We start from the raw sequence: 404,773 nt of genomic DNA, 5'->3' as shown, positions 1-404,773 counted from the left end.
ACAGGGCCTTGACAGGGAAGCCAGAGAAGAAGGGACCTTGGTGAGCCCGGCAGAGTGAATCCACCCGAAACGCAGGAAAGTCAAAACCGAGCCTGGCCTTACGCTGCCCAGAGGACGGCGGATGCGCTGGAGCATTTGCACAGTGGGAGCAAATGTGAGGAATGTTCTCCTTACTCAACAAGGAATCCAAAATTGTTTTGCTTTCCAAGGAAGAAGAGAAACAGTTCCCCGTGCTTCTCCCCTCGCCTTTTTCTTCCTCTGTTTCCAGCCCAGGACCACCTCCCCCAGCCCTGGGGCTCGGGTGCCAAAGTTCTTCCCTCTGCCAAACGTTGGGAAATCCGTAGATTTTGTCCAAAAATCCTAAGTCATTAATCATCGCTAAGCCATTTTACAACCAAAGAACGAAAATTAAGGTACAGTAACTATATAATGTGTCTTCAAGCCTTCTCCTAAAATCCAGTTCCAAATTTGTTTATACCATGGGTCCAAATCACACCCCTCAAGCCCGAACTGGTAAAGCTCATAGCAAAGGCCTTCCCTCCCGCTCCTGTCGTGGTGTCTTACTGCACTTGCTGTTCTGGGCAGGGAATTTGTTCACCCAGGACTTTTGGTTGCAAGCAACAGAAACGTGCACTGAATGCTGAAAGTAAAGGGGAACTGATGAAAAAGGTATTGGGCCGACGAGGCCTGGTGTGAGCCAGCCAGCAGCAGTCCCAGCCTTGCTTCAGATGCTCTGGCAAGGCCAGTCCTGCTGCCCAGCCCTTCCGGACCCCACTCCAGCTGGGAGAAAGGCCCTTGTGCCCACTCCTTTCCGCGCTCCCGCCCAGGTGCATCAGATGGAGGAGCCTGGGTCAAAGGCCTGCCAGGGATGCTGGGAAAGCACACATCTGGCTTCAGCTTCTGTAACGTTATTGGGTACCTTGGATACCACCAAAGGCATCACCCAACTACAGGAAGGGGCCAGACACTGGGCAAATGGAGACAATAAAAATGTCTCCAGTTCATTACAGCATCTGTACTTTAGCCTATGCCAGAGCATTTTAGAAGGTTGCGTCCCATGAAACAGCCCAGCAGCCAGCACCAGAAGAACAGGCAGAGGCAAGCCTTTTCAGAAAGACGTTTTGTAGGCACCTAAATCTTGGTTTCTTAAATGCAGCACCATGAGCACTTTGGACCAGATGCCTCCCTGTTGTGGGGGTGTCCTGTGCACTGCAGGGTGTTGGCAGCATCCTGGCCTCCACCACTAGGTGCCGGTGCACCCCTTCCACCAGTGGTGACAAAACTTTCTCCAGACATTGCCCAATCCCCTTCCAACGGAGGGCACTGCTGTAACTGCTGGCCTCTCCCTCTGAAACGACATCTTGGACACAGACACTAACGGTTGTAGACACAGAGAATAGACAACCTGATTCCAACATTCATATGGACAGTAAACGTTCATAAACAGCCAGGCAAGCTCTGAAAGTGAAGCGTCATGAAGCGTACCGTGCACTGACACATACTTTGGTGTGAGGTTCTCATGAAGGGAAACATGGGTGGGGCTGAAAGGGCCCCCACGGCTGCAGCCAGCGGCCGGCTCTCAGGCCTCATGGGCCGACCTCCCTCCTCCCAGCTCACATGCTCCTCATCTTCTCCTGACCCCCTCCTGGTGGGTGCCCTTGGACTCCACCCAGAGGCTGGACCCTGTCCTGCCCGTGGCTTCACGTGGCATCTCTAGGCAGAGGGGCCACACCTGCTCCTGGATCGCCGGCCCGGAGAGCCCACCGCCTGTTGGGCATCACCACCGGCGGTGTGAGGACCCTCTCTGCTTACCACATCCCGGGCAGGCCCACCTGCCCCACCCACCTCCCACACCCACCAGCTCCCCATGTTGCCGATGGCCACTCCATCCTGCTAGGGACTCAGGGCGAGTTCTGAAGCCACTCTTGACCCCTCCCTTTCTCCCACCTCCACATCTAGCCCGTCGGGGAGCCAGGAAGCTGGCCCTCTGTCACTCCCCCGCTACTCACTGCCTAGGTTTCAGACATCATCTCCCGCCGAGTAAATCACGTGTACATGTACAGAATTTAGTACAAGATAAAGACATTGCCATCAACGGGTAAAAGATGGTATCAGGAGTAAAACTGTTAAAGAATAAGCTCTCCAGCCCTCTGCCTTTCCCAGCGTCGGCATCTGGAGCACGGCTCATTCTGGGATCTGTGTGTTCTGAGAAGCCTCTAGCAGTTCCCCTACTTGGGAGAGGCAGGGAGGCTGCAGCCACTCTGGGGAGATGCTGTATTACTTAGATAAATAAGGATTCAGCTTATAAAATTGAAGCTTCCCTCCTCCCAAAATGCAGAAAGCGTTTTCTGATCTTTCATTTAGAACTTCTTTGTTCCTCAGTGGTTTGCAGATGGTCACACCCTGTCCAGCCCCGGCCAGTCCCTCCCGGCACACCCACACCCCTGCCTGCAGGTCACTGCTTCAGGGCAGACTCTCCAGTCCTGTGGAGGGAGGAAGGGGAGCTGAGAGGATGCCGATCTGGCGAGGTGGGGGCGGGACCCAAGGCTCCAGCGCATCCCTGCAGACTTCCATGCTTCCTTTCAGGCCAGGCCGTGGGGACCCCCCACGCATCTCCCTCGGCTGTGTCTGCCACAGGGAACCCTTTCCATGCAAAAGCAAGAAACCACAGGAGAAAAGGCTGGTAAAACTGGCCATACAGAAATCAAAAGCAAACTAACTAAAGTATCTCAATACACATGGTAAACTGAGGGAAGAAGTATTTGCAGCACACGAAAAAAGCAAATTTCCTAACTTCTAAAGCTCTTCTACACATCAGTAAGGAAACGGCTGCCAGCTCGAGACGCACGGGCAGGGACGCACACGACACGGAACGGGATGGCAGGGGCTTTTCCACAGCGTGGCAGAAGCCCAGGTGCTCCCAACCATCTCCACGGCAGCCTGGGAAACACTCAAGGCTGATGCTCCCCATGCTGGTGACAGAGTGCGGAACAGGCAGAGGAAGGGACAGGAAACTGGTACCACCTTTTCGGAGGACAGCCTGTCAAATATCCAAATTTATCAGCACCATAAAATAGGGTGAAAAAAATCAAAATAGAAAATTGACTCTGGAAACAGTATGGTAACCTAGAACTCTGATCTATCCATTCTGCCTCTAGATGTTTACCCAAAAGAATGCAAAGTAACAGCTGAGGAAATCCTGGACGCCATGTTCCTGGCAGCGCTCTCCTGGACAGCCAAGAGGCAGAGACAGCTACATCCGCCAGCAGCCAAGCCAGTGCAGAAAGGAAACGCAGTCTGTGTGTATGGCAGAATGGTCCTCAGCCTTAGAAGGCAGAGATCCTACACTTTGGGAGGCCTAGGCAGGTGGATCACGAGGTCAGGAGTTCAAGACCAGCCTGGCCAACATGGTGAAACCCCATATCTACTAAAAATACAAAAAGCTGGGCATGGTGGCGCACACCTGTAATCCCAGCTACTCGGGAGGCTGAGGCAGGAGAATCGCTTGAACCCAGGAGGCAGAGGCTGCAGTGAGCCAAGACCGCGCCACTGCACTCCAGCTTGGGTGGCAGAGTGAGACTCTGTCTCAAAAAAAAAGAAAAAAGAGGCAGAGATCCTGAGCACGCCACAGCATGGAGGAAATGGAGGAACCTGGAAGACTTTATGTTAAACGAAATCAGCCAGACATAAAAGGAAAAAGATTTTATGACTCCTCTCATATGAGCTCCCTAAAACAGGCAAGCCTCAGAGACAGGAAGCTGCATGGTGCTTCCCAGGGACCTGGAGGAGGGCAAGTGGGGCGCGAGTGTTAAATGGGTCCCGTTTCACTGGGGAAGATGAAAAAGTTCTGCAGGCGGATGGTGGTGAGCTGCACAACAATGAAGACACCGAGGCTGCTGGGCTGGGTCCTCACACATGGTTATACTGGTCAATCTTATGTGTATTCTGCTGTAATAAAAGCACTAAGATTGAAAAAGATTATATATCCTTTCTCCAAGGAGCAGACACCCAGTTCTCCCAACCCCACTCCCTCCACTGCAGACTGCAGGGATCCACACTAGTGCGCACATCTAGGGCTTTCCCCGTGAATATGCCGGCGCCTGTGCGTGTGCAGGATGCAACAGCCAACAACCACTGGGGCAACTCAGAGGTTCACATAAAGATATAAATGAAAGAGGAAATGGAGAGGGAGGAAAGCGAGAGAAAGGAGAAGAGCAAGAAAGGGGTGAGGGAGAGAGAGAGAGGAACGAGAGAAAAAAAGGAGAAGCCTGCCTGCAAGCAAGTGCACACTCTTACCCTCGAGCCCAGGCCTGCTGTCCGCTTCACACTCACTCACCCAACAAAGTCAGCTGAAGCTTACAGAGGAGGAAATGCAAACACAGAGAGGCCGAATACTGTGCCCAAGGCTACACTAAGGCCATCTAGCAGGGCTGAGACTTGAACGAAGCCCACCGAAGGCGGGGTGTCACCGCCTCTCGAATTACAGCGTGTCCGTGCGATGCAGCCATCGACACAGAGAAGCGAGCATTATGTACGTGCCAGTCTAGACCCGTGTGAACACTGTGCCACCCTCCGTGTATAAAGCAGGGCCTGCACATGTGCTTGCCGGTGCCAGGGCGGAGACGGCCGTCAACTTCATTATAGTGACTTGGGGAAGAGACTAGCTGAAAAGGCAGAGAAAACTTACTTTTTGTTTACATATTACCTACATTTGTTTGCAGGTGTGATCTATGAGAAAATTGTCGTTATCAAGTATGCAAAGGAAGACTCTTGTTTGCTCTGAGAGGGCTGCTGCTAAACGCTGCCCTGAAGGGAAGGAGGCCAGGCACCATCTGTAACTTTAAAAGGAGACAGCACCATCTGCGATCCTTGCACCATAGTCAGCGTGGTGGTGCTTTTGTTTCTTATTCACAGGACTTATGTTCTACCATTGGAAAGAATTTTCTATAAAAAGTCCACTTACTATGACTGGACGCATGTGCCCTGACATTTGTTGTTATGGGCCATGACCCAGCTTTCCAAAGACCCATCCTCCATCTGCCAGGGCCCTGTGCTCATCATGGCTTTCCTCCTGTGCGCAAGTCCTCTGCCTCAGCTGTGCTAAAACCACGTTTCTGCAGTTGCTTCCTCCACAGCTTTTAACTTAGTAAAGCAGATACAATCATCAAACTATAGTTCCTTCCCCGTAAATTATCTGTGTTTTCTTTACAACCCAACATAAACGCACACGTGTTCCATCAGCAATCACTGAAACGGACTCCGGCCTCATCTCTGAGTTATGCCATAATTCACGTTCTTCCTGAGCCTCCCTCCCTAAACGTAACTGCTGCTGAAGTCCCTGGGGACTTAAATCATAGGGTCAGAATGCAGAAACCTCAGGGATCACGGGTGAAGAGTGTGGTTTCTTAGCCAGAGAGGGCTTCCTTGACTCCTGCCTTTCAGAGCTCGCCATGTGCGTTCAATCCAGTCTTCAGGACATGCACTTCTCTTCTGTCAGAACTTGTATGGCAAGGGAGGACTATGAGAGCAGAAAGGAACTTTCTGGAACTCAGGACTCTTGGCAGCAAGTCAGGGTCTGACCATGGGCAGCTTCAGCACCCCACCCACACCCCGCTGGCAAAAGCATCTCCTCGGCTGCGCTTTAAAGTGGCGGACAGATTCCACAAAGGCCCAGGCTGAAAAGAAATTACAGGCAGAAGGAGCACAAAGAAAGCTTAAGAAAATGGAAACCGCAGGGTGCACACCCAGTCGCCTCTGTGCCCCAGACAAAGCCACAGATGAGCTGTCTGGGCAGGCGGCCCCAGGCAGGATCAGAGCTGGGCACTCCTCTCCCAGGTGGGGAGCCTGTGGGAGACTCAGAATGGACAGTCCCCCTGGGAGCAGCCCCAAGCCCACCCCCAGGCCCCACTCAGCAGCGACTGCCAGGGTCAGGTAGGGGTGGCAGAGCATCCAGATGCTGGGTGGGCCCAGGCAGGGGTGGGAGGCTCTGGTCTTTACAGCAGCTCCCCCTGGGCCCACCCACTTTAAGTCCTGGGGCTCAAAAGCCAAACTTTCACCTTGTTTTATCTCAACAAACACTGCAGGGACCGGTCTGGTTCCTTGTAAGCTGTTGGGACTAGACAGAACTGTGTGGCCAGAGGTCTTTCTCTGCATTTCTGCATTTAGCCCTGCACTGCCTCTCCCTACTAGTGTGTGTGTGTGCGCGCACACACACACACAGCCTTGAACAGGCTTTTGGTGCCATCAGCAACTCTCTCAGGCCACAGCCTGGTGACCGAAGCTCTCAGCCTTTCTTCTCTTCTGGATCTATGTGAGAACCACGGGGCATCAACCCCCTTTTCCCACCCCCAGCCCCAAGAGTGGCTTCTCAGGCTGGTCCTCCCATGGGGGCTGTTGGGGTGGGGTGCGCACATGCACACACGTGCCAAGTTGGTCTTTGGACATCTATGGGCTTCCACCCCAGGCTCGGCTGCCGGCCTCTCACACCATCTGGTTATCCGACTGGAACAGAAATGCCTATCGGGTGATCAGTCTCCCAGACAGCAGGGAGGGTGGGAAGAAATCTATAAAACCCTGCCACTGAATAGTCACAACCAGCCTCTCCTCACTTCCACCTTGTAAATCTCCAGAGCCCAAGCAGCGAGGCCAAGGTCACTGTCCCACGGGTGCTGGGAATGACCCTGGGAGGTCCAGGCAGCCCTTTCAACCTCCAGCCCCCCCAAACCTCTTGGGTGGCCACCGTCTCCATGCCCCTATACAGAGTGACTGTCATGGCTGGGCCCTGCACAGAGCGAACCTGCAGTGGCTCAGCCCAAGGCACCAGCTAACCAAAGAGCCACCACCCTTTAATGTCAACCCCTGACAAAGTGCCAGGCAGCACCCCACTTCTTCTGGGGAATGGGGTGTGGTGGGCCCTGCGCACCCAGAGTTCTGCTTGGAAGGAGCCTCCCAGGACAGACTGTGGCCCCTTGCCAGGTGGGACTGCCTTGCCAAGGAGCCCTCCTTCCCTGCCAGCACCTCCCCTCACCCCCACCCATGACCCACACAAGTCCTCCGCTAGCCCCATCTATAGAACAAGGAGGTGCTTGGTCTAGAACTTGAAACTCTAAACAAACTGTCCCTTGAAAGCGGCCCTTGGCCTTGCTTTCAGCTGCTCTGTGGGTCACAGCTGCCTTTGGTGAGGTCACTGCGGCACAGGTCCCTCCCCTTGGCCACCCCCAGGCCCGGCCACCGGCTGCTGCAGGCTGAATGGAGGTGGAGGGAAGCCGCAGCCTCCCTGGACCCCTCTTCGTCATCGAGGGCAGGTTTTCCGTCAGGCCTGTCTTGGGTGTGGCTGGCCTCCCTCCATGCTGCAGGCTACGTCACCTTGCCTAGCATGGAGGCTATTATTTCAACATTTCGGTTTGAAATTCCAATAAACATAAATGCTTTAAAATCCTTTAATCCTCAAAAGGAAGCTGAGCTGGGACCTGACCATCTTACCTGCTGTTTCTTTCCTGTATCCTCCCTCGCCCCACTTTTTGCCTTTGTCCGGCCAGAGTTCCCTGCCCTTATCCCCTGGCTGTGGTCCAGAGCCCCGGGCTGGGGACGTCCTTCTGTCCCTTCAACCCCGGCAGGGAGGCGGGGGCTGCCTTTCCAGGCTGGCCCCAGGGTGCTGGCGAGGCCTGCAGGCGACCAAGTGCAGGGTGTGGTCACTGCTGCTTCCTCCCTTCGAGGGGGGGCTCTCTGGGCTGGGGTCACCCTCAGATGCCCTGGCTACCTCCCCTTCCACAGCAGGCCCTGGGCCCGGGCCCAGCCATAGGTTGGCGCAGCCTGTGTTCAGACAGCCGGAGGCGGCAGCAGGGGACACCGGTTTCAAACGTGCTGGCCTCTGTAGTAGTGCCCTGCACTGGGCTGCCTGGCTCCTGAGAGCTGAGAGAAACACTGGCATCTCCGCGGCCTCAGAGGGAAGGACTGGACCTGGCAGCTGTTTGTTCTCCTGGAGGACAGTGGCAATTAACCCATTAACTTGCTGCCTCTCCCTGATCTTTCATTAAACCTGGCAAACCCAGTTAACTGTTCGTACCTACCACTCGGGGGACAGATGGCCTGTGACGTTGCTAGTGGCTGCAGGCCACAGGGGCCAGGGTGACGTGTTGCGGCCTCTGCCCTCCAGCCCCTCAGTGCCGCTTAGCCCCACGCAGCCTCAGGGCATAGCCATGGGGCTCCCCCATCCCGTGGCATCTGCAAGTCATTTTAGAGCCTGAGAAAGCCCCGTGTGAGCAGGTGTTTCTTGGCTTCTACCTAGACAGGGAGCTGATGTGTCTTGTGGGGACCCTCCAGTCCTGGGTCCGTCTGCTCAGTGGAGGCGTTGGCTTGTTGCTAAAGAAGGTTGTTCCTATCAGTTTCTTACAGCCTGTTGCAGGGTAGGGGGAGCTACTATCTTCACATCTGATTAACTGAGAACCTGTGACAGGTCCCACCCATGGGTCGGCCGCGGGGAGCTGCTGAGCTGAGGCCGGGAAACAGCACCTAACTGGCGGATTCAAGTTCAGGTTTCCATGCTTTCCAAAGCAGCCTGTGCCCCCACCCAGCCTGCCCTTCCGTCAGACTGGATTAGGAGTGAAGGCCCAGGGGGGCCTCTCAAGTCTTGGCTGCTGAGTGTGACAAGACGGTGACCCCAGGAGTGCCTGGACATGGAGGCCTCAGCAGATGTCAACGAAGGGCCCACAGCTGGGGAGGCATTGTGGCGTGGAGGAAAGCTCTGAGCCATGTGGACCTGCATTCAAACCCTGCCACTTGGCAGATGAATCCACAGTGGGAACTCAGGTTCCCCAGCACACCCACATCCTGCTCTTCCAGACAGCCCGTCTTCATCCAGAACTACTGTGTCCCGTGCAGACACCCCTGCTCTCCGAAGGCGCTATGGCTGGGCTAAGGCAGTGAGCTTTCTAGCCTCAGTCGTCACACGCCCTTTGATCTGAGCTAGTTTCTGATGTGATACTTCACTTAAAAATGGAAGAGTACTGGTCACATCTGTCTCCTACTGACCCTAAGACCCCAGTTTGCTCTCAGGCTGGAATCTAGAGGCCTCTCTGCCAGGCCCTGGGTGGAGGTTCTCTCAAGTCTCTTATGAGATGCCAGAGGAGCAGCTGGCAGAACCCATTCAGAGTCAGCTGAGGCACAGGTGAAGGACGCCGGTGAGGGCAGTCGCAGAGCCTCGGGAGCCTCCTGCCTGGACAGAGCGGCAGAGCTGCTCTCCGGCTTCCTCCCTCCCTCACCTCCAGGGGCAGCCCCAGCACGGGCAGGGTGCCCCCAGGTCTGGAGGCAGCAAAGGCCGACTCCTGGCAGGACCTCAGCCAAATCCGTGACAGCAGTGTCCGGTTCTGATGAGGTCCACCAAATTTATGCCACCCACTGGCCAGATCCCCGGTGGTCAAAGCAAGTCACAAGACCCGGTGACTCACAGGAGCCAGGGGATTAGCGGTCTTTGTGCAGAACCCCACCTATTCAGCAGTTCAGCTTTGCTTTAGTGGTTTCTAAAGAAGATAAAGCATGGCTTTCACTTTTTGGAAAAGCAAGGTCACCCCAAACCACTGGGCCGGTGAGCCACCCGCAGCTCTTGAGAGCTCCAGGTGCCAAGCATCTGCACACAGTGGGAGTGGGAGCCTCGCAGGGCAGCGCGGCCGGTACTCCCACGGTCCTTCCTGGCTCTGCCTCAGTGAAAGCCAAACACACTTAGAAAGCGCAGAGAGAGAGAGAGGCCAGGCGCAGTGGTTCACGCCTATAATCCCAGCACTTTGGGAGGCCGAGGCAGGTGGATCACCTGAGGTCGGGAGTTCGAGACCAGCCTGACCAACGTGGTGAAACCCCATCTCCACTAAAAATACAAAATTAGCCGGGCATGGTGGTGGGAGCCTGTAATCCCAGCTACTCGGGAGGCTGGGGCAGGAGAATCGCTTGAACCCGGGAGGCGGAGGTTGCAGTGTGTACATTGCATTCCAGCCTGGGCAACAAGAGTGAAAGTCTGTCAAAAAAAAAAAAAAAGGCAGCAGCACACAGAGAGAAAGCATCGTTCATTCTAAGTCTCCACAGGAAGCCACGGTCGTGTATTTATTCAAACATAACAGTCAAGTTCTGAGTCGTCCTCCACGATGGCACAGCCAGCTATACCGTCCCACGCAAAGCCATGTGACAGCACAGAGCAAATCCTAAGAACATTCTGGAATCAGTCACTGGGACAAGAAAAGAGAGTTCTGGAGACCAAGGCCTCCCAGTCTAGAGCTTCTAACGAGATCCATGGTAGAGCCCCACTACTTCACCCCAAACAGGCCAGAATTTGTGGTACCCCCTGGAGCCAGGCAGAGGAGACTGTGGGTGTGTTCAGGTGCACTCAGGCTCAGCCCAGCTTGGCACGGGGCCCATGGCTGCACCCGTTCCTACAGCCTTCTCCAGGCACTTTCAAACATTCTGCCCCATGGGCAGTGCCAAGGAAGCTCAGTGCCTAGCTTCTGTCTATACCCTAAACCTTGTGGAGAAAGAAAAATCATACCACCAGACTCCCACGATGCCTGAATATGCCCAGGCCTCCATTTTATCAGAAGAGAGTGCCCCACATGCAGCCAAATTTCTTTTGTTTTCAGGCTTCTAAGAGAACACTACCTTGAAAACAACAAAGAAACTAGTGAGGTGGGGGGAACACCAGAATGTAAAGAATACCTTTTTCTTGTATGTGCTTTTTTTTTTTTTTTTTGAGATGGAGTCTTGCTCTGTCGCCCAGGCTGGAGTGCAGTGGTGCAATCTCGGCTCACTGCAACTGCCACCTCCTGGGTTCAAGGAATTCTCCTGCCTCAGCCTCCCGAGTAGCTGGGACTACAGGCGCCCACCACCACGCCCGCCTAATTTTTTGTATTTTAGTAGAGACGGGGTTTCACCATGTTGGCCAGGATGGTCTCGATCTCCTGACCTCATGATCCACCCGCCTCGGCCTCCCAAAGTGCTGGGATTATAGGCATGAGCCACCACACCTGACCTTTATTATTTTTAAACAGTATGAAATTTAGAAGCAAACACGTATACAAAAAAAATCCATTACATTTATTAATAATATATCTTAGATTCTCATCCCGTTCTTTTAAATGGTGCCCACTGGTCTTGTACAGAGGAGCTGTGTGACTTTCTGGAATTATAGAAATATCCACATCCAGCCATGTGCTGAGCACACCAATGTAAAATGTTCAGCAGGTTTTCCAATGTCTCTTGGATATATTTAATCATCTGTGCAGAACTCAAAATCCCATAGCAGCTTCACTCCAGATCCACGGCAGGAGGCGGCCTCCAGGGAGGGAGGCTGCATTTACGAGAATCTGCCTTTTGTGTGTGCCTGGCTGGGACCAGCCTCTGGGAAAGAGAAGCACCAAGACGTGAACAGGGCTGTGGGCCGATGGCTTTAGCAGCCACATAATCCCTCCTTTGATGTCCAGGGTCAGTTCGAGCCTGGTCCCCCAGGCTAGGAGGAGACGAATGAAAGAATCTCGCTGTGGTCTTTCCTGCAAAGGAAACAGCAGTAACACTGATTACCCAGTCACCAGGAGGAATTCTTGTGAGCGCGCACCTCTGTGTGCCTTTGCTCTCCACTTTCAAGAGAGGACTTTAATCACAGGACAAGGAGGAGACCCAGGCCCATTTCACAGTCTCGGGGACGGGTCACAGCAAGCCGTGTGATGCTGGCCTGCTCACACGTGGCCGTGACACCAGCAGGCTGTACTCAGGCTTTGCGTACACAACAGCTGCTAGGAGTACTCATTTCAGACCCGCACCCACCCTAACTGCTCTCAGAAGTCTCAGCTCACCTCGCCGTGGGAGAGCTGGGCCCTGCCTCCCTTACACATGGGGGCAAATGCCCCCCTGCTGGCACTGTGTCCCGCCTTCAGGCTTGGGAGCTCTTAACTTTCTGCCAACAGGGTTTTCCGAGTCTACAAATCCCCACGCCGCAGGAGCACATACAGATGACTGGCACCGTGCTGCCGCCGGGCCGGGGTGGACGCGGGCCTGTCTGCCGCGAGTGGGAGCCCCAGCTCTCCTGAGCCTCGGGCACTTACAGACACGAAGGCTTTTTGCTCAAGGGCTCGACTCCTGTTCCTGCTGAACTGAGCCAGTGTGTAAAATGAGAACTGATATCAGCTCAGTAGGCACCGGAGGGCGGGTCCAATCGACAGCCCGGAGAAGCAGCACCTCAGCTGGGAGCTCCGTGGGCACCGTCCGCTGGCGCAGGAGACACAGAGGCCTGGACTGCAAATACAAGAGAGAGTTCACCGCGCCCAGAACAACAGGAGCTCCTCCGAAAGCCCCGCCCCGCCCCGCTCACAGCCATGAGCCACCACATGATTTCACTCAATTTAGGTGATGCATTTGGTTTTAGTTTTTTGTAAGAAGAATTTTTGCAACTTTCAATACATTTGACCTTTCAGACAGACGTCCGATTAGTGGATGTTTCTGTGGACAGACTTAAGGACTCAGTACATGGCTAGCATTCCCGGCAGGAGACAGTGCATCCTTGGGGCCAAGTGGTCTCTCATCCTCCAGGATCGCGCTCTGTACCCAAGCTGACTGTGCAGCAGCGGCCGGCCCATCAGCAACAGCCTCTGCCCCAGCGGCTCCAACTTAACTGTCCCCATCTCACCTTCTCTTCAGGTGCAGAACTTAGCCACTGTGAACAAAGCGGAAACCAATCACTGTTCACCAATCAGCTAAGCTCTGCACCTTGTTAGAGAGGTCATCGCTGGGCATAAATAAAGGGACGGTGACCGGTGAGCATCTTCCTCAGCTGGTGGCTTCTTTTGTTTCCAGAGAAGAGCTACGAGATGCACCTGTTCTCCAATCTGCAGTGAGCGCGACCACGGTTTCTGGAGGAGCAGCCAAGGTCGTGGTTGCGTGGTAATCCCTGGCAATGTGATTTTAATCTTAAGTCACAAATCAGCATGCCAGGAACCCAAGCAGCCAGAGCACCTGAGAGCAGTGCCGCCCTGTGCTGTCTGCACGCACCGGGCTTCCGCAGAAGGACGCCGGCGACGCTGCCGCCTTCACGCCTGTTATGCTAGCAAACAGATGGAGTTTCTGTTTGTTGTTCGTTAAGCTGGCATCCTAGAGGTATAATTTTTTGAATCAAAGGGACTCCAGAGATGACCATAAAAATGCCAGTGCAGCTTTGGAACTGAAGAAAAATGCAGGGACTGGCCATGCGACACACCCAATTGCTAAAGGCAGCTGTCCTTGCTATTAGTTTACTGCCTCTAACCCTTGGGGACAAGATCCCTTCTCTCCAGGCAGATTCTAGCTGCCCTGGGAAGCCTTTGGGGACTCTCAAGTCAGGAGGTCCCCCTGCTGGAAAGGGCCCTGGGAGCAATCCTGGCCACTGTTCCTCATGGGGACTGGTTGGGGGGCAGGCTTGCAACCCCTGGATGCATCTGGAGGGGTGGGGACAGGATCGAAGATGTTGGGGAGGGGGAAAGGGGAGACTTGTGACCAAGATGACTCCTTTGCCTACCTGGGCAAAAATTCCCCATAAAGAGTGGCGAGGGGTGTGCCCTGCAGTGCTGCTCCAAAACCTGCACCAAAGGGAATGATGAAAGGACTAGCTGGCCTTGTAGTTTCACACACTTTAACACGAACGCCACGAAATAACAAAATGAAAGAGAAACACCATTTACACTGATTACTATTATGAGGCTGGCAGTGAGGTAAGTGCGCAGTCTGTGTGCCGCCGGCCCATCCTGGAGGGGAACCGGGTCATGTCTGCAGCAGGCGTTTCACTACGAGGCGCTCAGTCCCGTTTCCCTTTCCTGGCACACATGGTTCCTGACTCTTCTGGAAGAATATGATCATGCTTCGGAAAAATTTTTTATTTCTTTTCATGAGTTCTTTCAGATAAATAAGCTACTTAAACACGTTACACAGAAATGGTTTTCATAAGCACAAAACATTAGAAGAAAACTCAATGTTCAAAACTGAGTGAAGAATATCAACACCAAATATTCAATATCCATTAAAAATTATAGAGAAGCTATAACATGAAAAATGCTTCAGATTTGATAAAGTGTTTTTAAAGATACAAAATTAGACAGCCCCTATTATCATATAAAACACTGAAGAAAAACAGAGCAGACACAGAAATGATGATGATTGTTAGAGAAAAAAAATCTCACAGCTGTCCTAACAAAACCTTATGTACTGCTGCTAGGTTGCTTTAATAGTGTAGAAACCCATACTGAGCAACTAACTGCTAGGAAGTAAATCTAACAGGTTAATTCCAGGCACAATTAACAGAGGAAGTGATTTAAATAATCTAGGACTCACTCCAATAGAAGCCAGAGGAGAAATTCCGCTCCAACACAACAAAGCAAAAAGTAGGACCCGCCCTCAAGACACAGTGTCATGGAGGCCATATGCCACGTGTGCTGCATGCGCTGTGTGCGCGGCGTGTGCCGCGGGTGCTCTATGTGGTGCATGCGCTGTGTGCGCCACGTGTGCTGTGTGTGGTGCATGTGCTGTGTGCGCCACATGTGCTCTGGGTGGTGCGTGCGCCGTGTGTGCTGTGTGCGCTGTGTGTGCCACAGGTGCTCTGTGTGGTGTGCGCGCTGTGTGTGGTGTGTGTGCTGCATGCAGTGTGTGTGCTACGTGTGGTGCACGTGCTGTGTGCGCTGCGTGTGCCGCAGGTGCTCTGTGTGGTGCATGTGCTGTGTGTGCCACGTGTGCTCTGTGTGGTGCGTGCGCTGGGTGTGCTGCGTGTGCTCTGTGTGTGCCGCAGGTGCTCCGTGTGGTGCACGCCCTGTGTGTGGTGTGTGTGCTGCATGCAGTGTGCGCGCTACGTGTGGTGCATGTGCTGTGTGTGCTGCATGTGCTGCGGGTGCTCTATGTGGTGCATGCGCTGTATGTGCTATGTGTGCTGTGTGTGTTGCGTGTGCTGTGCGCTGCGTGTGCTCTGCGTGGTGCGTGCACTGTGTGTGATGTGTGCGCCATGTGTGCTGCGTGTGCTGTGTGCTTTGTGTGCTCTGTGTGGTGCGTGCGCTGTGTGGTGTGTGTGCCACGTGTGCTCTGTGTGGTGCATGTGCTGTGTGGTGTGTGTGCCACGTGTGCTCTGTGTGGTGTGTGCGGTGTGTGGTGTGTGTGCTGTGTGTGCCACGTGTGCTCTGTGTGGTGCGTGTGCTGTATGTGGTGTGTGTGCTGTATGTGCCGCGGGTGCTCTGTGTGTGGTGTGTGTGCCATGTGTGCTCTGTGTGGTGCGTGCGCGTGTGCTGCGTGTGCCCTGTGTGGCGTGTGCGCTGTGTGCTGTGGGTGCTCCAGGTGCTCCGGGTGCTCTGTGTGGTGCGTGCAGTGTGTGTGCTGTGTGTGCCGTGTATGCTCTGTATATGCTGTGTTTGCCGTGGGTGCTGTGTGTGTGCTGCGTGGGCCGCATGTGCTCTGTGTGGTGCGTGTGCTGTGTGTGCTACGGGTGCTCTGTGTGCTGTGTGTGCTACGGGTGCTCTGTGTGCTGTGTGTGCTACGGGTGCTCTGTGTGCTGCGTGTGCTACGGGTGCTCTGTGTGCTGCACGTACCGCATGTGCTCTGTAGTGCGTGCGCTGTATGTGGTGTGTGTGCTGTGTGACCCGCGGGTGCTGTGTGGTGCGTGCGCTGTGTGTGGTGTGTGTGCCGTGTGTGCTCTGCGTGGTGCGTGCGCTGTGTGCTGTGTGTGCTGCAGGTGTTGTGTGGTGCGTGCACTTTGTGTGGTGTGTGTGCTGCATGTGCCACGTGCGTTGTGTGCTACGTTTGGTGCATGCGCTATGTGTGGTGTGTGTGCTGCGGGTGCTGTGTGTGGTGCATGCACTGTGTGTGGTGTGTGTGCTGCATGCAGTGTGCGCTACGTGTGGTGCATGTGCTGTGTGTGCTGCATGTGCTGTGTGGTGTGTGCGCTGCGTGTGCCGCGTGTGCTCTGCGTGGTGCGTGCACTGACTGTGTGCTGCGGGTGCTCCAGGTGCTCTGTGAGCTGTGTGGTGTGTGTGCCGCGTATGCTCTGCGTGGTGCGTGCGCTGTGTGCTGCGGGTGCTCCCGGTGCTGTGTGTGGTGTGTGTGCTATGTGTGCCGCATGAGCTGTGCGTGATGTGTGTGCTGTGTGTGCTCTGCATGGTGCGTGCACTGTGTGCTGCATGTGCTCTGTGTGATGTGTGCGCTGTGTGTGGTGTGCGTGCTGCGTGTGCCACATGTGCTCTGCGTGGTATGTGTGCTGTGTGTGCTGCGGGTGCTCTGTGTGGTGCATGTGCTGTGTGTGCCGCGTGTGCTCTGTGTGCCGTGTGTGCTGTGTGGTGCGTCCACTGTGTGGTGTGCGTGTGCTGCATGCAGTGTGTGTGCTATGTGTGGTGCATGTGCTGTGTGTGCTGCGTGTGCCTGGAGAGCCTCCTGCCAGCCCATGACCAGGTGTGGACAGCCCAAGGAACCTCCAATTCACACATGGCTAGAAGACAACATCTGCTTGCAGAAGCTAGGCTTTGGAGTCACACGCCGCTTAAACTCGTGTGTCAGCCGTGACCTTGAAGACTGGACCAGCGCTTCTGCCAGGCTTCCCATTCCATCTCTAAACCTACTCAAGATGTTCCCCCACAATTTTTGTTCCTACAGATTATAAAACCTGAAGTGGCCAAAATAGTGCCAAGGAGTGCCGCTGTGCCTCCAGGTGGACAGTCTCTGCTTCCCGGTGACTGCCACAGCCAGGCAAGGTGCTCCAGGGACCCTGGGCTCCCATACCAGCCCAGCACCCACTTGGCCAGCTACTCTCCAGGCCCCGGGTCAGGGAGCCGACTATTGATGCTGCGGGTAGTCTTGGCTAACTATTCGGCTTACTGATTTAGTTGGCTCCTAAGAGGAGTATCTGGTTAGAACTAAATGACACAAAGGAAAGGGAGAGAATCACCTCGTTAAAATAACATTTCGGCCACCACCTGGGCTGAGGACCTATCCATCTGCTCCTTGGTCCACTCGAAGCACCTGCGGGCGAGCTGCTGCTGTCTGGCGTCCTCACTCACCATCAGCTCCCCATAGAGGTACACACCCATGGCCTGCAGGGCACAGAGGCCAAAGGGCATCAGGCGAAGGCGTGGGCACCCACACACACGCACACATGAGCTCAGTCTGTGCTTGTTCCACACACACTTGCTGGTCTAGAAATTGCAAAGACCCCAGAGAAGACAGAGGCCGTGGGCTGACTGTGCTTTTGGAAGCCGCAGTCTGCAATCCCTGTCTCCTCCTTGTTCTCCAAACCCCAAGGAATCCTCAGCTCCCAATTCTCTACACAGACTCTGACGATTTCACTGGTGACAGAACGATGAGCAGGCATTCCCACCATGATGGCTGTGTCAGGAACGCTCTGAACAGACAGAGATGGTTCCCAGAATTACCACGCAGAGAGCCTGTGTGGCATTACAGAGACACGGGACTCCTGCCCCGCAAAGTGTGTCCCTAGGAGTAGCTGGTCTGAGCTCACCCAGGAAGTCCTTCACCTGCCAGGGAAGCAAAGAGCACAGCAGGCAGCAGCCGCGGCAGAGACACATCACGATGCCCACAGAGACGCCCGCCCCGCCCACCCCGCCCGTGCCCTTTCCTCCACAGCCCTGCACCGCAGCCCACACCGGCTCTGCTGCTTGGGAACGATGCCGCAAACACTCACATCTGCATTTTTCCTGTATTTTTAAAATAGCCAAGGATGTTCTAGGAGACCCAAGGGCCCCTCTGGATCTGCCTACTCACTTGTGCCAGGCTTAGTTATGCCATGAGTTACATTCCGCTGGAGCAAACTAAAAGGGTCTCAAAGACATCGCAAGAGCAAAACTTCGTAGTTAAGGGTTCAAAAGTGCTTTCCCAAAAAAGCCCAGACATGGTGATCCTTATTTGTCAAAGATCACAATTCTAAATATACTGCAGTGAATTCTGGTCTTTAGAATAGACCTTAAAGTTGCTCTTAAATTTTGTCCTTCTTATACTCCTGTATGTTTTTCCAGACACCTCTTGCTCTGCTGTGCAAATGTGACATTTCTTCTGGTACAAAGGCATGTACTTTTCTTTGTGGGAATAATGAAGCCTCAGGCCTCACTGGCTGGCTGTCCTCCACACTGAGACCCTATCAAAAGTCCTTTTGTTTGCCTCACTCCCACTCTCCACCCCAGCTGGAAGGCAGCTCCATGCTGTCACCCACAGTGCTTGACAGGCCATTCATTCAGAGGCAGAGGGGGTGGAGAGTGGAGAAATGGGGAAGGCGTGGGAGGCTGTGACGTGTTACAGGACACACCTGTTGGTGACCTGACACACTGCGGACATCAGAGGCGGCCGATGAAGGTCTCCCCAGATCCGCTCCCGCATGCACACTGCCTGTGAGCTCCTAGGAAGGTGACTGCTGTCCCTGGTGAACAGTGAGAAAAGCTCTCACAGGAAGGAAACCTGCCTAGCACAGCATGGCAGGTGCAGGTACAGACCGAGACTGTCCCGTCGGGGCTCTCCCAGTTTGACTTGCACTGTACTTTAAATGAGAGCCACTGAAATCAGGGATCTACCCCACAGCGTCACCAAGGGACATGCATGGCCTAGCAGGTGCTGGAGATGCCGTGAAGTGTGAGCACGCAGCATCGAATGACATGTGGGCCACAAGGCGGCATTAAAGGTGCTCAACCCAATCCTTCAAAGACACTGAGAGAGGAAAAAAGCAGCTCAGAAGAATCAGTGTTAGGCAAGATCCCACCAGTCCTTAAGAATCTCTAACAGATTTAACTATTTGTTATGAAAGAGATACTGAGAATGTGGATTCCTGTGTGAAGTGCAGGGACAGCCTTTACAGAATCCCCATCTGCTGAAAGATGACACCTACCTGATCCTCCTGAAGGAACCTCTCCACACTTTTGTAGGCTTTCGTGAACTTGTGTTTAACAATGAGTTCACACCACCGATGGCGAACCTGGAGGAACAAGAGAGAGCCCAGTGAGCGACAAGCAGGCAGGCATCCCAGCCCACCGGGCCCAGTGACGGGCAGCCTCTGTATTCCGGAAAGCTGTGCTCTCAAATGGGCTGGCATTGTTGACACACTTAGTTTTACATTTTCTTTTAGTATTTTTTTTTACTTTTTATTTTCTTTGAAACAGAGACTCGCTCTGTCACCCAGGCTGGAGTGCAGTGGCGCGATCTGGCTCACTGCAACCTCTGCCTCCCGGGTTCAAGCAATTCTCCTGCCTCAGCCTCCCAAGTAGCTGGGATTACAGACGCCTGCCATCACACCCCGCTAATTTTTGTAGAGACGAGGTTTCACTATGTTGGCCAGGCTGGTCTCGATCTCCTCACCTCGTGATCCGCCCGCCCCAGCCTCTCAAAAGTGCTGGGATTACAGGCGTGAGCCACTGTGCAGTCAGTTTACTTTTTAAAGAAAGAAACCACAGTGCTAATTAGGGCTGTCGGTCAACTTTAGAGAGAAAAGCAGGTGTTTCTGTTGGGTGTTTCACTGTTTTAAACATGATCTTGCAAGATGACAGATAATAAACGCAAAGCATAACTAGGAAATTCAATGCACATTCCGACCAGGCTGCTGGTGTTCCTTCCTCAGGGTGCTGTGAGTGAGGGTTCCCTTTCAAACCACCACTCCTTAAGTTCCTGCAGCAGATTTGGCTCAGTGCTGATTTGTAACAAACACAGTTAAGAGGCGGAGACACTACTCTCTAATTCCCCGAGAAAGAGGCAGAGCACCCTTCTGAGAGTCTGGAGAAGGAGTAAGCCCAGGACACCCCTGAAGTGGATAGTTCCTGCTGTGTAGCCACATGTGTGTAGGTTTGCACAACATTGAAAACAGACAAGCTAAAGGTGGATGCTGTTCTTTTAAAAGATACACTTTATTAAAAGTTCACCTGCAGGAATTCGGAAGGAACCCCCACTCCCACCCTCTTCGAATCTCCAGACACAGTGGAAGAGTCCGATGCCAGCCCTGGCCGCCCTCTGGACACAGGCAGAACCACCTGCGCAAGGTATTCCCCACATCCCGGAGCAGGCGGCATCGCTTGGTGCTGCAGGCACATGCTCTACAAGAAGATTCACCTACCATTTGTTTTTCAGAATCCAGTCCCCTGCCTTTTTCTACTGTATCAAAGCGCTCTCAGTTATACCAAGTTGACCATTTTATACTCCATTACTGAATCAACATCAGCCATATATGGAAGTGATTATGTGCTTTTTAGAAGAGCCTCCTTCTATCACGCCTTGTTTTTACTGACTGTGAAAGAGGGAGATACTCTATAGTAATATATTTGCGGCAATAATAAAATGTAAGCAATGTCAACATTTTGGCGAGGGCCCCTGTAAATGACATCATTATCCACTGACCTAGCTGGATCTCTCCTTTAATCTACTGTAAATAGGTTTACATGAAAACAGTTAAGATTGAAGGACAGAAACCAATCTTTTGGGAAGAATCCTTCCCCCAGGCCACAGTGCCCTCTGAGAATGGGTGTTAACTCAGGAATTCCACTGGGCGGCCCTGGGCTCGCAGGCAGCCAGGCCCTTTGAAGTGCAGAAGCGGCATGCCTCTGGGAGGGGCTGATAGCCTCTGCCCTCAGAGCAAAAGGGAAGGAGGCTGGGACGGCAAAATCTTTCCACCTTCAACAAAATGTGCTTTCCTGTACAGCCAACAGAAATTAACGACAAGAAAGAGTCCCTCCACAATACAAGAAAGAGTCCCTCCACCTCCCCAACAGAAAGAACAAGTGACCAGAGCTCAAAGAAGTTAGCTCACCATCCCATGCCAGAGGAAGCCGCTAGAAGAAACTGCGCCCAGCTGTGGAGAACCCAAACTGCCCGCTGGACGCCTCCATCCCTCATCTCTCTTCCAACTCACAGCCACCTAAATGTGCCACCAAACTGCCAGGTCCACACACCAGCAGAGGTGTCATCTGCTGCGAGCTTTGTGAAGATGGGCACCAGCTCCCCAAGGCTGAAGGGTCTTGTAGGCAAGCTGGTGTGGTCTGGCGAGATGGCCACATATGGATGGGAGCGACAGCTGGGGACAGGAGCTGCTGCTCTGAGACTTAGGGAAAGAGCCTATTTTCTTAACTGCACAAAAGAAACCCTACTTGTGCCAGCTTTTAGGGAGGGTCCTGTGCGTGGGACCTGTCGGCTTCTAAGTGTTCTTTAAGTGTTTTAACAACCAACGCTTGTCTGATCTGACCACACCACACTTTTGGCAATGACTGTTGTCACTCTAAAACTTAGAGGACATTATACAATTTAGATCTGATTGTGAGAATGGACGGTTTTGCCTCTCCTTTTCTTTCTGTGCTTTCCTTCATCTTATTTACACACACAGAAACAACGAAGCATAAACTGGGGCTTATTTCCTAGTAGAACAGGGTCCTCGGTGGGGGCCGGAGGCAGCGGCAGCCCACAGCTAGTGCAGGTCCAGATGGCGGGTGGAAGAGGCTCTTTCACTGCGGATCTGAAGTCAGTATTTCCACTTTTCTTACTGTTAGAAATAGTTTACTGTCAAGATTAATAAGAGACCCAGGCTTCTGACCCCTGGAGGCTAACAGCATCCAGGAAGGACGGACCAAGCCCAGTCTCCCACCCCCACTCCCTTTCCCACCCCATCAAGAGAAGATAAAAACAACAAGTCTTTTCATTATAAAGAGCTAAGTGTATGTCAATATTTCGGCGACAGGATGCTGAGAAGACATCACAGAAATGCTGCGCGAGGCTGGGCAGGCCAGATAGTTCCTGCTCACGCGCAGTCTTCACTTTTCTTCGTTCCTTTGAGAAACAAAGAAAATCCTTATTTTTATCCCCCAAACTCTCAAGGACCCACAATTCGCACGCCATTCGTCACCACAGGGAGTGGGGATGACATCAGTCTCCCTTAAGCCCAGCAGTATTTCCAAAGGAGCCCTGACAGAGTATCTGTCTCCAGACTACCAAGGGGCTTCAAGGTCGTGAAAGATGTTCTGCCCTCCTCCTGCATCAAGTTCCTCCACAGCTGAGAAAGCAGGGAAGCCCTACGGGCCAGAGAGGTGGGGCCACAGAATTCCACAGCATGCCACCAGAGGACAGCTGTCCAGTCTAGAGTCTGCTCTTATTTCTTAGTTTATTAACGAGGGTGGTCAATGTGTCTTTCTGTAATTTCCTCAGTCAGAATAAAAATAAACAGGGACAGCGCACGCTCCCAGGACGGTGCCTGGCACCAGTGGGCACTCCTCACTGTCTCTTCTGGTTGCCAGCCACCCCACAGCATCCTGGCGGGGAGACCGGCCTCCCTGTGGACCCAGGCAGTTGTCTTCTCTGCACAATTAGGAAGGCGTTTGCTTTTCAGAGGTGAAAGCCACACTTCCTGGCTGCCTCTCTGCTCCCACCCTGTCTGGGAGCCGGGGCAGTGCTGGAGGCTGGCCCAGGCTCCCCCAGAGCCACAGCACTGTGCTGTCCCGTGCCTAGGAAAGCAGATGCTGGCAGGAGGAACACATAACCCAGGCTCCTGGGGACAGCCAGCTGTGGCCGCCTGCCACAAAGGACACAGAGGACCGTCTGCAGGGGAGCAGCTGTGAGGGTCAGAGGGACCTACTAAGAGATAGTGTCCCCTCCCCCTCTCCTCCCCAGGCCTGGAAGGCGGCAGGAGAAGAACCTGATCAGACCCTTCCCCAGCCACAAGCTACCCCCACAAGCCTAGACCTGCGCTGGAGATCTGAACTTTAAATCTGAAATTATGATAAGGGCTTGGCTCCCCAGGAGACTGGACAAAGTCCAGCTGGGGATAGGGATGGGAGAAAAATGTAACTGTTTCATTTTAGACCCAATCAAATGGAGACTGATCAGCAAATGAATCACACCCCAAAACAAGTCAATTTCTATTTCTCAGCTTTTTAGAATCCTTTTTTCTAGATTAATATACAAAATATGGTAAGGTCTTCCCCTCATCCCTGTCCCCAGAGACTGCCTTCAGTCCCTACTGTGGAGGTGGCCACTGGGCCAGTGTGTTTTACACACACACAATGTATTTTTCCTTTTCCTCCTAACAAAGATAACTTCATGGATTGCATTCCTCTGTACCCTCATAAAAATATATATTTACTTTATATAATTACATTGATATTTAATAGGATATCTTGACTTATGATTCCCATGAGTGCAGGAAGAGATTCCCCATTCCTTGTATTAATGGTTGCAGGGTAGTCTATGATACTACAAATAATTCTAAGATTAGCGAGACCCTGACAGATAGACACAGTTTACATCCTAACAGTAAAGACTGAAAACCACCTCTGATGCAATGAAACACAAGGTGTGGGTCATCCGGTGCCCTGAGGGTATCTGTCTGCAACTTCCTAGATGTGGGGTGTCCAGATCAGTGTGTACATCTTCACTTTGAGAGGCTGCTAAATTGCCTTCCATGAGGGTGTAGCAATGTACACTCCTGCCAAAATCGATGTGAGACCCCACCTTCCTGTACCATCACCACCACTGAATTACCAAACTTTTGATAAGTGACAAATGGTGTCCATGAGGTCCTTTAGTTTTTAATTAAGAGAGAACTTGAGGAAGGGACTAATTAGAAAGGTGGGGACAGTATTATGGACACCAGCCAGGTACGGTGAAGTACCAGAGACCATGGAAGCAGTAGCTACCCACCGGCCTGAAGAGGTGGGAGGCTATCTCTGGAACAGAGAGAGCTAGAGGCCTGGGAGGGGCTGCCAGCCTGCAGAAGGAGCGGGAGAGCCCCCATCCCCATCAGAGCGGCTTAGGCATTCTATTACCAGTTGAGTATGGCTGCTTTTTCTTTTTTTGTTTGTTTGAGGAAGGGTGTCGTTCGGTCATCCAGGTTGCAGTAGCTCACCACAGACTCCACCTCCCAGGCTCAAGCGATCCTCTGGCCTCAGCCTCCCAAGTAGCTAGGACTACAGGAATGTACCACCACATCCAGCTAATTTTTTTAAATTACTTTTTGCAGAAATGGGGTCTCTTATTGTTGCCCATGCTAGGCTCAAACTCCTGGGCTCAAGCCATCCTCCCACCTTAAGCTTCCCAAAGTGTTGGGATTATAGGTGTGAGCCACCATGCCCAAGCATTTTTTTCATGTGCATAAAATCCTTTCTAGTAACTGTCTAATCATATTCTTTACCATGTTTTTCCTATTGGATCACTGGCTTTTTCTAGTTAATCTGGTGAGTGTTTTTGAGTACTAGGGAAATTAGCTCATCTTTGATGAAACTGCAGCTTTTTCCAGGTTTGTCAATCTGTCTGACTTTATTCATGGTGGTTTTGCTTGTATTTCTTAATTGCATACAGTTATCTGGCTTCTCAGTTCTCTTCATTTATGTTTAATGTTTCATGGGTACATATGCCAAAAGTAATCAAATGGTACACTTCAAATATTCACATTTTATTATATTTCTATTGCCAATATAGTTGAAAAATTTAATGACCTTTAAAACTGTGATTAAAATTCATCAAGTCACTCCAAATCCACGCCAGGAATCACCTGAGAGCCTAGAGTCAGCACGTATTTCAGCCCTACACAGACCCAGACCCCAGACCCTGACCAAAGGGACGAGGGGGGAAAATGATGAAGTAGGTGTGGGAGGGAAGGAAAGTGGGCAAGTAGAGAAAGAACAAGATGGCAGAAGGGAAACAGGAAGAGGGCACGGAGAAGTGAGAACAGAGCTGCCCGTGGCAGTGAGCACAGGGTCCTGGACACTTGCAGCACCCGCACCTCTGCCCTGGGTGCCAGCCTCTCAAGCACCCAACACCTCACCTATCAAGGACGTGCTCATCTCTTCCCTCTGCCGCTGCCGGTGCTGACGCTGGGCAGCAGACAAGCAGGTGGCCTGGGAGGGGGAAGAGCAGGTGCGGCCTGGGCCTGGCTGGCCTCCTGACCTGCCGGAAGTGGGCGAGAGCTCACATATGAAATAAATCAGCACAGCTCTCGCAAGAAGAAGGGGCATCTGGGTCTCTGGATCCTTTCCATGTCATCACAGTGAAGTTGACTTTTGCACAACACACAGGTGTGCACCCCTGAATGCTTTAGTCCAATAAAAATTACTTTGGACATCTGCTGTTCAAAGTGTTCTGCTTATGGGACATGCTCAGCAGAAACAATGAGAATGCTGCCCTCACTTAGCGTACAGGTGGGGGTAACACAGAGGTGCGATTTACACTGTTGGAAAGAGATTCAGCACTTCCCGGGTTTCCAAAGCCTCCATGAACACAGGGTAATGACAGCAAAGATTTCAGCATTCTCCTAAGAGTGCTCCACACGACTGGTTCTTTGAGGTTGGGTGCAGGTGGGAAGGTCTTGGAATCTAGGGTGGGAAGAATGCAGGGCAGGTATGTGGACGCCAATTCACATCAGGCACATATCTGGCAGTAGAGAATTAAAATCCTCAAGGAACCCAAGTAATGGTTCCAGGATTGTGGACCCTACCCCACTGACAGACTGCCACAGGGAGGGCGGGGTATGTCTGTGGTACAGGCCTGAGCCACCTAGGAGGCCTGAGCAGACACGCAATCTGGGTATCCAAAAAGCACGTGGAAGGAAGCACACACACAGGCACTGGCTATGAGGATGGGGCTCACTGATTCCAAGCACATTCATGGCAGCCAACTGCATGACAGGCACTGGGAAATGGTGCGGGGCAGAGTGATGGTCAGTACAAACACGTATGCATATTTATGTGTGCATGCGTATCCACAAATGTGTATATGTAGAACATATAGACACGCACTGAAATCAAAGTGTTATTTCCCAACGTTTTCCTTTACTACACGCAATGCAGTCTGGTATTTTTATTGTTTTTTGAGACCGAGTCTCACTCTGTTGCCAAGTTGGAGTACAGTGGCGCGATCTCGGCTCACTGCAACCTCTGCCTCCCGGGTTCAAGCGATTCTCCTGCCTCAGCCTCCCGAGTAGCTGGCAACACAGACATGTGCCACCACGCCTGGCTAATTTTTTTGTATTTTTAGTAGAGATGGGGTTTCACCATGTTCGCCAGGCTGGTCTTGAACTCCTGACCTCAAATGGTCCACCCACCTCAGCCTCCTAAAGTGGTGGCATTACAGATGTGAGCCACTGCGCCCGGCCTGCTGGGATTACAGGTGTGAGCCACTGTGCCCGGCCTGCTGGGATTACAGATGTGAGCCACCGCGCCCCGCTTGCTGGGATTACAGGCAGGAGCCACCGCGCCGGCCTCTTCTTTCCTTTTTTAAAATGCTGGCTGGTGACCTACTAGATGGATTTCATGACCCACTGTCTTGACTCCCGGACAGTGTGAAAACCTACATACAAGCTCGGCTTCCAGAGCCCGATGCTCCAGGCTGGACCCTTGTCGGCTCAGGCAAGCTGCTCTAACCAGGCCCCACTCCAGCTCCAGCTCCCCGAGATGGGGGTTAGAAGAGCGTCAACATGCAGGGAGGGCCACAGACAGGCTGGGCTGGCATGAGGTAGGAGGTAGGAACCACATGGCTGAGGAAGAGCCTGGGCCAGGTCAGAGACTTGCAGCAGGAGAGCAGAGGGAGCAGGGGAGTCCCAGGAGTAGTAAGGGCCTGGGAAGAGCTACAGCTTTTCAGGCCGTCTCCTGGGAGGGAGATCCAGGGACAGGCACCTGGGAATCTTGCAAACCATTTGTAAAGATGGCTCCCTTAGCCTTGCTCCAGCCTCAGCCCCAGCCCGACTCCACTTCTGCCTTTACAGGAAACTTATCACACACTACCTAAGAGGTTCCATGGAGCTGAACTCCGGAAGGCTCAGAAACACAGTGGAGGGGGAAGCCTGCTCTTCTGACTTCCTGCAATGCTAGAAAAATGGCACATGCCTAGGAGGGCCATTTAGAAACCACATCTTGGATTTGGGACACAGGTCCCGTGACAACGGGCATGTCTATGATATAACCATAATTTTAACTAGGATATGGTAAAGGGGCCTCCCCCTTACTGGATTGCTTTTTTCTTGGAAATAGGAAAGCTGCTGAAGCTTCCTCACAACTTGAACCACTCTAATCTCTTTTTTAAAATAATATTTTTTAAGACAGAGTCTCACTCTGTTGCTCAGTCTGGAGTGCAATGGCATGATCATGGCACACTGCAGCTTCCAAATCCTGGGATCAAGTGATCCTCCCACCTCAGCCTCCCCAGTAGCTGGGACTACAGGTGCGTACCACTATGCCTGGGTAAGAGTGGGACCCTGTCTCTATAAAAAATACAAAAACTCCTGGGCTCAAGTGATCCCGCCTCAGCCTCCCAAAGTGCTGGGATTACAAACATGAGCCTGGCCCCTAATCTCTTTTTAACCCAAGATATCTTCATGTGTCCAGAACCAGATTCCTAGTAAACTCCAGAAGAGAGGCTGGCAAATTTTTTCCTTCAAGAGCCAGATGTTGAGCACTTTTGGCCTTTTGGTCAAAGCAGCCTTAGACAACATGTAAATACGTGGGCATGGCACGGCTGCCTTTGGATAAAACGTTATTTACAAGAACAGGCAGTGGGCTGCACAGGCTCAGGCTGGGGTTGGCTGATCCTTGCTCTAGAATGGGTGCCCAAGCTATGGCTCCCAGAGCACAGCATACACAGTGGTGTACTGGTGTTCACCCCCCAACATCCACCAACATGATGTCACTGAACACAGAGATGAGGCAAAAGGTGAACAGCGGCCCCATGAGTGGGTTTCGGCCAGCTTTAGCACGGCCCCACCAGAAAATCAGAGGTGCTCCTTAATGCTGGTCCTGACACCCTGGGCCTTATTCCTCCCTCTGCAGGTCAAATTCATCTGTACAAGGAAACACGGTCTGGCATTCATCTTGAATCAGACTCATTAAAAAGGGGCACTGTGTCTTTAGAGTACCCCAATACTGGAGACAGAGTCTGAAAACCAGTGTCTTACAGAAAAATTACTCTGCCTGAAAAATAAACATCATCCACGAGGGCCTGAGCAGACATGGCTACAGGCACAAGACAGAGCAGATGAGCTCTAAGAACTCAGCCAGTATACCCAACTTGGTTCCGAGAGCTGCGGTGCCACCACCAAAAACCATCAAGACCAAAGACAGGAACGGCCTCATTGTCTCTTCCACGGCAATCCTGGAGCCAGGATTCAGTTTGGTGCATGCTCCTCACCATGCTTAGAAAAGCACGTATGGCTCCTTTTGGTAGCTGCTTTCCTTGCTTTATTTTTAAACATTTAAAAATTATAAGCAGATGACTATACACAAATACGGAACCCAATGTACATGAAATTCTAGCCATTCATGTCAAATTCACTTTTGATCTTTCCAACAGCAACAATTGATAGATATATATTCAGCATCCCAAATTCAAAAATCCAAAATCTGAAATGCTCCAGTGAGCATTCTGTGGGCGGGGGGGGCAGGGGGAGAGTCATGTCAGCACTCAAAAAGTTTGGGATTTTGAAGCGTTTCAGAGTTTGGGTTTTCAGATTTGGGAAACAACCAGTTAAGTATACTACAAATATCCTAATAACTGAAAAAAATCTGAAATCTGAAACATTTCTGGTTTCAAGCATCTTGGATAAGGAAGACTTGACCTGTATATTACTTTGGGTTTTTCCTTCTCTCTGTCTGCCACTGTTGCATTTACTGGCATGGTGCCCTTCTGTTAATAAACTACAGCTCACTGTCTTTCCATCTTCTGATGACACTACAAAGTCTCAAGTGTGTCCTAGTAGCCTTTAGCCTTTTAACAAGCAAGCTATGCTGGGGCCAGCAGACGGGGGGTACAAGGAAATCTGCTGTGACACTAGATGGCATTGCTGTGGCCACAGCTCATCCGGCAGACCCAGGTTCACTTGAGTGATCTGACGCATCCACATCTCCTAGCTCACATCTGCAGCCCAGAGATCAGCTCCCAGTGTGCCCCCACCGGCCACTCTCAGAGTTGGGCTTGCAGCCTTTCCAGCTCCCACTGCTCTCTGCACTGCTGTGTCCTTCTCCGCTAGTCTGATGTATTTATTTACAGTATCATGCAAGTTTGGGGCGTGCATGGGCCTCTGGGCCATCTTTGGGCCTGTCGCAATGCCCAGCACATAGTACATGCTTGATAAATGCTTCTGAGTAAATGTACCACTTGAAAACTTGGAATGCTTTTCAGCTACTCTGAAATTATAATGCACAGTTAGAGGCTATAAAATGCTTTGAAGAATGCCACCAGTCCTATTTATAACAGGAAGCACTCCCCTTTCTTTTTAGTCCTTTTTATTTTCAAATTTACTGTTGAAGAAGGAAAAAAAAATCTGTCCAGGGAACATGATCTGGGAAGCCCATTAAACCTCATTTAGAGTTCCATTTTATTTCTGTAAACAGAAAGACCAGGGCTCATGGCTTTTCTAAGTTAATAAGTCTACCCTGCAATAAACAAACCTGCTTTGTCAATTTGTGTCCTTAAATTAGATTTAACTTGACTTTACAGTGGGCTGACTGGCTGGTAAGGGGGGGCCTCTGCAGAGTACCCACAGGGCAGACGGCATTCCAGTGGGGGACTGCCCCTGGGGGCTTCTGGACGGGTGGAGGCTGTCTACCTGCTCAGTCCCATGGAAAGAGGAAAAGAACCTTTCACTGTGTGGTGATCACATCAGGGCTGTCCACATTTGTGTTTTCATTCTTTTCTTTTCTCTCTCACCTTTTCTGCTCCTTATTTCTGAAGGGCTACAATCTGAATGTGATTTTTTAAACTAAAGGAAATTAAAAGTTACTTTATTTGCTGCCACAAAGCCAGGTTAGTAAATTCCTAGGCACAGGGTTAAGAGGACAAATGAAGCATTGGAGGCTCTTACCACCCTTGCTGGAGTCAATTCCTACAGTTCTTGTCTACACCTTAACTGGTTAGGGCTAAAGCAGCAGCATTGTGCAAAATGGGGGTCATCTCAACTGCTACCATCACACTTGACATGCACATGGAGATCATGGTGAGGGTCAAGTGTGATGACAAACATCAAATACTGATGTCAAATACAAACGTCAAGTATGATAAAAGAGGCAACCTTGCTTCACTTGTGTGGTCTTAGACAAATCTTAACTACTTTTGAAAACTTGGAATGCTTCTTATTTTCCTCCAAATAGGCTCTTTTATTTAATAACATTGGTGCTATTAAAGGCTCCAAAAAGTACAACATGGGAGCCCATGTGGGGTTCACTTTGAAATACGGCACAGTTTGCCTTCCTTCCATACTGAGACTGCTCATCCCTTCCTTCCATACTAAGACTCTCATTGAATAGCTATCCATCTCAATATGTAATTCTGAAATTAGAAAATAATATGCCCTACCTTCTTTCTTCAATTTGTTAACATGTAACTCACAGCCTTTGCTGAACGGGACTTTTACTGCTGGCAGAAACAGTGACCATGGTTACCTCCTCTGATAAGCCCTGCAGACACTTGTCCCCTTCCCTCACTTTCCCTGGAGGTGAATTCAGCCTGGAGGGCCTCCCCAAGTCTGAGGGATGGCTGACTCTCTCCCATCACCTTGCTGTGTCAGACATGAAATCCAGGTAACATCATTCTCCAGCAAGTAAGTCAATTGGGCATTGAGGATAAAATGGTGACTAAAACAGATAAGCACTTGCCTTCTAGGAGCTTACAGTTCAGTAGGAAGTTTAAGAAAAATCCAGTAAACCAGCAAGTGTAGACTCGTGTTGGTGACAAAAGCCACGAAAGGGTGCATGAGGCAACAGGGAGTGAACAGGGCTGCGGCCGGAGCGCAGTCACAGAAAGCTCCCTAAGAAGGGCCATGCACACTGAGGCCTAAAAAAGGAAAAGAAACCCACCACTCAAAGGGGGCATCATGAGCCCCGCCAATTTCTAGCCATATCACGTTTTACTCCATGAAAGAAACTCAGCCTTCCCTCCCCTTCTCTTCTCAGTGGCTATTTCTTCTGATACCCTTCTGTTCAAGAGCTAGAGAAACAGCCTTTTAAAAATAAACCCCAGAGACTAAAGAACTAAAACTATACAACTTTTAGGAAAGACTCAGGCATAAATCTTCATGACCCTGGCAATGATTTTCAACAAAACAAAGGAGATACACTGGACTTCATTAAAGTGAAAATTTTTATACCTCAAGGCATATCGTCATATAAGAGTATGTTTTTGCAAACTGTATTTGAGAAGGAACTCGTATCTAGACTATATAAAGAACTATTATAACTCAGTAATACAAAGACAAACCAATTTAAAAATGAGCAAAAGGTTTAACTAGCCCTTTCTCCAAAGAAGATATGCAAATGGTCAGTATGCACATGAACAGATGCTCAACACCATTAGTCAATACGTGAAGAAAAGGAATGACGACAACAGTGGGGTACCAGGTCACATCCAACAGGATGGCTAAAATAAAAAAGACGGACAATAACAACTGCTGGTGGAGGCTGAACCCATACTCACTGCTAGAGAAAATATAAGATGGTTTAGCCACAGCAGAAAACACACAGGCAGTTCCTCAAAAGGTTAAACAAGGGTTATAATCCAGCAACTCTACTCCTAGGAATATATCTAAGAGAAATGAAAGCATATGTCCACACAAAACCTTACACACACATGTTCCTAGCAGCATTATTCACAATAGTTAAAAGTGGAAACACCCTAACTGTCCATCAGCTGATGTGTGGATCAACAAATGCCATCCATCATATGACTCAAAATATTTGGCAATAAAAAGGAATGAAGTAATGATATATGCTACAAAGAAGGATGATCCCCAAAAACATTATGCTAAGTCAAAAGAAGTCAGTCACAGAAGACCAAATATTATATATAATTCCATTTTTGTGAAGGCCCAGAATAGGCATATCTATAGAGACAGAAAAATAAGTGCTTGCCTAGGACTGGGGAGCTAGGGATGACAGCCAAAGGGTACTGGGTTTCTTTTGGGGATGATAAAATGTTCTACAAGTAATTGTGGTGATGGTTGTACAACTCTGTGAATATATTAAAAACTATGAATTGTATACTTTAAAATGGGTGCACTTCATGGTATGTGAATTATAGCTCAAAAAAGTTATTAAAAACAGTTACCCCTCACCCTAAGAGCCAAGTTGAGAAAGGCTGTTTTGGCAAAGGGTACTATTCTATACAGTCTACTCTCGAGAAAAACCACCTGGTGCCCTGAGAGCTGAGGCCATGGGGGAGGGTCAGCTTTGGGCTGCCAGTGGCTGGCTGGTTCCCTCAGTGCCTGGGAACTTCCTGTGCCCAGCCTGGGCATCTGCTTCCACCCATGGATGGGCAAAACCAGGTGGTCTACAGAACACAGTTCCATGTGGTTCAAGGTTGCAGCAAAGCAATATGCAGAGACTGAACAGCCTAAAAATCATTTTTAGTGCCACCCCATGAAGTTTAGCCGATCTCTACTGTGTTTATGTTCTAAATTTCATACCCTGCCATCCACACAAAATTCCACCATTTACACGCAGAGCAGGCCTGGGAACGTGCTTCCGCAAGCTGACTCCGTGCGAGCGGCCTGAACACAAGGGGTAGAGCTCACATCCTATCTGTGCTGTGAGGTTCTCACAGCCTGAAGGCCAGACAGATCCACCTCTCACATCCTGGTGTGCCACAGTTCTACAGAGCAAAGATGGTGTACATGAAAGGCACCAGAAGGCAGAAAAGCCACCTGGAAAGCTATGTTGAGAGCTGTGGCAGAGTGAGCCCTGTATTTCAGGGCATTTAAGGTATACTTTAAATGGGAATATGGCTAAGTTTACAATTGTAAAAAGAGACGGCAATGTTCAAAGAAAGTTGTCTGGTTTTTGGTGTGGATTTCAGAAAAAAAATCCAATACAAAAGTATGTAAACTACTGACTGAGCTGTAAAGAACCCAGAAGCACCAATTAAAGCCCAATGCATTAATTCCACTCAAGAAGCCTTTGGACACAAAATGAATATGAGATGCTGCTGGTTTCCTGGCTATACCGGAAGAAGAGCATCAGGACACTGCTATTTAGACCCCAGAGAATGTGTAAATCTCCATCTCCATCTTTCTGAGAAAATCTATACAGACTGGAGAGCGCCCTATGGAGCAAACGCAGAGGCCCTCACATCTTCAAAGGTGGGTAACAGTGGGCCCGCTGCTGAACCCTGTGCAAACAGCAGACGGCAGGGACACTCTGCAACCAATGGCTTTTCTGATAAAGTCTGGCTGAACCTGTAGCTAAACTAAAATCCACCTATTAAATGCCCTCTCTCTTTAAACAGATAAATGCTAAGCTGACTATTTAAGAAAAATTAGCCAGATTATGCTGTCCATGGCTCACTTCTTTACTTTCATTGCTATAAATTCACAGTAAACAAAACACAATCTTCAGGAACAACACAGGAAATTATTAATCTAAAAAAGAAAGTTCTTTGTGATTTTAGATCAGCTTATTTTTAAAAAAATCCCTTTATCACAGTATAACAGGGGAGATGCTGTTGCAGGCTTTCCACAAGAAAGTTCCAGAGGCACTGAATTGAATAACAGAAAGAAAACCCTAAGAAAGATGTACTGAGAGACAGACCATCCTGACTTTGAAGGAATGTTCTGAAACATCGATTAAATGTTTCATAAACCAAATAAGACAAAGAAAAAATACACAAATAAAACCAGAGTTATATAAGAACTCTATTATTTCTCCTATCACAAAAAGCAGATGGTTTAAAAAGATATGTCTAAAGTAACTAAAGACAATTACCCCAATCCCTTTTTTCAATCTATACCCACCCACCTTTTAAACTCTAGAAAAGGAATAATGTTCTGTCAAACGGACAGCCGTGACCCTCACAAGCATGGTCTCAGCTTTCTAAAAACCTGAAGTCACACTACTCACAGGCCATGTTCTAAAGTTCAGATTCATCGGTATCTGGCCTCTTGATCTGTAACCTAAGGTTGATGGCATCAACAGGCCAGTAAGCCAGACCCCTGTACCTGCAATCATACTGTGAGAAACGGCCTAATGCTGAGTTTCTGTGGGTTGCCAGGTGGAGGTGGCAAGTGTCAACTTGCCCTTTCGGGATCCCGGGGGGACCTGGTTCCTTGTATTTTACCCTATAAAAGCACTTCACTAATTGCACACACTACTCTGACACTCCCCAATGGTGTCCTTTTTCATGTTCAATCTGAAAACCTGCCTTGTAGGGCTCTGTTCCCCAATGGTGCCTCCTGACAATGCTGGATGATGACGTGGTGAGCCAGCTGGCTTAGTAATGAGGCCCTGGATTCACCTGCACCAAGGGCAGCCAGCAGGAGAAGGGGAGGAGAGGAAAAGGGGGCCTGCGTGGGCCCCCTAGACATCACCAAGATGGTGCCGGCGCCTTGGCACTGCTCCTACTCATAAGCCTCGGTGTCCTACGGGGCAGAGGCCTTGGTGCCAGCACTATGGTGGGAGAGGCAGAGCTGGGTGCTGCCCTCACACACCACCATGATGACAGGACCTGACGTCAGCACAGCCAGAGTTTCTGCCTTTATTACGCTTAGACTCTGGATCGAGGCAGACAAGAGGAAGGACTTCTAAGTTCAGCACATTACATATTAATAAATCTAAAGCATCAAGCATCCTGAAATGGCAACGGAGCCCAAAGAGATTATATCTAACCTTTCCTCTAAGCCACTCTGTAACAAAATAAAATAGAAATGTCTTATTTGTAGCCAGAATACTATGAAAAAGCAACCAGGGAAGAAAAAGAAGCTCCAACAGCAGGGAAAATACCCTCCTGAACACTTCACATCTCCAGGTCCTCCAAAGCAGAAGACGAAAGTCGTCTCTAATGGAAAGAGTTCTAGCACTGAAAGGAATGAACAGAACCACAACTATGGATCAATTTTAGAATCTGGAGATGTAACAACCATTAAACCTTCATTCTTTGCCCCTTTGGTAAGTTCCTCTAGAGTTCTATTAATCATTAAGTGCTTGAGTCACAGAACTATGCTTTTGGCCCAAATAAAATTCATAAATGAGCATTAAAGCTGTCACATGATTTTGTTGCTGGAGTCACAACTTCCACCTTTGGACTGCAAATAAATGCTATGGTGCTTTCTTCCCAAGTAAACAATGTATTAGTAACAGCGTATTAAGATAAATACCAGCTTGTGGACTCGCCCCCCCCACCACTGGCTTGTGTACGATGCATCAAAAGAGGTAGACGAGGCCAGGCGCGGTGGCTCACGCCTGTAATCCCAGCACTTTGGGAAGCCAAGGCAGGTGGATTATGAGGTCAGGAGTTCGAGACCAGCCTGGCCAAGATGGTGAAACCCCATGTCTATTAAAATACAAAAAATTGGCTGAGCGTGGTGGTGGGCACCTGTAATCCAGCTACTCGGGAGGCTGAGGTAGAATTGCTTGAACCTGGGAGGTGGAGGTTGCAGTGAGCCAAGATCGTGCCACTGCACTCCAGCCTGGGGGACACAGCGAGACTCCATCTCAAACATACAAACAAAAAAGATATAGAGGAGACCTAGACCCATTACACAGGGTCTGCAGGGCCTCTTCAGCTACTGCCCGTGCTACGGGACAGGCCTGTGACACTGGTCGTTTTTTCCATTTCCAATCAACCTGGAGTTTCCTTTCTATCCAGGAAGGCAGCCGGATGAGTGCTGAAACAGGTATGCCCTTACAATCTGTTTCCTCACATTCACTTGCTCCTACTAGTTTAGTTTGCAGTTCTACATGAAAGAGCGGAGCCTCCCAAGGTTACATTCTTTGGCACTTTGGGAGAGTATAGCTGGCTCAGGGTAGCCTCTAAATGTTGTTAGCAAGTTTTTTCTAGCTACTCCCCTCTGTGCTGACACCTTACTGATACTTTTTTTTTTGAAACTGCCTTTTGTCAATTAGCTGCAGTCAGTCAGCAGGAAGAGCTGCTCACGTGCACACGAGCACCTGGGGCCAGGCATGAGGGCCAGATCCTGAAGGGAGACCTCCAGCGAAGCGGCACCCCGGAGAAGACAGAGTCACAACACACGATACCCACACTTTCTTGCTCCAATCCAATCTCGGAGTCCTCTTCCTTTCAATCAACACTATTTCCCCCATACAGTGAAGGGAAGAACGGGTGCTACCAACTTCTCCCAGAAAACTAATGTTCTCATTCAGCATATCAACCAAACTCAAAGCAGGGCACGCTGCAGCGTGGGCCTTTCTGATTCGTGGCCACCAGCAAAACATCGCAGGGGGAGCCCATCCCCTGAGGCGTGGCCCCAGTCTGAAAGCGCTCAGTGGAGTCTGCAGAGATCTGAAAGTGCTCAGTGGAGTCTGCGGAGATCTGAAAGCGCTCAGTGGAGTCTGCGGAGATCTGAAAGCACTCTAGAGTCTGCAGAGATGCTGCTGCCTGAAGGTCAGTCATGGACTTCCTGGGGGAAAGGGGTCAGAAAGCCAAGGTCCAGGGATCCTCACCTCACTGCCATGGGTAGCTGTTTTTACAGCTTAATGAGACCTGCTAAGGCAGGCAGGAAATGTGTTACTTAAAAAGGGATCTTAGATAACATCTTTTGTTCCCAGAGTTAGCTGTCAAATATATTTTTTAAACTTTTATGGCTATTTGAGAAATATACTCAAAAACTGCAGAGAGACAAGGTGCTTCTGTGGACTGAATTTCCCTTTCGCTCATTTTCCGTGCTGACTGCAGTGGCCCAGCACCAGCCCATAGTCCTGAGGCCTGCTACATACAAGATGGCTGACTTTGAGGTCAGTTTCACTCTCCAGGCCAAGGAGCATCAAGGAGCGCAGCCTGTGCCCGCCCTGCAGAGGGGTGGCAAGGCAGGAGGTAGCCTGGGATGGTTTGCCTACTCCACCCATGCTCTCAACTCTGTCTGTCCTTGAGCACTTTTCCTTTCACATTCTGAACACGGGGGCTTTGCCTCCATGAAGAGCATACACCTGGGTCTTCTCATCACGTGATGCAGGCACATGGAGGGCAGGCAGGCTGTGCATAACCTGAGATAGTATTCAGAACCCTGGCCCCACAACCCCTTGACATTCAAGCCCTTGGCAAGCAGCCGCAGCAGACTCAGTGCTACACTCAGAAAATCAGACCAACACATCAGATGCTCTGTGAACACGGCCCGTACACAGAAGCAACACACATAGAAAGAATGGTTAATAGTAATCTCGTCCCTCCTTTCTTCCTTCTCTGTGTGGGTGGGCCTGTACCGGCCCATCCACATGGAAGGAGGGAGGGACAGACGGGGATGGCAGCCCAGGAGCTAAAGCAACCATGGAACAGGCTTCTCACTTGCAGCCGCTACATCTCAAACACGCTGCTCAGCCAACAAAACTCCTCAGTGCACTTTGCCATGAGGAGCAGGAGCAGCTGGAGGCAGCAAGCTTACCCTTCTGGAAAGGTAGCTTTACATATGCATCTCAGTCACATGTAGAGCAAGGGAAGCCTTTCTGCATATCTCGAAAATATAGGGGCACAGCAGGTAAAGAAATCTGCCCCCACCAGGTCCCAAGCACCCCTGTGCTGTACTAGAGATCTGCCACATCAGCCTGGGCAGGTGTTTCTGCACCAGCCACCTAATTCAACACTGGCCTTAGCACCCACAGCCAATCATTTACTTAGGAGCTGTCTTTTCAGAAGAATGTAAGCTTCCTAAGGGTAACTAACCTTGCCTGTCACTTCCACTGCTATATTCCTCGTGCCTAGTGGAATAGTGGAATACTTGTGAATCGCATGAACACGGACCACACTGGTCATATAAACTGAGCAAAGATGTAATGAGACCCTAGCGTCTCATCACCAGGGATCTAGCTGAAGAGACTGCCTTGTCCAGCATCATGACATAGTTTGTGCAATATAAAACAAGCAAGTAAATAAAACCTATTATACTTCTCAAAGGTTCTAAGAGGTTATATATAACAACTAAGTTGAGCTGCAATAACAGGACATGTTGTATGCTAAACGGAAGGGGGCCACCTCATGGTTTCCAGACATCAAGTGACAGGTGCCCAGCGCCTGCTCTGATCCTCCCCTCTGTCCATGCCCATCACAGGGTCCTGGAGGTTCGGTGGTACTCCACCCTGATTAAAACACAGCCTAATGACTATATATAGCAAAGTCTTTTAAACACTAATTAAAAATAACAGTCTGGCATTTGAGAACTCCTACATACAAAAATATAAGAGCTGAAATAAACAGCAACACTTGTAAATTTGGTCTATGCTCAGGTGGGTAAAAAGCTACATGTCTCCTCTGGAGTTTTTCAATCACTCTTGAGTTTATGGGGCTTTAAAATGCCTAACAATGGCCATCTTACCTTGTCGTTAATAAGGAATGGGCTTTTCTCAATCACTCCATTTTAATGATTATAAAATTCATTACAATAATATTTAACCTAATATATCCCAAATATCACTAACACTATAATCAATCGTGACACATTAAGTTATTTTGTCTTTCTTCATTCAATGTCTTCGCTATTCATTGTGCATTTTATACTTACAGCACATCTCAACTCAAAATAGCTGCATTTAAGTGTTTAACAGCCACACATGGCTAATGGCTGCTGTACTAGACCGCACAGTTTTAAAATGTTCAAAACCAAACTTACTTTCTGCATTTTGGGAGTCTTATATTAAAAGAGGTTTTCTGTTTAAGCTCTTGTTTTTACTTAAGATGTCTGAATACATTATTTACTATTTTGTATTTTTTTTAAACCCTGGAATTTGTCTTAGGTTTCACATTGCATTCCTCACAATAAGGTAGAAGATATTAAGGACTACATCACATTGCTTTCTCGCAAGCATCCAACTGCCTTTTCCAACTACAGCTGCTAGATTTAGTTTCCATTCCCTTCACACATGGCTGCTGCCCTGCCCTAACTGAATGCAACCAAGAAGCTCTGACACATCTGAGCCAAGTTTCCTTCATGTGCAACAGAATGGCACCACCGTCAGTGGGCACAATGACCCACCCAAGTTTACAACTCAAAAACATTCCACTCATTCCTTTAGGAGATTTATGCCCATCTTTATGATTTAAGAAGAGGGGAAAACTGAAGACCTGAAAATACTCTGGTTAGAAGCATAAGCATAATCAGATTAAAGCACTTAGTTCTTCATTCATACAGCAAACACATGGGATTCTGCTAACAGAAAATGGTGGTTTCAATAGTTTGGGACTGTAATGGGATCACCATTCTTCACCAACAGTGGGGACCTGCTGGTTAAACTCCGAGAGTGTTCCTGGTTACCTCTGCATCCTGATCCTGGAGGTGGTATGTCCTCTGGAGGCTTTGCAGAGTTCGGGGGCTCAGAGTCTTCTGCTCCAAGAGATGCTCCAGAAGCAAGACCAGCTGGTCTGGAAGAAGCTAAAGACAAAACCAAACAGCCTATGAAAATGCCATTCAGTTGATGAGAAACTAAACCCAAATGTTCAGACTGAAGACCACATACCCAGGGTAACCTGGGTGCTTTCAGCATATATCGGCAACATGGAAAGACTGTTCAGCTGAGTTTTGTAATTCCTCAGGGTCTACATTGTCTGTATTCCCAAAGACACTACATTCTGGGGTCTGATTAGGCCCCGTTTTCCATGACTAATCATTTCAGTTCTATACTTAGAGCAGATCAAAACTGTGCTTATCTTAATAAAACATTATCGTGGTTTACTGGATCTCTTCCTTTACAGCACGCATACACCAGAAAATGTAATTTAGCCTAGACAAAGATTCAAGGAGCCATCAAATTATAGGCAAACACCTGGAAATTTCATAGAAGTAAGATGCGGCATTCAGTCTTTTTACCACAGAAGCTCTGCGAATACACCTGCTGCACACTGAGAAATAAAGAGCACATACTGAAAGAACTGTGTCTTCCCTCCATTACAAAAATCATAAACTTATAATCCATTAAAAAGCTCAAAAGGCTGTACACAACTATATGTGCACCTACACACACACACACACAGTTACCCATATTCCTGAGTTCTCATACAGGAATGGTCAAAAGTGGTGTTACAAGTTAAGGGCAAAGACAGGAGGTAGTCTTTACATGGTACAAAAATAAAACACAATGTATGTGAAATACAAGAAATGAAGAGAAGCATGTGTAAGACTTCATCCGTGTTACTCGCTATGGGGCAGCAGGGCCAGGCCTGGTGGCCCTGTGAGATCGGCCCTATAGTGCACTGGAGGAAGAATCAATTTGAGATACGCCTTGTAGGAAGTGAAAATATTTATTCTAAAATCGAGATTTTAAAATTAATCCTATGAATTCCATGGTTCTCTCTGCTGAGCTTCTCTCCATCCCTGTGTATGTGCGGATCATTCCTGTCAATCCCAATTACAGGTCTGGAAGCTGATATCAAGTCAACAGTACATTCATAAGAACACCTGGATTTTAATTGCCACTTTCTGATGTTCTAAAACAATTTTTAAAAAGTACTGGTTTCCCTCCCTGCTCCTCATCTTTCTGCCCGCAGTGTGCACTCTGCCTGACCCTCCCTACCCCCTACCCCCTTACCCCCTCACTCATTCACACACACACATATACTTTTCCAAAAGGTATGCGGGGGGCAACAGGCAGACAGCAAGCACTGCAAACACCACACCCACCGCACCATTCCACTAGGTATCTGTTTTCTCACCTCACCCTTCTAAGTTCTAAGAAAGCCCCCACTTGCCTGCAGACAGAGGCAGAAAGAAAGGAGACAGACACCAATGCAATCACTTGGTTCTTGGGTATATTCTGTACTTCATAACTTTGCTTCATCTGAAAGACATGCTGTGGCTATTCTCTCAGGAGAAACAAGGCGCCTTCAGCAAAACTGCAGTACAATCAGCACTGACAAGGACCCAAAGAATTACTAACGCTCCATTTCTTTTCACGAGAAGTCAAGTAATTGCAGCATGTTTTAAAGATATCAAATTACTACATAACTACTTGTAACAAAATCACCCATCTACCATACGATATTAAAAAGAAATCTACTGTTTTACAGAAGAGGCCAAACCCAGGCCCCCAGCCTCTGGTGGGCCTCCTCACCACTCATACCATGAACACTGCCGGGTGCATGTGGGTATCTAGCACTTCTGCCCAGGCAGCCCAGTGAGACCGGTTCTCTTTCTCCCTCTGCCCTCCTTCTCCTTCCAGTTCATCTCACCCTTCAGCCTCCTGTGATGTTCCAAGAGAGGTGCTTTCCTGCAGGAGGCTGAGCCTTCAACCCATGGCCTCAAGCACCCCTAACGCGTCTCCCAGGGCCGCTGACTGAATGCCCTCCAGCCCTTGAGCTCTCTTCCCAGTGTCTTCCTTTTCACCCCGGTTGTGGGCTCTCCCCACTTCACCGCACTACTACTCTTTGTTGTGCTGCTGTCAAACAGCAGCTCCACGAGGGGTACTCAGGCCAGGCCACCACAGGATGGGGACCTGCTCTACCCCACAAACACTCAAAACTGGTGAGCAGCATTTCTCAAGACAGTCCGAGGACAACAGGAGCCCGGCATCAAGGCCCCTCCAGACAAAGGCAGGCAGGCTTTGGGGAATGGGCTCAGCCTCACAGAGAAGTGATTCTCGGCACCACAAGCGCCTAAACACCCTTTGCCAGAAGTGGGGCCTCATTTGCTAATTAAATACAGAAGGAACCAGCCCTGCCAAATTGCAGAATTACAGGGAAGGGGAGAGCAGAAAGAAAAGCATCTCCCCATATTATACGCTTGTGCTTACAAAGAAGCCTACTGTTAGAACTCTCATTTGGGATTTGGTCTAAACTAAAGAGACACACAGAGCAAAGAAATCCTGAGTAAGACAACTAGCTTGGTCCTCAACTTACCCCAACTAGGTTTAACCAACAGATACAGCTCCAGTTTAAAATCAAACAATCACCTATATGTGAACCTAAAAAATACCTGCATTCATACCTGTATATCTGAGTTTTCTTTTAAGCTGAAAGCTCAGCATCTCTACACAGAAACAGAACCAAAAGGATCAATGGAAGCTTTTGTCCTCTCCAAATTTTACACAATGAAAATATTTAAAGCTAAACTCCCTGACTTAAGACCGTGAGATGGAAGGAAGGGAGGGAGCACACTGACTGACTCTAATTTGAGAGAGGTAAGGAGAAAGGGTGGACACTCCCCTCAGGTATCTGCTCCCCCTAAAACAAGGTCCCCGACCACAGTGCTGCCAGAGCCAGCTTCATGCTCCCAGGTTTCTGTGAGTCCCATTCTTCTGAACAGACTTGAAATGACTCTCACTTGGTAAACAACCTGTGGCCACCTGGCTTTTAGTTGTAACTATTCTAACTCATGGGGGGAAACGTAGTTTCTGAAAAAAGCAGGGAAAAAATCAGTGAACAAACGTCATTTTGGGACACAGACAATAAAACTAATAAAGCATCTTTCATTCGCAAAGTACACATTACAACATTTTTAAAGGATGAGATAATAGACCTTAAAAAGAGGATATTGAAGCAAAAATGTGGTTAAACAGCTTCAATATATTTCTCTTTGTAAAATAAACACTTGCTCCCCGTAAAGCCACCCTACAAATGAAAGAGCAGTGGTCATGCAATAAACCAAAATGTTTGTAAAGCAAGTGAAAGAGACCACATATCAGCAGATCTGCTCAAGGCAGCACCGGGTGGTACGAGGAGCCCGGGGCGGGCACAGGGGGAGTGGGACATGCTATGTGGACCACTCCACTTCCACCCACGTGGAAATCAAAGCAAACTTCACATGACTTCTAGGCCAACTGCGTTTATTTATTTATTTTAAGATCAGCTGAATTTAAGACTGAAAGGCCAGCTGTGTTTCATACAGCAGCACCGGCGGGAGAGAGATAAGGCTTTGGTCGTACCACAGAGTGATCGTGAAAAATAAAGGACCTTACCTCCAAGCATCACCACCTAAGAAAGCAGCTCCTTCAGACAGTATAAAAAGAACTTGCCTTTATTTCTGGGGGCCCAACAGTGCTCACACCCACAGTTCAACAGTGACAGGAATGCAAAAGTCCTTTGCTTTGCATAAACAAGAAATACATGATGGGGTTATTTTTTCCATACGGAGACCAGCTCATTATTTTTAAAATGCATCTGCCTCGGAAATTTACACAAAATAGGACTACAAGGTGCCAAAGTGATGTGGGTACTTGCAAGAGAACTTCACAGAACTATAAAACTTACTGAAATGAGTACAAGAAATAAAATGCTAAACGAGGTCAGTCAAGTACAAATGCTGCTTGTTAAGGATTTTAGAAGTCTGTGTTCTACTCTAAACATGGAAGATTTCATAGTTGCTAAATACTAAGAACTGTACAAAGAAAAAGTCCACTGCATGTTTTTCCCAACTTCAGAGTCGATGCAAGCTGTACGACTTTGAATGGTTTGGGAGAGTTTTTATGCATGCTCTTGGAAAGAAAATATGAATTTTCCAAACCCACCCTCCTAAACTAGAGGCAGCTCAACCAAAAAAAAACCTCTGACTCTTCCAGAAGCCTCTTACTGCTGTCATGGGGGCATCACTCACTCTGTGCTCCCAGAAGACCACCCACGCAACTGAGGTCCCGCCACCATTTCTTCCATTAGGATGATGCAAAACAGGCCAGCTCACCTCCTACATCAAAAAATGCCGTGGACATGTCTCATGACTGACCTTGCAGAGGCAGGGCCTGTGCAAGAGACCAGCAAATGGCAACATCCAAGCCCCATTGCCTGCACCCCTTCGAAAGCAAAGGAGGGCACCTCCCGGCGTGGCCCAGCTGGTGCACCGCAGCCTCACACGAAGAAAGTCACTGTGTGGCTCCCCAGACAGAGAATAAGCCTGGGACTAATGCAGCCACGGACTGACAGTGGCGTGAGTTCTATTATTACCCCATTATCACTCTGGGATCTGTGCCTAAATGAAGCATGCTTCCTCCCTGATGCCATTTCCTTTTATCCTGACTGGAAACTAAAAGCGGATCAATGGGGGCAATACATATGATGTCACTTCAATTTACAGCCACGGCCTCTCCCTCTCCAGTCTGTCTGAAACACACAGAAAGATCAATTCTTCCCAAAAATGGTTAAAAAATGCTTAGGGAGCATTCTTCTTCCAGAAAAGCATTCTCTGCTATATTTGTCTATGTTACTACGCAGGGAACTGTTTACATGGAACAAAAACAGAAGAAACGGTGGGGGTGGGGGGAATCTCAAATTCTGTATGCTGGAGACTTGCTGGCTGAAATTCAACACAAGCAGGTCCTTTGAAAGTCACATGCAGGCGGCCTTCGGGCAGGGGCACAATAGAAACCAGTTTTCTTTTGCCCCGTGGATTAAAAAGGTGATCCCACTGACATAAAATATCTTTCATTTTTATAAAGTTCCCCCAAAGTCTGACAAATCCCCTTTCACTCTTCCCAGAAAACACACCCACCTTAGCAGACCCTCAGGTTGCCCCTTCAGTCCACAGGTATGGGAGGAAACAGCTTCTAATCACACAGTGCCCTCATTAAAGGAGATGGAAAGCTTGGCTACAGGACACGAGACAGAACTTATAAACTAAGTCATCTTCCAGACTCGGCTCTGAACCAAATAAAACACAGTGAAAATCTCTACGCTGCATAAATTTTCACATGGTGCTTTTTGCCAATAAGGCAAAATTAAGACATAATCAATGAAGTTCCTCAAAACAAAACCAAGAGTTCTCCCTCCTCATAATCCAAAAAGAAACAGAAAACGTTCAGGGCCACAGAACCCAGGTGCAGTCACCCTTTACTGCCCACACACTAGCCAGGCTACAGTCTTCAATAAACAGTCTTCTTCCATCTGTTACTTTTTAAATGATAAACATTTCTAAGAAACAAAAGTAGACAACTTAATAATATGTACACATATCAGGTGTCTGCCCAAGAGCCTGCCTACTAGGATATCATGACAGAAATGAAATATATTTACTCTAAATTCGTAATTTGTATAATGGAAAAATACAATTGGTTTGAATTGCTGCTGAAAACACAATTCAGAAAAGAAAAACCTTTACATGTTGAAGCAAAAACTTAACATATTTTAAAGAATTGCCGAAACTTACAAATAGAAGTCTCTACTGTTCACATTATTTGTGGGGCGTAAAATTGGATTTGCCAGCAAAGGAAGTCACCAAATAATTGAGAGAAAAAAAATTTTCTTCAAAATAAAGAAAATCAATCAATTGGTGCATATTTGTCCAGCAGAATCAGTTATTTCTGATTATCAAACATCTTTAGGGAGTATGTCTATAAACAAATCTTGGAAAGAAAATTCAAGTAGCAGCAAATATTCATATAGCTCATTTTATACAGAGAAAAGCATATTTATTAGATTTTTGGGAAATTCTAATAGTTACAGTTCAAAAAGATTACTACAGATTTTGAGCCATGGTTTGCTTGTGGAGTTTCTAAAGTGGCACCACAGAACCTAAAACAGACACATACCATCATTAGCAAATACTATCTGAAATAATTTATTGGCATAAACAATTCTCATGTTTCCAGATTGTAAGGGTCAAATGTTCCTGTGCTATTATTCCCCTAACTCTTGTTAAAAGCATATACTATATGCAATCTAACACAAAGCATATTATTTAAATGATGAAACATGCAATCCTCTGGTCAACTGGATCTCTTACAACCATGTGTACATTAATATTTTATGCTATTATATATGTTGGAAGCATCATAAACACTCAAACTGAAAATTTCCAAGTATTTCACAAGAGATGTGTGAGATCCTTGTGTCCACCTCCCCAACCTCAGATCCTGCCAGACCAATTACAAGGGGCCAAAGCGAAAACATTCCTGATCTATGCTTCTCAAGAAAATCATCACTCATGAAAAAGAAACTGTAAATTCCTAAGTGATTCCGTCTATTCACGCTGCCACGACAACAATGGCATGTTCAATATATGGCTGAATATTTCTAAAGAAACTGGAATACTTTAAAGTATCAGAATATTCCTAACTTTTCTTGTATTCACATTTTCATAAAAATTTCCTTCTTTTTGTTTCCTTAGAATTAATGCTTTTGCCACAAGTGGTAGCTCACGCACTCTGGGAGGCCTAGACAGGAGAATGGCTTGAGCTCAGGAGTTTCAGACCAGCCTGAGCAACACAGTGAGACCTCGCTCCTTACCCACCCCCAAAATTAGGTGTGGTGATATGCGCCTGTAGTCCCAGCTATTTGGGAGGCTGAGGTGGGAGGATCATCTGAGCCCTGGAGTTGGAGGCTGTGGTGAGCTATGATTAATCCACTAGACTTCAGCCTGGGCAACAGAGCAAGACTCTGTATCCAACAACAACAACAAAAAAGAATTAATGCTCTTACCTAAATTAATAAGTGTACTTAATACTTACTGTATTTATCTTGAAGGAGAGTATACATTTTATAATTCTGAGTTCCTAATTTACAAACAGTGACATTTGCTAGCTCCAATTCTAGTTACACATTAACTTATGACCCGTTAAAGCCCAGAATATGAATATACCTTTACTGTGAAAAAAAATGGTTGGCTGAGTCTATGAATCAAAACATCCTATATGGTATGTGGTCATGCAATGGAATACTATGTAGCTATTAAAAAGAATGAGATGGAATTATTTTTGTAATACAGGAAGATGGCAAGAAATGTTTATAGAAAAAAGGTTCAGAATAAAATGTAGACTATGGTTCAATTTGTGTAAATTACATTCTAAAGATACATAATAAGAAAATAAGGAATGCTTTGTGTCAGCTGTTTCTCTGAGTAACCTACCTAATTCTCTGCCTTCCCCTCTGTCCATTTTTCTGCTTCCAGCTGAAGCTGAAATATTTTTCTTAAATCATGCTACAAGTATTTCCTAATAATTCACTTAAAAGGGAAATCCACTTTATGAAGAAATTCACTACCACAATCAAACCTAAGAACACTAAAAATGATTAAAGCATGTGCTCTAACAAAGTACTGAACCGGGCAACTGGAAACCAGGGGTTTCTCTAAAGCTGGCCCGGTAGTTATGGGAAGACCTCCTAGCACTAAGTGTGCACCGAGAAACCTATCATTGTCTCTCTAGTCTTAGTCATAACATTTTAACATTGGTTCTGTGCAAGCAGCAATCAAGAATTGGAAGAATTTAAAATTTTCCAAATATTCTGTAAATAGATATATAGGAAGCACAGTGTCAAACAGTCACATGCTCAGGTTTTTAAGCTGTTACTTACAATACTAACAAATTATAAAATATATTCAGATTTTTTTTCCAAGGGAAAAAACCAGCAATTTCATCCAAACCCAGAATTTCTTCCTTTCTATAACTTCCTATATTACTCCAATATGTCAAAAATCACAATCAGATGGTCTGTGTAGGGATTATTCATTACAAATTTAGTAATTTTAGTTAATAATTTATCAACACGATTCTTCTTTGGTTAAATGTTTTTTATACAGCCCTATATTCCTGGTGAATAGTAATCTATACTATGCACAAAATTACTGTGTTCATATGGACAAACAGGCAATCATCACTAACATTCAGTGTGATAATACGGTTTTTCCTCTAAATTAGAAGGGATTAGCAAATACGGGGAAAAACTCAGCTCTTACAGAAAATACCTATCTTCAGAATTTTACATACAGAAAATAGGATCCTCTCCTTTTGAGTTTAAACAAGGAATAACTGAGTTCAAAGAAAACTATATTTTAACTTCGATAAAAGGAATATACATTTTTAAGGCTGTGTCTTAAATACTGGAACCAGATTTTGCTCATTTCATGTGCTATCTACCCCCATCCTTGATAGTCAAATGTTTATCACATTGAAATAAAGGACTTAATGCCCAATATAGTAAGAAGAAATAATAAGGTAACAATGTCTGCAAGAATAGCTGTCAATTAACAATCTGGTGATTTAAAAGAATTTATTAAAAGCAAATTTACACAGCAACACATGAAAATTCAGACCAGGAGTGGTTCTCATTCCTCAACTAGAACATATCTAAAAAATACAAATTTATCAACTTAAAAAGTTTCATAGGCTGGGCACAGTGGCTCACGTAATCCCAGCACTTTGGGAGGCCGAGGTGGGCAGATCACGAGGTCAGGAGATCGAGACCATCCTGGCTAACACGGTGAAACCCTGTCTCTACTAAAAATACAAAAAATTAGCCAGGTGTGGTGGCAGGCGCCTGTAGTCCCAGCTACTTGGGAGACAGAGGCAGGAGAAATGGCGTGAACCTGGGAGGCGGAGCTTGCAGTAAGCCAAGATTGTGCCACTGCACTCCAGCCTGGGCAAAAAAGTGAGACTCCGTCTCAAAAAAAAAAAAGTTTCATAAACATTCTTTACAGTACAGATCTGGCTGATTATTCTTCATATTTAAAAAGCTAACGGTAAAATGACTGAAAATGCCTCTTTAATTATAACAAACTGTAATCAATGAAATGATAGCTCTGCAATTTTTTAAAAAGCAAATAGATGGGTTGTATGAGGAGTTATAACAATCTAGTTTGCTTTATGTGCAAAAACTCAACTATATGTCTTAGAAAGATCTCCCTTTGCCTTCCATAGTCTCCTTGTTAAAACTTACTATTAACGACTAAGGGTTTTTTAAAATCAAAACTCACAGTTAAAAAAACAAGTATGGCTGGGCACAGTGGCTCACTCCTGTAATCCCAACACTTTGGGAGGCCGAGGCAGACAGATCACAAGGTCAAGAGATCGAGACCATCTTGGCCAACATGGTGAAATGCCATCTCTACTAAAAATACAAAAATTAGCTGGGTGTGGTGGTGCGCGCCTGTAGTCCCAGCTACTCGGGAGGCTGAGGCAGGACAATCACTTGAACCTGGGAGGCAGAGGTTGCAGTGAGTCGAGATCACGCCACTGCACTTCAGCCTGGGCGACAGAGCGAGACTCTGTCTCAAAAAAAAAAAAGTAAGCTACAAAAACATTTTAGAGATAACGACATAACAGTTGCTAAGTGAGAAAAGGAACAGCAACAGAAAGACAGAGAAACCAAGTCAACCACTCCGATCCTCAGGTTAGACAAGTGATTCAAGTACGGACACACACACACACACTCTTAGCAAATTCTGAAGCAGGAAACATAATTTATAAATTATTTTCACTCTTGAGTATTTATTCTGTAGTCGGAAACACTAACATTCCATTACTCCCAGTTCCTGTCCTTTCTTGTGCATAGACACACAGTCAAGACAACATAAATATCTTTTTGGTCACATTTTATTTTCTATTCTTTATTTTCTACCAAATCCAAACTAAGCATAAATTTTAGCCACATATCTACAATTTGTCAGGTGGTTTCTGCCATCAAGTTGACAAAGCAACCTGTCCATTTGTAAGGAGAGCTGACCACAACTAAGGCGCAGGGGGGAGGTGGGGAGGTGAGTCCAACTACATGAAGGATTGCTGGAAAAATAATGGAACTTGTTTTCATTTAATAAAAATGTGTTGAGAGTACTGTACAATCTCCTATCCAAAGTTTCAGTTTTATTTCACAGAATGATTGAACGTCTACAAGGCATAGGAGTCACATTTCCTCCAAATTCTGCAGTTTTGGATTCTCGTCCACACAGTTTACATACTAGATTAACTGTGAAAAGTGTTATGAGGAATAGAACAAAGGATTAATTCCTTAACAGTCTCTTGGACATGTAGGGAAATTCATGCTACTGAAAATAAAATGGATTTAATTTCAGGAGAACAAGGGCAGAAGTCTCAGATTTCAAGAAATGTTTAATTTTCCTACATTACATAGGACAGAAAAGGCTGCGTTGCCGATGTGTGAGAGGGTGATGCGAACAACATCGAGTCTGTTTGCCCTGAAGTTACACATTTTGCACAAATAGCTGAATAATTCATAAATTTAGATACTGCCCATCACGACAGAAACTATTTCTAAGGAAACAAGTAGACTGAAATAACGTTATAAAAATGTTCTTTTATGGCAAAACGTCACTTTACTGCTATGAGTTTAGACATAATCTTAGTTCTACTGTGAGTTCCAGCCTGGACCCAGAGCCTGGAGCAGCCTGAAGTTGATAGGGGAGCAGGGGATCTGAAATGCGACTTTGCTGCCAAAAAAGTATTCTCTTACATAATTTCAAGTACTTGAAAGTCAATCAACGAGTCTTCAAAAATGCAAAATGGATACTCACAAGTGGTGGTTAACTATGGATCTAAAATCCTGGTAGGTCTTTTCACAGGCGTTGGCATGAACATGATTAAAACCTAAGATGTGCTTTCTAGCAATAATCTAAATTCTCAAATGTATGCAAGACTTTAGGAAATTTGTTTAGACAAATTTCGCAAAAATGGTTAAGTTTTAGAATTTCTGGTATTTTTGTATCTTCCTTTACATACGTAAAATGTGCTCCTATAAGAAAAAGTATTTTATTGGAATTTTACTTTGATGTTAAAATGTAACATTTCCTATAACTTCCCGAAGTTACAGGAATAACATTTCTGAGCTTTCTGATTATTTAAATTTTAATGGAAAATAGTGTATAGAAAACCATACTTTCCCTCCCTCCCCTCAGTATTCCTATTTATCTGCAGAAATTAAGAATTTATCTTTTAAAAAGAGGCAAAAATGAAACACAGGCTTTTAATTGTTTTTCTTATATAAATTAAGCTGAAAAAGAAAAACTTTTAAAATGCTCCTGTGGCTACTGCTTGCATCCCGCATTTTTACACATTTTCTCTTTAACATATCAAAGTTCCAACGGAGCAACTATAATCTCCACGTTATACTCCAAAGTGAAGCTTGACTCCTTTAAAACAAACCAGCTTGAAAAACCAGTGAGCACAGATCCTCAAAAAGTGAAGTGGATAAACAAACTTTAAAATTTCTAAGAACCACTTTTCTGCTGATTTCACAGCATAGATTCTCATCTCGGAATTTAACAAGGGCTAACTCTGACAGAGAAATGTTTGAAAACTCACAGGCTGCTCCTCTCTGTGGAGCCCAGTCCTCTCCCCTGGAGCCGGAGTCTAGAGCAGGCTCCTCCCGGCGGCGGTGCAGGCGAGGCCCCGTCGGGTGAACGCGCGTGTGGCTGCAGAAATCCCAAGCCTGAGCCCGCAAGGTATGTCACTATCTCCCTGCTGGATTTGTCCTTCGTGTGAACTTCCTTGAACGCCCCAGAACGTGTGTTTGCCTGGCCTTTTTGATTTGAAAGCCTGGTAAATAAAACACGCACGAAATCACAATTTCGACGGCTATGCCCTTGAATCACTCTGAATTTAAAAGGTTTACCGCCAGCTTGAAAGCAAGAAAGCACAAGCAGTAGCCACTCAGCAATGTCCCAAAGCGCGCCCGAGGGACACAGCAGCCCCGCTCCCGTCCCTCCGTGTCACCTGGGCGGCGGCAGCGCGGGCTGGGAGCCGAGGGCAGGCGTGGGCGCCGCGCGAGGAACAGTCCGCGGTCCCCGCGCGCCCCTGAGGCGCGAAGCCGAGGATGGAGAGGACGGAGAGCCTGCGCTGTTCTGGTCCCGGCCGGCGCGGCCAGCGGGGTGGGCCGCGGTCGGTTCCCGTGCTGTCAGTCTCCCGGCCAGGTCCCGCGCCCGCGAGTATCTGGGCCGCCGGCACCTCGCCCCGCCCCTGCGCCCCAGGCCCCGCCTCGCCCCGCCCCGGATGGGCCGCTCCCACCCGGCAATTACTCTAATGAGAAGTTCTCATCTCAGCACTTCAACAAGGTACAAACCAGCCCCAACACAGCCGGCAATTCAAATGGCTTTGAGAACAAAGGCAGTCATAGCTGTAGCAATTTCTTCTCTCATTTACACAATGTGAGGACTTTCTCTCTTTGCATATGGTATTTAAGAAAAAAAGTTTAAAACTGTAGCATACACGCCATTTCACAAGGATATTAGTATTACTGTGGCAAAACATCAGACCTGGCTGGCTGCAACTGAAAAAAAAAAAAACTTACCAATAAATAAATAAATTTTTAAGTTTGGTCCCTCCTGCAGAACAAATGTTCCTGGACCACCTGGTAGAAATCGGCAACATGCTGAGGTGTGAGAGAACTATTTTCTTATAGCTTATAGATCATGTGAATAAAAGAGCAACAAACCACCCAGAGCAGCTTTCTGTAAGAATAAACAATCTATACAATTCTTCATCAGCACTGGTGGAGGTCGCTAATTGTTCACACTAAAATCAGAAAAAAACAAAATGCCAGAGATAAGTTTTCTGTATGCAAGGACAGCTTTAATGGTTAATTACTGGTATCTTCATCCTAAACAACCAGAACATTTGCATGGCAAACAAGAAACCCATTTCATTTCCAATCTTGCAGCAATCTCAGTAGATAAAAGTCACCAGAATCGACCCCAACAACAAAATAAAAAACTCCAACAAGGATTAAGAGGAATGTGATTTACTGAGAATAAGTGAGAGGCAGGTATTCCTAGAATGCACTTCAAACAAAAACAGAAAGATGTGGCGCCAAACCAGAGGATAGGGACCTACCTCAGGAAGGGAACTGATCAGGGTAGTTTTCCCTAAAAAACTGTAATAGTCCATCCACAAGTTCTGCATGTTAAACTCTTCATTCCAATTTAAAATGTAATTAGAATGTTGTAGATGAGAAAAATTATAACTAAAACGTGCTTAGAAAAATAAAACATCAAAAACAAAGCCTTCTTATACTTTGACAGTACTGATTTGATCTTTAAATAATCTGCATCCATTTAAAAGAATTACTGAACAAAGTTTATGTGAAAGGTTAAAAAAAATCAGGCAATGAACTACTGAATGGAGGAATATTAAAACCCCACCACTATAAAAACTTTGCATTAAATAGGCTGAGAGTCTTCCACTTTCAAACTGTATTTTTTTCAAAAACAGATTTAAATTTTTAAAACATTTCAGGTAAGTATGGCTTTCAGTCCCATTCCATGCATTTATAAAATGTGAGCTAAAATATCTCCATCTAAAAGTCAAGAAAATCCTAAACTGTTCATGTGATAGAAAACTTATTACCTTATTTTCTTACAAAATGCCATGTTTGGTAACTAAATTTGCCTCTCTAAATATTAATATGACAAATAGCTGAATACAATTTAAATTGTAATAACCACTTTAAAAGTTAATCCTTTTTTAAACAAGAAAATCAACTGATTTTAAGTTAAAACAAGCAGAATAAGAAACAATTAGAGTGAGCACTTTCAAATGCTAATATGTCTACCTAAACTTACAACTTTAGTTCCCTGAAGTAAGATGACATTCTTACATACTTAAAACTAAGAAAATCAGGTGTCTGGGAAGTAAAAATATAGAAAGGACTCCCAAACACTTGTTCTGCAGAAGAAATAAACATGGTGAGCAACTGAGAACCTAGGAAGAAAACTCCTTCAGAGAAAATGTAATACTCCCAAAAAACTTATCCTTCCCTATGTTCCCCACACTCCCAGGTCTAGAAGTCGTTCTTAGCTGGGTCGATCTCTTTGTGTACAGCACAGAACACTCCCCTTTAAATGTTAAGAACACTAATAAGCTTTATGCATGTTTTCAAATGCATAAGAACATTACAATTAAGTATAATTCCCTTAAAAATTATGTCCGTTTGAAAAATTCTTATCTACCTTTAAAAAACAAACATTCTTTAATGAGAGACAGAAATAAAGAAGTTTCACAAAATACACCAAAACATTCTTGGCAAAAGTAAATCTCCACTTCAGGTACCTATGCTATCAGCCTCATCGCTCACACAAACATTTTAGCATGTACTTTTAAAAGCAAAAAGCCACTGCCGATTAAGTTGGTCAAATTTGCAATTCTGCTTTCAACTAAAAGGTAGAGAGTAAGCCTTGGGATAAGCCACAAAAGGTCTTGAGATTATTTCCATTTCAGATAAGCAGTTCTCACTAACATCACAGATTTAACTTATCAAATGATTCCAATACTATTTGTTCACGCTATTTTTATAATTTCCATTTTGCTTTTTGGAAGTTGAATCAGTGGCCCTAGTCCATATATTTTTTTAAAGAACCCGTATCTGGGAACCCGTATCTTCCTTTCTAAGCCCAGCGCAGTCCTCTGCTTGGCCAGCAGTGCTCGTGCCACCTGAGCACCCACCCTGCGTTCCTACCGTTGTCCAAAGTGGGGGTGGCGGCGCCTTCCCAAGGCATTTCCAAAGCAAATCCCCGAACACCACTCTCCATACCGCAGGGGCCCGCAGCGTGATGCTGCCTGAAATCTACTGGTACTGCTCCCCTCTCAACTGGCCTCATGTTCGTTTAACGAGGGTTAGGGGAGCTACGCTACAGGGACATCTATCTGTCCCTGGAGCACCTCTGTGAAGGCTTAAAGCATGACCTATTTAAATTAGAAGCACGAGGACCACGATCATCCATAGAAAAAAAAAGAAAATACCTGGCCCTTAGGAGACGGCAGCTGCTGTACAGCAATCCTTGACACCAGTAACTCTGGTTCTGAAGCCAAGGCCCCAGGGTGGGTGCAAGGGTCCCGACCTAGAGCCCTCCGCGGAGAGGACCCAGCCACCAGCATCCTTGACCGCACTGGAAGGTGCGGGAAGACCGGAACAAGAAGGCTTTAGAAAAACTCAGGCATGTCCAAAAGCCTGGCTCCAAAGCTGGGAGCACACCTAACACAAGGTTTTAACAAAAGCAAGTCGCGCTGGACCTGGGGACTCTCACCGACTCCCGTCTGCAGCGGATGCAGGGAAGGCTCGCCGGGTGCAGGGGCGTCCCCAGCCCCGGCAGACGCAAGCCCGCATCCCTCCTGTGCCGCTGCGGAGCTGCACTGCCGGGACATGGGTCCGCCCGCTGCAGGCGATGGCACTCCCGCTTTAAAACCTGTCGTCCTTTCCTCCAAGCACAGTGATTTCACAGACACTAGGGGCGCCGTTGGCTGGGGAGTAACGCGGACCAGGGTCTAATCCCGCCTGGCTACTCACCTTGTGACCTTGGGCACAAGCGCTGCGACGCCCAACTCTCCAGGGTGTCAGGAAACAGCACCGTCCTTGGCGCGCCCTTTCTGGCTAAAGACCCCTGTTTCTGAGCATGAATGTAAAATGGCCCACCCTCTTCCCCATGTTCCTCCAACACCAACTGTACAGCCTGAGATGTGTGCCGAGAGGGACTGACGCAACCCATGATCCTACCAAATGTAACCCTCAAATGTAAACTACAGGTGCCAAGTAAGCTCTCCACTCTCCCGCTTCCCCCACTGCCAGTGCCTCTCTAGTGCAGGCCCTAGGGGCACACCAGGCCTGCCTTACCACCAGGTGGGTTCCGACTCCCACCCTGCACTTCTCTCTGGCTGGGGACTGAAACAGTGACATGTATGCCCTATGTGTGCAGGTCACTATGCTCATTTCCAGTCCCAATCCACTCCTCAGCCCTTCAACAAACCTTTCTGCAGCCTACTCAGCCCTCTGCCTGGAATGCCCTCTACTCAAATCACTATTCAAGGGGTCACGTTTTTCAAGAACCCTTCACCAATCTTACCCTTCCAGATGCAGAATTTGCTTCATGGGTTTTACTCTCATTCATTTCCACGTGGGCTGTTATGCTATTCTGCCATACAACAGAATTATCGGAGTGCTGCTGCGCATGATGCTCCCATTTCTGAGCTCCTTGGAGGCCTGGGATGTCTTTACTTTTAATTCCCCCTCACTCCCACCCCCACCTGCATCCAGCGGAGCCAGTTTTGAATTAATGTAACCTTCTTGTAGCAGGATCAGTTTCCATTTGTGCCCATTAGCAGTGATTCTTAGCAACTAAATGATGAAAATATGTTAAAATAGAATCAACTTTAAAAGACAAATTAAAAGATAATACTTTTTTTAAGCCTTGTACCATTAATTTCACAGGCAAAGAAAACCATTACAGGTAAATGTCTTATCTGTTTCAGGGATATTTTCCCTAGGAAGCTGTTGACAGCTTAACCTCGGCAGCTCTGCTTTACGCAAATGTAGATGGTGCTTTTCTCCCAGAGAACTTCGCACGTGTTATCTCAGTTGACTTTGCAATGGCTTTGTAGACAGGAGCACACGTTACCCACAGTCTTAGATGACTGGGGAAAGAGAACACAGGAAGGTCAAGCCACTTAATACACAATATGTACACAGTGGTTACAACTATGTAAAAATTTTGCTGAGGCTGGTGGATCATGTGGGCCCAGGAGTTCGAGATCAGACTGGGCCAAAACTCTGCCTCTACAAAACATACAAAAATTAGCCAGGCATGGTGGCATTCGCCTGTAGTCCCAGCTACTTGGGAGGCTGAGGTGGGAGGATTGCTTGAGTCCGGAAGGTTAAGGCTGCACTGTGCCCTCATCTTGCCACTTGTATTCCAGCCTGGATGACAAACTGAGATCCTGTCTCAAAAACAAAACAAAACAAAACAAACCTAAAAATTATACAGATGTGTGCACAAAAAAGGATGTTTACAATGTTAAAACTGGAGTATCATTTTAACTGGAAGTTTTCCTATAAAGTGTTAGTACAAACTATAAAATAAAAAATTTCACAAGACAAAGCAAACAATTAACTCAATTATTCACAAGTCAATAAAACTATAACTGAATCATTCTTTTAAATAGAAATGCCAATTTCCCTCAAACTAAAACTATAAATTAGTTTTATGTCACACTGAAAATTTCTCTTTATGTCAGCAGTTGGCATGTTAGCTATTACAGTGTAACAGAAACTTCGTTTAAGCGAAAAGTGCAAATGACTTTTTCTACTATAATAGCATATATCTGTATATGCACATATATTATTTTTCCTGATGGTAGTTATAAGAAGCTTTAAGAAAACTACAAAGCTACTAACTACCTCCCACCTTTTCTTATTTTTGTGTAGATGAGGTGGCGGGGGGTGGGTCTCACTTTGTTGCCCAGGCTGATCTCGAACTCCTGAGCTAAAGAGATCTTCTTGCCTTGATTTCCCAAAGTGCTGACATTACAGGTATGAGCCACTGCACCCAGCCAAAAAACCCATACCTAATACTACACTCTGTATTTGTCAACTATCAAACCCTATGAACTCCCCAATTCACTACCCTTTACATTATCAACATCCTCTGAGGTTGTAGGCAGGATAATGGCCACATTACCTGGCAAAAGGGAATTAAAATTGCAGATGGATTAAGGTTGCTAATCAACTATGGGATTACCCTGGATTATACAGGTGGGCTCAATGTAAGCATAAGTGTCCGTATAAGTAGAAAAGGCAGGCAAGAGAGAGAACCAAAAAGACAGCAGTGTGAGAAGGACTTGGCCAAACCATGCTAGCTTTAAAGATGGAGGAAGGGGCCATGAACCAAGGAATACAGGCAACCCTAAAAGCTAGACAAGGCCAGAACTAGATTCTCTCCTAGAGCCTACAGAAAGAAAGTGCTGCGGACACCCTGACATTAGCTAATGAAGGCTGATATTGGACTTCTGACTTCCAGATACTATAATAAATTTGTTTTAAGCCACAATATTTGTAGTAATTTGTTAAAACACAATAGGAAATTAATACATCTGAGTTCCAAGTTCCTCATAATCAATGCCATTGCTTCTTAGCCTGTTTGCTGCAACACCTAAGGACAACAACATCCTTTTTATTTATTTATTTATTTATTTATTTATTTATTTATTTATTTATTTTTGAGACAGAGTCTCGCTCTGTCGCCCAGGCTGGAGTGCAGTGGCGCAATCTCGGCTCACTGCAAGCTCTGCCTCCTGGGTTCACACCACTCTCCTGCCTCAGCCTCCCGAGTAGCTGGGACTACAGGTGCCCGCCACCACGCTCAGCTAATTTTTTGTATTTTTAGTGGAGATGGGGTTTCACAATGTTAGCCAGGATGGTCTTGATCTCCTGACCTCATGATCCGCCTGCCTCGGCCTCCCAAAGTGCTGGGATTACGGGCATGAGCCACCGCGCCTGGCCAATGACATCCTTTAAAAGCTCTTGGCTACACCTGAATTCATCAGCTTCCTTTTAAAAGAGGAAGGTTTCTTCCCGTTCCCTCCCAGATCCCTAAGTGTGCTGCTTTATAGATGATTTCAGGCTCAGTTCTGGAGGTTGAAGAGTTTGTTGGGTTTGGGGGGAGGGGAGAAAAGGCGGCTAGATAGGAGGTCTACGGGCCTTCTGGGTCTGGTTCTTTAACTGTTCTGCTGCTTTTATAGCGCCATGGAGGCCGGGGCAGAGCGTGTCAATGAAACAAAGGACAAACATGAAACAGAGCGCCAGGGGCCACCGCGTCTTGATCAAATCTAAGAGCAATTCCAGTTAATGAGTAACATAACCCCACCACCTTTTTCATGGCTTTAATTATTACAGCCGGTAAGAAATATTCAAGCCATCCCTGTTTAGTGATGTTTTATTTACCCCTAAAGGCTGAAGTCTTCATTAAGTGCAGAAGAGTTGTGTTCAATTCAACACATATGGTGAGATCATAAATTGGCTTATTGTACTTTTTTAGTGTCTCTCCCTCTCCACACACACACACACACACACACACACACACACACATACACCCAAGGACTCTGAGTACACAGTATACAATCTCAATCTGGCAATATCACAATTTCACATTACCACAAAGATGATTTTTTTTTTTAAATCTTATTTCTGAATAGTTTTCCTTATTCTCAATTTTTCTAGCACAAATCCATCTTCTCATAAGGCCATTTCCTACACTGACTAAAGCGCAAGTCACTCTTGCTACAAAGGAGTCTTTCTTTGGCCCCAAATGTTTCACTCACATACATGAAAACTGGCTAAGTTCCTGAATGGCACAGAGCCTTTTGGTTTGAGAAGCCTGACAAAATGTCTAAGTAGTAAAAAGAACTGGTAAAATGTGAGAGCCTGTTATTTATTGCAATTCACATAACCACACGATCAACAGCCATTACTTGCTTTTTTTTTTGGAGTGTGGAAACTTAATTCTGTCATGGAACTCCCTGATTATGGTATTTTCTGAAGTTGACAATGTTATGTTTTCTAAAGGGAAAAAATTAACCAGCCATAGCTTTCCAGGTACAATCTTTGAGGAAGGAAGTGAGACTGTTTACCGTGTTTTCTATCAGAAAAGGAATGTTTTCAGCTCATCTGCACTTGGATCAATATTTTTATCTTTGGGTATCATTTGACATTGCTGTCACTGGAGATGCAAAAACATGGGAGGAGCCAGGATAACCCAAAATTCTGATCCTCCACTTTACAAAAGAGAGGACGAGCTGGGTGTCACTCTCTCATGTGTGGTCCCACCTCCAGGAGCTTGGGCCAGGAGGGAACTGAGAATGCCTACGCCCATCAGCAATAGGCATCCTGGGGGCACCTGGTCAGAAAGACATAGAGGAGGGGAGGGAGAAAGGTCCCTGCTCTCCTCTTTCATCGCAGAGATGGAGACAACTTCTGAGGAAGAGCTGGAATCCTGGGGTCAGGGGAGGCAGCCTAGGGGGGAATGCACATGGCCTGGGCCTCAATGCCATTCCTTCAGTAAAAGGGGGTTACCACATGGCTCTGTGGTGGCCCTAAGGTGAGAAGATGAACTTGGCTTTGTGTCTGATCATCCACTTTATTAGCAGGATCACACATCGTGGTACACAGCCTTTCTTCTGCTCCAATTCTCAAGAAACCATTCCTGATAGCAATATAATTCTAAATGGGAGTAATAAAATGCTTAATAAAGAAGCTGGGCACTACATTTTACAGAGGATGGGAAAGCAAAGTTGATTTTGTATGTGCAACTGTTCCTGTCAATGGACGAACAAGCCTGTGGGAAGGGACTGGGGCAGCAGAATCCCCTGGTGTGGCTCTGGCCTCAGGGTCCCCTGACTGTGTGCCTCCTCTCTCCTCTACCTACTGAGGTCCCCTGGGAGGGAGGAGAAGCCACCTGTAACCTCTTGCTGCTCAGGTATTAAAGCAGGGCTGATGAGGCGTGTGCCTCTGAGCTCCTCAATGCCCCAATGCTATTTTTATTATGTTCCCAGAATTAAATTCAAATAGCATCTTTAACATGCTTTAGTTTTGTGGGAAAAGGAAATAACATCAATCATGCAATAACTATAAAAATTTAACATCCTGAAACCTGTTTTTACAAACTCTAAATAGTCAGCAATCTTAGTCTGCCATCACAAATCATTGTTCTTGACAATAAATAATGACAGTGGCTATTTTAAAGATTTCTTAAAATTAACATGAAAAGTGAATGAATAAATGAAGAAACATGTCCATAGCAGGGATAAACAAACTAGCAAGCTCCTAAGTTGTTTCTGTTTATACAGCCTGCTTAAAGCTTTTGAGAGAAATATTACTTATGTTAAACGTATTTAATTATAGGATAGGAATTCCTTAAAACTATGGTCCAGTTTTATTTTTTGTTTTTGAGACAGGGTCTCACTCTGTCACCCAGGTTGGAGTGCAGTGGCGTGAACACAGCTTACTATAGCCTGGACCTCTTGGGGCTCGGGTGATCCTCTCACCTCAGCCTTCCAAGTTGCTGGAACTACAGGTGTGCACCATCACACTTGCCTAATTTTTTAGTATTTTTTTGGTAGAGATGGGATTTCACCATGTTGCCCAGGCTTGTCTCAAATTGCTGGGCTCAAGTGATCTGCCCACCTCAGCCTCCCAAAGTACTGGGAATACAGGCATGAGCCACCGCTCCTGGCCAACAATTTCAGTTTTTAAAAAATTTTCCCATAAGTCTTATTTTTCTCATGCCCACAATACTACTTTTCTTTGGAACATTCTCAATTGATCGATCTTGCTCATGCAGACTCCAACAGCATGGGCCGATCCCATGTTAACTCCACCATTATGCTATTCAGTATTTAAAGGCATTGAACACATGCTCACATGTGTTCCATTTGACTTCTGTCCATCCAGAAGGCCCACAATAACCCTCTTTCAAACCCAGAGCTGGTCACTTCGGCCCATGAATCTAAACAGTGCTTGGTATAACAGGATCATTTCAATTGCCAAATTTACTGGCAATCCTATGTTAAGCCTGCCTCATCTGTGAACTCATCGAGGTTATCCATAAGTCCCAATTTCCAGTACAGATATTAAGCCACACCCCAGAACTGCTCCTATCACCTCCCTCCTGGTGGCAACGGAGGCACTGATGAGCACCCTTTGGGTCAGACCTGTCCGCCTAGAAGTAACCTGGACTTACCAAGCTTGCTGCTAGCAATAAGATGATGTACAACTTCTAAGAATCTTAATGTAAGACTAATTAAAAGAACAGAAAAAGAAATGAAATCTCCCTTAACAAGACTCGTTCCCTTGAGGAGATGCCTTCTCTTGCAGGGAACCTTGGAGGCAGAGCACACCTGATGTGCTTGCGTTGTAGAGACATTATCACTGTGCAACAAAAGAAGTTATTTATAGTTGCTTTGTCTTTATTTCCTAGGTCTAACCACCAACATCTCTACTTAGCCAGGTAGTGGCCTGGATTTGTTTGCTATAGTTACTGAGACTTGTGGCAAACATGGTTTATATCATTAGGCTTTTTATTGTTTCATTCCGTTTTGGGGGTGTGTGTGTGTTTATATTCAGATTTAAAATGTGTGCAAGTTGCCTAGAAACCAAAGTGCAGAATTCACAACCTAATGCATGCTAAATTGCAGCTGCTAGAAAACAGCATGTTCCTTCACCTACAGTCTGGGCTGGGCTCATTCCTATCTACCCTGTCATTCAAGTTTGATGGTATCTAGTTTTCCAGGGAGTTTGGTTTAGTTATATCATCACTTTTGGTATAAGTGGAAAGAAAGTGTTTTTTGTTTTTCACCTTGCTTGAAAGCCCGTTTTTTCTCCCCAGAAAACTTAGGTTCTTCTCCTGCATCAGGACAGTATATGTAACTTACGGTGTGGGAGACACAGGCTCAAGAGGCCGAGAACTTGCTTGCATGGAGCATGGACGGACAGACGGCTGGATGGAAGGTTTCTCACATTACTGTATTTCCCACACTGAGCACCTTTCATCTAAGGAGCTCCACACCATCTCATACGTGCCTGAGGTGCCAACCTTCCCCACCACGGCATGACATTCAAGGTCTCAAGGCAGAAAGCCAGTCAAGATCACTGTAAATTAGGAAGTAAAGCCAAATAAACCCTTAGGAATGTATTAGCTTGCACTGAGAGGTACATTACTTAGAGAAGCCCCTTCTACTGTTGCCGCAATTCTTCAGGAGTAAGCATGGCCCTTCCCCAGGAGCAGCTGAAGGCCCGCAGAGAGCCGCTGAAGAGGAACAAATAGTGCTCCAGGGTTTTTCTTTTCAGTTTCACTAGCTGGACCATTCCCACTCCTGACATGCTCTTTCCTAAGTCCTCCAGCAATAAGAAACTGTGCCCAGAACAAAAGTTATGTTTTATTTTATGCCACAAAATTAGGAGTGGAAAAGAAATGTGAATATCTTATGAGAAAAAAATGCAAGTTAAACTTCCTGGAAAAGACCTGAATTCATCGAGCTTTGGTGCTTGTATACCATAAGCTCAGACAATAAAATCCTACCCACTCTCTTTAACTGAATGTGGTAATACTTTTGACAACAACTTTTAGGTGTCAAGGAGAAAAATATTTTTCATGGTTAACTGTACAGCCTATCATCTTCTATCAATGAACACTAATCAGTTTTCTGGCTGAAATAAAGAATGACTTCTGAAAGAATTCTTAAGATAAAATGGTTAGGGATTCATAAAGGAAAACCACCCCCCTTTAAAAAATCAAAATAAAGGCTAAAAGGTGAGGTAAAAAAAAAAAATTATCCTGAAACTTCATAAAACAGCTATTTAAAACCAAATCAATAATACTGCTGTGAGGTCTTTTTAGAAAAAAATTAAAAGCCTCTGTGGGTTTGCTACAATTTTCATGCCCACTCTTAGGCGGAAGACAGCTCATATATCTGTGGTGTTCAACTAACTAGCAACTTAGGTTCTGAATAAAAAGTACACAGAGATGTTACCACTTTCTGCAAGTAGCACACTGGAATGCATTATCTGCCACATCGCAGGGAGCATCCATCCCATGACAATGACATTGTCAAAAGATGGCACATGGGCCGCAGACTGCTAAGGCAAGCTTGTGGCCAGGCTGGAAGACTGACAAGACGAAAGATCTCTAAAAACCCACAATCCCTTCAGGGTGCCTTTAAGCCAAGGTGCCCAGGCAGCAGCTGTCCCTCCATCTCTCAGCTGAGCTATGCTTGGCCACCTCTGAAACAAACTATAGTTTTATTCCCCACAAAAAAAAAAAAAAAAAAGAAGAAGAAGAAGAAAGAAGAGCAAGAAAGGAGAAGAGGAGGAGGAAGAAGAGGAGGGCAGGGAGGAGGAGGAGAAAAAAAACAAAACCCAACATTCTGACATTTACTGAAAGGAATGAAGTGCTGCTCTTGTTTATAAAGAGCAAGTAAACACATATTTTATGACAGATATTTGAAGATAATTAAAAAGTAAGGAAACTTTTAAAAAAGATTAAATACTTTTAAAAGAGATGAAAGATTTTCTCTCACCCCAACCCCCAACTATGATTCTTGTCATTTAAAGGGCAACTACTGTTAGGAATTTGTTTAAAAATTGCAATTTTTTTACCAAAGGCAAAGATTTAAAGCAAGTAAGACCTATCAGATAAATTCCATCTTCATGAATTATAACTTAAAGAAATAAAACATTTTATTTTCATACTTTCAAATATGAAATGTTTTAAAATATCCTGAGAAATCAGTGGTAAAATCTTAAGAAAGCAGGCAAGATCAGTGGAAGATTCCACCTGTCCTCAAGCCTAGGCTTAGAGAAAATGAGATCACACAAGATCATATGCACATCCTCACAAAGGAATCTTTAAACAGGACAAAAATTCTTAAAGCCATCTAAATCACTAGACAGCAAAAATCTAGGGGAGATTTAAAACACAAATATTTGCATAATCCTTTCTATTCAAGAAAACTCAGTGTGACCACCATCACGGAAACCTCTCCTGGGAGTCTACAATCACCACCCTCAGACCTATTTTCTGGGTAAACCATCTGTGGTAGGAGAGAAGTCTGTTACAACTGAGTGAATGACTGGGGGCAGGTGCCTGCTTTTACTGACAGGCAAGTAAGGCCACACAGCAATTTCTTTAAAAAAAAAATTATCTGGGCTGGGCGCAGTGGCTCATGCCTGTAATCCCAGCACTTTGGGAGGCTGAGTCGGGCGGATCACCCGAGGTTGGGAGTTCAAGACCAGCCTGACCAACATGGAGAAACCTCGTCTCTACTAAAAAAAAATACAAAATTAGCCGGACATGGTGGCGCATGCCTGTAATCCCAGCTACTCAGGAGGCTGAGGCAGGAGAATCACTTGAACCCAGGAGCCAGAGGTTGTGGTGAGTCGAGATCGCGCCACTGCACTCCAGCCTGGGCAACAAGAGCGAAACTCCAGCTCAAAAAAAAAAAAAAAAAAAAATGTATCTGAAGCTGGTATCAAAGGGATTTATTTTAAAAAAACAGCAAATCACTAATACAAAGGGAATTCCTTAGAGATTTACTACCCACCTTAGATACCTTTACTTAGATTTTTCAAGATGTTCCAACTGGCCCTGAACTTGATTGCATCAAACTGTTAGGTCTGGCTGCTGACTGCTCCTACGAGATACATCACAGGAGCAGACTTTCCCAACATGCCAACAATTAATGTCCAGGTTCAGGAGAAAACTGGTATGTCATCAATGTAGAGATGGTTTTCTTTCAACCAAACACTGCATGTTCTCACTCACAGGTGGGAAGTGAACAATGAGAACACATGGAAACAGGGTGGGGAACATCACACACTGGGGCCTGTCATGGGGTGGGGGACAGGGGGAAGGATAGCATTAGGAGAAATACCTAATGTAAATGATGGGTTGATGGGTGCAGCAAACCAACATGGCACATGTATACCTATGTAACAAGCCTGCACATGTACCCTAGAACTTAAAAGTATAAAAAAAAAAGAAAAAAGAAAAAGAAATGGTTTTCTTTCAAATATTAAATGAAATGCTGGGTGTTATTGGATGTCTTCCCACTTCTCTCCCAAGTTCATAACAAAACCTGAATCCTATCAATCAATCTAATGCAGCGATTAGAGGAAATCCCAGCAAGGCCCGCTTCTCAAGCTCCTCTTCTAAGAGATCTGTATCAGCAAACCAGGATCCGCTTTATCTCAGTGTGCTTCATGTTGAGTCAAAGACTGTCAGTTGATCAGAATTAAGAGCAAACTTGATCCAACCTTTCCCCATTAAAAACACAAGGGTATTTACATCTTCCAAACAAATGCCTTCAGCCCATATAAAAACTGATGAGCCAGAATGAAGCCTCGCGGGCCACTGTGTGTGATTCAAGGGAAAAATTATTAATATCCAAGTAGAGTTTCATGATTATCTCTCCTTTTCAAATTGTTTCAACCTCAGCCATCATGCCATTCCTGACCCATGTATAATTCTCAAATTATAACAAGCATAGTCTCAAATCCTCCCATCTAAATGACCTGTACAGACACTTAATTAGCATTTACCCATTTGGTAGATTCTTTGGTATTTCCTAATACTATTCTATCAAACCCACCTATATTGCAAGGAAGGAGAAAATAGGGGAAAAACACGTCTTAATGGGTGTCTGGGTCTCTTTTCCCTTGTCAAGGATCTCCTTTATGAAGACACCTGTCCAAATTACTATATAAAAGTACAGTAAAAATAAAGTGGAAGCAATCGCTACCTACCATCTTGGCTTCAAGCAAGAAATAATAATATCATTATGTCTCAAATATAACTGAAAACTCCCTTGTTTTCAAATAGGTATCCTGGAATAAAGCAGTATCAACGTCAGGACTCGGAACCAAACTTCTAATGGAAGACAAGGCAGGGATGTATCTTCAGTATGTCATTTAGACAGCAATTCTGTCATCATCAATGACCTCACAGAACTAACAGCTGACAGCAAAGCAAGGGGAGAAAACAATATATAAGATTTTTAAATCTCCACTGGCTTAATCAAATAATATAATTTGATATAAATTTATTTTCACAGTATCCCCAAATTTAACTGCTCGCAAATGAAATTGGGGATATTTAACTTCTGAATAGACAGAATGATTTCTGTGACTTCTATATGTAGAATCCTTATGTATTTCATACTCTTATTTCTATAATGTTACAAAAGAAAGTAAATACGAAACACTGTACTGTGATTTGCTGAACCCTGACAAAGGCTGAATTCAGAGATAATTTTTAAATGTCAAAAATTTCCCATGTGGCCTTTTTGATGAAAGGCATATTAAGTAGAATACAGGCTTTATTATTAATTATAGTGTCATATAATTAACCTACTATTTCGTTTTTATGAAGGAGGAAACCAGTTATGGAACTGTAGCTTCTTTAGAAATGGAACCTTTTCTAAAGAAGGTTCTAAACAGAACCTTCCATTTAGAAATGGAACCTTTCTAAACATGAAGAATCACATCGACTGATGGAGACAGAACCACATACACATGAGCCTATCAATTCTGGCTCATTATATCACCTATCAAAGAATGGTAGAGAAACGTAACAGGGAGGAAGGAGAGGGAAACTGAATGAGTACATTTTGCTGGAAGGAAGGAATCAGCACGTGGGGTTTTAGGGGGTAAGAGAGGAGAATGGAGAGACATGCTGAGCACATGGCACCAGAATGAACAGGTGGAGGAGATGTTAGTACTAGAAAGAGGAACAAAAGTACAAGAGAAAAAGGCGTAGAACAAAAGAAGAGGTGAAACGAGGACACAGCGGACTTACATCTGTTTGGCCAACTCTAGACTCCATGGACTAGTGGTAAGGAACCGTCTCCGAGATTAACAGCACATAGCACAGGAGCTATTCTTAGCTGGCTGTGCTGGCTGAAGCCACAGGCACCTTCCCCCAACCATGTCAGGTGTGCTTCCAACTGCACTTTTTCCAACTGCAATCTCCCTGAACAATACGTGGCCATCCCAAAAACAGCCATTCTAAAATGAACTCTAGTGTTCTAGCACTTAGCACAGTATTAGAAGAATCCTTATCCCCATTACACACACCTATACATGCACATGCCCATCACACAGCCTGGTCAGAGAAGAGCTCTGGGGCTCTCTCAGGGCTGCACATCCTGTAACATCACTGATGAGGCTGTTTTGTCATAAAATAAAAGCACAGAGGTGGGAACAACTCCAAACCACCCTCCCCTCACTTAGTCATGTATTTACCTACTGATTTGGGTGCCAGTTATTTATTCCTAAGTAACACCTATTATTTACTAGCTATAAAACAGGCTCTGCTGCAGATGAAGTATTCCAAAGTGAGGTTTTGTGCCTACAGCAGAGTAGCCTGGGAGAACATCAGCTCCTCAAGAGAAACATTCTCCAACTAGCCCACTGTACACCCAAGGTGAAGGACCCTCTGGTAGTGCACATCACCACCTTTCACTGGCTCACCATAGGACAGAGGAGAACGTTTTCACATTTCACTCTCTGGCTTTTGCTTCAGTAACATCTTTGAATGGCAGAGTTTACTTAACAGATAACATATCTGAAAGACTCACTTGAAAACCAATGCTGCAGTATCTGCTTCATTTCCCTGGGAGGTGGACAGGCTTCCTGATGGCACACGCGAGGTCTGCCAGTCTGTCTGGCCCAGAACAGCTCCCCTGCACCTGTGAACACCTGGCTGGCCACAGCACTCAAGCCAAGAGGCCTATCTACCACTCCAGGTGGGGGTGGCCTGAAAAGGAAGGGCCAGAAGCAGGTGGCCTCCGCTGGCCAGGTGCAGTGGGGTTTTTCTCAGACACACACGATAAAGTGTGTTTCCAGGCTCACTGTGAGTCCTGCTGGAGGGTTTCAGGGCCCCCCAGTTAGTTTGCTTTCCTGGGACATGTACCTTCTGATCATGCCCCTTTCCATGTTATGGCTAATGTAACAGGATGAGAGAAACCACAAAGTATAAAAAGCTACAGGACACTGAGCCACTTACTCATGTCCCTGTAAGCACTGGAAAAAGCTGTCTTTAGCAGAAACACATGTAATGAGGCGGGGGCTCTGCAACATCAAAGCCCCTCAGTTGTGGCACATGGTCCACAAACAGGATAATCCTCCAGATATCTGGGACAAGTCAAAAGACAAGAGGAGCAAACACTGTTCACTTGTTTGAACTGGGACACATTTCCAAAAGGGAGCATGAAATGACATGATCCAGCAGCAGCTTAGGGAGCTTATGTTTTAATTCCCCCCTACCCAGAGAACTGGGCTTGAACAGGATTTAAGGTGCACAGGTGAGCTTTAGCAATTCATCGGTTACATGTAGAGTAGTGAAATCCAACAGCCCCCTTTGATCTGCAAAAGTGTGCAGTTCTGTCCTCACTCCCCACCAGCTGGCCACTGCTGGGGCATTGGCACAGAGCTAGGCTCTTGTGCTTTGATAGATGGTGATGTTTCAATCAGGTATCACTTTCTATTAAAAAATGCTGAGGGACTTAGCTTCTAATCACACTAAAATGAAGACCTAGATGACGTCGTGTTCTGGCATTCTGGGTACATGTGAAGAATGCCCACCCAGAACACGCTCCGTGATTGGATGTTTAGGAGAGAAGAGAAACTACTTCACTTTCATGACATTCTTTTTAAACTAAAAGAGTAGACATGTGAAGAACAAAGGCAGACCAATGCACTGACTTCACTTCACTAAATACATACTGGTAAATGCAGAGAAATCTATTAACTGCCAAAATAATTGACACTCTTTGCCCACACATATTTATATTTAACACTTTGTGCTGTTAACACCACCAGAGCTCATGTCATGTGGGGGTGCATGTGACTGCACACCCAGGGTAAAACTGCACACTGTGAACACCACACTTTCCACTAGCCTGGGATCAAGCCTAGCCGAGAAGGGTCGGAAAAGCCAGCCAGGCCAGACAACATAGTGGAAATACTAGAGAGGAGGCAAAGTATCAGTTATACTTCTTTCAGGATTTGATTATGCTACTTTGAAGTGAGGACTATTTGCATTTTAATAAAAGCCAGAAAGCAGGAGACAGCTGTGTAACTGCATATTTCTTAGAAATAAGTTGAGTATCTATTTCAGTGTAACCCGTAAAGTAGAGCAGAAATAGCCCCACGGTTAACTGCTGAACCTTGAAGCTCATCTTCCATAATTTCCATATTGCGCCTACAAACTAAACACACAAGTCATGATGGGGAGCTGGTAGTGTCCCCTGAGATTCTGAAATGGATGCCTGTTTGATTCATGTTCAGAGAGGAAGAAGAGACACAGAGAGGAAGAAGGATGGCTGCTGCCAGTTTTTACATCACTGGCCACATGCAGAAAGCCAAAGGTAGAGGACGAATGCACAAACCTTCCACTTACAGTCCTACACGATCCCTTCATGAGGCTCAGACGCTGCTCTGCACTTACAGCCATTTACTCCAGGGCACAGGAGATGGTTATCAAATGGAATCAGTTAAGGTATACATATCCCCAGGACTACAGCTGCAGTTAAATGCTGAATTCCAGTATTCATGGTCAATGAAGTTACTTTTTATGAAATGTACATAACAGATCTTTCCAAAAAAGCAGAATTTCAAAATAACTGAATTCAATTATTTTTTTAAAAAGTAGCCTGCATGAAACCACCTTTGAAGTCACAAAGTCAAAGTCACAAATATATAACACACTCCCATTCTTCTTCAATAATTATTCTCCTTAAAAGACAAACATCAAAATACTAAAAGTAGCTGGCTGGGTGACTGGATTACTGGTAATTTTGAAATTTCTTCTTTATACCTTCCCATATTTTCAGAATTTTCTCTAACAAACAGTATCACTTTGATATTCAGGGGGGAAAAAAGGTTAAATTTCTTATCTTGAGTTGGTTTAAAACAAGAAACTAAATATGCTGAACTGTAATAAAAATACAGGAAAGGTACCACACCAGAAAACAAAGCTTGGTTACTTTATGCAAAGACCAGAATCATACCACGGCTGCAATGGTCAACTCAGCACTCAAATCCAGATTTCAACAACTTGAGCAACATGAACTGGACTCCCGGGGGGCCTCCCTACTTAGAAGTGCTAGGCACACTATCAGTAATGCCACCCATCTCCCAGGACAAGCACTACGAAAGAGAGGCCAGACTATCACCTGGATTTCATATTAACAGATTTGGTTATTATAAATTAAATTGAAATGAATTTCAACCTCCTTCCCTTGAGTAACTTTCCTTTTTAAATCCTCACCATGTCCCTGATAAGCTGCTGGAGAAGATGCTTACAAAACACTGAAATGCCCAAAATATAAATAACAAATGAAAGAAGGACGACAAATACTCAGAAACTCCAATCAGTGCCGAAACAGTTAGGAGCTGCTAACATATGGCGTCTCTCAAATTCTGGGGGTGAAGGAGTGACTGGCATGGCACTGAATGGATGGCAGGTGTGAGGGCCCAGGAGGGTGACACGCAGCACACAAAAAAGAAACAGCACTTACACTTGAGGGTCTCGAGTAACTTTGCCCTACTGAGAAAACACAGGCTTTGGAAGGGGCCACACCGGTTTACAGGGCATGGCTCCTCATCAGTAACACATGCAGACAAAAGGACAAAGGCCAGAAGATTCAGACTGGTAGAAAGATTTAATGTGTGCATCTACACAATGCCCATAAGGAATTCAGTAATGTCCACCTGAGGCCTGCCAGCCTGATTGCCTCTCACCCTCTCTCTTCTCAGAAATGTGTGGCTGGTCTTCTGGCACCCCCAGATTCCCCGAGAGAGTGCACGGTGACAGGAGATTTCATGTTGGTCACGGCAGCAAGTATAGAGTACCACATCCTAGGGAGTCCCAGGCAAGCCCTTGAGAGAATCCGTTTTCAGCAAACAAGGACAGCTCAATGTCACACAGCACCTGCCCGCACAGCTACCTGGAAACTCTGCCCCAGTTGCGTTCCTCACCAGCTGGCGCTGGCTTCCAGACACACTAGGCTAGTATCTCAGTAATATGGACCAAAACACTGTGGACATCTGGGGCCAATGGCTCTCGTGGAATTCTTGCATAACCTAACACAAATAATATACACAATTGGGCAGGGAAATTCTAATACAACGCTCTATCTATAATAGAAAGGAGAATTAAAGGAAAAGTGAGTTATAATGCATTAATATGGACGTCAATATTTACAAGCTGATGCCTGAGTACCCTATTAAATACAACAGTGAAGCAATGGGCTGCCTGGAGAATCCCCACTAACACACAGCTGTTAATGCAAACTGAAGCAGCTGTGCCAGGTGGTCACTCAAACACCACAAATGCATTCCCACTGCAAAAGATTTTCTGAAATGGCAAGTAACTCTTGGAAAAATTCATCAAAATACAATCTTCCCAGATTTACCCTTCAGACTCATTCCCAGAAACCTGAGTCAATATTAAAACTGTGTACATAAGAGAGTTTCTAAGCCCAAATATTAGACACCAGTTTTTCACCTGTACAGCTCTCCAGCTGGCACCTGAAGGCTGTGTGGGTAGTGGCGTAATTCTCCAGTCTGCTGGAATGCACTGTGCACCACAGGCATAGTGCGCCTGGACTCTACCCACCCACGGCCAAAGCACCCACATCACTCCCACGAGGGTGATTCTGCCCTATGAGAACCGTTCCTTTATAACAAACTGCCACCACGTGACAAAAGTGCCTCTGGAGGCCAAAATAATTGATGTAAATTGCGTTCAGTTGAGGTTGTTTATTCAGATATCAGACCCTAAGAAAATCATCTCTGCCACTATTTTCCTCCCATGAACTTCTGGCACTGGGCACCTGGGTGCTAGGTGTGAACTGGAATGCCTCTCATCTTCTCCTCTTGACAGACTGCATTCCCCGCTTCAGAATATTTGGACAAGCACAAATTTGAAAGATAAACAGGCCTGCAATGAGTGTTCTGAGGCTCATGATTCTGCTGAGACCCAAAGGGTGGTCCTGAACTTCACCCACGACGAGAGGGTTATTTCACCAGAATGCTCTGTCATGACTGATGATACAACTTATTTAGAAAAATAGGTTCACTTGATTTGCTCACTGCCAAAATTAAAAATACCTGCAAATTCTAGAATAAGCAAAAATAATGAGAAACTCTGGTCATTTGGACTTGAAAATGTAGTAACCCCTGCCATGTTCAAATGATGTGATAAAGTTTCCTGCACAACTTTTGCAAGGCTTTTGGAGATAGCCTAGATTCATACAGATACTGCTAGTTGCATTTTTAATAAAGAATCCTTAAAAGCTACCGAATTCTAACACCTATAACTTCACTATTTAATTATTTAAAGCACCCCAAAACACGGCTCTACAGACACGTGTGTCTTTTCTATATTAAAACAATGTGTATAATCAGAAATACAAACTGACAAACATTGGTTTGAGTAACAGAACTAAAAAAAAAGAATTCAAAATACCAAAAAAATCACTTCTCAAAGTAAACTTAATTTAGACAATATCACATACACACATCAACTCAATACTTTATATCAAGTCCACAAGAAAAAAACATAATTAAATGGAATGTGTTTAACTGTTGCATGCATGACTGGTGGTAGAACCTAGAGAGTAGGGAGGAGAGGCATCAAAGACTACAAGTTTATTTATTTTATTATTCTATTTTATTACTTTTTGAGACAGGGTCTCACTCTGGCTCTGTCACCCACACTGGGGTATAGTGGTGTGGTCACAGCTCACTGCAGCCTTGAACTCCTGGGCTCAAGCGATCCTCCCACCTCAGCCTCCCAAGTAGCTGGAACCACAGGTGCATGCCACCGTATCCAGCTAACTTTTGTATTTTTTTGTAGAGATGAGGTTTCGCCATGTTGCCCAGTCTGGTCTCGAACACCTAGGTTCAAGCAATCCACCCACCTCAGCCTCCTAAAGTACTGGGATTACAAGCGTGAGCCACCACTCCCAGCCTACAGTTTTAATTAACATGTGTTAACAATGCTTGAAAAACTGTAAATACCTTAAAATAGTTCCTAGCTTTCTTCTGTACCTAAGAATATAAAATAAGTCAACAGTTAAGGTTATATTTCCTTATAGCTCATGGCAAAGATGTGGAGAAACTGGGACCCTTGTTCATCACTGGTGGGAAGGTAATGTGGTACAGCCACTTTGGAAAACAATCTAGGCTTCTTAAATCACTCCATTTACTCAGCTGCTCATATAAATTTACTCAACTTACATGACTCCTAGGTCATCTATCGGAGAGAGGTAAAAGCACATGTTCATTTAACAACTCATCTGTACTTACTGCAGCATTACTACAGCCCTAAACTGGAAATAACCCAAATGTGCATCAACTGGTGAACAGACAGATAAAATGTAGTGTAACCATAAAACAGAATACTGTCCAGGAATAAAGGAAACACAGCGATACACACTGCAACATGCATGCACCTCAAAACGTTATGCTAAGTGAAAGAAAACAAACACGTAAGACCATGTATTATATGATTCCACTGATATGAAATGTCCAGAAAATGCAAATCTATAGAAACAAGAAGTAGATTTACAGGTTGCCTAGGGATGAGGAGGGGGGAAATAGGCAGTGATTAGTGATGGACGCCAGGGGTTTCTCTGGGATGATGGAAATGTTTTAAAACTAGATTGTGGCGATGGTTGCACAACTTAGCTAACTTACTTAAAATCAGTGAATTGTTTATGGCATGTAAATTACGCCTTAAAGTTGTTAAAAACATATATACACACAAAAAGAACCTGTGCTGAAGCCCTGGGTAGCTATGAAGTGTTAAATCTATATTCCAGTTTTCTCTTACTTTCTTGACTTCAGAGTGGAAAAGATGACATCAGTCCATTAGCATTATGAGAATGCAGAATTTTGCTATTCAATTTCCTCTAAAGATAATAAAGGAACACGGGGGAAGGAGGCATGCAGGGGAGCAAATAAATCTGCTCTTTCCTCATTACTGAGTTCAAACTGGGTCACAGCCCTATTAGGCTTAACCACGCAGAGCTTACTTATTACTGCTTGCTGCCGGCGGAGGCAGTGCTGGGGCCTGGGAACTGGCAGAGTCCAGTGACGATCATGACCACTGCCCTAGGAACACAGGACTTTTAGAATGGGCAAACCCAAGCAAGACACCTAGGCTAAGCACAATGGGCACTCTGAACAATTAGGAAATGACACTACAGAAATTCTTATCTTTAGCTCATGTAACCTAAAACCTTACACAAGTCACTTACCTCCCAAACTTCAAAGTTAGGTTTTATTTGTTAAAATCACTATCAACTTAATAATTATACAAAATGAAAATACCAATGTGGTAAGCAGGCAGCCCATGCCCAATAATCTAAGATGACCTTTCTTGCACCTTTTCTCCCAACTCCTGATGAATTAACTTTTGCCAAGTACCTACTAAACTCACTGCTTTGCTCAGTGGGGTCAGCTCTGGCAGCTAACCTACCAGCTCTGCTTTGCAGACTCATCAACAACCCTTGTCTGTCTGACAAGGCACTGAGCTGTATCCAGCACTGTTGCTGTGGACAAGGAAGTAGCAATGGGCCATATCTGCAGTGGCTGTGGGCTGACAGTATCTGTTAACAGAAGGCTGGAAGGAGTAGGGGGACACCAGCATATGTAATGGCCTCTGCTGGGAAAATGGATCATGGGAGAAGGAAGAGCAAGGACAAGCCCGAATTTCTGACCATCCAAAAGCCAGGACACCAAGACTGCCCCAGCCATAAGACCACGACACATGCACCAGGTGCAGCAGGTGAGCACCGCAGACCATCTTTTACTCCCTGTAGAAAAGCTATTGAGAATGGTTCTAGCATAAAGAAAAGACAAATATTTAAGTTGATGGAGATCCCAAATATAATGATTTTTTATAAATTATATGATGGTACTAAATCACATGTACCCTAAAACTATGTATATCTATTATCCATCAATAACAAATAAATAAATATGAAGCTAATAAAGTAAAACAGCTCATTGGCCTAAGGGGAAAAAAGGTTTTGAATAGGAAAGCAAAATAATAACAAGTACATAAATGATAAGAGGGCCAACCTGATAGAAATGGTTGGAATTATTTTTAGCTGAAGTCGATAGGATGAAAATCTAACCTTATGAAAAGTGAAATGCTGTGAAAGAGGAAGCAGGAAATCAGAAACGCTATATTTATCCCCTCCCCTCCCACCATTCCCTTGAGTATTTCCTTTATTTTGAGAAGAAAGTAATAAAATTATTCTCCATACCAACATCCTCCCTCCTCTCAGAGACACTCTGGCAAACAAACTGGCCAAAGGCCTCACGGAACATGGGGCCACATGCTCAGGCTCAGAGTACAAAACTACTGCCAGCTCCTGGGCGGTCGGTACTCGCACAGGGGTCACACAAATACCATATCTAGAAACGGCTCTGGCCAATGACCAGGTGGCGTTTCCCTAGGCCTAGGAGATCCCTGGTCACTCTCAAGGCTGAGGGGAAGAACAGCACAGCCTGGAGAAAACAATGAGAATGTTCCTGAGGCCTCGTGGAGGCAGTGCTGCCAGTGGCTGCTTGCGAGCTTGTGGCTGAACTGCTGCTCTCTGTTGACAAAGGTAAGGATATTCCAACAAGGACATGGACTAAGGAAAACAACTGGTGGCATTCTTCTCATGATTCATTCCTATCCTACGTTCTCTCTCATTCCTGACTCTCCATTTAAAATAAACTTCGCAAGGAAAAGCAGGGATCAGGTGGGGAAAAACAGCAACCTGCCTGGATGACAGAGCCGGCTGGCTGATCTAACATTTGACATGAAAATTATCTGACATAAAACCATAATTTCTTTCCCCATAAAAAATTCAAGGGTGCTCATAATTTACAGGGCATGTGGAGTTTCAGCCCTTAGCAATTAGGAAGCCACTGTCGGTCCACTGGGCTTTATCCAATGACCCTTTTAACTACTTGAAAATGATGTCTGATTATCAAGTAATGTTATGGCTTACCTATGAAAACTTCTTTTCAAAAATATTGATCCTTGACTACATAAGCAAGACCTTTCTGAGAAGCCTTTTTAAATCATGCATAACCCATTACTCATAGCTGGGACAAACACTGGACCCATTTCTTCTGTGACTAAGTGGGTTTCTGTTAGTCAGCACTCAGGGAAACTTATTAACTATCCAGAGCCAATTCCACACAAGAATAATAGTTACTGTAAACTCAGACCTCTGTAGTTGCTGGGAGGCGGGGGTCAGGGGAGATCTCAACACTTGTTGTTGAAAGCTTTCTGGAATTCTTCAGTTGCTCAGGACACCAGCAAGCATTTTTTTGTGGATAACCAGACTTTTTGTAAACTGAGCTCGCAAAGACCTCAACCAAAATCAATAAAACAGCTCTAGTGACTTCAACTAAAACTCCCTTTGGAGGAGCCGACTGGAAACTTCCAACTGAACCTGAGGCAGTATTTGACTAGGGCACAGTGGCCCAATTGGGCAGCTTCCTGGGTCTGCCTGGGAGGCAGGTGTCCTCTGCACCTGTGGCTGGGACCCACTAGAGAAGTGACTGGGCTGCTTTCCCAGTCTTAACGCTGGGGACACTTCAGAGGGCGCACATCCGCCACACTGATGTTCCAAACGTGCCCTCACAGCCATTCTTCCTGCAGCTACACTTCCTGGTCTCTCCTATCAGTTCTCAGGGGCATCTTCTGTTCCCATAACACACCACAGATAACAAATGACTTTAAGTCTGAAAACAGTACTGGAAAAGCCCACTCCCCAGTAATGTTAGTAACTACTGTCTGTGACCCATGATCCAGGGGCAGCTCTGTGCAAAATGTTTTCCCATGAAGTCTGTTTTGCAGATGAGGAAACTGAGGCTTAGATAAGCAAGTCGGTCCAGCGTGAAAAAGCCGGTGAGGGGCAAAAAGGTGGGATTTCAATCAGTTTGTCTGATCACAAACCCATGTCATTCCAGACTGTAGCGGGGAGAAAGGTACTTTAAGATCTCAATTTAACCCTAATAGCACAGGTGACCCACAGCATCAGCTGCAGCCATGGCCGAAGTTCTATGGAAAAATAAGTTAATGGAAACCACACATGTTCTGGGCAAGGGGGGAAATGTGTCCATCCACAACAGACAAACATTTTTCTTGCTAAGAAAACTACATCAAAAAACTTCTTGAGAAGTAAAACTCTCAACAAATAAACTATTTCTACTAAGCTACTGTTAAAACAGCTGCTTTGAGTGATTTCTAACATGATATTAAGATAGACAATAATGAACTGTCTTTAAAAAAAAACAAAATAGGCCAGACATGGTGGCTTATGCCTGTAATCCCAGCACTTTGGGAGGCCAAGGCGGGCGGATCATGAGGTCAGGAAATCGAGGCCATCCTGGCTAACACGGTGAAACGCCATCTCTACTAAAAATACAAAAAAAAATTAGCCAGGCATGGTGGCGGGCACCTGTAGTCCCAGCTACTCAGGAGGCTGAGGCAGGAGAATCGCTTGAACCCAAGAGGTGGAGGTTGCAGTGAACCAAGATCGCACCATTGCACTCCAGCCTGGCGACAGAGACCCCGTCTCAAAAAAATAATAATAATTATAAGGATGTATTCCCAAATATGCTGGCAACAGTTTTGTGAAGTCCACACACGTTTATAATATGCCTCCTCTCTTTCTCTGTAACAGTGTATGATCTCAAAACAGGTTTGATACAAAGAAAAAAAAAAGCTAAGACAAAATCTACAACAATCACTTGCGATTATTCTCTTCTCCCCTCCCACTGAAGACTCTGAACCTAAGAGCAAGAGTCCTGTAGCAGTGTCTGATTTCTTCTCTTCTATGACCTTGAACTCCATCAGGGGTTCCCAAGAAAGTGAAAATGAGGTTAAGCAAATCTAAACAGAAACAGTCCTTCTCCACCTTCTGTTCTAGAGCCGGTCTGCTTACTCCACCTTTACACTTCCCACTGAGCCTCTCCCTGGGATGGCTCCTGATGACAGTGACTCTTGCATAAACCAGGGCAGTTCTCCAGAAACCAAGGCGTCGGTCAGACCGTGAGTCAAGAGTTAGATGCACACAGCGATGTAGTTTCAATCCAAGATGGGAGACTGTGGTCACACAGCAGGCCCCAGCCCAAACCTGCTCCCTGCTCGGAGGACAAAGGCCAATTAGACTCTCTGTGTGTGTGCGCACATGTGCATGCTTGTATGCACACACACCCACACAAGCTACACATGCATGCTGGTACATCACTAATCCTCTGCTGGAAGATACTTCGGCATCATTTAAATTTGTCTTATGATAATCTGATGTTCTGTGATTAGGTAATGCTATTGTTGACCAAGTCATTAAATTAATCTTCAATAAAGACTCAACGATGCCAGGATCCTCAAGACAGGGAAAGGCAGGTGCCTTTTCCCAGAGCCTTTCATTTTGCTAAGAAGGAAGAGAGGAAGCTTTCTGCAAGTCTGAATCAGCTCAGTACTTGCCTTTTCTTGCCATCTGCCCACTTCAGTATCTGCCAGTTGCGTTAGAGAGAAAATATGTCTTTTTCCCTAAGCCATACTATTCCTACCCACTTTGCCCTGCCAGTAACACAGAGAGTTCTGGGGCACTAAACCCTTCACAATCCGAGTTTTGGGGAATGAGGGTAGTTTGATCTGGCCTATGAACAAACAGCCAAGTCAGACAGACTGCAGAAACTCTAAAATTGCAATATATCAAGGTATGAATATATATAAACATGAAAATCAGCTTTGCATTTTAGAAAACAATACTAACATATATATTTACAAATACCAGCACAGACTGGTAAGAAGGTCATTTGTGAGAGTGCCATTACTGCATTTCAAAACAAAATATCGATTTATCTGGTCATGCTTATGTCTGATTTTTTTTTTTTTTTTTGAGACAAGGTCTCACTCTGTTGCCCAGGCTGGAGTACAGTGGCGCAATCTTGGCTTAAATGCAACCTCCACCTCCCAGGCTCAGGCAATCCTCCCACCTCAGCCTCCTGAGTAGCTGGGACCACAGCCATGCACCACCACACCTGGCTAATTTTTGTATTTTTAGTAGAGACGGGGTTTCACCATGTTGCTGAGGTTGGTCTTGAACTCCTGAGCTTAAGCGATCCACCTGCCTCAGCCTCCCAAAGTGCTGAAACTATAGGCATGAGCCATCATGCCTGGCCCTATGTTTCATTTTTTTTTTTAAATAATATTGTCATGTCACAGTTGGTCTATAACAAGCATCACAAAAATGTCAAATAATCTGTGCCTTGTAAAATCCACTAATGCAACAGGAAAAGCACAATTTGACATCAACCCTTGCAGTGAACCCAGCTGTGTTACTATAGAATCCTTATCTGCTCTTTGGAATGACTGATCTCTCAAAACCTGACTCAGTTTACTCCTAGTCCAAATGGAAAAGTCCTCAAGAAGCCAGGAAACAGCCCTCCCTTTGGACGTGTGTCTAGTCTACAAAGGATGGCCTTCTGGGGTACCATCTTGTGTCTCCCAGACCTTTCCCTGTCTCCCTCAGTGTCTGTGCCCCACAATACAACAAAGGCCACCTGGACACATCTCTCCTCACCTGGAACCGAAAGCAGCTTTGCCTCCATGCCTGACTTGGGGAGCTACCTGGGCAGACAGCTGGAAAAAGCAAGAGGAGACCCAGGCTCTAGTTCCAGAACAGCATGCAGGCCTGGGAATCAACTTCTCAGGGCCTCTGCATTCTCACATGTGAAACAAGGACTTGAATTAGAGAAGCCTGTGAGGCCTTTCCTAGCTCTCACAACTCCAGCCTTGGACAACTTCCCAAACGAAGTGGTCAACTGAAACTTTAGGTGTTCCTCCGTGGCAATCCTTCTCCTCTTCCTTCTCCTTAGGACCAGCACATGCATCTATGGAGGACCTCTAGTAGCTTTCATAACATTCTACTCACTAGCACACTCCTCCACGTGCTTGGGTTATAATCTTCCAGTTATTTTAGACAGCTTCTTGCTGGTGGTGACTTTATTTTCTCAAGTTGCCTGAACTTTTCAGTCTTCCTGATGGTCTGTGCAGCACCATGGTACCAAGATGAGATTTCCACAGGTCAAAAGCACTATGCTCTCTTTAACATTTAGAAGCTCAACATGACCAAGAATAATTTCAGAGAAAATAATCATTTCACAGAAAACTAGAGGGCACTTTTGTCATGAAATACACTGCAACACTGCAACTGTGTTTAGCAAAAGGGTAACAGGTAGCTGCAACCTTCCTTTAGACAGAAAACTTCAATGTGATGATGCAGGAGATGGGCCCAATCTTACGTGCCTTTCATTAGCTGGGTATTTGCAAAAGCTCCAACAGTCTTTAAAGGAACTTCAAATCAAAACTGTTCGAACAAAAGAAACAAAATCAGTGACTTACTGCGTATAAAAAATGATGATAGATTATCCAAATGGAGCTCTGATAGAACACAAATCTCATCAACAGCCTGACCACCACCTAGGGAGCTTCCAATTTGGAGACGGGACAAGGACAATTTATTGTACTATAATGGACAAAATGAAGAGAGTGGCAAATAAAACAATACAGTTGCTCTGAGAAACACAACTGGTTTTCTTGAGTAAAGCCAAAAGGCAGGGAATAAACACAACAACTCATAAAGTACTGCTGCTGTACTTGCTGCTGCTATACTTGCTGCTGTATACTTGCTGCTATACTTGCTGCCGGCTGAAGAACAGTTACAGGAAAAAACCAAGCCTGATTTTTTTTTAACGTCTATAAATAAATTTAGGAATGTTTTCCTGCTTCTTTGTCATGGAGGAGAAAAAAACAAACGGATGGCATCGCTATCCACATGCCATCACGTAGGCAGCCTTCCACCGCCTTCTGTGAAGAGGTGCCTTAAGATGCATTAAGTATTAAGTGAGTACTAGCTGCCTTAGAGAAGTCCCCTCACTAACTCCCACAAGGCTCTGACGAGGCACATATCTGCCCTTTCACAGGATGACACGCGGTTGCACAGTCACTGTGGAGCCAACCTCGGAAGCAGGTCTGACCACCCAGCGCCTGTGTGCTGCAGCCAAGAGGCAGAGAGAACCTCTCAACACTAGCATACTTCTGCAGAAAACAAGCTGCATGTCATCAGACACAATTCCAGAGAGGACAAGAACAGATGATTTTGAAAGGATAAAAAGAAAGGCACACCTAACAATGCTACAAGGACAGAGGATTCTGAGTCACAAGAGTTGAGAGAACAAAAGCAGGTTGCTACAACTCCAACTGACGCATGAAGATTCTAGGCTCAGTGACTCATTTGAGAATCTCGGGTGAGACATTTAGATTCCCATTTACTGGGCCAATGCCTTCTGGTCTGTAAAATGGAAGACAAGAGCAGCATTAAGGTATCTAGACACTTTCAAATCCTCTCAAGAAATAAAATGTTAAGTATAAAAAAGCATGTTTGAACACCCACCAGAATGGCTAAAATAAAGAAGTCTGACAATACCAGGAGCTGACAAGGAGGCAAAGAAACTAAAAACCTTAAACACTGCTGGTGGAAATGTAAAATGGTACAGCTACTCTGGAAAACAGTCTAGCAACTTCTTAAAAAGTTAAACATACACCTGCCATATAGCCAAGCCATTCAATGCCTAGGTATCCACCCAGGAGAAATGAAAACATATGTCTGCACAAAGACAGTTACACCAGTGTCCACAGATGCGTTATTCATAATAGCCAAAAACTACAAAAAATATTCCGAACATCTCATAACCAGTAAGTGGATCAACAAAATGTAGTATATCCATACAATGCAAAACTATTTTAAAATAAAAAGGAACTAGTGACACATGCAACACCACTGGAACTCAAACTTTACAATGAAAGAAGCAGATCCAAAAGACTGAGTAGTGTATGATTCAATTATATAAAATTTCCAGAAAAGGTAAACTATAAACCAGAAAGCAGACTAGTACTTGCCTGGGTCTAGGAGGAGGAATGGGGATTGACTACAAACGGACACAAGGAACTTTCTGGGTGACGGAAATGTTCTAAAACTGGATTGTGGTATCAGGTACACAACTATAAGCATTTCTTAACTCAACAAACTGTCTGTGGGTGAATTTCCTGGCATGTAACATATACATGACATATAACTCAAGAAAGTCATTAAGAGCGAGACTCAGAATCACCGTCTTTGCTGTCTGTGGGGGCACTCAGCAATCTTTACCTTTGTCATCAGGAGTAAATGTTGAAGGTACAGCCACACGCTGCATAACGACGTTTCAGTCAACGATGGGTCACATACACAACAGTGGTCCCATAAGAATATAATACTGTATTTTTACTGTCCCTTTTCTATGTTTAGACATGCTTAGATACATTAATAATTACCAGTGTGTTACAATTGCTTGCAGTATTCAGTACAGTAACATGTTGTACAAATTTGAAGTGTAGGAGCAATAGGCTCTACCATCTAGGTTTGTCTAAGTATACTCTATGATGTTCTCACAACGATGAAATCACCACATGAAGCATTTCCCCATAATTAAGTGATGTGTGACTGTATAGCTTCGACACTGAAAAGTAAAGATTATGTATGTGTGACGGTTAGGGAGAAAAAAAACAGAAACCCACTTGTATACGAATAGGATCCAGAGGTACATTCTGCTTTTCTCCTGGATTCTTTCTGCCATTCCTGTTTAATGTCTCATGCCCTTCATAGCTTTTTCTCTTCTTGGACACCAAATTAATGGTAGAAAATTGCCACATTTTATATATATAAAAATTATATATATAATTATATATAATTATAAATTAATAGCATGAGCTATGCGACTCGTAGTTACAAGTGAGGCCACATAAAATGACTACTGTTACCTTATCTAAGAAAATGCCAGGGTCGGGAGTGGTGGCTCATGCCTGTAATCCCAGCACTTTGGGTGGCTGAAGCACAAGGATTGCTTGTGGCCAGTAGTTCAAGACCAGCAACATAGAGACCCTGTCTCTTTAAAAAAAAAAAAAAAAAAAAAAAAAAGCTGACATGGTGGTACACACCTGTAGTCTCACGTACTCAGGAGGCTGAGGCAGGAGGATCACTTGAATCCAAAAGTTTGAGCTTACAGTGAGCCATAATCATGCCATTGGACTTAAGCCTGGGTGACAGAATGAGACTCTATCTCAATAAAAAAAGGTCATGCTAAATCTGTGGTGCTGGAAACGTGTGGGATGCTATCTGAATGACAACCTAACATTCAAAAATCACAAAAGGGCCTGGCACAGTGGCTCACACCTGTAATCCCAGCACTTTGGGAGGCCAAAGTGGGTAGATTACCTGAGGTCAGGAGTTCGGCACCAGCCTGGTCAACATGATGAAACCCCATTTCTACTAAAAGACAAAAATGAGCCGGGCGTAGTGGTGGGTGCCTGTAATCCCAGCTACTCAGGAGGGTGAGGCAGGGAGAATTGCTTGAACCCGGGAGGCTGAGGTTGCAGTGGGCCAAGATCGCGCCACTGCACTCCAGCCTGGGCAACAGAGAGAATACGTTTCAAAAAAAAAAAAAAATCACAAGAGAAGGAAACTTTGAATAACTCTAGAACTTAAAGTTACCATCCCCAATTCTGAAACATTTTATTTTGCCTTAAAACCAAACGTTTACCGTGGGGGAAAAAAAAAAAAAAAAAAAGCTTAATGCAAGTAAAAGGAAAAAAGAGTGACAGTAAAATAGACTGAACTAAGTTCAGAGGTAGCCTAAACTTGCTATGGCACTTCGATTTCACATTTATGAGCCAAAGATAAAAGATCAATTTCCGGGGCCAGGCAAAGTGGCTCATACCTGTAATCCCAGCACTTTGGGAGGCCAAGGCAGGTGGATCACTTGAGGTCAGGAGTTCGAGACCACCCCGGCCAACAAGGCGCAACCCTGTCTCTACTAAAAATAGAAGAAATAAAATTTCATACTGAGTATGTGCTCATGAAGGCAATCTGGATTTTGAGAATACAAATTATGGTATCCTCGATTATACAAAATAACAAGAGTTGAATGAAACTGAACAAATATTTGTATCCTGCTATCAGCCTGAAGGAGGGCTTATGGACAATGAAAACAGCCCAAAGTGATGACTTCCCTTATAGAGATCCAAACTGTTCTGATACCTCCTGCACTTTCCTGCACCTCTGATACAGGTCTGATTCAATTCTGTCTTCTATCCTATAATAGTTTTCTACATCTATCTATAAACTCTCCTATCCTATATAGTTTTCTACTTCTAACTATAAACTATTCTATTCATCTCGGTATTCTCTACTCCTGACTCAGGGTTTTGTATGTTGTGAACATCAAATAAAAATTGTAAATTGTTTGAATAAATATGGAATTTAATAAGAAATGTGTTATGCACAGAATAATCAATAGTATTACATTTCTGGCCTTGGGTTTCCAAATCATCTTGATTCACAGGTGTCAGCAGGACTTCTATAATAGGTTCCAGCTTTACTTGCGAAACACAGATGAATTTTTCAATTCATATATTCAAATAAAGACACTAACACTATTTACATATACATCAATCAAACCCCTATCTGTGCTTACAAACCAGGTAAAAGCACTAAAATGGATTCAGTTAATTCAATTACCCAATTTCCCACCATAATTTCCAGCCTACATGTGTAAAGTGTTGCTTTATCAAAACAAAGACCAGGCATGGAAACTCTAGCCCAGGGTAGCCTCAGGTAAAAATGCATCATATACTCATGTCTTTAGTTTGTGTTATGCTGCTTTGGATTTATTTATCACAGGATGCTTTGTAAGTGATCTTTGATATGCTGTGTGTTTTATCTCCCCATGGCCAGAAATGACATCTCTCATGTCTCTTTGGTATTTTCCAGCAGCCTCTTACGTGGGGGCTTATGTACAATAAATTCAAGAAAATGTACTGGTTGTTCAGGCTGACTTAGGTTTTCAGCAATCCTCATTATCTGAAAAATAGACTACTTTAATTTTTTCTAGTGTTTCTCTATGCACATATAAACTGAAATCATGTAAACCCAGAGTTCTGAGTGGGGAACTAACATGACAGGCAAGAGTGTGAGAAGATAAATGGAAATGGAGTTTTCTAGATGAGGTACTTCAGAAAGTGCCACTTCCTTCAATGCAGTAGTAGTCCTCCATGAGTAGATGCAGAGATCCTGCTCACCACATGGAATCAGGAAAAGGTTATTTACTGTCGGGACACAGAAGACTTACTGGGTAGCCACTGTTTACTTTTCACAGACAGAACATCAACTCAAGTCCATACACTCATAAAATGAAGTACTCTTAAGTTTCTTTTCTCTTTTTTTTTTTGAAACAGGGTCTTGCTCTGTCACCCAGGCTGGAAGGCAGTGGCATGATCTAGGCTTACAGCAACATTTGCCTCCAAGGCTCAAGGGACACTCCACCTCAGCCCTGGAGGAGCTGGGACCACAGACGTGTACCACCACGTCCAGCTAATTTTTGTGTTCTTTTTTTTTCTAGAGATGGTATCTCGCTATGTTGCCCAGGCTAGTCTTGAACTCCTGGACTCAAGCCATCCATCCACCTTGGCCTCCCAAAGTACTGGGATTACAGGCGTGAGCCACCATGCCCAGACAATTTTTGTATTTGGTAGAGATAAGGTTTTGCCATGTTGCTCAGGCTGTCTAAATTTCAAAGTTCCTAACAACAAGAAACTTTAAAGGATAACAAGATAGAAAAATAATACATTTAAAGCACTTCATATACAATACCTTATTTGGCTTCATATCTACTGTGAGCAAGCAAAACAAAAAAGTTATTCTTATTTTACAGACAAGGAAAATAAAGCTCAAAAGCCAAGTGACAACACGGAAAAGTAACCCACAATGAGACATATTAAACTAAAATTATTGGAATATATAGAAAAAATCTGGGTGTCCAGGAAAAATGACCAGGTCACCCCAAGGGAAAGAAATGAGACCAGCATTAGACTTTCTGCAGGATGACAATGGAGTAACAGACTTCAGATAATTAAATTAAAAAATATGAACCAAGGATTTCTTATTTAGCTGACATGACCTTCAGGTATAAACAGCACAAACTTAAAACATGCAAAAAACCAGGGATTATAGCTGTCCTAAGCTCTTCCCGAGAAATCTACTAGAAAACAAGCTTCAGAATTGACCGAAAAGACATCAATCTAAAAGCAGATGATGAACATTAAATATAACCCGCAGAATTAAAACTAAGTGATTTTATAAAGGGTACAGCATAGTATGTAATGCCAATATTCTCTGACATTGTAGACACAGTCCAACCATGAAGAAGGGAATAATGAGATTATATTGAAAATACAATCCGCCAGCTGACTGTCTTACAGGTATTTACAGGAAGTAAAAAAAAAAAAAAAAGGATAATATTTCAAGTTATATGATGGAAAATAAAGAGAGGAGGGGGAAGAAAAGGTAAATGACTGATTTATCACTCACAGCAGAGAATCAATACACAAGAGCAGAAAAAAAAAGTATTACATCAAAGTAACCATTAAAACAAAAATAGAAGCCTTCCTAAATGCCAAAAAAGGATAATACTTTTAAAAAATCATAAAACTATGGGAAAAACTTGAAGTCAAACATATTGATTTTATTAATTATTATAAATGGGTTTAATTGGTCTACTGAGTAAAAGGATTTTCAGAGGAAAGCAAAGGTCACATGACAAACTCAAGGGACACATGATTAGGTGGTACAGTTGGGACCAGTATAAGGTCTTTAGGAATCCAAGCTCTCTTTATAGAAAAGATAAGAGATCACCGCCCCCCCACCCCCCCCCAAAAAAAAACAGGAAAACTCTACCAAACATACTTTGATGAAAATCTCTATCATTAAAAAAAAACAAAATAAATAAAAACCTGAATAGTGAAAAAAAATTTTTAATGCAATAGCCAGGTATGAGTTTATAAAATAAATGCCATTTGTGGGATTCATTCATTTAATTCATTCAACAAATACTTATTGAGGCATGTGGCCAGGCCTTTTTCTAAGTGTTGGAGATTAAAAGCTTGAGTATAACTCTTCTGTGGGCACAGACCCTGAAACAGAAGGAAATATATGTTGGCTAGACTCAATACACGCTGCTGTCAGCCTCCTCCAATACAAGATGAATGGAAACAATGGTAGGCCTGAGCCCACACAGACATCAGTACGTGCTACGGAAAAAAATGCACCTTATTAGTGCCATATGAGACCCAGGCACAAAACAGCAGCTCCTTAAAATGGCGATGAGAATGACTGCCAAGTAGAGCATTCTGTCACAAGAATGAAACTAATACTTCCTATAAAAGTAACTAAAAAGCCACAAAATTTTTCTCTGCCTGCCTCCCTTTTCCAGCCGAACTCTAACATTTTATATAAAAATGGCTTTCATCTCTTATGGCATAGAAGAGTTGATGGCTGCTGGCATCAAACTTGCTAAAATCAATAGTAGTGTAATTATCAGCACACTTCCAAATGTTTTCAAATACATCCCGGCTGGGATTTTCCTGAATTAGATATGTGTGCTTTATGCTGGTGGTCTAGGATTGTCAGTAACCTGCACTAAAGAGAATTTTCAAATATTGCCCAAAGCATCCTTTTTTATAGCAACTGTTTGACTTCTTTACACCTCACCCCTTTCAAAAAGTGTTTGATGCACTCTACCACATCCTAATGTCATATTGCTGGTTGTGATACTACTTCAATGGTACATTTACATGAGCTGCTACATGTAATGGATTTAGAACAGTGCTTGACACATGGGAAATGTTAGCTATTATGATATGAATAGTTCCATTCAAAGATTCTTTTCAAAATATGTGAATAAGTGTATGTGGGTAAGTGGATGATGATACCTTAACTTTCCTTATTATGCTAGTTAAAAATGGGAAGGAATTTTAGTACACAGAAATCTTGGAACTTTTTTTTAAACTATATATTTTTTTTTTTTTTGAGTTTGGGTCTTGCACTGTCACCCACGCTGGTGTGTAGTGGCAGAATTACAGCTCACTATAACCTCTAACTCATCAACTCAAGCGATTCTACTGCCTCAACCTCCTGAGTGGCTGGGACTACAGCCATGTACCATCATACCTAATTTTTACTTCCTTTATGTTTTGTAGTGATCGGGTCTCTCTATGTTGCCCAAGCTGTCTCGAACTCCTGGTGTGAAGTGATCCTCCTGCCTCAGTCTCCCAAAGTGCTTGGATTACAGGCGTCAGTTACCATGCCCAGCAAAACGGCAGTCTTAAAAAAACACATCAGCCGGGCACGGTGGCTCATGCCTGTAATCCCAGCACTTTGGGAGGCCGAGGTGGGCGGATCACGAGGTCAGGAGATAGAGACCATCCTGGCTAACCACAGTGAAACCCCACCTCTACTAAAAACAAAAAAAATTCGCCGGGCATGGGGCGTGGTGGCACACGCCTGTAGTCCCAGCTACTCGGGAGGCTGAGGCAGGAGAATTGCTGGAACCCGGGAGGTGGAGGTCACTGCACTCCAGCCTTGGGGACAGAGTGAGACTTTGTCTCAAAAAAAAAAAAAAAAAAAAAATGGCTAGGGAAATTAGGAATAATAAGTAAATCTTTACAACAGATAAAAATTTAACAGTATTAAATTATACAGATCAGATTTCCTTCCTGAGGCTACCAAAAATACCTTTTATCAGCAATTATTCGTTGGTCCAGCTTAAAAAAATATATAGCAAACAAGGCCAAGACTTTGTGAAACCTCATCTAAAATGAGACCTGGGTACAGAAACTTTAATACATTATTTATTAGGGATTTACAAAGGAAAATCAGAGACCCACAAATAGGACCAAGAATCTCAAATGAGTTCCAAATATTTCAGCAATAAAGTAACGAATTGCGTATTAACAGCACTATAATTACTCCTTTTGTTTGGTTTCTTTGTAATTACTTTTAATAAATTATTCTGCCTCCCCCTATCACTCAAGTAAGTTGTCATCCAAAGGCACAATCTGTACAACACAGGATACAAAGCCACTCACAGTTAGGGAGGAAGGGATGAAGGGAGGGAAAACGGGTAGGCTGGTGCTTCAAGAGCTGTGACTCACTAGAATCCATAAAGCTTTTCTATGGAAATCAAGTATCAATGAAGCTATTGTAAGAGATTACGGCTATATAAATGTAGACTAGTTATGAATTCTCACAGAGCAATGGCACTCTCAAAAAGAGGCAAGGGCACCAACGCCTGGGAAAGCACTCAACTGCAATGTTGCCTCAGTGGCATAAGAGTGGCTGCCTAAGCCTACTGTTTGCTGAAAGCGGGGTAGTTCCTACAAACTGCAGGGACCCTCAGCTCAGCACTCCGTAGGTTCATTCTGTGCCATTTTGCTAAGCTTTGTGTGCTGATGGCTCTGGAGTCAAGCCTACTGCGGTCACCATCTGCTGTTTTCGGTCCAAGAAAGAGCCAAATAATTTTTATTAGTCTTAATATTCATTTTCAGAGATCATAAACTGAACATAAAATATACCTTTGTAACAAAAGACAAACACAGCAGTACTTTGTTAGTTTAAAATTTGTACCTACCTTTATCATTTTGAATAATATCAGTACTGTAATAAAAGTATTCTCTTACAATATATAAAATTTAAAAGGAACAATAAATGCTAAAAAATGCATAAACCAAATTGGATTTTATATACAATTTTTTAAATCTGTAAATTATTATTCAAACTAAGATTATCACTGATTTTGGTTCAGAGTCAAGTATGTACAAGGAACAAATGAAATAAAAGTAGAGTGAAAATACTCTAGAATTTAGGAATCTATTATAACAAGGAAAATCGGGGTTTTTTTCCCCTTAAAGACTTGGAAAACAGAATTTATCATTTGGGCTCAATGAAAATGCCCACTAGATACTATAAAGTCCATACTTTTCACAACCATCCTTCTAGATCTTTATGTTTCACTTTGAATATGTGAAGGAAAATTTCAGGAAATTTTTAACAATTGGAACACTGAGTAGCTCAAGAGTATTGTTTTTTGGGTTCTGGCAGAAAAGAATTATGAAGGTAACCCTGAAGCACGCTGTTGTTGGAAACCATTTGCACCATGTTCGTTGTGACTAATCCTAACAGAGAGCTGACAATCTCACCCCAGCCAAGACCACTCGCTTGGAAACACTCATACACGTAATAGCCAATCTTACCATGGCTGAATTTTCAATGATTTGAAAGTGAGCCAATGAATACTTCTGACATCATCATACACACTTACTGAAGACCTGAAATGAGTACTGCAAAACTAGTTCTCCGCTTATTATATATACAGACTAGGAAGGGTGCTTCCTCTGAATCTGAAAATTGAAATTTTCTTCCTCTAAAGGAATCATATCCCAGTCATATATTTTCCATAAGTATATTCTTTCATAAAAGACTATTCTACTATACATTCTAATCCTATGAATATTGATAAAAGAGTTACTAAATCTTTATATTATTTTATATGTATATATTTATAAAAACGTTCCTTAATCTGTGATGGCACATAATTTTATCTTTGAATCAGCTAACAAAGGTAAAAAAAGAAAAAAAGTGCGTTCCTCTTCCAAAACCAACAGCCATTTAGTGAAATCTATTAGTTTAAAAACACACATAAAATTCACTGTTGCAATCACAACTGTTCATCCTGTCCTTTGCACAGCTGGCTGATCCAATCATCCTAATTGTTCTTCGTTAGTTATTCATACTTTCCTTGTTTTTCTGTTGCAAAAATTATTCAAACTAAATGAAAGGAACTTGAAATAATAAAAAAAAAGAAGAGTATCAGAATAGAAGAAAAAAATATCCGAGGACCAGAACTAGAAGAGGTGAGTTTTGTCATTTTAAACGAAAAACAAAATATAAAAGATTCAGTCATACCAGGAGAACAAGGGCTAAAATATGAAACTAAAATAAAATGGAAATAAATGTCAGAGAAAATATGAAAAGATGCATGAGAGAGAATGATGCATCTTCAGAGAGGTAAGAAATGAAGCCTGTTAGGACAACACAGAAAGATGGCACAATTCTCTGGTGGGTGGGATGACTGGAAGCAGAAGGCGGGGAAAGGCCAGGAGAGCACTTTAAATCACTTTATCTGCATGGTACATCTCAGTCCCCAATTTACTTTATTTCATTATTCGTTATTTTAACCCACAGCTGAGCACAGGGTGAGTTTGTTTTGCTTCCCCTTGTGAGTTCAATGAAAAACTCAACTAGTATTTCAAGTTACATCAGACTGTGCCTACTACTCAGCACCTTCGAGATTTTCTTTAAGGGGAAAACAAACATCCCTGGAAGATGCCGTTCTACCGTGTAGCTCCTTGCCCAGCGCCCGTGGTCAGAGTCCGTCCTCTCACTAGAGCACTGTTTTCCTTTCCCAGGCAGGTCAGAGGTTCTGCTTTCCACACGGCAGGAAAAAAGCTGCCCCTCCTATCGGAGGAAAAAGGTTGTGACCCCCAGCAGAGTTAATACAGACGACTTCACCGAATTTACTCAGAAGCCTGCAGGTGTAGACAGACCCTTGCGGGCTGGAGGCAAGGGCAATGTGGAGGGGATGAACGGAGGCAAGGAAAACAAAGTAGACAATCAAAAGCAACAGCTACATTTCAAAGGGGCATCTACCAAAAATGACTAAGATTCATTTTATTTTACACTAATACAAAATGAATAAAATCAGAAAATACCATAGTTTTATTTTAACATAGAAGAAAAATATAGTGGATGCAGGATAAAAGAGAAATTGAATAATTTGCTTCCACTTGTGACATAGCAAACATTTTTAAAAATAACTTATTAGACTCAACAGCAAGTGAACTGCATCGGCTCCTACTAATAACAGGTTCAAATCCTAGCAAAAGGTTAACACATAGACCTTGGAACGAATACACATGATCACAAAGCTCAATTTCTATTTCAGAATAGGGGGAAGGCCCTTGGAAATATCGCATGCTTTGCCTCAGCAAGCTCTGAATCTTCTCCTAGGTGTGGCAGAAGCAAAACAGTGGGCAAAAGGGCTTGGAAGTGCTGTGCAGAGCCAAGAGAAACATTGGAAACACTGACAGTTCATATTCTCTGATATGACTCTGAAATTTGCTATCTTCTAGCCCTTCCTCACCTCCACCCTCAAACCTCCTCAGCTTTAAGTTTCAATCCATGAAAGGAAGTTCTGAATGTTGGTTTCAACCTACTCCATTTTCATGTTCTCTTTAAAATTGCTGCCCACATTTTCCAAGAAAAAAAAGTCAGAGGCAAATCTTCCCCCTAAGTTTTAACACAAGAGCTTATATCAAGGGGAAACGGTTGGGCAAAGAACGTCATTCTCCCGCAAGGTAAAATAATCAGTCCCCCCCACTTTCTCCCCACTCCCATTCTCAGGAGACCCAGTGGTCAGGTCATGGGTGTCACAGATACGGTTACTTCTAGGTTAGATTTTGGTAGTGACAACATCTAGTAATCCACAAAAATAATGGCTTCCCCTTCCTTTCTACAGCACATTGTGCATTTTGGTAATCTTATTTTTGGCTTAAAAATTAACAGCTGGCAGGGCGCAGTGGCTCACGCCTGTAATCCCAGCACTTTGGGACACCGAGGCGGGCAGATCACGAGGTCAGGAGATCGAGACCATCCTGGCTAACACAGTGAAACCCCGTCTCTACTAAAAATACAAAATTTAGCCGGGTGTGGTGCCACGTGCCTGTAGTCCCAGCTACTCGGGAGGCTGAGGCAGGAGAATAGCTTGAACCTGGGAGGCTGAGGCTGCAATGAGCTGAGATCGCGCCACTGCACTCCAGCCTGGGTGACAGAGCAAGACTCCGTCTCATAAAAAAAAAAAAAATCAACAGCTACGACACATTTTTTAAAAAATACCAAGCAAGCGATAATTCTTTTCCTTCTTTGGGTATTTTATGATCTCATTCATCACCTCACAAACATTTAAAAGAACACCTAAACCATTAAACACAACTTACCATACCATGCTGAGGTATGGTCAGAAAATTCAAGTCTGTTCCAAATCACAACTTTTTCTATTATTCTTCAACTGAAGTGACATATATGACTCTCTGTGGAAAAAGAAAAGGGGTGGGGTCCCCCTTTTCACGCACACTGAAACTCCAGCTACAAACAACTATATTCACAGGCTGGTTCCTTTTCCAGCTCTCTCAGAAGCTGCCCTCTGCTATCCTGAAGTGCACTCTGCAGCTCTGGGATCACCTTTATTCTGATGTGCTTTGTGCACATTCTCGGACGCTGCAATGCCCATACTAAGGCAACACAGCACAGAAATTGGCAGCAATGCTATCAGCAAGAATTTGGCTTCAGAATCAAGAGTGATTCATCATACATTCTAGCAGCAGAAAAACACACCGCTATTTTAATCCCTTGCTGGTATCAAGAATCAAAAAACAGTGAAATGTAATTAAGCAAAAGCAACAAAAAAAATCCTACCTGCTGTAATATTTGTCAAAAAATTATTTACTTCTACGAGCTTTCCGCAAGTCACTTAGAAGACAACGGGCTACTTACCTTATTTCATGATATTTATTGCAATGACAAATCAAGTTTTAATACAAAATCAGCAGACAGGCAGTCCAAACTTCTGCAAAGTAACATACTGAAATTCTAAACTTAGGCAAACAAATTTCTCATTTGCTTTACAGTAAATAAAATTCCTCCTAGTGTTTTAAAAGTAATCCACTTCTTTCTTCTTCTCTCTCCATTTCTTAGATGACTCCAATTTAAAGTCTAGGTGAGAGAAAGTACAGCATGGAAACCTAATACTGTGGGCGATTTATTCGGAACACTTTTCATTTTTCAGAGGTACCTTAACACTGAGATAATAAACACTGCTGATCTAAAATAATAATGGAACCCACTTAAGTCCGACTGCTGTATTTAATGAGCATGAAACAAATCTCATGGGTTACTCTCTCCTTATGAGACTATGTAAATGATCATTAGCCTTATCGACCAATATTTCTATAGAATTTCCCCATATATTAAATCCACAGTTTATTATAACAAAAACTTTTTAAATTAAATGCTACTCTATTGTCATGACCAGGTCCTCACGGGGCAGAAGCGGATTTACCGAGACCTGCACCGAGTACGGTCTCGGGAACCCCTACCTTTTCAAACACCTCTTCTTTCTCCCTGCGCTTCCGTTTTCGGGGTCTCCGGTTCACTCGAATCCATTTCGTGACCTGAGGTTCAAAAACCACAGCATTTCAAACAAGGCGACGGGGTCCTGACGGCCGCCCCCCAGCGCGAGAAAGCAGAGACCCCCGGCCTCGCGACCTGGTCTTCCCCGCACCTCGGGAGGCCACCGGCGCCCGCTCGCGGAACTCGCCGGGCGCCTCAGCGCAGGGGCCGCGACCTTCGTTCCTGGCCGCTCCCCGCGCCCGAGCCGCAGCCCGGCGGGTAGTCCCCGCGCCCGCGCGCCGCAGCGCAGAGCCAGGGCCTCTCGCCAGCCGCGGTCTCGCGTCGGCGCCACCGGGGCGCAGGGACCGCGCCGCCCGCACTCACCTCGGCGCGCACTTGCCGCGCGAGCCCGCACTCCGCCCTGGAGCGGCGCTCCCTCTGCAGCGGCTGCGGGGGAAGAGGACACAGTCAAGTTTACCGCGGGAGCGGCCCCGGCCTCCCTACCCCGCGCCCGCTAACTCGGCGTGCCCGCCCCGTACCTCGCCCGCGGCCGGGGAGGACGCAGCGGCGGCGCCCGAGCCCGCGCCCTGCGCCCACCCGGGTCCGCATCACCTCAGGCGCGGCGCGGGCGGCGGGCGCCGGGCCTGGGCGGCGGCGCGGGCGGGCGGGCGGGCGCCGAGCGGGGGCGGGGCCTGCCTTAAAGGTATAGCGGCCGCGCCGCCTCCCGCAGGTCGCCCGCCCGCGCCGGCATTGTATTGTTCTCCCCCACGAACAGCGTGCTCCCGCTCCCGGGCTCCGGCCGCCCCGCGCCCCCGCGCACCTTGCCCCCGCCACCCCTCCCTGGGCTCCGGCCGCCCCGCGCCCCCGCGCACCTTGCCCCCGCCACCCCTCCCCCGGCTCCGCGCCCTGCGAGTGGCTTCCTGGCAGCGAAAAGGAGCCCGCGCCGCCCGCCGCAGGCTGGAGGGAGCGGTGGCGGGGAAGGAACCCCGCCCGTGGCCAGCCTAGCGCGCTCCTGGAGTTGGAAACCTGGTCCCGGTGGCTTTCGCGGAGGGAAAGTAACTTTCCTAGTGGCGTTTTCTCCGGGACCGGGTTCTACGCCGTCGAGTAGACGTTTCCCAGTGGGCCCTCGGGGCTCCGGGTAGCGGCAGGTGACCTCCCGGGAGGCGAGGCCAGGGCGCAGAGAAACCCAGCCCCGCGCTCCCGCCAGTGTGGACCCGCAGCCCTCAGACTGCCGTGGACCCCCAGAACCAGTGGGTAGAATTTAAAAAGAAGGGGTCAATCTGTTTTCATAATTAGGGAGAAAGTTTACACTTACTTTATAAAAATGTGCGATACCCCAAGATTTTCCTCCACCCGCCAAAGGCCTTCTCATCCGCATCAGCAGCTGCTGTAACCCGCCTGCCGGTGAGGGCGGGCCGGGGCGGAGAGTCGGTTTGTCCTGTTGCTTGCTGGGTCTTGACCATCCCTTTAACTTTATCACATTTCTTTAAAGAAAATCTGTCTCGCCCTCTCTTTATTCCTACTCCATCCTTCTTTCAAGATCAAAAGGTTTAGATCAAAGCCAAGATCAAACTCACTACTTTAAATAGCAACTTTGCCATGGAGTATTTTACACAGAGGAGCTTAATGGAGACATCAGGAATTTATCCCTTCATTCCATATTCATAACTGGACTACTTAAAATTAACACGGATGATGCATGTCTATTTCCTAAAACAAACAACAAGTCTGCTCAAATGAGGGATTCTTACTTTGTTTCCAGGAATACAAAAAAGTTGAAATCTAGAGAGCAATATAAATAGACGTGTTAACCATTTTGTGTCATTATTATAATAGCTAAGTGCTACGAAATTTGTGCTCATTTGCTAGAGATTTTTCAATGTGTTATTATATCTTTTAGTATAGACTGTACAGCCATCATATACAATTTTTTACTGTAAAGGAAATATATATAAATAGTTAATGGTTTGGAAATCTTGCACATAGGCAGGTAAATAATTATAAATGGTGAAGTGGATTACTCTGAGCTGCTTAATTTTAAAGGGAAAGAGAACTTTGAACTCTTCAACCTTCTATGCTGCTAATAACAGTTCCACAATCAATAGAAATCTATCTTGGCAGGCACTTCCTTTTACCCACTAGAATTTTTTTCCTTGGGAGTTCACGATCCCCAGAAACTCTGATATGAGCCATTCGATATTGATGTACTAAAACAGTGCTCTGCTTAAATACAATTTTTCAACATACAGTCTTGGAAGAAACAAAATCCAAAATAAATTCCAATAGTCCAGTAACAGGAATAAAGACAACTATTGCAAATTAAATCTTACAGACTTATATGAAAGCTGCTGTTAACAGCTGGGTACTAGTTACTTGAAAAGTTTTTTATCCTTGCAATTTTTAACTGGTTGTAGAGACACACACACACACACACACACACACACACACACACACACACATTCTTAATTCTATAAATCCCATTGAACCACTGGAAAGATCTTAGAAACTGAGACCTGGAAACCCTGTCTTGCTCTGCTACTGACACATTCTCCTTTCTTCCTAGCACCCAGATCATGGATAACCTAACGGTTTCCGGCATGAGCTGAACAAAGGAAACAGCCTACTGTCACTCTGGTCTTCTAGGATTTTGCTAAGTAGGAAGCAAAAGCTGTGACCCATCCTAATTGCCTCTTGTCTCCTTTGTCCTTTGTCCCCCAACTCTCCTCCCAATTGCCATCCCAGAATCCATCCTCCACAGAGAAGCCAGAATGGTACGTCCAAAGGTAATTCAAATGATACCACTTTGCCTCACTGAGAATGCTTTTCCATCTCTTCTTTGCCTGGCTAGCCCACTTATCCTCTAGTTCTGGGTTTAAGCAGCGCTTTTGCAGAAAGGTCTTTCCTTACTGCCCAGTCCAAATTATGTCACTCCACTATACTTTCTAATAACATTGTTTATTTCCTTTAGAGTGATTCTTAGAGCAGTTTTAAGTTTATAGAAAAACTGAGCAGAAATCAGAGTTCCCATATTTGTACCCATTCACCAGCTTCCCCATATTTAACATATTGCATTAGTATATTTATTATAACTGAGGAACCAATATTGATACATTATTATTCGCTAAAGTCAAATTTACATGAGGGCTCACTCTGTGATGTGCAGTTATTATAGCTCTTTTAAAAATGTACTGAACGTCTCTCTCCCCAGCTGGATTTTATGCCCCAAGAAGAAAGAGATCCTGTCTCTTTTGTTCTTGATTTTTGTTCAGTCCACCAGAAACACTGCCTGGCACATACTAGAAATTCAATAAATATGTTACATAGTGAACGGAAGGATAGAGGAACAAATGAAGGACACCTAAAATTTCAAGGGGGAGAAGTCTTAAAATGAAGATCTTTCTAATTAACTCCTGTTTGTTTCACCACTAAAATGCTTAATTTGTAAAGAGCCTAGAATTTTCCATTTTTACAAAAGGGAGACCATGGGATATTAGTTATATTGCCAAGGTAACTTTATAAACAGGCTGTGCACGGTGGCTCACACCTGTAATCCCCGCACTCTGGGAGGCCAGAGTGGGAGGATCTCTTGAGCCTAAGAGTTCAACACCAGCCTGGGCAACATAGCAAGACCCCTGTCTCTACAAAAAAAAAAAAAAAAAAAAATTAGCCAGGCATAGTGGTGGTAGCCTGCGGTACCAGCTATCTGGGAGGGTGAGGTGGGAGGATCACTTGAGCCCGGGAGGCAGAGGCTACGGTGAGCCATGATGGCACCACTGTACTCCAGCCTGGGCAACAAAGTGAGATCCTGCCTCAAAAAAATATTAATAAGTAAATAACAATAAATTTTAAAAATTGAAATGAGAAAGGTTCCTAATTCTCTCACATATGAATCACTAAAATTATATTCCAGAATGGTGCTACAAGGTGAATTTAATCTATAATGAAAGATTTACATATTGCATGACACTGAAAAAATACTTTTTTATTGTGTTCAATCCAACCTGAACACATTTCTCCTGTTGTCTACCTGAATCTCCCCTTCTTCACAGGCTGATGCCAATGAAGGTAGGGTGTAGAGAAACTGGAAGACCGCTTTTTTAAAAACTGGAATTCTATAGTGGGGGACGGGTATTCTAATTACTGTCTTTGAGAATGTAGTAAAAGCACTTTAAAGCTGTCTCTTAAAACAGATGTTTTCTATCTAAATTGTATCTTTAAAAATGCCTCATCCAGTAGATACGCATATTTTGAAAGGAAGTTGTTCTAAGAAACTTTTTTTGCCAAAGCAGTCCATAATAGCTGAGGACAATGTCCGAGGCTGAGGAAAATACCATTGCTTTCAAATTATTTAACCTCGTGATTGACTGGAGATTACTTTTGGAGGGAAAGCCTTTTTCAGTTTTCTTCCTTTTCTTAGACAAAGAAGAAATTCCTCCTATCACTGGAAAAATACAGTGATACCAACTTCACATTGTTAGGGGTGTGTTTTCTCTTCCTGCTTCTACTTCATGGAGGAGGCACAGGACAGGGGAAGGAAGAGGAGCCAGCCTTCCTAGGCACCAGGAAGGCCACAGGGCAAGCAAGGGGCTCTTCAATGTTCCCAAACAGCCGCAGATGGCAAATTACATTCCCTCAGGCACAGCGGAGGGAAAACTATCCACTAAAAGAAACCGAAAGATCTTTGAATACCAAACAAGGTTGAGAGTTCCAGAAGCTCCACTGGTTTCAGAAGTGTTCTATTGCCAACATACGTTCAGGGTGAATTTAAAAGTAGGAATCTACACATGTCTAGAAATAAAATCAAGGTTGGATTAAGTTTCAAAAATAACAAAGAGGGATTAGGAGCAAAGTTATCAAGTATTTATATCCTTAAATTTGGTTTATTTATTTATTTATTTATTTATTTTGAGACAATGTCTTGCTCTTGTCACCCAGGCTGGAGTGCAATGGTGCAATCTCGGCTCACTGCAACCTCCGCCTCCTAGGCTCAAGCGATTCTCCTGCCTCAGACTCCCCAGTAGCTGGGATTACAGGCGCCTGCTACCACGTCCAGCTAATTTTTGTACTTTTAGTAGAGACAGGGTTTCACACCATGTTGGCCAGGCTGGTCTTGAACTTCTGATCTCAGGTGATCCACCCACCTCGGCCTCCCAAAGTGCTGAGATTACAGACGTGAGCTACCGTGCCCGGCCGTCTATTATTTTTAAATGTAACATCCTTTATGTAATATTTTTGGATGATTTTAGAAAAATTATAAGTTAATCCAAAAAATATAAAAGATGCTACATAAAGGATGTTTAGAGGGTTGTTTATTCCATTAGATAGTACTTTTCTATCAGGAGCCACAGGACAGTCTTCTCCCTGGTGTCAGCATCAGGAATAGTTGGACTTGATCAGCTGGTTTGTTTTTACCTGTTATTTGTATTATTTGTATTTGCCCATTTTGTCTCTGTCTTAAATAAACACCTAGTTGTTGTTGTCGTTGTTTTTTTTTTTTAGGAGGATTTTGGCCCTGCCAAACGGACCTCTTAGTGGAAGTCCTTACAAAGCATAATTTTCGAAAAAGGAAGTCAGTTTCATGCTTGGCGTAGTGGATTGCTGAGGCTATGGTTCTGCAGTGATCCGGCTAATAGACCTTCTTTCTCTCAGTAACCATAACCTGAGCTCACTGCTGCTAAAAACGTTTACAGAGATCAACTGAGGGAACATGTACAATACTTAGTTCTTCCCTTTCTTGACCCCCTCTGAGAATCTAATGAAGGCTAATGGTGCTGTCAGCTCCTTAGAAAAAAATACACCTACAGCACACACACATGCGCGCACACACACACACACACACATACACACCCCCCAATTGTCAGGAGGTTCACAGATTCTTCTGTACCTAAACTTGTAGTCTGGATACTCTAAAATCCCTTCTTGGAATAAGCCAGACCACTTTTAAAGCTGGCCCTGGACTTGGTCTTATGGGCACTCTGTGAAAGTCCTGTTATCGCATTAAGTTCTGGTAAGAAGCCATCAACCTTTATTGAGGTGCATTATAAGAAACAGCCCCATAAAATCCATCACAATGTTTACCGGAAGGATGGGTTTAGAGGGTTGTTTATTCCATTAGATCGTAATTTTCTGTGAGGAGCCACAGGACAATCTTCATCCTGGTATCAGCATCAGGAATAGTTGGACTTATGCAGCTTGTTTGTTTTTACCTCTTGAATACTGCAATTTATCCCTTTTCTCTCTTCTAGAAAGCTTGGAGCTCTGTGACCCTGTTTAACCAGGCACAGGAACTTCAGGGTGTGCATATTATGTGCTAATTTAATTCCTGGCTCCATCCTTTTTTCTACCATTATTTTCATGTTGCTTCATTTTTCTTGTTTTATTTCTATCATGTTATATTTACCTGTTTTGGAAGCTGCCTTCACTCCATTTTGGACAGGGAAGAGTATGACTCAATGAAGTATTCTGGTTTTTTTTTGGTTTTTGGTTTTTGTTTTTTTAATTTCCTTTTTCTCTTTGGATGGGAGAAGGGAGGATCTGGGAAAATCTTATGGTATAATATTTATCTCCATTAACAACGTTTAGAAGTAAAGTACAGGAGTTAAGGATGTATGACTGTTCTTAACTTATAACTCTACTTATAAAATTCTATGAAAAGAACTGTCAAAATATATAATACTATGCATATATAATACTATACAGATATCATCAAATAAACATAATACTGTACAGGACTATTACAAAAGGCTAACCAACCAACTATTTTACCTCTTGGTATCAAAACCAGAAGAAAGGGGCTTAGATTATGGAGAGAATAATGTAAGTTGAACATATGGACAGGTTATTCACATAAAAGACATATTAAATGCCTACTGTGAAACGGAGCACTAGATTTCGTGAATGCAAAGATGAGTAAGCCATTGCCCCTGTCCTCAGGAAACTCCTGTGACAACGCAGTAATACAGCAAGGTATAAGGAGCACACAGCCGGCTTGCCTAGTAGCTGTGTGGCCCCTCTAAGGCTCCTTCCTCATAAAGTTATGATCAAATGACATGTAATTTGCTTAGAACAAGAAGCAGTTGTTATTTATCAACTTCTAAATGACTAGAATTAAGAAGCAATACAACATTACTAGAAGCTGGAGGGAAGTGACTTTAAGACAAAAAAAATATTGAAGCACCCCTACCAGAGAGCACAGGACCTTAGACTGCTAGAGAGAATAAGAGTGGCAGTTACCTACAGAACTGAAGGCTCTACAAAGTGCTTCCATATACAGACTGTTCTGCTCGTTCCTCACACAGTCCCATCTGAAAGATGGAAAAACTGAGTCTCAGGGGATTTCATATCGCTTGGCCCCTAGGTCTCCTGGTTGGAAATGGAATACTCTTTCTACTCCAGCGTGAGTACTTACAGAACATCTAGTGTGACTGTCTCACTTTAACATATTTGTTCATTATATGGATTAGATCAACCCCAGATGACAACATAGGCTGGAAAATATAATTCCATACAATAAAAGTCTACTGAAAAATACATTCTAAAAAGCAGACATTATTATATTCCCTTCAATGCCTGTTACGATTGCAGTTATTTATAGGGCTTGATATTCATGGACATTATAACCTTAAAGAGTTTTCAGCTGTGTGTGGTGGCTCATGCCTGTAATGCTAGCACTTTCGGAGGCTGAGGTGGGAGGATCACTTGAGGCCAGGAGTTCAAGACCAGCCTAGGCAACATAGTAAGATCCCATCTCTATAAATAATGAAAATAAAAAATTAGCTGGGCACGGTGGCATGTGCCTCTAGTCCCAGGTACTCAGGAGGCTGAGGCAGAAGTATCGCTTGAGCCCTGGAGTTTGAGGCTCCAGTGAGCCACTGTTGTGCCACCGCACTCCAGCCTGGGTGATAGAGCAAGACTCTGCCTCAAAAAAAAACAAAATTTCACAGGTGAAATATAAAATGATGTAAGGGTGCCTTTAGATCAGTGGTTTCTACTCTCAAGTGCTTATTAGAGTCACCAGAAGGTGTTTTACAAATCTCAATGCCCAGGTGACCACTTAGGTTCACATCTCTGAGAGTGGGACCCAGACATCAGTCATTTCTAAAGCCCGTCCACCCCTCAGGATTCCAATGTGCAGGTAGCATTGAGAACCACTGCCTTAGATAATTTTAATGATGCCCCTTCTCAAATAGGTTACTATGGAAAAAATTCCAGATGCTTGGGAGACATCTAAATTTCAAAGTCAATGCCACAGATGATAGCCACTCACTATGCTTTACTACAGTAAGTCGAATTTGGTAGATGGCAGACACAATGTTGGGCAGGATGGGCTGGCGGTCCAAACCAGGAGTCACTTCCTGCAGCTTATACAACAAGGGATAAAATTTTGGGCAAGATGAGTTAAGCACACACACAAAAAGAACTAAAAAGAAGTGGAAGATTTCAACATTCTACCCAGAAGGGAGGCAACAATGGGCAGATATCTGACTTTTTTTTTCTAACGCTAATACAAATTCTGGGTCCTTAGCGAAAAGTGCATACATCCTTATCTTTAGGAACCCAATCTTAGTGCTGACCTGCAATACTGTAAACATGAAGATGGTATTTCCAACTCATCATCTGTAGATGATGTTCTAATTATGCTGATGGCTGCCATCCATTCACTTGAAATGAACATTTGCATTTGGAAGATTGCTGGCTAGAATTAGGGGACAGTGTGCACCAATGGAAAAGACCCTCTGCTGTGTGCAAAAGGTATTGTTCCATTCAGGAAGCAACCCATGCTGACTTCCTCGAGTCTTGAGCACTATGCTCTAACCACATGGGCTCTATTGTTTAGAAAACACACACACACATATATTGCTGCTATAGGAAAATTATTCTGGCAAAATGCCTTACAAAAAGGGATTAGTTACTATTGAAAAACACAAAAATATCAGATGTTGATATTTCACCAGCTTGAAAAGCAAACAACCATGTCTAGGCACTTTCCCGTTATTTCCTAAGGTAGAGCAGGTGTGGTATCTGGAAGTGTGGGCACATGGACGTGTGGATGCTCCACAGTGCCTTTGAAGGAGGGGATGTGATGTGAGTCTGTGGCCCTGGCATGTCGAGTTTTAAAAAGCTTGGCACTCAGACTGGTGGCTTGTTATATGTCCTCCAAAAGAAAACCAATGAAGTCACAATTTGCAACAAGAGGAATGGGCCTGATTCATCCATCCCTTGATGAAGAAGTAAAATCTCTTTCACACACACACACACACACACACACACACACACACACACACACACACACACCACAGAGGCAAGTAAAATCCACCACATGTGTGGGGGGGGTGGAGTGGCTGTTCCAAATATAAATAAGATATGAGAGAAAGCTATTTTCCAGAATGTTTGTTCACCAAACATTCAGTGCCATACAAGGAGGTGTTTCAGGAAAACAATGGGAAGGGCCAGAATTAACTGGCTGCTAATCTCTTCACTTTTTGTAGGATGTTTTCTCCAGCGGTGGATGAAATCAGTGTTTAATGCTATACAGGCCGAGCTGTGTCCATATAAGGAAAGCCCAGGCTCACGTCTCTCCGTGAAAAAGGACCTGTCCTCCCCTCCCTGTGTTCTGCTTCCACCCCCTGCATGTGGAGGTGGAGAGTGGGAGCCGGGGAATGTGAACTTGATCCAGCACTGATCAGCCAAGCAGCAAACTCTCATTGTTCTTTAGATACCAAACATAACTTCTTTCTACTAGGGATAAACCCAGCCATTCTGTACATAACACAGCTTTTGTGCTCACCAGTATGATAGTTGGAAAGAACCACAAAGAACATTAGAGCTTTATTAGACACCTCCTAATATGCAGGATGTAAGAACCTACCCAGTTAATTTATATTCAGATTAATATTAGGTATGTTAGAATCTTATTAAATCTATCTTCTAGTAGTTTCTGAATGCTTTTATAATTATGGGTTTCAATTTATTATTAAATATTATGGCCTGTTTTGCCTTCTATGGGAGCATTTCTTACCATCACTGCCTTGATCTCTGAGTTTCAAGGATAATGGAAATCATGATAAGAGACAACCAAATATGCTGTTGCTGTTTTTACATGTCACCCTGTAAATGTGACTTAACTGTTTCAGTACAAAGCCATGGTGTCATGGGAAATCCACAGTTGGGAATTTGGACTAGGCACTCTCTGTCATTGCCACCAAGAAGCTCTGTGGCCTTGGACGTGCACGTCACACAACCTCTCTGAGCTATGAAACAGAGATAATGCTGTGGTGAGGATAAAATGAGATGGTGCATATGGCAAAAGGCACAAAATAGACCAGTAAATGCAAATCCCTTCCTCTTTCCCCTCAGAAACAAAAGTCTGGTATTTTGAACCTAAGTAAATTTTCAAAGGTACCAAAATAACTGAGTTGTGATGTCATAATAAAAAGCCTGGCCTGACAAGCACACAGGTTCAATGTCCTTGTACGGAACCTGCAAAGACACAACACATCTGAGCTACTACAAACAAGTGTGTGTCCCTTCCAATGACAACCAATGGACATGAGAAAGCAAGTTCTGTTTCTCATGTGTCTTCTTATAAAGGAGATAATTCCATTTCTGGTCCTGTCTCATTCAAAACAGTAAGCTGACTGTTATTACAAGAATATCACAAAGTGAAATTTGATACTTCTTTTTCTCTTTTTTTGAGATGGAGTTTCACTCTGTTGCCCGGGCTAGAGTGCAGTGGCGTGATCTCAGGTCATCGAAACCTCCACCTCCTGGGTTCAAACAATTCTCCTGCCTCAGCCTCCCGAGTAGCTGGGATTACAGGTGCACACCACCACACCTGGCTAATTTTGTATTTTTAGTAGAGACGAGGTTTCACCATGTTGGTCAGGCTGGTCTCGAATTCCTGACCTCAGATGATCCACCTGCCTCGGCCTCCCAAAGTGCTGGGATTACAGGCATGAGCCACCATGCCCAGCCTGAAATCTGGTATTTCTACATTGCTCTCTGAAGATACCACCATGGTCAGGTGCTAGATGCAAAAATAGCTACAATCCTAACTGGAGCTACATGCATTTAAAACCAGTATAATAATTAAGGATGAAGGCCTTTAAGTCAGACAGATTTGGTTTTCAGTTTCTTCATCTATAAAATGGGTATAATAACAATGTCTGTCTTACGGAGTTGTGACTAGGAGAAATAAATAGCTATTATGTATAATGCACTTAGTATATAGCCTTTTCTGCTCATTCTGGATGTTCTAAATGTAAAATAGGATACTCTAGTCAACTGGAGGCAAGGAGGTGAGGGGAAGGAGGGAAGGGAAGGATTAAGTTAAAAACTACAATTCTATAGAGAGTTAAGACAATCTACATATTCTTAGATTTACCCATTTGCAGCTTAATTGACTAGAGGCATTTATGCAAAACCCAGGCAGATGTCTCTCAATTATGAAACCAATGACAGTGACTAGGAAATACAATTTGAGGAGGAATAACCAGAGGGAATTGTAGAGCAACTGCCTTTGCAATAAACAGAATCCAGAAGCGTCTTAAGGAGAAGTGTGTCTCTACCTGGCTGCATGGAATGTGAAAAGTGGCAGCATGCGTCACTCGGGAGAAGGAGGGAGACACCAGAGAAAAACAAGACGAAGTGCTTGGACAAAAGGCAAGAGACGCTGCCCGACATGGGAGGCAGCTTCTCCGTCCCAGGGAAACAGACCCCAGGAGTGGAGGGGTTATCTCCAGCCGAATCCCATTATCGCTTGTTGCCCTGGAGTCTGAGTCTCAAATTCTGATGTATTGACTTTGGCCTCCCTTCCATGCATTTTCGTGCCAATAAAGTTGCTGAAATTAAAGAAGAACTGAATTGTGAAGTCTTCTGGCATAAATAATGTCACATTGCGAAGTCAAGGCTAATAACAACCAGGATGCTGGTAACACCCTTACGGAAAACCATCTGATCTACATGTCTCTCAGTGCGGTTTGAAACTCCCCTCGGCCTACAAAGGAAAATATTTTTAGCATGTAGCACACTTTGTAACAGACATATAAATGCACCAAAAATATAATTTTAGGAAAGCATCTGGGTTTGATCATTTCAACCCCAAATAGGTTCTACTTTCTCAATATAAGAAATACTGCAACATTTTGCTATAAAATATGCAGCGATCACTGTAGCAATTTCTCACACACATTTCATTACTGGTTCTGTTTGTTTTTTTAAAGCAGCAAATACTTGAATGATTGAGATAAAAAGCAGCATAAAACATGAAGTGCTCTTTCTAGAGCATTGGGCAACAATGGCTTCCCCTCCTCCAAAAGGCAAACTGGACCTACTGGACTTTTCCCCCAAGGTTATTTAGGCAACAGGCATAAATATTTTATCTCTATGTCTCAAAATGTATCTTAGAAATAATAGTTGTCCTTGTCTAAGGTAAAACTGACCTGCAGTTATTACTGACCCATAGGAATTTTAAAACTAAAAAGGCCAGCAAAAATTTTTTCATCTCCTGATCAAACAGGTTAATCTCTATGAATAATTGATTTCAACTAGAAGCAAATGCCTATTCTTCAGTGGTCAGCCAGCATAAATGCTTTTGTAGATTGATTATTGCTCAATTCTCTCAATCATCTCTCAAATAGCAATTTTCCACCGGAAAAGAAAAGAAATGAAGAAACAGGGTTCCCAGATAGTGTAACTTTGTAAAACACCATACAGGACAAAAGTCTATTTAAAAAAACTCTCCCAACACCAGTCCAAACTAAGGGCAACTTTTAAGTCTGAGGGCAATTCTGCAGGTTCCAAGGACAGAAGGAAAGACACACGAAAGTAAATCCCAACTTTCTCCTCTCAGACGCGACCAGGTACACCTGCATTGCAGGCCTCAGTACGGCACCGGACGCAGCCCAGAGCGCCTTCACCCCGACCAGCTCCCCTTACCCCCAAAGAGGCAGTGAGCCTCAGAGAGGGCAAGTGGCTCGCCCACTGCTACACGGCTTCAAGGTGGTAGAGCTGACTCCAAAGCTGGTATTTAATGGATTCACTGACGCCTTCATCCACTATAGGACTAGCCTTGCTGAACAAAACTTCACAATAAAGAACTCTGTGAAAAAAACATGGATTTGGATATAACAAACTTTCCTCCTCTACCCAGCCTCCAATCTTGTTCATTAACTTTAAAGTAATGCTGCCTTGCATGTTATGCACCAAACTGTTTGGAGCCCACTTACAGTGTGCCGGTGGTGGCTGTAACTCGACAGGATCAGAAGCAGAAAATACTGGGGTCGTAAAGGCCCAAGCTGGAGGACTGACCTGGAAGAACAGGGTCTTTTGCTGAATGATCGCAACAGACTCTTTACCAAGCACCAGTGAAAAGTAGACAGCTGCCATCCAGAGATGTGTGACAAGAACGCTGGCCTTTTTAAACACACATTGGGATCTGTGCAGTTCAACAATCATTGACAGTTACCCTGACCTGTGATACACTTGTTGGCTGGCCACCACCTTTGTGCTCTCTGACACTCTTCTGCTCTGGGTCAGCTTCAGGGCAAAAGACAGGGACTCTGGTTGGAAGTGTGCTTGTGAAAGCAAATAAGAGGATATGAAAAATGTACATCAAGATACACTTTTTGTTTAACCATTTACTTTTTCCCATTCGTTTGTTTGTTTGTGTGGCCTGGTATTATCTAATTTAGTTTCCATCTCAAGTGAGGAATGGCTGTATCTTTCCAAATGCAAAGACCTAAACTAATCTCTATATACAAGCACATTCACTCACACCAAAAAAATACCAGCTTTTTCATGCAATGGAGCCCAGTATTTCCTATGCAAAATATTCCATCCAGATACATAGGGCTACCGTTTAGAAATATCTAGTGGAAGACGGGCATGTATATCCATGACACATATTTGTGAAAAGCCCTGGAAAGTGCAGTCCACATCCTGCATCCGTGAAAGAATAGGAACAAACAGCTTCAAGAAAAAGAGGAGTCATTAATGAAAAATCATCACTTCTCAGGGCCCTCTGCCATACTCCTTTATTATCTACTCATAGGTCTTCGTTGAAACTAAGGCAAAGATAGGACCCAAATTACAAAATGCTTTAGTCTGATGGGCTGAAGACTCAGAATCCTGTACTAAAGCCATAGCTCTGCCACTAACTAGTGCTGCAAGCTTGGGCAGATACCACACTTCTCCTGGGGCTCCGCTCCCCCGGTGAGAAGAAGACGCACTGCACTCTAAGACTCATCTGTAGCCTGTGATTCTACAGCAAGCTCAAAGTTGCACAATACCAGAAAAAACTAATATTTAACCATGAACAGCAGAGGCCACACAGGAGAAATACCATGCAGGTATTAAATGTATACCTATTTGGTACCACATAATGGCTTCCATAAAAGAGAAGGAAAAAAAGCTCTGACTCTAAAAGTAGCCAGGTGCTCCTGATGGCTTTCCTGGTCAGCAGGTTGCTCTGGCTGCAAGAGCTGGGACAAGTCACTGTGAGCATTGTGGAGGGCCACAGTGGGAGCAGCGGCCTAAAAAGCCCTGGGTGCTGATCTTCTATCAGCATGTGCCATGATGCTGTGAGATGTCAAACAGCCAAGGGGTCATGCATGTGTGTGCAGCCATGTGCACAACTCACTCAACTACTGCTTCGCAGGGCTTTACCCTCCAGGTGTGGGAAGAGTGCAATGTCAATATAAAATAATCTGCTTTTGGCCAGGCGCGGTGGCTCATGCCTGTAATCCCAGCACTTTGGGGGGCTGAGGCAGGAGGATCACCTGAGGTCACGAGTTCGAGACCAGCCTGGCCAGCATGGTGAAACCCTGTCTCTACTAAAAATACAAAAAATTAGCCAGGCATGGTGGCGCAGACCTGTACTCCCAGCTACTTGGGAGGCTGAGGCAGGAGAATGGCTTGAACCTAGGAGGAGGAGGAGGTTGCAGTGAGCCGAGATCGTGCCAGTGCACTCCAGCCTGGGTGACAGTGAAACTCCACCTCAGAAATAAATTAATAAATAAATTAATTAATTAAATTAAATAATCTGCTTTTGACGGAGAGTCTACCAGAGTATGTCTTTAGCCTAATAAAAGAGAAAATGGGGGCAGTTTTTCTTAAAAAGCAGAATCAGTTATTTTTCTATTGATATAAGGTTTACACTCTAGAGCTGCTATCTTTGTCCTAGTTCTTTGAGTTTGCATTGCTCCTTCCTTCTAAAAAGGTTTCTCTACAAAATAAAGCAGCACTGCAGTGAAATCCTATTACAGGTCCGTTCATTATTAGGGATGCAGTAGTCCTTCCTTCAGTGACTCTTTCTGTGGGCCAACAGTTAAAAGCCTGAAAGACAGGTACTGCCCATGTGTCCAAATATGGCCCACCAGACTACACCTTGAGGACAGTCATGCTGGCTCCTTTGCACAGTGGGCCAGCTGACTTGTGACTGAGTGGGGCTTAAGAGCAGTCTCCTCCCTCCAAGCGTATTTGTTTTCTTACAGATTTAGCCTCCCAGCGGAACATGGCAAACACAAGACATCAACCTCTACAGTTCTTCGCAGGTCTCAAACTCTGGGGTGGAGACCTGTTGGGCAAAGGTTGGTTTGCAGATGCTTCCACAAACCATGAGCTCATGGGCAGGGTCTGTGCCCTTTTGGCTTTATATGCAAACTGCCCAGCGCAATGTTTGGCAAACTGCTTGAACTAATAAACTAAACCACAAAGCCAAATGTTTGGGTTACTCGGCCGGGCGCAGTGGCTCATGCCTGTAATCCCGGCACTTTGGGAGGCCGAGGCGGGTGGATCACAAGGTCAGGAGTTTGAGACCAGCCTGGCCAATATGGTGAAACTCTGTCGCTATAAAAATACAAAAATTAGCCGAGTATGGTGGCTGGTGTCTGTAATCCCAGCTACTCAGGAGGCTGAGGCAGGAGAATCACTTGATCCCTGGAGGTGGAGGTTGCAGTGAGCCAAGATCACGCCACTGCACTCCAGCCTGGGCAAGAGAGCAAGACTCTGTCTCAAAAAAAAAAAGTTTGGGTTACTCAGGAAGGGTATAAAAATGAAAGATTCTAAGGGTTTAGGTTGTACTTAGAAAAGAAACTTCTTGGCCAGGCACAGTGGCTCATGCCTGTAATCCCAGTACCTTGGGAGGCCAAGGAAGGCAGATCACAAGGTTAGGAGATCGAGACCATCCTGGCCAACATGGTGAAACCCCGTTTCTACTAAAAATACAAAAATTAGCTGGGCGCGGTGGCTCATGCCTGTAATCCCAGCACTTTGGGAGGCCGAGGTGGATGGATCACGAGGTCAGGAGATCAAGACCATGCTCGCTAACACGGTGAAACCCCGTCTCTACTAAGAATACAAAATAATTAGCCAGGTGTGGTGGCAGGCACCTGTAGTCTCAGCAACTCGGGAGGCTGAGGTGGGAGAATGGCATGAACCCGGGAGGCAGAGCTTGCAGTGAGCAGAGATCATGCCACTGCACTGCAGCCTGGGCGACAGAGCAAGACTTTGTCTCAAAACAAACAAACAAACAAAAAATACAAAAATTAGCTGAATGTGGTGTCGTGCACCTGTAATCCCAGCTACCTGGGAGTTTGCCCCAGCTGAGGCAGGAGAATTGCTTGAACCCAGGAGGTGGAGATTGCGGTGAGCCGAGATTGCGCCACCGCACTTCAGCCTGGGCAACAGACCGAGACTTTGTCTCAAAAAAAAGAAAGAAACTTATTTTGATAGAATATATTTCAGAATATGAGATAATTACGGATTATGTTGACCAGTTCCAGCCATACCTATGGAGATGCTGACTCAGTAGCAGGTTTGGGCCGGCTCTGGGATCTGCGGTTTTAATCCGCCTCCTACATGATTCTGATGACCAGGTCTCCCTGAGCGCCTTCAACTCAAGCCTGCAGAGCTAGACTTCCAGCAAGAACCCAGCTTGATCCTATTATTAAAACCCACACGTACAAGGGCCACTACCAACTGTCTCCATTAGCTGCATTTTTTCAATGCTAGTGGCCTCTGCTTCCTTTTCCTTCTGGTTATCCTTCGATGTTTGAAGGTAGGACTGGGTTATCCTTCGTACACCTAACAAATATTAGCTTTCTCTCTACAGTGTCATACTTACAATGTGTCTGTGTGCATCTGAGCCAGTTCAGAATTCTTATTCTTTTTACAGGGAAAATGTCTCAAATACCCTTTATCCCTAATGAGAAAGCCATCCTTATATGCCTTCCTCTGTGCTCACCGAAAAAATGTACGTCTAATCCGAGATCGTGAAAGCTGTGGGCAATCGACTCTCCCTGCCGACTTCCCAACGTCCTTCCCCTTCGTGAGTAGGATTTGGGTGCATTAGCTGCATCACATTGATCTGTGCTTGTTTCTCGTGGCTTCCTACTCATTCCCATGGATATAGGCATTCCTCAGCCCACTGCATGTCCTCTCTGGATAGACAGGCACCATTGGTTATCTAGATACTTAATGCTGTTTTTAGAAGTATCCATGTAAATGAAGAGCTTCTGGACCTGAAAGTTCAGTCAGAAACCAAGAAGCAAAAGTCAGTCTAGCTGTTCCACACCCTCCACTAGACTACCTCTTCCCTGCACAGAGGAGAAAAGCATGGCTTTTTACCCAGGGAGCTGTCTTTCCAGGCAAGGCTGCTGACCCACCTGACCATGTTTATCTAAACATGCTGCTGAAGTCCTGTCACTCCTTGCACAAGCATCAGTGGCTACTCAATCTGTAGGAACTCTCTAGCATCACATTCAAGTCCCTGTGTAATCTGTCTGGGTCCTGCCCCACTAACCATTCCCCGTCACAGATCCTGCCCTCTATGTAAAACAAGCAACAATTAAACATGTCCCCAACAAGAAAAACAGAAAGGGAAAAGATTACAACCCCAAATCACAATCAAAATGTGTTCACCCAGTATATTTTATCAGTATTTAAAATGCATTCATCCCTCTATTATTCAGGAGCAGAACAACCTTGGTTAGATTGTTGCAGGGGCTGGAAGGGACCTAAGAATGAGAAGGAGGCTGAATGGGAAGGATTCTTGCCCCCACTCTTCCAGCTGAGGACACCACCTTGATTTCACTGGGGCTGGGATGCTACCCGCTGAACCTTCATCATGGTTGTGACACTAGTTAATCAGCTTCCCAGCACTGAGATTTGACTCTGCCTGATGCTGTTCAAACAGGCACACTGAGTTTTCCAGCAGCACACCTTGGTTATGTCGCACTCCCTGCCCATAAGGGCCTTCTCCACAATCTCCACCTGCCCACGCTCTACCTGCCTGTCCTTCAAGATTGGCTTCAAATGGTACCTAAACTGTCTCTGCTTCCGCAAATCGAAACGGCCTTTCTTCTGAACACTAAGCTTTCCACCACTTATTGCTTTCTGCCTTAGGTTAGTTATTTATGTATCTATTTTTCCTACTGAATTATTAGGCATCTTGAAGGCAAAGCCTGTATTTCTCTCATCTTTGAATCATCCACAGTCTCTCATCAAGAACCTATGTGTGGGCTCTACTCATGGGAAGAAGGATAGGAAAGGACTGGACTCAGAGGTCTGATTTCAGATCCTGGAAGAAGCTTCCTCTTGCAAATATCATCCATCTGGTCTGGATGCTTGACAGTTCTACCGTAGAAGCCTAAGCTCTAAGCTCTGACACTTACAAAGGAAATCTTCAAGAGAGAGGAAACATTTTTAATTCTTGTTATTCACTTGAAGTCTAGTCTTAGACTACTGTGAATGAGATTCAAACTCGTTCTGGAAATCAGGTTTTGAAAGACAGAAATGAAGGAAGGACACAGCTTTCATTTGGGGGCAGGCACTAAAGGAAAATGTTTCTCATTTCATTGTGGTGCCTTGTGCTGTAAAGAGGTCAATATATTTGGACAGTGTCAAATCAGATGCCCCAATGTTACACAACATCCAGCGCAGACCTTCAGCTATTACCACTTTCTGGGGGAATGGACCCTTCCCACATTTATTTCTCTCTCATGCCATGAAGACATGATTTTTAATTCTTGTGCACTCACTAGATACTAACATCATTTGGCACCAAAAAATGTACCCAAAGCATATTCATCCATAGGGGAATAAAATGCAGTGAGGTTGCACTGAGTAATTTTTATTGGCCATTCTGAAGGGATTCACTAGAATGCGGAACTAGTGAGAGACGTAATGTGAATAAGGTAAATAGGAATGGCTAAATTGTGTCCCACCAAATTCATATATTCAATTCCTAAACCCCAGTACAACTCACAATGCAACTGTATTGGAGTTACGGCCTTCAGAGAGGAAATTAAGGTAAAATTAGGTCATATTGGTGGGCCCTAACCCAATATAACTGGTGTCCTTATAAAAAGAGCAGGTAAGGACAGACCTGTATGTGCACGCATACAGAGCAAAGACTACATGAGGACATGATGAGAAGGTGGCCGTCTGCAAGCCGAGGAGAGAGGCCTCACCAGAAACCAACCCTGTTGGCACCTTGGTCTTGGACCTCCAGCCTCCAGAACTGTGAGGAAAAAAATCTCTGTTGTTTAAGCCACCCAGTCTGTGGTACTTAGTTATGGCAACCCCAGGAAACTCATATGAGCATAAAGCCTTAGATGCCAAAAATAAAGGAAATTAAGCTAAAAATGAAAAGATTTTAATAAACCCTCTCCCTGTCTTGTGATTCTGCTGAGCAGTAGAGCAATTTGAAGAGTCTATGGAGGGGGCCAGGTGCTTGGATGAACGGAAGTGACTGTGATGACTCAGGCATTTTGGGTGCTGCCTCAAGTGAGGCCGGAGAACCTATTCCACATGTCTTTAAGGATCCTTGACAAGATGTTTAGTCACTTAGAAAATACAAGTTTAACTACTGGACAAAAATGACAGCAAAATTATTAGCAGCCCAAATAGTATACCACATTATGGCAACTGCTATTATAAAAGAAGCAAAGATATCGTGGTTCATATAATTTGAAAAATATACTTTCTCTGAAATTTGCAAAATAATCAGTTTCAGTTTTCTTGACTGACCATTAAATGTAGAATTCTTCTAGACACCACTGAGATTGAGTATCCTAACAGGCCTTAAAATTATATTGATAATACTGCATAATATGTGCTATAAGAAGTCTACTAGTCATTCCCCTATAAAACCAGCTGGATTTCTCTGTGCTAAAAGCACATCGTGACTACAGTGACATAAAGCCTCTTGCATACTGTCTTATCAAGTATTCTCAATTCTGTGATTGCAGCATTTTCCCTACAAGACTTCAGTTTTCTATCATGTGCTCATGCGGCCTCTGGCAACTTTGCAGGTGTTTGCTCAGAAAGAAGTGGCATTTTCCCAAGATGACAAAATAACCTGTTGTTCTAAATTCTGGGATTCAGGAGCAAGTCTGGGAACCCAAGTTGCTTTCTGCCTATTTCTGGGACACATTATTGTCGGCTCATTTCCCATCTTCTCTCTCCTCCTCACTGCCGCTGCTGTGATGATTTTGCCAGGAACTGGCTTCTGAGCACTTCCTCCAAAGAGGAGACTGAGGTACAGAAGACATGTGAGGTTCCCCTGAGGCGGTGTGCTTGTTGTTCACACCTCAGGAAACCGGTCTACTGGGAGTTAAAACCCACAGCTAATGCAAGGCTTCTAGTTCATGCCCTCTGAATGTCTACTGTGAACCTAGCACTCCCGCCCCGTACCTGTGGATTCTCATCATCCATGCTGTCACAGCAAATTGAAGGGTGTCTATGTATTAACCAGCTCTATCTTTACCCCACATTTGACAAAAATACAGATGATTTCACTCATATCTATTCTGTGGGTGACTTTAAGGCATTATGTACTCAGATTTTAATCCAACTAATAGCTTTAGAACAGCTCTATTCAACAGGAATATATGCAAGCCACATGTGTCTTTTTAAATTTGCTAGTTGCTACATTTAAAAAGAAGCAACAGGTAGGATTAATTTTAATATATTTTATTGGGTATATACATTGAGCTGCAATGTATCCAAAATATTATCATTTCAACATGTAACCAATATTTTTAAAAACATTAATGAAATATTTACCTCCATTTTTGTACTAAGTCTCCTAAATCTGATGTGTTCTCACAGTCCATCTGAATTTGGGTGTTAAATTTTCATCAGAAATGTTTGGTCTCTATTTATATTTCATAACAGTCCGAGATGAAAAAGCAGACTCATTCACATACCCAAGGTATTTCAAACAATAACTAAATTATGAGATTTTAAATTTAAATTTAATTACGACTAAATTAAAAAATCAGCTCTGGCCGGGCGCGGTGGCTCAGGCCTGTAATCCCAGCACTTTGGGAGGCCGAGGCAGACAGATCACGAGGTCAGAAGATCGAGACCATTCTAACACGGTGAAACCCCATCTCTATTAAAAAATACAAAAAATTAGCCAGGCGTGGTGGCGGGCGCCTGTAGTCCCAGCTACTTGGGAGCCTGAGGCAGGAGAATGGCGTGAACCTGGGAGATGGAGCTTGCAGTGAGCCGAGATCGCGCCACTGCACTCCATCCTGGGCAACAGAGCAAGACTCCATCTCAAAAAAAAAAAATCAGCTCCTCAGGTGCTTTCGATATATTTCAAGTGCTTACCAACCACATGTAGCTAGTGCATTGGACGGTGAGCTCCTGAGCATCTACTGTTAATATATGCAAGGCCCAAAAGAGATAAGCACCACAACAGGTACTACAGGATGAGGCTTATAGACATAAGCCTTGTTTCCGGGGGGAGGGGGTAGGGGAGGGGACGACATGGGACAGATACAGAGAGAAACACGTAAGGCAGGTTGTGATGCATGCTAAAGAGAGGGAGAGGAAAGCATGCCAAGGAGCGAAGGGCATGCACAAAGGCAGGCTGATGGAAAACCTTGCAAATACCTGTGCACTGACAGTCGTGAGCGGGCGAATCTCCAGAATGCTGGGAAATAAAGTTGAAAAGGGTGGCTTTGACCAGTCTGCTGGTAGCCTCAAATAGCAGGCCAAGGAGTTTGTTCTGAATCCATTGTCCATGGGGGAAAAGTCTCTGGTGAGAAGAGTGGGTCTGAGCTGGGTTGTGGGAAGATTTACTTGGCATTGATGTGAACAATGAATCAAAAAGGAGAGAGCTAAAAGACCAGTTTGCTATTGCACCAGTCCAAGTGAAATATAATTTATAAATGGCAGAGGTGCTAGGAAAGAATATTAGACATTTGATAAGTGTGTACAGAAGGGCCTCAGGACTTGGCAATTTAGGGAGGAAATCAAAGAAAGGGAGGAGTCAGAGTTCTGTAGAAACTGGCTGGCTTGCACCTGTAATCCCAGCACTTCGAGAGGCCAAGGCAGGCAGATCATGAGGTCAGGAGTTCAAGACCAGCCTGGCCAATATGGTGAAACCCCGTCTCTACTAAAAATACAAAAATTAGCAGGCATGCGTGCCCGCCTGTAGTCCTGGCTGCTAGGGAGGGCTGAGGTAGAAGAATCACTTGAACCCGGGAGGTGGAGGTTGCAGTGAGCCAAAATCGTGCCACTGTACTCCAGCCTGGGTGACAAAGCGAGACTCTGTCTCAAAAAAAACAAAACAAAACAAAACAAAAACGCAGTTCTGTAGTAACTGAAATAAGAAGTGTAGAAGAAAGGCTGGATGCAGAAATTTATTTCTAGTGTATTTGCATATAAATGCTTTAAAAGAAGACTGGAATATATGGTTATGGGGCCGAGGGAAACCTTTGTTTGGACATGAAAAAAATCCAAAATCTATTTATAGAGCTGTCAAATTAGCAGAATGTGCAACTTTCTGAGAATAATTGTACAATATACTATTCTAATAGTGTGGGGTAGGCCCCGAGTAAGTTTGATTATGGTATTATTCATCAGGAAGTGGTGCAGCTCTTTAAAAGTATTGCCCTTTCACTGCAGCCCGGGAGGTAGAGGCTGCAGTGAGCCATGATCATGCCACTGCACTCTAGCCTGGGTGACACAGTGAGACCCTGTCTCAAAAAAAAAAAAAAAAAATTATTTCTCTTGAATTATATTAAGGGATGTGAGAAACTACCCAGTATATATCCTTAAATGAATAACTTAGTTTGGAAGATAAGACTCCAATTTTATTTCAAAAGAATGTGCGCCTACATGCTGTTCAGCACAGAAATTGTGTGGGCGGACACACAGCGGGCTGCTCTCAGGTGCGGGTGATCTCTGGAGGTACGACTGAGGGCAGCGAGGAGTTTCACGTTTTCTATTTTGCTATTGTTTGAATTTGCTACGGAGGGCATGTTATTTTTACTTTTAAAGAGGGAGAGAAAGGAAAACGTAAAATATGTATTTATATACCCAGAACAATGAGTGAAAGGATGTACATAAAAAATTGTCTCTGGGTCATTTTTATTTTCTTAGACTTTTTTATATCCCAAAGTAAATGTGTACTTCTTCTATAACCAAAAAAAAGTCATAAAAAGAAATAATCTATAGTACTGATGGTACAATCAATTTTAAATCTCTTTGTAAGGCCAAAGGTTATAGAGTTGGGATATTCTTTAAAGAGGTTAGGATCCAATTTCTTTTGCTTCTTCAGGGCTCATGCTCACTTTCACTGAAGCTATTTCCACTTTTTAAAAATGATTTCCATTCAATGTAGCCAAAAAGGAAAATCGAGGCCAACCACAAGGCGAGACTTCCTGAGAGAAGACAAAAAGCCTCTGTAACCTGTGGAATGAAAACTCCACCAGTAGAACATGACTCTTTTGTCATGAATGACTTCAATTGCTGGTAGACAGAAATTTTTACGAGAACAAAGAGCATCAGAGCAATTTCAGGGCCCTGGTTGTCATTCCAGGGCAAGCATCCTAGTAACTTTATATTATAATGATGGGGACAAAGAACAAGGTGTTCCATTCACCACAAGCCTCCTGCAACCGGAGGGTCTCGGGTCCTTGTAGAGCCTTTCAATGAAGTGGAAATGGCAAGGAACTCTCAAGGAGTGGGAAAGGGGCTGAGAGTAGGTAAATCAGCAGCAGCCGCAGAAATCATGGCCAAAACAGGTAGAAGAGACGCAAAGACACCATCCGATCACCCACCAATCATGCGCTAAATCAGGGTCTTTTCTGTCTGACACTGTTGTTTTTACTGAACAGTGAAGCACCCCAGGAAATACCAGTTGGGTCTTAAACACAATTTATAGCCGGTTGGCCTCATTGCACCTGGCTGTTTTGACAGCAGGTTTCTTCAGTTTATAGCAGAGATTCTTGTCTACACTATAAGCTGTCACTAATGCAACTAGACCTTTGGAAAAAATGTATAGCTCAGAGGCAAATCTCTCCCTGCCACAGACCCCTCCCTCTTTTAATGAAAACCAAAAGCCTCCTGCTGGCAGCAAAGCCTCCTCCTCTGCAGGGGAAATTACAGAGCCCCCGGCAGTGAGAGAGCCAGCCCCAGCACCACAGCCTAAGTGGAGTGCGCCTGCTTCTGGGCACTGGATTAAGGTCTCTTTCTTTCCCCCTCCCTAGGGGCTAACGGCTGCAAACAGCAGCCTTCTTGTTCCAGGCCAGGAAATTTGGGAGCCAGTTACTGGAGCTCCCAGCTTCCAGGCCACACTAAGAATGTCTGGGAGCCTTGTAACAGCCTGGCTTAGGATCACAAGGCAAACTTCAGCAAATGTCCCCCACCACCTGCACTCCCATCTGAAACATGAAGGGAAAGGGCTGGTTATTCACACCTAGACAAACCTTAACTTGTTTTTCCTGGATGTTTGTCCTCAGTGAGCAGTCTGGTTTGGAAGTCACCATCTCAGAGCTCACGGGCCCTCACTGTCACACACGTGAGTGAAAGGCGCTGCCCCCAACCATGCACTGCCTTGTCCCACCCCTGGTCTGTTTCGTTTGTAAGACTCAGGATTTTTTTCTTTTTTCCTCCCAGAAGGACTGGACCAAAGAAATAATTTGTAACAGGTGACACACATTCCTGAACTGAAGGCAAACTGTCCTTTTTTAGGAATGAGCTTATGGTGGCTGATGGCCGACATTTCCCCTGTGGTGAAAATGGACAAAGATGTGAGAAGGAGGATGAAAAGGTAATGGAGAACAGCCCCTCCTGTCCCTTCATTTCCTGGTTCACAGACATTCACTGACATTGAGACCCTCCTAAGGGGAAGTTCATGTAACCAGCCATGAAACCAGAAACCAGCAGGCTACAGGGCCTGCCTCACCACGCGGGTCCGCCCCCAGATGCCAAGGCCCACGACCCTGGGTCAGGCCCAGCCTGCAGCCACTCTGGGGGCTGCCCCAGACTGAGAGAGCTCCCGGCCTGCAGGGTCCTCTGACCGCGCATCTGGGATCCCACCCTCAGACTTCCCAGGGCCTAGGCTTGCCATGGCCAGCATTTGACTTGGTGAAGGGGCCTGGGCTGTCCAGGGGTCTCTGGGAGGCACAGGCCAGAGGAGAGTGGACGGGGAGAGGAGCTCCAGGCCAGGTGATTTTCACAGAGCTAGGGCTGGCCAGGAAAAGGTTTCTCCCTTAGAGTTGCCCATAGACTGAAAGGGAGGGAGAGAACAACAATCTCCAGCTGGGATAAGCCCAGGTCCCTAAGACAGAGAAACGAATGTAAATGGGTCAGCCAGGTGAGAAGGCCGGCCTGAGACAGGAGCCCGATGCAGAACCAGGAGACGTGGGAGCCGCAGGCGTGTCAGGGAAACAAGGGACAGGGACCTTGGGGCAGGACAGACGACGGCGGCAGCAAACCAACTCCTGTGTCGGGCCACATCCAAAGAGCAGAGCTGGAGGCCGACTGCTCCCCCGCCACCTGCTCCCCTGCCACCTGCCCCTCCACCACCTGCCCCACAGGGCATGGAACTGTTGGCTGGTGGCTCCACCGAAAATCTACCCCACGTTTTGCAGGGCCTCATTTAGCAGGGAGTTCAGGGGCTACCATCACTTCCACGTATACCACGGTCACTTGAAAGTGGCCAGAGGCACACCCCACAACGCAGGGGGGAAATGCGGAAGACAGACTAGTGTTCTGACTTATGGATACTTGCACTCAGTAAGATAATTACTTTCCTACATATATATTAAGAAATCACTGTCATGATTGATGTGCTAAGCAGCAAGCTTTACTACTCTCCATGGATTCTACCAAAGTGGTTATCTTGAGTTACCTTTGGTATTCCGGAACTCTCAAGCCAGTCTTGGTAGATGTTTTCAACAGACAGCTCAAGCCTTTAGAAATAAAACAAAAAGTAAAGGATTAAAAAGTTACAGAGCGCTTATTACACAGACTGGTTCTCTCTAACTGGGCACATCACAGCATTGATCTTCCAGAAGTGCCCGTGCTTTACAGAAAGGGCAGCGCTCCCCTGGGTTGAAGTGTGGAAGGGAGCCCAGTCATATGAGACCGCTCCTCTTCATCCACAGCAACATGCACGATGAAATCTAAGGACCCAGGCACAGCATCACGGTTGCTTTCAGTGCTTTGAAAGGAACTATTTGGTTGGGAAAGCCAGTTTCAGGAGGATAAGGCATATTCATTGCACACATCAGGCATGGCTGCTTCCTGGAGAGTAGTGAAGCAAAGTGAAATCTGAACATCATGGCATTGAGTGCGTCAACACGAAATCTGCACGTTATAGGAAAGATGGACTACAACAAGCAAAAATAATACAAATCACTATCAGACCACAGAGAGGCTCAGGTGCAAGGAATGAGGACCACTTCCACTGTCTCCTTTCAACCGGGCCCCGTTCTGCTTTATTTGAGGTGTTATCATTGCTTGATATGTCCAATCTAAAGTCAGCTGAAATTATTTTGCTTTCATGCCCCGCTGACTTGAGTACTCCTTAAAATCACTAAGTCTTCAGTATATTTAGGATCACCAGATCTCCAGCTGTGTCCTTTTGTCTTCCTTGGCTAATGCAGCTTAAAGCACACCCATCCCATCAAACACTTCCAGGTAACTCTTGCTCATACCCAGGATCTCTGCTTACAGAGAGGCCTTTCTTGACCTCCTCCCAGACTGAAGCAAGGCCTCCCCAGTGCCATAACATCTGTCACACTCCCTGTTCTCTGCCTCACAGCCTCCACCCGAGTTTGTGACTATCTGTTCGACTACTCGACTTAGTTACTGTCTCCTCATTGGATTGAAACCATCTGAGATCTGATCCCTGGTATGAAAGAGGATCCTCATTTTTTTTTTTGAATGAATGAACGCACATTTAATTGTAGACTCATTAAAATTATTCCTTTTAAAGATAATATTCACCTTTCCACCAAGATACTTCCAAGTTGTTAAGCTCTGCCTCTTTTAAATCTTAATGTATTATACACTACATCATATATAAAAGTATGTAACTATATACCTGCTCTCTCCCTCCCTTTTCGAATTCTAGAAGTTATGAAAAGATACAGTGTTAACACAGTGTTAAGGAGCTGGAAGGCCAAGTGCACCCCTCCCCGACCCTGTGGGTGGTGTTGCAGACGGGGAAGTAGTGAGGTAGGGAGGGAAGGACGGGTTGGCTTTGGGAGGGCTGGAGGAAAAGGGGACTGACTGATTTTCTCTTCCTTTCCTTCCCCCTATTGGTCACTCACTGGTGCCCCTCGTCCTCCCTAGCCAACAGCAAAAGGAAAGGCTGCTTAAAAAGGCAATTGCTATTTCAAAACAGAAAAAGTTCATGGAGGGAAAGAGGGCTTACGCAGAAAAAGCGCTTTGAGTTCATATGAAAGATGATGGCCCTCTGTGTGATTAGCAGGCAGGAGAAGGGGAGGGGACTACCTCTCTAGGTCCTCCAGGGTCCCAGACTCAGTGGAATTACTGGGCAGACCTCACAGAAAGGCCTGTGCCACCATCGCTGGGCCTTCCACTGCTTCTTAGTGGTCATTTTCATAGCATCGGCTTCAGAGCAAATGGCCAAGTCCCCCTGTAAGCTATGAGAGTGTGGGAGTGTGCGCATGCATGGATGTGTACATGTGTGTCCGTGTGTGTGTGGTGGAGGCAGGGGAGACTTGAAGAGAAGAGGAAGCTCTCAGAGCACCTTCTATAAGGTCATTGTTCTTTTTTAAGCTTTATTTACCTGGGAGAGAGGCTGGAGATTCCCTTAATGGGCAGTAGCAATTTGCCAGAGCAGTGGGGCTAACTGACCAGCTAGAGAGAAACACCAATGAAGAAGGTCCGAGAAGAAAACAGGCCTGTGCCTCTAAATCAGGGTAGGTGACAAAGAGTACTGCAGAAGCCTCCACAAGCTCTGAAAGCCCAGGGCTGCTCAGGGTTGCAGGCAGGAACCTGACCCCTCCACCAAATGAACTGTCCTCTCCACCAAATGAACTGTCCTCTGCAGTGGCGTGTCCAGCAGCAGATAAGGTGGGGATAGTGCGTTCACACCCACCAAGAACAGGCCTTCCACTGGGCAGCCTTGCCTTCAATGTACATTATAAAATCTGTCTTACCTCCATCTTCACACATTTCATGAGAAAATAAAGCAACTTCAAGCTTACTTGTGCACAGGTAGGAAAGTGTCCTTCACTGGCTTCCTTTCCAGCCAGAGAGGGACGTTTCTGTGCCCAGAACCTTGAGCCCAAAGTTCCTTTCACCCATCCTTCAAGCAATCTTCAGGAAAGCCAGAGCAAGAGGCTGACTTCTGGGCCAGGCACAGTGGCTCACGCCTGTAATCCCAGTGCTTTGGGAGGCTGAGGCAGGAGGATCACTTGAGGCCAGGAGTTCAAGACCAGCCTGGGCAACATGGCAAAACGCTGTCTCTACTAAAAATACAAAAATTAGCTGGGCATGGTGGCATGCGCATATAGTCCCAGCTATTTGGGAAGCTGAGGTGGGAGAATGGCTTGAGCCTGGGAGGCAGAGGTTGCAGTGAGCCGGGATCACACCACTATACTCCAGCCTGGGGAGAAAGTGAGACCCTGTCTCAAACCCCCAAAAAGAAAAAAAAAAAAAGAGGCTGTCTTCTGAACTGAAAACAAGTCTCCACCTTTCCCATAAGATATTTAAGAGGAAGATGCAGAATTTGGAAAGGATTTAGAGCAATAGTGACGATCAAAAGGGGAAGAGCCCACCAGGGAGGTAAAAGGAACTGAGGTTAAATATCCCGGAGAAGAGAAGTCCGAGGAGCGACTTAATTGCTATTTTTGAGTGATTTTACAAAAGACAGTGAACAGCTGCTGTGCATCAGCATGGGGGAGTGAATATGAAGACATGGACATAAATTTCCTTTGGGGAATTTTCGCTTACAGACGCTTCTCTAGGGGTGGCAGGGAGTGGGGGCTGGGGAGTTGAGCCCTGGAATGTTATTAAGTGAGGTCCAAAGTCTTCACCAGAGAAGACTGAAAAACAGGCAACATTCTCTATGTGGCGAACATTCGCTGGATGGCTGCTGGGCAAAGGTTCTGTGGAAGGCTGGGATGGGAAAACCCAGGGAGTGACTGTCGATTAGAGATGTGTAATAGACACCAGGCAGAATGCTACCAGCGCCTGTAGAGATGATGGTCCTCTAGGTGTTGAAGAACCACTGCTGCAGGTGGGATAGGTAAAACAGGACAAGAGGAGGTGCATCAGGAGAGGCTTCCTAAGAAGGCCATGCATGACTGGGTCCTGGTGGGGCAAAGCCAATAGAAATGGAAGAAAAGCACATCGGGGCAAAGACAGCAGAAGCAGGAATGCCATTGCAGTAGTGTGCAGACTCCGTTCAGCTCAGTGGGGCTGGCCTCCAGAATGAGCTGAGAAAGAAAATAGGGGGTCCTGCGGGGACTCTGGAGTCCCTGCTACTGGGCCCTGCCTTTGTCAAGGAGGCTCTGGAGCACAGCTGCAGAGGGACACGGCAGAGAACTGAGTCAAGGAAGAAAAAGCAGAGAAGAGGCTGGAGGCAGGGAGACCACACCAGAACTTGCAGAATGTTTCTGCAGGAGGCAACGAGAGCGGCCCACATGGAAGTGGCGTGCAAGGGACGGATCTACAGGGCAGCACTGAAGCAGTCCAGCTGCAGGGTTGGGAGACTGTGCAGATAGTGGGCCCCAGGAATCTCTGCAAGATGACTTTCCGTAGGAAGTATGTGGCTGCATACAATTTGCCTGTGCCACAGTCTTCGACCAACTCAGAGGGTTAGTTCATTGGCAAATTCTGCTTTAACACAGTACTTGCACACACAGATACTATTCTACAGTGGCACTAAAAGTGAAACAAATAAAAAGTCCTCTATCCACTGCCAAGAAAAGGCATAAAAGTAGAAGTTACTGCTTATTGAACACCTACTGTGTACCAGACACAATAGACAGAGTATCATCTATACTTGACAATAACTGTGCAAGACCAATAATAATAATAATAATAATTATTATTATTATTATTATTATTATTAGAGACAGGGTCCCACTTTGTCACTCAGGCTGGAGTGCAGTGGTTCAATCTCAGCTCACTGCAACAACCTCCTCCTCCTCCAGGGATGAAACGATCTTCCCACCTCAGCCTTGCGAGTGGCCAGGACTACAGGCATGTGCCACCACGCCCGACTAATTTTTGAAATTTTTTACAGAGACAGGGTCTCACTATATTGCCCAAACTGGTCTTAAACTCCTGGCCTCAAATGATCCCAGCCTCCCTAAGTGCTGGGATTACAGGCATGAGCCACCACACCCAGCCAAATGACCAATATTATTGTCTTAATCTTAGAGACAAACAAATACAGGTTCCAAGAAATTGAGAAATGTATCCAAGGCCACACAGATGGTATTTGAAGAGCTGGGATTTGAACCTTTGGTGCCTGGCTATGAAACCCCAGCTTTTCTTTCCATGCTAAACTCAGGCTTCATGACACATGGGTTTCTACTATGGAACTGACAAGCTGGCAGAAGGGGTGGGCCTGTGCCTGCTCCAAACCATGCCGACTTCCCCCTCTCACTAATCTCTCCTGCTGAAGACACCCTGGCTCCTGCTGAAGACGGCCTGGCTCCTGCGTGGTTGCTCTGTTTGTCAACCCTTCGGTTACATTTCTGATTTCTGAAGAGATCAGGAGACCCTTGGGAGGGGCAAAAGTGTGAGAGCAGGAGAACTTGTCAGTGAGCTGCATCCAGAGGCAAAAGGCCCTCTCCGTGAATGAAGAGAACATGTGTTTTCAGATCACTTTTCTTTGGAAAGGTTCAAAGCATCTTATAACCATTATTCATTTCTCATAATATCCCTGTGAAGTGAGTGTCAATTGTCATGTGGCTTCTTAGCATAGGAGCATAGGAGGACTCTGACCCAAGTCAGCAAAGGAAAAAAATCCAGGTTTCTAAACTTCCGGTATCAGTGTCAATATCACACTGCATCATGCCCTATTTGGGGATTGTTAATGTGGAATAAGATGTTAAATTATGAGAGAAAGATGAAAGCATTAATTCCAGCTGCTAACAAAAACTTTTAAGGTACTATGAGTGGCCTTATCTCCCAAGGAATCATGGGACACCATAGGACAATGTTTAATTTTCAGGGAAGAAATGGACTAATATGTTGTAGAAAGAACATAGCATGCAGGTAGCTCAGGGAAGAAACAGGATGTAGGTCTCAGGAAGAAAGATGACATGTGTGCAGGTTCTGCTGTTTGGAGCATAATTATTGAAATGACACTGCAGGTGAATTTTTAGGTCTGGGATTGGATTTATGCAGTGGTTAAACTAAAAGCTGACTTTTTCAAATCAGGATACTCAGAATCCGAGCCAACGGTGAATTTTCTCCCTCTGAGGTCATGTGGCTTAAATAATCGCAACAGACAAGCAGAAGCATTTCCACTTAGCCAGGACCCAGAACTTACAGGAAATTACTCTTCTGCATGTCTGATCACTATGGAAATTGATTTTATACAGAGAGCTAAAAGTACATAGACCCATGACTGCGAGTCCTGCATATCCGTACTAGTGAGCGCGGACTTTCCGCCTCAGTACTGAAACCCAGGCCTTAGCCCTGGGCCTCCTGGGTATGAGGAACAGCAGGTGGCTTTGCCCTCTGGCTGGCTGTTCCCTAGTGCACTCCCACATCCTATAGGGCATCTCTGAGTGTCAATGGTCTCCAGTTCCTCGGAGCTATAAATTTGGTCACACTTAGTTAACACAGCAGGGGAGAGAATATGCTAACCACCTGGCATGATACTGGTTAGAAAAACAAGCTGTGTGTAAAGTCAAAAAGTAACCAATTGTTCATCTCTTTACGAAGTTAAAATAAATCAACAGGCTTGTGTGAAGATGGTGTTGCCCATGCCTGTATTTGCTCGCTCAGTTGATTTCCAAGGTGGGGTGACAAGAATGGGGATTATTGGACAGATCTGCTACTTGTGACTATCAACGTGTTGCTTGATCAAGAGAAATGTCTTCATCACTCTTGGCTCCTGTCTTCAGCTCTTGAGATCCTAAACATCACAGTCTGTCAGTGCCTCTGAAGGGAAGCACACAGCCCCAGCAATTTTCACATGAATTAAATGACAGACTTAAAGAATTTGGAAGTGCAACTAGATAGAGGTAAGGCAGCGGAAACTGCAGAGCTCAGGGTCTGGAATGGAAAATGCCCTTTTCTGGAATTCAATTTATATCTGTGTCGATGTTTACATTTAGTTTACATGTTTAAATTCCCTCTCTACATGTGGGTGGATCTCAAAGCTGTGCACAGTTACTTATTTTCTTCCTTTTTTTTTGAGACAAGGTCTCACTCTGTCTCCCAGGCTGGCGTGCAGTGGTGCAATCTCAGCTCATTGCAGTCTCAAACTCCTGGGCTCAAGCCATCCTCCCACCTCAGCCTCCTGAGTAGCTGAGACTACAGACATGCACCACCACACAGGCTAATTTTTTGTATTTTTGGTAGAGATGGGATTTTACCATGTTGGCCAGGCTGGTCTCCAACTCCTAAGCTAAAAGTGATCTGCCCGCCTTGGCCTCCCTAAGTGCTGGGATTACAGGCATGAGCCAAGGTGCCCAGCTGATTTATTTTCTTGATCAAAACAATTCATTTGTGCTTGGGTAGATAATAAAGATTGCTGAGGTCACACTTATAAAACAAGTACTGTGTAGTTCCGTGGGGGAGAAACAGTATTAGATTAAAACAAACACAGGAACATGCACACACAAACACAGTAACTGATGGGCAAGGAAAGAAGTGGCAGCTGTTACTAACACTGGAACACCAGGCAGCAAGGACACTGGCATAAGGCGTTCCACGGGGCTCTTTAACCAGGAGAGACTGCTGCTCAGGATTGTCTGGGTTTTCTTCTGAGCACTTCTAGTTTTACCTGACAGAATCTTTCTGCCTTCCAATGCTTGCCCCTTTCACTCCCTCTGCCCCATCTAGACTCCCCAAACACCTGCCCTCCTGCATTTCCACTGCTACTTCAGAGTGTGACTTAGTGGCTAAGAAAGAAAGGTCGGACTCAACTTTCACAACCAGTCAACCAAGTCTTTTCTGTGGCAACTCTGAAGTATGCCTTGGCCGTTCATTACTCTCAAACCCACCACCACGGTCACCGTCCCTGCCATAGCTCCAGCTCTCCAGGTCTCTTGACTGAACCACTCTATTGGTTTCTAATTGTTCTCCTGGCTTCTAGTCCTCTCCGCCCCCATCTCTCTGCCACACTGTCCTCGGCAGGTGTCTTTCCAATCTGTTGACGGCACTGCCTTCCTTAAGCCCGTTAGAGGTACAGGTGCCTGAAGGCTCAGAGCTGGGACTGATGAGACCCTCTCTGTGTCCCCAGGACTCTCAACCTCAGCAGAGCACTTCCTACATGGAGTCATAATGACTTGTTTCTGTTTCATCTTCAGTAGTCGGCTAGGAGCCTCCTAGGGCTACTCACGGGATTTATTCCTCTCGGTTCCCCAGTGTCCAGCCCAAAGCCTGGTATGGGAGATGCTCAATAGAGAATGTTGAGTAAATCAAAGCAAGAGAACAATGCAAAGGCAGTAAGGCCTAGAGAGTGCCGGCCCCTGAACACTGACAGACTGGTCTAATCTGAAAAACCTTGCCTCATCAGAACGGCTCACGTGCCTAACAGATGTGCCCAAGGATCAGTTTGCAACAGAGGCCAAAGATTAGAGGCTCCGGGGGGTAGGTGTGGGGCCTTTGGAGACCTAGATAAAATTGGTACAATATGTCGCACAACTAATAGGGTAAACAGTCTGTTTTAATAGCTGAACTAGATTCTGAGATTAGTTAGCAGGCAAAAAGATTTTGAATTTCAAAATACATTCTGGTATACCTGCTGAAATCAATTCATTGTAAAAATGAAATCTCCTTAGCTTTTAAGGAGATTTTTTTAAAAAGAAGCTTAAGCCTGCTAGACAAAACATGATCCTAACCGGGAGAGGTATCCTATCAAAAGGCATGTGATTGGTGATTGGGGGCCACCATTAAGACAGGGACACTGCTCTTAAGTTCCACAATTACAACAACAAAAGTCTCTTTGTGGGCTCAGTGTGCAGCCTCAATAAATATTCACAATGATAAAATCCAGGTTCCCCCAGAGCTAGAGGGCTCAGGGGCCATCCAAACGAACTCCATAACCTTATTAGGAAGAGGATTAAAAGAGAGACCTCCAAAACTAAAAATGCACTTTGTTGCTTCAGTGAAAATTACTATATTTATGCCCTAAGAAGTTCTTTTGAAAGAATGCATAGTCACCACTCAGAAACAGACTTTGGTGACAGCCTAAGAAAGTAATACACCATTTCTATTAATTTTCTTTTTTTCTCGGTTTTAGTTCCTAAGGAAACTGCTTCATTCTGTGAGAGGACCTGAAAAGTTATTCTGGGGTAAGTACGAAGAAAAGGAAAAAAATATATCCTGCAGGTAAACTGTCTTCTTGATCTTAACAGCCACATGTGATGGGATTTTTGCATGAAGAAATCCCATATGTCTGGTTTTTTTTTTCCAAGACAGTAAATCTGAAAACATTTCAGACCTCCCAAAACAAGCCACATTTCCTTTGAGCAGCCTCCTGAAACACTCAAAGTTTTATCCAGGGAGACTGCGTGGGGCCTTGGAAATCTTGGCCAATTTCTAAGGCCCCACGCAATCTCCCTGGATAAGATTTCTTCAGCATCAAAAGGCATGAACATGAAAAGGTAGAAACAAAGAAATTTATCAAATATGGGTATGTTAATCCTTTATGATGCGTGGCTTGCTTTATGTGTGTGTATAGTGGGCATAAAAACACAGTTAGTGAAGTAAGATCTAGTGTTTGATAGCACAGTTGGGTGTTTAAAGCTAACAGTAGTTTGTTGCATTGTTAAAAATTGCTGGAAGAGAGGAAGTGAAACGTTCCCAACATAAAGAAGGGGTGGATGTCTGGGGTGACTGATGTCCCAGCTGCCCTGGTCTGATAATTCCACATGGTATGCATGCACCAAAATACCACATGCACCCACAAATACAGACCACTATTAAGTATTGAAAAACCTGACTAACAATAATACTTCTACTACTGAAGAAAGAATTTGGAGCCATTCTGAATGGAAGGTGAAAGAGAAGTTTACACAGAAAAAGCCAAACAAAAACCCAATGCTTAGAACAAAACTTCCACGTCCTCATGAGCCCTGGATCCTCTCCTGAATCTGCATGTCATCTCCTGCACCTAGTCTGGTAGCATAAACCCTGACACTGTACCCTGGAGACACCCAATTCACACTGCCTACAAGACAGGCTCATTGACATGGAGGTTACTGGCCCTGCATGAATCTAAGTCTATGTCTGTGTCAAAGAATTCATTTCCACACTTGGAAATCTGTTCCATGCATAAAAACACAGCTAAAACTGTGGGTCAGAAATGAGGCAAGCAATGTTAACTCTTCTTCAAAGAAATGTTTACTTTCTCAAGATGCCTCCGTTTAATGTTTGAATACCAATTTTGCTATTAGAAATTATGTTGACCAGGCGCGGTGGCTCACGCCTGTAATCCCAGCACTTTGGGAGGCCGAGGCAGGCAGATCACGAGGTCAGGAGATTGAGACCATCCTGGCTAACGCGGTGAAACCCCATCTCTACTAAAAATACAAAAAATTAGCCGGATGTGGCGGCGGGCGCCTGTAGTCCCAGCTACTCGGGAGGCTGAGGCAGAACAATGGCTTGAACCCAGGAGGTGGAGCTTGCAGTGAGCCAAGATCGTGCCACTGCACTCCAGCCTGGGTGACAGAGTGAGACTCCGTCTCAAAAAAAAAAAAAAAGAAATTATGTTTCAGGGTATTCACTTTTTAACGCCTAAATCAAGATAGGAAATTAGGAGAGAGTTGGAATGAACGTATTTTAACCCCAAACATTGGTTCTAAGACCCCTCTGCAAACCCTGTCGGTGGTCAGCCAGCCTAAAACTGGGTACCTCCAAAAATGAGAATCTCCCTCCTTCCAGGGCAGTGAGCTGGTGCTGAGCAGTGTACTGAAAAAACACGGGCCAGATCCAGATGGGCCTAATTCCATCTATGCTGTTTTGCTTGCTGAGGGATCTTGGAGTCTCAGTTTCCCCATTTGTAACATAGTAGATAAGAGCATAGGTTCTAGACCCAGACTGCTTGGGCTAAAATCCCAGCCTGCCACATACAGCTGTGAGATCCTGGGCAGCTTATTCAGCCTCTCAGTATCTTGGTCCTCTTGTTGGTATAATCGGGATAAAAACATCATGGACCAAATAGTGTTGTTTTGAGGATTAAATGAGTGTCTGTATGTGCTCAACTTCAGTGTTGGCTTATAATAATCACTATCATGATGATGCTGAACAGCACTGTAGTAAGAGTTAAATGATTTCTGTATCTAGATCCTGGATCCAGTGCCTGATACACAGAGGATTATAATATCTACACCAATCATTAATTGAACACCTACTTTTAAAACATATGCTAGCTCCTTTAATCCTCTCTAAAACCCTGATAGGTTAAAAAAATAAAATTTGGGGGGATTATGTGACTTGCTCCAAATGTCACAGTTAAGAAGTGGCAATCCCAGCACTTTGGGAGGCCAAGGCGGGTGGATCACTTGAGGTCAGGAGTTTGAGACCAGCCTGGCCAACATGGCGAAACCCCAACTCTACTAAAAATACAAAAATTAGTGGGGTGTGGTAGCACACCCCTGTAATCCCAGCACTTTGGGAGGCTGAGGCGGGTGGATCACCTGAGCTGAGGAGTTCAAGACCAGCCTGGCCAACATGGTGAAACCCTGACTCTACTAAAAATACAAAAATTAGGCATCGTGGGTGCCTGTAGTCCCAGCTACTTGGGAGGCTGAGGCAGGACAATCACTTGAACCTGGGAGGCGGAGTTTGCAGTGAACCGAGATCGCGCCACCGCACTCCATCCTGGGTGACAGAGTGATACTCCATCTCAAAAAACAAACAAAAGAAGTGGCAGAGCTGGGTTTAAAAATCTAGGAGAGCCTGATTTTACATCCCAGCTCTTACTACTCCACTACATATTTTCTTTTAATTAAACAGTATTTCCTTGTATTAAGCCACATTAACTGGAACTGCCCTGAGTTTTCGAAACTTCCTCTCCTCCATTCTTTCCGCAGCAGCAAAGGCCACATATTGCGCTTGCCTTGCCTCCCATACCACTTTCGGGGCTCCTGACTTTGGGGATCTTCAGTCGTGCACACTGGCTCCCAGTATCCACTGGGGCTCGTCCCAAAGTTTGGCTGATGATCCTGTACTCCCACTGGCAGAACTAGGCCCCTGCCTCTATTAGACAGAAAGACTGAGCTTTCTAGGCTGTGACAAGCCAACCAATGGCAATGTCATTTTTAACATTAAAACTGGGCTCTTAATTCCTAAATTGGTCCTTACCTTTTTTCTTCTGGAATGTTCTCCAGTAGCATTTGAAGAAAATCCTGGGATTAAAAAAAGCAAACCATTAATGATGTCCATCAATAAATAACTCTGCCTGGAACCATGCCAGAGGCTGAGTGCTCCCAGCTACTGACAGCTCACCTGCTAGAGAAGCTAGACCTATGCTGACTTAAAAGACTATAGACTCAATTTATTAATTTCCCAGGGTTTCAATCGAATCATTGAAAGAGATCTGTTTTGTAAAAACCAAGAACACATTAAAAAATGGAATGTTCATTATTCTGACCTAATCCAACAGTCTATTTTGTTTTGTGTTTAGCCATTTTCAAAAGGCTGGACATCAAGTAAAGCATTATCCCTCTCTACTCCCCCATCGCCTCCAATTCCTGAACCTTCCCTAGAGATAACTGTACTCCTGGAGGCTAGGAACTAACTGCAACTCTCTTGCATTGCTCTACCAAATGGTAAAGATAAATATCAAGATGATAAATATGCCATCAAGGAACAAAGATGTCCACAACTCCAAGCATGGCTCACAAGCCCCTGCGTACATCTGTAGCCTCTTCTCATGCCCTTGTACAAGTCCTCGGTCACTGGACATTTGAGATGTTTAGATGATAAGTTTTTTAAACCTAAAGGCATGGCTTACACACACATACACACACACACATTTTATTTTCCTTTACTATGGAAAATTTCAAGCACAATCAAAAGTAGACAAAACTTTCACATACCCATCAATGCACAGCCCATCCCGCCCTATCCACTTTCCCTCTTCCTGTGTTATATACAACCAAGCCCCAAACATTACATAATTTCATCAATAAAGGTTTTAGTAAATATCTCTTATTTACTCTTAAAACATAACCACAAAACCATAAAGACCTAAAAAATTGAAAATATGAATGTTCGTTTATATTAATTTGTACTGTGAGTATTATGACCTCCTTCTCCAGCCCATTTCATTCTGGAATCTTGATTTGTTCTTAACTAGGGTTGTCAGATAAGAAGAGATGCCCAGTAAAATTGGGGGCATAATTACATTAAAAAATTATTTGCTATTAAACTGAAATTTGAATTTTACTGATTTTTCTGTTCTGTATTTTTATTTGCTAAGTGTGTAACCCTAGTGTCAACCTTTCCTCATCTGAAGATTTAATAAGATATACTTTGTATACTTCGGATAAATACAGAACATGAAACAAACAAGAACAATATTTAACTTTCTTGGAACTTGATGATATTGAGTAACAAGTAAGATCTATACTTGAAGTTTTTATTTTAATAAATAGAAAATAATTTTTTAAAATGGGTCTGCCCAAACATGACAGACAAGAGTCACTCCAGACTAAGCCCTCCCAATAGAACCAAGTCTGCAAATACAGACTCCACACAAGACTCTGATGACACCCATTTAACTGCAGACTGAAGCCTACCAGTAGAACCAAGTCTGCAAATACAGACTCTACACAGGACTCTGATGACACCCATTTAACTGCAGACCGAAGCCTCCCAATAGAACCAAGTCTACAGATACAGACTTCACACAGGACTCTGATGAGACCCATTTAACTGTGAGATGGAAGCAGTAGCACAGATCTTCACGTTACAGAACAGCTAGAATTACAGAGGAATAGAAATCTGCAAACCATTTGTATGACGAGGTGTTCTTCTTCTATTATCACACAGAAATACAGCTACCACTACACTAGTGAAGCTGGCTGTCTGATTTCTACATGTTCATGGGTGGTCACAGTCCATTTCTTCCAGAGACAAAGTCTCCCTATTAAGAACATTAATGAAATATTTATTTCTCGTAATGTCTGTTCTCCTTCTGAGACTTGTTTATTACTGTTTGACATGAAATAACAGTACAAACAGTAATAAAACAAATGTTTAAAAAAATGGACCATGCAAAGAAAATGGGAGCGGGGGGACAACCCCAAACTGACTGATGCCTCACAACTGAAGTTGTTCCTTGCACCTGCAGTGGATATATAGAGAAAAATACCAAAGGAAACAAGAGCAGTATTTAGAATGCAAAGAATTATTTGTGCTTGAGGTTCTTAGTTATCATTTTTATTACTTAAAAATTATTTTGCAAAAAAGTTGAATTAGACATTTATTTATCACAATCTAATATATTATTTTATAAATTTAATATCTTAATAGATAACTTTGTAGATTAATTTCTCACTGGCTTGTGGATAGGATTTTTGATTCTTAAAAATCCAAGTCCTTGTAGGGGCCGGGTACGGTGGCTCACGCCTGTAATCCCAGAACTTTGGGAAGCCAAGGCGGGCAGATCATGAGGTAAGGAGTTCGAGACCAGCCTGGCCAACATAGTGAAACCCTGTCTCTACTAAAAATACAAAAAATTAGCTGGGTGTGGTGGTGTGCACCTGTAATACCAGCTACTTGGGAGGCTGAGGCAGGAGAATTGCGTGAACCTGGGAGGCAGAGGTTGCAGTGAGCCGAGATCGCACCATTGCACTCCAGCCTGGGTGACAGTGCAAGACTCCGTCTCAAAAAGAAAAAAAAAAAGTCCAAGTACCTGTAATGATAACTTTTTACTAAGTTTACTTCATTATCTCCTTGTAGCCCATACTAATTTATCCTATATTTGCCTGGTAATTTATGCTCAATTATATGGGGGGAAATTACATTAACTCAATGGCAACGGGGGGAATTTAATTGCACGAGAAGCAGGAAATTCAGAGTTAACCTTAATTCTGCCCTTTTGCATTTTCCAGTTACAATTGGATCCTTCTGTACAGGATTGCAGAGCACAAGTATCCAGAATTGGGTGTTGAGTTCAGGGTAAGCGCAGGAGGCCCTGGGAACCCTGCTTCGTGTTGAAGGAAGATGGTTGTCCTGCCTCCCAGTGGGCTGTGATCCTGGAGCACCTGCCTCTTCCTGCCTCAGAGCTCAGGCCTGCAGGCAACAGAGCAGTGAGCTGGAGGCTGCCAGCGATGCTGGGGATGGCAGGCCCAGGGGATCGCAAAATCCTAATGCCTTGGGTATCTCTAAGACATGGGGCTGCATTCCCACAGGCTATGGGAATGTCTCTCTACAGCGTTCGATATTCTTCTGTTCTGTGTTCCATCCCATTCAAGATAGCTGGTCTCATCCAGGCAGTCTCTGTACCATCTATCAATGGAATTAACCCACTGGCCCTTCTTATTCCTGTCATAGATTCCATCTTTAACCATGAAACACTAGTTTTCCTGTTTCTTTTTATAAATTGGCATATACCTCTAGAGTGGACTTATGACAGAAGCTTTTTCCACTTTCTACAGCACAAGAAAATAAAAAGAAAAATGTCTCTTATGATTATTCCTTCCTGCACCACCTCTTTTCAATTCTTTCACCTGTCTTCTTTCTTTCCTACAGTGTATTGTCAGTTTTGTGAAAGCAAATTACAAATCTTATTTGGACAAAGAAGACTTTTTTCATAGCTGCTTCTAGAATCATTTGACAAAGTTAGCTAGCAACAAATAGTAGGGGCCCCAGTTTGTCACCTCTGCAGTGTGCCTGAACACAAATTAAAACCAAAGCCCACCCCCACTCCCCAAAATCTATTGATAAAATGATAGATTTATTTGAATCTATGAAGGGGATGAAATTCTATCTGGACCCTTAGCAATGGTTACAAGCCCACACTCCAGTCAGAAAATACATTCCTTTAGAATTTTTTTTTCATTTCCTACTCTCCTAATAATCTATATGCCAATCAGTTCCGTCGCATACAGCTTGTTTTGATTAACACCTAACAACACTAAATTAAGCACTACACATTTTTGAAAAACTAACACTGATTTTGGCACATGGCTGATTTGGTAACTATTTTTTAGTCCTGGTGAAAGTATTCAACAGAAAGCAGGTACATGTAGATTCTACTAGATAAACTGACACCGGCTTGACTATTACATGGGGCTAGCAATTTCTGTCAAGTATTTTATGAATAATTATCATGTTCATGGGGAAGGGGTGGGAGGTAGTAGAGGCAAAACAAAATATTGAAGGAAGGACAGCATTGGCAAGATAAAAACTGAGAAGAAATGAAAGTGTCAGGAAGAAGTTATTGTTACACTCAAGAGAGGGCTTTTAGTGGGGACTACAAGGATGATAATATTGGCTGGACACGGTGGCTCACGCCTGTAATCCCAACACTTTGGGAGGCCGAGGTGGGCGGATCATGAGGTCAGGAGGTCGAGACCAACCTGGCTAACACGGTGAAACCCCATTTCTACTAAAAAATACAAAAATTTAGCCACGCGTGGTGGCGGGCGCCTATAGTCCCACCTACTCGGGAGGCTGAGGAAGGAGAATGGCGGGAGAATGGCGTGAACCCGGGAGGCGGAGCTTGCAGTGAGCCGAGATCGCGCCACTGCACTCCAGCTTGGGCGACAGAGTGAGACTTCATCTCAAAAAAAAAAAAAAAAAGATGATAATATTGAAATGCTGGACAGGGAGGGCATTTGGAAGGGAAAGGATTAAGACGTAAATTGGAAAAGGAAGAACTTTAGGGACTTCTGAGTAAAGAAACTGGATCATAGACCTTCATCATCAATAACTAACTAGCAATTTACGCAAAATACAAACCATTAAAGTAATTAAAAACATAACCAGCAGCGTTCAAACAAGGACAGCCTCATGGCATAAACTTCAAGAAGATGCAACTAAGAAAGAAATCTAAGATTCAAACACAGCTTCTAACTTTCCCTCTGCACCAACCCCCAGCCTCATGCTTAGCAATAGTAGTACTGGTGAACTGCATAAACACTGCAAATTCTCACAAATATCCACACATTTGGGAAAAAATAGGAATATCTTTGTCTGTCTTCTTTTTTGCCTGTGGAGGGGCTGGAAGTGTTTGCTGGCAAGAGATGAGTAAAACGTGGGAAATAAACAACTGAGGATGACTCTCTTTGGTGAACTGCTCATGTTCTAGGGCTGTCACCTAAATTGGAGGAACAATATTAATTGAGAGGGAATTAATTAATATTAATGCAGTGGGAAAAAGCTGCACCCATATTAGGTCACAAGAATCTTGGCAGGGGACATTTAACAAGTTTTCAAGAGCAGCACAACCACATTTTCCCAACAAAGCCTGTATACAACTCCAGTGGAGCTTCTCTCCTCCTCCCCTGTACACATAACATCCAAGTTTCAAACTGTAGCTCAGAGGGAGAGAAAAACAGGCAAAGTGCAAGTTGGAAAAGGAATCAAAGATAATGTTCCAATACATATGAGAATAAACGAAAGGTCAGGAGAGTGCTACCCAAGCTGAGAATGAGTAAAAAGAAACGTATGGCAACCATGCAAACTAACACAACAACTCACATAGAGAGAAAGCAGCACAACACATAAAAAATAAGGAATCCCGCCTTGAAGAAAACATAATCCAAGGAATAGAAGAAAATGCTCCATGAATACTTTACACTATAAAATAAATTAACAGCTACAGAAAAAATAAGAACATAAATTTGGTAAAATGAAAGCTCAAAGATAAGTTGACAAAACAACAAAATGAAATGAACATAGAGATTTCATGGCAAAGGTAATAAATTAAGGACCAGTACAGGAGCACTAATAGAAACAGCAAGGAAAAGAACAGACATTAAGGAAAATAACACTAATAATAAAGGGGTTGCTTCGGATTAATACAGGTCATGAAGAAGAAAAAGATAAACACAATTGGAAAATAACAGCTATAGAGGACAAAGATGATATAACACAAGGAAAACTGGTAACCTTGAAATCCAGAACCCTGCAAGGGGGAAAAACGAATTCAAAAATACAATGAAGACATACTTACTGAAAGAGGAAAGAATAGAATCTAGGACTAAAAATAAAAATGCACACTATTTTTCCAGGGGGAAAAAAGATAGAAAACCATAGACACCAAGCCATTTCCTGATAAAATTACTAAACTTCAAAGATAAGGAAAGAATTCTTCTGTCATCTAAGAGGCAGAAAGGGGGAAAAGTAGGATGACTGCAAAAGTTTCCACAGCAGGATTTAATGCCAGAAAGCAGCTGAGCCATGTCTAAAAGTTTTGAGGGCATGAAAATGTGACCCAAGAATATTATATCCAGTCAGTTTATAATTCAAATATAAAGACAACAGGCAAGCGTTCTTTTTTTTTTTTTTTTTGAGACGGAGTCTCGCTCTGTCGCCCAGGCCGGAGTGCGGTGGCGCACGATCTCGGCTCACTGCAAGCTCCACCTCCCAGGTTCACGCCATTCTCCTGCCTCAGCCTCCCGAGCAGCTGGGACTACAGGCGCCCACCACCGCACCCGGGTAATTTTTTGTATTTTTAATAGAGACGGGGTTTCACCGTGTTAGCCAAGATGGTCTTGATCTCCCGACCTCGTGATCTGCCCACTTTGGCCTCCCAAAGTGCTAGGATTACAGGCGTGAGCCACCGCACCCGGCCCACAAACATTCTTAAGCAGTAAGAACTCAGAAATCATAGAGCCTGTGAGTCCGCAACTTGAACACAAATTTGATAATGAAATTCAGCCAGCAAAGAGCTGAATCAAAATAAAATATTCATGAAAAAAGGTAAAATAACTGGTGGTAAATACTGAAATCCTTTAACAAGCCAAGATTACACAACTGTGAAAATTATGGTTATAGTCAATTTTGTAAATGAAATAAACCTTAATATATAAAAATAATAATTAAGAAAAATTTAGAATTAAGGGGAAAGTAGTTAAAGTACATAACTATTTAATTCCTCATCTTTTTTTTTTTTTTTTTTTCCCTGAGATGGAGTCTCGTTCTGTCCCAGGCTGGAGTGCAGTGGCATGATCTCGCCTCACTGCAACCTCCACCTCCTGAGTTCAAGCTATTCTCCTGCCTCAGCCTCCTGAGTAGTTGGGATTACAGGCACTCACCACCATGCCCGGCTAATTTTTGTATTTTTAGTAGAGACGGGGTTTCACCATGTTAGCCAGGCTGGTCTCGAACTCCTGACCTCATGATCCACCTGCCTTAGCCTCCCAAAGTGCTGGGATTACAAGCGTGAGCCACCGTGCCCGGCCAATTCCTCATCTTTTACAGTAGTGAATAAACTGATGTTTTCTACAAATGGAATATATAAGTAAAGGGAAAAAATAATTTCAACCTCTTAATTCTTTTATAATAATGTTTCTTAACCATAAAACATTCTTTTAGAAAATAATCTTTCTTACATTTATCTTAAGTTTGGGAAGTTATCTCCACTTTAGTTGCTTTTTCATTCATTAAATTCAAGTAAAAGAAAATTTAAAACACTTCATTCAAATGCACATATAATATAATCCTATTTTTATAAAATTATTTCTGTCCAGTGACATCAATGTCTGTATACACACATATACCATATATACATACATACACAGATACATATATATATATATCATGTATAACATATAAACATTGAGGGATAAATAGTATGATTTCTGGAATGTCATTCACACAATATTAATTATAGGTATTTCTGGGTGGTGGGATTTTGAGTAATGTTTCACATTCTTTGTATTTTTCTGCATTGCTTATAATTTTTTATAATGAGTATATGCCAGTTGGAAAAGCAATAATTTCCAAAGTTAATACAAAGCTACAGTAATCAAGACAATATGCTACTAGCACAAGAATAGAAATAATGATTAATGGAATCAAATTGGGAGTCCAGAAGTGAATGCTTACATTAATGATCAACTAATTTTTGGCAAGGGTACCAAGGCAATTCAATGGAGGGAAAGAACAGTCTTTTTAACAAATGGTTTATGGGACAACTGGATATTCACATGCAAAAAAAAATTAAGTTGGATTGTAATCATCACAACATATACAAAAATCAATTCATCACACCTGTAATCCCAGCATTTTGGGAGGCTGAGGTGGGTGGATCACGAGATCAGGAGATCGAGACCATCCTGGCTAACATGGTGAAACCCCGTCTCTACTAAAAATACAAAAAATTAGCCAGGCGTGGTGGCGGGCGCCTGTAGTCCCAGCTACTCGGGAGGCTGAGGGAGGAGAATGGCGTGAACCCCAGAGGCGGAGCTTGCAGTGAGCCGAGATCGCGCCACTGCACTCCAGCCTGGGTGACAGAGCGAGACTCTGTCTCAAAAAAAAAAAAAAAAAAAATTAATTCAAAACAGATCAGAGGACTAAATATAAGAGCTAAATGCAATAAAACTCTTAAAAAAAAAAAATAGGAGTGAATCTTTGTGACCTTTAATGAAGCAACAGTTTCTTAGTTATGACACTTAAAGCATAATAAACCAAAGAGAAAATAGATACACTGGACTTCACCAAAATTAAAAACTTTTGTGCTATAAAGGACACCATCAAGAGAGTAAAAACACAAAACATAAAATAAAACAAAATATTTGAAAATCATATCTCTGATAAGGGACTTATATCCAAAATATATAAAGTACTCTTAAAACTCAATAATAAAAGACAATCAAAATTTTAAAATCAGCAAATAATCTGAATAAACATTTCTCCAAAGAAGAAATGGCCCATAATCACATAAAAAATGCTCAAAATCATTAGCCATCACAGAATGCAAATCAAAACCTTCATGAGCTATAATTTCACACCCACTAGGATGGCAATAATAAAAAAATCCAGAGGGCATTAAGTGTTGGCAAGTGCGTGAAGAAACTGGAACCCTTGTGCATTTCTGGTGGGAATGTAAAATGGCACAGCCAATATGGAAACAGTATGGCAATTCTTCAACAAGCTAAACATAGAATTATTGTATAACCCAGCAATTCCACTTCTGGGTATATACTGAAAACAACTGAAAGCAGGGACTTGAACAGATATTTTATTCACTAATGGTCATAGCAGTATTATTCACAATGGCCAAAAGATGAAAAAAATGCAAATGTTCATGAAAGAATTAACGGGTAAACAAAATGTGGTATATACATGCAATGGAGCATTCAGCTTTAAGAAGGGAAGAAATTCTGGTACATGCTGCAACATGGATGACCTCTGAAGACATTATGCTAAGTGAAGTAAGCCACATACAAAAGGACAAATACTGTGTGGTTCCACTTACATGAGGTACCTAGAGGAGTCAAACTCATAGAGACAGAAAGTACAATGGCGGTTGCTGGGGCTGGGGGAGGAAAGAATGGAGGGTTATCATGATGAAATATTAATGGTATGGGAGATGGATGGTGGTAATGATCGCACAAAAATGTGAATGTACTTAATGCCACTGAACTGTGAACTCAAAAATGGCTAAAATAGTAAATTTTGTTTTGTATATTTTATCACAATTAAATGAAAATTAAAATAAAAAAGAATGAAGTACTTATACATGCTATATGAACCTTGAAAACATTATGTTAAGAAAGCCAGACACAAAAGGTCGCAAAGCATATGATTCTTTTATATGAAATGTCCAGAATAGGCAAATCCATAGAGACAGAAAGCGGATTAGTAGTTATGTAGGGCTAGGGGAGTAAAAATGGGGAAATGACTGCTAATGATTTCTTCTGGGTTTGGTGAATATGTACTAAAATTAGATAATGATGACAGTTGAACAATCTTGTGAATATACCAAAAACCACTGACTTGTAGACTTTCAAAGGGTTAACTTTATAGTATGTGAATTTTATCTCAATAAAGTTGCTATGAAGAAACAATGAAGTTATTCAAAAGAGATAAACAGGCTGGGTGTGGTGGCTCACACCTGTAATCCCAGGACTTTGGGAGGCCGAGGTGGGCAGATCACCTGAGGTCAGAAGTTCAAGACCAGCCTGGCCAACATGGTGAAACCCCATCTCTACTAAAAATACAAAAATTAGCAGGGTGTCGTGGCAGTCGCCTGTAATCCCAGCTACTCGGGAGGTTGAGGCGGGAGAATCACTTGAATCTGGGAGGTGGAGGTAGCAGTGAGCCACGATCGCACCACTGCACTCCAGCCTAGGCAACAGAGTGAGAATCTGTCTCCAACAACAAAAAAAACAACAAAAAAGAGAGAAGCAAATGAAGAACTGAACAGTTTGGTTAAGAGAGCAGTAAGAGTTCCATGGGAAGTGAAAATCAAAACCTCCAAAGTCATGGTAAATACAATGCACTTATTTCACACTGCATTCTCTTGGTGAGAAGTGGCTTCAAGCAGTAGGAATTTGTACTAATCAGTCAACCAAGCATGTAAGACTTCTGAACCAGTTTTTAAATTGCCTTTCCAAATATATGCTTAGGGAGGATTTTCCCCACATCCAGTACAAAAATAAAAAGAACATAGAGGAACAGCCATCCGGTCTTGTTACGCTCATGTGATTCTTCCATCTGTGTTCAAATTATACGTGCACATCCTTTACATCTAACATTGTAGATAATGAGACTCACAGCTGTATATGAGCACAATTATAAAATACGAAAAAGGTCCATTAGTCCAATCTATGCTAAGGATGCATCACTTGTTTTCTATTAGTTATGAGTGTCATTTTTCAGAGCCTGCCACTCCTTGTTAACTCCCTTGCTATGTGCTGCTTGGCCCCATACCCATACGAGCTGACAGGGTCTCTCTCTGATAGTTTTGTGGCCAGGCTGTCTGCATATTTCAGTGTATCTTGTTATTAATCTATTGATCAAATATATATGGAGTAGCTACTGTGTGCCAATCATGTGCTAAGTACTGGTGAAATAGAATGGTCTGGCCTTGTTGGGCATATACGTAGAGTGGAAGACAGCGAAAAGAAACAAATAGCCCCATAATGAAAACATAATTACAGACAATGGCAATGACAATGAAGGCAATGGAAAGGGCAAAGGTGTGGGACACGTGGGCCTGGATGCAGATCTGTTTAGCCAGGTGACTTGGAGCCTGTGGCATTCAAACTGAAAACTAGAAGGTAAGAAGGAGGCGGTCTTCCAAAGATAAGTCCAGGTAAAAGGAACGGCAGGATTGTTTTATTTTTGTCTTTAAGGTCACTTAAACTATCACTGTGTACAAGACAGCTTTGGGTTACAGTTTATTTCAAAACTACAGAGGGATCACCTTCCCTGAAGCAACGCTTTCTTTGTGTCCATTTCATTAACTTCCTATTTTTCCCACTGCATTAAATGGGAAACCTTTTCCCTACTCTTTAATACTGGCATAATCTAATCTTCATGTGCCATACCCGCTCCAGTCATACATCATGGACTCAGGAGGACCCATAAGTTACCTGGGAAAGAATCAGCTGTCCATGAAATGTGTGCACAAATTTTCTTAAAAATGAAAAATAGGTTTCATCTCCAAGTCTTTTGGCAAGAAACCGAAGAAGGAAGTAGCCCTAGAAGAAAGAAAGAAGAGAGAGAAAAAGAGGCCTGCTATGAGTTCATAAAAAAATGGTTATATAGTCAGCCCTACCTAACCCACAGTGCACTTGTGCATCTAGAATGTGCTGTCCTACCTGTCCCTGGCTGCCCTTTCCATTTTCACCAAGAAGGCGTGGCCTGGAAATTAATTAGTTCTCAACTCCTTTGTTAATGTTGTCATCATTTCTGTTTGGACTTGGTTCACGTGAAGACTAGTTGTCCATCGCAGATGAAAACAGAGGAGAGACCCAGCTCTTCTCTACTCCAGCTACCAGGAAAGGCCTTTACAACAGAAAACACTTCCTTCTCACCCATGTCTTTCAGTTGGAACCTGACAGCAATGTGAGAGTTCTGCTCCTCAGGCGGGGAGAACAGAGGTACAGGGCAGGGAATATTTCAGCCTTTGTTCATTCAGTCTTTCCTAACTTGGTCTCCTTTTTTGGGCCTGAAGTGCTTTAATTACTGAACGCTCAGATATCCGGCCAGTCAGATATCATTACAGTATTTTCGCCTCAGTCTTGTTACTAATCATCATTGTTTAATTGTGTGGCCTAAAAAGTGCTGCACCACAATCACTGGCTTCTGCAACTGACATGTGCTTACCTTTAAATAATGCACCTGCATGAAGATCTTCTCCAGATTAAGTCCATGCTTGATAACAGATGCTCCTGAGTCACTTGTGTGGCCAGTTTTGTCTTTACTGGGTCTAAAATGATTCAGTAACAATTTATTTAAGTATAGCACATTCTTAAGTAATCAGGTCATAATAGCATCTTATTTGTTATTTTCAGAGTTGCTCAATATCATCCTGATTCTATTCAATAGTACCAGGTATAATTTAGAACAGTTTGTATTACATACTTGTCTACGGGATTTATATTTGGGTTGGGAACCTGAAGTTGGCTATTGGCAAATATTTTACATCAATTTATCCAAAATTAAAGCCTGCCAGACCCTCAAGGGATCTAAGCTCTACTATAAATTATCTAAGAACGTATACCCTTTTTTGATGACAGACTGGGAAATGCAATGGAAAATGGAGCTTTACTTGGAAAAGTAAAGAACTTATATCTCTTTCAAAAAATTTTGAAAGCCTCAATGTTATCCACTTCTCTGGATTTGCATTTAGTAATTAAGGCTCCTTTAATGAATATTTGTACTTTCCACCCATATTAGAATTACAAAAAAAGGTCATAGAAGCTCATGTTTTTAGAACAGGTGGGGACATCAATAATCACATACTTCAACTTCCTCATTTCACACGAGGTAAACTGAGGCACACAGCCATTAGGTCTACACTAAGTTTGTCCAACCCACAGCCCATCCGTGGGCCACATGTGGCCCAAGATGACTTTGAATGCAGCCCAACACAAATTCATAAACTTCTTAAAACATTACGAGATTTTTTTGCAATTTTTTTCTTAGCTTATCAGCTGTCGTTAGTGTTAGCGTATTTTATATATGGCCCAAGACAATTCTTCTTCTTCCAATGTGGCCCAGGGAAGCCAAAAGATTGGACTGGATAGTCATGGTCCACTCAAAGTCTTTTTTTTTCTTCGAGTCAGGGTTTTACTCCCATCACCCAGGCTGGAGTGCAATGGTGCGATCTTGGCTCACTGCAACCTCTGCCTCCTGAGCTCAAATGATCCTTCTGCTTCAGCCTCCCAAGTAGCTGGGATTACAGAAGCCTGCCACCGTACCCAGCTAATTTTTGTATTTTTTGTAGAGATGGGGTTTCGCCATGTTGGCCAGGCTGGTCTTGAACTCCTGAGCTCAAGCCATCCGTCCACCTCAGCCTCCCAAAGCGTTGGGATTACAGGTGTGAGCCACCACGCCCAGCCTTATGCCTTGTTTTGATTTGTAGTGACATTAGGACTGAAACCAGTGACTCCTTATTATCCATGAAGATCTTTTCCACTGTGCTCTATGGCTTTAAAGTTTTAAATATTTTAAATAAAATATAACAGATCCTTTAAGCCATCTAGTAAAGATTTGCGCAGTGTTACAGTATAGCTTCAACAGCTGAATCAAAATAAGTGAGGAGGTATTTACAGCTTTCGGCTATTCTAAAACCGGCCACTCACTGGATCAACACTGAGGAGTGCTGTGTTGAGGTGAAGGAAGGCAAGGAACCACGAGAGGGTTGGTGCATCAGAAAAGCAAGGGGTTATTTTAAAAGGCAGTGTGGTGGTGCAGAAGGTATGCAGCCTTTGGAATATGAGACCTAGTTTAGACTAGCAGCCTTACTTCTTACTACCTGTTACTTACTAACCTTCATTTACTCACTTGCAAAACGGGAATAATCCTACCCACCTTCCCTGATCCTGCGGAGAATAACTGAAATAATACATTGCAAAGCCCCTAGCAAGGGCCAGGGATACAGAAATTACCTAATAAACTTAATAAAATATTCCATTTTAGCAAACAGGATCCCTGATTAAGTCTTAGCTGAATACTCTGGGGCATTAGCCCAGCAGACACAAGGCACAGAATCAGCAGATACCTAAAGGAAAGATGATGATGAAAACCATCAAAGCTAACTGCATACTTCTCATTTTTCTACTTGATCCCTGACTTACCTACATGCCCACACTTGTAAGAATAACTAATCCATTTCATCTTCATTTAAGACTCCCCTGAAAAGAATCAGCTTTTTTCACTGCTCTCAGGTTTGTCCTGCCATGCAATGTTTTTGTAAGAAAGCCACACTAGCTTTGATAAGGAAAGCACATCACCCACTGTCTGGGGGAAGGGAGACTTCTCAAGAGTCAGTCTGAACTCAAACTAGGTTGCCCAGCCCTAAGACAAGCAGAGTTGCCGTGCGTCTTTTTTGCCCTTGAGCCCTGAATTGAGACTGCTCGAAGGGGAGGAATACAGAAGAATGATGTAAATCTCTGCTCAAAAGGCTGGCTTCCAGGTTCCAGTTCCCAATGACGCCTTCAGTTGCTGTTTTTTCCTTTGCCTAAAAATGTCCTTCCCGAAAGCATCCCTCTCTAACTCTCTTCTTCCATCCTCTCCAAATGAAGAAGTGCTCAAGAAAATTCTTCCTGCTGACAGCATTCAAAGCCAATGTACAAGTCCCCAAGAGATTCCTTTGATAGCAGCTTGGTGCTGGAGAGGGCAGTGCACAGGCAAGCTTTGCAAGAAATCAGAGGGGGTGGTTTCTAGGAGGAAAAGACACTCCACGAATGGAAACAGGAAACTTCCATCTCTGTGCTACTCTGGTTCTCACAATGCTACTAATACCAGGTCTGTGTAGAGACAAAGTACAGGAGAAAGCAGATAAACTACAACCACACGCAGTAACATAGATGACTCTCACAGGTCAGCCAAAGAAGTCAGGTCCACGAAGTGCACATACACATGTACAAGTCCATGTCAATGAAATCCAAGAACAGGCAAAACTGACCTATGGGGATAGAGATCAGAATAATGGTCACCTTGGGAGGGAGTGTTGACAGAGAGCAGAGAAATAGGAAGGTTTCTGAGATGCTGGGAATGTTCTATAGATTGATTTGAATGTACTTGCATGGGGATAAATCATAAAAATCCTTTGAGCCATCTAGCAAAGACTTGTACACTTTAATGTATCTATGTCATGTTTCATTTAAAAACTTAAGCGATGCACGTACATGAAACAGCATACACTTGTGAGCAGGAAAGGCCGTCAGTCTAGAAAAGGGGCTTTGCCACTCATGTGCCACTAGCACATGACTAGGATGAACTAAGCCCTATGCACCTGAGGACCAATGCAAAATTTTTTTTTTAAATGACAGTGTGAGAGGCAGGAAGGGCTGTGGCAAATCCAACTGGTCAGTCTACTCCCATTCTCATTTGCCTTCCTCCTTGCCACTTGTATGACTGAATCTGAAAAGTTAATGCTCATTTTCTAAGTGTCCCTTGCAGCTGTGGCACTTAGTCCAGGCCAAAATGAAAGAAGCAGATGTCTGCTGTGATTGCATGCTGGGGTGGGGTTCTGGGAAAGCTTTTGCTTTCCTTATAAAGGGAGAAAATGTGACTGCTACCGCACCTCTTCCCCACATGCCCGGTGGATGGAGCGGTGATCGCCATCTTGCAACCACGAGGCAGCAAACCAGGATTCTGTGGAGAGCAGAATGGACTGAAGGAAGGCAAACAGCCTTTACTAGCATCATGCTGCTCCTGGCCAGCCTGGGGCTGCCTGCCTTCTGACTTTTTATTGTGTGTGAAAGATAACTACCATTTGTTTAAGTCAACCATTGCTTTATTGCTGCAATAATTGTAGCCAGATTCGTTTCTAACTGGACTAGTACTAACAGCTAACGTTTCCTGGTTATCCTCTGTGCCAGGTACTCAGCCAAGCTCTTCTTATTATGCATCACACCCTCTTCCCTCATAAGATCCTGATGAGGCCACATCCTGTTTATGCCCATTTAAAAGCTAAAGAAAGTGAGTCCTAGAGAAGACCACAAAACTGGTTAGTGGCAGAGTCGAGGTAAGAACCCAGGTCCACAGAACACCAAAGTCCTTGCTACAGTCTGGGGCCTCCCCAAGATCCAGGTCCCCATCTTGGCTGTGCCAAGTACTAAGTGGAGAACCTTAGAGGAATTGTTTACCCTCCCTGAAACTCAGCTTCCTCACCTGTAAAGTGTGCAGTGAGGCTCAGGTCATGTGCAAGCATTCCATAAAAGCAAAAGTGTTCAGTATCTCTTAGACATTACACTCTGGTGTTTATTTCTTTGGCTGGAATACATGGAATGTGAGAGATCAAGTTACCAAGGTCATCTGAGCTCAAATGCCCTTGGTTTCTGTTGCACTTGGCACCAAATGCAACAACTGAGATTGACGTGCCCTTTCCCTTCCCCACGCCTTCCTTTTCCACCACAACCACAGAGGCGATGTGGATATTTAAAGAGTGGGCAGGTGGCAGTGATATTTGATACATAATGATTTGATTTGGAATCAGGCCTCCTGAAGAAAGGTCCAATCCTGCAGGATAACCCCAAGGGTGGGATTTGGGAAAATGCCTCTGAACAGTCCTCTGGCATGTCAGCTGGGTCTGAACACCCACCCGCTGCTCTGCCCCCACCCAGATGGGCCCTCCAGCAGCACTCTTCCTCTCACACTCCCAGCAGTCAGCATGAGAGCCACAAGAGATTCTTCATCTATAAACCTGCTGCTGCCACGCCTGAGCCAGGGACTAAGCATCCCAGAAATGAGACAGAAGGGAATTAATGAGCATTTCAACATTTCAGTGTTTCTATTAGTCGCAGCTGCCCCACCAGGTTTGACAGCTTTGAGAGCAGGACCTCACTCACCCTGCAACAATGGAGGAAGTGAAATCTGACCCTTGTGTAGAGACTGGCCTGACAGTGCCCATCTGAGCCCCAGATGCACAGGTGAGACCTGCAGGGGAAGCAGCATGACCACTGGGTGAGGGCTTGGACCCAAGTCTTTCCACTGCCACGTGATCTTGAACATAAGCCCCATGCAGCCCAGCTCCCTCATCTGTGAAAAGGTGACAGCAAGAGTCACTGGGGCAGCTCCCAGAGCTGAGTGGCACCAGAGCACTCAGCCAGAGTTCCTCCTGGCATTCAGTAGCTCAATGTAAATGTGGCCATTATCTGTGTTCTGTGTTCCGACTACGTTCTGACTGAGGCTCCAGCAGCATCAACTAAACCTTCCTCTGACAGGCAAAGACATTAAGAAGACATGGCGCCATAGTTACGCACGTGAGATGCTGTCATGGGGGAAAGCTGGGGGAGGGGACACAGGAACTCACTCTACTACTATAGTAATTTCTTGGGAGTCTAAACCTATTCCAAAATGAAAAGGTTTTAAAGACACCACACACAAATGTAGCCTATACTCTCCCTTGGTGAGACTGCTGATTTTGAATGCAAACCCTTTAAGGGCTGGTCTTTAAGCTTGCTCCTTGACTCATCATCATCAGAAAATAAATAAAAGAAACAACAAATTTCAAGAGCCACATAAAGTCCTACTAAGCTAGGTCTGGGCATCTTCCTTACACACTCATCTCCTTGGTCTACACTGCTCCACGAAGACACCTCTGGGTAAAAAATGAAGGCAGAATGATGAAAGCACAGGAATTCTCTATTCACTGTTTATTTTCAGTGACAATTTTCCTATCTATAAACTGTGAATAATGAACACTTGCCACTGACTAGCATTTGCAGTGCTACCAAAAGGTTGTGAATAAACCTTTAACTAATAAATTTGTATTGTATCAACACCGCTGGTATTTGGCAGGTGTAACTGTCTGTATGCTGTTCAAAATGGATTTAACAGCTACCCAGCAGGAAGGGCTTCTCCACCGGGACCATCAGCCTGCAGCAGACACAGAAAGATATTCTCCTGGTGTTGAAAAAGGCAATTGCGAAGATGATTTAAGACAGGAGGAGGATCCCTCTGAGGAGCCATGGGAAAATAAAGAAGGTTTATTCTGTCCTCCTGATAGTGACAGGACCCAGTGGTGGGTACCCATAAGAAGTCTCAGCGTCCCAGGTCGGCTGATAAAGAAGGTGATAAGGAGAAACTCTGTAGTTAGCAGAACTGTGGAAAATGCAAACAAACTCCACACATTTTAATAATCAGGGTAGGAAAATGAAAGATGAAACTCAGAAAAGCAATGAGTATCAACACAAAACCAAAATGTCCTCAGGTGTTGATTGCCCATGTATCAGAAATTCCTCTGAGAAGCAAAACGCCACATGGAGAAAAAATAAGAAACCAATCAATGCAATGGTCTGAGTGCTATATTGCCCCATTCAACACAGCAAGCGATGATCTAGACACATTCTCAAAACAGACAGAGAAAAACGGAGAGCCAAGACACCCATGTGACTGCACAGGCGGTTTCTGCTAAGGGTGGTTTTCAGAGAACATGGACAATAGTTGAATGGGATGCTGGAGAAAGGAAAAACCCACACTACATAAAGAGAGCTGGGAGGCTGTAAAATGACTGCCAAGAAGGCAAAACTTCAGGATGAGCTAGTGGAGAAGGCCCAGGACAACAAAAAGGGCTTTGGAGGTGAAGTTGGGAGCATAAGGAAGACCAGGTGCCAAGAGGTGGCAGAAAGAACAGAATGACTCAACTCCCATTTTGATTCAGCTTTCCTGCCAAGGAGAATGATTTCCAAGCTACTCATGGTAGAACAAGCTCTAATATGTGGGAACTGCTGCTTGGTACTGGTAGACAGGGCTCCTTCACCCTTTAAAGGAGTTCCCATTCCAAATCCAGGTGAGGGACAGGCTATAGCTCTGAAAGCTTCCACCTGTGATATATGTGATCACAGATCTCTGGGGGGGGATCAGTTCACACAGACAATGAGAAAGAAGCTGAAGGAGGTAGACAGCTATTCCGATTTGCAAAGATAAGAGATGGGGGGGGCAATATTTGTGATGACGTTATTGAACAGTTTGTAAGCACTTAAAAGAGAAAATGATGAACTACAAGAGTTAGAATGGGATCCTGAGGGCCAATTCCAGAAATTCAGTGGGGCATCCTGACTTCTGCAAGGCAGCTAGTAGAATGGATGTGGTGGAGAGCATGCAACGGTGAGCATATGGTAGTTGTTTCACGGCTTTATACAAGGCTAAAAAACAGAGCCTCAAGGGTGTTGATTAATTATTTGCTATAACCTGGATGGAGGTCCTTAGGGCTGTGCCTAAGGAATGGTGATTTACTGGCTAAACAGATTTGCCTATGAGCTATAGCTGGGAGTCTACCTGGTTGACTGACAGCATCCACAGTCAAGAACAGCAACCGCAGGCTGAACTAAGGATCCAATGAATAAGAAGAAAATATCTAATAGAGAGAAAGAGTTTTTAAAAAATTAACTGTTTGCCTATGAAAAATATTTAGTATATTTAATTTTCTGTAAACTCAACATGTAGCAGGAGGTGACTGCTGTGGCTTCCAACATAGTAAGCACAAGGGTGGGCTGGATCAACAGGAGGAATGCAAATGTAATGGGAATCCCGCTGGGGGAGGTGATGTGGAGAGGAACAGTTAGGAGCTGGGCTCCGGGGTCAGATGCGCCTCTGCTTTCACCCCAGTGCTGTTGCTTACTCGCTGTGCAGACAAGGCTGACTGCTTAATATTTCCATGCACCTGCTTCCTCCACTATCAAATGGGGAGGAAAATGGTACTATGGTACCAGCACTTCTCTCATAAGGCCATTTTGGGATCAAATGAGATAATGTACGTAGAATGCTTAGGACAGTGTTTGGCATATTGAAAGCACTCAAAGCATGATATTAAGGAGGAAAAATGCATGGGACTTGGAATGGTAGAACTGCCATGACAAGGTGTATCATACTGAATGTAAAAATGAAATATGGGGCTGGGTGCAGGGGCCCAAGCCTGTAATCTCAGCATTTCGGGAGGCCAAGGCAGAGGATCCCTTGAGGCCAGGAGCTCGAGACCAGCCTGGGCAACAAAGCAAGATGTGGTAGTGCTCACCTGTAGTCCCAGCTACTCAGGAGGCTGAGGTGGGTGGATCACTGAGCCCAGGAGTTCAAGGCTGCAGTGAACTTTGATTGCGCCACTGCACTCTAGCCTGGGCGACAGAGCGAGACCCATCTCTTAAAAGAATAACAAAAGGCCAGGTGCGATGGATCACACCTGTAATCCCAGCACTTTGGGAGGCCAAGGCGGGTGGATCACGAGGTCAGGAGATCGAGACCATCCTGGCTAACACAGTGAAACCCCATCTCTAATAAAAATACCAAAAAAAAATTAGCCGGGTGTGGTGGCGGGCGCCTATAGTCCCAGCTACTTGGGAGGCCGAGGCAGAAGAATGGCATGAACCCAGGAGGCGGAGCTTGCAGTGAGCTGAGATCGCGCCACTGCACTCCAGCCTGGGCGACAGAGCGAGACTCCATCTCGAAAAAAAAAAAAAAAAAAAAGAACAACAAAAAAGAAACATGGTATATGTATCTGAGTGAATCCCACTGGATGAACACTTGTCCTTTCTTTTCTGGATGATCCAGATCCAGGGGTGCAATAACAGTTCCACTCCATGCTTCATGGGTGGCGCCTCAAAGCAGGCTGTGTTCAGTTCAGTTGTCACATTTGGAGAAGACCACTGTCAACAAAGAACAACCAAGGACCAAGCCCAAGAAAGCGAACGTTCTCCCAGGCATGCGGTATATATGCTAAATTCACCCAAAAAAGTGACCTATTGGTCAGGAAAAGAAAGAAGAGCCTTCAGATACGTAGATGTTTTGGTGGGAGCAAGGCGCATTCTGTGCAATTCCGGAGATAAGAGCTAAGAGGACTGCGCAGATGTTACAGGAGGCAGACTCCAGCCCAATCTGAGAAGGGCCATTCTAAGGATCAGGCTCTTCCTACAGGAAATCTGCTGTTTGTTAGTGCAATGAGACCTGGATCCTGGAACTGCTCAGGTAGAAGCTGAGCACAGGAAATCTGCCATTTGCTAGTGCAATGAGACCTGGATCCTGGAACTGCTCAGGTAGAAGCTGAGTGGCCATCTGTCAGGTACAGGGAAGGTTAGGCAAAATCACTTTTAAGGTCCTTTCTGACTCTAATATCTACAATTTTAAGAGACTGTACAGCCCAGAATATACTTCAGATAAAGCATGTGAAGGAAAACATTATTCATCCATTCAGTAGAGTTAAGAGGTTTGCTACATAGCTTTGGCCTTCCTAAATCAGCATCAAGTGTGGTTTTCATTTTAAAAAAACTAAACTAAATGAATTGTTTAGAGGAAGCTTAAACTGAATTGTATTAAATATATATTGTGAGACAGAATTAACTTTTTGAGTATAGGATCCAAGCAGTACAAGGCCTTGACTGTACTTTTCACAGTGTTCTGTTTGGGGCCGGGGAGAGCTGTGCAATGTGCTGAGGCAGGTCTCCCCATAAGCTGGGTTCATCTATCAGGGTTAAGGTGATCATCGTGACTCAGCCATAACTCAGGCTGCTGGTGTGCCATACACATTCAGAACACAGGAATACAGAGAACCTGAAAATTACTGGAAGCAAAAGTAGAAAGAATAAAAATGGAAAACTTTTTCTGTATTGCATTAAAAAAAAAATCACGACTTCTTCTGGAAAGAGGCAAATGAGACAAACATTGGCTTCATTTTACAAGAGGAGGCTCGAAGCCCATTTTGAACACCAACAGCATGTGCAGCGCTGTGTGCCGAGGTAATGGGAAGGATCGCCTCATCTGATGACTCAACAAGGAGCAGATGGCCCGTGGGAGCTGGAGAAGGACTTTTCCCTCCTCAGTGGAGGACAGCACGGCCCTAGGCATGGGGGCGGCAGCGGCAGGGGTGGAGGGCTTGCCTGGTTTTCAGCCCAGTACATACCAGGATGCACAAGAGGACGAGTCCTCAGCAGAGGAGCTCTCTTCTCAGCCTTGCCAGCAACAGTGTGCTCTTTGGGTCTTCTGTTTCACATGCAGTGCATCTAACAGTAAGTGTGAGACCATTCACCATAGCACTGTTTGTGAAAGCAAAAAACTAGAAATGACCATGATGACGCCCAATGGTTAACAAATGTTTGATGGTTAGTAATGGAACATTCATATCTGGGAATACCCACAGCAGTTAAAAAAAAAAACAAATAATTCGCTGTGTTGATGACAGAACACTAGCCAGGATTCTATTATTAAGAGGACAATGGGAGGTATAGCATGGCATGGATAAAACACACAGTCTTGTGTGTATACACTTGTGCTTGAGGGATGCTTTCTTGGGAATGAATTATCATTCCATGGGGTTGTTATATCACAGACCCTATGGAGATGTCTTCCATCCATCCAACGCTAGAAATGGCCCCATGGGTCTCATCCAAACCTCGGACGTCACCAGTCGCCTCCTGCCCTAATTTCTTTTTCCATGTCTCCTCCAGATGATTGTTGATCAACCCCACCAGGCTACAGGGGTGTTATGAGACAGTAGAGAACATCAAATGATTTCCATCAATCTCTCTCTTTTTTAAAAAATTGAGATGTAATTCACATATAGTGGTTTTTAGTATACTCATAAGGTTGTGCAATAAACTTTAGAACATAATCAACTTTAGAACATTTTAATCACCCTAAAAAGAAACCAAATACACACTGGCAGTCACTCCCCAATCTCCTTCCCACCTCCACCCAGGCCCTGACCATTAATCTACTTCTTACTTTGGGAGATCAAGGTGGGAGGATTGTTTGAGCCTGGTAGGTTAAGGCTGCAGTGAGCCATGATTGTGCCATGGCACTCCAGCCTCGGGGACAGAGTGACACCCTGTCTCAAAATAAAAAAATTCAAATAAAAAATCTACTTTTTGTCTCTATGGATTTGCCTATTGTGGACAGTTCACATAAATCAGATCATATAGTATGTGGCCTTTTGTGTCCAGCTTTTTCCGCTGAGCATAATGTTTTCAAGGTTCACCCTTGCTGCAGCAAGTATCAGTACTCCGTTCCTTTTTATGGCTGATTAATATTCCACTGTATGGATATAACATATTTTGATTATCCATTCATCTGTTGATGGACATTTGGGTTGTTTCCATTTTGGGCTATGATGAATAATACTGTTATGAACATTTGCATATGAGTTCTTCATTTCTTTTGGTTATTTAGCTAGGAATGGAATTGCAGGGTTATATGGTCACTCCATGCTTAAGCTTTTGAGGAACTGCCAGGCTGTTTTCCACAGCAGCTGCACCATTTCACCAACAGTGAACAAGGGTTCCAATTTTTCCAAGTCCTCACTGATATTTATTATCTGTCTTTTTCATTGTAGCCATCCTAGTAGGTATGAAGTGGTATCTCACTGTGGTTTTGATTTGTATTTCCTGATAGCCAATAATGTTGAGTATCTTATGTGCTCATTGGCCATCTGCATATCTTCTTTGGAGAAATGTCAACTTAGATTGACCTTTTTTTTTTTTTGAGATAAGAGTCTCACTCTGTTGCCCAGGCTGGAGTGCAGTGGCACAATCTCAGCTCACTGCAACCTCTGCCCCTCGGGTTCAAGTGATTCTCCTGCCTCAGCCTCCCGAGTAGCTGGGAATACAGGTGAGTGCCACCACGCCCTGCTAATTGTTTGTATGTTTAGCAGAGATGGGGTTTCACCATGTTGGCCAGGCTGGTCTCGAATTGCTGACCTCAAGTGATCTGCCTGCCTCAGCGTCCCAAAGTGCTGGGATTACAGGCATGAGCCACTGCGCCCAGCCAGATTGATCCTTTTCTTTTTTTTTATTTGAGATGGAGTCCCACTCTGTCGCCTAGGCTGGAGTGCAGGGGCACAATCTCAGCTCACTGCAACCTCCACCTCCCAGATTCAAGCAATTCTCCTGCCTCAGCCTCCTGAGTAGCTGGGATTACAGGTGCGTGTCACCACACCTGGATAATTTTTGTGTTTTCAGTAGAGACGAGGTTTCACCATGTGGGCCAGGCTGGTCTTGAACTCCTGACCTTAAGTGATCTGCCCACCTCAGCCTCCCAAAGTGCTGGGATTACAGGTGTGAGCCACCACGCCCAGCCCAGATTGACCATTTTTTAATTGGGTCATTTGTCTTTATCGTTGAGTTGTAAATGTTCTTTATATATTCTGAATACAAGTCCCTTAACAGATAAATGATTTGCAAATATTACCTCCCATTCTGTAGGTTGTCTTTTTATTTTCTTGATGGAGTCCTCTGTCGCACAAAAGTTTTTAATTTTGATGCAGTCCAATTTACTGATTCTTTTTCCCTTCGGTTGCTTATGCTTTCAGTGTCTAGTATGTAAGAAACTATTGCCTAATGCAAGATCATGAAGATTTACATCTACATTTTTTCTATTTGTTTTATAATTTTAGCTTTTATATTCGGGTCTTTGATCCATTTTGAATCAGTACCTTATTATCTTTGATGCTATTGTAAATGAATTTTTTTTTTTTTTTTTCTGAGACAGAGTCTCACTGTGTACCCCAGGCTGGAGTGCAATGGCACAACCTTGGCTCACTGCAACCTCTGCCTCCCAGGTTCAAGCGATGTAAATGAATTTTTCTTAATTTAACTTTCAGATTATTCTTAGCTAGTGTATGGAAATACAGCTAACTTTTTGTATGTTGATCCTATATCTCGCAACTTTACTGAACTTGTTTATTAGCTCTAATTATTTTTTTGGAGGATTACTTAGGATTTACTCCACAGAAGATTATGTCTACAAATAGGGACAGTTTTACTTCTTCCTTTCCAATCTGGATGCCTTGTAGTTCACTTTTTTGCCTAACTGCCCTGGCTATAACCTCCAGTACAATGTTGAATAGTACGGTCCCTGTTTCTTATTCCTTCTGTCCTCAACCATCGACTTGAAAGGGGCAAGAAGTCCTGTAAAGCGGATTTGTAACATCTAGCAGGATGTTCTTCTTTCATGTCTTTGCGGCAGGTCCAGAAGAATACCTGTACAGTTTTTGTCGTCCATTCTAGATCAAAACTGTTGGCCAAAACACAAACTAAATGGTAGGAAAAAGGGGCACAGGAAGTAAGCAAATACTCTGTGGAACAAAGTGAATTTGGCGTTACATGAGAAAGCACTCACTGGATGAGAGTTTTTCTGAATGGGAAACCAACGCTCATTAGCTGAACATGTAATGTACACAGTGATTCTTCCCACTGGCTGAGTGCATAAGATATCCTTAGGATGGGCAAAATAAGAGTGAATTATTATGGATTGGCATATGTACATGAATAATTTTGTATGAAATATTTTATAGTCAAATAGCATTATAATGAATCAGTGCTACATGGAGCAGCAATATGGAAGTATGCATGTATACTTACAAAATTTACTTTCCCAAGATTCACAAGAAAACTGTAGCAGTAATTATCTTTGGGTAAGGGACTACAGTGGTAGTAAATGGAATTTTATGCTTTTCTAAACTGCTTGAATTTTCTTACTATGTGCTTTGAAACAAATTAACCAAAGTTAACTCACCAGTGATTATGAAATGCCTTGCTTTTTTATGTTTTTCTATATAAAGAAAAAGGACCCTACTAGATGTTATTGCAAAAATGAAACACCAAGTACTGTAAATATGTAATTAGGGGTCTATGGAGAATTCTCCTCCCCTTAGAAAGACCTGAGTGCTGACTAACCAGGAAATGGTCTGGAAAAATAAAGAGGGAAGGTTATTTGAGTTCAATTATTCAGGACATGTCTGTCATCTTTGCTGTTTAAAAGAGCTGAGAGCTGATGGTGTCCCTCTAACAGGAAACAAACTGAGTGGGCAGCTCAGGCGGGTGGAGCTGACCTTTGAAACAGGAAAGGGCAGAGTCCATTTCTGGCTAGCTGAGAGCTCTAAGGTTTTTCAGAAAATGCTGGCATAGGTATAGCATCCTCCTATCAAGAACAGGTAGAAACACTCTTCACAGGTCGCCTGTTAGTGCATGTGGTTCAAATAAACACACTAGACAGACAGGAGTGGGTAGGGGGATCCCACGTGCCTGACATAGAGAGGTGTAGGGCAGGAATTCTAAGACACACAGTTGAGACCTTAGGAGAGGCACAGGCCAATGGTTAGGTAGGAACTCTCGAAAGCCATAAAGGCAAGAACTTTTTTCTACTCCGGACAGTGGTGAGATTTTGAACAGAGGCCAGAGGAGCTTTATAGAGAAGAGCCAGAGGGGACCTAAGGGTTGCCCTTCAGAGGGGCTGGACTAGATGTAGGTTCCAGAAGGGTAGTCTTAGAAGTGCTGCTCATTCAATTCTTACCTCTAGCGATTTGCTTGAGCATCTCTGTTGAACTTTCAGACTCTTTCCTTTTATGCGTATGCTCTACATTTGTAACCAGGCATTCTTGCACTTTTTTTTTTTTAACATTCTCTTAATTAGTAAAATTAACTTTTTGAACATTCCAGCCAATTATGTTTGTCAGGAAGGGAGGGAGGTGTTTCCATGTTCTGGTTGGTAAAGAGACAGGAGCAGATGCCTTGTGTGGTCCCCAGGGAAGGGTGGCAGCAGGGAAAGGGATGGGCCCAGCTCCAGAGCCTTGCAGACATGAGGGGACGAGCCAGGCTGAGGAAATCAGAATAAGCCAGGAGGGGCAGTGGGGCTGGCTGTGGGGGCTGTATCCTTGTGCCCTCTGCCACTTGTTTGACAAACCTTTTCCAAGTGCCAGAGGACATAGATGATAGCATCAAACGTGTTAAGTACCTGAACTGTAGGAAATTGCCAATATTCTTTCTATTTTATTTTATTTTATTATTTATTTATTTATTTATTTATTTATTGAGATGGAGTCTCACTTTGCTGTCCAGGCTGGAGTGCAGTCTGAGCTCACTTCAACCTCTGCCTCTCAGGTTCAAGAAATTCTCGTGCCTCAGCCTTCTGAGTAGCTAGGATTATAGGCATGCCACCATGCCCGGCTAATTTTTGTATTTAGTGGAGATGGGGTTTCACCATGTTGGCCAGGCTGATCTCGAACTCCTGACCTCAAGTGATCTGCCCGCCTCGGCCTCCCAAAGTGCTGAGATTACAGGCATGAGCCACCGCACCTGGCCCTGACAATATTCATTTTAGATCCGCCAAAACAGCAATTCCCTGTGATTCAACTTAACATACGTGTTCTAAATGGTTTGCATGTATTCATTGTATTTATTCCTCACATCCACCTATAAGGTAGAAACTATTGTGTTAATCATCCCTGTTTTACAGCTAAAGGGACTAAAGCTAAGTGTGGTTGAGTAACTCTCTCAAGGCCACACAGCAAATGTGTGTAAAGACTGAGTATCCTTTATCCAAAATATTTGGAACCGGAAGTGTTTCGGACTTCCGATATTTTTGGATTTTGGAATATTTGCATACAAATGAAATATCTTGGGGATGGGACCCAAGTCAAAATACAAATTTATTTATGTTTCATATATAGTTGGTCCTCCCAATCCTCAGGTTCTCCATGCTTGGATTCAATCAGCTGCAGATTCAACCAACCTCAGACTGAAAATATAGTACTCCAGGGATGTGGAACCCCCAGATACAAAGGACCAGCTTTCTGTTTCCTCAAGTTGCACAAGGCTGACTATGCATCCTGAGATTTTGGTATGGGGGCAGTCCTGGAACCAATGCCCCGAGGATACTGAGTACCTTTTATACACATGGCCTGAAGGTAATTTTATACATTATTTTAAATAATTTTGTATATGAAACAAAGTTTTGACTGGGAGCCACCATCACATGAGATCAGGTATGAAATTTTCCATTAGTGGTCATGTTGTTGCCCAGGAAGTTTTGTTCAGATTTTCATATTAGAAATTCTGAACCTGTAGTAGAGTCAGAACTCATCCAGGCAGCCATTCTCATAAACCCCATCCTACCATCCTGGGTCAAGACCAAGGGCGGATGAGCTCTGGAGTGGAGCTCAATCCATATCCTCAGATGATGCCTCCCTAACACGAGGCAGGATCAACCAGACCTTGGCCAAGGAGGAACATGGGCTGTTGTCTTTCCCTCTTTTCAAAGACTCACAAACTTCACAGAACCCCCAAATTTAACCTTTCTTTTAATGGGTCAATCCTTATATACAACGGGGATGGCTTTACATTGTATTATTAGAAGCCTTCTTTTTTTTTTTTTTTTTTGACACGAAGTCTCACTCTGTTACCAAGGCTGGAGTGCAATGGCATGATCTCAGCTCACTGCAACCTCCACCTCCCAGGTTCAAGTGATTCTCCTGCCTCAGCCTCCCAAGTAGGTGGAACTACAGGCGCCTGCCACCATGCCCAGCTAATTTTTGTATTTTTAGTAGAGATGGGGTTTCACCATATTGGCCAGGCTGGTCTTGAACTCCTGACCTTGTGATCCGCCGGCCTCGGCCTCCCAAAGTGCTGGGATTACAGGCGTGAGCCACCGCGCCCAGCCTAGAAGCCTTCTTTCAATCCATTTTTGATAGCTGCAAATGAACAATTCGGTCAGATCTTTAGGCCAACCAAGGTCTTCTGAACTTACGCCTCTGTTCCTCACACAGCCACCTGATTCCATTTGTTCTCTAGACTCTTTCTCTTTGATCACATGTTATCCCAAACGCTGGGTAATCTTCCTAGAACTCTGCTTTCATTATGTCATTCTTGGAACTTAAAATACCTCACCATTGCCCAGAGGATCACATACGAGTTCTTCAATTTGGCATCCGAGGAGCTCCATGACTTAGCCTAGCCTTGCCTGGCCCACCTTCAGTCTCACTGGTTCTTTTCGTGGCTGTCCTCTCCCGCAAGTCCATTCTCATGTTAATGTCCACATCCACAATCCATTCCTTTTTATGCCTACCAGGCTTTGCTCCTTGAATTCCTCTCCCTCTGCCTCTTCACCAAGCTCAGTGGTATCCTTTCTTACTATCCCAGCTCAAGCCTCACATCCTCCCTGTAGCCCTTTCTAACTAAACCTGTCAATAGTAAACTCTCAGTTCTTAGAACTCTGAGGATGTAGCCTAGGATTACCTATCTATCTTGTGACCAGTATTTCAGCTCTCCAAATAACGTATAAAGAACCTCAGGGACAGACATCATGTCTATGAGATTCATTTTTTCAACACTCACGGAGCACCCTCTCAGTGCCAAGCACTGTCGTGCACTGAGAAACAAGACATAATCCCTAGGGACAAAAGTCTGAGGGTCAGAAGAGAGATATGTATTCGGTTGGACCATATGAAATTGTTTTTGGCCGGGCGCGGTCGCTCACGCCTTGTAATCCCAGCACTTTGGGAGGCCAAGGCAGGCGGATCACAAGGTCAGGAAATCGAGACCATTCTGGCTAACACGGTGAAATCCCTTCTCCACTAAAAATACAAAAAATTAGCTGGGTGTGGTGGCACGTGCCTGTAGTCCCAGCTACTCGGGAGGCTGAGGCAGGAGAATCGCTTGAACCCAGGGAGGTGGAGGTTGCAGTGAGCCGAGACCATGCCACTGCACTCCAGACTGGGCGACAGAGCGAGACTCCGTCTCAAAAAAGAAAAAAGAAATTTGTTTTTGTAGGGCAAAAATGGTCAAATATTGGCAATTTAATGTGGTAAACATAAAAAGAATGATCAAATCATGTAGTAAGATCAGAGAGGGACAGAGAAGAGAGCCTAGGAGTACAGAGGAGGGACAGCAGCTTACATTAGGATAGGGTCTGAGACTTTCTGGGAAGGCAATGCAATCTGTGCTGAGTCATAATGATGAGTCATAATGATATGGAATTATGCAGCAAAGCAAGGATACTCTAAATAGAGACAACATTTTTAAAAGGCATGGAGGTAAGAAAGAGCAGGCAGATGGTAGGAGCTATGACTGAACTGGGTTCCCCCAAATGTATATGTTGGAACCATATCCCCCTGTACCTCAGAATATGATTGTCTTTGGAGATAGGGCAGTTGAGGGCTTCAAGGGGTAGTTAAATTAAAATGAGGCTGTCAGGGTGGGCCTATTCCAATGTGACTAGTGTCCTTTAGGAAGAGCAGATTAAGACATACAGAGGGACACGAGGGACATGCACACGCAGAGAAAAGGCCACTTGAGGACATAGCGAGAAGGTGGCTGTCACTGTGGAGTGTATATTTGGTTTTTGTCCTCGTTTCCTGGCATATAATTCTTAAAATCCTCTGGATCCTCACAATTATGCCTTTGTATGCTAATGAGTTGATGGGTGGCTAGCAGCCCCTAGGTAGCTTCAGGAGGAGCTGGTCACTGGAAAGACCAAGGCAGCATTAGAGGGTTGGGACTTTCAGCCCCACCCCCCAATCTCCGGGGAGGGGCTGGGGGGTAAAGGTCAAGTTGACCACCAAAGGCCAATGGTTTGACGAATCATGTCTGTATAACGAAGCCTCCATAAACCCCCAAAAGGACAGGGTTAGGAGAGCTTCTGGATAGCTGAACGCAGGGAGAGGGGCACATCTGGAGAGGGCAGGGAAGCCTCACACCCCTTCCCTCATACCTCACCCTATGCATCTCTTCACCTGTATCCCTTGTAATATCTTTATAATAAAGGAGTAAATGTGAGTGTTTCCCTGAGTTCCGTCAGCTGCTCTAGCAAATTAATAAACCCAATGCGCCAGCCATGGGAACCCCAATTTATAGCCGGTTGGTCAAAAACACAGGGTAGACAACCTGGGGCATGTGACTGGTGTCGGAGGTGGAGGGCAGTCTTGTGGGACTGAGCCCTCACCCTGTGGGATCTGATGCTCTGGACAGTGTCAGAATTAAACTGAATTAGAGGACACCCAGCTGGTGTCCACTACAGAAGTTATTGCTTGCTTGGTATGTGGGGAAACCTCCTACACATTTGGCCACAGAAGTCTTCTCTGTTGATGGCTGTGGAGTGAGAGCAGATGAAAAACAGTTTGTTTTTTCTGCTCAGTAACTGCAAGCCAAGGAGTGAGGGCTCAGAAGAAACCAAATCTGCCAACACCTTGATCTGGGATCCTGGCCTCCAGACTGTGGGAAGATAAATTTACATTGGCCTTTGGTAACTTATTATGGCAGCCCGAGCTGACTACCACAGTAGGGGTCTCTGAGCTACCTGGAGGGAGAGGGTAAAGCAAAGAACGACAAGAGATGAGATGGGGGACAGAGGTGATGTGCAGGGACTTGCATGCCACACTAAGGGGCTTGAAGATTTTCCTGCAGGTGAGGGGAAGCTTTTGGAGAGTTTTAGCAAGGAGGTGGCAGAACCATGAGGTGTTTTAAGGAGAGCTCTCTGGTGGCAGCAAGGAAGGGCAAGACCAGAAGTAGAAAACACTTTGGGGCTGTTGGACTGCTACAAGCAAGTGGTGAAGAGAGAGACAGTGGTATTAGGGGTGGAGAAGAGGAGTTGAATTGAGGAAATCCTTAGGAGATGAAATTGGCAGTTAGCAACGGCTCCCAGGGGAAGAGTGAAGGAGAGGCAGGAGTTGGAGCTCCCAGGCTCCTACCCTGTTGTGGATGGACCTGTGCCACCAGCGATGAGTACAACTCTATGGGAGGGGAGCAGATGAAGCAGGGTAGAGGAGATGATCAGTAAGGAATGCCTGTGGGGTAATCAGGAGAGATGTCAACAGGGAGTTAAGCATTCACACTTGATCTTTAGAGAGAGTGGGGCTGCCAGTGGAGACTTGGGAGCCTTTGGCTTAAAAGGGGGTACGGCCGGCCATGCCCACACCCCACCCGTGTACACACCAGCCCTTGGCATGCTCTCTGCGACTCTTTGTCAGAGGGTGGCCCTGGGGTTGCCTAAGCCTGTCTTTCCTGTGAACACATGGAGCTGGAAGCACCTGGGACTGTACATTTTTCCAACCAATGAGACAAGTGCAGGGGTACATGCACCCTGGGGGTCCACTGCCTGCTGCGAACAACTGAGGGTGACCCATGCTTCCTCCAGAGTAACCCTGTGTGACCTGGCCTGATGTCACGGCACCCTGGCTTGGCCTCCTCACTTCTATTTCCCTTGCCTTTCCACCTCCTGGGAACATATATTAGTCTGTTCCTGAATTGCCATAAAGAAATACACAAGACTGGGTAATTTATAAAGAAAAGAGGTTTAATTGGCTCACGGTTCCGCAGGTTGTACAGGAAGCATGACGCTGTCATCTGCTCAGCTCCTGGGGAGGCCTCAGGAAACTTACAATTATGGCAGCAGGCAAAGGGGAAGCAGGACGTCTTACATGGCTGGGGCAGGAGGGAGACAGTTGGTGGAGGAAGGTGCCACACACTTTTAAATAACCAGAGCTCATGAGAACTCACTCACTATTGTGACCACAGCACCAAGGGGGGGATGGTGTTAAACCATGACAAACCACCTCTGTGATCCAGTCACCTCCCGCCAGGCCCCACCTCCAACACTGGGGATTACAATTCAACATGAGATTTGGGCGGGGACACACAGCCAACCCGTATCAGAACAATTCCTAATAAATCTCTTTCCCATACACCTTGCATCAGGGTCTGCACCTGGAGACTCCCACCTAAGATGGAGGTTTAGATGAGACCACTCTGGGAGGACACGCAGCCAAGTGTGGAGGCCCCGAGGAAGACCAGCTCTGAAGACACAGGGAGGCAAAGGGCAGACCCCGAAGGAGATGGAGGAGGAATGACAGAGGGCAAGAAGAATCAGGCGAGGGACTGCCACAAAAGCCAGTGACAGAAACTTCCAGAAGAGCTGTCAACAGTACCAAACAAAGCAGAGGAGTCTCATAAGACTAAAACTAAAATTTGCTTCCATAATATGGTGACTGTCAGGGCACAATGAGCCAAGGAAAAAACAGTTTTCCTATACTGGTGAGAGCAGAAAGCAGATTCCAGAGGACTGGAAGTTCTTAAGAGCTGTGGGAATGGAGACAAGAAGTGTTTTGATAATTAGATGAGGGTGCAGCAGTGGTCCCAGCTACTCCGGAGGCTGAGGTGGCAGGATCACCTGAGCCCCGGAGGCAGAGGTTGCAGTGAGCCGAAATCGCGCCACTGAACTCCAGCCTGGGCAACAGAGCCAGACTCTGTCTCAAAAAAAAAAAAAAAAAAAAAAAAAAAAAAAAAAAAAAAAAAAAAAAAAAAAAAAAAAAAAAAAAAGATGGGAGAAGTGTGAGCATAGTCAGCCATTAGAGGGAGAGGGAGAGGGAAGGGAGGGAGAGGGAAGGGAGGGAGAGGGAAGGGAGGGAGGGCTGAGGACTGAGGACCGTGGGTGGCGACAGAGCCAGGTCCTGGTGGAGGAGGGCCTCAGGTAGCTGGTGCACTGGGCAGAGGCCCCAGGACATTTCCGTTTTGGAGCTTCCGCCACCAAAGCAGATGAAACTGAGATTTTCCTCTCTCCTTATCAGACTCTTCCTTGAAGCCTGCAAGCTTTCAATTTAAAAATAAGATGGTATATGGCCGGGCGCAGTGGCTCACGCCTGTAATCCCAGCACTTTGGGAGGCCGAGGCAGGCGGATCACGAGGTCAGGAGATCAAGACCATCCTGGCTAACACAGTGAAACCCCGTCTCTACTAAAAATACAAAAAATTAGCCGGGGTGTGGTGGCGGGCGCCTGTAGTCCCAGCTACTTGGGAGGCTGAGGCAGGAGAATGGCGTGAACCCGGGAGGCGGAGCTTGCGGTGAGCCGAGATCATGCCACTGCACTCCAGCCTGGGCGATAGAGTGACACTCCGTCTCAAAAAAAAAAAAATTAAAAAAAAATAAATAAAAATAAAAAAAGGCTTCCTATTTTAAGTGGAATGTACAGTAGGCATCATACAAATTCACAACACTTGCGGCATGCAGACTTTATTTTGGCTATGGATAGGGTTACATACTTGGGGTTTTCCCTCTATTATTAAGGGATGTTTTTGTGATCAAGGGATGAGGCATTCAGGAGGAAGGTTAGGGAAAGATGCTCGCATTTATCTAGCATTGTATCAAAGTGGAGGCAGCAGCTAAGATTAAGAGTTCCATAGACTCCTGCCTGTCAGCGCCTCCTTAAAGCGATACATTTTAATGTTTTTCTCAGCAGGAGCTTGACTTTAACAATGAATCCAGAAAAAAAGGGAAGTCATAATAAATCACAAACAATAAAAAACAACAGATTTCTTCTGACCCTGCCACCTTAGCTCTTCCATCCCTGGGGCCTGTCAGAGTGTGCTAACTGAAAGCACTTAGGCAGAAGCTGCCAGAATCCAGCTGCACCCTGGAGACAGGAGGCATGGCGAGCCTTTAGGAAGCTCCCAAGCATCTCGGGCAAGAGCCACCACTGCTGCACGAGTCAGGAGGGGACCTTGTAGGCAGGGGATGGACGACAAGAGAGAGCTGAGCAGTGGCAGGACAGAAAGGAACACTGAAATCAGACTTTGCCTGGGGAAGAGTTCTGCCCAGGGCCAGAGAGGAGATGAAGAGTCTGGGAGAGTCCTTGGGGTCTTATGTGTGGGAAAGACATCTTCAATAACTAACAAATGAAAAATGGCATGTGACCCCTAACATTTTGAAAATGAGCAAATCGTCTTGCCTCAGAAGCCTGTAGTCACATTACAGGCTCTCTAGCCAATGAAGGCTGAGAAGGCTAGGAAAACACAAGAAACCTGTTAACAAATGACTTACAAGGAAGTCAATCTCAGACACATCTGATGCAAAGGAAACACAGCAAAGTCAATCTAAGAAACATCTGGGCCGGGCGCAGTGGTTCACGCCTATAATCCGAGCACTTTGGGAGGCCGAGGCAGGCAGATCACTTGAGGTCAGGAGTTCGAAACCAGCCTGGCCAACATGGTGAAACCCTGTCTCTACTAAAAATACAAAAATTAGCCGGGCATGGTGGCACATGCCTATAGTCCCAGCTACTTGGGAGGCTGAGGTGGGAGAATCACTTGAATCCAGGAGGCAGAGGTTGCAGTGAGCAGAGATCATACCACTGCACTCCAGCCTGGGCAACAGAGCAAGACTCTGTCTTAAAAAAAAAAAAAAAAAAGGAAGAAAGAAAAGAAAAAAAGAAACACTTGATGAGACCTCACGACTCAGTGGATGTATGGAAGGCACAAATGGAAAGCTGTTCTTATAAATTACTAAAACTAATAAGTCAGAGCCAAACAAAATTTTAGTTTTTCTCTTCTCACTTTGTTAATACTCCAGTATCTATAACCAAGAGAATGTTGAGTGTTCCTTTTTCTCAATGTCTTTTAAAATAATAAGACACTTACTTCATGTGTTAAAAGAAAAAAGATGCTTGGACCAAGCATACTTTTCACCCTGACCTGTATGTCCTTCCAGAGCCCAAGATACCTGCAGGCTTTTTTGTTTGTTTGTTTTTTGTTTTTGTTTTAATGCAACTAAATGCTCTCAGTTCCCTGAAGACAGGAATATGGTATAGGGAACCGAGAAGGGTTTCCGTCCCTGGGTTTAAATCCCCGTTCTCTTCTTTATCAGCTAGAGGAGGTTAGACGGCGTTACTCAGTCTTTCTGAGCCTTGGGCTATTGAAGTGGAGACTGTTAACCTGCCAGCAAGAGAGGTGAGGAAGGACTGGCCACAGAGGCAGAGGGAACTCAAGGAGAGTAAGACACACAGAAGCCAGGAGGAGAAAGTGCTTTAAGAAGAAAGCGTTTTTAGGAGAGAGTGGCCAAACATGTTGAACAGTGTGGCAAAGATCTCAAGAGAGGCTTCCACCGTGTCCGCCAACATGTGGAAACCTATCAAGACATAAAGCCAGATTTTTACATTGTTATGGCCCATCATTTCAAGACCATGGGGCATCTTGAAAGAAAGAACAAGATAGCATCTGTGACTGTTTTTAAGGGACTTCTTTCCCAAGGTCTCATTGAAAACAAAATCTGAGAACAAATTTTTACAAGTCTGGTTCTTCCTTTTACTTTCAATAATTTCCAGGTTCTCTGTGTCCATTTAAGGGAGAATTCTAGGGGATAGGAGTAAACGAAACCTAGACTACATAATTCAGGGCAGGTTCGGAAACATTTCCTCCTCATTGTAAGTACATCTGATAACAATATTTTCCTTATTGATGTGCAATAAGCCTTTCAAATGCAGTCAATTCATGGTTAGTCTAAATTTAGGCAAACAAAATTTCTGAATACTAAGACAAAGAAAAGCAAATGCCATAAAAAGCTGTCTAGCACAAAGGTCTAAAAATACTAGATTGTTCTCCCAACTCCACACACAAAGGAAAAGATCTTGGCCATCAGAAGCTGGGTTGACTCAGGCTCCAGGGAAGCCAGAGATGAGGCCCTCCTCATGTGTGAACTGACTTCCCAGGGTGCAGTCTAACTTGCTTACAAGTTGGTAACATAGTTCATCAAAACTCACATTCACTGAGATGCCCCTACCCCACTGAAGGACTATGGTTATGCAGAACCAAAGGGATCAAAGGGACTTAGAGACGTAATGGAAATGACCTCTTAGGTGGAGGGACTGAGCCTTTAAGAGGTGAAGGGATTTGCACAGTGAGGCAGCTCGCAGGTAAGCATGCTCCTGGGCGCCCTACCTGAAAGCAAACCTCTCTGGCCCTCATGTCCCTCGGCTACCTTCCCAGTCCTGCTTCCTGGGCCAGCACACCCCCTCTCACAGAGCCTACAGTCACCAGCCCCGCTTCCTGACTTCCCATCCATGCTCCTGTCCACTTCAGCCTGACTTCCTTCTCCACCACCTATGTAGTCCCGCTTCTCTCTCTTTCACCCCTCTTCATCCCCCAGGCAGCTTCCAACATCAGCCACTCCCACCTGCTTGCCTCAGCTTCTTTTCTGGCTTCCATGGCCCCTGGTGCCCTGGTTTTCTCTGGGGAAACACATAATGGTTTCCCCAGAATCCTCTGTTGGCTCCCCCTCTTCCTCCTGACCTCTTCTCTCACTTTCCTCTCTCCCTGAGGATTTCACTGTGTTCAAGATTTAAAGGGTTTTATAGGCTGAATGTTCCAGTCTCTCCAGTGAGCTCCTGAATTGCAGTCTCCAAAGTTCATAATATTGAATATCTATTGGTCATCACAAACTTAACACATGCAAAGCTGGAAACTTCATTTTCCTTCCAAGCTCCTCCCCATGTCTTTACCATCACACAAATGGGATCACCATCTACCCAACTGTCCAACTCAAAAACCTCAAAGTCATTCTGGATACACTCATTTTCCTCTTCTCCACATTCAATCAACCAAAGACCTGCCCGTTCCACGGCCAAAACACATTTCAAATAGGTCTGCGTCTTGCATCTGTCACTGGCACTCCAGGGCCTCTTGCATGGACTACTGCAAGGCTGCAACCGTTCTCCTGGCTTTCCGTCGGCTGCCTGTGGTGCTCTCCACACAGCAGCAGAGCAGCACTGTCCGAACACTGAGCAGATCATACCACCTTCCTGCTGAAGGTCCTGGAGCAGCTTCTGAAGAACTTGGAGAAAGGCTCGTGTGACCTGGCTCCTGCCTGCCTCTCTTGGCCCCTGCCCTCAGTCCCTTTTCCAGCCACACTGCCCTTCTTTCTGTCCCTAAGGCACATGAAGGCCTTTCCCACCTCAGCCAGGCTATGCAGAAGGCAGCTCATTTTCAGAGAGAAATTCCCCACCTCCTTATGTGCCGCCCTCCAGTTAGTATGGACATCACTGAGCGGTCTGCTCACAGTGCTGTGCACCACCTGTGACCGGCTGGTACCTGTAGCCATGTCCCTGCTAAATGGAAGCTCCGTGAGAGCAGGGGCCATGTTCACTTTGGCCATAGGAGTAGCTGTCCTGCCTGGCTCAATCAGCATTGGCCGAGAGAACAGATGCTGGAACAGTGGCTTTAGGGCGGGAACACAGGTCTCCTGGCTCCTGGCCCGCTCCACTTCCCTCCGCTAGATCTCCTTTCCGAAACAATGGATGAGTCAACTTGGGAGGCCGCCTTAGCGTGCAAGCACAGGGAACTTTGCTGTGGGAAGGGTGCAGCTTGCCACACCCCAACATTCTGCAGTGCTGCACAAAAGTCCCAGCCAGCTCCCTCCCTGGGGTGCATTTGCGTTAGGCTTCAGTCACAGTCAGGCGAAGTGGGGGTGTTCATTTAAAAACAAACCACAACAGCAGAACCGTACAAGGCAGGCCTCTGCCTGGGAAGGTAGAGGGGCCTTCAGGGCAGCCATCTAAGAACAGGCGAGGAGAGGAGCAGTTCCTGGATGGCCATCCCTCCCCACCTGTTTGATGGCAGATTACAAACATCTGACTCTAGTGGAGGGCGGGAAGGTGATGGAAGCTCCTGTTGCCATAGCAACCACAGTGCTCCTAGAGCCTAGGTACCAGGTTTCAGATAACCATTTCACAAAGAAAAGGAGCAAAGCAGAGAGGGACAAACATGGAAAAATGGCATGAAATAATCCTGCACATGCCACAAGCCACAGTCTACAAACAAAACTCAGGAGCTGGCCGTGGAATCCTGCTGCACAGGGGACCAGCAGAGGCTTCCCGCTGGGCTATGGTGGAAACAAAAGGGCCCATTGACACACACATCTGTGACCACTAAACACTTAGGAATCAATATTTTCCTAAAGATTTTTTTCCCCTTTGGCTTTATAGAGTTACTGTCTGCCAGGCTGCCAAACCCCAACCCTCGCCACGTCCACAGCCACCACATAAAGTGACTATTAGAACTTCAAACGAAGGATCTGACCCCCGGAAATGGCCTCATGCTAGTTTTTTCCTAAACAGTCACCAGGAAAATGTCGGAAGGCAAATCGAAACGCACACCCTGAAAGACTTAGAACATAACCATCACATCTGGGGGACGAGAAGCCCACCCCAACTTAATTTAAAAAGGAAACACAGCAGATATCATCAGTTGGCAGGGAGGTATCTTGAAGGAAAGAAGGAGGGCAATGAGACGGCTGTGGATCACAATGCAGCTTTACCTTAACACCTGCATCTCCTCGGGGGAGCATTGCATCTCGTCCTGGAGGCGACGCCAACGCAGACAAGCCCTCAGCTCCTGCTGCTCCCAGGCCTCATGGGGGGCCAGCTGCTCAGCCACAGACACACAGACACACATGCACAAAACAAAGTCACTGTTGTGGTCCTGGTGCAATGGCTCACTTTGTTTCAATGGGGGACAACATAGCCTGCCCCTGCTCTCACCTTGCTTCCGTCAGAAACCTAAAGGCCACTGGAGCCTCTTAGTGCCTAAAACAAAAAACCAACCGTGCACACTCGCTTGTGCTGCTGGCAGTGGAGCTGGGCCTGCTGTTTGGCAGAGGTCGCCTTGTTCTGGAACCCACCCATCCCACTGACACACACCTGGTCTGGAGAGACTGGGCTTCCCTTGGGGCCATTTCCACTTTGATCTGTCCTCTTTTCCTGCTTTGTCTTTCTGCACAGGATGGGGAAGGCCCCACCGTTCACCTCCAATTTTCCCCAGCCCTCAATTTTGTTAAGGACTGTTTCCAGGACGGCCTGCTAATGCAACCCAGATGATTCTGTGTGCACATAACTAGAAGTGCTGCCTGGACTCACTCTGGGGGAGGGGAGGCCATCACACTCTGCCCTACTGAGTCAGAACCAGCTGCCGTCCCATGGTGTGCTCACTAGGCCACACGGCCCAGACCTCTGTGAGGGAAGGCAGCAGAGCACCCACTGGGGAGGGAAGACGTCTATCCACGGGTGTTTCTGGAAATCAAACTTTCCTGATAATTCGTTCAACAGATATTTACTGAGTCTCTGCTAGGTCGTGGGGACATTACAGACAGGGCCTGGGGGAGCAGCCAGGGGAGGGAGAGATGGGCAGGAACACTAACATCAGAGAGCAGGTGACGGGAGAGGTGAAGAGAGAGCCCAGATGCCCCCTTGTCCACCAGGGCTTCCTGAGGAGATGGTGGTGACAGCGCTGGTCCTCAGGGAAGCAGGAGTCGGCCGGGGAGGAGGGATTTCGGGAAGAGGGAAAGCACTTGGAAGGCACGTCAGGCCAGGCAAGTGTGTGATATGCTTAGAGAATGGCAAGGCACATGGTCAGGCCTGGAGCAGACTACCATTCTGGGAGGGAGCAAGGTGCAGGGAAGCTGGCAGAGGCCAGACGATCCTCAGACCCCATGTGCCTGCTGTTATGGACTAAACTGTGTCTCCGCAAAATATATGTGTTGAAGGCCTTACCCCGGTGTGACTGTATTTGGAGATAGGGCCTTCAAGGAGGTCATTAAGGTTAAGTAAGTCATGAGTGGGGCCCTAATCCTACAGGGCTGGTGTTCTTGTAAGAAGAGGAAGAGCCAACAGAGCATTCTTTCTCTCTGCATGCACAGAGGAAAGGCCATAAGAGAACGCAAAGAAAAAGCAGCTTGTGGCCGTCTGCAAGCCAAGAAGAGTGAGGGGCCTCACCAGAAACCAACCCTGCTGGCACCTTGGTCTTGGACTTCCAGCCTCCAGAACTGTAAGAAATAAACGTCTGTTGTTTAAGTCACCCAGTCTCTGGTATTTATTATGGTAGTCCAAGCAGACTAATATGTCTGTGAAGGCATTTAGACTTTCTCCAGGTTGATGACAAGTTACACCATCCAACCTTGCGACTGACTCGATTCACAAATCCCTGCGGATGCCTCTCTGAGTGGATGGCAGTCTCCATCTCCTTGTTGGGATTTCACACGTCCCCCGCAACCCACCCCCGGCCCCGCCACGCTTTCTACTGCTCAGTGCTGCAGAGCAGTCTCCCAGGCAGCAAAGTGACCCCGGTGACCCCTGTCACCCTGTATCCTCATGCCCTGCTCCCTGGTGGGGCCTGCTGGCCAGGAGTACCTGGGAGGTGGCACACCCACCCCTGCCCCACAGGGCACTCCCCCACTCCCTGGACGGTCTGAGGCAGGCACTCGCCAGGGCCAGCAACAGCCCAGTCTCGTGCTTGAAGGGAGAGGTCAGCCTGGCGGACGTGCTCTGGAAATGTTTCAAACTTTGTGCTGGAATCTAGAATGGCCATTTGCCTCATGGGTGTTCATGTTTTCGCATCTCGAAGAGTTACTGCACGTACCTCCAGGGATGATGAGGGGGCTGACCCCTATCATGTTAAGGGAAAAGAGCAACAGAGCAAGCTCAACTCCTGCTGTCCCTTTAGGCTCACAACAGACGCCACCGCCTCCACAAAGGCTTTCCAGGCCCGCCCAGACCTGTCCTCTCCTACCTCGGAATTCTGACAATATTTGGTGTTTACTTCTCTATGCAAACTTATCAGTCAAGAGGCAGGACCAAGCCAGCAGACTAAGGAATGGCCTCCTAGAAGTCTAGGCAAAGGGAAGGGTAAGAAGGAGCACTCTTTGGGGATGCAGAAGATAAAAGCCAGAGGTGTCATGATCAGATGCCTGGAATGCAACACAATTGCCAGGACCAGCGCAAATCTGGGAATCTCAGAAGGGAGGCACTCCAGGGAAGAGATGGTGATAGAGGCACATTCATATTAAACCCCTGCTGAATCCTGTGTGTAAGACGGAGGGAAACACAAAGAGGAAGGGAACAGGTATTTCTTGCACATTCTCCACCTGTCAGGCACTGTGCTAAGCTCATTCACACCTGATCCCATTCACCCTGCAAGCTTTGGCATTCTTATATCCATTCTACAAATGAGGAAATGCAGGCTTGGGGAGGCTACCTAACCTACCTATACTCACAGAGCCGATGAATGGCAGAGCCAGGACTGGAAGTTTGTCTGACTCAGACCCCAGAGCCTTTTCTGTATCTATCATGTGGCCTCTCCTCACAGGACTCCATGTGGCAGGGGACACTGATGTGCACACTGCTGGGTCCACGGCCAGGGTATGAAAAGCAAGACCCAGCTCCAATTTAAAGCAGGCATAGTCCAGGCGTGAGGATAAGGAAATGACACCGTAGAAGGAAAAGAAAAAATAAAATAAGTTTAAAAAGGTAAGCAGCAAGTATTGTGGGAACCCACAGTGTGGAGGAGGGTAGTGCTGAATTGTGAGCTGGGTAATCAGCCTGGGCTAGCTAGAGAAGGTGACCTCCAGCTGGTTAGTGAAAAATAAATAAGATTTCAACAGACAAAGGACCTTGAACAATATCATGCAGGTATGCACAAACTTGGGAATTTTGGAAAATGCCAAATACTCCAGTGTATAAGGGACAGAGATGACAGGGGAAAAAAAGTGACCCAAACATTAGGAACTTGAGGCTGGGCACGGTGGCTCACGCCTGTAATCCCAGCACTTTGGGAGGCCAAGGTGGACGGATCACAAGGTCAGGAGTTCGAGACCAGACTGGCCAATATGGTGAAACCCCCGTCTACTAAAAATACAAAAATTAGCTGGGCGTGGTGACATGTGCCTGTCCTCCCAGCTACTTGGGAGGCTGAGGCAGAAGAATCGCTTGAACCCAGGAGGTGGAGGTTGCAATGAGCCAAGATCATGCCACTGCACTCCAGCCTGGGCGACAGAGCTAGACTCCGTCTCAACAACAACAAAAATAGGAACTTGAAAGTAAGCACAAAGCAGCTTAGTTGCTTATTAACCTCATTAGAACTGGTGGCCAATGCTTTAAGGTAGAGGTTGCAAACTGGGAGCGTGTGCACCAGGTCTGGCTTCTGGGTATGTTTGTCTTGCGTGGTATTTTTTAAATTAGTAAACGTCACATAAAAGTCCAGAATTATAAATTACCTTAAAAAACTAATAGTGTAGGTTATATTGCGCCCTCCTTCCTTCACCATGACAAATGGTTAGAGCTGAGTAGCAGCTGTCAGTTTGCCACAGTCCTCACCATTCCCTAATCTATACTACCCCTGCTTCATTCTTCATTCATTACTTGTGACCAGACATCTGAGATGACTCTGGATTTATGTTTTAATCTCTTTATTTAAAACACACACACACACACTGCACACACACACGTCACCACCATCACAACCACAAAGAAGTGCTTGAGTATGCTATAGCATGACCTTTTCTTCACATCTCTGCTCAAATATCTCCTTATCAGAGAGGCCTTCTCTTACTACCTTCTAAAATAGGACCCACTGCCCTTCTATGGGGCTCCTTTCTCTTCACAGTACTCCAACACTTGACCCATTACTGATTCACTTGTCTACTCTCTCTCCCATCTCTAGATTGTAAATCCTGTGGGGAGCAGGGGTTCCCTCTCTTATTTATGCAGCCATCTCCCCAGCAAAATTTGTGCCTAGTACATAGCAGGCCCTCACTCCATAGCTGTTGGGTGAGCAAATGACCAGAAATGGAATTTAACTCTGGGTAGTGAAATGCTTAGGGTCACTTTAACCCACCTGCTGTGCTGTGGCCCAAAACACATCCTCCAAGTGAGTGGCGAAGCCTTCACTCAGCCACTCCTCCGTCCAGTCTCGGGCCCCGATGGCTAAGCCAAACCAGGCATGGGCAATTTCATGGCAGAGGCGGGTCCCACAGAGATGGCTCCCTCCTGTCAAGATGCTCTGAGAGAGGAACATGATGTGTGGGCTGTGGATAATGGGGGAGAAAATGCACAGAGTCTTGTTAGAGCCTGTCCTCATGGCCATCCCATGGGGCAGCTTTCCTAGCCTGGCGAGCCTGTTATTATCATGTGCATGCTAGATCATGACTGATAGGCTTGCGGCTTAGATGCTTTCAGACATAAATAAAGTGGCAGTTTATGTTTCTGGCTGTAGTTCAGGTGGCCGTTTCTGCCAAGCAGTTTTCTCCATCATCAAACGGCTATTACCTGTAATAAGTAACCTGCACCAAAGTTTTACACTCAAAACAAAAATTACAAGGCAAAGGAAGCATTTACTCTGAAATCTGGACTGTAAAAGAAGAGCAGGTGTGACAGTGTGAAGCCTAAGCTGTCAGGAGAGTGATCAAAGAAGACCCTTCAGCCAAAAATCTGAGCAGCTTACAAACAAATTGAGAAGTCATGCAGAAGGACAGAAAAAGCCAAGAAGAATGGAGCAAAAAATGTTCCATTCTGCACGGGGACTGGCTATATGTTAACAAACGAGCAGGTGCCGGGGATGGCTGAGGTTTCCAGGAGGCCCGAATAAAGGCCAAGACCATGTAAGGCCAGGCTTTTCCGTCATATCTGCAAGTGCTTATAGATTCACATGACAGAACAAAATTATGCTGAGAAAAGAAGGCAGGGAGTTATCCCACCCAGGTGTGCAAACGGCCCCAGGACTGGCACCAGACAGGGAGATTTATCTAATCTCATTTTCCATATCTTGTGTTAAAACCCAAAATACCACCATTAAAACTGCATAGGTGGAATGGGAAGAAGGGGAGCTGACGAAAGAGGCCCATCAAATACCTTCCATGCCTCCTCCTTCAGCAATTATCCTTTTTCCAGGACTTGTTTACAGTCTTCCTAATGAAGAATTTGCCCTTAAAAAAATCTCTCCTCCATCAGTTGAACAAAAACAGTCGTGAAACCTTCCAAATTAGGAAACTGTAAACACCGGTTCCTCCCTTCAGAAGTCATTTGTTTGCTATCATGTCGGCTCGGCACAAGCCAAGACTGCTCGCAGGTTTTTCTTCCACTCCCACAGCCACCATTAAAGAAAACCCCACCTCGAGTTCCCTTACACAACATCACCCATTCAGCTCAGAGAGCTCAACTGCAATCATGGTAGTCATGTCTGCCAAAACAGACAGCTTTCATGTGAAGTAATAACAGGGCAGGCATGCAAATGAAAAAGCATCTGCCAGGCGCTCTGAAGAGGACACCAGAAACCCCAGAAATTACAAATGGAGTTGGGGCACTCAGGATAAAGGGGTGCGATGCAACAGACACCAACGGTATTGTTCAGAGCACTAACTCAGGGGGGAAAAAAAAAACAAGGAAGGAAGGAAGAAACTGAGAGACACAGGAACTAAACTCCCCTAACTGAGAAAGTCACCCCGTTGAGAAGACAAACTGTGCAACCTGGCATTTTCAAGTAAATGGCTCTGGCATGTGCAATGCTACAAAGAAAAGCCACAGAAATGTACCAAGTAAATAACATTCCAGACATACTGCTGGCAGCAGTTCACCCTTTGGGCTAAAACAAAACAGAAGTAACTTCAGGCCTTATAAACAGGCTGGAGGGCAAGCCTGCGTGGGCAGGGTCTGCAGCCAGAGAGACAGACATGCACGTCCTTACAGAGACTGGAGGGCGGACTCCAGCCAGGAAGCTTCCACGAGCGGATGACTGCAAAATCGCTCTAAGACTATTCATGAAGAAAAAGCCTCCACTGTCCGGGGACCTGCCTGCTCTTCTGTCCCAGTGTGGAAGCCTCACCAGGGCCCATTTATGCAAATATAAGTCTGCGAGGGCCTGAAGGAATGCACAATAGCAGCTGTGGGGGGAGGCGGGTGGCACTTCTTTCTCCCACCCTTTCATTTTTTCCCCTTGAGCAGTCCTTGTTGTCTGCACCACACTTCCCTCCCCACCCTTCAATGTTCTGGAGACACCACCCTGGCCTCAGTCCATCTTGTTGGGCTTGGGACAGGCCCCAGCGTTGCCAGAATTCCACCTAAATTTCCCCTTCCCATCTTCAATCCTTTCTTCTGAGTCAGGGGTAAATGTACTTCCTATTGTCCTCTGAGGGAGGCCAAGCCCGAACATCCCCCCAACTCAGAAGGAAGGGCGTTTAACCATATAAATGACCCCACTATCTGCGGAAAACATGACCTTCTCCCTGAAAAGCAATTTTCCGGCTGGTAACCTGAATCGAAAGCCTCCAGGGCCCGTTTGGCCCTCTAAGGTTGGGTTTGACTTACTGGATACTCTGGGGCTATTTCCCTATGAAGGAAAAGGCTTCTTTTTAAAACTAAACCAAAAACATGGAGTAAGGTTTTGATAACATTTCTCAAAGGCTGTTAACAAAATCCTGACATAAAAGGACCAACAGAATATTCTTTCAAGGAGAATTTCCTTCCCTCCCTTGGACCCTAAATGTCTGAACGTCTCATGTTAAGTAGATTTAACCTCTTTTTTTAGACTGCTTTTTTTCAACGGTGAGTGAAGAAAAGTAATTCTCTTTAGCTCACTTCAAGGAATAATATTAAGTATTTCTTTCCCAACAGATAATCTACCCATGTCCACCCTCAAAACAGAACGGACCTGGAAAACACTGCACTCCTACCTCAGCCTGGACTCAACGGCCCAGCCCGGCTCCTCCTCATCCCTGCATTCTTGGAACTGTGCTCATGGTCCGAGCCGGCCTGCCGGTGATCAGTCTTCCCCCTGACAAGGCTCACTGGAAAACTGTTTCTTTTTTTCCCCTTGAAAGGGTCTGTGTCAACTGCCTCTACAAATGCCAGACTGTCGATTCATCACCATTACAGAGAATGGAAGATAATCACTTCAATGACATCTTCATCCTAAAAACGTTTCTTTCTTGCCTTTTTTTTTTTTTTTTTTTAATCACAGAGTTGATTATTTTTCCCAAATAAGAGATGGGCAGGAAAGTGATATTTCAAATCTCAAAAAGCACAAGCCCTCTTGCTTCTATTCCCCACCATAAATTCTTTTTGGCTCCAAGTGGTGGAGGAGAAGGAGGTGGCAGGCAGGGGTGGCTTGCAGCCACACTCCCGTGTTGTCATTCTTCCCCAGCAGACCACCTCTGGGGCTGCCTCCTCCGCAGAGGCCAAGCGTATTGCATGTCTGCCCGCCTTGCCCCTCGAGATTAAAAATATCATGTCTGGTCTGAAAACACTTTCTCAAAGCTGTTCCTGAACACTACCTACCCACCCAGATTAGAAGGCTGCGTCTGTTAATCTAAAACATGTTTCTAGCAGAGGAGGAAGGAGTGCCTTCATTACTCCCAGGAGCTGCTCCCATCCTTCGGGAGGAATTCAATTTGGAGCGGAAATGGAGAATTTCATCAGATCTTAAGTAGGAGCTGGTGTTTGATTTATTTGTGCTTTTTCCGTGGAGCCCTGACCAGCATGGCCCATCTTGCTGTGGATGGAGCAACCCAGCACTCGGCGGCCCTGGCTAGATGCTGCTGCCACAGCAGGTTCCAGGAGGCTGCAGGGGTGGAAGGAACCCAGAGGACGGGAAATTGCTTGCCCTTAAGGACAAGAGCCCCCAGGCCACCCCTCCCATTTTACGGGAGCAGCCCCAATTCCCCTCACGGAGAGCAAGTTTACTTTTTTTTTTTTTTTTTTGAGACGGAGTTTCGCTCTTGTTGCCCAGGCTGGAGTGCAATGGCACGACCTCAGCTCACCACAACCTCAGCCTCCCAGGTTCAAGCGATTCTCCTGCCTCAGCCTCCCGAGTAGCTGGGATTACAGGCATGCGCCACCACGCCCGGCTAATTTTGTATTTTTAGTAGAGATGGGGTTTCTCCATATTGGTCAGGCTGGTCTCAAACTCCCAACCTCAGGTGATCCGCCCGCCTCCTCCCAAACTCCCAACCTCAGGTGATCCGCCCGCCTCAGCCTCCCAAAGTGCTAGGATCACAAGCATGAGTCACTGCGCCTGGCCGCAAGTTTGCTTTTCACACAGATCCTTGGGAGGCATCATACAGACTTACATTTATCAAGCTGGTACTTCTTATGGATTCAAAGCTTTTCACAATTTCAACATGTGCAGCCCAATATCCCATGATAGAGACGAAGGAAGACCCGAGAGAGGGGGGAACCAGGCTCATTGCCCTCTAAAGTCCAGCAGGATAGTTCTAAGGGTCTTATAATCACGAGCAGCAGCTTCTGCTTGTGTGACTTCATTACTTGCTAATTTAAACTGGACAAGTGAAACGTAGACTCGTAGTAGCCTGGGGCCATCTGAAAGGGAGACAAACTGTCGCTCCGCCCCTCTTAGGTTCATAGCCTGTCTTCTCTTTCCTTCATCAGGTGTGAAGTGATGTATGTCAACACTCTCACCTACACATTTACAAGCCAAACTCTCAGCCCCTGCCCCTTCTTCTAAACGAAATCCCTTAGTCCCTCTCTCCTGGACGCAGCCTAATGTAGGAGATGCTTCTGTAGTCCTGAAGCCAAAGTCAGGGGGTGACCCAGACAGCCTGGCGGGACCCTCCTTCCCTCTGGCCCTGAGACTGCGTGGGAGGGAATCGGCATCTTCCACTTTCCTCATCTGGCACCTACCCGACTGCAGTGTGTATCTTTAAACGGGAGGCTGAGGAGATGAGGGGATAGTCTTCTGGGGATATGGGACCTTCAGTAGCCTAAAGTGGAAACCAGTTCCAAAAACTTGAAGCAAACTTGCTACATCTGATCAATGTGTAAGGGGATCTGGGTTTGAAAGAAAGGCTTAAGGTTAGTAGAAGTGTTTTCTTAAAAATTCTGGAAAACTTTGGGAGGCCGAGGTGGGCAGATCACAAGGTCAGGAGTTCAAGACCAGCCTGGCCAACATAGTGAAACCCTGTCTGTACTAAAAATATAAAAAATTAGCCGGGTGTGGTGGCAGGTGCCTGTAATCCCAGCTACTAGGAGGCTGAAGCAAGAGAATGGCTTGAACCTGGGAGGCGGAGGTTACAGTGAGCCGAGATTGCAACATTGCACTCCAGTCCAGGCAACAGTGTGAGACTCCGACTCAACAACAACAATAAAATTAAAATTAAAAAAAAAAATAGTAAAACATCCACTCATTTGCCTAAATGAATTTTGACTCAAATGTGACTACGGCAGAGAGACTGAGGAAAGCCCCAGGGCCACATTCCTTATTCTTGTACCCAAACATCTTCTCCTTCTGAAGACTGACTGCTCAGTGTTTGCTATGTGCCAGGCACTGTATTTTACACATGCCATCTCATTGCTCTACCCCACAACCTCAGTTTACACACGAGGAAAGTGGGGTACAGAGAGGCAGACTGACTAGCCCAAGGTCACACAGCTGGCAATCAATAGAGCCAGGACTGGAGCTCACATAGTCTGGACTCTAAAGCCTCACTCTGACCCACTCTGCCCAGTGTCACTGGGTTTAGACCTGTGGCTTCTGGGCTCCCGTCCCTCTGTGCCAGCTCAAGCTCATGGGCTTCATGCTCATTACTCTCCCAGGAGCTCTGTCTTCAGGAGGCACCAATGGGAAGCTATCAACCACGTCCTGAGACCTCTGTTCCCTCAATCTACATCATAGCCAGAATTGGCCCAAGGTGAGTAGGCCTCGTCCTAGTGAGAGGAAGGTAGGAAATAAGGGTACAGAGGCCATAGGGGGGCATCACTACTCCACTGTTGATGCCCCTGAAAAGCAATGCCTACTTCCTCATAACCCTGTCCTACGCTGGGAGTCCCCAGTGGGTCACAGGGGCATGCGTTAGACAAGCCCTTACAAAGGTACTTAGGTCAGTCCCCAGGAGGGTGACACACAAGTCTACCTCTGCCTGGTCTCCACCTCTCACCTATATTTGCTAAAGCCTGGTATTCTTTTCAAGTAGAGATGGTTTAAAGCAGGTCACAAACTCAAAGAGCTACAGGAGGCAAGAAGATAAAATTAGGGCCGTAGAGAATGAGATGGGAAAACAGATAAAAAGATGAGGGAAGTAGACAAGCAAAGAAGCAGAGAAAGGAGCTGGGGGAGCAGATGAGGGAAATAAAGATGGAGATGAAGGAAGCAGATAGAAAGATGAGGGAAGAAAACAAGACGAAGGAAGTTCATTACAAAAGAGGCCAACAGGCTGAGGGTAGCAGATACAGGTAACAAAGGGAGGGAGACAGAGAAACTAGGAAGTACAGACAACAAAGGGAAGGATGCAGAAGACAAGCTGGGGAGGCAGGTAACAAAAGGAGGGAGACAGAGAAAATAGGAAGGACAGACAACAAAGGGAAGGATGCAGAAGACAAGCTGCGGAGGCAGCCAACAAGATGAAGGAGAGAGAAATTGAGGTTAGGGAAGTGGCAGTGATACTATAGGGAAGTGGGCAGCTACGTCACGGAAGCAAACAACGATGCCAAGGTTAGGAGCTCCAGCTTTATGATCTGGTTTAACTTCTAAGTGCTCTCAGATGAGGCTTATGGTTTCAGGTCACATGGAGATGTAAATGATGTATACCTGGATCCTAGCAAGGTTCAAGGTGGGTGCTCATGGGGGCCAGGGAAAGGCTCCAAAGCACAGCACAGACGACACTGGGGAGGAGAGAGGCATGAGGGTGGAAGGGGAGGCTGGGGACACAAAACACTGTGGCCAGCTTCACCATTTGCTTTAGCGTTAGTTGTGGCCTATTGCTAGCAGGAAAAACAGCATGGCAATGACAAAACATGGAGACCACCTTGAGTCTAGGAAACACAGAGACCACCTCTGGCTCAGTGGCAGCTGTGCAGACCATACAGAAGGCTCAGCTACTGACCAGCAGAGCAGCGGATACATCCCTTCTGACCCCAGGGCAACACATCCCGAGAGAACGTTGTGGAGACCTTGGCCCTGCATACGGAACAGGGCAGCACTGCTGCCTGAATCTCAGGAGTTGGCCTCACCTGCCTCGGCTGCTCTGCCTTAGCCCGGGGGTGGGGTGGGGGCAGGTTCTGATGGTTATGGTCATCAAAAAAGCTGCATGTGAAAGTCTCAGGTTTCAAAGCTAAAGAATTAGAGGGAGAAACAGTATTTTACCGAGTTTTTCAACTAGATTTGGACTCCTTTCCCTCTCTCAATCTGACAGTACATGTTCTGCCTTAAACATTCCAGAATCTCATAGATGAGAACAAAAAATTTGTTTCTGAACAAATTTTGAACATTCTGTTCATTTAGTTATACATTTTGGAGACTATAGATTTTGGTTGTCAGGGGACACACCCATACCCACACAATATGAACAAATATTTATCGTAACTGAACATGTCTTTATTTATTTTATTTTATTTTATTTTTTGAGACGGAGTCTTGCTCTGTTGCCCAGGCTGGAGTGCACTGGCGCTTACTGCAACCTCCGCCTCCCGGGTTCAAGCAATTCTCTGGTCTCAGCCTCCCGAGTAGCTTGGGACTACAGGCGTGCCCCACCATGCCCAGCTAATTTTTGTATTTTTAGTAGAGACGGGGGTTTCACCATGTTGGCCAGGATGGTCTTGAATTCCTGACCTCATGGTCTGCCCGCCTCGGCCTCCCAAAGTGCTGGGATTACAGGCATGAGCCTGGCCCTGAACATGTCTTTTGAATCATCTATAAATTACTTATGAATGAAAGCTGTGTATTTTCTGCAGGATCTGGGGAACTCTTCTGGTAAGTAAGTAATTAAAGTGAGTAACCAACTAAAACATGTCGGCAGCCTCATTGGAGTGCGCAGATGACAAAATGTGATTCCACTCCCTCACCTCCCCATGGCCCCCACCTCCATCCTCCCCAATCAGGGTGATGATGTTTGTTCCCATAAAAAGAGCTAATAAAATTAGCCTCCACTGTGATACAGGGAAAATCTTTATTTAATAAAATAATGTGTTTTGCTCCATTCCCAGAACAGCAATAAAATGGCACAACTGAGAGCCGTAATAGCTCATCCTGGTGGTTTTCACGGCGAGCACAAGTCTGTCACGTGTGGCGGTGTGAAGGCCTGGAGGGCTGCTTTATGGAGGGACATGTTGGGGCAGCTTGCAGCCATTCTCGGCAAGGACAGTTTGGTGACTGCTTTCCTTTGAAATACACTCTTTGGGTCCACAAATCAAATCTTCCCATGTTCCCTGTCTGGAAAAAGTTGTGGGGATTTCCCAAAGTGTACTCAGAATTCAATTGGTGAGGAAGGCATTCATTGTTTCCCCAACTGACAGCAAGAAGCCAAGCCCCAGTCAGGCCCTCTGCAAATCTGAAAATCCAAGATAGGGTCAGGAAGCTGTTGACTTGCCCTGCTGGGCTGGTAAAAGCAGACACGAAGTAGCAAGACTGGTCTGTACAACAAGAGGCCTGAGCGCAACAGAGGCACTGCCGGCTGACAGAATTCAGGCAGCAGGACGTCGGGGTGGAGGCAAGTGTGGGTTCCCTGCCAGACCACCACACTGCCAACTAGATTTCAAAGCAAGGGTAACTCTGGTCAGGCAGCAGGACGTTGGGGTGAAGGCAAGCATGGGTTCCCTGCCAGACCGCCACACTGTCAACCAGATTTCAAAGGAAGGGTAACTCTGGGTAGGAACAAGCAACAGAGTGGCCTTGGGGAATAGCACATTAGAATCAATCCTGCTAAATCAAAGTTAGATCCAGGAAAAAAGAATTGAAGGAAGATGAGTTCTCATATTCCCTGATGGCTGCGTGGTGGCAGCAGCGGTGATGATTAGAGCAGAAAGAAAAGAAAAAATAAAATAATGATGATACTAAACACATATATTGTTTATTTTCTCCCAGGCAAAGTTCTAAGTATTTTATGTTTGTTAACTCATTCAATTCCAGCAACCACCCCACGAGGAAGATATTATCGTGCCTATTTTACATGTAAGTAAACCAAGCCACACAGAAATTATGTCACTTGCCTAAAATCCCAGAGTTAATATGTGTCAAAGCAGATTCAAACACAAGCAGCCTGGCTCATACACATGTTTTGCTTGATCAACACCAGCGTGTATCAGAAGCACCGGGAGATAGGTCCACTAGATAAGAAAATAGCACACGCAGTCAAATTTGAATTTCAGATAAACAACGAATAATTTTTTGGTGTATGTTCCATGAAATATTTGCTAAAAGCTGGCAGCCCTACCTGAAAGGCTTGTTAAAACAGATCTCTGGGCCTCACCCCAAGAGAGTTTGTTTCAGTAGGCCTGGGTGGGGCCTAGGAACCTGTATTTCTGTGAAGTTCCTGGGTAATGGTAATGTGGCTGGTCCAGAGACCACACTGAGAGCTGCTGATCTGCACTGTGGTGGCTGCACAGCATCAGCTTAAATAGCAAAAACTCACTGCCAAAGTTTATAAATGGGAAGACTGTATCCAAAAATCCAGATTTTGAAATTACATTAAAAATTTGAAAGATGTGGCCACACTAGGCCCAGGTCTTTTTTAGAAGTGGACACATATTTATTCTGTACACACACACACACACACACACACACACACACACACACACGTCTAATGCCAAAGGGCAATATTTTATCATTTCCTAAGAACAATAATAAGCATTACAGAGCATTTCAAAGATAGGAATTTATCAGGTCCCTGTTATGATTCACCCTGGTGAAATCGGAGAAGCAGGCAAAACCTGCTTGGGAGTCCCTCATCACAGGCCTGTATTCTTATGTAGTAACTGCAGCTGAATCGGAGCTGGTCCTTTCAGACAGGGCTTGGGCTCTCCAGTTTGCTGTGGTCCCAACTTCTCCCTCCTGTCTCCCTGCCATTGGCTGAGCCTCCTTGTCATTTATAATCATGTGTGTGGTTTTTTTCCTTCTTATCACAGGATAAAAAGTGAAATATTTCTTATATCCATGTCTCCATCAAAAGTAGACCAAGTGTTTCTTAGAGGATGCTCTATCCAACCCATTCACTAATTTATATTGCTGCCTGGCCCCTTAGAAGCATTAGGATTTAAGCTGTTTTGTTTAGTTTTTCTTATGAAGAATCCTATTTATGGCTATAAGATGATTTAGCAAACCCTTCATGCAAAGGGCAAAGACACAAACTTCTGCCTAGCTCAGGTTGATCGACAAATTCCATATTACTAAGGGTGAAATTAATTGGGTTTATTGTATTTTTGAAATCCAAACACAGTTTCAATTATTACTAGCCACTAATGGCTTATAATGAAGGCAGAGCTTGTTAACTAAGCAAACAACTGGCATGTTTGTTTAAAGTGTAAATAGAAGGAAAATTCATGAATTAAACGAATGAATTCACTGATTGTTCTCCCTTGGCTGTAAGGGGGCATTCAGCTGCCACAATATATATCACCACCTTTGTTAAACAGATTCGCCTGCTCAAGTTATCTTTATCCGGTCAGAGACCGTCTTAGTGGTAGCTTACAAAGTAAATGTCTCTCTTAATTTTTCAAAGTACTCATCTGCATCAATAAATGCCACTAAGTATAAGGGATCACCTGGCTATTGGGGATTCATAAATAATTGAGCTTTTAAGAATAACAGCATATTTCCTAATCTCAAATTATGACTCCATGGATAGACCACCATGGCATGCTTGTCGAGATAAGGAGACAATATGCTTCTTATTTCCCAGGGTGGTCCTGGAAAATATGTGACAGATGGTCGTTCTCAGAGGTATTCAACTTAACAGCATGTCCCTCTGAAAGGTAATAAACCTCACCAGAAACAAAAATAAACAAATAAAAGTCTCTCTAAAGTCTCCTGATTTTAACTAACCTTTTCATTTAAAATTATGAGCCTTCTATTTCTTCTCTCCAAATGGAATGCATCAGGTTTATTGGATATCTACACCTCAATCCCATTTCTCTGGATGGTTCCCTTGACTCATCATTCCTTGCATGTGTTCACCGTGGTGAAAATGTGGGCAAGGATCCCAGGAATTCCTTTCGTTCTAAAGAATTCTGCCTGCCCATGTCCCCATTCCTAGGTGGTTACCCTTTTGTGATCTGAAAGGCACCCGGGTCTGTTTGGAATGTATTCAGCTGCAAGTAACAGAAAATACAATGAACACTGGCACACACTGGAGAGGTTTTTCCTTTCTTGAAACAATACCGCTGGAGTGACAAGACGTTGCTGGGGCTGGTGCAGTGACTGGCAGTGTAGCGGGAGCTGGAGGACTTGCTATACTCCCACTCTCCATCCTTCCTGTGTGCACTTCTTTCCTCATGCTTGCCCCTCATGCTCACGGTTGACCACTACACCTCCATGCACCATGTTCATGTTTAACATGGAAGAAATGCGCTGTGCCAGTAACAACGATCCCTTTCAACAGGAAAGCAACTTTTCCCAGGGAGCCCATAGCCGAGATTCCTACTCTTTAGTCTCTGCTAGCTGTAAGGCAGCATGGGAAAGATGCTTTTTGGTGTTTTCTGACTCTACAGTGGAAGATGAACAAAGAATTGGGTCTCACATAGTCAGCCATGACACCCTAGTGTAGCCCTCTTTCTCATAAATAGTAGAAAGTCATCGCTTAGGTCATCTTTTAGAACGCAAATACTTTAGGAAGAGATAACGCACTCAACTCACACTGAAGTGTTAGTAACATATCACATTCCCTCTTTCCAGGCAGGGGACAATCTGAGCATGGGGGTCGGGGGCTGGGCAAGTCAGAGTACCTCAAAGACACTGGCTACCTAGTACCCAACTTAACCACACACTGGCTGGCACTTGCACTTTCATTTTACCTTCATACCCTCACCAATGACCAAACACCTAACAAAGCTAAGAGCGGTACTATCTATTCTGGTGGTTTTTAAGAACTCGGTCTTTGGGGACAGAGCTGGGGGTCACTCCTGGCTCTCCCTCTTGCCAGCAGCATCACTGCATTGGTTTCCTAGGGCAGCTGCAACAAACCACCACAAGCACGGTGGCCTAAAACAACACAAATTTATTATTTTACAGTTCATCAGGTCAGAAGTCGGACACAGGTCTCACTGGGCTGAAATCTATGCTGCTGGAAGTCCTTGTGTGTGTGGTTGACTGGAAGGGGCACAGGGGTCTTCTGGAGTGCTGGTCATGTGCGTTTCTTGGTCAGGGTGCTAGTGACAGGTATGTCTACAGTTTGTATCCAACCAGCTGTATGCTAAGATGTATACTTTTCTGTTTTACACTGCAATGAAAATTTAAAAACAGACAAATACCCTGGGAGGTCCATCTTTTCCATGGAGAAACTGAGGCAAAGATGAAGTTAGAGCTCTGTCAGTAGGGACAGAACTGAGACCAGGGTCTGGGCAGCCCACCTCCTAGTCTTTTGAGTTTTATGTATTTGAGGCCAATTTCCAACACTAATTATGCATTATATATTTAAAATCTCTTGAGAAAAGCTTTTTAAAAAAAATTTCTTTTGCTATAGAGTCACATTTCTATTGCAAGTGAAAGGTACCTTGTATCCTTCAGACACACCTGTAAAAACAGAACCAATCCTGTCATATATCTCTGTCTGCTTCACTTTTTTTCAGACGCTGTGAACAACATGCCACAATAATAAACCCCTTTTCCATCCTAGCCAGCTGGAAAATTACGTGATGCTTGAAGTGACATCATTCAGCTACGACACCAAGCCAGTGGCTGCTCTGAGAAATCTGGGTTAGACAGTGACAGCATGGATGTGAATGCCACTAGGCAATGAATCCCACCCTTTTTATTAGCAAATGGCTGTTTTTATCACCATGACATTTTAAAAATGAAACTGTGACAGCTACATTGTCTGAGGCCATTGATCACCCAACATCTCTTATCTCCAAAAGGAAGCCCACTGGCCAGAGGTGTCCTGTTTCAAAGCAGGGAAGACAAGAATGGGGGTAAAGGAGAGCTCATTTTTAAACCACTAGTTCCAAAGGGAAAGACCAGGGGCCAGGACCAAGGCACTGGGGTCTTCCAGGGGACAGACAGTCTTCCCTCTATCTCTAGCAATTGTTTCTAAAGTGAGCTCAAGTAGCAGTAGTGATAATACCTTAAGTAGTAATGACAGTAGGATCTACAATAATACTCTTTGCTATAGACACGGATACTGTATCATAAACCCTAGGCAAAACCCCAGGATGCTTATTAGGTAAACATAACATCACGAGGAGGCCCAGACATTCCTCCACTTTTTTGACCTTTAAGTTGAACTACATAAAATATAATATGTGATCCTTTCCAACTTCAAAAAATGGGCAATTTCATATGGCTCATCCTAATAGACTGCCCCCTCCACCAAGATCCTTCTCTGCAGATGTGTTAGGAACTGCCATAAGATCTAGGGAAATGTCCATACTTCTCAAGCGACAGAGAATTAGAAACACTGCTGCATCTCATCATATAAAAGTGCAGAGGATAGCCCTGGGGCAAAAGACGTTCTGCTGTCCTCCAAAAGAGCTGGACCCTCGACCAGTGGGCCCTCTGTCCTTTGCCCACTCAGTGTGAAGCCAGGTGCAATAGGTTAAAAGCACATCCTCAAGTCAACAGCAAAGGCAGAGGCGTGCCCACAGCAGGGAGAGTGGAGTAGCATTAGGTCCCACCCTTGAGGGAGCCCAAGAAGATCCGCGGTTGATGTGCTGTGTGCTGCAAGGCTGCCCAAGACCCAGCCCTCACTCGGAAGCCAGAGGACAAGGAAGCTGGGGTCCTACCCGGGTAGCAAGGTTTCAGATGACCAGTCTGCCACAGGTGCTGGATGCTTCTGCACTGGAGTGCAGGGCCCAGGGTAAGAGAGAGTACCCTGCTTCAGAGCCACTCTCCACAGGTGAAGAGGCATGGCCTAGTCAGTTCACAATCTGCCAGGGAGGGCTCTGGGAAGGAGAACCGGCTGCTTCTGATGCAGGACTAGAGGTGAGGAGGAAAGGTGAGAATGGATGGAGGGCTGCCAGGGAGAAAACTAGTTAAGGGGAAGAAGCGTCCATCTAGGCAGGGACCCACGATTCAAAAGCCTGCATAGCTCTGGCTCACAGCAGTCCTGCCGCAACCAAAATGGGGGAGACAGTCTGGGGAGGATGGATGTGCTAGCGCTGAACCTTGGGAAGGAGTGGGGCTGGTTCTGGAATCCCCAGACACTCGATCCAGAAGGGCTCTTAAGAGGCCCCACCCCCTCCCATTCTCAGATGAGAAAGCAAGACCCAGCGAGCTACAGCCTTCATCCATGGGGTGGGAGCTGCTGTGTGCCATGGCGGACTCATGTCAGCCGTAAGTCTGCAAGGTATTTCCTTCAAAACTCTTTTACAAAGGCCCACTCACCTCAGAACCAACAGACACCCCTTGCCTGAAACTGGTGACTCACCCCAAGCTAGAGGCTTGTGGGGATCTAGGGCAGACATCAGCGTATGCACCCTGTGTAGTTACAGTCACACAGGCTTCTGAGATGGATGTCACACATGTCACAGCAGTTGACTGCGATGCCTTCTCTCTGGGAATACTTGGCCTTTACTTCTGCTGACAAATGGCTACCCTTAAGTTTCAGCCTCATCGTTCCTTTTGTTTGTTTTGGTGGTTGGTTGACCAGTTTCATGTGAGAGGAAAATAACAACAAAGAAAGAAAAGAAAACACTTCATACTATTTTGTAAGTATAAAAGCTGTCATCTTTTCACAGTTGTATAACCATAATGGTTTACCTAACTGTTTTCAAATTTTCTCATTCTTTTTTTTTTTAAGGCTCCAAAAATTCACCTTTGGGTTGAACACATCTGTGTGAAAAAAGCCCGGCGGAAAGAAAAACTGGATTATGCTGGCACTCAATGCGCGTAACCTTAACTACAGCATGTTTGCTTCTGCAAACACTACAGTATATGAAATAAAATATTAATAGCCATCACCTCATCCCTTCAGAGAACAGGCCTGAGTCACAGCTCTTGTGTGGCGTGATTTCCATTCACGGCCTCACTGTGAACGCTGCTCACGTTATGAAGCCTCAAACCAGGCAAGACCAAAGAAAGTGTGTGTTTTTATTCCATAATGTCATGGGGAACATTGCTTATTTTGGAGGCCAAGTTCAGTTCTCCTGAATTTACCACCTATGACACATTTTAAGACGAATCACCTCAAAACGTACTAGGAGAAATGACAAAGTTATTTTTAAGTTAGAAAGGAAAATATTGCAATAAGATGAACATGTCTGTTATTTATCAGTGACGAGATTTGCAGCCACTCGGCTGAACTCTCTGACATTCTAAAGCACCAACATATTTGTATTGGTGAATATATTTCCAGTGCCCCTTATCTGTGCATTGCAAATGGACATAATTAGATTTTTAAACTTTGCATGGGTGGTGTCAAGTATGCCAAAGATATTTAGCTTCCTGAGGGCTTATGGGAGGTCTGGTTTCCCCTCTCTACCTCTGCATGGTCACTGTCTTCTTGATAAGCTTTAGACCCTCAGCGACCTAAACCATTTGACGATTTTGTGTATGATGATTACAAAGCAGAGTTAAAGGAAAGAATGAAAGTCAAGCAGCCAGCCCAGTACCTGGCACGCAGCAAACATCCCACAAATGTTAGTTCCCTTTTCCCTTCCCCACTTCTTATACTCTTAGAGGGATAAGTGCTTTCAAGTCAGTGTTCAGAATTGATTCTTCAAATCCCCCAGGAGATAGTGTAAAGTGAACATTCCGCTTTTATTGGTGAGGGGCCAAGAAGGGGAGGATGGAGAATTTACTCTGTGGGATGGGATCCTGGCACAGTCAGAGACGGGACCAAAGCTCTCTCTGCCACAGCTTAACAGCAGGGCTCCTGGGCTAAATCGCTTCTTTCGGTGGCCTGCCACACCAAGGTGTGTTTTTAAAATCTGCGCAATAAAATTTAGTGTGGTTGGAGAGGTGGCAGCGGATGGGAACCCACCCACAGGCAAATGACGTCAAAAAACCAGAGGGAAACATTAGGCTTCTCTGTTCTTGAGAAGCTTCTGCTCTGTTAAGCAACCTGAGAAGGAAGCTGACTTTCCATTAAAAAACGGCCACTCTGGCAGTTGTCAGAGACAGCCTGGTGTCTTATACTTCCCCTCTCAGGAAAAGTGGGGAAAATAATTTCCACAAGTTGGAAAGGAAGAAACCAGGAGTTCAAAGAATAGAGCTGGAAAGGAATTTGAAGGGCACTTAGAGTAACCTCCACCTCCAGAGAGCAAATGAGGAAAGAGGCCCAGCGCAGACTGGGGACTAATCTTGCCCTTGAATTTGTGGGGCAGCCCACCCTGTAGGCCACGCTGCCTTCACAAAGCTAGCTAGCTGCCTGCACCTTGGTCAGCTGTTGAGAGGGACATGCCTCGAATTCTAGTCTGAAGAGGGGTTGCTGCAAGGGAGGCTCCCAGATGCCTGGAAGGAGAACTGCGCTCTACTGCTGACACCCCGAAGCTGGAGATGTTGCTTTGGAAGACGCTCTGGGGAGGGTGGTGTGGGGGAGGGTATGCATGTGTGTGCACACATGCATGTGTGTAAAGGGGCAAAAAAACAGGCAGCCCTTTCCTCCTTACACCTTTTCCCACGGAAAACGACCTGATGCATGACTCTGTGCCCTGATGCTTGACTCTGTGCCCAGCCAGCCTTCTCCTGGCTGGTCTCTGAGGCCAACACTGTCTACACACAGAAGACGGCTCTCCTTGAAACATGGCAGCTGCACTTGATCTGGACACTAGCCTCTGGGTCTCTCAGTTCTTCAGTTTTCTCCTTTCTAGAGAAGCCCGAGAAGCAGCGTGCCGAAATCAGAGAGCAGGGTTGTTCACATGCTCCAGACATGCCTGCAGGTGTGGGTCTTCCCTGTGTCTGCAGGAAACCAATGTGTCTGATTTTAAAATACGGTGATGTCACTCATAAGACTGTACTTTCCTTAGGAAATTAGTAATGTCCTTATTTCTAGGGGCCCTTCATATCCATCTTTCCTCTCTTTTTCATTGAATCTCAACAGCTTTGTGAGGGTGGTGGCCTTTTGTTCCCTTCAGGTGAGAAATAAAGGCTCAGAAAGAGGAAAATTCCGACCTGGAACAGCAAGCCAGTGATGCAGCAGAGTCAAAACTCGGGCCCACCTCTCCTTTCTAGTATCAGCTGGACGTACACATGGGGGGAACAGCTCTGTGTCTGTGGGTCACCAGGTGATTCCATTCAGGGAACACACACCTAAGTCCAAGACTGGGTTGGGCAAACAGGACATAGAAGGTGGACAGTGCTGCTGCACCATTCATTGATTCAGCAAATATTAACTGAGAGCCTACATTGCCATGCTCTGTCCTGGGGGCTTGGGATACATTAGCAAACCAAACTGATGTGGACTGGGGTCCTTAGGAAGGTCACAGTGTAGCAGGAAGAGACATTCAATAAACAAAAATATTTTTTAAGTGTTTAGAGACAAGGTCTCACTCTGTTACCCAGACTGGAGTGCAGTGGCGCAATCATAGTTTACTGTAACCTTGAACTCCTGGGCTCAAGCAATCCTCCTACCTCAGCGTCCTGAGTAACTGGGACTGAGTAGCTAAGACCTGGTTAATTTTATTAAAATCTATATTTATAGAGAGGGGGTCTATTTTATTATTATTATTATTATTTGAGACAGGGTCTCACTCTGTCACACAGGCTGGAGTACAGTGGCTCACTGCTGCGTTGACCTCCTTGGCTCAGGCAATATTCCCACATCAGCCTCCTGAGTAGCTGGGACTACAGGCGTGCATCACCACACCCAGTTAATTTTTACATTTTTTTTTTTTTTTGTAGAGACAGAGTCTTGCCATGTTGCCCAGGCTGGTCTCGATCTCCTGGGCTCAAGTGATCCATCTGCCTCGGCCTCCCAAAGTGCTGGAATTACAGGTGTGAGCTACTGTGCCCAGCCAGAGACACGGTCTCACTATATTGCCCACACTGGTCTTGAACTCCTGGGCTTAAGTGATCCTGCCACCTCAGCCTCCCAAAGTGTTGGGATTATAGGTGTGAGCTACCATGCCCAGCCAATAAACAAAATTCTTTACTTTTTTATTCTTTATTAAGTTATTCGTTTCTTTCCCTGTCTTGATTCCCACATTGTCACAGTAGAAACTGGAGGTCATGTTTGGATCTGCATTCTGCTGCATGATCTGCTGTCACTTCTGTCCACTGCAGGGCCCCGGCCCCCTCCACCCAGCCCCTTCTGTACTCCCTGCAGAAATGACAGGGATGATGGATGGTTCCCTCAGTGTCTTGACTGCTTTAGTCTGAGTGTTGGCAGTTGTTAGTGATGGGTGTTATCATCTGATCATTGATAGATTTCATTGTTTGTAGCTTTCTAGCAAGGCTTTTTTACTGGAAGTCCTCTGTGAGTGTGAGTGTGTGTGCATGTGTTTCCCAGAGCATACTTTATAACAGATTTTAACAAGATTGGGGCAAAAGTGTGAGGTGAGCAACTTCCAATAAGGGCTCCATGATATGTACAGGAAGGTACATTTGAATGACAAGGCTATCCCTCTAAATATAACAAAAAAAAAATGACAGAAGAACATGCATATTTACCGTTTTGATAAAACTAGAATTTGAAATCAAAATTTTAGTCCTTTTTCTTATTTTATGGAACTCTTAGTTTCTTGCTCCCCCATCTCACCTCTGTTATCTGAGGATGTGGAACAGTTATTTAATGCAATCCAAACCATAACTGTGTTTATAATGTTTTAAAATAATCTTCCTTAAACAATATGTAAGTGTAACATAAAGAAGCCAATATTTTAACTTTACTGAAAGATTATTGATTGCTCTTGAGCTTGTTATTGAGATGAACAAAACTCATTCTTTTATCAGGAAGAAAAGGATGAGAAGAAGAAATCACATAAAAGAGTAAGTAGCAACTCGAAAATTATTTTCTTGGTTTATTTTATGTTGCAGCTACACAAGCCATCCCTTTTTGTGTGTCCATCAATACGGTATCTGTTGTGCTTTTGTACAAAGAACAAAGATGCTTTTATCAATTCTCAAAAGTCTGTAAGACAAACCAATCACGCTGTCAAACCCCCTAAAACCCTTTCAGCAAATAATGAAATCCATCAGTGACAAATGTCAACATACTAATTTGTTAAATGCAAAACAAAAGCAACATTCAGACAAGGCGCTTCATTTCATGTTATATCAGCACTCCAATTTGTACCAAGTTTATGGCAACCCACAGATCATGCAATATTAAACAGGGCTGTATTATAATGACTAAAACTGGAACAATAAACTCCCCTTAGCTAGAATGCTAATAAAGCAGCTGAAATACGTGCTATGATTCTAGTACATTCAACTCCTTCCAAACTACTAGAAATTCTACAAAGATACCTATTGCTAACAATTTGGTTTAACCCAAATATATGGCTTTCAGATGGAAAAGAAACTTGAAACACAAAAGTGAAGTCCCAGAGAAGACTTTAGAAATCATTTAATCCAATAAGACCAATTAGAGCAAAATGAAATTCTTAAAGGTATGAAATATGTAACAGGACATTCTTGATTTTTATTATTGGTCATGATTTTCAAAAACAGATATTTTAACTGAAACTATCCCATTCCACAATTCTGGAAGACTTTTTAAAAAGCCCAAAAGAAGCAACTCACAGATGCCGAGATTCAGAGCTCTATCTGCAGGGTGTGAGGGAGAGGCTCTGAGTAATGTTTCTCCGTGACTTTTTTGAAAAAAACTGCTTCAAATAACACCCAGTGCCCCATGTGACTTCAGGCCAAGTTCTTTACCTCTCTGGCCTCAGTTTCGTATCACTGAAATGAAAACCACAGCCACTGTGCAGGGAAGCTGTAGGATTTCTAGTATCATGTATGTAGTGGGTAGGTATTCCATATCTTTTTGATACATGAATGCCTTGGTCAGGCTTCCCTCAGATTGGTTGATTTCATCTCCTTTACTTTTGGAGGGATTAATTTAGTTGGGCTTTTGGGCAGCTCATATGCAGATGCAGCAAAGGACACTATTCAGATGAAAGGAAGGCAAAATTGAGTAGTTATGGTATGTAGTCATTAAATGGCAATCACAAATGTTTTAGTAATATTTTTTTAAGAAACAGAGTAATATTTTTTTAAGAAACAGACTCTTGCTCTGTTACCCAAGCTGGAATGCAGTGGCACAATCATAGCTCACTGTAACTTTTTAAACATTTTTTAAACTTTTTTTTTTTTTTTTTAGACAGAGTCTCACTCTGTTGCCCATGCTGGAGTGCAATGGAGCAATCTCAGCTCACTGCAACCTCCTTCTCCTGAGTTCAAGCGATTCTCCTGCCTTAGCCTCCCTGGGATTGTAGGTACCTACCACCATACCCAGCTAATTAGCTCACTGTAACCTTGAACTGCTGGGCTCAAGTAATCCTCCTGCCTCAGTCCTCCAAGAAGCAAGGACTACAGGTGCATGCCACCACACCCAAGCAAACTTGAAAACTGTTTTTTTTTTTTTTTTTAGAGATGGAGTCTTGCTGCATTGCCCAGGCTGGTCTTGAACTCCTGGCCTCAAGCAATCTTCCCACCTCAGCCTCCCAATGTACTGGAATTATAAGTGTGAGCCACTGCACTGGCAGGTGATATTTTTACAAGTGTATCTAGTTGGATTTCCATGTATCTTCAACCAATTCGATTACTGTAAAGAGATGATGAGGATGACACCTGCTATCACAGATCCATTTGCTACCACTTTCCCCCACAATGGCGCCTGCTGCCTGTTATAATCTTTGAAATAGAAGCAAACAAGCAGAGATACTTCAAGAAACCTGAAATGCAAAAGGCTATCAAGAAAAGGTTTTACGGCCGGGCATGGTGCCTCATGCCTGTAATCCCAGCACTTTGGGAGGTTGAGGTAGGTGGATCACTTGAGATCAGGAATTCAAGACCAGCCTGGCCAACATGGTAAAACCCCATCTCCACAAAAAAGACAAAAATTAGCCGAGTGTGGTGGCAGGTGCCTGTAATCCCAGCTACTCCGGAGGCTGAGGCAGGAGAAGTGCTTGAACCCGGGGGGCAGAGGTTACAATGAGCCAAGATCGGGCCACTGCACTCCAGCCTGGGAGACAGAGTGAGACTCTGTCTCAAAAAAAAAAAAAAAATCTTTCAGGTTCAAGAGATTCTCCTGCCTAAGCCTCCCAAGTAACTGGGATTACAGGCATGCACCACCACGCCGGTGAATTTTGTATTTTTAGTAGAGACAGGGTTTATCCATGTTGATCAGGCTGGTCTCAAAGTCCCAACCTCAGGTGATCTGCCCACCTCGGCCTCCCAAAGTGCTGGGATTACAGGTGTGAGCCATGGCGCCTGGCAAAAAAAAAAAGATTTTAAAAAGAGCTTTAAATTTTCTTTCAAATGACACACAGATACAGAGCCCCAGGGGAACACACCCACAAGTACACACACACACACACACACACACACACACACACACACACACAGAGCATATTTCTATCTAAGAAAATTCTAGGAAACTGAAGACCAGAAAATGTATGTACCTAAATTGTGACAAATGAGACAGATGAACACATCTTTGCAGAAGAAAAGTGACATAATCACTAGTACTAATGTCTTGGGTAAATTCTCAACTAGGCAATTGGTATTTGAGACAGGCAGGTCTAAACTACCATTCCTGACCATTTCTTTTGGATACAATACATTCTTATGCTTCTAGTCCTCAGAAGGGGTGTGGTATTGGGGGAGATGTTAAAACAGCTGCTGTCTCACCCCCGCAGTAAACTGTGTTTTAGCAGTTGACTCTGCTCACCCTAACCCCACTCCAGCTCAGTTTGCTGAGCTGAGGCACAGCACATAAAGCAAGATCCAGCCAGCTTTATTAGTTTCCTTTCTCACCTGCTGAACATCATTCACACGGAACCCTGTTAACCCTTCCTCACCCTTTCTGTGTGTGTAAGAAATATTAAATGACGTACTCACTGGAAAGCTAAACCATGTTTTTCCTCCCTGCTTAAACACTCAGTCAATTAACAACATACACAAGTCAACTTGGAGTTCTTGATACTCAAAGTGTGGTCTATGACCAGGACCAGTGGTCCTGGTCTAGACACCTGGGCTCTTATTACAAATGAAGAAGAATCTTAGCCTCTTCTCAGAACTGCTGAATTGAAATCTGCATTTTAACAAGATCCTCAATTCATTCATATGCACATTAAGGTATTTTATTAGCACTTTTTCTTTTCTTTTCTTTTTTTTGAGACACAGTCTCACTCTGTCACCCAGGCTGGAGTGCAGTGGCGCGATCTCAGCTCACTGCATCCTCAGTCTCCCGAGTAGCTGAGATTACAGGTGTGCTCAACCATGCCCTGCTAATTTTCTGTATTTTTAGTAGAGACGGGGTTTTGCTATGTTGGCCAGGCTGGTCTCAAACTCCTGGCCTCAAGTGCCCACCCACCTCAGCCTTCCAAAGTGCTGGGATTACAGGCATGTGCCACTGCACCCAGCCTTCTCAGCACTTTTCTACGTGAAAAGTTATTATACACATTTTAAGTGAAGGTTGTTGAAGATGCGAGGTGTTTTGTTTTTGTTCTCTTGTGGCTAGCAAAAGGTATGTGAGATATTGAGAAGCAGTGAGGAGTCCTAAGGACTCAAGGGTTAATCCAACAATCAGGAAAGAAATCCCACATTTAACAAATACCAGATAAACACCGATCATAGGTGGAACCTTGGGCCAGGTGTCAGGGACTTAAGGATGAATGAAGACAGTGCCCATCGTCCCATTTAAAACATGTACTATACTATACTGTACTATACTATTGTAGGTTAAGTAATTAAAGCTGCTACATTTAAAAAATACATTCTTGCTATGGGGGCTCAGAGGAAGAAGCAATCGATTCTTATTTGAGCAAACTTGAATACTCTACTTTTTGGCCATTCTTCATTAAAAGCTGAAAGGGCCATAAATATAAGTCAATTCCACACGAGTCAGAGAAGATTATGAAATTTTTATTTCTTGCTTATTGACAGTAACACATTCTAATTGTTTTGATAATGTCTCCTACCCAACCACTTACTGAAATGATGTTTCATATTATTTATTCAACTTTGCATGAATTACAAATAAAAAGCCAAATGGCAAATGGCAACCACCTCTTAACAGGAGGGAATATTGGAATGGCCAGTTTGCCAGGGTCTGAGAGAAAGTGGGCCGATCCAAGCACAGCATTATTGTAGAAAAGAGTTGAGCAAGTTCTAAAAAAAAGGGCCCTTGGAAAGCATTCAACTTACTTGTGAGTCAGATGTGTCTTCACTGCAAAGCTTCGTGATTTTGTTTAAAGTCAGTTCCCAGAATCGCAGATCTATCCAGAACTCAAAGCTAAGTAGAAAACACACTCTAAAGCCAAATATAGATGACATTTGGATTGTCTACATGCCCCACTCTCCTCAAGCAGGGGAAACTGAAAGTTGACTAAGATACAGACATGCAGAGAAAAGTGTTTCAAAGAATTATTCATATCGGATCCTGTTCCAAAGATGGTAGTCTGTTTCCCATGAAATCTACTCGAGCACGATGAAACACTTTCCTAATGTCAGATGGGGCAGAGGCAGTGATAAATCAGGAAAAAGAAGATGAGGAGGAGGCAAGAGATTCTCCTGAGAGAGGGGGAAGCATGAGGAATACCCAGAAGGCTAAAGATGGTGAGAAAAACAGCTCTGCACTCACCTCCCCAAGGGCTGAAGAATCGCCGGCCTCAGTAGGAGATCATCTACTGAGGAGAATTACTTGACGACCTGGGAAGGATGGTGTTTTGGCCCTGAAACTGTGACCTGAAGAATAGTGCTTACATTAGCAGGCTACTGTGGTCTTCACAATCACCTTGGTGCCATTGAAAGTTTATGGGTTACAATATTCATAAATCACAGAATTTGGTTGCTAGAAGGGTCTTTTACCACCTCCTTTTACCCCCAGTCTCATTTCACAGACAAGAAAACTCAGGCTGAGAGGTTGGCTTACATAGCTAGCTAGTTGGTGGCGGCCAGCAGTCAGTCTGGCCTTCATCCTCTGAGCCCCCTGCCCAGTGCTCTTCATATTATAACTGTGGTTTCTAACCTGGGTTCCCCAGACCCCTCCATCTCATTCAAGTCCACAGGAATCCATGAACTATGACTCACGGACTCATAGTTCAGTATTTCAAAAAGTTTACTTGAATCTATATATTTGGCTGGGGGGGCAGGGGCAGGTAACACATTAACCTGCTTCAGGCTAAATTTAACTCAGTAACTCAATAATTCTAATTATAGAGACAGTAAGTTGGGACTCAAGCAACCTATGTCTAAAAATATTGTAATGCTTATTGAAAAGGGTTGTCTGTACTTTGTTCCAATTTCTTTGTTCTGAGAATTTTATATTTTTGTTTTTCTGTTTGTGTTTTTTTAGACAGGGTCCCACTCTGACACCTAGGCTGAAGTGCAGTGGTGCGATCATGGCTCACTGCAGCTTCAATATCTTGGGCTCACGCAATCCTCCCACCTCAGCCTCCCAAGTAGCTGGGACTACCGGTGCACACCACCACGTCTGGCTAATTTGTAAATTTTTTGTAGTGATGGGGTCTCATTTTGTTGCCCAGGCTGGTCTCAAACTCCTGGGCTCAAGTAATTCTCCCATCTTAGCTTCCCAAAGTGCTGGAAATAAAAGTGTGAGCCACCGTGCCTGGCCTTCATAATTTTAATTATTAATAAGCTAACAGTTGCACGGTTAAAACAAAAAGTCAATATAAAAAAATAGCAAATGTAACATGGTGAAACCTCGTCTCTACTAAAAAAAAAAAAAAAAAAAAAAAAAATAGCCGGGCGTGGTGGAGGGCGCCTATAGTCCCAGCTACTCGGGAGGCTGAGGCAGGAGAATGGCGTGAACCTGGGAGGCGGAGCTTGCAGTGAGCCGAGATCGCGCCACTGCACTCCAGCCTGGGCAACAGAGCGAGACTCTGTCTCAAAAAAAAAAAAAAAAAAAAGGTAAATGAAGAAGCAAATTATCTTCCCTCTTCCCATCAGTCCTCCACTTGGACTTCTTCTCCTCCAAGGCAACCAGTGTTAAAAACGTATTACGAATTGCTCCAGAAAATATTTTAAGGTAATAAGGACAAATGCATGATGGACATTGCATTTTGTTTCTTCAGTTGATACTGTACCAAGGAGCTTCTCCCACATTTGGTCTACTTCATTCTTTTTATTTTTTATTTATTTATTTATTTGAGACGGTGTCTCCCTCTGTTGCCCAGGCTGGAGAGCAGTGGCCTGATCTCGGCTCACTGCAAGCTCCACCTCCCGAGTTCACGCCATTCTCCTGCCTCAGCCTCCTGAGTAGCTGGGACTACAAGCGCCCACCACCACGCCCTGCTAATTTTTTGTATTTTTAGTAGAGACGGGGTTTCACTGTGTTAGCCAGTATGGTCTCGATCTCCTGACCTCGTGATCCACCTGCCTCGGCCTCCCAAAGTGCTGGGATTACAGGCGTGAGCCACCGCACCCGGCCTATTTATTTATTTATTTATTTATTTATTTATTATTTTTTTGAGACAGAGTCTTGTTCTGTCGCCCAGGCTGGAGTGCAATGGCACGATCTGGCTCACTGCAAGCTCCACCTCCTGGGTTCAAGCGATTCTCCTGCCTCAGCCTTCCAAGTAGCTGGAATTACAAGTGCCCCACACCTAGCTAATTTTTGTACTTTTAGTAGAGATGAGGTTTCACCATGTTGGCCAGGCTGGTCTCGAACTCCTGACCTCAGGTGACCCGCCTGCCTCAGCCCCCCAAGGTGCTGGGATTACAGACATGAGCCACCACGCCTGGCCAGCTTCGTTCTTTTTAAAGGCTGCATAGAATTCCACTGAATGGTGCAGCAGAATGCACATATCCTGGCCCCTCATCAGAGAGACACTTAGTTGGTTTCCAGAGCTTTGCTTTTACCAGCAGTGCTGAAGTGAACATTCTTGCTTATTTAGCCACCTACACTTTAGTGGAATTCCTAGCAGTGGAAGTGATGAGTCAAAGAGAGCATACTTTTAGGCTGGGCGCAGTGGCTCATGCCTGTAATCCCAGCATTTCGGGAGGCTGAGGCAGTTGGATCACCTGAGGACAGGAGTTCTAGGCCAGCCTGGCCAACATGGTGAAACCCCATCTTTACTAAAAATACAAAAATCAGCCAGGCATGGTGGTGTGCGCCTGTAATCCCAGCTACTCTGGAGGCTGAGGCAGGAGAATTGTTTGAACCTGGGAGGCAGAGGTTGCAGTGAGCCGAGATAGCGCCACTGCATTCCAGCCTGGGCGACACAGCGAGTCCCTGTATCCAAAAAAAAAAAAAAAAAGCATACTTTTGAAACTTCGGTAAATACTGCAAATGGCCCTCAAAGAAGTCACAACAATTTCTATCCCCACAAAAAACAAATGAGAATGGCAGTTTCATTTGCCAGCTTTACTAATAAGTTAATTTTTATTTGGGGAGAGAGATTTTTATTAAAACATTTGTTAGAACACTTGATAAAATAAGAAACTTAGCCCTTTATTTGTCTACACCCCCTTTCATTTGTTGTATTTCTTTTTGTATTTCTTTCAATAAGAAGTTTGAAGTTTTTATTAAACATGTTTATCACTATTTCTCTTTACAGCTTTTGAATTTTACTTTCTGACTCTAAAAAGTTTCCCACATATCAAGAATGCATTTATTTACTCATGTTTGTTTCCTACTGTGGTTTGATGTGCTTTTTTTTACATTTAATATTTGATGTGGAATTTATTTTGGTGAAAGAAATATGGTATGCAGCTAAATTTCTAAATTGTGAATCGGATGTCTCAATAACATTTATTGATCAGTCCATCTTTTCTTCATTGATTTGAAATGCTCCTTTTATCATATAAAAAAATCTGAATGTATTTGACTTTATTTTTGAGTTTTATTCTTTTACATTTCAAGGGCTTAATTTAACTTCTCAAGCAACAAACTATTCTGATTAATATATCTTTATAACATGTTTTAGATAGAAATATAATAGAACCCCTCATCATTACTCTTCAAAATTTTTTTCCCATTCATCCTCACGTTTAGTTTTTCAGATGACTTTTTTAAACCTTTCCAAAAATATATATTTACATGTACATGACCAGGGAAGTTTATTGAGGACAAACTATACACCTCACGTTTCACATTCAATTTTTGGTGCTTTTTAATTTAAATAAACATTTTACTTTAGTTTTAGAAACACAAAAGTTAAAACCAAAAACCAAAAAAAAAAAAAACCCACAAAAGTGAGACATTTGTCAAAATGTACAATGCTAATACAATTAACCAATATTAATATGTCATTATTAAAGTCTGTAGTTCACTCTGAATTCGTTAGTTTTTACCAGAATACCACATAACATTTAGTCTTCATGTCTCCTTAGGCTTCTCTTGCTTGAGACAGTTTCTCAGACATTCCTAGATTTTGATGACCTTGACAGTTTTAAGGTGTAATGGTCAACTACTTTACAGAATGTCCTTCAATTTAGGTTTGTCTGAGATTTTTCACAGTTAGACACGGGTTATAGGTTTTTAGGAAAAAGAATAGAGATATAAAGTGCGTTCTCATCACATCACATCAAGGAACCTGCTATCAACATGACATCACTGTTGATGCTAACCTTGATCACCCCGCAGAAGCAGCAGTCCAGTCAGTCTGTCAGGTTTCTCCACTGTAACGTTATTCTTTCCCCCACTTTCCCTACTGTGACCTTTGGAAGGAAGTCACTATACACAGTCCACACTTAAGAGGCAGGGCATTATGTCCCATCTCCTCGGAAGGGGAGCATCTACATGCAGTATTTGGAATTCAGTACAGGAGATTCTTATTTATTCATTCCATAATTTATGCATATCATATAGACTCATAAGCATTTCTTTTCTGTGCTTTTCTAAATGGGAGCTCTTCTTCCATTATAACTGTTTGTTTGTAAATCAGAAAATGAATGATTTTTAAGAAGTTTATTTTGTAACCATCCATCTTATTGAGTTGTATTGTTTCTATTTTCCATTCCGTTGATCATCTTGGTTTTCCTATGCATCCTCCGAAAATAATGATAATTTTGCTGCCTTTCAATAATTCTACCTCTAATTTCTTTCATTTATCTATTAGTATTGTCTAGAACAGAGATAGGCAAACATTCTCCATAAAAGGATAGCAAATATTTTAGGCTTTATAACATACAACTTCTGTCACAACTACTCATTTCTGCAGTTGTGGCATGAAAGCAGCCACAGACAATACATAAATGACTGGGCAATGCTGTGCTCCAATAAAACTTTATTTAAAAAGCACAGCCGAGTGCAGGGGCTCACATCTGTAATCTCAGCACTTTGGGAGGCCGAGGCATGGGGATCACCTGTCAGGATCTCAAGACCAGCCTCTCAAACATAGTGAGACCCTGTCTCTACTAACAGTACACAAATCAGCTACTCCAGAGGCTGAGGCATGAGAACTGCTTGAACCCGGGAGGTGGAGGCTGCAGCAGTGAGCTGAGATCATGCCACTGCACTCCAGCCTGGGTGACAGAGGGAGACTCTGTCTCCAAAAAAAAAAAAAAAGCAGCAGGCACTTGGCTTACAGGTAGTTTACTAACCATGAGTCTAGAATCCAAATATTATTACATAGTGATGGTAATGGTAGGTACCTCGTCTTGTTTTAATCTTAACTTTAAATAGAATTTTCTTTTATTGTTTCATTACTAATATAATGCTAGCTTTTGGGTTTTTTTTTCCTTTTTGTGTGTGTGAGACAGGGTCTTGCTCTGTCACCTAGGCTGGAGTGCAGTGGCATGACCACAGCTCACTTTAGCCTTGACTTTCCAGGTTCAAGCAATCCTCCTACCTCAGCTTCCTGAGCAGCTGGGACTACAGGTGCACACCACCATGCCCAGCTTTTTTTTTTTTTTTTTTTTTTTTTAGTAGAGATGAGGTTTCACTGTGTTGCTATGTTGCCCAGGCTGCTCTCAAACTCCCAGACTCAAGCAATCTTCCTGCCTCAGCCTTCCAATGTGCTGGGATTACAGGTGTGAGCCACCACATCCAGCCTCATGCTGCCTTTTGATTACAAAGACACACACACACAAACACACAGAGAGAGAGTTTACATAACATTAAAGAAATATCACTTTGTCCTATTTTCTCTAAAAGTATTTATTAGAAATATTATTGAATTTTGCTAACTGCCTTATTTGCAACTACTGAGCTCTGACATATTTGACCTATAAATATAAGTTTTCCTAACACATTTCTTAAGATGGAACCATCCTTACACTTTTAGGATAAAACCCATCTAGTTTGGGTTTATCATGCTTTTGATATGTTATTGAGTTATGTATGTTAATGTTTGTTATTTTTACATTGATATTTACAAATAAGAGTAGCTTATAGTATGTTATTGTTCTGTCTAACTTGTCAGGTTATGGCATTAGTATTTTGCTGGTCATAAACATAATTTGAAAGCCTCCTTTCTATGAAAATATCTTTATAGTTAGAACTGACCTGTTTATCAAAATTTTGAGCAAATTCACTTATGAAAGAAACTCTGTGGGTCTGGTGTTTTTCCAGGAAAAATTCTTTGCTAACTTTCTTCCATGGGCATTTTTTACTTAGGTTGTCTAATAATTCATTTGATATCAATATTTGGTGACTCATATGTTCTTAGAAAATCATTTATTTCAGTCAGATTGTCAAAATTCTTTGCTGAAAAGTTCACGAAGTACTATTTATGATTCTTTTAATTTCCTCTGCATCTGTTATTATTTGTCATTTATGATTTCTAATCCTCTGGATTAGTGAGTTTTTCTCTTTCCCCTCTTAATGCAGTTAGCCAATGTTATCTCTGTTTTATTGGTTTTGGCAATAAATCAACTTTGGATGTATTTGTCAATTCTGGTTTTTCTTTCATATCTTCTAATTAATTCATATCTGCTTTGATCTTTATTTCTTTTGCATTCTGTAGGTTGATTTTATTGTTGTTTTCTAACCTCAGAAGTGATGTTAGAGTATACATTTTTCATCAAGAACAATTTTGGTGGCATTCCATAGATTGAGCTATATATTGTTTTCTAGATATTCTGCATTTTGGGGTTAATTTATTCTTTGACCCAAAAGTTGAGAGGTTTTAGTAGAAGAGGGATAAATTGTTCTTCTTTTATTATTCCCTCATTTTATTACCTTACTGCATTGTGACCAAAGATAGTCTTATTTCTACTTTTGAGGAACTGATTGACATTTTTAGCAAGTCTTCCAATGTGATTAATTTCTACAAATGTTCCATGAACTGTCAGTTTATAAAGCAGACAATTACACATTTTACATTTTTCTTTCTAAGAATAGAATAATGTTATTTCTGTATTATTGGTTTCTTAAGAGAAAGAGACCTGTCTTGTTCATTTTCTATCTCTAACACCTGGTATTGTATTTGGTACATAGCTGTTGTTCAGTAAAGGTAGGCTGAATGAATGAATGCTGTCTGTATTCAATGGGTTTATGTTTCCGAGGTTAACTGGCTCTGGAAAGCCTCTCCTCACACAAGCACAAGACTGACTACTAAATCATTAGTTTTATAGGGCTGCATGGCAAAATGAGCCAATAAGAAAGAACAGGATTTGACATGTAGGTTGTTAAAACTCTGGCTTATATACCTCTTTTTCTCAAATGACTTCTCATTTCCTCATTTCATACTTACCTTTTCAGGCTCGAGTCTGGACTCATCCATGAAACCAGGCCAACTGCCCTCCCTGACTCCTTCTTCACTCCTCCCGTGCCCTCACTGACGAGACTCACTCTGCATGCCATCCAATGGGCCTTAACACTGCTACCTGGCTATTTCCTGTGTCTTTATCTTCCCGGTAAAACTATAAGCAACTCGAGTGTCTTATGTTCCCTTCTATCCTATAATGCACCCAAAAGGGTGTTCAATAAATGACTGCTGGAGCAACAAGAGAAAAGCTAAGAGAAAATAATACTCTAGAGTTCAGTTGCCATTCTATCACGTCACAGTCTTGTGACCTTAGTGAAGTAATTTCACACTCTAGGTCTCAGTTTTCTATAAGGGTCTTCTCAAGGCTTAAAAAATGCAATCATTCTGTCATATATTTGATTATACAAAGCAGAGAGAGGCACTACATCAAGAAAATAGCATAAAACATCCAGGTGAGGTGGCTCACCCCTGGAATCCCAGCACTTTGGGAGGCTGAAGTGGGAAGATTGCTTGAGGTCAGGTGTTCAAGACAAGCCTGGGCAACCTAGCAAGAAACAATTAGTCAGGTGACGTGGCCTGTGTCTCTAGTCCTACCTACCTGACAGGCTGAGGCAGGAGGATCGCTTGAGTCTAGGAGTTCAAGACTCCAGTGAGCCATTCTGGTACCAATACACTCCAGGCTCAGTGACAGAGCAAGACCCTGCCTCTTTAAAAAATAATAGAAAAAGAAAGCAGCATAAAACATTCTAGTTAGCCAAATGACAACAGGACAACAGCACCTTCACTCTACACAGAAGTCAGTACCTGCTCCATGGTTTCTTTTCTCTTCACCCTCCAAATGAGGCCATCTCACAGAAGCTATCCTCAGCCCTCACTCTTCCTTCTTGCTCCACTCAGAGAATTTACGGCTGTCACTAACATGTCTGTCTCTTAATCTGCCCCTTTCTGGGCCTGCTTCTTCCAGTGAGCTCTATGTAGCCAACTTCTGGGTGTTTTGAGTGAACTTCATAGCATAGTGGAGACAGAATCAATGAATCCGACAGCAGACCAATAAAATTTACTCAATTTGAACAACAGTGAGAAAATAGAAAAAAAATGAACACTGCTTCAGGGTTCTGTGGGAAAATAATAAAAGATCTAAATTCATATCATAAAGGTCTCAGAAAGAGAGGAGGAAGGGAGGAGATTTGAAAACTTCCCAAGTTTGGCAAAAGACATAAACCTACAGTTTCAAGAAGCTGAGTAAGTCCCAAATAGGATAAACCCAAAGAAACCCATGCCAAGATAAATTAGGATTAAACTTCTGAAAACAAAAGACAAAGAAAAAAATCTTGAAAACACAGGGAAATTACACATTATCTATAAGTAAATACTAATTTGAAAGACAGTGGTTGTCCCATCTGGAACTATGGAGGCCAAAAGGAAGATGCATAATATTTTTCAAGTGCTGAAAGAAATATCAACCCTAAATCCTTTCAGCAATAATGGGGAAATAAAGACATTCTAAGATAAAGGATTAAGAGAAATTGTTGCTAGCAGACCTGCCTTTAAAGAATAGTTAAAGGAAACTCTTCTTAACAAAAAGGAAATAATAACAGAAGAAGGTTGGGACATTCAGAAAGGAAAGAAGAAAAGAATGAGTAAAAATGTAATAGACTATTCTTCACCTTATGGGTTTTAAAAATCTTATTTTATGGTTGAACAAAAGTTATAACACTACCTAATATGACACACAATGTATCTAGAGGAAACACCTAAGACAAAATATATTTCAGAAGTGAGGAGGGTAAAGGTATCTAAATGGAAGAGTTCTGCATTTCCCTTTAAGGGGTAAAATGTCAAAAACAGTAGGCTGCCATAAGTTACATATGTATATGTTATTGCATGAAAGAACCACTAAAAAATCTGTAAAATGCAATATGCTAAAAAAATCAAAATGAAAAGCAAGATAAAAGAAACAGAAGAATAACAAAACAAACACAAAATAAAAATAAAATGGCTAACTTAAGCCCTAGCATATCATAATTACATTAAATATAAATGTCCTAAATATGCCAATTTAAAAGTAAAACCCAACCCAACTATAGAAGAAACTGTAAGAAATTCACTTCAAGCATAACAACATAGGTAGGTTGAAAGTGACAGGATAGAAAAAGATATATCATGCAAATATTAATCCAAAAAAGCAGGAGTGGCTATATTACTATCAGATAAAGTAGACTAAGCAGACTTCTGAGCAAAGAAAAGTAAAAAGGACAAACATTACTCTCTGCCAAGAAGCTATAGCTATCCTAAATGTGTATGCACCAAACAAGAGCTTAAAAGTACATGAGGTAGAAACTGATAAAGCTAAAAGGAGAAACCGGCAATCTACAATTGTAGTTGGTTACTTCAGTACCCTGCTTTCAGCAATTCATAGAACTACGTGACAGAAAATCAGCAAGGATCTAGAAAAGCTGACCATCAACCAACAAGATCAAATTGGCATTTAAAGAACGCTCTACCCAACAACAGTAGAATACATATTCTTTTCAAGCACCCATGGAACATTCACCACAACAGGCCCTGGGTCACAAAACAAATATTAACAAATTTAAAATAATTGAAATCATAGAGAATATATTCTCTGGCCATAATGGAATGAAACTAGAAAGAAATCAATAGACAATCTCCAAACACTTGGAAATTAAACAATAACGCACAATAATTCATGGATCAAAGAGTGTCAAAAATTTAAAAATACACAGAACTGAATGAAAAAAACCAAAGTTTGTGGGATGCAGCTAAAGCATGTGGAGAAGCGAATGTATAGAACTGCTGACATTAGAAAAAAAGGAAAGATCTAAAAACAATTTTTAAAAAAGAGCAGAATAAACCCACAGCAAACAGAAGGAAGGAAATAGTAAAGATTAGAACACAAATCACTGAAAATGAAAACTCTGAAAACTGCATATTAAAAATCAAATAATACAGCCAGGCATGGTGGCTCATGCCTGTAATCCCAGCACTCTGGGAGGCCGAGGTGGGGGGATCACCTGAGGTGATCAAGACCAGCCTGACCAATATGTGTGAGGGCAGGAGCCTGTAATCCCAGCTACTTGGAAGGCTGAGGCAGGAGAATTGCTTGAACCCGGGAGGCGGAGGTTGCAGTTAGCCAAGATCATGCCACTGCGCTCCAGCCTAGGTGACAAAGCAAGGCTCCGTTTCAAAAAAAAACCCAAAAAAACCACAAAAATTAGCCGGGCATAGTGGTGCGTGCCTGTAGTCCCAGCTACTCGGGAGGCTGAGGCAGGAGAATTGCTTGAACCTGAGAGGCGGAGGTTGCAGTGAGCCAAGACCATCACACCACTGCACTCCAGCCTGGGCAACAGAGTGAGACTCTGTATCAAAAAAAAAAAAATCAAGTAATACAATTAGAACATGGGCAAAAGATATGCATAGATACTTCAAAGAGGATATACAGATGGCACTTAAGCACATAAAAATATTCAACATAATTAGCCATTATAGAAATGTGAATTAAAACCACAATGTGGTATCACTACATACCTATCTGATTGGCTAAAATTACAAAGTGGTAACACTAAATGATGGTGAGGATGTGGAGAAACTGAATGACTCATACACTGCTAGAAGAAGTGTAAAATGGCACATTTCTTTGAGAAATAGTTTTAAACTGAAAATGGGCTTACCATATGACCCACAATTGAACTGTCTTGGGTATTTATCCAGAGAACTGAAAAATTATTTTCATGCAGAAATTTGTACATGATGACCAGGTGCGGTGGCTCACACCTGTAATCCTAGCACTTTGGGAGGCCAAGGTGGGAGGATCACTTGACCCTGGGAGGTCGAGGCTGCAGTGAGCTATGATGGTACCACTGCACTCCAGCCTGGGTGATAGAGCAAGACTCCATCTCCAAAAACAAACAACAACAAAAAGAAACTTGCACATGAATGTTCATAACAGTTTTATTTGTAACATCCAAATAGGGAAAATTATCCAAATGTCTTTGGTGGTGAATGGTTAAACAAACTGTAGTACATTCGTACCATGAAATTCTATTCAGCAGTAAAAAGGAACAAACTTTTGATATATACAGTAGATTGAATTAATCTCAAAAAAATTATGCTGAGTGAAAAAGACTAATTTTAAAAAGATATAGCACATTGGGAGGCCAAGGCGGGTGGATCACTTGAGGTCGGGAGTTTGAGACCAGCCTGGCCAACATGGTGAAACCCCATCTCTACTAAAAATACAAAAATTAGCCGGGCATGGTGGTGGGCACCTGTAATACCAGCTACTCAGGAGGCTGAAGCAGAATTGCTTGAGCCCAGGAGACAGGGGTTGCAGTGAGCTGAGATCACACCACTGCAAAAAGGAGAACAGAGGAGAGGTTTCCAGAAGTGAGGGATGGAGGGGCAGGGGAGAGGAAGCCGCAGCTAGAGCTCTAAGCAAGTTATGTGAGGGAGCCTTGAGGCAATGGTATACCACAGTCATGTGGTGGTGGTTACATGTGGTGGTGGCAGCTTCATACGTGATAAAATCACCTACAACTATACACATACACATGCAGAGAGAAAATAATGCATGTATAACTGTTGTAGTCTCATCAGTGTACCAAGATGTAATAGTCTCTTGTTGTCTGAGATAGTAGTCCCTTTACTCATGTCCAAGAGAATTAAGGACTAAACATGTTCCTTCCCCTTCCCAGTCCATAAAAACCCTAGACCCCAGCCTCATAGGGGACAACCCATTCAGGCCTCACCCTCCACTACAAAAAACTTTCTTTGACTTATTAAAGTTTCACTCCACCCTTGTGTCCACACTCCTTAATTCTCTTAGATGTGAGACAAAGAACTCCAGGTACCATCTCAGACGACAGACTAGTACATCTTGATACATTGACAAGACTACAACATAACTGCTGAAATCTGAATAAATTGTGGATTACACCAATGTGAATTTGCTGGTTTTGATACTGTATTGTGGTTATACAAGATGTTAACACTATGGAAGGCTGAGTGATGGGTACATAGGCCCTCCTTGTACAGGTCTTTGCAACTTTCTGTGACTCTATAATTCATTCAAAATAAAAAGTACACACACACACACACACACACACACACACACACACACACGGTAAGGTTCTTCATGATTGCATGTCAATTTATTCCTTGATGGATTCACATCACTTGAGGTCACTATGGACAAAATGTTTAAAGTCTCATTTTGTGGAGAAGAGAATAAAACTATAATTGGTTGACACAGTCACCTCAGCTGTTATGGAGAGATTTTCTTGCTTATTTTCATTTTCACTCCTTGACTTGTCATTAATCAAATTAGTTAGGTGCTACTATAATTAAAATAATCCTCTTTTTAAGATGTAATATTGGATAAAAAGGTGAAAGTTTAGTGAACAAACATATTTTCAATAGTCAAAGCAAACAATGGCCTTATACTTGGATAGCTTTCAACATGACAAATCCTTTCCCAATAAAACCCACTGCTCACTGCCTAATGAAGGAAATTTCCAGTGTTTACGCTAAATTTCTGTACCGGCTTGTTTCACTTAAACATGCACAGCCCTAGTTTCTCTGTATGGACTGAAGTTTCAGGAAAAAAAAGCCTAATTTGCTTTTATTACTTCAGATATGTTGACACCACTCCGTGCACAGGTCTATCTGTCCTGTCTGCCCGTGGACAGGAAAGAGAGGACCGAGTTATTTCACTGATTTGGTCTTCCAATGTGACTTCCAGCAAAAACTTATGAAAATTCAATAGCAGTAAGACTGACATGGTACCTGCCCTCCCAACACTCTCAATCTAGTAGCAGCCTCTTGATAGGTTTAGCACTTTAGAGTTTACGTCATTTCACTTCACCTTTAATCCAACTTGACAAGTAAGTAGTAGAAGCCCCATCTTACAGGCATCAGAGGTAAGGCTTGGAAAGGTCAAATGACTTGTCCCAGGTCATAAAATACCAGGACTTCCAACTCAAGTACAGTGCTTATGCCATTATACCATGGAATTCCATCCTGTGTGAACTTAACTTATATGAATTATTATTATTATTATTATTATTATTATTATTATTATTATTTTGGAGACAGGGTCTGGCTCTGTCGCCTAGGCTGGAGTGCAGTGGTGCAATCTTAGCTCACTGTAACCTCTGCCTCCCAGGCTCAAGCCATCCTCCCACCACAGCTCCCCAAGTAGCTGGGACTACAGGTGCATGCCACCATACTTGACTAATTTTTTTTTTAATTTTTTGTAGAGACGGGGGTCTCGCTTTGTTTCCTAGGCTGGTCTCAAACTCCTGAGCTCAAGGGATCCACTCACCTTGGCCTCCCAAAGTGCTGGGATTACAGGCATGAGCTACTATACCTAGCCTTAACTGACATGAGTTAAACTACACCCACTCATAATAATGAAACAGAGACTAATAATTTAAATAGTACCATGAAACAACACTTGGCATGTATATTTCATTATGGACTGTATTTTAATCTATATTACCCATTCATATTAAGCAACAGATTTATATATACAAACCCATATATAACTGTATTTTAATCTATATTACACATTCATATTAAGCAACAGATTTATATATACAAACCCATATATAGTATATATTGTGGGTACTTTAAAGAATTTTCAGGATGATTGCAACTATTGGGATTTTTAGACTTATGAGCTTAACTTAAAATGTTGTACAACATGGATGAAATTGGAAATCATCATTCTCAGTAAGCTATCGCAAGGACAAAAAACCAAACACCGAATGTTCTCACTCATAGATGGGAATTGAACAATGAGAACACATGGACACAGGAAGGGGAACATCACACTCAAGGGACTGTTGTGGGGTGGGGGTAGGGGGGAGGGATAGCATTAGGAGATATACCTAATGCTAAATGGCAAGTTAATGGGTGCAGCACACCAGCATGACACATGTATACATATGTAACTAACCTGCACATTGTGCACATGTACCCTAAAACTTAAAGTATAATAATAAAAAAAAAAGTTGTACAAACCTTGCATAAAATGTGACTGCACTGTCCCACAACAATTCAAGAATGCAAAGTAACAGAAAACAATCAAACTGTAGGAAATCAGTCTAAACACTTTTTCTAAGAAAATTTTGCATAATATTATCTTTTTATTTTTCTTAATCTTAACTCAGAAAGTAATATGTTTGTTGCAAAAAATTTGAAAAGAAAAAATTCATAGTGAGCCATTTCTATTCTGAATTTTAAAAATTATCACAAGTTTGCCTTCTTAAATATGTAACATAAACTAGTGGGATAATCTTCTTCAAGAACATTAGTAAATGCTTAGGCTTATAAAACCACATGAATAAAAAGGATTTTTTAACCTTTTCTGTAGGCTTAATTATATAGGTATCTTTTCTAAAGCATTAAGACTAGGTTTTTATAAGTCAGCTTATGGACATCTCAGGAATGTTCACACACCCAGCACAGCACACCTGGTCCCTGGCTCTATTTTCTTTGTGTACTTTAGAAAGTAGCTAGGAAATTTCACTGCCCAGCACCTGACAGATGCCCATGGCTTCTGCTTCTCCTTTGGGCTAGCTTTTTCATCAGACAATTTTCTATTGCTTTCACCCTTGAATTCCATACAGACCTCTCCATTGTCCACAAAGCTCTGTGGTTTTAATTTTACCAACACTTTTTTTGTAGTACTCTACTAACCTTGGGTCATACTGATACTAATCCTGGCCACTGAGCCAAGAGAGTAAATATGGATTTTATAATGGTGGGTCAGTTGTTTGTCACTGAACAGAGAACTCTGCGATCTTCTGGCACTGCCCTGATTTCATACAATTATATCCTTTTCAATAAAGGCAACTCTTTAAATATACAACCAAATTATTTAATTTTTATTATTTTATAATACTTTTCATACAGAAAGCTTTTGTAAATCAGAAAAAATAATGCTTAGGCCACACACTCCAATTCTGCTAGCAAAATATGATTACTATGCATGTATTTTATCTACTTGATCTCTATCCCAGTGGTTCTTAACCCAAGAATGCAAAATCACGTAGGCACTTATGGATGGGTTTTGGCTTGATGAAGACTACTCAGCAAAATTCACATTCTCCTCTTGTTTCTGGGCTCAAAGTGTTAGGCTGCATGTCCCAGCTTCCCTTGCAGTTAGCTGTGGCCATGTGAGTTCTAGCTGAGGAATGCGAGTAAGGGTGACACCAGCCAGCACCAGGCCTGCCTGATTGAAAATTTCCTGTGTGTATTCCTCCATGCTTTTTCCCTTTAGCCACCTGCATTCAGTAAATAACTAATATAGGATATATTTGTACTTTTCAGTACAAAATAATAATGCTAGCACAATGTCTTTTTTTTTTTTTTTTTTTTTTTTTTTTTGGAGACAGGATCTCACTCTGTCACCCAGGCTGCAGTGCAGTTGTGTGATCTTGGCTCACTATAGCCTCAACTTCCCAGGCTCAAGCGATCCTCCCACTTCAGCCTACCAAGTAGCTAGGACTACAGGTACACATCACTATGCCTGACTAATTTTTGTATGTTTTGTAGAGATGGGGTTCCTCCATGTTGCCTAGGCTAGTCTATAAGTCCTAGGTTCAAGTAATCCACCCTCCTCATCCTCTCCAAGTGCTGGGATTACAGGCGTGAGCCACTGCACGTGGCAAGCACAAATGTTAATATAGCACTTTGCACCAGTGCCTGATTTAAGAGCTATACATGCATTTACTCGCTTCATCTTAACAACCCTGTGAGATAGGTATGGTAGTAATATCATCCCCACTTTTTGGATGACGAAACTGAAGTTTCGGGAGGTTACGTAACTTCCATCACACAGTTAACTAGTAGCAGGTCTGGGGGTCTGGGGTTGGCACCCTGCGGTCCTGCTCCAGAGCCTGTACACTGTGCTGTACAGCCTCCTTACATCCCAAGTCTTTCCAGGTGGTAGTGTTTCCTGTTTGTGATTATGCCAAGTTAGCCTTAATGTGTATTTGGTCAGAACATCCTTACTGGCTAACAGCATCTCATTTTCAACTTTCCTAGTCTCACTGGGGTACCACAGGCCAATTCCGTACAAACTCATTCCTTAGCTGGTAGAATAGCTATCTTGGGTTTGAATTTCAAAGTCTCACGTAAGCACCCTTAATTGTTTTTTGTTAACAATTGTACCCACTGATATCAAGGAACAATCTGAGACAAAGGAAAAAGTAAACAGGGCTATTAGAAGGAATTTAATGGTTTCTTCTTCTCGCCATCTGTCTCAGAATCAGGAGGGCAAAGGCTTCGGATTGGGGCTTCTTTGTGCTGATGAGGACAGACGCCCAGAGGGCAGGTCCAAGCAGCTCTCTGCATTCCAAGGCAGGTGCGCATGAAGCAGGGATGCCCCTCGTGAAATGTCAAAGTAGAAGCAACCCATGAGGAAACTCTATCTTGGGGTCTAGTCCTGATGGATCAAGGGGTGGCCAGAAGTTTGCTCTGGGTCCCAGTTTTCAGAATATTGACTGGGATGGAGGTCCCACAATATCCACCATTCTGCGTGGTCTCCTGGCTCATCCTCTTCACGTGGTCTTCAGTATGTCAGATACAATTTCTGAGATCTCTAGGTCAACCCTCAACTTATGTTTAACATTTTTAACCAACATCCTCTGCCATCAACTCAAACTGTCTCATAAGAATAAACTTATGTTAGATGAGAGAAATATATTTTTCTGATACTTAGAGGTACTTATTCTTAGAACTTTATTACTCTAATACATCATGATCTGTACTGTTAAATCCAACTAAAATTTGTTCTGAGAAAGCCTTGGTATTAACACTTGCTTCCTTGAGTTCTTCAGTCTGAATTGTAACTTAACTTAGTGTGTAACAAACTGAAAACCCGAGGAGTTTCTTCTGTAACAAAAGCTGAGCCTCAGCCCATCACTCTAGCCACACTTCAACCATTGACAGGCAGCCAACTGTTCAAACTCCCTTAACATACTGGCAAAGTCGAGCTGGAACCAGTTCAGCTGTTTATGTACCTCATTTTCCTTTTTTTTTTTTTTTTGGTCCATAAATCTTATCTGCTCATGTCATAGCCCCAAAGTTTCTCTGAATCTGTTTTGATTCTGAAGGCTGTTCGATTTGCAAATCATTTTTTTCCTTGCTCAATTAAACTCTGTTAAATGTGTCTAAAGTTTTTCTTTCATCAGATCTGGAGTAGAAGTGAAGAGCGAAGTAAAATTCCAGTGACTCCTTGGAACAGCAGGCAACCAAGCGGGGCACCTGCAGAGCCAATTGTGTGTGCTACTCTCTTGTTTGTAACTGGAGGTTTGTGGGTGAGTTTTCTCTCAAATCCCAAGCTCCACTGACTTGTGTTCTCAGCTCCCTGAATTGATGTGAGCAGTATTTATACTGCACTGGGTATAGCATCAGATTGAATTTAGAAGCCCCAGACTTCAGATAAGTAACTTTTTGATAATGTGTTCATATCAATCCAAAGAATCAGAGACTGTAGCTTCTGAGACTCCAGCTAATTTTATCCATAAAAATTATGGGCTTACAATGTACAAATTTTTGGAAAAATGGGTTAACCTTTCTGGAGACAACTTAGAATTAAGATGACCACAATAGGGAAGTTTGGTTTTTATTTTCTGTTTTTTGTTTTGCTTTGTTTTTTTGAGACGGAGTCTCGCGATGCCCAGGCTGGAATGCAATGGCACGATCTTGGCTCACTGCAACTTCCGCCTTCCACGTTCAAGAGATTCTCCTGCCTCAGCCTCCCCAGGAGCTGGGATTACAGGCTCTCACCACCACATCCAGCTAATTTTTGTATTTTTAGTAGAGACTGGGTTTCAACATACTAGCCAGGCTGGTCTTGAACTCCTGACCTCAAGTGATCCACCTGCCTTGGCCTCCCAAAATGCTGGGATTACAGGCGTGAGCCACTGCACCCAGCCAATAGTTAAGTTTTATTTTGGATAAAATTGTTTAGTTGGGAGGTGTATTAGAAAAAAAGGGATTTAAAAAACCCCACAAAACAATGAGATGTGTTCTTTAATTGGTATGCAAGGCATCTAAAAGACTAAACAAATTAAAAATTGCCTCCTTAAATGATTCTTTGCAAAAAGCAAGCAAACATTTTAAACAACAGACTAAGAACATGACGAAAGAGGACTGTACTCTGAAATAACCCTGTTTCCTCTCTTTACCCATCTCTACCTAAATAATTTGCTCCACTAATCTTCTAGTCAAATTACCCTTTCACCCTTTGAAGATGATGAAAAAAGAGAAGTTGGGCAGATGTCTTACAAAGTAAGAGCTTGTGATCAGCTAGGCCTTCCTGCCATAACCACCTTCACTCCATGTTCTAAAGCTGAGCTTAGAGCCATAGTAAAGGACTCCCTAGCCCAAGGGGAAGTCCTCAAAAATTTACGCATAAGAGCTTACGATCCAGGACTCCCTGACCTTTACCAGTTTATTCACATGATACTGGGACCTGTGGAAGCTTGAAAATGAGTGACAGCTGCAGAATGGAGCCAACCTGAGCAGGGTATTAAAGACCCCTCCAAAACCCCCTCACAGGAATGGCTGAAAGAAGCTAGAAACATTGCCAAAATCATTTTAGATTCAATTCCTAAGATTTTTCCACACAAAAAAATTGACTGGTCCACCATACAGACAAAAGAAGTTTTGGACGACAGAACTCACTTAGAAGCACTGCTTGTGAAGCATTTGGGGCTCAAAATAACAGCAAGGAATATTTCCTGCAGGAACTGCATCAACTACTCTATTTATAAATGGACTCTGTCCCAAACTTAGCAGTTTAATTAAAAAAACATAAACCTGGATGGGAAGTTACAGACATGACTGAATTGGTGGCCTTAGCTGAACATTTTGAGAGGACTCTGGAGAAAGAAAAAACCCAAAAGACTACCAAGCTTATGTCTCACCAATTACAACAGTTACAGGGGCTGAGACCAAAGGAACCTTCTTTTTTATTTTAAATCACAACCAAGAGATAGATCCTAGAACAAGAAATTCTTTTCCCCGAGATGTCTGCCTTCCTTGCAAATAAGCAGGACACTGGAAAAGAGCTGTCTGCTTTTCTGTTAGTCTACCAATAAGCCGCCTCCCATTAGACCAGACTGTTTCACCACCAAAGGAAGCCCAAGACAGATCCTTTGTCTTAAAAAAAAAAAAAAAAAAAAAAAAATAGAAGCAGCAGCAGCCACCAAGTTGCTACAAGTTTCATCTGAGCTGGTTTTAGGGAATGAACTTAATTTGCAAATTCCACATGCTGTGGAAAGTCTATTAAATTCCAACCAAGCTCAGCATTTTTCAGCAAGAAAACTAACATCTTTTGATCTTATGAAATTTTCTCCTGCCTCCTTCTGACCTCCATCTAAAATGCTACTCCATCTAAAACCTACTTAACCCTGCTACTCCATTACCTCTGACTGACTGTGGTAAAGATCACAATTGTGTAGGTGTAGTATCCAAACTAGTAGCCCCTTGTGTTGATTTATGAGATGCTCCATTGGATAATCCTGAGTTGATACTTTTTGTTCGTGGGTCCTATGCCAAAGTCTCAGAAGGAAAATATCAGGCAGGGTATGTTGTTATTGCCCAAAATGAGTTAATAGAGAAGGGAACTCTTCCTCAATTTAAGTCTGCTCAGCTGGCAGAGCTTTTTGCTCCCACCCAAGCTTGTCATATAGTTAAGGACAAGTCAGTAAATATTTAAAAAGATAGCAGATATGCTTTTAGAGTAGTACACAATTTTGGCACGTTATGGAAACAATGGGACCAGGTGCGATGGCTCATGCCTGTAATCCCAACACTTTGGGATGCCAAGGCAGGCAGACTGCTTGAGCCCAGAAGTTCAAGACCAGCCTGGGCAACATGGCGAAACCCCTTCTCTACAAATTATCTTGGCATGGTGATTTGCACCTGTAGTCCCAGCTACTCTGGGGGCTGAGGTGGAAGGATGGGTTGAGCCTGGGAGGTCAAGGCTGCAGTGAGCCATGGTCACGCCATGGCACTCCAGCCTGGGGAACAGAGAGAGACCCTGTCACAAAAAAAAAAGAAAGACAAATATGTATAATAAAAATTACATTATTAAAAAAATAAACAATAGGGATTTCTCACTTCTAGTGGGACTCCAGTTAGGTGAACTCCTTTCAGCTATCCTGTTATCATTGTTATCATCACAGATCGTTATGATTAAGATTGAAGATGATACCTGTAAAACTGAATCTGAATATCAAAGGAATACCCTAGCCGATTTGCATGTTAAATCAGCTAGTGCTGACACTGTGAGAATATGCAATCTGAATGAACTCTGTAAGACTGATCCAAATCAACTCCCTTACGGTGATCTATTTAATAAATAGTGCAATGCATTTAATTTGGAAAAACAAAGTTGGTATCTAAAAAAATGTAAACTCAATGTTAAGCATGGATTCACAAAGGGCCTGACAACCACTTGGTCCTTCCTGAGTCTTTAAAGCTTCCGTTGTTAAAAAGCCCTGCACACCACAACTCATCATGGAACACACAAAATGATCCAAATTATACAAAAAATTGGTGAGGTATATGTTCCAAAATTGCTAAAATGGGTTACAACCAATGTTTGATTTGTCAAACTCATAATCCTAGGAAAACAATAAAAACTTCAGATAGTATATTTCCACCATCTGATGGACCATTTGAACATTTACAAATGGACTTTATTCAGTTATCGCCCTTGCTGAGGTATCAGTTTTTGTAATAGTTTGTATGTTTTCTGGTCAAATAGAGTCTTTCTGTGTAGAAAAGCTGGTGCTGTGCCAGCAGCTAAGAAATTATTAGAAAATGTTTTTCCTTTACGGGGTATTCCTGGAGAAATCTCCAGCTATAGATAGGGAAACTCATTTTACTGGGTAAGTTAAAAGCAGTTAAATAAGGTGTTGTGGATGCAGTGATACTACCATTGCCTTTATCACCCTCAGTCTTCTGGAAATGAAACCACACTTGCAAAATTACAACTGAGACAGTGAAAGAGATCTGAGCTAACCAACTCCATCTTGTTTCTAACCTCCAAGCTGTCCTTGTTCATTCCTGGACATATGCTGAACTAACTTTGGGAATTACTTAGTTTATAGTTTAAAACAAAGATGCTAACAACCCTTTCCCAAAACAAACCTCCTTCTTGCCTGGGTACTAGACTGCCTTTTTAGGATTAATAAATGAGCCTCAAGATTAGAAATTGTAGTTTAGGAGTCATACAGCTGGAGGCTACAAGATTCCAACCCTCCCTAAACTGCTCCTAAGATCAGTGCTTGAGATATTTTGCAGACCCTGCACTTGATGGATCAGCTGGCACCACCCAGATTGATAAACTGGCTCATCTGATCTTGTGGTCCCCACCCAGGAACTGACTCAGCACAAGAAGACAGCTTCAACTCTCTATAATTTCCTACATGACCTGACCAATCAGCACTCTTAACTCACTGGCCTTCTTCCACCCACCCAATTACCCTTAAAAACTCTGATCCTCGAATGCTGAGGAAACTGATTTGAGTAATAAAACTCCGGTCTCCTGCAAAGCCAGCTCTGCGTGAATTACTCTTTCTCTATTGCAATTCCCTTGTCTTGATAAATCAGCTCTGTCTAGGCAGCGGGCAAGGGGAACCCACTGGGCAGTTACAGAAAGGCTGAAAGAACAAATGGTATCTTAAAACTGAAATTGGCAAAGTTAGCTGAGCCAATTGGGTTGTCTTGGCCAAAGGTACTACAATTAGCATTAAATGGCAATCAGATCCACTCCCACTGGAAAACATAAGTTGGCCCCTTATGAAATAGTCACTGGAAACATATGCCCCTAATAGTAGAACCTAATAGATGTTCCACTCTCCTAAACTCTGATATGACTAAATAATGCAAGGTTTTAACGCATTATGCCAAAGTGTATTTTTACCAGGTACAGGAAGCTTTTTGTGATCCACTGACTAAGTACAATCAAATCTTTCATGGTCTAGAGCCTGGAAATTGGGTCTTCGGGAAATAACATCAGAGGAAGACTGCCCTTGAACCCTGTTGCAAAGGACCACACCAAGTTCTTCTCACACCCACACCTGTAACCATGGGTCCACATCTCACAACTCAAAAGGGCCCCTTCAGACTCTTAGAACACCTGTTGGAGACTTTAAGGTAAAGCTGACCAGGAATACTTCTCCCTGAAAGTGGACAGCATCCTAGATGTGGACAGCTTTCCCAAGATCACAGATCAAGACTTTTCTGCCATTATGAAAGCCTGGTGCTTTTTGCTTTTTTCCTCTAATCTTTTATCCCAATATTTTCCTTTTTTCCTACAGGAAAATCCATGGGACCATAATCACTAGATGGCATTAGCTCTATCTTATGTTCTAGCACAAAACCAGAGTAACTGTTGGGTTTGTGGGCAAATGCCAAAAAATCAGAAAACAATTCCATTGATGCCTCTCCATGTTCCCAATGGCAGTGATTCAAACTCCAAAGGAGGAGGGAGTGGAAACCTATCCTTGATATTCTAAACATGACTGCTTCATTTGCTTTCCTGCACTCGCTAGAAACAACACTTTAACTTTTCCAATGAATAACCTGGTTGTTACCAAACATAGAAAACCTATCCAAGTGATGCCTGCAAAAGGTATATTGTGCTTCTAGACATCACGCACTTGAGACCTGGGAATTAGCTATATGGATACAAGTAATTGTTTGTATAATGTTACCAGATTAAATCCAGTAGGAGGCTGGGAACAGTGGCTCATGCCTGTAATTCTAGCACTTTGGGAGGCCAAGGTGGGCAGATCACTTGAGGTCAGGAGTTCCAGACCAGCCTGGCCAACACAGTGAAACCCCCTCTCTACTAAAAATACAAAAGTTAGCCGGGTATGGTGGTGGGCGCCTGTAGTCCCAGCTACTCCAGAGCCTGGGGCAGAGAATCGCTTGAGCCCAGAGGCAGAGGTTGCAGTGAGCTGAGATCGCACCACTGCACTCCAGCCTGGGCAACACAGCAAAACTGTCTCAAAAAAAAAAAAAAAGAAAGAAAAAAAATCCAGTAGGGTCACTTTTTTACTAAATGTGGCTATACACCCTTACCACATGCTATAAACGAACCCAAAATAGTACATTACCCACTGAAACTTGTTCAGGAGCTATGCAGATTTACAGGCAAATAAATTTAACTGACCCTTGCACAAATGCAACTAGGTAACCCTCTTTTCCAATCCCCATGGGCTTCTATTGGGTCTGAGGAAAATCTGCTTCCTGTCTGGTTTGGATGTTGCTATTTGGCCTGGCTCACTCCTGCCATTCAAATAGCTTCCCCTACAAATTCCCGTAACAGCTCCTAGGATCAGAGACCAAAATAATCAATAACTGAAATTACCTCCAACCTTAAAATAGATAAACTATTTTCAACTAAGAAGAAACTCCGGTGGGGCTCCTGGGGGCTCACTGTTGGCAGTAGTGGGGTATCAGTTGTATAGAATTTAAAGATAATCTGTAAATTGGGAAAAATCTTGGATTTTGTAGACAGTCAGACCTCCCAGGGGTTCAGATGGGTAGATGTCCCTCTCTGAAAGGTGGATAACAATATATGCATTCAACCAAAACACTTAATGGAACATCATGCAACTTTAGGGCTCCTTTTTGCTCTAGTTGGGGGCTTATATTTGGTACTGAGGAAAACTGAATATCTCTCCCCTGATTTTGTTACTACAGAAGGCTTAATTTAAAAGGTGGCCTTAGATACTGCCACCAAACATACTAAGGAAATTAATCTCCTAAAAGAAAGGAACATGGCTAGGTGCAGTGGCTCACGCCTGTAATTCCAGCACTTTGGGAGGCCGAGGCAGGCGGATCACGAGGTCAGGAGATCGAGACCATCCTGGCTAACACGGTGAAACCTCGTCTCTACTAAAAATACCAAAAATTAGCCGGGTGTGGTGGCGGGTGCCTGTAGTCCCAGCTACTTGGGAGGCTGAGGCAGGAGAATGGTGTGAACCCGGGAGGCGGAGCTTGCAGTGAGCCAAGATCGTGCCATTGCACTTCAGCCTGGGGGACAAAGCGAGACTCCGTCTCCAAAAAAAAAAAAGAAAAAGAAACTGATGTGTTTACGAGAGCAACTAACAGCTGGTCTGCAGGCATCCTCAATGGTGGATGGCAAGCTTGGGTTTTCCAAGGTTTTGTCATCTTTAAATATATTCTAGGTATGTCTCTGGGTTATTATGACTTGTGTTACCAGGCTAACAATGAAAATGAATACCTCTTTCAATCAGGCCATTATACAGGCAACTGTGGTCCTTAATCACCATCAAACCCTGAACAAGGACTATGACCAATTAGACTCAAATACTGTTGAACTGCCTATATTGCCTCAATTGTGACTTGTTCCTTTTGGTTTGGTTTGTTTCATAAGAATGCTTGTGAACTCCTTGGTCTTTTGATATCATCCTCTTGGAAGTCATCATAATAGTAACTCTGGTGCTTTGTGTCCTCTCACGTCTTAAATGTTGTGTATGCAGCTATCTATTGAGTGTTGAATGGTCTCACTTCAACTAGGTAAGTAAGAAAGAATTATTCAGCTAGTTTCACATTGTCATCTGTGAATTCCATACTCAGAACAAAGGAGTCATTTACAACTGTGATGAGAGTGGTGCCCATGCTCAGAATTTAGGTTAATCTCTCAAAACTGAGAGGCTGACCAAAAGGGTGGAATTCTGAAATCAAACTAAAATTTAGCCTGAGAAAGCACGTACTCACCTACTTTAGTTCTTAGAAATGAACTACAATCTTAGTACATAACAAACTGAAAACTTAACTGAGGAGTGTACTTCTATAACAATGGCTCAGCCAACCACTCCAGCCTTACTTCAACCACTCACAGGTGGCCAACTATTCAAACTGTCTTCAAATAAGCAAAGGTCGAGCTATAACCAATTCAGCTGTTTCTCTACCTTCTGTTTTCTGTATATCACTTTCCTTTTTCTGGTCCATGAATCTTATCTGACCATGTGGCAGCCCAAGTCTCTGAATCCGTTTTGATTCTGGGAGCTGCCTGATTTCATGAGTCTTTTTTTTTTTTTTTTTTTTTTTTTTCATTTTTCTTGCTCAATTAAACTCTGTTAAATTTAATTTGTCTAAGTTTTTATTTTAACAAAACATATAAACAGTACTTTCACACCATTCTTTAACTGGAAGTGAAGTAATTAAAAATCATGTGGGTGAAAAAACATGGACCCTGGGTTGAAAAATAACCCCCAACACAACTCACTGCTTTAACAACCCAAAGGGCAGCAGAAAGGCCACTGATTTTACCTATCAAAGAAAATTGGAAAGATAAGGCTAAATCTTGAGACTATTAATAAATAAAATCTTAATGCATACTTCATAAAACTTCCAATTACTGGCAGCCTATTTTCCCACCTTTGGCCTGGGAAATATTTCCAGAGGAATTCTTCAGCCAAGAATCCATCCTTGAGCCCCTTACACAGGTGAAAGGCATACATTCATGTTTGGCAGGATATTATAAATAATATAGTTGCCTTGTTAAAAAATAAATAAGGAAATACTGATTAAAATGCCAATTCAGCAAAGCAAGTCTGCCTTCTGTATCTTGGAATAATTTAAGGCTCAAATCTTCTGAATGCCTTTCTGGACTGTTCAAAATATGTAGAGATTTCCGTCTCTGGTTTTTAAGTTGTAGCATGTGTTACTGGGAATTGGAAGAACTTTTCTGTGGCTCCTGCCTTCATCACACTGAGTTCCTAGTGGGTTGGGACCAAGCCATATTTCTTCTAGCCTTTAACAAGAAATAAAAAATAAAGTAAAATTTAAAAAAAGAAAAACGGAAGAAGTCAAAACAATAATTCTTTTAAAAAAAGCGTCCACATACCTTAGGACACAGTGAGTTCTTTGAAACCAAATGGAAGCAGAATTACTGCCCAATCTGCTAAGTGTGTCACAGATTGATGAGTCAACATTTCAAAAGTGCTTGAAAGTTCTTAGATGAAAGACCACAGATCTGTATAAAGTATTATCATTATAAAAATAACTCGATTTTCCTGTGGCTTTTTTTTTAAAGGAATGTTCTTTTAGATGCTGTTTGTAACCAACTTTCTCTTTAAAAAATAATAAAAACCTCTGAAAGTGGGATATTCTTGTAGAAAAATATTAAATCATTAGTACTTTTCCTGGATTAAAAAAGGGAGTGGAGACTGAGCAATGCCTTTGAGAACACTCACAGTGCTGCCTGGTAGATAACATTGGAGAACTGTATAATGCTTTTTGAAAAATGTATAATCATATCTAATGACTCATTAAATACAAAAATTTCTAATCACATTTTTATTTTTTCAATTCAATATTAAAGGGAACCCATGTTTCTCCATGATCACAAAATAAAACATAGTTATTTCTAATATACTTTACATGTTTCCTATCATTCTTCCTTTTTTGTGTGTATACATCCCAGGTATACACAAAAAGGAATGTACTGAATAAACTACTAATAGTTTATTCATCCTCCATTCAGAGAGGATGTATAATCTTCTCACTTCACTGTGTGTAGTGGCTATAACTTGACTAAACTCTGTCAGCAATATATATCATTTACTGAAACTTCTATTACCTGAAAATTTGTATAGCATCTTGATGAAACAAAGAATAAGACAATATCATATCAAATAAGTTGCTTGAAAAAATATTAAGCATTTGGTCACTCTTTGTTCAATCAATATATTAAATATGTAAATATAATAAACCAAAGGAAACTAAATTTGTTCTTTAAGGTCTACAAATAACTGCTCAGATTCTTCAGGTTGATTCATAATTTCTCATGAATAAACCAGATACAAAGGAAGGGAGAAATGATGTGAAGGCAGCAGTTTCCCTCTTCTGTCTCTTCTTTGAATCTGTGCAAAGTCCCCAGCTCTTTCTCAGAGTTATCTCCTAACTACTCATGCAACTGTTATTTATCAAGTTACGCTCTGGCTCCAAAGATGTCAGGTGCTTCCCAACACAATAAGATAAGGACCACACCACATATTTGTTAATTCCAAAGAATTCTGGAATCAGGACTTTAAAATTATATTCTTGGTCAAAAGGTATAACACTGTCTTTTGTAGTCTTTCAAGTAAGAGAAGTAAAAATAGAGACTTGCGGAAAGCATTCAAGCATTTTATCTGGGAGGTTTCTCCTAAATTTCCTTTGGCCACGAATCCAAAGCATTTCTGACAGATAACTGGACTAGAAACAGTGCCCCTGGAAACCATCAGCCAGTATTCCCACCCATTAATTAGGTGATTCATTTTCAGTTTTTTCCTCCCTGTTTTTTTTCCCCTCATATCCTTTCCCCACCCTTTCCTTGTTGCCTTCTCTTTGGATCATCGGCTCCTCTGCTATCCGCCTCAACCTATTTATTTGTGTTATACTTCACTGCCCCTGGATATATTTCCTTTCCTTATTGCCTCTCCTGGACTCTGGGTTCCTCTTTGACAAATCTTCCTGCCTGGCCACTTAACCTGCCAGTAAAGACCTTAACCCTCTTGCGAGTGAGAAAGCTCTCTGGACACCTCCCGTGACTGCCCCGACTTCCAGTGATTTTTATTTTCCTTAAAGTTTTAAGGCACCAATGATTGCACTTAATTGCTGTTTGTTCATCTTTCACGTCTTTTCTTTCCAAATGAGTGGGCAGCTACTTGAGAAGAGGAAATATTTTATCTAGCTCTTGGAAAATATACCATCCATATAAATGTAATGAAGCACTCACAAACTGAGCAGGATGGTGCACACATCTCACTGAGTAACTTATTGCCTCATTTGGGGATAACAGGATTTGAGGTTAAACGAGTTTTAGATATTAAAGTCTTTTACTGAAGAATACAGGAGACACGGTGGTATGAGAAGCTCACTGATGGAACATAGAACTTTTGCCTTAAAGAGGCATGTCTGCTGCTTCTTGAGTTAATGATCCAGAATCACGTGGGACTTGGGTTTTGAAATCCCTCCTAGGGGTTCTGAGAACATGCACTCATGAGCCCCGGGTTTGGGCCCATTTTTGCCATGTAATTCTCTGAGTAGCGATGTAAAGCAACCTTTCTTGGCCTGTTTCCGCCTCTGCAACATGAGGGGTTAGACAGATGACCTTTAAAAACCAACCAACCAAAACAAAAACACGACCGAAGAATGACTACTGCCCCCATTTAGATCTCTGACAGAGTGCGTGATGGTTCGCCCTGCCATCAATCCATTTTAAACACACGCCTCACTTGTAGGATCACTTATTCATATACCCAGACAAACTCATCCCAAAAAGACCTGGGGAAGGAAAGTGATACAGAAATTCTTGACACTACTTTTGCTGACTCTAGAACCATATGTTTCCTATAGGTGTCTTATTGAGCTAGAAAAAACTAGGGGGAAAAATTCGTCTTTTTTTTTTTCTTTGAGACAGGGTCTCCCTCTGTTGCCCAGGCTGGAGTGCAGTGGCACAATCAGGGCTCACTGCTGCTTCGACCTTCCCAAGCTCAAAAGATCCTCCCACCTCAGCTTCCTGAGTAGCTGGGACTACAAGCACATACAAACATGCATGGTTAACTTTAGTACTCTGTATAGAGACAGGGTTTTGCCATGTTGCCTAGGCTGGTTTCAAACTCCTGGGCTCAAGTGATCCACTGGCCTCAGCCTCCCAAAGTGCTGGGATTACAGGCGTGAACCACCGTGCCCAGCCCATATTTCTTGTTACTTGGATGAATGAGATGCAAGATAGGAAAAAAAAAATTAACCAAACTTCAGTACCAATAAATATCAGATAGGCAAAATACTTTTAAGTCTGTAACAATCAAGTTGATAAGAGGTTGCAGAAATTCAAGTGTGCTAGAATGCCAATCTGACACTCCAACATTAGTAAAACCAAAAACAGCACATGCTGAGCTACTTTCTTCAATCAGACAATCTCTGTGGTAAAGGAAATGGGATCAAAATATCAAGATGAGCATGCCATTGGCTTGAGGTATGTGTCAGATTTATTGTGGCCAAGAAGATTAAAATCAGCCACCATTACTCAGGGTGGTATGTCCCGCACTCAGATGTCGGGAAGTCTGAAAATCATGTGATCAAACCAGAGAGGTTCCTGGGTAGATGATAAATAAAAGACATGTTTAAAACAGAGGCCTGTAGATAAAGTGATCACTTGAGTGGTGGCATTACCTGTGCCTGTGGTTAAGAGAGCAAAGCTAAAGATAGCAAGTTGAATCAAGGTCATATGAAAGGATATAATAAGAGTGAGTAGAAAGGCTGCTGACACAGGCTCAAAAATATGGTGTCAGGGTGGGGCATCAGAATGCCCTCCAGGCTACAGACCTTTGCAGAGAATGGAATTGGGAGTCGCGCTCGCGCCCACACCCACATTAGGAAGAGTGGAGGAGGAGGGCTGAAAAAGGAGTGGAGAAAAAGAGGAACAGCCCACATGTGCACTACTTTATTGCTGAGGGAGCGGACAATGGCCTAGTCCAACCAGGGTAGAGAGAGGAGAGCAGCAGCCCGAACACCCTTATGAAGGCCAGCCAGACACAGACAGACCTCAAGTAGGGCAGCAATCCTTTTGAGGCCAAAGACAGGTCTATAAAAACCCAAAAGATAGTGACTTTAATTTTTCTGGCTCTTCCTTAGAAACCACATAACCACTAACATTTTACTACTTTTCCCACTTGGCCGACCCAGATCCAACTTATATCTTCACTATCCACAAATGTCGCAGTGTACATCTAGTCATCACCTGGCACCAGGCACCAGTGGTGACCCCTGCCTGAGACAAGGCTGGCTCACTGCTAAACTGTGGCATCAGCAAGCTTGGCTTACTGGAATGTGTGCAGTCCTGCCTCTGTGGCCTCTGGGTTCAAATACCAGCCTTCCCATCACCAATTCTGGGACCTTGAGGGAACTCTCTTTGTGTCTAAACTTCTCATTTATAAAATAAAACAAATACCTATCATTTGGGGTTGTTGTGAGGACTGCATGGGATTTGAATGTATGTAAGCCACTCAGCATCTGCCAGACAGACTGGTAGTCTAGAAATGAAAATGATTATTACTAATTCTCGATACTCTTCTCCTTAAAAAAATTCATGTTTTGACCGCCCCCCTTCCCTTTTAAAAAAATTAATGGCTTCAGCTGGGCGCGGTGGCTCACGCCTCTAATCCCAACACTTTGGGAGGCGGAGGCGGGCAGATCACCTGAGGTCAGGAGTTCAAGACAAGCCTGGCTAACATGGTGAAACCCCGTTTCTACTAAAAATACAAAAAATTAGCCAGGCATGGTGGTGCGCGCCTATAATCCTAGCTACTTGGGAGGCTGAGGCAGGAGAATCGCTTGAACCCAGGAGGCGGAGGTTGCAGTGAGCCGAGATGGCACCATTGCATTCCAGCTTAGGCAATAAGAACGAAACTCTTTCTCAAAAAAAAAAAAAAAAATTCATGGCTTCTATTCCTCCCTCTCCTGCCCGAGGACCAAGTGCCCAATCATGTTCCATCTTTCCTATTAGGGTAGAAATCAATTTGATAATGCCACTCCTATCAAAGGGTCACACTTAATATTACAAACTGTAAAAAGTAATGAGTATAATGAGATTGGGCAATGATTACCTAAAGGAAAAATCTGTGGAGAGAGATTCACAGCAGATACGCTGTCCTCAGATGACATTCTACAGATAAGTAATCATTCATTCTGCTTCTGGGTAACACGAGCCGTATCTGGCTTTGATTCTATATTTCTACAGGCTTCCTTTTACACTAATTCAATTTCATTTGAAGGTAAATGGTCTAACCCAAAAAACATTACCCACCCCATTCTATGTGGGCTGTGCCATCCCACAGCAATTGATTGCCAAGAGACACTAGTAAACTTTTCCAGCCCACATTCTGCCCAGACAATGGGCTGAGTGGAAACTCAATACAACAGATAAGGGTTGATGACTCAAGTCTCCAAACAAATTTTTGGTTAAATACAGCCTCAAAAGCTAATCACTACATGCACCCCACCCAAGCTAGAAATAGGGCATTCACTAACAGTCAACAACTTAAAGGATCAAAAACTTGGAACTTCAGACACATAAAATTAAACTGGACACAAAGACTATTGCCACAGCAACATGGACAAATTTTTAAAACATACAGCAAACGTCTTTATTTTTATTTATTTTTTATTTTTATTTTTTGAGATGGAGTCTTGCTCTGTCACCCAGGCTTGAGTGAAGTGGTGCAATCTTGGCTCACTGCAGCCTCTGCCTCCCAGGTTCCAGGGATTCTCCTGCCTCAGCCTCCCAAGTAGCTGGGATTACAGGTATGCACCACCATGCCCAGCTAATTTTTGTATTTTTAGTAGAGAAGAGGGTTTCACCATGCTGGCCAGGCTGGTCTCGAACTCCTGACCTCAAGTGATCCACCTGCATTGGCCTCCCAAAGTGCTGGAATTACAGGCGAGAACCACCATGCCTGGCCAAAAACATACAGTAAACGTTTTGAGAGGAAAAAACAAGCTGCAGGTTCCTAATGACACTGTCCACATTAAGTTTTAAAATATGGCAAGCAATACTAAATACATTCTGAATACACATGAAGTAAAATAATAAAGATACACATGAGAATAGAAAATTATAGTGGTTGCTGGGAGAGGGGCAGGGAAAGGAATGAAATCAGGGAAGGTAACATAGGGAGCTTCCACTGCACTGGCCTGTGTAGTCACAAGGCCCCACTCACCCCACACTTGGTTTAATGATCTGCTGTCACTGTCTTGAAACTCCTGTTAATGTTATCCTTGGACCTACGCTTTGTACGTGAAATCTGATGCAGCAATGGAGCACGCATGGGAGCAAAGAAGCTTGGTGCAAAATGAAAATATGGGACACACAAATTATGTGTGTCTGCCACCATTTCTCACCACCTCATCCATACTAGCAGTCAAAATGCCCATGAACAAAGAATTCCAGTGGACCCTCAATGCATGGGAATTCGATGAGACTCAAAGTGAGTACAAGGTAACCGTGTTACATCTAAAATTGAAGAAAATAGATGTTCTCAAGTCAGCAAGCACAGTCCTTGAGATCAAGTGATTTGCAGGTATGATTACTCCCAGCCAACTGCCTTCCCCACACTGGTGAACTGCACTATTTCTGGTACATCTCAGTCTGGAAAGAAGAGGAAGTCACCTGTAGCCTCCAAGCTGCTTTACTAGGGAATGAGTGACACAGGCCTGCTATCCCAGTTCTTATGACCGTTCATGCTAAAGCAGCCTAGGAATTAGTAATTTTGGTCAGTTGTTTTAGTCAGCATTGGATTCATTCATTTGCACCTTTGGAATTTTTCTTAGTCATCAACAAATCTTTAAATTGGTGGTCACTGTCTGTAGGCAAATCTCCAGAGTGTTCTGTCAGAATGGAAAACAGCCAGGGGAGCATGGGTTGAGAAAACAGGAAGGATTTATATTATAAACATGTTACTGTCCAGCCTCTCATTTTCCTGGCTGGTCTGAAGTTATAGCTTTATTTGATACTTTGACATGGTTGAAATGAAAGGCAACTGGCTTAAATTACCTTGTTACAGGGAAGTGACTGCACCAGTATATAAGAAGCCAGGTTTATTCACCAAGAAATGTTCCCTGATATTCCGAATCAGAACAGATCCTATCAGGGCTGGGAAGACTTTCTGAAGAACGATAAGGGGTGCTGACCACAGTTTCATTCTAACTTCAGGCCAAGGTGTTTGCAAAGGGAGCATTCAGCTATCCTGGCTAGAAAACTAGGTGTCTTCCAGTCAGGAAAAGAGTCTGACAGAATAAGAAATCAGACAGAAAAACAAATCTACTCTTCAGTATATGAGGTGAATGTTATCACTGTTTTCATGTACATTCAAATAATATGGGATACGCAAAGTAGGAAGAATGCCTCAGATACAGTATTTTCTTTCCCTCTGTGAATCGTGTGAACAGGCAGACTTATACGTGGACTGCTGAGGCTGACATTGAAGTGACCTCTGAAAGCAAACAGGCCAGGGAAACTGTTATGTAAACTGAAATGACTAGACATTCCAGGCCACCTCGGCCGAGAGTGGGCCGTGCTGACTACAGCCTGGTACCTGGAAATAGCAAGTACTTCTAAACAGAAAGGGGATAGATGCAAATCTTCTGTGATTTTACATTAAGGGTTGTATAAAATTTTGTAAGTGATGGAAATCTAAAACACTTCAAAATTTTAGAGAAAGGCTTTATAAACTTGATAGGTAATAACAGAAAGCCTTTGCTGTTTCAAATCTGAATGGTAGGAAGTAAATTTAATCAAAATAGCAGGCAGCAGACTGAAAAGTATATAATACAATATGGACTAATGTGTCATTAGCTCATCTTCACTGCAATGAGATTAGCTTCCCATAGCATCATAATTAGATCTTGGAATTTTGCTGGGTTAGATTTATGTCCAAATGACACACAGCCAGAAATAAGTTTCATGCATTTCACACCAACATTTTGACTTATTTTAAATAAGGCTGCTATTAAAAAATCCTCACATTTTATAAACTGATTATGAGTCATCAAACTCTTCAAAATCCCTTAAGTAAAGTCTAAAAAATCCAATTTGAACACTGGTTACATTGATGCTGGCTGTATTTTTAATCAACCAATAAGCTTTATTTGTAAAACCAAAGATTTGGTTTGAAAAAGACTTATATTTGATGTACTTCACACCAAAAATTTCCATATTCAAATACATTGTTTTTAAAAAAATCCTCCAATTCTATATACTGACTGAAATCATCAACCTCTTCTAATGCCTTTTCTTAAAGTAAACAATCTAAAATTTTGAAAGGTAGCTTCCTTGATGCTTGAAGCTACCTTCAAATTTTAAATTTTACATGTAAAGCCTATTAGTTTATTAAAAACATTATTATGATTAGTTTTTAATGAACTAGTAGACGTAATCTGTAAAATTTAAAGTTTGGTTTCCAAATGCCAGGAGGCCTGGGTAGAATCATCAGAGAGGAGTCCTGTATTTCCTTTGTGCATGAGAGTTAATAGGATTAGGGCTGGAAGAATTGAATAAACCCTGAGCTGGTTAAGATGGATGTATCACATTTCAGAGTTCCCATTTCATAACCGGCATGCCCCACATTTCACAAAATAAAACACACTGGTGAGCTTATTTAAGTGATTCTTCAGAAATACACTGATTTCGGAAACTTGAAAAGGGCACGCATGTCCATTTCCCCCTTGAGCCACACGGCTCTTTGTGTGCTCGGCCCGCCTGGCTTCAGGCAGACTCCTGCTTCCCAGTCAGTGACTCCTTGCTACAGTCCGGTTACATGGAAAAAGAGAATAAAGACTTTTGTGTTCGGAGAATTTCTGTATGTAAATTAATAGTTTCTAATTTTCACAATGATGCCATTTGCAATGGCCCTAATCTTCTGTAAATGTAGCAAATCTGAGCTAAAATGCCAAAGACTTGTTACCTTCCTCTAGATCATGTCATGGAGCGGGGGTCTGCTGCTTTCTGCTATCAAGGTGGTTATTATCAAGTATAATTTGCGGTTGGAAATGTTTGGCATTCCTGTCTAGCAGTAGCCCAGATTGTTTAGAATGGATTTTTACATAAGAGTTCCAACATCTGTCTGTTTTAGGTCAGATTTCTGTGAGAACCTATGCATATAGTCTCTAAACATATGCAGCTGTCCAAGATTAAACAGGAATGGTTTCTTGCATTACAGTGACAACAAAGGGTCAAGTTTAAATTAAGAATATAAAAATAAGGCTAAGAATGGTAAGCAAAAGGCATTTCCACTCTACAAAATGCCAAGTAACGTTACCAATTAAAAGTGGGCTTGAAAGCAGTTTAAGCGCTAGCCTAGCAAAAGACTCACTAATTAGCAATTTATAACACCAATATGCCCATGGACTGAAATGCAGCATTTCAATTTCATTACAGATTCCTTTCATTTGTAATTCCTCTGTTACAGAAATCAGTTCGTTTGAAGTGTAGACTGGTTATTAAATAAAAGCTGTATATAAAACTGTGAAGAAACATAACATCAAATTTTGGAAAGGAAGTAAAAAAAGAATTAAAACAAGCTGCAATGCTCTTAACAAAGACACACAAAACCTGTTACTAGGAAGAGTCGTTTGGTCAAATTTCCTGTTTTTTCCTAAGTCCTCATTTGTTTTAAATATGTCGTCAGCACAGAGTTTATTGCTGTTGATTAACGTTTCTACATGTAAAATCCAGAACCGTTCTCTAGGATTTCTTATTTAAAGATATTCCAAACAATGCAGATTCTCTTTTTTCTCCAGATTCTGGTCTTCATCATAGTTAGGAGATGATAAACCATGGATTTAAATAGCTGAAAATTAGTGTTAGACACTAGAAAATTACTCAAATGTATGTTAATGAAGGAGTCATAAACTGAAGATTGTATAAAATAGCTCCTTAACCCTAAGCAATTTAGTACAAGACTCCAGAAATCAGCGTGGAGTGTTAAAAAGTACATCAAATCAAAGCCACACAAGTGTTGCTGATGGCTCTTTGTTTTACTCACATTTTTAAAAAATCTCTTCTGCAAAGACAGATCTGGCTCTAACAGCAACCTATTATAAAATTAAAATAACTGAATTATACTGCTGTGTATGAAATGTAGGAAAATAAAAATTCCTACCTTGGGAAAAAAGTATAAAATACTAATATTTTTCTAAGTATTTTATAAATTACATTGCTTTATTAAACACATACCATTAGAAGTCTCTTCTATTACTGACAACACTTTTCTTAATGGTCTTTATATGTTTAAATAAATGGCTCCTGAAAATGTGCATTCATATTATATAAATAAAACCTTAATTAATATAAACATACCCAGATATAAACTTTTTAGAAATGTCAGCGTAAAACTTTCCAGTCTAAATAAATGCTCTTATGAATGGTCCAGCAAAGCAATTTTTAATGCATTTTTTTTCCCCTCTAAAAAACTCAGAGAGATTTACTGGCACAATCCAAAAGAGAAACCAAAATAGCTTTGATGAAGACTGAATGTCTCATTCATATAATAAGCAACTCTGAGTGATAGCCAATAAATGGAAAAGTTTTTAAACCAAGACCATGTGACTTTTTTCATATAGTACTTACTATTCTCATAATTATTTCGTTCATTTATTTGTCCTCCTGTGTATTGTCTCCCCATGCTGAACTGTCATCTTTCTGAGAGTAAAGGCCATATCAGTCTTTTCTCTGTTCTATCTCTAATAATTACCACAGAACATAGCAGATGCAAAAAGTGGCTCACTGAGGAATTCATGAAGGGTCTGATAAGGCTAAAAAGACAGTTATTTCAACATACCTTATTTCATCCAAATTGGCCCATGTGTCGGAGTATCCAGCTATTTTCCCCCTTCTTCCTTAGTATCCCCAAAGTTTCCACTGAATACATGGCTATCTAGAATGAAGTCTGTATTCTCCAACCTCCCTTGCAGCTAAGTGTCACTAGGTTTGAACGAGTAAGATGCAAGCGAAAGTATTCTGCAGCAGCTTCTGGGAAAGCTCCTTGAAGGACAGTTGGTGCAGGCCTTTCACTCTTTCTTCTTCCTCCTTTCCTCCTTCCTGCTGCCTACAATGTGCATACACATACACTTGATGCATTTCCAAAAGCTATTATGTACTATGAGTTGACCTTGAGAATGAAAATCATATGCTATGGCCAGGCGTGGTGGCTCACGTCTGTAATCCCAGCACTTTGGGAGGCCAAGGTGGGTGGATCACTTGAGGCCAGGAGTTCAAGACCAGCCTGGCCAACATGGCAAAACCCTGTCTCTACTAAAAATTCAAAAATTAGCTGGGCGTTGTGGCACGCACCTGTAATCCCAACACTTTGGGAGGCCAACGCAGAAAGATCACCTGAGGTTAGGATTTGAGACCAGCCTAGCCAACATGGAGAAACCCCACCTCTACTAAAAATACAAAAAATTAGCCAGGCATGGTGGTGGGCACCTGTACTCCCAGCTATCCAGGAGGCTGAGGCAGGAGAATGGAGTGAACCCAGGAGGGAGAGCTGGCAGTGAGCCGAGACCTCACCACTGCACTCCAGCCTGGGTGACAGAGCAAGACTCCATCTCAAAAAAAAAAAAAAAAAGAAAGAAAAAGAGAAAGAAAAGAAGAAAGAAAAAGAGAAAGAGAGAAGAGAGAAACAGAGAGAGGAGACGGGAGGGGAGGGGAAGGGAGGGGAGCGGACAGAAAGAAATCATAGGCTAGGATGGTAGAGCAGCAGGAGAGAAGCGAGAAGCAGCCCCGGTTCCCACTCCACCCGGGTCTCTCTACCTGTGCCCTTGTTTCATATGGGGAAAGAAGGAAACTTCTATCTTACCTAAGTCATTATTTCAAGTGTTCTGTCACGCGCAACCAAATTAAATCTTACCATTATGCTTTTGAAAATAATTTGAAAAACAAGTCCATGTAGACTTTATGTGTGTCTTTTTAAACCTATTACTCGGCGAACAGACTGAAACTCTTTTCTAGTGAATGATCAAGTATTTGTGCGCATATACTTTGTCCCGAGAATTAAGCCTGACACTATGAGAGAATATAAAGAAGTCCAAGGGGGAGTTCTTGTCCTTGGGAAGTTAGTGAGTTTGCCACTGAGAAAGGACATGCACGCACCACCTATCCTCTCTCCCAACACATCCACCAGAGGAAACAACATGAGGCAACAAAGTGCAAAATTGTGCAGTGTGATTGCAAGCGGGGATGGAATTCAGAAACCAAAAACAGGGAGGACGGGGACTTTGGGAGAAGGTTCCAGGGAGGCGCTGGCCCTTGAGGTGGGCCTTGCAGGAGGGGCAGAACCTGGAGATGCAGTGGAAACTGGCTGAGCATCCTCAAGGGTGGGGACCAGCTGCAGGCAAACCGCTGTTTCAGTAATGAACAGAGCATGTTCAAGGAGACTGGAAGGAGGTCAACCAGACGTGTGGCCTCTGGAAACAGAGCCCTCCCTTTTCTCAGACATGATCTCTCAGCCTTGAAAAAGAGTCCCTTTAAAGGATGATTTACCCCCCCCCATTCGCCCCACATCTAAGAGATCAATCCGTGCTCCAGATCCTCCCTGCCATGCATCTAACACAGGCTTGACATTGCTCAGACATCCCTGAGCATCGCCCTGAGGTACGCCTGAGACCCAAAGACACTGTTTTTTTGTGGGGGTCCTGCTCAGCCAGCCCAGTGACTTTGAAAGAAACATCCTTTTTACTATGCAACAGGCACATGTGAAGTCTCACTCACATACTCTGATGAGGTGTTTCAAGTTAAACTGTTAGGTAGAGGTGGTGTGCTCTGCTTCCTATGTTGTGAAATAGTAATAAACCAACAGAATGACCGGTCATTGCGTCCAAAGAAGAGGCCAGGGAATTTAATCACTCACAAACTAGCCACGATCACAGGATGAAGCAACTTTCCTAGTAAGCTGCTTTTCATAAACAAAGCCATTGTTGAGTTTTTAAAATCCAACCAAACAACAAACAACTTTGAGGACAAGAAGAGCACCGTCTAGCCTCATGAAAGACATGGTGCAGCCTTCATTCGCAGAACGTGCTTCAGAAGAGCAGGTCCTACAGAAGCATGGAGGACCCGACCCATGCAGTTACAGGGAGGATGGCTGTGGAATCCAGGCTGCGCCAGGTCTACTACTCATCAAGCACTGGCTGATGAGAGGGCCTGCGTATAACAACTTACATTCAGTGGTTTTATATCGGGGGTTGGGAACAGTAAATAACATCTCTGGGGTCTAGTCTAAGACAAATGAAACCAAACGACTCTTTTTCCAAAAATGGGCCTAAAACAGCTCATGGGAACCACCCCTGGCAGCCTGGTGGAGCAGGAAAGCACAGGCCAGATGTGAGGAGACCTGAGTGCCAGCTTGGCTCTGTTGCCATGGAAGTCGTTGTTGACCTTGGTTGCTTAATCTGTAAATTAAGGGAGTTCAACTGGAGATGACCCATCCCTGATACTCACTGTGGTGCTAATGATGACTCTGTGTCAGTAACAGATGAATACACAGGAAAGAACCAGTATATGTTTCTCTCTTCATCTTCCTTTCTGCCCATCACCATTTCTCCATATGCCCCCACATCATATTAATTTGCCAATCAATAAACAGCCATCCTCAGTTGCAATGTCATCTGAAGCTCAGTGGATTTCATGCTTGTTTGGTGACAGCAGCTGCTGCTGCTGCCCTCAAACCACGTCCTTCCCCTTCGTCATGAAGCCTCCTCGAGAGCCACAATTTGCCTTGGCCAGAGCTCCCCGTACGTCAGCTTCCACCAGAAACTGCCACCCATATGCAGAGTTCTGGTTCATCAGCCCCTCTGAAGCAGATCCAGCTGGCCACAGTGGATTCCAGGTGGTCAAGACCAAAGAATCTCATAGCATTGTCAGCACACTGAAGCTGAAAGGAATTGCAAAAAGCACCGAATCTGACTGCCTCTGATTTGTAGATGAGGACACTGATGCCCTAAGAGGTTTATTTATCTAACATGGACTAGCCAGAGCTAGAACCCAAGTATCCTGACTCAACGGTCAATTATGACTTTGAAATGGACAGAATTAGAAGCTACTAAAATCTACTGTTTATGGTATGCTCTGTGTCAGGCACTGTGCTAAGTGGCTTCTTAAACCTGACATGTACAGAGAACTCAGAATCTTTTCTCCTAATCTGCTCCTCTTCCTGTCCTCCCCACATTAGTCAATGGAGTACCCATCCATCCAGCGGCTTCTACCAGAAACTTGGGAGTCACTCTTGACATCTCCCTCTTCCTCATCATCTCCCCATATAAAACTCTCAAGTCCTGCATTCTCCAGAGCATATCTTGGAACTCTCCAATTTTCCCCACCAGCACCCTCTCCACCCTGGTCTAAGCCACCTTCATCTCCTGCCTGGATTGCGGCCACACATCATCTCATCTCACCATTCCACTGCCACTACTCCTGTCACTTCATTCTCGAACCAGAAACCTGAGTAATCTTGTCAAAACATAAGCCAGGTCACGACCTGCCCACCCTGTCCCCACCCTTGCCACTGCTTAAACCCGCTGGGCTTCCCAATATGCTCAGAATGAAGCTCAGATTTATATGAGGCCCTGCTTGGTCTGACGCCCCCATGATGCTGCCAATCTCATTTCACGCCAATCTTCCCATAGGTCACTAAATTCCATGAACACTTCTTTCGGGTCCTCCAAAGTTTCAAGTTGCTTCCAATCACAGCCTGTCCTCCTGTATAATATGCCCTTCTTCCTACTCCTGGCCTGGCTCACGTTCCACTGCCCTTCAAGTTTCAGCTTCCACATCACTGCCTCACAGGCACCTGCCCCAAGGCCCTGCCAGGAGCATTTCCTCTAACCCTGCATTCCTCCCACACAGGACTGACCAGTTTGTCGTACTCCATTTTTGAGAATATTTGTTTAATAACTATCTATCTCCCCAACCAGACTATAAGCCCCTTGAAGACAGGGACTGTCTCTATTTGTTCATCACTGTAGCCAAAGAATTTAGTGTTAAGTACATAGGATGCCCTAAATAAATGTCTGCTGAATTTATTTATCAATTAGTTTACAGAAAACTTGAGTATAATAGTGCCTGTTATTTACAGATGAGCAAACAAAAGCATAAAGAACTTAAGCAATATGCCCCAGACCTAGAATAAGTAAGTAGCACAGAAGAGATTCCAACACAGGTTAGCTGACCCCAAAGCCCGTGCCCTTAACTCAGATCACACCAGGATGGAATAGGCTGAGAGAAGATATAAGAGGCAGTAAGCCTTGATGCTTACTTGATTCATATGGAACAAATGGAGTCTGTGAAAGGCTGAAAAATGGCTCCCCAAAAGATATTCATATCCTAATTCCTGGAACTGTGAATGTTACCTTCTATGGGAAAAAAAGAAAAGAAAGCAGGGGTCTCTGCAGATGTAATGAAGTTAATAAGGATCTTGAGTTAGACAGATTATCCTGCATTATCTGCATGGGCCCTAAGTGTAATCACACATGTCCTTGTAAGAGGCAGGCAAAGGGAGATTTGGCAGACAGAGGACATGGGGATGTGAAGACAGCGCCGAAAGAGATTTGAAGATGACCTTAGTTCAGGCTGCTAGAACAAAGTACCACAGACTGGGTGCTTATAAACAGAAATTTATTTCTCACACTTCTGGAGGCTGGAAATCTGAGATCAGTATGCTAGCACAGTCAGGTTCTTACTGAAGGCCCTCTTTCTGGTTTACAGATGACTACCTTCTCATTGCATCTTCACATGGTAAAGAACAGAGAGGGAAAACAAGCTCTTGTGTCTTTTTGCTTTGAGACAGAGTCTCACTCTGTCGCCCAGGCAGAAGTGCAGTGGCACAATCAGGTCACTGCAACCTCCACTTCCAGGTCTTCTTTTTTTTTTTTTTTTGAAATGGAGTCTCACTCTGTCGCCCAGGCTGGAGTGCAGTGCTGCAATCTTGGCTCACTGCAAGCTCCGCCTCCCGGGTTCACACCATTCTCCTGCCTCAGCCTCCTGAGTAGCTGGGACTACAGGCGCCTGCCACCACACCCAGCAGACGGGGTTTCGCCATGTTGGCCAGGCGGGTCTCCAACTCCTGATCTCAGGTGATCTGCCCGCCTTGGCCTCCCACAGTGCTGAGATTACTGGTGTAAGCCACCGAGCCCAGCCTCAGTGTGTTTTATAAAGCACTTATACCATTAATGAGGGTTCTACCCTCCACCCTCATGACCTAATCACCTCCCAAAGGCCCCACCTCCTAATCCCATCACATCAGTGAGTTAGGATTTAAACACATTAACTCTGGGAGGGATATAAACATTCAGTCCATAGCAAAGATGTTGGTGATGTTGGCTTTGAAGACTGGAGTGATGTGGCCACAAGCCAAGGAACATCAGTGGCCACCAGAAGCTAGAAGAGGCAAGGAATAAGATTCTCCCCGAGAATCTCAGGAGGGAGTGTGGCCCTGCTGCCACTTTGATTTTAGCCTACTGGTCGTACTGATTTCAGCCTTCTGGTCTCCAGAACTGTGACAGAATCCATTTCCATTGTTTTAAGCCACCAAGTTCGTGTTAATTTGTTACAGCAGACACAGGAAACTAATATAGAATCCATAACGTTATTTTGCTAAAACACAGAGGTTTACATCTGGAAAGGTTTTACTCCCTATTTCCCCCATCTGTACAGCACCAGACATTTCAGACACAGATAAACACAGCACCTCCATTCTTAGCACCATTTCCACTATACATTCCCTAAGCCACGAATCAGCATTGAGGAATCGGAAAATCGGAAGACAAAACAATGTAACAATTAACCAGGGTTCTAAATGCTTTTTCTTTTTTCAAACTAGCACTAGAAATGCTTCAGGCCAGACGTGGTAGCTCAGCTACAGGCTGAGCTGGGAGACTTGCTTAATCCCAGGAGTTGGAGGTTGCAGTGAGCTATAATCACACCAGTGTACTCCAGTCTGGGCAATGCAGTGAGATCCTGTGTCTTAAAAAAATTAAAAATGCTTCAAAGCCCAGCACTTACGTGAAAACCAACGTAAATGATGTCTCAACATAACTTCCAAAATGTTTTTGGATCCACAGAGATCTGTGTTTTCATTTTTGCCATACAATAAGTAACCTGTAGTAGATAAGCAACTGCTTTAAAATAGCTAAATAATCATATTCCATGAAATGATAAGCCTGTACTTGCAAGTTCACCTTTCAGCCTCACTTTGGGTCCTTGTTCTGCATCATATATTGGGGTTTGGCTTGAAATACTGATAACTCACTCTGCTTGAAGACAATCTGTAATTTTATAAGATAGATACATAGAAATACAAATTTTAATGGCTTGTTTTAACATCCTAAGAAGTCAAATAATATTTACAAGGTGAGACACACTGAGAAGAAACACATTTTAACATACTCTCAATCTCTCCTCCCAGAAGACAAGGAAAATGCGCTCCTACCACAGCAGTCATCTTGCTATTATTCCATCCAGTTTCCAGATGGGAAAGGAATATTAAGTCGTTGGAGATTAATCCTACCAAAGCAAATCGGAAATTTCCAAAGCTGTTGTCAATATGGCTCTGCAGTTTAAGACGAACATACATGAGGTGAATTCACAGCAGTTAAAACATGGTTGAAGAAATGATGATCATAAGAACTGCTATAAGAGAACATAACAGGAACTCTATGATGAGAGGGATGGAGAAAAGATGGTTGAGGAAATTAGGTGAGCTGACTTCAGGTTGCTGAATCTTCACAGAGACAGAAGAGTGAGGATATTTCCACGTAAGAAAATGTCCTGAGCAAAGATATTTTTTCAGAGAGCCCAGAGCAGCTTTGGAAAGCAGTTAGAAAAACTTTAAAGTACTTCACTTACAATAATATGTCCAGAGCAGGAAAGAACTTTAAGTTCAACAGCCCCATTTTATAGACGAAAAACTGAGGCCAAAACAGGTTAGGTCACGTCCCCAAGGACAAGCATCTGGTAAGTGGCCAAGCTGGGATCCAAATTCGGGCCTTTTAGACCCTCTTCTAGTACTGTCTGTTGGGCCATGAGCGAACCCTTTGCCTCTCCATGTTTATTTCAGATGCTAGAGGTGTGTCTACCAGCTTAAATAATGAATGACAAGCTACCTTTTATTTCTTATAGGCCAATTAATGTTTAAGCACCATGAATCTATCCTATGAGTCGCTTCAACCAAATTGCTTTTTACCAATTCTTTGCAATATGACATTTACGCAGATGCCACCCCTCATCATCTTCCTGCTTTTTTTTTTTTTTTGAGACGGAGTTTCACTCTTGTTGCCCAGGCTGAAGTGCAATGGCACGATCTCGGCTTACCACAACCTCTGCCTCCCGGGTTCAAGTGATTCTCCTGCCTCAGCCTTCAAAGTAGCTGGGATTACAGGCATGCACCACCATGCCTGGCTAATTTTGTATTTTTAGTAGAGACAGGGTTTCTCTATGTTGGTCAGGCTGGTCTCAAACTACCAACCTCTGGTGATCCGCCCGCCTCAGCCTCCTAAAGTGCTGGGATTACAGGCGTGAGCCACTGCACCCGGCCTTCTGCTGCCTCTTTTACCCTGGCCTCCCCTTGATCTCATGGGTAGTAAATAGCTATTTGGCCCAATTATTTTTATTGAGACTACCTAGCTTTTATACCTGAGCCCTTACCCGCCACACTGAAGAAAGAAACCTGTGCTAACACTATATCTGAGTACAGACACTCAGCAGGTGTGGACGTGTGCATGCTGGTCTATGAACACGTGGCCTGAGTCAAATGCACAGACGTGGCACATTCCCAGCCATTCATGGTCAGGGCCATTAAGCTCTCTGCTGCTGTGCCTCCACCCTAGAGCTGGTACCTGGAAAAGTTGCTTTGTGGCCTCAGTAGATAGAACACAGGGTGTGAGCAACCCCAGGCAAGAAACCTACGTATAAGTCCCATTGCTGGGGTTCTTATTCTAATGTTTCCTCAATGGTGACATCTGATAATAGAAGCATGCCTGTCCTTTGTCACACATATTCTTTCAGTCTCACCCCAGAATCTAAGAAGAGGACACCTGTGACTTTGTATAATGTAGGTTACATAAGGATAATTTATATATTTTCTCTATTTCTAGGCCATCATTTATCAAGCTTAATGAGCATTTGACCCATATGCGAACCACCAGTTCTAGGCAAATTAAAAACAAGATGCCCCACAATTTCTTTTTTTTTTTTTTTGAGACGGAGTTTTGTTCTTGTTGCCCAGGCTGGAGTGCAGTGGCGCGATCTTGGCTCACCACATACAACCTCCACCTCCCGGGTTCAAGCGATTCTCCTGCCTCAGACTCCCGAGTAGCTGGGACTACAGGCATGCACCATCATGTCTGGCTAACTTGTATTTTTAGTAGAGACAGGGTTTCTCCACCTTGGTCAGGCTGGTCTCGAACTCCCGACCTCAGGTGATCCACCCACCTCAGCCTCCCAAAGTGCTGGGATTACAGGCGTGAACCACCGCGCCTGGCCCACAATTTCTAAATAATAAACTAAAACACGGCCAGGCCCGTTGGCTCACACTTGTAATCCCAGCAATTTGGGAAGCCGAGGTGGGCAGATAACCTGAGGTCAGGAGTTCAAGACCAGCCTGGCCAATGTGGCGAAACCCCGTCTCTACTAAAAATACAAAAATTAGCCAGGCATGGTGGCACACGCCTGTAGTCCCAGCTACTCGGGAGGCTGAGGTAGGAGAATCGCTTGAATCTGGGAGGCAGAGGTTGTGATGAGCCGAGATCATACCATTGCACGACAGCCTGGGTGACAGAGTGAGATTCTGTCTCAAAACAAAAATAAAATAAATAAAATAAAATATGCTAATTCTAAAATTATTTTAAAGAATAGGTTCATATCTATGAGCAGGATGATACTGTTTACAGTACTGTTTAGAGTATGTATAGAATCTGACATTTTATACATACTTGTTACATGTATAATGACAAACAGTTTGAGTTGTCCTCCAGGTAGTTCATTTTCTTACTTTTTGTTTCTTCTAAGTTAGAACATCCTAACTCATATGTAGAGCTCGTTTGGTGCCTTTGTCAGATACATTTGGATGTTCCGATCCAACATAGTCCTATGAATTATGAGGTGATTTCATGTTTATTATGGTAAACATAAATTGATGGGCACATTAAATTCAAGAGCTAGAATGCTGGGTTAAATGTTCCATCGGGGAAGAGAAATCAACAAATAGATGTGTAACCTACTTTTGGTTGCAGTTAGCAAGCATGTTTTAGCATTTGGATGTCGTTTTAAAACATAACTTATAGTATGTCATCAGTTCTTTGACTAAGGAATAAAAATCCATTCATTCAGCAAATATTTAGTAGCTACTGGTGACACTGCTTGGCACTAGGGATACAGTTGGAAACCAGAAGATAGTCTCTGCCCTCACATATCTATAACAGGATTTCTTGTACTTAGCATTAAAAATCTTAATGTTCAGCCTTAAAATAGCACATCATTTGAGAAAGCCACCTAAATAATAGAAATGGCCTTTACAGACACTGTTCAGTGTCATGTTTTTAATTCATACCACATTCCAAAATTTTTCGTGAGGCACCTTTGCCTCCAGTACATGACTTGCTGCCCATTTTCTTCATTTTTATAAGAAATTGTCACATTTTCACAATTCCTTTCAACTACAGTGTCAGGAGGCACAGTACAGACCACCACCTGCTCTCTGAAAATAAAATACTGCCGTCCACCACATTCTAATGCAACTTCTTTGAGTCATGTAACAATGTCCTTTTTGTCCTTTCTTACTGGTTGCCACTGACCCAACTTACCTTTTTCATTCTCCTTCATGACTCACAATATAATCATTAACCAAATCAAACAAAGCAGTCTCCTCTTATGTGCGTTTCCATTGAACAAAAACTCATCAGGCAATTCCCTTTCACATAAGTGCTGCACATGTGCTAAGAGGTGATTGATAATCTGCACATCACTGGTTCTGCCCAAGTGTGAAGTAAAAGCTCTGCTAGCATGTACCTATGAGAGTAACTGCTTCTCCATGCATGTACCATGGATATTATACAATATCTGTCTGATGAAGAATACCCTATTCTGCTTTCTCTGCACATTAAACTCGTCGTTAACGTCAAAGCTAATCTTACTAAGCTTTCCAATAGTACTGCGACTTGTACCTTGTTTTCTCTGTGTGGAGCAGAGCTCTGAATATTGCCTCTGACAATTTTACCTAATTTCTGATATCACTGTAGAATCTCAAATTCAACATTTTCAAATCTCACTTTGAAAAACCACTATTTTAGATATGTTCTAGAAACAACAGGTTTATCTTTGTGTTTAAAAATAATAGAAAAGCTTCATGACTTCATGTCACCATCTGATAAAAGGACAGTACACAGTGAGTGAGGTGAGATTGAATGGACCGCTTGTTCGATAATATTTTTTTTTTTGAGATGGAGTCTCACTCTGTTGCCCACGCTGGAGTGCAGTGGCACAATCTCAACTCACTGCAACCTCCGCTTCCGAGGTTCAAGTAATTCTTCTGCCTCAGCCTCCCAACTAGCTGGGACTACAGGCACACACCACCACCCCCGGCTAATTTTTGTATTTTTAGTGGAGATAGGGTTTCACCATGTTTACCAGGCTGCTCTCAAACTCCTGACCTCAAGTGATCTGCCCACATCGGCCTCCCAAACTGCTGGGATTAGAAGCATTAGCCACTGCGCCCAGCCTTGTTCAATAAAATCTAATTTCATATAGTCATTATTTTTTCCTTTTTTGGCTGTTTTTGTTAAACCATTCTACTCAAAGGAATCATTTGTCTCATCCACAACATATACATTTCTATATCTGTACTGTGGTCCTAGTCATTATAGTTCTAATATTTTTGTGAATTCTAATATTTACTCGATTCATTCTATCTCTGCTTTTGCCCTTCAACACTGAGCCATTGAGCTATTTTTTGGAATTGGCATAGAATACCTATAATCAATGAAAATTTGTGAATAAGAATGGCAGATAATGGAAAAATATATCAGCTGAGGTGAACTGCACTCAGCTGACCAAATACTAGCCAAGACAAAATGATTAACACTCTTTTTGGCATATATATAATCTTAAAGATGATTAATAACAGTATTTCTACAACAATAATGATTCACACGATTTTTAATTAATAAAATATGTAAGAATAAAATGACTGCATTGATTTTTCCTCTGAAACTGCGAAAGCACCTGCAGATCACCTAACTGACTTTGGGGTATGGTGGTGGGGGGATCCCCCAGTGGTCTATGAGCCACATTGAGAAACTCTGCTCTCAGTCTTCCAGCTTACGTTAGTTAGGCCTGTGTAAACACACAGCCAAAAGTTGTCATGATATCCGATCCCACTGTCAATTCAAACTGAACTCCATGAAGAAGTATCTGTCTTCTCTCCTTGTTCTTATCCTATGTCCAACTCCCAGCCACTGCTCTTCCCACCCTGGTCTATGCAAACCTCTCCTCAACATCTCAAGTCAGGAAGCCTGTGATACTAACATTGAACTAGGGTTGAATCCTACTGCTGTTCTTCTAAGGCAGTAATTCTCAACCTTGGCAACTCATTAAAATCATCTCGGGGAGCTTTAAAAAAATTTCAAAGTACTGCTGCCTAGAAGCTACCCCAGATCAATTTAATCAGAATCTCTGGGGTGGGATCCAAGTACTTGTATTTTTAAAAGGCTTCTCTGGTGTAGGCAGGATGAGGAGAACTGCCTAAAATGACACTGACATAAGGCATCTCCCATAGCAGCTGCTCAAATTATTATGTCTACGGGGTCCACCCTTGTTCTAGGTTCATCTCTCGTCAGGGCTACTGTGACAAGCTTCTTGTTGGATTCTCTGGATCCAGTGACATCTGCTGTCATCACAGTTGTCAAATGGTCTTTGTTGTCTTTCCCTCTGGCTATGTCACTCTCTTCCTGCAACTCTCTTCCCAACTTGACTGCACACTGGAATCACTGGGGCCTATAAAGCACCAATGTCTGGGCTGTACCCCATACCAAATAAACCACCACCTCCAGGGATGGGAATCATGAGAGGGGTTAAAAAGCAGCTAGGATTGAGAATCAGTATTCTAGGACTTGCAGTATCTAGTATGACTACCACATCTAGGTTAATTTAGCTACTACAGATGAGCTTGTTCTGAGCTGACAGCCATTCTCAACAAGGAACTACTTTCTCTCAAGAGCTTACAGTCCACTGGCAAAGACAGACTTGAAAGACCAATCATCAGATCACAGTGATGTAAGTGCCAACAGAAGGATTAAACATCTTCTGAGGAGAGAGCAACTAATGGCCGGTTAAGTTAGGGAAGGTTCGTCAGAGGAAATTATACTTGAACGAGTTCTGGAGGGAATCATCCAGCCCAAAGAATGAGGGGCAAAAGACGTTTTCTTAGAAACATACATTCATTCTTTAAAATATTTTAATTACCTATGCATACTGACACAGAACATTTCTATTACATGTTTTTGATCAGTTAAGACAATGCTTCCCACTCTTTCAAATGCCATGATACAGAGAAAATATCTGCATATTCCCTAATTAAAGGAGGCTCCTAGTGGTGGAGGTAACGGGCGTGGGACTCTGGCTGAGGGCATCTAGATCTCAGCATACTGGTCACCCTTTGCATGCCAAGGCACGCCTGCAAGGATGCTCCAAATGAGCACCCCTTTGGCTACCAGTAACAGAAAAGCCAGTTCAAACTGGCCTAAGCGATGATGGGTCTTTTCCTCTCACAGAATGAAAGGCACAGGGATGGGCACCTCGAGGTATAGACTGTCAGAGCTCCACTTCTCCATCATTTTCTTGGCTGTGCCTTAGCATTAGTGTCATCCCCAGGCTGGTACCAGATCGCTGCCACATTGCTGGATGTGATCAGGTCAGGGGAGGAAGAGAGGTGTCCTTCCTTGTATGTCTATGTCTCTCTGTGAAGAAAGTTTTCTGAGAAGCCTGCAGAGAGTTACTCCTCATATTCCCGCAGCCAGAATCTTGTCAAATGTCCCTGCCTAACCGAATCTTTGGCAAGGAGAAATGGAACACCATGATCAGCTTAGATGAACCAGGATGAACTCACAGAAATGTGGACCAGATTTGCTTTCACACAGACACATAGGGAGGGGTAAACAACCACACGAAGTCAAGGCTTTTCCAGCAAGGAAGACAGTGGGACTGGTTGTTGGGTAGGCAACCAATAGCGTTTGCCTCATATCAGAAAGAGGCTGTACACCATCGTAATTAAGGGCACCACTCTGGAGTCGGGTGGTGAGCTCAAATTCCACTCTACCATTGCCAGCTGAGTATATGGGCTTCAGTTTTTTTGTCTCTGAAAAGGAAATGATACAAGTTCCTAACTCAGGGGGTTGCTGGGAAGATGAAATGAGGATTAAAGGTACATTGCTTAGAAGCAACTCTGGCATATGTGCACATTATGATGTGGCTCAATGTTAGTGGTCATTTCTGTAGTGTCTGCCATGGGTTATAACAGCCAACAGGCAGGACCACATCTGTGGGTAAGACAGGTTTTCTCTGATTAGCACTGAGCCAGTGCCACACTCAATCAGACATTCAATAAGTTCATTTTTTTTGCATATTAATAATTTAATTTAAAATCTATGTCTTCTTCTTGCTAATAAAAAATATGCTACTAACTAAAAAGTAACTTTTTTACAATTAGAAATACTTCTAAAGCAGAGGTCTTAACCCCGCAGGCTGGGGACTGGTAAGAACCAGACTGCACAGCAGGAGGTGAACCTCAGGCAAGTGAGCATTCCCGCCTGAGCTCTGCCTCCTGTCAGATCAGCAGCAGCATTAGATTGTCTTTTTTTTTTTTTGAGATGGAATTTCAATCTGTCGCCCAGGGTGGAGTGCCGTGGCACGATCTTGGCTCACTGTAACCTCCATCTCCCGGGTTCAAGCGACTCTCCTGCCTCAGCCTCCCGAGTAGCTGGGATTACAGGCTCGCGCCACCACGCCTGGCTAATTTTTGTATTTTTAGTACACACGGGGTTTCGCCAGGTTGGCCAGGCTTGTCTCGGACTCCTGACCTCAGGTGATCCACCCACCTCAGCCTCCCAAAGTGTTGGGATTACAGGCGTGAGCCACTGCGCTCCGCCTGGCATTAAATTCTCACAGGAGCACAAACCCAGTTGTGAACTGTGCATGAGAGGGATCTAGGTTGCAAGCTCCTTATGTGACTCTAATGCCTGATGATCCGAAGTGGGACAGTTTCATCCCTAAACCATGCCCTCCTCCCCACCCCTGTGGAAAAACTGTCTTCCACAAAACAGGTCCCCGATGCCAAAAAGGTTGGGGACCACTGTTCTAAAGTATTTGAAGATATTACTGCAAAAAAAAAAAAAAAAAAAAAAAGAAAGAAAGAAAAAAAGAAAGGTTACCAAGTAAAAGGTAACATTTAACAATTGGGAATACTTCAAAAAATCTACTGCTCCCTGGAAAGTATATTAAGATAACAGTAATTACAATTTACTATGAATATTTATTAAGCCTTCACTATGTGCTGGGAACTGCTTTAAACGCCTTACATACATTATCTCATTTAATCCTAAAACCAATCTTTGGAGCCAGGATTATCAGTAAAACACTTAAAACTAAACTTCAATGAAAATATGTTTGTTTTTAAAGGACAAACTTTTCCAGAATTTCATGTTAAACAAAAATTTAAGCTACTCAATTCCTAGTTCTAAGACACACTTTCTCTCCTTACTATTCCTACCCCCTGCTCCATTTTAGCATTTCTGAACTCAGGATGCATCTTAAAATATTTAGACTTGGCCGGGTGTGGTGGCTTATGCCTCTAATCCCAGCACTTTGGGAGGCCGAGGCGAGTGGATCACCTGAGGTCAGGAGTTTGTGACCAGCGTGGCCAACATGGTAGAACCCGTCTCTACTAAAAATACCAAGAAAATTAGCTGGGTATGGTGATGAATGCCTGTAATCCCAGCTACTTGGGAGGCTGAGGCAGGAGAATCACTTGAACCCAGGAAGCGGAGGTTGCAGTGAGCCGAGATCGTGCCATTGCACTCCAGCCTGGGTGACAAGGGTGAAACTCCATCTCAAAAAATAAAACAAAATAAAATGCTTAGACTTCACTATAATAATGCTTTCCCCTCTTACCTGGGTTATTAGCTTGGTAGGGCATTCACAGGAGAGGAAGTGCAGCAGTTACAACCATCTCCGAGTCAAGCTCCATGTTTGTTTTTGTGTTTTTTTTGGTTTGTTTGTTTGTTTGTTTGAGACGGAATCTCCCTCTGTCACCCAGGCTGGGGTGCAGTGGCGTGATCTTGGTTCACTGCAACCTCTGCCTCCTGGGTTCAAGCGATTCTCCTGCTTCAGCCTCCCAAGTAGCTGGGACTACAGCGTGCACCACCATGCCTGGCTAATTTTTTTTTTTTTTTTTTTTTGAGACAGTCTTGCTCTGTCGCCCAGGCTGGAGTGCAGTGGTGCAATCTCAGCTCAATGCAAGATCTGCCTCCCAGGTTCATGCCATTCTCCTGCCTCAGCCTCCCGAGTAGCTGGGACTATAGGCACCTGCCACCATGCCCTGCTAATTTTTTGTATTTTTAGTAGAGATGGGGTTTCACTGTGTTAGCCAGGATGGTCTCGACCTCCTGACCTTGTGACCCGCCTGCCTTGGCCTCCCAAAGTGCTGGGATTACAGGTGTGAGCCACCGCACTGGCCCAAGATCCATGTTTTACTCATTAACCAAGTATATGCTGGCGAGATCTTCTCTTCCACAGAGGGCCTTAAAATGGGAATCTAATAAGTAACTGCAGTGTTACATTTCCCCTGATGCTGGTAGCCAAGTAATCCCCACTTTAGATTGTAGAAATTATGTGAAATAGTGTGGACCTGAACATTAAAGCCTAAGTGATATGTCCCCAGTCCTGCAGGTGGTTTATCGCCAAGATTTCTCACTTTGCTTCAGTCCAAGGACCAAGCAAAGAACTAGAAATTCAAGAACACCATTTAAATCCTAGGTCTACCAATTGATTTTCTGGGTGCTATGAGCAGTGACTGAAATGCCCTGGACTCTCCTCCTTCATCTGTTAAAAGATATCAACAGTGCCTACAGAAGGTCTAAGGGTATTAAGAGTAACTAATGAGATTGTTGTGGTTCCAACATACCTCACATTTTCTCCCACTCCTATCTGTTTCCTCCCCTACCGCACACGAAGGCCTAAATCTCCCAACCCATTAATGATTCATCTTATTAAAGGAAATCAGCTGCTTGCCTGGCAGCTAACATAGTTCTGCTTCATTACTACTTGAATTAATTTGATTTTCTTCAATCATCTATAAGAATCTATTCAATTTCAGAAAAGTACGTGTTAACAACATATTGACAGAATAAAGAAGTAGAGTTCACTTGGCCCCGGCAGCAGCCTCTGTGCCCCAGGTTTTCCCAGCCAGCCCTGCCCCACTGGAGTTCCTACTGCCTCCACATCCCACAGAAGATCAGGCTCTTCCAATACTTACTAGCCACCAGGGCTCCCCTCTGCCCAAGAATGAGATCCAAACTCCTTAGGTGGATGGAAGAGCCTCTCCACAATATCCATTCCCCACCACCTTTCCAGCTTCACATCCCATCATTTCCTCCTTGTACCCTGCCCTGCAGGCATGGCGGGAGGGTGGGGGTGTGTGGGGAGAGAGAGAGAGAGAGAGAGAGACAGAGAGAGAGAGATAGAGAGGGAGAGAGAGAGAGAGTGTGTGTGTGTGTACAAAGGGAACCACCAAATCTACCAACCTCCCTGCAGCCACCTCCACATGTGCCTCCCCATCTCTGATAGTGGGTAAACCTTCTGTGTGCTCATCAAAGACCCATTTTACTCCTATTCTAGATCCCCACCCCTCCCACCACCTCAATAAATATGGTCACTACAATCATCCACTATCCGCTCCATTCTCATCAGCTTCATTCATTCATTCAGAGACAGAGTCTTGCTCTGTCACCCAGGCTGGAGAGCAGTGGCGCCATCCCTGGCTCACTGCAGCCTCAACCTTCTGGGCTGAGGTGATCCTCACACCTGAGCCTCCCAAGTAGCTGAGAACACATGTACACACCACCACGCCAAGCTAACTTTTTAAAATTTTTGTAAAGATGGAGTCTCACTTCGTTTTCCAAGCTGATCTTGAACTCCTGGGTTCAAGCAATCCTCCCACCTCGGCCTTGGAAAGTGCTGGGATTACAGGCGTGAGCCACCGTGCCCAGCCAGCTTCTTTCTCTTTGCCCAGGTTATTCTCTTCAGCACACAAATGTGCTCTGATAGACTGTTCCCTTAAAACATCCTCACTTGGCTTCACATCCGTCTCCAGCAGTTTCCTTATTTCTTTAATCTTACAGTAGGACTCCCGGAAAGAGCTGCCTGTACTTGATGTCTCAACTTTCTTGCCCCACCTTCTCTCCTCAACTCACTCCAGTTAAGCTTCTTTTCCCAATATTCTATCACAATTGTCTTCTTCCAGGTCACCAGTGACCCCCACTGAACCAAATTCCACAGTCCACCCTCAGTCCTCATAACTTCCACTTCTCGGCAGCTGATATTCCTGACACCACAGCTCAGTCCGCACACCACTGATCTTCTTTCCACCTCCTTCCATGTTGTGCTTCTCCAGTTTCATGACGTCAAATACCATCTGTATCCTGAAGGTTCCGCAGATTCAGATCTCTAGTCATGGGCTGCCTCGTGAACTACAGCTGTATTTCCACTAGCCATTTCAGACTCAATTTTTTTTTTTTTTTTTAAGATGGAGTCTCGCTCTCATCGCCCAGGCTGGAGTGCAATGGTGCCATCTCAGCTCGCTACAACCTCCACCTCCCAGGTTCATGTGATTCTCCTGCTTCAGCCTCCCCACTAGCTGGGATTACAGGCACCCGACACCATGCCTGACTAATTTTTGTATTTTTAATAGAGATGGAGTTTCGCAATGTTGGCCAGGCTGGTCTCGAACTCCTGACCTCAGGTGATCCACCCCCACCTTGGCCTCCCAAAGTGCTGAAATTACAGGCGTGAGCCACTGCGCCCGGCCCAGACTCAATACATTTCAAACCAACCTTGATTTTCTCCTGCAACCTTATTCTTCCCCTGCCCAGCCCTCCCTCAACAAAATGGCACCAAATCTTGAAATTGTTCTTGACTTCTTTTTCTCTCACATCTTAGATACAATCCACTCCAAAATCCCAACAGCTCTTCAAAATATCCCAAATTTGAACATTTCTCACTGTTACCAACCCTAGTCCAAGCTACCATTATCTCGCACGTAGATTTCTCTATTAGCTTTTTAACTTGTATGTCTGCTCTTCCCTGCCCCTTCCCTCTCCCATTCCCCCAAACGTGTATCCACCCAGCATGATCTTTTCAAGGCACACCTCAAATCACGTTACTCCTTACTTAAAACCTTCAAATGGCTCCCCACAAATTGCTCAGAATAAAAACCCTGTAAGGCCCCATGGAATTGGGTCCTCAGCAACTTCTCCAGTTTTACTTCCTACCAGTTTTTCCCTCGTTCATTCAACACCAGCAGCCTGGCCTTCCTGCACTTCTCCGAGCTTGCAAAGTGCTTCCCACCTCGGGGGCTATGCCCCACCTGACTCTGTGTCTTGTCTGTGCTGGAATACCACAGTCTCCGAAAGTCCCACCTGAACATCCCACAGAAACCAGCAGGGTTCCTTATTCCCAAGTTTCCTTTCTCTGCTTTATTTCTCTTCATAGTGCTTTCATTACCTGAGAACATATTAAATATTCATGTGTCTGCCTATTGGTCTCCCCTAGCAGAATTCAAGTTCCATATGCAATGGGCTTTGTTCTGAGCACCTGGAATAGTACTTGCACATAGTAGGTGTTCCATAAATATTTCTTAATTGATTGAATGAATAATTAAATTCTTGGACTTCTTCATCTTTTTTTTCTGAAATGGTCACTTTTCTATTTCCACAAGGCACTCACTGACTGCCTCACGTAACTTGTACCCTGGCCTCACAGGTGCCATACCATCCCACCTGAACCCCACTCCCACGGACAGCCCACATCCGGCCTGCTCCAGTCTCACAGCAACCCTAGGAACAGACCCATCTGCCCCCTGAGACTATGAGTTCTTCCAGGGCACAGATTTTGGATTTGTCTGGTACCCCAGTGTCAAGAGTTTCTGGTACCCCAGTGTCAAGAGTTTCTGGCACAAAGTGGCTATTCAATATGTGTCTGTGGATTTAAATAATATGCCAGCATGCGGAGGAGGGACAGGAAAGGTTGGTCAGCGGGTACACAGTTACAGTTAGACCGGAAGAGTAAGTTCTGGGTTCCATTATACAGTAGGGTGACTACAGCAAGTAACAATGTAGTATGTATTTCAAGATAACTTTAAGAGAAGGTTTTGAATGTTGTCACCACAAAGAAATGACAAATGCTTAAAGTGATGGACATGGTAATTACTCCGATTTGACCATTATACTATGTATACATGCACTGAAACATCACATTGTACCCCATAAATATGTACAATATTATGTATCAATTATAAATTTCTTTTCAAAGTAATTGGATTTTTTGCCTTTTTTTCTTAGAAGGGTACAGGGGGCTTCTCAAAAATTAAAACTACTAGTTAGTGACCAGCCTGGCCAACATGGTGAAACCCCATCTTTACTAAAAGCAGAAAAATTAGCCGGGCATGGTGGTGAGTGCCTGTAATCCCAGCTACTCGGGAGGCTGAAGAATAAGAATCAGTTGAACCTGGGAGGTGGAGGTTGCAGTGAGCCGAGATCGCATCATTGTACTCCAGCCTGGGCGACAGAGGGAGACTCTGCCTCGAAAAACAGAACAAAACTAATAAATATCCTCCTTTAAGAAAATAAATGATATGCTAGGCATGACTGTGCAACTCCATGGAGAAAAATAAATAGCCCAGATATAGTCAGATGAAGTAATAACTTTACCTAAATTTAACAATAAAAGATAGCAATATCTTTAAATAACTTAAAAACAAAAAGCAATAACTTAAAAAATAACACCAAGGCATACATGAGATGATGGGAAGGTATATTGGAGGGAAACCAAAAGTCAAGTGCAAATACTATAGTTTGGATTATGAGAGAAAAAACAATGAAACAGTACAATCTTTTCCTTTCTGAATAGTAATGGGGTATTCAAGAGTCATAATCATTAGAGCAGTAATAGATGAGATAAAAAGCAAGTTGGGTTAAATTGAATGAGTTTAATATCCACTAAAAACTTGGTTTCAAAGGCTCATGGGTATTCTATGTCTGGTCCCCAACCTACCTAGGAGGCTGAAGAAGCCATATGGTAATAATAGCAAACTGACTGCTCATCCTCTGGTTGAGCCTATTCTAGGTGCCAGACACTGTGCCCAGCACTGAGGACATAATAAGACACAGTAGACCTGAGCTCCTGAGAACCAAGGCTCAGAGACACTGACACAGACCCAGCAAACTAAAGTACAAAAAGGTCAACAAGCACACACGGACTCTACAAGGGTTGGAGGCTGGAATTAACTCACTCTAGGTGATCAAAGACAGGCCACAGAGGATGACATTCCTGAAGCGGATTTTCAAGGATGAGCAGAAGCTTGCCAGGCAGCAGGAAAGTGGGGTGGGGAAACAGGAAAGGGAGGCTAGGTAAGGGAAACAAGATGTGAAAAATGCAGAGGCCTGAGAAACCCTGGAGCACGGAGGAATCTGGACGGGAGAGAGATCAGCGTTTCTGCTGAGTGAAGCGCACCAGAGACACTGGCATGGGGAGGCAGGGAAGGGCCTGTGTGTCACGCTAAGGTGACAAGAAACCAATTCTAGTTGCTTTTCAGGCAGGTTAATCAGGTCTGCGTTACAGAAGGAAGATTCTGACAGTAGTACTGAGAATGAACTTGAGGGGAACACGGCCAGAGGTAGGGACCCCAAGGTCCTTCAAAGGAAGCCATCTGCAGAGGGGAGAGGAGAGGACAGATTTCAGGAAGACTTTGAAGGAAAAGGAGACAGTGCTTGCTGCCTGACTGACAGAGTGAACGGGAGGTTAGCAAGAGTTCAGGCTGACATGGAAGTTTGTGTCTTAAGTTACTCGATAGATGGAAGTGCCACTCATAAGACAGAAGAAAAGAGAGGTGACAGCGATTAAAGACATGGCTGCATCAGTGCCTGCTCACCACGGCACAGGTGTGGCCAGTGGCCTCCCTTACACTCCAAGTGTTTTCTGGAACTTCCAGGGCAGGCCTGGAGCACAGGACCAAGTTCCCTGGCCTCTGACCTCCCTGAGAGACCTAGTGTCACAGGGTGTGGGTACCACTTCCTTGACGATGTGCCCCCTCACACTGGTGCACCATGGAAAGGCCACATCAAGGCCAGGTGTGGTGGCTCACGCCTGTAATCCCAGCACTTTGGGAGGCAGATGCCGGCGGATCACAAGGTCAGGAGATGGAGACCATCCTGGCTAACACAGTGAAATCCCCTCTCTACTAAAAATACAAAAAACTAGCCAGGCGTGGTGGCGGGCACCTGTAGTCCCAGCTGCTCGGGAGGCTGAGGCAGGAGAATGGTGTGAACCCGGGAGGCGGAGCTTGCAGTGAACCGAGATCGGCCACTGCACTCCAGCCTGGGTGACAGAGCAAGACTCCGTCTCAAAAAGAAAAAAAAAAGAAAGAAAAGGCCACATCAAATAAAGCAGAGGCAACCCTACCTGCTGACAGAAACAGTGAAAATCCATAGCCCTTGTCACCCCACCCCCCAGGCTCTAAACAACATATACTTACTGGCATACAATAAGTTTTGGGGACAAGCACGGAAATTTTGAAGATGTCAACACTTTCTTATCACCTACATTTGTTGCTTCTTAAGCATTACAACTATGCATTGGATGAGAACGTTTCATCAATGACGGGCCACATATGTGACTGTGGTCCCATAAGCTTATAATACTGTATTTTTACTGTACTTTTTCTATGTTTAGATACATGGTTACCACTATGTGTACTGCCTACAGTAGTCAGTGCAGCCACATGTTGTACAGGTGTGTAGCACACCATTTAGCCCAGGTGCATAGGAGGCTATACCAGCTAGGTCTGCATAAATGCACTCTATGACATTCACACAATGACAACATCACATAACGCTTTCTCAGAATGCATCCCCATCATTAGCGACACGTGACTGTATTTCTTCCACGTAAAATAAACATTCCACTTACAGTTTGAAAATATTTCTCAATTTTATTCAGTTTTGGTGAATAAAACTGGGTAAGTTTTTACTCCTGCTGCTTGGCCCTGGAAATGGGCACAGCTATGGAGAGTGTGTGACAGAGAGGAGTAATAAAAGCCTCAGTTTTCTTGCCACAAGACCAAAAAAAGAGGCTCAGAGAATGAGAAAGTACTAGGCAGACTGCAGAGAGGGAGGGTCCATGACCCCATAAAGACGTCTATAAACTCCTGAGCTCACCCGCAAGCTACAAGGTGGAGATCTGATCCTAAGCAGTATTCCAAACACTACAGGACAGAACACCACCCGGGTCCCAGACTGGCCACTGGGTGGTGCGCACGTGGGACAGGTCCCAACAACACTGCAAAGTCTTTAAAAACAGAACAGACTCTGAAAGTATAACTTACAGAAAACTATTTAGCACTTGTAGCCTAACCTTAAATGCATTGATCATTTGCTTAAAACAACAAAAATGTTATCTTTAGTTTTAAATAAGACCCAAAGTCTCATAATATTCAAAATGCCCAGGATACAATCCAAAATTACTTGGCATATGTAGAATCAATAAAATCTTGACTCATGTGAGAAAAGACAGTCAACAAATGACTTTGTGAAATGACAGAGATATTGAAATTATCTGACAAAGACTTTAAAGTAGTTATAAAAATGTTCAAGGAAGTAATGGTTAACTCTACTGATTCAAATGAAAAGACAGAAGATTTCAGCAAATAAATAGAAGATATAAAGCAGAAACAAACTAAAAACTTAAACCTGAAAAATATAATAACCAAGACTTTTTAAAACACCTCACTGGATAGGCTCAATAGCAGATCAGAAGTAACAGACTTAAGCAGCAGTCCTCAACCTTTTTGGCACCAGGGACCAGTTTTGTGGAAGACAATCTTTCCACAGACCCGGGGGATGTTGGGGGAGATGGTTTTGGGATGAAACTGTTCCATCTCAGATAATCAGGCATTAGATTCTCACAAGGAGCATGCAACCTAGATTGCTCACATGCACAGTTCACAGTAGGGTTTGAGCTCCTATGAGAATCTAATGCCACCACTGACCTGACAGGAGGCGGAGCTCAGGACATAATGTTCGCTTCCAGCTGCTCACTTCCCCAGTGCAGCCAGGTTCCTAACAGGCCACAGACCAGTACTGGTCCACAGCATGGGGGTTGGAAACCCCTGGACTAAAGAGTCAGTGAACTTGAAGATAAAGCAATAAAATCCAATCTGAAAAACAGAAAAAATTTTTGAAGAAAAATGCTCAAAGCCTCAGGGATTTGTGAACCAATACTAAAAGGTCTAATATTTGTGTCATTAGAGTCCCAGAGAGAGAGAAAGGCTGTAGTACAGAAGAAAATATTTGAAGACATAGAGTCAAAAACCCCACAAAATTGGCAAAATACATAAACTTACATACCCAAGAAGATGAGCAAAGCTTAAACGATAAACTCAAAGAAGTCAATTCCAAGACAAATCATAATCAAATACTGAGAACTAAAGACAAAGTAAAAATTCTTGAAAACAGTCACAGAAATCCTTCTATTACTTATAAGGGAAGAATAATTTGAATGATGGTGGATTTCAAAATAAAAACTTTGGAGGCCAGAGGAAAAAACATAACGTTTTTATTTTTTATTTTTATTAATTTTTATTGAGATGGTGAAATAAACATATTCTCGAATGTACATTGAGATAATTTCTTGTCAACAAATCTTGCTCTAAAATAATTTCTAAAGAAAGTTCTTTAAATAAAAGGAAAATGAAACCACAAAGAAACCTCAAACATCAGAAATGAAGAAAGAACAGAAATGGTAAATATCTGGGTAAGTAGATTATCTTTCTGTTATTCAGTTATTTAAAATGTGTTTGACAACTGAAAGCAAACATAGGATTGTCTGATGAGATTTTCAATCTTTGCAAATGTAATATATAAGACAACTATAACATAGAGGGAAAGGGGAAGGAGAGCCTTGGATAGGCAACTCCATCCAATAACAGCAGAATAGACATTCTTTTTTATAAACTTAGTTTTGGTTTTCTTTGTTTGTTGTTGTTTTTCTTTTTTTGTAAGATGGAGTCTCGCTTTGTCGCCCAAGCTGGAGTAAGTGGCACAATCTCGGCTCACTGCAACCTCCGCCTCCCAGGTTCAAGCAATTCTCCTGCCTCACCCTCCCAAGTAGCTGGGACTACAGGTGCACGCCATCATGCCCAGTTAATTTTTGTATTTTTAGTAGAGACAGGGTTTCACCATGTTGACCAGGCTGGTCTCAAACTCCTGACCTCAAGTGACCCTCCCACCTAGGCCTCCCGAAGTGCTGGGATTATAGGTGTGAGACACCACACCTGGCTTCTTGTTTTCTTTTTGTTTGTTTTTTAGAGGCAAGGTCTTGCTCTGTCACCCAAGCTGGAGTTCAGCGGCACAACCATAGCTCATTGCAGCCTTGAACTCCTAGGCTCAAGTGATCCTCTCACCTCAGCCTCCTAAGTAGCTGGGACCACAGGCATGTGCCACCACACGCAGCTAATTTTTAAAAATTTTTGTAGAGACAGGGTCTTGCTTTGTTGCCCTGGCTGGTCTCAAACTCCTGGGTTCAAGCAATCCTCCTGCCTTGACCTCCCAAAATGTCGGGATTACAGGTGTGAGCCACTGTGCCCAGCTAGGAATAGATATTCTTTTAAAGTACACATGGAACATTCACCAAGATACACCATATCCTGAGACAAAAATCTTAAATTAAAAAAAGAAAATAATTTAAATCACAAAAAAGTGTCCTTTGACGTAAGTGAATTAACTAAAAATCAATAATAGAAAGGTAATAGGAGCATCTCCCAACAACTGCAACTCAAACAACACACATCTAAATAGTCCATGGATCAAAGAGAAATCCCAAAGAAAATTAGAAGGCATCAAAGTGAATAAAAACGGAAACGTAATATATCAAAATGTGTGGAGGGGCCAGGCACATTGGCTCACACCTGTAATCCCAGCACTTTGGGAGGCCAAGGCAGGCGGATCACCTGAGGTCAGGAGTTCAAGACCAGCCTGGATAACACGGTGAAACCCCATCTCTACTAAAAATACAAAAAAATTAGCCAGGCATCGTGGCACGCGCCTGTAGTCCCAGCTACTCAGGAGACTGAGGCAGGAGAGTTGCTTGAATGCAGGAGACGGAGGTTACAGTAAGCTGAGATCGCACCATTGCAATCTAGCCTGGGTGACAGAGTAAGACTCTGTCTCAAAAGAAAAAAAAAAAAACGTGTGGAGCACAGCTAAAGCAGTGCTTAAAGGAGATTTATGTCATTCAATGTTTGTACAATAGAAGAAAGGTCTCAAATCAATAAGTTAAGTTGCTACCTTAGGAAACTGGAAAAAGAAGGGCAAAATAAATTCCAAAGCAAGTAGAGGAAGGAAATAATAAAAATAAGATCAGGAATCTATTAAACTGTAAGCAAGAAAAACAACATGAAACCAAAAGATGATTCTTTGAAAAGATCAATAAAAGTGACAAACCTCTAGCCAGATGGACAAAGAAACAGAGAAAAAGAACAACTTACCAACATCAGGAATGAAATCATCATTAAAAACCATGAAGACATTAAAAAAAATGGGGAATACAATGAACAACTCTATACAGATAAATTCAACAACTTAGATTTAAAAAAAAAATGCATGAATACTATAAACTTCCAAAACTCTCCCAGGATGAAGAGATAGCATAAATAGTCCTAGAAATTTAATGAAATTAAATTTGTAGTTAAAAACCTTCTGAAAAGGAAATCTCTAGGCCCAGGTTTCACATGTGAATTATATCAAACATCTAAAGAAGAAATAATACCAATTCTACATAATCTCTTCCAGAAAACATTCCCTTCTAGAAGGGAATACTTCCCAACTCAGTTTATAAGGCCAGAATTACCCTGATATTAAGACCAGTCAAGAGTACAAGAAAAGAAAACTGCAGGCCAATATCCCTCATGAACACAGATGCAAAAATACTCAACAAAATATTAGCAAATTGAATCCAACAATATATAAAAAGAATAATACATCAGAATCAAATGTGATTTTATCATGGCAATGGAAAGCTGGTTCAATATTTGAAAATCAACCACTGTAATCCAACATACTGACAGCCTAAAAAAGAAAAATCATAGATCCTGTCAATTAATACAGAAAAAGCATCTAACAAAACTCAACACCCATTCATGATAAAATTTCTCAGTGAATTAGGAGTAGAAGGGACTGCCCTCAACCTGGAAAGGACATTTACAAAAACCTACAGCTCAGGTCATACTTAATGGTGACAAATCAAACACCTTCTCAATAAGATGAAGAATAAGAGGCCAGACGAGGTGGCTCACACCTGTAATCCCAGCACTTTGAGAGGCCAACACAGGAAGATTGCTTAAGCCCAGGAGTTCAAGATCAGCTTGGACAACATAGCAAGGCACCGATTCTACAAAAAATTTAAAATGTTAGCCAGGTGTGGTGGTGTGCTTATAGCACCAGCTACTTGGGAAGCTGAGGTGGGAGGATCAATGGGGCCCAGGAGGTTGACACTGTAGTGAGCTATCATTGCACCACTGCACTCCAGCCTGAGCGACAGAGTGAGACCCTGTCTCAAAAAAAAGATCAGGAATAAGAAAAAGATGTCCACTCTTACCACTCCTGTCCACATCATATTGTAAGTCCTAAAAGTGCAATAAGGCAGGAAAAAGAAAAAGTCATATTAGAAAGAAAGAAATAAAACTGTCCCTATTCACTGACTCATAGAATAAATGAGAAATAAAATGACTGGATACAAATCACCCACAAAATGAATCATATTTCTATATACTAGTTATGAAAATGAAACTAAAATATAAAAAGAATACCACTTATAGGCTGGGTGTAGTGACTCACACCTGTAATCCCAGCACTTTGGGAGGCTGAGATGGGCAGATCACGAGGTCAAGAGATCAAGACCATCCTCGCCAACATGGTGAAACCTCATCTCTAGTAAGAATACAAAAATTAGGCCGGGCAGGGTGGCTCACGCCTATAATCCCAGCACTTTGGGAGGCCGAGGTGGGTGGATCACATGGTCAGGAGATCGAGACCAACCTGGCTAACACGTGAAACCCCGTCTCTACTAAAAAAAATACAAAAAAATTAGCCAGGCGTGGTGGTGGGCGCCTGTAGTCCCAGCTACTCGGGAGGCTGAGGCAGGAGAATGGCGTGAACCCGGGAGGCGGAGCTTGCAGTGAGCCAAAATCGCGCCACTGCACTCCAGCCTGGGCGACAAAGCGAGACTCCCTCTCAAAAAAAAAAAAAAAGAATACAAAAATTAGGTGGGCGTGGTGGCTACTACTCGGGAGTCCCAACTACTTGGGAGGCTGAGGCAGGAAAACAGCTTGAACCCAGGAGGCAGCGGTTGCAGTGAGCCGAGATCGCGCCACTGCACTCCAGCCTGGAACAAAGTGACATTCCGTCTCAAAAAAAAAAAAAAAAAAAGAATAGCACTTATAGTGATTAATTATAGTAATTCCAAAAAAAGTGAAATACTTAGGTATCAATCTAGTAAAATACATACAGGACCTCTATGTTGTAAATTACAAAACACTGATGAGAAAAACAATAGAACCTCTAAATAAATGGAGAAACATGTTTGTGGATCAAAAGATTCAAAGTAAGAACCATCATCTGAAAGAGACACTGGGAATAACCATGGTCAAGATGTCAACTCTTTCCAAATTTATCTCAAGATTTAATGCAAATCTGAACCAAATCCCAGCATAATTTTTTGGTAGATATACACAAGTGAATTCTAAAATTTATATGAAAAGGCAGAAGACCCAGAACAAAACAATTTTTAAAAGAACAATAAAGTTGGAGGAATCAAATTAGCTAATATTGAGATTTACTAGAAAGCTTCAGTGATCAAATCAGATGTGTTACTATAGAAGAGAGAGACAGAAATCAATGGAAGAGATGAAAACATCCAGAAATAGACCCACACAAACATGGTCACTGATTTTTGATAAAGATGCTAAGGCAATTCAATGGAGAAAGAATAGTGTTTCAACAAATAATGTTAAAACATTATTGGGTTTTTTGGCCAGGCACGGTGGCTCACGCCTGTAACCCAGCAATTTGGGAGGTCAAAGCGGGCAGATCATGAGGTCAGGAGATCAAGACCATCCTGGCTAATGCAGTGAAACCCCATCTCTACTAAAAATACAAAAAATGAGCCGGGCATGGGTGGCGGGTGCCTGTAGTCCCAGCTACTCGGGAGGCTGAGGCAGGAGAATGGCATGAACCCAGGAGGCGGGGCTTGCCGTGAGCCGAGATTGCACCACTGCACTCCAGCCTGGGAGACAGAGCGAGACTCTATCAAAAAAAAAAAAAAAAAAAAAAAATTATTGGGTTTTCTAGATATACAATCATGTCATCAGCAAACAGTGACAATTTGATTTCCTCTTTACCAATTTGGATGACCTTTATTTCATTCTCTTGTCTGATTGCTACGGCCAGAACTTCCAGTACTATACTGAATAGAAGTGGTGAGAGTGGGCATCCTTATCTTGTTCCAGTTCTCAGAGAGAAAGCTTTCAACTTTTTCTCATTCAATATTACATTGGCTGTGGGTTTGTCATAGATGGCTTTTATTTACACTGGGGTATGTCCCTTGTATGCCAATTTTGCTGAGAGTTTTAATGACAAACGAATGCTGGATTTTGTCAAATGCTTATTCTGCATCTACTGAGATGATCATGTGATTTTTGCTTTTAATTCTGTTTACGTAGTGTATCACATTTATTGACTTGCGTATGTTAAATCATCCTTGCATTACTGGTATGAAACCCACTTGACCATGGTGGATTATCTTTCTGATATGCCATCGGATTCAGTTAGCCAGTATTCTGTTAAGGATTTTTGCATCTATGTTCATCAGGGATACTGAACTACAGATCAGTATCTTTTTTTGTTATGTCCTTTCCTGGTTTTGGTATTAGGGTGATACTGGCTTCACAGAATCATGCAGAGAGGATTCCCTCTTTTTTTGTATTGTGGAATAATGTCACTAGGATTGGTACCAATTCTTCTTTGAAGTCTGATAGAGTTCAGCTGTGAATCCGTCCAGTCCTGGACTTTTTTTGTTGGTAATTTTTTTTATTACCATTTCAATCTCACTGCTTGTTATTGGTCTGTTCAGAGTTTCTAATTCTTCCTGATTTAAGCTAGGAAAGTTGTATATTCCTAGGAATTTATCCATCTCCTCTGTTTTCTAGTTTATGTGCGTTAAGGTGTTCACAGCAGCCTTGAATGATCTTTTGTATTTCTGTGGTGTTGGTTGTAACATCTCCCATTTCATTTCTAATTGAGCCTATTTGGATCTTCTCTCTTCTTTTCTTGGTTAATCTTGCTAATGGTCTATCAATTTTTTTATCTTTTCAAAGAACCAGCTTTTGTTTCATTTAAAATTCATAAAACAAATTTTAAAAATAATTAGACATGCATAGGCAAAAAAATGAACCTTGAACTAATTCTCACACCATACAAAATATTTATCTCAAAATGACATTAGATCTAAATATAAAGCATAAACTGTAACATTTTTGTAAAAACACAGCAGAAAATCTCTGTGATCTGGAGTTAGACAAAGAATTCCTACCCATAACACCAAAACCACAATCTATGAAAGAAAAGACTGATAAACTGTACTTCATCAAAATGGAAATTACTTGCTCTATGAGAGATACTGTTAAATGAATGAAAAGGCAAGCTACAGGCTGGGAGAAAATATTTCCAAATCATACATCTGACAAAGGAGTCTATCTAAAATACATAATGGAACTCTCAAAACTCAACAGTAAGAAAACAATCCAATTAATATTGGGCATAAATGACCTGAACAGATATGATGCCAAAGAAAATTAGCATATGAAGAAATGTTCAATATCATTAACTATTAAGGAAATACAATGAGAAACTACAATGAGATACCCCTAAATAACTAATAGAATGACTAAAATTTTAAAAACTAATAATACCAAGTGCTAGCCAGGATGCAGAGCAAGGAAAACTCTTGCTCACTGCTGATAGGAACACAGTATTATAAAGCCAATTTGCTAGGAAATTTCTTAAATATATACATACCATATGATCCAGTAATCCCTCTCCCAGATGTTTACTCTAGAGAAGTAAAAATTTATGTTCACACAAAAGCCTGTACTATGACTGTTTATAGGAGTTCTATATATGTCTTAAGTTACATGGCAATTACATTTTCCTTGGAAAAGGTGCATGTGCTTGTACATGTATACACACACACACACACACACACAGAAGCAGGAAACAAAAATCAACCAAATTCAGGCAATCTGATCAAGGTCCTTTCTTCTGTAGATAAGCATCCCTATCCTGTACCACTGCATCTCAGACCTCAAGATCCCTTGCTTAGGGATTGACTACTGATTTGGGTTAGAGGTATGGAGAGGTATAGGGATAGAACAAAGACAAAAACAAAGAGCGGTAGAAGAATCTAGAAAACCCACTGAAACATCAATCAGTTGATCAAAGGAGCCTTTGAACCATGGTCTGGAAGAGACACTGGGAAGAGCCATAATAAAGAAATACCTTGGCCCTACTGCACTCCCTCCACTCACCCACTCTTTGGAATTTTGCATAGATACCACTTCAACTGAAGCAAAAAGAAAAACCGTTCAGACATTTGCCTATAAGCTGTTAAAGTCTTTGCTCTGGTCTGGTTTAAACAGAAAGAGATAGAGCAAGATTTCAACATAAACAGGAGTCTCAATGCATTTCTCAGAAAGGCCTTGCACCCCTGTACTAATTTAAGTCACTGGGACATGCAGGAAACCAGTTTGAGACAATGAGAGCAAGTTCAACTTCTTTTAAAGGAGAAAAAAATAGAGGTTATTATTTGATGGTTGAAAATTTTCTGTATCCCTTTCCATCCATCACTAGATTCTCCCCACTGTTCTCGCTGTTTCTAGTGATATGCAGAATAAAAGAAAATACTGGCCAAGGTTAGGAAGACACAGACCAGGGGGATCACAGGTCGGACAACAGATGAGCCAAAGCAAAACCTTGACCACATCAATCCTTAGTACAGAGTCAAAGTACTCATTGTTTTGGGGAAAAAATTACTCCTGTACATCCTGTGGTGGCCTCCCCTAGCTAGACTCTTGTCCAACCAATCTATTCTGCCCACTTACGCACAATAAAATGCACTAATGGGGGGAAGGGGAAGTTATTCCAAAACAATACCCTGAAAAGATTGTCCTTTCCCCCTATGAAATAACTTAGCATTTCTGTTGAAAAGCAAATGACCATACATGTGTGGGTCTACTTCAACACTCTACACTCCCTATCCTATTACCATGCCTCTTCCTTTCTCAGGTACCCATAAGGATTATTCAATGTCTCTCAGATGAAGTATAAATTTCCCATTCTGACATTTGAATTACTTCAATCTATCAACAGAGTTTGTCTCCCTCAAAAAAATATTTAGGTATATAGCTCTAAAAGATAAAAACTCTTTTTTTGTTTTATTGTATGTATGTATGTATGTATGTATGTATGTATGCATGCATGCATTTAGAGACAGTCTCGCTCGGTTGCCCAGGCTGAAGTGCACTGGTGCAATCTCTGTTCACTGCAGCCTCTGCCTCCCAGTTCAAGTGATTCTCCTGCCTCAGCCTCCCGGGTAGCTGGGACTACAAGTGCACGTCACCACAGTGGGCTAATTTTTTTATTTTTAGTAGAGACAAGGTTTCGCCATGTTACCCACAATGATCTCAAACTACTGGCCTCAAGCGATTCGCCTGCCTCAGACTCCCAAAGTGCCGGGATTACAGGCATGAGCCACCAGGCTCTTTTTTAAACAAAGACTCTTTTTTAAACAAAACCACAATACCATTCTTGTACCTTAAATAATGTAATAATTCCTTAATATCATTAACTATCCAGTCAGTGTTCAACTTCTTGATAAGCTCATGTTTGTTTATATTTGGTTCATCCAAATTGGGATCTAAATAAGGCCCACACGCTGTAATTGGTTGGTATTTCTCTAAGTTTCTTTTAAGTTCTCCCGATCTCTCTCTCTTTTCCTTGCAATGTATCTTTTGAAGAAACCAGGTTGTTTATCTTACAGAGCCTAAGATTGCCTGGATTTTGCCCACTGTACTCCTGTGGTGTCATTTAATTTGTTCCTCTGTACTTCCTGTAAATTGGTAAGCAGATATTCCTGATTGCCTATCAGATATTTCTATCCTCTGTATTCCGGTAGTGTCATTTAATTTGTTTCTCTGTCCTCTTTACTTCCTGTAAGCTGGTAATCAGATCTCGGGGCTTGATCAGATTCAGGTTGGTGTAACTTGGGCAACCTGGGCAAGAGTATTTCAACAGGGGTGTTATGTACTCCCATTAGGAAACACAAAATGATCATTGCCTAGATCCATTAATGATTTACGAGTTGCAAAAAATAATACTCTCATTCTACCATTACTTCTTAATTTATTTGCTACATTCTATAAAGACAAACTCCCCTTCTCAATGATTTATGCTGAGATGTTGTATACAGGAAGACAAAATAAATGCCTGAGTCTCTTTATTTACCAGTTTTCAAAATAATGAGTTAATTCCCTGGTATCCTTAAAAGGTGGCTAATGACACGAGTTTATTTTTATTATTATGAACTCATGGACTTGATGCGTTTCAAACCATTGCAGTTATCTTATTGATGCTCAAATTGTCCCAGTAGAAACTTCAATTTGGTTCCTGAGTCCCTTGGTTGTGGCTCTAATAATCTTCAATAGCTTCTTTGCTTCCTGGCATAAGAAACTTCAGGCATGGCCAGGCGCGGTGGCTCACACCTGTAATCCCAGCACTTTGGGAGGCGAAGGCAGGTGGATCACCTGAGGTCAGGAGTTCAAGACCAGCCTGACCAACACAGTGAAACTCTGTCTCTACTAAAAATACAAAATTAGCTGAGTGTGGTGGCACACACCTGTAATCCCAGCTACTTGGGAGGCTGAGGCAGAACCTAGGAGGCAAAGGTTGCCGTGAGCTGAGATCATGCCATTGCACTCCAGTGTGGAAAACGAGCAAAACTCCACCTCAAAAAAAAAAAAAAAAAAAAAAAAAGGACGGGTGTGGTGGCTCATGCTTGTAATCCTAGCAGTTTGGGAGGCAGAGGCAGGTGGATCACTTTAGGTCAGGAGTTCAAGACCAGCCTGGCCAACATGGTGAAACCCCATCTCTACTAAAAATACAAAAATTAGCAGGGCATGGTGGCACATGCCTGTAATCCCAGCTGCTCAGGAGACTGAGGCAGCAGAATCGCTTGAACCCAGGAGGCGGAGTCTGCAGTGAGCAGAGATCATGTGCCACTGCACTCCCACCTGGGCAACAGAGCGAGACTCTGTCACAAAAAAAAAAAAAAATCTAATTTACAAAACAAAGTATAGTGAGGAGAAGTCTAACTCTTACTCTCTGTACCCCCGACCTTTACCCCCCTCTTTCTTCTACTATAGGTAACCACTTAAAATTTTTTTTATCATTTATATTTCCATTGTTTTTATAAAATTCCAATGGAATTGACATTTAACATATTGAATAAACTCCACCTTGCTCTTTTTACTTAACAAGATATCCTGAAGATTACCACAGTCTTAGAGATAGTGAACATTCATTTTTATAGCTATAGTGCTGCATTGTGTGGATATCCCACAGTTTCTTTAAACTGGCGCAAACTGATGGGCATCTGGGTTGTTTCTAGTCTTTTGCTATGCCAAAAAACAACTGTGTGTGTATGTGCATATTTTCACATTTTTGCCAATGTATCCTTAGAATAAATTCATAAGATTTGGAGTCAAAGTCTATCTTGTTTTGCTAGATACTGTAAACTCCTTCCCATGGAGGTGAAGCCCCCTGCATTGACGCTTCCCCTGCAACTCCAAGAGAGTATGTTGTCAAACTCTTGGATGTTTGCCAACCTCATAGGTAAGAAATGATATCTCAGTGAAGTTTTAATTTGTATTTCTCCTATGATGAGCAAAGTTGAACATCTTTTCATAAATTTAAGAGACAGTTGCATCTCTTTTCCTGTGAACTGTTTGTCCTTATCTCTAGCTCATTTTTCTATATGACTGTTGCTTTTTCTGTTCTGTTTTCAAAAGCTCATATTTGTCTGTGTTATAAATTAGGAATATTTTTTCCCAATGAGTCATTTGTTTTGCTTATTTTTTTACCTGCAAAAATATTTTGTATTCATGTGTCTAATACATCAACCTTTCCTTCTATTGGTTCTGGGTTTTAAAACCAGAAGTTTTCTCCACTTTCAGATTAAAAATAAATTCACCCATTGGCTCAACACAATATTTTTAATGATCATCCCCATCTCCAAGGGATCTTCAGTCCCTTGGAGAATATACAAAAGCAGCCTCCTGTCCAGTCAGTTCACTTAATGGAAGCAGTCCACCTCTCATTTTAAAAATTAAACACCTTTGTTTGTATCCTCTCTGATTTCCTTGAGCAGTGGTTTGTAGTTCTCCTGAGGAAATCCTTCACTTCCCTTGTTAGCTGTATTTCTAGGTATTTTTTCTCTTTGTAGCACTTAGGAATAAGAGTTCATTCAAGAAGAACTACAAAACCCTGCTCAAGGAAATCAGTGAAGACACAAACAAATGGAAAAACATTCCATGATCATGGATAGGAAGAATCAATATTGTGAAAATGGCCATACTGACCAAAGTAATTTATAGATTCAATGCTGTTTTCATTCAACTACCACTGACATTCTTCACAGAATTAGAAATAACTATTTTAAAATTCATATGAAACCAAAAAAGAGCCCATATAGCCAAGACAATCCTAAGCAAAAGGAAGAAAGCTGGGAGCATCACACTACCAAACTTCAAACTACACTACAAGGCTACAGTAACCAAAACAGCATGGTATTTGTACAAAAACAGACACATAGACCAATAGAACAGAACAGATAACTCGGAAATAAAACCACACACCTACAACCATTTGACCTTTGGCAAACCTGACAAAAACAAGCAATTGGAAAAGGATTCCCTATTTAATAAATGGTGCTGGGAGAACTGGCTACCCATATGCAGAAAACTGAAACTGGAACCCCCTCCTTACATCTTACAAAAAAATTAACATAAGAGGGGTTAAAGACTTAAATGCAAAACCCAAAACTATAAAAATCCTAGAAGAAAATCTAGGCAATACCTCAGGGCACAGGCACAGGCAAAGATTTCATGACAAAAATGCCAAAAGCAATTGCAACAAAAGCAAAAACTGATATATGGGATCTAATTAAACTAAGGAGCTTCTGTACAGAAAAATAAACTATCAACAGAGTAAACAGACAACGTAAAGAATGGGAAAAAAATTTTGCAATCTATCCATCTGACAAAGGTCTAATATCCAGAATCTACAAGGAACTTAAATTTACAAGAAAAAAACAAACAATCCCATTAAAAAGTGGGTGAAGGACATGAACAGACACTTCTCAAGAGAGGACATCTGTGCAGCCAACAAACATGAAAAAAGTTCAACATCATTGGTCATTAGAGAAATGCAGATCAAAACCACAACAAGATATCATCTCATACCAGTCAAAATGGCAATTATTAAAAAGTCAAGAAACAACAGATGCTGGCGAGGTTGCAAAGAAAAAAAGAATGCTTTTACACTTGGTGAGAGTGTAAATTATTTCAACCATCGTGGAATACAGTGTGGCCATTCCTCAAAGATCCAGAAACAGAAATACCATTTGATCCAAATAGGATGTAAGCAATACCATTACAGGGTATATACCCAAAGGAATATAAATCATTTTATTATAAAGATACATGCATGTGTATGTTCATTGCAGCACTATTCACAATAGCAAAGACATGAAATCAACCCAGATGTCCATCAAAGATAAGCTGGATAAAGAAAATGTGGTACATATACACCATGGAATACTATGCAGCCATAAAATAAAACAAGATCATGTCCTTTGCAGGGACATGGATGGAGCTGGAAGCCATTATCATCAGCAAACCAACACAGGAACAGAAAACCAAACACCACATGTTTTCACTTATAAGTGAAAGCTGAATGATGAGAACACATGGACACATGGTGGGGAAACCACACACACTGGAGTCTGTCACGGGGAGCAGGGATAGGGAGAGCATCAGGGAGAATAGTTAATGCATGCTGGGCTTAATACCTAGGTGATGGGTTGATCTGTGCAGCAAACCACCATGGCACATGTTTACCTATGTAACAAACCTGCACATCCTGCACATGTACCCTAGAACTTAAAAGTTGAATAAATAAATAAATAAATAATAAAAATTAAACACCTGATGTAGTTCATGCAGTCACTCTCCTAATTTTGTTCTTTCACACACATGAACCCTTAGATCATGCAGACAAAGCACAGAGATAGGTGTGAATATGTCATTATGTTTCTCCTTCACAGAACTCCCTTGGGCCACCTGTAGTCATGACGTCAGATGGTAACTAAACCATCAATTGCTCCAAATGCCAAGAGAGCTAGAGTCAAGGCATTTGTTCCCTCTCTATTCAGGGAGTGAATGGCAAAGGAAATATAGGTGTAATGGGGTATTGGATTCTCTCCAGGGTTAACATATCTGACATGTGGCCAGGGTGAGTGGAGGGGACTCACAAGGGTGTTTTGTGGGAGCTTTTATGAAACAGAGAATTTCAGTAGAAAAAGCAGCTGCAGCCAGCTGCTGAGGGAAACTGCCCCGTGCCCTGGCATCATGGGCGTGGCCTGTTTGTTTTGTGAAGTACATCCAACTTAAGAAAGGGAGAAAAGTTTCTTACTTCTCTTTCCAGAGATATATCATGTTTCCCATCAAAATATTTCTTTGTCAAGATGCTTTTGGAAGAATGACTTCCACAACTGCAGTTGGGTATGTGGTTAGACAATGGCTTCACTTCTTTGGATCTCAAACTAAGGCCACAGAAAAGGCCTGAATTTTTTCACATTGAAAATAAATAGGTATTCGATAATCATCTAAGAGGAAATAATAAACAGGCATAGCTAGCTTTTTTATATGTATTTCTTATATGTAATTATGTGTGTGTGTGTGTGTGTGTGTGTGTAAACTGGTTTATATCTTGAAACTTAGTGGCCAGGCACAGTGGCTCATGCCTGTAATTCCAGCACTTTGGGAGGCCAAGGCGGGCAGATCACTTGAGGTCAGGAGTTCAAGACTAGCCTGGCCAACATGGTGAAACCCTGCCTCCAACAAAAATACAAAAATTAGCCAGGTGTGGTGCCAGGTGCCTGTAATCCCAGCTACTTGGGAGGCTGAGGCAGGAGAATCACCTGAACCTGGGGGGCAGAGGTTGCAGTGAGTCGAGATTGGGCCACTGCACTCCAGCCTGGACAACAGAGCAAGCCTCCATCTCAAAAAAAAAACAGTAAGAAGAAATACAAATAAGATGTGAGAAATTATGTAAGAAATACATATAATAAGAAATATATATAAATAATGTGTTTATTATATAACTAAAGTACGTGTTTTATATATATTGTGTATATATATATAGTGTGTATATATGTGTATAATTGGTCTGTTTGCTTTTTTAACAGGCAATCCAGGTAATTCTATGCAGTTTTCCTCATATCACACTTTTTGAAAAACTCTGCTCAAAAGCTGAATTCCTCCAAAAGTCTACCTTCTCAAATTTCTTGAATTGCTGTCTTTGCCTCCAGGTCCTGAGACACTATGACACTGATGACTGTTTTGGTGACTGTTCTATCCCTGGCGTCCAGCACAATGCCTGGCATTTAATATGTACATAATATACATTTGATGAATTAAGGAATAAAAATCTGGGATAAGTGGATATCCACAGGCAAAACACCCCTCCTCACACCATACACAAAAATCAACTTAAAATGGATCAAAGACCTAAATATAAGAGCTAAAACCATAACACTCTTAGCAGAAAACACAGGGAGAAATCTTTGTGACTTTGGAATAGGCAATGAATTCTTAAACATGACACCAAAAGCACAAGAAACTAAAGAACAAAGTAGATAAATTGGGCTTCATCAAATATAAAGACTTCTGTGCGTCAGAGGACACTATCAAGAAAATGAAGCCAGCCCACAGGGTGGGAGGAATAAACATCTATCGCAGCGTTCTCCTCCACGCCTCCTATAAAAATATTCCCCGTGCTGACCACAACCACTGCTCCTCCTCCCTGCTTCCCTCGCCTTCTGCCTCTGGTCCTTTCTTTGCCACTACTTCTCCTCTTCTTTCTTTCTTTTCTCTGTTCTCATCTGTTTCTCTCTCTTGTTCTTATTCTGTGTTCAGGAAATGCAAGTTATATTTCTGATTTTTATAAACAGGAATCTTTTTAAATAATATCACTAGAGAATCTGAGAGTTAAACAGCCTGGGTACCAGAGTCTACACTACAGCCTGCCTACTTCTGTACCCCTCTCCCTGGCTTATGAACAGGCACACACAAAGTAGGCCTTTGATCTTGAAAGCCTAGGGATCCCACTGGGACGAGGATAACTATTTATCTCTATTTGCTTTTTTCTGCTGGGGCCTGGTTTCTGGCTTGCTCAATGCCCTATTTGGACAAAGACCAGTCAGGTCAGGAAAAGATCACTCCACAGTTCCAGCCCTGAAAACATGCAGGAGGCGCCTCTAAACAGTTCCCATATAAATTTTAAAAGAGTCATCTTAGTACACTATCAATGTAAGGAAATGTGTAGGAAGAAAAGACAGTCTATGTCCTCATGATAAGTTAGAGAAGAAACCAAATATGGAACATTCTCTTATGAATTTCTTCCCATACACTCACCCAAGACAACAAACATTTTAGAATGTTCTAAGAAGCTATCTGGTGGCTTCAGTGGATGAAAATGTAAAGGGTTTGAGGCTCAAAGACCAAGACTTTCAAATCCTATGACCCAAGCCTCACTTTCCTCATCTGTAAAGGCAAGATAAAAACTTACTTTACAGAGTTGTTAAAAAGATTTACTGATTTAATGTGTGTCAATCACAGGGCATGGTTCCTAGAATGTGGTTAAGCACTTCAATTTTGGTAGAAATACCACTGTCTCTCTACTAATGACTCTGGGGTTCCAGAGCTCCAGGTCACCGTGTTCTTTGCTCCTAAACGAGAAGCCATAGAAAAGAAGAGAAGCTGTTCTCTGGCTCTAAAATGGAGACCAGCTTCTGAAAAGGGGGCATGTATCCATCTCTTCCACAAACCAAATTTTATCATGCATTGGTAGACAAGATCTACCAAAAGCCAGTTCCAAGTTCCATTGGGGCATATTATGTAGAGGGAAGGGACAACGGCAGATTCCCTAAGCTGCTGCTTTCTGCAAAGATGAACAATGACTTGTGCAAACAGCTCAGGCAGGCAGGCAGAAGTCTATAGCCCCAACTGTTGCCATGACCACTCATCACCACTGTCACCTCCCCCACTTCCACTGTACTGCCACCACTACCCTTGTGGCCATCACCACCTCCACTAATATCATCAGCGCCATCACCATGACCAATATCTCTTCTCCTTCCCCACATTACAACCACCACCACCACCACCACCATTATCATCACATGACATCAATCAAGACCCTAGCTGCTAGAAAAAGAATGGCTAAAGGTAAATCTGTCTAGCACGAAGTTTTAAAGAAAGTTTTATTGGAGAACTTTTGAATCACCTGTGCAATGTGTCACACCCATCTCTCAGCATGTACAAAAACAGCCCCACCTATAGCTACTTACTGCAACAAATGCCACCAAGCTGAAGAGAGATTCCTAGAGAGGCAAACTCCCTCCTCCCCTTCCCCACCATGTGGATCAGGAAAAGGGAAAGAAGAGGCTCTGTGGTCCCTCCAGTGGGTCTCTATTATAGCTCTGTACCTGTGCTGCTCACTGTGTCCCAACATGTAGGGCCAGAGGGACAGGGCTGCGGGGGAGAGGAGAGTGGCCATGGCCTCATGATGGTTGGTCATATTTCTTCTATCTGCCAAGAGGCTGCTGTGCACTCCTTGGCTAGGAGTTCTGTCACAATGAACTTGAAGCCCGTTGAAGAAACAGCTTTGCCGGCAGTCCTATGGGAGGCTCATGTCTTCGGAGAATGAGGAGGGCATGTTCTGGTGCCCTGCCTGCTGCCACAAGGAAAACTGAAACAATACCCTTTTAAAATAGCTTTGACACAGATTTCACCATATTTTCCTTTGAAGACATAAAAAAAAAATCTAATAACTTTGTCCACATTAAAAAAAAATGGGTCACAGGTTTTTGCTAAAAAAAGAAAAAGCTATTTTTATTTCCTTGAATTCTTGTAACAATGGTTATAAACAGCTAAACAGAATTTTTTAATTATCCTTTTAAAAATACTTTTTAAAACGTAAAGGTTATTCCTAGGCTGACACTGAATATGCCAGGTCTGTAGCTAGAAGCAAATTTTTATAGCTAGTTATAAACCCCTGAAATATGAGTTTATATTGGAAAAGCTGAAACAACCTTAACTTTAACCATGCCGATGGGCGCCACTTTAATTATAGTCCCTGAATGGAATAAAACAGTCTCTCTTCCACGGTAGCATCACAAAGAACCCTATTAACTCTCCAATTACCAAATGAGGAAACAACATTCTCTAGAACCCAAGCCAAGGAAAAAAGAACACTGCATGTTCCAACTGAAAACCTTAAAACTGAGCTTCAAAGTGACAGCGCCTAGGGAGGGCGCTCCCCTGGAAGGGAATGTTTACTTCACTTATTTAAAATGACTGAACATCTTCACCAAGGCTCACACAACACTACTTGTTTAACAAATAAAGATGTATGTTTCCTGGAGTGTTTCTAATTGGGATTTGAGGTCCCACCTCCTAAGAAATTCCGGGACTGGCTATCTCCCTGGAGATGCCTTCGACAATGTGGGTCTCCCCTCTCAAGGGGAGAGAAGGCCCAGCCTTCGTAAGTAAAGAGGCACAGGCAAAACAGCAGGATGCAGGGCTTGTCTTCCACCAAGGCATCCATCACACTTTCAACAGGAAACAAAAATGGGGAAGCACAAAACCATATCCAGTAGGATTTGTAAATTGAGCTATTCAGTAGGCAAGCAAACTTTAAAAATAGTAACTTGGAGGAGGCCAATATCCCTCCTCTCCTCCATTCTCTCCCTCCTCCCTCCCCAGTCTGCCGTGCTCCCCTGGCCATCTCTTCTGCAACAGCAGTTAAACAGCCCTGTTTTCAAAGCCATGCTAACATCTTGGGAAACGCCAGGGCAAAAATCAAAGATTCTTTGGTAGGGCGTGTAATATAAAACTTGAAGTTGTTTCTGTTAAATAAAAACAGCCATGTTAATTTTGGTGCCATTAAAAACACAGGAAAATGCTGTTGCCAAATGGGAAAAAAAAAACAAAACAAAACAAAAAAAAACCTCACCAAATGGGAAGCAGTTGTATTTTCGAGACTTGAGAGTGGTATTACAAAAAGTAGAGAGTAAAACTGAATGAGAAAAAAGAAGTGTAAAAGAATGGTTACTTTCTCGATTTTATTATGTTCTTTTTCTCCATCAAGGTAAAAGAATGCATCCATCATTTCAAGGAGCCCTGAAATTCAGGTCTCAGGAGTTTCATTCTCTTGCTCTGCAAATAATGAAACTTTTTCCTACTTGAGCCATGAGCTCCTGGTTTCACCCTTCTGCAAATGCTCTCAATAACACACTCCTATGGTATACAGATTAACTGAGCTATGCAGCAACCAGGAAAAATGTTCTGTACTCAAGATCCTGTTTCGAGCTGAATTTGACAAATGATCAGAAGAACAGAAATTTTCTCTTTTCTGGTTCCACCTGAAAGTTAGAGAATATTCCCAGTAGTGTTTCTAAACACCTCTGCATTCATAAACACAAGAATACATCAAGCTATACCTACAACGATGGTAATCATCTCAAAGGGTCCTCAGGAGTCATCCTCAGTCAATTTGACATCTTAGAGTATCCAAAGAGGCAGGGGCCATGATGTCACAGAAGAAGCAAGATCTAGAGAGAAGAAAAACTAAAGACTAAAGGCTCTTGAAATCCTCTTTTTGGGGGCTTAAGGAGATTCTAGAACACTGACTATTTGTTGTTGTTCCTAAAAAACGTGTTGTGAGAGATTTTTGACTTTCATTTTAATTTGGAGGATAACTGCCACAGTGATTCCTGTTGTACCCTCCTCTGGTTAAATTGGTGTACATTGGGGAAATCACACTAGAGGCCTTCAGCAAAAAGCAAAATAACTTCAATCACCACTGCGATTCCTATTTCTATATCCCTTCTTTCTCTCATTTAATAAATAGTAGCAAAGGGTCACTTCCATGCCAGGGACTGCATAGTAAGCTGGGTGTGATACAATTCAACGTCACGTGACTCTTTCATAGATGGTGTTGTTTTCACTCCAAAGGCATGGCTTCCACAAAGTGACAGCTTGGCAATGCCTAGGGTTCTCAGTGATAGCAATGAGTGACCGATAACTGTGGACTTGAAACAAAATCTAAGTGAGATTTCGCTACTTCTGAGGCTATGTAAAACTCCGACGAATTCTCCAAATTTGAAAAGATAGCTACTACCTAAAAATTCACGCTCCCAGACAGCTTGCTCAATCTACACCTCCTTCCACTCAGCCTGGTGTGGGAACCTGGGGAAGAGCCGAGGTAAGTGTGAAGGATGACATCACAAAGGGCAGTGGACACCTAAAAGCCCCCAGGAGGCTTGCCAGTTAAGAGACTTCATTAGATCCTCCAGAGAATCACGCTACAGGAGGTGAACATGCTCTAGAAGGACCAAATTAGAATTCAGTGAGATTCAAAGAACCTGGAAAAGTGGTTCCAGAAAATGAATTTCCAGAAGGACAGGCAGACCAGTCTGAAGGAAGGCATGACTAACCATGTGTTAATAAAGGAGTAAAAGGTAGAGAGGTATACCGACCTTTAAATAGAAAGCGAGTCAACTGCCCAGCACAGCTGTTAGCATTTCATATAAGCCAGGCACGGTGGCTCACGCCTGTAATCCCAGCACTTTGGGAGGCCGAGGTGGGCGGATCACCTGAGGTCGGGAGTTGAAGACTAGCCTGACCAACACGGAGAAACCCCATCCCTACTAAAAATACAAAATTAGCCGGGTGTGGTGGCACATGCCTGTAATCCCAGCTACTCAAGAGGCTAAGGCAGGAGAATCACTTGAACCCAGGAGGCGGAGGTTGCGGTGAGCCGAGATTGCGCCATTGCACTCCAACCTGGGCAACAAGAGCGAAACTCCGTCTCACAAAAGAAAAAAAAAAGATTAGGGGACAGGTGAGTGAAATTGTGGCACCAAGGATAATGGTTCAGACTGCAGGCTCCACAGGCAGGGACCTGGGTAGAATTTCAGCACTATCACTTAGGAGACGGGTGAGATACAGAATTAATCTTTTCTCAGTTTCCTCATCTACAAAATGCCCAAATGGAATCTATCCCATAGAGGATGCAAGTCTTAAATGGGATGATACATGATGTGTACTCAGCGCAACACGAGGCACAGAGTTCAGAGCTCAATAAACGGTTCCTATCATCAGCTATGGAGACATCTTTCCAGCTTGTTGTGTCTGGTTTCAGACTTTTTAACTTCCGAGCAATGAAGAGAATCAGAAAATGCTCCAGCAGAAAGCAACTGAGATGACTAAAGAATAGGAAAATAGAAGTTATAAAAACGGAACTCAAAGCTGTTGGGATTATCTAGCCCAGAAAAGAAAAATCTGGAAGGTAGCAAAGCAAATAAACAACAGTGCATTATTCAGCATGAGGTAATCAGATATTCTGCTGTTGGAATTAGGCTGTGCAGGGAGGTGTTTTGTTAAAGCAAAAACAGCAAAGCTTAGCCATGAGAAACAAAACAAACAAAAAACTTCCTTAAACTTCTTTTTAGGAAAAGTCATTTCCCTTGGTCTTAGAGACTAGACAAGCACAAGTCTATTTCACAGCTGATCAGGCATTCATTTGAAAGCACAACAAAATGACCCTCCTGCTGCTGTTTCAGCTTCTAACAAGATCAACACATCCTTAAAGGGGTCAAAGGGCCCTGCAAAGGGGCTAGAGTGTGTGACACAAATGACCAGTGGCTCGTCTGCCATGTTCTCTGGGCCTCTCAGCCCTTCTGTGATGTTTCTCTTTGTCTGTTCCCTCTATGCAATGAGTGCCCTGCCAAACCAGCCTGGGGATCACTGTATTTCCGTGTGTCCATAGCAAACAGCCACGAGTGGGGTCAGTAGGCTGAATGCCTGTGTGTGTGCGTGTGTGTGTGTGTGTGTGTGTGTGTGTGTGTGTTTACACACACAGGGTGCACAGGTCTATGGCTTATGTTAATTTTGTATCCACTAAAATGATTGCCTTTTAGAAGTACAAAAAAAACTTGCCATGCTGGTAAAGAACATTTTCTGAATTTGTTCTTATTGTCATGCCTTACTAAGGCTGAGATAAATCACATCTATTGCTTGCCTCCCATTGATGTTACCACCAAAAAAAATAAAATAGATTAGTTAAGCCAACATGAAACCATAACAGGGTAGCAGCATAGGCTCTGCCTACTATTTAAAATTGAATTTTGGGTGGTATGCTCTAGAATTACATGTCAGGGGCGTACGGATGTTCAACTGAGGCTTTAAAAAAGGTTTCAGCAACTCAGCTCCAGCTCAACTCACTCTTCCTTGAGGAGCCTGGAAATTCGAACACATCTGGTTGTTTCTGGAAGCCACCACTTTCCACTTCCCTTTCTGTCATGTCACTCCACTTTCTCTGTATTCAAATCATGCTTGGCCTCTGCCCAAGTCTTAAGATTAAAACCACTGAAAGTCTCTGTCTTCTCAACATCCTTCTATTTTAACAAAAAAGACAGCATTAGCCTTCCCCTTCATTTTTTCTCAATGTGGTAAAAAATACTTTCCCTTTAGTTCGTAAGACTGGTGGCTGGTCTTTTGGGCCAGGATCTGGGCAACCTCTTGCTTGCTCACCACTGAAACTGTGGGGTGAACGCTCTATCCTGAAAGCCCTGCTGCAGGTCCCCACACCAGCTAGTGCCATTCACTCAACGCCAAGGCACCACCTAAATAAATAAACCCAAAAGCCCAAAAAAGCATAAATAATACTTACTTCTCTTAACCAGAAAAATAAATGGCATTTCTCCATGCTATTTAAAAACACTTGGTATGTGGATTTACTTTTTTAACAGAGTTTCTCTTTAAACTTCCAAAGGTAGTGAAAATAGGATGAACACAACTTTATAGAATTGTTAAAATTAGTGAAACCTGAAGAACTACATCATTACAAAACTGCTGAAAAGGAGTCATTACGGCTTCCACTTGGTTTATTAAACAAGGTCTTAGACCTAAATGAGCAAGATCTTCATCAAGACACATTAGGTTGGGGGCGAGAGACTTCTTTTTCTTATCTCCATCCCTGCTATGGGATGTAGGTTTCTCTAAATATTAGTGAGCTACGCAAAAGGCTGATATTCTACTGCTTTTAAGATTTCCCCAAACAGAAATTGCATGTGGTTCCACCTACAGTTACCAAGCACTAGTGAAGGATAAATAAGATGCAGGCACATCCCTACCTCCCACAATATGGCGGGTATGTTAATGAAATCTTTGTGATTCACTGACTATTTAAATATACCAGGTGCTCAAGCAGCATTGTTTACAACAGTAAAATTTTGGAAAAAGTCAAAGATCCATATTTTGGAAAAGTATAACTGAGAGCATCCATAGAATAGAATACTATGCAGCTAAATAAAAGAGAATGAGAAACTCTTTAAGGCCTAATATTATATCTAGGAGATAATGATAATTGACAAAAAGCACAGTGTAAAATAGGATGTGTGTTCTATCTCCTTTTAAGAAAAGGGAGGGAGAGTAATAATCTTTATCGTCTAATTGGCCTGCATCTGCATGAAGGAACACAGGGGGTTATACAAAAAGCTCATAAAGTACTATACCTAAGGAATGGAAAATCGGAACAGAGGTGGGGAACAAAAACATAAAAGAATTGCACTGGCCAGGCGCGGTGGCTCACACCTGTAATCCCAGCACTTTGGGAGGCCAAGGCAGGCAGATCACCTGAGGTCAGGAGTTTGAGACCAACTTGGCCAACATGGCGAAACCCCATCTCTACTAGAAATACAAAAATTAGCTGGGCGTGGTGGCGGGCACCTGTAATCCCAGCTATTCAGGAGGCTGAGGCAGGAGAATCACTTAAACCCGGGAGACAGAAGTTGCAGTGAGCCGAGAGTGCGCCACTGTGCTCCAGCTTGGGTGACAAAGCGAGACTCCATCTCAAAAAAAAAAAAACAAAAAAATGAATTGCACTAAAGAAACTTATTATTCAAAGCTCTTTTAAGGTTGGTCCTTTTGCAAAATTAAAATCCCTTTTGGGCTGGGCACAGTGGCTCAATCCTGTGAAGGCCAAGGCGGAAGGATTGCTTGAGCCTCAGAGTTTAAGACTAGCCTAGGCAACACAGTCAGACCCCGTCTCTATTAAAAAAAAAAAATTAGCCAGGCATGGTGGCACATGCCTGTAGTCCCAGCTACTCAGGAGGCTGAGGAGGACTGATTGAGCCTGGGAGGTGAAAGCTGCAATGAGCCCAGATCGTGCCATTGCACTCCAGCCTGGGTGACAGAGTGAGATCCTGTCCCTAAAACTAAATAATAAAATCCCGTTTGCAAAGTGTCTTGAGACATTCCATTCTGGCCTACAAGATTATCTCAACAAAGACACACAGGTACTATTTACAAAATGCTGTGTATGCCCCCGGGAGGGCTGGCCTGTGAACACAGGCGGAGAGGGCTAGGCATTCAAAGGAAGAGTGGCGGGCAGGAGTTGCCCTGGCTCCCTGCAGCTGCTGGCCACACACTTGGTCTTCTTAGCCTTCTGACTCTGGGCCTCTCTGGCTCCATTTGGAAGATGTGGGTGGGGTGACAGAGGGTTCTTTCAGAAGTTTCCATCACACGGTCCTTTCAGACACAGGTCAGATAATGGCTCGGATAATACTGAGAACAGATCAGAGACAGCTGTTTCAGGAGCTGACAGGCTCAATCTCTGGTCCAAAAGTGATGGGAAAAGAGGTCAAGGACAGAGAGCTTTGTCTAACTGGTGGGACCAGAACTCCAGGAGGGCTGGAAGCCAGGCAAATAGGGCTTGGATAGTCTAGTTTAATTCAGGTGGGATCCCAAATCCCTGAAGATCAGGTACAAGATTTCTTTTTGGTTTTTTTGTTTGTTTGTTTTTGTTTTTTGAGACGGAGTCTCACTCTGTCACCCAGGCTGGAGTGCAGTGGTGTGATCTTGGCTCACTGCAAGCCCGGCCTCCTGGGTTCATGCCATTCTCCTGCCTCAGCGTCCCGAGTGGCTGGGACTACAGGCGCCCGCCACCATGCCCGGCTAATTTTTTGTATTTTTAGTACAGACAGGGTTTCACTGTGTTAGCCAGGATGGTCTCAATCTCCTGACCTCGTGATCCGCCCACCTCAGCCTCCCAAAGTGCTGGGATTACAGGTGTGAGCCACTGCTCCCGGCCTTTATTTGTTATTAAATGTGGAAAAGGAACTAAAAAATACATTTTGAGCTGAATCAAATAATGTCTGGTTTCTTTACGATTATTGCCTTCTTTACCCTTCTTTTTGGGGGGAAGAAAAGTGAGTATGTATTATTTAAAGTTCAAGCTACAGCCTTGAAGGAAAACCTAACAAAAATGTAGGTGCTGCTCTAAATGCTCTTCTGAAACGGAGAAATTCCAATGTGTACAATGTAAGGAATGTGGACTCAACAACTCTGTAACAAACCTTTCATATTGTCATACTACCATGCTAAGTCACCACATCTATTTTTATTTTCTCCCTGGAGCTATTATTTTAGAGAACTATTTTAGACATTGGGTTGATAGGAACTGTAGAATTTGTGATTCACACTAATAAGCCACAAAACTTACGTGTTTATTGACCCATAAAACTACCAAATTTTCCTAAGCCTACTGAAGCAAGGAACCAGTATCTGCTGAGGACCTAAGATGTAATGGCATCTACACATAATCTTATCCACAAGAGTTCTGGAGATGAGTGGTCTACGGCACCTCACCAGGGAGTAACAGGGCACAGCAGTCAACGGCAGAGCTGGGGATAGAGCACTGACTGCAAAGCAGAGCTCTCTCTCCATCATCTTGGGCGACAAGCAGAGGTGGCAGGTCTGAGGCACCACGGTAGGGTGGTAGGGTAACATCCTATAGCTTGTACCGTGCAGTGGCTGGATGGCTTCCAAGGAACATGATGACTTTTGCCCGGGAAGAGGCTTCCATTCTCCCAAGGGACCAGCTGTGCCAAAATGCTGACCCTGGCTGGGAACTGTTTTCTCTTTCCCATTTTCTTTAAACTCAGCTCCTGAGATTTTCTCTTCTCATGCTTCTTCCTCATACTTCACATGAAAGCTTAGAGAACTCTTTGGACCCAGCAAGACAGGTATCTTAGATACAGCCCTCCGGAATGCCAAATCTAGGCCTAAAGTTCTTAAGGGGTCCCTTCAAGGTCCTTGGTTTATTGGCCATGCTAAATCACTTCTGTTCCCAACTTTTACTTGAGGATAAATATTCAGACGGATATTGGCATGCTTGCTGCTTTCAAATTATGCCATAACTCGTCCTACTAGACCTCAAAAGCCTTCTCATTTTCAAAGCCCCAGGGGCCAAGGATGCCTGGGCAATGCTAGGGCTCCAAGGACACCTGGACTCCAAGGATGGCTTGTCTCTCAGGCATGGCCATGGAGCTGGCCAACTGTAAGCACCACACTCGTGCATGCAGCATTTCATAAATACTGGGACCAGTCCCTCCATGAGGGAATATGTTAACTTTCCTCTTCTTCTTCTTCATTTCATGCCAAAGACAAATCAAGGCCTTTCTTTTAGAACACAGGGTACAAGGGCCAGGTGTGGTGGTTCACGCCTATAATCCTAGCACTGTGGGAGGCCGAGGCACACAGATTGCTTGAGTCTAGGAGTTCGAGACCAGCCTGGACAACGTGGCGAAACCCCATCTCTACAAAAAACACACAAAAAATTAGCCAGGCATGGTGGTGCACACCTACAGTCCCAGCTTACCCAGGGGGCTGGGGTAGGAGGATCACCTCAGCCTGGGAGGATGAGGCTGCAGTGAGCCATGATTGTGCCACTGCACTTCAGCCTTGGGTAAAAAAGTGAGACCCTAAAAGAAAAAAAAAGGAAAGAGAATGCAGTACAATGGTGACAGAATATGACCCTAAATTGTAACACCATCTTGCAATTAGATCTTTTTTATCAATGTCAGGAGAACTGAACTGAAATACCAAGTGCACAGGCTTTCGTGGCCCTGTTAGAACCTTGACCATTGCAGGAACTGCTGCCTTTGTTAGACTCACACACATCCCTTTAGGAGAACGAAATGGGAACCAGATATCCTAGATGATACTCTTTTTGGGAATATATCTCTCATAGCCTTCCCCCATCTCCTAACCCAGACCTAGGTCTAGCACTCCCTGCTCCTCCCTACCACCCAATTCCACCTCCAACTCCCCAGTCTTCTTCTAGCTCCACCATTTCCAGCCCTTAGTCTCCCGTTAGCCCACCTCCTTACCAACCTATATGCCGTCCCTACTGAAGGAACAGAGACCTGCCAGGGTCACCTACAGTGTCATTTCCTACCTTCCTAACCATTCTAAGTTATGCTCACTTAGGGAGGTGGCCAATGGGGATGCTGGGACCATCCAGATGCATGTACCTTTTTCAGTGTTTGATCTAGCATGATGTAGCCAAAGGTTGGGCCAATTTTTAGAGGACCCAACTAAATTCATGGAGGAATTTCAGGCTCTGTCACTCTCACCTGAGTTAACTTGGGGAGTTATTCATATTACCTTGTCCACATGTTGCACCCTGGAGGAAAAGCAGTGTATCTGGGTGGAGGCCAAGGCTTATGCTGACAACTTATTAGCTGGGGACCCTGAATTATACACTGTGGGGGCCATGCCTGTGCCTAACAATGACCCCAACTGGAACCATCAACAAGGCCAGGCTAATCCAAGAAAAAGAAATTGTATGGCAACTTGGTTAGTGGAAAGAATAAAAAATGTACACTAAGCCTGTGAACTATGATAAAATAAGGGAAATAAGGAAAGGATGAAAACCAAGCTTTGTTCCAGGGTCACCTTGTGAAGGCCCTAAGAAAATATATTAACACTCGCCTCAGTACTGATGCTGGCCAAATTTAACTAGGGACACACTTTATAAGCCAGTCAGCACCCAACATCAGGAGAAAATTACAGAAATTGGCTTTGAGACCCCAAATACCTATTAAACCAAAGCTTGATGAGGCTTTCCAGGTATTCAGTAACAGGGACAGGGCTGAAAAGGCTGAAAGGACCCAGCGTGGCAAACAATGGGATAGATAGCAGGCCCAAATGATGGCAGTTACTATGAGCAGCACCCTGCAACCTCAGGGTCACCCAGAGAGATGCTTCACCCATGGACCAAAAAGGCCTAACAGCAACCGTGCAGGCAATGGTTGCTGCTTCAAGTGTGGGAAGCCAGGACATTGGAATAAGATCTGTCGCAGCCAGGGGAGCCCACCCAGACGCTGTCCTCACTGCAAGCAGGGGAGCCATTGGAAAAGGGATTGCCTTCAACTCCAAAGGAAGAGGAGGATACCCAATCCATAATGGCCATAACTGAGGCCTGAAGGGGCCCGAAGTTCTCGGCGGCTCCCATAAAAGGCCTGGTCATCATAACTGACGAGCCTCAGGTGACTCTTGACATGGCAACTAAGAATATCAATGTCTTAATTGACACACAGGCAAGTTACTCTGTCCTAAATGGCCACTCTGGGCCCTTATCTTCCAAAAGCCGCACTGTCATGGGTGTCAGTGGCACCCCAAAATCAAAACACTTTACAGTGCCTCTGAACTGCAGGCTAGGAAACTATATGGTAACTCATGAATCTCTAGTTATGCCACAGTATTCTACTCCTTCATTGGGATGGGACTTCCTAGCCACCCTTGAGGCCACTTTATATTTATCAGGCCCCGGGGGGGCCCTCCTTTTTGGCAGTGTTGTTTCCTAAGCCAGCCTCGGAATGACAGGAGATCCCTCCCAAAATAAGGTCTCAAACCCACAAATATGGGACCAAGAAAGCCCTGGCAAAGCAATTTATGCTCAGCCAGTGATCACCTCTTTAAAAGACAAAAATAATTTCCCACACAAGCGTCAATATCCTCTCAAACCAAAAGCCAAGCAAGGACTCCAACCTCTAATTGACAAGTTTTTAAAACATGGCTTCCTGATTCCATGTCAGTCTCCTTGTAATACTCCTGGTCCTTCCCATCCAAAAACCAAACAGAGTATCGTCTAGTTCAAGACTTGAGAGCCATTAATGAGGCTGTAATTCCCTTACGTCCGACAGTGCCAAATCCTTATGCCATACTTACCTGAATACTGGGAGACCAACTGGTTCACAGTATTAGATCTTAAGGATGCTTTCTTTTGTATCCCTTTGCATTCTGACTCTCAGTATTTGTTTGCTCTTGAGAGGACTAATCCTGGAACTAATATTACCCAGCAGCACACCTGGACAGTACTGCCTTAGGGCTTTAGGGATGGCCCTCACTTGTTCAGAAATGCCTTGGCACAAGAGTAAAGGGAGCTAGAGCTAGAAATGGGGAGTCATTCTCCAATATGTGGATGACATCCTTGTATGCAGTCCCACTAAAGAGGACTCAGAGAAGAATGCCATTCAAGTCCTAACCTCCTGGGAAAGTCCTAACCTCCCTCTTTGGGTATCAGATCTCTCCATCCAAGGCCCAGATTTCTAAAACCAAAAATTAAATACCTGGGGTACATCCTAAGCCCAGGAAACCAGACCTTCTCCACAGAGTGAAAGGAGGCTGTCTAAAAGGTGAGACTGCCACAAATGAAGAAGCAACTCAGAACTTTCCTGAGTACAGCAAGATTTTGCAGGATTTGGGCTCGCTATTAAGCCATCATTTGAGGCCCCAACAGGGCCAGAGCAGGAACCAATTGGAGGTGTTTGTGTGGTAATAAACTACACCTGTTGTTCTTATACTAACAATTCAGGATTAAATTGCAAGTTTGAAAGATTTACCAACAGACTACCTTGCTACATAATTTCAATAACCCCACTGCTCAACATAGATATTCCACCCCTGGTTCAGAAACCCATAGAGATAGAAACCCTAGCCCCCCTTGTGCATGATTCTCTCTCTTTAGTACACCAAACTCCCTTTTCTTGAGTGTGTACTTTATCTTACAACTTGTCCTTGAATTCCTTCTTGTGGCGGTGTCAAGAGCCTGAACACAGCCAGGGTGGAGGTCCCTCGAGCATCAGTCTCACATTGCATCCTGTGGGGAGCAGAATATGAAATGTTCTTGGTTGTCTGGGGCTTGCCCTTGCTCATGCTCCAACCCATTTCTGCAGCTCAGCTCAAGCAAACAACTCACCATTAGGATCCACCTGCCCTGTGCTTCAGAGGCCAAGAGCTATAGAAGCCCAGGCCCTGATCCACTGTCAGCACCTGCTGGGACTCATCACCCTGCATGAGAAACTCCTTAGGGAGGCAGAAAGCACAGCTTGCCCTTCCTGGTGGATGGAAAATCATGGGAGGGGCAGAGCAGAGAGGTCTCTCTGAGTAGCAAGGATTCCAGGTCTTAGCACAGGCTGGTGAGGGGGAGGACAGGGCTAGTCTGGAAGGAAGTTACAGGAAGCCTGTGATAGCAGGGCTGTGGAAGGACTTGGAGCTTGTTTGTGAGAGGAGACATATCTGAGGACACCCCGAAAGCTATAAAGTCAGGTGGTATCATCATTAAAGAATCTGAAGGCCAGAGGTGGACCTTCATCAATCCAGACAGTGTCAGGTTTACTCAAAGCAACCAAGATCTTTAATCTGAAGAAAGTGAGTTCTTTTAGATTATCAGGTCCAGAGAGACATTAAAATGAGGCAGCAATCACGTCCTACCCCTCCCTTTGAGCTATGCACTCATCTCTTGTAACTGTTTGCTACTGCCAGAAGTAGCTATAAATCAAACTAATAATGCCACAGCAGACTCTATAACCCACCCCCTATAGCTTAACAACATATAGCCAATCACTAATCAATGTTATTTCTAAAACCCACGAGAATTCCTAATAAACCACTTTGTACAGCCCACTCCTTGTCCCCTTTTTTTTGCCTCTAAAAAACCGCTTGTAACAAAGGCAGGATGGAGCTCATATCCAAGGTTCCTTGGGTCTGAGTTTTCCAGGCAGCCATCCTCACTTTGGCTCAATAAAACGCTTTTAATTATATTTGGTGCTTCAGCTTCTTCCTTTTAGGTCCACACCACTGACTCCCCTTTCCAATCCTAAGGTCTAACTGATGCTTTTGCTTGTAAAACCAAAAGGGAAGTGTCCCTTTGTAAATTATTCAGGGCTGTGGGTGTAAAAAACAGAAACTCAACTCAACCAGCTTTGACCAAATAAAGTCCTTATTTGAAGGCTCAAAGACCCATAGGAAGGGCAGGGGCACAGAATGAATGCCATTTCTCTCCCTTAATCTGCTTCTACATTCTCTGACACCAGGCTCCTCCCAGTGGTAGGAAACATGGTCCAGTCATTCTTATACCACACATTTCTCAGCCTCCTCTACTTGGCATTCTAACTGGGAAATCCCAGGGCAGGACTTGTGCCAAAGGTAAGTAATAAGATTCCCTTACAGAGGTGCCCCTCAGGCAGGGGGTATAAAGAGAAAGTGGTTTGAGTACCTTGGAGTGAGACAGTGTGATGCACTTCTATGGCCTTGGGAAGACTTCCGGATTCTGGGGAGGACAGGTTGGCAAGCACTGGTCTTCCTCTTAGATTCTAAGTCAGATCTCAGCAAGATATCTAAGGGGCCAGGCAGGGACCCTCTCCTTCATATGTTCCCGTGAGCCCACCAAACAGTTGAGCACATTGCTGGTGGTGTTACCCATTAGAGAAGTACATATCTAGCTCTGGGTCTACTTCTTCCCAAGTTTAAGGAAGTATTACAGTGAGAAGATGTGCACGTGGTCCTGAGAACAAGCACCCTTTCCCTCATCTCTACCTTTAGAAACATAGTACAGGAAAATCTAAGCCTCATGATCTAATTAGTACAGGTCTCCTTCCTTGGACAAAGAAGCTAAAGAAGAAGTGTTCCCTGGATAAGGGACCACCAATTGTACCCTCAAATAACTTGAAACTATCGAAGTGTTGGTAGGCAACAGGATGAATCCAATAGGTTCCTTTCATCTGTCCATTTATTCTCCTCACCCCAACTTGCCAGCAGAAGCATGTGTGGCCTTTGAGGGTATGGGAGACACTCCAAGTTTAAACAGGTAAAATTCAGACAGATGAACCTGGACCATCGGAAAGGTCAGAATAATCCTAAGAAGTTCTCCCCAGACAACACTTAAGCTGAGGAGATGCCGCCTCTGGGGGCTGCACCTGAGTGGTTACCGGGACAGGCACAGGGGCCTGGGCAGGCTTTCTGGGTGCAATTTCCTGCAGTGGCCTGGAGACTGGGGCCCAGCCCCCTACCAGGCAGTGCACGCTGCTGAGCTCTGGGACCCAGCATCTCCTGGTTGCTTACTGCTCTGCAAGGAGATATCAAAGCCAGGATAAATGGTTTGAAGCCAAAGTGGTGGTGGGGGGCAGCTGTGGTAGAGAAGGGAGGGCTGATGGGGAGTGGAGAGAGCCCAGACGGAAGAGGTCTGGGGGCAGGGAGGGAAAGGCCAAGGGAGAAGAGAAATCAGAATTAAATGAAAACAGGGTTTGTAGCTGGGCCCCTCTCAGTAAAGTTCTGCCATGCATGCATTAACCTTCTATCAGTGAAAACAAAATCCAGGGACCTCATGCCTGCCTGCTGGGGCACATAAAGCCTAGGGGACATAATATCTTCCAGGTGGGTGTGCCCAGAAGCACACATTGGTACTTGACAAGTCATTTAAAACTGACTGTCAAGGTCAAAACAACACCACCTGCAGGCACAACTGAAAAGTCTTCATCCATTCCCCTCCTCTGAGTTCTCTGTTGTTGTTTTAAACTAAAGCACAGTTTGAGCAGCAGACAAGCCTGACAACTGTTCAAACATATGTATGTGCAACTTATTAGCTTGCAAATGGAGATATCTGGAAGCTAAAGACATGTGAGAGGGGTGGGGGGCAGGTTAGCCACTGACTCTGAGGGGTCAAAGGAGGAGGTCCTTTGATGGGCTGAAGGAAGAAGGCCTTCAGTGATGGAACCCACTCCTGATGGAGTATTTGAAAATGATGCTTTTCACTGATGACACACAAAACAGAGGCAGTTATTATGAAAAGAAGGGGCCCCTGTCCTTGAGATCCATTTATTTTGCAATTAACAAGGGTTAAAGAGACCCCCTTCTGGAACTTGCTTGAGGGCCTAAAATTTAAACACCTACTACTGCCTAGGTGCCCACAGAGTCCAAGAAAATCCAAGCCTCATGATCTAACTAGCTCTTACATCAAAAAGAAAATATACATGTATTTTAAATTGCTGAACAAAACTGAATCACCCCCATGCCTGTTCAAATAAAAAACCTGATTAAAGGCCAGGTGCAGTGGCTGACGCCTGTAATCCCAGCACTTTGGGAGGATGAGGTGGGTGGATCATTTGAGGTGAGGAGTTCAAGACCAGTTTGGCCAACATGGTGAAACCTCATCTCTACTAAAAATACAAAAAGCCGGGTGTGGTGGCACGCACCTGTAATCTCATCTACTCGGGAGGCTGAGGCATGAGAATCGCTTGAACCTGGGAGGTAGAGTATGCAATGATCCGAGATTGTGCCACTGCACTATAGCCTGGGTGACAGAGTGAGACTCTGTCTCAAAAAAAAAAAAAACCCTGATTAAATCAAATGTAGGGGCCCTAAGACATTCTACAGGTTATTCTAAATCACCCCCTTACTTTTCCAGAGAAGAAAATTAGGCCAGGGAGGCCCAGTGACTTGCCCAAAGTCCCCGCCTGTGACTGGATGCAGTTCCTAGGAAGCACGGCCTCCTTCTAAGCAACAGACAAGCAGGAAGCATCACCAGGGAGCTTTCTCACCCATTCACTGGCACGTTCCAGCCTCTTCCTGACCTTCTTACCCGTGACATGACAGCAGGGTCTGGAGTCAGTGCAAGCTGTCTGGGTGATACCTGTCCACACAGTCCCCACACAACACACACTGCCCTCCAACACCTGCAGCAGAATCAGCTGGGAAGACCTGTTAGCCTTCCAGATACCAAGACTGCGGCTCAATTCACTGAGTCAGTCTCCAGGGTAGGGCCCAGGCAGCTGAAGGGATCCCAGGGCACGTGCCAATTCTTTGGGATAAAAGTGACAGAATTTACTTTCATAATTTTTTTTCTCATCCTTTTACATTTTCTATTTTGTGTATGTGTTTTATAGTGTACCTAATATATTAACATTGTATTAAATGCATATAACTTATAAATAAATAAATATAGATATATGAATTGGGTAACTGCTCAAAAAGAGGTCTATAAACAGAAAAGCATGGGGGCCTCCTGCACCAAACTGTGAGTCCCAAGAGGGCAGGACCTGTGCTTCCTCACTGCTATAAAGTAAAGCCCTTGCCCAGGGCCTGACGCAAGCAGGTCAGGTCCTCACTTACCACTGACAGAATGAAAGGCGAATTCCATCTCCAGCTGTATCATGGACTCCCAGATATTTCTGAATAGAATCATCTCCCAAAGTGTGTTTTGAGGAGGTGGTTTTTTTGAAACCACAGTGGTTCCATGAAATGCTCACTGTAAAAAGGGCTCCCTTGACACAAGAGTTGGGGGAATATTGCTTATCCTGTCTCTGTCTTCAAGATGCACAGATATACCAGGATATTAAATCAAGATCATAAGAATATTAAAGGCTTTCTTAGAAGCCCTCCAGTAAAGAATCTCTTTTAAGTTTGTTTAATCCATTTATTTCCTAAACTAATTAACCTACAGTTCCTTTTCCCACATTATTAACATTCCACAAAACTAGTCTTTCTTGAAACCAACTTTAGAAACTCCCAATTTAGATTTAGGCTAAAGGTCTATACTTCCTCGTGGCCACAGCATCATCAGCATTCATCACACCTGTCCGTTGATACATGTTTATCGAGTGAGTTCTTGGCTTTGTCCATCCACCCTTTTCCAACTGCCAGCTTTCAATAGGATGTTCTAAGACTGCACATCTATGAAAGAAGGCAAAAACTGCAGCTGGCTCATTCCCAAAGAAAAGCACCATCCTTAGATCCTCAAGATATCCTTTTAGAGGAGACCTACTCAAAAACCAGGACCTGCCAACCACAGTTTCCAACAACTTAGCAAGGTGGGCTCCAAGGAGCACAGGCCAAGGGTGGGTAGTACCAGGCTCACAGGCGCACCTCCTCCTCCTTGCCTACCCCAAAAGTCTTGGCTGGGGAACCCAAATATCATTCACACTTTCTTAGAATGAAGTTCCAAGATTTCCATTTTATGGTGAGAAACAGGGAAGTGATTATTCTTAGCAAGCTAGCTGGGAAGGTAGGAGCAGATTTGGTTTGTTCAATGACTGCAGATTTGGCATTCTGTCTTCTGGGAACAATGTCTAGACTTTCCGAGGAGTCACCTCTATAAATAGCATGGTTAGTTAACCAAGAAATATGTTCTACTCTGAGCTCCACTCTGGGGTTAAATCAGGGCAGATTTGTGCAATGTACCTCAACTCCCACTTGGTATTCAATTTTTTTTAAAAAAGTAATCCATTTTTGAAGGGTGCATCCCCCTCACATTTGTGGCCTTTTAATATAATCAAGTTAACACTTCTCTTAAAGAAAAGCTGAGGCTGGGCACGATGGCTCATGCCTGTAATCCCAGCACTTCGGGAGGCCGAGGCAGGTGGACTGCCTGAGCTCAGGAGTTCGCGACCAGCCTGGGCAACATGGTAAAACCCCGTGTCTACTAAAATACAAAAAATTAGCCAGGCGAAGCGGCATGCACCTGTAGCCCCTGCTACTCGGGAGGCTGAGGCAGAACTGCCTAAACCTGGGAGGCATAGGTGGCAGCGAGCCTAGATTGCGCCACTGCACTCCAGCCTGGGCAACAGAGTGAGACTCTGTCTCAAAAAAAAAAAAAAGAAAGAAAAAAGAAAAGGTGGCTGAGACACTCTTCCAATTACTTATTAGGGGTGAAATGCAGAGACAAGGCAATTTCTCACCTACTTTATGCAAACAGGCCTCTATGGAACAGAGGTGGGCTCCAGCTGCATCTTGGCAATATTCCCTCCAGCAGAGCTGTTCACACATTGTACCTTGCCTGAGGACTTTCCAGAGTTGGTGTTTTCCCTAAAAGAAATCTACCCTTAAAAGAAATACTTACATAGCTCCATGCCCACATGCATACATCAGCAGTACAGAAGCTGGTAGTATTTGCTCACTCTGTGTAGTGGTCTAAGGAGAAAGAGCTTGCAAGATTGGGAATATCCCAAGTTAGGCAACTTTGTGCACTGAACTCCATTGTTCTTCTTCACCCAGGGAATGTGTATGTTCTATTCAGTAATGATGCTCCGGTAAAGAAATAAGTGGCAAGGCGGGGAAAAAGCCTTTTCTTTGCAATGGAAAAAATGGCAAGGTGGTGCTGACTGGCCATCTCAGGCTCAAGGACTGGAAGACATTAGGAATCTAGGATGACATCAATAGAGAGATTACAAACGCAGGTAGAGGAATGATTGCTTCCGGAAGGCCTTTCAAAGGCCTGACAATTTCTCTTGAAGGATGGCCCCAGCAGTGTTCTCTGAAGGTAGGACTGTCAGTCTTTGTGTGGGGAGAACAGTTCAAAGAAAACCAAACACTGAAGCGTAATCTTTCAGAGGGTGAAGAATCATGGTATAATGATGATAAGATGCCACTTCTCGATCTGACAAGCAACACAGCTGTTTAATGGCAAAAAGAAGATTGTAGCTAACCCAAAAGCTGTGAATTCACTCTCCCTGTTGCTCCAACAGAAGAGAGAGAGCCTGGCCCCCAAGAACTCATGTGATCCAGGAATTTTCCTGGTATCCAGATTCTGTGGCTGCCTCAAAGCCAGCCCACAGTGAATGCTGATCTTCAATGATATCTTCACTCACAGGGTCAGTATGGTTTCTGTGTGGAGACCCTAAATCAGGCACTCACTGCCTTAGAAACAGTTACACATCAGCCTTGCCTAAGTCTGGACCACCAGACTCTGACAGCCATCACAAGATGAGGCCATTTTACTTGTCTTCCTGACTTCCTGCTTCTAAGTGACTTTGGGACATTATATATCCTCTTAATACCCGCTCTGTAAAAAATGGAACATACACACACATTCTCACTACCTACCTTGCTTAGTACAAACTGGTATTGTCAAGACGAACAAAATCATCCCGGCCAAGGGCTTTCAGAGTCCCAGAAGAACATCACTTTATGAATACCAGTTACTATTTCAGGAACACAAAAACGAAAGAACCAGAACACATTAGAAGGGGAAAGCCCCTACCTATAACATAGGATGCAAATAAAGTCAAATAATTTTCTCAAGAAGGATAATTGAAATAAAAGTGAAAATGGAGAAAGTGAACACAAAGAAAGCAACAAAGGGGAAGCACACATGGGCATAAATCACCTTGCATGTGCCTCACAGCTCACAACTCATTCTGTTTGTTCATTTCTACAGCAACAGCAGGGTTGCCAGTAAACAAGGGATTAAAATTTTACAGAAAAAAAGGATGGTATGAGCTGCTTTCTATCATTCACACCCACCTGTTTGAAAAAGCAGCGAAGAGTTATACTGCAAAACAGGGGAAAGAAATGCCCATTCAACATCTTTTTAAAAAACAATCCATGCAGAAAGAAAATTGAGAATTTATTAAAATCTGAGAAAGAAACAACAACAATAACAAGAAACAAAACCCACACACAAAACAAAAATATGCAGCACATCAGAGAAAGTAGAGAAGTTGGCAGCCATGGTGAATTGAAAGGCATACTAATTTAAGACTCAAAATCTGATTCCTGAGACAAAGAATCACTATGGCTGCATCTTGCCTTGAAATCAGGGGGTCACATCCCCTGAAATCTAAAGAAGGATTGTTTAAAAGTATGGTGGTTTTGGTTTGAGGGATCAAAAATTCAAGTAAAGCCAACAAAGAACAAGCAAAGAAAAATTCTCAAAGCTGTGAAACCTTGCTACTTAAGATAATGACAAATTTATGACTGCTTCCTTCCCCAGCAGAAAGGAGTACAATTAGAAAGCTGAAAACAACAGGCCCTTTGTACTAGCATGTTATGTTTTGCTTATTCTATTACACATTGGCTGGGAGATAAGAATAAACAGGACAACACCCTGTCTAACCCGGGAGGAGGGAATGGAGGAAAAGGCTGGTTACATTCATTCTTGGGCATGTACGTGCATACCATTTATTTGCAAATTGAGGTACTTAAGAAAATTGTGCATGCAATAGTCAGGAACTAGTATAAACATTCAGAAGTCTTTTATTGCACAATGAAACCTTTTAAGAATAAGCCTTGTGTAATAGGGAGCTTTATAGTTTTTCCTTAGAGTGAAGCATGTTATGAAGATTTTAATAAGTGATAATTTTCTCTATGGTCTTTAATTGTCGATCGTATTTTCATTCAGTTGTTTTTTTAAAAAAAAAAACAAAAACAAAAACAAAAAACCTTTAAAACTAGGATGAGCAAATATATAGACACAGCTTCCCTCTCTGTGACCAATGATGTCAAAAACCCTTGCAAAGAATCAATCAACAGCTGCCAGGGGAAGAAAACGTGGTGATCTGAGACTTCTCCCTTCTCTACAAAGGGACGGTTGCCCATCTGTGTGCCAGGTGTTCTGACAGCTTCAGCCATGGAGAATTCTGCTCAAGAACAGCAGCTGCTAAGCCAATCAGGTTCTCATTAGCCAGTCGGGAGATGGTATAGGTATCTACGGTCCCAAGGAAAAAAAAAAAAAAATTTGATCTCTTCCCATAACCCGTCTGCCTAGAATGATGGACCTGACTTAATCTTGCCATTCCTTAGTGACTCACTTGCTCCTGGCACCCAAGCTCACTAAGAACGGGGCTAAGGAAAGCCATTCTAAGACCTCACTGACCTGCCACCATCCTGGCCTTCATTCTGCTCCTCCAACCCATGAGAGTGGTTCCCACCTTGAGGCCTATGGACTGGAGTGCTTTTCCACCAGATGGTCACAAAGCTGATTCCTTTTTATTCTTCAGTCTTAGCCCAAATGTCACTCTTTAAGGAAGCTTTTCCCTCTCACCCTAACAATGCTATTGATTCTCCCACTGTGACACTTGATTTTATTTTCTTCATAGCATACATCTTAATTACTTGTTTCACGTACACTAATTTTCTCCCCTGACTAGAATGTCCATTTCATAAGGACAGAGGCCTCCTCAATCTTGTTCACCCTTGTAGGCTCTGCATCATAAGTACTATCTGGCACACAGTATACGCTTGATAAATATTTATTGCAAGAATAAATAAACAATAACCAAATTATCAAGACTATCTGGTATAGAACGGGTGAGGAAAAGGTCAAAGAATCTGTCACCTGTCATCGGCCACACTAAAGTCATTTTTTTCCCCTCAATTTTCCCAGTGGGATGAAGGGTGAAGATGCATGTGAACAGCTGAGCCATGAAGCAGAACTACAGAGCACATGATTTTTTAACTTCAGTGCTCTTCACAGAAAACCACTCTGAAATAAGTTGCAAGAGATTCTTGAAATTCAAATACAAGGAAAAAAAAGAACATATCTGGACGTCAGCTAGGTAGTTCTGCCAACCTAATTATACCATGACATGTAATTGTGAACTGCTGAGAGACAAATGCGAAGCAAAGCATTTCCTATATACACATACAAAGGTAAGATTAAGGTGTTAATTTTTAAGCAACTGTCATAAGCCTGGTTCTAGAATATGATTCCATTAATGTTACTGATGTTATAACAGAGAGTGTAAGTGTGATGATGAGCTCCTTTCATGTATTTCTCAAAATTAAGAAACTAGGCTTGCCAGTCAATCCCCAGCAGAGACTCTGAGAACATACGAGGACACAATGAAAACGGTAGAATATTAATTAAACCAACAGGAAGAGAGCTGTATGTACTTCAGAGATGCATTTTAAATGCATGCATATCTTCATACAGACATCATAGTAGTCAAGTCAAGAAATGTATACTTTACGGTTCCTGATATGGCAGATTCAGTCTTCATGGAAGGCAAAAACACAATAAAACAAAAACTGAAAGCCCACACACACCCACTGAGGAAAGCATCTGAAAGGCAAACTAGTGATTTTTCTCAGCAAAGAATTAAAGCCCCTCTCCCCTGGAACAGTGATTCGGAAAAGGACTAGGGTAGGGGAGGGGGTCAGTTAGTAATGGCTCCTGTTATATTAAAAGGTGACAAAAATCATGAAGAGCAGTACTGATAAATGTTCTAGTTACTGCCATGTTTGAAAAGCATTCGAAATTCTAAAATATTATTTGTGTATTATTTACCTTCTTATAAACTGATTTGTCATTATCACACATTCAAGTTTTATAAATGTGTTTTTCCTCACTTCACTGAATCCTTCTCAAAACAGAATCAAAGAGGAGACTTTTAAGATTATTCAATAAAAACTATGATACGTAATATTTAAAATTGTGAAACAATTATGAATATTATCTAAAATTCTCAGAAACTCCTTAACATGATTAATAATAATTTACCCATTTTAGTTCATGAGGGAATGTTTAATATCATTTGGCAAAAAAGAATACTGATATGGTATAAAATGGTATTCATTATAATTAAGACCTAATCACTAAAGAAGTCCAGAGGTATGGAATTTACGATCTTGCATACATGTTTATAAAATATGGACTCGAGAAAGAGCCATTTAATTTACCAAGAAGTCCTTTGATCTCTCAGCATATTATAACTAAGAGGACAATGGCCGGTTTCAGTATGGAGGTCTTTTTGGATGACTCCTCCTAGCCTTGAGGTTTCTCTATTCCTGTTTAGGGTATGAAGTTGACTTACAAAACCATCGTTTTTGTTCTAGCTTTGCTTTATAAAACCTCAAGCAAAGCCTCGACCATAAATAAAGCAGCAGGGCCCCAGTAGCCAGCTGAGTCATAAACCCCACTCAGCTGCATGTGGCCCAAGGTGTTGGGATCCCGACAGAGTCAAGCCAAGCAAGTGGAATCAATTGAAGCCAGAGTTTGGAAAAACAGAGCACCCCCCTTCCCCACCCCACCTGGCAGTGGAAGAGACCACAATCCCCCTTCCACAGCTCTCATCCAGGGAATGGTAATAAGTCCAGAAAAACATCTAGACCTGGGCAGACTTTACTTCCACAGCCTAAAAGGAAGGAAAAAAAAAAATGGTATTCAACAACCAACCACAAATTTTGAATATAGGGTTCTCCTGCTTTTAAGCATAAAAGCAGTCTTGTTGTTGCTAAGTTATGATCAACACCATATTTTTCAACATTTGTGCCCAGGACCATTTGGCCTTATGGTACTCAGGCTTACTACTCTAAAAATACAGAGTTAAGCATGTTTAAATCACTTCAAATATTGCAAAAAGCAGCAAACACACAGCCTACCTGCTTGGGCATGCAAACTTGAAAAGAGAAGCTTTAGAGAATGGCCTGCAGGTCAACTCATTCTGGCTTTGGCAGACTGATGTCAGGAAGGAGCTATAGAAAACAGAATCCTGTGCATGAAAAATACTCTGCCTTTGGTTCCCTCAGGCCAGAACTTGGAACTGCTAGCAAACATGTCTTAAAAAACTGCAATTCTCATGAAGTGCTAAAAACTCCCAAGTAAATAGGGCCCCTCAAACCCGTGTACAAATAAGAAACATTTAATGAGTATTTGGTAAATCCCAGTAGGCTTTTACCATTAGCATAATTTTGTGTTGTACAATTAAGTTACAATTACATCTCTAATTTTGGATAATATTCATTGGTTAACAATAAAGTGACAAAAGCTCAAAAAAAAAAAAAATGAACAACTCTTTTTTCACCAACACTTCTACTACTTAAATTAAGTCCGGCAGACTCTTCAAAGGGACAAAAGAAGCCCCCCCTCCATTAAGAAAAATTCTATATATAGACATCCAAGACAATTATATGATGCACATAACCAAATATATATAATTATCCTAGTTTCTGCATTCCCATTATCTTCATAAATATAGGATAAAAATCAGTCTAAATGACTTTCTCAGACCTCCTCAAGGACTAAGGCAAGCCAGCCAGTCTTTAAAGTACATACATGTAGTAAAGATCAAAAGCAAATGTTCTGGTCAGTTCTTTTCTGCTCATAGTTTTACTAAGAATGTGTGCAGTTTTCAGGGAAAACACCACAAATGACAGCTGCTCAAAAGTATGGGAATTAATTGGCAGCAGGAATTTCCTTGACTAATAGGAAAAAACTTGAAGTCACATGTTTTGATGAGCTTATTTTTCCCATCCTTAGTCAAGCATATTCACTGTTAATGATTAAGATTTTTAAAATGGAAATATAACCAAGTACATTCTCTATCTTTTCTCAGTGGAACACAGATACCCATTAATGAATGAACAATGGCATTAATTAATAGATTTTAGCTTAAATAAATACAGGGAACCAAACCAGGACACAACGGCAAAAGTGCATTTATTAAAAAATAGTAGCACATGACTCCTCCTTCAACCCCCACAGTAAGCCATCTGCTTTGAGCTGTTTTTCTAGCAGTAGGGATAGATTTACACTGATCCATCCACAGTCTATCTGACTCAGGGGCTCTCAAGTCATTGCCCTTGTGACCAGTGGTGAGAATGGACAAGACAGCTGGTCAGGATTAGGTGAGTAGCCTGTGGTCTTGGGACCAAGTCATGTTACTGTGCCCAGAGCCTGATGCTATAACCTTCGGCTCATTAGCATTATGCTGTCATCATCCAAGTTAACAGCCACTGATCAGCCATGATCCAACAGTCACCACTCAGGGGGCACTATGTATTCTCAATCCCAGCAACAATGTGAGCCTTTTCTTTTCAACACAGTCTGAACTGAGCCCATGACACTCAAAGGCTCGTGCATGAGGGAGTCTGCATTAAAATTGTCCCTCAAGGCAGCAGTGAGATGTCCAAGCATGAGCAACCATAGCCCCTCCATTCTAATCAAATGACAGCTCTGACAGAGCTCAAGGAAAGCAAGACATAGTCAAAGAATTTCCAAAATGTATGTACCCCAAGTGCCACAATGGAACAACATACCTGGCCATCCCCAGACTTGGAAAGTTGGCAGGGACGATGAGAACATCCAGCCGAGAGAACGGGTGTGTTCCCAGAACAGAATGTGCTGCTGAGAGGCAAGGAGGGATCAGCCGCAGAAGGGTCTCTTGGCAGGCACCCGTGAGGCACACAGGGGCAAAGACTCGATGAGGAATGATCTCCTGGGTGGTGGCAGAAGCATTCTGGAAGCGGCAGGGGTATTCCGTGTGACTGCAAACACCAACATGCCTGGGAACAACATAAAATAAATGGTAAAACATGTTTATTATTCTTGCTGTGGAGGTGAGGCAATCTTGCAGATGTAGACAACTTTTAGGAGACAGAGGTTCAGACAGACTCACAAGCAAAGACTGTTCATTTCAATTCTTGGCTTGACTGGCTCTCTGCAGCAGTGAAAATTTACAGGACAAAAACATATTCATGTGTTTGAATCAACAGACTAGCTTCAATCTAAGATAAGTGAAAGCAGTAAAATCTTGTTTTACAATAAACTTTGTTGTGGGGGGACCTCTAAGACTCAAAACAATAAAACTTCTCACCAAATACAAACAATTCCTGCCCTCGGTTAGATGTTATCAAGTATCACCGTATGAACAATCTCCAAATTAGAGACAATTCATAACTCAGAAAGGAAGGAGCAGTACACACAAATTAAAGATCCAATTCTGGGATTACCTAGAATAAAAGACTTGGACTGAGGTAGAACCATGAACCAAATGAAAGTTACAGGCCCGAACTCCTCGAAAGAACACAAACCATTTTACTGAATAGTAATCTAAATGTTCTTTACACAGCCCATCAAAAGCTGTTATTAAGGAATACAGAGGCACTTTTGATACAGTATTTTTCCCAACACACTTTCAGAACAAATTTAACTGAGCCAACCTTTTAAGGAAACAGATCAGACCCCAGCCTGCTTCATCTGACCACTGCCAGTTATTCCATCAAAGGCGGAACTGAAAGAGAATTCCTAGAACCTGACTCACAGGACTCAAGAGAACTTATCTACTCAAATCTACATCCAACAGTACTCCATTTTTTCACCTGCTAACATTCTTTTATTCAAACACAATGAAAAACCCCTCTAATCATTATTATTTATTTTATTATTATTATCATTCTTTTTTGAGATGGAATCTAGCTCTGTCTTCCAAGCTAGAGGGCACTGGCATGATTTAAGCTCACTGCAACTTCCACCTCCCAGGTTCAAGTGATTCTCTTGACTCAGCCTCCCGAGTAGCTGGGATTACAGGTGTGTGCCACTACGCCTGGCTAATGTATTTTTAGTAGAGACGGGGTTTTACCATGTTGGCCAGGCTGGTCTCAAACTCCTGACCTCAGGTGATCCACCCCCGCCTCAGCCTCCAAAACAGCTAGGAGTACAGGCATGAACCACCGCAACCGGCCTATTATTATTACTATTTAAGACAGGATTTCACTCTGTTGCCCAGCTTGGACTGCAGTGGCAGGGTCATAGCTCACTGTAGCCTCCAACTCCTGGGCTCAAGCAATCCTCCTACCTCAGCCTCCTGAGTAGCTAGGACTACAGGCATGTTGCCATGCCACATCCAGCCCTTTTTTTTTTTTTTAAGAGATAGAGTCTGGAGATGGGGTCTCACTTTGTAACCCAGAGTGGTCTCAAACTTCTGGCTTCAAATGATCTTCCTGCCTCAGCCTCCCAAAGTGCTGGAATCATAGGCATGAGCCACTGCACCCAGCCAATTATAACTACAGGTGCTCACTTGATTCACACTGAATAATGAAAAATCTTAAGATGCTGGCATGTCCCAGTATGGGCAGAATGCAACAATAATTCCTCTCCAAATGTAAGAAGTACCTTTCACTTAGCCAATGCCAGCGCTCAGGAGACCAATATGGCTAGGTACAGATAAGCCTCACCTTCTAGCAGCATGGTTCATAGAACACAGCTTCCAGCACCGAAGGCATTTCACCACAACGGAGAGTAAGAAAATGGATGGAGGCCCACAAAAACTTGTCAGAATAAGATGACATGAAGAATATAATTCTTGACATTGAATTCTGGCCAAAGTCCCTGGATTGATAACCTTGCTTTGTGGAGAGAGTGAGTCAAGGTGCCTGTTGGTGAACATTTAACTAAAAAGGCTGCAATGCTCACCTAATGACAAGTACTGTGCTTGTGCATGAATGTGGTCAAAGGTCTCGAAAAGTGAAAAAGGGCCACTGATTAAATCAACCACCACAGTATCTTTTTCTCATGTATTTATACAGGTATATAATGTGTTACAGTAATTTCAGTTCATATAATCTCTATTGCAAAGCTTTCAGATCATGTTAAACCCCAGAGAAACTGGAGTGTGCAGGCATCTTCTGGACAAAGCTGAGGCATAAGCTTAAATTATATCTACCACAGCACAATTTTGCAAAAAAGGTCATTCTAATGGCCTCTCTAAACACAACACAGGGAAAGATTATTTCTTTCTGCCAAGAACCCTAAAGTTAGAGAATACTGAGGTAGCCAAAAATACACCCAAAAGTGTTTGGCTTGATGAATTTCTGGTGATCGTATACAACCTAAACCTGATAGACAACATTCTGACTCCATGATAAGTTTTCTCATATCCTTTTCCAATCAGGAACAAGGCGAGTTAGAATCTCTCTGGGCATAAAAGGCACTAGCTCAGATGACGAAGATGATTCTAGTTGTGTGAATTAGTACCGTTGTAATCAAAGCCTGGGAAAAAATGCAGGACTTTAAGGCAATCAAGCTCTGACCAGGTGAGAAGCGTAAGGCTCCCATAGAAATGGATATGGAAATGGCATCAGGAAAGCCACTTCTGCGTTCTCACACAGGGATCAGGAAACCTGGGCTTCACTGTCTTTTCAGACTGGCTCACTTGTGACCAAGGCAGCCAACCCAGTATCTGGGGCTTCTTTTTCCCCATCTTTAACATGGTCTCACCAAAGTGGCTGCTGGAGGAGGTAAGGAATTGGTTAGAAAAGGATATGAGAGGCCAGACACAGTGGCTCATGCCTGTAATCTCAGTACTTTGGGAGGCTGAGGCAGGTGGATCACTTGAGGTCAGGAGTTTGAGACCAGCCTAGCCAACACGGTAAAACCCATCTCTACTAAAAATACAAAAAAATTAGCCGAGTGTGGTGGTACATGCCTGTAATCCCAGCTACTTGGGAGACTGAGGCAGGAGAATCACTTGAACCCGGGAGGCAGAGTTGCAGTGAGCTAAGATCGCACCACTGCTCTCCAGCCTGGGCAACAGAGCATGACTCTGTCTCAAAAAAAAAAAAAAAGGATATGAGAGAATTTACTAACTTACTGCGGAGACAGAATGTTCTCTATCAGGTTTAGGCTATATACAATCATCGTAAACTCATCAAGCTGAACAATTAAGATCTGCACATTTTGTTGTATGTTAATTATACTTAAAATATAAACAAATGAAAATGTTTTCTAAGGTTTCTTCTGGCACTATGATTCTATGATAACTCAGCATATGAGCCATACTTCATAGAATAGGCTTGTTTCTGAAGAGGTCAGGGGATTCCGTACTTTTTTTTTTTTTTTTGAGACGGAGTCTTGCTCTGTTGCCAGGCTGAAGTGCAGTGGTGCAATCTCGGCTCACTGCAACCTCCGACTCCCTGGTTCAAGCAATTCTCCTGCCCCAGCCTCCTGTAAGCTAGGATTACAGGCACACGTCACCACGCCCAACTAATTTTTGTATCTTTAGTAGAGACGGAAGTTTCATCATGTTGGTCAGGATGGTCTCGATCTCCTGACCTCGTGATCCACCCGCCCTGGCCTCCCAAAGTGCTGGGATTAATGGCATGAGCCACCGCGCCTGGCCAATTCTGTGCTTTTTACAAAGTAATAGTCTTCCATAGATTCAGCACCGACTCAAAGATGCTGTACTTCCTATCAAAGCAACTTTTCATACACTTTACAACTCTAAAGAAGACCTGTTCCTCACCAGATTCTTCTTTCAAATAATCAGTCTCAATGCGTTTTCTTCTTTGTAGTGCCCATTTTCCATGCCTTTAATCATTTTTGCTAAGTTCCTTTGGACTTTATCCAAGTTTCTGTGTCGTGTTTAAACTGTATGGCCCCCACAAAGGCCTCAAGAGGTTAAAGAAACATAACACAAAGATTCCCCTGTGGCTGAAGGTTACACTACAGCTGAATAAAATTAATAAACTTTCAACAGCTTATCTGAGAGCCTTATAATCAATGTATTTACTAAAATGCTCACCCAGAGTGGCTGGAGCATGTGTGAAAGTGGAGCTGGAAGAGGGAATGTTCTTACTATAATTTTACCCACATGAACACTGATCATAAAAGTTCAGTGACCAACACTTTGGCCAAATTTCTGGAACCCAGATGAGCACTTTAGGCAAATGAAAACCTGTGGTATAGCAGGCCCCTGTGAAAGTTGGATTTACATGAATTTGATTGGTGGTCTTAGGAAGGTCTGAAGTAGAACGGGTGCTGGGGAAGGCAAAAGGGACCAGATGTGAACATAACCAAAAACGCCACTGTGACTGGCACTTCAGAGCACCTTTGCTGGCAAACTTTGCATGCAGTCAGACATGTAATGATGAAAACAAAGCCACTTTCTGACAACTAAAGACAGCACACGTGAAGCGCACAGCCAGGGCAGGACTAAGCAAATGCAAGCTATGATTTTATCAGCAGCATATTCCTGAAGGACAAGCATATTGATAAAGGAAGGGAAAACTCAGCCATAGTTTACTGGACATGGAAGGGGCATGGGAGGAACCCCATTCACCAGGCCTCACAGTTCCATGGAAAGATGCGCTTCCCTAGAGTGGCACCCGGACCTCTCCCCAGCTTACCTGACTGGCTGGGCCATTCCAGGCTTTCTCTTTTGAATCTGCTTGCCCACAGAGGGTGCACTTTGGGCCTGCTCCTGCCATGTGTCAGGTGGACTCTGCATCTGTGTTATAGAGGACAGCAGCAGTCCAGCTAGGCTGGTAACTGGGTGGGTAAATTTGTCTCATTTGGAAATGGAGTCTCAGAAACCCCACTGAGACCATGCACCTGAGCATTCCTTCAGTCCAGCTTCTGTCAATAATAAAACCTTTATTTTTATCTCCTCTGTCTGTTCCTCAACTGGTGAATTTAGGAGGATGAGAGAGGAGTTGTACTTGCTTCTTCCCCTAAAGCCCAACAGGAATTTTAGACATCATCTCTTCCCAGAATCTTCATTTGATTTAACCATTTCTTCCTCCTTTCAGAATAGTGGATGCAAGAAAACTGAGAAGCCATTTAAGTTGCTTCTGAGCAGGAAGGAGAGAGCACAGAGTCAGTGGCTGCTGCCCACTCCCCAACCCCACATCTCTTTGTAATATGGCCAGAAAGGCAAAATAACAAATGTCTGTCTTTGCCTTCCCCTAGCCTTCCGAAGGCACACATTTTCCAACTGCACAGCTCCTCTAACAATCAATCAATGCTGAGGCCTTAGATGAAAAAGAGAAGAGTACTTCTTCACCATCAAGAATTTGAGAACCCATGGACAAAGCCTTCATTCTACAGATAAGGAAAGTGTGGCTTTGTCCAAAGAGCTATATCCAACCACCAAGAATGGCACTTTCAGGCTCAAAGGCATTGCTCTCAACTTCTGTTTTCTGTTCCAACACAACACACTCCAGTCAATAATGGTGGCTCAAATCATGGCAGTAACTCTCCAGATGGGAAGGTGGATCAGACTCCAGGTGAGGCATTAATGTTACATATAGTTATTTAAAGTCTCCAGGTAAGATTCTGACTCACCTCTCTCTGGGGTCAGGCCTGGATATAAATCCAGGTATTGCTACTTAGTAGGTATATTAATGTTAACAAGTTGCTGAGCTTCAATATCCTTATCTATAGAATGGGAATAATAATCTATCCAATCTGTTTTGCAGGCTTATCCTTAGGACTAAATGAGATTATATTTAGATCAAGACTTAGTTTCTGACTTGGAACAACCAGTGGCTACTGTATCAATTCAGGATAGGCTAGGATATGCTGCAGTAACAAACAACCCTGGTGTTTCAGTGGCTTAACACAAAACAGTGTGCTTCTTGCTAATACCAAGTCCACTGTAGATCTAAGTGACTCTCCAGACTACCTGTCATCCTCACTCAGAAATTCAGACCACCTGAAATTACAAAACGAAGCCTCCTCCGTGACCCTACCGCAGGGAAGAGAGCACAGGAGGATCTCACATGCAATTAAAGTTCCCACATGAAACTAGAATATGTCACTTCTGCCCACAATTCCCTTCTTCCCTCAAGAATACAGAAGTAAAATCTAATACGCAATCTAGGATGTTCATATAGCTCAGGAAAGACAGTCCAAAATAGGCAAGCTACTGAACAGGAAGTGGAAATTACCTCCCTTCTGCCAAAAAACGCAAAATGCAGGCAATAATACATGCCCATCAGAAGAGAGAGAACATAGCTTCATCTCCAAAAGATGAACACCAACTGCCACAGTTACTGTGGTACTAGTAAAAGCAGCATGGCAAAATAAAACCAACACAAAAGGAATCTGCATTAGGAGTATATCTTAGCTGGTTTTCAAGGAGTAACTAATCACCTCTACCATTACTCTGGGCTTTCTCCACCAGAAGGTACTGACTTAGTGACTGTCTGTCAACAGGAAAAATGGCTCAATTGAGCCGGGTATAAAATCCTGGGAGTGCAGCATGATGCATGTGCTGTGCACCTTCTGAGCGTCCCCCTTCTCCCTCTTTTGGCTCTCAAAGCTAGAAACCATTGAACATCTAGACAGGCTGCCAGTAAATATCCAATGGCCTATACTAATTTTTTAAAGCCTCAAAATGATTTTATCTGGTTCATACTTCAAAAAAAAAGAAATCACTACTGATGTTAACAAAGCCCTGACCAAGCAGGATTCCCTTAACCCAAGGGCTTTGCATCAGTTTCCTTGTGTCCTGTGCTCCTAAAGCGGCGACTAGCCCCACTGAGGGAGGTGTTGTCCCTACAGTGCACCGCTAACAGCAGTTGGTACAACCAAAACAGCAGAGTAGCATAGAAAGTAATCCATCAGAAGCTATGTTTTTGACCACATAAGCACTGAAAACCAAACTTAAAAGGTATAGGAGGAGAGGAGGCATTGAATCTGAGGATTCCTTGAATTTAGCCAAACACATATAAATATTTCAGCAGACTTCACAGGATTTCATATATACTTACCTTCTTCTCTCTTTCTGCATAAATAATAGGCTCACATCTCTTCTTCTCAACTTGCTTTCCTTTCTTTTTTTCTTTTTTTCCAAGACAGAGTCTTGCTCTGTCGCCAGGCTGGAGTGCAGTGGCACAATCTCGGCTCACTGCAACCTCTGCCTCCCAGGTTCAAGCAATTCTCCTGCCTCAGCCTCCCAAGTAGCTGGGATTATAGGCATCCGCCACCATGCCCGGCTAATTTCTGTATTTTTAGTAGAGATGGGGTTTCACCATGTTGGCCAGGCTGGTCTCGAACTCCTGACCTCGTGATCAACCCGCCTCAGCCTCCCAAAGTGCTGGGATTACAGGCCTGAGCCACCACGCCCAGCCTCTCTTTCCTTTCTTCTTCGTTTTTTTTGTTTGTTTGTTTGTTTGTTTTGAGACAGAGTCTCACTCTGTCGCCAGGGTGGAGTGCAGTGGCGCAATCCCAGCTCACTGCAACCTCTGCCTCCCAGGTTCAAGCCATTCTCCTGCCTCAGCCTCCCGAGTCGCTGGGACGCCCGGCTAATTTTTTTGTATTTTTAGTAGAGACGGGGGTTTCACCATGTTGGTCAGGATGGTCTCAGTCTCTTGACCTCGTGATCCACCCGCCTCGGCCTCCCAAAGTGTTGGGATTACAGGCGTGAGCCACTGTGCCTAGCCCTCTCTTTCCTTTCTAATAGGGCTTTTCCTGCTTTAATTAATCCTATTTTGGTTCAGTTTCTCAGCAGAAATGACTCACATTCCCAGTGCTTGGAAGAAATGCATCATACCGCTCCCTCAAGTGTTGTTTTTTTTTTTTCCTTCCCAGCAAGTCCCCAAACACAAACCTGAAGTCGGCCTCAGAAGGTGAGAAGGGTCCCTCTGTTGCCAAATCATTTGATGAGCAGGTCTCCATCTTCATTTCTGTCCAGCATCCCACTGCAATTGTGAAGGTGGAGGCTGGCATTGGCATAGTTACATAGTAATACCAGCTTGAGCACCCTGTAAACAGGAAGAGAAAAACCATAATGAGGCCAATATATGATTCTGGGCTCCGCTGTGTAATTTCCTCTCTTGAGGCACTTGAAGAGCTTTTGTGATAAGCTGGTAAGAGCCAACTCTTGGAGGTCGGTCACATCAGCAGAAAGGGCATATTTCAGGGCTCAGGGAAAGCACAGGAGGGATGATGGCTTCAAGGCAACCAGGAAGGTCTGGGTCTCTTCCACGGATCAGTTTGAAGCCCTTCACGTGAGGGTGGTAGTGCAGGGGGTCCCTCACAGCTGTAAACACAGAAGGCCACAGGCTGTATGCTCCTACAGAGACAGAATATGTCTCATTCATCCAACACAGTATTTAGCATTAAAAAAATGCTCAATTGATACCTGTTGAATGAGTGAAAGAGTGAGCAAAGCAGTGATTGCTTTGTGCTGTAACTATTTTGTCCAAATGAAATTCAAGTCAATATAAAATGAATACAGTAGAAAACACATGAGACTAGGGAAGGGAGACACTTGGGTTTTCATCCCAACTCTGAAATTAATTAGCTGTGGGAGTTCAGGTCTTACCCTTAGTCCCTTTTATCTGTTTAGCTGGTCTTCCACTCCTTGCTGAGCAGATGAAAAGCACGTGTAGAGGTTCAATGGAGCCAAGGACTCCTAACTAGTTTGTAACAGGACTGGGATTAGAGCTGGGGCTCCCCATTCCAGTTGAGGGTGTACTCTCCACTTGGTCCAAACCTTAGAGGCTTTTTATCAAAGGAATGAATGGCTGATAACTTGCAACACTATACTCCCCTCATTTCTGAGATGTAAAAATAATTTTCATGTTTCTGAAATCTGAATGTGTCATACAACCTGATTTAACAATGGTATTTTTTCTGAGCATCTGCTATACATTAATCGCGTGTCTTAAGAAGAATTTATATCATCTTTTTTTTAACTTTTATTTTAGGTTCAGGTGCAAGTTTGTATAACTTGGGTAAATTGCATCATGAGGCAGGGTAAGGGTAGGTTTAGTGTATAGATTATTTTGTTACCCAGGTAATAAGCATAGTACCCAATAGGTAGTTTTTCTTTTTTGAGACAGGGTCTCACTCTGTTGCCCAGATTGGAATGCAGTGGCGTGATCACAGTTCACTGCAGCCTCAACCTCTTGTATACCCAATATCCAATGTCTCAAGTGATTCTCCCACCTCACCTTCCAAAGTAGCTGGGACTACACGTATGTGCCACCACACACAGATTAAATTTTTTTTTTTTCTTTTTTTTTTGAGAGACAGGTTCTCACTATGTTGCTCAGGCTAGTCTTGAACTCCTGGGCTCAAGCAGTCCTCCCACCCTGGCCTCCTGAAGTGCTGGAATTACAGGCTTGAGCTACTGTGCCCAGCCTGATAGGCAGTTTTTCTGTCCTCACCCTCCTCCCACCCTCCACCCTCAAGTAGGCCCTGGTGTCTGTTGTTCCCTTCTTTGTATCCACGTGTACTCAGTGTTCACCTCCCACTTATAAGTAAGAACATGCAGTATTTGGTTTTCTGATGCTGTGTTAGTTCACTTAGGATAATGACCTCCAGCCCCATCCATGTTGCTGCAAAGGACATTATCTCATTCTTTTTTATGACTGCATAGTATTCCATGGTATATATGTGCTACATTTTCTTAATTCAGTCTAACATCGATGGGCATTTAAGTTGATTCAATGTCTTTGCTATGGGATATCACCTTATATTATGGAACACATTTCTCCACTCCTCGTGTTCCCATAGGGAGGAACTTCTGTTAGCGTAAATGTCTCTTTCAGTCCCTTCACAAACTCCTTTATAGGAGCTATTATTCTTTTTCTTGCTTTAAGTTTTAGAGGGTTAAACACATTTGACATCCAATCACTGACCAAATTGGCCTGTGGTTGTCCAATTTCATCTGTGATTGGATGTCAAATTCAGAGCTGAAATATTAACATGCCCCTACTGGCCGGCAGACCTAACACGACATTTTTTAAAGTGCTTTACCAGTAAAAACCAATAATAGAGATTAAATTTTGATCTCCACGTGCATGGTTCCTTTGTCTATCTCAAAACAAATTCTGAACTCAGGAAGGTAGGACTTAGTAAAAGATAAATAATATTTCAGTAAGATTCAAGTTTGGAAGCCATGAAGGGAGTTACTTGAAAGAGAGATACAAAAGATGTGCTCAGAACTGCTGGAAACCCACCAGAGCCAGCCATTCTCTCCAACTTGCCTGGAAGCTGCACCCTGCTTCTGGAACCAGAATGGCCACTCTTGAGATCCCTCTCTTTGTAGCTAAGAAGTTGAAGGTAGGCCGGGAGTGGTGGCTGTAATTCCAGCACTTTGGGAGGCCGAGGCAGGCAGATCACTTGAGGTCAGGAGTTCGAGACCAGCCTGGGCAATATGGTGAAACCCCATCTCTACTAAAAACACAAAAATTAGCCAGGTGTGATGGCACGTGCCTGTAATCCCAGCTACTCAGGAGGCTGAGGCAGGAGAACTGCTTGAACCTGGGAGGCAGAGGTTGCAGTGAGCCGAGATCGCACCACTGCACTCCAGCCTGGGTGAGACTCGGTCTCCAACAAAAAGAACAAGTTGAAAGCATACTCCTCCTTAAAGGGACAATCAAATCCAGAGACACTGAAGCCAATCCAGTGATAGCTTCTACCGGGCATGAAGCAAAACCACAGCCTCAAAGAGAATCACTGCTCTGATTCCAAGCCAGTAAGAAGGAGGTAGGGACAGTCACAGACATCTTGATGAAAGAATGACATGGATATGATATGATGGGCTATAGGGACTCCACCTCTCCCATTTTTCTGTCTTTCCATAACTACCTACATTACCTGGAACCCCAATGTCTCCCATGACTGCTCCATAAAAACTTTCATTTTCTACTGGAAACATAATGAGACCTGAAGCAGGCAGAAAGGAGCGTGCAGATGGAAGAAGAAGAAAGAAGTTATGGGTAAGGAACTAAATCTTTTGAAAGGTTCTGGTTTTAAAAAAATCCGAAAAAAAAACACATTTTCTTAATCAAAGGGCTGTGGTCTGTCATTCCTTCTCTGAAGTACATTTTAGAGTTTACCAAGAACCATTAGAATTTCCTTTTTAAAAATTCAGACCCTTGGCAGTTCAGTAAATAAGCAGCAATGGTGAAGCTTTCAGGTAAAAAGAGAGGTTTAACTGTATGAGGCCGAGGCCACCTTTGCTTCCTCCCCAAACTCTATTCAGGAACAGTAAAAGAATTTCTTTTCTAAAGACATGAACCAACAAGGAGAGAGAGAATAAAGCAGGAGATAATTGCTGCAGAATATTGGAAGCCAGAATGCAGATGGAAGAGTGGCAAATGACACAGCGGACCTGAATCCAGACCTGAATCCTAAGTTGGCAATAAGGAAAGATAAGACCCACCTCATTTTGCCCCTTAGAAGCTCCAAAAGTCTCTAGGGTAGAGGAAATGCTAAACTAAGCAGGCCCAGCTGCACATCTAAGAAGTGGTCAGATCCACAGATGGTCTCCCCAACGCTGCACACCTGGGCTATTTGCCCTTCCCACACATATCCCAACAAATAACTGGAAGTTTATTTTCTAGAAATACTAAAGGGAGGGCCTCTGAACTGGCAGCTGTGGTGTTGGAGGAGAAATGGCACAGTTGAAGGCAAGTGAATGGAATTAGATGAATACATGCACATAGGATGCTGAGGCCACCAGCCATCCTCCCTTATTTGGTTCCAGAAGGCTGGCAGCCAGGCTTTCACTGTCTAGGCAAGAGACTGAAAGAAGGGGATTAGCTTAAGAAATCAGTCTATGGTGAAGCTGATGGTTGACAAGCCCTCCAAATATATTCACAGCTTCCAATTCATATTTCAGTCCCCTGCTCCTGAATGCTTGCATGCAAGCTTCCAGCCATCCCTAGAAAGCCTCTATTACAAAATCAAGATCCAAAAGGACAAGCAAATGGAAAAAAAAACAAACAAAGCATAAGACAATTATTAATTTCAACCAAGAAAAAAATTAACATGTACAGAAATAATAATGAAGTCACAGTTTTGCTACAAGGCTTAGCTCTTCATAACACACAAAAATATAATGATATAAATGAAGGCCGGATGTGGTGGCTCACCTGTGTGATCCTAGCACTTTGGGAGGCCTAGGTAAAAGGATCACATGAGACCAGTAGTTCAAGACCAGCCTGGGCAACACAGGGGGATCCCATCTCTACAAAAAAAAATTTTTTTTTTATTAGCCAGGTGCATTGGTGGTGCCGCCTGTGATCCCACGTACTTGGGAGGCTGAGGGAGGAGGATCACTTGGGCCCAGAAGGTCAGGCTGCAGTAGAGCTGTGATCACACCACTACACTCCAGCCTGGGCGACAGAGGAAGACTGTCAAAAATAATAATAATATAAATGAAGAATACTGATCTAATCAACATTATGATATTAATTACATTGAGAAGACAGGATTTTAGGAAGGGGACTTGTGTATGATGGAGTTTGGGGAGGGAGGAGGACAGCTAAATTACTTACCTGCCATAGTGGGAAGAACAATCCTGAACAATAAAGCATCTTACTGAAGGACATGCAGGTAAATATCAAGTAATCAGCCAAAAGAGGTGAAAGCGGTTACTTCTAAAAAGCAGGAAAAATGGAGGAATAGAGATTACAAAGGACTGCTGCTTGGGAAAATGGTTATAATAAACCCATCAGAATTACTTGACTCTTTAAATATTGCATCTTTAATGTAAAATAATTGAACTAATCAATTAATTAAAAGGTAATCTTAACAGAAAAAGAATAACATGCCTGGTACCAAGGTACTATTAAAATGATGAAATGTAACTCAGAAGAAAGAAGCAATTTAGAGATAAGGAGCAGGCACTAGCCTATTAAGAAATCCTTTTAAGAATGAAGCACTATGCACAACAGGTTTTCTCCCTACATTTGCGTTGAATTTTTGACCTGATTTTCTTGCTGCCTGTCTGGTTCTTGTACCATCCACCTAGTCCATGGGCAAGATGATACTTGTGGAAACAGCAGAAACTGAAACTTACTTCCAAGAGAAAACACTGCTAATGGAGTAAGAGGTATTTGTTAGATCCCTGCACAAGGTCAATAGAAATCCACATAGAGCGCCCAATCCTATCACAACCCAGCATCTTCAACAGAATGTCTGTACCCTCGAGGTGACGTGGGGAAGACACTGGAAGTCACAGCAGGATGTGGCAGGGGAGAGAAATGGAGATTAGCAATTAAAAAGTCAGAAACCTTAAATGACCCAGAGTTTGAGAGTGAGATAGCAATAGTGATAACAGAACCTGAGGTGAGTCCAATAAAAATATGTTAAAACTGTCATTGTTTCCTCACAGTCTTCTCTGAAGTTCAATAATGCAGATAAAATAATTGTTTTTTAACTATCACTCAAATTCATACTTTAAGTGCTCAAGATGATTTCCTCCTATACAGCGCACAAGTTTTTTTTTATTTTCTTAGATTCCTAAAGTTCCTCTACTTAGTGGAGCTCATTTGGAATCAACTGTTTCAGACTTCAAGCTTTTAAAAGCAAAAAGGTTTTCTTGGCTACCAAGTGACAGTCAAATCGGGGCAGATCAATTGGCTGAGCCAAATAAGAACCAGCCAGAAACCCAATTCCTGGTCAAACTCTTCTCAGAAGCTTCTCACTAGAGTCTGGCCCTGGGCTTCTTGCCTGGATCCTGGTTGAATGCTAGAGCCAGCGCTGAGATCACGGAGTGCTGCTAGTGCTCTGGAGAAGGTTTTCATTAGTTCCCTGCTATGAGGACGTTTCTAGTATCCTCATTTGATAGAAAAGTCTCTTTTGAGTTGTCTATTCATGGATTATTCCAATGAGCCCAATCTTACATGAAGACTGCCCACTGCCACAGGGAACAGCACCTAACCTTATCTTCCAATCAGCCTACAAAAATTGCAAAGAATAAGGTGGAAATACTGCCCCAGAAAGTAGAGCATGCATTCCCAAGACAAAGATAAATAATTTCGGGATTGTCTATTGTTTGAAATAAGCCTACCTTGCAAGAGAATTAATGAGAGTTTATTGCTTTTGGATATGTCCATTCATTGAGTTCCACCTCTGGAATCTTGACAGCTGGGGTTCGATTCCCTGCTCTGCATTTACCAGTTTGGGCACATCACTTAATTTCTCTAATGCATCAGTTTCCTCATGTATAACAAGAGAGTGATCATAGTATCTTGCTGTGAGGATTAAGTTAGGATTAAATTAGATAATCTATAGAGTGATCACTAGGCATAATAATTGGCACAAAGAAACGTTAGGTGCTGTCATCATCTGTTGTTGTTGTAGTCTTCATCTGCAAGCTCTCATCTTTACAGCTGTCTACCCTTGATGCTCACTCAGGCTGATTTTCTGAAGGCAGAGGCAAAGAATGCTGAAGGTATGGCTGCCACATGTGTACTGAAAACCGCGACCTGATGAGGCCCACATATGGGGTTCAAGGTTGAATGGCATTAAAACACAGTCCACACAAAGCGATCCATTTAAAGAATGACAGCCTAAAGGGGGCATCCTGTATGACTTCATATAGAATGGGCCATTTGGAGACTATTTAAATGGTGTTTACTTTAAATGAGCCATCCTTGGTGAAACCGACAGTGAATGCCTTCATTTTCCTTTTGATTCAATCCACTTGCACTAGACTCCCTTTGCTACACCAGCTGCAAAACAAAGAGAACACACTGTACTTGAATTAACCCAGAGTTTTTCCTCTGCAGAGGCCAGAAACCCCTCACACCACTGGATGATTTCACAGCCAGGCTGGGATTCATTAGCAAGACTAACAGAGAGGGGTGGTAGGAAGGGATGCAGAGGAAACAGCACTCCTTAACTTCAGGCACAAGCCGCCACCCAACTTGCCCTTCTTTCTGGGCAGATTCTGTAAAGCTGGACTTCTGACCTCCTCAGAAAGAGACCAGAGTTCTCTAACGCCCCTACATCACTTTCTCCTATTGGACTATATTTAGGGGGAAAAACTCTCATACTTCAGTTGTCTCACTAGTAAGATACATGTATCATATGACGTATTGACAATAACAGCTGTTACAAGACCCAAATAGACATTTTCATCTCCACAACAGGACTGAAATTTTCCTTAGATGACCGTGCTTTTTGCAGCTATAATAGAACTTGAAATGGATCAATTTTCAAATCACAAGAGGCAATTTAAAATTTAGTTTTTGGGCCGGGCGCAGTGGCTCAGGCCCATAATCCCAGCACTTTGGGAGGCCGAGGCGGGTGGATCACCTGAGATCGGGAGTTTGAGACCAGCCTGGCCAACACAGCGGAAACCCCATCTCTACTAAAACTACAAAATTAGCCGGGCGTAGTGGCGCATGCCTGTAATCCCAGCTACTCAGGAGGCTGAGGCTGGAGAATCACTTGAACCCTGGGAGGCGGAGGTTGCAGTGAGCTGAGATCGTGCCATTGCACTCCAGCCTGGGCAACAAGAGCTAAACTCCGTCTCAAAAAAATAAATAAATAAAATAAAATATAGTTTTGGGCCAGGCGCAGTGACTCACGCCGGTAATCCCAGCACTTTGGGAGGCCAAGGCAAGAGGAACACCTGAGGTCCAGAGTTCAAGACCAACCTGGCCAACATGGGTGAAACCCTGTCTCTACTAAAAATACAAAAATTAGCCAGGCGTGGTGGCGGGCACCTGTAATCCTAACTACTCAGGAGGCTGAGGCAGGAGAATCACTTGAATCCAAGAGGCAGAGGTTGCAGTGGGCCAAGATTGCACCACTGTACTCCAGCCTGGGTGACAGAATGAAACTCCATCTCCAAAATAAAAATAAAAATAAAAATAAATAAAATTAAGTTTTGAAAATAAGTATCATAACTAAAGAGTGTTAAAACAGTTATCTTAATTATTTTTTCAATGACTATTCTAAAAACTGTCCTGTGAGTAGTTTTGAAGATTCTATCTTCCATAGGAGGAAGAATAATTCTCAGTGAAGAGGGAAAAAGGAAGAACACAAAGGAGTAGTCAGTTCATGAGAGGAGAGAGAACTTATTATACTAAACCTGTGAGAAACTTAGCTAACTGAGATAATCATTTTCCATAAAAAATTTTAAGAGAAGAAAAATCAAGATACGGTAGTCATTTTTACACATCAGTCATGCCTACCAATAGTAAATTAAATAAGAAATTTATGAAAAGTCAGTGTCCTATTCGTAGGTGAATCTTGGATAAACCCACTTAATATAATTAAAAGCACAGCTATAACCACACACACATAACCACTCTACTTGTGCAGAGGCTAAGGTAGATCATAGCTCTGCCAAGTTAAGCATCTCATGGAACTTCTCGTATTAAAGAGTTATTGTTTTCACTGAAAATTAAAACAGGCACTTAAATTCTTCCTATGAAAACCATCCATTTTACTTTTTCAACCTCTCCACTATAGGTTAGACAAACAGCATGAAGCATTCGGAAATATCAAATTGATACGTGCTTTTATTTAACATATAATCTTTCTTTCCTCAATCCTTCAGTAGCCCCTGCTACTTTGCTACCTCAAAATTGTTTCTTTCTCTAACCACAATTCCTTATTTCAGCAATTCCTATCCAAACTATTATATATGTTATGATTACTTTGGAATACCTTTGTATCACAAATTAAAGATGCCTAACAATGTTTACAGGAATATGTATATTCAGAAAGATGTACACTTATAAGTGTATACAGACATACTATACAGAATGTATATATCATATATTTTAAACATATAATATACACACATCTGTACAATAAATATAATATATTCACGAAAAGGAGAGAGAGCTCCCCATTTTGGCTGCTCTTCCCCTCTTGGCCTCCTTCTCCACTGCTTGGGTCTTTCAGCAAACTCTAGCTTTCTGTCAGGATTTTGCAGATGCCGAGTCTACACCTTTCGGTTTTCTAAGTGAGTGCCACCCTCGTGAATACCCATAGCGTGACTGTCTCTTGTTAGTTCTTCTCCACAGTTGCTCAAGGGTTGTAACTGGCACCAGAACAAACGAGACAGTAAGACGCCCTGGGCACCAGCATTGCCTAACCAGGGCGATGTGCCAGGTCAGGCCACCACTTTGCAAGCACTGATGCTACCCAGCAAGGCTTCGGTTTTCCTTCCCTGCAACATGGTACCGCCTCAGGCACAGGAGAGGCAAGAGAGAAGAATGACCTTCAAGATCATTCTTGTGAACTAGGTAAAAGAGCGCCACCTGCTGAACACAAGAGCCTCTATAGGTTTTCCTTGTTGGCTAACGGGATACCTAAAGGAATATGCTCCACCAGGCTTGTTACTGAAGTCTCACCGGCCACTCTGACCTTCGATGCAGGTGACCCAGTTCCCCTTAAGCTGGATCAGCTAACTGGACACCAAATCATACTGCTCCAGGTGGTCACAGGTAAACTTGAGTGCTTTACTCACATGGAACATTCATGAATGTCAAGTCGAAGACAAAAATCCACAGCAATGAGAACTGGTATATACATGCCTGCCAGAATCATCAATGTCTGAAAGAAACCATGATGACTTTCACATATGTCGTGTATGGTAAGCGCAGTGCCAGGAGGGTAAGCAAGAACTAGTCAACAACAAATCACAAAACAAAAGAATTAACTGACACAGATTTAGAAAGTATTGGCTCACCGGCATCTTTCTAATGGGAAAAGATGAATACGTTTACCCTTAAAAACATAGGAATGTATGTGTACTGGCATGGAATAAAGTTTCCCTAGTTCTAGAAACAAGGAGCTTTCTCTACTTTGCATTCTTTCTTTGTGAGGAAAATACTTAAACATAACCATTCCTAAATGCCTCTTAATTTACCATTTCCTCATACGTAATTCCTGGTTGCATACTATGGGAGCAGTCTAAATAGTACTGCTCATTTTGAAAAGTTGGCTTTCAGTTGCACACAGGAGGGTCTGGACTCTCAGATCTTGGCTTTTTCCTGGAATTTCCCACACAAAGTCAAAAGAAAGGGAATGTCAAGAGAGCTAGTCTATTGGGCAGGCCAGAGAGTAGCATTTTGCCCAGAATGAAGTAATGTCTACAGTCTTACTTTTGCACAGAAAAATGAAATCAGATCTTATGCAAAGGCACGTGTAGTTTTTACCACCTTTCACTTGTTCATATGCTTTTTCTCCTTCATCTGGAAGGAGCTTCCATTAGGCAGTCTTCTTCATTTACTTGAGGCTTCCCACAAAAAAACAGAAGCAGAGTATTTTCTTTTTCTTTTTTTGTTTGTTTTTTTTTTTTTTTGAGATGGAGTCTCGCTCTGTCACCCAGGCTGGAGTGCAGTGGCACGATCTTGGCCCACTGCAACCTCCGCCTCCCAGGTTCAAGCGATTCTCCTGCCTCAGCCCAAGTAGCTGGGATTACATGCGCCTGCCACCATGCCCGGCTAATTTTTTTTGTATTTTTAGTAGAGACGGCATTTCACTGTGTTAGCCAGGATGGTCTCGATCTCCTGACCTCGTGATCCGCCCGCCTCGGCCTCCCAAAGTGCTGGGATTACAAGTGTGAGCCACTGCACCCAGCCTTCAGAGTATTTTAGTTCTCTAGGAAGCAGGGATATACTAAATTAGACTCTATAAAAATAAAACTTTCACGCCTATAATCCCAGCACTTTGGGAGGCCAAGGCGGGCAGATCACGAGGTCACAAGATAGAGACCATCCTGGCTAACATGGTGAAACCCCGTCTCTACTAAAAATACAAAAAATTAGCCAGGCGTGGTGGCAGGTGCCTGTAGTCCCAGCTACTCGGGAGGCTGAGGCAGGAGAATGGCATGAACCCGGGAGGTGGAGCTTGCAGTGAGCGGAGATCGCACCACTGCACTCCAGCCTGGGCGACAGAGTGAGACTCTGTCTCAAGAAAATAAATAAATTAAAAAAAAAAAAAAACTAAACAAAAAATTACTAGAAGAAAATAATAATGTACTAAACCAATTCTTTTTAAAATTTATTGAGGCTGGAAAAAAGGCATAAACTGTAATTAAGCAACAAAAGCAAAAGAAATGACCCTGAAGTCGATTTTGTTACTATCATTAGTAGTTTTAAATGTTTCTTCCATGAACATACTACTTCTGCCTGATTATAAAGAACACATTTATTCCACAAATGCATATTGGGCACTTATTCTATACAAGGCACTGTGTTAGGCATTGGGTCTCTGCGCTCAATAGTTTAGCTATATTTTGGTAGAGAATATAGGCCAACAATAAGCCACAGGATAACATCTCTGTATGCCCAAATCACATTATGCTGAGGAAGTTTAATAATAAAGGAGAATAATAAAGGAGCCAAGCAAGTTAATCTAAATCTATGGCCTTGTCTTAGCCTTCTTTAAAAAAAAAAAGAATAACAACTGCTCAGCTAATAGAATTCTTACAATGGTCATCACCCTACATCCAAACCATTACCCTTCATTTTAAAAACAGTTAGGAGAAATGATTTCCCTTATGAAGCAAGGACCCAGAGGTCTGTCTTCTGATTTCTGTTCCCTGCCCAAGGGCTGCTGTCATTTCTGTTGCTGTTATCTGCTCCCAGGTGCCTTGCTTCTTTGGAAAAATCAGCTGGTGCCCAGGAAATGTGCTAATCAGGCCTATGTGTCACTGTGATGGAAACTGTGACTTGCTGGGTCGCGCTTTGCCAGTCATGTTTTCAAAGATAGCTCATCGTTTTAAAGGGCATTCTGCACTACAGAGTAGAGGTCCTATGAGACCAATCTGCCAATCGAGAAAACATGACTTAGAAAGGAAATAGCATCATCTTGTATCCACATCCCCTTTCTCTAAGGAGTGCAGATACATTTGTAGACATTATTCCATCCTCAGAACAGCCATTTTGGTTCTGGCAAACAGCATTATTAGTACTATTTCCTGATTGTCCTCTGATAAACCTTGTCTGTGGGAGGAATTGCAGTATTAAGCACAGAGTTCTTCTATCTTGTCTAGCTTAATTCTCCCTCAGCTTGAACTGGCAAAGATTGTTCTGTGATATCATATAAGGTGTAAGTGGTGTGAACATAAGTAAATCTCAATAAGCATCTATTTTATTACTCTGTCCTCAACTGGAATTTGGGGGAAAAAAAAAAGGTCCACAGATATATTCCTGGGGTTATAAAAGTTTTTCATATTTAAAGTTAATTCTCAATTTTTTTATAATAATCTTCAAATAGATACACAACAGACAGACAGATGAACATGACAGAGGTCAGAAAACTTTTTTCTGTAAAAGACCAGGTAACAAATATTTTAGGCTTTGCAGGACCTTGTTGCCAATACTCAACTCTGCTGTTTTAACATGAAGGCAGTCAAAGACAATGGCCATGATCCAATAAAACTTTATTTACAAAAACAGGCAGTGGACTAGATTTGGCCAGCAGGCCATGGTTTGCTGACCCCTAAAATCATCCAGATGTGAGTACTGTCAAATGATTTCACAGTTCCCATCTGTATTAGTGTGTATGATTGCATGGGGACGTGTGGGATTGTGATAATTATCAAGAGATAATGAGAAAAGAACGTAAGGATGATGCTTTTGGCTGGGTAAAGGCCAAACGACATCACAGCATGCTGTGTAAACAAAAGTTTACAGGGAGATGAAAGACAAGTGGTGGAGAACTGGATTATTTTGTGGCTCAGGGTAGAACAGGTGTTCAGTCTCAAAAGAAACTGCATGGAGCCATCAGCACCACATTCATATTGTAAGGGGCAATTTCATCTCAGCAAAATATTAATATTTACATTCAATTTATATTTATATATTTATATCAATATAAAATTCAAATTATAAATAATAAATTTTAATTTTATTGATTTGCTAGTTTGATCTGCATTTCATTTATAATTTTATTTTGGCTTTATGGATGTGTAAGAGTTGTAAGAACACAGAGTTCATATCTAGTCTTAGACCTATAGTTTTTGAAATGTCATTCTAATATAAATAATTTCAGTCAACTGTGGTAAATCATGAGACCTTTCCCTCTAAAAAGAAGAATAATGCTCAAGTTTGGGAAACATTGTCAAACACAAGGCTTTACTGCAGGGCCAAACCATGAATGAGAAAACACGTAGGCTTGGTGAGGTGAGGGTGGGGAGAGCCACATGGCATCTTGGGAGGTGGAGTTATCACAAGCACACTGCTATTGGCAGAAATGGGAGCAGGCCACCTATCAGTGCCTATCTGAAATTGCAGTGTTTCATATACTCAATCAATTCAGCAAGTCAGGGAACCAAACAGAGACAACAGAGAAAGAGCCTATGTGAGTCTAGGAGAACCTGACTGGAGAATTGCCAACAAGACACTAGAGCCCAGATAAAGAAGCTGCGTGTATCTGCCAACCCTTTAATCCAGTCAAGTTGACACCTAAAATTAACCACCACACATATACAATAAATGTGTACTTTTTTTTTTTTAGACAGTATCATTCTGTCACCCATGCTGAAGTGCAGTGGTGTGATCTCAGCTCACTGCAACCTCTGCCTCCCTAGTTCAAGCAATTCTCTTGCCTCAGCCTCCTGAGTAGCTGGGATTACAGCCGTGTACCACCACGCCCAGCTAATTTTTCTGTATTTTTGTAGAGACGGGGTTTCACTATGTTGCCCAGGCTGGTCTTGAACTCCTGGCCTCAAGTGATCCGCCCGCCTTGGCCTCTCAAAGTGCTGGGATTACAGGTGTGAGCCACCACACCTGGCCATAAATGTGTACATCTTAAATGTGTTGTTCAATGAGATTTCACAGATAAACACACATACATAATTAATCATTACCCCATGAACATTTCTATTACCCCAGAAATTCCACTGTATCCTTGCACTCATTTCTTCCTAACCCCATTCCAGCCAACCACTGATCTAGTTTCCATCAGTACAGACTGGTTGACTTCTCAAAATTCATATAAAAAGGGTCATTCAGTGTGACTCTATTTTACTCAGCATAATGTTTGTGAGATCAATCCATATTGTTGCAGGTGTCACTAGCTACTTTTTGTTTTGATGTATCAATAGTGGTCCATTGTGTGAATAAACCATAATTTGTTTATCCATCTACAATTAGACTGTTTTTGGTCATTATGGAAAATGTGCTGTGAACAATCAGGTATTAATCATTTTGTGGGCGTAGGTTTTCATTTCTCTTGGGTAAACACTTAAGAGTAAAATTGCTAGATCATGTAAATATATGTTTAAGCTTGTGAGTATCTGCCAAACTATTTCCAAAATGGTTGCATCCTTTCATATTCTCACCAGCAATGTGTGAGAGTTCTAGTTGCGGCTCATTCTTGGAAACACTTGGTATTTTCTGTCCTTTTAATTTTAGCCCTCTAACTAGGTGTAAAATACTATCTCATTATGGTTTTAATTTGCATTTCCCTGATGACAATGCTGAGCACCTTTTCATGTACTTTGCACATTCTTATATCTTCTTTTGAAAAGCATCTGTTCATGTCATTTGCTCATTTTATTTCATGTGGGGTTTTTGATTGTTTTATTATTAGGTTATAAGAATACTTTATAGACCAGACATGGTGGCTCACACCTGTAATCCCAGCACTTTGGGACGCCGAGGCAGGTGGATCACTGAAGGTCAGGAGTTCAAGACCAGCCTGGCAAACATGGTGAAACCCCGTCTCTACTAAGAATACAAAAATTAGCTGGGCATGGTGGTGCATGCCTGTAATCCCAGCTACTCGGTGAGAGAATCGCTTGAGCCCGGGCAGCAGAGGTTGCAGTGAGCTGAGATCACGCCACTGTACTCCAGCCTGGGCAACAGAATGAGACACTGTCTCAAAAAAAAAAAAAAAAAAAGATTATATAATTCTAGGTACAAGCCTTTTGCCAGACATACGTATTACAAATATATTCCGGTATATGTGGCTTGCCTTTTCATTTTTATTTACACTTCGTCCTACTGATATTCCATAGTGACATTTTTGTTCCTAATTTCAGCAGTAGAGATTTACATTATGTTATTTTAACATTAGTTTTCTTTTTTTTTTTAGATGGAGTCTCGCTGTTGCCCAGGCTGGAGTGCAGTGGCACAATCTCAGCTCACTGCAAGCTCCGCCTCCCTGGTTCACGCCATTCTCCTGCCTCAGCCTCCCGAGTAGCTGGGACTACAGGCGCCCACCACCACACCCAGCTAATTTTTTGTATTTTTAGTAGAGACGGGGTTTCACCGTGTTAGCCAGGATGGTCTCAATCTCCTGACCTCATGATCCGCCCCTCTCGGCCTCCCAAAGTGCTGGGATTACAGGCGTGAGCCACTGCGCCCGGCCTTAACATTAGTTTCCTGTCAATCATTCAAATGAATGTCAATCATTCATTTTAAAAAATTTTCCTTCAAGAATGTTATACTTCAGTTAATAGGGTTGCTACAAATAAAAATATATAAAAAAAGAATGTTGTACCTAGTCAAGGATTGTTCATAAGTGAATACAACAAAAAGCCAATCTAAATATGGGAGGGCTCAGAAAATGTACCATTCATCCAGTCTTCTAAAAAAAAAAAAAAAAAAAAAAAAATTGAAGCTATTTCCCAGCCAACTTAAGAGCTCAAGAATGAAGAAAGTCTAAATACTTATTATGAAATCATTTGAAACTGAATGAAAATACAATAATAGTAATTCCTAGAAAAGACATACTACAAAAAGTTATAGAGAAAATGTGAGTCCCAAATCCCAAGTTTTATTAAGTAAAACTGGAGAATATGGGTGCAGAAGGATAATGGAGTAAATACCCATCCAATTCCTTATTTGATATGAATTCCAGAGATATTGGTTAACTAAACTGTAAAACATCCATTTATAGGATACTCATAGCCATAAAAATAATGAGGAAAAGTCGGGCGCAGTGGCTCACGCCTGTAATCTTAGCACTTTGGGAGGCCGAGGCAGGCGAACTGCCTTAGCTCAGGAGTTCGAGACCAGCCTGGGCAACACAGTGAAACCCCGTCTCTACTAAAATACAAAACATTAGCCAGGCATGGTGGCGTGCGCCTGTAGTCCCAGCTACTCGGGAGGCTGAGGCAAGAGAAATGCTTGAACCCAGAAAGCAGAGGTTGCAGTGAGCCGAGATCGCGCCACTGCACTCCAGCCTGGCGACAGAGCAAGACTCCATCTCCAAAAAATAAATAATAATAAAAAATAGATAATGAGGATGCTCTTTACACTCTTTTACAAAATATCTATAAAATAAATTTATTCTAAAAGGGAAAGCACAATACAAAAATGTGTCTAGCATGCTACAATTTGTACAACAAAAGAGAAAAAACATATTATTCAAGAGAAATTGGTAACCTTGGTTGCCTGGGGAAGTGTTACTGGATGTCTGGGAAATAGAGGTAAGAAAAACATGTTATTGCACATAATGCTTTGTCCTTTTTCTTCTATAAATGAACCACGTAAATGTTACTTATTTTTAAATATAAAAATTTTATTTTATTTTTTTATTTTTATTTTTTGAGATGGAGTCTCGCTCTGTCACCCAGGCTGGAGTGCAGTGGAGTGATCTCGGCTCACTGCAAGCCCCGGATTCACGCCATTCTCCCGCCTCAGCCTCCCAAGTAGCTGGGACTACAGGTGCCCGCCACCACGCCCGACTAATTTTTTGTTTGTTTGTTTATATTTTTAGTAGAGATGGGGTTTCACCGTGTTAGCCAGAATGGTCTCGATCTCCTGATCTCATGATCTGCCCACCTGGGCCTCCCAAAGTGCTGGGATTACAGGCGTGAGCCACTGTGCCAGCCTAAATGTGTTGTTTTTAAGAATCAAGTAAGGCTGGGCACGGTGGCTCACACCTGTAATCGCAGCACTTTGGGAGGCTTAGGCGGGCGGATCACGAGGTCAAGAGATCAAGACCATCCTGGCCAACATGGTGAAACCCTGTCTCTACTAAAAATACAAAAATTAGTTGGGCATGGTGGTGCACGCCTGTAGTCCCAGCTACTCGGGAGGCTGAGACAGAAGAATCGCTTGAACCCGGGAGGCAGAGGTTGCAGTGAGCAGAGATCACGCCATTGCACTCCAGCCTGGCGACAGGGCAAGACTGTCTCAAAAAAAAAAAAAAAAAATCAAGTAAATACTCATCGGTGACTTCAGTACATACGTAAATCTAGCTTGTGATAAAGACATCACAAAATTTTAAAAATTCAATAAATGATCCTGAAGCAACTGGTTTTCTATTTGAAAAAAAAGACAATGTTTAGTCCTCATTTCACAACCTGATGAGAATAAATTACAGACTGATTAAAGAGTTATAAAAATTAAACTATAAAAATATTAGAACAAAATGAATCTTACAGCAATCTAATAAATTTAACTTCATAAAAACAGACACATCATATAAAATTAAAAGATATACCAAAAGCTGGGAACAATGCTTTTCATAAATGTAAGAAACTAGTATCTTTTTTTAAAGAGCCAATAAAATTGAAAAATAAGACAAACGGCAAAAATCTAGGTCTTCAGTATAAAAAATGGGCAAAGGAAATAAACAGAAAATGAAAATGGTTAAGAAACATATAAGGACATGTGAAACTCACTAATTATCAAAGTAATCCAATTAAAGAGAGACCTGCTGCTGCCTATCAGATGAGCAAAGTTCCAGGTGACAAGGACCCTCATAACTACAGATGAACGTATAAACTGGCACAGCCTTTCTGGAAAACATTACGGGATATGTACCAACAGCCTTAAACATGTTCCAACTTTTGACTCAGTAATTCTAATTTTATATAAAATGTCTCCCCTGGAATTTAATGCAACTTTATTTAGAACAGGAAAAAAACTGAAATAATCAAAATATTTAATATAGAAATGTTAAATTCTGATATATTCAGATAAAAAATATTGTGCCAATGTTAAAATCATATTAAAAAATATTTAATGACATGTAAAGTGTTCAAGATACACTATAAGTGAAAAAAGTAGAATAAACACCATCATATGCTATCACAATTTGAGGATGATAACTGTACAAAACATAGATTTTAAATACTGAAAGGAAATGTAACAAAATCTTGGCGATAATTTTCTCTATAATTTTTTAAATTTATTTTTAGTTTTCTGTATATTTTAAAGTTTCTATAACAAATATGTGGAAGGAGATGCCTTTTTTTTTTTTTTTTTTTGAGACGGAGTCTCGCTCTGTCACCCAGGCTGGAATGCAGTGGCGCCATCTCAGCTCATTGCAAGCTCCATCTCCAGGGTTCATGCCATTCTCCTGCCTCAGCCTCCCAAGTAGCTGGGACGACAGGCAACCGCCCCCACGCCCGGCTAAATTTTTGTATTTTTAGTAGAGACGGGATTTCACCGTGTTAGCCAGGATGGTCTCAAAGGAGATGCCATATTTTAAATAAAGAAATAATATAACTATAAAAATGTTTCCTGGCCAGGCACAGTGGCTCACACCTTTGGGAGGCTGAGGTAGACAGATCACTTGAACCTGAGCGTTCAAGACCAGCCTGGGCAACATGGCAAAACCTCATGTCTACAAAAAAAGTGCAAAAATTAGCTGGGCGTGGTAGCATGCACTTGTAGTTCCACCTACTTGGCAGGATGAGGTGAGAGGAGCAATTAAGGCTGGCAAGTCAAGGCCACGGTAAGCCGTTATCAAGCCACTGCACTCCAGCCCGGGCAACAGAGCGAGACCCTGTCTCTCAAATAAACAAATTTTTTCCTGGCATCAACATGCTCAGGATCTCCACTGAAAAAGTTAAATGCTGCAATAAGAAGTAATTCATACATAAAACCTTGATGATGCATTAGCACTGCCTTCCGTCTTTCTTATACACCTTTGGTTCAGAACTTCACACAGGCAAACCATGTGTAGAATAGATACTTCACTAAGACAACTCCAGTGGGCCAGCCAACAAGAGCACTATCCCTTAACATAATTAATAACCATGTACAGACACCATAACAAACCACAGACAACTGTAATGGTGTTTCCATGGTACACCTGCCTGTTCAGAACGTCTTCAATCAAGACCACCTACTTATGGCCTACGAACCATCAGGTGAAAGCAACTGCTGAAATAATCTATGAACCGACAACTCTAGTATGAAGAGCCCCAAATCCCATGCCCAGGCTCCTAAGTGTCCCTCCCCATCCCCTGCTTGTTTTCTCTGGCAGGATGTTTTATACTATGTTCATTTCCAACCCAACTAATAAAGGAGCTCTTTAAAGTTTAGAAAAATACTGTTTATTGGGTTCCTGGGTCCACATGTGTGCAATACATAAATAAGCAAAGAACACATGTACAGTACCTTCCCAAAGCTGCGTTGGTTTGGCAGAATTTTCCCCACTCATTAAAACAACAAAAGATGCAGCTGCTCGAACTGTAGCCTGCCATGTTGACATGGCAACGGGTGGCTCCTGGCATGGAAAAAGGGCCCTGTTGTTTATGGGAGATCCCACAGTATAAACACATGGCCTGCAGAAGAGAGACAAAGAAAGAAAGGGGGTGGATCTTTAAAATGAGTTGTCACTTTTCTCACCGCCATGGTAGTGCAGGTTAAGTTGAGCTTTCAAAGAAAACATTTGAAACTTTGTAGTTGACTGGTTTCTGAGCATTCTGAACTGAAGCTGCCAAGGGCTGGTTATGTGAATAGCTGAGTGGTTATTTCTCTCAGATGAATTACTTAAATATGTAAAAAGAGTTGGTTTATTTAAGGAGAAAAATATTTTTTGGATAAAGTTTTAAATACTACTCGGCCAAGTTATAATTTATATTACCCTTGCCCCCTTCCCCTCAGGCCCTGGTGCCTTCAAAAGAAAAGTTTTAGAGACATTCTTACAAACCTTTTGGAAAGTATTCTGGAAAAGAAAATATGTTTGGAGATCACTGAGATATTAATGCTTGGAAAAACAAGCTGGTGGTCTCAAATCCTGGGCTGGCAGGCAGATACCCCCAATCTTGGAAGCCACCATCTCAAACAGAACCCTTGTGGGAATCCTTGTGTGGAGGCCAAGAACAGGGGCTGGCATATGAACAGGACTGTGGGTCACAACAACCAGGCTTGTGATGGGAAAGCCAAGGGCGCAGAGTCATTACCAAGTCACCATGTGCAAAACCAATGACACAGCATTAGGATTCATTCTGCTGCGATTAGAAAGTACAGCCCTACCCAAACCAAGAAAGATCCGTCCCATGATAAAGTCATGGTTGATAAAGATGGAAAAGATTCTCAAGATCAAAGGACCTACTCTTGACACCAGAGTAGAAGGAAGAAGACTGACTCCTCAGAAAAAACTCAGGAGAATGTTTCTACTTTCTGTTTTTCAGTTATGACAAATGACAAACATGTAGTTTTAGTCAGCTTGACTTACAAAGTAAATGAATAGAGCAAAGCACAACTTCTTTTGGATAAACTCATTTTCTTTTTTCATTAACATCATTATAATTGAGCATTTATTGTGTTCACACAGTGTGCAAGAAAACACAGAAAGATAGTTCAACTCCATCAGTCAGGGTCTCGTATGAAAAAGAGAAACCAGTCTAGGTCTTAACAAACAGGTAATTTAAACTCGGGAATGAGTTTAAATGATAGAAGAGCGGAGAGATCAATCAGAGGACAGTAAGACAACCCAGGGATTAGCCACAGCAGTAATCAGCTGTGACTCCTCATATCGGAGGAGCTGGGTGATTACTGGGTTACGAGGCAGGAGTCATCTGGCAGAAGCCAGAGTCACAGTGGGGACTGTCCAGGGGGACCTGGGACCACAGGAGACTCAGCCACACTGAAGCTGCCAAAGGAAAACAGGAGGAGGAGAAATACGTTACAGAAGTAACGTATTTCTAGCCAGCTCCTGCTTTCAAATCTTCCACCAGTGGCCCCCATTGGCCAAACCTAGCAGGAAGCCAGAAGACAAGAGAGCCTAGGAAATGAAGTTCCTTGTCACTTAGAGAAGATCACAATAAGAGCAGAAAATGGATCTCAGCGCAGTCAGGCAGTTGCTGTACGCTTATCCTACAAGTATACATGCCATGATAATATGAAGGTTTGACATGGGGCAGGGAAAGATCAGAAAGTCTAAACACCTTTGTACCACCTGGGTTGCCAACTTACCAAATGACTGTGGGGAAGCTCCTCAACTTCTGAGTCACAGGTAAAATGGGTATTGGGTTGGGGAAGCGGGCAGCAGGTAGTGACTTCTATTGTCTGTTGTGTTCAATAAGCACCTAATTTGCGTAGGGTAACTCTGTTGTGGGTCTTCCCTTGCCTGCACAGGGAAGAAATCCTCCCCAAAAGACTGGCTTACCAAGGTGCTGGTCTCCTCTCTGTAAGGCTGGGTTGGAGGCCATGCTAGCATATTATTACACATTCCACTTCTGCCCTTAGGTATGAGGCCCCCAAGGCTGCCTCCATCAGCTTCCATACCACTTCCCCAAAGAAACAATCGGATTTGAGATGAGGTCAAATCTGAGAAATACTGTGCAGGAAGAATCAGGACTTAGTAAGTGATGTGCTGAAGAAGAGGGAGAAGGAAAGGAAGACTTCTATGAGGTAGCCAGCTGCTGAGCTGGCCTCCAATAACCCCTTCCTCCTAATATTTACATCCTTGTGTAGTCCCCTTCCATACTGTACCAGATCTGTGTGCCCAAACAGACCTGTGTAGAGTAAACAGGCAGTTGCAGTACACTTATCCTACAAGTAGACAGGCCGTGATAATGCAAAGGTTTGACCTGGGACAGGGATACAACAGGATACAGCAGAGGTGATGGCATGTCACTTCTGAGACTATTTTAAAATCTGTGGTTTTCATCTTAGACTATCTTTTCTCACTCTCTCCCCCATCATTTACTCTGGGCCATGAGTGTCATGAAGTCACTCAGGCAGCCTAGGGAGGCACCCACATGGTAAGAAACAGAGACCTTTGGCCAACAGTCTCAAGTGAGGAACCAAGGCCTGCAACAGCCACGCGAGTGAGTCTGAAAGAGGATTTTCCAGCTCCTGGCACACCTTGAGACACCTGCAGCCCCGGCCAACAGCTGCACTGTAACCTTGCAAGACATTTTGAGCAAGAGACACCAGCTAAGCTGCTCCTAGATTCCCGAGCCTCAGAAACTGTGAGAGGTAATAAATGTTTGTTCTTTTAAACTGCTAAGTGTGGGGGTAATTTGTTATGCAGCCATAGTTAACACAGACTTTTCTGAGGTTTCTGGCTCAAGTGATAAGATAGATGGTAAAGCTACTGAACAAGAAAGGAAGAACAGGATGGGTCCAGGGAGGAAGGTGGAGGGCATGCACCTGTTTAATTTGCTTATAAAGGGCTTTACATAAGCACATGACAGACGACACTTTTATGGACACAGAAAGGATGTTTTCCTAATCCCAAACAGTGTGGTGTCCATGAACGGGTTCCAATGTCTGAAATCAGACCTGCCTCAGAAAATGTGAAAATGGGAGAGGAGCCAAGATGGCCGAATAGGAACAGCTCCGGTCTACAGCTCCCAGCGCGAGCGACGCAGAAGACGGGTGATTTCTGCATTTCCATCTGAGGTACCGTGTTCATCTCACTAGGGAGTGCCAGACAGTGGGCGCAGGTCAGTGGGTGAGTGCCCCGTGCGCCAGCAGAAGCAGGGGCGAGGCATTGCCTCACTCGGGAAGCCCAAGGGGTCAGGGAGTCCCCTTTCCAGGGGTGACAGATGGCACCTGGAAAATCGGGCCACTCCCACCCGAATACTGTGCTTTTCCGACGGGCTTAGGAAACGGTGCCCCAGGAGAGTATAGCCCGCACCTGGCTCAGAGGGTCCTACGCCCACGGAGTCTCACTGATTGCTAGCACAGCAGTCTGAGATCAAACAGCAAGTCGGCAGCGAGGCTGGGGGAGGGGCGCCCGCCATTGCCCAGGCTCGCTTAGGTAAACAAAGCAGCCAGGAAGCTTGAACTGGGTGGAGCCCACCACAGCTCAAGGAGGCCTGCCTGCCTCTGTAGGCTCCACCTCTGGGGGCAGGGCACAGACAAACAAAAAGACAGCAGTAACCTCTGCAGACTTAAATGTCCCTGTCTGACAGCTTTGAGGAGAGCAATGGTTCTCCCAGCACGCAACTGGAGATCTGAGAACGGGCTGACTGCCTCCTCAAGTGGGTCCCTGACCCCTGACCCCCGAGCAGCCTAACTGGGAGGCACCCCCCAGCAGGGGCAGACTGATACCTCACACAGCCGGCCAGGTACTCCAACAGACCTGCAGCTGAGGGTCCTGTCTGTTAGAAGGAAAACTAACAGAAAGGACATCCACACCAAAAGCCCATCTGTACATCACCATCATCAAAGACCAAAAGTAGATAAAACCACAAAGATGGGGAAAAAACAAAGCAGAAAAACTGGAAACTCTAAAAAGCAGAGTACCTCTCCTCCTCCAAAGGAACGCAGTTCCTCACCAGCAACGGAACAAAGCTGGACGGAGAATGACTTTGACGAGCTGAGAGAAGAAGGCTTCAGACGATCAAATTACTCCGAGCTACGGGAGGATATTCAAACCAAAGGCAAAGAAGTTGAAAACTTTGAAAAAAATTTAGAAGAATGTATAACTAGAATAACCAATACAGAGAAGTGCTTAAAGGAGCTGATGGAGCTGAAAACCAAGGCTCGAGAACTACGTGAAGAATGCAGAAGCCTCAGGAGCCGATGCGATCAAATGGAAGAAAGGGTATCAGCCCTGGAAGATGAAATGAATGAAATGAAGCGAGAAGGGAAGTTTAGAGAAAAAAGAATAAAAAGAAACGAGCAAAGCCTCCAAGAAATGTGGGACTATGTGAAAAGACCAAATCTACGTCTGATTGGTGTACCTGAAAGTGACGGGGAGAATGGAAACAAGCTGGAAAACACTCTGCAGGATATTATCCAGGAGAACTTCCCCAATCTAGCAAGGCAGGCCAACATTCAGATTCAGGAAATACAGAGAACGCCACAAAGATACTCCTCGAGAAGAGCAACTCCAAGACACATAATTGTCAGATTCACCAAAGTTGAAATGAAGGAAAAAATGTTAAGGGCAGCCAGAGAGAAAGGTCGGGTTACCATCAAAGGGAAGCCCATCAGACTAACAGCGGATCTCTCGGCAGAAACCCCTACAAGCCAGAAGAGAGTGGGGGCCAATATTCAACATTCTTAAAGAAAAGAATTTTCAACCCAGAATTTCATATCCTGCCAAACTAAGCTTCATAAGTGAAGGAGAAATAAAATACTTTACAGACAAGCAAATGCTGAGAGATTTTGTCACCACCAGGCCTGCCCTAAAAGAGCTCCTGAAGGAAGCGCTAAACATGGAAAGGCACAACCGGTACCAGCCACTGCAAAATCATACCGAAATGTAAAGACCATCGAGACTAGGAAGAGACTGCATCAACTAATGAGCAAAATAACCAGCTAACATCATAATGACAGGATCAGATTCACACATAACAATATTAACTTTAAATGTAAATGGACTAAATGCTCCAATTAAAAGACACAGACTGGCAAATTGGATAAAGACTCAAGACCCATCAGTGTGCTGTATTCAGGAAACCCATCTCACGGGCAGAGACACACATAGGCTCAAAATAAAAGGATGGAGGAAGATCTACCAAGCAAATGGAAAACAAAAAAAGGCAGGGGTTGCAATCCTAGTCTCTGATAAAACAGACTTTAAACCAACAAAGATCAAAAGAGACAAAGAAGGCCATTACATAATGGTAAAGGGATTAATTCAACAAGAAGAGCTAACTATCCTAAATATATATGCACCCAATACAGGAGCACCCAGATTCATAAAGCAAGTCCTGACTGACCTACAAAGAGACTTAGACTCCCACACATTAATAATGGGAGACTTTAACACCCCACTGTCAACATTAGACAGATCAACGAAACAGAAAATCAACAAGGATACCCAGGAATTGAACTCAGCTCTGCACCAAGCAGACCTAATACACATCTACAGAACTCTCCACCCCAAATCAACAGAATATACATTTTTTTCAGCACCACACCACACCTATTCCAAAATTGACCATATACTTGGAAGTAAAGCTCTCCTTAATAAATGTAAAAGAACAGAAATTATAACAAACTATCTCTCAGATCACAGTGCAATCAAGCTAGAACTCAGGATTAAGAATCTCACTCAAAACCGCTCAACTACGTGGAAACTGAACAACCTGCTCCTGAATGACTACTGGGTACATAACGAAATGAAGGCAGAAATAAAGATGTTCTTTGAAACCAACGAGAACCAAGACACAACATACCAGAATCTCTGGGATGCATTCAAAGCAGTGTGTAGAGGGAAATTTATAGCACTAAATGCCCACAAGAGAAAGCAGGAAAGATCCAAAATTGACACCCTAACATCACAATTAAAAGAACTAGAAAAGCAAGAGCAAACACATTCAAAAGCTAGCAGAAGGCAAGAAATAACTAAAATCAGAGCAGAACTGAAGGAAATAGAGACACAAAAAACCCTTCAAAAAATAAATGAATCCAGGAGCTGGTTTTTTGAAAGGATCAACAAAATTGATAGACTGCTAGCAAGATTAATAAAGAAGAAAAGAGAGAAGAATCAAATAGATGCAATAAAAAATAATAAAGGGGATATCACCACCGATCCCACAGAAATACAAACTACCATCAGAGAATATTACAAACACCTCTACGCAAATAAACTAGAAAATCTAGAAGAAATGGATAAATTCCTCGACACATACACCCTCCCAAGACTAAACCAGGAAGAAGTTGAATCTCTGAATAGACCAATAACAGGAGCTGAAATTGTGGCAATAATCAATAGCTTACCAACCAAAAAAAGTCCAGGACCAGATGGGTTCACAGCTGAATTCTACCAGAGGTACAAGGAGGAGCTGGTACCATTCCTTCTGAAACTATTCCAATCAATAGAAAAAGAGGGAATCCTCCCTAACTCATTTTATGAGGCCAGCATCATCCTGATACCAAAGCCTGGCAGAGACACAACAAAAAAAGAATTTTAGACCAATATCCTTGATGAACATTGATGCAAAAATCCTCAATAAAATACTGGCAAACAGAATCCAGTAGCACATCAAAAAGCTTATCCACCATGATCAAGTGGGCTTCATCCCTGGGATGCAAGGCTGGTTCAATATACGCAAATCAATAAATGTAATCCAGCATATAAACAGAACCAAAGTCAAAAACCACATGATTATCTCAATAGATGCAGAAAAGGCCTTTGACAAAATTCAACAACCCTTCATGCTAAAAACTCTCAATAAATTAGGTATTGATGGGTCGTATCTCAAAATAATAAGAGCTATTTATGACAAACCCACAGCCAATATCATACTGAATGGGCAAAAACTGGAAGCATTCCCTTTGAAAACTGGCACAAGACAGGGATGCCCTCTCTCACCACTTCTATTCAACATAGTGTTGGAAGTTCTGGCCAGAGCAATTAGGCAAGAGAAGGAAATAAAGGGTATTCAATTAGGAAAAGAGGAAGTCAAATTGTCCTTGTTTGCAGATGACATGATAGTATATCTAGAAAACCCCATTGTCTCAGCCCAAAATCTCCTTAAGCTGATAAGCAACTTCAGCAAAGTCTCAGGATACAAAATCAATGTACAAAAATCACAAGCATTCTTATACATCAATAACAGACAAACAGAGAGCCAAATCATGAGTGAACTCCCATTCACAATTGCTTCAAAGAGAATAAAATACCTAGGAATCCAACTTACAAGGGATGTGAAGGACCTCTTCAAGGAGAACTACAAACCACTGCTCAAGGAAATAAAAGAGGATACAAACAAATGGAAGAACATTCCATGCTCATGGGTAGGAAGAATCAATATCATGAAAATGGCCATCCTTCCCAAGGTAATTTACAGATTCAATGCCATCCCCATCAAGTTACCAATGACTTTCTTCACAGAATTGGAAAAAACTACTTTAAAGTTCATATGGAACCAAAAAAGAGCCCGCATCACCAAGTCAATCCTAAGCCAAAAGAACAAAGCTGGAGGCATCACGCTACCTGACTTCAAACTATACTACAAGCCTACAGTAACCAAAACAGCATGGTACTGGTACCAAAACAGAGATACAGATCAATGGAACAGAACAGAGCCGTCAGAAATAATGCCACATATCTACAACTATCTGATCTTTGACAAACCTGACAAAAACAAGAAATGGGGAAAGGATTCCCTATTTAATAAATGGTGCTGGGAAAACTGGCTAGCCATATGTAGAAAGCTGAAACTGGATCCCTTCCTTACACCTTATACAAAAATCAATTCAAGATGGATTAAAGACTTAAATGTTAGACCTAAAACCATAAAAACCCTAGAAGAAAACCTAGGCAATACCATTCAGGACATAGGCATGGGCAAGGACTTCATGTCTAAAACACCAAAAGCAATGGCAACAAAAGCCAAAATTGACAAATGGGATCTAATTAAACTCAAGAGCTTCTGCACAGCAAAGGAAACTACCATCAGAGTGAACAGGCAGCCTACAAAATGGGAGAAAATTTTCACAACCTACTCATCTGACAAAGGGCTAATATCCAGAATCTACAATGAACTCCAACAAATTTACAAGAAAAAAACAAACAACCCCATCAAAAAGTGGGCGAAGGACATGAACAGACACTTCTCAAAAGAAGACATTTATGCAGCCAAAAAACACATGAAAAAATGCTCACCATCACTGGCCATCAGAGAAATGCAAATCAAAACCACAATGAGATACCATCTCACACCAGTTAGAATGGCAATCATTAAAAAGTCAGGAAACAACAGGTGCTGGAGAGGATGTGGAGAAATAGGAACACTTTTACACTGTTGGTGGGACTGTAAACTAGTTCAACCCTTGTGGAAGTCAGTGTGGCGATTCCTCAGGGATCTAGAACTAGAAATTCCATTTGACCCAGCCATCCCATTACTGGGTATATACCCAAAGGACTATAAATCATGCTGCTATAAAGACACATGCACACGTATGTTTATTGCGGCATTATTCACAATAGCAAAGACTTGGAACCAACCCAAATGTCCAACAATGATAGACTGGATTAAGAAAATGTGGCACAAATACACCATGGAATACTATGCAGCCATAAAAAATGATGAGTTCACGTCCTTTGTAGGGACATGGATGAAATTGGAAATCATCATTCTCAGTAAACTATCGCAAGAACAAAAAACCAAACACCGCATATTCTCACTCATAGGTGGGAATTGAACAATGAGAACACATGGACACAGGAAGGGGAACATCACACTTCGGGGACTGTTGTGGGGTGGGGGGAGGGGGGAGAAAAAAATAAACAAATAAATAAATAAATAAAATGTGAAAATGATGATTTGATGAAGTAGGACACATAGATATTATAGGCATATTTGAGTCAGTTGATGGGGGGCTGGTCCTTCCACCAACTGGATTAAAATCCACCATGTTGTCACCATCCTTTCCTTCCCAGTTCAGTATTATGTCCTCTTTAGCTATCTAGTTCTAGACATTTTGTTCTAGAATTTTGTCCTGATCCCTTCTGTCATGCTCTTGAAAGCTCTTTCTGCCATTGTGCATCTGGGCACCTGACCTCTTCCATCAAGGGGGTCAGTTACCAGGCCAGGCCCCCAGCAAGCTCTCACCTCCACCCTCCCCAGTATGCTCACAATTCTCTATTCCCACCCTCCTCTTTCCATGGCTGGGTTATCTTTTCTGCTAAAGTCTAACATTTTTTTCTAGCTTCCACTTGGTATCCAGAGCTGTAACTCTGAACATGTAGATCAAGTTAGCAATCTAAAAGCCATACCCCATTAATATACACACGTCTGATAAGAGACTCAATCATATTCTTACTGAAATCCTTTCAAAAGCAGGAAAACAATCACATAAGAGGGAGGTCTTAGGGTAGGCACACCTTGAAAATGTAAATTCTCTTTGTGCTCCCAGCCTACTCTTTTCTTGGCCTTTTTCTCTTCATCAGCTGCAGGCTCACTCCTCCCTTCCCAACCAAGGCCCAAACCAAGCCCTAGGGAGTTAAGAGTCTTTATAACCAATGGCTTTTTGCTGTTTCACAAGCTGATATCCTATGCATGTCTGACATCACAGTGCAAACCTGAAATCAATCTACAGTTGGGTAGCTACATTTTAGCAGTGTGAAGGTTTTATCCTCTGAATAAAGCTCTACTGGTGGAATCTTGGTCATCTACCAGCAAATTTAGGATGGGTGAACATGGGGTCTTTCCAGAGTCATGAAATCATACCCACTACATAGTGACTCCAGACTAAAGATGGCCCCCATCATGCACACATTCAAATGAAAACTATATGGAGGGCCGATTCCCTGATTACCCATCCATGCCTTCCCCTCCACAGAAGGCAGGAAAATCTATGTGTGTTTATAATGAATGTGTAAACACAGAAATAAATGCAGCTGTGTTTATCTGACATGCACAGCCTTGCACCTCGGCCATGTTGCTAAAATGCTCATAGGATAGACGTGCAGGCAGCAGCCTGAAATTCTCCAATGCTTGTAACTTCATTATTTCTAGATCGAGTAATTCCTTCCAACATGCAAAGGAAAACTCTCTCACCAGGGTTCATCTCACATGCCCTGGAATACCCAATTGTATGGAAGACTCCTTGGGGAGCCCAGATTAACTGCACAGGAGTTGCGGGAATGAGAGGACAATGAAAATCAGAAAGAAGAGAAAAACAGGGTAGGACAGGGTGAGACACAAGTCCACGGCTTGCTGCCATTAAAGAACTTCTAAATTGAGGAAGAACTTGTCAGAGTAACAATTACTTCAGCTTCTGGCTAAATGTTTGTGCATTTGCAGAGTGGTCAAATGAGGATGAGACATACTAACTCTGCCTTTCAAGGTAAGAGGTCAGCTAAGACTAACGCGTTTGCTAGTCTTCCTAAGGAGGAGCTACGCAACCAAATGTGTAAGGGATTGCTTAAAACCATATATTTTCTTTTTCTTCCGTTGACTGCTATACGCATTTGTCTTTTCGCAGCCAGAAGAAAAAGGGGGTTGTTTTTCATTTAAAAATGTTTTAAGTTCCACTACAGTCCATCAAGTCACCCTTTTTCTGAGACCTCGTTACCACTGTTAGGTGACTGGGGAGAAGGCTGCCAGAAGTAGGTTGGAGGTAATGAGCCCACAATGGCCCCATGTGTGGCTTGATGAGGCCCTGACCTGATCTCTGGAGGGTGGGCCACAGATGCGACAGTTTAGGGGGTCAGAATCTTTTGTAAGTTTCCAAGGGTTACAAGGTCTTCAGGCCTCCTCCAATTCCTTTCCATCTGTTCTCCTTTCTGCACTAATCTTTTTTATAACTCCACGTTCTCATTAAACCTAGATTACAGTCTCCATTATAGGTGAGCAACCCTCTTGCTTTCTTGTGCCACAAAGAACCAGAACTACTAAAAGAAGTGTTTAGCAATGACTCACTCTCTCTCCTATACACACACATGCACCTCTTCCTTATTATTATTCTACTTTTCTACTTCCTGGCACAATTACCAAAACCAGAATTCATCAATCATACTGAATACATGGCAGGTCCAGGGAGAACGCTGCTTTGACTCAGAAAGATAGATTTTACGTGAAGTCAAAACGGACAAGGCTGCAAATGGCTTTGAGTCAGAAATTCATCACTTCTTCACCAGAGATGTTTTGGGTGCAAAACAGGCAAGCTGCTTGTAAAGGCAAAGACAGTATTTCTCATCTGGAAGTGCTTGTGGGTATAGGATTGTGTACGTGGAAAAAATCTGGAGATGCTCTCATGGAATCTTCTCATTTTACAGATGAGGAAATGAAGAGACGTAAGATGACTATCTGAGGTCACACAGCTAGTTACCACACAGCTCTCACTAGTACTAGGTCTCTTGGCTTCCACCACCCAGGTTCTTTTGAACACACTATGCTCTTGGTGATACGAGGCACTGCGATTTGTTATTTTCTGTAGATGCTTTGTTACTTATTTCTTGTTTGGTTGGTTATGTTGGTTACTTGTTGAGACCGATACAGTCCATCCTTGTATTTTCTTCCATGGTGACTCAACTGGGATTCTGGGAAATAGAGGTATGCACAGCCTGGGCAGCAAAGAGACAAAGAAGATAAAACACGACCCTTCCAAGCATTTTCACTCATGATTCCGACTCTGCAGTCATACAATATCATAGAATTAATGTGTATTCCACTTCAGTTCTCATAAATTTTGCATTGGTTTCTTGAAGAAAGTAAGGGGGAAAAAAGGTGCTAATTGTCAAAATGTTCCTCTTAGACCTGAAATCTCTCCCAAAACATCTTCTGCTCATTCTTTTAATTTTAAAACTTTCCTTTAGAGTGAGATATAAAATAATGAAATTAATTCAGTGGGGGGAGGGGGGAGGAAGAACATGTTTTAACATCTGGTTTTGATACTCCAAACTAAAAATTACTCCCAAAGTCTACATCTTCCCTGGCCCAATAGCTGAGCAAGAAATATTACAGAAAAAAGTAGTTCTCCTTAGGATTTTGTTAACTTCATCCCAGTCTTGTCTAAAACAAACAAACAAAAAAATCACAGTGCTTTACAAAAGTTTAAATGTTAATATCACTTTATCTTATAATGTATTTTCCCAGTTAGCTTTCTTATCTTTAACAAAAATCCAAATAGTTATAGTTTTTCTAATAAATTTCCTATATGTAACCGAATTTTCCTCCATTCAATTCAAATTCAGTGATGTCATCAGCTTAAGCTCAGACCTCCTAAACCACTTGGCTACTTCCACAACTATTATAATGATTCTAACGAAAAGGAGAATGGGTTATCAAAGAGAATGCTTCAGTTTGTTTTGTTTTGTTTTGTTTTGAGATGGAGTCTCGCTCTGTCGCCCAGGCTGGAGTGCAGTGGCGCGATCTCAGCTCACTGCAAGCTCCGCCTCCTGGGTTAATGCCATTCTCCTGCTTCAGCCTCCCGAGTAGCTGGGACAACGGGCACCCGCCACCACGCTAGGCTAATTTTTTGTATTTTAGTAGAGACGGGGTTTCACCGCATCAGCCAGGATGGTCTCGATCTCCTGACCTTGTGATCCGCCCGCCTCGGCCTCCCAAAGTGCTGGGATTACAAGCGTGAGCCACCGCGCCCAGCCAATGCTTCAGTTTTAAATAACGTTTTCTTCAGGGGAATAGAAAAAATGTTAAAAATACAAGGAAAATGAAGAAAACACATCAACTTTGAATAAAGGTTTCCATTTTGAAAGTTTATTTCTTAGGTATACCGAAGATCTAGAATTAAAAACATATTAAGTCCCATTCCTTTCTTGAAGCTTGGCAAGAACACCTTTACACAACTCTTGACCCTGTCTTTGTTCTCATCAAAATATTTTTAAAGGGCACACAGACCCACATACCACAGAAAAGCAACATCTTTTCCAAGAAGCACGTTGTATCTGATTGTTACATATGTGTTCCTTCCATCAGTCATTTTAAATGTCACCTACAATCCAGTATCTGAATGATGGGGGCAAGAAGCATTTAGGTTCAACAACTGGCACAACTCCCAAATGGCTAAACTAAGGTAGGAAAATTGAGTTTTCTATTTCCAGATATTTCATATTAGAAGTAGAATAATAATAAGGATAAAATTATTGACAATCATTCAGAATAAATACTCCTTTACAGCTTCAAATATGTTTTCTTCTCCAGAGAACCCTGCCACATGGTAAAGTGGGAAAACAGCTCTTACAAAAGAGATTTCAGGGTAGAAATCTCCAAATTTGAAGTTAACTTTTAATAATTTTTTTTCAAGACGGGGTCTCACTCTGTCACCCAGGTTACAGTGCAGTGGCACAAACATGACTCACTGCAGCCTCGACCTCCCTGGGCTCAAGTAATACTCCCACCTCAGCCTCCCGAGTGGCTGTGACTTATTATTTTTTTTTTTTGTAGAGAAGGCGTTTCACCATGTTGCCCAGGCTGGTCTTGAACTCCTCAACTCAAGCTATCCTCCTGCCTCTGTCTTCCAAAGTGCTAGAATTACAGGCATGAGCCACCACATCTGACATATATTTTTTATATTAAAACGGTTTTAGATTTTAAAAATTGAAAAGATAAGGCTGGGCGCAGTGGCTCATGTCTGTAATCCCAGCACTCTGGGAGGCTGAGGTGGGAGGAATGCTTGGGCCCAGGAGTTCGAGACCAGCCTGGGCAACATAGCGAAACCCTGTCTCTACACAAAATACAAAAATTAGCTGGGCGTGGTGCTGCTCACCTGTAGTCCCAGCTACTTGGAAGGCTGAGGTGGAAGGATCGTTTCAGCCCAGGAGATTGAGGCTACAAATATATTTTCTTCTCCAGAGAACCCTGCCACATGGTAAAGTGAGAAAACAGCTCTTACAAAAGAGATTTCAGGGTAGAAAGAACTTGGTGAGCCAAGTTCATGCCACTGCTCTCCACCCTGGGTGACAGAGTGAGACCCTGTCTTATAAAGTAATAATAAAACAAAAAATAAAAATAAAAATCACAAAGATAATATACAGAGTTTCCATACACTCCATACTCAGCTTTCCCTATTATTGGCATCTTATATTAGTATGCTTGTCACAAGGAGTGAACCAATACTGATACATTTACACACTTCATTCAGCTTTCTTTAGTTTTTCCTCAACGTCTTTTTTCTGTTTCAGGATACTACATTACTTTTATTTCATTTATTTTATTTTTGAGACACAGTCACGCTCTGTCGCCCAGGCTGGAGTGCAGTAGCACAAAGACGATTGACTGCAGCCTTGACCTTCTGGGCTCGAGTGATCCTCCCACCTCAGCCTCCCAAGTGGCTGGGACTACAGATGCCTGCCACCATGCCCAGCTAACTTTTTGTATTTTTAGTAAAGATGGGGTTTTGCCATGTTGGCCAGGCTGGTCTCGAACTCCTGGCCTCAAGTGATCTGCCCACCTCGGCCTCCCAAAGTGCTAGGATTACAGGTGTGAGCCACTGCACCCGGCCGGGACACCACATTGCTTTTAATCATCATGTCTCCTCAGGCTCCTCTTGACTGTGGCAGTTTCTTAGACTTTATGCTGACCTTATTCGTTTTCAGAAGTGCTGATCAGGTATTGTGTTTAATGTCCCTTGACTGGGATATATCTGATGCTTTTCTCACGATTAGATTGGAGTTAAGAGCTTTTGTGAGGAAGACCACAAAGATGCCATTTTCATCATATCATACCAGAGAATAAATTATCCCCATAAATTATCACTGTTGATGTTGACCTTGATCATCTTGCTGAGGTGGTATTGTCAGATTTCTCTAGTGTAAAGTTACTTTTTTCTCCCTTTCCATTCTGTTCTCTTCGGAAGGGAGTCACTGACTGTATAGTCCACACTTAAGGAGTAAGGAGTTATGCCCCACCTCCTTGAGGACAGAACATGTCCACAACTAACTTGGAATTGTTTTGCACCGTGGATTTGTCTATTCTTCCTCATTTGTTTATTTATTCAGTCGTTTATTCACATCAGCTGGACTAATGGCTATTTCATACTCTTGGATGTCATTCGAAACTACTTGATATGTTTTGTTGCTTGGCTTCGGGCATGAGGAGCTCTTTCGGACGGCCCCTTGTCCCTCTGGCATACCCCCATCGCTGTGGGTTGTTGCTCCTGCTATTTGAGGGCATCCTTACTTTCTGACATTACAAGATGCTCCAGGCTCATCTTGTATATTTCCTGCCCCTGTTCTGGACATTTCTCCAAGAAGTCCTAGTTTTCTTCATTGGAGAATGGTATCAGAAACTAAGATCTGGGTGCTAGGTGTGCTTACTTCTAAGACCCTCTCAGCTGACAAGCCAAGATACAGTGTGTGTGTGTGCGCTCACGTGTGTGTATGTGTGTGTGTATATGTATACACATACACACACAAACCCTTAGAAACACACATATCTGTAATTATTTCCACATGCAACCATCCACATCTATATTAAGCTATTTCATTTTGATACTCCTAAGTTTTATTCTCAGCTGGGATACAGTGCAGGCGGGAAATGGGGAAGCCACTAATGGAACTTAAAAGAAAAGGTACCAATTTACAGATTTTCTTATATTTCTGTCTAATTTAAAAACAGAAATTTATTGAAAGCTAATATAATAAATTTATGTTTTAAATATACTTGAAAGCTTTGCATACAGTAAGTGAAATGTGAAGATCAAATTCAGAAAAAGTCATTCTCTTTCTCACTTGAGATACAGATTTATCTAGAAGCTTCCAGTCATTTTATTTTCTTACCTGTAAAATGAGAATAAAGAGCTTCTCATCCAAGCCTGAGAACTTAGAGTGGGTATAACTGATAATATTCTGCAATTCAGGAACAAATATGTAGAAACCATTTTAGTTTTAATAAATGTAGACTCTGTCCCCTGGAGGAATAAGCTCTAGCTAGTTATGTTTTTCACGCAACTGTAAAATTTTATATTTTCACACAATTATATTCATAAAGTATTGTGATCCTGATAATTACTATTCATTTATATCACTAAGAAGTTATTTCTGTCTAGCAAACTGGCATTCTTTACTCATTTTAAAGTCCTTAACATATCCAAACAATTACCAGTACATCCTGAGATTTATTCTGCAGCGCAAGGGAGAGTTGAGAGAGACCTGGTGTTCATTCACAATTGATTGTAAATAAAATTCCCCACCCCAGAAAAAGGGAAAAAAAGAGAAAACATCTTTCTAGGATTTGTTTTTTAAAATAATTTTTCTTATCCTCAGAAGACTGCACAAATGGCATTAATATACTAACACATATTCCCAAACTTCCAAGGATACAGTTTAAACATCTTCTGTGATCACATATATTTACTGAATTATCAGAAAATGAGATATCAAGACTAAATTTATCATTTGAAGGAGCAAAATGTGCCCAAGGACCTCTTTAATTTCTTTTTTTTTTTTGAGACGGAGTCTCGCTCTGCCGCCCAGGCTGGAGTGCGGTGGCACAATCTTGGCTCACTGCAAGCTCTGCCTCCCAGGTTCATGCCATTCTCCTGCCTCAGCCTCCCGAGTGGCTGGGACTACAGGCGCCCACCACCATGCCCAGCTAATTTTTTGTATTTTTAGTAGAGACATGGTTTCACCGTGCTAGCCAGGATGGTCTCAATCTCCTGACCTCATGATCCACCCGCCTCGGCCTCCCAAAGTGCTGGGATTACAGGTGTGAGCCACCGCACCCGGCCCTCTTTAATTTCTTTATAGAAACCATCATTTATCCATAAGTACTCATCACTTTTACATGTCATTTAATTCACCAGTCTAATCTCTTTCTTTGCAGTGAGCACTCAGGAGAAAGTCATGTTTGAGGCCATAAATATTTCTTCCAAATTCTGCCAATAGTTCCTTCTTCCTCATTATTCTAGTTCAAAAATGAAATATCTAGGAGTATAAAAACTATAATTTCCTAGTTAAATATTCAGAGATAGTATATTGTTATATCATATTGAAATTCCCATCTTTAATAATTCAAAAAAGTGTGAAGATACAATAAGAACACCTGTTTCATTCTTTCAGTCTCCAAAAACTATCTAATAAGTTATTCTATAAATAAATCACTATGCTTTTGTACTGAGGTAAGTTTGCACCAACCCTGCAATTTTGCAATGGCTGCCTCAGACTCTAACAGAAATAAGACAGGAAGTGAACTCATTCTGAGCAGGGTGAGAGACCAGAACAGAAGGTAAGATTAGAGGCAAGGAATGAATAATTAGAGCTCAAAGTCAAAGTGAGGCTTTAAAAACCGTATCTGCAAGGTGTTTTGGGGGATGAATTGAGGGAGAAATGTAAGCAATTGCCGAAGACCACTGCTTCAATTAAGGAAATCCAACACTATAAAAGAAGGCTCTCAAACCCAGCTAACAGAGGTCAACATTCCTCCATCCAAGCTCTGCAATAATTACCATATTGATTTGCAGGACTTAAGCACAAATAGGTAAAATACGGAGGAATCAATAAAATTTGATTTTAAAATTCTCAAATTTAAAAAAATCTGAACAACTGTTGGAGGAAGGACAATAAGAAAAAAATTTTTTTAAATCTGAACAACTGTTGGAGGAAGGGCTGCCTAAATGTATCCTCTAGAAAACGAAGCCTCATCAATTCCTTCTCCTCGAACGAAAACCCAGGGGTCTTTCTGGTACCAAATACCAAGAATCGCAGCCAAAGAAGCCAGTGTGCTGTCTCAGAGGACTGTTATGCTGCTCAGAAACAGGTCTTTTGTATGCTTTGAGGGGGTCACATTACATGAAAACTGACAAAAGTCAGGGAGGCATAGCTGCCAATAGACAGGTACGGTAAGGAAGGCACAAAGCAGAGCTGGCTTTATTTGAAAGCACTTTGCCAGGCTTCACACCAACCCAGCTTCATGGCAGTCTGGTCTCTCAAGGGACTATGAAGGAACGTTAAGCAAGTATTCACTCGGAGACGTATCACTCCCATCTACAGCACTCCAAGTCACCAGCAGAGATCTCAATGGAGAGCGAGGCTCAGGATTTCATCATTAAGCACGCCTTTCAATCTCAACTCAGAAATAGGGAGGGCTTAATAATCTTTTCATCCTGACTTAAGGGAGCTAATCCTATTAAGGGTTTAGCATGCCTGGGAATTTACCTGCTTCACTGTAGGTCTAAGGATTTGAGGCTACTTGGGTAATGTCACAGAAGACACAGGAGCATCTCTGCAGAACCGGTCTCATGTTTGAAAGCATCCCTGCAGTGTACAAGATTAACAGGTGTGGGGCTTCGAAGTGCTCGGATAACCTACCTGCCACTCTGGTCTGAGGTCCATGTAACTGATCGCCCTTCAGGTTTAGTTTTGTACCATATCCTGATAGCATGAGGAAAGTCAGTAGCTGTCTGAGCCCCCGTCTTCCTTATCTGCAAGCTCCAAGTGTCAGTGTCAAAGAGGAGATCCCCACAGCCAGGAGCCTGGCTGCAGCAAGCATAATAGTCTAACTGCTCCCTCCAGCGATTTGCAGGCAAAGTCACAAGTTCACGTACAATCTGATTCCTGAACTCCTCAGAAACAACCGTGAGCTCAGGAGACCTTGTAAATTTTTCCAGACCTGGCACAGCAGCAACATCCACCTCCTCGACTTTTAACACAGATAAATCACAGCAGTCCAACACTAGCAAAAAATCCTCACTCCCATGATTCCCTGTGTCACAGCAGTACTTTGAGCTAGAAATCCCAGAAGCATGTTCCTGGTTGTCATGGTTACCATCTTTATCAGAAGTATCTTTTTCACCTTTACTACAGATTGCAAAATCACTATATTCCATTTCAGATGAGAAGGTCCTTGCATTTGTCACAGGAATATGGCAGGGTTCAGGCATCCCAAATTTGCAGGCTTTGTTTGATTCTGATTGGCAGGCTTCCTTGATAGAGCTATTCTGTTTCTTGAATCTGTTTCCATCCTCGAGGAAAAGCACTATGGTCCCCTCAATGACTTGACTTTCAAAATCCACATCCAAATCCAGTACATAGTGCTTCACAAGTATGTGGCTGGTGTTGGCCATGAGAGGCAGGTCATCTCTGGCAGGGTCCAGCTGTATGTCCATGATGTGGTTTATTGTTTGAGGGATTTATTAAAATCTCAGATGGGGTTTCCTATCTGCCTTAATCTTCCAGAATCATAAATAGCTGCTTATCAAAAAACCAACTGATGTCACAAATTATGGTTCCACACCTTTCAGTTTCCTGGCAAAAAAGGAAAGCACAATTAGATAAAATTCCAAATAAAACCTAAGTGCTCCTGCAACTGCTGCTCCTACAAGTTGACCACCATCCTTAAATACTCCCCCATGCGGTAGATGCTCACGGCTAGAAGGCTGACTTATCTTTTTTACTGACATGAAAGAAAGCTGCATTATGGGTTTCTAAAAATATTTCAATTACCAACTGGATGGCATGGGCCTCCACAAAGCCAGAAGAAGCACGCTCCAATGAGAACTGTCCTTCTTTTAGAAAACAGCAAGTGTTATGCAAAAGTGTAACCCAGCATCACTGTGCCTCTAGTCTTAAAAGATATTAAATGTATCCCTTCTAATTTTGTGCATCAAAAGATAAGTGATTGTTTTTCCACTGTGATTCCAAGTAATAAGTGTGAATGAAGGCTAAATGGCCCCATACATTTTATTCTTTGAGAGTAATAATTTAATACATACAATGTAACTCCAGGGATTAACGTACTTTTCACATTAGGACTGCTCTCATATCAGCACTTCCAGTAAATTACAGGAAAATGAGCCAATTTACCAGGAGTGCATTCTGAGTATTCCTTTGAGATTGTTCACAGAGATTTTTCAAATTTATAGTTAAATACTCAAGGTATATCATTACATCTTAATAGCTGAAAACCCATTAACATTCTGGATAATAGCCTTCTTGTGGCAAACAAAAGGTCTTCTCACTTGAAAAAAAAAGCATGCAAATACCTATAAAAGGAAGGAGAGAAATTAAAATGTAGAAACAGATGTTACAATAAAATGCACAAGTTCTTCATAAAAGTTCTGAATCAAAATATATTCTTATTGTATACTAGCAATCTGCCTAAAAGAAAAATTATTTGAAATTATTTCAGTCCCTGTTGTGTACCTAGTTTCTTTCAGCATATGCTGTTCTTTTTTTATTCTTTTACCAAAACCAAAAAAGAAATGGCAGGGGAACAGAAAGAAAAACTCTGACAGAGCAGATATGTTTAAAACAATTTTCGTATTTCTAAATATCAGGAGGCTTTCTTTCAACAACTGCAAAACATCATTACTTGCTTGAATTTTCAAGTAAATCAAGCCCTCCCTTTGTATCCTAACTCCTCCTCACTTCCCTGCCAGCTTTATCTGCAATCTCTACTAGACCCTTTTATTTCCTTTCCTTCTAGAATCTCATTCTAGGTTAATATCCCATTGAGTTTCAGTTTCTACCTCTCCACAGACTACTTCCTCTTCAAAATCTCACCTAACCTTAAAAAATCCTGCCTCCTGCAGCCTTGTACAATCCAGTTTCTAGCTACTTTTCCAGTCATGGAGACAACATTCCCTTGCATCCTTGTCCTCTAGCCAAAGGGCCTACTCAAAACACTGCTTCCTGACGAGGACTTGACTCTAGGCCTCTGTGCCTTTTGGACTAACCCATGTGCTGGACCTGGAGTGCTCCTGGCTCCTGCCTTCCACCTCCACCTGCCAAATCCTATTCTTTCTCCATGTCCTAGTTTAAGTGCAACCACCTCCTAAAACCCTTCCCTGGTCCTTGCTCCCTCCCCCACTGAACTATATGTGGCACACTTTCAGTGCAATAGAAGTAGAGAGAAACAAGGTTACAAAGAATAGTCTGAGTTTACTTTATGGAGAAGCTGGTATTTCCCTTGGTTCTAGAAAAGTGAATGAGCACAGGGGATAAGCCAGAGTATTTTCTGTCCTGTCATTTTGAAAAATAACCTTCGATAAAGCCGTTGGCTATTTCTATGTAATGAGAAACAGTGATCTTAAAACTTCATTCTGATGGTGGCTGTGGCTGCTAACATACAGTATTTTGTTGACTGGGCATCTCTGAAAAAACTTGTTTGATTAAAAAAAAGCCCTGAACACACACATGCTCACACACACACACACAGAAGGAAAACCGGCATCAGCTGAGACAAAGGTCAATTTAGTGGCTGGCTAAACTATTATATTCAGAGAAAAACAGTTTAGTATTTTTAACATTATAGATATAATTATTTATTCTCCAACTCTAACAGATTCGTAAATTCACTTCTAAAAATCTGTATAATTTAGGCATAAAATATATTCTACAGAGCAGTTGTCACCACTTTTGTTTCTGGTGGCAGAGAATGAGGCTGCCCTAGAGCCCTATCCACTCAAGCCTGTTAGCAGAGCCACTGTTATGAAAAGTCATGGCTGGCTTTCCAGTGGCTAACCACTGCTGCCTCTAAAATCAGTGTACTACGTGGTATGTGTTTTAAGTGATGAAACGTTTGTCATCCTGACTGACAATCCATTGGTTCTCTTTAGTGGATTCTTTCGCATACTCTCCATAGAGGCAATTCTAAAACTTTTAATTTTCCAATTCCATGTCTTGCTGACTCATTCTCAGTTGATGATCTGGCCCCCTGCTTTGCTGAGATAATTCTGAATCTCTGCAACTCAACCATACCTCAAAGTATCATTAGTTCTTCATAAGTATTACCTTCTCATGATTCAGAGGGAACAATATCCCTTCTCACCAAAGCTTATAAAGCTTATTCTGCCCCACTGAATCCCAACTTCTGGGGTTTCGAGAGAGCCAAATAAATAGCACATTCCTCTCCCATCCAGATTCTGAATGTAGTGAGAAATAAGATGAAGATATGGCAAAGGCAGACCAAAATATCGCTACTGATGAAGGCTAAGCTGGAGAACATGGCTTACTGTGAGAGCCAAAGGTACCTGGAAACTGAATCACAAAATTAGGTTTATCCACATGGTCACAGGCAATGCTGGATCAAGTTAAAGCTTCCAGAAGGGGAGGTAGCCTCCCTCATGTAAGGGAGGAAGAGAGAAAAATGGTTCTCTGTGGTCAAGAGTGCTGCCCAAAAGCAAAAGGGAGATGAGCAGAGCACATCCAGTTTCTTCTTCCCAAATTTATCAGACTATGTCACCCCACCTCCCTTAGGATAAAGGCACCAGGAGTGTTACACTGACCGAACTCCAACAAGGAAGGAAACATGAGAAGTGGGGAAGAAGTGTTCTCTCAACACCATCCGCTTCCACTTACTTGAACCCTGTTTCATTTGACATTTTTCTCTTGCCAACATTTTCTCCCCCTCAATGATTACACCCTATTCTGAACATTCAAACATCCCTAGGGTTGTGGGCTCAAGCGATCCTCCTTCCTCAGCCTCCCAAGTAGCTGGGACCATAGGTGCGTGCCACCACACTCATCTAACTTTTTAAATTTTTGTAGAGACGAGGTCTTGCCATGTTGCCCAGGCTGGTCTTGAACTCTTCAGTTCAGGCGATCTGCCCACCTCAGCCTCCCAAAGTGCTGGGATTACAGGTGTGAGCCATCATACCTAAGCCAACCTTAGGGCTGCCATCTTTTTTTTTTTTTTTTTTGAGACAGAGTCTCGCTCTGTCACCCAGTGGCACAATCTCAGCTCACTGTAAGCTCCGCCTCCCTGGTTCACGCCATTCTCCTGCCTCAGCCTCCCAAGTAGCTGGGACTACAGGTGCCCGCCACCATGCCCGGCTAGTTTTTTTGTATTTTTGGTAGAGACGGGGTTTCACCATGTTAGCCAGGACGGTCTTGATCTCCTGACCTCGTGATCTGCCTGCCTCGGCCTCCCAAAGTGCTGGGATTACAGGCGTGAGCCACCGTGCCTGGCCTAGGGTTGCCATCTTTAAAAACAATCAACAACTTCCTTTGGCCTACTTTAAGTCATCTTTATTTTATTGAACTTTGGAGCTGAAAAATTCCTTAGGGCTCACTCAATCCAACACTCTAATTTTACAAATGAAGACAGTGGGTCCCAGAGAGGCAAAGCAATTTGCTCAAGGTCACCCATTTCTTTTTGTTTGCCACTAACAGAACATTTCCCACTTGCTGATGCTTTTCCTTGGAATTCTCATCTCCCAGGTCTCACGGCCATCTCCTTCATATTGTCTAAGTCATAAATCAAATGTCACCTCTAAGTCTCTCTTCTATATCTTCCTTCGACCTTCTTTATCTTCTTCAAGTTATGCAGACTAGTAACCAGTTCTTATTGTAATAGCTTTGGGGGGCAAAGGAGAACTTTTAAGCCAGCCCCAGAAGATTCTGAAGAGCACTGTCACTTCTGCATGGTTTCCAACCTGAATTATGTATAAGTCTATTAAGTTGTTGCTTATTTGCCTATGTCTTACTTGTCTTAGATTCATGGATGACCTAAATCATCTTTCTCTCTGCAAGTACGTAATGCTCACTGACGTCAATCAGGGTCACAGCCCCAAATTTAGGGAAAAACTGAACTGCCTGTGGTTGCAAATGCATGTATGTGGCCACCTTGCAAGGCCTCTCTCAGCAAATGGAAACCATATTTCTAAGCAGTCCGTTGACTTCAGCACTTTTGGCTATTACTGTGCTCCAATTCAAAATGCCAGCCTGTCTCACTGAAGCAGTTTTCCATTCTCTGTCATAAGCCATAACATATAAAAGTCCCCCCTTATAAAAACCAGTGGTTAGTTTTCCAGTGGCTAACCATTGCTGTGTCTAAAATAAGTGTGCTTAAAAAAAAAGAAAAACAAAATAAGTGTGCTATGTGGTATGTATTTTAAATGCTTAAATGATTGTCTCAGCAGCACCATTAAAGGCTTTGAAAGGATTAGCGTACAGTAATATTTTTCTTAAGGGGGAAGAGGATCACATACTAAACAGAGCTATGGCACAAAGAAGAAACTGCTCTGCCATTCTCAACCATCCAAAGTGGAATGCACCCATTTACAAATGTGGTATATAATCTCTGTAACACCATCCCCAAACCCCCCAACGAAAACGATTTCATTCTCCTTTCAAGCTACAAAGTAACATGCATCCTCACGACTCTAACTTACCCTGGCTCATTTTATAGTTACCTCCATCCTCCAATGCTCTAAAAATTCCTTGTAACTCCTGAATCATTTTTGTGTTCACCAGGTTAAGTGGAGTATCCTCAACACAGCAGGTTCTCAATAAATATTTGTGGAATTGCCATCCAAAGGTATTTGTGATTTCAATGTCTAGTTACTTATACAACAGGGATTCTAGCTTGCCTGTACTCTACAGTCTAGTGCTAAGTTACTGCTTAAGTAACATCTCCCTCCAGACGTCTCATTTTTTCTTCTCAGGATACACCTGTGCCTCTTTTTATGCCACATCTTTTTACTTGTAAGCAACTGGGGGGAAAGGAGAAATTATTTTTGCATATATGCTTATTCTATAGCATACAGCACACTGTGAGTAGTTACTATTTAATTCCACCGATTACTTGATCAGAGAATGACAGCTTTCTGCTATTCCAGGTGTGTTCATTATTTAGGATATGCCAATTGCTCTTAATAACAGCCAGTGTATTTGCTGAAATACACTGTTTCTGGGCACAATTCTTCAAACACTCAAATGCATATAGTCACAGGAACATAGCTTACTACTGTGAAATTCAATAATTTCAGAATTAGAAGGAAACTTAGAAGTTCAAATATACTGTTTTGTGTTTATAAATGTCACACTGACATATTACTCTGCAACTTCTTTCACTCAATGGTTTTGAAATATAGACATGGTGATGTATACAAATCTGTCTCTTTTAACCGCTGTTTAATGCCCCCACAGGAATATTCTATAATGTATCCATACGTTCCCCTACTGATAGTTATTTGAAAATTTTATTGATTGCAAACAATGCTGCAATGAGCCTCCTTACGCACATCTCCTAGCTGCACACGTGCAAGTAAAAAGATGTGGCATAAAAAGAGGCACAGGTGTATCCTGAGAAGAAAACATGAGATGTCTAGAAATTCCGTTTTGCCTGATGTTAATATTGTCATACCTACTTTCTTTTGGTTTGCTTTTTCCCGGCATATTTTTTCAATCCCTTTATTTTTAACTGCTCTGGACTCTTTTTGCCTTGGCTGTCTTTTTAAAACATTTGGCTGGCTATTTAAAAAACATAATTATCATTTTTAATGACTGCAATGAATTTCTTTACACTTAACACAATTACAGTTGTAATAGCACCATCTCAATCAACATATTTTATGTTTTCTATCGCCCATGATTTTCTTTGCTTCTTAGCTTTATTTTTCTGCTTTTTATTGAATTTTTCTACATTCCTGTTTTCCCCTCCACTGTTTCATAACTTACACAATCAATGCCTTTAATATGCCTAAAGTCAATCTCGAATAACCTTCCAAACAATATAAGGACCTTAGAAAGTTTTATAACCAGTCTTCTTCTTCCTTACTCCATACCAGCTTCCATATTATTGTTGCTATTATCTTAGTATCACATTGTTTGTTAAAACTCCATCCAACTTTTTAAAAGTCAATATTCATTTGTATTTACAAATATATTCACCAGCTTCCTTACTCCTGATAATTTATACATTCCACTCCTTCCTTCTGGGTCCAATTTTATTCTACTTGTTGTATGACAAATTAACTTCATAGCTTCAAACAGCAACCATTTTATTATATTCTATAGGTCATGACTGTAGGTAACAGTCAGCTGGGCCACTCTTCTACATCTTATGAATCTGTCTATGTTACTCAATGGTACTCAGTTGGAGGATGGACTTGTCTCGAGGGTCTGATGCCCAGAAAGGCCACTTATTTAAACTTATTTAAATAAGTTTATTTAAATAAAGCTTATTTAACACTGAGCTCTTGTAATGGTTGTACATCTTCTATGGTAGCTGGCAGCCCCCAGCATGAGCATCTCAAAGAACCAGTTGAAAACTGCATGGCCTTTTCTGACCGAGCCTCAAAGTCAACATGGTTATTATTGCTACCACAGTCTACTGCTTTCAGGTGCAAACTCATAAGGCCAATCCAGATTCAAGGAGAGGGGATTAGACTCCACCTTTTGGTGGGGGAATAGCAAGGTATACTGTAGAAAAGCATGGAAGACGGTAGATATTGTTATGGCCATTTTTGGAAAATACAATCTGCCACAATTTCCTTTTTACTTAAGTTTACCTTTAGTAATTATTTTAGGAGGAGTCCATGGGTAACAAACTCTTTTAACAGTTGTATGTTTGAAAATGTCTGTATTACATCCTCTCTACTGAATGACCACTTAACTAAGTGTAGACCTTTTGTTGATAGTTATTTTTAATTAACACTTCGAATACAAGATTCCACTGTAACCTGGCATATCTTTTTGCTGATAAGAAAAAATTTTGTTATTAGCATGCATTTACTGATACGTATGTGTTCTTTCTCCCTGGTACATGCATGTGGGGTTTGTGTGTGTATGTGTGTGTGTGTGAGAGAGAGACAGAGAGAGAGAGAGACTTGTGTGTCTGTATGTGTGTTGTTGTTTCTAAATACCTGAAGTGGAAGGGAGATTTCCTTACACTTCAGTTGATCATATTGGCCAGAAGTCCACAGACTATGATATATCACTTAATGGTCCAGACCCACAATTCCTTTTGGTGAAGAAGTTTTCATGAGGCTGGGTGCAGTAGCTCATGCTCGTAATTCCAGCACTTTGGAAGGCCAAGGCGGGAGGATCACTTGAGCCCAGGAGTTCAAGACAAGCCCGGGTAACATAGGAAGACCTCTCTCCACAAATAACAGTTAGCCAGACATGGTGGTGTACACGCCTATAGTCCAGTTACTTAGGAGACTGAGGTGGGAGGATTGCTTGAGCCTGAGAGGCCAAGACTACAGTGAGCCGTGATTGCGTCACTGTACTCCAGCCTGAGCAACACAGCGAGACCCTTTCTCAAAAAAAAAAAAAAAAAAAAGTTTTCATGGGTACTATGTTCACGGTCTGAATGATGGGATCAATAGAAGCCCAAACCTCAGCATCATGCAATATACCCTTGCAACAACAAACGTGCACATGAATCTAAAATTAAAATTTCAGTTGAAAAAAAAAAAAAGAAATTTTCATGTAGGGTATTCTTCATTGTATAACATTAGAGGCACCAGAGCTATAGATTACCTTTTATTATCACAGAAGCCCAGAGAGATGATTAAAGATTGAGAGGTTAACAATATGTACAAAGAAAGAAGCCCAGATACATAGAAAGCTGGATTATATCACTCAATCAACAAATACGTGGAATCCTCTTCCATTCTGTCTTTGTATAGTAACTCTCTGGACCCCATCATGTCCTCAAGGAAAACATTCCTGACCTCACCGATTAAGTCAAATTCCCCTAATATTAGATTTCATAGATGTGTGCTTCTTAGTAGCACAACAAACACAGTTTTAGTTTTACATTTAGTTTTACTAAATGTAAAACTTGTATTATTTAATTAATATAATTCTGCCCTCTCCTTAAATGAAAGGGAGTACCACTTCTGGTAATAGTGGAGTACCTTCTGGCAGACTAATCCTCCCACTGATAGTACTTATAAACTCTATACAAAAAGACAAAATTTCTGAAGGCCCATGAGAGTGAGCAAAAAGCTGACAAGAACTGTAGGGAGCCAACACATGGAAGAAGGGAATGGCACTGAGCTTCCTGCTTTATAGTTTTTCACCGGAGAGAAAGCCCTAGTTGGTGCCAGGCAAGGCAGTTAACCCATTTATGCCAGAGGTTGCAATTCTTCCTTTTTGTGAAAAATCAGACCTTCGGCCGGGTGCGGTGGCTCACGCCTGTAATCCCAGCACTTTGGGAGGCCAAGGCAGGCGGATCACGAGGTCAGGAGATCAAGACCATCCTGGCTAACATGGTGAAACCTCATCTCTACTAAAAATAAAAAAATTAGCTGGGCGTGGTGGCAGGCGCCTGTAGTCCCAGCTACTCAGAAGGCTGAGGCAGGAGAATGGCATGAACCCGGGAGGCAGAGCTTGCAGTGAGCCGAGATTGAGCCACTGCACTCCAGCCTGGGCAACAGAGTGAGACTCCGTCTCACAAAAAAAAAAGAAAAGAAAAGAAAAGAAAAATCAGACCTTGGAGATGAGCTCGAGCAGCAGGATATAAATAACTGCCACAAGTTTAGCGTTCCAATAATGGAACACTAAGCATAAATGGTTAAAACTCAGATTGAAACCTGAACTTTTGTTTTGTTTTGTTTTGTTTTTTTGAGACGGAGTCTCACTCTGTCACCAGGCTGGAGTGCAGCGGCCCAGTCTCGGCTCACTGCAACCTCTGCCTCCCAGGTTCAAGTGATTCTCCTGCCTCAGCCTCCCGAGTAGCTGGGACTACAGGTGCCCACCACCACGCCCGGCCAATTTTTTGTATTTTTAGTAGAGACGGGGTTTCACCATGTTGGCCAGGATGGTCTCAATCTCCTGACCTCGTGATCCACCCACCTCAGCCTCCTAAAGTGCTGGGATTACAGGCGTGAGCCACTGCACCCGGCCGAAACCTGAAGTCTTACTGGCTGAAGAATGAGAGACTAGAGTTCAAGACCAACACAGCAGCTGGAGAGAAAAGGAGGAAAACTTTAGGAAAGGTGATGTCTACAAAGCAAGAGTCCCATATTCTGTATATAAACTCTGCCCAATTCCCTAATTGTCCCCTGAACCATGCAAGTATGGAGGAGATCAAACAGCCTCCTTAAGGCAAAATGAACTCAACTAAACTGAGATTTTGATTGCTCACCACAGCAGCAAAGGCGAAGTTAGAAGTCTGAGTTCAGCTAAGTTAATTGTCTGTTAATACAAAACATCAATACTCTTCAGAGGAATATAACAGAATCCAGAGTTTCTACAAAGTATCAAATACAATGTCTAAGATAAAATATAAAACTACTAGACGTAAAAGAAATAAGAAAACATGACCCAAACTCAAAGAAAAAGCAATTAGTAGAGACCAACTTGAGTGGACCCAAATATTAGAATTAACAGACAAAGATTTTAAAGCAGCTATTCATATTATAATTAGGCATAAATGCTGTAATACATGAACTAAAAGGAAAACTCAGCAAAGAAATAGGAATTAGTTTTTTGAAAAGGAAAAGAAAATTCTAGAACTGAAGAATACTATATTTGGATAAAAACTTCACTGGATGGTTTTAACAGAAGATTCATGATTATAGAAGACAGTCAGTGAAACAGAAAATAGTTATATAGAAATTATCCAGTGTAAAGAACAGAAAAATGTGAAAAAGAATGAACAGGTACTCTTGGGACAAATAATTGGAGTCCAAGATGGACAGGCAAAAGAGAATGTGGTCACAAAAAGAATACTTTAAAAAACAATAAGCAGTGAGCACAACTGGCACCTAGATCTTGGTTTCTAAATACCATTTTCCAACAAAAGGAACCAGCCCTCCTTGGAGACATGGCTGATTCTCAGGCTGGGCAGGGAAAATACAAGATGGATCTGAAGCATCACATGGACCTCTAAAGCAAAGAAGAAAACAGACAGACAAACAGAAGAATTGGGACACAGGAATCAACCTGAAAGAGCTTTCAATGCCCAAAGCTGGAACACTTTGAGTAAGAAAATAAATAATGATAGTATTGGATTAAACCCAAAGAATATTCTAATATAAACAAATAATTGAATAAGTAATCATTTGTTTAAATTGAATAAATAAATTTGTTTAAATTGGTTGAACAAATAATCATGAAGGGAGAGACTACACCTTCCTTACGGAAGAATTCCAAAACATCGATGTAGATATTACCTCTTCAAAGATGTAGAACTGAATTCCCTTCCCCTTGAATATAGGCAAAACTTAATTATTTGCTTCCAAGCAATACAGAATGGAAAAGAAAAAATATTATGTTTACAGTAGAGAAATCAGGCAGTTTAATCAAGTTTAATATCACCAGTGATAAGTCATATTGGTATCACTATCCTATAGGATGATGCAATGAGAAGGGTACCTTACCTCTGTAGTATTCCTGAAACCTCACTGTAAGCATGAGGAAACATCAGACAAACCCACACTGAGGGACATTCTAAAATATACCTAACCAGTACTCTTCAAAAGTGTGAAGGCTATAAAAAACAAGTAAAATCTGACAAAGTGTTACAGAATGGAGGTGTCCAGGGGATACGATAAAATGCAATGTGGTATCCTAGACTGGATCCTAAACAAACAAACAAACAAAAAGGACATTAGTGGAAAAACTGTAGATAAAAGCATTATGCCAGGGCTACATTTTTAGTTTAACAAATATACCGTGATTATATGAACATGAAGAGAAGCTGGATGATGAATTGGGAACTCTCTATACTATGTTTGCAACTTTTTGGTAAATCTAAAAGTATTTCAAAAGAAACCATTTATTTAAAAATAGTTAAAATTTTCCAAATTTGGTGAGAGATATAAAGCTTCAAAAGTTTATTTACATAGGAAAAATACAAGGGAAAACATACCTAGGCACATCATTATCAAACTACTGAAAAACAAAAATAATCTTGAAAGTAGCCATTACAAAATGACATATTACACACAGAGGAACAACGACACAGATGACAGGGGGCTTTTTATCAGAATGATCTGAATTCTCAGAGAAACAATGAAGGCCACAGAAAACAGTGAAATGATACCTTTCAGGTGCAGAAAGAATGGGCGGGGGACATATATGCTTCAAATATATTAGTCTTGAAATCTTACGTATATTATTAATTTATTAGAAAGTCTTTATTTTTGTACTTAGCAAAATGGCAGCCCATTCTTGGTTAATTTATCCAAAGTTTTGAATGACTAGAGGCTGAACTAATTTTTACTTTATTCAAGATTGGAATTTCCTATTTTTTTTATTTATTATTCTATTTCAAAATAAATATATTCTAAAACACTAACCATCCCTCCAAAATATCTACTGGCTTCCTCCTTCAGTAGAAATTCTCAAGAATGGACAAACTGACATAGCATGGAACCAGTTTTTTCCTCAAATGTTGGGGCAGGTGTTAAACTTTCCAGCCCTTCAGCACTTTTCTTTCAGCTCACTTTCATATCTCCCCGACTTGCTAGAAATTGTTCTCTGGTGCCCTTAAACAGTTAATAAACTTTGAAAGCTGATGTCATTTTTAAACAGCAGAAACTGGCCAATCTAATGACCACCATTATCTCTGGTAAAATTTTAATCTTTGAGTTTAGGATATGCTTTTAGTCATTTTATTTGGTTTCTTGCATTTCAACCTTAAGCTTTTCCCCTTTGTTCATGCCTTTTTTTTTTTTTTTTTTTACTTCAAGTAAAAATATAGTGTTAAAACAACATTGAGCTATATGTTCTAACTGTACAAGTACCAGCATATTCAGAGTTTAAATTCTCTCTGGAACCGTAACTCTAACTAGCCCCCTCCCCATGTAAATATATGCTACAATAGGGTCTTTCACTACAAAACTCATACCCGTGGGGCAATGTCATTTATCACTGAGTAAATAATGCAAGATAACATAATGAAAAGGGGATTTTGCTTTATTCCCTTAACTATAAATAAAAATATGTAGCACTTTGCAGGATTACCACATGTGGTATGATATTAACTTAAAGACCAATCTTTAAGCCAAACTGTAAATAAGATAAACTGTGCTCTCTGGTCTCAAGTTTAAAACAGTCTCTCTCTGCTCTAAATTTACTGCTTTCAGGAAGCATGTAAGAGTGACTGCATATAATTTGTGATCATGTAATGAAAGACTCTATTGTGATATGTATATTCAAAAAAAAAAAAAAAAACCCCCCCACTGGAGTTAATGCTGTTGTGGGAATTATAAAAAGCGCCTGTGTTGAAGATCAATGCAGTAAGGCCAAGTCAGAGTCTCAGTCAAAGACCTTTTCCTGAACAAAAAAAGCAAATCACTGTCAGCTGTGGCTTGATTTATATATTATAACCAGTCAAGTGGGGGGGGGGGGGGGTCTAAAATGTGAACATTGAAAACAAAAACTGATTTTATTCCATCAGTATATGACTACCCTGAATTATGCTGAAACATGATGTGATGTGATGAACTTCGGCTTCCCTGATGGCAGCTTGTGTTGACTCTGGCTTTGTTGATCACATCTTCACACCCAGATGCCATTCCTCTTTGGTGCCTAATGTGTTTATGCTCACATTATCAGCAGACATTTGGGTTGCAAAGATAAGATTGGAAGTGATTTCACTCTACTTTCAAAGGTGAAAGAGTGTATCCCTTTGATTGCTACTTGCTTGCAAAGTATAGCATGTTTCAGTTTTCTGAAGAGTACCACTTAAACCAAATTATAGCAGAGTGGTCAGAAAAGGATTCCTGGGAAAACTCATTACAGTTATAAAGAAATGGAGATTTCGCTTTTCTACTCCATTTTTTAAGAGGTTATACCTGCCTAGGGGGCTGACAATCAAGGTACTGGAAAGATTACAGATAATGAAATGATGCTCAGAGAGCCTAAGTGTCTGAGATTTCCAAGATGTCAACCCAAGCAGTTGAACTCCAGAGTGTTCTTAACCGAGATATCCACAGCCTCTATTGCACAGCAATCCAAGTAACCATGACATGCTACCTTGTATCAATGTCACATGGAAAACCAAACAGAGGTCCACTACCCACCATAGCAAAGGCCAGAAGAAACCCACCGGCTGGATTCAGGGTGGTGAAGGGAGAGTAATTAGGTCAGGGAAGGGAGGGGCGGGCACAACAATAGACACACTACATCTCTGCCCAGCTCTTGTCTCATTCTAACACTCGAAAGAGTTCAATGAAAGACAGGCAATAATGAACGCAGGCGAGGATGTGAAGAAAGGGGAACCCTTGTCGTACATTGTTGGTGGGAATGTAAATTAGCACAACCACTATGAAGTACAGTATGGAGGTTCCTCAAAAAACCACAAATAGAAATACCATATGTTCCATCAATCCCACTGCTAGGTATATACTCAAAAGAAAGGAAATTAGTATATCAAAGACATACCTGCACTCCCATACTTACTGCAGCACTATTCACAATAGCCAAGATTTGGCATCAACCTAAGTGTCCATTAACAGACCAACAGATAAAGAAAATGTGGTACATATACACAGTAGAGTACTATTCAGCCATTAAAAAGAATAAGATCCTGTCATTTGCAACAATATGGATGGAAACGGAGAACATTATGTTAAGTGAAAAAAGACAGGCACAGAAACACAAACTTCCATGTTCTCACTCATCTGTGGGAGCTAAAAATTAAAACAATTGCTGGGCACGGTGGCTCACGCCTGTAATCCCAGCACTTTGGGAGGCTGAGGCAGGCAGATCACAAGGTCATGAGATAGAGACCATCCTGGCTAACATGGTGAAACCCTGTCTCTACTAAAAATACAAAAAATTAGCCGGGCATGGTGGCAGGCGCCTGTAGTCCCAGCTACTCCGGAGGCTGAGGCAGGAGAATGGTGTGAACCCAGGAGGCGGAGCTTGCAGTGAGCCGAGATCACCCATTACACTCCAGCCTGGGCAACAGAGCCAGACTCTGTCTCAAAAAAAAAAAAAAAAAAAAATTGAAACAATTGAACTCATGCAGATAGAGTACACTGGTAGTTTCCAGAGGCTAGGAGGGAGAATGGGGATGGTTAATGGGTACAAAGATATAGTTACAGACAATGATGAGATATAGTATTTGATAGCACAATAGGGTGACTACAGTCAGCAATAATTTGTTTTACATTTTAGAATAACTGAGAGTATGATTGGAATATTCGTAACACAAGGAAATAATCAATGCTTGAGGTGATGGATACCCCATTTCCCTGATGTGATTGCTGCATATTATATACCTATATCATAATATCTCATGTACCCTATAAATATATACCTAATATGTATCCAGAAAAATTAAAAATAAAAAAAGAGCTCAATGAAAATTAGAAGTCAATAGATTATTTCAACAGGTGGAAGTTTTGAAGCATTTTTCAAATTTTACAATGTTTAGAGCACTTAAAGCACTGTATCTGTATTTTTCATAACTTTGCTGAGTGTTCTCAAAAATTAGATATAATTTAAACTAAATAATTTTATCGTAAATCCAATTTGTACCATATTTTATTCTTTTTTTTTTTTTTTGAGACAGAGTCTCGCTCTTGTTGCCCAGGCTGGAGTGCAATGGCACAATCTTGTCTCACTGCAACCTCCGTCTCCTGGGTTGAAGTGATTCTCCTGTCTCAGCCTCCCAAGCAGCTAGGATTACAGGCATGCACTACCAGGCCCAGCTAATTTTTGTATTTTTACTAGAGACAGGGTTTCTCCACGTTGGTCAGGCTGGTCTTGAACTCCCAACCTCAGGTGATCCGCCCACCTTGGCCTCTCAAAGTGCTGGGATTACAGGCATGAGCCACCGTGACCGGCCCACCATATTTTGTTGTTGTTGTCGTTGAGACAGAGTCTCGCTCTGTCACCCAAGCCGGAGTGCAGTGGCGCAATCTCGGCTCACTGCAAGCTCTGCCTCCCGGGTTCACGCCATTCTCCTGCCTCAGCCTCCCGAGTAGCTGGGACTACAGGCGCCTGCCACCACACCCAGCTAATTTTTTGTATTTTTAGTAGAGATGGAGTTTCACTGTGTGAGCCAGGATGGTCTCAATCTCCTGACCTCATGATCCGCCCACCTCAGCCTCCCAAAGTGCTGGATTACAGGCGTGAGCCACCGCGCACAGCCCCATATCTTATTCTTAATCATGATTAAGGATTAAGTAACCCCACTCCATTCCTCCCTCCCCACCATTGCCTTGTTATTCAGTAACATTCATTTTTACCGAGTGTGGTCTAGAGGAAGAAGCTGAGTAGCCCAGGCTGGACGCCATGGTCACAATGTCAAAGCACTTCATTAATGCTCTCACTGGGACTCCCAAGTCCCTGCTCGCTTAACTTTGACCACATCTACCGCAGCATCAAGACTAGCTCCCAGGTATGCCAGCTTGCATTTTTCCCTGTTTGAGTCAACTGAAATTTGCAGATTCCCATCCACGTTTCCCCTCCTAATGACCTTATCTGCTGTGTGGGTAGTTACCTGGGTTCAAGCCAACCCCTGTCCTCACCCCCGGGTCCACTCCCACGGCCTCTGTCCTCCACTCCATTCCCAGCCATGGAACACTGCCATCTCCCTCCTCCCTCATTGATTTTCCCATCTTCCAGGTGGTAGAAGCCTTTTGAGTTGCTCATGATTTCCTCTTGGAAAAAACAATAACAAAATGTGCTTTCCCTTGCTGGGCTCAACAGCTACCACTCTAGTTGCTGCTTTTGTTTATCTATCAAACTTTTCTGACCAGAAGGTTATAACCTTTTCTATTTTATGACTGCATATTTCTTAAACTGTTGAAATCTGGCATCTGATCACACCACTTCACTACAAGTTTACTTTCAAACATTCACAATGACTTACTTCTTGCCAAGTCTAGCTTAACCTCAGGCCTTATTTTCCTTGACTGTCTATGGCATCTCATACTACTATCTTCCCACCATCTCCGATGATTCCTGGGACACAGTATCGTCCACATCTCTTCTTCTTTTTTTATTTTGCAAAGTGAAAGCAAGTTTATTAAAAAAGTAAAGAAATAAAGGAATGGCTACTCCACAGACAGAGCAGCCTGCATCTCTTCTTACATGCCCGTCTCCAGAACACTGGGTGCCTCCCAAGACTTAGCCGTGGGCCCTCTTCTCTTTCTTTAGTCTTTCTCTTGCTCACATCTCAGGTACTCAACTCATCATTCTACAAAAAGGATTCAACTTGTTATCCAGCTCTGATCTCTACATCCCTGTCTCCTATCTCCAAAGCAATGCTTCTCCAACAGTCTGCAGTTATTTTTCCCCTTATACTTTCATAAAATATAATAAAAATAGATCACTAAAAAGAAAAAGAAAAAAACGCAAAAATGCATGCCCCAAATTTGTATTAGATTCAACATAAATATAATCAGGGCAAACTATAGCATAGAAATAAAGAAAAGTGGCCAGGTGCGGTGGCTCATGCCTGTAATCCCAGCATTTTGGGAGGCCGAGGCAGGCGGATCACGTGGTCAGGAGATCAAGACCATCCTGGCCAACATGGTGAAACCCCGTCTCTACTAAAATACAAAAAATTAGCCAGGCATGGTGGCGCATGCCTGTAGTCCCAGCTACTCGGGAGGCTGAGGCAGGGGAATCACTTGAACCTGGGAGGTAGAGGTTGCAGTGAGCCAAGGATCACGCCACTGCACTCATCAGCCTGGCGACAGAGCGAGACTCAGTCTAAAAAAAAAAAAAAAAAGAATTAATATTAACATTTCTAAATGAGTACCCTCTATTTCTGCACTTATTTCCTTGCAAACCAATTACTGTCTGTGGGTAGGCACTGGTTGGCGGGCTACTCATCAAGGAGCACAGCTCTAGAGGCCTTGAGGGCACCCCACTGGTCTGCTACCATACCCTCAACACACACCAAAAGTTTTGCTTCACACTGACTCCTCTCTTCTTTGTAATTCGACCCAATCAATGATCAACTTTTAAATTCTACTGCTTTAAATTCTTTTATCCAATCCTTCTCTGTATTGACTGCAACAACTGTGACCCAGCAGCTAAGACCACCCACTTCAACTATTACACAATCACCTTCTAAATAAGACTCCCTGTGTGGTCATCAGTGCTATTTTTGAATACTTCCAGTTCTTGCTACCCAGCCCCTCCCCGCAAACATAGAAGGTTTCTTGAACCCCATAACTGGTTACTGACATGTGACTGCGCTCTAGTGCTGAGTTGTAAATGGAAGTATGCGTGTCCCTTCCAGGCCTAGTGTTTAATCGCTAGTGCATAACCCTCTAGAGTGCTCTTCTCTGCCTCTCTTAAGGTAAACAAAATGTGACATGTTGGCTGCTCTATCAGCCTGGATCTCAGAATGACTGTGATGAGCAGAGTCCCCAGTTCAGCTGTGATGGAACAGCATGACCAAGAAATGCACCTTCTTTTTTGGGGGGCCGCAAAGATTTTGGAGTTGTTTTTAATTACTGCTAACTTAATCTATTCTGACTTATATAACCTGTCCAAGTCTCTCCTCTCTATAGAACCATACCACTAAGAGTAAGATTCCTGAAGCGCTAATTTAATGTCATGTCCCTGCTTTTAAAAAAAAGAAGGGGGAAGGCCTGGCGTAGTGGCTCACACCTGTAATCTCAACACTTTGGGAGGCCGAGACGGGCAGATCACGAGGTCAGGAGATCGAGACCATCCTGACTAACATGGTGAAACCCCGTCTCTACTAAAAATACAAAAATTAGCCGGGCATGTTGGCGGGCGCCTGTAGTCCCAGCTACTCGGGAGGCTGAGGTAGAAGAATGGCGTGAACCTGGGAGGCGGAGCTTGCAGTGAGCCGAGATCGCACCACTGCACTCCAGCCTGGGCGACAGAGCAAGACTCCGTCTCAAAAAAATAAAAAAATAAAAAATAAAATAAAAATAAAAATAAAAGGGGGAAAAAGGCCCTGAATGAATTTCCATGGTTTAAAGAAAAAATGCAAAATCCTTACCATTCGGAACTCTCACCAACCTATTTTTTCAACCTTATCCTATCAGACCAACCTTCTATTCCCTGAATTTGCCAGGCTCATTTCCAGCCACCACCCCACATCTACCCCAACCCAACAGAGAAACACTTTCTCACTCTCTCTCCTCCTGCCACCTCCCCCTCTTTAAGGTATCAATTCTATCCACTCTGTGAAACTTTCCTCAACAGCCCTACAACAGCTGATGTTTACTGAGCTCTTATTAAGTGCCAGCCTTTGTGCTAGGCCCTTTCAATGTATTAACTCATTTAGTCTTCACAGTAACTCTAATATGGGTACTACTATTATTAAACTCACATTACAAATAAGGAAACTAAAACACAGGAATTTTCCAGCTTGCTTAAGGTTACACAGTTCGTAACTGATGAAGCCAGATATGGACCCAGCAGCCTCTGAACCACTGCCCTCTACCGCTTCTACAACATTCTCATCTCTCCTTTCTCTGAGCTCCCATTATACTATGCTGAACTTTCTGGCATGTGATCTTGTGTCCCGCATGGCTGGTCACTTTCATGTGTGCAGGCATTATTTACTAAGCTAGACAGTAAACTCCAGGGGTGCAAGGAGCCACTTTACCATTCTTTCTATCACTCAATAAGAAAATGCTCCCAAAAGAATCACTTGTGTGATAAGCACAGTTCTGCTGGAAGGGGTATGCATTAATCATGTTTTTTATTTTCTATATTTTATGATGTTTTGACATCTTGGAGCCTTGCTAATCCTGGAGAAATTGCTCCTCCCAGGGCTAATTCCAAGAGATAGCAAAGAACTTGCCTGTGAGCATGCCTTTCATAGGCAAACCAACCAATCCACAGTCCACAACCACGTCCTTATCTAACTCTCATAGCCCAAGCAATATTGCCACTGTCCTACATCACCCCACAGCCAGGTACTACACAACCAGGGACCACCCCTACAGCCCTCCAAAATTATTCAAACTAGCCAATCCTTCAACTGCTCAGACTGCTTGCCTTGCCTTTCCCACAGAAACCCCAATAAAAGCTCCTGCCCATGCTTCCCCCAACTCTTTCTGCCTCCTGACCAATCCCGGTGCTTCCTCATATGGCCCTGTGTCATATGAGGGCGTGATGCACCCCCTACTTTTGGGAACTATAATAATAAACTCTTCTTTCAAAAGCAGCTTGTTTCTGTGTCTGTCATCTTGCCATACCTGATTAGAACAAATCTGAGGTACCTTTTAAAACAGGGCATCAACTTATCTAGAAGTCCTTGGCAATGCAAACTCCACCCTCAAGATGGGGAGGGCTCTCGTGGTTCTTTCCTGATTTCCTCAGTCTCCACTAGTGGTAGAAAGGAGGGGTTTCAGGGGGTAGAAGAACAGTCCAACCAATAGAATAGGTCTGGTGAACTTCATGCCTGGCGTAACAAGGATAGACGCCTAGTCTGGCTTCCAGTTACATCTTAGCGGTTACTATTTAGCAGTGGACTGATAACTACAATTGTAAACACTCCAAATCTTTTTTTTTTTTTTTTTTTTGAGATGAAGTCTCACTCTTGTCCCCCAGGCTGGAGTGCAATGGCGCGATCTCAGCTCACTGCAACTTCCACCTCCTGGTTCAAGCAATTCGCCTGCCTCAGCCTCCCAAGTAGCTGGGATTACAGGCGTCTGCCACCACGCCTGGCTAATTTTTGTATTTTTAGTAGAGACGGGGTTTCACCATGTTGGTCAGGCTGGTCTCGAACTCCTGATATCAGGTGATCCACCCGCCTCAGCCTCCCAAAGTGCTGGGATTACAGGTGTGAGCCACAGGGCCCAGCCAACACTCCAAATCTTTAAACTGCCCTAATCTTTAACCAAATCTTTAAATTGCCCTTTATTTTTCCATAAGGATTAGTAAGAAAATCCTTAACCCCAAAAGGGTCTGAAAACAACCACCAGGACAACAAGGAAAGTTGGGAGCTAAGGAAAGTACAGCCACGCTGCAGCCAACCTTGGGAAATACAGAATTCCAGGAGATGGGTGGGTAGAGGCAGCTCTGAGAGGAGAGGAAGCCAGACGAGCCCTGCAAGCTGGCTTCTGGAGGAGAGCAGTTAGAATCTGACCTGGACTTGAGACGCAGTTTCGGTCATGAGTGGCCCAGGAGCTTTCCTAGCATTCTTGCTCCTAGACTGACCAGTATGAATTCATGCTCAATAGACACTTTCTGAATAGATATTTCAATCATACAAAACTGAATGTAGTTTTATTATTCATGAGGATTTAGTTACAGTTCACTTTGTCCTTATCATTAATTTAAAATATTCTTCTCGAGGGGCACAACGGCTCATGCCTGTAATCCAGCACTTTGGGAGGCTGAGGCGGGCAGATCACGAGGTCAGGAGATGGAGACCATCCTGGCTAACACGGTGAAACCCCGTCTCTACTAAAAATACAAAAAAATTAGCCAAGCATGGTGGCAGGCACCTGTAGTCCCAGCTACTCGGGAGGCTGAGGCAGCAGAATGGTGTGAACCCAGCGGGCAGAACTTGCAGTGAGCGGAGACTGTGCTACTGCACTCCGCCTGGGCAACAGAGCGAGACTCCATCTCAAAAAAAAAAAAATTTTTTTTCTCTTGTCCTTTTCTGTATCTCCTGTAGCATAGGTGGTACAAAACTGTTCACAGTGCTCTGATGTTCTAGTGTTCCTATGGATTATCTACACATTTAGCCATGCTCCTCTGAAAACCGCCAGAGAACTCCCACTACACAAACACTTCATGTCAGAGGCCAGGAACAAGGCAGGGACATATTCAGACAGTGGAAGGCCAGGAAAATCCCATTCACCCAAAACTTCCCTAGGTGTTGTCCTGAGCCGGCAACAGGAACCTGGAATGCCTTAGAGAAACCAGGTGAATCAGAGTCTTTCTCCTTTGGGAATTCAGTGAATTCAGAACTCCTCTATTCAGAAACCTTCGAGAAGGCCCTTGACCTTCAGACACTCGTATTAACAAGCAGCAACTGCACCAAACATCTATTGGCTGCTTGCTATGAGGCATGCTAGGTACATGAAGCACATTATTGCATTAAATCCTCACTACCCATTGAGGTATGTACTGTCATCTCCATCTTACAGATGAGTAAACTGAGGCCCAGAGAAGTTAAGATACTTTCCTGGGTTTACAAAGTTATGAGATGGCAGAGGTGAGATTCCCCTGGTTTGGCTCCAGACCCTGAACTCTCAGCATTACACTCTACTGCCTGAAACCCAGTCCAAGCCTAGATCAAAAATGGCCGTTTAAAGCACAGAGCAGTACATTCCATCCTAAGCTGAACCATAAGCTGAACCAGACAGGCAAAAGTGAAACAGGCCAGGAACTCCCTATATCCCCAACCAAATATGGATATTCACCACAACCAGAGACTTCTCCCTCACTCTTAAGCACACCACATCTTGTTGCTTATTGGCATGGCAAGTTATACATATTGCAGTTTATATTTTAAGAAGTGACTAAACTTTACACATTATACCAAATGGAAGGTATATTTTAATCCTGATCTAATAAAACTTAGCTATATAAAATTGTATTATATCAAACAGCACTTTACATATTTATACACTGTTGTTAAGGCTAAAATAATGCATTAACGCTGATGCAATAATTTAACATTCCATATATCCTGAACAGGCAAAATACAATCCAGAAACCATTCTTACCACCAGACACTGGACTAGATATTCTAGGAACTGAAAGATAGTGGAAAGGTACGTAAGAATGAAAAACTGGGCTGGGCACAGTGGCTCACACCTGTAATCCCAGCACTTTGGGAGGCCAAGGCCAGAGAATTGCTCAAGGCCAGGAGTTTGAAACCAGCCTCGTCAATATAGCAAGACCCCCATCTCTACAAAAGAAAAATTTTTAAATTAACCGGACATGGTGGCATGTGCTTGTACTCTCAGCTACTCAGGAGGCTGAGGCAAAGGATCGCTTGAGCCCAGGAGTTTGAGCCTGCACTCCAGCCAGGATGGCAGAGCAAGACTCTGTCTAAAAAAAAAAAAAAAAAGAAGAAGAAAGAAACATTAGAAAAAATCTCCATGTTTTTGGCCTACTTATAACCCAACAAAATTAACAGCCTGTTGACATATTCTTTCACTCCAGTTTCTCCCCACTACTACCCAAAGGAAGAATAAGATTTCTCTAGACAAGCTCTGAATGGCTGGGAGGGGTGTCATTGCCTGAGTAGTCTCTTTAACAACTGAACAACCTCCATTCTTTCAGCCAACTCTCACATGACACAGTTTCTAAACCCTTCATAATCCTAGTCACATGCAAGTTCAGTCACTGTCCCCACTACAGAACGGTGAGCCCAGATTTTGAGTACCACGGTTGAAACAAGGTATGAGGAGAGCAGATGCAAAAAGAAAGGACCTTAATTCCATGAAGTGCTTTGCGCACTGTGGGCCCAAGGTTAAGTACTATTAAACACTTTTATGGATATCATTCAATTAATGTAGCCTTTAAAAATAAAAAGAATTGGTTAAATATTTAAAGATGAAGGTGGTATCAGACCACCCAGTGATTTTTGTCATGCTGGGATAAAAATTCGCAAAACATTTTAAACTCTATTAGAACTAATATAATTTATTACTGTCCATAAATATTTATGTGCTGGAAAGAGGATCTAGATTAATAGAGTTGAGTTACAGGGTTCAGTAGAGTAAAAATGAAGAGATTGGAAAAGAAAAGAAAATACAGACAAAAATACCAGCTTTTTCAGTAAGAGTTCCTCCTCCAGAAATGCTAAAGAATACTATTTTTAATAGAAACTATTTTGAAACATAGTCCTTAAACAAGTCATGTAAAAAGATTTTTTTCAATATCAAATGTTCTGTTATGGAGAAAAAGTAGCTGCTCTAGCTCTTAGAAGAATGTATTTCACTAACCCAAAGAAATTACAGATACAGACTCCTCAAATCCATGAACAGAAGGGACTCTAAATCCAGTCCCCACTTCCTATAGGAATCCCCTCTAAGACACTCTGCAGAATTAGCCAGTGACGATTTGAAAAGGCCCAGATATAGTTAATATTGTTTTAAAAAACATACGCACAGCAAAACAACCAAATGACCATCAACTGATGAATGGATCAACAAAATGTCCATCCACACAGAGGAATATTATTCAGCTGTAAAAAGGAATGAAGTACTGAAGTACCAACATGCCACAACCTGGATGAACCTTGAGAACACCGTGAGACATGAAAGAAGGAAGATACGAAAGGCCACATATTCTATGATTACATTTACATGAAATGTCCAGAATAGGCAAATCCACAGGGACAGAAAGTAGTTGCCAGGGACTGGGATAAAGAGAGAATGAGGAGTCACTGCCAATCAGTACAGGGATTCCTTGAGGAATGATGGAAATATCCTAAAATTATACAGTGGTGATGGTTGCACAATTCTGTAAATATACTAAAAATCAATAAATTACATTCTTTTAAAGAGTGAATTTTGTGGCATGTGAATTATATCTCAATAAAGCTGTTACTTTAAAATCACTCTCCTTGGAAATTTAGCACAGTGTTTCTCAAAATATAGTCTGAGAACCACAAGCCCAATAAACAACGTTGCCAGTTGGGGATGGGCTGGTGTGAGTGGTGCCTGTTAAAAATGCAGATTCTTGGCCGGGCACAGTGGCTCACACCTGTAATCCCAGCACTTTGGGAGGCCAAGGCGGGTGGATCTCGAGGTCAGGAGATAGAGACCATCCTGGCTAACATGGTGAAACCCCATCTCTACTAAAAATACAAAAAATTAGCCAGGCATGGTGGTGGGCACCTGTAGTCCCAGCTACTTGGGAGGCTGAGGCAGGACAATGGCGTGAACCCAGGAGGTAGAGCTTGCAATGAGCCGAGATCGCACTACTGCACTCCAGCCTGGGTGACAGAGCAAGACTCCGTCTCAAAAAAAAAAAAAAAAAATGCAGATTCTTGGACATGCAAGGATAGCAGCCAATAATCTACATTTTACACAGGATATCAAGATAATTTTTATGTATCTAGTGTTTCTGAACCAAGGAGCTACTTAAACCAACTCTTGCCATCACAAAGCCATGAAAACAAAATTTCACTGGTCAATGCATATATAAATATTAATACAATCAAGGAATAAATATTTAAAATGAAAAAGGAGGCAAGGTGAAAAGCTCTCTTGTATTAATCTGGCAGAATTTAGATTCCAGGCCAGGGTGAATTGTAGCCACAAATGGGGGTATTCCCCACCTACAGGAATAATGTTGCATGTTACTGGTATCTATACCTGAAGCTGTTTTTTCCGTCCTTCAACTTGAAACAGCATTCCCTGCCATCCCTATATAAACATCAAAAGATGTTCTAACATATAATGAAGTTTTCACTCATTCTTTCCCAATATTTTGACTTTCCCACTACAATTAGGTTGAAATGGCTGGGCCAGTGGTTCAAACACAGACTACTGGGCTCTAAGAATCTGCATTTCTAACAAGTTCCAATATTAATATGCTGGTCCAGAAACCAAACTTTGAGAACAGGCTTAATCTAACTCTGGTCTCCTCCCAACCAGTACTATTTAAAATCCACTGTAGAGTTGAATGATGCTAAAAATGGCTGCATCTGGCAAATTCTCTGGCCACTTACTGCAGGGCTTCCTGTGTAGGACTCTTGCTGTTAAGTATATTGAGGAAATTCTCATTATTGAAAACTTGTATATGGGTGATAAGCAGGCCTTTTCTTGGCAACTCCAAGTATAAGCAGGCTTCCTTATCCCTCCCCCAATTGCTGGCCTCTGTCTGACCTTACAACCCCCACTTCCTACACTGCACCAACCATCTTTCTGTCCTTCTCTGTAGGACACTGTACGTCCTACAACAGGAAAAACTGTAGGAAGGGCAAGAGGTCCCTCTGTTCTTGTCTTAGGCAACTACACTTCCTTCAGCCAGAAAGCAAGACAAGCTCCTCCACCCTAGGATTTATTTGGTGATCATGTCCCCGGCTCTACAGCTGTGCAGATGAACTTGGCGGGGAGCACTGTATCCAGGGGCAAAATAAGTTCAAGTATAAACTCAGAGGATTGCCAAGGCCAGTAAATAAATCAATCAATAAAAATAAATAAATAAAAGGCATTCAGATCTCAATATTTATATTCTAGTTCTTTGTGGGAATAAATATAGAACACAGATTTCTCCATTCAGAGGAAGATCCAGACTTTACACACTGCAAATGGGTGCCCCTTTCTCTCTAAATGGTTTTGAATCCATCTCATCAAGGTTTAAAATACACTCCCAGCACCAGATTCTATATGGTAAACTGAACACGTATTCAGTTCATCCTTGCCAAGACAAAATATTTCAACAAATTCCTGGAAACTGAAAAGCACCTGGGATTAAGGTAAGAAAATGCATTTGGTATAGCTTAAATATCTTTAGATCTTCAGGAGCTCAATCATCTTTTAAATTTAAACAGGCAACTGACACTTAATTCATACGTCATACTGAAATGAATTAGGAAGTTTTAAAGGTAAGGTTCAACAGTTTATTTTCCTTTGAGATTCCATTTCTTATAAAGGCTAAGGTATATATGCTGAAGAAAAAAGTGTAAACCTAGAGAACAAATACAGAACTACACCAATACAGAAGGAACCTAAGGGTATGTTTAAAGGGCTTGCCATGAGCTGGTTACATGGTGCAAATACTACATAACATTTCACCATGTGGTGTAAAAAATAGGAATTTCTAAAACCATCATAAGAAAATGACTAGGCCAGAGGCAGTGGCTCACACTTGTAATCCCCGCACTTTGAAGGTCAAGGCAGGTGGATCACTGGAGCCCAAGGGTTCAAGATCAGCCTGAGCAACAGGGCGAAATGTCATCTCTAAAGAAAATACAAAAAATTAGCTGAGCATGGTGGTGCGCACCTGTAGTCCCAGATACCCAGGAGGCTGAGGCAGGAGGATCGCTTGAGCCTGGGAGATTAAGCTTGCAATGAGTTGTGATCATGCCACTGCACTCCAGCCTGGGCAACAGAGTGAGACACTGTCTCAAAAAAAAAAAAAAAAAAAAAAGAAAGAAAATGATTAAACACAGCATATACAGTAACCATGATATTTCCAGAACCTGAAAATACTCTCTTATTAGAAAAGATGTTATGCCACGTTCCAAAACAAAAAAAGATTTGTTAAAAACTAACAGTCAAAGTCCTTGGGCATCCACTTGCTCAAACATGACCACTGAAGGATCTTGATTTGGCCAAGATTGCAGACAGCACAGAGACTGCTGCAGACAGCACACAAACAGATCTGTGCTATCTGCCACTAGAGAGCAACTGCTAGAATGTAATGCTGCTGCTTTTTAAACTGTTAAGTTATTTGATAAAACATAGTCTTCTGTCATGCTCTTGGGTTTATATTCTGTATTTAGTATAAATGTCCATTTTCATGGTCTGGAGAGAACAACCCATTTCTCCTTTGATGTGCCAGATCCTAAACACCAAAACAAATCAGGTCCGTACGAAATCCTAGTCATCACTCTTTCTTGAGGTCATATCTTTTTCCTAGAAATTCTCATATTTAAGTATGTGAATAAGGTAATAAAATATCATTATTAAACACCAATAGGGAATTTACTGCCTATCATAGGAAATTCCTTGGTAGAAGACACTTCTTACACCCTATGAAATAGACCAGATTCATGAAAAATTTGTATGAGAATCAAGTTAAAACTCCAAGGCTTTTAATGCCACCTACTTACTGTTTTTCAGTGACAAGACTAATGATATAACAACAAAACCTACATCAGCTTGTATCTGTGGATAAGACAGTTGTGTGTTTTTAATGCTTTGTAAAAGAGATGGGAGTTAGTACCCATTCTTTCTTGATGAATAATGTAGGTTACACTCATAAAGATAAGGTAAAAAAAAAAAAAAAAGTTGACTGAAGGCATGGATTGTCAAACATGGGGAGAATATTAAAAGGCATATTCTAGAAGTTGCTTACATCCTCTATTGAGTACACTGTAATTAGTTCCCAATTAACATTGTACATATGTATATGTTAAAAACGATTATGGAACAATAAAAAGTAATAGAGAACAGGCTGGGTGGGGTGGCTCACACCTGTAATCCTAGCACTTTGGGAGGCTGAGGTGGGCAGATCACTTGAGGTCAGGAGTTCAAAACCAGCCTGGCCAACATGGTGAAACCCCACCTCTACTAAAAATACAAAAATTAGCCAGGTGTGGTGCCAGGCGCCTGTAATCCCAGCTACTTGGGAGGCTGAGGCAGGAGAATTGCTAGAACCAGGGAGGTGGAGGATGCGGTTAGCAAAGATCACGCCATTGCACTCCAGCTTGGGCAACAAGAGCAAAACTCCATCTCAAAACAAAAAGAAAAAAGGCAAAAGAGAACAGACTAGGGAAAAAAGGCAGGGGGGAGAAAAACCTTCTAAGAGTTGTAAAATTTAAAGATATGTTGACATTTCTTTTACCAACAAGAGACTTTATAATCAGACGCCCAAATGCAAAAGAACTGCTCTAAAAGTATATCATATAGCACAGAAACCAGGGCTTTTTGGAGGCCTAGCAAAAAGATGACAAAATCAAATCAAGAGAATACCCAAGAACTATTCACCTAAAAAGTACTATTAAAAAAAACAAGTTGGGCCGGGCACAGTGGCTCACGCCTATAATCCCAGCACTTTGGGAGGCTGAGGCAGGCGGATCACGAGGTCAGGAGATCGAGACCATCCTGGCTAACACAGTGAAACCCCATCTCTACTAAAAATACAAAACCTAGCCGGGCATGGTGGCGGGCGCCTGTAGTCCCAGCTACTCGGGAGGCTGAGGCAGGTGAATGGTGTGAACCCGGGAGGCGGAGCTTGCAGTGAGCCGAGATTGTGCCACTGCATTCCAGCTTGGGTGACAGAGCGAGACTCCATCTCAAAAAAAAAAAAAAAAAAAAACCAAGTTGGAGAAGTCTCTTGACTTGTTAAAACACTACAAGAGAGAAGTAAAAGTTGGGGGAAATGATTATGCTAGAAAAGAGCTGAGAAGCACTTACCGGGCGGAGTGAGAAAACAAGCATCCAGAAAGCCTTAGTCCTGGTGTCATTTCAGAAACTCTGAGGCTGTCCCGCTGCTGCTTTTCCAACTTGCTCCCTAACCACAGGTAACATTATCTCCATTTCCTCGCTCTCAAAATGACCTACTCAGCGCCAACAACCTTTGCCTTCACCACACTTAGCAAATTAATCGTCTTTTTTTTCTTTAACATTACAAGACATGCTTTACTTAGCATATAAATTTCTCAGTGTACATAAAATAAAATAGTATAATTATATTAAACAACCAGTCAGAATTACAACCACTGACCCAACTATGTCCTAGTTCTTCGTAACCACTGTGATGATGACTACACAATCCTGAGAAAACCTGCAGCAGAAACTAAGGTTGAAAACTAGTTTCTGAATACGTCTGAGCTACGCCTCTTATTTAGGCAACTATTTCATCCTTTTTGCTGTTTTTTAAAAACAATTTTTACTTGTAGAAAAAGTGTTCCTTCTCATTCTGTCCGAAGATAGAAAGAGAGATCCTATATTTTGCCATTTGGTATAAAGCTCAATGTAAAATAGAGGTTTATTCTCAAATAGCATGTAAGTTACACGCTTTATGAGTCAAGAAATAAAAAACATCACTTTTCAAAAGAATTACTCAACAGAATTAATGGAGGTCAGGCTGAACAATGGTCACTACGCCTGGAAGTGGAAATCATCACTGTTGTTAGGAAACAGGTCTGGATGTCATTTTTTCTTCACTCTCAAGGAAATGCATAATGATCTCTGATATTAATCTGTTTATAAAATTTATACTAGACAGAAGAAGACCAATGATCCATTCTTGACTTTCTTTTTTTTCTTTTTGAGATGGAGTCTCGCTCTGCCTCCCAGGCTGGAGTGCAGTGGCGCGATCTTGGCTCACTGCAAGCTCCGCCTCCCGGGTTCACGCCATTCTCCTGCCTCAGCCTCCCGAGTAGCTGGGACTATAGGCGCCCGCCATGAAGCCCAGCTAATTTTTTGTATTTTCAGTAGAGATGGGGTTTCATTGCGTTAGCCAGGATGGTCTTGATCTCCCAACCTCGTGATCTACCCGCCTGGGCCTCCCAAAGTGCTGGGATTACAGGCGTGAGCCACTGTGCCCGGCCCAGACATCTTCATTATGTGGAAGAGCTCCACCTCTGACATAATTTCAATAGTCTAACCTCCAGGCACAGCCTCACAGTCTTCCTATTCTTTCTCTTGCTTACTTGCCAGCTCTTTCTTCTTTCATTGAGACTCCAGTCCCTTAGCTTTAACATTTTCTCCAATCCATCTGCTTCCTCTTACTCTATGGCAGTGGTTCTCAACTGGGGCTGATTTTGCCCCTCAGAAGACATTTGGCAACGTCTTGAGACATTTTTGATTATCACACTGGAAAGGTCTGCTACAGGCATCTAATAGGCAGAGACCAGAGATATTGCTAACATCCTACAATGCACAGGACAGCCCCCCACAGCAGAGAATCATAAATGTTTCAGAAGTAGAGACTCCCTGCTCTATGGTCTTCTTTTCTTTCTTTTTTTTTTTTTAAGACAGGGTCTCATCGCTGTGTCTCCCAGGCTGGAGTGCAGTGGCGCCACCACAGCTCACTGCAGCAGCCTCGACCTGCTGGGCTCAAGCAATCCTTCCATCTCAGCCTCCCCCAAGTACCTGAGACTACAGGCATATGCCATCACGCCTGGCTAATTTTTCTATTTTTTGTAGAGGCAGGATTTCATCACGTTGCCCAGGCTGGTCTTGAACTCCTGGGCTAAAGGGATCCTCCTGCCTTGGGCTCCCCAAGTGCTGGGATGAGTGAGCCACAGTGCCCCCAGCCTCTATGGACATCTTTAGAATAACATAGTTCATTTCTTCAAACACTCTTGGAACATTTTAACCTCAAGTCTCTTGCTCCTTTATCCTTCTGACAGAAGGTTTATAAAACCAAACCTTTAAGCAATGGAATCATCCACCTTCTCTACTTCTAAATTACTAAGCTCAACAAAAGCTGAATAAATATCACAATCACAAGAATATCTGACTCTAGATATTCATAGACTCCAACTTCGGTGGGACACCAACATTCCTGGACAGGCAACCCTTCATGTTTCTCTCTAGTCTCCCCATCAAACCCTGTCATTTTCCCTCAGTGATTATTCTAAACTTCTACCAACTTTCCTCAATCCCTATCCGAACAAATCAACGCAATGTCAGCAAATTCACCTGCTGCACTTAAGAACTTTTGCTCTATCACACAAGAACTTCCACACATTTCTTCCTCATCCCACACACTCACCCACATCTGTGCCCACCCTTCTCCCCATCCCTCCCAGGAGAGTGGAAGAAGTGTCCCTCGTGCCCCGCATAGCCTGAAGGTGGCCTCTGCTCTGGAGATCGTCTTTTGGTGGCCTCTGGGACCTTGCTTCATCAATCATCCAGCCCTCTAAATCCTTGACCTCAGCATCTTCCTGTTTCCAAGCCCTTTCCACCTCAGAAATGTGAATGTTCCAGTCTCTTCTTAGGAAAAACCCACAAATGAACAAAACCCTCCCTTAAGTCCACATCTCCCTCTAACTCTTCTTTATTTCCTCACAGCCAAATTCCTTAGAAGAACTGTCCTCAACCGGGCACAGTGAGGTCAAAAATCTACTCGGCATCCTGAGTGTTTAAGAAGGCAAGAAATTGTGTAGTACATTTTTAAAATTTCCATCTCAAAGAGTCAATATAATTTTCATTTCTAAAGAAGTAAAGCTCTCAACTGTAAAATTACCCATTTCCTGAGGACTCCAAACAGCAGGGTTTTACTGCACAATTTTGTTTGCCATTTATCTCATTCTTAAAGATAAGGATGGTGTGTGTGTGTGTATGTGTGTGTGTGTGCGTGTGTGTGTGCGTGCGTGCGCGCAGGAAGGATCACAAATTAAGCTTTCCAGGTGTTTTAACTCCAGGAATATGGGAACTTAATACAGTATTAAAGATATTAAAAAGTGTTAAATCATTTATGTAGGTGAACAAACTCATAAAATTGTGTGCAACTATTGTAAAAAGCCTAAAATTTGAGCATTAGTAGGGTCCTTTAAGAAAAGTGCAGGCTTTGAAGTCATATTCAGACCTGAATTTAAATCTTGGTTTTGCCATTTAGTTAACTGTGAATTTTTAGCAAGTCAATTTCATATAACCGAAACTCAATTTCCTTCTCTATAAATTGGGGGTAATAATTCCTAACTCACAAGGTGGTTGTATGAAGTAAGGAGAAAACATATGCAAAGTGTTGAACACAGTCCCTGGGATAAAGCAGATGGGCCAACAGTAAGCAACTATTATTATACCCTAACTTTATTCTACTTTGTCCCCCAAATATTGGAAGAATCTAATCTTCCCAATTAGCAAGTCATTGGAAGGCTTCCCAGAATTATACGAAGCACAATATACACTATTCAAAAATGGAATAGACTAAAAGTATTTAAAAAATACAAAACCAAACAATCAATGAGATCAAGGATTTCAGAATTCTGCTTCTCATCCCATATACTCAGCATCTATTCTGTCTGGTTTTGTAATAACCCATATTATTTCTTTATCAACCATATGAACCCTATTGTTGTTTTTTTGCGATCTAAACATCCCTAGCGGGTTGTATTACTTTTTTTGAGGGCTACCTTTGCAAGGGTAATTGTCATCATTGCACGAAAACCAAAAAGAAATCCAGGTACAAGGGGCATTTTATGCAATGCTATTAACTGTTCCATGCATCTCAACAGGGGATTGGATCCTAAGTGGATCTTTTATTATCACAATAGATAATCATAATCACATTACTGTGCCACCCCCTCCCCGCCCATGCATGCGTTAATGAACAAAACTCCAGACTAACAGTATGAATGTTCTATAGGGACACCAAAACTCAAAATGCGGTGCTCTCAGTAAAGATCCTCCGGGGGAAGAAGAGGCGGATGGGTTTCACTGCAAGTGGAAATGAATCGAATCCAAACTGTTCTGCCTACTTAAGACTGGAGATGAGCCCTGTGGTGCTAGAAGCCGAGACCGGCAGATGACCGAGGGCCCGGAGGGAAGACACGAAGGAGGAGGCACTCAGAGGCTGAGAAAGGTCTGTGCCGCCGGGAAGAAGACAGCCAGAGCCCGTGGCCACCTCTACAGCTGAGGTGGTAAGATGTGACCGCTCCGCCCAGTCCCCAGGATGGGTTTAAGCCCCAGGAGTCTGGGAGAACTGACGAGGGGATGCGGGTCCTCGCTGGTCGAGCAAAAGTGAGGGTAAGGAAGGGTTCCCCGTCGCCTTCAGAACGGAATGGTGCTGTCCCCGCCGCCACCCCGACGCCGGAGGAGAGGAAGGCAGGGACCCAACAGGGAGCGAACAGGTTACCTGTCTCAGCCGCGTCCCACGGGTCACCACTTCCGCAGACTCGGGGTTACTACGGGCTACACCGGCACGCGCCAGGTGACGTCATCCACACGCGCCCGGGGCCGCATTCTGCTTGGCCCGCCTTCCGCTATGCCCGCCCCCTTAGGATGAGGGGGCGGGACCGCCCGGGGGAGATCTGCGCAGGCGCGGAGCTGCCGCGGTCGTAGGAGGGAGCAAGCAGCTTGGCTGGCTAGGGTTCGTAGAGTTGCCCTGGTACCCTACTATACCTAATTGCAAAATCTTTATGACACTTAAGAAAAAAATCACCAGCTTGGGCAACCTGGGGAGGCCCCGTCTCTACAAAAAAATTTAAAAATTAGCCGAGTGTGGTGGCGCACACCTGTGGTCCAGCTACTATGGAGGCTGAGGCAGGAGGATTGCTTAGGTCCAGGAGTTCGAGGCTGCAGTGAGCTATGAACGTGCCACTACACTCCAGCCTGGGCCACAGAGCAAGACCCTGTTTCAAATAAAATTTTAAAAATGTTACTGAAATACAGATGTGCAATTTTATTCCTTAGCCTAGTCTCACCTCTGCTGCATGTGACTATTGTTCACATATTAATTCCACTACAATTTAAGGTCCTCCTGTGTGCCAGGCAAGCACCCTTAACAAAAGCTGGGGAAACAACCGGGAACAAGACAGACGCTGTGCCTTCCCTCATGGGGATTACTTTCTAGTTGAGAAAGGAAACATTAAATGTAGAAGGAAAGGCCGGGCGCGGTGGCTCACGCCTGTAATCCCAGCACTTTGGGAGGCCGAGGCGGGCGGATCACAAGGTCAGGAGATCAAGACCATCCTGGCTAACACGGTGAAACCCCATCTCTACTAAAAATACAAAAAATTAGCCAGGCGAGGTGGCGGGCGCCTGTAATCCCAGCTACTCAGGAGGCTGAGGCAGGAGAATGGCGTGAACCCCAGGGGGCGGAGCCTGCAGTGAGCCCAGATCGCAACATGCACTCCAACCTGGGCGACAGTGAGACTCTGTCTCAAAAAAAAAAAAAAAAAAAAAAAAAAAAGGTAGAAGGAAAATAAGTTGCTGAGAAATTAAAGGAAGACGGGTGACCTTTTGATTTGAGATGTCAAGAAAGTGCCCTCTGAAGAGGTTCAGTAAACTGAGAAGTAGCCAACTCTGTGGAGATCTAAGGAAAGAACAGCCAAAAGAAGGATATACACGTGAGCAAGCAATAGGGAAGGGGCAGAATGTGGTGGCTTGGAGAAAGTGAGAACGTAGGTCATGGGAAGAACAGAGGATGAGATCAACAAGGCAAGGAGAGTCCCCATCATGCACAGACTCTCTGGGTCCCTGTGAGGAATAGGAGTTTATTCCAAGTGTAATGGGAAACTAGTGAAGAGTTATCAACCATAAGTGACAGGATCTAGTTTTATAACATCACCCTGCTAGCTGCTATGTATACATGAAACTTTTGAGAAACAATTTAAAAGGATGCAAAGAGAAGAGTTGCTTTTGCAGTGAGCAAGTAAGAAATGATAGAAATGGACAAATTTCAGGAATAATTCTGAGGTAGATGTGACGGACTTGGAGATGAGTTTAGATAAGGGAGATAAGGAAAAGAAAAGTGTCAAAAATAATTCTTAAATTTGGGGCCTAAGCAAATAGCTGGATCATATAGCTAAAACAAGGTTTGTTTCGCCTCCTTTCAAACCTGATTTCTTTGCTTGTTTCCAAGTCAGTCGTCTAGGTTCTCCTGTCACCTATCTATCTTTCCTCTGTTTCTATCACTGGCTTCTACTTTCCCTTTTCCTGAGCTCTTTTTTCCCTTGGCTTTCTTAGGCTCCATCAGAGGCTGCAAACCCCAAAGCCTACAGCAGCCGGGCAGTTAACACAAAGGAGTGAAGCCCAGGGATAGAGACTGTGGTGATCTGGAGCTCGTGGTCCCTACCACAGCTCTGTTGATTTTTTTATTTTTGCCAACCAGGAATGCTGACCCGGTGATGTCAGATCCCCTGCCTAAAAGATAATCGAGGGCCGGGTACGGTGACTCACGCCTGTAATCCTAGCACTTTAGGAGACCGAGGCAGGCAGATCACAAGGTCAGGAGTTCAAGACCAGCCTGACCAATAAGGTGAAACACTGTCTCTACTAAAAATACAAAAATTAGCCGGGCGTGGTGGTGGGTGCCTGTAATCCCAGCTACCCAGGAGGCTGAGGCAGGAGAATTGCTTGAACCCAGGAAGCAGATGTTGCAGTGAGTCAACATCACGCCACTGTGCTCCAGCCTGGGTGACAAAGTGAGACTCCATCTCAAAAAAAAAGAAAAAAAACACCAATCGATATACAGATATTTACATGAAATCTCTCAAATTTTAAACATTACTCACTAATTCACATTTTATTAAACTTCTGTTTTGGACCAAACAAAACACATCTGCTGTCCATATGAAGCCTGCAGGCCTGCACAAACTTTGCCTCCTTGATGTGTATTTTCCCAGGGTGGTGACTTTGTCTCTTGTCAGGTGACTACCACCTGTAAGTTTGTAAGCTGACAATTCCCAAGTCTATGTTTCCATTCAGACCTGTTTAAAAATTTCTTATTCAGGCCGGGTGCGGTGGCTCATGCCTGTAATCCCAACACTTTGGGAGGCCGAGGTGGGAGGATCACCTGAGGTCAGGAGTTCGAGACCATCCTGGCCAACATGGTGAAACCCCGTCTCTACTAAAAATACAAAAATTAGCTGGGCGTGGTGGCATGCACCTGTAATCCCAGCTACTTGGGAGGCTGAGGCAGGAGAATGGTTTGAACCTGGGAGGCGGATGTTGCAGTAAGCTGAGATCATGCCATTGCATTCCAGCCTGGGCAACAGGGCGAGACTGTCTCAAAAAAAAAAAAAAAAACTTATTCAAATATCCAGATTCCACTTAAACATCGGGCTAGCATTTAAAAACCTGAACTCGTCCACTATCCCCACCCCCAAACCTGACCTACTCATGTATTTTTGTCTGAGTTAATAGCATCAATATCCACCCAGTCACCCAAGCCTGAAATCCAAGATCATCCTAGACTTGTCCCTCTTTGTCATCCCACAGTCCAATCAGTATTTATCACACCTGCTCATCACCTCCATCCTTAATAACTCTTGCACTGGCTCAAGACTTCGTCTTTCTTGGGGAACCTCAGTTTTCTCACTTATAAAATGAGAAGATTGAACTAGATGATTCCAAAGATGTATTTATTTCCATCTTTATAGCCACCAAACATGTCAGAATAGTTGCCTGGAATTTGGGGTTTTATCTCATTGGGTTTTTTGTTGTTGTTATTTTGCCTGGCTATTGTAATGCCAAGGATATTGTGACCAGGTTGACAGGGAAAACTGGACTTGATAGAAATAAATACAAAATGAAATTAACAGTGGCCAAAACTGAACACAATTTAGTTATAAAATTAAAACTGACTGAAAAGTAACTGCTGATTGGTAACATTGAAAACTGGAAAAATTGGCCGGGCGCGGTGGCTCATGCCTGTAATCCCAGCACTTTGGGAGGCCGAGGCGGGGCGGGCGGATTACAAGGTCAGGAGATCAAGACCATTCTGGCTAACATGGTGAAACCTCGTCTCTCCTAAAAATACAAAAAAAAATTAGCCAGGCGTGCTGGCAGGCACCTGTAGTCCCAGCTACTCAGGAGGCTGAGGCAGGAGAATGGCGTGAACCCGAGAGGCGGTCTTGCAGTGAGCCGAGATCGCGCGACTGCACTCCAGCCTGGGCGACAGAGCAAGGCTCCATTTCAGAAAAAAAAAAAAAGAAAAGAAAACTGGAAAAATTGAGAAAACAGACATGGTAAAATGTGTCACTTATTTTAAATTGATGAAAAAATCAATAAAATCTTTTTGACAAGATTTAGATCTACAAAGTTTGAGCGGAAAAACAATTGGTCTTGGTTAATTAACCACAAAAGAAAACTCATAATGTCAGAAACTCTAATGACTATAATTTGTCATGAAGTCAAAAAATAATGCTAAATTGTGACTTCAATGGGAAGCTTACATGTAAAAGAACTGGAAATGATTCCAGTGAAAATAATTCTAGTGAAGTAGAAAAATGAGAAACAGTTATATAAATGTTATATAACAGTTTGTATGTAATATAAAATTTAAAACATAAAATATTAAAATGAATTTTTTATAAATTTACAAAATGAAATTTGCTCCAGGACATACTTTTATTGATGCAAATCATTGATGCAAATATAATTTTGATTTAAATGTTTGTGTTTATATATACAAAATCAACACCTCACGGAGTCAAAGTGACATGAGTCAACATCTTGTATTCATTTGGTTACTCCTGAGAATACTAAGTGTTCCACTTGCAAAACTTATATTGATGAGTATTCATGTCGCAAGCAGAGATATACCCCTAAGGTCTGGGCTTAGGGATGTGTACTCCCTAGTGGATATGATTTTCATTAATGGGCTGAGATATGATTTTCATTAGTGACTTTTTTCCCCTCTGATGCTGTCAGCTCCATGAAATCTACTCATATCCTCACCGAGAGTTAGTGCATTGAATTAAAGTTCAAAAGAACTTCTGACAGAATTAGCCCAGATGAACTAAGTTCAACAGAGGAGAGGATGACAGAAATTGCTGGCCAGTCCTCAATATCCAGTTGTTGTTGTTGTTGATTTGTTGTTGTTTTATTGTTGTTGTTTCATAATACTAGAATGCTCACATTCTAGGTAATAGAATATCTTTATCTAATTCTAACATGGCCACCCAGAAGAAAGACAACATTTTTCAGCCTCCCTTGCAGCTAGCTGTGGCCCTGTGACTATGCACTGGGTAATGGCTGTAAGAGAAATTATCATGTAGCAAGGTGTGGCAACCATCCTTACCAAACAGATAAGACAAACGTTTGTCTTCTTTTTTTCCGTCATCCTTCCTTTTGATTGAAATGCACATGTATTGGCTTGTCTAAGTAGCCATTTTAGATCATAATTCAACCCTCAGAGCATTAGACGAAACCAGCAAGATAGAAAGAGTTCGGTCCCTGAGGACTTTGTGGACACAGCTACCACATAAGTTGCACTTTAACCAAGATAAATAAGCTGCTCTTTCATTTAAGTCACTTTATTTTGGGTCTATGTCTTCCACCAAATCTAATTCTAACTGAATCTAATTGAAGGACTAGGAGTCAAAAGAAAAATACACAGTAAAGACATTTGCAAACTTCACGCAAACTGAAACTGTCTCTGCAAAGATTACGACAGTGGGAGAAATCTTGCATGCTTGACTCCATCTTGCTTCCAGCCTCACAGGCTGGCTGTCTTTGCTCACTCCTGGGTGTAGGCCAAGCTAACCATGGGAGGAATTTATAGTTGAGCTTCAAAGCAAAGATGGTCCCTCAAAGTCCTCTTTACTCAGGGACTGAAACTGCCTTTGTACGACTAACAAAAGGCCACTAGGTTAGGATTGTGGAAGGGGCCTTAATCTGCTAAGATGTACGTGTAATTAAACGATAACCAGCCATTGTTCCTTAGCTTGCTTTCTTATAATCCCTTACTGCTCAAAAGTCATAAAGCTGGAGGTCACAAGATTTGGGACCTCCCCAATTGCTCCTATAGATAACATCATTATTGTAGAACCTAAGATTGGCCTTTTAAGATGTTTTTTCAGACTTTTGCTTTATGGGACCAACTGACTCCACCTGGACACATCACCCATGACTCAAGCCAGTCCTGTGGCCTCACCCAGAAACCAACTCAGCACACAAGGACTGTTTTCCACACTCCTAATGAGAGGTGACAGCGTGCTGGCAGTCCTCAGAGCCCTCGCTTGCTCCCGGCGCCTCCTCTGCCTGGTCTCCCACTTTGGCAGCACTTGAGGAGCCCTTCGGCCCACCGCTGCACTGTGGGAGCCCCTTTCTGGGCTGGCCAAGGCCAGAGCCGGCTCCCTCAGCTTGAGGGGAGGTGTGGAGGGAGAGGCGCGAGCAGGAGCCCAGGCTGCGCGCAGCGCTTGCGGGCCAGCTGGAGTTCCGGGTGGGCGTGGGCTTGGCAGGCCCCGCACTCGGAGCAGCCGGCCGGCCCTGCCGGCCGCGGGCAGTGAGGGGCTTAGCACCCCGGCCAGCGGCTGCGGAAGGTGTACTGGGTCCCCCAGCAGTCCCAGCCCATGGGTGCTGTGCTCGATTTCTCGCCCCGGCCTTAGCTGCCTTCCCGCAGGGCAGGCCTTGGGACTACAGCCCGCCATGCCTGAGCCTTCCCCCGCCTCCATGGGTTCCTGTGAAGGCTGAGCCTCCCTATGAATGCCGCCACCTGCTCCACGGCGCCCAGTCCCATCGACCGCCCAAGGGCTGAGGAGTGTGAGCGCATGGCGTGGGACTGGCAGGCAGCTCCACCTGCAGCCCCGGTGCGGGATCCACTGGGTGAAGCCAGCTGGGCTCCCGAGTCTGGTGGGGATGTGGAGAGTCTTTATGTCTATCTCAGGGATTGTAAACACACCAATCAGCACCCTGTGTCTAGCTCAGGGTTTGTGAGTGCACCAATCCCCACACTCTGTATCTAGCTGCTCTGGTGGGGCCTTGGAGAACCTTTATGTCTAGCTCAGGGATTGTAAACACACCAATCAGTACCCTGTGTTTAGCTCAAGGTTTGTAAATGCACCAATCAACACTCTGTATCTAGCTGCTCTGGTGAGGCCTTGGAGAACCATTGTGTGGATACTCTGCATCTAACTAATCTGATGGGGAGGTGGAGAACCTTTATATCTAGCTCAGGGATTGTAAACGCACCAATCAGCACCCTGTCAAAACGGACCACTTGGCTCTACCAATCAACAGGATGTGGGTGGGGCCAGATAAGAGAATAAAAGCAGGCTGCCCAAGCCAGCAGTGGCAATCTGCTCTGGTCCCCTTCAACATCGTGGAAACTTTGTTCTTTCACTCTTTGCAATAAATCTTACTACTGCTCACTCTTTGGGTCCACACTACTTTTATGAGCTGTAACACTCACCGTGAAGATCTGCAGCTTCACTCCCAAAGCCAGCGAGCCCACGAGCCCACCGGGAGGAACGAACAACTCCAGACATGCTGCCTTCAGAGCTGTAACACTGACCGCGAAGGTCTGCGGCTTCACTCCTGAGCCAGCGAGACCACGAACCCACCAGAAAAAAAGAAACTCCGAACATATCTAAACATCAGAAGGAACAAACTCCAGACGTGCCACCTTAAGAACTGTAACACCGCGAGGGTCCGAGGCTTCATTCTTGAAGTCAGTGAGACCAAGAACCCACCAATTCCGGACACACTAGGATTACATCCCCAACCAATCAGCAGCGCCCATTCCCTAGCCCCTTGCCCACCAAATTATTCTTAAAAACCCAGCCTTGACCGGGTACAGTGACTCATGCGTGTAATCCCAGCGTTTTGGGAGGCGGAGGCAGGTGGATCACAAGGTCAGGAGATTGAGACCATCCTGGCTAACATCGTGAAATCCCGTCTCTACTAAAAATACAAAAAATTAGCCAGGCGTGGGGGCGGGCACCCGTAGTCCCAGCTACTCGGGAGGCTGAGGCAAGAGAATGGCGTGAAGCCGGGGGGCGGAGCTTGCAGTGAGCCAAGATCGTTCCACTGCACTCCAGCCTGGGCAATAGCGCGACACTGTGAAAAAAAAAAAAAGTCCTAGCCTTGGCCAGGCGCAGTGGCTCACACGTGTACTCCCAGCACTTTGGGAGGCCAAGGCGGGTGGATCACCTGAGGTCAAAAGATCAAGACCATCCTGGCCAACATGGTGAAACCCCATCTCTACTAAAAATACAAAAAATTAGCTGGATATGGTGGCAGGCACCTGTAGTCCCAGCTACTTCGGAGGCTGAGGCAGGAGAATTGCTTGAACCCAGGAGGCAGAGGTTGCAGTGAGCCCAGATCATGCCATTGCACTCCAGCCTAGGTAACAAGAGCAAAACTCCGTGTAAAAAAAAACAAAAAACAAAATCCTACCCTCTAGGTTCTTGGGGAGACAGATTTGAAAATTAACTCTCATCCTTCTACTTGGCCAGCCCTTCAATCACTGTAACTCTTTATTTGCTGCAAAAACCTGCTGTTCTGAGTGCATTGACTTTTCTGGGCAGTGGGCAAGATGAACCTGTTGGGTGATTACAAGACCTGAATAGCATGAAAGAGCCTCTTGAAGAAAGTGGTGGCTCATTTCCAGTCCCAGACCACGAGACCAGAAAACAAAGGCCTGGAAGATATGTTGCCTGAAGGCAGTAACTCCTAAAATCAGTTTCTTAAAGCAAATTCTTAAGCAAATACTTTGTAGCCTCACTTATTGTATCCTACCCAGTATCCCCTCTTCCCCCAGTAATACAATGCTGATTTTGTGGAAGAAAAATCCATTGATCTCAGAGAATATAGACCCCCTCCTCCAACCTCAATGGATGAATGGTTATAAATCTGAGGCAGTCATGAAATCTCATTGCCGTCTGTCCTGTATTTATGGTCCTAGTTTATTTTACGGCTAAGGGTGGCCCTGTGACACAGTCTGGCCAATGAAATGGAAGGGGAAGGCTCCTAGGGGATTCTTGGACAGATGTTCCCTGCTTATGAAAAGACAGTCATAGGGCCGGGCGCAGTAGCTCATGCCTGTAATCCCAGCAGTTTGGGAGGCCGAGGCGGGTGGATCACAAGATCAGGAGTTCGAGACCAGCCTGGCCAAGATGGTGAAACCCCGTCTCTACTAAAAATACAAAAAATTAGCTGGACGTGGTGGCAGGCGCCTGTAATCCCAGCTACTCAGGAAACTGAGGCAGGAGAATCGCTTGAACCCAGGAGGTGGAGGTTGCAGTGAGCCACGATCGTGCCACTGCACTGCAGCCTGGGTGACAGAGTGAGACTCCGTCTCAAAAAAAAAAAAAGACAAGCCAGTGAAAAAGAAGAGCTAGCTGGCATAGTACTCTTCCTCTCTATTGCTTGTGATGCCGGCCTGGGTGGGGGAAATGCCTGAAACACCCAGCAGCCATCTTGTGAAAGCAAGTGGCAAGCATGAGGGTGAAAAGTCAACAAGTGAGGAAGGAGGAAGGAGGCAGAGCAGGAGCAAGAGATCCTGAGTCATTGCTAGCATTGCTGAGCAGCTGACCCAGCCTCTGTTATCTCCCTCCAGACTTCTTAGTATAGAAACAATGTTGCCTCTGGGTTTAGCCCCTGCTAGTAGGATTTTTGTTGTTGTTGATGCTTGCAATTATTTTGTTGTTGTGGCTGCTTGCAATTTAAAAGCGAGACAGGGAAAATTCCAGCAATTGTTTGTTGCACATTTTCCTCTTCACTCTTTTCCATACCAACCCTTGTTTTCCATGCTTAAATACTATTTGCTGATGCTTCTGCTGTTTCACCTTGTTCTTGTTCTTCTCGCTTCTTGCTTCAGTTGTTGCTACCATCTTTCTCTTTTGAATACGCTAGAGAAACCCTTCTCCATGAATTTAAACTATCTTTACAATACCCCTTTTGCATAGCTCTAATACCAACCCAGTTTTTGGTATGCTGTTCCCACTGTTTTAGGCTGAACCATAAACAGTTCACAGGAAGGAAAGGAGTCTTTGTGTACAATAGAAGATATAGTTGTGCCTTGCCTTGTTATAGGGACTTCAGGATTTCTGGGTGTGAGCAGGCCACTAAATCTCCACCCACTAAAGGAAAAATCATAATTATTTATTTATTTATTTATTTATTTATTTATTTATTGTTTTGAGACAGAGTCTCGCTGTGTCACCAGGCTGGAGTGCAGTGGCGCAATCTTGGCTCACTGCAACCTCTGCCTCCCTGGTTCGAGTGATTTTCCTGCGTCAGCCTCCTGAGTAGCTGGGACTACAGGTGCACGCCACCACGCCCAGCTAATTTTTGTATTTTTAGTACAGACAGGGTTTCACCATGTTGGCCAGGATGGTCTCAATCTCTTGACCTCATGATCTTCTTGTCTTGGCCTCCCAAAGTGCTGAGATTACAGGTGTGAGCCACCGTGCCCTGCCAAATCATATTTTTGACTCTGCCACTATCTATATGACTCCAGCAACTCACTCGACTTCTCTGAGCTTACATTTTTCTCAAGTGTAATGACAGAATGTCTCTAAATGATTTTTTAGGATGTGGGAGGGTTGAAAATTTCAAGTTTCTACTCTTATAACTACCCCTATATACAAAACATAGTTGCATAAGCCTTTAAGGTCTTAGAATAATTTCCTTAAGGATAAGGAAATTTGTCTAAAGCCTGTCTGCCTGGTTTCTGACTCACCTAAATGTCACCATAGTCTGGCCACATGATATGGTTTGGCTCTATGTTCCCACCCAGATCTCATCTCGAATTGTAATCCCCATGTGTGGAGGGAGGGAGGTGATTTGGTAGAGCAGCATGAGGGGAAACCACACCCATGCTGATAGTGAATGAGTTCTCACGAGATCTGCTGGTTTTATAAGTGTTTGACAGTTCCTCCTTCACAGGTTCTCTTTCCTGCTGAGTTGTGAAGAAGGTGCCTGCTTCCTCTTGCACCGTAATTGTTAAGTTTCCTGAGGCCTCCCCAGCCATGCAGAACTGTGAGTCAATTAAACCTCTTTCCTTTATAAATTACCCAGTCTCGAGTATTTCTTTATAGAAATGTGAAAATGGGCTAATACCCCACAGGTCATACCAAAGGGAGTGAGCCTGTTCAAACCTCGCTTGGGTTTGCATGTCATTATCTTCTACGATGGGAACTGTTGCAAAAAAAAAAAAATTCTCTCTAAAACTCACTGTGGGTTGATGAGAGACAAGTGGGATGAATGTGTCAAAATAGAAATGCAGGATTTGAAATATTTGCAAGTTTCTGGGAGAAAAATCCTACTAGAGTAGGATGGGCGGTAAATGAAAGTCGAATACGATGATGGTTTTACAGCCATGAGCTACAAGCCATCTCAGTCACTTGGTCAAAATAGGTTGGAGAGATTACTGTAGATTTTATATATAGCCATATAGCAGTTTGGGCTACAGGTTCTATCACTGTGGAGAGTATTGGTGCCTGATGCAAGAAGTAAACAAGGAGAAAAATCTGGCTCAAAGGGACAGAGTCATTTCCAAGGGCACTGAGACTGAAAATGATGTTCTTTTTACTAAAAAGTAAAAAATAAGAGACATAAGGAGATGTCAAAGTATTGTTGCCAAAGAGGATGGAATGTCATGATTCCTAGAAAGAAAGTGAAGAAAGTGGTATTCACAATGAAATCTTTGTTTATACTTGGAAGGGGGCAACAACAGTTTTCAGAGGATTCCAATGAAAGTAAACACTAGGAGGACAGGTGCGGTGGCTCACACCTGTAATCCCAGCACTTTGGGAGGCCGAGGCAGGTGGATCACGAGGTCAAGAGATCAAGACCATCCTGGCCAACATGGTGAAACCCCGACTCTACTAAAAATACAAAAATTAGCTGGGCGTGGTGGCGTGCACCCGTAGTCCCAGCTACTCCGGAGGCTGAGGTGGGAGAATCGCTTGAACCCAGGAGGCGGATGTTGCAGTAGCTAAGATAGCACCACTGTACTCCAGCCTGGCGACAGAGCGAGACTCCATCTCAAAAAAAGAGAAAGTAAACACTAGAGTGGTTCAGCCATGGGTGGCACAAAGCCTCTGGCTTCCAGAAAAGAGAATCTAGTCCCTCTATCCCCATCTCTGGTCTATCTTTTCTTCTCTAACACTAGTGAGCTTTGTGAGAATGGGTATGTGTAAGATTTAGCATTAACATATTCTTGCTAATTACATGTGTATCATTACATTCTTTTTTTTTTTTTTTTTCCAGCAACTGAGTGCTGCTATATATTAGGTGTATTTCTGGGCTCTGGGGACACAAAGATGAAAAAATGTGTCCCTGACATCAAAAGAACTCCAGTCTACTATGGAAATAAAAGTAGTTTATCGCATTAGCAATCAGAGCCGTAGATTTTGCCCTATATAGGTACCAAATAGCAAAGCTAGGATGGCAAGAAAAGACAAACCAACCAAGAAATGGAGATAAAATTGGGGAGGGGAGATGGATGTTGAGAAACCAGGGAAGCTGGAAACAAAGTAGAGTGGATGAGGTCAAAGGGAGATAGATTGCCTGGGGTGTCCCTAGGATAGTCTTTCTGGTGGGCAGAATGGGAAAAGGAAATGTGGATTTGCTAGCTTCAGACTAACATGGAGCAGCTGGCCTTAACACTGGGCACTGCCTGGCCTCTTGAAGGTGCTCAGTGCATATTTATCTATTCACTGAAAGAATGGGTGAATGAAACATAAGACTCGGTTAGGTGCGGTGGCTCACGCCTATAATTCCAGCACATTGGGAGGCCCAGGCAAGTGGATCACCTGAGGTCAGGAGTTCAAGACCAGCCACGCCAACATGGTGAAACCCTGTATCTACTAAAAATACAAAAATAATCAGCCAGGCGTGGTGACATATGCCTGTAATCCCAGCTACTCGGGAGGCTGAGGCAGGAGAATCACATGAACCCAGTGTGTCTGGAATTGGTGGGTTCTTGGTCTCAATGACTTCAAGAATGAAGCCGCAGACCCTCGCGGTGAGTGTTACAGCTTTTAAGGTGGTGCGTCTGGAGTTTGTTCCTTCTGATGTTCGGATGTGTTGGGAGTTTCTTCTTTCTGGTGGGTTCGTGGTCTCGCTGGCTCAGGAGTGAAGCTGCAGACCTTCGCGGTGAGTGTTACAGCTCTTAAGGCGGCACATCTGGAGTTGTTCATTCCTCCCGGTGGACTCGTGATCTCGCTGGCTTCAGGAGTGAAGCTGCAGATCTTCTCGGTGAGTGTTACAACTCATAAAAGCAGTGTGGACCCAAAGAGTGAGCAGTATTAAGATTTATTGCAAAGAGCACAAGAACAAAGCTTGCACGGTGTGGAAGGGGACCCAAGCGGGTTGCCAATGCTGGCTTGGGCAGCCTGCTTTTATTCTCTTATCTGGCCCCACCCACATCCTGCTGATTGGTAGAGCCGAGCGGCCTGTTTTGACAGGGTGCTGATTGGTGCATTTACAATCCCTGAGCTAGATATAAAGGTTCTCCACGTCCCCATCAGATTAGTTAGATACAGAGTTTCCACACACAGGTTCTCCAAGGCCCCACCAGAGCAGCTAGATACAGTGTCCACTGGTGCATTCACAAACCTTGAGCTAAACACAGGGTGCTGATTGGTGTGTTTACAAACCTTGAGCTAGATACAGAGTGCCAATTGGTGTATTTCAAATCCCTGAGCTAGACATAAAGGTTCTCCAAGGCCCCACCAGAGCAGCTAGATACAGAATGTCGATTGGTGCACTCACAAACCTTGAGCTAGACACAGGGTGCTGATTGGTGTGTTTACAAACCTTGAGCTAGATACACAGTGCCGATTGGTGTATTTACAATCCCTGAGCTACACATACTCTTCACGTCCTCACCAGACTCAGGAGCCCAGCTGGCTTCACCTAGTGGATCCGGCACCGGGGCTGCAGGTGGAGCTGCCAGCCAGTCCCACGCCATGCGCTTGCACTCCTCAGCCCTTGGGTGGTCGATGGGACTGGGCGCCGTGGAGTAGGGGGCAGCTCTCGTCCGGGAGGCTCAGGCTGCACAGGAACCCACGGAGGCGGGGGAAGGCTCAGGCATGGCGGGCTGCAGTCCTGAGGTCTGCCCCATGGAAAGGCAGCTAAGGCCCGGAGAGAAATCGAGTGCAGCGCCGGTGGGCTGGCACTGCTGGGGGACCCCGTACACCCTCCGCAGCCGCTGGCCCGGGTGCTAAGTCCCTCGTTCCCCGGGCCGGCAGGGCCGGCCGGCTGTTCCGAGTTGGGGGCCCGCCAAGCTCACGCCCACCGGAACTCCAGCTCGCCGGCAAGCGCGGCATGCAACCCTGGTTCCCGCTGGCGCCTCTCCCTCCACACCTCCCTGCAAGCTGAGGGAGTGGGCTCCGGCCTTGGCCAGCCCAGAAAGGGGCTCCCACAGTGCAGCGGTGGGCTGAAGGGCTCTTCAAGTGCCGCCAAAGTGGTAGCCCAGGCAGAGGAGGCGCCGAGAACGAGCGAGGGCTGTGAGAACTGCCAGCACGCTGTCACCTCTCACCAGGAGCTGGAGGTTGCAGTAAGCCAAGATTGTGCCACTGCATGCCATCCTGGGCAACAGAGAGAGACTCCATCTCAAAAAAAAAAAAAAAAAAAAAACAGAAAAGAAAAAGAAACACAAGACTTCTGTATGACTTCTGTTCTCATGTTCTTGGGAGGCAGAAAAACAGACACATGAAAAGAAAAATGTTTCTTACGGGTGGAACTAATGGGAAGCTTATTCTATCTAAACCCAGACATTAAGCCAGTACAGAACAGTATAATATTTCACCCAAGCACAAACCCAACAGCATAGCTTTGAGAGGACCCAAGCAAAACTGTCTTTGGTGGGCCCCGTCACAAGGGACTGAGTCCCAGCAACACAGGCACCTACCTTGTAGGAGGACTCCTCCTGGACATGCTTGTGCAAATGAAAGCACATTGTCCTGACCACCAATGCAGTGTTGGAAATGGACAGGATTGGGGTACATTTGCCCACTAGAAGCCCAATGATTTCACAAACAGTAGCAAAAACTTACGTTTGTGCCAGCCTAGAGAGACATTACTCCTAAGAACATGTGGGATTTATCTGGACTGAGGCTTTTCAAAAGTCACCAAGCTTTTCTAATTCCATCACTGCCAGTAACAGCAATGTTTTGTTTTGTTTTGTTTTGTTATGAGATTGCCCAGGCTGGAGTGCAGTGGCACGATCTCGGCTCACTGCAACCTTCGCCTCCTGGGTTCAAGCAATTCTCCTGCCTTACCTCCTGAGTAGCTGAGACTACAGGCGACCACCACCACGCCTGGCTAATTTTTTTTATTTTTGGTAGAGACAGGGTTTCACCATATTGGACAGGCTTGTCTCGATCTCCTGACCTTGTGATCTGCCCATCTCGGCCTTCTAAAGTGCTGGGATTACAGGCGTGAGCCACCACGCCCGGCCACAGCAATGTTTTAAAGATTCTGACTCTAATTCCTACTTAAAATATAAACACTTCCATTTAAGGATTGAAAAACGCTCATCTCTTGTCTCCTGACAAAAGGCTGGATGCTCGTATTAGTTGGGACTCTGGTTTGAAGAATCATGTAAGTTAAAAATGGGAATTTATTATAAAAATGCGGTGGTGACTCAGAGACCAAGAGCAGGAATGCAGCTGGGTCAAAGGAACCCTGGGAACCTGCGGAACTCTCTCTTCTTCTCTGTCTTCTGCTTTCAGGCATTTCTGCTTCACTATCCTTTCTTCCTAGATGGACTTTCCCTGAATCTATAGCCATGCATTGGGCAAAGATGGTTATCTCAGAATCCCCAAGTTTATATCTCTTCCTTCTAAGGGATACCAGATCTCTTAATTCCAATTCCAAATTACTGAGAGAAGGAATATATTTTTTTTTTTTTTTTTTTTTTTTTTTTTTTTTGAGACGGAGTCTCACACTGTTGCCCAGGCTGGACTGCAGTGGCACGATCTCGGCTCACTGCAAACTCCGCCTCCCAGGTTCACGCCATTCTCCTGCCTCAGCCTCCCTAGTAGCTGGGACTACAGGCGCCCGCCACCACGCCCAGCTAATTTTTTGTATTTTTAGTAGAGACGGGGTTTCACCGTGTTAGCCAGGATGGTCTCGATCTCCTGACCTCGTGATCCGCCCGTCTCGGCCTCCCAAAGTGCTGGGATTACAGGCGTGAGCCACCGTGCCCGGCTAGAAGGAATATATTTAAGAGCATTTTAGGTCAAGTGTCTACCCCTAATTCAGTCAGCTATGGCCGGGGGCAGGTCACACGATACAACTTTGGCTTCTGAGTATCTTTCTTTAGAAGGCGGTGGAGGAAAGGGTGTTTCCTAAGTCTGATATTTTATTGCCAAAAGCATGAAAATACCCATCCAGCAGATGAAGCAAATTCCCATGCTCATCCTGCAGAATTTCTGGGTAACTGGTGGCATCTCCTACTGCGATACAAGAATGCTGGCTGATGGAGAGGACAGCGATAAATCTCGGCAGCTTGACAGTATCACTGCCTCCTTCCCTCTCCCACATCCCTGGAAAAATTTAAAGTCTGCAGATTACCAGATGGGACCCCAAGTTAAATGCCTGCATACTCCCTGGGTGTGTATAGCTGCACCATTTGGTGCAAGAATGACTCTAGCAAAATAGTTTCAGTGAGGTTTCTTGTGCCAAGCCCTATTTTACTACTGTTGCCAGAAAAGTAATGTGATGACTTACTTCATAGAGAGGCATTGAGATTAGAGTCTGGGCTACATATGTTCTTTGTCCTGAACTTTGGTTTCTTTTAAATCATTAAAACCTAATTTGAGGGAAAAGCATCCTTGATTCTCAAGAAATGAAAAGATAAAATTAGTCAAGGAAAATTATAAGCATCCTCTCTTTCTATATTTACCTCTAGCCTTTTCAGAGGAAGGAGCCCTCTGATAAAGTTGCGTGTGGAATGAGATGAACATTCCCCAACATTCTCATCACCAGTGTTTGTATCTTTTTAAAAATCATGTAGCGCCTTATTGCCAACTGAGTTTTAGAGAGCAGGAGTCTCACTGTGAAGTCACACTGGAGAGGCTCTTGGGAGGTTCTTTTGAACACAGAAAAAAAAGAAAATTTATGTGTTTCTCCAGAATGTCTCCAGTTTTCCATCAGTGCTTTTGGTTTTTGTTCAGAGAACTTGTTAGTACATTCTGTATTTTCTTTTAAATGAATTCAAAGAAGAGCAGACATTACTAAATCATTTCATTGATTGAAATGTGCCCAGAAAAGGCCTGTGGCCAAGGAGCCAGTGACCGTGACATCTTTGAGGAGAAGTAACGTCTGTAAAGATAATACGTATGTAACAGGAATTTCAGCCATTAAACAGTGTCTTCCTACATGAATAATGAATGAATAAGGATACGATTATGGAACTACTTTTGATGCAATAATTATGGCAGAATAAATGGTTTCTTCCTCGTACTGTGGAAGTGAATAAAGAGTTGTCTTCTTTCCCCTTCTCAAGAAGTCTTCATGTTCTGCGTGTTTGTTCCCTAGCCTAGGAGTGGATTTTGTGTTGAAAAGCTAAAGTGTAAGACACCTGGAAATCAACTCTCTACCATCCAGCAAGGAGAATGGATGACGGGAGGATGGGAGTAGTAATGGGCTTAAGGCATAGCTGGCCAAGCAGGGAAAGCAGTGGAAACCTTATTCTACAGAGGGGCGATGACAGCAGTGGAAGGTCAGATCAGCCTGTGGAAATGAGGGCTGAGGAGCATTCCAAGAGGGACAACATATGCAAAGATCCTGTGGCCGATAGATGCATGGTACATACAAGGAACTTGCATAAGAGAGGAGGAGCAAAGCAGGACAGAAGGTCTGAGGGACCAGGCTCTACAGAGTCTGTTAGCTGGTATTAAAGATGCTGGTCTTTTTCTTGAGAACAAGGAGTTTTAAGCAGGGGAATGAGACAATCCTATTTGCCTTACAGGCATTTTAGCTTTATAAATGATGGATTATGATTTATACTTTATACAGCAGTTCAATAAAGAAGATACAAAGCAGCCTTATGGAAATAGCTCAGAGGAAGCTTAGCAGCCCTATAATCGTTGTCAGTCACCCCAAATGAGCATACATTCTTATCCCAGACAAAAAGAGCAGTGCACCTATTGTGGAAACGCAGCTTCTGCACAAGCCCTTAAGCACTCCATCCTAACACCTGGCCCCAACCATATTCCCCTAGGCCCTGGGAGGTCACCTCCAGACAGTCTTCTTATGTGCCCACCAGCTTCCTGTTTACCACTCCATAAGGACGTTCTTTGGCCACTGGCATCTGTTTGACCTGTGCAGACAGGTTTCACCTCATAGAAGTGACACTCAGCCAAGAAGGACAGGAGTTGGGAAATTAAGCCCAGCTTCCTCGCCCCTGTGTCAAATGATTCTGAGTTATTTTTCACAAAATCTCTTAGAGGGTCCCCAGCAGCATGGAGCCTCAGTTGCCCACAGAAGTAACCTGACCATTAATTTACCCTTTATTGCTTTTTCTCCCTTCCCTACACATATTCCCTAACTCACTCTTAGTGCTTCCTGGATCAACTTGTATATAAATTACCTGCACCTAAATTTTTGTCTCTGAGTCGGCTTTTGGGAGGACCCAAACCAAGACAGCTCTTACCCAATACAGTCTACTGCCTCTCTTAATAGTCACTGGAAATTTTCCCAAAAAATTCCCCCCGCCCTTTTTTTTTTTGAGACAGAGTCTCACTCTGTCACCCAGGCTGGAGTGCAGTGGCGCGATATTGGCTCACTGCAGTCTCGACCTGCTGGGCTCAAGCGAAACTCCCACCTCAGCCTCCCAAGTAGCTGGGACTACAGGCACACACTACCACACCCAGCTAATATTTTGTATTTTTTGTGGAGATAGGGTCTCACCATGTTGCCCAGGCTGGTCTCAAACTCCTAGGCTCACCAATCCGCCCACTGGGATTACAGGCATGAGCCACTGCACCGGGCTATATTCCCTTATTATCAAATCAATTTAACGAGCATTTAATGGGTACATGGCCCTGTATCTGTAGGTACAAAGGAGCAACTTATGACACCTATTTGGTCCATGACTTTGGTCAGAAGGTAAGAACTCCAAAGAGTGAAAAAGGAATAAATGGCTGGGCGCGGTGGCTAACACCTGTACTCCCAGCACTTTGAGAGGCCGAGGGGCGTGGATCACGAGGTCAGGAGTTTGAGACCATCCTGGCCAACATGGTGAAACCTCGTCTCTACTAAAAATACAAAAATTAGCCAGGCGTGGTGGTGTGTGCTTGTAGTCCCAGCTACTGGAGAGGCTGAGGCAGGAAAATCTCTTGAATCTGGGAGGCAGAGGTTGCAGTGAGCCAAGATCGCTCCACTGCACTCCAGCCTGGGCAACAGAGTGAGACTCCATCTCCAAAAAAAAAAAAAAAAAAAAAAAAAGTTCTAATTCTCCTCCACATCCTCACCAGCATTTCCTAGGGCCAGTCTTTTTTAAATTTTAGCCATTTTAATAAGCATGTTGTGATATCATCAGTGATTTTAATTTGCATGTCCATAATATGAACAGTACGTAGCATCTTTTCAAGCCTTATTTGTGCACATAGTATATGTGCAATCCATATACCCTCTTTGGTGAAGTATTTGTTGAAATCTTTCATCCATGTTCTTTGGGTTGTTTTCTTATTACTGAGTTTTGAGAATTCTTTAAGTATTCTATATATAAGTCTTTAATCACATATATGCTTTGAAAATATTTCTCCAGTATTTGTCTTTTTATTACTGTATTGTATTTTATTTCATTTTTTTTTTCTGAGTTGGAGTCTTGCTCTGTCGCCCAGGCTGGAGTGCAGTGGCATGATCTCAGCTCACTGCAACCTCCACCTCCCGGGTTCAAGCAATTCTCCCACCTCAGCCTCCCAAGTAGCTGCGATTACAGGTGCGTGCCACCATGCCCGGCTAATTTTTGTATTTTTAATAGAGATGGGGTTTCACCATGTTGGCCAGGCTGCTCTTGAATGCCTGACCTCGTGATCCACCCGCCTTGGCCTCCCAAAGTGCTGGGATTACAGATGTGAGCCACCGCGCCCAGCCTTGACTTCTTATTGATCTAAAATATTTTTCAAAGAACATTAGTTTGGCTGGGCACAGCAGCTTATGCCTGTAATCCCAGCACTTTGGGAGGCCAAAGCAGGAGGACCACTTCAGTCCAGGAGTTTGAGATCAGCCTGGGCAACATAGTGAGACTCCATCTTTACAAATAAAAAACAAATTAGCTAGGTGTGGTGGCACACACCTGTAGTCCCAGCTACTCAAGAGGCTGAGGTGGGAGGATCACTTGAGCCCAGGAGGTTGAGGCTGCAGTGAACCCTGATCGCACCACTGCACTCCAGCTTGGATGATAGAGCAAAACCCTGTCTCAAAACAAAGAACATGAGTGCATGAGTTCTTAATTTTGGTAAAGTCCAGTTTATCAGTTTTTTTCTCTTATGACTCATACTTTTGGGGTTGTATCAAAGGAATCTTTGTCTCACCCATAGTGACAAAAATTTTCTCCTATGCCTTTTTCTGGAAGCATTATAGTTTTAGGTATTACATTTAAGTCTATAATACATTTGAAGTTAATTTGTGTAAAGGAAGATGGTCAGCAGCAGGCAGCTGTGTAAGGCAGATAGCGAATCAACCACTCCAAAAACAAGATGGATGGAGGTGGAGAACTGGAAACTGTGTCAAGGGTGACCGAGCCCTGTTTCTGGTTTGAGAAAGTCCCACTTATATTTGAAGTGGATGCAGAGGCAACAGAAAATTATGGTTTTTCACTACAGAAAGGAAATGTACCCAGCATACACAACCTGGCTCTGCAGTGAGTATACATATGGTCATAATGACGTGGGTGCTTGATTACTGATTTCACTAAAAGTAATAGAAAACTCCAAAGGGAGAATGAGAATAGTTAAAAGACTAAATCTTCTTTTTTCTTCTCTCAGAAGAAACTCAATATGTAATGCCCAAAATTGAGAAATCAAGACCTAACAGCAAGAGACTACTTTTGAGTGATCAGAAGAGAACTCCAGGGAGGGCGGCTTCTGCTGGCTACTCAGCTCTAGGTACTGAGTGGATCTAGGGCATCAGGAGGGAGCATGGCAGAAGCCAGCTGTGTTTCATTGTCAGCCTTTTAGTATTGTTTGATTTTATTTTAACTATATATATGCTATTTTGCTTAAAATAAAAAAATAGATGGCCGGGCACGGTGGCTCACGCCTGTAATCCCAGCACTTTGGGAGGCCGAGGCAGGCAGATCACGAGGTCAGGAGATCGAGACCATCCTGGCTAACACGCTGAAACCCTGTCTCTACTAAAAATAAAGAAAAAAATTAGCCGGGCGTGGTGGCGGGAGCCGAGATCGCGCCACTGCACTCCAGCCTGGGCGACAGAGTGTGACTCCATCTCAAAAAACAAACAAACAAAAAAAAATAGATTTGGAAATACAGGTATTCTTATCAGAATTTGATAGTTTTTTTTTTTGTTTGTTTGTTTTAGTAAAGTTGAGCCTTTTTAGTTCAATAGTCTAGTGAAGGACAGAGCTAAATGAGGCTTTTCAAGATGATTAAATCAACTAAGTATAGAAAGTGGTCCTTTAATTAATTGACTAACTGTTGGAATTATAAATATCACATAGCCCCACAAGTAGGGTTGACAGATTTAGCAAATAAAAATAAGTATGTCCCATGCAATATTTGAGATACTTATACTTTAAAAAGTATTTGTTATTTCTCTGAAATTCAAATTGAATTTAGCAGCCTAAATTTTTACCAGCAACCCTATCCCAAAAATAGCAGGAGTCATGAAAATTGCTAGAATGGGACATAATGGGGAATGAGAAGTGGAAGATTTTTCATTTACCCATCCTAGACGAAGGTGGCCCAGTACTGATCTCAAGATATTTCTGAGTGAGATCCCAGTGGCGAGGTACATTTTTTTCCTTTGTTCATTCTAGTCTTCCACGCCTCCTATAACCAGTTGTAGCAAGTGCATTTGTAATAGAAAGTGGTCAAGTTGCAATCATAGAAAATGACTGTTGGCCTTCTAGGAAGATAATAAACAATTTTTAAGGGCTAAACCATAGAGCAATCAGAAATGGAACAAGCATGCATTTCTGTTACTTTTACTTAATCCCAAAAGTGCAGTGTTGTGGGCATTCCTGAGTGGGAGAAACTTAGGTCTGCAGTTTGGCTTATTGCTTAGTTGTGACCCTTGCATCAGATTCTCCTCTTCTATAAATGTAAATATATTTTTTTAGTATCATTATAGAAAATTTTAAACATGTGCAAAAGTAGATGAAATAGTTAAATGAACCTCCATGTATTCATCGCCCAGCTTCAATAACAATCAATTTATGGCCAGTCTTGTTTCATCTATACTCTTTAATTCTCTCTGGCTATCTTGAAGCGAATTTCAGACATCATCTAATTTTATGTCTAAATATTTCAGCATGTATTTCCCCCTTTTAAACATAACTATAATATCTTCATCATACACTCCAAAATCAACAATAATTCCAAAAAACATTTAAATAAAACTTGCTAGGCCAGGCACAGTGGCTCACGTCTATAATCCCGGCACTTGAATCACCTGAGGTCAGGGGTTCCAGACCAGCCTGGTCAACATGGTGAAACCCTGTCTCTACTAAAAATACAAAAAAATAGCTGGACCTGGTGGCACGTGCCTGTAATCCAGCTACTCAGGAGGCTGAGGCAGGAGAATTGCTTGAACCGAGGAGGTGGAGGTTGCAGTGAGCCGAGATCACGCCATTGCACTCCAGCCTGGGCAACAATGCGAGACTCCGTCTCAAAAAAAAAAAAAAAGAAAGAAAAGAATAAATAGGCGGGGCGCGGTGGCTCATGCCTGTAATCCTAGCACTTTGGGAGGCCGAGGCAGGATGATCACGTGGTCGGAGATCGAGACCATCCTGGCTAACATGGTGAAACCCCGTCTTTACTAAAAATACAAAAAATTAGCCGGGCGTAGTGGCAGGCGCCTATAGTCGGGAGGGTGAAGCAGGAGAATGACGTGGACCCGGGAGGTGGAGCTTGTAGTGAGCTGAGATCACGCCACTGCACTCCAGCCTGGGCAACAGAGAGAGACTCCATCTCAAAAAATAAAAATAAAAATAAATAAATAAATAAATAAAACTTGCTAGATGAAACAGAAATGATGATGTTATAGGATTTTAGCCAACACAATACTTTCCGGTATTAATTAAACAATGTGGACCAATTTAAGTACCGTCCTGGTACCATTTCAGAGGAGGTAAATTCAAACACTTCAGTAAGGTATTAAGATAGCTTGCCATTTTCCAAGGAGCTATTAATATTGTTCATTCATTCATTTATGGATCCAACAGATGTTGATTGAATACATACTATATCTTGTTAAGCACAGGATACAAAGATCCACAGGATCTGCCGTTTGCCCTGAAGGCTTTGTGAAACAAACAGGTTTACGTAAGTATGTGGAATTCAAAGCAGAAGGAATTAGCCACAAATAAGGGTCCAAGTAGAACTAGCAATTGAAAACAGTTCCAAAGGGTGTGCCTCTATCCCGAGGTCGGCAGTGGAGGGTATTTCACTGGAGGGGTCAGCATGAACAAAAGCATAAAGAAGACAAAATATCTAAATGACTCATTCTTCAAGAGTGAAGATAGGCCAGGTGCGGTGGCTCACACCTGTAATCCTAGCACTTTGGGAGGCCGAGGCAGACAGATCACACGGTGAGGAGATTGAGACCATCCTGGCTAACAGGGTGAAACCCCATCTCTACTAAAAATACAAAAAAAAATTAGCTGGGCATGGTGGCACATGCCTGTAGTCCCAGCTACTCGGGAGGCTGAGGCAGGAGAATTGCTTGAACCTGGGATGCGGAGGTTGCAGTGAGCCAAGATTGCGCCACTGCACGCCAGCCTGGACGACAGAGTGAGACTCCGTCTCAAAAAAAAAAAAAAAAAAAAAAAAGAGCGAAGATGAGGCCTTCCATATCTTTGCACATGATGTGCCCTGGCCTGTGCCACTTAGCCCAGAGACTGATGCACAGTGAGGCTTCAATTAATATTTATTGATGAAATGACTGTAAAATGTACCTTTTACCCAGTAATAATTAATTCTCAGCCCGTCCTAAAACTCCTACATCATACCGTATTGTTTTCATACACAAAGACTGCCACAGAGCTCCTGCAGCTTCCGTCAGAAAGACAAAACCACTGAATTTTTGTACAACAAGGAATCGTGCTGAACATTTTTGGAAAGATGCTGCTTCCCTTATGCTCTGCTTCTTTTCATGTGCCTAAGTGGTTAGTTGAATTTTTGCTGGTCTCCTTTATTAGTTTAAAACATAACCAGAGCATCTGTGGTCCCTCAGTTATCATGACCTGCCCATTGGCTTTGTAATGAGTAGATATGAGATTTGCTTCACTGACAATTTTCTCTAAGAATAAAAGCCAGAGTCAAGCTTTACTAACT

General features: G+C 43.4%; 1 protein-coding gene and 4 long non-coding RNA genes across 20 annotated transcripts; 3 read left to right on the top strand and 2 right to left on the bottom strand.

The window, feature by feature from the left end:
• Window positions 1-11,055: 11,055 nt before the first annotated feature.
• Window positions 11,056-380,786, bottom strand: AOPEP (aminopeptidase O (putative)). 15 transcript variants are annotated; one of them, XM_063714295.1, is made up of 18 exons: window positions 380,704-380,750; window positions 374,173-374,290; window positions 346,933-347,868; window positions 328,422-328,588; window positions 308,957-309,110; window positions 300,885-301,130; window positions 299,229-299,321; window positions 174,797-174,986; window positions 170,448-170,554; window positions 143,766-143,868; window positions 143,030-143,137; window positions 131,835-131,878; window positions 120,214-120,274; window positions 94,446-94,508; window positions 94,049-94,123; window positions 39,176-39,292; window positions 18,866-18,952; window positions 11,056-17,066 (listed from the first exon to the last, which is right to left on the bottom strand). In XM_063714295.1, the coding sequence occupies exons 3-18, from the start codon at window positions 347,727-347,729 to the stop codon at window positions 16,926-16,928; spliced, it is 2,553 nt and encodes an 850-aa protein (XP_063570365.1). In that variant the 5' UTR covers window positions 347,730-347,868; window positions 374,173-374,290; window positions 380,704-380,750; the 3' UTR covers window positions 11,056-16,925. The 15 variants fall into 15 exon arrangements, with proteins under 15 accessions (XP_063570365.1, XP_063570363.1, XP_063570364.1 ...); XM_063714293.1 differs by having other exon boundaries at window positions 11,056-11,528; window positions 380,704-380,747; XM_063714294.1 differs by lacking the exon at window positions 374,173-374,290 and having other exon boundaries at window positions 11,056-11,528; window positions 380,704-380,784.
• Window positions 34,464-39,782, top strand: LOC129047932 (uncharacterized). Its single transcript, XR_008509827.2, has 3 exons — window positions 34,464-34,862; window positions 35,820-36,318; window positions 38,658-39,782. It is a non-coding gene; the product is annotated as an uncharacterized LOC129047932 (long non-coding RNA).
• On the top strand, window positions 66,254-70,111 carry LOC129047931 (uncharacterized). Its single transcript, XR_008509826.2, has 2 exons — window positions 66,254-66,712; window positions 69,169-70,111. It is a non-coding gene; the product is annotated as an uncharacterized LOC129047931 (long non-coding RNA).
• LOC134759789 (uncharacterized) lies at window positions 177,165-180,085 on the top strand. The gene is made up of 2 exons (XR_010136552.1): window positions 177,165-177,245; window positions 177,568-180,085. It is a non-coding gene; the product is annotated as an uncharacterized LOC134759789 (long non-coding RNA).
• Window positions 226,310-299,222, bottom strand: LOC129047930 (uncharacterized). Of its 2 annotated transcripts, XR_008509824.2 has the most exons (3): window positions 275,429-299,222; window positions 234,225-234,273; window positions 226,310-230,138 (listed from the first exon to the last, which is right to left on the bottom strand). It is a non-coding gene; the product is annotated as an uncharacterized LOC129047930 (long non-coding RNA). The 2 variants fall into 2 exon arrangements; XR_010136551.1 differs by lacking the exons at window positions 226,310-230,138; window positions 234,225-234,273 and adding an exon at window positions 250,643-267,875.
• Window positions 380,787-404,773: the final 23,987 nt, after the last annotated feature.

Source organism: Pongo abelii, chromosome 13, assembly GCF_028885655.2.
Source record: "Pongo abelii isolate AG06213 chromosome 13, NHGRI_mPonAbe1-v2.0_pri, whole genome shotgun sequence".
Classification (NCBI taxonomy): domain Eukaryota; kingdom Metazoa; phylum Chordata; class Mammalia; order Primates; family Hominidae; genus Pongo; species Pongo abelii.
The sequence above is the reverse complement of the archived record's forward strand: the minus strand, read 5'-3'. Positions and strand labels throughout refer to the sequence as shown.

Excerpts from the sequence above, each read along its gene's own strand:
- AOPEP (XM_063714294.1), bottom strand. The coding sequence starts at position 347,729 with ATGGACATACAGCTGGACCCTGCCAGAGATGACCTGCCTCTCATGGCC. Across the intron at positions 18,953-39,175 it reads TCCAGGATCAGGATGCAGAG|GTTCGCCATCGGTGGTGTGA; the intron begins GTAACCAGGAAC and ends TTGTTCCTCCAG. Across the intron at positions 11,529-18,865 it reads GGTTCCTTCAGGAGGATCAG|GAAAGACCACAGCGAGATTC; the intron begins GTAGGTGTCATC and ends TTTCCTTTGCAG.